Source organism: Triturus cristatus, chromosome 9 (assembly GCF_964204655.1).
Source record: "Triturus cristatus chromosome 9, aTriCri1.1, whole genome shotgun sequence".
Taxonomy (NCBI): Eukaryota; Metazoa; Chordata; class Amphibia; order Caudata; family Salamandridae; genus Triturus; species Triturus cristatus.
This window is the reverse complement of record NC_140592.1, coordinates 342,381,478-342,930,304: the sequence shown is the minus strand read 5'-3', so window position 1 is coordinate 342,930,304 and position 548,827 is coordinate 342,381,478. Positions and strand designations below refer to the sequence as shown.

Below are 548,827 nucleotides of genomic sequence, written 5' to 3'. Positions count from 1 at the left end.
ATTTGCTATGCCAATGCTTGTCTTTCTAAGGTAGGGCCAATAATTGGTTAATTTATCTGAAAAAATAATTATTTCCAGAGTCAATTCATCCATATGGCTGCAGAAGCAGACTTAATTCACTCAGATTCTGAAAACAAAATATGTGGTTAGCATGCCTATCCTAAATTCAATTCCTATTAGCACCTGATAGATGCTCAATTCACATTTCTGGTTCTTGCAAGGTGTTATTAATTCTGTAAATACTAACAGCTTTCTAATTAAATGTATTGCCCCAAAATACATCAATGAAATATTACTGGAGGAAATTTTTGACACCAAAAACATACAGTTTACATTAACCTGCCTACACTAGCCTCACTTTCTAAGAACCAAATACATCTGATATTTGTGTATTCCCACTGAGCCAGCGTAAAGCCGTTCTCTACTGCACACCTTCACCTCTGATGGGTGGGCTGTGCTGCTAGGAGTCTGCAAGGCTTCTGAAGGCCGTGAAGCACTTTAGGAAGTGCCCAAGAAAGAACTTAGTTGAAAAAATACAACATTGGTGCGCGCAAAAATTAAAGTAGTTGATGCAGTTTGAAAGATTTGTTGATGTAATATAGAGTAAAACGGGATTGTTCTAGGGCTGAAAGGAACGCACTGTGTCAGTCTTCTAGTGCCACCGTCACTGCTTAGTCATTAGCTAACCAAGTCTGCCAAGGGAAGCCTAGATGTCTATCTTGCAATTGTTTGCAGCGTGCCAAGTAAGTTTTCCATATTGACTACAGCCCCGACCCCCGTCTTGCCTTCCACAGTCATTAAAAGATGCCGAAAAGAAAGGGACTACTAAGGAGGGCCTAGAGCGATGGGCACTCCCGGTGTTTTCAAACTCTTATTTGTTTAAATCAGCATAATGATCTATGGAAATTTTAAAAAAAAAAAGACAAAATGCACTGCATTCCCCAAAAAATCTTAGCATCTTTGGAGAGAGCTTGAAAATGCATAGTCTGCCTTTCTCAATACACCAAAGTCCGGTTCTGATAATTACAACTTTTTTTAAAAGACCCTGGTGTTAACGAAGGCACAATATCATGTGTCACAACCCCAGATAAAATTACTTCTGACAAAGTCACTGCAAACTTTATCTATGAAATGAGCAAATGTTGCTCTTGTATATACAACTTGGTGCTTTGATTCAAAAATGGGCCTACCAGGGATGGATAATTTGCATTTTTCATTTCAGATCTATTCAGTGCCAATGATTAAAATCGTACTTTCTTTGTTACGGAAAAAATAACATTGCTAAAATATTCTCTTTTCTAAAGTCCCTTGTACTACGATTCTCTTTCACAGCTTAATGTTCCAATATTGAAAATCTGTTTACGTTTTTTACTTAAGTGTAAAAAGGCCTCATTTATGCAAACATACAGTAGGGCAACAAGAGATAACATTTTTAGATCAGGCATTCCGCTCAGTTCACTGGGGTGACCTTCCTTAATCAATAGCTGTTTATTTTACCAGAGTAATGAAACTTCATTGCACCGGCCCCTGAGAGGTGATAAAACCCATGAAGTTTCAAGATGGATGCCATCTTGCTCCATCAATAGCCTCTGCAAGGTCTGTGAGCTGACCTTTTGACGATAGCTGATTGCTCACAACGCACGAAATACGTGCTTGCTTATCATGTGAGACAGGTTTTGAATCATCAGTATGTCGCTGCGTTCTAATACAGCCTGCAGTGCAATAGTGTTTCCAGATAACAGGAAGTCAGGGGTTTTGACAGTGGGCAGAATGAAAGAGCTGCGTAATATAGACCAGTCTGGAACAAACATAACAACTACATATTTGAAGTCTGCGTGCACTCGAGCCGAATTGCGCCAGATTAAAAAGATGTGTTTGAAGTGGCTACATCTTGGCAAATGAAAAGAAACACTATCACATTTTCAACAAAAAGCTGAATTTACCCGCTTGAAGATAAAGCAGAGTAAAACAAGCATTGATAAAGCCAATAGGTCTGGCTTTAATGCACCAACACTAGCATATAGAGACGCAGGCGAGTGTTTCCATGCGTTGCATACACAAATACTGTTCAGCGCATTAAGGGGCCGATTCCGATAGCCGGTCGGACAGCTGTCCGTAGCCTTACCGTGCGACCGACACTTACCCGGAGCCGGTCCGTCCTGTAGAGTAAGTACGATGCGCATAACTGCCAAAAACACGACCTACACGTAGGCTGTGATTCAAGCTCCATTCTCCATCCGAGCCGTAACTCCAAACGCTGAACCGAGTCGCCCGGAAGCAGTATCCATAGCAGTTTCTGGCATGACAAGTACAATGAGTACTTCCTACGCGCCGGACGGGCCGCCACATACGGGACATCACAGCATCCGGAAAACAAGCATATCAGCTATGATTCGCGCCACAAATCAATAAACGGCTACGAGACGGACCAGCTTGCAGCGGGTACGAGACGGAGCAACAAGCAGCGTGTACGACACGAACACATCATGAATCCCATCGCGCAGGTCATACCAGTACTCTACATCTATGACCGGCTCAGGAACCGACGCCGACGGCGCAGGTGGTAAGTCAGACAGCTACCACATAAACAAATGACACGTACCCGCAAAATGGCACACACACACACAGGGGATCCACATCCAGACCACTAACAACAGCCCACCATAGGGGTTGCATGCCCAGCACCACTAACACCCCCACCCATAGGGGACCTGTTGCCCATCACTACTGCCACCCCCACCCTTAGGGCTCATGTTGTCCAACACCACTGCCACCCCCAGCCATAGGGCTTATGTTGGCCATCACTACTGCCACCCCCAGCCATAGGGGACCTGTTGCCCATCACCCCTGCCACCCCCACCCATAAGGCTTATGTTGCCCATCACTACTGCCACCCCCACTCACAGGGGACCTGTTGCCCATCACCCCTGCCACCCCCACTCACAGGGGACCTGTTGCCCATCACCCCTGCCACCCCCACCCATAGGGACTATGTTGCCCATCACCCCTGCCACCCCCACTCACAGGGGACCTGTTGCCCATCACTAATGCCACCCCCAGCCATAGGGGACCAGTTGTCCATCACTACTGCCACCCCCACCCATAGGGCTTATGTTGCCCATCACTACTGCCACCCCCAGCCATAGGGCTTATGTTGCCCAGCACTACTGCCACCCCCACTCACAGGGGACCTGTTGCCCATCACCCCTGCCACCCCCACCCATAGGGCCTATGTTGCCCATCACCCCTGCCACCCCCACTCACAGGGGACCTGTTGTTTATCACTACTGCCACCCCCAGCCATAGGGACTATGTTGCCCAGCACTACTGCCACCCCCAGCCATAGGGACCATGTTGCCCATCACTACTGCCATCCCCACTAATAGGGGACCAGTTGTCCATCACTACTGCCACCCCCACCCATAGGGCTTATGTTACCCATCACCCCTGCCACCCCCACCCATAGGGCCTATGTTGCCCATCACCCCTGCCACCCCCACTCACAGGGGACCTGTTGCCCATCACTACTGCCACCCCCAGCCATAGGGACCATGTTGCCATTCACCCCTGCCACCCCCACCCATAGGGCCTATGTTGCCCATCACCCCTGCCACACCCACTCACAGGGGACCTGTTGCCCATCACTACTGCCACCCCCAGCCATAGGGCTTATGTTGCCCAGCACTACTGCCACCCCCAGCTCTAGGGCTTATGTTGCCCAGCACTACTGCCACCCCCACTCACAGGGGACCTGTTGCCCATCACCCCTGCAACCCCCACCCATAGGGCCTATGTTGCCCATTACCCCTGCCACCCCCACTCACAGGGGACCTGTTGCCCATCACTACTGCCACCCCCAGCCATAGGGACTATGTTGCCCAGCACTACTGCCACCCCCAGCCATATGGACTATGTTGCCCATTACTACTGCCACCCCCAGCCATAGGGGACCAGTTGCCCATCACCCCTGCCACCCCCACTCACAGGAGACCTGTTGCCCATCACTACTGCCATCCCCAGCCATAGGGCCTATGTTGCCCAGCACTACTACCACCCCCAGCCATAGGGCTTATGTTGCCCAGCACTACTGCCGCCCCCACTCACAGGGGACCTGTTGCCCATCACCCTTGCCACCCCCACCCATAGGGCCTATGTTGCCCATCACCCCTGCCACCCCCACTCACAGGGGACCTGTTGCCCATCACTACTGCCACCCCCGCCCATAGGGGACCTGTTGCCCATCACCCCTGCCAACCCCAGCCATAGGATGGGTGATGCGCAGCACATCCAGCATACTCCAACATCAGGTATGTCCGCAAAATACATCCCCCTAACATCATGTCAACAGTGTGTAGTCTGTGACAAATGCCCACAACAGTGACTATGGCCACGAACATACAATGTAAGTAATAGCACATGTGTGACCAACACATGAGTGTGACATACACAAGGCAAGAATCACCATAGCACTGTGGCAATGTAAAAAGAACACCCCCTCACTGTGTAGAACAGAAGTTAAGTGTGGGCTTCCAAAATGTAGCAGATGTTGAGCATTGTGCTGATGGGGACTAACCACCCCCCCTTCATCACAGTGACCAAAAGTTAAGTGGCATCATGATCAAAGCTGCAAATAACAAACAGAATGTATGATCCCTGCTCCCAACACATTAAACACTTCTGAGGCAAACTAGTGGTTGTGTCCCATACACACAGTGATGTGGTGAGGCTAACAGTGCTGTGAAAACATAGCACACTCCCGGCCATGTGCAGACAAGCAACACACATGGGGACTGACAATGCATACAGTGTACAATGACACAAGAGCACAAGTGTCCATCAACAAGCATGCACACATCTCGAAAATAGACACACCAATCAAAAAAACATTTGTAGACTGTAGGTGTCAGCTCACAAACTCACATTCTATGCCAGCAATGGCACCTAACAACCAGGATGAATGTGCACAATGATGTGACATGACTCACAGGGACAGCAGAGAAAATCACAGAAACAGCATCCAGACAAAGGCCCACAACAGCAATACCAATGCACTGGTGCAGATGCACAAACACAAACAGGCAAACTCACACTGCACATCTGACACAGCATGTGTGTGTGTGTGTGTGTCACAGTATCCACAGGCAACTACACAACACATGAGGGGGGCAGAACCACAGTGACACAGATGTGGACACAGTGCCATACAAAAGTAAACCATCATTGGGACCCCCTCAGTGGGCAATCAGGCATTGGGAGATGAGAGGGAGCACAACAGACACATGTGACACAAGCTGGAATGAACACCAACTAACACAGCAAGAGACTGACACACAACAGCACTACCCCCAGGGACCAGACATTGGGGTGACACAAGCATGCATGACACCTCCACTGTGATGACAAAGGCAGATGTCGTACAAACTGGGAAACCCAGACATGTGTCCTGTTCCACAAACGAACATCACACATACACAAACACAAATCACTCAGCATGGCCCCTCATCCATGGACAAATGGGAGCTAGGTGACCATCCATGCAAACATTCACATCAGTCCACCCTCAACACCACACACCTTGAACTGCAACAATGTGTATCTGTGAAGCCCACATGGACAGGTGACATTGCACATGCACCCATGACCAACACAGGAATGTTGGGAGGAACTAAGGTGCACAGACACATCACACAAGGACAGTTTACAACCCTGGGGAATGAGAGACATACTGCACAGTATGCGGTACATGGCCATGACCTCAAAGCTCACGTAACCTCCAGAATCCCTGCCACAGTCCCAGGACAATGCAGAAGCCAAGGAGACCCACAAGGCACACATGCTGACACCTGCCAGCATCGCAGCCATGAACCCGACAAGTGGGAGCAGTCACACACACACACAAATGTCTCAATCACTGAAAACTACCACCTAGGGACAACTACATGATTTAGCAAATAAACAGGTGCCTTGAAGAACCCTGACTGTGTCCCATCTGTGTCTGACAACATCATCACCACTCAGAACTGACAAATCCCAATGATGATACACCAATTAACAGTAGTGTGTCATGCACCCACACATCTGGTAGCCCATGGCAAAGTAGTGGGATGAATCCAGTACCACTCATCAAGCATCAACAAAAGTAACATATCAAGGGAACACTGTCTGTGTATGAACAGGGATGCGGACACACACACATGCTCATACAACACACACCGTGAGACCAGGCCATGTTACTGGACAACACACTTACTTGAGGGGACCCAACTCCTGTGGAAGCCCAGCTGTGCCAAACATATTCACCGCAAGTCACACTGATGTCTGCAGAACACTTGGTCAGTCAGCCATCAGTTACCACACAATGAAGGCTCTGGTCACAACAGCCTGGGTATGTGAGTCTCCCCTATGCCATCTACACATACCCAAAACATATGTCTAGCAAGTAGCACAGAGGACCCAGTTGCTCCTATTACAATGATGCCCACACCTGTAGGTCCAGTGTTGATTAGCACAAAGTATGTGGAAGTGACAAATTGGACAATGGGAAGCACATCATATGTGCATGGGTGCAAGCCAGAGATATGACCATGCAAATGAAATGCTCACAGAGAGATGTCTACAAATAATGGATCCTGACACACCCAGGTAGCTGCAAAGATGATATGGATACCCACCAGCATAGGATACAGATCTCACGGACCACAGGGAGTACCTCACAGCAACACATCAGTATTCAACATTGTAAACAAAGCATCACAGGTGCAAGGGCATGCTAAACATCATCAACATAATGTACAGCTAAATCTAGTTCACAGGGAGAATGAAAAAAGCTTTATTCAGTATTTTAAAAGTTAAACGTCTGTGCAAACAAAAGGCCAATGGCCAGTCCATGTCCAAATGCCAAGGAGTGAATTAGAGTGACCACTGTCACACCTCGCTTTCCTGCACTGCTAAGGACCGGGGTCATCCCCTCAGAGGGGCATACATGGGGACAGGCCAGGCACCGCAGGGACAGGATCAGGGCGCAGCAGAAGGAGGCAGGGAAGAGGTGGGGGATGCAGGCGAGACACTTGCAACTGCAGTGGAGCTGACTGAAGTGGTGGGTGCTGTCACAACTGTGGGGCACAAGTCAGATGGGGTGGGTGCCGGCACAACTCCAGTGGGCAGGTCAGATGGAGTGGATTGGCTCACCACTGCAGTGCCCAAGTCAGACGGGGTGGTCGTGGACTCCAAAGCAGTGCCTACATCCATGGGAGCGGAATATGGGACAGGTCAGGTCGGCAGGGCAGGGGGGGGGACATGGTCCCCACATCAGTGGCACTAACTGTCTGACCAGGTGTGGAGGAGCAAGTGCTAGGGGGGATGGCCTTAGCATTTTGGGGGTGGTGTATCTGTGAGTGGGGAACCCGGGGCAGGGAGAGGCGGGGGAACCTCTGGAGTGCGGGCCTGGGGATGGAGGACGGAGACTTTGCCTTGGAGCTGTGTGGTGGCGGGGGGGTCTTGCTCTTCTGGCGCCGGGGGGACTTGCGGGTGGGGGTCTCTGTCTGACTGCACCTGGGGGAGGGTGTCCGGGTGTGAGGGGCACTCCCCTCTGTGTGTGGGGACTTCCTCTTCCCCTTGTAATCAGGTTCTGCAGGGTCGGTGGGGAAGAGGCCAAGGTCACAGAGAAAGAGCTTCTGGGGGGATGGGGTTGCAGGTGAGGCATGGGAAGGGGGCTGGGAGGGAGAGGTCTCGGAGGACTGCGGAGTGGTTGTGGATGACTGTGTGTGTGTCTGCAAACCAGCCCCTGTGAGTGTGGAATCAGTCCCCTGCGTTTGCTTGTGGGCACGTCTAGACCTTGGTTTGGGGGTTTCTGTGCTTGGGACAGGTAGGGTGCTAGGAATTGTGGGTGATGCAGGGGTAGGAGGGGTGCGGGACTGTTGGAGGAGGGATACTGCTGCCGTCAGGGAGGAGGCCATGGACTGATTGGTCCTCTGTAGGGCAGGCATGCCCGAGGAAATGCCCTCCATGAATGACACCAGTTGTGTCAACAGACCCGTGTGTGCATGGAGGACCTTCAGCATCGACGTCTGCCCTACATGGATCCGTCGAAGTAAGTCCACAGACTCCTCACTCAGGGCAGCAGGGGACACAGGGGCAGGGGTTGCGGTGCCTGGCACAAAGGAGACATGCTCACGAACACGGGAGCCCACAGGGACCTATGGGATGGGAGCCGATGGGAGGGGGGTGGTGGTGGTGGTGGCAGTGGTGGGGACAGCCTCACTAGCTGGGGTTTGGTGGCTGCTGACACCCGCCTCCACAAGGGAGTCATCCTCAGAGCTGCTGTGGCCCTAAGCTGGGGGTGATGGTGCTGACGACTCCTCAGTGTGGCTCCACTCGCCCTCCGTGCCACTGGGTCCACCCGACTCCTCCCCTTCTGTCCCTGTAAGGCTCTGTGGCTCCTCCTGGTCCGTGGAGCTGTCCCCTCCTGTGGCCGTGGATGTATCTGGATAGGAATAGGAAGTAAGAGAACAACATCAGTCACCTGCACCGACTGCATACATCACAGTGAGTACATCACATCACAGGGCAAGCCCTGGCATCATCAGCTGAACACAGCTCAAAGTGCCAACACTGTTTAGGATAAGACAATTGTCATTCGCAACATCAACCATGGCACACACATCTCTCCTTGACTTTCACACATATGTCCGTTGCATGTTGGATGCTAACACCCCAATGTGCCAACATGCACCACCCACACATTAGTTGTACATGCAAGTGAACATGTAGGAGTATGTCACTATACACACAGCACATCTCTTGCTACTGACTCAGTACAAGTGTCCGGATGAAGGGATGGGCAGAGACTCATTTCACTTGCTTGGGATGCATGCCAGCAACACACACTATGATGTACTCATGTCCTGATGGGCAATACCACAATGGGGTGCATGGTGCACACTTGAACACAATGCAGGATCACTCATAGCAAGTAAATGCCATGGCACTGGGATGCCCTGAAAGTCAGTCAACACTGTCTCCTGTCACAGGGGCAGGGCATCCAGACAACAACAATATGCACTGACTCACAATCCTAGCTCAGGGGTAAAGCTAACTCTGCAGATGACCGGCGCACTTGCCCATCCCATGCAAACAACATATCCAGGACCCAGAAGACCCCACATCATGCAAATCATACATATGAGTCTCTGCAAACACAAATCCTTGTACATTAACACATCACAGTCTGCCATGCATGTAACCCAGCTGCATGAAGGACACAGTTGCATACACCATTGTGCGCTGTCAGATGATCACACACCTATATGTGACACAGGTCTTGTCTCTCACAGTCACATCGCAGATGTCATGCTGAACCCCTGAATCATGGACACCCCAGTTGTACGTAACAACAAGCCACACCTTAATGACACAGAGGCAGACACCTGAGGGCACATGTCACTAAGCACAACCTGCAATTTCATACACAGGAGTGGGATTAACGAGTGTTTATAAATACCCTTGAGGAGGCATGACTGCCCAGGTCTACGTGAAACAGTGTTTGGCCCTGGACAGTAGTCAGGTGGCTAAGCAAGTGTGACATACTTGATATACATACTCCTGAGGCCCAAAAATTGGAGTCCCCTGCTGCTTGGGTTTGTTTGGAATACCCCAGCCACAGGTTGCGAGTCAGACCAGCTATTGGTACACATCTCAAGGGCACACACAGATCACATGTCAGATCTCAGGCATTGTGTAAACAATTGACTCACCCATGAAACACACAACAAAGTCACGGGAACAGATGCTGACCGATAGCTGAAGCATAGCTGACTGCAGGGACACAGTGCCCTAGTGACACAAGCAACAGACTGTAGGGGCCACACCTGTGGAACAGATGAGGAGGGTGCATCACACAATTGAGGGACCTGAGTATTGGACTACAAGACCTACGTAATGTGGAAGTGTGACCAGGCCAAAAGACTACTATTAGCATGTCAGACATAGTACACAGATCAGGCATGGACTTACGCCCTTCCTGCTGCTGTCTGACCTTCAGCTGCCTATCCAGGTCCGGGAAGACCACCGCCAGGATACGGAGCATGTGAGGAGTCAGGGTCCGGTGTCCGCCCCTCCTGCGTGGAGGTGACAGCTTCAGCTGGGCTCGAGCTATCCTCCCGGTCCAGCCCCGAAGGTCCTGCCACCTCTTCTGGCAGTTGCGGATCCGGCGCTTGTAGACCCCCACAGAACGAACAGCCCGGGCGATGGTCAGCCAGATCTCCTGTTTCTGGTGGGCACCAACCTGTGAGGATGACAAAGTGAAAAGTAAATTAACACACATGCCCCAGATTTGTGCAGCACACATTTGGATATACATGTCATCATCACAAAGGGAAATGAATTACACGGGTAGTGCAACCATGGGGAATGAAAAATCACCTGCATGTCTGACATGTTTACAATGCCTGGATAGTTTAAGCTTGCAATAATGCACTTTAGCAGCAGGAAAACTATTCATTACATGTACCTACACACTTTGGGGGATGAAAGTAGTCAGTGAGAATGCTTGCCACTGGTGTACACACTGCTAGTACTGCTAGTCAGACAACATGCATAATTAGGAAGGCAGTGGACTGCACAATCACCTGCTCCCCTGGTTTCCCATAGAGCTTGCTGTACTCTGGAAGGAGCCCGTTCAGCAGGGCCTGGTTCTCCTCCTCAGTGAAGGCTGGGACCCTCTCCAGAGTACGTGCCATAGCAGTAGCCAGAGGATGCAGAGACAGCAGCAGTGGTAGCAGGGATGTGGTCCAGTAGCATGTAGTGCAGGTAAGTGAGCTCCCTGGGGGCCAGCCAGCCTTATATCTGTGCTGCAGAGGCAGAATCTGTGCCATGTGTCCCAAGTGATAGGTCCAACACGGTTGCATTCTATGAATCTGGCCAATCCATTTAAAAGTACGACTCGTACACGCCTTCCGCATCGTTCAAATCTTAACCTTCATGGAACACTTGAAATTGCAACATTGTTGTAGGCATCCAACTGAATTTCCCGTGCACAACTCGTACACGTTTTGAATCCGCATCCGTCTCCATGACAGTCCGGAGCCAATGGGTGCGCCCGGCTCGTTCAACTGACTGTACAACGCGTATTTTGAATATACACATGCACCCGTCTCCATACGATTCAATGGCCAAGGCGTACGCCTGTCTTAGGCCATGCCTGTCCGACGCGTATGCATGATAGTCACCCGCGTCGGACCTCATTGCATTCAATGACAAAGTGTACACACGGCTCGGACATGACCCGTGCAATGCGTATGCATTGTCACCTGCGTCGGACCTCATTGCATTCAATGACAAAGCGTACGCACAGCTCGAACATGACCCGTGCAATGCGTACGCATTGTCATCCGCGTCGGACCTCATTGCATTCAATGATAAAACATACGCACGGCTCAGACATGACCCATGCAATGCGTACGCATTGTCACCCGCGTCGGACCTCATTGTATTCAATGACAAAGCGTACGCATGGCTCGGACATGACCCGTGCAATGCGTACGCATTGTCACCCGCGTCGGACCTCATTAGTGTGACTATTATGCGGATGCAACACACATATACTGGCCAGGGACACCTGTGCACACCTACCACACTAGAGCATTGGCCACACAGTGTCCCATGGCATGTAATGCTGCATTCCCTGGGTTTTGGGGGAGCAACATCTGTTTTTTTGGCTGGCACTTTGTGCAGCCACTCCCAGGCTGTGCACGTGTACATGGGGGCAGAATCCTCTGTGTGTTGTGCACATTACCACTGTGATGTGCAATTGGACAAGAATGGGCATGAGTCACGGACACAGTGTCAGGTTCGATATGTTTTGGACAGGTCACATACACCCTGAGTCCTGGGGGTGATGGCATGTACGTCACAGTGATACCTGTAGCCACAATACTGATGTGCACCCACAGTCTGTGTGCATGTTGTGTCTCATATGTGTCTGATCAAATGTTCCCAATGGGTTACAGTCTCCACATCCATGTGGTATATGCATCAACCTTGATGGGGTGTGTGTCTAAGAGACGTACATGTAGGGCCGGCAGGAACAACAGTGGCCACTACTTACTACTACTTACGCTTGCCTTGTGGTGTGTACATGCTACGCCATGTCCATTGCTGTGTTGATGTGGCAATACAGGGAGACTGGGTTTCTGCATGGCAAAGATCTGTGATGCTTGGGAGACATGAGGCCTCAATTGTCACTGTGGTGTGTGCCTGGAAGGTTGCAGCAGCACATAGGTTGGGTGACACAGCCAGATGATTGGCCATTGCACTACATGGGACTCATGTGGACATGTGGAATTGAGATGTGAGGTGGTGGTCTTGTGGGTGACATACGTGTCCATGACCAACAGCACACACCTCAGTACATTGTGTAATGTCATGAACTAGCATGTGATATTGATCGTGGTCATGGCCACATGAGTGGATGAACTGACAATCTTCCTTTGTGCATCTCTGTACTGCAGGGCACCAGCTGTCCATCGGCCGTTCCTAGACCTTGCAACCATGCAGGAACGCGACTGCATCAGACGGTACCGCTTCACCAGGCCACTGATTGCGGAGTTGGCGGAGCAGTTGGCGCCACATCTGCTACCTGGCTGGACATACCCTACAGCACTGACCCCAGAGGTGAAGGTGATGGCAGCCCTGCACTTCTTTGCTACTGGTACCTTCCAGTACACTGTGGCTACTGCTGGTGGGATGTCGCAATTGATGTTTAGTCATGTGCAACGCGATGTCTTGGAGGGGATGTTGCAATTCCTCAACCTGTATATCAAGTTCCCGAGCCCAGCTGAACTTCCTGAAATAAAGGATGCCTTTTATACACTGGGGAGAATGCCGAACGTCATCGGATCTATTGATGGGACACATGTTGCCCAGATACCACCACAGGCACATGAGCTGGCATACCGTAACAGGAAGCACTACCATTTGATCAATGCTCTGGTTGTCTGTCTTGCTGACATGTCAATCACACATGTGTGTCCACGGTTCCCTGGTTCTGCGCACGATGTCTACATTATGAGGAGTAGTCGCATTGCAACGCTGATGTCACAGATGCCAGCTCAGCATACCTGGCTTGTCGATGTGTACTGACTGTTACTCATTGTGTGTGTTTGTCAATGTTGTATTCTGCACTCCTACAAAACTCAGCTACTTGTTCATTGTTGTGTGTGTAGGTGACTCCGGATACCCCAACATGCCGTGGTTGCTGACACCCCTCAGGAACCCTGTGACACCAGCCGAGCTGCGCTACAATGAGGCACATGGTCGGAGTAGGAGGGTGATTGAGCGGACATTTGGCCACCTGAAAAGCCGCTTTCGCTGCCTCGACAAGACCGGAGGGGCCCTCCCATATGAGCCTGCAAAGGTGTGCAAAATAATCCTTGTCTGCTGCATGCTACATAGCATGGCGGTGCGGAAGGAGGTGCCTCTCATCCAGGATGACGATGACGATGACCAACGTCCGGCATCTGTGGAGGATTCCGGCCTGGGCCAAGATGCCAGTGATGATGAAGATGATGGTGACGTCCGCTCACAGCTTATCAACAACTTCTTCACCTGAATGTAAGTTTCCATGGTTCTTATGTGAATGTATGGAGGTAGCCTGGAATGTGTTGTGCCAGCTCTGTTGCTGTCTGAGTGTGTATGTGTGCCACTTGACTGGATGCGTGCTGTGATGTGTCCATTCAGGTGGTGTATACTCCACCATAGGGTTGTACTGCTGACTAGTGTTTGTGTAGGTGTCTTGCAACATGTTTTGTGCATGTGTATTGCATTTCTCTCCTGTTCTTCTGTGCTTTTGACTGTATTTTGTCTGTCCTTCCCAGGGTACTTTGCCTGGGGTGTGGTCAACACTGACCCCCAACACCCAGAAGCCAACACCAGTGTGGAAGTTGACAATTCCCATCAACTGATGTACCACACATCCCTGGACTTCCATTCTCCAACACTTTGAGAGCGTGTGTTCACTTATACTTAGTATTACCGTGCAACTGGTGTGGAATAAACGTGTTGCTGATGTGTAATGAACCTGTGAGACGCTTTGCTTTGTACGTTGTCTGTCTTCCCACATCTGAGTGACATCTGCTTACCTCACCTGTGGACTTGTTACCACTGACTGGGGTTGGTGTTGTGTCTGTGCATGCCAATGCGTTTCAGGTCAACATCATTGTGTGTGATGAGTAACATGGCCATGGTGAGTCTGTTTTGTGTTGCCATAGTGGTGTACCTCCCTCACTTGTGTCACATCCCCTTGACTCACCTTACGTTGGTCACATTGTTACAGTATTTGGCATGCACTGTGTTGTGTAGCAGATCGACATCTCCCTGAACATGACAAGTTGGAATCACAACAGAGGCAAGTATGGTGTACTGGTGAGTTTATTTACAAACATGTGTGAGGGAAGTGCACAGGATGGTGGGTGCTGTACAGTGGTTTGAGAATCCAAAGTTCACATTGGAGTTGGAAGTACTGGTAGATGTAATGTCCAGAGTAAAGTCCACAGTCGTCTGCTACATTGGCCCAACATGAACCCTCCATCTCATGTGGGCGACTTGTGTGTGATTGGACAAGGTGAACATTTTGCGCACAAAGAACATAGTCCAGAACAGGTTTAGAGGCCCTGGGGGATGTGCTGGGACATCTGCCTCTCTCATGTCCTTCTTCGGATGACCCGTTTTCTTCCGGGGGGGGGATCCTCATGTGCAGGCCTCTGTGGTGCAGGGGACTCTCCACCAGAGTCCTCCTCCCTCCCTGTGGTGCTGGCAGATGGTGTTGCGACAGATGTTGTGGGCACACAGGGGGGTGTAGACAGGTTGGTGTTGATCTCGCGGAGGCATTGTAGTATGTCCCGCTGCACCGTAGTAATGACATCCCACTTGGCCTCCATGCGGGCATGGTGGGCGACCTGCTTGTGTTGCATGTCCTTGAGGATCCCCACTACCTGGCCAAATCCTCCGGTGCTATCCTGGTACGCATCTAAGATGCGTGCCAGGTGGGGGTCATCATGCAGTCCAGACCCCTCTGCAAGGCGCGCCCTGTGCCTCTCACCCCTACCAGCACCCCTCTCCACACGGGCAGGACCAGCGGCGGGACGCACAGGTGACACTGGGACCCCTTGGGTGGTGTTGCTGGTGGTGTTTGTTGTAGCTTCCGGGGGGTCCTGTGTCCCTGTGCTGTGGTAGTTGATTTGCCTTGGTCTGTCCATGTTGGCGGGGGTGCCCTGTCGGTGTCCAGATGCTGGAGGCGTGGGTACAGGGGGGGCAGATGTTGATGCTGCTGGTGCTGCATGATGGCTCACACCGGAGGGGCCAGGTTGGTCGTCATCATCCAAAGAGGACAGCGAGAGAGTCAGACCAGAGAGCTCAGTGTCCACCAGAGTCTGGGACTGGGTATCCTCATCATTTGGTGCTGGGTGCCCAACACCACCTGTGTTTGGAACAGACACACAATGTGATTTATGTTTCTACATGCATCGTTGGTTCACAAACATGACATTTTCTACTTTTCGAACAGATGCCTGCCTGTACACTGCTTTTTCCCAGCTTGTCACGGACAGAGTTTGATATTGTTGCTGGCCATTTCCCAGCATGGCCTTGTGCTCCCCACAACAGAGCCCAGTGTCAGACATCTTGTCAGTCCCTACCCACTCCCTGTGAGGCAAGTATGGTTCAGTTTGATCTTGCTGGGCCAGGTGGGTGGGTGTAGGTTGTCTGTGACTGTGAGTCCCATCATACTCTTGGCTATACCCCCTTCCCAGCATGCCCATACTTCCTCCCTCTTGACTCTGCTTACCTGTGAGGGGGTGTGACAGCCATGGCAAGATGGCTGACTGTGAAGTCCTGATGTTTGTTGTTGGCCATTTCCCAGCATGGCCTTGTGTTCCCCACAACAGAGCCCAATGTCAGACATCTTGTCAGTCCCTACCCACTCCCTGTGAGGCAAGTATGGTTCAGTTTGATCTTGCTGGGCCATGTGGGTGGGTGTAGGTTGTCTGTGAATGCGAGTCCCTTCATGCTCTTGGCTACACCCCCTTTCCCAGCATGCCCATACTTCCTCCCTCTTGACTCTGCTTCCCTGTGAGAGGGTGTGACAGCAATGGCAAGATGGCTGACTGTACACTGCTTTTTCCCAGCTTGTCACGGACAGAGTTTGATATTGTTGCTGGCCATTTCCCAGCATGGCCTTGTGCTCCCCACAACAGAGCCCAGTGTCAGACATCTTGTCAGTCCCTACCCACTCCCTGTGAGGCAAGTATGGTTCAGTTTGATCTTGCTGGGCCATGTGGGTGGGTGTAGGTTGTCTGTGACTGTGAGTCCCATCATACTCTTGGCTATACCCCCTTCCCAGCATGCCCATACTTCCTCCCTCTTGACTCTGCTTCCCTGTGGGGGGGTGTGATAGCCATGGCAAGCTGGCTGACTGTGAAGTTCTGATGTTTGTTGTTGGCCATTTCCCAGCATGGCCTTGTGTTCCCCACAACAGAGCCCAATGTCAGACATCTTGTCAGTCCCTACCCACTCCCTGTGAGGCAAGTATGGTTCAGTTTGATCTTGCTGGGCCATGTGGGTGGGTGTAGGTTGTCTGTGAATGCGAGTCCCATCATGCTCTTGGCTACACCCCCTTTCCCAGCATGCCCATACTTCCTTCCTCTTGACTTTGCTTCCCTGTGAGGGGGTGTGACAGCAATGGCAAGATGGCTGACTGAGACATCCTGGTGTTTGTTTGGCTACATGTCCAAAGTGAGCCCCTGTGCTTCACACAGCAGCACCCAGTACGGGGTATCTTTTGCTGATATTTCAATGAGGTGTGTGTCAATACATTGTACCCGGTGAGTTGTGTGGAGTTTGTGTTGGGGGGGTCTCCCCATGCTGATTAGTATGGTCAGGGCTGTCAGTCCTCCTTCCCATCATGAAACGTGCTTCCATTGTAGGGCGTGCAAGTTGTCTTTCAGGATGTCAGTCAGTGGTGTCCTGCTTCTGATTTGCACACAAGCCCTAGCAGAGCCTTGTGCTCCTCACAGCAGGAGCCAGTGTCAGCCATCTTGTCAGTCATTTTCCACTCCCTGTGGTGTGGGCATGTTTCTGAGAGGTCTTGATGGGCCAATCAGGAGGGCGAGCATTATCTGTGACTACAGGCACCATCATGCTTTTGGCTAGACCCACTTCACCTGCATCCCCACTATTCCTTCCTGACAGTCAGCTGCACTGTGAGGTGGTGTGTTTGTGGTGTCAAACTGTCTGGCAGGGTCTATTTGGCTTAGTGCCACTGGCTTGCTCTATTTGTTTGTAGGTTGGTGCATGTCATGACACAGTTCCCAGTCACTATGAGATGGCAGGTATCGTGTTTGTCTGACTGGCATACACATCTTGGGATGATTATCTATTGGTTAGTGTAGCTTTGCTTGCGGTGCATGGTTTCACTGTCCCCTTGTAACACAAAGTTGGGTATATTGTTTGTGTACTCACCAGGCTCTGGGATGTCTGTTAGGCCATGGACGCTCTCTGGTGGTAGGATGTCCCGCACCTTCTCCTCCCAGGTGCTGAAGTAGACTGGTTTGGCAGGAGGGCCACCGCCGGTGCACTGACTCAGGGCGTGATCTTTTTTGATGAGTTTCTTGACCCTCCTGCGCACGTCATACCACCTGTTCTGGATATCATCCTTTGTGTGCCTTGCTGGTGCTTGGGCGTTCACCTTGTCCACAATCCTCGCCCACATCTTGGTTTTCTGTGAGATGGGGGTCCTTTGGACCAATGTACCAAACAAATGTGGCTCTACTCTGATGATCTTGTCTACCAGCACTTCTAACTCACTATCTGTGAATTTTGGATTCTTCTTTGGAGGCATGGTGATGCTGGGTGGTGGTGAGGGATGTGTGTGTGAGGGTGCAAGTGATGGTGGGTTGGTGTTGGTTTTGCTGGGTGTATGTGTGTGTGCTTTTGTATGAGGTGCGGATGGTGTGTGAGTTGTGTGATGGGTGAGTTGTGAGTGTGTCTGTGGTTGCTGTGTACTAGTGTTTGCTGCTGGATGTGTCTCCTGTTTGCAAGGGATGATGGTAGTGATTGTAGTCCTTTATATAGTTGGAGTGGTGGGTGTGTCTTTGTCCCATTTTTTTGGGGGGGGTATTTATTGGCTTTGTCATTGATAGTTTGGTCCTTTTTTGTCTTTTTGCCTTTGTGTTTAGTAGGCATGAAGGAGATGTTCCTGTGATGGAAATGGACAATGCTGTTGTCTCGTGCGGTCTTCTCCACCTCGTTCACGCTGCCTATCTTCTGTGTTTGGTACGCGTCGTTCGCGGCGGTCTCTATTGCTTGTGTGCCGGGTTGTCTGTGCGTGTCGGTCGTGCGGCTTGTTCTCCGTGCGAGTCGGTCTGGTTTTACACGCATTGCATCGTACTGCGCAAATCGTACATCGCAGGTACGGGTCGGTCGGCTTTATTCCGGGTTCATGTCGGTCAGTGATATTCGCGTCGGTTTTCCATCCGGATCACTATTTTCTCTACGGCTCGGTCGTACGGCTTGTATTACGTATGTGTCGGTTGTAATTTACACGCGTTGCATCGTACTGCACAGGTCGTACGGCGCTGGTCCGTGTCGGTCAGTGTTCGGTCCGGGTCCGTGTCGGTCGGTTCGTTTTGTTGCCGGAATCGGCCCCAAAAGGTAGTCCTCCTGGCATTGAAATAAAGGATGACTTTGCGCACATAACGGATATCTTACTGTTAACAGAAACCTGATTAATATACGAATCCTCTCTGGATACCCTGGCGGCTCTCCTGGCAGACCAACCAATAAACTCACATAGGTATAATTGTGGTGCCCTAGGATTGGCTGTAATGGATCACATCGGCAGCATCGCCTGCTCAAAAGCGTCTCCTACAATGACGTTCATTCGTGGGATTGGTTGTTTTGTGACCCGATCGTGCTGAAATTACGGACTACTAATAACCTTAAAAGTCAGACAACGGACTGAGTTCACTGACCGTCCGTGTAAGTAGCGGACATGTGATCATGTTATTGGGAGAAAGGGTGGCGGGGAACGTGCATGCCAAATAGAATCAAGTCATTACTTGTGCCATCTGCGAGTCCTGGGTTTTTAGCTTATAGCAATGTACAAACTGTTCTTTTTCTAAACCACAAGTCACAGAATGCAAAGCACTACGCTTTAAAAAACGACGACTGGCCAAAGGTATTACATGTATTTGGCAGCTGTAGGGGTGGGAAAGGTGATATTGAAGTGCATTACCGGAACTGTGAGCGCATGTTAGTCCAGTGATGCTGAGTAGAGTGTGTGTTGCACGACCGGATGTTTCTTGCATTGTCTAAAAAGTACTGCAGAGATGGAAGCCCTCGGGGGAGGTAGGGAGAGGCGGTGAGATGTAAGGTGCTCATTGTAGAAGCAACAACAGATGCTTGGCCGCGTGCGAAAGTGAAAGCAGCGCGGCGGGGAGGGGCGTGAAAGAAAAAGTGATCAGACGCGCTCTGTGGTAATCACGCGAGCGGTGCGCGCGCAGCAGTGATCGCGCTGGAAGGGAGGCAGATGGCGGCTGCACGCGTGCACGCTCGCGTGAACGCAAGCGCTAGGCCGGCTGTAGCAGCACTTTGAAAACCCGTATACTAAATGTCTCTCCGACAATGCATGCGCTGGCTCAGGCGAGACCTGAAAATTACGATTTGCAACTTCTATGTGTGATGCGCAATGCAGCACACGTAGAAGTTCCAAATCATCATTACTGATTGTTTATGTGCAGGAAGGGGCACCTTCCTGCACATAAACAATCTTTCCCGGCAACGCAGGCACCCTTGCACAATGGTGCAAGAGTGTACAATGGTGCAAGAGTGCCTGTGATGGCGCTAGGCAGCTACATTTAGTGCCAGCGCTAAGGGAAAGGCAGGGGTGCACCATATTCTTGTGAATACGGCACATCCCTGCGTTTGACAAATGTCAGAGCGCGGGGTTAGCCTGCTTGACTTAACGCCATGGGCCGACTGTTTCCTAGTAAATATGCCCCAACGTTTGCTGAGATTATAGCATGAAAATTGAAAAGGAAAAACTCAATTTTCAAAAATGAAAATTGTGAATAAAATTTAGGAAATCAGTTCCCCCTGTTAGTAGTACATGAATCGTAAAATCTGTAAAGTCTTTAATATTAATTTTCTTTAAAGAGATATTTCTAGACTAGCATATCTGTATAAAAATATTTTGCACAACTAAAATGATTTAGAGGCAAGATAGAAAACAATTATCCCGCAATGCATTTTCTTCATTTTTGGCCTAGAGAAAATGCATTTCTTTATTATAAAATGAGTTAGAATTTGTTTGCTCTGTTTTGTATTACTCATGTGACAAACCATTGTAAACTTGTGTCCACTATTTTCTGCATCAGTACATTCATAAGGCGCGGGAAATTGCCCAGGACTCCCATCTTCTAAAGGGCCCCAGAGAAAGTGGACTTCAGCTCTCTCCTTCTCTGCCTATGTTTTCCTCTGACACTGAATCGATCTACCCAGTGTCGTCTTAAGGATTTTTGGGACACCAGGCAAGGCATAGTTGAACTGCTGGTGTGTGATCAGTTTCTGAAAGATTCATATATAATTCCGTACTGTTTGGCATCATGTGGGCCAACATTATTGGGAAATGGGTAATAAACTTGAAAGTTGTTCTGAAAAGAGACCTCCAAAATATGTTGTGCCCAAAGCCCTCAAAATCCTCAAGATGACACTGTTGGCACCTTCAATCTGTGTTCACAGACATGATTTTAATTCAAACCCTCAATAAGAAGTACTCAGTGAATCAGTGGAGTACAGCTAAGAACACTGGGCCACATGTACTAAACACAGGCCACAAAATACTGGTCCCAATTTGTGACCAGTTTGCTATTTTGTGAACCAACCTATGTATTAACAGGTCAGTTGGCAAATCAACAAATGATAGTGGGTCATAATTCATACTACTTTATGTATATTAATGAGGTAGGTTGTAATAGAGATGGTGACCTGCTGGGGTCAGTAGACCACAATGCCTTTAATTGCTTTGAAATAAAATAATCATTTTTCTTGCGCACATCCCATTTTCCCTATAGGGAAATGAGATATGTTTAAAAAAATTGACCACGGCATACTCTTAAAAAATGTTTTCGGGAACATTCACAAAAGCGAAGGGGTCACTTGGGGACCCCTTCCCGTTTGCAAATGGATTACCACTACCTTTGTGTAGTCTGAATATATTCATGTTTTGTGCCTGGAATTCTGTTGCAAAACATTATTACATCCCATTCCAAATTGCTTCATGGAAATGAGGTCCTCAACATGCCGCTTACCAATACCAATTATTATGTAGTTGCAAACTACAATTGCGATTTGGTAACGTGTTACGGAATTGCAATTTCGGTTTGGTACATACCAAAAGGCCATTTTGCGGTTGTAAATAATCCAGTTTTGCAAATCAGACCCTTTGCAATGCGAAATGCCTTCTTATGTCTGGCTCTATGTGTAGTAATCTTATAGTGATCACAAGTGGAAGAACCATGATCATTATACCAAAAACATTATAAGATTGCATTGTGCGTTGATTAGGTATATTGCAAGTACGCTGAATACATTATAAATGGTTAGGAGTAAAGTTAGAAGAGTAAACCTTTATAAATGGATTAAATAAAAGGCAAGTTAATGGTGAAGCCGTGGAGGGCATTGTTATGGCTAGGCTAAGGCTGTTAAAAAAAGACAAGCATTGGCAAAGCCATTTGGCCTCCACTTAGCCAAAGCTTTTGCCAATTGTATGCGAATGCATGCGTCAAAATGCATGAACACACATGGCCAGCAATCTTGCTGGTGTCAGAAACAACTCCTTTTCCGTAGCAGGCTGCCATTATCTTAGGTCATTAGCAGGTGCCCCGGGAGTCAGACACAATCTTTCTCTGTACCAGCCTGTAGTACTTTAGGTAGTTACCAGAGGTCTCCTTGTCAGAAAGGAAGCTTAGCTGTAATCAGGCTGCAGTACCTCCGGCCGTTCCTTGGTGGAGGCCCCACAGAATACCAGAGACTTATAACATTTCCACCAGCCCTGTGGGACCTTTTCTCAGTGAAGGCGCAGTATGGCACCAAGCTGCAAGAACACACGTACATCAGTAGCTGTCTGCAGTTCATTAACTAAATCTGTGGAATATGCCAAGATAGAAACGGAATATGAATGGATGGAAATGTATTTCCCTAGGATGACCCTGCAGCTGAGTGAAGATGACATGATGCCGTCAGTCAAGCAAGTGAAAGTTATTTGTCTTTGATGAGCATTTGTCAGCTCAAATTTAAGTACATTTGACCTGCAAATATCATACATGGAACTGTAAATAACCATCCGTTTAGAAAAAAAACTTGAAATAAACTTCTGATGCCCATTAAGTTAAAGATACAATAACTGATGATTGAAAACATTCAGGCTGATTAATCCTGTCACTATAGACCAGTGGTTCTTAACCTTTTTACTTCTATGGACCCCCAGTGAATCACTACTGGAAGCAGAGTACCCCTGCCTAAGCAATTTGTATGAATTGATCCTCAAACCAATATACAAAATACTAAAACATGCATACATCAAACACATATACAATTATGAAATATGTTGTTTTAATTCACAAACAAAACAAATTTGGAAAGTTAAAATTTGAATGGGAATGTTGGAGCATTTCAAAATTTTGATTTATTTCTAAAACAGGAAGTGATACACTAGAGTCAAGCATATCACTTTATTTTTTGCTCCAATGTGTGTTCTCTTTTTGCCGGTGCTTACCAGTGCTGCTTCAGTTGACAATCGGCCATACTAGATTTCATTTGCTGTACTTGCCTTGCTATAAAAAATCAAGATAAGGATGTGAACTTTATTTTTAGCTGCCAATTTCACATTCACAGAATGTTTTAAACGTTAAATTGTCATTTTTACTTTTTTTGTATATATGTACGTTTTTGACCTACTATATATTTAATTTTCTAAGCAATCCTGGATCCCTTGAGGAGGCATTGCAAACCCCTAGCGGTCCGCCACCATGCATAGCACTACTAAACTGAAACAAAGTGGCAGATTAAAATGAAACAGGAAACAGGAAACTTCAAGCTGAAGTCAATTCAGTGACCATCTGCTTTGGCACTGCAATGGCGCCCAAGGCGGCTGAAAAGTTTGTCTATGCCTAAGGTCAACCCTGTAAAGGGAGGAGTTGCCTGCTCCTAAAACCACAGGAATGATAACGTTTCAGTCTGATCTCCTAAATGGTCCAGCCAAATATGCACATTTCCTTCCCGGTACAACCTACAATTAATAAAAGAGGTTGAGTTTGCTCTTCATTTGCTCTTGGTGATCCTGTGCACCGTAAATCGTATTCCATAAGGGTGACATAAAAATCTACCAATTGGCTTCTTTCTTCCCACTTAGTTTGCTGCAGAAAGTGAGAAGTAGCAACCCATCTTGGTACTGCCTATGGATCCAACTCGCATGCCCATACTGACTTCAAACCTAATACTTGAGGTAAAAAGGAGAAGGAAATAAAGACAAAGCACCCTAATTAGAGAGTGTAGGCAAGGCCCTGTCCACATTCTAGGCACCAAGGGAGTAGAAGCATGGTTTTCCACAAATTTGTAATGCCTGCAGCTTGAGACGCTGTAACCTTTGTGGCATCCGGTGCCCATTAGAGCACTCTGTTCTCCCTCCCAGGCCCTTCAGTAACTCATTGGCCTTTACAGGAGATGTTGACACCTCTCTTGGTATCCAGTATGTATTTAAAGAATGTGTCAGCTATATTTCAAGATTGAATTTAAAATTATGTATATTTTATTTTATGTGGTTGAATAGGTGAAAACCTCTCGAACTCCAACTAGTGATCAGACGCGCTCTGTGGTAATCACGCGAGTGGTGCGCGCGCAGCAGTGATCGCGCTGGATGGGAGGCAGATGGCGGCTGCGAGCGTGCACGCTCGCGTGAACGCAAGCGCTAGGCCGGCTGTAGCAGCACTTTGAAAACCCGTATACTAAATGTCTCTCCAAGCAATGCATGCGCTGGCTCAGGCGAGACCTAAAAATGACGATTTGCAACTTCTATGTGTGATGCGCAATGCAGCACACGTAGAAGTTCCAAATCATCATTACTGATTGTTTATGTGCCGGAAGGGACACCTTCCTGCACATAAACAATCTTTCCTGGCAACGCAGGCACCCTTGCACAATGGTGCAAGAGTGTACAATGGTGCAAGAGTGCCTGTGTTGGCGCTAGCCAGCTACATTAAGTGCCAGCGCTAAGGGAAAGGCAGGGGTGCACCATATTCTTGTGAATACGGCACATCCCTGCGTTTGAAAACTGTCAGAGCGCGGGGTTAGCCTGCTTGACTTAACGCCATGGGCCGACAGTTTCCTAGTAAATATGCCCCAATGTTTGCTGAGAATGTAGCATGAAAATTGAAAAGGAAAAACTCAATTTTCAAAAATGAAAATCGTGAATAAAATTTAGGAAATGAGTTCCTTCGGTTAGTAGTACATGAATCGTAAAATCTGTAAAGTCTTTAATATTAATTTTCTTTATAGAGATATCTCTAGACTAGCATATCTTTATAAAAAATATTTTGCACAACTAAAATGATTTAGAGGCAACATAGAAAACAATTATCCCGCAATGCATTTTCTCCATTTTTGGCCTAGAGAAAATGCATTGCTTTATTATAAAATGAGTCAGAATCTGTTTGCTCTGTTTTGTATTACTCATGTGACAAACCATTGTAAACTTGTGTCCACTATATTCTCCATCAGTGCATTCATAAGGCGCGGGAAATTGCCCAGGACTCCCATCTTCTAAAGGGCCCCAGAGAAAGTGGACTTTCTCTCTATTTGACCTTTAGCTATTCTATTTATCTACCTACACCCCAGCTCTCTCCTTCTCTGCCTATGTTTTCCTCTGACACTGAATCGATCTATCCAGTGTCATCTTAAGGATTTTTGGGTCCCCAGGCAAGGCATAGTTGAACTGCTGGTGTGTGATCAGTTTCTGAAAGATTAATATATAATTCCGTACTGTTTGGCATCATGTGGGCCAACATTATTGAGAAATGGGTCATAAACTTGAAAGTTGTTCTCAAAAGGGACCTCCAAAATATGTTGTGCCCAAAGCTCTCAAAATCCTTAAAATGACACTGTTGGCACCTTCAATCTGTGTTCACAGACATGATTTTAATTCATACCCTTAATAAGAAGTACTCAGTAAATCAGTGGAATACAGCTAAGAACACTGGGCCACATGTACTAAACACAGGCCACAAAATACTGGTCCCAATTTGTGACCAATATGCTATTTTGTGAACTAACCTATGTATTAACAGGTCATTTGACAAATCAACAAATGATAGTGGGTCATAATTCACACTACTTTATGTGTATTAATGAGGTAGGTTGCAAAATGCGACCCACTATGATTCACAGACATTTTAGAGATGGTGGCCTGCTGGGGTCAGTAGACCACAATGACTTTAATTGCTTTGAAATAAAATAATCATTTTTCTTGAGCACAACCCATTTTCCCTATAGGGAAATGAGATATGTTTAAAAAAATTGACCACGGCATACTCTTAAATTTTTTTTTCGTAAACATTCACAAAAGGGAAGGGGTCACTTGGGGACCCCTTCCTGTTTGCAAATGGATTACCACTACCTTTGTGTAGTCTGAATATAGTCATGTTTTGTGCCTGGAATTCTGTTCCAAAACATTATTACATCCCATTCCAAATTGCTTCATGGAAATGAGGTCCTCAACATGCCGCTAACCAATACCAATTATTATGTAGTTGCAAACTACAATTGCGATTTGGTAACGTGTTACGGAATTGCAATTTCGGTTTGGTACATACCAAAAGGCCATTTTGCGGTTGTAAATAATCCAGTTTTGCAAATCAGACCCTTTGCAATGCGAAATGCTTTCTTATGTCTGGCTCTATGTGTAGTAATCTTACAGCGATCACAAGTGGAAGAACCATGATCATTATACCAAAAACATTATAAGATTGCATTGTGCGTTGATTAGGTATATTGCAAGTACGCTGAATACATTCAAAATGGTTAGGAGTAAAGTTAGAAGAGTAAACCTTCATAAGTGGATTAAATAAAAGGCAAGTTAATGGTGGAGCCGTGCAGGGCATTGTTATGGCTAGGCTAAGGTTGTTAAAAAAAAAAACAAGCATTGGCAAAGCCATTTGGCCTCCACTTAGCCAAAGCTTTTGCCAATTGTATGCAAATGCATGCGTCAAGATGCATGAACACACATGGCCAGCAATCTTGCTGGTGTCAGAAACAACTCCTTTTCCGTAGCAGGCTGGCATTATCTTAGGTCATTAGCAGGTGCCCCGGGAGTCAGACACAATCTTTCTCTGTACCAGCCTGTAGTACTTTAGGTAGTTACTAGAGGTCTCCTTGTCAGAAAGGAAGCTTCGCTGTAATCAGGCTGCAGTACCTCCGGCCGCTCCTTGGTGGAGGCCCCACAGGATACCAGAGAATTATAACATTTCCACCAGCCCTGTGGGACCTTTTCTCCGTGAAGAATCAGTATGGCACCAAGATGCAAGAACTCACGTACATCAGTAACTGTCTGCAGTTCATTAACTAAATCTGTGGACTATGCCAAGATAGAAACGGAATATGAATGGATGGAAATTTATTTCCCTAGGATGACCCTGCAGCTGAGTGAAGATGACATGATGCCGTCAGTCAAGCAAGTGAAAGTTATTTGTCTTTGATGAGCACTTGTCAGCTCAAATGTAAGTACATTTGACCCGCAAATATCATACATAGAACTGTAAATAACCATCCGTTTAGAAAAAAGCTTGAAATAAACTTCTGATGCTCATTAAGTTAAAGATACAATAACTGATGATTGAAAACATTCAGGCTGATTAATCCTGTCACTATAGACCAGTGGTTCTTAACATTTTTAGGTCTCGCATGCACGCTGCGTAGGAGGACCTTTAGCCGTCGCTCTGGTCATTTTCAAGCACACACTCGTGATGGTGGCGGCATCCACCTTGCGGGAGCGTGCAGGGGCGCGCCACAAGCACGAGGGCAGTGCTTGAAAATGAGTAGACTGCTAGCGCGCGCACCACTCGCGTGTGCACTCCACCGCCTCTTTAACTTTCAGCTCGAGGCGGGCACGTTTGTTTTCTCTATTTCTCACTTGTCAGCTCTCATTTTATTTCCAACCTCTCTCATTTCACCACCTACTTGTTTTTCCCACTTCTCCCTCTATTTCTTTCTCCTCCATACTCCTTTTGTTTATTTGTCACTTCTCTAGCTTCTGTCTAGATTTCCTCTTTCACACATTGTCTTCATTTGTTTTCTCCCACTTTCAACCTTTTAATCAAGACTTCATTTTTCATGTCCCCATAGCCGAATTCAACGCTGTTGTATAGCGCCAAACCCATGATAATCCATGGAAAGAGAGCGTCACGGGGCGAAAACAGCAAAATCACCCCTAGGATTACCTCCCAGAACCACATAAAATAAAGTGACGCAGAGAAACACAACATATGCCAGTGTAAACAAGTGCAAACAATGCGCATGCGTCAGGTTAAATGACATTGCGCTATTTTTCCAGGCGTGATACGTGTACTTTTTGATGAAGTTACATCTTTATTTTTGAGCCACTCTATAGCTTTGGTTTATATTCAATGGTTTTCTTTTTGATGACAGATGTAACACAAGAAAGCACTGAATTACGGCCTGTGCACCCTGGGATAGTGCTAAATCGGGCTTTTGTGGTTGCATCATCCATGATGTCATCAGCGGATGTTGATTTATAGATATGCTGCTGCACTATTCTTTCCCATTCACAAAAAAGTACAGTGCTGATTTGCACGCAGCATTGCAAAAATTTGAGTAAATCTGGGTCTTTCTCCAAGTCCATTCTAATTCTCTCATTCACACTTTCCTTATTTCTCACATTTGATCGGTCCTTTTATCTTATTCCTCTACTTTCACCACAGTCTTTCTTACTTCACATCAGTTTCCATGTCCATCTTATGTCTGCTGCCACATATTATTTTCTTTCACTTTTTCTATCTTCTCTCTGTTTTGCACTTTGTATTTTCAGTCTTTCTTAACTTTCTCTCATTTCGCTGTTTGTTTTTTTCATTTGCATTCTCCAGGTTCCAACAAAGGGGCTGATTCCGATCCGAGTCGGAAAGCACTCCGACCGAGTCGGATCCGGAGTGTTTTCCGACCAAGCCGGACCCCTACAGTCCGACCGAGCGAGTACGATGTGCACGTATGCTGTCGGACTCGGTTCGATCGGACTCCCATAGAAGTCAATGGGAGCCAATTGTACGACGCGTACATGCGCTCCCACTGACTAAATGGGTATGTCTCGAAAAAAGTGCGTCCCCTACAGTGGGTACGCGTCGGTGCCATCCGCACCGTACATGCCTGTGTTGGGGAGACCCATAGGTCTCCCCCTGTGCGCGAGACGTACGGCTGCAGGTGTCGGGGGGTCCGACTCAGGGAGCTTTTGCGAGCCGGACACTCCGGCTCGCACAGGCTGTCCGACGCGTGCATCGTACTGGCTCGGTCGTGAATCGCATCCATTGCACGCCACGGTTAGCTTACGACCAAGATGTACGGAGCGGTTCGGACCCGGAAACGACTTGGTCGGTGAATTTCATGTAGCTCGCATCAGACTGGCTCAATCGTACAGCTGTACGAGTTGGCCGGAAAACACGCGTACGGCTCGTAGTTTTTCCGTCCGGATCACGTTTGGTGACCTTCCGACCCGGATCGGAATCGGCCCCAAAATGTTTTCTCTCTTACTTTTTCTTTATCTAATTCGCACTCTGTTCATTCACCCCATGTTTTCTCTCACATAATTTTTCTATCATCTCTCTTATTTCACACCACATGTTTCCTCTGCCTCTTTTTCTCTGGTTTTACACCAGCTTTATTTTCTTTTTTTTGTTCCACCTTATCTCTCATCTCCTACCTTGATTTGTTTTCTCCTTCACCTTTAACATGTTCTGCATGCTCCACTTTTGTATTTTCTTTTTGTAGTTTTAGACCATTACTTTTCACTTTATTCTATCTTCTCTTGTTTAACACAAGATGCCCATTTTCCCATGCCATGTTATATTTCCTCTAATTTTGACATCTATTTTCTTTCCTTCCTGCTTCTTTCCCTCTTGCTTTTTATTTTACCCATTTACAGATTCTTTTCTTTGCCCTTTTTTTTTACATTCCCCTCATTGCTGAAAATGAAGTGGGTCCTTCAAGATTCAATGGAGCCAGATTTTGGCCGGCCTAGGGTCAATGTTCTGATTCTGTCTCTGTGCAGTTTGCCAAAACTGGGACACATACAGCGACATCTGCATTTTGCATGCTTTGTAGTCCAAGCAGCAACCTGCAAGAGGTGAGAGAGGCCTCTTACTTTCAGCTCTAGCTGGGTCCAACTCGCATGCCTCACTTAAAAGGCCATCAGCACATCTTTTGTTCAAGTCTCATCTTGGCTGGGTTCAGCGTGAGCTTAACACCTTGATTCCAGCGCCAACGATCAAACAAAGACATTCAGCTTATCACTTCACTAGTGCTTGAGCTGAACTATGAATTGGTGCCATGCTTTTTTGTTTTGCAAGCTCATTATATAAGAGCTATGCGTGCACTGTAACAAGGTCAGATACATCGGCTTAGTAATTACACTAGTAACCATGAAGACAGCACTTGTTAATACATCCTTATTATTGCCCAAAGGAACCCTTTCAGCAGCCTAAGAATAACGAAATATTGAGGAGAAACAGGTTCTACACTTGTGCCGGGCAGTTTTCATTTAGCTCCTTGTCCGCAGTTCGTAACTCACTGAGTTATATTACAAGGATTATAACTTGTGATCTGCAGGTAACAAAAAGAGCTCTGAAGCAAAAGCAGTAACCCACTGAGCTGTGTACATAAAATACAAATCTGCGACCTGTATATTACACATTGTGCTATGTAGCAGGCACATTAACCCTCTATGCAATTTTATGAATAGGCACATACATTTCTCCAGCAAGTGCATAAACCACCTGAGGTATCTTACTGTTATTATATCCAGACGATTGCTGGGTATACAAAGATCACTTCAATATCTTGCCTTAATGTGAAAGGCATTTGGAAATGAGGCAGAATAAAAAAGAATTTAAAAAAAATATGTAGGTTGACTACTGACCGGGTTGGAGGAAATGCTGCTCCCCATGTTCTGCCTCTCGCATCTCCACCCCTTTCTGCTGCTACCCTTTATCACCCCCCCCCCCCATTATGGGGTCCCAAAGTTTAGTTCTCGATTTCCAGCACTGGTTCCCTGCCTACTTTCACACCAAGTTTTACTTTTTCACTTTCCCATCTTGTTACACTTTCCTAATTTCTTTTTTTGCCTATGCCTTTTTTTCTAACTTTGTCCATCTTTGTTTCTCTCATCTCACCACCTAGTTCCCCTTTTCACTTCATGCATTGCTTCATACTTTGGGCCCCATTACAAGTGCCTTGTTAATACCAGGAGCTAATACAACCTATTGAACACTGATACCGCAGTGCTTGTTTTTTAGGTCTCGCCTACGCAGCGAGAATGCAATGCTTAGGAGGGCCTTTAGCCGTTGCTTTGGTCATTTTCAAGCACACACTCATGCTTGTGGTGGCATCCACCTTGCGGGAGCGAGCAGGGGCGCGCCACAAGCACGAGTGCAGTGCTTGAAAATGAGCAGACTGCGTGCGCATGCACGCACCACTCCCGGGCTCTCTCTCTCTCTCTCTCTCTCTCCTCTCGCTTTCTCTCTCTCTCTCTCTTTCTCTCTGTCTCTCCTGCTCTCTCTTTCTCTCTCTCTGTTTTTTTGTTTTCTTTTTTTGTTTAATGTATCTGTTTATTAAAGCTCATGTTTAACATACTTTTCTTATGTATAGTTGAGAAACATGTCCCATGTTATAAATTGTTTAGATCGGACCAATTAAAACTATAACCCAGAACATTTGGCACTCGTCGTGCATCAATATGGGCATAGGCTATTTTCCATACTGGGTTCCATTTCCTAGAAAAACACACCAGAATGTAGAACGTGCACTAGTACAGTGATGACGTAATAGCATTTTCTCTCGGAAGCAAATGTCCAAGAACATTGAATAAACTGTTGCAAAGTGGTGACGTTGCATTTTGTCTTCCTATATGCCTTTTTTTTTATTTTAAAGATGTTTTTATTAGGAAGTGCGCGTCAGGTCGCTAACAAGGCATCGCGAGGGCACATCAAATGCGGAGTCCGCATCCTATGGCATAGACCCAGTGGGTACCCGCTTGAATACCACTATCATCGTAGGGGTTACTTCGGTGTCTGACTCTGTAGTCCGTTTAGGTGCGCCATGTCTCCGGCAGCCATGTGTGTGACGGCATTGGTTACTATGGGAACGATCGACCATTTATACCACATGCGCGTGCTCTGCCCAGCCGCTACCAGCTAACAAGCATTGGCATAGCCAATAGGTCACGCCTTTGGGCCCTTATAAGTATTTAGTTATGCAGCACAATATCCTTACTGCTAAACTCTTATAAGGTCCCAAACGTGAGACCTATTGGCTATGCCAATGCTTGTAACTTCTATGGACCCCCAGTGAATCACTACTGGAAGCAGAGTACCCCTGCCTAAGCAATTTGTATGAATTGATCCTCAAACCAATATACAAAATACTAAATCATGCATACATCAAACACATATACAATTATGAAATATGTTGTTTAATTCACAAACAAAATAAATTTGCAAAAGTTAAAATTTTAATAGGAATGTTTTGAGCATTTCAAAAGTTTGATTCATTTCTAAAACAGGAAGTGATACACTAGAGTCAAGCATATAACTTTCTTTTTTGCTCCAATGTGTGTTCTCTTTTTGCCAGTGCTTACCAGTGCTGCTACAGTTGAGGCCGACAATCGGCCATAATAGATTCCATTTGCTGTACTTGACTTGCTCTAAAAAATTAAGATAAGGATGGAAACTTTATTTTTAGCTGCCAATTTCACATTCCTTCACATTCACAGAATGTTTTAAACTTTAAATTGTCAGTTTTGCTTTTTTTGTATATATGGACGTTTTTGACCTACTAATATTTAATTTTCTAAGCAATCTGGATCCCTTGAGGAGGCATTGCAAACCCCCAAGCGGTCCGCCACCATGCATGGCAGTACTAAACTGAAACAAAGTGGCAGATTAAAATGAAACAGGAAACAGGAAAATTCAAGCTGAAGTCAATTCAGTGACCATCTGCTTGGGCACTGCAATGGCGCCCAAGGCGGCTGAAAAGTTTGTCTATGCCTAAGGTCAACCCTGGAAAGGGAAGAGTTGCCTGCTCCTCAAACCACAGGAGGACGACGGCGGGACAACAGGTACAAGGCAGGCACTGACCAGAAAGACTGGTCATCCCCTTACCGCTTCCCTCCAGGAAGCCTTGGCTAATAACCCAAAGCGTATGCATGAGAAGGGAATCCCCCTCTCACATATAGAAAAACGCCTTAGTGAGTGTATCACATAGTCTGTACCACAACACTAAGTCTGTTTTATTTCACCACACCTTTTTAAAAAAACGGTCCTGAGGAAAGCCAGAATACTCTAAGGCACTGGCTGAAACATGTCGACCATCTGAAGGACGCAGGGGGCAGTAACTCGCCACCCTCACGCGTCCTGTAACCTTACTTTTAACCGCTGGTGACGGCCCAGTTATTAAAATTTAATTTACCCTCGGGTACTGGGACCACCACCAAGCCGTTTTAAATCACAACTCACCCAACCTCACTGCACTCTCAGCAATATACCAGCTCCGCTGTAATCAGGCGTCGTAGCACACCCGGGACATACTAGGTGTCACTGGGTGGGCCCGATGATGAAGCATGCCACCAACTAGGTTGGTGGGTGAGGGCTTCATGAATACACCAACAAGGTGCCTGTGACAGAACTAATTTGAGTACTGTAACACTTTGGTCAACTTCAGCTAGTCCTCTTTGTTTAATCGCAGATTAAAATGAAACAGGAAACAGGAAAATTCAAGCTGAAGTCAATTCAGTGACCATCTGCTTGGGCACTGCAATGGCGCCCAAGGCGGCTGAAAAGTTTGTCTATGCCTAAGGTCAACCCTGGAAAGGGAAGAGTTGCCTGCTCCTCAAACCACAGGAATGATAAAGTTTCAGTCAGTTCTCCTAAATGGTCCATCCAAATATGCACATTTCCTTCCCGGTACAACCTACAATTAATAAAAGAGGTTGAGTTCTCTCTTCATTTGCTCTTGGTGACCCTGTGCACCGTACATCGTATTCCATAAGGGTGACATAAAAATCTACCAATTGGCTTCTTTCTTCCCACTTAGTTTGCTGCAGAAAGTGAGAGGTAGCAACCCATCTTGGTACTGCCTATGGTTCCAACTCGCATGCCCATACTGACTTCAAACCTAATACTTGAGGTAAAAAGGAGAAGGAAATAAAGACAAAGCACCCGAATTAGAGAGTGTAGGCAAGGCCCTGTCCACATTCTAGGCACCAAGGGAGTAGAAGCATGGCTTTCCACAAATTTGCAATGTCTGGAACTTAAGACGCTGTAATCTTTGTGGCATCTGGTGCCCATTAGAGTACTCTGTTCTCCCTCCCAGGCCCTTCAGTAACTCATTGGCCTTTACAGAAGATGTTGACGCCTCTATTGGTATCCAGTATTTATTGAAAGAATGTGTCAATTATATTTCATGATTGACCTTAAAATATTGTATATTTTATTTTCTGTGGTTGAATAGGTGAAAATCTTTCCAACTCCAACTGATGCATCCTTTCTTGCAACATCGAACTACTCACACCCTCTCTTAAGTGATCATTGATGGAATAGTTGCCAGCAGAGTTTATGTCGCGAACAGTGCATCTCTTCAATATCCATCTTGGGAACTACATGGGGGTATGGGTGCAAGACTTTCTCCTATGCTTATGACACTCAGCTGAAATGTGAGTCCACTCCACATGGCAATATTGACAGACTCGAAGACTGCTCATCAGGGTGTCAGATGACTTTCTTAAAGAGCAAAACGGAGGTTCTAATCTTCGGAGAAGAATCATAGTGCTGGTTCGATAGCCTCTGGTCTTCTTCGATGGGTGACTTGCCGTCTCCAAATCCACAGGTGAAGACTTTTGGATTAGAGATGGATGATAAACTAAAATTTGGCTTACAAATCCCAAATGTTTGGTCAGTAAGATTTCTGTTGCTTCACTCCTGAAGGAAAATCCTGCCATTTCCAACGAACAGTGCACCTTGGTGGTAGGGATGCTAGCTATTTCTCAGCTGCAATATGGAAATGCATCAGATCTAGACCTACCTGAAACACAATTAAAAAAGCATTCAAAGCATGCCAGTTGCTTAGTGGGAGTCTTCCAAAACACTAACACATCTCAGAAGTCTGCAGAGCACTTGCCGGGTTTCCGATTAAACAAAGGACCCAAGAAAAGGCACTCAGTGTTATGCATAGGGCTGTGTATCAAACAAGCCCAAAATTCTTGTTGGACCTCATCATTCCTTATATGGCAGGCCTCCAAGATCTGCATCTCAGGTCCTACTGACAATTCCACACAGCGGGAAAGTCCAAAGCAGTCGAAGATCGTTATGAGTTCTAGGTCTCCAATTTTGGAATGCCCTTTCTCTGCCATTGTGCTTGATCCAAGATTATATAATCTTCAGGAAATATTTGAAAACTTTTCTTTTTTGCCTAATGGGCAGCTTCCTCTTCAGATATAGGGTTGTCATTCTCTCCTAATGCCAAGATGCAGCTGCTGGCTGTTGCTCTTTACTGGCAAATAAATACATAAAAAAACAAATAAAATAAACAAATTATGAAACTTTTGACATTCCAGCACACTGTTCCCATCCTCCAACCATGAGCTTCATCATGCTAGTGCACTTAAACAAGACACATGCATCTTGACAATTATTCTGCATAAATACACTGCATTTTATTACTTTCCTCCCACCTACCCCACTCATGAACAAAAAAGCACGAGATTGCCTTAAACTGCAGTGAACCGACAGCTGCTTTACCACAAACGATACTCAAACAAATGAAGCTAGTTCACCACAAATGGTCGACTTGTTTCTCCTGTGGTATGTTTCAAATGCTAGGTCTGCATAATTGACTGTTTGTGAAATGGCTGTAGGCGAAGTCAGGTTCCTTCCGGCTGCTAGTGGTAAAGTGAGTTGAAGATTTATCAGGCAAATGAAAAATAGTTTAATGAACTTTCTGCACTACAGCTAAAATCGATGTCATGCATTGTCATTTGTTTATATTTTTTGTTCAAAATTATGATTGGCAATTGATTGTATGTTATTCTGGGGGGAGAAAAGAACTCAAGGAAATCTATTGTGGAGAAACGTTCTCCAAAAATGTGTCTCCTTGATTGTTTCCAGGTGCATTTCATCCTCATGATGACAAAAACACTCTAGTGAATGCGCTTTGTGTTGAAAGCATCACTGCAGTCCTTTATTGCTGGATCACACAGATTTCTTGTTTCCCTTTTGCAGAGGTAAACCACTATTCCTTTCTTTTAGTACACCATGGATACACTCTAGCACTGTACCCTGGTTCCTCTAACCCTATATTTGTTCTGGTACCTGTACACTGCCCATTCCCTAGCGCCTCTAAGCCTGCCTATACCCTATTATTCTTAACCTCTTCCTGTATCCTAGTACTAGTACAGTCGTCTATGCCATAGTACCTCTACCCTTACAAATAATATAGTACCCTTGCCCTTCTTCATTACTCCCGCCTCTCTTTCTCCATACCTGTTTCAGGTGCTTTCTTTGTGCCCTCATGTTCACTTTTTATCTTTATTTGTTTAATTCTCTCAAATTGTTTTGAGAAAAAAGTTTTTCCTGTTAAAATTTAGTTTTACAAGTCTGGGTTCATCAGATTGTTTTACACCATTTTGTATTTTCTCTGAAATCAGGCGCAGCTTGACATTCAATGAAAAGACTGGATAAGCAGTTTTTCTTGACCAGAATCTTTGGGATGGGAATCCATGATTTTCCTGGGATACCCTTCAGATTCTTGTCTGAGACCTGGAGAATGACTCAGAGGCCTCTCCTCCAGTGTTCTAGAGTCTATACTGAGATTGGTGAGGAATCTAGGTGGCAGATTTACGAGGAAGTGCCGCAGCGCGGCAACGCAAGCCCTTTGGATGTGCCACACTGTGGCACTTCCAAAGCACAGAAATGCGACATATTTACAATAATATGTCGCATTCCTGTGCTCTCCCCTGCGCTGGCACACAAACAGCTGCCATGCGCCGGCGCAGGCACCCTTGCATCATGGTTCAAGGATGCCTGGGTCATAGGGAGATTGTTTTCGACAGGAAGGGGCACCTTCCTGCACACAAACAATCACTACATGCATTTTCCTCTTTCAATGCGTGCTGTAGAATGCAGCACGTATTGAAAGAGGAAAAAACGACCAGAATGAAAAGATTTCTCCTAGTTGCGCCTCCAAACGCCTCCTGGGGAGGTGTAGCATTCACACGCATTTCCAGATTTACGATTCCTTGTACATCTGGAAATGTGTCTTGTTCCATGGGTGTTGCGTGGGAACACCCACAGCAACAACCATGGAACGCCCCTTTCACGCAAAGTGCTGCATGTAAAGGGGCCATATTTACAAGGACAGGAAAAGCCACATAGCCACATAGGGTGGCTTTTCCTTTTCTTGTAAATATGGGGCAGAGAAATCCGCCACCAGTACATCACAAAAAGTGACGTACTGGTGGCACAGGGGGCTTGTAAATCTGCCCCCCAATGTCTTTATCTCAAGGATGATCCCTTCTGTGTTCTTCTTCCAAAGAGCCTTCCATAGGTCATTCCACCAATGAATTGTCCAGAGGGCCAGTTCAGTCGTCAAATACTAGATTATGGTTTGAAGATTCTGAATCTGAACTCTCTGAAAACTATTGCGACTGCTTCAAAAATTAGTCAGAACCATTCTGCTGCCTGGCAACAGCAATTTAAAAATGTAATCAATGGCTAACATTCAACAGAACCGTCAAATGGAAAAAATAAATCATTTCGGACCTGATTCACAAGCTGCACTTTGCTGTACTTGTTGTAGCACTTCAGTAGAGCTACATAACGTCCATAGATTGCTATTCACAAACTGCACTTTTGTTGTAACCTAAACTTTTGAGTACGTTTACCACTCTTCGATATTCATAATCGACAATTTTTGAATAACTTGCACTTTTGTAGTAATTTACACTTTTGCCGTAAGTCCCTATCACTGTTATTTTCTATAGGAGGTTGTTGCATTACCAGTCGTTGGCCATGTGTAGTGCTGTACTTATCAAAAAAGCGTAAGTTTACTGTAAAAGTGTACATTACTACAAAAGTGCAGTTTGTGAATACCGAAAAGAAGTAAACTTATTCAAAAGTATAAACATACTCAAAAGTGTAAGTTACTTTTTTTAATCAGACCCCTAGACTTTATGGATACCTGGCCCTCGAAATGGTTCATTAAAGCTTTCTTCAGTTCTCAACTGCACCATCAGAGCATTGAAATGCAGAGAAAACAAAAAACCTAAATCTATGCAGCAGAAAGGGATGCACCTGTAAACTATACAGCTACAGAGCAAACTTCAGAAAAGAAAAAAAAAGTAATACTATTCTTGTCTCTCCAATGCATCGTTCTCCTGCAAAGATAATATTCCAGCGATATCCAGGGAAATGGGCCAACATCGCTGGAAAACCAGCGATGTTGCACTCAAAACGGCGATGGCCTTGGTGATACGACCCTGTGGTCGTATCACCATAATCCACCCCCAACGTTATGGATACATAAGTCTGGATTTTACCAGACGTTCAAATCCAGCGATAATGGCCAGCTAGCCACTTTTTGCCCGATAACAGACACTAAAGCGGCGATAGGTTTATCGCCAGCCCTTGTTAATATGCCCGTGGATCGCTGGAGGGTACCCCCGGCTACTGGGTAGGTGGTAATGTTTAAAATGCTTACCCTGCCAAAATTCCTATATGTCCTCCAGACTACTTATTACAAGTTCCCAGAATAGATTTTTGCCAAGATAGACAAGGAGGTCCATAAACTGTGATGGAATGGGGAGCACTCCTGGGTGGTGCTGCGGACTCTGCAGCAAATCTAGTACAATGGGGGCATTATCGTTGGACATTTGAGTATATTACTGGGTGGCACAGTTAATAGTCATTAATGACTGGGGGTATATGACTGGGGGTATGTGCCCAGAGACCATCCCACTTATGTACTGGAGCAGCACCAGTTCCAATCCAGGCCATATTTACACTACTTACATGGGCGAAAGGTTACGAGGAAGTTATTGCCAGCAACGCAAATGATGATTGATGCTTGGAACAAGACTGCAAAATGCCTGGTTTGGGTGGCTATGTTCACCCGGGAGACCCCATTTTCGGTTGGGACGAGGCTGAAGAGGTTTCGGAGCTAAGGATCTCATTGGCATATCCAGGTTGGGTGAGCTTCTTGAGGATGCTGATCTTGTACCTATCAGTTCCCTTCAGCGAGACTCCCTACTTGGCAGTACACAATATTTTAAATCCATACAACTCAGGCACGCCTGGCACGCAGAGGGGCTGAAAGTGACTGATATTCCAGAATATGCACCATTAAAGGGGAGACTGCTCCAAGGGGAATTAGAAGTAAAGGCGGCCTCTTGTACCTACAGGACAGTAAACAGCAACATGCCTGACTCCCTGACGAAGCTTCGAGAGACGTGGGAGAGTGAAGTGGGAGACCTAGACGACATAGATTGGCGGCAGCCCTGATGCACCAGAGGGAAGTGGCGATTAATTTGAGACTACGACTGAAACAATTTAAGATTTTATATAAGGTCTGCTATGACAGAGTCTGGTTGCATAAATTTGGGAGAGCGGAGACTCCGGATTACCTGAGATGCAAGGACTCGTGTTCCTTCCTACACACACTCTGGAACTGCCCCAACATACAATCATACTGGAGCGAAGTACAGGGTGAAATAGGCAAGGTCCTGGGGGAGTCCTTTCAAGCTGACCCAAGTATGTTCTCCTTGGTATAACCTCAGATGTAGATGTTCCACAAGCCAAGCTTCCCTTCTGTAACCTGGGCCTGGTGTTGGCAAAATGAGATGTTTCCAAACATTGGGGAGCACCGAAGACACCTTCCCCTTGGGAGTGGGGGGAGGGGATGGACCTGTATATGGCGGCAGAAAAGGTCATGTATAAAGTTAGAGGTTGTCTGAAGAAAAATGTTAAGATCTGGGGTCCCTGACATAAAATAAAAGTCCTCATGATTTACTGTGGAAGACTGCTAATATGTATGTGTTATTTGGTGTATGTTGGACTGCCCTGTGGGGAATGTTTGTACACTGCAACACCGCTAATGTTGAACGATTGATCTTTGCTCCGATATAGTTATTGTTGTGGGTGCACGTTTGTGTACCTTTTTTTCTTTGTTGGAAAAAATAAAATAAAAAACTTTTTTTTTAAAGAGTGAATGGATCTCATGGTGGATGAAGTTTCCATGGCAGGACAGCAGGTTGTGTTTTTTGGGGTGTTCGTTTTGTTGGGTTGGAGGGCGGTGAGGGTGGATGGGTCCAGTTGGGGACAGAAGGTTTTGTCACTGACTTAGTCAGAGAAGTGGGTGCAGAGGTCCTGTGATGAGGTGATGGCCGTGGAGCTGGTGACAGAGATGGTGTTGTTCTTCACTATGGCAAAAAGGTCTTTGGCGTTGTGGGTGCCATTTTCAAAGTGTTTAGCCTCTGCTAATTGTTTGATGAATCTGAGTTTCTGATGGAAGAACTGGAGGGCTGATTTGTAAGTGCTTTTGTAATTTTTGTCATAGGTGTGGCTCCAGAACCACTGACAGAATATCGATAGTCAGAATATCGACCTTCAGAAATAGCGCCACATAAATATCGAAGTCAAGAATATCGACATCCTATCTACATTATAGTACAAAAATATCAAAAAAATAATATCGATGTCAAAAATATAGTTGTAAAAAATATTGTTTTTTTTTAAAGTTACAAAAATAATGTAAACAAAGTAAATAATACATATAATTCAAATAAACATAGTTAAAAATATTTTAAATGTTTAAAAATTATAACTAATATATATAATGTAAAATTAAATTAAACAGATACATATAATATATAATATATATACATAATAATATTTTTAATACATATTTTAATAACGTATAAATTATTAAAAAATATCTTATAAATTACAAATACATCTCTACACATAAAACAATAATATAAATACAAATTAAATAAATATATATATAACAAATTAAAAAAATTATTATTTTTAATATTTTTAAAATTAATTATATACTACATTAACTAAAATAATACAGAAAATATTAGATAGCGGAGGGAATAAAATTACTATTCCAACTCCAAACAGTGCAACAGTAGGGTATGTTGGATAGCGTAGGGGTAAAAATTACTATTCCCACACCAGTGAGTGCAACAGTGGGGAAAGTGTTGGATGGCGTGGGGTAAAAATTATTATTCCCATTCCAGTGAGTGCAACAGTAGGGAAAGTGTTGGATGGCGTAGGGGTTAAAATTACTATTTCCACTCCAGTGAGTACAACAGTAGCGAAAGTGTTGAATAGCGTGGGGGTTAAAATTACCGTTCCCACTCCAGTAAGTGCAACAGTAGGGAAAGTGTTGGATAGCGTAGGGGTAAAAATTACTATTCCCACTCCAGTGAGTGCAACAGTAGGGAAAGTGTTGGATAGCTTAGGGGTAAAAATGAGTATTCCCACTCCAGTGTATGCAACAGTAGGGAAAGTGTTGAATAGCGTTAAGGTTAAAATTACTATTCAAACTTCAGTGAGTGTAACCATGTGGAAAATGTAGGATAGCGTAGGGGTTAAATTAACATACTTATTAATTAAATAATTTTTTAAAATATATAACATATTAATATTTAATTAACAAACAAAAAAAAAAATACCAATAAAATTAAATATTTACTTAAATAACATTAAATTACTTCCCACCCTATTCCCCTATAAACGCACAACCCGCTACACATAACAACTACCACAATTAACTAAATAATCAATTAATCAATTAATAAAAATTAATTACCAATTAATAATTAAATGATAATAAATTAATAATCAATACCAATTATTAAAAATTACAATATACTTAATTATAATGAATTACTTCCCAACCTATTCCCTGATAAACCCACAACCCGCAACACATAAAAAATAACACATTTCATTTAATTATCAATTAATAAAAACTAATTACCAATTAATAATTAATCAACAAGAAATTAATTAGCAATAACAATACATTAAAAATAATAATACATTAATTATAATTAATAAAATTATAACTTAATCCATCAATAAAAATTCATTACAATTAATAATTAATTAACAGTATATTAATAATCAATAAAAATAAATAAAATATTAATTAATTAATTATAAATAAATTACTTCCCACCCTATTCTCCTATAAACCCACAACCCACTCTGATAATAAAACGCAAAATTTACTTTTAAAAAAATTACTAATTTCTAAACATTTAATACATATATTTAAAAATAAATCAAAAACATTACAAAAAATGTTAAACACATACATATAAAATACCTACTAAAATATATTACACTAATATAAATATCGATATTATTAACAACGATATTTTTGCTAACGATATTACTTACTTCGATATAAAAAAAACGATATTAATACCTTAAGGTCGATATTCTGGTCACCGATATTCTTTTTTTTTTTTTTTTTTTTATATTTTTATTTGCATTTTCAACACCGAAACATAACAAGCATGTCAGAATGAATCGTGCAACACCATCGACCTCCGTCACTACCCTCCTCCCTCCATCCCCAGCGCCCCGTAGTGCCTGACATTGCCATAATAGAGAGGAAAGCACCCTCCCTCCTGTGCCGAAGCCGCCTCCAACACCCTTCCACCCATCATGGAAGTGATCTAGCCGCTCCCCTCCCCCTTCAAAGCCCCCCATCCATGCTATGATATCGTCTCCACTTCCCCCACACTCTGGAGAATTTCTTCGGGCAGCCTCTCGCTGCATATGTCACTCGTTCAGCCGCCATATAGATGTCCATCCCCCTCCTCCAGTCAGCAAGCCTAGGGGGGCGAGGGGCTCCCCATTCCCGCGCCACGTCCCTCTTGGCCACCATTAATGCTAGCGTCAGGAAGATGAGGTGGGGCCGGGTCAGATCTATATCATTCGCTATCCCCAGTAGAACTAATTTAGGGTCCATGGGCAGTGGCTCTTCAAGAATGTCCCCCAGTTCTGTTATTATCCTTGCCCAGTACCTTTGGAGAACCTCACATTCCCAAATGGTGTGGTAGAAGTTGCCCTCGGTATGGCCACACCGTAAGCAACTAGGGTCGACGGTCCGCCCCATCCGGTGTCGGCGGAGTCTATCATAGTAGACTCTGTGGAGTATCTTGAGTTGGATAAGTCTGAGTCGAGATTTGATCGCCACCTCCCTAGGGTGCATTAGGGCAGTTTCCCAGTCGAGTGTGTCCATCTCCCCCACGTTCGCCTCCCAAACCATCCGCAATTTCACCAGTCCGTCCCGGATGTTATTAATAAGGGTTTTGTACGTCAGGGAGACCAGCTTGGCCTGCACCTGCTCCTGTAGCAGGCGGCCCTCCAGTGGGGCATATTCCGGCAGGGGGTCCGCTAACGCCCCCTCTGCCTGACATGCGTGCCGTATTTGCGCATATTTGAGGAACTGAGTGGCATGCAGGCCGAACTCTGCCTCCAGGTCCTGGAAGGACTTCAGGTCACCCCAGCGCTGGAGGTCTCTCAGCACCGAAATGCCGATATCGTCCCACCGTCGGAAGCCTTTTAGCTTATGCAGCTCCTTTAGCCACGTACACTGCCAGAGTGGGGTTTGTCGCGATGGTTTGTGCCACCACCCGATGCGTCTCGTCGCCCTATCCCAGCTTTCCACCGTCACTCTTGTTGCCGACAGAAGTGCTGCCCTCCCCTTCCCTCCATAGATATAGTGCAGGCAGGATCGGCCGGCTAGCTTCCCCCTCTCCAGCCTATACGTAGGGTGATCCGCCGGTGCATGTAACCAGTCATTGATGGGGGCTAGATGTTCCGCCCAGTAGTATGCCTCCACGTTGGGGAGGGAAATCCCGCCATCGTATTGGTTTCTCTGGAGGGTCTCCAGCGTGATCCTGGGCTGTTTCCCCAGCCAAAGCAGTTCCCTAAGGCCCTCATTTATTTCCTGGAAGACCTGACGCGGGAGGGGAAAGTATTCATTTTGGAGCGCATAGAGAAGCCGCGGCAGCGTGATCATTTTATACATCGCCGCACGCCCCAGCAGAGTAAGTGGGAGTGTCTTCCATCTACCTGCCTCCTCCTTAAAGTTCAGCAGGACCCTCTGGATGTTTTCTTTATAGGAGACAGCCCTGCTTTTCGTGATGTAGATTCCCAGGTAGAGAAACCCTTCCGCGGTCACCCGTAGAGCCTCAGGCAGAGCCGAGCCCAGGTCTCCCTCTCCGGGGTTGTACAATACCGACTTATGCCAATTTACCGTGTAGCCGGAGCGCGACGGGTCCAGCCGTGTGAAGAGGCGCGGCACCGAGGTTTCAGGGGAGGTAACATACAGTAGGATGTCATCCGCATACAGCGATATTTTCTCCTCACTCCCCGCTCCGTCGCGGATTTTAAATCCCGCGATCTGCGCATCCTGCCGCACCTCACACGCCAGCACCTCTATGGTAAGGGCAAATAGGAGCGGGGACAGGGGACAGCCCTGACGGGTCCCCCAACGTATCGGGAATTCCTCTGAAAACATACCATTGACTTTGACCCGCGCTCGCGGGTCTGCGTATAGAAGCGTAATCCATTGCCGAAACTTCGGGCCAAACCCAAACTTCAACAACACGCTATCCAAGAAGGGCCAATGCACTGCGTCAAATACCTTTTCCGCGTCTAGGGAGAGAAACACATGGGGTTCTTCTCGCGCGCACACCTCCAACAGCCAGTTGTGTGTCCTCCGTAAGTTGTGTCTAGTTGCCCTATCTGGCAGGAAACCGGTCTGGTCCAAATGAATTAGTCCAGGGACCACCCTGCGCAGTCGGAGGGAGAGTATTGTTGCCAGAAGTTTCACCTCTACATTCAACAGTGATATAGGGTGGTATGACGAGCACTCCTCCGGCGGTTTGCCCTGCTTATAGATAGGGACTATCGTGGCCGTACGGAGATCTAACGGAAGCATCCCTTCTTCCAGCGCCCCGTTGAATAGCGCCAGTACATGTGGGGCGAGGAGGTCTGCCGTTTTTTTAAAGAATTCCGCAGGGAACCCGTTAGGGCCTGGGGACTTTCCCGGGCGGAGCCTGGCGAGCGCCTCCCGCACCTCAGTCACCGTGAGCTCTGACTCAAGACTTTCCCGGTCTATCTCCTCTAACCTGGGAGTCTCAACCTCCTCCAGATATTGGCTGATTTCTGCTGTCGTACCTAGGTTTCGGGCCTCATAGAATGCTTCATAATAGTCTGCAAAGGTCTGTGCTATCCGGGCGTCGGTTCTACAGGGCCGGCCATCGGCCCCGAGCATCATGTCCACCCACCTCGCCTCCTGTTCACTGCGGCTCAACCACGCCAACAGTTTCCCGGATTTATCCCCTACATCGTATAGGCGATGCAGGGTAGCTAGCGCCTGGGTCCTGGCCTCATTACTCGTTAGGTCCTGATATCGCTGCTGTGCTTCTAGCAGCCTTCAGAGCGCGGGTTCCCCCCCCCCCCCCCCCCCTCCCTGACATATTGCTTTTCCAGGTCTAAAACACGCAGCTCAAGGACCATAGTGTCTTCCCGCTGCCTTCTTCTGTCCCCCGCTATCCTGCTTTGTATTGTATCTCGAAGCACTGCCTTCATGGCCTCCCAGATCGTCACCCTGGAGTCCACGGAGCCCAGATTATCCGCCAAATATACTTTCACGTCTGCCCTGAAGCCCTGCAATAACTCCTTGTTTTGTAAGTCCCAGGCCGCCAGCCTCCAATTCCCAGCCTGTGCCCCTCGTCCCACGCCCAACGTCACCATCAACGGTGAATGGTCCGAGATGCCCGCGCCAGAAAGTCAGCCCGGCTCGTCACCTCCAGCACATGGCGGGGTAAAAAGACGTAATCTAGTCTGGAGTGCACCTTGTGCGCCCCCGAAAAGTAGGAGAACTCCCTGGTCTCTGGGTGAAGCCATCTCTAGGCATCCGTCAGCTCCACCGTGTCAGTAAAGTGCGCCAGAGGGGAACATCCCAGGGGGGCCAGTCGCTCCCCCGACCTGTCCCTATCGGGGTGCATCACATCATTGAAATCTCCCCCCACTACATGCTGCGCGCCCGGCGTATTCAGGATGATATCCGTCACCCTTGCAAGTGTTCTCGCCTGTAGCCGAGGGGGTGCATAGACCGACATCACCGTCATCTTCCGGCGTCTCCACGTCCCCGCCACTCCGACATATGTACCTTGGGGATCTGACCATGTGTCTGTCACTATGAAAGGGGGGGACTTCCGCACCAGGATGGCCACGCCTCTGGAACCTGACATAAACCCTGCATGCGCTAGCACCTTGTACGCTCCTCTAGCCAAGAACCCACATCGTGTCCCCCGCAGGTGTGTCTCCTGTAACAGTACTATGTCCGGCGCCTGCCGCTTAACTGGTGCCATGACCAATCCCCTCTTTATCTTTGTACCTAGACCGTTGACATTCCATGTGAGGATTTTAATCGACCTACCATCACTTACCCCTCCCTCGGGGCCCTCCCTCCGTTCAGAAGACATCATACTGAGTCACCTCATGGCCGGGGAAGTCTCTTGTGTAGTGTCCATAGGTAGCAGTGTTCATTCCATGTGCGACATGCCTAACAACAGAAAACCAAACCTCGAACCCCCCCACCCTACCACCCTCTGGTCTCCCACAAACTTCCCTGTCCCCCCAACCAGTGGACCCCAAAGAACCCCCCCCACCCCACCCCCTCCTCCCGTCCAGCCCCATCGCCGTCCAAGTGACAGAGATACCGCTGTGCAGGGGAAGGAGGTCTGTCGCCCATCCACTAGGGACCTCGTCACACGCTCACCCGCTTCACCCCTCCGCAGGAGTTTCGTGCCAGTGCCCGTAAACCCTACCCAAGAACCGAACCAACAATACCCCAATAGAAACCCCTCCCACCACTGTTAAAGAAATCTTGCTGAGAACAAACCAGGAGGGGAGAGAAACACAACTATACAAAAAAAAGGGGGGGTAGACAACAACTTGCGTGCTCTCAGCGACAGTGTTCTCGACTGGCTGGCCTGTTCATCTCCGCATCAAGAGTTAGAGTCCTGCAGCTCCCCCCTCGAGTTCTCCGTGTCCTGCGTTTGTCCCTGCTCCAAGTCTTTTATGGCGGCCGCCAAGGGGTGCATCGATCTTTCCTCCAGGTCCTCCCCCTCTGAGGCCGTACCCCCCGGTTATTCTTCCCCCTCCGAACGCGCCTTCTCTGCCAGGCAGCGGTAGCGTGAGCCCGCCGTCTGCCTCGATGCCAGGGAGGATGTACTTTCCCGCCTCCTCCTCCGAGGACCCATGGTCCCGTACGGGGCCGCCGCCATGTCTCTACCGCTCCGGCCACGCCTTACACCTTGGAGCCTCTGTGTTCCGCCGGCGCCGCCCCCTGGGTGGTCTCTCTCCGGGGGTCCCGGGGCCCCTGTCAGCTGCCGGCCCACCGGCGGATGCTCTTCCAGCCACTGCCAGGCCTCTTCCGGGGAGAGAAAAAACAAGGACTTTTCTCCGTAGATCACCTTCAGTTTGGCCGGGAATAACAGCATGTACTGTATGTGAAGTGCTCTCAACTTGGCCTTAACTGCGTCAAAGGAGCATCGCTGCTTTTGCACCTCCTGACTATAGTCCGGAAAGATCATGATGTGGGCATTCTCATGGCGGATGACCCCCAGTTTCCGAGCTTCGCGCAGAATCATGTCGCGGTCCAGGAAGTTCAGAAAGCGTGCAATGACAGGCCTCGGTCGCGTCCCCACCGGCGGTTTCGCCATCAGTGCTCTGTGCGCCCGTTCAATTACGAAGCAAGAAGAGAATTTATCCTTCGGGAATGTGCGGAGTAGCCACGAGTGGAGGAACTCCGCCATGTTCGAGCCTTCAAGTCCTTCTCTAAAGCCTACAAAGCGGAGGCTGTTGCGTCGCACCCTATTTTCGGCGTCGTCCACTTTCCACTGGAGTTGCTTATGCGAGGCTTTCAGCTCTCCCAAATTGTTCTGCAGGACCTGCACCATGTCCTCGGTGTTCCCGATCCTGTTCTCAGTAGTCGTGACTCTTTCGGCTAAATTTCGAAAGTCCTGCCGCAGGAGCGTCACCTCTGACCCGACCTTCCCAATCTTGTGTTCCAGGGCCTCCCGGGACGCCTGTATAGCGTTCATTAATAGGGCCGTATCTGATGTCGTCCCGCTCTGTGCCGGCTCTCCCATCGAGGGGCCCATTGCGTATCTGTCCAATGTTCCCTGTTTGGGGGGCCTAGGGTCCAGGTTTTTCTTGCCCATTTTGGGCGACACCGCGACTGTCACTCCTTTGCGCTTCCTGGAGCGTTCTTGTGCCCCCACCGTGCCGTAGCACCTGCCGCCGTCCAGTTCACTGTCACCGGCGTGCCAACAGTGGAGAGCGCCGTCTCCGTCCTCGCCTCACCTCTTCGCCTCCCGCGACGTCCCTCGTGCTAGCTCCTGCCCCCTGAGGCCGACTCTGTCACCCCCCACGTTACTATTCTCCGGCCCCAGGCCCCCGGTACAGCACCCTCGGCGGAGGGAGGGGGGAGGGGGGGCACGGCACTAAGAACAGGGGCCCCCCGAAGATTGAGTACTCAGGCTCACCGCTCCCCAGCCAGGCTGCCCCTCCTTGAGCGTTCCGCCTCCTCCGTCACCGCCGCAGCCACCGGCCAGATCGCCCTCTGCGTGCAGTCCCGGTCCTCCGGCTCGCCTTCAGACGGACTTCTCCAGGACCGCACCACTCAGCGGGGGCTGCTCGTCGCGGTCACAGCCTCTCGCGGATCCCGGGACCCACCTCGCTGACCCGTCCGGGCTCTCCAGCGTCCCTCGTCGGCCCTCACTCCAGCGCCGTCCCGGTGTCCAGGGTGAGTTCGCACTGCTCCGCTCGGGTCCCGCAGGGACCGCAGTCTGCCCCCACCGCCCCCCCCGGGTACCGCCACCGATCACGCCGTCACTCTTCTCACGGCCTCCGAAGGAAACTCGCCAGGGCCACTGCTGCAGCGTTGCTCTCAGGAGCGATATACCGGCGCCATCTTGGGTCGCGCGCCCGCTCACAGTCACCGCCGGTTCCTGCCACCGGAGCGGGTCGTTAGTGCCTCGGTCGGGTGCCGGAGCCTCACTGGGGGGATGCCAATATTGCCTCGCGCAACTTCGCGTCGCTTTTGAGGATTCAGGCCACCGTTATGGTAGTCGGATCTATGTCGGTAGCCGGAGCCGAAGGAGCTCACGTCCTACTCGGCCATGCTGCTAGCCACGCCCCCCGGTCACCGATATTCTTGACCGATATTGTGTCCCTACGATATTTAAAACTCGATCTTAGTGTAGGTCGATAATAAAAACTCGATATTATGTCTGCATACTGTGGCTCCATAGGCATTTTAGTTGCTGCAGTGGCTTTTGGCAAGTCTCGGTTCTTCTGTGTACCAGCTGGCTTGTGTTCTGGTCATTAGAGCGATGGTGGTCTTGAGAAGGGCTAGGCTAGGGCATCGGCCCAGGAGATGATCTAGACTTTGAAGTTGGTGATGGAATGCAAACATTGTTGTGGTGCTGTAGATGGCAGCTTTGAAACTTCGTGGTCCATATTTCCAGTTGCTTCAGGTGGTTTTGGTGGCGGACGATCAGGTTGAAGCAAACCAAGGCGTAATTGGTCCATGTAAAAAGGATGGGCTTATCCACCAAGATGTTGGTGAAATTGGTGAAGCCTTGGTTGAGGAGCTTATGGTGATGGGGATTGGGTCCTTCACTCACTGCGTGAGTCGGAGTGTGTTCAGATCTTCCAGGAGGTTGTTGGTGTTAGGGTCTGTGTGGTCTTCCAGATGGTGTCGTCTTCTGAAGGTTGATGCCTTAGCTGAAGTTTCTCAGTGGCAGTTGGATTGGGAGGTCCAAGCCTTGACAGTCCTGGCCGGCCAGAGGTACGGGCAATCCCTTCTAGTAGCCACAATTCTGCTGACACAGAACAGTGCCAAAGCAGATAGTGCCTGCCAGAAAAAAACAATGTCTGGAGTTAAAAACCCAGTGGACAAAAACCTCCAAGTATGGTAGAGTAGAGCAGGAGTGGACTATAGTTTCCAGGAGCAGGTAAAGAATCTAGGGAACAGGCCAGCAACAAGGAGCAGGCAGAAGCACGCAGAAACACCAGGGAGAAGAATACCAATCAGGAACTAGGACTAACTGGAAATGAGTTGGGAGCGAAGATGCTACGACAGGGCTGCCAGGGTGTTGGGACGAAGGAAAAAACAATTATTCATTCCTTTTATACCCCAGACCCCAGGAAATGACATCAAAAGGATTTACACCATGATGGATTGGGAAGACCTAATGATAGTCTATGGGAAGCCGATATCTTGGATCGGGAAGCTATATCCCATGAATTCTCACTAGAGGATTCTGGGAAGAAGATTTACTCTGGTAATGGAGACCCTAGAGGAGCCTCCTAGACATTATGGGGCATTTTCACAAGGACTTATCTCCGATTTATCTCCACCTTAACGCATCAAAAGTGGAGATAGAGTTAACACCCCATTCACAAGCTGGTGCAAACTGCGGACTGCCAGTATTCCAGCAATAACTGCCACAAAATGTATCTCCACGGTGGCCACCACCAACTAACCGTAATGAGATGCAGAGTAGGTGTTCCCGTGCAAACACACATGAAAAAACCACACCACTTTCACAACGAACTGCCAGATCTGCGATGCGAGAGAAAACAACGCGATAAGCCGTGGTAGCCGCAGGTATTTAACACCTGCCTCTTGCTGATGTTTAGCAGGACGACTACCTGCAGCACGGAGGGAAACGCAGCCAAGAGCCACACCGGAAGACCCACAGATGCCATAGAGACAATGATCATGCAACACGGATACCCATGAGGGCCACAACACCCACCACAACCACCCCAGGCCCGCCACCACCCCCAGGACCCCCCCACCCTCCCACACGGGAACACCGCAGATGCAGCATACACAAGTGTGGGGGCTCGTCGGAGGGAGGAGCAGCTGTGTGGCAATGTAACACACAGTGAGGCTGCTCATATGCCCCGTGTTGGGCATATCATCCATGATTCCCAAGGTTGCAGACATCCCACCACACCCACGACAGGCCTCTGTCCATCTCCTGTATGCATGCATATGGTAGCACATCTGCAGATCCGAGCAGGAACTTGCATGTGGCCAGCACCCCCTGACAGATATGATAGCATTTGCTTGCGACTCCCACACTACGCACTGCCCGACGTGAGACCAACGTGTACACATTCCACACGCAGACGTCCTTGGTCGTAGTTACCATGCGTGAAATGGCCTTCACACGTACTCTCACCCCACCCCAGGCCTGCACCCGTTGCACACAGACACTGCTCATTGCACTGAGCTGTGCCATTTCATCCACAGGACTGGCGCTGGGCAAGCCTGTGCCGCTTCAAGCAGAGCCACTGATGCAATGGCAGACCATCCCGGACACATGCTCGACTCCAGTCACGTGGACCTGTACCGTGCACGTCTGCTGCATGTAATGGGAGCACTGCCGTTGGCAGTGCTGTGGATCAGTTACCAGCTGAGCTTCTGCCTTGCGGACGTCACCTGCGTTCAGCCTGTGTTGCATTGTCGCTCGTGCACATTCGAGTGGTCCATGGATGCCTGCCTCTCCAACGTAACGGTAGCTGACCTGGATTACGACGTGTGTGTGCACCCTCTGTTGGCCCATGACCAGGAGTGTCACCGTGATGCCCGTTTATGGCATGCATGGATGTTTGGCATGCAGGCTGTAAACTGAACCTGGGAGATTGCACAAGTCGTCGTGTGCAGTGAGCGCATTGAGCCACTACCCGATTGGGCTTTGGTGCACATTGGGTCCAGTGGTTGGAGTCAGCACATCTGTCCGGGACAGCTGATGGATTACATCGACGACATGTCAGATGTGGTGGACGACGATCGCTCATTGGAGATGTTGGCCTACGCAGCTGCACTCGCGTTCATGGACGAATGACAAGGTACCTGCAGCCACAACTGGATGTGACCCATTGCACGTGTCCCGACACCTGGTTGTGTGTTGGGAATCTGGTCACATGTCCCAAGACGACAGTGGATATGGCTGCATTGGCCTGGACTTATGTTCCCGGCGCGGACAACCAACGCGGGTTGGCACTGATTTGTGTTGATGATGGGCTCCCCCGATGTGGACATGGGCGCTTTCCTACGTTCCTCATTCAGTTCAGTTCAAATAACTTTATTCGCTTCATTACAATCATAAAAGTTTACACAATAAAACATCTAAAAACAATTACAAAATTCACACATATTCCCTTCCATAGATCTTAATAAACCAGCAAAAGTAATCAATTTAAAAATCATCATAGCTATCCCCACCTCAGTTTGTACAGTTGAGTAAAAAGAAAATTCTTAGTAAAATAAATAAAAGTAGATTCATTTTCACACTTCATAACGTTTCCTGATTATAAATGCAGTTCTAATAAAACTAAGTACTGCACTAGAGATTACAGCCGTAGATAGTGCCCTTAAATAGGCATAGCCCTCTTGATAAGAGCAGGGCCTAATAGTGTTCAATATAGGTTTAATAAAACGTGCTCTAGGGTATTTATACAACATAAAATGCATTGTTCTCTGTTTGGCCAGATTATTACAAGGACAGGGGGCTAGTCTCTCACATCAGCCAGCCTGTTTAGGATAGGCCACTAAAAAATGCAGTGTTCCCAATCGAAATCTGGTCAACAGAAAACGCGACTGTACCTGCAAAGGAAAAGACAAATAAAATTGCTGGGGACCTAATGCCCCATCACCTAATGTTCCCCTGCCCTGGTCTGACCTCCTTAATTCAGTGCGGTATGCATTTTTTATAATCATTTTCATATTAGACTCAATAGTATCTGGGTTATTATAACATTCCTCTAGGCAAATCTTATAAAAAGTATCCCTAACATAACGCAGCCAAGGGAGTGACATTGCAGTATCCAGATTCATACAATCTTTAAGGATACTCCTAGTGAATGTCAAAGTCTCTCTGACGACCAGATTTTCGCCCATAGGATAAGGGGTGCAATGTTTATCCTATCTTTCACGTATTCCAGGCCCACCTCTGAATGACAAAATGAGGTTGAAGTACTACTCGGAATCATTAAAAGCCTTTTTAAAAATGTATTCTCTAAAACCTGAATCTGATAACTCTTATGATAACACCATACTCCGGCCCCAAAAGTAGCTACTGATAAAGATTTGGATTTGTATAAAATTATAATTTCTGTAACCGGTTTATGTCCCAATTTACAGACAAAATTAAACAGCCCCTCGGTTATTCTACTGGTCAGTTGGGCCCTTGTCATAATTAGTTTATCCCAACTCAATTTGTTGTTAAAAACATTACCTAAATAGGTAAAATTGGGCACCTTCTCAATGATTTTTCCATTCACAATGAACTTCCTAGTTTTAGTTTTTCCTGGACCACAAACCATAATAAATGATTTACCAAAATGTACTTTGAGGTCCAGCCCTAACATAAAATCAGTGAAGGCGGTCAGGGCCCTTTGTAAACTATTGGCCGTCAGGGTCAATTTTATTTTATTTATTTTAGCGATTTCTAAAGCGCCTGGTGACCCAAGGGCATCCCCGCGCTATGTAACTTGAAATCCTAGTGAGGGGGAGAGAGGAGGGAAGGCGACCGAAGGGTGTTATTTAGGAAACAGATGGGTCTTTAGTTTTTTGCGAAAAGCAAGGTAGTTGGATTCTAGTCTGAGGGCGCGAGGGAGTGCGTTCCAGCCCTTAGCCGCTTGAACGGAGAATTGTCGACCTCCTGTGCGGGTTCTTTTGAATCTGGGGGTGCTGACTAAATTCTCATTTTGAGATCGTAGGGATCTGGTTGCTGTGTAAGGTGTGATCATTTTACTAAGGATCGCTGGACCAGATCCGTTGTAAAGCTTGTGTGTAGTACACATTGCTTTAAAGTGCACCCTTTGGCGCACGGGGAGCCAGTGCAGGGCTTTGAGGGCTGGCTTGGCGGACATTCTGGAGGGAGTGTTAGTAATCATGCGTGCTGCCGCGTTCTGTGTCCGCTGGAGTTTCGTGATAGTAGACTCGGGGGCTCCCAAGTAGACCAGGTTGCTGTAGTCCAGGCGGGACAGCACTAGTCCCTGGATAAGGAGCTTCCTGGACATAGGTGGGAGTAAGGGCAGGATTTTACGGGTCGTGCGCATAAGCCCGAAGCATGTGCCCGAGGTTTTGGTTGCTTGGGTTTTCATCGTGAGCTGTGGCTCAAGCCACACCCCGAGTGTCTTGATTTCGCGTTTTGGGGGGGGAATTTCTCCGAACACATCGGGCCATAGTGTAGGAGGGATAGTTGTCCATTGCTTGCCAAGTAGCATTACTTCTGTCTTTGTCCCATTCAATTTTAGTGATGAGTCATTCATCTAGTTGTGGATACCTATGAGGCAGTTAGTCAAATTTTCAGGATGGTCGATCAACTGGGACAAGGAGACGACTAGTTGGGTGTCGTCAGCGTAACTCACCATTTTTATGTTAAATGGTGTTACCACGTCCTCGAGGGGGGCCATATAGACATTAAAAAGCGTCGGGCTCAGGGAAGAGCCCTGGGGGACGCCGCTGGTGAGTGGGAGGGTGGATGAGTGATGGTTATCGTCCCACACTTGAAAAGTGCGTCCTGTAAGAAAGGATTCGATCCATTTGATTGCTGTCCCGGTAAGTCCTGCATTCGCCAGTCTATGCAGAAGGACACGGTGGTTGACCGTGTCAAAGGCTGCACTTAGATCCAGGAGGATCACTGCCACTGATCCTCCTGAATCCAGTAGGCCCCTTGCCTCTTCAATGACTGCGAGGAGTGCGGTGTCCGTTCCATGGCCCGGGCGAAATCCGGTTTGGGATTGTCGGAGCAGGTTATTAGTTTCAAGGAACTGGGATAGTTGGAAGTTTACCAGTTTCTCAGTGACTTTGCTAATGCCAGGGAGTAGGGATATTGGTCTGTAGTTGGACAGGTCCGATGGATCTAGCTGAGGTTTTTTTAAGAGTGCTTTGACCACAGCACTCTTCCAGCTGTCGGGAACAGTTCCGTGGGCGAACGAGCAGTTGATGAGATCCGTGATGGTAGGTACAATTACTGAGGCTACGGTCTTGAGGAACCTGATAGGGGCTGGGTCCAAGGGTGATCCACTTTTCATTTTTGTTAGGGTTCGCTCAACCTCTAGGGGGGTGACAGGTCGGAATGTCTGTAGCGTGGGGCGACAGATGCTTTCAGTCTGTTCGAGGGGAGTACGGCTTTCCGTGAGGCAGGGGGAGCTGGGGAGTGGGAGGGAGGCCAGGATGCGGGTGATTTTATCGTTGAAGAAGTTCGCTAGCTCATTACTTCTGTCAACTTTGGGGGTGTTGGAGGGGGAGGTGGTGGGGACCTTGATCAGCTCTTTGACGATTAAAAAGGATTCTCGGGCTGAATTAGATGCTTCTTGTATTCGCATATCATAGTATGAAGCTTTAGCTGATTTAATGGCCTCTTTATAGAGTTTGACCGTAGACTGGTAGGCTTCTTTGTTGGCATGTTGCCAATTTTTTCTCCAGAGTCGTTCGGCATTTTTGCAGTTTTTACGAAGTATTCTTAGATCTGCGGAATACCATGGTGCTGAGCCATGTTTGCCGTTTTTGTCTTCCCTGTTTCTGAGTGGGAGTACTAGGTCTAGGGAGGCGGTAATCCAGTCCCTGAATCTTCTGTCTGCCGTAGTTGGATCTCCATCGTGAGCAGGGATGTTTTTTTCAAGGGTCTTAGCCTTGAATAATACCGTATCATCGGCATAGGACAACACAGGGACTGGTCCACCTCCTACTCTTGGAAAATCCAGTTGCTGTTTAGTCAAGAATGACTCTAGACCATTAGCATATACAAGAAATAGGAAGGGGGCCAGGATACAACCCTGGCGCACCCCTTCCATGGAGGCAATGGGCCTGGTCTTCTCACCTCCTGGTCCACAGCGCACAGCCACAGTGGTGGGTTCATGTAGCCTGCGTAATAGGGTAATAAGGGACTCTTCAAAGCCCATTTCCCCCATCATTGTCCATAGCTTTCCCCTACAAACAGTGTCAAATGTGCTGGACAAGTCCATTAAGGCCAGGTGAATCGAGACCCCTTGGCCTTCATGTACTTGCCCATAATCAGGGACAGATTCAGACACTGTTCATTTGTGCCCATCCCCTTTCTAAAACCATTTTGGGTATCGGCTATTAATTCGGAAGCATTTGCCCATGACTCCAAACGTGCTAGAATCACCCTCCCCATAACCTTACATCTGGCATCTATTAAGGAAATTGGCCGGAAACATGTGGGGTCATTCCTATTTCCTTTTTTAAAAATAGGTACCACAACTGCTTCCTTCCATGAAGATGGGAGTTGACCAAGTATTGCTGCCTTAAAGACATTCAACAGCAAGGGTGCCCACAGGTGAAGATTAGTTTTGATCAAATCCAAGGGTACCCCATCTGGACCGGGCGCTTTCAGAGATATACCTTTATGTATTGCATCTTCCACCTCACTCACAGAAATACTTTGGCTTAATTCATGAGCAGTTTTAGAATTATTAACTGTCTCATCCCTTTGCTCTTGTATTGTTATTCCCCGTGGATTAAATATTTTTAAGAAATGGGCTTCCCAAACCTCGCCTGTTATGGTCGAAGCGATGGCCCTTGCATCATTAAAGAAAAGCGGACGATTTATAATCTCCCAAAAGCTCTTAGAGTCCTTGAGGGAGCTAGCTTTCTCCAAGTCCTCCCATGCTATACTTCTTAATTCATTTTTCCTACTGTAAATAGCTTGTTTATAAGACTGTCTCGCTATTTTTATCTCAGCCTTATTTCGGAGGACTACTTGCAGAGCTTTCATAAGATTTCTTTGCGCCCTGGAACACTCTGCATTAAACCACCTAATTTCGGGGGTATCCCCTTTCCTAATTGACTTATTTAGTTTTTTAGCCACATCGGCACAGATAAATTCAAAGGACTGTATTACTATGTCAGGGGGGGAGTCGACAGTTAGGCAGGTCATACATTTACCTAAATTTTCTTTAACAATGGCCTCCTCAAATTGCTTTGGATCCACTAGATTCCATTTAAGCAGCACTCCTTGATTATGATTATATTTTATCGGACACGCATCCCCCATAGCTTTCTGTGCTGTAACATTCATGGAGAGAATCAGAGGATTATGGTCACTTACAGGGTTTGGTTCAACTGCGAAATCAGCCAACCATGTATATTTACTAGTAATTAGTATAAAATCAATTGTGCTCACACTGACTCCCCCTGATAAGTTGGAAACTGTACTGAGGAAGTATTAACCAGGGTGTTCGCCATACAGAGATCATTCACCAGTATAATAGTATTCAGGGCATCACCCTGCGGCGTATTCTTAAAATGCGGGACAGAATGATTTTCTATATCAGCCACCCCACATACTCTGTGTGAGCTATATGGGCAGACGGTACAATTAAAATTTCCCGCCTATATTATACACAGAGGTTGGAATTTCGTGGCAACATTATCCTCATTCAGACATGCTGCTGCATTGGTCTGCATTTTGTGGCACTTCTCTTGGCTGTACTGACATGCACTTGTTGATAAAGTTTCCTCACTTTCACTTGTCTCCAACTGTGTTGTGTCATGATTTGTATGCCAATGTGTGTGTCACGGACCCTCTGGCTCCCTGCCATACGTGCATTGCTACCCCATCAGGACTGTGGGTTTGTACTTGTGCATTATCATGTCCCTATTTCATGCTTAACCAGATGAGTATGGCCGTTTACCGGCCACAGGCAGGTGCACTTGTGTCCTGTGTTAGGTTGTGCAGATGTTGGTGGTTGTACCACATTGTGTTCGATGTTGGGGTGCTCTGCTTCCTATGTGTGTGTGCTGCATTGTGTGTGAGCTGTCCCTTCAGCTCTGATTTGGTTTACCCTTCTCCCTTTCAGGCATTGTGGTTTTCACTTCTGTGCTTGTTCAGTGGTGTGATTTTGCCGGGTTGTGTGACTTGTGCTCCTGGTTGGTGTTGTTACTCTTGGGCATGGTTTGTCTGTAGTTGTGCTGTGCTTAATTGTGCATGTGTGCCATTGTGCCCATCTCCCCCCGTCCCCCGGTCCCTGCTGGTTCCTCTTCCTGTTGCTGTTGTGTCTGTTGTTTTGGGCAGTTTGAGGTCCCCGAGTCCTGCCACCATCTCCAGACAGATGTGGTGGACACCATTTCCTCCATGTCATCCAGTTCCTGGTGTGGCACTGGACTCCCACCTCCGGTGTGCATTGCTGCCTTCTTGTTGTTGGCATGTTTCTGCTTGTTTGTGCCTTTCACATCATTCCGGATGTTCTGGTTTTCTTACATTATCCTCCTCCGCTCTCAGGCTGCATTCACCTTGTCCAAGATAGCCTGCCATGTACGATGTTTTGTTGCCAATGGGGCTTGTGGGGTTGTCTGCTGGCTTAGGTTGCCGCCATTGTGCTTGGCTGTTGTTTCTGTGTGGTTTGTCTTTTGTTTCAGGCTTTTATTGTGCGTATTCCCGCCTTTCGTGTGTATCGCGGGCCTAACGGTGCTTATCCCTGCTTTCCAGATCGCGAATGGGCTCATCGCATGTTTTTCTCGTTGTGGTTTGTGTTTTTATCTCTGTCGAGGTGGTTGTATCGCGGACATTGTCCGTGGTGTCGGCAGACCATCGCATGGTGCCGCCTTGTTGTGAATTCCACGTTGACACAGGGTTATTTTCCTGCAATAGGCTGCGATGTGTGAAGTTGCGTTGACATTTTTTGGTGAAGTTTGTCACACATTCTTGTGAACATACCCCTGTGCCCCCAGGACAAGAGGGCAGATGCAAGGGGTTATACCGACGGTCCAGCCGCCGCCAGGTAAGTGTCTGAGAGGAACGCACCAGCTAGCCGAGATTCCCTGCACCTCCCCTGCATGCCCGCAAGTGTCATGGAAGCCGACGTTGGGCAAGGCAGTAGTGCAACAGATGGTAATTGAGGTTGCCGAGTAGGATAAATTTGTGGAGTCAAGGATTACTGTGACTATGAAGTCTGAGATGGGGTTATTGAAGGTGGCATAAGGTCCAGGCAGTTGGTAGAGGAGGACTCCTTCCAGGATGTTGTTGGTGGATATTCGTAGTTTGAAGGGTAGGTTTCCCAGGAAATTGCTGGAGTTTGCGGATGTGATTGAGTTGCAGATGTTTTCCTAATGATGATGGCTAGCCTTCCTCTTGGTTTGCAGATTCTGTCATGTCTTACTAATTTGAAGCAAAGGGAGGAATCTCTGCAATGATGGCAGCGGCTGACGTCAGCCACGTTTCGGTCTGGAAGAGGAGGTCCAGTGAGAGGTTGTGCAGGATGTCCCAGGTTTCAATGGCATGTCTGATGTGTGAGTGGGAGTTGAGAACCAGGGGCATCTTAAGGATTTTGGGGACCCTGGGCCAAATGTATTTTGGGGGGCCCTGTTCGAAACAACTTTGAATTTAGGCTCCAATTTGAGCTTTTTCATGCCCTCTTTGGCTAATTCACAGACAGTGCAAACAGGCACACTTGTCCCAATTTTAAATGTGTATACATCTAAAATTCAGAGAAAGTGATGTGTTTTTAATATTGTAACACAGCAGCAGCTCACTATTATTACTGCAAATGCTCTCTGTGACACCCTCCCATTTCTCATATGTGACGTCCTATTTTGATCTAAAAGAAACTTTTTTATGGATGTTGCATGAAACATAAGCACATTTTTCTGCAAAATATCTCTAATAGACTCTCACACATCACTCACATTAAAAAATAAATGAAAGGAAAACGGTATTTGAAACAAATCTGCTTAAGAATTATTCAAGGTCATCAGGGCAAGACTCTTCAGAGCAGAGCTGGCTCTGTCAGGGGGTCCCCTGAAAGGCTGGGGCCCTGGGCCAAAGCCCATTTTCCCCTTGTCTTAAAACGTCTCTGTTGAGAACAGGGCAGGTTGGGGGGTGTTGTGGGTGGGGGAGGTCATGTGGGGTTTAGTTGTGACGGTCGGGTGAAGAGGAGAGTTACGCATGGTGGCGCAACGTTAGAGAAGTGGTAGGTGGTGCATGAGAGAACACCTTCCGTGTTGGTGGTGAGGCGCACTAGCAGCGTGTAGAGGACATGTGGTGATCAGTGCACGGTGGTCAGTGGCCTGTTAGCATCTGGGACAGTAGAGGGTGGGGAGGGTGACAGTGTCACAATGCCACACTAGTGGCAGTTACTACTACACAAATGGCAGATAACATAACATACATTGAACAGATAAAACACATTTGCACAAACTCCTTTTAATTCCTTTCATTGAGAAATTCCACTATCATGATTCCAATATATATAATCCTATAATGCTGTAAACAATAACATACATTCACCATACAAATAGACGTGATAACACCACACTCACACACCAACACACGCATATACATCCCATATACACAACCATACCCATACCTTTAAGCAGGGGAATGTTGAACTCCTAACTTCAGCAGCTACAGTGGCAGTGGGGTTCTATTTTGGATTCTTCTATCTGTAATTTGGCAGATATAAGCTCATACTTAATTTTGCATGAAGAACGATGGGTTGATAGGAAATGGAAAGAAGGGTGTAGGATGAGTGGGTGGAAGCGTGGGTGAAAGGATGGGTGGCTGAAAGGATGTGTGGATGAATGGGTGAGTGAAAGGATGAATGGATGGATACGTGGGTGAAAGGATGGCTGGGTGAAATGATGGCTGGGTGGGTGAAAGGGTAAGTGGGTGAAAGGATGGGTGGAAGAATGGATGGGTGGGTGAAAGGATGGCTGAGTGATTGGAAATCTGAGAGGATGGATGGATTGATGGAAGGATGGCAGAGTAAATAAAAATCTGAAAAGATGGCTGTATGGATGGACAGAGGGATGGCAGAGTAAGAGAAAATCTGAGAGGATGAAAAGGTGGATGAAAAGCTGGCAGATTAAATAGAAATCTAAGAGGGTGGATGGGTGGACTGGGTGGGTGGGTGAAAAGGGTGGCAGGTTAAATGGAAATCTAAGAGGACGGATGGGTGGGTGAAAGGAGGGTAGAGTTAAAGGTAATCTAAGAAGATGGACTGATAAGTGGATGATGGATGGAGGGAGGGGTGGATGGATGGCAGAGTAAATGCAAATCTGAGTGGATGGATGGATGGCATAGTAAATGGAAATCCTAGAGGATGGATGGATGGCAAAGTGAACAGAAATCTGAGAAGCTGAAAGGATGGGCAAAAGGTCAATTGATGGATGAAAGGATTTATTGATGGATCGGTCAGTCAAATGATGGGTGGATGGATGTATGGATGGATGCATAGATGATGGATGTGTGAACGGATTGGTGGATGGAATAGCCAGTGGATGGAAGGAATGATGAAAGCCTGAATGATGGATGAAAGAATGCATGGGTGATAGAATGTAAAGGTGAAATGATAGATATCAGAGGTTGAATTGGAGGGTGAAAAGATAGATGCTTGGATGGAAGAGACAAGGAAGCATTTTTAGGGAGAGTCGAGCTCACTTGCTTTAGTTCAAAGTAGGAGGTATTTTACTTTTCTGGCTACTCCCTTACATTTAAGCACACTTAGGGGCCCATTACGATGGCCACCGTAACGGTAAAAGGGACCAACCGCAAGAGGTGCGGCGGTCCCACTGTGCCCATTAGGATGCGACCGCCACCCTTGCGGTGCCTGCCACCTTGTGAATGTCAATGTAGGGGGGTACCATGGGTACCCCCCAAGTGCAGCCCCCCAACCCCCACCCCCCGGGGACCCGTAACAGGACCCCAAAGTAAACTGTGCATGCCTTTCCATGGCGGAGTCTCCCCTATGGAAAGGCATTCCACCGCACACATCATAATATGGATGGCAGTGCCTGCAAGGCACAGCCACCATATTTTGGGCCTTTTCCGCCCGGTAGGCAATCGTGACGATTGCCTGCTGGCGGAAAAGCGGTTGACGGTCTTTCTGTCCGCTGCGGTACCCCCCCCCCCGCCATGCTAAGGTGGCGGGGTTAAATGGCCGTGCGGCAGGGAGTTTTGGCGGGCGAATCTCCACTGCCGGTCGGGCGGTGGAGATCCACCCGCCATGGTAATAGGCCCCTTAATTATTTACAATGGTTTGATAAACTGCTACATACGAAGCACAGATCTGCTTCAGTGCACTAGGGTGTAAGACCCCAGTCAAGTGTTTAGTCTACATAGACGAGGATGGAAAGGCAAGATGCTGCCACTCGATTGGAGCACTATTCGGTCGAAATGCTTGCCAAAAGAGAACAGTATTTCTCTGCTTTCAAAACATAGGGCCTTAGTTAGAGATTGGAGGAAGGGATACTTCATCACAAAGTGGTCAAAATACCATTCTTCGTATTACAAGTGTTAAAGGCTATAATACACTTATAGTGCAGCAGCTGGGACATTCACCACCTTTATGGTGGCGTATAATGCAGTTGCGGCCCGTATGGCTCGCGGGTGGGGGCCAGGTGCGAGAGGTCGCGCCAGGGGGAAAATCACGCGGGAGGGCGCAGAAGAAAAAAACGTACCGTGAGTCCGGGTCCCGCATCTTCCCTGCTCCTGCTCTCCTGCCTCTGACTTGTACAGGAACAGGAAGCAGGCAGCCAGGCTCCCTCCCCTAAACCACTCACAATGGTGCAATGCAACGCCGTGATTGGCCTGAACACCGTGACATGGCACTCAACCAGTGGCTGAAGGGGTAGGCATGTTCTCCATGCAGGCTGTAATGCAGCCTGCATGGAGAAGGGGAAAGTGCGCATGGCTGGTTTGGGCGGCCCGAACCAGTCCTTAGGAGTGGAAAAACCACTCCTCCCCTGCCCTGCTCTGTTAGCAGAGCAGCCCCACCCGCCTACAAAGGAAACATAAAATGGTAATAACTAAAAGTTATTACCGTTTTATGTTTTTGCTTCTCGCACTAGGAGAAAGCAGTGGGCGGAGGAGCTGCCTGCCACTGATTGCAAACTCTCAATAAAGCCCCTAACTTGCCTTGCTGACTTTACCTCGGATGTCCACACTCTACACCTGTCTAACACAGCAGCTGTTGCTCAAAGCCATAACTACACAGACATGCTCTCGCGCACTAAATGCATCTGTTCTGCTACAGACACCCACGTGCTGTAATGTAAGTGGGCAGAAGTGCGTACACGCAGCGAGCACATGCAGCCACAATGAGCTGTGTTCTTTTTTTTCCGTACTCAACTCTTTGAGACGCCTTTTCCTGCTCGTCGGTTGTAAGAGTCTTGCGGAGGCCAACCAAGACGGCGGACATAAAATAACACAGAGAAGAGAAGAAACGAACGGAAGCGGAAAGAAACTGCGTGAAAGTGAGATAGAGCGACAGCCAGAAACGAGAGAGAGAGAAAGGGTGGAGAAAGAGGCAAGAGCAGCAGCGCGTGGAAGAAAAAGTTGTGGGAAAATTGGGGAAAGCAGACAGCAAAACATAATACAAAAGCGGAGATAGTGGGGTAGCGACTAGCGAGAAGCAAATATTGGGGCTGGGGAAGAAAACGAGGGCATGAAAAAATGAAAGAAAGAACGCGGAAAGAAGACAGAGGGTAAGACATTCGGGAGGTGGACGAGCCAGAGTCTGAGGGAGGGAGGCAAGGCTGGACGTCTGAGCCAGACGGGGAGGCAACCCAGAGTAACCCGAGACGAAGAGCTGGCGAGAGGGGAGCGACGGGACAGCAAGAGAGACGGCAAAGAGAGCGCGATCCTAGAGAACAAAACTCGCTGAGAAGCAGGGAGTTACAGAGACAGAAAAGCGATGCGAGAGTCTAGGGATAAGGGAGAGTCAAAGAGGAAGATACGGAGAAGATGAGAGTTTGAGAGGGAAGGAAGCACGAACGGCAAGGAAAACAGTGAGATACCTAGGGAGGGACGCTGGCAGGAAAATGGAATTGATGCGATAGCATGCATTCGACTGCCAAGAAACTTTTTTTCCAATGGAAACAAAAACTCTGGACTTGACTCTTTGAAAATGCCTTCTTCCCGCGCCTTCATGCCCTCCTGAGGACTGCCGAACCAGTCAGCCGTGCACGCATGGCGCGAGCTCATTCGGTAAGCATCTTTGGGTGACTTGGCTCCGGGGCACCGGCCAGAGATGGAACTGATAGAGCTGCGAGACATGGGGCCCATCGACCTGGCAGCGGGACAGAGGACCCGGGGCAGCCGCCTGGAGCGAACCAATGCCCTGAGGATCGCCCCCAACAAGGCCCCGGACCTCTTGGCCAAGGTGCGGAGGCTGCGGCTGATGGGGGAGCAGAGCGACCCCCGGCTCACAAGAGACCTGGGCGAAGGCCACCACTTTCAGTCCTGCACCCACACCCAGCCGGCCTGGTGTGACCTCTGCGGGGAGTTCATCTGGGGCATTTACAAGAAGAGCCTCCGGTGCACAGGTGAGTGACCGGCCACTTGCATGACTACTGGTATCTGTGAGGGAACTGGTTGCAAGTTCTCAGCGAAGGCAACTGGATACCGTCGTTGACTGCACAGAAAGTACGAATTAAGATTCTGCTAGTAAGATTGCGATTGGAGGTTTAGAAATCCATTGAGGTGATCAGAAAAATGTTTTTTTAAATTACAATACATAACATGCCAACACGTTTCACTACAAAGACATTAAACATGATGCTTCATCAGGACCTAGTGCATTTTTTAAGCATTGCATTTGTGAACAAATACTCAATTAGATTAAACACGAGGTTTCAAATGAAAATCGCTTGTCTTCAAGGGGGACTAACTATCACGTTTATAAGGTGAATCAAAAGGGGTACATTTATGGTGATATTTTGCAAAGGGATTTCGTTTGTGCAGCATTATAACCCCCTCCCAAGTGTTTTCCTCCTTTCTGGTTCTGGTGTAGCAGCGAAGCTACCTTTCAATTCACCATACAAGCGATATAGATATTGAGGCTCTTTGTTGTGGTTTACACAAATTGGATTTCCTTCCAATGTGCTGATCTGCTGGTGAGTAGTTTCTCTCTAATTGGGTTGGCTCAAATACCCAGAATAAGTACTCACCGGAAGGTTATGTATTGGTAGATTGCACCGTTCTTATAGATGATGCCAATATTCTGTCTATATGTCTGAGGCATATACAAAAGAAATATCCGGTACTTCACAAAGATTGGTGTATTTTCAATTTTATTTACTGTTTTCTTTGTAATCTTGAGATTTAGGGCCTGATTTGGATGTCAGGCGGTCGGGTCACCGACAGGCCATCGGTGGCAGTCCGACCGCTGACATCCCTTCGGTCCGACCTTCCGCATTACGATGCTGGTGGTTGGACCAACTTCTGTAGAAAACGCAAGACTTTCGCCAGGATCCGAGATCCCAATGGGGCGGCGGTCTGAGCTGCGTTCCAGAATGGCGGCAGTGCTGGGGCAGGCCTGCCATCGGGATTGCAATCTCTCTTTCCGACAGCCATTTTATGATGGGAACACCGCCATGAAAAGGTTGTCGGATACAGATATGGGGCCTCAAACAGAGCCCCCGTCCATTGTGGGCCACTGAAAAGTGGCCCTGGGGGCACATGTAGTGCCCCCACACACCTCCGTGCACCGTCTGCCATGTGCATGGGATACAGTGCACAGAAGTGCAGGAGGTGTTGCCCAGTGGCGGCATGAGCTGCGGCCCTTTTACATGGCCGCAGCGTGCCCCCCTTAGCGCTTCTGACTGCCAATCCAGCGGTCACATCATAATGCAGCAGTCGGACCACCCACATGCATGTCAGCGGTCTCTTAACCGCCACAATAGCAGTAGGCAGTCCGACTGTCCGGCATCATAATGATGCGCTAAGTCACAAGGAATCGTATACCACCCACACAGGCACTCACCACCCACCCACAGAGTTGGAGTCAAACCTCAAGCACCAATGCTGTGGTCCACTCATCTCCTGACACCCCATGCATTCAGGCATCCTAACCTCCCTTTCCTACTTGAACGTATCTCCCATCCTTGTGGAATAAAACTCACAAATCAACCAAAGATGATCTTGGGAGGCACGCCACCACTCTTTTTACTTGCCCATACAGCACTGGTGAAAGTTGACCAGTTACAAACTTTGTACTAGATCGGTTTATAGTGCATAGGTTCTTCAAGGGCTTTACGTGGGTTGAAAAAAGTGGGAAATGCTAAAATGGGCGTGGTCTAAAAAGGGTATCTAGTAAACTAAAGTCTTGTGCTTTCTCTAGTGTGTCATTCGACCAGTATTTCGGGACCTCTCTATGGGCTTTCTGTTCCTGTATTGAAATATCAAACAGTGACAGACATGCACCTCCAATAAGCCAGAACAATTGGTTTTTCCAAAGCTTGTTTGCTGTATCGGAGAAATTAATAACAACAATTATTTTTTGCGCATAATTAGACTTGAAAATGTTTCAGTTCTGAAAATTTAAGACTGTGAATTACATGTTACTGAGGTCTGTGAAAAGGATAGGGATTTTAAGAGTTTCACAACCGATCCAGTTCTCTGCTTCACACTGCTTTGGTCTGTAGCCTCTTTGTTTGACACACCCTTTTCTTTCCCCCCCCTTTCCAAAATCATCAAACGGTATATTTCACACCTCATCTGATTCTTCTTCTTCACTCTCTTTCCACTCTCTCCTGCGTGCACATCCTTGTATTTTCTTCACTGCACCGTGCCCTGTACACACACTACTCACCCACTCACCTACGGGGACTGTATTGTCATTTGATTTCACACTGTAAATAATTTGAAAGCTCTGTACCACCTTCACACACTTTTATTTAGAATCACAATTACAATGGGGATTTGTGACTACTACTCTGTATGATCTGCAGAGAGGCCAGGGAATGGATGAGCATGTATCCGGAACACCTCTAAACCCCACTGACAGGCACTGTGAGAACCTCAATAAACGCTGCCTTTAACCTCAACCCCAGGGCTCTTAAACGTGCTGCGTTACCCACCCACAACCTGACTTACACAGACACTTACAGGCGACCCAGTTCACTGTACAGTGTAATGTTCTGATCAAAAAAGAAAACCACAGAAAACCAATATCCTGGAAAAAAACAAATACTATCTGGGAGCAAAATTAAATTAAACGTGTGAAATGTAAATATGAGCTACGCCTCTGACATGGTTTGTCCTCACGGTTAGTACAGGAATTGTCAGAAACCTATCAATGTTTTTCTCAGTAAAGTTAAGGACAGAACATAGGGCCCAATAGGGACTCGGTTTAATGTCAGCTTTAATACTGCCAGGTATCGATCCGGAGGGCCCTGCTCCACTTAAAGCTCGTGGTTTTTCTACCTTGAATCACAGCCTAAAAGAAAAAAATAGGAATTAAGGTTAACTCAAAAAAACTCAACTAAAAGCAGTAGACACCTTTGGACCCCAATGACAGTTTCCAAGATACAACCAAAATCAACTTGAATTTACTCGTTTCCATTTCACTATATGTCTGAACGCACGAGGTACTCTCGGATCGATGTATTGGGAACTATTTTGAAACCGTTCAACTAGAATTCCTTTTCTGGCTCACAATTCTTTTAGGATTTTTTTCTTTTGTATACGTGGCTGGTGTGTTTTGTCAGCAGGAAAAACTATGGTGTCCCCACGGGGACTATGATTGTGTCTTTGTGGAGTTTTTATATGTTGAAGTCTCTTTATATATATGTACCACATCTGTGTAGTTAGTTAGGTCAGAGTTTCCATAGGAAGAGCTTTTGTTTCGCTTGCGCTGTTTGATGAATCTCCACAAAACATTCCAGAAAAAAAGTTTATCCACCTCGGCTCCTTCTTGGAATGTCTTGTGCCGCTCCGTCAAGCAGGGCCAAGAAAAAGGAGTGGATGTGGTCTCAAAACATTAATTTCCCATGTTAATTCCCATAGGAAACTTTCCTCTTCGATATAGCTGAACGTAATTACACCAACTTTGGCAAAAAGTTAAAACTTTACTTAGAAGGTGTGCTTGTTTATGATTTGGTGTAAATCTGTTCAGCTGTTTTTGAGAAATTCACATTTCAAGAGGTGCTTGGGTTGGGATTGACGGGGTTAAAAAGTTTGGTGTATCTGGAAGGTTGGTCCCGCATGAATCATTCGCACTGAAAATTCAAAAATTAGGGCACTCTGATTGGCTGAGGGAGCTTTTCTTCTGTACACAATTTCCATATTTCAGTACCACAATCTGATTGGCTACCAGCAATAAAACCAGCCAGGCCCTGCAGCCTGCCCCACCCCACCCTCCCCTCCCTCGAAGGCCATGTGCAGCATGCCGGTGACCACCCTTCGCAGGGTCACTGCAGCTCCTGACCGGACGCCAGGCCATGTGGCCAACTACTCGATATGCATGACCAAAGGCTGTGCGCAGCAGGGATTTCTGGCTGAATATGATAAAAAAAACAGAATTTCACAAAAAACTGAAGATTGAAGTGACCTTATAGTTTGGTATGGTAATAACATCTTAGCATAAGTTTAAAAAAACGAGAAATTCACTGAAAACAACAAAGATTAAAGTGAAGTTATAGTTAGGTGTTAAATAAGATAAAAACTAATGTTAAAAAAGCAAAACAAACACTGACATTTACCAAATATAGTTTACTTAGCTAACTATAACTTATGCCTCTGCCATTCACTACTTATGACCTCACATATTACATCACTCATGGCACATTAGCTGACATCATTAATGACATCACTGATGATATCATACAGTCACTGTCCTAAAGAGTTTGTGGACTTGAAGTTATTCAACAAGATACATCTATGGCCAATTTTCTATTCATGTTAAAAAGATTACCTTTTCAAAAACTTCATATGACCCGCAATTTTAAGTCAAGAGATTAACAGGTATACATATGCCTCTGAAAAGACACCTTCTGCCAGCCCCAATGCACAACCCTACATAGTTTAGTAAAATAGACTACACCCATTCCTGAGATGGGCACAATGGTATACAGCCTTATACCCAAGTTTACAACACCAGCATGAGATAAACCACCTCTAAGGGGGGGCACTCCTACATTATACATTATTCAACAATCTACAATGCCTCAAAATCATCAGCGAAGTTCTGGAATTAAGCATCTACACCTTATAAACATCCTTCTTGCATAGAACTTGTCCATAGCACTGTATCACAACAATTTAACAGGGGCATGTGCCCAGATAGCCACCAATGGATAATCTATTGTCAGCAGAAGCTTGGGCCTTTATCAAAGAGTTTTTGGAACAGGTTTTGACTTTGAGCCTCAAAATACTTTCAAACATATATGTATGGGTCAGTATAGGAATGTGAGAGCAATATGGGTGAGTATGTGCTTGTATCAGTGACTGTATAGGCGACTGAGTACGTGTTAGTATATGTATGAGTAAGTAAGTGGGTGTGTATGTATCTGTATGGGTGAGTAAGTGGCTGTGTGATTAACTGTATGGGTGAGTTATCGGTTGTGTGAGTAGCTCTATGGGTGACTGACTCAGTGTGTCATTAGCTGTATGGGTGTAAGAGTGGATATGTCAGTGGCTGTATTAGTGAGTGAGTGGGTGTATGAGTGTCTGTATGGGTGAGGTGAGTGGATTTGTGTGTAGATCAATTAGTGAGTGGGTGTGTAAGAAATGATATGGGTTTGTGAATGGTTGTGTGGGAGTGGGTATATGAAAGGTTCTATGGGGGTGTGAGTGAGTGGGTTAGTGATTTTGTGGATTATGTCATCAGTGATATCATTTGAGAAGTCATCAGTGATGCCACTGACCAAGCCATGAGTGATGTAATATGTGAGGTCATAAGCAGGGCATTGCGGGGGCACAAGTTATAGTTAGCTCAGCTAACTATTACTGCTAAATTTCACTGGTTGTGTACGAGTGAAACCTGAGATTAACTATAACGTCCCTGTAACCTTTGTTTTTTTCAGTGAATTTCTTAGGTTTTTTTAATTCTATTTCCTATCTATAACATCCCTGTAACCTTTGTTTTTTTCAGTGAATTTCTATGTTTTTTAAATGATAATTGTTAGCTATAACGTTCCTGTAACCTTTGTTTTTTTCCAGTGAACTTCTATGGTTTTTTAAGTAGAATGGCGTTGGCAGAGTGGCTGAGAAAGAGGGCGAGGCCTCTGATCAACTCTGAGGAATCCCACTGTGAAGGACTTACAGAAAGTACAAGGAGGGCTTCTTGGGGGCCCTCACCATCCAAGAGGACTTAATTCTCCAACCAGTAGTGCACCAGGAGATGTGATTGCAGAGTTGTGGAGAAAGGGAGCGTTGCCTCCGAATACCTCACCCTGCTGTGTGGAACTTACTGGAGGTAACAGGAGAGGTAGTTGGCTCCAAAGGATGCCAACTACCCCTCCTTTTACCTCCAGTTAGTCCCATACAGCAGGATTGCTGAGTGGTTGTCAGAGGCCATGCCCCCTTTCTCCACCACTCCAAAAATGCGCCTACTGGTGCGCTGTTGGTTGAGGAATTAATTCCCCTTCACTCTTGACGGCCTCAGGACTAAAGTGGACTTCTTCCCCCAACCAGTAGTGCACCAGGTCGCGCGTTTGCAGAGTGGTGGAGAAAAGGGACGTGGCCTCAGACGACCTCTCAGCAATCCCACTGTTTGGGACTTACTGGAGGTAACAGGAGGGCTTGTAGGCCCCCAACTATGTCCTTGGGAGCCAACTAACCCTCCTGTTACATCCAGTAAGTCCCACACAGCAGGATTTCTAAGAGGTTGTGGGAGGCCATGCCCCCTTTCTCCACCACTCTGCAAATGCACCTCCTGGCGCACTACTAGCTGGAGGATGAAGTCCCCTTGGCTCTTGAGAGTCCTTGGGGGCCAACTGCCCCTCCTGTTACCTCCAGTATGTCCCACACAGCCTGATTACTGAGAGGACTTCGGAGGCAACACCCCATTTCTCCACCACTCTGCAAACGTGCCTCCTGACCACTACTGGTTGGGGGAAGATGTCCACTTTAGTCCTGAGGCCCTCAGGAGTAAAGTAAAGGGCCAGACAAACAGTCATGTGCACTAAGGGAGTGAAAACCACTCCTCCCCCTGCTCTTGCCCGCCTTGCCCATCACTGACTCCAATAGGAAAAATAAAATGATAATAATGATACCTAATCATTTTATTTTTCCTTTTAAGCAGTGGAGCGACGCTCCTCCACCTTAGCAGAGGAGCTGCCACTGATGTATTGGTGTTCAGAAACTGGAGTGCGGGAAAATGATCCTGTAGTATCTGTATGTTCACCATAATATCACATGCCTTGCTAATAACTTGTCTACAATACAGGTTTTCTAATCGATGTCTTCATTATTCGTGATCAGAGAGTTAGACATTAAAAACATAGGGGCAGATTTACAAGAACTGACGCATCTCTGCATTTTAGCAGAGATGCGTCAGTTTAATTGCGTCACACAAAAAAAACCTTGCGCCACCTTGGATGCATCGCATTTACAATGCGGCGCACCGTGGCACAAGGATTTACAGATGCATCACGCATCTGTTGGCGTAAAGGTAACACATTGCTGTAGTTGTGTTGCAAGCACGACGCAACTCCAGCAATGCTCAGGAATGCCTATTCCTATTGTGCTGCGTCACTTCTTACGCCTGCTTCAAGCAGGCGTAAGGTGTTGACGCAGTGGCTTCGTAGAAGTGGCGCAGTGAAATCTTGTAGATTTCACTGTGTCACTTTTATGAGGCTTTCTTGCTTCGGAATGCCCACCCTGCATACATTATACCTGACGCTGGGCTTTACAACGCAACATATCTCTCTAGATGTATCATGTTGTAAATGTGTTGCAATGTGGCGCATTGTTTACGATGTCGCTGTGCCACAAAAGTGATGCAACGGTGGCGTAAAAGTGCCGCAAGGGTCTTGTAAATCTGCCCCATAATTTTAGTATGGGTTAGTACTCAATATGTGATGCAATCTAACTCCTATAGAAGTACTGAACACTAATGGTGATCCATGAATAAACACATGTTTTTTAGCTAGAACAATGATTAAAGATACATTACGTTCATGAAGTTGCCATATTGATAGGGATGCACGTATATGAAAACGTCAACACATGAATAATCGCAATTTCACAGGCACTTTATGTTTGGCTCCAATAAATATGCTCTTAAACTTAGATTACACTCATGTGATTCAATGGATACCTTACGGTTTCCCCCGATAAATATGCATATAAGCCTAGAGTCTAAGTGCTCCGTAGCTATTGTCCATGTGTCCTAGTGCTATACAATGACTATAATAATATGAAATAAATCAAAAAGACACTGCTATTCTGACTGAAGCAAGTTAAGATAGAAGTTAACAAATTCACATTCATTTTTGAAATGGTAAGTGGAATTAGAAATCAAAGGAAGTCTTCAATACTCACTGGATTTTTTAGTTAAGGATGTCTGTGACCATTGAATTTTCTATTTAGCCACTCTGGCATGCCTTTGTGTAGCCACAATAACTGTGCCATCTTTTTTTTGCCCCCTGATAGCATATTTTTTTTAAAGTGCTGTCATCAAGTAGTTGTGTTGCTGTTGTGTATGGTACAGCACGAAGGGATACAACAGTTAACGCTTAAAACCTTTCAGCAGTTACAGTAATAGATCCACAATACAACACCTTGAAGGTCCATTTGTTGTGAGGATGTGCAGTTGTAACCTTGGTTCGATGGTGTTGTGTACTGGCCTAAATGGACATGGTCATGAGGCTCAATATAGTGCGTCAAGGGGGAGGTCACAGTATCTTCCTACACATCATTGTGTTGAGTGCCCTGGATGACTGAGTCGGGTTGGATCCACACTGAGTCAGTAGTCTCTCCTAAAGATCAAGTTGTCGTACATCAGGGAGTACCTAGCGGGATGGCTGTGGCAACATGTGAGGATCTTTTATGCCTACATTTACTACGAAGGATCAGATTATTAGCCAGATTACCATCTCTAAGTGCAATATTATAATTTCAGGTCACTATATGACAAAAACGTCACAGTTTCATCCTATCCATCAGTAGGTTTCCCACAGTCATTTCTCCATTTGTTGGGTTGTTGGTTCAGTGACAGTCTCCCTTGTGGCCCTCCAATCTGCTTTATTTGCTGTTTTGTTCATATAGCCTTCTCTGCCATTGGTGCCTTTTCCTTACGGGCCATCCCTGGAGTAGCCCCGAAATTATGGAACTCTGTAGCACTGTTCCTCCAGAAAGCACCTACTATCAGCATGTTTAAATATGAACTTAAGCATTTTTTGACAAAGAGAGTAGGTTCCTTGCTCTCTGTGCCACAGGATCTAAGCTATACTTCACTGATGAGGTCTACTGAGGTCAAAACCGGTCAGTGGTTGCTTAAGGCTGTGTCTTAAGTGTCCTCACCTAGCAGTTTATAAAGGAACTGTTCCCATAAAGTGGGCGTCAGCTTGGAGTGGTGCATTGGGCGAAAAACAATGGGTTGGAATGATACCTAAAGCAATTGCCAGTGATTGACTATTTGCAAGCAGTTCTCCCACCACCTTTTATGTGTTTGATATAACAGCTTAAGTGGCCTCTGATGTGGCCAGATGTGGGTCCCTTTCTCGCTGTTCCAGTGGATTCAAGCTACACCTCCCTTGACGAGGCCTTATAAGGCTGAAACAAGTCTGACGTTGATTGTGGTCCAGTCTGGAGTGACGGTCGCCTGGCAGTTTAGAATGGACTTCTCCCATGTGGAGCAGGGTTAGTATTGATTTGCAAAAGGAAGGGCTCTGGCGATAGTGGGTGAAAATCAGGGGATACAGATGCCTCCCAGAGTGATTGTCATTGGAAAGGCAGGTTGCAAGCATTCCTCCCATCACCTTTTGCATGTCTCATTTTCTGCGTGGCCGTTACTGCTTGACAGATTTTTATGAATTTCAGACCTGAATGTTAATTGCCTTTTCACTGTTATGCCCTGTCTTAGTCTTGCTCCATGTCTCTTTGATGAACAATCATATTTTCCATTGCTTTTATCTTTGGATAACATCAACCAATCACTTTACAACAAAGGCCACAACATGGTTACAAGTAGTTCCCAAGCACATATGTCTGAAGTGATGTAATTTGTAGATTTTTAGCATGGCTGCTCTTGAAGTAAGTAAAAAAAAATATCCTGTGCCTGGGTGAATGGCATTGAATCTTTCATTTCTATGTATCCATATATTTATTACCTTACTCCTACTGTAAAAGAAAGAAAGAAAAAAAGGAAAAACCTCCAACCCCTTCCAATGCACCAGTCTATGTCTCATCCTGTATTTCTCCCGATATATCCTCTACCTCCACTCTCTGAGTCATCCCAAACCTCCTTGTACTATGATTTTACTAAGATACTTTCTTGACCGCTCCCTTCTCTATCCCTTTTTAACTCACCCAAACCTCATTTTACTACCAGGGCCGTACTGGCCGTAGCGGGCACTGGGCGTTTCCCCGGTGGGCCCGAAGGGTGGGGGCCGGTTTTGCGGACGTTGGGTCGGTTTTCTCACTGGGGGCTGGTTTTGTAGCAGTGCTGCAATATCGGCCCCCTGTAACAAAATAAAAGCGGCAGCGGTGCTCGCCACTAGAGCTTCTCAGTGCCCCCACTCTCCCCGCCAGGGCCGGTTGAGTGGAATTGCCAGGGCTGGTCTCTCTTCCCAGTCTGGCCGTGTCTACTACTATAATCTCCCGTATAACCCTTTCTAGACTTTCCTCTATCCCACCTTGACTTACCCCAAATCTCATTTTACTACTATGGTCTCCAAAATAACACTTCCTAGACTCTTTCCTCCTGTATCCCTCGTCTGACTCGTCCCAGACCTCACTGTACTACTATGATGTTCCTAATAACATTATCTAGACTCTTCCCTCCTCTATCCCTCCTTTATCCTATTCAATCAAGCTAGTAGACTAACGTGTCCACCACTCAAATATACAACATATATTTCCCTACACTAACCCACCACTAATCCTTTGGGTTCCGGAGTAGCATGCTACTCGCTGAAAAGCGCTTTCATGCCTTGCCGCGGGTAGTAAGCGCTATGTAAATACTATTACAATTTTTATTTTGTAAATTACTCTTCTGTACAGCGCCCTTGATTGGCCCATGCTTTATAAAACTATTTAACTAAATAAAGTAAAAATAACCACCCCTTTATAGATTTCTTTTGTGTTTTTTAAATTGAGTTGGACTGTGTTTGTTATCCTGCTTTAATGTAACATGTGGTGCTTGACTTAGAAGCCTTTCTCCCCTTTGTTTCCAGGACTCGAAAATAAGTTTCTCACACCAAGAAGTCTGGGCTTGAAAGCAACATGGCAGTGTCTTTGTAGGGCTAAAAGACCAGTCACTGTAGGTCAAATCCTCGCGAGAGTATAGCCCCATGCTGATGAACAGGCTGCACCGGCCTAGACCTGCAGAGGCACATGACTCAGAGGAATGTCCCCAGGGCCATGTTCGGTCCTTCTAGCCATAATTGGTAAACCTTCGACGCGAGGGCCAGTCTCAGTGCCATAGAGGCCTCATGACGCCTGTTGGGCAGGGGGCGCTCTGCCCATCAGGCTTCAAGGGGCAGGGGCCACTCTGCCCATCAGGCTTCAAGGGGCAGGGGCCACTCTGCCCATCAGGCTTCAAGGGGAAGGGGCCACTCTGCCCATCAGGCTTCAAGGGGAAGGGGCACTGTATACAGCATAGAGACTGTGTATGTTGGAGGGAAACCTATTTCAGTGAAAGCAGAGAGCAAAGACCGTACAAAATTGCAGCTCATTCATGCTCACAAACTGTACAGCTGATTTTACAACAACAAAAACTCAAAATGACCGCTAATTTTTACACTCGAATAGTAGCACCAGACTCAGTTCTGCGTAGTAATTTGCTAAACATGGGAAACGAGGGAATGTGAAGCCATACCAGTGGCAGAAACAAAATATAACATAACGTAACATACGTGACAGCATAACATAGCAAAGCATAGCATAACATAACGTAGCATAGCAACACTTTGCATAGCATAACATACTATAACATACCACAAAGCAACGCAACACAACATAACATGTAGGCCAGCATCGCCAAAACCCACAAACTCAACATCATATCCTAAGCCAACTAAACACAACTCATCCTCACCCTCTCCGAAGAAACCACCAACGCCAACTTCCACAACTGCATGACACATCACCAACTGGATGAAGGACAACTGCCTGTAGCTCAACATGGACAAGACAGAGATACTGATTTTCAGAATCAAAAGCTTCCCATGGGACGCATCCTGGTGGCCATCTTAACTCAGAACCTGGGGTGGACAATTGATAGCCATGCTCTTGGATGCATTTTTAAAACTCTCAGATGAGATTCTGATTACCGGAGATGATTTTAACCTTGTTATGGATGAAAGAATAAATAGAGCCGAAAGGAGGATACTTCAAAGTGGAAATTGTTCACTTCAGTCTTCGGGCTGGTGGGCTTGTGGTGTGAGGAACACGGAACTGAGAACCAATTCTCGCTTTACTTTAATTCTCATTATTCGTTTTGGAGAATTTATGTTTTTTTTGTGACAGAGACTTTTCGATACATATTTACAGATACACAGTGTCTGGCAAAGTGAATTTCGAATCACCCCCATCTGATGTTTATCCTCCAGTCTAGGAATCATCAGAGAATTGATGGCTGGATGTTAGATGCCAAGGAGTTCAATGATAGAGAAATGAGGTCCTGCCTAACATTAGCCACTGACAAATATTTCAAAGATTATCTGATAATTGGTTTCGGAGAATGGGAGGAGGAGCTGCAAAGTACGTGAACACAGAAAAAAGAGGTATTTAAATGGTACTGGATTTTGGCAATGGCAACTCCTCCGCTATGGCAGAGGAGCTCCACACTGCTTTTAAGAAGTGCGAAGAAGAAGCATAAAATTATAATAACTTTAAGGTGTTATCATTTTATGCTTCCTGCTGCTTTGTTCAGGGCTGCTCTCGGCGCAGGGCAGGGGAGGAGTGGTTTATCCACTCCTTAGGGCTCAGTGACTGTTTGGTCGGCCGTTATGCGCAATTTCCCCGTTCTCCTTGCAGGTTCCCATTCCCTGGTTGAGCGTCCAACCATTACACTGAAAACCAACCACAACACTGCACTGAAGCGTTGGGATTGGTCACGGGAGCCTGAGTGACCACCAATAAGAATGCTGCATTGCAGCGCTGTGATTGGTCACAGGGGCCTGGCTGTGCTTCCATCCGAGATGGAGAAGAGCTGGAGTGGAGATGTGGAACCCGGCGCAATGGTATGTTTATTTTATTTTTAATGTTTTTTTAATAATATGCGCGACCTCCCCCCCCGTGCGACACACTCAGCCACATGCGAGTTATGCTGGCCGCCCCTGGATTTTGGTACAAGCTGAAAATGGCCCCCTCACAATGCCAGAGGAGATTTGGAAGGCGGACCTACCTTTGTCAGAAATAAGACACCTCTGGCAAGTATCTATGTCTACACTTTGGTCCTCTGTTAGATTTGCACCTCTGAGGAGAAAACTTTTGCTTACCATGTACCGGGCATTCTGGTCTCCTAAAAAGCTCTAACAATTGGGAGGGCAGAAGAGGAGGTGTTGCACGAAATGGAAATGTGCTCTTGAGAACGCAGACGACGTCCATCTACTTTGGTAGTGTTCAGATTTCCAGCTCTTCTGGCGAGAAGTGGGTAAGATTTTAACAGAAGTAATGAAAAGAGAGATAGAGGTAAGACTGATTCTGATTATTTTTGGGATTCTAGAAGGTGAAGGGCTAAAAGGAAAACTGGTGAAATCACAGTCACACTTACTCTTTATTCTAATAATAATTGCATTTAGGGGAATCCGTATTAAATGGATATCTAACATCTTACTGACCTGCACGGATTGGGTTCACTCAGTGAAGAGTATTTGCAGGATTAATTGTATAAATAGTCAGTAAAGAGGGTCAAGATGTGGGAACCTTTCCTTTCTCTTTCGTTAAGCAAGCACTTTAATGGGAAAGGAGGAAGTATTATGAGGCTGGATAACAAACTCTAGAAGTCCAAGGATTAAAGACAAACCTCAACACAACAGGAATTGAGGGCAGGCTGCCGCAACCCTTCTAATTAATGTTGAAGGAGGCTTGACTTAGCAGGTATAACCCTTAGTTGTTGTTGGCTATGCGTGGCTTTCTGAAAAGTATCTCCTGCCTAATGTTGCATATGAGGAGTAAAAAAAATAAAGACAGTATAAGTGGCCTGGCTATATCTCAGGTTTCTGGTAAGCATAAGGTCTGGCCACACCATGCTGCTAAAATAGGAAGGGAAGTAGTATTACTGGAGGGTCAATATATTATGCACCCATCAGTGGATACTAATCGCTGTCTAACGCTAAAGAATACAGACAGGGCCACTGGAATTATGCAGCAGGGGAAGGCCACATTATGTGGCAGAAAAGACTAATTATGCATCATAATGCGACACATTTTGTGATAGTAATGCTTCATTATTTTGCAATTTTTAAACTTATTAACATTGTCTGGGCATTGGCTGCACCTCATTAGTACCAGTTTAACAGCCAAATATAGCAATAAGCAACAGAAAGGTGACCAGGCAACTATTGCAAAGGGCAATCCACTGCGCATCAACATGTACTGCTGCATTATTAGTAAGTTTTCAACCGTTTGAGCTCGGAACACTCTTTTTCGTTAAAGTCTGCAGATTGTGGGGCAGATGATGTTTTATGTGACAAATGTGGCTAATCTATAATTATACGAAAATCGCCACAACATCGCATAATTTCAGTGGCCACGAATATAGAGCAAAAGACACACAAGTGATGGACGGAATGCAGAACAAATCAAAACATTCACCCCCAATTAAGAGATCTGGGTTAAATCCATCGTTCTCATGCTCACCATGCCACCCCAGTTTAGACCCAGCCATATGCAAATCAGTCCTGACCATGTTCCTCATGGTAACAGTCAAGCGTGAACTGCCAAGCCAGGTCCTCCCTGGACCGGGAACAAGCATCCTAGGACCGGTTTTGGGGTTTTACCCCTCATCAGCCAGGATAGCTTGAATCCAGTGGCACAGTGAGCCCAGGACCCACGTCAGGGCATACCCGGCGCACTTGGGGCCGGAAAGCGAAATCCACACAAGTGATGGATGGAATACTGAACAAATCAAAACATTTCACGCAACATGGAGCAACAAATCAGTGAATTTAGGTGCAGATCTCTACATTGTTCAACATTCTGTTCATCAATTGTTCTTTTTGCATTTGTCACCCTGAGTGGGACGGGTAGGCCGAGACGTGGGTCCCATGCACTCCATGCCACTGGAGTCAAGCTAGCCTGGCTGATAAGAGGTAAAACCCCAACACCGGTCCCAGGATGCTTGTTTCTGATCCAGGCAGGACCAGACCTGGCAGTTTGGCTCGACTGTTCCCATGGGGAACAGGGTCAAGACTGATTTGCATATGGCTGGGTCCAAACTAGAACGGCATGGGGAGAAAACAAAGCTGGATTTAGGCCCAGATCTCTGTACTGGAGTGAATATTTGACATTGTTTAACATTCTGTCCATCAATTGTTCTTTTTGTATTTGTCACCCGAGTGAGACCGATATGCCCAGACGTGGGTCCCGTGCTCTCCATGACACTGGAGTCAAGCTAGCCTGGCTAATGAGGGGTAAAACCCCAAAACCAGTCCCAGGATGCTTGTATCTGGTCCAGGGAGGAGCTGCCTTAGCAGTTTCGACTGGACTGTTCCCATGGGAACAGGGTCAAGACTGATTTGCATATGGCTGGATTCAAACTGGAATGGCATGGAGAGCAAAAAACGATGAATTTAGGCCCACTTATCTGTACTGGGGTAAATGTTTGACATTGTTCAACATTCTGTCCATTAATTGTCCTTTTTGTACATGAATATAGAGCAACAGTTAACAATGATATGAGCAAGATGGTGCCTGGGTGACCTCCCGCTTTCCCACTGCCCATGCCGCGAGCTCACTCGGATGTTGGCTATTCAGCCTGATCTGGAGACGCTGCTGTGCTGGGGTTTGCCGGCAGCGGTCAGCAGCAGCTACAGGTTCAGCTGCAGGAATTCTCGCTTTCTCCCGCCAAGACCGCACAGAACGCCGAGAAACCTGACGGCTTCGGGGGCCGGTCTGGGGTTCAGGAGTTGCAAAGCACAGAACGTTCCCACAAAATCAAGAGCATGGACTGCATTGTTCTTACTCCCCGGATGCTGGAGCAAGCTGGACTACCTCCTTTGGTCTTGTGCTGTTTGGCTGCTCTCTTTGGTGACTCTGTGTTTTCTTCTGCGGAGCTTGACCGGGCTGGGAGCTGCTCCCCCCATGGGTGAGTGGAGCATGGGGTTTCACAGAGTTAGGAGCACCAAAGGAAAAATACTCCTAACTCCGGTTTAGGCTCTCTTAACGCAGCGCCCCCCCCCCTCCTGATGCTGAACTGATCTTTAAAATTAGGCGAGAGACTGGGGTACTCAAAAAAGCAATTAAACCTGTTGGACGGGGGCTCCCTAAAAATGGAGGACGCTCCTAGTCTTCAGTAGCCAAATTGTTCTCTGCAGCTGGGATAGTGGCTAACTCTGCAGTTAGTAGTGGGGTGAAAGCCGCAAGCGGGTTTGAAGATGGTGGAGAAAGCGTTGTAACAGTTGCAACCCAGGACCAGCTCAACGTGGCGCTGCCAGATTTACAGCTTACTTTACTTTAACCTGACAAGTCCGATTCAGAGACTGGTACGGTATTTCAAGGGCAAGGGTCCCTAGCAGTCGACATGGCTGGCCCTAACAATAACACGGAACCCGTAGCTCCCGCAGCTCCCCCTAAGGAGATAGACTTGACGATTTGTGATGGCGCCACCCTAATGCCTGTTGTATGTGATCCTCGGGAGCACGAAATTTGTGGCCTTCCCATCACTGACGTGAAAGGAGCTAGCATACAATGGTCTCAAATCCCAGTTTCTCCTGATCCCGCGGGGGAGCACTTTTTTTCGGTGTCAGATGGATCCAACTCTCTGGCCTAGGAAAGCTCTTCCTCATCAAGTGACGGTGAATTTTTTTAGGCCAATTTTAGTAACGTTTCCAAAGGGAAAGGCACGGTTCAAAGACATAAGACCACCATGGCCATAAGTAAAGGTAAGCGGTCTGATAAGAAAAATCAGCTTAAATGGGACTATTTGGGGTCTGATCTTTCTTTTTTCTGCAGTGATGAACTCGACAAGACGGCGGGTGTAGAGAGTTCGAGTGCCCTACAAGATCCGCCTGAGGAGCCTTCTTTGGCCGTTATCTTGGCTTCAATTAAACAATTCCAGGAAGAGGTTCGTGTGGACAACCAACAGGTTAAAAGTGCTGCCAAAAAATTTGCAAGGGGGACTCAGAAAACTAAATAAATCGTGCCCAGACATCGGTGAAAGAGTGACCATGGTGGAAGGCCGTACCGAAAGCCTTGAAAAGGATGTTACCCTGCTCAAAACCCAGTGTTCTTCCCAAAGTGATCGCATGACGGATGTCATGTGGAAGCCCGAAGAGCAGGATAATAGGCAGCCCGAAATAACCCTCGCCTTCTTGGGATTTCCGAAGGGGTTGAGGGGGAAGATCCTTGGCGCTACATTATAAAACTCCTGAGGGAAGCCTTCCCAGAACAGTCTGAGTGGAATTGGGATCATGAGATCCAACGGGCCCACCGCTTTCCCTTTACACTAAAGAAGCAATCAGGCAACGTTAATGAAGCCGCAAAACCTTGTGCTTTCCTGGTGTTCTTTAGGAACTTTTTATTAAACAGATGATCTTTGACCAATCACGGCAAAACTCTCAGAAAAACTTTGAGGGGGTGTCACTCTTCACCAAGCCAGATTTCTGTCACACCACTGTGAAGCGAAGATGGCGCCTTCGTCAACTAATCGCCCCATTTCAACAGCAAGGAGCACAAGTCTTTCTTATGAATCCCGCCAAGTTGAAGGTCATTATGAATGGTTCCCCACGCACTTTTACCTCAGGAATTAAAGCCCAAGAATTTATTTCTGAAGTCAGGGCCAGAAAAGGGCTAAGCTAATGTTAATTTTGTTTGCTATGGTTAATTGCCCCAAGATGCTGTTCGACGGGTACCCCACTTGTGCTATTTTTTCTAAATTATCTCTCTCTCTAGAGGTTCGAGATGGAAGGGGACAAAACTTCAGAAAGGCATGTTTTATTATCTAATTGTAGTATAGTAATGTGGCTAGGACAGCGTCTAAGTAAGGTTTGCTTCCAGTAAGGGGCTAGCTGATTAAGAAATTTGGTATAGGGCCTGCCTTGAACCTTTTCTTCTTTTCTTGAGTCTTCCTTTTTTTTCTCTCTCCTCTATTTTCTAGGTTTCTTCTCCGTCCTTTCATGTCTTTCTTGGGGTAGTAGGTTTCAGGTGACCTTTTCACAGGCCCTTTTCTACAAAGGGTTGTAATGTTCTGATTGGTTATTGCCATCTAGCACATTGGCCCCTTCCTGTTATCTTATTGCGGGAATCTTAATATCAATTTGCCCTGCAACTGGGAGTCGTACCCACAAACCCAAGGTGCTGCAAGCCATAAAAAACCTACTACATATACCTGGGGTATTGGATGCCTGGTCTTACTTAAATTCAACCCAGCCAGGCTACACATTTTAGTCTGCACCTCGACAATCTTTCGCACGCCTGGATTATTTTCTGGACTCTCCTTCTTTGATTCATAACAGTGGAATGGACATTCTTCCCTGTGTTTTATCAGACCATAATCCCATATGCTTCAACATTTGAGGCCTAATTACCCGCAAGGAAATCTCATCATGGAGCATTGAGAGAGCGCTCTTGCTGGACATGGGTTATCAGAACCATATGAAACAGTGGATTCAGGTGTTTTTTAGACATCAATCTTGGCTCAGCTCCAGTGATGGTAGTGTGCCTGTGCCCGGGGAGAAACTTTACATTTTTCACTGGAGAAAAACAGGCAGGAGAAGGCTCGGCTGCTGGAGTTGCACTCAAAAATTAGCTAATGCAGAGGAAAACCTTATCACTGCAGTCCAGTCTAAGGGGGAGATAGAACCAGCACAACTGGCAGAGGCCGCATCCAAGGCTGAGATTTGTTCAATCCTGGCTGAGAAAGCCACATCCAAATGGGCTGCTGCTCGTGTAAAAACATATGAGTGCAGCGAGAAGATTGGTCATCAGTTGGCAATGAGATCCAGGCAACAGACCACCATTAGTGAGATTCATAGGATTAGAACTTTCTCTGGGACCATTAACAGCAATCCTGAAGATATTCGCACAGCCTTCTGTAAATGTTACCAGTGTTTATACTCTGAGGAAGATGCTGGTTCTTATGAAGATAGGCAACGTGTTCTCGATAACTATTTGGACCCAATTTTGTTGTCATTCCTTAGTAGGGAGGATCGGGAACAACTTGAGGATCCCCCTACATGGGAAGAAATTGCCAAGGCTCTGGCTAATCTACCCGACGGGAAAGCGTCTGGTCCCGACTGAATTCCAGTGAAATTTTCTAAAGTCTTTCTCTGCCAAATTAAAGATATCTTTAATACAGAGGTGAAGCAAATTTTTAATGGCGCAACTCTCCCTCAATCCTGGTCTGTAGCCAAGATTGTTGTCTTCCCTAAAAAATACAAATCACCAATAGAAATGGGTTCTTTCTGAGATAGGCAAGATGGCGGCCGTGTAACCGCTGCGGAGTCACCTCCCGACTGATCCCTGATAATGCTCGCATAAAACAGATATTTGCACAATCCCGAGCCTGGCTTTTTGATCATCTGCATAGGAATATAGCCTACCTTTCTCCGATGATCGTTTTTCATGAGCTGTCTCGACTCTCGCTGAACATTGTAGGGGTCAGACGCGGCATCTTACGCAGTCATCGGCTGTTACGGGAGTGGCTTGCTGGAAGTCTCTGGCGGTGGGCGGTGAGAATGGCTCCACGAAGAGGCGTGCAGAAGGAGAAGGAGACCGCTAACGGCAAGAGTTCCGTTCTTTCCAAGAAGCCTCTCAAGATGCTTGAAGTGACTCAAGCTGCCGATCAAGAAAGAGCAGCAGGCGGCAAGAACGGAACTCCAAGTGGTGCCCGATGTCCCTCCTCCGAGGCAGGAGCGAAACCGAAGACTCCGATGGTTCCGGGGATGTTCTCCGGCAAACCGGTAAGCGGGAAACAGATAAAAACGCCGCTCGGGGAAGCTGCGAGCAGCATGATTGATACAAGTAACACATGTATCGCGATGGACAATGCTGGCAATAATGTAACAAGGGGAGCTCCTATAGCTATTACACCTGATTTCTCCTACACACGAGAGACTGACAATCTGCAATCTGCTATCCCAAATTCCTCTATAGAGGTGGCTGAAACAATGCACGGGAGAGGACAAAATATGGGTGAGGGTAGCACACAATTACTTATTCGCAGTAAACGCGTCAGTGAGCTGGAGGTTAAGGGCCAAATACCCGGAACTCCTGATGGGGAAATTTTTTTCTCTCTTACAGAGGATTCCGACTTTAATAATGCCACTGACCTAGATAACACAGATATAGATGCCACCGGGGATGAAAGTGATAGCCCCCCCCCCCCGACGGCTGACACTTTGAGGAGATCTGCGAATAGACCCAAAAGGGGACGGAACATCTCTGAGGGTTTACGGCCTGAAAGCCTAGGAAACAATGAACAGCTACAGTGGGATTACTCTGCCTCTCCGGGAGCTATTGCTGCAGATGGATCCAGATTTCAAGACAGCGATTCCAGGGCTTCTGGCAGCCAAATAGAACCTGTTCCTTCTATAGGTCTAATATATGCCACACTCAAGGCAATGCAGGCAGAAACCCGTCAGGAGCATAAACGTACTCAGCTCGCGACTAAAAAAATACAATGTGCGATTCGTAAAACGATAAAAGCCTGCACTGAGATTGTTGTCAGAACTACTGCCCTGGAAGAACGTGTGGTAGGGCTAGAAGCTGGCTTGGAAAGCACGGAGCAGAAAACATCAGCGAATGATGTTAAAATGATCGACATTCTCTGGAAGCTGGAAGAATCCGAAAACCGACTACGGCGAAACAATCTACGCCTACTGGGTGTTGAAGAAAATGCTGAAGGGGGCGATGTGAGAGGGTTTGTGCTCAAACTCTTCAAGTCCGCTTTTCCCGAACTATCGCACTGGAATTGGGAGACAGAGATTCAGCGAGTACATAGATTCCCTTTGATGTTAAAAAATAATCCCGGTCCTAATGTACACCCCCGAGCAATTCTAATATTTTTTGGAAATTTTTTATTGAGACAGGCAATATTTGAAAAAGCAAGACCAGATGCCAAAAGATCCGCCGAAGGCCAGACCTTCTTTGTGCGGCCAGACTTTTGTCATACAACAGTTGAACGAAGGTGGCGGCTGCGACAGCTTATTAATCCCTTCCAAAAAATTGGCTGTGAAGTATATTTAATGAACCCTGCCAGATTGAAGGTTATCCATCAGGGGAAGGTTAGGCTGTTTACCTCCGAGATTTTGGCCGGGACTTATCTACAGGAGTTAACTGGGCGGGATCGTAACTGATTCTTTTTATTATTCCTGTTTCTGCTTGCTTTTTCAGAATGGGGAGTTGAACATTGAGCCGGGAGACATACTCTGGGATTGATGACATTTTCAGACATTCCTAGACGTATCTTTATGCTGGCTTTCAAACCGGCTCGAGGTTTTTTTTTCTTTTTTTTCAGGATCTTTTTTATGTGGGTTTTTCATTTTTCTTTTTTTTTTTTTCTTTTGCTTCGGTGTCGGGAGGTGATAGGGGCTGCAGATGGTACACAGGAGGCATCACCAGGGTCTGCGGACCTTTTTTGCCTTTGTTGTTGGGTTGGGGGGGTGGGGTGGGATGGGGGCTGTGGATCCTATCGGGAAGGTGAAGATTTCATGTGATATTTTTGAGTTGGTTAGATGTTATTTGGTTTTTTTCTCTATGGTGCTAGATGATATGGGATTCAATGTAATTCGATGTCTTCTTCATCTGTAAGGGGTTGTATTAGGATTGCTTCCATCAATATATGTGGCCTTAATGACCCGGCCAAAAGGCGCAGGATACGGGAGGACATTCGAATTTTGAGGGCAGATATTATCTGCCTTCAAGAAACTCATGTTCCAGTTACAAATAAACAAATAATAGAGTTTGATGGGTTTCAATTAATTTCATGGACACGGCAAGATGGTAAAACCAGAGGTGTCGCAATACTGGCACGTAGAGGTCTGGCGTGCTTTACGCGATCTCTTTCTGATCAACATGGCAGATGGGTTATTGTACAATGTTCAATTGATTCCAAAATGTTTACTTTATGCTCTGTTTACGGACCAGTTTTGGACGACCCCGAACTCTTCGATTGGTTAACTTTAGAACTAGTGGGCTGGCCCTCCCCAATTGTATTATGTGGGGACTTTAATATTAATGTGAGTTGTGCGGTATCCAATCACCCCGAAGTGGAATATCAAGGGCGGAAACCAAAAGTGTTTAAGTCTCTTTTGCATCTAAAAGAATTGCATGGCTTGATTGATATATGGGCACAAACGGAAGGAAACGACCCGGGCTTCACCTATTTCTCTGCTCCCCATAGAACTCATGCACGATTGGATTACTTTTTTGTTTCTGGAAATTTGGTTCAGGGCAGTAAGATCAGAAAATTTCCCAGAGTTATGTTGGACCATAACCCTCTGGTCCTTGAACTTAATATTAAATGCTCTAAACCAATATCTAGCTGGACTTTTAACAGGGCTCTGCTGAGTGATAAATCCTATATAGATCATATGGCAAAATGGATCACTCAGTTTTTAGAGTACAGTTTGGGAAGCACCGGGGTTCAAAATGTTTGGGATACTCTTAAGGCAGGGATCAGGGGTGAAACGACGAAGTATGGATGGGAGACTCAAAAGAAAGAGAGGGAAAAGATTAAGGAGATGTATGAAGAATTAAGGAAAGCTGAGATTAATCTTGTTAAAATACTTTCCGAAGGTGGGGCGGGTGAACTAGCACAATCTACAATTGTAAGTGTTAAATCAGCTATCACCCAAATTTCATTTGCTAAGTCTGCTGGTAGATACTTAGCCTGGAGGTCCAAACTTTATGAGTGTAGCGAAAAGGTAGGTCATATGTTAGCTGTCCGGACCAAAGAAAATGAGGTATCAACACGGATTGCAGGAGTTTCAGATCCAGACATCGGTTTGGTAACTGATACTGGTGCAATTCTTCTGGCTTTCCAGAAATTCTATCAGAAGTTATATTCGGAAGATATTGAAGATAATTGTTGGATTCAATCTGAAACCGACAGATATCTTAGGGAAGCTAAATTAAATAAATTGTCTACTTTAGATCAGGATATGTTGGATGCTTCGGTTCGGCCAGAAGAATTACAAGTTGCTATAGACTCACTTCCACCAGGCAAAGCTGTAGGCCCTGATTTTCTGCCTGGTGAATTTTATAAAGTTTTTCGAATTCAATTGGCTCCGATTATGTTGGAGATGTTTCATATGGTACAGAGCGGAAATACCCCTCCTGAATCTTGGAAAATGGCAAAGATTGTGATATTTTTAAAGAAAGGGAAAGCAGCAACAGATTTAGGGGCCTATAGGCCTATTACTTTGATTAACAGCGACATCAAAATTTACTCTAAGATATTGGCAAATAGACTCGCATCAGTTATTAAAAAAATTGTTTCCCCCCAGCAACATGGTTTTGTGCCTGGACGGGAGACTATAGATGATATACGCCGGACAATCGCATTATTTGATTATACTAAGGTTACAGGAGACCCTATGGCTTTAATACTGCTGGATGCTGAAAAGGCATTTGATAGGGTCTCCTGGCCTTTTTTATGGGCGGCTATGAAATATAATGGTATTGGTGAAAGATTTATAAGAGCTATTCAAATTATGTATAAAGATCCAAGTGCCAGAATTGCATCAATGGGAACCCAATCTGGGATAATCAATATATCACGGGGTACTAGGCAAGGATGCCCATGTTCCCCCCTGCTATTCGCCATTTATATTGACCCTTTAATTAGGAAGATTCTGGCAGATTCAAAAATACAACCTGTACCGGCAAGAGGGGGGAACGTCAAAATCTTGGCGTATGCCGATGATTTGGCTATTATCACAACTGACCCTCGCTCTACCCTTCTGGAAATAAATATTTTAACGCTGCAATTCGGCAATATCTCTGGCTATCATATGAATGAATCTAAAACTCAAATTGTCATCAATGAGAAAATTATATTAACCGACCCACGGATAACATCAAGTGCAAGATATTTAGGAATTGAAATAAGTTCTAAAATCCAGGATATAGTTGATATTAACTTGAAACCAGTAATAATGAAAATCAAATCCGATTCACAAAGAATGAATAAACTATATCTGACATTAATAGGGAGATGCAATATTATTAAGATGATATTTTTGCCCAAAATCTTATATATTTTTAGAGCAATTCCCTTAGATATAAATAAAATTTGGTTTCAGAAACTTGATCAGGTGGTCTCATGGTTTCTATGGGCGGGGCAATGCCCCAGAAGGGCTCTTAGATATATGACCTTACCTAGAGACAGGGGAGGGTGGGCTGTCCCCAACTTTCAAATTTACTATTGGGCAACTGCGTTGAAACAGATGGGGGAACTACTCAACTGGGGGAATCTTCAAGTTGGGGAAATATCAATTTATCATTTGATTTATGGAATAGAAGCCAGAGGACTTCTTATGCGACATATTGATTTTGCTTACTTCAAGAGGGTTAAGTTCAAGGTTTTGTTTGGTGCTTATAGGGTCTGGACTGCAGTTAGGAAAAAGGCTGGGATTGGGCGGCTGCATATATATTCCCCTTTAGTCAATAACTTCCTACTCCCAGATATATTTCAAGATGTTTATTTCAAACACTGGGTTGAGAAAGGTATTTTTTGTACAGGGGATTTTATTCGCGATGCTGAAATACTTCCTTTTGAGGCTTTAAAGGAGAAATTTATGATTAGGAATAATTTTTTCTTTAAGTATTTACAGATTAGGGATTTCTTTACCAAAAAAGTAACGTGTCGGAATAGAATTCCCCTATTAGATATGATCTTCGGGGGCCAAGCCACCACATCTTCGCTACATAAATTTTTAAATGGAACAATGGGCGATGATTTAGCTAAACATTTTGACAGATGGCAAACAGCTCTACAGGCCGGACAGGGAGAATGTGAAGATTCTCTCATGTATAGCCAAACGGTATGTGTTTCTGCAAGTTTACAGGCACAAGGCTATAAGACTTGGTGTAATTTATATATAACTCCGGCGCGTATTTATCGATGGGGGGGGTCCTCGGGGATACACTGCTCTCGATGTGGGCTTCTGGCAGCAGATAGCACACATATGTTTGCGACCTGCCCCAGTCTCTCTCAAGTATTGATTAAAATTGAATCGCGTTTAGAATCTATATTAGGCTATCGAGTCCCACTGTCCCCCCAGGTTATAATGCTAGGGATTTGTAATCAGGATATAGGGGAGGCCAACAGGAAACTGGTTCATATCACAATGGCTGTATTACGATTGTGTTTGGCTACTATGTGGTTTGATCAGGACCCTCCTACGTTACATATGTGGTTTAGTAAACTAATCTATGTTTATAACTGGGAGATATCTGTGTTTAGGAGACGAGGAAATCAGACAAGGGCCAAAGGGGAAAAAATATGGGAACCATTAACCAAGTGGTTAAATAAGGTTGAATAGCTACTGTGTTGTAATGTACCCCTTTGTCTGTATGTTTATAGTTTCTTTTAACTCATATATATATATATAGATTTTTTTTTTCGCTTTCTCTTCTTCCTTGTCGGATCCACCGGGGTGGGGGGATAAAAAAATTTAAATTGGACATCGGATATGGTTTTTTTTTAATGTATATTGTTTAATATTTATGTTATGTTTCTGATGCCCTAATAAAAATAAAATTAAAATAAAAAAAAAAAAGAAATGGGTTCATACCGCCCAATCACCCTCATCAACGGTGACTCAAAGATATATTCTAAAATATTTGCCTCACGACTCTCGGACAAAATTGAAAGTCTTGTTTCCAGGTGGCAGCATGGCTTCTTACCCTCTAAGGGTACCACAGAGCATATTCGGAGGGTCATTACTCTGCTTGACGCTGCACAGGTCTCAGGGGACCCGATGGATTCAATACTTCTCAATGCTGAAAAAGCATTCGATCGGGTCTCCTGGAACTTTCCCTGGAGCGTCATGCAGAGAATGAACTTCGGGCCTAAAGCCATCCAGACCATCAAGACACTATATTTCACTCCTACTGCTAGGGTGTCTATCAACGGGTCATTGACGGAGCAAATATAGATCACACATGGGACTCGACAAGGATGTCCTTGCTCTCCACTACTCTTTGCCATGTACATTGACCCGATCAAAAAACTTGAAAAAATCAGGCTGTACCGGCAGTTAGTAGCCTTAGCTTAGTAACTGAAATCATGGCCTATGCCGATGATTTAGCTCTGGTCACACCGGATCCCGAGAAAGCTATCCCTGCAATTGAGTCAGAGGCCCACCTATTTGGCGTTGTATCGGGGTATGCATTGAATAAGGGAAAAACCCAATTCTTAATAAACAAAAATGTCACCTAGATCCAAAAAAGAGTTGTTGCAAAAGCTAAATATCTAGGAGTAGACATATTGGCCGACACTGATCTGATTGTTGGCCAAAATATGGACCCTCTTGTGTCAGAGACAAAGAAAGCCTTGAGCCGCCTTAACAACTTACACCTGTCTATCATTGGCCGCTGCAACTAGCTCAAAAAAAAAAATTCCTAGAATTTTGTACTTTTTTAGAGCCATTCCTTTAGAATTTAATAAGGCAATGCTTTTAAGATTTGATCGGCTATTCCCTCAATTTGTGTGAGCATTTTCTCAACCAAGGAGGGCATATACATTTTTGTCTCTTCCTAGGGAAAGAAGGGGCTGGGCATTACCCAACTTAAAAATATACTATTGGGCTACTGTTTTGCAATCATGCCCAATAGTGTTGCAAGATTCACCTCCAAATCATGCTTCAGGGCTTTCCTCTCCCTTTGAGCTTTTACTCGGCCCGATGCCTGGGGTTGCTTATGGTGTCAGCTGGAATTTGGATATAACAGAAGGGTTAAATTCAAGACTCTTATGGGAGTTTTTAAGGTATTCTCTGCCGTTCGTAAAAACTTGGGAATTGGCAGATTGAATTGTTATACTCCTATTAAGAATAATCCCAATATACCGGATATTTTTGGACCATCCTACTTTCAAAACTGGGCAGACAACGGGGTTGAAAAATTAGGGGACCTCTGCTCGGCCGAAGGGGTCTCGTCTTTTGAGGAACTTCAATTCCTTTTTAGCTTGAATAGCAGTGACGCCTTTAAATATCATGCAATTAGGACTTTTATTTTATGTAAGACAGGGGGGCCCGCTGGCTTCGCCAAATGTGAACTGGTTGGGAAACTCTGGGCACCTACCCCCCGCGTATTGGTGTAATCTATGAATTCCTTAACAGTCTAATGCCTGACGATCTGGCAAAAGTTTCAGCCATGTGGCAGCAAAAACTGAATACAACTGATAATGTTTTTTACCTTGAACTTAAATCTGCCCAAAACGACTTGTTTTCGGCCAGCCTTCAGGCACAGTTTTACAAAACCTGTTTTTCCTATACTATATACTTAATAGGATAGCAAAATGGGCGACCTGTAAAGGCACACGCTGTCCCCGCTGTGCTGAATTCAGCGCCGACTCAGTCCATATGTTTTCTACATGTATGGAGCTGGGGCCACTTCTAACTAAGATACAGGCTTTCCCTGGGCGAGTTTTATCCCAAAACATACTTTGAACACCCACCACAATCTTACTTGGAATTCAGGACTCGATAGATAGAAAGAACGGGGGCTTTAATCTTTGTTGCTGTGGCAATTTACAGGTTATGTATAACGACAGCCTGGATACACCCTAATCCTCCATTGTTTACGCATTGGTTGGCTCGGCTCTATTCAAAATTTACTCTTGAAAGGGCAATCTACTCTAAAAAGGGTATCCGGGCTAAAAAGAAAGGGTTAGTCATTTGGAAACCTCTCTTTCGCTGGCTTAAACAACCAAACTTGGAATTAAGCGGGGCAAGTGCCTGAGCCCTGTCTCCCACCCAAATTAGTAAATTTTAACTATGATTTTTTTTTTTTGTATTGGTTTATTTATTAGTTGCTGATCTGCATTTAAATTCTTCCTCAGCAGATTACTATGATAAATTGATGCACTGGTCACTTTACCCCTTAAGGAATTATTCCTATACAGGCATTGCTTTTGCTGTCTGTAGACCTGCAGAAATTGATTTGCTATATCTCAGGACGAATTGTTTGCACTGATCACTTTATTATTTTAGAGAACTATGCTCATTCAATACTGTGTAATAATTTGGCCTTTGACGTGTTTCATTTAACGATGTACTGTCGCACTGGTTACTTTATCTTCTCTCCTCAGCTCTATTTAACATTTATAAAACGGTCTGTTTTTCGCACTATGCACTTTCTGTTGAGATTCTGGACTTTGTTAACCTGGTTCAAATGTGATGTCTTTTTATTGGCTTTTTAAGAATTGGCACCTGTTCGACTTTCTCAGCCTTAGGGAGGGTGCGGGTGGGTTTGCTACACTTCGTTACACTGTTTCTGTCTTCTTTGTCATGAACTCTTTGTTTATTGCAGTTTTGAAAATCAATAAAAAAAAGTTTTTTAAAAAACAGTTAACAATGATGTCAGGGCACTTTTTTGAGTTTGATAAAATCATCTGTACGAAGTGGGTAACAAGGATGGTATATTACATGCATGGCTCAGCTAGCAGAATGAAGGTGAGAGCTGAGGATGGCTATTTTGTTACAGGGGGTTCTGTCATTGAACATTTGCACAACACTATAGCTCATCATCTAGATCTAGGTGAACCAGGGGGGGGACATGAAGAGCATCTTAGACCACCTCCATATTCTGAGACTGAGCATGCAGAAAAGGGACTCCTGGAAGTTGACTTGATTATGGACAAGGTGTCAAGGGCTACATCCTTGCTCATGGATGGCTAGAAACCCTGGCTCTAACGGCTCTCTCTGTTTTTTCAGAAATGATCCAATAAATAAACACATTACATGGTCGAGTGATGATATGCAGCTCCCATTGGCCTCGTTCCAAGCAACAACAGTGTTGATCCATAAGTCTGAGAAAAACTAAGAGGAGTTTTTATTAGGCCTTTTTCCCTACTGAATGTGGAGACTAAGACCTTTATTTATAGTTTGTAAAAACCACAATGGTTCCAGGATAAGATTATAGAACAGACAGCGTACTCAACTTAATTAAATCAAAAATTTACAATTTAGATAAAAACACAGAAAACATAAAACAAGGTACTCACAAGAGAATTCTTCCAGTATAGAAACGTTTTTTTGTTATTTGAATTATTCTTTGTGAAACTAGCCAAACAATACAATACAGAGTTCAATAAATAAACAAACAGATAGTTTGTGCTCGCAAAGTTACACTAAACAAACATATACAACAAATTACAGTGGCAACAGAATAACAACTCAAATATTTGTCCGTATTAAATAAGAACGTAGTCCAATATTTGCTTCCTTTTGATTGGCGTTTCGACCTTAGAGATTTGATAGGTTATCATCAGGGCATATAAAAGTATTGACAGCAACCACAAGAATTAATCTGAAAACAAATAATAACATTCATTAATGTGCGCATACCAAGAAGACATTTTTACAAAAAGAAAAACATTTGAAAAACAAGGGAAAGACCCAAACCAAAGGCCGGGCACAATATAATTTAGCACTGGACAAACTACAAAAGAATGGAAATAGCACATCATGCATAGCCGAGTTACAGTGAAACAAAAAACCATCACCAACTTGGTCTCAGCAATACTGTGTTAGAAGTGACATTGACAACTAGAATGTGAGACACAATAAAGCATGAAAAATAAATTCAACCAACTTAAATACCTGGAAGCACATGCCAGATCTAAGACCCAAAATAAAGTGTGTCTCAGGCGTTAAATAAACCCCATCAGTGCCAAAAAAGACAAAAAAGTTATTCTAAAAAATTTGCTACCCACTTGTAGCATACAATAATTCGACTATCGATTCAAAAAATGATTCTCAATCATGGGTTTGGAAAATTCACGACCATCTTAGTTTTATTGTCTCGGTAAAGCAAAATGAAAAGTTTTTAAACTATAAAGGAGCCAAATGGGAAAAATGCTTAAATACGGATTGCTCCATATATGAAAAACTCACCAGGGAACCTCACCTCATGTATAGAAATTTACACTGGCTCAGAGGAATCAAAATGCCATCAATACATATAAGTATTGGGCCAGTTCACAAGTTTAAGCCCCTAAAAGAGTCAAAACATATAAACCAATTATTGCAAAGAATGAGCACTCAATAAAATTAACAGCACATACAGAGATTGCTGCCAGCCTTACTCGGGAAATTAATTCACCTCGAACTACCACACCGTATTACTGTCCAACCACCAAAAGAAATGCCAAGACCAAGACAGCATCTGAAATAGCACTGGTCACTATAGAAACTGAAAACAGACTGCCCATCAGTGGTGTCTTTCAACCTTATATCAATGAACTAGAGTGCTCATGTTGAAATTAAATAAAAGTAAAAAAATAAAAAAAATTGAAATTTTAAAATCGCAAAAATGCGATTTGAAAATAGATGACAAGAAAAATCGGGAAATAGAGCGCAGTTAGGTGCGCAAGCATGGACTTTAGGCACTTATTTGAAGAAAATATGATTATGTAGAGCAATAGCAAGCGTATGCTGCACAATAATGTCAGTGATTTAAAATTAGCAAATACCAGCCTAATACCACTATCTATTTATAGCTTGGTGGACAGGGTACTCCACCACAAGCGTGGTGGAGTACCCTGACTGCCACACTGATGGGCTGGGTGCTCTGTTTATAGGTGTGATGAATGATCATGTTTCCGGTTGTGATGCTTTAGCTGACTCTGCTGGAGGAAACCTATACCAAAGGCCTGATGGTCTCGAGGCTGTTGATGTAAGTGAATTATACCATTGCCCTTAGTTACAGCAGATGGCCTAAAGCATTTTTTCCCTTTTTAGAACCACCAGGAAAAGCCTTGCGGTCCCAAAAAGACAATGATCCGCCCACGCCCTGATAGAAAACTCCCAAGGGGTCAGGTTATTTTTTGTTTTACAAAAAAACATTCCCGCATTGGGAGTTTGTGTTTGTAAAACAAAACAAATTACTAAGCGACTGCCTTAAACATGGGAACCGCTCATCGAACTTTGAATTCCTTTAGAGGAGCTGGAGTGGTGGTGATTCCTCTTCAGCCATAGAGATCTCTTTCAGGCACTGGACCTCTAAATATGGTATGCGATTGGATACCTAAGCAGCCAAGGTCAATTCCCCAGCTTTGTAGTAGATGGCAGACAGTCTGCTGAAGTATATAGGACAGCCTAAAATACTAACCAAGATCCTGGCTAATTTCATGTATAATGTGAGGACCTCAGATGTGTACACTGCTGCTTAAAGTATGTTTGCAGATTTGCCAGTTCGGCAGTGATCATGTCTTTTCATGCTGAAACAGCATTTGGCCCCATGGGCTGTTGCCTGGGCCTGGGGTTTTGGAAGTCACATTTGTCTAGCTTATTTTATTGCTGGAAATGAGAACCACCATGTGCCCCATTGTTCTACCAGTCTATACAATAACCCCCATTTTGACAGGTCCTTAGGCAGACCACTTTTAATGGCCATGGGGGCGGATAACAGACAATTGTTCATAAATTACCAGCACACTCCAAAGCCAGACTAGAGGACTCATGAATCCCTGTTACAAGGTCACTGCAATCCAGTGACGCCGCTCAATGAACACTAGATGTTGCACCCGGGCATGAGAGCAGACCAGAAGTTCATAGCTGCCAAGACTCCAGTGCCTAGTTGTCAGGATTCTCAGGGTAGTTGAGATTTGAGGCAAGAGTTCAGCAGCAAATCCTCCAGTCCTCATCTCTGTGAAATCTGTGCAAGCCAGGAAATATAATATTTTTCAGATTCTTTTTTTCAAGAACACATCCCTGTAATAGGATTTGTAGTCACTTCGGTACTGAGGACTTTGTCAGTGTCACAACCTGAGACAGAAAACCAGATACACTGGAACCACCCACAACCCACTGGGTAAAACTTGATTGAGATGCATTTCGTGTAACAATTAATCCTGTGAAATAGCACTGGGATAGTTCGGGCAGAGGTCTCCAAAGTCGTCTGTAGTGAGAGCTAGTAATTCAATTTCCTTAGTTGTGTCATGGTTTGGGAAGGCTTAAGACTATTAAAGTAAAGTTACATATTAATGAAGATGTCTGTCCTGTTGCTCAGAGACATAGACGAGTTGCTTTTCATTTGCAAGAAGCTATTGAAAAAGAACTTGAATCATTGCTTAAGCATGATATTATTGTGCGTTCAACTGGTAGGACGCCAAGGACAGTGAAGGAGCTGTACACATATGCTTTGATATGTGTCAAACAAACAAGACAATTGAGCGAGAATTACATCCAGGTCCACTCATTGCTGACATGATAACGCAATTAAATGGTGCAAAGGTCTTCTTTCACTTTGATTTAAGTAAAGTTTATCATCAGTTGGAACTCAAAGAAGATTGCAGGTATATTACAACTGTTTCTACACATGTCGGTCTGTTTTGATATGAGTGTCAGTTTTGGTGTGTCATTGGCTACAGAACTTTTCCAAGACGTCATTCAACGTTATCAACCAGCCAGTTGTGAATTCATTCAATTATAACAATGACATATTGATCTTTGGAGCTACACAGAGGGAGCTCTCACCCAAGTATATCGTTTACTTGCTGATGTAGGCCTGACTTTGAATGCAGACAAGTGTGAGTTCGACAAGACAAAGTTAAAGTTCTTTGGTCCTGTCTTTTCAGATGGGGGTATGACATCTGATCCTTCCAAAGTACAAGCCCTATCAAATATTGATCCCCCACAAGCTGTTTCTATGTTAAGTTCATTTCTTACCATGGTCAGCTACTGTTCAAGATACATACAAGACTTTGCTACTATAAGTACTCCCTTATGAGAGTTAACAAAGAAAAATGGTTTATTCAAGTGGTCACAAGAATGTGAGAGATGCGTCAAGAAAACCAAACAAGCAATTGAAACTGCTGCTGAAATGGCTTACTTCAATTCAAAGCTTCATCCTGAGGTTGTTGTTGATGCTAGCCAAGTCGGGCTGGGTGCTATCCTTGCATAGCAAAGCGGGAACCCACATGCTAGAAGATTTATTGTGGCATATTTCAGTGTACGTTTGTACCAGATAGAACATGCTTACTCACATCCTGAGAAAGAAAGTTTGGCCATGGAATGGGCTTGTGAACATTTTCATGTATTCTTGTACGGAAAGACTTTTACGCTGATGACCGATCATCAGGCTGTACTGACTAACTTTGGCAATCCAAAAGCCAAGATGGCTCCTCGCATTGAGCGCTGGGGACTACGATTAGAAGAGTATTATTATTCCATTGTGCATCATCCAAGGAAGGATCAAAACTCTGCTGACTACTTTTCCAGAGTGCCTATACAAGGTCAGGGTACTCCATCTAAGACGGCTGAAGTCTACATTAATTTCATTGTAAAATCAAACACACCAGCTGCCATAGCGTTGGCCCACATAAAGAGTGCCACGAGCCATGATAGTGGCATGCTGAAGTTGAAAGATATAATTACACATCATTCATATACTATGAAGGTTGAGAATCCTAATTTCGGAGAGTTTGAGACAGAAAATAAATGAAGTGGCTCACGAAGGACATCGTGGTATACCTGCCACCAAAAGAGCTCTCTGAGACTGAGTTTGGTTTCCATATTTAGAAGAGATGATTGAAAAGGAACTCAAGGCCTGTCATCTATGTAATAGCCTTTCTACAAACATTACTCAACATACTCTTACCATTTCAGAACTCACTAAGCATGCATGGGAGAGAATAGTCATCGATTTCTTTGGTCCACTTGATGATGGACATCATCTAATGGTAATTGTGGATGAGTACTCACGGTTTCCACTAATAGAGGATCTCTCAGCCACAACTCATGAGCGAGTCATTGAGAGACTGGATGGCATCTTTGTGACATAGGGTGTTCCAGACATTTTGAAGTCTGATAATGGCCCACTGTTTAACAGTCAACAATTCAAGGATTTCCTGGAGCTTCTGAACATAAAGCATCATAACAGTACACCTTTGTGGCCATGAGGCCATCAGACTCGTTGAATGTTCTATGAGTACGCTAAAGAAAGCAGTACAGCATCCAACTCTTGAGAGGCTCAGTTTAAAAACTGTATTCCACCCTACGAGTCTGTAGGTGAAAGCCCTGTGACTTTGATGTTCGGGAGAGCAATGACAACCAAGTTACCTCAATGGATGAACAACAGAGAAGGAAATGAGAATCTAACTCGTATAAAGGACTTGGTTAGCAAGAAAAAAATGAAAGCCTATGCAGACAAGAGGCAACATGCAAAGCACATTGAGTTTAAGACAGCCGAGCTAGTGATTGCCCGACAAATGCGAAGGAAGAAATCTGATGCTCCATATGATGCTGAACCTTTCCATGCAGTGTCCACCAAGGGGTATACGGTGACTGCTCCACATCCTAGAAAGTTAATTACCAGAGACTCTTCTCACTTTCAGCATTTGATTCATCGGTCTTCTAATTGAGATGGTGAAGGAAAGATTGAACCTGAAAAGTCAGTGACTGCTGTTACTTCTTCACTGTCTTCAAAAATCTCTAACAGTGAAGATGACAGCTCCCAGCATCCAGTAACCAGACCAGGGTGAATAATTAAAGCGCCAAGAGGTTGATCGAAGAGCTGTAATTGTATGTATATGTATACTGATTGGTAATTAAAAAACAATTATTTAACAGAGGGGTAGATGTAGTGTCTTGCGATGTTTTATGACACAACCCTTTTGGCTTCCAACAGACTTCGTAGCGCTGTGACGCAGGTTTCAGAACGCAATGCCATGAAATCTTATTTTAGAATGTTGAGTTCACGGTTATATGCTGCAGGATAAAGATGTGTCATACTGAACTCCTTGTGTAGTGTAGTCATTGACGGGTACACAGGTTGGGGAAGGCGCAACAACGGTTAGTGCATTAATAAACCTGAAGCTCGTAACAAAGACTTCAATTTTCCGAGGACTAACGATAAGAGGTCTAGGCCCAATATCAAGAGTAATTTCAAAGTTGTTATTTTTAAAGTGTGATTTCTGGGGTTTTATATTTTTTTCAGGGATAGATATGTCTACTTTGAGTTTCTATACTGATTTAGTATTCATAGGTAACCTTAATTTGAGGAGCACTAAGTGTTCAAAGTCTCCCCCTGAAGAAAACAAAAGGATGTGAGCATTGCTCTCTTCTTAATGAAAACTTTCAATAATACCAAGGAGAAGCACCGTGCCCATCGCGCCAAGAAGTCGAGATCAGAGTCTAGGACTCAACAGCTCTCACAGCAGTGTCTTCTGGACCAAAATTACTGTGTATCCTTTCATTGACTATCAGTCCGGTAATAAACATGGCAACAATTGTAAACTCCTGAACCCATTTAGATGTCTTTAAAGCTGACCTTAAAGACTTGTATTGAGTAGGGTTAGTCTCTATAAATTTATAGTGGGGTAGTTTGGAGCCTTCCAACAGTAACTTCAGGTCTCCGTTTGACTATGGGTTCTTGGTCACATCTGGCAACCAGTGCTTAATTTGATCCAACAGTAAATTCAGGTCTCCATTTGACTATAGGTTCTTGGTCACGTCTGGCAACCAGTGTTTAATTTGAGCCAGTGTTTATTGTTGGGGTTCACTGGCACTCATTTTTGAGGACCAGCACTTATTTTTCCTCATTGGATTTTGACCCATTGCTAAAAAGAGAAAATCCCACAAGGGGGAAAGAGGGGGTAAGAGAAAATGGGGAAAAAACAAAGAGAGAAAGCAAGAACCTTAAAGAGTGAGCTAAAGGAGACAGAGAGTGACTGGTAATGGACTGAAGAGGTATTAGGTGGGAACAAGCCTACGCAGCTTTGGTGTTTGGCACGGTAACATTCAATAGCGCTGGCTACAAACTTCTGTGCAAAACTTTGGGTCACAGCCCTTATTCTTTTACAAATTAAGCACTGCTTGCAAACCTAAATGTGACATATGTTAGTCCCGATGGAACGAGTACTGAATGCCAGTTCTGGATGTGGATGATAATACTAAAGAGGTCAAGTATGTAATGACCATGACGTGTGCACTTGGTTGTTACATGCATGTGCTCATTGCATGGAATGCAAGAATGGGAAAGGCATGGAAATTGAAGGCTACCTCTACCAAACAGAAGCGATTTTTCCAAGGAGAGACCAAGAATTCAGTGGGGAAAATTTCTCCACCTCAAACAAGACTTCTTCCACAGACGGGCGAGATACTAAGTGAACAGGCAGCCTGATCTCCCAATCACCATCTATCCATATGCCGGTCCCCTACCCCATCAGCCCCTTCTCTATCCCTTCCCCAATCTCCTAAGTCCCTCAAGTATTTTGCCCCAGGGGCATCCCTGTGCCAGTGCCATAGGCCATTTCATCATAGTGGGGATTGTTTCTGCTGAAGCATTCAGATCTACATGTAAGTGTCAAAAATGGAACCACTTTCTTTGCTAAAAGTGAAAGGCATTGTAAACCAGCGCTATCTCCTGATCCATCATCTGGTTTCTTCTCATCTATGACTGAAGATTGATTGGCCAATTCGGCTGGAAACTTACGATGTCACTTCCTGGTTCAGTATCAGGTTGTACTTGGTGTTTATCATCATGCGTGACAGCCATGCTGCTTCTGCAGTGGGCAGAGAAGCTGAGGGGATTTACTGAGGCATGCATATCAGCTTCTCACAGGAAGTGGCTGAGTCAGCTTGTCTAACTGAAGTCATGCAAACAACTTCTGCAGGCGGAAGCTGAAGATGCACAGATTCCTTAAGTGGCTCTGAAGAAGGTTTTTTTGCAAGAGTTCTTATTGTGACCATTAACCAACAATAGACCACAAGCTTAACTGACTGGCAGAAATCCAGGCCCATACAATATTGAAGATGCAACCTTGATTTTTCTACCAACTATCTCAGCAGCGGAGACAGCTTCTCACGCCTGACATGCGGTAGTAAATGTTTGATGAATTCACCCATTGGCATCGCATGAGCTTTATGGTGCATATGTCGTCTTGGGTGCATCATGTTGAGATGTGTTATAAAAGGTAGTGCCTGGAGGAGAGGAATCAGGCACTACCTGAGTGAATTTGATGCAGGGAAGAGAGGTGGCTACTGGGATTTTTTTGCTGTCAGTTTCGACGTCTCCCCAACCCACTTGTTTCTTTTTTTGTGCGTAGGTAAAGGTCACCTTGAGGTCACTTGAGAGAGCTCTTGCTTACCTGATAGGTTCTGAGCAGGCAGGAAGTTGAGTTAAAGGGGAGATCAGTATTTGCTTTATGGGTCTGGTTAGTCACAGAGTGTGCAGAAAGTTATTCAAGTCCGTTCTTCTAGGGTGCCAGGACCCTGACTATATTCTTCTGCCTAAAAAAAGTAGGAAGCTTTGAGGAACAGACAATAAAAGAAACTGGGCAATTGCCTGGTCTTAACGGGAAGGCTTAAACTTGATCCGGTTCAGTTATGAGCCATGTCTACTGTGGTAAGGGTATATCGTCACCAGAACGTCACTTTTAGTGACGTTCTGGTGGCCTATGCCCTTCTTCATATATACAATGCAGCGTTAAGTCACTTTTTGTGGCTTAACGCCGCTTTGTAAATAAGGCCCCTTTACACGCATCACTTAGCGTGAAAGGCGTTTGCAATGGGTGTTCCTGTGGGTGTTCCGCCGCAACACCCATCGCTTTTGACGCTGCCCCAGATTTACAAGGAGGTGTAATTCTGAGGCAGCGCCAAAAACTAACCCTATGCAAGAGCAGGCGTTAGAATGGCGCACAAGGAGAAATGCTTTTATTTCTCCTTGTTTTTGCTTTTTCTATAAGTGCTGCATTCTGCAGCACACATAGAAAAAGCAAAATGCCATTAATGATTGTTTATATGAAGAAAGGTGTGCCTTCCTGCACATAATCAATGATTAAATAATGACGATTTGCTACTTCTACGTGTGCTTCATTCTGCAGCACACTTAGAAGTAACAAATCGCCATAAGTTATTGTTCATGTGCAGGAAGGGACACCTTCCTGCATATAAACTATCATTCCCTGCAACGCAGGCACCCTTGCACAGTGGTGCAAGGGTGCGTGCGTTTGTGCTAGGCAGCTAAGTTTAGCGCTAGGGAAAACACAGGGGTGCACTGTATTCTTCTGAATATGGCGCCAGTGGCGGCTCCTCCACTAAGGTGGAGGAGCATCGCCCCACTGATTTGCAGTAGTGAAATAAAGGAAACATAAAATGACAATAACTCAAAGTTATTATCATTTTATGTTTCCTTCTGCTGCAGCTTTGCATGGCGGAGCTGCTCCGTTGAAAGAGGAGGAGTGGTTTGCACACTCATAAGTGCACATGACTGTTTGGCTGGCCCTCTCTGGCCGGCCAAACTGGTGTGCGCACTTTACATGTTCTCCACCCAGACTGCATTACAGCCTAGGTGGAGAACATGCCCAGGCTCCCATTCTTTGGCTGAGCGCCGAACCACGGTGCTCAGACCAATTACAATGTTGCATTGCAGCATTGTGATTGGTCAGGGGAGCCTGGGAGAGAAGACGGAGGAGAGATGCAGTGAAAGGTAAGTTTTACTTTTTTTTTTTTACAACCCCTTACCCCCAACCGATCAGTCCCGGCCTTTACTATACGGCGCATACCTGCTGTTTGGACATGTCAGAGCGCGGTGCTGCCAAATTTGGTGCAGCTCCAAACTCCAACATTTACTTGTAAATATGCCCCAAAGTGTGATTGGGCAGGGCTAGACCTATTGCAATGACCTGACACTCCCTGCAAGAAAGATAAATATTGGAAACATCTTTCACTAAGTTTTAGTTAAGATGGACGGGACTTGACTAGTGCCTACACCACAAAATAAACTAGTTAAGGAAGCATGTTAGCCCCTTCATTTTCAACTCCTCCCTTGTCAATCCAGAGGGTTGAACGTTGATGTGTTCCTTTGCTTTTGATTGTCAGTTCTCTTTATTTGATTATAAGAAACACATAACAATGCTGCCGATAACATATAATATGCAGCCTAGTATGCAGGTGGGCGGTTATGTGTGTCATTAAATATACAACTTGAAATCATTAAGCGAGTGCTACAAGACCATAAAGGTGGAAGTCCCTCCAACAAGAGCATGAGGCAACATGCATTCCATCTGGTATGCACCATATATCTATGATTGTGGCAGTCTCACGGGTCCCATAACTTTCAGAACGTATGTGGTCTTCCTCTCCCGTCATATATACAACATTAATTAGCCATACTATATTGCGGCGGGCAACCACTAGTCCCAAATTCCAAAACGTACGTTGGCATCTAGTCTCTTCGGTGTCCCCCCATACATACACCTAACACACCGAACTTCCCTTCCGGGGCCAATGTAAGGCTTGTGACTCTCTCTAGGCATCACTTGTATCCAATATGGATGTATATCAGGGCAATTCCATAATGTATGCAGGAAAGTGCCATTGCGTCTGCATACCCTAAGACAATCATCACTCTCTGTACTCCCAATTCTAGTCAATAACACCGTGGTGTAGTAGGCTCAGTCAGGGCCAGACTGGGAACCAAAACTGACCCTGGCAAACTGGCAAGCGCCCCTGTGGGGCAGGGCGGGTGCGGCCGAGCTGCTTGCTAGGGCAGGTTTCGGCAGATTTTTTTACAGGAGGCCGATATTGACGGCCCCCGGTAACATAAATGGCCCCCAGGGGCCCAAAACCGGCCCCCACTCTGGGGGCCCACCGGGAAAACGTCCGGTGCTCACTACGGCCAGTCCAGCTCTGGGCTCAGTGAAGAATATTCAATTGTACAAGTCGGAACCCTGTCTTGATTGCCACCTCTCATGGCCCCCCGAGTGCCTCAATCCATTTGTCATCAGAGAGTTCTCCAAGATCATGTTCACAGATGTCCAAAGCACCTCAAGGCATCTGGCACATTATTTATGATCTTTTGAAGATAAGCAATACTGCTTTACATTTCAGGGGCTTCACCAGTATCCTATCCTCCAGTGGATTAGCTTCCTGTGCTACCCGCTATGTCTTTAGCTAGTGCATGCTGGTGGTGCAGATTGCCCAAAATCTCCCCCTTGGGCATCTGGTACTCTTTTCTAAGGGCCTGAAATTCCTTCATTGTCATGCCCACCTGGCTATCATGTACCGCGTTGATTCCTATAAGGTTCCAGCGCTGGAAACCAGATAGTCCCTGTGTCCCAGGCATCCTCCAGGAGTGCCACAGTGGGGTGCTGCTGGTGAGGGTCTCTAACCACTCAATCTGATGGAGAGCTTTATCACACACCTGAAGTACCACACTGATGTATATTATGTCCCCGCAAATGTCTACAATTGTCTGTGTGCCCCAGCACCACCGCAAGTAAATCTGTCAATGGTCTCGTCCGTCACCAAATTAATATTGCCCCCTAAATTCAGCTACCCATCCATTAATTGTAAGAGCCGAGCCCCAGATTTGCCAATCCCATCAGCTGCAGTTGGGGCGGCAAATAAACCGATTCAACTATCACCTGCAGTCCCTTCCACCTACCGATCATATGGACATAGCATCCCTCGTCGTCTTTCAATCATTCTCATCACTTCCATTGGGAATGTGCGTTGCAGCAATATGGCCACCCAATGAGAACCCGTGGTATATCCTGCATCTGCCACCAATCTGTAGCCTTCCCTTGTTAACATTGTGCAGTTGGTTCACATCAGGTGAGTCTTCTGTAGGAGCACCAGATCTGGAGACCTCCTCGTGAGGAATTGGCAAAAATGTCTCTTTTTATTTACAACCCATCCCATTACCATTCCAAGAAAGGACTGTGAATTGGCCTCTGTCCCATGGTCTCAGTATCTCCCATCAGGAATCACTAACAGTTGTAGATGTACTCCCGTCCACTTGTACCAAGAAGGATTGTCACACTGCCCATCACCACCACACTAATATGTCAGAAAAAGCAAGCATCAGCATCCAACAATCCCCCCAACTTGACCCCCAACCAATCCCTACCTACCAGCGTGCATGTCCAAACTACCTGACACCCCAATTCGCTATGAGTCTATAGCCCCCAAACATTCTAAACTTAACTCTATAAATTCCACAAATAATCAGAATACTCAGTCAGTAGTCGACCTTCATCATATTCTCCATTGAATAGGCTTAATACCAGCACCTATACTTGAGAAAAAAGGAGTGTATCCTAGAGTGTGTCTGTTTCTCCAGATTGCCGTCACTCAATAGCTGGTGTCATCACAGTGGAGTTGTCAGTTAAAGCTGACGGGTTGAGAGCCTCCCGAGTAGGGCAGTCCAACTCCACAGGGCGAGGCATAGGTTCAGAGCTGTGTGCAAGATCATCACTCCGATTCCATCTACTGGGACCCAGCCATCGGGCTCCCGCCATGCCTCTCTGTGGCAGCTGATGCTCCAATGGTCACCGTTCCTTGAACCAATCCCATGCCTTCTCCAGTATCAAGAAATTCCAGGTTTTCCCGTCCGCCACGACTCGCAATTTGTCTGGATACAGCATCGTTTATTTAAGCTCCTGCTTCCGCAAGCGACGTTTAGCAGAATTTAAGTAGTGTCCCTGTTTCTGTACGGAAGCAGCGAAGTCTGGAAATATACGAACAATGGATTTCTCAAACTTTAAGTCTCCTACCTGCAGTATGGTGTTCCGGTCCCCATAGTTGAATATTCAGGTGATTATTGTGCATGACAGGTGGCCAAGTCTTGGGTGGGGGACCAGGGCCCTGTTGGCATGTTCCACTGAAAAGAAGTTGGAGAGGCCTTTTGGTTTAAGGTGGTTTACGATCAAGTTCCCCATGAAAAGGTCCACACTGAGGCCTTCCGCCCTCTCCGACACCCAAACAATGCGGTGGTTGTTGCGTCATGAACAGCCCTCTTTGTCCTCCACCCGGGCCCGTATTAAAGCGGCATCCTGCTTGAGTGTAGAGATCGTACATTTGAGCACTATTACATCATGCTACACGGCGTTTCAGCTGATCATACTCTGTCGCTGACCTTACCAAGGTCCGCAAGTAGGAGAGCCATTCAACTGATACGCCATCAATTTTGGACTCCAAGGTGGCTTTGGCATCTTGCACCGCCTGCATCAAGGTGTCAAGCGTGGGCTCCCATTGCTCAGCCTGGGTTGCAGGCAGTGCATTCAATAATGCTGCTCAGTCACCCTCCACCATATGCAGTCTGAGGAAAGGATAATTTTCCAGTTTGTTGTGCTGCGGCTTTTTGCGCGATTTATCTTTACACATGAGGGGGCCACCAGGCATAGCCAGGACACAGTCAAGATGAAGGCACCACCACAGTCACTGAGTCTTCCCCCTCAGAGCCACCAGAGCAAGATAACACCTGCACTCACAGTTCTCTGCACAGTGATAGCACACAAGAATGTATCCCAAGGTCCAAGGGCCCCTCCTTGCCTCTCTGCCAAAGTAAGTTCCTGGCTTACACCCGGCCACTCGTACTGTCCACAATCAGGCAGGTGAGCTACTTCCCCGCTGTTCAAGGCTCCTCCGGGCTCCCATCGACAGTAGCAACAGAGGGCTGCCCCAAGCATTCCAGGCCATAGTATAGACAGCCACAATCTCCTAGGCAGCACGCAGGGCAGGCACACAAGAATACCTCTCAGAATCCACAACTGTTCACTCTGCAAGCAGGCGGTGTATCTTCCAGGATGCTTGTACCCAGCCCAGACCATCCGCTCCGCGGGCAGGGAAACAGGATCAGGCCTGCCCAAGTGCATCGGCTCTTCTCAGGTCCCAACTACCCCAGGGCCCTCACTTATAGCTCAGGCATTGGGACGCTCTAGCTCACCACAGGCCGTGGCCCAGCCGGTAACTATCTCCAGGGCTGCTCTTCAAATCTAACAGTGGCCCACCATTCGCTCTTCCAGTGAGGGGTATGATGGAGGGAGGCGTCAAGTGGGTCTCGCCAGTGCTTCCACCCCCTGCACGTACCGGAATTCCAGGCCGCTGCCACACCCACTGCTCAGCCTCCAGTACAGGCCGCCTCAGCTGCGTGAGGCCGCAACCGCCCTTCGAGAACATCCACAGTCTCTCTCTGGGATCCACAGGTGTTACCACCTCCCTGGTTCTCCACTTCAGCCATGCGACCCTGGTGGTAAACAGATTTTGAGCAGGATGGAGGGAGATCTCAGGAGTTTAATACGGGAGCTGCACTGGAACACTGCCATCTTGCTTGGCACGTAGCCACGCGGGCCCGGCTCCAGGAATTGTTATTTGGGTGGGCCAAGGGTGCATTTGGGTGGGCCACTACGGGCTCGATTTGTCGCATATATGTCTAGGCAGGCCTGCTTCAGGGCCCTCCTTTATCTCTTCTTAGTCTTACAAGGCCCAGTAAAACGCACTCTTTTCCAATTCTCTTTCTAAATATTATCACTCTCAAAATTTGTTTTTTCCATGTAATGTTCCTTTGATGGGAAGAGGAGGTTTCTGAGGTGGGAGTATCAGGCAAGTGACACTATTCAGGCTCCCTCTGTGCGAGCCTTCAGTGAGAATCCCTCTTCATTACTACCTCCACCTGACCCCGGACTCTGCAACGCACTCCCTTACAGCCCTGATTATCAACTTTTCTACCATCCATCTCCCGTGCACCTTATCTCGTAGCTGACCTTGGGCCCCGGCCCCAGCCCCATATCAGCCACCATCCGGTTCCACTTTCATTTTTTCCGGTAAAAAACATGAGTAAAATCACCATCAAACTTAAAACATTGAATATAGCAGTAAATATAATTAGCACACACTTTAAAGTATGTTCCACAGTAGCCCTTGTGACCCGACTGCTAATTAAATAAACAAAAACAGAAAGGCCATGACAGGGCTGGCTATAGCACTGATGCGAAAGTCTTTTTTGGCGCCGCACCAATAACCTCTTTCTCCGTAAATATCTTTACTATCACCTTCCACCAGTGCCCCTCATCCCTCCATGGCCCCCCTATTGACCTCTTCCTCGGATTCCCTTACTGCCACCCTCCAACAGTGCCCCTCATCGCTCCATAGCCCCACCCCCCATTGACCTCCTCCTCGGATTCCCTCACTGTCACCCTCCAACAGTGCCCCTCATCTTTACGTAGCCCCTCTCTCATATGCATTTCATTTGTTGTATAGCGCTACTCATATCAGTGTAGTGTGTGTCAGTACTTTACACCACGCACACATTATACAGAGACAATGAATCATACAAGTATGTAAATCAGTCTATAGGGAATGTCACATCAGCCAATGAGGATTACAAGGTGTATGAATCACGTCATCGATGCTGGTGGGCAGTATATTTTAAGAGGGTTTGGCCTGGGGAAACACAACCTTAGGATTTAAAGAGTATTCCATGGGGGTCAGCTTTACTGATACAAATGTATATCTGCCCAAACATACTCATTTTAGCAACATTAGAATTATGAAAGACTGAGGAAGTTCTAACTATATCACAAAACAAAAAAAGCAAAGTTCTAACTATACCATTCATGTTTGTATGCAGCTCTTTGATGACAGTTCATTGGTCACTGTCCTATGTTAGGATTGTAACTTCTGAACTGTAAGTAACACAAGGATGTCTGTGACAAAGGCGTAACCCACTGAGCTATCCACATAAAATACAGTTCATCTGCATTTAAAAACTACTAACAGACAAATGATTGCTCTCCAGCAGGATCATTAATCACCAGCGTTATCTGGGCATTTTGTATTGTTTTATTGTTGTCCTGCATCGGCCATGATAATGATAAAAACTGTTTAAATGAAGCGCACACGAAGTATGTGTCCTGCTGGGAATGCGCAGATTTTAAAAAGAAAAACAAATAGTAACACATTCTCTTACCTACTCCATCAGTCAACCTTTGTGTCACAGCCTGAAGTGATAAGCAGCTGCAGGGGTCAGGAAAGGTGCATAGGAATAAACAAGCTTATTTTCTCCTGCGCTGCATAGAAAAAGAAATATCCACGCAGCAGGCCAGTAGGCAAAGGTTACCAGTGCCAAAGAAAGGATGTGTCGCCTTTGCCATGTGGAGATGAAGGGCTTCCTGAAAGCTTGAAGTTTGATCTGTTTCTTTCCCAAGTTTGGTACAAATTTGTCAATTTTGCTATATTATTAAAAATGCAAAAATTGAACTTCCTATAAAGAGTTGTGTCTGCCTTAACTACAGAGTCCTTTGTGTGTATACAGGCTGAAAAGTACACCGTTAAAGTGGTCATTATTACAAAACCCTCTGAAATTCTCCAAATTTGGTTAGGTACTCTATAACTCAAGCTAACGACTGCATGTATGACTCCACCTACGATATCTCCAATGACATAATTGAAGACATTTCAGAGTTCATCATTGGTGACATCACTAATGACAGCTTGGTATACTTTTTTTTAACCAATTTGTATTCGTTTTCAAGTATGGTATACATATTACAAGATTGTAATAATTAAAATGCATTTGTATATAGAAGACGTTCTGGTAATGACAGTATTTGCTAATGAGCAGTCGGTTCATTAAAATGTAATAAGAACAATAACAACATCAACCATCAGATCACAATAGGGAGGTCCACACCTTGTCTGTACAAGTCGGCAAATCAGGTATCATCGTATTATTATCAGTATTAGTGCCTCCACATTATTCTTTCTTACTGAAATGGCAGGCAGTGAGCGAGTCCACCCCCCTCTGCCCCACAGCGCAAACTCACATAACTTCCTAGAGGGGTGAAGGACACCCCATCCCACTGAGCAGTGGGCCACAGAAGCCGAAAGTTGGGGACACAGGATACGGCTAGTGCACCAGTATTTGGAGGTGTCATTGTGCAGACACTGAAGGCTTCTTAGTTAGGCCTACAGAGAGTCTTTGGGCCCGATTCACATAACTAATTTAAGACAAAATCCTAAATTTACTACTTTTGGTATTCACATAAGTTAGGATTTTGTCTTAAGTTTGTCTTAAGACAGACTTAAGACAGACTTAAGACAGACTTAAGACTGTCTTAAGTCTGTCTTAAGTCTGGCTTAAGTCTGTCTTAAGTTTGTCTTAAGACAAACTTAAGACAAAATCCTAACTTCTGTGAATACCAAAAGTAGTAAGTTTAGGATTTTGTCTTAAGTTAGTTCTGTGAATCGACCCCTCTGAACTTTTGAAGCTCATGCAGCAAACCCTCCCATACTGCAATATGTGTCCTCCGTAACCCTCGGACTTCCTCCCTCCTCAGTGTTGCCGCCTAAGCTCTGTCCCACTTAATGGTTGCTGCACACCAGTGTTGTAAGGTCGAAAGGGTGATGGGGAGAGTCAAATCTAGGAATCTATTGGTTGCCATATGTGCTTTCTTCCATTTTAATGTGCCAATCAATGCCCCTTCCATGGTGAGGAACCCCTTGCGGGCGTCGCCTACGACAGTGCCTAGACATCTTGGTATACTTGCTGTCCATTATATGCACTACTATTATTATCCACAACAGAAATTATTTTTAATCATTGCAGACATTCCAAAGGAATCTAAACATTGGGGATCTCCGCTTGATTCAATTTTACAGAGTTTGCAAGTTACCTTCCTTGCATTCAATTCAATTCAATTGTCTTTATTCGATCTTCCAGAGGCAGTTCATAAAAGATACACACAATAAAATAATCATACAATATAACACATACGTTAAAAGAAACATCCACGGTTAAAAATAAGTGATCATTTGTTAATTTGCATTTGATAAAGTGACAGTGCATAAAAATTGATTCCAAAAACATCAAATCAAGTAAGACAGCATAGTGTGCGAGTGAGGAATGCAGGAAACAGTATACATTTTGTAGTACAGAGCCAGCAATACTTAATTAAAACAAATATAAAAGCTTGTTTTGTCAAAACAGCATACTCCTTCGTTTGGTTAAAGGGCATTTCAGAAAACTAGCAACTGTGTAGCATACGTTACAGTCATTAAGTTGCAAGAAGAAAAATAAAGCGCCTTTGCACGTAGAAAAATTTCTATCTACGCAGCAAACGCAATAAAAACTTCCTAGTGAACGTCAAGTAAAATTGGCATAAAAAGACAAAGTGCAAAATAGTTTGATTAGATTGCTCACCACAGGGACAGGTGCAAATAGAGGCTGGGGAGTACTGGACTAGGGGAAAACATATTAACCAACGTAAAGGACCTAGCCTAAATCTTGCCAACAATGTTCTCTCATGCACGTTGATCACATATAATCAATATGGAGCAATTGTTGGTACTGTTTGGATAATACAATAATCTCTGACTAAAGGCTTGGACACTTCCGTTATTTCCATCATCTCTTGTTTATACTTACGACAGCTATCCTGAACCCCTTTTTGTCCTTTTTTTGGATGGACTCGGGATGCTCGAACATCTGGACACAACTAAGGGCCAAATAACCATCTTTCATATTTTAGCCATGGAATAGCCAGACCGTGAGCACAGGATAAACAATCTCTAATGACTGCCCGATTAAAAGTGGCTTCTTTATTATACCAAATTTAGCACCAAAGAGCTAACAGGTAGCATTGATGATATCTTCGACATACTCCATAAATAGCTCCAGATGCAGTGGGAAGTGCAGGGCTAAAGGAGGAACGCCAAATAAGCGGTGACATAATCTAGTCTCCTCCATTTGCATTGCATCAAAAACCCAGCATCCACAAATACACATTCCATATGTTAAAATTGCGAGGCATTTCCGTTTATAAATCTCTAAAATTGGAGCAATAGTTTTTTTGTCAATAGACTTGGCAAGCGCAGAAGTGGTGCCTACAGCTTGAGTGTAACGAGTTATCCTATTTTTAGTACAAGTTGACCATTGTCATCCGTCATCGAAATCTAGGCCCTGGTAAGGAAAGGTGCTAACCCTATCTAGTATTTTACCATCAATATTTAAGGTACGGGTTTTCGTATTTCTGGGGCCACATACCATGGTGAAAGTTTTCTTAAGGTTGGTCTCCAGGTGCAGGTATTTCATAAAGCGAATATAACTAAAAATAGGCTTCTTGAGGCTGTTGGCCGTCCTTGCCAAGAGGACCGCATCGTCAGCATATAAAAGTGCAGGCACAACCTTTTTCTCCACATACGGAATGTCTGCCCCAACAGTTATCAATGTTTTCTCCGGATCGTTCGTATAAAGGAGAAATTGGATTGGAGCTAGGACACATCCCTGGCGCACCACACACTTAATGTTAAATGGCTATGTACATTCGCCAGCACTAACATGCCTAACTGATGCTGTGAGATCGTGATGTAAGTGTCTTAAAAATGAAACCAAACCCACATCAATATCCATACACTCTAAAATAGTCCACAGTTTTGATCTGGATACATTAAAAAAAGCACTAGACAAATCCATAAATGCCAAATGGGCAGATACTCCCTTGGCATATTTGTATTTTGCCACAATAAGATGGAGGTTGAGGCACTGTTCAATAGTCCCAAGTTCCTTTCTAAACCCTTACTGACTTTGGGCAAGTATACTTTTTTGATTACTCCAGTCAAGTAGATGGTCCAGGGCTACTCTCCCAATGATTTTAACTGTGGAATCTATGAGGGAAATCGGGCGATAACACTTGGCGTCAAGCACATTACCCTCTTTAGGTCTTGGCTAGCGAAGGCTGCGCTTGCGCAGTCTCGCTCGCGAGATTTAATGATTTCAGAAGTGGGGCCTGAACCCGCCCCTCTTCTTCCCTCTTCTCCATTGGCTGGCCTCTTAAATGCTGGTCAGCTATTGGAGAAGAGCTTTGTCTCTCCAAACAAGCCCCGTCTTTTTCGGAGTCGGGGCGTGTTTTTTACTTTCTTTCTCTCCTCTGGAATGTAAACATTCCAGCCAATGGGAAGAGGAGAGAAAGAAAAACACGCCCCCCAATCCGAAAATGCCACTGCTTTTCTCCGAGGCATTTCTGCTTGACCTCGGAGAAAGGCGGTGGTGTTCATGGCGTCATCCCCGTTGCTCCTCGGTCTAAACACGGTCCCTCCAGGGGCCCTTCAGATGCCCTTGTTAGCATGCTTCTGTTGCCTCTGACGTGGCTGGTATCACCCTCTTCCTTCTGCCCTCTTTTACAGCACCGTCCGTGCCTACCCACCAGCACCGCAACACAAACCAGTTTAATTTCCTTCCAACGATGTTGACCTTATGATAGAAATAAGTTACTGTCAAACTCAATCGAATACCGATTGAGCCTATAACTATATAAACAAAAAAGCATCGCCTTAAAAGGTTTAAATGAAAGCAATATTCGTGGTCGCTTTAATCTTACGAATGTTGTGCTTTGGAATGTACCATCATTGAACTAGTGGGGGGAGTTTTATTTATTTTACAGTGTAGGTAGGCACAAATGCGGGAACATACCGCTAGAGTTTCTACAAACTTATCTTTTAATAAATACATTCAGTGGCGCTAGTGAGTTTGCAATCTTGTGGAAGTGCGAGCCAGTTTTTCATGTGATGGCAGGCTAAACTTTGTAGTTCCACCCACGATTTGGTTTCATCCTGCCGAATGTTCTGCTTCCCTTGGGTTGGGAGCCGCTGCGCGTCATCCCAGGGTTGTTTGTACTCTGGGTTCTTAAAGGAAGCCTACTGGTCTTTTCTGCTTTAGGGAAAGTTTGAAGAGTTATTTTATTTTCTTTCATCATACAGCAATGTCTGCGCCGGCACGGAGAAGGCTAATGAGGGACTTCAAACGGTATGTGATCCGGATGATGAGACCGTTGCATTGTAAATGCTTTTTGGGTTTCGCGCAACTTAGTTGTGCAGGGTTCAGAGCATGCGGGTTTATAATGTGACTTATGCATCGAGCTTGCTTCCTGGGGCTTCATTAAAGCCAAGGGGCCTCGAGAATGCACGCTTTACTTGGAGCTGCTTAGCCAATCTTTTCCTCGCCTAGTTGAACTCGTGATCCTAACCCGCTAAACCTATCCGGTTTCCTCCGCGGGGAGGGGGAGGGGGGGAAGGCCGCAGTTTGATTTAAGCTTTGGTACAGACGCCACTTCTAGGACACGGGGCAGTCGCTGTGTTTGTGTGTGAGGGGGTGCACCCACCAGGTCCGCCTCAGCCCCCTGTGTAGAGCTGCCGCAGGGCGTCTGTCGAATCAAGAGTTAACGTCATGTGCACACGCCTTGTCATTACAATGCACTATAGTAGCGTTCTGCGGGCAAGAAAATATATATACCTCGCAGGTATTAACCGTCTGTATTCGTTAGACATCATATACACGCAGGAAGGTCAACTTCTGGTTTTAACCTATGGTGCCCATATCCATATGTCTCGCATAGTCGTTATGATCCGGGCAGCGTCAGCCTCACTCACTTTTATTTTTGTAGAGACTTTGGCAGTGTCTTTTTTCACTGTCTCCCAGTTTTGTGCCAGTTACCCTTTGCCCGGCCTGCAGACTTCCAGTAGCTGCCCCGGTGTCTACCCCCTGGGGATGTCGTTCATTTGTTGACCTCTCGTGTGCGCTGCGAGGGCGCCCCTCCATAAAACGCTTGAAGTTGTGGGGTACTGGATGTCATTATACCCATCTTTCATTATGCCCGTCTGTCAGAGCCTCAGCATCTCTTTGGCCACAAGGTAAACAAGGAACACCCCCCCCCCCACACACCCCCATAGGCATACATGCCAACATTTCAGAAGAGCAAAGTGGGAGATTAAAAAATATAAATCGGGAGAATGGGGCCTTGAATCGGGTTACTGTCATGTATGGGCTTTGGAAGTCTGCTGCTGCATGATTGGACATTTGAAACGTAAATGCACGTTTTTTCTTACCTTTCAGAAGCATGGAGCGCAATGGCAGGCAGAAAGAGGGTGATACAAGTGTTGTGCACTGGCCTGGCAAGTTGCTGGCAGTGCATTACTCCCCCCCCCTCCGTGTGTGGCAGCCCAGGCTGAAACAGCTTCCCGGGCACCCACACAGCCGCACCCGAGTACTTCACGGGTCTTTAAAAGACCATTCACTTGTTAATGAGGCTTTGTTGGTTTTTCACCCCTTCTAGAGACCCTGCATCGCCGCTCTGAGTATTGCTGGAAGAATTAGCACGTTACACAATACTATTTAACCACCCAGGAAACGCTTTCGCCATCGCAAGGAAGGGGGAAGCGCAATACAAATATAGCTCTGCCCAAAACCCTGACCCACTTACACAGCCTGTTTACTTTTTTTTTTGCACTGAACAGCACTCGTCATTGCACTGTTTCTCTGTGTGCTACCTCATTCCCTTGTGCACCACGTCAGACACCTCATTCTTCGATACACCGGGTGGCAGTGCTGCGTGTTGTGGTGTGCAGGGCACTATTCTTCCCTTGCTTTGCATCCAAAATGTCCCTGTGGCCTGCACTTCATACAGCCTTTTCACCCCGGATGTGGTCGTTTGTCGACATGGAGTTTCTGGCCACGCACCCTTTTCCCCGATATCCCCCTCGCTGGGTGCAGAGCATAGCTCTGTGTGTGTGGGTGGCTTTATGTGTGTGGGTGCAAATGCAATAGGTCTCGCATTTGAGAGTGATTAAGCTATTGACATTGTAAATAACAATGCCGTTTCTTTAAATGTTTTAAAAACAAAGACATAAACAAAAATAATGTCATGAGCAATGCCAATAGCTCTAACTTTAACAATGCCGAGACCATTGCATTGTAAATGCTTGTTTAAAAATGGGGACGATTATTGAAGTGCGCCACGACCTGGGCCCACCCAGGCTACAGACTGCATTAAATACTGATGTAAGAATCAGAGACCAAAACCCTGGAATCTCTCTAAATAAATCAAGAGGAACTCAATTTTCCTGTGAGTGGCTGTTTAGGCAGGGCCCAGTGCACTGCTTTGCCCGGGGGCCTATAATGCTGTCAAGACAGCCCTGCCTTAGATTAAAAAAAAGAAATGTAAGTAAATTTTGCTGCAGGGGTTATCGATAATGAAATGTGATTCGCGGATACCTGAGTGGCTCCAAAGTCCATGAATCAGGCCTCGTATGGGATCTGGACTGCCAACACATGATCGGGTCCAACATGGGTCCAAGAGTCTCTAATCGATCACAAACCCTTGGTTGGAGTCTGCGATTCTTGCGGCAAGAGTCTCTAAGGGTCTATGAACATGTGTTGGCTATGCTCGTATGGCTACAAAGAACTTAAGCAGTGACGTCTATTATGGAAGAAACTATTTTTTCTGATCCAGATGTACACTGGATATGAATTATGTTATAATAAATTAGATTTTATCATTGTCGATTGAGTGTTACATATTGGCAATTACCTAATAATGTAATTTTAATATTGTGGAAAGATTAAAGACTAAAAGATTTTTTTCTAAACTAATGTAATGACATTTATACTAGTACTACCCCCAAACCATAAAAGTCTCCGTAATCTTTTTTTTATGTGAACAGGGCAGCTGAAACGTGTCAGGGGAGCAAAAGAGCATTTAACAAAGTACATGTACTGCAACACTCCTAAGCGTTGGTGACCCTTGTTGGAGGTGAAGCGAGGAGTTAGATTTATGTTTGAGGATTGGCTAACTCCACTTTCATCGATGCGCCCTTCGGTCAGGTGCATGGCAGCGGCCAGCAGTGATAGATGTGAATATATATATATTCACTGAAAAAACCATAGGTTTCAGGGGCGTTATAGTTAGCTGGACTTTTCACTCGTACAAAACCATTGAAATGCCCCCGTTATAGTTAGCTGAACTAACTATAACTCGCGCTCCCGCAATGCACTGCTGATGACGTCACATATTACATCACTCATGACATGGTCAATGACATCACTCATGACATCACTGATGACATCTCAAATGACATCACTGATGACATCATCCAGTGAATGAGTGTTTTTCTGAAAATTACATATGTTTTATATATGTATATCTCAAGGTCGATGGAAGAATAAATGGGTATATAAGTGTCTAAAAGGATGATTTGTTTTTGAAAAATTTATTGTATAACTGACTGATTAAGTGTATCTTAGTGAATACATGGCTTAGTGAGTAATGTTTAAATGTGTAAATATCTGTATCAGTCTCTCACTTTGTGTATAAGTGGCTGCATGGGTTGGTGAGTAGCTACATGAGTGTCTATATAGGTTATTAGTTGGGTTTTTGAGTATCAGTATGAGTGTCTGAGTGTCTGTATGGTTCGGTGGGGGGTATTACGTAGTGCATAGGTGCATGAATGAGTGACTCACTGTTTGTATGTGTTGAAGACAGCATGTGTGCAGGACTGTATGGGTGGATGAGTGTGTGCATGGGTGTGTTAGTGAGTGATAGACTGTCTCAATAGTGTCTTTATGAATAACTACATATGTTTTAAACTAGTATATGTGACTATTGGTGTATATAAGTGAGTATATGTGAGAGTGAGAGATTGAAAGAGTTCCTGTATGAATAAGTATGTGTTTCTATAAGTGACTGTTTAAAAGACTAAGTATGTGTAAGATTCTGTAGAAGTAAGTGTGGTGGTGTGTGTATAACTGTATATGCAAGTAAATGGATGTTTGATTCTTTATTAGCATGAGTGACTATGTGTGTGAGTAACTCTATGGATGAGTGGCGTTGTGTAACAGGATGTATAGGTGTGTGAGTACATATGATGAGTGAGTACATGTATGAGTGATTGTATAGGACTGTTGGTGAATGAGTGGATGTGTATGTGGATCTTAGAATTACTGAAAAGGTTGTTGTAACTGGTATTGGTATGTCCATTGTTTTGAACATTGTAGTTTCTATTTTGGAATGTGTGTATCAAAGGTTATATTAGGGGAAGAGGAGGTCTGCCACTCTATCACAAGGATGATGTCATCAGTGATGTCATTAGTGATGTCATTTGAGATGTCATCAGTGATGTCCTGAGTGATGTCACTGACCATGTCATGAGTGATGTAATATGTGACGTCATCAGCAGTGCATTGCGGGCGCGTGAGTTATAGTTAGCTGAACTAACTATAACGGGGGAATTTCAATGGTTTTGTACAAGTGAAAAGTCCAGCTAACTATAACGCCCCTGAAACCTATGGTTTTTTCAGTGAATTTCTAAGGTTTTTTAAATGCTAATTCCTAACTATAACGTGCCTGAAACCTATGGTTTTTTCAGTGAATTTCAAAGGTTTTTTAAATGCTAATTTCTAACTATGCCTACAGAGAAAGGACATGTGAAGAAAGAAGAAAAAACGCACAGAAAGAAAAAAAAGAAATGCAGAAAGAAGCAACAGAAGTCCTCAAAGACGAAGAAAAGTGCAGGAAGAAGGATAACGTGCAGAAAGAACAAACAGAAAAGCAGAAAGAAGCCTTGTTGCAAAATCATCCTGTACCCTCAACTTTTTCAGACGGATACTGGTGGTAACTGAGTCTGACTAACCAGTCCTAGAGCCAGTGCTATGTTAAAAGACACTCAGAATACAGTGAAAACACCTACATACACTAGGGAACACTATGCGTTGGGGTCCCCCTGTGATCAGCATGACCTCCTCTGTAAGCCCCTAGTATATAATAGGGCAGGGGATTAAAACTACCTCTTAAAACGCGCCACAGGGCGTGTTTGCACATGTCACCTCAGGCCCCGTCCCCTCCCTTCACCACTGTGTAAACTCGCCCTGTGGCCGTTCTAAGTTGAGAGATTAAGTCCCCTTGAATCCTAAGGGTCCTTAGGGTCAAACTAGCCCACTAGGTACCTCCAGTAAGCGCCAGAGAGCTGCGTTGCATAGAGGTGTAAAAAGGGGCGTGGCCTCAGAACACCTGTCTGCAACGCAGCTCCCTGGCGCACACTGGAGATACCTGTTGGGCTAGTTGGCCCTCAGGGACCCTCAGTATTGAAGGGGAATCAATTCCCCAACTTACAACTGGCCAGGGGGCGCGTTTGCAGAGTGCTGCAAGGAGGGGGCGTGGCCTCCAGTGCGATGCCGGTCTTTTATTTATTCTATTTTTTTAAGAAGGAGGGCTGTGTGGCCCCCCTTCTTTTTCTAATTTACTGGCCCTGGGGACCCCATCCCCCAGGGCCTGCACCCTAATTGTTTTTTGTTGGAAAAAATAAATTTGGCCCTCCCAAGGCCTTAATCGGCCCCGGGGAGCCCAACCCCCGGGTCATGGCCTTTTTTTTTTTTTTTTTGAAAACCTTTATTGATATTTCAATCAATTACACGTATGGGCCTACAACCCCCGGGGCCGGCCGCTAAACAGTCAGAATAACAGAAAGCAAGTGTATCACAGTCAGCACCTCGGGGTGCAAAATCTCGACGCTAGCATACTCTCAGTCTCTGAACAGCCCAAGTAGGAGAACAGGATAATAAAGGTTTACATTTTATAATAGAAGAGGATGGAAGGATCAGGCGCCAAACAGTTTCCCTGCAGCGAAAAATGGCAGGCAGATTGATGAACGTAAACAATAAACAGCAGTCTATCTAGGCAATGGCGCTGAAACAGGAAGTTCAGGATGTGAAGGAATGACACGGCCATTTGCGCCTGCAACCCCCCTGCTCCAAGACCCAGGAAACTCCACGGAAATTATGGCACTCCAGAAACAGCAGTGATTAACAACAAAGGAGTTCTACCATGCTGATCCCAGAAAAAGACAAAGAAGAATAAGAGAAGAAAAGGAGGCCATAGAAAAAAGAGGTTAAAGACTAAAGAATCCCCCCCCCCAACCCCCCACCCTGCACCTCTGCAGATGAGTACGGCCCCCCCCCAGCAGTGTGCCTGTCGCCCCTGAACCAGACCCGAAATATAGAAGAAACAGAGAAAAAGAGTAGGAAAAGAGCCCCCACCAGACGGGGGGGTAGAAAGAGTATTAATAAACTGGAGGAGGGCCTGTAAAACACGCCCCCGGCTTCTCCCTCCCGCACCATACGTTTTCCCGCAAAGCATACAATACAGAACACGAAATCGACCCTGTCAAAGTGAAGTAAGGAGCATTACACACTTGGTACACTAACAGTTATGCCGTGAGAGCACACAACTCCCGAGCCCGCCCGCCTAGTAGATGACCACCTCTGAAGGGTCAGCCTCATCCTTGGCCACTCTTTGCAAACCCACCCATGCATACTCCTCGTCCCAGTGCCATGTCCAATGTTACCAGGAAGAGAAGCGTCCAATAAAGATCTGGAAACGACACACACAGGTAGGGTAGAGGGCTCTGAGGATCGAGACAATCAGCTCTATGGAGGGTCGTCTTTCCCAGTGCTGAGCCAGGATTTACACTGCACACCAGGCCCAGGAAGGCGGAATCAGGCAGAGCAGGCGACCGTTGCTTGGGTGTTGCCTGAGTCGTCGGAGGCCGCGCACGGGACAAGGCCACCACCCCCCACTCAGGTCCGAAACCTCCGGAACAGACCAGATCCACAGCCAGCTGATCGCACGTTAATATACTGTCCGGAGAGCCCAGGCGTGCACTATTCACAGGGGCGGCCACGACATCGTCCCCCCGTGCGCGGTGTAAGAAGTCCCAGTGTACCTGGGGATGGGCAGGCGGCAACTGTTCCAACGCTGATGTCACTCCATCGAGCTTGCTCCCCAACATCCAGGCGCCGTGGACCAAGGTGGAATGAAGGGCACCGAGAGCCTCGAGAAGGGCACCGTACCCCAGTACAGCCCCCGGCGCTCGCTACGCTACGCTCCTCAGAGTCGCACCCTCCCAATCCTGCTGCAAGCCAGTGTACAGGATGGTGGACACTGTCCTAACAAAATGGCCGCTGGGTAGATCCAACCCAGATCGGGACCGGGACTCAGGCCCAAGCGCCTCGGGGTCCATGTCGCTGGAAACAGGGTTCCGGGGGCAGGCAAATGATGTGTCCGGTGTGTGGTCACGGGCCACAGTCGTCCCCACCACGGACCAGCGCCCGCGAAAATCCGGGAGCAGCCCGCGAGAATCGGGGCGAGTTTCGGGCGGCGTCCGGGCGGCTCACCAGCGAAGGCTGAGGCAATCACCGGAGAGTCTTGGAGTTGCCACCTCGGGCACGCACTCGTTCCGCTACGCTTACTGGTAGGAACGACCACGGCGAAACGCAGGCCGACATTCGCACCACTCCGGCAGTCCGACTCCACTCAGTCACCGAAGGCCGCTGTTGTTGCACTGCCGCCCGGCCACGGCGTCCACTCGAGGTCCCGGCTCCAGGGCTGCACAGGCCGCAAACTTCAGACGGACATTTCTCCGGCGGTACCGCTGTCAGAAACTTCGGGGTCACACGATCGGTTGCCGCTCGCGTTCACCAACACGGGCAGATAGCGCAGGCTGAGGATCTCGTGCAGGATATCTGTGCGGGGTGCGGAGGTTCACGGAGCCGGGAGCCTACGCTGCCATCCCGGTCGCCATCTTGGCTCCTCCCCGTCATGGCCTTTTTTAATTTAAATTCTTTAGGAGGGGGCTGCGTTGCCCCCCTCCTCAGGCCACTTATGGCTCCGGGGACCCCATCCCCCGGGGCCGGCCTTTGTTTTTTATTATTTTAAAAATATATATATTTATAAAAACACCTAGGACATGCTGGACAAACCGTATGTACCTATCACCATGACGATTTGCGTGATATTCATTAAAAGGCGACTATGCATAGAATGAATCCACATGGAATGTATTTACACCGCTAGTGAAGCTCTGACGTGTCTGACGCCCTACCGTGCCTAATCCCGGCGCCCCTGCCGGTGGGTACTCTCCAAGTAGACACCCTTGTCGTTTATTTATACAAACATGGGTAGCTATTGACGGGCACATTTAATATACACGCACACCAAGCCATTCAAAGGGGATTCAACAAAAATTCGACAAAACTATGCAAGAAACCCCCCTCACGGTTAATAAAAAACACATCCACCGCCGGATGTATAATACTTTTATTTTACTCTCTGGAAAGGAGACGAACCTCACTTGAGAGTCACAGCGTGCTCCTGGCTGAGCCCAATGCTGTGTTACACCCACCAGTGCCCGCCGATTGCCTCACACCTCTGTGTTGTATTCCACCAGCTAGTGCGTATGCTATGACACTCTCTAGCCCATGTGCACTGTAACACCACCCGTGAATATGTAATGCCACACTTGCCTTCGCACGGGTTATATTGCCCCTTCTAATGTGCCTTCCTCGATGTGTATGTTATAACGCACAGCGCTATTCCATACATATTACAATCTGGGATCCATATCTTTGTCACAGTGCATATGCAAAGTTACACTCCCCAGCACATATTTTATATTACAACTTTAGAGACTAGTTATGTTACACAACACTGCTCTGTGCATATTACACTCCAAGGCGCATATCGCATAGCACGTGCTAGTGCCTGTGCTATCTCGCGCTCTCCAATGAATCTGTCATTGCGCACAATGTATTGCATATTATATTTCACGCCCCGGTTCATCTTATATCACACTTTTTGGTGCATAGTTTATACCATATACTACATCTAGTTTTCATTTTCAATCGTGCTCTCAGGACTATGTTCTATATAACACTGCGTCCACCTACCCTTTTCACGGGCATTACATTTTGCGATGGGGTGGAGGGTCAGGGGGTGTTTCTGCCAAGTGAGCCCGGAGTCACAAACGTCCTCTTCTTCCTGAATAAAAGTGAGATTATGCTGCATACTTGTTCATATTTTAAGTAGTTCGCACAGACACACATTTTAAAAACAATAAAGTTCCTAATACCCACCTTCTCTGTACAGTTAGCTTGCTGCCCCATCCACCTTCTCCCTATCCTCTGTTGTCTGAATCCATGGACTAGCCTCCTCCCTCCTGCCATGCATGGTCTGATGTGCTGCCACTGCCCTCCATTTAGCATGATGTACCAGTCCACTCCTCCTGCCCTCCATTGCCCAATTCTATGGCCCATCATTGACCTCCTACTTAGCCTCTGTGCTTAGCTTGCTGCCCCTATTCTCCTTCCCCCTGCCCTCCGATGTCTTTGTGCATGCCCCTGCTCCATCCTTTTTGCCCACTATGTTCCATGGACCTGCCACTCCTATCTACTCTGAGTGTTCTGTTGAGCTGCCACTCCCCTCCCACCTGCCTAGCATTGTCAGATGACTGTAACCTGTCCCTGCCACCTCCACCCTGCCTGTCCACATGCCATGCCCCTATCCCCTTCCTCCTGTCCTCCATTGGCCATTTTACTGCCACACCCTTCTGCCCTCCCTGATCTGTTGTGCTGCAACTGCTCCTCCTGCCTGCCCCGCGCGGTCTGTTGTGAGGCCCCTTCCCCTGAACTCTCTTGTCTGTGCCCAGGTCCTGACCCTCCCTTCTATCCTCCATGGTCCTTTGTGCATGCCCCTGCACCCTCCTTCTTGCCCATGATAGCCATTGTGCTGCCACTAACTCTCCCGCTTGCCATGCATGGTCTTCTGTGCTGCCCCTGACCCCCTCCCACCTTCCATCCATGGTCTGTGTGTATGCCACCATAGTCTCATTGTTGCTCTCCATGGTGTGTCTTGTTTCTAGTGCCCATCCTGCCTGACCTCCATTGTCATCTTGCTGCTCTTGCCCTGCCACCTTGCCCCCAGCCCTCTGTTTCCATGTGCAGACCCCCTATTCCCTCCCTCCTGGCTTGTCTGTTCCATTGTAATGCCCCTGATCCGTCCCTCCTGCCCTTTATGGTCTGTTATGCTGCAGCTTTCTCTCCTGTCTGTCCATTATGGTCAGCTAGCTACCATTGCCTCTTTCCCATCTGTTCTCTGTTGTCCATGTGCATGGTCCTGTCCCCTCCCTATTGCTTTCTATGGATTGTTGTGCTGCACTCCCGTCCCGCATGCGCTGTGTGGTGTATTGTGCTGCTGCAAACCCTGATGCCTGCCCTGTAGGGTCAGTTTGGTGCACCTCTCCATGTCCCTCCTGTCCTCTGTTATCCGAGTCCATGTCCCTACCCCAATTCCTCCTGCCTACCATGATTCAATGTACCATACTTGCGAACATTTTGAACTTGGTAAGAGGGAGATTTTGAAAAAAAAACTGGGGTATTGATTTTCCCCTTTGAGTTACATTGAAAAAGAGGAGATTGTAGACAGGAGACAGATCAAATAAAGCCCATTTGAGCTTAAAAACATTGGACGTTTCCTGGCTGAAACGGGTCTGTTGGCATGTATGGTTGTACTACCACTGCCTCTTCCTTCTGCCCACAATGGTCTATTATATTGCCACAGCCTCTCTTGCCAGTCCTGTATTGTTGGTTTGTTGCCCCTGCCCCCCTTTCCACTGCCCTCCATAGTCTGTTGTGCTGCCACTGCCTTTCCTGCCTGCCCAGTGTGGTCAAATTGTTGCCTCTGCACTCTCCTACCTACCTTCAATTTTCAGAGTCCGTGCCCCCGGCCTCTGCCTCTCAACAGTATCCCAATGAACAACTAGATTGCTGACATTCTATATTTATTACAAAAGTGTGGAACGCCTGACGTCATCTTGATGTAATCAAAACTGTAATACCTAGAGTATTTCCTTTAGAAATTACATATATGATAGGGTCTTATTTGCATCAAAATTATGGTTAGTGCTCTAAAAAACTAAAATGAGGAGTTTCTGCTTCAACTCAACATTCTGTGATTGTGGTCAAATCACTTAATCTCCCCATGTCTACAACCAAAATGAATTTGATCTTGTGTGATGTAACCAATGCTCATGTAAAGCATTCCAATACCTGACAAGTCTGCACTATATAAAACTGCAAATACACAAAAAATAAGTGTTTTGCACACTTCTGTCATTGGGCTACATGTGGGCTACATCTGGGTGATATTTGTGCTGCATTTAGGCTCTTTTGTGTCTGGTTGCCATCTTGGGAGATTTATTTGTTATGAAGTTTCCTAATTTCCTCATTTACTGCAGTCTCCTTAGTAGGAAATGCTTTCAGTTTTTTACTTTGATTCCATCAAGAAGGTATTCAGATATGTCACACATTTGCCATAGATTCTGAATGTTAGCACTCTAGTTGCTCATTAGATCACTGTAGTAAAGCTACTGCTCACCACGGAAGTCTGCTGCTGGTATTAAAAGTGCATGTTTCAGTCTGCATGTCAGAATTTTTTTAATGAAATAGAAGAGGATTTGAGAAGTCACTCAAAATGTGCCCGAATTTTTCTTTCTGCAGCACTAATCATACTTTCTATGGCAAAATGAACCCCCTCATTGTGTTCCTTTTTAAATTAAATGTTTTAAGATTTACCACTTTATTCCAACCAAGATGGCTTCAGGTGTGCCATACGTTTGTCATAAGTAGGACTGTTAGCGCTCTAGTTGTTCTTTAGAACACTCTGGGAAGCTGCAGTAGAACACAAAGGAATCAACTGACAGTCTCTGCCCTTGTTGGATGTACATGTTTTACTGAGAATGTCAGACTTCATTCTCACATGACTGAGAAAGATAATGTGAATTTACAGAAAATATGCTCTCAGTTAGCTTATAGATCACCTTCCAAACCTCTGTGGGAAAAGCATGAGAAAATAGTTTTCTCTCAAACATGATTCATGATATAACAGCAGAAGGTTTTTTCACATGGTAAAATCACCTTAGAACACACCACAATTCCTAAAATGAGTATGGTACCATCAACAAATGATTTATAATGTAACTAAAGTCTTAAAACCTTCTATTAACTGCAATGCTTTTTAATGAGGTGCTATCATGTATATTGGTCCCAAGATGGCTGCCAACACTTCTTGGATGAAGTGCTGACAGCCAATCAGATCTCACGATGAGATGTGTGGTTAGGCTCCGCCCAGATATACATGTGATTTTACTTTTTATTTTCTCAGGAACTACTGAACGGATTTACACCATTTAAGCAAAAGGCACATGCCTGACCTGAGGACTACCCCTTTGCCAAATTTCAAGTAATTCTGTTCAGCCGTTCGGGCTGTACCTTCGACTAAAGGTCCTATGGGAAAATGCATGGGGAAAACGCGTTTTGGGACCCCCCTTTTTTCTCAGCCCCCACTTGACGAATCACCCTGAGACTTTCAGGGTAGGAGCTGAGCAGAGCGCCCCATTAGTTTTTTAAAATTTCACGAAGATAAGTTAACCGGTGCCAAAGTTATTCAAAATAGAATTTTCAGATTTCCTATGGGAACTCGGTCCTAACTATAACTATCTACTGGTGACCGCCAGTGGACAATATGTATGTATATGTATGTATATATATACATATTCACTGAAAAAACCATAGGTTTCACACATGTTATAGTTAGCGGAAATTTTACTGATAAAAAACCAGTGAAATTGCCCCGTTATAGTTAGTGCTGGCAACTATAACTCACGCGACCGCAATCCTCTGCTGATGCTAATACTGTATTTAGACACTTATTTGCCCATGTCTTCTTCCATACATTTTTAGCTATACATATATTACAAATATTTTTTTTTCATAAAGACACATATGTCATCAGCAGAAGATTGCGGTAGCGTGAGTTATAGTTGCCAGCACTAACTATAACGGGGCAATTTCACTGGTTTTTTATCAGTAAAATTTCCGCTAACTATAACATGTGTGAAACCTATGGTTTTTTCAGTGAATTTGCAAGGTTTTTTAAATGCTAATTCCTAACTATAACGTGTGTGAAACCTATGGTTTTTTCAGTGAATTTGTACGGTTTTTTAAATGCTAAGTTACTTTACGCCATTCGAGGCGTGCGCGCCCACTTAACGCAGTTCGTTCCGTGCACGGTTTTTATCAACTTTAATAAGCCCTGTACATTTGGTGGCCTTCGGCCACCAAAAGCACAGGGGGTGGGGTCAATGTGGATAGTGTTTTTTTTATTTCGATTTTATAATTTCATGTTGCCAAAATTTAGTTTTTTTTACCTATTAATAAGCCCTGTACATTTGGTGGCCTACGGCCACCAAAAGCACAGGGGGTGGGGTAAGTGTGGATAGTGTTTTTTTTTTTTTTTTTTTTTTTACCGTACGCTTACGGTAAGCGTACGGTAAGCGTACTCGGCGAAATTGCCGAAAAAAAAATAAAACCGTTTTTGCTCTTGGGGGATGTTTGGGGACTCCCTCAACATGACTATGTGGGAGGGAGTTGTCAAAACAGCCCCGTAACATGTTTTTGGGCAACATGTTTGATAAACAACACTCAGTGCGAGAGACAAAATGGCGGACGCCGCTTCCTGGTTTCGGCCGATTCGAATGTTTACTAAGATCTAAGAGCCAATCAGAATCGCGCTCGCGCACGCCACCGTACGCGTACGGTAAGCGTACCGTAAGCGCACCGTAAGCTGGCTCAGATATATATATTGATTTAAAGGCTATTTTCTCAGAATCTACTGAACAGATTTACACCAAACCTACAAAAGGCACTTCCTTGACCTAGGGACTACCTCTCTGCCAAATTTCTAGTAATTCTGTTCAGCCGTTCGGGCTGTAGCTCGTTCTAAAGGTCCTATGGAAAAATGCATGGGAAAAACGCGTTTTGGGACCCCCCTTTTATCTCAGCCCCCGCTTGACGAATCCCCCCGAGACTTTCAGGGTAGGAGCGGAGCGTAGCGCCCCACCTATTTTGAGAAATTCGCGAGGATTCATCGACCGGCGCCAAAGTTATTCAAAATAGAATGTTGAGGTTTTCCTATGGAAAAGGGGTCCTAACTATAACTACCTACTGGCGACCGCCAGTAGGTAATATATATATATATATTTTACTGATAAAAAACCAGTGAAATTCCCCCGTTATAGTTAGTGCAGGCAACTATAACTCACGCGACCGCAATCTTCTGCTGATGCTAATACTGTATTTAGACACTTATTTGCCCATGTCTTCTTCCATACATTTTTAGCTATACATATATTACAAATATTTTTTTTTCATAAAGACACATATGTCATCAGCAGAAGATTGCGGTCGCGTGAGTTATAGTTGCCTGCACTAACTATAACGGGGGAATTTCATTGGTTTTTTATCAGTAAAATTTCCGCTAACTATAACATGTGTGAAACCTATGGTTTTTTCAGTGAATTTGCAAGGTTTCTTAAATGCTAATTCCTAACTATAACTATAACGCACCGCGTGCCCACGTTACGCTAGATGGGCCATGTACGCACGATGCGCTTCGCGCACCGTGCGCACATGGAGGACATATGATGCACTTCGTTTTGAAAGGTAATATTTTAATTTTTCGTATATATGTTATACGCCATGCACAAATGGTGCCCTTCGGGCACCATTTGCACACGGGGTGGAGAGAGTGTGGATAATTTTTTTTTTTATTATTTTTTTTTTCAATATTTTAGCTTAACTCATCTTTAATAAGCCATGCACTATTGGTACCCTTCGGGCACCAATTGCACACGGGGTGGGGAGAGTGTGTATAATTTTTTTTTTATATAATTTTTTACCGTACGCGTACGGTAAGCGTAATCGGCGAAATTAGCGAAAAAATAAAAATTCAGTTTTTGGCCTTGGGGGATCTTTGGGGACTCCCTCAACATTGCTATGTGTGTGGGAGCTGTCTAAACAGCCCCTTTACATGTTTTTGTGCTTTATATTTTAAACATCACTCTCAGTGCGAGAGAGAAAATGGCGGCCGCCGCTTCCTGGTTTCGGCCGATTCGAATGTTTACTAAGATCTAAGAGCCAATCAGAATCGCGCTCGCGCACGCCACCGTACGCGTACGGTAAGCGTACCGTAAGCGCACCGTAAGCTGGCTCAGATATATATATTGATTTAAAGGCTATTTTCTCAGAATCTACTGAACAGATTTACACCAAACCTACAAAAGGCACTTCCTTGACCTGAGGACTACCTCTCTGCCAAATTTCTAGTAATTCTGTTCAGCCGTTCGGGCTGTAGCCCTGTCTAAAGGTCCTATGGAAAAATGCATGGGAAAAACGCGTTTTGGGACCCCCCTTTTATCTCAGCCCCCGCTTGACGAATCCCCCCGAGACTTTCAGGGAAGGAGCGGAGCGTAGCGCCCCACCTATTTTGAAAAATTCGCGAGGATTCGTCGACCGGCGCCAAAGTTATTCAAAATAGAATGTTGCGGATTTCCTATGGAAACGTGGTCCTAACTATAACTACCTACTGGCGACCGCCAGTAGGTAATATATATATATATATATATATATATATATATATATATATATATATATATATATATATATATATATATCAAAACGCAAGGTTGTCCTTAGAGGATATCGCACACCTCGGGATTCCGCACAGTACATCGCAGGCGGCTTCACAGGAGAAAGTGCAGCACGCGCTTCAAAGCCATACGCGTTTCGGGCTCCCTCGAGCCCTTGATCACTGGCAGGTAAGGAGGCAGGAAGCAGTACTGGAAGAACATATCTTTATTAAATACAGTCCCGCCCCAGTGAGCGTCACCTGGGGCATCATGGTCCTGGTAGTCCTAATACTGTCCCCAAAGACTGAATAGTTCTCTATCCAAGTGGCGTGCTAGCTTCTGCCTGTTGGGAAACTCATCAAAGTGAAGGGCATGCCAGCACCCCTCTAATGTTGCCAAATCTTGCCTGCGGCAAAGGCTCCTTCGGTCCATATGAGCGTTTGTAGTCACAGCGCCCAGGAACGCCTGACCAGCGTCGGGATATCCTCGCGGCCGGACGAGCCGCTTAAAATTCAAAACGCAGGGTTGTCCTTAGAGGATATCGCACACCTCGGGATTCCGCACAGTACATCGCAGGCGGCTTCACAGGAGAAAGTGCAGCACGCGCTTCCAAGCCATACGCGTTTCGGGCTCCCTCGAGCCCTTGATCACTGGCAGGTAAGGAGGCAGGAAGTAGTACTGGAAGAACATATCTTTATTAAATACAGTCCCGCCCCAGTGGGCATCACCTGGGGCATCATGGTCCTGGTAGTCCTAATACTGTCCCCAAAGACTGAATAGTTCTCTATCCAAGTGGCGTGCTAGCTTCTGCCTGTTGGGAAACTCATCAAAGTGAAGGGCATGCCAGCACCCCTCTAATGTTGCCAAATCTTGCCTGCGGCGAAGGCTCCTTCGGTCCATATGAGTGTTTGTAGCCACAGCGCCCAGGAACGCCTGACCAGCGTCGGGATATCCTCGCGGCCGGACGAGCCGCTTAAAATTCAAAACGCAAGATTGTCCTTAGAGGATATCGCACACCTCAGGATTCCGAACAGTACATCGCAGGCGGCTTCACAGGAGAAAGTGCAGCATGCGCTTCAAAGCCATACGCGTTTCGGGCTCCCTCGAGCCCTTGATCACTGGCAGGTAAGGAGGCAGGAAGCAGTACTGAAAGAACATATCTTTATTAAATACAGTCCCGCCCCAGTGGGCGTCACCTGGGGCATCATGGTCCTGGTAGTCCTAATACTGTCCCCAAAGACTGAATAGTTCTCTATCCAAGTGGCGTGCTAGCTTCTGCCTGTTGGGAAACTCATCAAAGTGAAGGGCATGCCAGCACCCCTCTAATGTTGCCAAATCTTGCCTGCGGCAAAGGCTCCTTCGGTCCATATGAGCGTTTGTAGTCACAGCGCCCAGGATTGCCTGACCAGCGTCGGGATATCCTCGCGGCCGGACGAGCCACTTAAAATTCAAAACGCAAGGTTGTCCTTAGAGGATATCGCACACCTCGAGAATCCGCACAGTACATCGCAGGCGGCTTCACAGGAGAAAGTGCAGCACGCGCTTCAAAGCCATACACGTTTCGAGCTCCCTCGAGCCCTTGATCACTGGCAGGTAAGGAGGCAGGAAGCAGTACTGGAAGAACATATCTTTATTAAATACAGCCCCGCCCCAGTGCGCGTCACCTGGGGCATCATGGTCCTGGTAGTCCTAATACTGTCCCCAAAGACTGAATAGTTCTCTATCCAAAACCCGAGCCCGAAACGCGTATGGCTTTGAAGCGCGTGCTGCACTTTCTCTTGTGAAGCCGCCTGCGATGTACTGTGCGGAATCCCGAGGTGTGCGATATCCTCTAAGGACAACCTTGCGTTTTGAATATATATATATATATATATATATATATATATATATATATATATATATATATATATATATATATATATATATATATATTCAAAACGCACAAATCTCCACTTTGCCGGGCCCCCAACTCTGCAGGGCGGGTTCAGAGCAGGAATGGAGAATCCTGTTTAGTTAAACACAAGAAAAAGGAGAACCCACAGCTTCAGCGTCCTTTCAGGATGACAGCTTTATTGTGTCTGAATTACATGGCAGCTTAACAACTCATTTACGTCCTTACGCGTTACAGCGTTACAGCGCCTCGCGCCTTGATCACAGGTGAGTTGATTTTGAATCCCAATGGTCACGTGGCCTTTCCTTTAGACCACTATTCCCAGAATGCACTAGTATGCAAATTTCATCCTTGGCTCGACATAGTTTCTTATTTGGCATTAGTATCCTTATATTTTTGTCAAAGTCCAATCATTATCTTAATTTCTTGTGCTGCATTCCGGTAAAAACATTTAAGAAGCACAGTGCACTTAGCTGCCATGTAGCAAGTAATTTCCTGACAGAAAGACACGAAGACTGCTAGATAGAGGTTTTCTTGTCTTTTCTTATATATATATATATATATATCCACATATATATATATATATATTAAATAAAATAAAAGTTTTGATATCTATGGCCACGGTGGAGTTGCGACCCATCTCGACCACAAGCTTCATTTTAATTAACTCTCAACACTCCAAACCAGGAAGTGTTGGCAGCCATCTTGTGACTGGGTAGAAGCGAGTCACCAGAAAACAGAGAAACAAAGATATAAAACAAGAGAACCGGGCAGGGTAGAAACACCCTGACCCCCTAGGCCTGCTCAGGGGGTCCCAGAAGGACAGCAATTCACGAATCCCGCCGAAAAAAATAAATAAATGTAGATGTCATGTCACTGACCATGTCATTAATGATGTAATATGTGACGTCATCAGCAGTGCATTGCGGGGGCGTGAGTTATAGTTAGCTGAACTAACTATAACGCCGGAATTTCTATGGTTTTGTACCAATGAAATGTCCAACTAACTATACCGTGCCTTAAACCTATGTTTTTTTCAGTGAATATATATAGATATATATTTATGTATATATATATATATCAATCCAAGTTACTCCTTTCAATGCCCTCAATCCTTTAGGGGTGGCGAGACACCGGCGGAGAAAACCGGTAAATCATATCCTCACAAAACGGAATTCCACTTGCGCTCTCAGAGCTTCACTGACGCAGAAAAATAACTGCGTCAGTGAAGCTCTGAGAGCGTGAGTGGAATTCCGTTTTGTGAGGATATATATATATATATGTTTTCCTACTTGGACGAGATCCGAGAATTCCCAGATAAAAATCCAGCGGCACACCAAAGGACAGCACAATAATGAATGTTATTGTGTTATACAAACAGAACACAATAAAATTCATTATTGTGCTGTCCTTTGGTGTGCCGCTGGATTTTTATCTGGGAATTCTTGGATCTCGTCCAAGTAGGAAAACGTAATTAGCGGAGCTGCGACCGCTGCTGGCACCGGCGTCGAGAGGAGGTAGAGCGGTGATTTTGCAACAACCTTTTGGAACATATATATATGTATATATACATATATACACATACAGGTATGCAAGAAGGTACAGATACTATATATATATTATCTACTGGCGGTCGCCAGTAGATAGTTATAGTTAGGACCGAGTTCCCATAGGAAATCTGAAAATTCTATTTTGAATAACTTTGGCGCCGGTTGACTTATCTTCGTGAAATTTTCAAAAATAATGGGGCGCTCCGCTCAGCTCCTACCCTGAAAGTCTCGGGGTGATTCCTCAATCGGGGGCTGAGAAAAAAGGGGGGTCCCAAAACGCGTTTTCCCCATGCATTTTCCCATAGGACCTTTAGTCAAAGGTACAGCTCGAACAGCTGAACAGAATTACTTGAAATTTGGCAAAGAGGTAGTCCTCAGGTCAGGCATGTGCCTTTTGCTTAAATGGTGTAAATCCGTTCAGTAGTTCCTGAGAAAATCAAAAGTAAAATCACATATATATCTGGGCGGAGCCTAACCACACACCTCATCGTGAGATCTGATTGACTGTCAGCACTTCATCCAAGAAGTGTTGGCAGCCATCTTGGGACCAATATACATGATAGCACCTCATTAAAAAGCATTACAGTTAATAGAAGGTTTTAAGACTTTAGTACACATTATAAATCATTTGTTGATGGTACCATACTCATTTTAGGAATTGTGGTGTGTTCTAAGGTGATTTTACCACGTGAAAAAGCCTTCTGCTGTGATATCATGAATCATGTTTGAGAGAAAACTATTTTCTCATGCTTTTCCCACAGAGGTTTGGAAGGTGATCTATAAGCTAACTGAGAGCATATTTTCTGTAAATTCACATTATCTTTCTCAGTCATGTGAGAATGAAGTCTGACATTCTAAGTAAAACATGTACATCCAACAAGGGCAGAGACTGTCAGTTGATTCCTTTGTGTTCTACACTGCAGCTTCCCAGAGTGTTCTAAAGAACAACTAAAGCGCTAACAGTCCTACTTATGACAAACGTATGGCACACCTGAAGCCATCTTGGTTGGAATAAAGTGGTAACACTTAAAACATTTAATTTACAAAGGAACACAATGAGGGGGTTCATTTTGCCATAGAAATTATGATTAGTTCTGCAAAAAGAAAAATTAGGGTACATTTGACTTCTCAAATCCTCTTCTATTTCATAAACAAATTCTGACATGCAGGCTGAAACATGCACTTTGAATACCAGCAGCAGACTTCCCTGGTGAGCAGTAGTTTTACTACAGTGATCTAATGAGCAACTAGAGTGCTAACATTCAGAATTTATGGCAAATGTGTGACACATCTGAATGCCTTCTTGATGGAACCAAAATAAAAAACTGAAAGTATTCCCACTGAGGAGACTGCAGTAAATGAGGAAATTAGGAAACTTCATAACAAATAAATCTCCCAAGATGGCCACCAGAGACAAAAGAGCAAAAATGTAGCCCAAATATCACCCAGATGTAGCCCAAGTATAGCCTAATGACAGAATGTCCCAGAGTGTTCTTAAGAACAACTAGAGCGCTTACTGTCTTACTTATGACAAAAGTATGGCACACCTGAAGCCATCTTTATTGGAATAAACTGGTAACACTTAAAACATTTAATTTAAAAAGGAACACAATGAGGGGGTTCATTTTGCCATAGAAATTATGATTAGTGCTGAAGAAAGAAAAATTAGGGCACATTTTGAGTGACTTCTCAAATCCTCTTCTATTTCATTAAAAAATTCTGATATGCAGACTGAAACATGCACTTTTAATACCAGCAGCAGACCGTGGTGAGCAGTAGCTTTACTACAGTGATCTAATGAGCAACTAGAGTGCTAACATTAAGAATTTATGGCAAATGTGTGACATATCTGAATAAATTCTTGATGGAATCAAAGTAAAAAACTGAAAGCATTTCCTACTGAGGAGACTGCAGTAAATGAGGAAATTAGGAAACTTCATAACAAATAAATCTCCCAAGATGGCCACCAGACACAAAAGAGCCTAAATGCAGCACAAATATCACCCAGATGTAGCCCACATGTAGCCCAATGACAGAAGTGTGCAAAACACTTATTTTTTGTGTATTTGCAGTTTTATATAGTGCAGACTTGTCAGGTATTGGAATGCTTTACATAAGCATTGGTTACATCACACAAGATCAAATTCAGTTTGGTTGTAGACATGGGGAGATTAAGTGATTTGACCACAATCACAGAATGTTGAGCTGAAGCAGAAACTCCAACCTGGTTCCCCAGTTGCAAAGTCTGCAGCTCTGGAAGTAACACCACATCCTCTCGCCAAGGTGCAACATTTAATCAAGTGGTCAACTGGATAAAAAAACATAAAGATTACAAATAATTTAAAAGTTCTTTGTCGCTATTTGAAAACTCAGAAAATATGTCCTCATTTTAGTTTTTTAGAGCACTAACCATAATTTTGATGCAAATAAGACCCTCTCATATATGTAATTTCTAAAGGAAATACTCTAGGTATTACAGTTTTGATTACATCAAGATGACGCCAGGCGTTCCACACTTTTGTAATACATATAGAATGTTAGCAATCTAGTTGTTCATTGGGATACTGTTGAGAGGCAGAGGCCAGGGGCACGGACTCTGAAAATTGAAGGCAGGTAGGAGAGTGCAGAGGCAACAATTTGACCACACTGGGCAGGCAGGAAGGGCAGTGGCAGCACAACAGACTATGGAGGGCAGTGGAAAGGGGGGCAGGGGCAACAAACCAACAATACAGGACTGGCAAGAGAGGCTGTGGCAATATAATAGACCATTGTGGGCAGAAGGAAGAGGCAGTGGTAGTACAACCATACATGCCAACAGACCCGTTTCAGCCAGGAAACGTCCAATGTTTTTAAGCTCAAATGGGCTTTATTTGATCTGTCTCCTGTCTACAATCTCCTCTTTTTCAATGTAACTCAAAGGGGAAAATCAATACCCCAGTTTGTTTTCAAAATCTCCCTCTTACCAAGTTCAAAATGTTCGCAAGTATGGTACATTGAATCATGGTAGGCAGGAGGAATTGGGGTAGGGACATGGACTCGGATAACAGAGGACAGGAGGGACATGGAGAGGTGCACCAAACTGACCCTACAGGGCAGGCATCAGGGTTTGCAGCAGCACAATACACCACACAGCGCATGCGGGATGGGAGTGCAGCACAACAATCCATAGAAAGCATTAGGGAGGGGACAGGACCATGCACATGGACAACAGAGAACAGATGGGAAAGAGGCAATGGTAGCTAGCTGACCATAATGGACAGACCAGAGAGAAAGCTGCAGCATAACAGACCATGAGTGATGTCACTGACCATGTCATGAGTGATGTAATATGTGACGTCATCAGCAGTGCATTGCGGGCGCGCGAGTTATAGTTAACTGAACTAACTATAACCGGGGAATTTCAATGGTTTTCTACGAGTGAAAAGTCCAGCTAACTATAACGCCCCTGAAACCTATGGTTTTTTCAGTGAATATATATATATACAGGTATGCAAGAAGGAACATACAAGTATATATAGATGGAGTGTACATCTACAGATATGGAGCGCAGAATATGCTATTTTTTACCATTATTCAGGGAAGAGGGAAGCATCATGACTCGACTCGCTCAAATGTTTTGCCTCTCTCTCAAGACTCAACAATAGTAATTGACATATATTGCACTCTGCACACCTGCATGCATGGTTGGTGCTTTGCTGTGTTTTCATGTGCAGAAGTTTAATACATAAGAATCTAACTATAACCAGAGCACAAGAGTTTAAATTAGTGCAGTGAGATGAAATCATAGGATCAGATTTATTTACTTTTATCTCAACACAGATCAGTAACAAAAGTTGCTGTGCTGCTTTGCGTCAGAGGGTGAGGGGAAAAAACAGAACAATATCCACTAGGATCTGTCACGGTTTTCCTTTCCGCCACCACTGGTGCACTTTGGTCTGCCCTGCGCCAAGCACACAACCTTACTCTGTAGTGTGGAGGTGTTGTATTCTAGCATATGGTTTGAACTGGAAGGGACCAATACACTACAAAAGCTGTGCTTTAATACTTTTACCACTTTGTGACTGTTCTGTACAGTGTACCACACATGCAAAGTAGGACAAATATGGAGACCTTTAAAATTTGCTCGAGTGGGTGTAATTTTTCCGTGCAATGTGTGCATAATTAACCAATGTTAGTAGATAGAAAGTAAGAGTTGTTGCATGGGAACGCCATTATTTCACCCATAATGAATCATGATTTGTGTTGGAAACTAAATCCCACCACAACACTGCGCTGGGTTTGTGTCACTTTTGTGATACAAACCCGGGTAAAAATGTTAATAAATCTGAGCCACAGTGACAGCCTTGTGAGGATAAACTCAGTAGTTATTTTGTAGAGTGATTCGAGAATGAAATCTCTGAGGCATTAAACAGTATTTTCTCAACTAACGGCTCTACTGTGGTAAAAACAAGGACTTTGACATCTGTACTCTCCTAATGTTTGAATCTGTTTTTATTAAAATAGTTATTCAAAATAACGTGTTTTTGGGCCCACGTTTATTTTTACTGGCTTGGCAGTGTTAAAACTCGTGTTTATGGTAGGACTGTAAAGTCTGAAAAGTCTAGACTCAAATGTAATTCATCTTAAAATATAGTGGAAAGACTTTCCCTGGTGCTCTGGGCCTGCTCTTTGAAGACAATGCCTCATATTGTGCACAAGGAATGCCAGCCTGTGGATTTACCCCTCCCCTCTTCACTTAAAGGGAAATCCAGAGCATGGAAGCCAAGTTCCTAGAAGAATTTACTAGGTCTTGCCAACAGCAGCTGCAGCTACTGGTCTAGAGGTGAGCTGGGGATGTATAGCGCCACACACGAGTCATACTGCAGTCATATGTGCTTGGAGTGTGAGGCCAGGAGACTGTGCTCCTTTGTCTAACATGCTATTAAAGGAACATAGCAGAACCTCGTCTTCGTTGAATCTTGACTACAATCTCCGTTTCAGACATCAGATGTCATTGCATGGACAAAAAAAGCATAGCAGGGGTGGATTTCGTGATGAGCACAAAAGCCCTTTCATAAAGATTCTCCTTGATGTGAAAGGTCACAGGAGAAGATGAGCAATCGAAATAAGCAGGGACAAAGCCAATAGGGCTGGTTTTGATGTGTTAACATTGAGCAATCACGGGCATGCATAAATGCTGTCTGCATTCATTAGCCCATTAAAGACAGTCGTATTGGCTTTACAGTACTAGCTGTCTCGAAAGGGACAAGATTTCTAGGAGCCTAAAGTACATTATATTTTGTAGTTTGGTCACCCCTCCCCTCCACCCTTTCCATTTGCAATCAGGCATTTTTAGGACGTTTATCTTAATTCGACACCATTTTGGGCCACTTGTGGTGGCGATGGTAGGCACCTGGCCACGATTTATTGAAAATAGTACCTTGTCTGGGAGGTACATGTGCAGATAGCCGCAGCTTGCACAGGTAAATGCTGTGGGCGGTGGGGCGGGGTCGGGGTGTGGGGTAGTGGAGTCTGACATACAATGGCACTTTGAAAACAAAGTAAATAAATGTAAAAAAGCACTTTCCTTGCGCTCGCTGAATCGCAGACTTCAGCGATTCGGCGAGCGCAAGGACAGTGCCTTTATTTATTTATTTAGTTAGTTTTCAAAGTGCTGTTGTGTGTCGGACTCCACTATCCCCTACGCCTCAACGCCCCACACCATTTACCTGTGTGAGCCGCGGTTGTGTGCAGATGAAGTGCGGTGCAGGCACAGCACTCAGTGAAGGAAAAACTCAACTAGTATCAAAAATGGCAGATGTGTAAACCTACAGCATCCTTTCCTGAGTCTTGTCTACATTCTGGGGTCCCCTGTAGGCACCCACAATTTGCATTCTAGAGATGCAAAACCAGCTACACTGACAGTGACACACATACCTGGTTGCTCATTGTTTTCTTTACCTTCCTTTTTAGGTCGAGCCTGGGCAGCACATGCGCTGCTCTGCGAGGCATGCTGTATTGAGGTAGGGACTTGAAGCTCCTCCCCGCCCACATTTTTCATTGGCTTGTGTCATTGTCCATTGTAAATTGTGGCTGTTCATTTGGTTATTAGGCTTAGTAGTCTCTCCTTAGTACTGCCGTGACTCGTTTTGTAAACTCCCATGACGACACCCCCTGTTAAGTGTGTTGTTGCTCGGTAGGCTTTAATTATAACTTCCGAGCATTATTTTCTCAAATAGCTATGTCCTGCCTGCTGACACGCTCTCTCCTAACGCTTTTTTAAAATTTTATAGCACGCATTTTCAATGCAATAGGTCTGCGAGAGTTTAAGCTATTGGCAGTGTAAATGACAATGCCTTTTATTTATCTGTTTTAAAAACAACTCACAAATAAAAGGCATTGCCATTTACAATGCCAATAGCTCAAAATCTCATTAATGCAAGACCTATTGCATAGCCAATGCTTGTTTCAATGTGTTACTAACGTGATACAGGCTTCCACTGTTGTTTGCCGATGTGTTTGTTCTTGTGTTAACTTACACTGCTATCGCTTGTGCTGTACCTCGGTTGTGCTTGTGAAGGAAATATTACACTGCCTGAGCTACACTTGAACTGTCTGCTGCAGTTTAAAAACAAAACAAAAAAAATATTGATTTCTGTAAATAATGTCTGAGACAAATAATGTATGATTAATAAAGGTACTTCTCAGATGTAAAATACTCTCTCATGTATTGCAATGCAAGCACTCCTCGAGGCATAAATGGTGCAGCAAATTGCCAATTGCATCAGATGAGAAAGAGTTACTCCTGTCGATGAAGCCAGTCTACTTTTTTTATTATTTTTTTTTAATTCTTTTTATTGGCATTTGTTGATATAAGCATACAGACATCACATTCCGTACAGGTGACTGTGATACATAAGTAGCAGAGTAGACCAACATCAATATAGAGAGTACGTTTGCGTCTTATTCTGCGTAGATGCGGCCTGTGTTGTAGCAGGTCTTCGCCAGTAAGAAAAACTGGGGGGGAGAACTAGACTGGGAGGTGCCATGGGGTTCTTAGTAGTTGGGCCAGGCGTATGCTGTGAGTCCGCCAATGCCTACTCAATAGTGCAGCTGCCTCTCGCTTAGGAGGGGATGAGTGCGCGGGTAAGCCAGAGTCTATTTAATGTATATTTTAGGTTGAAATCGGTTTCACGATGCCATTCTAGAATTCAAGGTAGGGTAGGTTGTCAATTAAACATCAAACAAATGCATATCACTACTCCACCACAGTAGGTGAAATGGAGTTATAACAAGTAAGATGCCACCTCCAACTTACTACATCGTAGAGTTCATGCTTAATTGTAATCACGCTCTGGACTTAGTTTTTTTGGTACTGAATTCTTGTGAGCTCAAAGGATGGAGTGGAGTTTGCAGGGTGCTGTTCAGGCGCATTTCTTTAGATGGAGTATTAGAAATCTTTCTCTTCATTTTTTTATGTCTCTCCTGTAATAGTCGATGAATGTTGACCCCTTCAAACACATTTTGATAGGACTTCCTCAGGACTGGACTCCCTTGTATATGATGAGGCGATATTTTTGCTGTAAAGACAGATACTCACTCTATTTCAGTGTGATTTCATATATGTTTCAAAATGTGTTAGGTGTTTGTCAAATAAAGAACGAATATTTGCATAATGGTCTGATTTCCTTACAATAAATAATGTTTATTTAAATCCCTGTGAGATTAAAAAGAGTAGCCTAAAACCTGCCCATTGAGAGCCCCATGTGAGTGTCATTGTTTTATTGCAGTGTTCTTAATCGCAGAATGTTTGCATATGTGTAGATGGTTTCTAAAACTGCGACTAATTCAGTACATCAAAATTGTAGTATTATAGGTATGAGTGCGCAAACGAAAAAGGTCGCTGAAGCCTCAACAAGAAAGAATTTGTACGTGCATAAAGGACACTTCACGAACAAGAGGTTTACATGATTTATCCATGTTTATTTATAATTAAAATGACATCAGCATAAGAGGGAAAAGGAGTGGAGCAGAGAGACAAACACCAGACACAATAATTAACTATCATTAAATAATTCACTAGTACTTATAACCCCGCTCCTTGTGGGTTAGACTCTTGCCTTGTATATCTAGAAGCTGCCACCAAAGACACAGAGAGATCCTCAGCCCTTAACTACAGTCCTATGTCTCAGTTCTATCCATTGCCATTAGAAAAGCCACTTAGGAGGATCACAGTAGAGTACACTTGGGAGAAGGTGACACGCTTCTCTTTTGTTCCACTCTCAAACTTGCTGAATGCACCCCTGAAGCACGCCGCTGTGGTCTTCCTAAGTGACTTACCTGGAACAATTGCTTTCTTTATGTCCATCAATACTCCATTCCTTTTCAACATGTCAGGGCTGAAGTCAGAAAAGGATAGGAGATGGCTGTCCCCCATCTGCCCTTCCTTTTTCTTGATCATTGCCTTCAAAATGTTGTCCTGGCTGACTGAAGTATCAGCATGTCAGTGCTGCCTCCCAAAACATTCCCTCATTGATGCTCGAGTGACGTCTATACACTTATCTCAACATGACATGTTCTAGGTCCACAAATTTGCCAATTGTATGGGTTCTTTATGAGGCAGTTCCTGCACCTGCACCGTGGTGGGAACCCCTAGGATTCACAAAAGGGACCCTCTCTGCAGATTATCCAGCCTTTTGATCTGGGTGGCCACCAATAGAGTCTCCTCCATTGCATTGCCTTTGAAGGACATCACCTACATAGTAATATTAACCTCAGTGGGTCTCCAGGGAGGGGAACCTCTGTCGCTTGCCCTGCTCACATTCCACCTCCTGTAGTTACCCGTGAGGCCCTCCAGTTTACCCTCCAGTGTCTGTACAGCGGTCTCAATGGCCGCTATCCTGTCAGCAGCCTCAAAAGCTATGCAGCTATAACTCACATGAGGGCTTTCTTTCCAGGCGTAAGTTCATCCTCATCATGCCTTCCCCTTCACTTTTTGCCCCTTATTGAAATCCCCTCCCTGGAACGCAAAAAAGTCATCCTTGCATCTTCTGTCCATCAACATGCTCGATGTTTTCATAGAGCTGTTTGCTAAAACGTTGAAATAGACATGCATTGCCCTACGGAAGCCTCAAGTTGGTAGGGGCCTATTGATTGCCATCCTTCCAGAATGGGTATGCCCAGATGTGGATCCCGTGCTCCCCATACCATTGGAGTCAAGCTAGCCTGGCTGATGAGGGGTGATACCCTGAAACCGGTGCCAGGATGCCTGTTTCCGGTCCAGTGAGGACCTGGCTTGGCAGTTCAGGCTGGACAGTTCCTATGGGGAGCAGGGTCAAGACTGATTTGCATATGGCTGAGTCTAAACTGGAATGGCGTGGTGAGCAAAAAAATGACGGATTTAGGCCCAGATCTCTGTACTGGAGTGAATGTTTGAGATTGTTCAGCATTCTGTCCATCAATTGTTCTTTTTGCAACCTTCCAGATCCCGGCAGGAATACAAAGCCTCTCCTACCACAGTTGTATTGTATTGAAGTATGTTGTAACATTTATATAGTGCCTCACACCCCTCACAGTGACATGTGGAGTTCCCCAGGGCTCTCCCTTATTCCCAAGCCTCTTTACTGTTTACATACATACTCTTCGTCAATTCCTGTTGGAAAGAGGCGTGTGGATAGAGTTGGATCAGGACTCCAAATGGGCCACGATTATTTCATATAAAATTCAATTGGTGAGAGCAGGCTGACAATTAGGGCTATTAAAACAGAATCTTAATTATAGCTGGATACGGTTTTGTAAGCTACCACCACGCGCAACAAGCACAACCAAGACAACAGTGGCAGTTTTCATCACACACGAAAGGCACAAAAAAGGTTTCCAAAATACATGTCTCCTAGGCACACAGACCTGGAACAATGTAGTCTACAAAGTACTTTAGCAGCATAGACCCCTAATAGTTTAATATAAATAATAAAAAAATGCAACTGTTAGCAATGCAATGTCATATTCTGTGTTTGTTACACTCACCATCATTCTAACAAAACTTTGGTATCCTATAGTCACAACCCTTAAACCTTTAATGTATTCGAAATCTTTATCACAGAGGGAACTGAAATAGGAAGTGGTGCAGGAGATAATATCAAAGTTCATGCTTAATTGTCATCAAGCTCTGGACTTTGTTTATTTGGTACTGAATTCTTGTGAGCTCAAAAGGATGGAGTGGAGTTTACAGGGTGCTGTTCAGGGGCATATCTTTAGATGGAGTATTAAAAATATTTTTCTTCATTTTTTATGTCTCTCCTGTAATAGTCGATGAATGTTGACCCCTTCTAACACATTTTGATAGGACTTCCTCAGGAAAGAACTCCCTAGTATATGATGAGGCGATATTTTTGCTGTAAAGACAGATACTCACTCTATTTCAGTGTGATTTCATATGTGTTTCAAAATGTGTTAGGTGTTTGTCAATTAAAGAAGGAATATTTGCATAATGGTCTGATTTCCTTACAATAAATAATGTTTATTTAAATCCATTTGAGATTAAAATGAGTAGTTTAAAACCTGCCCAGTGAGAGGCCCATGTGAGTGTCATTGTTTTATTGCAGTGGTCTTAATCGCAGAATGTTTGCATATGTGTAGATGGTTTCTAAAACTGCGACTAATTCAGTACATCAAAATTGTAGTATTATAGTTACGAGTGCGCAAACGAAAAAGGTCGCTGAAGCCTCAACAAGAAAGAATTTGTACATGTATAAAAGACACTTCACGAACAAGAGGTTTCAATGATTTATCCATGTTTATTTATAATTAAAATTACATCAGCATCATCACTATCATGCATAAAATGCATTAAAATAAATATATATATATTGTTTTGATTTTCAAACAACCAACAAAAATAGGATAGTACAGCGTTCCAACAGTTCGAGTGATCAGGTTCTCAAATACAATGTTATAAAATATATGGCGCATATATGACAAGTTTCCACTTTCCATTAACTTTAAACCATCAAGTGTTATATAAGTAAATCTTAGTTTACAGGCCAAGTCAAGTCAAGAAGAACGGTTTATCTGAACCATAAAAGTTTAAAATAAAATGATCACAGTGGATTTAACAATTACAAAAAATAAATCAAAAGATGAATAATTCATAAAATGCCAAGAAAATAAAAAATGTTTTACATACAGTAATTACAGTAGAACAACATGGTAATATATGCGTCATATAAATTCAGAAAAACGTCTCGAGCTATAATAGTAATTTTAAGGCAACGTACTATAAAAACCTTTCATTATGCAGGAGCACTTATATCATTACATTTTCTGATAGCCGAATAAACTTTTATGTAATTGGCTACCGCAATAGAAATATTAGGGGTAGCCAGTGCGTGTAAAAAGTCTAGCGCGGCCCTCTCATCCAACCTGAACCAGCTGACCCATTCTAAATCGATATTTCATAACACAAAATCTGCTCTCCTAAAGTTTGATAGAATCCTAGAATTCAACATCAGAGGCTCACGTTGGGAATCCCTCTGGGACAACCGTACCATTTTGTACAAGGGTAAGCCCATGCACAACGAGGCATGGATCAAAAAAGGCATACTGTTCCCACACCAGCTGTACGCGGGGGAATACCCTATTCCCTTCAGAGACCTACAAATCAAATACGATCTTGCACCAATTGAATTCTATAACTTCCTCAATGTAAAAACGGCTTTATCCAAACTCAAACTCTCCCCGACGCCGCCCTCACTCCCACCATACCTTGCCAGACTAAACAGACTAGGACACCAGGTTTCCTTTCTCTATAAACTCAGCCGTCCCCAACAATCGGGCCTTACTGCCCCAATCACACAATTCTGGAATAACCTCTCGTCTAGGCCAATCACAGACTCGGATTGGACCAATGCATGGATATCCTGCACGCGACACAAAATCAGCCCCACACTATCACAGACAAAATACTGGCTCTTGCACAAAGCCTTCTGGACCCCTGCACGTTTATTCGCACACAACCTCTCCCAAGATGCCTTTTGCTGGAATTGCAAACACGCGGAGGGTGACTTATCACACATCATCCTAGACTGCGACTGCGTGGCGCACTTCTGGGAGAATATATTCGACTTGATCTCAAAGCTATTCCACATCTCACCGGTGAAAGAGCTCCCCTACCTAGTTTTCGGTTTCACCCAGAACCCATCCCTTGATGCAGATGATAAGGCATTACTTGACCTCCTCCTCTCGGCTGCAGTTAAGACAGTCCTCAGCAACTGGAAAGATACCAGCAAGGCTAACTACGCAGGGTGGTTGAATTGGATAATTAGTTTACGTGGAGCAGACAATATTACACTCCGTCAGACACCGTGGCGACCTGCCACGAGAAAACTATGGTCGACTCTTGATAACTACTTCACGACACGTAAGCCACCTTAGATGGGCCCACACACCGCCCACGACTCACCAACACAGGCTGCCCGACTGCCTTCATTGCACTCCTAGCCACCATAAATACTTGTCCTTAATGAATGAGTAAAATGCTGTTGAAATACAATGTCTGTTACTGAATTGTCGTGAGTATGTTATACGTACTCTACTGTTGTACTTTTGTACTATCATTTACTATGATGTACTGTAGCGTACAGTAATTTTGATTCGTAAATCTATGACTCATATTACACTACTGGACTTGCTTTATATATGTCTATGCTGTAACAACCAATAAAAAACTTTTGAAATAAAAACCATCAACATAAGTGCAGGGGCGGATTTTCCTTAATAATTGGACTAAAAAAGTCCTCCTCGCCGTTTCATATAAAGTGCAGAATAGAATAAGGTGCATAGTGCTTTGGCTCGTTAAGTTATCATACAGACAAGGTGTGAGCTTATCAGCCCACCCTCTTTGGCGTGGAAATGCCAATAAAAAGTGCACAGTGCATAGATGGAATCTAGTTAAGTAAAATCTAGTCTGCAAATCGGTAGTAAAAGTTAAATAGTATTGCAGCGGGGAAGGGGCAATTGTGGTGGGCCCATCTTGTCTTGAGCAAGATGGCGTGAATTGGCCCTAGAAAAGAGCGCCTCTTTAATAACGGGTTTGGCATTTGATGGAATGTTTCCCGGGTTATCACAATAATGCCCCAGTCCTATCTCATGGTAAGTGTCCCTCACAAAGCGAAACCATGGTATTTTTTTGCCATTAGCCAAATTTTGACAATCTGTGATTACTTCATGTGAGAACATTAACTCTTCTGAGAGACAGATTTTTGCGCATAAAAACATGGGAGCACTAGATATATGATCCTCTACAAACTCTAGACCCAGTTCCTGGTGGCATAGGCGATTGGAAGCACTATTCGGGGTCATCAGTAATCTTTTGGTAAGTTTATTTTCCAGTGTTTGTAGCTGGCAGCTTTTGTGGTGTCCCCACATCCCTGCCCCGTAGCTTGCAGGCATTTCAAGCTAAATTCACGGCAGGAGAGTGTCAAGTGAGAATAGTATGGTGCACGACTCTGCACGCGGCTGTTCCAGGTTCTTCCCATACTTTGCAGGCGTAATGTTCATCTCTCTTGCAAAGTCCCACATCTCTATACCACAAATCAACATGTAGCCTGGGAGGACTCTGCCGATCAATGTCAATTCCTCTTGTAGCCAGATTCAAATATAGAGCTGCAAATCTGTGGCATATTTTGCCTTTTCGTCGCAGTATATGCATACCTAACATGCAATGCTCAATTTAATGTGTTTCGCAACCCCCATACATAGGCTGTCAATCACTGTCTTCCAGTATACATGAATAATATGATAGCACATGTGAGAATCCCGCCATCCTCTCCCTAAACCTAGAACAGGCATCGGTGTGGGCGGGATAAATCCTGTGCCACCAGAGATGGTGAGCTTGTCAGACATTTAAGCGGGGGTGCTGGACGTGATGGCTTTGTAGATGATGCAGCTGGCCTTGAAGAAGATGCTGGCTGGCAAGGAGAGTCAGTGGGCATACATCACAGTAGCGATCATGTGGTCATATTTCGCAACGTCACACGTTGAATCTGCAGCCCACAAAGCTCTAACCTGGCAACTAGTAGCAGACCGCATCCATTTAAAAACGTCATGCCTTTTTGTGCCACTTTACCTTGCTTCAGGGCCGAAGCTCCATACACCAATGTGTGACCTTTGAAGCAAGAACCTAGCTTTATTACAAGTACCTAAATTCTTTCTTTATTTCACACAGCAGACGAGACTTTTAGGTTTAGGCAAGGATATCGCTCTCACTCATTTCCTTCAGGAAGCACATGAAGGCTGGTCTGTTTCTGTTTGCAGGATTTATAAGGGCAGTGCCAAGAGATCCAGCAGGGTTGCGTGTACTTTACAAATGCTAATAAGCCAGTGCAGGGAAACCTTATTCCAACTTAGCATCTTTTGATTGGCCTCTCAAATTAGGACTATCCCTACCTGCTGCACTGAAAGTAAAGAAATTGGGGGTACCCCTTTCCTCTGAATTCTTCTTTTTTTAATGAGTCAAAGCAGTGGACAGGGGCACAAATCTAACACATCGTTCTTATTCTTTGGTTCCTCGGATTCGTAGGAACCAACCACTGGGTGGAGCTGATAAGAGCCTGGGGATGGCACAATTAGGCAACTGTCCCCTTGCCTGAACAAGGCTCACAAAGAAACTGTGGGCCATATGTACAAGCCCCTGTCGCCATTGAAGCATTTCTTTTTTTGATGCTCCGGTGGCAGAGTGCCATTTCTCATATTTACAAGGTGGCGTTGAGCCACTTACAGTGGCTCAACAACACCTTGTAAATATGCTCCTTTCCACTGCAGTCCTCTGTGACAAAGGGGTGTACAAAGGGTTTTGCTGTGGGCATTCCACCGCAACACCCTTTTGCTTTTTGACGCTGTCCCAGATTTACAAGGCTGAGGCAGCGCCAAACATTAACGCCAAGGACTACCAGGCGTTAGAATGGCGATACGAGGAGAAATGATTAATTTCTCTTCATTTTTTGCTCTTTCCATGTGTGCTGCATTCTGCAGCACACATAGAGAGAGCAAATCGCCATTATTGATTGTTTATGTGCAGGAAGGTGTCCTTCCTGCACATTAAGAATCATCCCTGCAGAACAGGCTCATTTGCAACATGCAGCAGGGTGCCTGCCTGGCGCTAGCCAGCTTTTTTTGTGCCAGCGCTAGGGGAAGCACAGGGGTGCGCTGTATTCTTGTGAATATGGCGCATCCCTGCTTTCTAAAGATGCCAAAGGGCGGCACTGCCAAATTTGGCATAGCTCCGCGCTCCAACATCTTTTTGTAAATATTCCCCCCAGTGAGACGAAGCAAAGGCTTAGAGATCAAATGACTAGAATATGGCTAAAATGTGCTTGCCCCTATGGATGTTCCACCACTCTAGACCAGACATGAAACTGCTCATTGGCTCACAGACGGCGTGGAAATCGAGTTTAAGTTCCTTTGCACAGATACCAAGGCCTTTTCGGGCAAAGGCCAGGATACCCGCAGAAGCAGCTCCCCACTACATGCCCTCAGCAAGGGCACAACTCATCGCTGAATGTGCCTTCAGCTAAAACATTGGGGGAAGGAGCCTTTTGGAGTCCAGGGTGCTAGGCTCTGCAATACTTTAAAACTGAGTCTTAGCGTAGCCTCAAACTGCATCCATTTCAGGAAAGACTGTTCGTCCCTGCCCCTGCTTGCAACAGAAGTCCACTGTTCTAACAGTGCTCTAACTCTCACATGCTACAAGCATCTTTACTGTTAGCTTAGCTAATCATATCAAGTGATCTGAAAGTGATGCAAAGTAGTATGAACAACATGTCATTTAAAATAAATATTAAAGCTGGGATGAACTGGGACAGAGTGTCCAGTGGAAAACTCTGCATTGCCCACAGCTTCCAGCTAAGGAGTGCAACGGTTTGGGACTTGCTCTGTGGGAAAAGCAACATCCCATATGTTTCCCCTTAAACATCTAGAAGTACAAAGATGATGTTTCTGACTCCCAGGATGCGACTCTTGCTGTAGTCACTGGCATTTACAAGGTTCTCTTTCCGAGAACATGCGGGTAAAGGCCAGCGGGGCGCACATCCAGCCGCCTAATCAGAATGCTACGGAAATTCATTAAATAACATCTTGTATCCTCTTCCTCCCCATCGCCTCCTCCCCCTCTTTTCTCTAGCCTCTCCCTCCCTGCTGAGGAGCAGAAACAAGGACCTAACTGTTTCTCCCATGGAAATGTGACCTTTGCTGAGCTCATAGATAGATATTATAGCAACCCCGGCAATTAGGGAGGAGTGAGCGTTCCGAATCTAAACAGAGGAGAGGAAAGGGCGATACATAAAAGGGAAGGAGCAGAAATGATAAGTAAAAATGAGAAGATGAAAGAGTAAAAAAAAGCAAGGAAGAGGACAAATGAGAAAGAAAGAAAGATAGCAGTGATGAAGGGGTTCACAGAGAGAAATAAAGTGAGCGAAAGAGAGTGTGAAAAGAGAAGGAGGAAGAACATTTGTGAGAAATGACTGGAGCGGTTTCAGACACATAGGGAGGAAGAGAGTTTGGGAGAAATGAGGAAAGTATCACCTAGAGGATAGACAAATGTAACATTAGAGAAAGGCGAGAGTGTAAATTGTAGGAAGTGGCGAAGAGGAAGAAAAGAGAGATAAGAGAGGCATTGAAGAGGAACCGAGCATGATTGAAACAGCAACAAAGAAGAACATGTATCTGCAATGCAATAGATCTCGCATTGACGCAGTTGTGAGCTATTGGCATTTTAAATGACAATGCCTTTTATTTATGTTTTGGTTTTAAAAACGTAAATAAAAGGTATTGTCCTTTACAATGCCGATAGCTTAAACTCTCGCAAATGCGGGACCAATTGCATTGCAAATGCTTGACGGCATCGCTGAGTTGCCCCCTTCTGTCTCCCATGGGCCCATGAAGAGCTCCTCGTTGGCTACGAGTTAAATAAACAATCCGGTGGTCACAACTGTGCATGCGAGACCCTCCTGCCTTCCTGCAGTAAGAGAAACTCATTAAAGAAGATAGTGCTTACAGACTAAAGAAGACCTACAGTGTAACAACTGAAGTAAAAGGGCCAGTCCTCATGGGAGGTTACAAATGAAGACAAGGCTGTACTAAGGAGAAACTAACAAGCCTAATAACGAATCAGAAGCCAGCATTTACGAAGGACAATGACACAAGCCAATGGCAAATATGGGCGGAGAGTATGCGGGGCTTCAAGTACATACTTCAGTACAGCATGGCTCGCAGAGCAGCGCATGCACTGCCCAGGCTCGACCAAAAAATGAGACAGAGAAGAAAGGTAAACAAAAGAGCGTAGAGGGGGATGTTGAAGTGGAATAAAGTGGAAAAGAGGCAGACATCTCATTAGCATCAGAGTGTTGTGTGAATCTCATTACCTCATTATCGTAGTCTTCTTCAAAGTCCTTACAAGTGTACACAACTCTGAGACAGACCACCCCATGTCCCAGCAATAACCCCTTCAGTTTTCCCCTTCAATTCCTGCCAACCTGTTCCCACTGCAGAGTGAAGGGTGTGTCCCGATAGGACGACTCCACCCCTCTCAAATAATAATCTATTTGCTATGGCTTTGGGAGACAGGTAGTCCAGTCCCTGGTAGGGCAGGGTTTCCTAGAACAAAAGGACCCTTGTCAGTATACAAACTTGGTTGGATGATATAATGAAATGTGTTTTGCCCACCCAGCTCTGGCTATTCTGTCAGTGCCGTCTTATCGCATGGGCATGCTGGGCAGTTGCCCGAGGGGCCCCACAAGCATAGGGGACCCATGCAGATCAGAATTTAACATCAATTTTCCATTAAACATTTTTATTCTTGTGAGTGGTTGTGTATGCAGGCCCCAGTGCACTGCTTTGCCAAGGGGCCTATAATGCTGTTAAGACAGCCCTGAGGATGAGGTGGATTGATGTGGAAGGTGAGGCATAATCTGTGGGCCCCAGAGAATCAATATTTACTTAGCAGTTTCTGAGGTATGTCCTATTGTTTACCATCGCAGGCACAGTTGGGCTTTAATTTGATAACCAAATAACTACCTTTGTACACTCTGCTCTGCAGAGATAATGAGCCAAGCAGCCAAGTATTTTTCCAGCCGTCACCATTGGGTTTTGAATTCAAAACACTGGAAGGTGCTTAAAAGCCATTGTGCAATATTGGCACTATACTTTAAACAGCTTACATTCTAGTTAATTGGAAATGTTCTGTTAATAGCGTTCACAATAAGGTTTGTTGGCTCCATTCAGTGAATGGGGGAGAGGTTACAGTGTATCAGGTTTGCTATGATACATCTGCTGAGTATCCTGGCGGTCCAGTGTGCTAGGCTTGAAACCTCAGTGGGTTTGACCTCAGTGTGTCAAGAGTTTAGGAGTTGGGCACCGTGAGAACAGTTAGGAATTTGTAGATCAGGCCAGCGTCACTACTTCAGGATAAGTAAACCCCTACATGGAAGAAACTAGAAATTGTAGAAGAAGGGTTACTGGAAATTAAGGAAGCTAGGCCACTAACCACCTCAGTGGTAGGACCTCCAGGTTGCACTTACTCAAGGTGGATTGGTATTCAGCAGTTTCCCTTATGAAGTCAACTTGCTTAACGATGATTCATGGTTGGGTAAGGTTCCCGCTTCGTTAGTTCACCCACTGATTTTCCTTCCTTGTTCCCTTGTTGGCTTGTGTTGTTTTTCTTGTATGGTGACCAGGAGTGTGGCTACCTGCTGTTCCATGGGGGTGTCTGACGCCTGAGTGTAGTGGGTGCAATGCCAGTATCCAAGTTGATAATTGCTCTCAGGACCACTACTACCGCTACGTATTTGGGTAAGCTTTCTATGCATTGGGATGGATTGAACATGAGTGCAATCTCATATTATTTTGGTTTAATGACCTGTCCATTTCTCACACCACTTCAGCTCACTTCTTTGATTCTTATAGAGTGAGCGTTGAGTCCTTCCATCAACCACTTCTGGTCCAATAGTAGTTTTGCTATCTACAACTGACCACAGTAAGCGCTCTTGTGTTTACTGTCTCTCTTCCCTATTTTCCCAATTTCTCTCTTGTAAGATATCTGGCTGTCTAAAACCTCCAGAGAGGACAAGGACTCAGCTGATTCATGTCTTTGGCCAGAGTTTGATAGTGAAGTCACTTTGCCTGTTTTCCCCTGCTGGAACCCTGTGCCTACCTTTTGGCTTTCCTTGTTTGGCGTCATTGCTGCAGCTCCCGTTGGCTTTACCCTCCCGCCGCCGCGTTTGTGACTCTCGCGGCCGAAGTGAGGAGGGAGGGAGACAACTACTACTCCCAGGCTCCCCGGCTGTCCAACACCGGAAGCAGCGTCACCACCTCCCACGCTTGGAGGCGCTTTAAAACCGGATCCATTCCCGGTGGAGCGGGTGTCACTTTGCCTGTTTGCCCCTGCTGGAACCCTGTGCCTACCTTTTGGCTTTCCTTGTTTGGCGTCATTGCTGCAGCTCCCGTTGGCTTTACCCTCCCGCCGCCGCGTTTGTGACTCTCGCGGCCGCAGTGAGGAGGGAGGGAGACAACTACTACTCCCAGGCTCCCCGGCTGTCCAACACCGGAAGCAGCGTCACCACCTCCCGCGCTTGGAGGCACTTTAAAACCGGATCCATTCCCGGTGGAGCGGGTGTCACTTTGCCTGTTTGCCCCTGCTGAAAGCCCTGTGCCTACCTTTTGGCTTTCCTTGTTTGGCGTCATTGCTGCAGCTCCCGTTGGCTTTACCCTCCCGCCGCCGCGTTTGTGACTCTCGCGGCCGCAGTGAGGAGGGAGGGAGACAACTACTACTCCCAGGCTCCCTGGCCGTCCAACACCGGAAGCAGCGTCACCACCTCCCGCGCTTGGAGGCGCTTTAAAACCGGATCCATTCCCTGCGTCGCGGGCCCGGGCGCGGACGGCGCCGGGCTAAGCCCGGGCAAAGGGCGGGCCCTCTGTGGCCCTCAGAGGCCTGAGGAGCCTGGGCTGGGTCAGAGACCTTGGTTGTGCAGGGATTGTTCACATGTTGCGATCTGTGAGTTTATACTCTAACACTTATGTGGGTAAAAAGTGCTGACTGTTGTAGGACAGTACCACCGTAGCTATTTTTATACAATTTTTAGATAGTGGGTAGAAAATAAGTTAACTTGATGACTAAAGGAAAAAGTGATAAAATTTTGTCCGGGGTGGGCACAATGGATAATTATCTGATCAGGAAGGTAAATCAGATCAATAACGATAGAAGGGCATCCCTAGGACAGGAGACCCCTATAACGATACAGGAAGAGGCGCCTCTCTTAGTGGTGGATACACTTGTGCCCAGTAACCCCATTACTGGCGTAAGGAAAGTTGTAATGGCTATAGCCCAGGTGTATGATGAGAGGTATGAAGATCGGCCAGACAACTCTAGGGCTGAAATAGAGCATGCCTTGTCGCCCTTAAGATTGGTAAGAAAATATAAAAAAGTACAACGGAGATGTAGGGGGAAGTATAACCAAAAAAGAGTAGCCACATCCAATCATAAAAGGGGCTTTTTCCTGGAGTCATTAACGGGAAAAAGTTCTGCTCTGGGGCAAATAGGGTCTGTGTCATCGCCAACGACAAATCCAACAAACATCTTAGTAGAACATACTGGGTTATTAAATACTGGAGATACAGAGGATAAAGGAGAAGTGCCGGTTAGCCTCTGCACTGATGATTCTCTGTTAAGCACGCCTGTTAATACTTGAGTCTTTGCCGAGTTTCTATAGTAGCAATGATGATGAAGTGTTATTATATCTCCCTAGATTTTCCTCTGTATCTCCCTCAAACTCAAATGATATGTTATCACCTAAGGTTAAAAGCAAAAAAAGAGGGAGTGGTCCATTAAAAAAGCGGCAAGCTGAAAAACAAAAGAGGAGTTCAACCTCAATTTTGAGGGATGTGGTTGATCCACTGGCTCCTCCCACGGTCCCCTTAAAGGCAACCCACTGTTCTATTAGTGAGGGTGGTTTGTTGGTTAAAATTGAAAACTTGGTAAAATTATTATTGCAGCCCCTTTTAGAAAAGACGATGTTGATCAACACGCACTTGAACCTGATCAAGAAAAAGGTAGAAGTCAATACACTCTTACTATCTGACCTGGCGAAAGGGTTAATTAATATAAACCCCAGTAAAATACCTGTAAAAATGACGACAGCAATAACACAAGCCCCACTATGTCCTACTTCCTCTTCAAAATTTAACCAGGACGGAAAAAAGCCAACTTGTCCTCCCCCAATTAAAGTACAGACACCTCCTTTGCTGAAGAAGAAGCCTGCTTCTAGGGTGCAACTCCAAAGTAAAGTAGGTGACCAAACGGGGGATAACTTGATCTTAGAAGAAAAAGCAGTACCATCGCAAAACAAGGTCAATAAGGATAATGAGGCCGGGAATTTTAATAACAAAAATTGGCAATCACACAGAATAGTAGATTTACCGCCAGAAGCTGCTCCTTATGCGATTGTTATGGCGGGTGTCCCCGAGCTCCCTTTTGGGAATAGGAAAGATTATCAAGCCCTAAGGAACAAAGTCATTCATTGGCTTTGTAACAATAGACCCTTGCCTGCCTACATAAATGGGGAAATCTTAAATGTTAGGCGTTCTAATTGGGTGGGGTCACGACCTAAAGATAAGAAAGGGGATGTAATCATCGTAAACTTTAAAGACCATAGAGCTGTTAGGCATATTGGGGAATGGTATGACTCAAGTAGTAGTGACTCCATCTCTACACATTATCTTAGTTACTTCTATCCATACTCTCCAGCTCAACATCCTATAAATCAGGAGGTAAGAAGGCAGACTGTAAATAGGCTTGGTTTTAACCATCATGGACATAGTCGGACTCCTTTCTCGCAACCACAGAGTTCTTTTAATTTCCATCCTAGGCAGTTTTATCCTTCCACCCCAGGCTCTAATTATGGAAATAATTATTTGTGGGACAATAGAGGCATGGCTCTACCTGCTTATAACATACTAACTCACAATCGGTTTGATGCTCTTTCAGGCCTTGAATATGTGGATTGACACAAGAAGGATACTCGTTATAGTAAAATATTAGGACTAGGTGGGCACATTGACAAAATTAATGGGAATGTAAAAGAACAGAGGCTTTGGTATGGTAATGAGGATATCATACAAGTACAATCTTCCCAAAGAGTGATTCATGCTGATATTGGGGAGGACAGTTGCAATATCTTGAGCAACCTTGGCTTAAAAGAGGGGGGAAATAATGGAGGAGTTAGTTACCTGCGATATGAAAAGGTGTTGGGCAATGCCTCCTTGGGTGATTTTGGAGCAAATGAAACAAGGAAATCCTGTACACTTCTATTTTGGAATGTGGCAGGATTAAGGGAGAGAATTAAAAATCCATCTCGGGAAACTGTTATAGATGGACATGACATTTTGGCGCTCCAAGAAACCTGGTCTATTGAACCAGTGTATATAAGTGGCTATAGAAGTTTTTTTACTCCGGCCGTGGGGGGCCAATATGGGAGAGCAAAGGGAGGTTTAATCACGTTTCTCTCAAACCAGCTCAAATGTGAGCAGGTTTGTTTTACGCCAAAATCTAGTTTTTATCAATTAATAACCTTAAGCAACAAGAAGGGAGTTAATGTTAATGTTGTTGTTATACATTTTTATAATAATATTCCGAGAAATGAAATTCCTAGCATCTTAAAAATGCTGAGGGAGGACATACAACATGAAATAGATAAAACTGACAGGGAATTAATAATTTTATGGGGGGGGGGATTTTAATTGCCCACTCTGTACAAAGGGCAAACAGGGTATTTGTGGCTTAATGTTAGAGCAGGAGATAAACCTAACCCATTTTGATCATTCACTGACCGGGGACCTATTAAATGATATATTGTTCATGTATGATTTGGGTTATGCAAATGAAATAGCCCAAAAACCTACTACCTTTGTGCCCACATTTATTGGTAGAGGAGCATTGTCTACCATTGACTTCATCATTGCCTCAAATAGTTGCAGCCATAAGATTAATAGGATAAAAATTATGGAGCTGCCATTAAGTGACCATCTGCCTCAAATAATGGAGGTCGAAAACCCATTTTTTGATTGGCATGAGGATGTGCCCTCTATGTGCACAGTTCCTGATGTGGCCCTTGGGAGACAGAACGGGTACACTTTAAAATGGGGTAAGGTTGTCCCAGAAATGTTTTTAGGTAAATTGTTGAATGTTTGCTCAAATAGTTTTGATATCTGCCTGGAAGAAAAGTCTAACAATGAGCTGATAATAGAGCATTTTAATATAATAGCTTCCACAATTAAGAAGAGTCTGTGGGTGGAGGTAAAGAATAGGGCAAAGGGTAATAAAAGTTGGTTTGATAATGCCTGCACAAGGGCATTGACTGACTTGAAACATGCTATTCATAGGACACCCCCGAGATCTCATAGAAATAAGAGGTTGTAGGAAAAAATATAATGAGGTTTTAAAAAATATAAAAAATGCCATAAAAAAGGAGGCCCTAGAAGTTCTATGTGAAGCATCACAGTTTAAGGATGCATCTGCATTCTGGAGGGCCGTAAATACCCCGTTCCTCTATGACAAGTCTAAAGCGTGCATAGAGATTGCAATTGCTGAGGAGGACTGGGTGGAGCATTTCTCAAAACTTTATAGGTCTCAAGATGAAAGCAATATTATAGATTCTGTTGTAAGGGGTAATATAGGTGCAGGGGCTGAAAAACTGGTAATAATTCTGGAGGAAGTTACGATGGGTCTGAAAGCAATGAAGGGTGGCAAGGCCGCAGGGCCTGATGGGATCCCAGCAGACTTGTACAAAGCAAACATAGAGATCTGGGGACCCATGCTGGTACAATTTTTTAATGCAGCACTGGCAAGGGGTTTAAACCCGTCTTCGTTTACCTCGGTCATTGTACCTATATATAAGAAGGGAGATAGACAAAGTTGTGTATGTTATAGACCAATCTCCCTTCTAGACTCATCTGTAAAAATCCTTGGGAGAATCATCCTGGCAAGACTACAAAGCTGGGCTGAGGAGAATGAGATAATGAGTGATCTACAGTATGGATTTCAAAAGGGCATTGGTACTGTCGAACAATGTTTAAATTTAATGATTTTGCAATCTAAGTACACGAGGATAAAAGGTGAACGTCTGTATCTCACGTTTGTTGATTTCACGTCGGCGTTCGACTGTGTGTCACATGTTAAATTATGGGCAATCCTGAGAGAGCTGGGTGTGGAAGATTCCATTATTTGCTTTCTGAGAGAATTATACTCAGGAGCCACAGCATCGGTCCGTTATGGTAGGGGGGGCCAATGTACCAGAAAATTTGGGGTGGGCCGTGGTGTACGCCAAGGGTGCGTCCTGGCCCCATTCTTATTTTTGGTGTACATAAATGGACTTGAGCATCGCCTGCTGCAGGAGTGCAGGGATATGCCTAGGGTTGGGAAGAGATCTATCCCTGCACTCTTGTATGCGGACGATGCAGTCCTAATGGCCCGCACCCCCTTGGCCCTACAAAACTTGATAATATCTTTTGAAAAGTTCATGTCAAGTTTAGACTTAAAAGTTAATTGTAGTAAAACCTTCTCCATGAACTGTGGCACAAGATCTGGAAAGCAGACAAAAAGAATGTTTATAAACAATGTCCCATTGGAAAATTCTTCTACTTTCCCTTATCTTGGTATTTTGTTCCATGAATCTGGGACGTGGACTAGTGCTGTAAAGGCCAGAACCCTTTTGTTCCTAAAAACCATAATGGCCGTAAAGAATTTTATTAAAAAGCTGGGCAAGAAACCGATAAAAGAAATTTTAACAATATATAAAGCCACGTGTACATCGGTAGCTTTGTATGGCTCGGGTCTTTGGGGGTATTCCAATATAGACTCAATTCAAATAGCCGAGAATACGTTTTTGAGGGATGTCCTGACAGTACCACAAAGTGTTGCGACTTACATCTGCCATACTGAACTTGGACAACCCCATATATCAGACTTAATTAGAATACAACCCATCCTCTTGTGGCATAGGGTATGGATAACAAATGAGTGTGTCATGAACCAGGCTATATTGCAGGATGTATTAAAACTGGAAAATGTGGGTAGATTTGATTGGCTAAATTATGTTAAACATTTCCTTATTGAAATTGGCTGCCAACAATATTTTGATGACCCACTCTCAATGGGTAATATATCCAGAAAACTGCTGAAAAAGCTATGTATGGAATACCTCGAGGAAAAGAGAAGGCGAGAGGAAATGAAGAAAAAGACAGTAACCTCAAATCTCTTGTTGTTAACTGGCAATAAAGTACAGCCATACTTAACCCTGCCGATGACAAATTATGATCGATTTCTTTTGACCCGTTTTAGATTAAATATTGTTTTTAGACTCTTGTCCTTCCCAGAAATGAATTCATGGTTGCGAAATTTGCCTATGTGTCCGTGTGATGATTCCTCGTCCCAATCTGACATCCATATTTTATTTTTTTGTAAATTTTATATTTTACCACGTAGGAAATTCATCATCCCACTCCTCAAAGAATTGAAAATAAATAAATGTCGCCCAGCTTTTTTAGAATTTCAGAGAATGGACACTGTTTTAACTGTTACTGTAGTTTTAAGCTTTTTTAGAAAATGTCTGTAAATTACGGAAAAAAATGGGTATTGGTGAAATATAATAGATCTGTTCTTTTTATATTTTCCCTGTGTAAACTGTAAATTGATGTTGTTGCTTTCATGGTTATTGTCTTTTAACCGAATAAAGTACTTTTTGAATTTTGATAGTGAAGATTAGTTTCTAGGAAAACAGTCCGAAAACAGTAAGCCCAAAACCCACTTTCCAAACTGGAGCAAGGATTGAACCCAAGTCCACAAATGTTGAATATCAGGAGGTCTTAACCTTTTGACTTCTGTGGACCCCCATTGAATCATTACTTGAATCCGGAGACCCCCACTAAGTAATTATTGGAAATTGGGGACCCCCAACCCAATCAATTTCTATGATTTGAACCTCAAAACAGAACACAGTAAAACAAAAACAAGTAAACAAATGCTCAAACATATTTTGTTTTATTCACAATCAAATATAGAAAATGTTTTCACATTTTCAATTTTACTTGTTTAATTGTATATAACATATTAATTTTAATATATTAATTTAAAAATTATTTCATTTTGTTAAACAGTCGTGTGCCCCTTGAGTACGCCAGACGGACCACTAGGGGTCTTTGGACCACATATTAAGAACCACTGTTGTATGTGATGCCAAAGGTCAATTCACAAACATCTCTGTGTTTAGGTAATGGAACCACTGCCGATCAGGTTGTTGGTATTCATGTAGATTCAGCTCTTATGGAGACTATTTGATGGCATAACTGGTCTCAGTGCTGGACTGGGTGCTGGAATGCATGTAGCACCCACAATGTACTTTTAATCTAACATAGGCTGGTTGAGATGAAAATTCCAGATTAGGTGCTACCAAATGGACTCACCCATTGCACCAATTAGACTTCTAAACTGGGATTTAGAGTTAGGACCCATTAGTGATGGAACAATGAAATATAAACAGACCCAGTAGAGCTGTAGCAAATATTCCAAGGTTTCTAGAATTAGGGCAATTGGCTTCATCCACCAGAGCACTATTATAATCTTGTGTGGGAGAATAAACCTATGTATCATTCTGGGATATAAACAGGTAAATAAGTGGTCCCTGAGGTAAGGGATGGTTTTAGGTGGGTCAGCAATACTGCAGTCTCATCACATTTATAAACTAGCAATGCTTATCTGTAAGTTGTTCCTTGTGTTGATGGCCATCCAATCCTATCCTATCCTCTCCACTCCTCTCCTCTCCTCTCCTCTCCTCTCCTCTCCTCTAATAATGGAGGAGTTAGTTACCTGCGATATGAAAAGGTGTTGGGCAATGCCTCCTTGGGTGATTTTGGAGCAAATGAAACAAGGAAATCCTGTACACTTCTATTTTGGAATGTGGCAGGATTAAGGGAGAGAATTAAAAATCCATCTCTGGAAACTGTTATAGATGGACATGACATTTTGGCGCTCCAAGAAACCTGGTCTATTGAACCAGTGTATATAAGTGGCTATAGAAGTTTTTTTTCTCCGGCCGTGGGGGGCCAATATGGGAGAGCAACGGGAGGTTTAATCACGTTTCTCTCAAACCAGCTCAAATGTGAGCAGGTTTGTTTTACGCCAAAATCTAGTTTTTATCAATTAATAACCTTAAGCAACAAGAAGGGAGTTAATGTTAATGTTGTTGTTATAAATTTTTATAATAATATTCCGAGAAATGAAATTCCTAGCATCTTAAAAATGCTGAGGGAGGACATACAACATGAAATAGATAAAACTGACAGGGAATTAATAATTTTATGGGGGGGGGGGATTTTAATTGCCCACTCTGTACAAAGGGCAAACAGGGTATTTGTGGCTTAATGTTAGAGCAGGAGATAAACCTAACCCATTTTGATCATTCACTGACCGGGGACCTATTAAATGATATATTGTTCATGTATGATTTGGGTTATGCAAATGAAATAGCCCAAAAACCTACTACCTTTGTGCCCACATTTATTGGTAGAGGAGCATTGTCTACCATTGACTTCATCATTGCCTCAAATAGTTGCAGCCATAAGATTAATAGGATAAAAATTATGGAGCTGCCATTAAGTGACCATCTGCCTCAAATAATGGAGGTCGAAAACCCATTTTTTGATTGGCATGAGGATATGCCCTCTATGTGCACAGTTCCTGATGTGGCCCTTGGGAGACAGAACGGGTACACTTTAAAATGGGGTAAGGTTGTCCCAGAAATGTTTTTAGGTAAATTGTTGAATGTTTGCTCAAATAGTTTTGATATCTGCCTGGAAGAAAAGTCTAACAATGAGCTGATAATAGAGCATTTTAATATAATAGCTTCCACAATTAAGAAGAGTCTGTGGGTGGAGGTAAAGAATAGGGCAAAGGGTAATAAAAGTTGGTTTGATAATGCCTGCACAAGGGCATTGACTGACTTGAAACATGCTATTCATAGGACACCCCCGAGATCTCATAGAAATAAGAGGTTGTAGGAAAAAATATAATGAGATTTTAAAAAATAGAAAAAATGCCATAAAAAAGGAGGCCCTAGAAGTTCTATGTGAAGCATCACAGTTTAAGGATGCATCTGCATTCTGGAGGGCCGTAAATACCCCGTTCCTCTATGACAAGTCTAAAGCGTGCATAGAGATTGCAATTGCTGAGGAGGACTGGGTGGAGCATTTCTCAAACCTTTATAGGTCTCAAGATGAAAGCCATATTATAGATTCTGTTGTAAGGGGTAATATAGGTGCAGGGGCTGAAAAACTGGTAATAACTCTGGAGGAAGTTACGATGGGTCTGAAAGCAATGAAGGGTGGCAAGGCCGCAGGGCCTGATGGGATCCCAGCAGACTTGTACAAAGCAAACATAGAGATCTGGGGACCCATGCTGGTACAATTTTTTAATGCAGCACTGGCAAGGGGTTTAAACCCGTCTTCGTTTACCTCGGTCATTGTACCTATATATAAGAAGGGAGATAGACAAAGTTGTGTATGTTATAGACCAATCTCCCTTCTAGACTCATCTGTAAAAATCCTTGGGAGAATCATCCTGGCAAGACTACAAAGCTGGGCTGAGGAGAATGAGATAATGAGTGATCTACAGTATGGATTTCAAAAGGGCATTGGTACTGTCGAACAATGTTTAAATTTAATGATTTTGCAATCTAAGTACACGAGGATAAAAGGTGAACGTCTGTATCTCACGTTTGTTGATTTCACGTCGGCGTTCGACTGTGTGTCACATGTTAAATTATGGGCAATCCTGAGAGAGCTGGGTGTGGAAGATTCCATTATTTGCTTTCTGAGAGAATTATACTCAGGAGCCACAGCATTGGTCCGTTATGGTAGGGGGGGCCAATGTACCAGAAAATTTGGGGTGGGTCGTGGTGTACGCCAAGGGTGCGTCCTGGCCCCATTCTTATTTTTGGTGTACATAAATGGACTTGAGCATCGCCTGCTGCAGGAGTGCAGGGATATGCCTAGGGTTGGGAAGAGATCTATCCCTGCACTCTTGTATGCGGACGATGCAGTCCTAATGGCCCGCACCCCCTTGGCCCTACAAAACTTGATAATATCTTTTGAAAAGTTCATGTCAAGTTTAGACTTAAAAGTTAATTGTAGTAAAACCTTCTCCATGAACTGTGGCACAAGATCTGGAAAGCAGACAAAAAGAATGTTTATAAATAATGTCCCATTGGAAAATTCTTCTACTTTCCCTTATCTTGGTATTTTGTTCCATGAATCTGGGACGTGGACTAGTGCTGTAAAGGCCAGAACCCTTTTGTTCCTAAAAACCATAATGGCCGTAAAGAATTTTATTAAAAAGCTGGGCAAGAAACCGATAAAATAAATTTTAACAATATATAAAGCCACGTGTACGTCGGTAGCTTTGTATGGCTCGGGTCTTTGGGGGTATTCCAATATAGACTCAATTCAAATAGCCGAGAATACGTTTTTGAGGGATGTCCTGACAGTACCACAAAGTGTTGCGACTTACATCTGCCATACTGAACTTGGACAACCCCATATATCAGACTTAATTAGAATACAACCCATCCTCTTGTGGCATAGGGTATGGATAACAAATGAGTGTGTCATGAACCGGGCTATATTGCAGGATGTATTAAAACTGGAAAATGTGGGTAGATTTGATTGGCTAAATTATGTTAAACATTTCCTTATTGAAATTGGCTGCCAACAATATTTTGATGACCCACTCTCAATGGGTAATATATCCAGAAAACTGCTGAAAAAGCTATGTATGGAATACCTCGAGGAAAAGAGAAGGCGAGAGGAAATGAAGAAAAAGACAGTAACCTCAAATCTCTTGTTGTTAACTGGCAATAAAGTACAGCCATACTTAACCCTGCCGATGACAAATTATGATCGATTTCTTTTGACCCGTTTTAGATTAAATATTGTTTTTAGACTCTTGTCCTTCCCAGAAATGAATTCATGGTTGCGAAATTTGCCTATGTGTCCGTGTGATGATTCCTCGTCCCAATCTGACATCCATATTTTATTTTTTTGTAAATTTTATATTTTACCACGTAGGAAATTCATCATCCCACTCCTCAAAGAATTGAAAATAAATAAATGTCGCCCAGCTTTTTTAGAATTTCAGAGAATGGACACTGTTTTAACTGTTACTGTAGTTTTAAGCTTTTTTAGAAAATGTCTGTAAATTACGGAAAAAAATGGGTATTGGTGAAATATAATAGATCTGTTCTTTTTATATTTCCCCTGTGTAAACTGTAAATTGATGTTGTTGCTTTCATGGTTATTGTCTTTTAACCGAATAAAGTACTTTTTGAATTTTGATAGTGAAGATTAGTTTCTAGGAAAACAGTCCGAAAACAGTAAGCCCAAAACCCACTTTCCAAACTGGAGCAAGGATTGAACCCAAGTCCACAAATGTTGAATATCAGGAGGTCTTAACCTTTTGACTTCTGTGGACCCCCATTGAATCATTACTTGAATCCGGAGACCCCCACTAAGTAATTATTGGAAATTGGGGACCCCCAACCCAATCAATTTCTATGATTTGAACCTCAAAACAGAACACAGTAAAACAAAAACAAGTAAACAAATGCTCAAACATATTTTGTTTTATTCACAATCAAATATAGAAAATGTTTTCACATTTTCAATTTTACTTGTTTAATTGTATATAACATATTAATTTTAATATATTAATTTAAAAATTATTTCATTTTGTTAAACAGTCGTGTGCCCCTTGAGTACGCCAGACGGACCACTAGGGGTCTTTGGACCACATATTAAGAACCACTGTTGTATGTGATGCCAAAGGTCAATTCACAAACATCTCTGTGTTTAGGTAATGGAACCACTGCCGATCAGGTTGTTGGTATTCATGTAGATTCAGCTCTTATGGAGACTATTTGATGGCATAACTGGTCTCAGTGCTGGACTGGGTGCTGGAATGCATGTAGCACCCACAATGTACTTTTAATCTAACATAGGCTGGTTGAGATGAAAATTCCAGATTAGGTGCTACCAAATGGACTCACCCATTGCACCAATTAGACTTCTAAACTGGGATTTAGAGTTGGACCCATTAGTGATGGAACAATGAAATATAAACAGACCCAGTAGAGCTGTAGCAAATATTCCAAGGTTTCTAGAATTAGGGCAATTGGCTTCATCCACCAGAGCACTATTATAATCTTGTGTGGGAGAATAAACCTATGTATCATTCTGGGATATAAACAGGTAAATAAGTGGTCCCTGAGGTAAGGGATGGTTTTAGGTGGGTCAGCAATACTGCAGTCTCATCACATTTATAAACTAGCAATGCTTATCTGTAAGTTGTTCCTTGTGTTGATGGCCATCCAATCCTCTCCTCTCCACTCCTCTCCTCTCCTCTCCTCTCCTCTCCTCTCCTCTCCTCCCCTCTCCTCTCTTCTCCCCTCCGCTCCGACTTATGTTTGCGCTTATTGTTGTTTTTCCTACTTATAGAGAATTTTTTATGTGGTTTTTGGATTATATTCCTCAACACATTTTCAGGTGTTGCCTGGATAGAGCTTGTGCTGTGCCTTCAAAATCTCTTGTAAATCAAAAAAAGTCTTAAAAGGGGCATACTTACCATTTGTTGGCGTCCATGTCACTCTCATTTCCTTGCTTCTGATTGGTCAGCACCTCCTTTTTCTTCTTGCTTCCTCCCAGGGCTTCAGCGTGGTGTCTGCCATGGAGCATGAAATTGAAATTGATATTGAAATTGAAATAACATTTGTATAGCGTTTGGCTACCCGGAGCCATCCCAGCGCTAGCAGTAGCAGCAATGGAGGGTTCACCCATTTAGGGAAAAAGCAATGTTTTTAGGGATCTGCGAAAGGAAAGGTGGTTGGGTTCTGCTTGCAAGTGGGGAAGAGGGAATTCCACAATCTGGCCGCATTAAAAGAGAATTGCCGGCCCCCACTTCTGACCTTCCTGATCCTAGGGATAATGGCCAGGTTCATGGTTTTGGAGCGAAGGCTTCTATTGGGTTGATAAGACTGGATAATGCTATGAAGAATGGGGGGGGCCTGTTCTGAGTAAAGATTTATGGATAATACAAAGGGACCTAAACTTAACTCTCTCCTGGACTGGCAGCCAATAGAGTGATTTCAAGGCAGGTTTGGCTGAATGATGTTTAGGGATGCCCAGTAAGAGTCTTGCTGCCCAGTTTTGGATGGTCTGTAGCTTGGAAAGGGTGGCAACGGGGGCACCCAGATACAGAGCGTTCGCATAATCCAGCTGGGACAAAACAAGGGCCTGGACCATAATTTTCTTTGCCTGAAAAGGAAGAAGAGGAAGAACCTTCCGAATCATTTTAGGGACACCATAGCATGAGGCGGCCGTCTTTCGTGCCTGGGTTTTAAATGTGAGGTCTGGGTCGATCCATACACCCAGACTCTTTAGCTGGGTCTTGGGATGGGGGCTGAGCTAAGGGAGGTTGGCCATATTGCCTTTAGGTCGAGGGGAGAACGATTGCCCAGGATCATGATTTCGCTCTTTTCCCCATTCAATTTAAGAAAGGAGTCGTTCATCCAGCTCGCGATTTCTTCCAAGCAAGATCGCAGGCAGGGAGAGGAGCTTTCCACTCTATTGAACCCAATCACCAATTGCGTGTCATCTGCATAGGTGACTATGTGTATTCCAAAGGGTAGCAGTGCCTCTGCCAGGGTGCAGGTGTATACCTTAAATAAGGTGGGGCTCAGGGAGGAACCCTGAGGCACTCCACAGCAGAGGGGTGTCTGCTAATAGGTCAATTCATTATCAAAGACTTGGAAGGATCTGTTGTTCAGGAAGGATTGTAGCCATGCTAGGGCGATTCCGGTGATACCTAGTTTCCTGAGCCTATGGATCAGGATACAATGGTTTATGGTATCAAATGCCACGCTGAGGTCAAGAAGAAGGACCACAGGGGTGCCACCGGAGTCAACTATCTTTTTTGACTCCTCCACTACTGAGAGCAGGGCCGTTTCTGTTCCCTGTGATGGGCGGAAACCTATCTGGGTCCGATGGAGGAGTTTATGAGTCTCTAGAAATGATTACAATATTGAATTGAAGTATTTTTCAGTGATTTTACTAACCCCTGGGAGCAAAGATGTGGGGCGGTAATTTCCCAGGTTGGAGGGATCAAGACTGTGTTTTTTTAGAAGAGCCTTCACCATGGCTTCCTTCCATGAGGGGGGGTCCACTCCCGAGGAAAGTGAGATGTTGATCAGGTCTAAAATCACAGGGGAGACCACACCTGCCACCTGTCTCAATATCCATAAAGGTGCAGGGTCTTTGGGTGATCCACGTTTTAGCTTAGATAGAAGGCTTTCTAACACAGGCATATCCATCGCCGGAATTGTGTCCAAGGTGGGCTGATTACTGCAGAGTTGAGGGGCTAGGGAGCCATTTTTGATGGGAGGAAATGAGGAGAAAATTGTTTACATTTTATTTGAAATGAACTCTGCTAATTTGTTGCACTTTGCTCCCGAGGTATCAGGGATAGCTGGTGGAGGGAGAACTTTGGAAAGAGTTTTAGCAATGCTGAAGATCTCACGGGCTGAGTTGGATGCTGCTAAAATTTTATTTTCCTAGTAGGCTGCCTGTGCTGTCCTAATTTCAGCTTTGTAAAGATTAATACTTTCTCTATATATTTTTTTCTTGTCCATTGAGAAGCTTTTCCTCTAGTCTCTTTTGAGTTTTTTGCAATTTTGTTTTAAGCCCCGTAGTGTAGCTGAGTACCAAGGTTTTAGGATGTTTCCTATTTTGACTTTGATTCTTTTTACGGGGACAAGGACATCTAAAGATATTTGGAGCCAGTTGTTGAAGTTGTCATTGGCCGTGACTGCATCTAAAGAAGATGCAGGTTTAGTTTCTTTTAATACTGTGGCCCAGTGTTCAGTTGAAAGTTTGGACCAAGGGCATGTTTTTTAATAGATGGGGATCGTATGTGGAACTTTATGAGGTGGTGGTGACCAGGTAAAAGGGATAAGGAAGTGGTCTGACCATGGGACAGGGATGGGTTTCCCTCCTAATAAGTCCTCCGAATTTGAGAAGATGGGGTCTAATAAATGACCCCTTATATGGGTGGGCTCACTAATTTTTTGGATGAGTTGGAAGGCTGCTAGGTCCATGGTGAGTTTGGTTGCCGATGCCTGTAGGGGGTCGTCGAAATGAAGATTGAAGTCCCCCAGTAGAGTAAAATTAGCCAATGTACTAGCTAGGTTTGCAGCCAGGTCTGGTAATGAATTACAGTATTCTACTGAGGGGCCCGGGGTTCGGTATATTAAAATACCTGAGAAAGCAAGGGCTGGGGAGAATTCAATAGAGAAGGCAGCGTTCTCACAGTCTGGGACAGGGCTATCAGTCATTCGGCAGGTTAAACCGTGTTTGTAGATAATAGCTATCCCGCCCCCTTTCCCTATAGGACGGTCCAGCCTCAGAATGGAATAGCTGCTTGGACCTAGTACAGCTTCTGGTCTGCAGCCAGTGACCTTCTACTGGCCACAGGCGCTGCATGTACTTACAAAAAAAACATTTTGACATGCATTATCAAAGAGTGCGTCTCTTCACTCTATGTCTCGCCCCCTTCTCCCGCTCCCGCGTGTTGCCTACCCAACAATCCTTTCACTTTCTATTGCTGGTGCTCCCTCCCACCTCTCCCCTCCCGCTGTCAGTCGTTGCTTCCTGCACCTCCCTCATGTTCATTTTGCTGTCTGTTCTTAATGCTCCCTCCCTTCTCCCCTTCACCTTCCTCGTGTGGCCCTTATGTCCGCCACAAAAAAACCACAATCAAAGCTTTCCAAAAGCTAGCATTAATTAGCACTAGATGATTTTATTACAATAAAATACAGTTGCATAAAAATGTCAGTAAAAAAAAATATCCCTACTTCCTTTCAAGAACAAGCATTTACAATGCAATAGGTCTCGCATTGACGTTGTTTTGAGCTATTGGCATTGAATTTTTTTTTTCCCCTTCATGAAGCATTAATCAAGTAATGGCGTTGTAAATGACAATGTCTTTTACCCCCTGTTGACCCCCGCAAAGCTCATCAGCATGTGCCCTTCATAAAAAGGAATATCTGACAATCGCATCTTAAGCATTTTGCAACAATTCTATAGTATCACCGCGGTTCTAAATTAAATTGTAAAATAAAATGTATATTCTCATAATATTAGCACAATGAATGCATTCAAATAAGATTTACAATACAAAGCAAAATTAGCCACCGGTTCGGAACTCTTGCTAGTGTATTAGTATAAATTCACATCAAGCATGATTTTTAGATACACGAAGATAAAAAGTTGTATTTGCTAGAAAATAGTTTGATAAAACAGTGAGAACAAAAAAAAAACATTTTAAACAGTGCTTAAACATTGCTTCCCAGGGGCTCCCAGGAAGGGGCTTCACAAATGCACCATCTGTTACACGCTGAGCCCCGAGCAGCGCACACAGGGTCTGTGAGGTGGCCTTTGTGTGTGGGGTGCGGGATGAGGGGCGCAGGGGGCGCAGGGGGCGCAGGAGCACACGGGCCACGGACTGGGGAGGCTGCGTGCGAACATGAGGCGCTTCCGGTTCGGTGACCGAGAGATCGGAGATGTCTGCCCCACAATAAGAGCTAACAAGGGACTCACACCCTAACTCTGCCCCGTAGTGTTTCTTTAGGTGGGCATGGCAGTGCCGTCAACCAAGTCAGCATGGCAACTACTCTTCAGAGACTGTTTCTCTTTGAAGTTGAACAGATAGATTTTCTCAACTTGATAAAAACGTTTCCGCTCTCTTCACTGCAAGAAAAATAGCTAAATGCGAACTCCGCATTTCAACCTTTACCCCTCTTATATTTATCGGCACGGTGGCATGAGTATGGCATATATCGGTGCGCCCGGGGCAGCAACTGCAAGCGGGAAGAGTTTGCAAACAGCATTAACTGCGGCCGAGGCACAAACATCTCTCATGGGAACTGCAAGCATCCCCCCTGGAGTGGAAGGAGCTATAGTGCCTAGGTGCGATGCCTGCACCCGCAATGTGCCTCGCCCTTGCACCAGGCAAAGCCAGTTTTAAGCTGCAGACATTCTGAACAGTGGGGGGGCGTTGTTATTTACAGCGCTTGAAAACTACAGCACTTATATACAGTGCTATATAAAATTCGTCAATGTATGCCTGGTAAGTCTCAGAATAAGCTCTCAATCAGGCTTCGTTGCCAGTCCAGGCATTAAGCCACAGTGGGCAGGGATGCTGCGCATCCCTCGCACACACAGGAATCCGGGCGCAGGTGGGCGGCGGCGGGTTTAATTAATCACAGAAACTCCAATTATTCACCTCACCAGTCTGAAGCAGTAAAGGAAAGAGACACAAAACCAGCTGAAAGGTCAAATAAATATGAATACCCAATGCTTAAATCTGACCCAGGGAGTCCTCTCCGCTAACCCGCCAGACGCTTTCACGGAATGACGGGACTTAAGTGCGCACTTTAAGTGAAACGTTTTCTAAAATGTGTGGATGAAAAAATACTCAGTCCGGGGAGTGGTGAGGTGCGTTTGGGCTGAGTTACTCTCTCTAATCGGCGGGACAACCCTGGCCATATCTGTGAAAGGTGTTATTCAAATGATGTTGTTAGAGGTATCTGCTACAGGGGTGACAGATAAGGTGAGTCATGGCAGGTTGCTCAGTGCCAGCGGGGTGCTGGGATGCACCCATGTCCTGCCACAAGTAGGACAAGCCTATCTGCAATTTCCTTTCCTTCCCTTCACTTTCTTTCCTTCCCTTTTCTTTCCAAGCATAACAGTGGGAATTTGCCCGCTTGTTCCCGCCGTGCTCCATTCCAGTGGCAGCTGTTGTGAGGTGAAGGTGGCCCGGACCCGGGCTCTGTCCTCTGACCCCTCCTCTCCCAATCCCTAAAGCCTGCCTCCCCAGGGGTTAGTCTGGCACACGAATTCCCATTGTCCTGGAGGCAGGCACATTACCCAGTGTTGTGTGCGCCTCACTGCCTCGCGCTCCCCAGCATGCAAAGCCTCCGAGATGCCCCAGCATTTCCAAACTATTGAATGTATTGAATAATCTGGTCTGAATGCATTATGGGACGGCTGCCCTGTCCGCCCCGGCCACTCGAGCAGGTTGTAGCGATCTGCAATCATTTGAAAAGCTCCCCACTTGTTAATAAACAGGGGGTACTTAACCGAGGCGCCCCCCGGAGCTCTGATACAGAAACAAACACCGCATGGTTGTGTTTAAGCTGGCACCACCCCCATAATCAACACAGCCACCTAGAAATAAGAGTGATGGTGCCACATACCCTAGTGACATTTACGTGGCAGGCGGTGTGTTGAAAACAAACCTGTCGCATGAGAATGTGCACTACTTGCGCCCGTAACTAAAAACGTGAACATAATACTCCTATATCACTGATGCTACTCAGCGGCGGCACGTTGTCACTATATGATATAAATACAGATCAGAATTATCCGGGTATTTGTTCAAAACACAATAACTCTTGGTTATGGTGGTTGGAAGGAACAAAGTTAGTCCTGTTTTTGCCTATGCACATTATCGCTCAGGTTGTCCTCAGATTTTGCGTTTAATTCACATATTTTTAAGGGGTGAAGTATGAGTGTTAATTCACATGCCAGTCAAACCAGTTATAAGCGTAGTAACGGTAATGATTTTAGTACCGTTTATTTTTCTATTCATTTTGCTTTTATAGTGCTACGAGGTGGCCTTGTGGTGGCGCATGCCACTATATAAAGCCCCACATATCATGAGAACACTAAGTTGCTGAAACTGCACTTTTATACGCTTTAGCTTCAGATATATACGTTCTTAAGTATGCATGTATGTAAGAATGTGTGTTGCCACAAAGCTCCCAGACGACCCTGCCTGGTTTCGTGTGAGCGCTATATTAAACATACAAATAAATAGAGCAATAACATGTTTTCTTCAGATAAAAGCCTAAAAGTAAAATACGTTTCTTAAAAGCAATTAGAAAATTCGGACTTTTCAAGAACTCAGCTTCTTCTTAGACTGTTTACAAATAGCAGTGGTTGACTCGCACTAGGAGCTCAGGAGGAGCAGATTTCCTCTCAGCCCTGCTTGGTGAGCTTTGGTTTCGTCTTCGATCTCTTATCTTTATGGGGCCATGTATTTCTAATTGCGTGGAGGCGCGCACTGCCCGACCTCTCAAAGGAAAAAAATCTTGACGAAACCAAGATTTTTTGTGCCGTGAAGCAGATGAGCCTGTTCGAATTGCCCGTCTGAAAAGGAGAAAGGGTAGCAACTACAAAACCCCATTTCCAATGGCAGGCCACCGTTTAGCATAAACGGTGTCGCAAGCCATTGGAAATGAGGGGCGGGGTTTCGAGCCCCCTTCTAAAATCTCCTTTCTAACTATAGCTCTCGCCTAGCGTTCCAGCGCATGCGCTGCAACGCTAGGCGAGACCTAAAAACTGAATTGGAACTAACTGGGACTGCAGGAAATATCACTTTATCGAAAAGAGACATCTCGGAATACTCCTGATTCGGTGAAACCCCTGTCAGATAGGGAGTTTTAAAATATTAACTATTTGCCTGCTATCTCTGCCTAGTCACTTCCTCTCGTTATTGTACTTTTCAATGAACAGGAATGACTATATTCCTATAAATGTCTCGGTCAGCGTGCATTATTTTGGACAACCAGGGGTATTCCATGTTGCGCCAGCAGGTACAGTAACAGGGAACCTGGCCTGTCCACTTGGTGGCGAAGCCCGCTGTTTCGTGAAGCAGAACAAACGATTTCACAGAAGGCAAAATATCATCATGACCCGAATACATTGTTGCAAACGATCACATTCTTGTCTTTACATACTATTTCAAAAAAATAGATCTAGCTTTAAAAAGCTATCCCATGGAAATATTGTTTGTGTTTACTGGCTTTACCACTTTCAAGCCAGGCACAGTGTCTTTGGCAATGCTTGTTATTCAGGTGGACCAACCTCAACAAAAAATGTACAATGTAAATTAAATAAATCTATTAATGATTTGAACCCTTACTTAATATCTTGCATTACAGGAGACACGAGGGAGAGTGACAAACAGAATTTTTCAATGATGCATTAATTTATATCTAAGAAAAAAAACAATTAACATACAAATACACTATATGTATCCCCTTACAGTGGAATTATCACACCTTCTTTTTAAAAAACATGACTAACACACAACATGTGGACAAAATTAAAAACCCCACAACAAAGAAGCAAGCTCAAGGGCCAAAGGATCAGATGTAAAGGAAGTAAGGCCCTCTTGGAGTTTCAGAGTGAGGATCTAATATCTTTCTTTATCCCAGTTCAATGCTGCCCTTTAGAGATCTTCTACGCTTCCCAGCGTATTTCGAGATCATCCTCAGGAATTGATGGCTGTTCAATAATTATAGGGTACTTTTCACATCTGAGCTTATCCCTTCCACAAAATACACATTAATAATGGCGTCACACACTCCTACTGCAAAAGTGCTCCTCATGGACTAAATGTGCTATCAGTTGGTTTGAGCGAGGATGAAGTCCTTCAGGTATACGGTGCCGCACGCAACTGCATGGAGCAGCTACTGGAGGGAGGATGCTATTGCTGATATTTCTGAGGCCACGAATCTGACTGGTGAACGGAGGGGAATTGGATTCCCATGTTTGTGACTACTTACAGTATGCAGCACCCTATGGCTGAAGAACTTCAGCCTTGCTCGCTTCCTGGCACCAGTGTCCTTCCACTGGCTACAGGTACTCTTTTTTTTATTTTCCATATGCACTCTTATGCATATGCCTTCAGTCCCTCTCCTTCACCCCTGCCGTACACTGTTGCTTTTAACCCTCCTCCGCTTGTTTTTACATTGTTTTAAAGTTTAAAAAAGCTATAATGTGGTCAATGCTGTCCGCGTTGTCCTGCTTTTATTTATTTTTTCAACATGTGTAACATGTATAAAAAACCATTGACAAAGGCAATAGATTTCCCAACATTTATTGGCTTTGCCAATTATTGTGTTAGACTACATTCCGGTCCATGGCAGCTTTGACAATCGTTGTGTTAGACTACATTCCGGTCCATGGCACTGTAGTGTTGTTAAACACACATGGCCACAAAACTTGCTGAGCTTCAAGAGTGCACATATTATAGCTTGTCATTGTTTGCACGCTGGCCTTCACCGACAAGGAACATAGACGACTGTGCCTTTGTTGCCAGGTAGAATAGATAGATAGAATCATTTGTTACTAGACAGAAGCAGGTTGAGACAATGTCCATATAATAAAAGGATCAACAATGCAGTAGTATTAAGATTGCGAACAAAGGGCCAGATGTACAAACATTAGGAATACCGATTTCCTAATTGCGATTCTCTTGGAATCCAATTGTATGAAACTCATTGAGTTTCCTTTAGCGATTCATTGTGGGTTACAAAAATTGACCTACCTCATGAATATTAATGTGGTAGGTCGCAGTTTGTGACCCTTTACAATTCACAGCTATCACAGGGATTGTGGCCTGCTGAGGTCAGCAGACAACCATGTCTGTGATTGCTTTTTAATAAAGCATTCTTTTTTTCCATTTGATGGCTGCTCAGCCACGGAGTGCATTTCTCTCCTCTTTGAGCCTCCAATTAGTAAGGTCAAATAGCTAGCCAGTTAGCATCAGGAGAGATGTATTGTAAGGCTTTACTTGGCAGTGTCTTACCGGGCTATCATTGACTCTTGCCGAGAACCACTGCAGTAATCGTTTCTCTTTTCCTGACACAATACTCACCAAACAGTATCGATATTTCATTTTACACTGCGTGGCTTTTTATTAATTGGCGTGCTTCTTATCAGATTCTTCAAGATTGCAGGGTGTAGTACCCTATGCGTCCCTTTAGAACTCCAGAGTGACACCTAGTAACAACCTGTGGTACTGCACCGTTTCCCTGCTTCATGGATTTTCTATTATTGCTTCTGCTTCTGCTGGAAGTCCGAGCCTCCCTTATATCCGGCACAGTAGAACACCCTGACAATATTGCTTTGGTGCCACAAGACTTCAACCTACAGAAGAAAAGGACTAATGCCTAAACGTGCAGCCTTAGAAAAAGAAGCATAATGGGAGAGCTTGTTTTATTTTTGCTTGCCAGGAACAACTGAGGTAAGCATTTCTTTTTTCCTGACACAATGCTCACCAAACAGGATCAGTATTTAGTTTTATACTGCGTGGACAATGTGTGGCTGATAGAGAACATCAAAATATTAAACTCCGGTCTCAGATGAGCTAAGGCACGGATACTTTACATTATTTCGCATTTGAGCAGGTTCGCAATTTTATGGGTTTTTTTACTCATCGGTGTGCATCCGATTGGATTCTTCAGGATTGCAGGATGCAGTAACTTCTGTGGCTAACAGAGGTCCAGCAGGACACCTAGTAACAGTCTGTGGTACTGCAACTTTTACCTGCTTCATGGATTTTTTTTTATTTAATACTTATGCTACTACTGGTAGTCTGAGACTTCCTTCTGTCTGGCACAGTAGAACAGTTAGAAACTTATGCACCACTTTTTTTTCAGAATGTTCCCTTTTTTTGGTATAGCGTGCACTTATTTTTTCAATAATCACCCCACTCCAAACAAAAAAACTGAAAACATTGTCATTTACAATGCCAATAACTCTAACCTTCACAAATGTGAGATCAACTGCACTGCAAATGTTTGCATTTAAATACAGCCTGTTTTCCTTTAAAGAAAATGGTATGCATTTAAAAAGAAAAAAAGAAACCTTGAAGTTTAACATTTTTAGACAGCAGCGGTGGCCGGTTCGTTAGAATAGAGGAGCGTTGCCCCCACCGCCACCAGCAGCAAATAAAATAATAAAACGGGGTTTAAACCCGTTTTATTATCGTTTTAGTTTTATCCTCTAGACCCACCCCCAGGACTCTGACGAGTCTTGAGGGTGGTTCCAGGGGATGACACTGCTGGTGGGGGAGTGGTGGGCACTCCTTTCACTGCGCAAGAGGGTTTGGCTGGCTGTCTGAGGCTGGCCAAACCCTCATGCGCAGTGAACTCTCTCCAGCCCCAGCTGTATTGCTGGGGTTGGAGAGAGCAGGCATAGGCTCCGAGTCTGCCTTGGAGCGTAAGTTGCCGGTGCTCAGGCCAATCCTGAAGCTTCTCTCATGCGAGAGCAGCCTCAGGATTGGCCGCAGGGCAGGCTGGGAGCCTGTGCCCAAGGCCAGAAGCAGGAAGAGCGTGATGCAGCATGAGACGGCGGCGGCATTAAGGTATGTTTATTTAGTTTTATTTTTTTGTCCCCGAACCCTCTCCACAGCCCTCCTCCGGCCCGCCCCCCCCCCCACTTTGGCAGGTGGTGGACCACTACTGGTAGACAGTGGCTTGTGGGGCTGCTGTCTGCTCTTTAAAGTATTTTTAGTTATATTCTCAAAAGCCCCCTTCTCCTTTGTGAATGGGTTACCACCAGTTTTAGATTGGAGGTAAAGTATTACTCTTCTGCGACCATAATTCGGTCTCAAAACAGTAATATATACCATACCGATTAGGTATTTGGAAGGGGCACCCTAAACATGCCCCTTGAAAATACTGAGTCGCAAATGCAAAATGCCGGTATGCGGCTTTCAAAACACCTCAAGGAGGTATTACCTCAGAAAAGGTATAAAGATACTGGAAGCTGCCTAAAAGTGACCCACTCTCCCTTGAGCAAGAGAGTTGTGCGGGTGTGTCGCAAACGAAGGACAGTGTGTAAGCCAAGAGCATGGAATCGAAAGCAGTAATTGGTATAGACATCCCTTAATCTCCCCATGCCTAAAAACAAAATGTCACAACTGGTTCTCATGTAAAGTGCTCTAATTCCCTTAGGACAAGTTTGCGCTATATAAAGCTGCAAAAAATAAAAGGCAAACATAATATATGCCAAACAGGAAGCAAATAAGTAAAAAATGTCCTGAACATTATAAAGGGTAAAAGGGAAGGTCACATACCAAAATAGATCAAGCAAAACATGTGAAAAAATAAGAAACGAGGTGGAAGTAAAGCAAGAAACCTCTTTAAAGGCCTCTCAGGGAGTGTTGACTACCACCAGGCTCTTAAATGCTTTAGCAATCTTCCCAGTTATGCAAGTAGCACAGACCAGAGGTAGGAATCCCAGGATACTGGATCAGAAATTCTTGAATTTGAACAAGGTGGTACCAGCCCCCCCAACTCGCATTAAAATTTTCCCCATGGCACCCTACACTGCTGCCCTCTATGTCATTAGACATGTGCCATTCATTTTGTCAGAGGCGTAGCTATCATTGGAGTAGCAGGTGCAGTGGCACCTTTGCCCACAGGACATTAGTGCCCCAATTAACCTTGATTATTCCTGTACTTGACTACATGACTAGTTGTCCTGGGCCCATTTTCCATTCTTGCACTAGGGCCTGTGGCACACTTGCTGCACCACTGCAGTGTCACACCTTTCAGATTTAGCCCCCTCTGTTCACCTCACCCACTCACTGAATCTATCCATATACCTGCATTAGCATTTTCCTTCTTGTAGATAATCCAACATTCATTGTATTATGAAGGCGATTGTTTCCACTTCCGTAGTATGTTTCAGTCTAATTACCATTGTAACTCGGTGCTTAAATAATCTCCTTGGTTGCAGTTTGTTATATTTTCAGGTAGTGCTTAGTTTATAAAATAATTAGTGCCGGTGTCCAAAGATTTCACTGAAGCCTGAATACCAAGGCTTTAGAGTCTTGATTCCACTTCATGCCTCTTTCATCCATCATCAGACACTCCCTACCCCTTTATCTACCTCTTGCAGGTTTCTTTTAACCCTGCGTTTTCCCTTTATTATTGTTTTCTCATCCTTCTCTTCATCCTTCGCTCCTCTTTTTGTGTTTTTCTCTCCATTGCTCTGGATCAAAGTCTGTTGAAGAAAAATAAGTAGTTAGACAAAAATCGAGTATATCAAAGAAAACCTGCCCTTAGGGAATTAGAGCGGATACAGCAAGAATTCGTTGTAATCCCTTGTCTAGAAAAAAACACTTTTTTCTAGAGACCCCTCACCCACCAGGGTTGCCCCTAGGTGGCATGCTTCATCATTGGGGTTCCTCTCAATCCTCTCGGGGTTGAGGCGTGCTGCGACTTGCGAATTACGTAGGAGCACTTTTTTGTAGACTATGTGCAGTGCAGTGATGTGGAGTGGAAGGGGAAAGAAAATCTAAAAATACCTAACTAGTTGGCCACTCTTTTATTTCCGCCCCTAGTTGGTATGGTTAAAGATCAGGAGCCGTTTACTGAGAAGAAGCTTGACCTTAATGAGTCTGGTTGTCTCAGTAATGTGTTTTTGTCAACATGTTTCGAGCTGTTCCCCCAACAGCTCTTCATCAGGACTCCACGGGGTCCAGTCCTCTGTGTACCACTCCTACTGAATAATAATAAGGACACAAACCATGCACACCTAATGCGCACTATATACATAAGGTTCTAGTGATTAATCTGTGTTTCTGTAGATGCTATATTATAGCATTATGGTCAAAGCCAGGGGCTTGTAGTCACACATTCGTCAAAGCCGCCTCTGGTACAGCAACCTACTTCTCTCCCTGGAGACCGCATATGAATAATAAGTGCCGAGCCCCATAAATTAGTGCCTGTGGAACCCACCTGCAACCACCTGCTCAAATTAAGCACTGTCAGGTAAGCAGCAAATTTCCGCCAGACCAGGAGACAGTAGCCACCCCTAGAGGGACAGCGGCTACCCCTTCCCCCGTGGGCAGTGACAAGGGGGCCAGGTAGCTGGGAGGCACAAAACAAATGTGTGCCAAACACTGGTGAGGTGTACATTCAAAAGCCCCAATGAGGTGAAGGGGCCTGGCCACAAACTCAGACTAAAGGCGACCAGGATGAGAGGTCCCCAGCATTGTCGTCATCAGGATTCAGCCCAGCCACCCACATCAAATTTTGTGGGCGTCGCAGATGCATAGAGGAGTAGGTTCAGGGGAGCTACAAGGATTTATGAATAAATATTATCACGCAAGGACATAAAAAGACAATTGCCCAACCAAGGTTCTCGGGATGCCTCACAGCAGGGACACTTGAGGGCAAACATAAGAGTAAGACATTGTCAGCGTAGGGTAGACACAGGACATGCAGCCCAGGCTTGGCCACTGGGCTGCGAACGCCAGACATTCGTTAGCAAGGGAAGCCTTGAAGCCACAACCCCGCTGTACCAAGTAATCAACATAAGTAGCTGTCACAACAGTTGATAAAAGTGATTTATGGCAACCATTAAAGAAATAAATATACAATAAAAGTAAGCATGTTCCTTGTATGACCGATTATGAACAGAATACATGGCATTGAAATGCAAAATTTCCACAAGAGCCGAGTATATTATTGACCGATGCTATCGTGATAACTTATGTATCAGCCTAAAAATACTAATAAACTGCGGCCATTCTCACACCACAGACATCTTGGTGCCCATGATCATTGGTAAAAGGTGATGGCGAGAGGGGCCCATAGTTAGCTCATACATTTGGGGGGCGTCATTGTAACAGAGAGAATTGGATGCAAATAGTGTCATTTTGTATGCACTTCTGAAAGCGTGGCAAGTGAGAAATTGGGAGAGGGTAAAGTAGATATGGAAGCTACTGTGAATCCCTTAACATGCGGAATCAACCTCTTACTGTTAACTGCCCACTTTGGCCAGCTTGACCTTTATATCAGTCCTCAGGCTCCCCGGGTAATGTACTCGATTGCCTTCAGAGAGAAGGGGGCAGCTCTGTACCATCCCAAGCTGAAGCCCACCTGGCGTCATGATCAGTCGTGACCGGCATGACTTGAAGGTGGGGGGGTGGGTAGTCATGCGGGGAGGGGATCGCGCAGTAGGGGGTTAATTTAAAATATATATAAAAAAGTTAACTTACCTTCGCTGGCCCGGTCCGGCCCTGTGTCTTCCTGAGTCGTCTCTGCTCCTTACAGGAAGCAGAAAGCCTCCCAACCCTCCCCTAAGCCAATCACAACGCTGCAATGGCAGCGTTGTGATTGGCTGGGCCGCCGACCACACAGGCGTGTATGGGGAGGTCATTTTCTCCATGTAGGCTGCTACATGGAGAAAAGGGAGAGTGCGTATGACTGGTTTGGTGGGCCCTGGGGCCCACCAAACAGTCAGCGCCCTCACAGTTGAACGCCACTCCCGACTGGAACTGACTCCCGGGTATAGCGAAGAAGTTGAGGACGAGTCACAGCCTTCGAGACAAAATGCTACAGCATCACCTCAAGAGACAACCTTCAGAGAAGAAAAACCACAAGCTCGTGATGACACAGACCCCGCATTTTTGACGGACTTTTTACCCCCACTGGTTCCCTAACATATGCTTAAGAATTAATATGCCATAAACGTTTGTCCTACACTAAAGTCCCCCCAGCCCTGAGGAAGACCGTCTGAGAAAAGCCCCACGGTCTCATCATGAAGGTCGAAACACGTTGGCACGCCCTGCATTGAGGCCAAGAGCAACCCCCCTTTGAAAGAGTGGTTCTAAGGACAGAAAGACTAATCCAAAACAACCCGGTATAGACACTGACTAATTGAATTGCACTCTGACCTCACTTGGACCCTCAATTAAGATAGTATTGAGGAGATATAGGAGAATGATCCCAATACACCAGAGAATAGTAGGACAGATCAAATTCATACAAGCCCATAGAATTCATGTATGACTTGTTTGATGTATTTATTTATTTTCATTTATTTATTTGTCGGATTTGTATAGCGCATAGCTGCCCCAGCGATGGGGCGTCCCAGCACGACCAAAGACAATGAGGGTGGCTGGCAGGAAGGCAGTTATGCGAGAGTCGAGAAAAACCAGGTATTGATAGCTTTTCGGAAAACCAAATTACTCTGGATCTCTCTGATCGAAACAGGAAGCAGATTCCAGAGTTGCGCCGCAAGACAACGGAACGAGCGGCCCCCAGCTTTCGCTCTCACAACACGGGGGACACTCACTAACGCCCGATTGGCCGATCTAAGAGACCGCCGAGGCACATAAAGCTGAAGCAACTTAGACAAACCCAGGGGAGCCTGTTGAGTAAGGATCTTATGCGAAACACAAAGAGTTTTAACTTGGATTCGTTTCTCAACAGGCAACCAATGTAATTTGGGCATGACATGGGAGACAGAAGCAGATCTCGGTAGTGCCACCAGAATGCGTGCCGCAGCATTCTGGATGTATTAGTTGTATGTATGTATGTATTGTCTACAATGTCTTACGTTTAGAATTTGTTAACCAGTCATTTTGCGTATGGGTTATACCCTCACTAATGCATTAGTTGTTTTGTCATTTATGTAAATTCATTGTTGTGCTTCTACCAATGTCTGTTTTAAGTATATAAATGTTTGCTACAGTAAATGTATATGAAATATAAGTAAATTTGATACAAGCTTAATTCGCTGCACATTTGAATCTAGCAATGGAAAAACAATAGCATGATGGCATAAAAACCATAGAAGTAATTCAAGTTCATTAATTGAACAGACTCGGAGGTACGAGCGGGAGACCTCCAAGTACAAAAGTCTGAGAATCTATGGACTGAGAGGCATCCACTAGATGTAACTCACACTGGGCAAGCCACTCCTCCCCTGCCATAGAGCAGTACCGCCCACCCCCAACCAAACCCTTCTACTTTCTGACAGTGCGAGAAGCAGAAACATAAAATGGTATTAATAATACCATTTTATGTTTCTGCTCCTCGCAGTGCGAGAAAGCAGTGGAGCGACGCTCCGCCGTCCACATTGAGGAGCCGCCCTGGGTGATGGATCCTCCTCAAACCATCAACAGACTCGGACGGGTTCCAGGTGGGCACTGCAGCCGCCTTGACATGGCAAGCTGTCGCTAGCCGGGACAGAGATTGGCTGAAAGGGCTCCTTCCTACTACATGTTTGGCCAGACCACCACTACACTCTGTGTTGACTGGCCCGGGTCTCAGGTGTCCGGTTCTCTCTTCCTTGCTGATATGGACTTCTGCATCTCTTCTCTATGTAGCAACCACCTGCCTGTAACCAGTAATTAAAAGTGAGAGAGATTGTAATGTTATTGCCTCTTCCAACCCAGTTGAATTTGATTTTTGAAGAAAGTCAATGTCGTGTATGGGAGTAATTTTTTTTTTAAGTCATTTGAGGGAGTAATGTCCTTTTTGGTATTTTTTTTGAGTGGGCTATTAAAACTCTTATGTAAGCTACAATGGTAATTCGAAATACTGCGTAACCAATCTCGCTCCTGGAAATCACTGCTGTTACATATTTAAAGCCTGGCAATATTACTCCAATATAGTAACTGGCATGGGTATTTCCTATTATTTTAAAGTTCTTTACCAATATTTGAATCTAGGAGACTGTCCCAAGATTATACTGACACTGAAATATAGAAGCACATGCAACCTCCTATTAAAACGATAGAAAGAACCAAAAGAAAGTGCCGAGACATGCTACTGACAGCAGTCCTTACAACAAGAGTTTATGTAGGAGTTTATTTTTGACTTTTTGCACATAACCACCATTTTATTGCTCTTGGCCTCCATTAACCACCGCCATTTTGTATCATTCACTACAGTGCAGGAAAGTGTCAGGGTACTGACGTCATAAGCATGCTGTCCTGCCAATGTGTAATAAAACCCTTACTGAAACAGCAACATTATTTGCACCTGTTTTATTGCACATTTTATCAATTCTTTTTTGGTACTCAAGAAATACTGGGGTGTTACTCGAACTCATGAATCCGGATCAGGCTATTCTTCTCAGACTTAGCACCAAACGCTAAACTGAGGGCTCAAATATTTTGGGGGGATAACCCACCAAAGCTGCCCTGATACAGCACACCAAGGGGCATATGTATCAAATTCCGTTTTTGCAATTCTCAAATAGCGATTTTTAGGGAATCGCTATTTGAGAATTGCAAAACGGGATGTAATAAAAAAATTCGCAAATGTTTTGCGATTCCTTGGCATTCCTTAATTGCGATTCGCAAATTGCTAATCGCAATTAAGGAAAACCTTCCCATACATTCCTATGGGCTAGGAGGCCCATAGGAATGAATGGGAAGACATTCTCATTTTGCGATTCGCAATTTGAGAATCGCAAAATGAGAATGCAATTTCAAGGGTGCTAGGGTGTCAAAAGGACACCCTGTTGCACCCCTGAAATATGTATGTATGCACATGTGGCGCACAGACATGCCCACATGGCACTTTGAAAAATGCCAAAAGGTGCATTTTTCAATGAAATCGCAAATTAACACCAACTTGAAGTTGGTGGTAATTTGCGATTTCTTACGGCTTCATACATTGCATTTAAGGAATCGCAATTTGCGATTCCTTAAATGCAATCGCAAAATAGAGAATCGAAAATTTACGATTCTCTATTTTGCGATGTCCTTTTGGGATGATACATCCCAAAAGGCCTTTTCCCGTTCGCATACGGGCCGATTCTGAGAATCGGCCCGTTTGCGAACGGGAAAAGGGTTTGATACATATGCCCCTAAGTGTGGAGTTTAGATCAGTGCTTTAGTAGGGAACTTCTGATATTGTATCAGAAAGTGTGTTTAAAAGTAATGTTAAATAAAGCTGCATGTTAAACTTTAAGTTTTGGTAAGTGATTTGTATTCTTAATGATATATATGTTTTAACCCATAGTTATAGTTCCATTTATGTTGTACAGATGTATGACAGAATGTTCTGATTCTGGCTACCTATAAATTCTGCGTTTTTAAAAAACATCTGTAAAGTTTATCTCTTCACTTTGCCGTGAGTCCAGTTGGTTTCCTGGTCTGCACTGCAAAGTAGGCTTTGTAGTTAACCCTGGGCGGAGTTTGCGGACTCCGCAAGTGGCGGAGTTTGTTGAATAAATGCCGCTCGCACTGTGCAATTATCGCGAACTGCACCGTGCACAGCGCAAGCGGGCGCTGGCTTTCCTTTCTGCCGCTCGAGTAGATTTTTACTAGAGCGGCAGCTTTCTCAACGCGAACGGGCAGTTTCTCAACGTGAGCGGTTGCGAGCATACGTGACCACTGGGGCTGCATCAGACTCTCTGTCCAATCTACGCACTGCTCTGCAGCGCGGGGATTCATCTGAGCAGGCTAGAAAGACGCCCTGCTCAGACCAGGGAGTCTGTGGGGTTTCTCAAGCCTGGCTGCTCAATGCAGCCGGGCTGGAGAAACCTAAGTGCGCATGTGTGTTTGGGTCGGCCTGAGGCGGCCGGCCAAACACACATAGCACTTCTCCTACTACCCCCTCCCATGCCCCGTCCCGCCCCTCCCTGTACACGCTTTCTGAGCCAGCTGCTTAAAAATAAAACGATAATCAAATATTGTTTTATTTTTAAGCTCCTGGCTCTGCCAGTGGGGCGACGCTCCTCCGCCACTCTGAAGGAGCCTCTCATGCTAAACAGATGGATATTCGACAGGTATGGGGTCAAGCGTGTTGGTTTTTTACACTTGATGTGCACACGTGGGTGTCTTAATTCTGTGCAGAAGACTATCCTACAGTGTTGTCGGTGTGTATTCTGTGAGAGTTAGATTTGGGGAGTGATGTCATGTGTGAGCGTGAATAGTGCATGAATGAGGGTTTACGGTGCGACTGTGTTCTAGGAGTACCTCACATGTCATGAGTAACTGAGTGCTGCACAGTTCTTTTATAAAACGGTGATCTTGAATGGTTGTGTGTTGTATTGTGCTTGACTGGCGTGCACAAGTGGTTTAGTCTTGTATTCAGGGAGTGACGCACGTGCCAATGTCTCTATTCTGCATGGACATGCATTGAGGCTTGTGGCCTGTCTGGCACTGAGGATGTGTATTCATTCCATAGGTATGAGTGTGCTGTTTGGAACATTTCACGACTGAAGTGCATGCGTGAGTGTCTGAATTCTACATGTGAGTATATTCAAATATCATAGGTTGGTATGCTATTTTGTTATATTTAGTTAATGGTCTGCATGCATATGTGATGATATGTGTTCCAAGGGTCAATGGGAGTGTACAAATGTTGCACAATGGGTATTATGCTTCATAACAAGCACTGGCCAAGTCAATAGGTCTGATGTTGGGTGCCAACCTTTTTACTTTGTCAATGCTTGGTTTGTTTTGTCATTGTTTTTGATAAAACTTGATTGTTGTGGAGCTATCTGGACATATAAAAAGAAAGCAGGGGCTCTAGAGCCGCAGTGTTTTCCACATTATTATGGATTTGCACATCTGCCACATAGTGCATCATCCGTTGCATAATTCATAGATTTTAGCACAAAAAACAATAGTTTCTAGCTCAAGCGGTGAAAAAAAAGCTCAAATCATGATGACACGTGTTGAACTGTGGGACGCCCTATGCAAAAGTTGACTGGTCACCTTTCCGGTGCATTTAATGCTTTTGGATGCTAAATTGGTACTAACGAGGTGAAATATTAGCTCAGGCAGTGTTAACATGTGTAAACAATGACATTCTGAAGTAATACTATCTTATAATGTGCCTCATTCAATGACATAATTTGCCTTTTCTTGCCATATAATTCAGTCAACCATGCCATATAATTTAGTCCTCCCCTGCCGCATAATTTTTGCGGCCCTGCATATAATATATGGGCTGAGTAGACATGGTTGAGGTTGGAATTTGCATATGTTCTATAAACATTTTAGATTTATTATGAGAATCATTCTATATATTCTCGAACTAACTGAAAAAATCAGATTTAGCCTAACTAAACTATTGACAATAGCATATAGGAAATAATAGTATCCTTCTGATTAAGAAAACCCTTTTTCAGGTACCTTCTAAATGTGTTGATGTTTGAGGTACATTTTATGCTATTATTACTGTGAAAGATGCCCCATATATTGCAGTTATCTATGTTGATTTTTTTTCTCTTGTTGGACTTTGACACACAATTTTACCTTTATCACCTTTCCTCTGAAAGTTTGAGAAAGTCTGTTTCTCCCCCAATTCTGAAATCTGGACAGTGCAGGAGGAATATGCATAAGGTTTTTATTTCTCCCCAGATACATTGGCTGTGGAGTTCCTCTTCTGTTCATCTGCGTCACTGTGTCTCCCTCCTCTACGTGACCTCGTCAATCTATCTCTGACGTCAGGTTCTGTTCCTGGCAGCTGGAAACAGGCCCAGGTGATGCGTATTTTAAAAAAACCTGCCCTGGATCCATTAAAGCTGGAGAACTACCGTCCCATATCTCTTCTTCCGTGGGTGGCAAAGTTGACCGAGGCCCACGTCAACGCTATCCTTTCCACTCATCTCCACTCTGCTAACATTTTAGATCCTTCACAGAACGGCTTTCGATCTGGCCATAGTACTGAGACTGCGCTGCTTTCAATGGTCGATCATCTACGTACTCTGGTCGACTCCGGTCAAACGGCGGCTTTGGTGCTTTTGGATCTCAGCGCCGCGTTCGACACCGTCTCCCACGCCATTTTATTAAATCGTCTGGTTGAGGCTGGTGTCGACAACATGGCTCTTGAATGGTTTCGATCGTTTCTATCTGGTCGTACTTTTAGGGTTGTCACTCCTCCTTTCCAATCTAAACCCTATCCTATTGCACAGGGCGTTCCACAGGGGTCGGCTCTCAGCCCCACACTTTTCAATCTCTATGTGCAGCCGCTGTCTGCTGTCGCCAAGCGTTGAAACCTGACTATGGTGTCCTACGCTGACGACACGCAGCTGGCGGTTGCAATAAGTGGGGCATCCGACCTTGAGGCTGCTAAGTTTCGTGAGGGAATTAGCTCAGTGGCCCGGTGGATGACTGATAACTGCCTACAATTGAATGCCAAAAAAACTGAGGTTCTCATTGTTGGCAGGCAGAGTCATCTTTGGGGTGATCATTGGTGGCCGTCTGAGCTTGGCCCAACTCCTCTTCCTGACACCGAGGTAAAAAATCTAGGGGTTTGGCTGGATTCAAAACTTAGTTTTGTCTCCCACACGAAGAAAACCGCTGCCATGTGTTTTGGGACTCTTCGTAGACTTAGACCCATTCTCAAATTTTTTGATGCTCCAAACAGACAGCTTATTGTACAAGCCACAATCTTGTCTAGGTTGGATTATGCGAGTTCTCTTTTGCTGGGAGCCAATGTGGCCGAACTTTCCAGACTCCAACGTGTTCAAAACGCTGCCGCCAGGGCTCTGGTTGGTTTGCCGAGATTTTGTTCGGCCAAAAAAACTATCCATAAACGTCATTGGCTCCCCGTTGTTCAGAGGATTCAGTTCAAATCTCTTTGTCTTTCGTTTAAAATCTTGAAGCATTCTTCTCCCCAGATATTGGATCATTTTATTTTACCGTGTGTACCTCCACGGTCTCTAAGATCTTCAGGGCTTCACCTGGTCACAGTTCTGCGTTTTCAGAGGGCCAGAGCCGGTGGCCGCTCTTTTAGAGTACTTGCTGCTAGGCTATGGAACTCTCTTCCTGTTCATATCCGTGCCATTGATGAACTGATAGTCTTCAGGAAGGCCATCAAAACCTTCCTCTTTCCTTTGGACTTGTAAGAGCTGTTATGGCCGTGTTCCCTGATACTGCTTGTTGTCCGGTTTCTTTTGTCCATTATAGCGCCGGGACGCCCCTTTGCTGGGGCAGCTGTGCGCTCTACAAATCCGGATAACATAACATAACATGTCATCTGCCTGTCGAACTTGTGTCTGTAGTCAATATTCCTGGCAAGTAGGTTAGTTTGTGTGGGAAATTTTTATAACCTAGTCGAGCTTAGTATTTGTCAGTAGCTGCCCCTCGAGGCGTGTGATATGCTGGTTTCCTAAAGTTTTCTCTAGTTTTTCTGGTCTGTCCTTCTTGTGAGCTGAGTTAGTGACTAATATTTGCAATCATATTGTCTCGTATTGTGATGCTGTGTTGTTTTCTCTGTTTTAATTCAGATTGAATTCTTTGAAGAGGTGGGTTTTTGCTACATGTGACATCAAGCTATCCATGCCTTTGTAATTATCATCGTACTAGTTCCTCTGTTCAACAAGTGTAGGGGGGACGGGGGAGTGGATTTCTGTGTATACGTATGACGTCAAGAAAAGATTCATTCGTTAGTAATTCGTTTCTTCCCTCTGGCAAACTGTGTTAAAGTGTTGCAGTCTTCCTTCAGCCACTAGATGGAGTAAGCGTCCCTCAAAACTGACGTTACCCTTCCAAGTCCCCGGTTCAAAGGAAAGAAGAACCTTAATGACTATAAAGAAAAGGTTGAAATTGTCTACAACGAGTGCTTAGAATCCCTACCCCTCATAGGGGAATATTTACAAGTGAATGTTGAAGCGGGAATAGTGCAAAATTTGGCAGCACTGCGCTCTAATATTTCCAAAACGTAAGGATGCGTGTGACGTATTTACAAATATATGGCGCACACCTGTGTTTTCCCTAGCGCTGGCGCTAAAATTAGCTGCCTAGCGCCAATGAAGTTCCCCTTGCACCACAGTGTAAGGGAGCCTACGCTGCAGGGAATGGCTTTTGCTCTTTCTATATGCAGCACACATAGAAAAAGCAAAAATATGGAGAAATAAAAGTATTTCTCCTCGTTTGGCCATTCTAACTCCTGCTTGTGCATGGCATTCGTTTTTTGGAGCTGCCTCAAATTTACAGGTCCTTGTAAATCAGGGGCAGCGTCAAAAAGCAATTGGTGTTGCAGTGGAATACCAAAAGCAACACCCATTGCACACTCCTTTTATGCAGCTACCTGCTTAACGCCTCTTTGTAAATATGGAGCAGGGCATTGCGCCACAGGAAAGTCATTAAAAGTGATGATCTTGTGGGGCAATGCCGTTGTAAATATGCCCCAAAGAAAGAGCAAAATGCCATGAATGATTGTTTATGTGCAGAAAGATGTCTGTTTATGTGCAGAAAGGTGTCCCTTCCTGCACATAAACAATCATTAAATAATGATGATTTGATACTTCTAGGTGTGCTGCACAGATAGAAGTAACAAATTGCCATTATTGATTGTTTATTTGCAGGAAGGGACAGCTTCCTGCACATAAAAAATCATTCCCTGCAACGCAGGCACCCTTGCCCTATGGATCAAGGGTGTCTATGTAAGCGCTAGGCAGTTATTTTTAGCACTAGCGCTAGGGAAAACACAAGGGTGTACCGTATTGTAAATACGGCACATCCCTACATTTTGGAAATGGTGGAGTGCAGCGCTGCAAAATTTCCCGCAGCGCTGCACTCTGCCATTTTCCTTGTAAATATGCCACCCTGTTTTTTTAGCTTAGCTACACTAGCATACATGCCTACATTTTAGAAGAAGAAAGAGGGACATTCTACAAAAATAATCTTTTATTGAAGGAGAGGTAATTTCAGGTGAAAGACAGCCTAACTAAAGTCATTTGGGGCTTGAAAAAGCGAGGGTCTCCTGCCTGAATCGGGTCTATTGGATTATATGCACTAGGCCCAGAATCCATCTTGTATTTCATATGTGACCATGTTTTATTTTGTCAATAACTCCATGAACAGCAAAATGTGCACTGAAACATTATTGAATATAATACATTTTATAACCATGCATGGTCTCTATAAATCAAAAATATTGTCTTTGTAAGCCCTAGAGGATATGTGGGTGATACCCGGACCACCTTCATGTGAGGCATTATCTACAGATGGGGACATAAATGCGGAGGAGGAGGATGACTGGAGGAGTAACGCTTGGAGAAGGCATTAAATTAAACACAGTTTGTTCAAAAGCAGGTCCATCAGCATCAAGAGTCCCTGGGTTGAGGGAAACATCCTGAAAGTCATCTGTCATTACCAACTCACATTCTTCCCCATGTGGCATCTTGAAATAGGATGAGTTATGTGTGATAGACTGCTCACATAGGGTTAAGGGTCTAAATTCGAATCATCCTCCCAGTAAACTTTAGACTTGGCAGCTGCCAGATCACCTTTCTGTAGATTTGCAGTCTTGGCTGTGCTATGATTGACAGCATAGTGCTGCATTTTGTTTTTTGCATCCTCATCCTTCCGTTGGGCATGGCGAGATATGCTAGATTTTGGCCCTTCTATGGGGTGAGGAATGGCTGCGCAGATCTTTCTCCAAAACATTAGTTCAGCCAAGGATAATGAGGTGGTGCTGTGTGAGGTGACACAATAGACACGTGTCTGACAGAGTACGTCCGATAGGAGTTGGTTTGTGATCTTTGCGACTGTAGAGCCTTCTTGAAGGTGGCCATGAAGCGCTCAACTAAGCCATTTCCTTGAGGCCATAAACATCTGATTTTACGGTGTTTGAACCCCAGTTTCCTTGCAAAGTCATTGGACTCTTTTCCAGAAAATGCAGGGTCTTTATCCATTTTTACAGTGGTAGGAATGCCAAAAGATGACAATATCTGTTTCGCTACAGGAATGATCACTTTAAAAGATGTGCTTGGTATTGCCATCACCTCCGGAACTCTAGAGTCTTCGATGATGGCTACAAGTAATGATGACCAGTTGCCGGGGGACCAAAAATGTCAACAGCCACTTCTCTCCACACCTGGTTGTAATTTGGGACATTAGAAGTGGTTCAGACGTGCTGTCTTTACTCTTTATTCTGTATCCTTTGTGTGCAAGTTCCATTACTTGACCTTGAAACATTCTTGGCATGATTAAGCGGGTTTCTCGTAATATTGGCCTTATGAGTGCCAAGTTAACTCATATTTTTTAGGGCTGTGAGGTTTTGCAGATACTCTTTTGATGCACTTTGAGCATCCTTTCAAGCTCATTCCATCTCTGCACTTTGATGAGGTCGGTCACTGCCCACAGGATGGGTTCCTGCTTAGAAGCCTGTAAAAGATCACGCTTTATGAGGGCACACAGACAGGATTGTCTGACAATGTATGTCAGGTATTCCTCCACAGGAAAGCAAGACATGAAACCATCAGGTTTCTTATCCTTTCCGAGTCTGTGTATTATCTTGAATGTGTAATCTTGAAAATGCAGTCCACTCCTCCGATGCGGCGGGCGCATCTTGGCTTTGGAATTACCAAACATAGTGATGATGGCTTGATGGTCAGTCACAACTGTAAAGGATTTTCCATACAAGAAAAGATGAAAATGCTCACAGGCCCACACAACTGCTAGTCACTCTTTTTTCCACCTGGGACAAGCCATTTCTAGCTTAGTGAGACTGCAACTCGTATACACAATTATGGGCCTTGGTGCTTCAGGGTTGACAGTTTGTTGTGCTAAGATAGCTCCAAGCCCCACAGGGTTGGCATGAACAGTTAGTACAGTGTGGGAAGAAGTGTCATAATAGGGCAGATTAGCAGCTGGTGCAATTTGATTATGTATATCATGAAATGATGCTTGGCACTGGGAGGACCAAGTGAAAACAGAGTCCTTCTTCGTAAAGTTCAAGTGGTGCTCTTATGGAAGCAAAATTAGGTATGGATCGTAGGTATGGATCTGGAGCAATACTTTTGCAAGCACCAAAAATTAACTAAGGACAGATACGATGTCTGGGACGGTGTCACCGTCATGCAATAATTTTTCAGAGGATCAGGCCTCAGGCTATCTGCTGAAAATATGTGTCCAAAGAACTAGGGAGGATTTGGTCTGAGGGTGCCCTTATCTTTGTTGAGGATTAGATTGGTGTTTTGCAACGCCTGACATACCTTGATGAGGGCTCCATTGTGCTCCTCGACAGTCTACAATCTTCCTGAACACAAACATGTTACTGGTGTAACTTAGACAATTTGTGTCCTCCTTATGACCATATGCATTTCCTCTTGGAAGATCCTGGCAGTAGATGAGATACAAAAACGGAGTCTTTTGTACCTATATAGTACCTATATAATCCAGAGTGAGTAGCAAACGTTATATATTGAGATCCCTTTGCCAGGTCCAACGGGTGATAACCTTTGTTCACGTCACAATTTGAGAAGTCAGGTGTGCCAGTCAGCTAATGTACCATGTCATGTATCCATGGAGTGAGCTGTTTTTCTATTTGAATAGCTTGATTCGACTGGCGAACGTCAACGCACAGACGGATGCTTCCTCATGCCTGCTTCTTAGGGTAAGGAGCTATGGATAATACCCATGGTGTGGAGCCTTGTACATTTCCAATGACCTCCATTTCTATCAACTTTTTTAGTTCATCCTTCACTTGTTTTTGAATTCTGAATGTAGTGTTACCTCTGTAGTGTTGAGTGACTGGCTTTACTTCAGTGTCAATGTGAATCTGAATCTGTCAATCCTTGATTTTTCCTTAACCAATAAAAAGCTTTGGAAAGAGTTCATCAAGGTGTTTGCACTCATTGTCAATCACCTTATCTCCAATGTAGCACAGAAACTTAAGGAGACCCAACTTAACTGCTGAGTGATAACTGGGCAAACAACCCATAGACTGCCTTACCGCATACTCATCTGTCTGTATTGACTGGTTGTCATGTTTGAGACATTGGCAGAAGATGCCCAGACTTTTGAGGGGTTGCTGTGACCCAAATACATATATGCATACACCAGTGTCATTTAGAAGAGGCAAGTGCGACAAGGGACCACCCACCTCTCTAACATGTTGTTGAGTACGAGGTGCGCGTGTTGATTTGTCTCTATGGGCGGCTTGTCTTCCGAGTCCTGGGGTACCCGTGAGTCTGATCTTTTCCCATCTCTGATCCAACACACTGACAGAAAGTGACCCTTCTTGGGACAGGGGTGACATGTGCCGCTACACGCTGGGCGGAATCTAGGAAATGGAAACCACCTTGTGAGCACACAGATTCTAGCCACAGGGAATTTGCCTTCAAGATTGTTTTGATTTTAGTAAGGGTTTCTGTATGAAAACTGCTGACATAGAAACAGTGCTGCCTGTGTACTTTCTTGACATAAATGCATCAGTTATCTCTTCAAGGTTCTGTATTGTCGAATGAAACAGATGCCTTTCATAATCAACATTTCACTTATGTAAAGGGTATCGGTTTCATTCGACAATATAAAACCATGCGGAGATAACTGATGCATTTATGGCAAGATTAAAGTACACATCCGACAAGATCCACCGAGGTCTATTTTTATTTCACAACAGTCATTTCACAGTGTAATCGTTCTTTGCAACGATGCCTCAAATGAAGTAAGGTTGAGTGTCCAAAGCTCAACAGCCGCTGTCGACAGGAAAGCTGTTGACAGGAAAGCTCCGCCATCCGTTGCAGTGAAGGTGCTTTTTGCACGCGACGCGCTGAGACCCTGAGAACATGAGCACTTCCCGGCACGGCGCTCCTGCGTGCGTCACCGCGCAGGGGAAAGGACCTGCCACGGCCCCTGGCACCTAGAACGCTCACGATCCTACTCTGGGTACCAAGAAATCCAGATGAACAAAACAACTGTTTCCAATAATAAGGAATATAAAATTAAACTAGGCGAATAGCATTCTCCACCGCCTTCCTTAATTGTAAAAAAAATCACAAATTGCCCCTGGAGGGACAACATTGCTTAAAAGATTAACAGGCACATGCATCAAAGGAAAAACCGGTCGCAAACGGGCAGATTCTCAGAATCTGCCTCTTTGCGACCGGTATTTTTGCATTTGGGATGCATCATCCCAAATGCAAAAATCGCAATTTAAGGAATCTCTAAATTGCGATTACTTAAATTGCGATTGCATTTAAGGAATCCCAAATTGAGATTCCTTAAATGCAATGCATTAAAGTAAAAAAAAATGCGATTTCGCTAATAAGGGGAGCAAGTTACCATGAAGTTGGACTTCATGGTAATTTGCTAAAACTTTGAAAAATGCACTTTTGTGCATTTTTCAAAGTTTCATGTTGCGCACACACATGCCCTTAGGGCATGTGTGTGTGCAACATATGTGCACAGATCAATTTCAGGGGTGCAATAGGGTGTCATTTTGACACCCTTGCACCCTTGAAATTGCATGAGCAATTTGCGAGTACCTACTGGTACTCGCAAATTGCTCATGCAATCTCCAATTCATTCCTATGGGCCTAGAGGCCCATAGGAATTAATGGGACGGCATTCCTTAATTGCGACTCGCAATTTGCGAGTCGCAATTAAGGAATGTGTAGGAATCGCTATTTCTTTACCGATTCCTACATGCATAGGCTTTTGCAATTCCTTAATTGCGATTCCTTAATAATCGCAAATAAGGAATCGCAAAAGCCTACGTTGATGCATGTGCCAGATAACTCCTATGTATATTGCTCATGACTATCACCTGCACCTTTGGAAGGTTAGGTTCGTTATTTATGTTCAATAATTAGCTAAGAATGAATACATGAATGAGCATTGAGTGTGCTCAATTGAATTCTGAAAGAAAATTTAAATTTTCTCAGTAATTTAAAGGATAGCCTTCATTTCATTAAAGACACGAAGTGAAGTATCATGCTGGCTCTTAACTTGCTTTATTGAATAGTAGCCTAAAAACTACCTGTCGTGTGAGGCGCAAAAGCAACTGGCCAGTGGGAAAGAAGAACAGTAGTAGTACAGCGCACCATTCAGGACTAAGAAATAGTCTATTGTACCTAAACGACTGATAGCAGGCCTCTTTTCTTGTGCGAGAAGTCATGAATAAGTATTGAAGATAGGAAATGTACAAAACACAATACAAATAGCTAAGATGAAAGCAAAAACATATTGAACAGAGGCTATCCAAATAGATCCAGAGTGCAGGGAAGAAATCGTAGCAGGGCAGGACCAGGTAGGAGTTGTTTCCTTTGTGGGATCCGTGTCCGAGACAAAATCCTAACTTTACGACTTTTGTGGTATTCACGGAAGGCATTTAGGAGTACTAAGGTTAGGATTTTGTCTCAGTTAAACCTAAGTTTTGGTCTAAAGTTAAACTTAAGACAAACTTAAATTTAACTGAGACAAAATCCTAGTCGTAAGTTAGGATTTTTTCTCAGTTAAACTTAAGTTTGTCTTAAGTTTAACTTAAGACCAAAAATGTAAGATTGACTGAAACAAAATCCTAACTTTAGTACTCCTAAATGCCTTCCGTGAATACTGAAAGTCGTAAAGTTAGGATTTTGTCTCCGATTACTTTTGTGAATCGGGCCCGGTGAGTCATCGAAGACCACCAGCTTCCTATGAGGAAGTAGATGTTTGAGTAGACGAAACTTAGGGCGGGAAAACAGAATTAACACAGTGTTGTGGATGGATAATACTTGCCTCAGTGTCTTTAATAAAATTAAGACTCTCCTTCATGAGTTACAAGGAAAAGCTACATTTTATGGCACGACCAGAGGCTCATATTATGCTCGTTCAAAGCATATTAACTACTACAGAAGATGCAGTATTAACAGGTTTACAATAAAAGGTGCAAACAATAACATCATTAGATCAGTCGGTCAATCTCAGAATGTTCTCTAACCGGGAACCTGCCCAGTAGGCCTTGGAAGCCGTGGCTCCACGTGAAGAATAGGCTCCAAATATGGAGGTGTCAATGGCAGCCAGGCACATAATCCATGTAACCCAGCGAGCAAGGGTGGGGAAAAGACGGGTTTGTGAGGTTTCCTGAAGGAAATATGGAGTTGGGTGTGAGAGGACGTTCTGAGAAAGATTGCTTTTTGTTCGTAAATGTTCCCATACATAACTTGTTTTTTTAAAAACTTTATTACATAACAATACATAGCGATACATTATACAGTGAGTCACAGTGCAGTCCCCATGTTCCACACAGGTAGGTATCACATGTGCAAACGAATGCAGCAGAGTCAATCTTTGAACCAATCCGTACAATCAAAAGGTATACATGATACATAGAGATGAAGCATTGTGCGCATACAGGTAGGGATTCACCAATCGGGAAGCAGTCAAGGGGCCGGTGACCCGAGCCTCTGGCGACAATGCTCAATGGGCATGCGGCGTCCAACCTCGACGGCCCCAGTGAGGATGAAATCATCAACAAATACATATCCAACAAAACACCTCCTATCAGCATTTAGGCAGTTACATTTGGAGCAGAGTCTCCATCTGCGGATCTAAGGAATAGTAAGTACCCCTGGAGAGGTTTCCATATATCTCTGGGCCTGGAGGTGGTTGGCACCGTCTCAGCATATATAGCGGTCTGTTCTTGGCAATATGTTAAGTCTGTCAACCTGTCTTTGAATTTCGGGGCCCGGCCCTGTCCCCACCTACATGCCACTCTCCATTTGGCTAATAACAGTGAGATAGCAAGAAATTTCCTATGGGCGCTAGGTATCTGTGCCGTGTACCCCAAAAGTGCCATCAGAGGATCTCTCTTGAGTTCTCTGCCAGTCATCTTTTCTAGTGCCACTAACACCTGACCTGTGCCCAGTACTCTTGTATTTTCGGGCACTCCCACGCCAAGTGTAGGAACCCCGCTCCTGGATGGTGACATCTCTCACACCTATTAGTTGTAGCCAATTTAAATTTATATTTCTTCAGTGGTGTATAGTAAAGGCGATGCAGGTATTTATAGTGTATCACTCGCAGCCTACAGCTCGCTGAGATCTGTGCGTTCTGTAGACAGCAATATTTCCACTGTTCGTCCGTGATTTCCCGCCCGATATCTTCCCCCCACTGCACTCGCGCCGAGCTGTGAACTCCTTCCCTGTTGGTTCGTATGGCAGTGTATAGGGCTGATACAAGATGTTTTACCATCTTTGGAGCCTAGCATGTTATGAAGCGGCACTAGACTTAAGGGTTCCCGCGGTAAATCCGGAATGATTGAACGCATTCCCTGCCTTAAACGTACAGAAAGGAATGCATCCAATGGTGTATGTTGCGTATTCTGTAAAAACTGCTCTAGTGTGCGAAACTTCCCAGCATTAAACAAGTCTCCCCACGTGGAAACTTCTGCTCGTTGGCAATGCTCCAAGAATCCCTTCTCCTGCAGCAATGACAACTTGGGATGATATGTCAGCGGTAGCCTAGGGGAGTAAAGGACAGGCACAGCCAGCAAAGCCATTATCTTGTTCCACGCGTCTACCGTGCCTGTGATGGTAGTGGGTGGCGTCGTGCGTGAGCGCGTAGATCCATGTATCAAGCCACTCAGTGGCACCGGCTCTGCCAGCCAGTCCTCCACAGCTATTTGCAGCATATATTTGGGGGGATGTATCCAATAGTATGCATAATGTGCCTGTGCACTTAGAAAATAAAGTTCAAAATCAGGAATATCAAAACCCCCCTGATCGTACGGTCATATTAAAGTCGACCATTTAAGTCTTGCTTGTTTCCCTCCCCATACTAGTCTGATCAATTCAGAGCGCAACGTCTGAAAGAAATGCTGTCCAGGATGGTATGGAATATTGAGAAATAGATAAAGCAATTTCGGTAATATAATCATCTTTATGAGGGATGCCCTTCCCTGCCAACGAGAGCGGTAACGAGACCCAACGTGTAATGTTTGCTGTGAGTTGTGTGATAGCCGTACCATAATTTGCCCGTATTGTTTCTTCTTTATACCTGGTGATCTGTATGCCAAGATATCGCAAGGCACTATCACACCAGTCCAGTGGGAAGGCCAGCGGAAATCTAGGCACTGCTGGCGTGAGAGGGAAGAAATGCGACTTCCCCCAGTTAATATTGATGACAAACCGGCCCTGCGGATCCACCTCCACACCCGCCATCTCGAAAGGAGTTTGTTTTTTAAACAGGATGGTAGTGCCACGAGCATATGTGGAGTAGGATGAAAATAAGCGACAGCTTGCCCATTTACTGGCGAAGGTGTTAGTCGCTGTTGGGCTGATATGTGTTTCCTGCAGCAAGGCCATTTGTATCTGCTGCCGATCCAGATATGCTAGAATTTGCCTCCGCTTTCTCGGGTCTCCCAGGCCCCTGACATTCCACGACAGCACCTTCAGTACGGCTCTATCCTCCTGTGCCATCACACCCCTGCGTCACCACCCGACCTGCGCATCGTGTACGCCCGCACAGTAGCAAACCCACATCTGTATAGATATTGTTACCATCATGTGATCGCATTACTTCCTCACCGCAAATATTAAGTTCTCCCCTCCATCCCTCCCCCTCCCACTGAAACATCCCAAACATGTCAGCCACAATGAACCCACCCCCCACCCCTACACCCCTTTGCTCCTGTATCATATTCTCAAAACCTGTGGTTTCCCACTGAGAACTTAAGAAGCAATTTAAAGAAAACAAAAAACATACAAAAAACAACAAGAGGGATCTCCCAATTGGGGGATGCATCTGGGTGACCCACGAAAACCTCTTCTCAGTCCAAATGGGACAAAGCAACTTGTTTGTACCTGGGCAGAGTTCGAGGGTGTCCGGTTTCAAAATTATTTGGCATTCCCTACGGAGCACACGGCTTCACTCAAATAATCCCAGTTCCACACTTCCTCTGTGATGACATGCTCATGCTGAATTAACCCTCGGTCGGAGCTATAGTCATCCTCCATGAGTCATGTCTTGGCAATGGCGATTTGCGAGTAACGGCATGAATAAATGTATGGACTACAAGGGATATCAGGGGGAGTCCTCCTGCGTCTCCGTGTGCCGTCTTGACCTCTGGAGTCGCTTCAGAAATTCTTCAACCTGTTGAGGCTTTGTGAAAAAAGTTTGGGCTCCTTGATGCGTGATGCGCAGGCGAGCTGGGTATAATAAGGCGTAGTCAATCTGAGCTTGCTTCAGCTTCTGCTTCACAGCCATGAACTTGCGGCGTTCCTCCTGCACATGCAACATGAAGTCTGGGTACATAGTAAATGACACTCCCTCATAGGTCAGCTGTTTCTTCTCCCTGGCCACCCTCAATGCCGTATCCCTGTCCCTATAGTTCAGCAAACAAGCAATTATGGGCCTGGGTGTATTTCCAGGGGGCGGCCGCGGACCAAGTGACCGATGAGCCCTTTCCGCTATGAAATGAGGAGATAGGAGTTCAGGCCCTACCACTGCCACCAGTAATTTCTAAATATATTCTTCCATCTTGCCCGTATTTGTACTCTCTGGTATACCCAAAACGCGTATGTTATTCCGTCTACTGCGCGCTTTAATGTCCTCATTCTTAGCCGCTATAACTTTAAACAGCATATCCAGTTGCGCCGTCGTTTTTTGTACTTGAGTCGCGGTGTCCTCTGCGTCTGAAATGCGGCGTTCCGCCTCCTTAAGGCACGTTTCGTGCCCCTCTATTGTACGGGCTATCGCATCCATGCGGGTGCTTATCGTGTCCACTTTATCCGCGATGGTCGCAAATCCCTTCCGCATTTCTAGCAGAATTGAGTTCAGGTCTACCCCCGATGGCGGCTGGGAATCCATCTGTTGTGTGTCCGTCGCCCCAGCTCGTTCCGGCGAGTGCTGCTTCGTGGGCTTCCTGCTTTCAAATGGCAGTCGGGACTGATGGGCATCCGTCTTCCCCATCTTGGCTCTGCCTCCCACGCCGTCTAGCCCCTCCAGTCCGGGCACTATGCCCCCCCCCAGAAGGGAAGCAGGCAACAGGCGGTATCACCTCCTCTCCTCTTCCACACTACTGCACAGATCCGTCTCGCACTGTTCCACTGCCGCGATTCACAGGCCCGCATTCACAGCACGCTCATTCCATAGAACTGTCCACAGGGAGGGGGGGGGATATCAGTGATGAACACGACAGTTCCGGTGGCCACAGTATGGTGTCCTCCAATGCCGTTGTCCCTCGGTCCGCGCTGTAGGTTTGCAGTCTTGGCTGTGCTATGATTGTCAGTATAGTGTTGCATTTAGTTTTTTGCATACACATCCTTCCGTTGGGCATGGCGAGATATGCTAGACTTTGGCCCTTCTATGGGGTGAGGAATGGCTGCGCAGATCTTTCTCCAAAACATTAGTTCAGCCAAGGATAATGAGGTGGTGCTGTGTGAGGTGACATGATAGACACAAAGTGTCTGACAGAGTACGTTGGATAGAAGTTGGTTTGTGATCTTTGCGACTGTAGAGCCTTCTTGAAGGTAGTCATGAAGCGCTCAACTAAGCCAGTTCCTCGAGGCCATAAACATCTGATTTTACGGTGCTTGAACACCAGTTTCCTTGCAAAGTATTTGGACTCTTTTCCAGAGAATGCAGGGTCTTTATCCATTTTTACAGTGGTAGGAATGCCAAAAGATGAAAATATCTGTTTCGCTACAGGAATGATCACTTTAAAAGATGTGCTTGGTATTGCCATCACCTCCGGAAATCTAGAGTCTTCGTTGATGGCTATAAGTAATGATCATTAACGATAATGGGGCAACCCAGTAACCCTCAGAACCTGGGCGTAATAGTGTATGCAAGAACAATGGTTCTGTCGGAGAATGAACGAAATAACTTAATATGTGCTGAATACACTTTTTCAATTATCAAGGACACACACAAAACCAAAGAAACAGGACAGAATCCAAGTCACTTGATAGAATGATATTAATTAATGTATCTAGAGCACCAGAATATTTACAGGGTAAACCAACCAAAAAACACATTCATAGTGAAACAATTGGTGAAACAGTGATAATTTACACAAAGCACATCACATATAACGAATATGTACAATGGACAATACATAAACATAATCAACAAACAGGGTCCTATTAACAATGCATAAGCCACTTTAGGGTTCAATTTTCTTGCTGCATAAGTGGATTTGCATGAGACACATAGGACATGTAACGTCGACGTTTCGACCCAAAGAAAGTGTGCCAATTAGTACGCATCAAAGAGGGTCTTCATCAGGACAAGCGAGGTTGGGTACCTGTAAGCGCAAAGAGTTTGGTGTCAGGGCAGTGTGTGCGTCACATGTAAAGGGAATAATTAATTTCCCAAATACGGTCAATTAGCTCACCTGGGGAACCGACTTAATTATGAGGAAAAGGATTCCTGTTGTCTCTAATGCAGATGGCCAACATCAAATGTGAGAAAAATATTTAACTCCTGCAAGAAATTAAAGAGGAGGAGCTGTAGTAAGGACTCAACAGGCTGCGTGTGGAGATATTTAAAACATACCTGTTTGCAAGCAAGAAGCACGTACCTGTGAGGCGGTGATATATGATTTAGAAGGGAAAGTGGTGCTGTCTCTACAATCGCCACGTACTGTGAACATAAAGGATAGGGGCGTTGTTGAGAAATTGAACAAGGTAATCATCACATAACAAGATGCCTTTGTATGCATCAACTTAATATAGAGAAAAGTGTTACTAAAATATAAGGCAATCAAAGGCCCGTTGTCCTTAAATAAGATCTTGCCAACCGCAAGGCATATTAACCATCCAATGCACGGAGATATAAATTACTGGTTGTGCCGGGCGCGAAAGCGCGACATTAAACATATGTGGTATTGCCGCATATTAGTGTCACTACGTTCTAGTAGACCAAAAAACCATATGCGAGTGAAATCAATTTGATTAAGGGTATCGTGTATTGTTATCATAACGTTCAAGAGGACCAAATGCGAGTAAAATCAATTTGATTAAAGGTATTGCCGTGTATTGTTATCTTAAGGTTCAAATGCAAGTAGAGTGACATTAATAGCAAGTCTTGTTACGGCTACTAAGGTTCAAGCGGTGAACGTGACGGCGGGACGCCGACTTACTTCAAGTCCGTGAATGGACAACTTGTTCCGTCAAAGGCTCAGCTGCAACTGACAGCGAGCGAACGCCAGAGCTGACTATATGACGTAGTGGAGCAGCCGTGGACGTGCGGCAGCCGGAATGAATCAGCAAAAAAGGGGGGAAGACCTGGGATGGATTTTTGAGAGGGCTCGCACGGATTACTTAAGAACAGAGAGAATCTGTGTGTTTTAAAGGAATAACAGAGGTATTATACACGCGAACATGTTCGATACGATTGCGGTGAATGCGGATGTGCTTCCAAAAACCCGGCTTGCCAGATATAGGAATTTACATGTTTCAGTGTTCACAAACATTGGCAGATATAGGAATTTACATGTTTCAGTGTTCACAAACATTTCATATATTACGAGCTAGGTGTGCAGACATTATGAATGGCATTAACCAACATAACATAACAATGATCATGGCATACGGCATATTGAGCCCTATATGTATAATAAGGTGGAAAACCAAAAAAATGTTTTTTTAAAAAACCTACAGAACACTAAAGTTACAGATATTATACACATAAATATCACAATTAAAGCCAAATCCACATCTCACGTAAATAATGCTGGCATAAGGCACAAATGTTTACGCTGAACAAAGGGGGAAACATACTCAGGACAAGATTACTAGATGAATACCCAGTAATACATCTACTAGAGAATCTTCAAACAGATCAACAATGAAGTTTAGAGTTTGCTCATTTGTAAGTAAGTCTCCTCATGTTCATTCTGCACACCTAGCTCGTAATATATGAAATGTTTGTGAACACTGAAACATGTAAATTCCTATATCTGCCAATGTTTGTGAACACTGAAACATGTAAATTCCTATATCTGGCAAGCCGGGTTTTTGGAAGCACATCCGCATTCACCGCAATCGTATCGAACATGTTCGCGTGTATAATACCTCTGTTATTCCTTTAAAACACACAGATTCTCTCTGTTCTTAAGTAATCCGTGCGAGCCCTCTCAAAAATCCATCCCAGGTCTTCCCCCCTTTTTTGCTGATTCATTCCGGCTGCCGCACGTCCACGGCTGCTCCACTACGTCATATAGTCAGCTCTGGCGTTCGCTCGCTGTCAGTTGCAGCTGAGCCTTTGACGGAACAAGTTGTCCATTCACGGACTTGAAGTAAGTCGGCGTCCCGCCGTCACGTTCACCGCTTGAACCTTAGTAGCCGTAACAAGACTTGCTATTAATGTCACTCTACTTGCATTTGAACCTTAAGATAACAATACACGGCAATACCTTTAATCAAATTGATTTTACTCGCATTTGGTCCTCTTGAACGTTATGATAACAATACACGATACCCTTAATCAAATTGATTTCACTCGCATATGGTTTTTTGGTCTACTAGAACGTAGTGACACTAATATGCGGCAATACCACATATGTTTAATGTCGCGCTTTCGCGCCCGGCACAACCAGTAATTTATATCTCCGTGCATTGGATGGTTAATATGCCTTGCGGTTGGCAAGATCTTATTTAAGGACAACGGGCCTTTGATTGCCTTATATTTTAGTAACACTTTTCTCTATATTAAGTTGATGCATACAAAGGCATCTTGTTATGTGATGATTACCTTGTTCAATTTCTCAACAACGCCCCTATCCTTTATGTTCACAGTACGTGGCGATTGTAGAGACAGCACCACTTTCCCTTCTAAATCATATATCACCGCCTCACAGGTACGTGCTTCTTGCTTGCAAACAGGTATGTTTTAAATATCTCCACACGCAGCCTGTTGAGTCCTTACTACAGCTCCTCCTCTTTAATTTCTTGCAGGAGTTAAATATTTTTCTCACATTTGATGTTGGCCATCTGCATTAGAGACAACAGGAATCCTTTTCCTCATAATTAAGTCGGTTCCCCAGGTGAGCTAATTGACCGTATTTGGGAAATTAATTATTCCCTTTACATGTTACGCACACACTGCCCTGACACCAAACTCTTTGCGCTTACAGGTCCCCAACCTCACTTGTCCTGATGAAGACCCTCTTTGATGCGTACTAATTGGCACACTTTCTTTGGGTCGAAACGTCGACGTTACATGTCCTATGTGTCTCATGCAAATCCACTTATGCAGCAAGAAAATTGAACCCTAAAGTGGCTTATGCATTGTTAATAGGACCCTGTTTGTTGATTATGTTTATGTATTGTCCATTGTACATATTCATTATATGTGATGTGCTTTGTGTAAATTATCACTGTTTCACCAATTGTTTCACTATGAATGTGTTTTTTGGTTGGTTTACCCTGTAAATATTCTGGTGCTCTAGATACATTAATTAATATCATTCTATCAAGTGACTTGGATTCTGTCCTGTTTCTTAGGTTTTGTGTGTGTCCTTGATAATTGAAAAAGTGTATAAGTAATGATGACAAGTTGCCGGGGGACCTAAAATGTCAACAGCCACTTCTCTCCACACCTGGTTGTAATTTGGGACATTAGAAGTGGTTCAGACATGCTGTCTTTACTCTTTATTCTGTATCCTTTGTGTTCAAGTTCCATTACTTGACCTTGAAACATTCTTGGGATGATTAAGCAGGTTTCTCGTAATAGTGGCCTTATGAGTGATAAGTTAACTCATATTTTTGAGGGTTCTGATGTTTTGCAGATACTCTTTTGATGCACTTTGTACCTCATTTCAAGCTAATTCCATCTCTGCAATTTGATGAGGTCGGTCACTGCCCGCAGGATGGGTTCCTGCTTAGAAGCCTGTAAAAGATCACGCTTAATGAGGGCACACAGACAGGATTGTCTGACAATGTATGTCAGGTATTCCTCCACAGGAAAGCAAGACATGAAACCATCAGGTTTCTTATCCTTTCCGAGTCTGTGTATTATCTTGAATGTGTAATCTTGAAAATGCAGTCCACTCCTCCGATGCGGCGGGCGCATCTTGGCTTTGGAATTACCAAACATAGTGATGATGGCTTGATGGTCAGTCACAACTGTAAAGGATTTTCCATACAAGAAAAGATGAAAATGCTCACAGGCCCACACAACTGCTAGTCACTCTTTTTTCCACCTGGGACAAGCCATTTCTAGCTTGGTGAGACTGCAACTCGTATACACTATTATGGGCCTTGGTGATATACGGTTGACAGTTTGTTGTGCTAAGATGGCTCCAAGCCCCACAGGGTTGGCATGAACAGTCAGTGCAGTGGGGGTAGAAGCGTCATAATAGGGCAGATTGGCAGCTGGTGTAATTTGATTATGTATCTCATGAAATGCTGCTTGGCACTGGGAGGACCAAGTGAAAACAGAGTCCTTATTCGTAAAGTTCAAGTGGTGCTCTTATGGAAGCAAAATTAGGTATGGATCTGGAGCAATAATTTTGCAAAAACCAAAAATTATCTAAGGACAGATACGATGTCTGGGACAGTGCCACCGCCATGCAATAATTTTTCAGAGGATCAGGCCTCAGGCTATCTGCTGAAAGTATGTGTCCAAAGAACTTCGGAGGATTTGGTCTGAGGGTGCCCTTGTCTTTGTTGAGGATTAGATTGGTGTTTTGCAATGCCTGACATACCTTGATGAGGGCTCCATCGTGCTCTTCGACAGTCTACAATCTTCCTGAACACAAACATGTTACTGGTGTAACTTAGACAATTTGTGTCCTCCTTATGACCATATGCATTTCCTCTTGGAAGATCCTGGCAGTAGATGAGACACAAAAACGGAGCCTTTTGTACATATATAGTACCTATATAATCCAGAGTGAGTAGCAAACGTTATATATTGAGATCCCTTTGCCAGGTCCAACGGGTGATAACCTTTGTTCACGTCACAATTTGAGAAGTCAGGTGTGCCAGTCAGCTAATGTACCATGTCATGTATCCATGGAGTGAGCTGTTTTTCTATTTGAATAGCTTGATTCGACTGGCGAACGTCAACGCACAGACGGATGCTTCCTCATGCCTGCTTCTTAGGGTAAGGAGCTATGGATAATACCCATGGTGTGGAGCCTTGTACATTTCCAATGACCTCCATTTCTATCAACTTTTTTAGTTCATCCTTCACTTGTTTTTGAATTCTGAATGTAGTGTTACCTCTGTAGTGTTGAGTGACTGGCTTTACTTCAGTGTCAATGTGAATCTGAATCTGTCAATCCTTGATTTTTCCTTAACCAATAAAAAGCTTTGGAAAGAGTTCATCAAGGTGTTTGCACTCATTGTCAATCACCTTATGTCCAATGTAGCACAGAAACTTAAGGAGACCCAACTTAACTGCTGAGCGAAAAATGGCCAAACACCCCATAGACTGCCTTACCGCATACTCATCTGTCTGTATTGACTGGTTGTCATGTTTGAGACAAGGGCAGAAGATGCCCAGACTTTTGAAGGGTTGCTGTGACCCAAATACATATATGCATACGTCAGTGGCATTTACAAGAGGCAAGTGCGACAAGGGATCACCCACCTTTCTAACATGTTGGTGAGTACGAGATGCGTGTTTTGATTTGTGTCAATGGGCGGCTTGCCTTCTGAGTCCTGGGGTACCTGCGAGTCTGATCTTTTCCCATCTCTGCTCCAACACACTGGCAGAAAGTGACCCTTCTTGGTACAGGGGTGACACTTGCCCCTACCCGCTGGGCGGAATGTAGGAAATGGAAACCACCTTGTGAGCACACAGATTCTAGCCACAGGTAATTTGCCTTCAAGATTGCTTTGATTTTAGTAAGGTTTTCTGTGTGAAAACTGCTGACATAGAAACAGTGCTGCCTGTGTACTTTTTTAATCTTGACATAAATGCATCAGTTATCTCTTCATGGTTCTGTATTGTCGAATGAAACAGATGCCTTTCATAATCAACATTTCACTTATATAAAGGGTATCGGTTTCATTCGACAATATAAAACCATGGGGAGATAACTGATGCATTTATGCAAGATTAAAGTACACATCCGACAAGATCCACCGAGCTTTATGTTTATTTCACAACAGTCATTTCACAGTGTAATCGTTCTTTACAACGATGCCTCAAATGAAGTAAGGTTGAGTGTCCAAAGCTCAACAGCCGCTGTCGTCAGGAAAGCTGTTGACAGGAAAGCTCCGCCATCCGGTGCGGTGAAAGTGCTTTTTGCACGCGACGCGCTGTGCTTGTGAGACCCTGGGAACCTGAGCTCTTCCCGGCACGGCGCTCGTGCGTGCGTCACCGCGCAGGGGAAAGGACGTACCAAGGGCCTAGAACGCTCATGGGTACCAAGAAATCCAAAGAACAAAACAACTGTTTCCAATAATAAGGAATATAAAATTAAACTAGGCGAATAGCATTCTCCACTGCCTTCCCTAATTGTAAAAAAATTCGCAAATTGTCCCTAGACTAGAGGGACTACACTGCTTAAATAAGATATAACTCCTATGTATATTGCCCATGACTTTCACCTGCATCTTTGGAAGGTTAGGTTCGTTATTTATGTTCAATAATTAGCTAAGAATGAATACATGAATGTGCATTGAGTGTGCTCAATTGAATTCTGAAAGAAAATGTAAATTTTCTCAGTAATATATGAAGGATAGTCTTCATTTCATTAAAGACACGAAGTAAAGTATTATGCTGTCTCTTAACTTGCTTTATTGAATAGTAGCCTGAAAACTACATGTTGCATGAGGCGCAAAAGCAACTGGCCAGTGGGAAAGAAGAACAGTAGTAGTACAGCGCACCATTCAGGATTAAGAAATAGTCTATTGTACCTAAACGACTGATAGCAGGCCTCTTTTCTTGTGCGAGAAGTCATGAATAAGTATTGAAGATAGGAAATGTACAAAACACAATACAAATAGCTAAGATGAAAGCAAAAACATATTGAACAGAGGCTATCCAAATAGATCCAGAGTGCAGGGAAGAAATCGTAGCAGGGCAGGACCATGTAGGAGTTGTTTCCTTTGTGGGATCCGTGTCCGAGACAAAATCCTAACTTTACGACTTTTGTGGTATTCACAGAAGGCATTTAGGAGTACTAAGGTTAGGATTTTGTCTCAGTTAAACCTAAGTTTTGGTCTAAAGTTAAACTTAAGACAAACTTAAATTTAACTGAGACAAAATCCTAGTCGTAAAGTTAGGATTTTTCTCACTTAAACTTAAGTTTGTCTTAAGTTTAACTTAAGACCAAAAATGTAAGATTGACTGAGATAAAATCCTAACTTTAGTACTCCTAAATGCCTTCCGTGAATACTGAAAGTCGTAAAGTTAGGATTTTGTCTCAGATTACTTTTGTGAATTGGGCCCGGTGAGTCATCGAAGACCACCAGCTTCCTATGAGGAAGTAGATGTTTGAGTAGACGAAACTTAGGGCGGGAAAACAGAATTTTATGTCAAGACCGGAGGCTAGTATTATGCTTACTTTTCTTGCTTTATTCCAATAGCAGCAAGATAAAACTACGACTCCCAGAAGGCTTGGTGAAAGAACTACCAGCCAATGGGAAACAAAGAAACAAATACTGACCAATCACAACCAAGGTAATAGTATAAGGTCTATCGTGACTGCGAACAGCCCTCTTTTCTTGCTGCTCGCAGTCAAGATAAGTACCTTTTACTGTCATTACCATTAATTGTGACTTAAGTTTATTGAATTGTGCTCTGTGTATTGTATTGCTGAGCTTTACAGCGTATCTTCGCTGCTTCTGTTTACCTCGCGCACCTACGCGAGTTTATGCCTTTGACTTTACCGCCCCCCCCACGCGCTCTACTCGCTTTCTCTGCCCCACGCGCGCCTCTCTCACCGCTCGCTCTCTCAAACGGTGGCGCAGCGCTCCGGAACTTCTCCTCAGCTCGACGCAGCTGGTATCGGCTCACACGCTTTGCTTCCTCAGTTCTTCTGGTTTCCTGTTCCCTGGCTTACACGCCCCCAGAGGGAGGGGTTTTCCTCCTTTTCACACGCCCATTATTTTTTCCTCACAATTAACCCTTTCTCTTCGGGTTTGTGCAGCTTTCTCAATATATTTCACCATGCAAGTCTCAAATGAGCCTAATGACAATGAAGGTGATGAGTTTAAAGAGGATTTAAGTTATTTTATTAATTCCTCAGTGGAAACTGCTGTTGAGGCTTCTATGAAGCGTTTTTCCAAGACTATGGAGAATTCTCTCTTGAGTTTAATGACCAAAGCAATGGCCCAATCTGCGGGGGATAGCAGAAAACTTACAGTGGTACACTCCAAGGTTTCTTCTTTGGCGTCAAAAGTGGTTGGTGGGTCTTCCTCACATATGACAGAGGACGTGGTTCCTCCCAGGCCTCCTACTCAGGAGGGGTTAAAAAGTCTAGCTGGCAAGCGTAAGGCCAAGTCCAACAACCCGGAGGTACCACAGAAATTGGTCATTTCTACTATTTACGATACAGATGACGATATGGGTGACGCCACTGACCTTGATGATGTTTTTGACATTGTAAACCCGTCGTCCCCTCCTAAGAAATTAAAATTGGATGCTTTTGCATCGGAGCAGGTGCTTGACCCAGAGGGTACGCCTCTTTTTGACCCTGCTTCAATCAGACACCCTAATTCTACCGAATGGTTCCCTATTGACCACGTGGGAGAGTATATCACCTCTAGACTTCGTCTTCCTTTAGACAAAACTGTAAGAGCTAAATTAAAGTCCGAGTGTCCGAAGCCCTCTCTCCCTTCTCATATAACTTCTACCCCTGCTATTGATCAGCCTCTCCTCACTTTCTTTTCAAAGTTTGGCAAGGACCCACGCAAAGGGGTGGACAAGGCTTGGTCTTCCTGCCAAGACAAACTGCTTGATTTAGTGGGACCGTTGGCCCGCATTTTCGATTTGGCTGAATCAGCTCGCCTGGATGGCTCAGAACTTAATCCAGAAGAGATTTCACGGTGGGTCCAACGCGCTTTTTGTCTCTTGGGCAACACTAATGCGGCCTTAACTCATGAGCGCCGCAAGGGCCTCTTAATCAAGTTAGACCCCAAGCTGGCCAACCTTGCCCCCCTTGATCCCGGTGTCAAGGCCGATGGTCTTCTGTTTGGAGATTCGTTAGTGAGAGACTTAAGTCGGTTCGTCACCACCTTTGCCTCCTTGGATAAGGCGCAGCAGTCCATCAAAAAGGTCTTCCCGTCTCGGGTTTTTGGCAGGGCCGGAAGAGGCAGGAGCCGCTCTACCGGCCGTGGGTTCCAGTCCCAAGGCTCCCGTGGTGCCTTCAACTCCAACCAACAGGATTTCAAGCCCCAATTTTACCCCCAAAGAGGTCGGGGCTACAGAGGCAGGGGCCAACGTGGTTTCCGCCACAACAGCACCAACTCTCAACAAGGTGAGTGTAGTTCTTCCTGTTGGGGGTCGTTTAGCTCTTTTCCTTCACAGGTGGCAGACTCTCACTGCAGATCCATGGGTTCTCGACACCGTCCAAGGTTATCGTATCGAGCTTTACGCTCCTCCTTTTCAACACGTTCTTCCTGCCCCTCTAGTGTTCTCAACAGAAATGTCCCTTCTGGTCTCCTCGGAAATACAGGCCCTTCTCTCCAAAAGAGCTATTCTCGTTTCCCCCTTCGATCCCTCAGGCTTCCTCAGCACCCTTTTTCTTGTTCAGAAGAAGAACAAAAAGATGAGACCGGTGATCAATCTCAGATTTTTCAATCAGTTTGTGGTTTATCGCCACTTCAAAATGGAGACAATTCTTCATTTACGAGACACCTTGCGTCAAAACGATTGGATGGTCCGCATCGATCTCCAAGACGCTTATCTTTCTATTCCTATTCACGAATCCCACACGAAATTCCTCCAATTTCAATGGCAAAACGTCACTTATCGTTTTCGATCTCTACCCTTCGGTCTTTCTTCAGCACCCTGGTGCTTCACAAAGGTAATGAGACCCGTTGTGGCTTATCTAAGATCTCTGGGGATCAGACTCATCATTTATCTCGACGACATTCTTCTCATGAACCTAGACAAACTGGCATTATTGCACGATCTCAACACTACCCACTCTCTTCTATTGGAGTTGGGCTTTCTTCTCAATTTAGAGAAGTCCTCCCTCATCCCGTCTCAGAGTATGGAGTTTCTGGGGTTCCGCATAGACTCTCCCTTGGCTTCTCTGTTTCTTCCACAGTCCAAGATCTCCACGATTCAAACGGAGATTTCCCAGGTTCTGCGCCGTCCACTCATTTCTCTCAGGACCCTTGCGAGAATAGTCGGCCTGCTATCGGCTTCCATTCAGGCTATCTTCCCAGGTCCCCTTCATTATCGCGCTCTTCAACGCCTAAAGATCAGGCATCTTCGACAAGGTCTCGCGTATTCCGATCACATAGAATTAGATCTCGAATCTCACCTGGAACTGCAATGGTGGTTAAACCATTTGGAGGCCTGGAACGGTCGAACCATTTTCGCTTCCGCCCCAGATCTTGTATTAGAATCCGATGCAAGCCTGACGGGTTGGGGCGCCCGTTGTGGACCAATATCGACTGGCGGTACATGGTCAAAAGAGGAGTCCAAATTGCACATCAACTGTTTAGAGATGCTTGCAGGTTCCTTTGCAATCCAGAGTCTGGCAAAAGACAAAGTAAGTTGTACCATCCTTCTTCGCATGGACAATGTTTCTGCGGTTCGCTATATAAACCATCTCGGTGGCACAAAATCGAAGGCTCTAGCAGATCTAGCAAAAAGTCTTTGGGAATTTTGCCTTTCCAACAAACTATCGCTCTCTGCGGAATACCTCCCAGGGGACCTCAACGCTGTGGCCGATTGGCATTCTCGCTTCCTCCGGGATTCCAGCGATTGGAAACTTCTTCCCTCCGTGTTTCTCTCCCTCTCTCAGTTGTGGGGTCCTTTCTCAATAGACCTCTTTGCTTCCCGACTCAATTCCCAGTTGCCCCATTTCTTCAGCTGGCGTCCGGATCCTTTGGCTCTGGCGACCGACGCCTTCCTCCAAGATTGGTCCCTTCACCTCAATTATGCCTTTCCTCCTTTTCTGTTGATCAACAGAGTCCTATCGCAAGTGCGTCGCCAAATGACGTCTCTGGTGATAGTAGCTCCCTTTTGGCAGTCCCAGATTTGGTTCCCGTCACTCCTGGAATTGGCGGTAGACTTTCCCGTCCTTCTTTCTCCTTTTCCCAATCTTCTCTCGGATCCTCAGGGCAACCCCCATTCTTTGGTGGTCGACCAGTCTCTGACGTTGTCCGCCTGGAAAATCTCCAGCCTTCCTCTTCTGATTTCATCATTTCACAGGAAGCTTCAGTCTTTATTAGTCGGGCATGGGCCCCAGGCACCTCCAAGGCTTACAAGTCCGCCTGGTCTCTTTGGTCAAGCTGGTGTCTACAAAAATCTGTCGATCCCGTTTCAGCCTCTTTAAATTTTATGGTTAATTTCTTAGCCTCTGAGGCTAGCTCCGGCAAATCCTATCGTACCATCAACCTATACAGATCTGCCATTTCTCTCAATCATGCCCACATTGATGGAAAACCTGCGGGGGCTCATCCCTTGGTATGCAGATTGCTAAGAGGAATTCGTTTTTCAAAACCGCCTTTGGCTAAGTATTCTAGTTTATGGGATGTCAATTTGGTTTTGCAGTTGTTTTCTGACTGGCCTGACAATTCTGCTCTTTCCTTGAAAATGATTTCAGCTAAACTTACTATGTTATTATGTTTAATTTCCATTAAACGAGTATCTGATGTGAAAGCCTTAGATGTTTCTTCTAGACAGTTTACTCCTACCGGTGTGATGTTTCATATTCACAAACGTACCAAGACCAATTTACATTCTGTGTTCTATCCCTATTTTCCCTCCAATCCCAAGTTGTGTGTAGGTCAATGTTTAAAAGTTTATGAAAGTAAGACCTCTGCTCTCAGGACTTCCTCCAGCTCCCAACTCCTGATTTCTTTTCGTAAACCCTTTCATCCTGTTTCTGCTGCTACTTTGGCCCGTTGGGTTCGTTGGGTCATGTCCCTGGCCGGTATTGACGTCTCCGTTTTCGGAGCTCATTCCGCTAGAGGAGCCATGGCTTCTAAAGCCTTTTGGGCTGGCTCCCGTCTGGAGGATATCCTGAAGGCAGCAGATTGGTCTAATGATACAGTGTTCCGTACATTTTATTGCAAACCTGTTATTACTGCTTCTTCTTTGGTGGTTGATATGCTTTAAACAAGCATAATAGGAGCCTCCGGTCTTGACATAAAATGTAGATTTTCCTAATAGATTATGACGGAAAGTCTTAATTTTATTAAAGACACGGAGGCGAGTATTATCCCGCCACAACACTTCTAACTGGTGTTCTCCCTCCCCACAGGAACTCCTGCGCTGCCACCGGCATCATCCTGAGGTCATCATGAATTCTACCAAGATCGTTCCTTCTGTAACGTCACCTTCCGTCCTTGGATTTGACCTTCTCTCCGAGTCTCCTCTGGTGGTCTTCGGAAAAGAACTTTTTACGTGGACTTTGACTTTATGCATTTTGTTCTCTGTTTCTCCTTTATTTTTGCATTCTCTGTAATTGCTCGCATAAGAAAAGAGGGCTGTTCGCAGTCACGATAGACCTTATACTATTACCTTGGTTGTGATTGGTCAGTATTTGTTTCTTTGTTTCCCATTGGCTGGTAGTTCTTTCACCAAGCCTTCTGGGAGTCGTAGTTTTATCTTGCTGCTATTGGAATAAAGCAAGAAAAGTAAGCATAATACTCGCCTCCGTGTCTTTAATAAAATTAAGACTTTCCGTCATAATCTATTAGGAAAATCTACATTAACACAGTGTTGTGGATGGATAATACTTGCCTCAGTGTCTTTAATAAAATTAAGACTCTCCTTCATGAGTTACAAGGAAAAGCTACATTTTATGGCACGACCAGAGGCTCATATTATGCTCGTTCAAAGCATATTAACTACTACAGAAGATGCAGTATTAACAGGTTTACAATAAAAGGTGCAAACAATAACATCATTAGATCAGTCGGTCAATCTCAGAATGTTCTCTAACCGGGAAACCTGCCCAGAAGGCCTTGGAAGCCATGGCTCCACGTGAAGAATAGGCTCCAAATATGGAGGTGTCAATACCAGCCAGGCACATAATCCATGTAACCCAGCGAGCAAGGGTGGGGAAAAGACGGGTTTGTGAGGTTTCCTGAAGGAAATATGGAGTTGGGTGTGAGAGGACGTTCTGAGAAAGATTGTTTTTTGTTCGTAAATGTTCCCATACATAACTTGTGTTTTTTTTTTCCTAAAAACTTTATTACATAACGATACATAGCGATGCATTATGCAGTGAGTCACAGTGCAGTCCCCATGTTCCACACAGGTAGGTATCACATGTGCAAACAAATGCAGCAGAGTCAATCTTTGAACCAATCCGTACAATCAAAAGGTATACATGACACATGGAGATGAAGCATTGTGCGCATACAGGTAGTGATTCACCAATCAGGAAGCAGTCAAGGGTTGGTTCTGAAAGTAGGGGTAAAATGCAGAAGTCAGATTGGTTTTGGTATGTCTTCTGATGAGGAAGAGTACTCTTGTGGGAGTGAAAGGGCGAGATTAAATATGTAATACTTTTACATTGGATAAACACTAGATGGAAATATTATTGTAGGTGTATCCGGGCGAGAGTATAAGTTTTAAGTTGATTAGGATAAAATATCCAATTGATGCAAGTAGATCAGATGATGATAGTAAGATATTTGTGCTTTTATTTGTCTGCTAGAAAAGAAAAGAGATGGCACAGCCAACACGTGTTTCGCCCTCTAACTGGCCGTCAGGCCTAGGGCTTCCTCAGGGCTGTACATAGGCAGTGTTACAGCAAGGGTTAATTACACAGAGTCGGGTAAGTCATGTGTACAGGATATACAATCTTCGGGTTCACAAACCCTTCCGTTTACTAAGATACCCCATTACGTGACTACCCGGTAAGGGATTCTCGATCTCATTGTGCACTTCATGCGTTTTTGCTCACTTTATCTGTCAAGTGCACTTGTATGTCTTAAATTTCCCAAACACTCCACAAATATATCCGAATTCCGCTAAGGTTTGGCATTCACGTCCTACTTCACGACTTACGTATGTCGAGCGTCTATGAGCACTTTCCACCCTCTGGGATAGCTCCACTTCTCAAACCACGTTTTCTTGTGTGCTCTAGACCGCACCTACCAATGTATTCTTGACCTCACAATAACATTTACAATTGGTTTTTGCATGTTACTACATTCATCCAACCCTAAAAAATCACGATGTATCTTGATCGATGACGCGCTTCTCCCGCGGCTCACAATAATCACCGACTCATTAATTTTGGCGCCACACACCCATACCAGCGTTTCTCGCTAAACCACCCGTACAAGATGTAACTAATGTCAATTTCCTTTCCTTCATTTCATATCTGACCCGACCACCTTGACGCTGCAATCCCATTCATACTGTAAATATACGCTCACTTCTTACTACTGTCTGTCGATTTGACACTTTGCCTCTGACTTAACGTATACTCGTAACGTTGGATCCAATTGTGATTACTTGTGTTTTTTTCACTAATGTCTAATTAATTTGTTTCCTGCGTCTCATGATCGCGTCATCACTATATTACTTTTGAAACCCAATATGAATTGTCCCAAAACTGTTGATTCTCTCGACTAACCTGCTCTCTTATGACATGCAATTCCTTTTCTCTCCCTCCCTAAATGACCACTTGACTTATAACTCAAAAAATATTTTGTTATTATGATGTTTTCGTAAATATGCACCTTGTCAACCGGTACCTTTTTTGATTTTGTCCTGCATACGCGCGCTGCCCTGAATTTCGTAATTATGATGCTTTCGCAAATATGTACCTTGTCAACCGGTAACTGTTTTGATTTTTTCCTGCATACGCGCGCTGCCCTTAATTGGGGCTCTTTGACAATTTACACTATATTACTTTTGTTCAATTTCTGTTGTCATTATGTCTCAAATTAACTGTGCTTAAAATATCGTGTTAATGACAAAATTGTTTTTTATGACATGGATTCCTGTAAATGCCAACCTCCCCGCCTAATATAACTATCTACCTTCTTCTTCACCTTCAAACTGTTCAAAATATCCGAATCACATCCCCTATTCTTTCCATACTATTTAACTACTTTTTGCACATCCGTTCTAATATACTCCTTTTAACCTCCACCTAACCTCCCTCTATCCACCCACCTATATACTCTTCCTTTTAAGCACACCTAAACTTCATGTAACTACCTTTGTTAATTCCTCGCACCTCAACTCTGTTCCCTTTCCTCTTTCTTTTCCCGCTCCCTTCCCTTATTTCTTTTGACTTACCCTTTTTCTTCTGTTCCCACCGACCACATCCTTGTATATCCTGTACACATGACTTACCCGACTCTGTGTAATTAACCCTTGCTGTAACACTGCCTATGTACAGCCCTGAGGAAGCCCTAGGCCTGACGGCCAGTTAGAGGGCGAAACACGTGTTGGCTGTGCCATCTCTTTTCTTTTCTAGCAGACAAATAAAAGCACAAATATCTTACTATCATCATCTGATCTACTTGCATCAATTGGATATTTTATCCTAATCAACTTAAAACTTATACTCTCGCCCGGATACACCTACAAAATCCTACTTCAAATTAGGGGGATAGGGGCCTCTCCCCCTGTTTCTGGGCCAGAAACAGTACAAGAAAGATACATGCTTATTACATGACTAGTAAGGCATGAGGATCTTTTTCCCCTCACCTACATGCAACAACACTAGATGGAAATATACAGTAACATAGTCAACTTGGAAGAAAGCATTTTGAGGGAAGGAGAAACATTTTCTGGCCAAGAAATGAACAATTACAAAACCAGGTTAATGTCCCATAAGTCACTGTATTTCGGAATAGGTGGATTAGAAAATGTTACTCCTTTAGTGTACGACATAAGAGAGGATGTTCTCCGATGGGTTTTCCGTTGCGTGGATGATTCATGCAGATTGCAGAATGTTAAAGGCTTACCGTATGGTAGGTTTTTATCTGAGCTAGCTTGAGATGATAAGAAATTAGCTATGAAAGTGATGTCTGTTGAAAATGGATTAACAGATTTTCCCACGCTCCAGCTAGACCAAAGAGACCATGCTGACTTGTAAGCTTTGGTAGTGCCTGGGGCCCATGATTTGCTGATATAGTCTGAAGCTTGAGCAGAAATGTCTGGATAAGCTTGGGAAGGCCCGCTACCTTCCAGACTGTTAGGGAAAGAGTGTTGTTCAGAATTAAATTGTGGGCGTGGCTCTCTGGGTCCAGAAGGAGGTCGTGAAAAGAGGGTAGAAGAATGTGGAAATCTATTGCAAGTTCTAAGTGGGAAGGATACCATATCTGTGATTGTCAGAAGGGGATGACTATTATTAGAGTGGCATTCTAATGGCGAGCCTGGGCTAGGACTCTGTTGCTCATGAGGAAGAGGGAAAAGGTGTAATTGGTTGCTTAGGACCTTTTCAGCCATTTCCGGTTTGTGCCTCTACTTCCGGGTGGGGTGGGGTGGGGTGCATTCTAGTCCTCACCGCAGCCCCCCCTTATTTAACCTGATGCAGAAGCAGATGCACAGTGGATGCATGCAGCGGGCGCGCTCCTGGTGCACCGATGTGCAACATTCCGTCCATCATCTTGTGTGTTTTCCTGGTGCACCGAAGGCATACCTAAGGCAAGCCTGCCACGCCCGTCCGCGTCGGGCCGTGGCCAAAACCCCTGGTCCGCCGCAGTCAGCCCCTAGTTTCTATTCCTCCCTTATGCTGCTCAATCTTAGACCTACTCTTAACACATTTTGCCAGGTCTTTATTCCGGATTTCCTTCCTTTTCACTGTTCTTTCTGCCAGTTTGAGTGTACTTCTAATTCCCAGCTGGGGCCTGTTCATGACCCTCAGACTGGCATGGATGCACCCTGTTCATTTTCCAAAGCATTGACTGATTCTTCCTCACCTTGTGAATTTCGATGCTTCAGCCTAAACCGTCGTTCGCTACCTAAACATCAGCTCTACCTCTTTAACTTCCTTGTCGATGTAGACCCTGATGCGGTCTTTTTAATAGAAACCTGGCTTCAGATGTTATATCGGCACTTCCTGACAATTTTTCCTTGTTGGGAATTAATAGAACTCTTAAAGTAGGTAAAGGTATCACCATTATTTCTTACAAAATCTATATCTGTAAATTTGTGGACCTCCAGATTCCCAACTGTGAAGCCTTGTTTTTCTCTGTTCCCTTTTTTCCTAAATTTACATTTTCAGGCCTCCTACAACTGGTGCATAGCTCTTTCTGACTTTTTGCTCCCCCCCCCCCCCCTATATTCTTCGGGTAGCCACTTTTTCTGTGCTCTCAACCTCCACCATGAGAACTCCAATGATAAACCAGCATCTGCACTTATAGAGGATTTGAACACTCTTAATCTTTAGCTCCTCAACTTATTTCCCACTCACATTGCAGGGTACCGTCTGAACCCTATTTTTACTAACCTTTCTTCCTTATCTGTTGCGCCACCCATCCAACTTTGCTAGATGGGCCATTTTGCAGTTCCTTTTACTATTAAGTTTCTCTCAGTTTCTTCTACCCGGCTGACTTCACTGCCTAAAACTAGGAATTGGTCCAAACTTAATATGCCAGTGCTTAACAAACTGCTTCTTGATAAACCCCCTTCCTTAGTATCCTTACCTGATCGAGACCAACTTTCCATGCATCAATGGCTTACAGAGGCCATTAATTCTGCCCTACCTCTTTCAGTTAAGCCACAGCCCAAAATGCATCCTCCCGCCTCCTTGTTTACGGACTCTCTAAAAAAGGAGAAAAAATGCTGTAAAGCCTTAGAAAGACAATGGAGAAAACACTATTTACCTGATGCAAAGTCTGAATATTTGGTAGTATTAAAGAAATACCATGCTCTTTGCAGATCAGCTCGCGCAACCTTCTTCATAGAGAAGATCTCGGGTTCCCAAAGCTGCTACAAAACTTTGTTTAAAGTTTTGAACAAACTTTCGGCAGCCAGTACTTTTCTGCCCCCTTCCTCACTTTCTCAACATCAATGCGATGAGCTTGCGACGTTCTATTACAATAAAGTCAAATCCATCCATTGCCAACTTGATGCTGATGCCTAACATTTCCCATAATCCAAACTGAGGGGCACCCTGATTGTTCTCCCTAGGTTTCTGAATCTGTAAAATCCACACAGACCAGGTCATGGCACCCTTTGGATTTGTCTACTTTGTCTACTTTGCAGCTGTTACTGACCTCTATTAAGTCCGGTTCACCGCTTGATCCCCTTCCTCCCTCTAAACGTAGTCTTTTGGACGAGGCAGCCCTCGCGGTGATCTTCGACCTTCTAGACACTTCCTTAGCACAGGACTTGTACCTCAGAGCTGGAAACATGCACTTGTCATTCCCCTATTAAAAAAGGAAGGTCTTGATCTTCTCTCTTGGGCAAATTTTCACTCAATATCTCTTTTGTCTGTTTTTCTAAAATTCTGGAAAGGCATATTAATGTTCAACTTTTCTCTTTTGTCCCAACTCGCAATTTGCTGCACCTTTCACAGTCTTCCCTAATCGGGGTCCTTTTTAAAACACCAAACCTTCCAGGTCTTTTCGAATGACATTAGATCGAACATTTTTAGCCTTAACCTTTGGAGTGCATCAAAGTTTAATTTTGAGCCCTTTGCTTTTTAGGTCTCGCTAGCGTAGGCTGCGCGCATGCGCAGTCTCGCTGGTGAGATTTAATGATATGGGGGATTTTCAGTAAAGGGCTTTAAGCCCCGCCCCTCTTTTCCATTGGCTGGAGGTCACCGTTTTTGCTAAACGGTGGCCAGCCATTGGAAAAGAGCTTGTTGTGACATTTTCGCCTGGCTTTTTCTGCCGTCCCACTTGGACGGCCTCGCCTGCTTTCCTTCTGAAGTAAAAGGTTTCTTATCTTTATGGGGCCAAACACATGGCCCCATAAAGATAAGAAACCTTTTAGCAGGTGAGGCTATGGCAGAAAAAGCCGAACAAAAACGTCATGGCAGCTCTTGTTTCATGTCGGCTGCCCAGGATTTGGGCTTGCTCTTTGAACCATTGATCTCAACTTAACACCACAGGGTCTCCCGCAGCTCTGACCGATGTAGACAGACTGTCCGAGAGGCTGACGTCTAGCTTGGTCGTCCTCATCTCAGGCTCAACATTCTTTCCCTCGCGTAGCCTTAAATGTGTCAATTACGCAGAGGGGGCGTAACATTATCATGGTTCAGGGGCAGGCAGCGGGCGTAAACAAAAGGCCGCCCCTTTCACGTTTGGTTGGCCAGGGGTCAGGAGGTCTGCACCACTGTCAGTCACAGCGGACGGAAAGTGTGGGCATGTTTCACGCTGTCAGACGAAGATACCCGCACACGAGTCTAAAGAAGCCGTGAAGGTGGTAGGTCACGGGAGGACCAGCTCGAGCTACGCATCCTAAGTGGATGAGCCCAATTCCTGTAAGTGCAACCGAGAGTTAGAGTGCGGCGCCCTCAAGCACACACCATCATGTTGGAAACCACGCGGCTGCAGGACAAGTCTTCGGAGGCCAGGGGGTCACAAGGGGACACGGGCACTTGAAGACCACGTGTCCGGTGCTGCGATGATTGATTTTTACATGCCGGCCCTTGAGCGATCCCATGCCAGGCCCCCAGAACATCTTCTGCCTCCCAAGCTCCCCATAGCCTCATGCCCAGACGTCTCCCTTCGCTCTGGTTGCAACCCTTGTACATCTGTTTTGGCAAAGAAAAGGAACACGTTTATACCATTCGCATTGGGTGTTATAAGCCTACCGTCTCCAAGCACATGAAAGGTCCTTAGTGTAGTGTCCAACGTTTATATCCATCGTGCGTGTGTGTTCGGCATCAAAACAAAAATAGTTTAAAAAAAAAATGTAATTACACTGAACACAAGTAGAAACTTATTGAGTTTTTATGGGTCCATGACGTCAAGATCACGGTCAGGAGGAAGAGTACAGAGATATCCCGGGTTTGAACGGGCCTTTAGAAAGTGCTTAATAAACAAGGCAGGAGGTACTTTATTCAGTCCAGTATTTCACTGAGTCCCAGATGTGCCCACTATAAAATGTCCCCATCACCGTCTGTCTGCTGTCCTTCCCCTGCAGGCTCTTATCTAGCTGTCTCTGGGGGGCAATGTTAAGAATACTTTATAAAACAAGTATTTACAATGCAATAGGTCTCACACTGACATTATTTTGAGCTAGTGGCATTGTAACTGTTATTGTTTTTTTTCCCTTTGTGAAGCATTAATTAAATGGTGTGATGCAAAATGGCAATAGTTCACTTTGTTGTAATTGCGAAATCTATTGCATTGCATTTGTACTAGTGTGAGTTTTGTATTGTAAATGGTAGTGGCTTTTAGTAAAACAAAATTCATCACATTAATCTAATGCTTTAAAAAAGTTAATACCTACTCATTTTTTAATAAGTACTGTGAGTGGATAGTACAGTAAGTGCAGATATACATGTTATATTAGTATCACTGCATATATAGGTGGGAGATTAGTATTCCTGCAGATATAGGTGTGTGATATTTTTTTGTTTAGATAGGTGTGAGATTACAATCACTGCAGATACAGGTGTGAGATTACCATTATTGCAGTTATAGGTGTGAGATTACTGTCACTGCAGCTATAGGTGTGATGTTACCATTACTTTTGGATAGGTGTGAGATTAATATCACTACAGATCCCGGCTCTTAATTGGACCTATGATGTTTCCGAGGCTATCATGATAAGTTGCATTGTGTGGTGCAATTGTTACGCCCACTGTTTGTAGTGGGCGCTACTAAGAGCTTCTTGAATTGCACGAGCCAGGAAAGAGGTGAGGCCAGGCTGATGCGGGAAAGGGTTCTTCGTGTAGGAAATGTGAGGGAGGGGGGACGGGGAGGGACAACAGGCACCCATGGAGATGTTTATTGAGAGGGGTTTGCAGGAAGGACTGAGGGGGGCTCGGTGAGTAAGCCCCACCCCTGGACACCAAAGTATGAAATTCGAATGGAATGTGGTAAATGAGCGGGAGGTAAAGAGGGCAGCAGCGAAGCAGGTTTGTGGCCATGAATAACTGCCGTAGACCACTCAAACCAGGTAATTTCCCACCGAAAAATGTTGCCAGGTTCAAAGTTTTACAGATCCTACTGTTTGCCATTCCTCTCTTTAACGTGCTCCGGCTGATTCAGTTACCTACTGTTTGCCATTCCTCTCTTTAACATACTCCGGCTGATTCAATTAGAGCCGCAGCAGTAATTAAAATAATACTAATCGAAAGACCACACTCTTTATGAGAATATCCCTTGTCTGCTCTTCAAAAGAAAAACAACGCTGTCTGGGGTTCGGATAAAAAGATATCCGCGACATACAAGACTTTGGACTGGAAAACTGCGCGCGCGAGTGTCGAGGAGTGATAAACAACAATCTGCCGCGCTGCCTACCCAAAAAAAAGCTGTCACCAATGCGGCAGGAAACTGAAAGCGAATTAAATAAGTTACAAATGGAAGAAGGCCACTGCTATAACCTACTGTTTGCCATTCCTCTCTTTAACGTGCTCCGGCTGATTCAATTACCTACTGTTTGCGATGCCTCTCTTTAACGTGCTCCGGCTGATTCAATTAGAGCCGCAGCAGTAATTAAAACTATACTAAACGCAAGAACGCACTCTTTATGAGAATATCCCTTGTCTGCGCGAGTGTCGAGGAGTAATAAATAACAAGCTGCGGCGCTGCCTACCAATAAAAAAGCTGTCACCAATGCGGCCGGAAACCGAAAGCAAATTAAATAAGTTACAAATGGAAGAAGGCCACTGCTATAACCTACTGTTTGCCATTCCTCTCTTTAACGTGCTCCGGCTGATTCAATTACCTACTGTTTGCCGTTCCTCTCTTTAACGTGCTCCGGTTGATTAAATTACCGACTGTTTGCCATTCCTCTGTTTAACGTGCTCCGGCTGATTCAATTAGAGCCGCAGCAGTAATTAAAACAACACTAATCAGGACACAGTTTCCTCCCCTAAAACCGTCGTCATATCTGCGCGCCTCCGCCTTGTACAGTTGAAAATCCTCCACCGAGTGTACATTACGGGGCCCCAACTGGTACACATGGGTAGTTCAGTAGACGATTATTGTAGAAGGGGATGTACACAACAGGGCACATTCACCCATATTACTTGGCACTGCGACCCTATACAGGCCTATTGGCGAGACATCCATACCATTATGAGCCAGGTACTCGCCCTAGACATACACCCGGAAGCGCCTAGATGCCTCCTAAATATCTGGGAACCTACTGACCTGAGTTCGCATGCAACACAATGGGTCACACTGGGTTGCATGATTGCCAAAAGGAACATAGCTCAATTCTGGGGGGACGCACAAGTCCCGCGGGTCAGGGATTGGGAAACCGACCTCGATTGGGGTATGCTTAGAGAGAAGACGGTATACGCAGCTAGGGGCTGCCCCCGAAAGTGGGCCAAGATCTGGTCACCCTGGAACGCGTACCGTGGTTACATATGTACCCCTCCAGATGAGCCTGAGGGCGAGGGTCCCCCCTCACCATAACCTCCTCCTCTCATCCTTCTTTATATTGTATGATTTGTCCTGTTGTTCACGCTGTCAGTGTTTTGATGGAACTGTACCCACACTGTATATCTTGCATAAAGTCAATAAAAAGAGTTAAAAAAAAAAAAAACAACACTAATCGTAAGGGTGCACTCTTTATGAGAATATCCCTTGTCCTGCTCTTCCGAAGAAAAGCAACGCTGTCTGGGGTTTGGGCGCGCGAGTGTCGATGAGTGATAAATTACAAGCTGCCGCGCTGCCTACCCAAAACAAGCATTAGACGGACACGAAAAAACAGATGGCCCCTGCACGCGCATCGAAAACAAGACAAGTAACCTGATACTGCTAATTAGAAACAGATGCCCCCCTAAAGATAAGAAATTGTTTCGTGACAGCCGCAAAGCAGACGATCCTGACAGGATCGTCTGCTTTGCGGCTGTCACGAAACAATTTCTTATCTTTAGGGGGGCATCTGTTTCTAATTAGCAGTATCAGGTTACTTGTCTTGTTTTCGATGCGCGTGCAGGGGCCATCTGTTTTTTCGATCGGCCGGACAAAAAGGGGAAAGGGCGGCAACAAAAAACCTCATTTCCAATGCCAGGCCACCGTTTAGCATAAACGGTGACGCCAGCCAATAAAAAAGAGGGGCAGGGCTTCAAGTCCCCTTCTAACATCTCCTCATTAACAATATTTCTTGCCGAGCGAGCAGCGCATGCGCGCTGAAATGCAAGGTGAGACCTAAAAACAAGCAGAAAATAGAACTACATTCTCTATTATTCTGGACAGATGATATTTTAAAACAAATCATTTGCAATGCAATAGGTCTCGCATTTACGCGGGTTTAAGCTATTGGCATTGTAAATCACAATGCCTTTCATTTATGTTTTAAAAACTAAAACATTAATAAAAGGCATTGTCATTTGCAAGGTCAATAGCTCAAACTGTGGTAAATGCGAGGCCTATTGCATTGCAAATGCTTGTTAACATTTATGTTTGCCCTATGGCAGACATTGCTGAGAAGTTGGAATTGATAATCTTTTCTTATGCTGACGATACACAGATTATCTTTTCACTCTCTACCGCTCAGCATCAAGATCCCTCCCTGCTTCAGCTTGGACTAAGTAATGTCTCCTCGTGGATGACCAGAAATGCCCTGAAAGCAAATGGCACTAAAACAGAGGTGCTCGTTCAGGGTAATAACCCTGAGCTTTGGGGAATGAAACATTGGCCTGACACCCTGGCCCTTTGCCTGTCTCTGTTACTAAAGTAAAAAACCTGAGCTTTATTATTGATAAAAATCTTTCCCTCAAATCTCAGGTGTCTAGGGTCATGGCGACCTGCTTTGCTATTCTCAAATGGATTACAAAAATGCTCTGGCTAATTCCACTGGCAGCTCAGAGAACTGTTTTGTAGGCTCTGGTAATATCCAGGCTAGACATGATATATCAGGGAGCAGATAAATCCTCAGTCCATCGGCTGCAGGTTATTCAGAATGCGGCTGTGCGTCTTCTTTTTCATCTGTGTAGATGCGCTTCTGCTTCACCTCTGCTCTGTCAATACATTGGCTCAAAGTGAACAAGCGGATCGAGTTTAAGGCTCGATGTTACATTTATCAGGCCAAATTTGGCCTGGCTTCCTCTTATATCCAAAGATTGGTAACACCTTATGGGCCGACTCTCAACAGTTGAGATCTCCTAGCCTCTCATTGTTCTCAGTTCCCAGGTTTCATCTTGTCCGTATGTGCGGCTGCTCTTTCTCCTACCTGGGCCCTAAACTCTGGAATGCTCTCCTAATCGATCTTAGGAACTGTCACTCTCTGCTAGCTTTCCGCAAGAACTTAAAGACTTTTCATTTTATCGACTAAGCTTGATTCTTATTTTGGCCTGTTGCCTAGCTCTTGTGTGGCTCCGCCTATGCCTTGTCCAGCGCCAGGAGACCCTGTTGGGTAGCTGTGCGCAATATAATTTAACCCAAAAAAATTATTAAATTGGTACCAATCCTGAAGAAAAGAGTCTGTCGCCAATGCTAAAGTATACGGATGCCAGCTGAAGAACTGGGGAAGATGAGAGTTCAGTTGGGACGCAAAGAGATTTATTTGAAATGGTCCCCATTTGCGATACAGCATATCAAAGACTTAAGGATGGAGTCACCAATAGCTGTAATTGTGAAGATAGTGAGAATACCAGTCTGCTACGGAATTGAGATTGCCTGGTAAATATTCTGCACCAACAGAAAGTTTGCGAAGAAGACAAAATTCTGTGAAGCTTCTCGCCAGTTCCACTAAGGGATTTGATTTGGTGCCGCCTAGGTGGTTTATGTATAGCCCGGCTGAAAGATTGTCCATCCAGAGAAGGATGGAACATTGAACCCTGTGTTTTGCCAAACTTTTGATCACAAAGGAGCCGGTAAGTATCTCTAAACAGTTGATGTACAATGAGAACTCGAGATTTGACCACACAGGCGTCCCAACATGTCAGGCTTGCATCAGTTTCTAACACAAGATATGGGGCCAAAGCAAAAAATAGTTCTGACATTCCAGACATCTAAATGGTCTAACCACCAATTAGAGTTCTAACCTGGATTTATGGTCTAGAAGGACAGGGTCAGCGTAAGCAAGAGCATTGCAAAGATGGCACTTTTTTGTCTCTGGAGAGATTGATAATGAAGTGGACCCGGGAATATTGCCTGAATCGATGAAGAAAGCAGACTGACAATCCTTGCAAGAGATCTGAGGGAGATGGTCCAGATTTGTAGCATTTAGAACATTTCTGCTTTTATTGCTTTTATTTTAGATTGGGGTAAGCAGAAAGTTGCGTTTGTTGAATTTATGAGGAAGCTGAGAAATGCCATCTGTTAGGGATTAAGACTGACACCTCTTTGTTTATGAGGAACCCCAAACCTGAGAGGAGAGAACAAGTGATGTGAATTTGGAAATTGAAGAATTTGCACGTTTTGACACATTAGAAGAATGTCGTCTAGTTAGATAACTTATCTGCTATCATTGGACAAGAGGAATGAAATAACAGGTTTCATTGGATTGGTAAAACACCATGGTGTGGAGGAAAGTCCAAAAGGAAGAGATGAAAACTGATAGGTTTTGCCCAGCCATTGGAATTGAAGAAATTTCCTATGATCATGGTGGATCGGGATAGTGAGGTATGCATCCTGAAGATCCAAATGTACCATCCAATCGCATTGAAGTAAGGCATCTTGGAGATATAAGATAATTTCCATTTTGTCAGTCAGTCAAAGATTCTTTATTCGGTGGATAAAGGCCTTAAAAAGCATGTGAGTTAAAACAAGTGTATCAAAGACACATATAAATACAAAAATCTTAAAAGAATCCATGAGTACGTAAGCAAATCCAGTTAACATGAATAAAAACATCTAAGACTAATGATGCAAAAGTGCAGGAATAAGACTCAATGTTAAAAAAAGGGAATACAAAGCCCAAAATGGGGGGTAGAAAATTGAGCGAATAAAATTCAGGTGTGTCAGTGCATTTACAAGAATATACCTCCGTAAAATAAACACTGATATTGCCCATGGAGATATAATCAAATTCAGGCTTACTGGTCCTTGTGCAAATTCTTCTTGAGTCTTCGAGCTCCTGAAAAGAAACTTGCAACCCGAAGCAAACCATGGGGGTGGAAAGCTTTTGCAGATACGATAGTGCAGGCCTTACTTGGACATATTGACCATTTCTTAGCAGCAGAAGGATCATTTGTTTACGCAAGGTGCCATAGAACTCGCAGAAAAATGTAAAGTGCAAAGTGTCCTGCTCTGAGAAATTGTCACAAGGACATGACTTTAAGGCACCTGGCTTCGAGAAGCCTTTAGGAAAGGCTAATAAACACTGTATAAAGTTGAATCTGAATCTGGTTAACAGGAAGCAATAGTGAACGTTGTTAACAAGTGACAAAAAAGACTGCGCCTACGAGCTTGAGCTGAGTGATATATATTTTCTCACTGAGGGCTTAGCAAGTTCTATGCCCTCCCTTTCCGCTTCCTGCCTAGCCAGAAACAAGTGTTTAATGTTTCTCATATCACTAGGGCATAATGGCCTAGGGTTCGTAAACAAATCAGGACAGCCTAGCATCCTCAGCTGCTCCATGACATACCTTAAATAGGGAATACGCAAGGCCCCCTCAAGTGCAATACAGTCCACTAATACAAGTTGGTTTAAGGTGGGAGCTGGACTTGACCAGATTCTTAGCTAGCGCATTAATGGTGTGGCTGCCATAAGATCTGAAATGTAACCAAGACCAATCTCCTCATGCATCATGAAGGCAGGGATACAGGGGAAGGGACAGCAAGGAGTCTGCACAAAAATGAATTCTCCACCACCTGCAAGTCTCTTACATCCTTGTACCGCCACACATCACATCCATAAGTGGCCATTGGGATACATTTATCTCTATAAACCTTTATTAGGGCGGGTACAGGCTTAGCCCCAATCTCTTTGCGAAGTCCATGGTTACCGCCACTGCCTTTGCCAGGACGTTTTTTTTTGTGCTCTTTGCCCAACCCACGACCCTCTGTCATCAAACAACACACCCATATAGGGAAAAGTTGAAACTTTAGTAAGTTCTACCCCCCTGCAGAAGAACTTATGACTGGTAGCCTTCTGGGTAACGATCATCATGGTGTGAGATTTGGAGAAATTGGTTGCAAGGTCTAGGGAGTCCATGAAATCTATAAAAGCATTTAAAAGACTTTAGAGACCTACAGCTTTCCTGGCACACAAGATAGCGTCATCTGCATAGAGTAATGCGGGAATACGTTTTGAGCCTGCCCTAGGAATGTTTTTACTGGATGCTGAGAGTACGAACCCTAGCATGTTGATGTAGAGCATTTTGAAATGTCGATAAATAACAAATTGATTAAAGTGTCTGAGGTTTATGACCGATCTCATCTTTTTGTTTTTATTTTGAACTAAGAAAAGCGAGCTTAAAAAACCTGAAGGATAAGGGTAAGAGAGCTGGATTGCTTGTTTGTGTAAGAGAGTGAGGATTTTCAGGGAAATCAGTGCCGGTATTTCAATTGAAAATTTTAGAGGAGGAGGGCGGCAAGTTTGAAAAGGAGTTTCATACAGTTCTGTGGAATAACCCTGAACAGTGTTTAATACCCAAGGGTCCAAAAGTGATAGACAGTCATTTGTTTAGGAAACACCTTAAGCGACCCCCTACAGAAGGTGGGCTAGAAGGAAGACTTACTTGCTGGGTGTGAAGAGCTGGCATTTCTTTGGTTGTGGCTGCCATAACCTCTTGAATGTTGGGGATAGAACTGCGGTCGGAAGCCTTGGTAACTTGAATTGTAGAATTCTTTGTGTCCTTGACTTGTGGGGGTTCAGCCGGTAAATCGGCTCCTGCCTCTACTGGCCCTGGCAAAAACACGGTTAGATACCAAAAATTAAGTGATTGTTGGACCTTATCTTGGAAAACAAAGGTGGTGACATATTTACTGAGTTCCTTCATAATGGAATCGCTGAAGAGTAAACCATCTGTCTTGATGCCGCGGTCCATTGTTGCAGGATTTGCCAACTTGGGGTCTAGTTTGAGCAATAAACATTTACATCGTTCATGCGTTATTACAGAATTGCAACTCCCCAGAAGACAGAAGGCTCTTTATGTGTTTTGAGCCATTTCGGCTATATCAAAAATACGTTATAAAGAGCCGACAATGTCTAGCCTTTTGTCCTGACAGGTAGAAGATGCCTTATCGACTCCTTTACGAGGATCTTTGCAGAATTTGGAGAAAAGGGTTAGGATATTGGAGTCTATTGAAGATGTAGAGGTAATATTAAAAGGAAGAGAAGGTCTAGGGCACTTAGACTTCAATTGTGCTCTTGTTTGTTTGTCTACGGGAAAATGAAGTTTGGCAGAAATATATTCCCGCACATGCTCTGAAGGGAACCACCCCATGGAATTAGGCTGAATTATTAATTTGGGATCGAACATGGTTTGGCCTTCGGCATCTAATATTGTCTTGTCATTGAAGGCATCATGAGACAAAGGGGGTAATTTATTTTTCTTTGCCTATTTACCAGACAAAAAGTGTGAGTCATCCCCCACATCTGTGTCATTGTCAGTATCAAGATCAGCTATGTCATCATCTGTATTCTGGATATTGAATATAATAATCTGAGGGTTACTGTTCTCAAAATGTTTTGCTTTATTTTTGTGTTTAAAGCTAGAAAATGTCCCTCCTTAGAAGGAGGCCCTGGAGGAACATCATCCTCAATTCTATGTGAGGAATCCTCAACAGCCAATAGCGCAGTAATATTTTTTGAAGTACTTGTTTGTTACTGAGCTGATGGTTGGGCCACTATGGCCTTGCCCTTTATTGTTTTTCCCTGCAGATAGGGCCAGCTTGGACTGGGACATCCAATTGAGAACAATGTTTTCAAATGTTTTTGTTACTTTGGTCATGGAAGCTGAAACAGCTTGAGCCACAGAGGATTTAATTAAGTCATTTAAATTATTCTTGAAATCCTCTTCATTGTCATATTGAAATCTGTATAAATATGTAGTGCAAATAGCAGGGATTGAAAGGGTAAAATTGGGATTTCAGGCTTGAAACGGTGGCCTCCCTGAGGGTGGAGACTCCCTTAAATGACTGTTGTATCAGCGTCTCGCCGCCTTCAAGTTACCCGCCAAGGCACAGCAACAACACCTTCCACACTGTATCCCAAATTCTTTAACCTGGTCCTGATGATGGCCGAAACGCCGTGGACCCCCACAGCGTAATTCAAGGTGCCTCCTCTGTGATTGCCTAGAAGAATTACTTATCCACAAATGTACCAACTGTATGGGTATCATAGATGACCTTATTGTATATATACCTTGTTTGCGCCCCTTTTTTCCACTGTAAATATCCCTTCACTTGTCACCAGCGCCGTTCCCTTCTCACGAGCACTTGTGCACGTTACCACAGGTTACATGACATTTAATGTAACACCGTGTATTTATGATTATTTCATTATTTATATGTTTGACCATACAATCAAATATATGTGGAAAGCAATTCCTTAAATCTTTTCGCTTTATAGTCCTTTGTTTCCCTGAGCCCCTTCCCCCTTTCTCGACAAATTCATTGTGCTCTTTAATGATTTCCGTACCAAATGATACCCCTTGAATTTTCACATGTCAGCCTCAAATGCAAAAAGGGGGCTGCCCCTACTTCAGATCATTGAAATAAATTGCCATCCTATCCATTGACCTCACACAGCGACCTTAATTAAGTACAAGATTGTTCGTAAGGCATCAAAGCACCAGTTACATTACACAAGGGAACTTTTTTTTTTAAAGGCACAGATTGAATAAGTGATTTGCCCAGAATCACAGGATGTTGAGACGACGCCCAGAGTCAAACCTGGTGCCCCTGTCCCTTATTCTGCAGCTCTGTCTGTTTTGCCACATCCTCTCCCAGCACAGGAAGCCTCCAGACCAAACATGCCCGTTTGCAGCAGCAGATGTCCATGTCCCGGGGGCAAAAGTAATGAATGTTTGATTGTGAAAATACTGTCCGCATGCTGGTGTAGAGCACGGCGCAGCAACTCTGGTGTGGAGGGAGGCAATTAAAAGCTGCAATTTGCAACGGGGTAAGTCTGCTTAACCTCTTCTGTGCCCATGACGAGATAGTCTCGTCATGGAGCACGGTCGCGCTGTGCCCATGACGAGACTATCTCGTCATGAACCCCACCCACTAATGTAACGCCCGGCACAGGAGGGGGAAAGGGCGTGGCACTGAAGGGGTTAACAGAAATGGTAGAATATATTCTTGAAATAAAAAGAGGTAAACCTGCGCATAGGAATTGGGGCAGGTTAGCTAAGGTAGTACGGGTGGCACGCTAACATGCAGCACCACAGAGAGGAGCACAGGCACATATCAAAAACATTGAACATGTGTAACGAACAAGCAATGTCCTTCCCTGTAACACCTCTAACATGGCGGACGGCAACATCAATGATGGACTAATATAATTATTTAGACATTGCGGATGCAGTGTACGAAATTCCGTCTACGTTGGCCACCTCACCTAACAAAAAAAGTCACTTCATCTCTTCGTGCATACAAAATAAATATGACCTTGTGTAATGCATCTGGTGTTCATGTAAAGCGCTTGGATACCTACTTTGCTCTTAACTAATGTGCATTAAAAACCCGGTTCAAGAAAAAAGAGAAATGTGGAGAGGGGGGCGGGGGGGGGGGCAAGAGGGAAACAACCAGAGGGGAAAAAAGGAGAAATATGAAAAAGTGGGAGGAATATGAAGCAGGAGGTGATAAGAGAGAGTAATATAGGTGCGGGTGGGGGTTTCACGGAAGCACACAGCAGTGCTGAGAGGGAAAACAAGAAAACAGACTGCAATGAAAAATAACGCGGGTCAACACCACCACATTTAATCTCCTAAAAGCAGCTAAACCACCTTTCAGAAGGGGTTGGTCTGCCCCTAAACAGCACTCCAATTTTCAGCACTTGTAGGAGTTCTAAAACAAGCAGGCGCTGTGCAGAAGAAAAGAAAGGCGTGGAGCCGCCATGTATTTAAAAACAAGCAACGAGGTGGGGACCTGGGAAGAGGCAGTAAGACCACAGAGGGTGGCCAGGGCGGTGCAAAGTACTTGTATGTGTTCTAAAACAAGAGGGTGTCATGTAAAAGAAAAGAAAGGTGTGTGGCAGCCATGCTGAAATAGGAAGCGTGGCAGCCGTAATACAAAATACAGACCAGAGCACAGAAAACATGCAGGAAAGTAATTTTAAAAAAATAGCACCCTTAGGGAAAGAAAACAGTTGACAGGCAGGTATAGTGCAAGTGGAGTTCACAAAACAAGCAAGAAACAAACCAAAACAAGTGGTGTTTGGATCATGAGAAATAAACTAACCAAACAGGTGGTGTTCGGAACACGAGAAGGAAACTAATCAAAACAATAGTGCACAAAATGAACAGGTAAGGACTACAGTGCAACAATACCAGTAGCTCCGTGGGAGGAAACAAATGAGCACAAGGAGGGCCAAATAGGCAAGATTACCCACTAGTAAGCAAGCCTTTTTGAAGGACAGTCGAAGTAACAAATAAAAAGCCAATGGGTGGCTTGTAAGCCCACAGAGTGAATACAGCATATCTCGAAGAGACAGTGCATGCCCTGCCTAGAATCAACCTAAAAAGGTCATTCAAAACATCCAGTACACTGAGAAATAGACACCCTGGTAAAAGGGGAAATATTCAATGCTGCCTTATCTTTTGCTTAGAAAACAATGGCCTCTTTACCACAAAGTAGGCCCCGGGAAAGCCAGTGAAAGAGGGGCCACATGAACGTTCAAGTAAATGATGTCAGCACTTAGAAATACTAAAAATTACTTACACAAGTATGAGAGCTCACTTTTGAGCTCTGTGTGATCTGTAACATGCCGCAGGTTCCAGTCCTAGTAACTCAGCCTTTCATCCTTCTGTTTTTGAAATGAGTATCAATTTGGATTGGGAAATAATATATTTATATGAAAATCTTCTAGTTAAAGGTCTTTTGATAAATGAGCTCTATAAAGACACATTATTATTGATACTATTATCATTATTCTCCCCTTTCGTTTTCCTTTTGCTGTTTCTCTTGCCTCTTTCTTTTTCAGAGTTACACACTCATCCCTCATTGCATTCCCCTCTTTGTCCCCAGAATGCAGATTTACCTGCCACTATCGCTGTCGCTCCCAGATACGGTTGGACTGCAGTGGCTCCTATTACCGGGATCTGACTCCATCTGAGGCCAATGAGCAACCGAGTGTACGAGACACCAATGTGGTAAGAAGTAGAATTAAGAAGCATATTTTTCTTTGAAACCTTTGTGTGATCAGCTCCTGAACCAGCGCCCTAACACTTTCTACTGCAGCCAGCGTCTTTACACAGCACTCCAGAGAATGCACTCCTTCAGTGTTCCCATCAACACATTCTGTTCTGTACAACATCCCCAGTGCACACAAAGCACATTTACATCATCAGTCACATCCAGCAATCTTGAACCATGCCCATTCTTGCAACCAGTGCTCTTACTCTGTCCACTGCAACCAGCGTCTTTACACTGTACACCAGAGCATGCACCCCTTAAGTGTTTCCATCCTGCTCTACACCATCTTCAGCCACACAGCCAGCACGTTTACACCATCAACCAATTACAACTGTCTCACATCCTGTCCAGTCTTACAACCACTGCTCTTACACTATGCACTGCAATCAGCGACTTTACATTGCATTCCACAGCAGGCATTTAATGTAATGTAAGGTGGATTTGTAGAGCACTGCTTGTTACCCGTGAGGGCATCCTGGTGCTGATTAGGTGAGGGTAGGCGTGTGGTGGGACTGCACCTGAGTACAGACAGTCTTGATAGGTCCTCAAAAAGACTAATTGACAAGCCATTTTTTTCAGATTTTTGCTGAATTCAAGAAGTGAGGAGGAGGCCCTGAAGTGATGGGAGAGGTCATTTCAAGATTTGGCATCTTGGTAGGAGAATGGTCGACCTCCGGTTCTGCTCCTGTGGATGCGGTGTGTGTGTGCAAGTGAGAGTGATGCCTGGCAAAGTTGTCTGGTGGGTTGGTGGAAGTGAAGTTGTTGAGTGAGGTATGCGGGTCCCGTGTTTTGTATTCACTAGAAATGCATGTGTGAGAAGTTTGAACTAGCAACGCTTCTGGGTGGGAAGCCAGTGGAGCTCTCTGAGGAGTGGAGTGGGGTGAGATCGGCGCAGAACGTTAAGGACTACTCCGGCAGTGGCATTTCTGATGGTTTGAAGTCTGCAAAGAATGTGGGTTGGGATGCCGCATTGAGCTTCTTGCTGTAGTACAATCTGCTTGTGATTAGGGCCTGTGTAATGGTACGTCTGGTGTACAGTGGAAGCCACTGAAAGATTCTACGTAACAGGCGTTGACCTGCAACTTCATGGTGAGGTTGGTGTCCAGGATAAGGCTTAGGTTCCTAGCATGGTCAGTTGGGGTGGGTGTGGCTTTGAGTTCGGCAGACCACAAGGTGGAGTCCCAAAGTGAGCTCTTATTCACGAAGATCAGCACTTCAGTTTTTTCGGTGTTGAGCTTGAGGCAGTTCTCTTTCATCCAATTGACCACGCTGGTCATGCATTGTTTGAAATTTGTCTTGATGGTTATGGTTTCGTCTTAGAGGGAAAAACTGAGATGGGTGTCATCAGTGTAGGAGATGATGTTGATTCCATGGGATTTGATGATGTTAGGTAGAGGAGTTATGTGGATGTGAAAAGTGTGAGGCTGAGTGATGATCCCTGTGGGACTCTGCAGATGTGGTCATTGGGTTCTGATGTGAATGGCATGAGCGTGACTCATTGTGTTCTTCCGGAGAGGAAGAAAGATATCCATTTGAGTTCTGGTCCTTATATTCCAGCTGTGTGTAGTCTGGCGATAAGCCTGTGGTGGGAGAAGGTGTCCAAACTGGTGGAGATTTCGAGGAAGATGAGGGCAGCGGTCTGTCCATGATCGACTATTGTGCGTATGTCAACTGTGGCAGGATGAGGGCTGTTTCAGTGCGGTGGTTGTTACAGAATCCTGATTTTGTGTCATCTAGGAGTTTGTGGTGTTCTATGAGGTCAGGGAGTTTTTCTGTTGATGGTCTTCTCTATGACCTTGGGTGGGAAGGGGAGTAGTGAGATGGGTCAGAAGTTGCAGAGTACTTTGGGGTCGGCTGAGGGTTTTTTGAGGAGGGCGGTAACTTTGGCATGCTTCCAGCTATCTAGGAAGGTGGATGTCTTGAGGGAGGTGTTAATGATAAAAAAAATAGTGCAAAGCTGGTTGTGGCTTTTCTCAAGTTGTAGATATGGTGGGGAGAGGGGTCTGTGGGCACCCATGAGTGGACTGTCTTCATTACTGTTGAGTCCTCGATGGATAGAGGGTTCCATGTTGTCAGTTGGTAGTCTTTGGTTGAAGAGGTTAGCAGGCTGGGAAAGACAATGGGGGGATTGGGGTTCAATGTTGCTTAAGATCTTGGTGATTTTTTCATGGAAAAAGTCAGAGAGGTTGTTGCAGAGTTCTTGTGTGGGGGTGATAGTATTGGTTGAGGCTGTTGGGTTGTTGAATTCCTTGACAATGGCAACATTTTCCTTGAAGTTGTTGCAACTAGATTCAATTCAAAGGGTCCAGGCATTTTTCTTGATCTTTTTCACTTGATGGTGATAATGTCTAAGTGCAGCCTTGTAGGTTTTTTTTGCAGTGGGTCCTCGTGTGGTTCTCCATTTCCTTTCGAGTTTGTTTGTTGGATCTGTTGGGTTTTGTGTTTTTCAGGGGTGCCAGGGTACTCGAGCAGGTGATGATCCAGTCATTGAAGTTGTTTGTGTCATTGATGAGGTTGTTGGGTCTGGGTAGTGTAGTTGGAAGGCGTTGAGCCATTCTTTTTCTGTAACTTACTTCCGGCAGTGGCTTGGGGTGTTGGTAGACTTTGTAGGAGTGGTTAGTGATCCTGTTATGTTGAAGTGGATGATGGAGTGGTCCACCCATGTAAGTAGGGTGGACGATGGAGTGGTCCGCCCATGTGAGTGGGGTGATGTGGCTGACTTTGACCTGGTACCTGGAGTAGAAGATGGGGTTCAGGGTGTGTCTGTGATGTGAGTGGTCCTTGTACAAGCTCGGTGAGGCCGATGTTCTGTAGACTTTCAACCATGTCCGTGGAGTTGGAGTCCGTGGGGTTGTCGCAATGAAAGTTGAGATTGCTTAGGAGTATGAAGTCCTTAGTGCCCATGGTGAGGTGAGGTGGGTGAGGTTGCTGAAGTGAGTGTGATGTCTTGGAGGCCGGTAGGCAGGCGCGCCTTTGATAGTGGTTTTACTGTCTGTCTGAAGCTTGAAGTACATGGGTTCCATAAAAGTGGCTTTTGGGTCAGTGTAAGAGATACACTTGATGTTGTCTATGTGGATGATAGCGAGTCCTCCTACTGGTCTATGGGGTCAGTCCTGGTGCAGGAGTTTGTATCCATTAGGGATGGCTGCAGCGATGTTCGATGCAGATGTGAGGTTGAGCAAGATTTCGATAAGGAAGAGGACGTCCGGTGCTTTGGAATCAATGAGTTCCCAAATTTCAGTGGAGTGCTTGCCGAGTGAGCATGAGTTGAGGAGCATGTATGCGAGTAAGTGTTGTTGTGTGGGGTCGGTGTGTGGTGCTGTGTACGTGCGGGTCTTGAGTTCTGGCTTGGTGATAGTGAGGTGTGTATGTGGGTGGTGGAAGCATGTGTGTGGAGGAATGTGAAGTGACAATGTGAGCAGGCAAAGGGGCCCACTGTGGACTGAGGTGCGGCTCAGGGTGGTGCAGGTGGAGTTTGTCAGTGGTTTAGCTGAGTGAGGTCCTTGAACCAAGGTTCCAGGCACTGGGCACGGATTGGGGCAGATGGGCTTACCTTTGGCGCATTAACGGTACACCCGCTGCACAGCTGCACTGCAGCCTCCATTAAGTAGGGTCTTGGAGAGTGGAAGCAGCAGGGTAGGCGGTGGGTGGGCTCAAGAAGAGCGGGAAAGCCCAACGGGGAGAGCGAGAAAGTCTGGCAGGAATGGCAAGGTGGGAAATACCAATTAGCAGAGCAAGTCGGCAAGGCAAGGCAAAAACTGACAGAAGAGACCAAGATTCAAAATGGAGCAGTATGAGGAGCAAAAGTTGCACAATTGGGCAGATGAGAGGAATAAGGATGCAAAAAAAGCAGTTAAACAGAGACAGGAGGCAGATAGTACAGACGGCACAAACAAAAAAAGAGCAGGTACTGAGTTGGGGGCAGAACAAGCAGCTAACATGAAAAATAACAGGAAACAGACTCCAACACGAGTCAAAAGGGCAAGGCGAGGTCAAGGTCTCACTGAAGCAGAAAAGAGATGTCTGGGCATGCACTCCAAAAGTATTTCCATCAATGCAGCCTACCTTCTACAACATCCTCAGCAGCACAGTCAGCGCGTTTATATAATTCGCCACTTCCAACAGTTTCACACCATGCCCGATCTTACAACCATCGCTCTTACACCATCTACTGCAAATATGGATTGCACATCATAGCGTGCTTTCCATAGACTCCTGAACCATCTCATACATCCAGAGAGCTGAATCTGGTCCTAAGAGCCATCTTTCTCCACCATTCATAATCAAACTCTTATACCTGGACAACAAATAGGAGTTGCCAGGGGCAGCAGTTGGTATCCGTGGTGCTCCTATTACTACCCCTGGATTTAGACATTTGTGAAAGCAGCTGCAAGAACAGAAAGTAAGAAGATCTAGGAGTCCTTCTTACCATTAGTTGTTTACACTCCGTGAACTTTATACATCCCCTTATCAGGAAATATGAGACTGTCGAGGTGCTAAGAGTTGAACTGTAGGTTGTCAACCCAGTGCTCTCTGTGGGGGTCAAAGCGTGCCTAAGCTCACATATGCTACTCCTAGAAATTTGCTGAAATGATGCCTATGCTCTTACATCATCAGCCCCAGCTAGTGTTGTTGCGCCCCACACACCAAGCACTCATACACAATGCCCATCAGCTATTCCCTACACTTGCTTCATATCAAGTCTTACATCATTATATATAGATAATGTTGTACTCCGCAAAGAGACATTGTGTTGCAACCCATTACAGAGGGCCACGGGCATGCAGGCACTACTGGACCCAACCATGGTGGTTGAGGGCTTTTACTCCTGAAGTCCCGGGGCTCGACATGTTATGGATACTGAGCAACATTGCCAAGTATCACTTCTGCACTTGACTCTCAGTGCTAGCTGTGGACAAGCATTCAAAGGCTCCATCAGGGGAGGAAGTGTAAATACTGGTAAAGAACATGACTCATAACTCAAAGTGCAAACAGTATGAACAATGAATCTATGTCCAATCAAATACTTACTTTTAAAAGAAGAAGACGTACTTTATTTCTAACTCTACATATGCAAAGAAATAACGATATGCACAACCAGTAACACAGTCCCCTTGAGGGCAGGGCTCTAGTAGTTGTCAGCCAAATCCATGTTCCTTGTAATGTGCTCAGGGTTATTCCCCATTTATTAGTAGCTGAATCCAGGGAATGCTCACTGTTAGGCTGGACTCAAGAGTTACCCTTTGACTCTTCTGGAATTAGTCAAAAGCATCTAAGGTGCCATAGCACCCTTAGAAGCGAGTCTCCCGGGGCCCAACAGGCTCAGCTCATGTCCTAGCCATTTCTGCATCATGAGAACATTCAGCGTTGCAGTGGTGACCTCAGTACAGGCATCTACGAGTTCTGATCCTGCTTGGAGAAGCCGGGCTGCTCGCAGCCCACGCAGCAGTACCCAGAGCAGAGCTGCCAGATTTACAGTTATCGGAGCTGCTCCCAGCTCTGCAAAACACACAAGGACACATACATCCAGCACATGCTTTCACTGCACAGCACTACATCTCTCATGTTATGTATTCCTCGCAGGCATACATACACCCAGTACATGCACTAACCACACATGCATTGCACAGTACTGTTCTATCCCAGTACTGTACCCTCCACAGCCTCATATACATCCAGCACAGTCACTACTCCTGAGATACACATTACTCCACATCTACTTGATGTAGGCCAAGAGTGAGTTAAACACACAGCAGCTAAACTTTTGAAAAGGTGAGTGAACCTGTAGGCCTCACTTCAGTGACACAGGGTAAAAGGTCCTGTTCACTGCTACTGATCACTAAATGGTATGCTACCCCCACTGCGCTTGTGCTGGTTTACTCTTGGAGAGGGCTCCAAGGCCTCCCGGTCCAACAAGAACACAATCCATGAGACAGGCCTATGTCGTTGTCTACACAGATGATCCATGTTTACCTGTAACAAAAAATCGGCATTGGCGATCCAGACAACAGTACAGTTGGGGACTCAGGGCAGGGGTACACATTTTTAACCGTGTAGAGGACTTTTCTGTTCCAACACAGTTCTTCTCCTCAGTGAGTATTCATAAGCAATGCCCACATGCCAAAGGTGTTACACATGTGCCACTCACTGCAAGACATCCAATGCGCTTACTCTACTATAAACACTAGTACAATTCCCAACTACAGCCAACATTCCCCACTCATCTGCCATGATGTTTACATTGTCTTTCCACAGTCGCTATGTTCACGCCATTCACCTCTACACAGCACTTCTTACCTACAAAGGTATCTCCCTTTACTTTCTTCTACTTACAGAGTCTCTCTATGTGGGTTTGTCACCCTGTATATGATGGGCTATCTATTGTTCTGTGCATTTCCTTCTCATGTGTTCGGACAACAACCCACATCCCATAGGCTTTGATTTGCTTTTACTTGCCATCAGAAACAAACATTACCTTTTTTATGGATGCTTTCGCCTATGTTTTATCAACTTTAAAATATGTTTTGCAGTAGTGTTAGCTGTTCTACCCCGAAAGCAGTTTTATTTTCAAGATGTTTTATTATTGTCTTGAGTTTCTCCTGTTCAATTCAATTCAATTCAAAAGACCTTTATTCGAATTTCATAAAATCCATAAAAGTACAACAAAGAAAACAACACATTTATACAATAATACAATCCATAAAAAACACCACAATCACAGTAATTCATTTACAGGTATACAACTAGCATAAATAGTTTTCAGGGATTTTCCATCGTTTTGCGTGCGTATACTATTAATCTCAGAAAAGTGCTTGTGCGAAAAATTAGTTCATCTGTATCCAGGGAAAATAATAATGAACATGATTCCCCCAGTGAAAGGGGTCTTAATTTCCTAAAATAGGGAGTTAAAAACCAGTTAATATATTTTAAATAAAATTTGCAGAAGAATAGGAAGTGAATGTCATTCTGTTTGCTAATTCCATCACATGGGCAGGGATTGTATTCTACTGTGTGATGATACCCCAAAGGGAAGGCCAGCAAGGTTTTTACAGAACCTGCCCTTAAACGAAAGAGCAGCGATCGTTCCCAATTGGACATGGGGAGAGTTAGATAAGATGGTAGTGGGTGTCTACACAAATCGTACCCCATGTATGTAGCAACAGAAGATTTAGATAGCTCCTTTCCCATTCTTTCTGAGTTAAAAAGTGCATAAAGTGCTTGTTTGACTACGACCTTATCATTCATCTCAATTCCTGTGGGTTCTAAGAAAAGATTGCCTTTATCCACTGCACATAATGTTTTAGAGACCTCAGCTAACCAGGGTATTGACATATGGTGGTCACACTTTAGGCAATCCAATATAATGTTTTTGGTTAAGGTCGCAAAATTATTTGTCCAAATCCTAATCCAAAATAGGGCTGGTCTGGCTCTAATAAAATCACATACATAGGGGAGATTTAGTTCTTTATGGCAGATGAATTCAGAGGCTGAAAAGGGAGCACCCAATATTTTTCTACAAAAACGATTTTCCTCCCGTTGAATCCCTGAATTTCTCCCTGAGCCCCAGACCTCAGCCCCATACGTTGCCACAGGGATGCACTGTAATTTAAAAAAATTTAAAATAGCCCTAGTGGCGCCTATTTTCTTCGGGCGTTGGAGGCTCAATATAGAATTAGTGGCTTTCGAGAACTTGCCCATGGCGTGGGCAGAATGCCCACTCCATGAGCCGTTCGCAGCGAAAACCAATCCTAGGTATGGAAAGGAGGTTACGGATTCTAATTTATCCGAACCAACATTTATCGTATTGAGCTTCCTTTTCCCGGGTCCGCTAGACATGATAAAAGATTTTTTAAAATTCACACGCAGATCAAGTGCCTCCATATGCTGAACGAATGCTCTAATAAGCAAGCGAAGAGCATTAGGGGTGCGGCCCATAATGACCGCATCATCTGCGTATAATAAAACTGGTAGTGGATTCCCCTGGATAATTGGAACATCTCTCGTCACTTGTCTCAGGGCTTTGGCAAGACCATTAATATAAATAATAAATAGCAGAGGTGCCAGGACGCACCCCTGCCTCACCCCCCTACCTATTTTTATGGGTCCGGACATATCACCACCAGACCCGATCCTAACTTGTGCTTTAAGGTCCGTGTGGAGATAGGCCAGAAAATTAACAAGACTTGCGTCCAGACCATAGTTAGAAAGCATAAGCCATAATTTGGATCTATTAACTAGAATGCAGATGACAGATCCATAAATGCGAGGTAGATTGGACTAGAGCGAGCAACATTGTACTTATCGATAATCAATTTCAAATTTAGGCACTGCTCCACCGTGCCTACGCCACTCCTGAATCCCAACTGGCACGTATCCAGTAGGTCAGTGTCTTCAGTCCACTCTATCATCCTATTATAGATAACTCGTCCAAGGATTTTTAAAGTATTGTCCAATAGCGAGATTGGACGATAGTTGGCTGGGTCTGACCTATCTCCCTTCTTAAAAATGGGAACTATGGTGCTGGTCGCCCAAGTATCAGGCATTGGCGCCATAGGTAGACTATTGAAAACATTAAGAAGAATTGGTGCCCATAGATCCGTATTATACTTAATAATGTCTATAGGAAGCCCATCGGGGCCAGGGGCCTTGTTACCAAGGCTTTCTTTAATGGCTGTGACTATCTCAGGGAGGTCAATCTTGAGATTGCATGTCACCCTCAAAGAAGGAATGGTTACTTCCTTAGAGGGGGTAGCATATATTTTGGCAAAATGAGCCTCCCAGCTACTACTAGTAATATTGCAGCTAATTGGGGACAATTGTTTCCCCATATCTCGCGTCTTCCTAACGGCTGACCAGAAGGGGCCGCTGCTCTTCAAATTTGCACTCGCGACCAATGTTTCCCACTGTTCTGTCAGCAGCGCAGCCTTCCTTTCAGTTGTTTTTAACTTGTAGTTTTTCCTGGCCAGCTGTACCTCTAGTATACACCTTGGGTTAGAAGACAATGCTTTACGTAGATCCCTATTTGCCTTAGAACAAGTCGAGTCAAACCATCTCGGTTCTTTCGCTATTTTAGGAAGTGGGACTGACAGCAATTTTTTAATCACTAGACACAATTTGCCAAAGTCAGAGATTATTCTATTATTATCTCCGTTTAATAATAGACAGGAATTGATTAAATTGGAATGATCATTCTGCACATTTTCTAAAATAGCTCCGCTATCAATCCCCCTCCATTTCAGCCGCAGACCGTCACCTGATGGTGTAATGTCACTTGCACCAATAGATTTCGAATATACAGGGCGGGAGCCTAAGTGCAAAGTAACTGTGAGGGGGTTATGATCACCAAAAGATGTTTTTATCACCTTGGTTTCTAATACACGGTCCAGCAAATCGGGGGACATAAAAATAAAATCAATGGTTGAGCAACAATCGCGCCCCCTAAACGTGGGTACATAGTCCATGTCAGATGTTAAAGATAATTCCATGGCATTTCCAAGGGTGTGTTCACTCAATAATTTTGCCATTTCAAGGCCCCTTTTGTCAGCTTGGTCCGTGATATTGTTAGTGTCCTCGGTCCAAGACTTCTTTGATAATTTAGCATTAAAATCTCCGCCGATTAGGATCCCTATCCCCCCCTCTGATTCCAGATTTGTTTCCAATTTTCTTAGAGTCTTAGAGAAGGCTATGTAGTTTGTGTTGGGTGTGGAATAAAAGTCATTATTATAAAAATTAATTATAAAAATCCTGGGTTTAAGTTTCAACTCAAGGACCTGAATGTTCGGATTTCCTTCTGATAGGTCTTTAATGGTACCTCCCACCAATGTACTAACACCTATAAATAATCCTCCCACTGCACGGCCAAAAATGGGCTTCTTTGAGGTTACACTGAAACAGTGGTAGCCCTCGATAAATAGATTGCTGACAGCCCATGTCTCCTGGAACATAACAATATCTTTGTTATCCAATAGCTTGATCCATTGGGGGTCAAGCAATCTTGGTTCCAACCCAGCAACGTTCCAACTAAGGATGGACAATTTGGGGCGTTTTAGGGCACAAAAGGTATTATAGCCGCTAGGCTGCTTAGGTTGAGTTGATGGAGTAGTTATGTTCTCATGTGTAACTGGGGACGTAGTCAAAACAATGCGTGGCACCATTGTCACAATCTCATTGCATAGTGCATCAGAGGGATTTTCCTTAACAGTAGTTAGTACATCCTCACACCCTCTATTTCTTTTCCCCAGTCAATCTTGACATTCCAAGTTGGAGAGTGCGTGTTCAAAACGATTGTGCGTTGGTATATTGTATATATACCTTGGCTCGTTCTGGGGCATGTTAAAGTTTCGTTTAGGCCTTACGTAAGGTCTCTCCCTTGGATTGGGATAGGAGGGAGTGAGGAGAGGTGAATATGGCGATTGATATGGTGGGGGTATAATCCGATGGCGTAATGAACGACCGTTCCTAAAATTAGTACTAAACTCTTGGTAGGGGTGTTCATAGCCATTGGCAATGTTACGATTCATGCCCGGTTGATCTGTTAAAAAGTTAATCCCGGGATTGGAATGAAGGTCAATTAAATGTCTATAAAAGTACCCAAGAGGAAGCAGAGTAGTGTTAAATTCCCAGGGTGAGGGCAGAGGGGCTTTTGAGAGTGTAGATTGCACCCATTGTGGAGATCTAAAATTTATAATGATGCAATCTCCTTCAAAATTTTTCCTCAATGGGCCCACCCACCCTACTCTCTGTGTATGAATAATATCCCCTGCTCCTTCCATTGGGAAATTACAGTTTGCAGAAAGCCAGTGGAGAGTTCTGTTTCTTAAGCTTGTGTAATTTTCCTCTTTGGTTTCCTCCAATTTTGGGACATTAGCTAAAATCAAAACATATGGGCCGCAATCTGGGGGCAAACTAATACGGGCCGGGATCTGTCTCTTACTAATCACTTCAATTATATCAGGCTTATCTGTTGGGTAATCTTGGTTAGCATCCTGCACTTGCCTCGTTACTGGCCTGTTGGTTGTGTCAGTGGGTTTCTCCCTACCTCCTGAACTAACTGTTGTGGTGGTTTTGGTGTCTAATGCCTGTCTGGATAGGGATTCTGTGTTTGATTGACCTTTACTTCTACTTTGTTTGGATGTGGATGTGGAGGGAGAGGCATTAGTCTCCACTACACTTTTCTTATTGGCCATAGTGTGTTGTAGTTTTTGTGTATTAGTGTTAGATGCAACATGGTGTGTTGAAATTATAGAATTACACCCTGTGCCTAATTTCAACACATGGTCATCTAATGCCTTCAACCTCTTGTCAATATTAAGGACTTGTTGACTAATAGGTCCTAAGAGAGTAGTTATTAAGGTCTCCAGTCTCCCCCAAAAATCTTCATTACCTGGCGTTGTATTAGTTAATGAGCTTTGTGCATTATTTTTGCCCTGGTACACCTCTCTTTGAGTGTGGTTTTGTACTACAGGAGAAAAAGGCCTACTCAATTGAGAGCGTCCACCATTCTCTCTACATTTATCTGCTAGTGACTCTAAGTGTTTCTGTTTCCGCTTTGCTTTTTGTTTTCTTGCTTTTTGACCCCTAGTTCGTGCTGGTGTACTATCACTTTTTTCTTTATCTGTGGTTGATACGTCCGTGTCTGGGCATAGTTCTATCCCTTCCTGCTCGTTAATCAGGGATGTATCAGTGATTCTATTAACACTTGATCGTGACATGGACGGTGTTTGTGATAGTCTATTTTCCATTGTACGATGATTAGGGGATACACTGTCCAAGATCATGCAGTTCACATTTGAGTCAATGCCTGGTAGCCCCGCGAAAGATGTTATGTCCGATGTGGCCACCAGGGAATCCAATGCATTGTCCTGCAGCAAAGGTAATTGCGAGCTTGGTGGGAACGAGAGGCGTCTTTCGGTGCTTTGGATGGCAGAAGCCACAACGCCGATCGTCCTCTGCAGCATTTTATCAATTGCAGTCAAACTAGGCAACGGGGCGGGGACAGTAGCAGTTGAGGGGGATGTTAGTTGCTTACGACTAGGTTTAAGCACAGGTGGAGCTTTTTTCCCCATTTTCTGATAAATGATTTGAGTATACTGAACAACAATGAATAATTAAATCCCAGGCACAACGTATACTTTACTCACGAAATTAACGATGACTTCCGATTGGGCACCAACTTTAGAGAGGCCAAGAGGGGTTGCCCGGCCCGACCTCCAGCGACCCCGGACGGCCACAGACGGCCCGCCCTCTGCCCGGGCTCAGCCCGGCGACGCCCGCGCGCGTCCCGCGACGCGGAGGGAGCCTTGCTCTAAGTAGCGCCTCCGTGCGCGATGTCCGGCGGATGTGGGCGTGGCTGGGAGGGATGCTGGATCCTGTAGTTGTCTCCCTGTTCCCAACTGCGGCCTCGAGTGTTAGAAGGAGGCGGCGGGAATGCTGGCGTCCAAGGGAGTATGCGGGCTGCTCACATGAGCCCAGGTAGGAGCTGCGCTGTCTTTCCGTTAGATTGGTTTGCTCCGGATTGACCCCCCGCTCCACCGAGGGTGCCTTGCTCTAAGTAGCGCCTCCGTGCGCGATGTCCGGCGGATGTGGGCGTGGCTGGGAGGGATGCTGGATCCTGTAGTTGTCTCCCTGTTCCCAACTGCGGCCTCGAGTGTTAGAAGGAGGCGGCGGGAATGCTGGCGTCCAAGGGAGTATGCGGGCTGCTCACATGAGCCCAGGTAGGAGCTGCGCTGTCTTTCCGTTAGATTGGTTTGCTCCGGATTGACCCCCCGCTCCACCGAGGGAGCCTTGCTCTAAGTAGCGCCTCCGTGCGCGATGTCCGGCGGATGTGGGCGTGGCTGGGAGGGATGCTGGATCCTGTAGTTGTCTCCCTGTTCCCAACTGCGGCCTCGAGTGTTAGAAGGAGGCGGCGGGAATGCTGGCGTCCAAGGGAGTATGCGGGCTGCTCACATGAGCCCAGGTAGGAGCTGCGCTGTCTTTCCGTTAGATTGGTTTGCTCCGGATTGACCCCCCGCTCCACCGAGGGAGCCTTGCTCTAAGTAGCGCCTCCGTGCGCGATGTCCGGCGGATGTGGGCGTGGCTGGGAGGGATGCTGGATCCTGTAGTTGTCTCCCTGTTCCCAACTGCGGCCTCGAGTGTTAGAAGGAGGCGGCGGGAATGCTGGCGTCCAAGGGAGTATGCGGGCTGCTCACATGAGCCCAGGTAGGAGCTGCGCTGTCTTTCCGTTAGATTGGTTTGCTCCGGATTGACCCCCCGCTCCACCGAGGGAGCCTTGCTCTAAGTAGCGCCTCCGTGCGCGATGTCCGGCGGATGTGGGCGTGGCTGGGAGGGATGCTGGATCCTGTAGTTGTCTCCCTGTTCCCAACTGCGGCCTCGAGTGTTAGAAGGAGGCGGCGGGAATGCTGGCGTCCAAGGGAGTATGCGGGCTGCTCACATGAGCCCAGGTAGGAGCTGCGCTGTCTTTCCGTTAGATTGGTTTGCTCCGGATTGACCCCCCGCTCCACCGAGGGAGCCTTGCTCTAAGTAGCGCCTCCGTGCGCGATGTCCGGCGGATGTGGGCGTGGCTGGGAGGGATGCTGGATCCTGTAGTTGTCTCCCTGTTCCCAACTGCGGCCTCGAGTGTTAGAAGGAGGCGGCGGGAATGCTGGCGTCCAAGGGAGTATGCGGGCTGCTCACATGAGCCCAGGTAGGAGCTGCGCTGTCTTTCCGTTAGATTGGTTTGCTCCGGATTGACCCCCCGCTCCACCGAGGGAGCCTTGCTCTAAGTAGCGCCTCCGTGCGCGATGTCCGGCGGATGTGGGCGTGGCTGGGAGGGATGCTGGATCCTGTAGTTGTCTCCCTGTTCCCAACTGCGGCCTCGAGTGTTAGAAGGAGGCGGCGGGAATGCTGGCGTCCAAGGGAGTATGCGGGCTGCTCACATGAGCCCAGGTAGGAGCTGCGCTGTCTTTCCGTTAGATTGGTTTGCTCCGGATTGACCCCCCGCTCCACCGAGGGAGCCTTGCTCTAAGTAGCGCCTCCGTGCGCGATGTCCGGCGGATGTGGGCGTGGCTGGGAGGGATGCTGGATCCTGTAGTTGTCTCCCTGTTCCCAACTGCGGCCTCGAGTGTTAGAAGGAGGCGGCGGGAATGCTGGCGTCCAAGGGAGTATGCGGGCTGCTCACATGAGCCCAGGTAGGAGCTGCGCTGTCTTTCCGTTAGATTGGTTTGCTCCGGATTGACCCCCCGCTCCACCGAGGGAGCCTTGCTCTAAGTAGCGCCTCCGTGCGCGATGTCCGGCGGATGTGGGCGTGGCTGGGAGGGATGCTGGATCCTGTAGTTGTCTCCCTGTTCCCAACTGCGGCCTCGAGTGTTAGAAGGAGGCGGCGGGAATGCTGGCGTCCAAGGGAGTATGCGGGCTGCTCACATGAGCCCAGGTAGGAGCTGCGCTGTCTTTCCGTTAGATTGGTTTGCTCCGGATTGACCCCCCGCTCCACCGAGGGAGCCTTGCTCTAAGTAGCGCCTCCGTGCGCGATGTCCGGCGGATGTGGGCGTGGCTGGGAGGGATGCTGGATCCTGTAGTTGTCTCCCTGTTCCCAACTGCGGCCTCGAGTGTTAGAAGGAGGCGGCGGGAATGCTGGCGTCCAAGGGAGTATGCGGGCTGCTCACATGAGCCCAGGTAGGAGCTGCGCTGTCTTTCCGTTAGATTGGTTTGCTCCGGATTGACCCAATATAGCATGATTGATGAGCGCTCATAGGAGAAATTTCCTTTCAGTAAGAACAAGCAATAATTTAAATGTCTAATTGACACCAAGATAAGTTCATGTGGAACATATTTATTGCTCCCTCCTGCTACTGAAGCAAACTGTGTGAGGGCCAAAACAGTTGTAAAAAGGAGGAAGGTGTCAGAACCCCTTTCAGAGTGCCACGGGGCAGGCAGGGGTTACTGTGCCTAACCGTGGGGGCCTTTTACTCCTGATGTCCCGGGGCCCATTCTATTTTGCATTCCGAGCAACTGGGCCAAGTACCACTTCAGCACTTGACTATCAGGGTTAACGTGGTCCGAGCAGTCCATGGCTCCCTTGGGGTAGAGGTGTGGGTACAGGGGAGTGAACACAGGCTCACAACTCAAAATATACGTAGAAGCAACAGTAGATCATTTTCCAATCCAAATACTCACTTTTATGAAAAAAGAGAAGTATTTTATTTCTGCAGTTACTAAAACAAAGGAAAATATGACATTTACTAACTACTGAGGTTGGAGCTATAGTGTTTTCTTGGCAGCTCTCTGCCCCCCTTCCTCCTCACTCTAGCGATAGTGGTTATTCCCCATTTACTATTCCCAACATCCAGAGTGTGCCCCACAACTAGTCCAACTCTCAAGAGTCTCCTCCGGCTCTGTTCTAAAGGCAAAACTGTTCCAGCTCTTATTTGCTATCTAGCCAGCAATGTCCCCTGGGGCTGAATGCCCATAGTTCTGTCATACTGTCATCTGCTGGCTCAGATGGTTCACACGTAGTCGAACTCCTGCTGTGACTCAAGGTTCCTCACAGCTCCTCATTCCAGGCAAGTCTTTTGGTCTCTCCATCGATGGTTGGAAGATGATGAGACGTTCACGGTACTGATCCCTTGTCTTGGGGTAGAATGGCGGCGGGGGGGTTCCCACAGCGGACTTACTCCTCCGATGATGCTCTGGGTCAATACATAGTTTTGGTTAGTTCCGGTGACCCCCTCTGCCATGCAGGGTCACCGCATCCCTATAGTACACAGGCATTGACCTGCTCAGCACAGCATGCCCTCCTGGTTATGCTGATCTTCAGCTGCACGGGGCTCCTACCTAATTGACACAGCATTCAGCAAACTTCGGGTGTTACACCCCCACTTGCCATATAGAGTTACAGATCCTTAACTGCACAAGATCTTTGGCCCAATCGGCACAGTGTTCACCATGGCTCACTTCATGATGGCCCTCCCATGGCATACGGGGGTCGCCGACTTTGTCTTGCACACTGGAAATGACCTGATCGGTGCAGGAGCCACTTCCTCACACCTTGCAACAGGAGTCCACTCAGCAGGATTCTCCTCTCGACCACGCTCCTTCCAATGCTCTACTCTTCCTCACAGGGCACACTGTTCTTGGCAAGGAGGCAGGCGATGGTGGTCTAGGCTCCAGGACAGGTGGTCTTGGATTTGCATGGTGATGTCTCCTCACCCAGCAGGAAGACCAGCAGGCCTTTGCCCCCAGTCCTGGTCACAGGCATAAGTCTTGCAGAGCTTCCCCTCCTCACACAGCTCATCTGACTGCCTGGCAGACAGCAATTTTTGGGTCTCAAACTCCCCTTCTTACAGTCCATTTCCAGACACCAAATGTGGTATAGAGTCTTTGAAGTTTATGTTGGGGGTCTGCTTCTTTTGAATTTCCTGCTCATCTCTACCTCTTGAAAGCAGTCTGTCACATAGCCCCACATCACAGGCCAAGGGAGCAACTAGAGTTCACACCTGGATGCCAGCCACAGTGATATGTGTATTTAGCCCAGAGCCCCGGTTGCACTCTATGTTTCTCTTCTCAGCCCCATCTCTTTCCTGAGATGTGCCCAGGCCCCTTCCTAGTGGCCTCTTTCTGAATCAAAGAGCACCCTTTGAAGTCTGAAGGGAAAGCCTGGCTCTCGCCTCTCCAGGGTGTGTCATGTCCAGCTTACAGGAATGCAGCAATCCACAAATCTGCTGGCGAGTATTCCTCTACCTCCTCTTCATGTTTCACCATGCAGGCCTGGGTCTCTCCAAATGGAACCCAGTGCCCTACATGAATTGTACCATTCACAGGCACACATACATCCAGTGCATGTTTACATCCTACACACACTGCACAGCACTGTATCCTTAATGTACTGTACAACTCATAGACACACATAAACCCAGCATGTTATTTTAACAGGCACACACTGCACAGCACTACATTCTTCATGTACTGTACCACTCATGGGCACACATACATCCAGCACATGCATTTGCCATGCATGCACTGCACAGTACTGCATTATTCCTGTCTTGCACCCTTACCAGGCACAGGTACACCCACCACAGACACACCACTCATGCGCAGCGCAGCCCAGCCCTACACACCAAACCGATGTAGGCCAAGGGTGAGTTAAGCACACTGCAGCAGAACTTTAAAAAGGTGAGTGAGCCTGCAGGTCTCACTTCAGTGGCACAGGGTCCAGTTTACTGCTACTCATCACTACACGGTCTGCTGCACCCACTGAGTTCGTTCTGCTAAACTCTTAGTGAAGGCAGTAGCCTCTATGGGTGTAGCGCTTTGGGTGCCCCTCCTGGTCCATCAAGAATACAATCCATGAGACAGGCTTATGTCATGGTGCATACGTATGATCCGGGTTTGCCTATGACAACCGAAATCAGCATTTGGGATCCAGCATCAGTACAGTTGGGCACTCAGGCCAGGGGTGCACGTCCATTACGACGCAGAAGATCTTTCCGTCCCAGCAGAAGGGTAGACTTCAGCCTGTTAAGTCGCACTTCCCTACTCTCACAGGTAGAGATCATTTGACCATTACAAATGTCAAAGCTTAATGTACAGTAGGCGAGACCTCAACATAGATATTAGTTATGAACAAGAGGGTAAACGCTGACTAAGCCACAGCTGTGACAGGCACGGAAAGCTGCACATTCAGCCAGGAAACAACAGAGGAACCTGAAACTAGCATGTGACAGTGCCAGTGAACCTATGACTGAGGGTACAGAGGATGGACTTGAAACTGACCCACGGCGGACAGGATTTACCGAAATTGAGCAAGCCAGATTTAGGGCCGGATGGTCACTTCTGCACCATCTGTTGTGAGGAGTGAACATGATGATCTTGCGAGGAATGGATGGAAACTGAGTTTGGGAGGAAAGAACAGTGTGCACAAGGGAACAACATGTGGTACCCACACCAGCCCAATTTTCATCACCTCTTAAGAACTCATGAAAGTGTGTGAGCTGCATACTAACAGCTCATCAATGCTGGCCATCATCACAGCCCATTTGGGATGGGGGGAATAGGAAATACATCTTGTAACCATATATGTCCGAATGCCAACTTCCATTTTAGTAAATTCACAACTTTGGTCCTCAACAGAGGCCTGTCGTTTTGATAAAGTGCTTTTGTTTTCTAAGAGCCTACAGTGACAGATTCTCCTTCACATATACAAGTATCACAACAAGATGTAAAAAGTGCCCACTTTGTGCCAGAAGTGCCAAAAAATAGCACTTGATGTCAGAGCCACAATTATGTCAAAGAAAAGCCACCATTATGCAACAAAGTATCCTCATATCACAGGGTCACCATTTTGTCAGATGCAGGCCACCATTATATCAAGAAAGATTACAGTCTAGGGAAGGAACTGTACCAATCAATCATAGCATTTGTAAAGCGCACTACATACCCGTGAGGGTCTCAAGATGCTACGGCAGGGGGGGGGGTGGAAGCTGCTACTGTTCGAAGAGCCAGGTCTTGAGAAGTCTTCTGAAGGTCAGAAGGTCTTGGATCTGCCGTAGGCGGATGGGGAGGGTGTTCAATGTCGTGGCGGCGAGGTGGGAGAATGATCTGCCGCCAGCGGTCACACTTCGGATGCGGGGGACAGTGGCGAGGGCGCGGTCTGCGGAGCGGAGTTGGCGGGTGGGGGTGTAGAAGCTGAGTCGGCTGTTGAGGTACCCAGGACCGGTGTTGTGGAGTGCCTTGTGAGCATGGATGAGGAGCTTGAAGGTTATCCTCTTGTTGACAGGGAGCCAGTGCGGGTTTCTGAGGTGGGGTGTGATGTGGCTGCGGCGAGGGATGTCGAGGATCAGGCTTGCAGAGACGTTCTGGATGCGTTGGAACCGTTTCAGGAGTTTGGCCGAGGCTCTTGCATAGAGGGCCATCAGGCCTAATGGTGCAATCTTGAGGACATGGAGCCCCTGCGGCGTGCCCAAGAGATCAGAGCACAAGAGAAGATGAAGACCATGAAGTCCACAAATGCATCCTGCTAACCAGAGAGATAGCACTTGTGATGGTATGCAGTAAGAATGCCCTAGCCGCAGTCAATGGTCCCATTAGAAAGAACCAGAGCACCTTAAGAGCCTTGGTGCTTGAACCAGACCAGTGACCGCAAACAGCAATGACATTGACATTAGTTGGATCACCTAATATCACCCGTGGTGGGTCCTCCACTTTGTTTAGGTTGCAGGTTTTTTTATGGAACGGAGGAAGATTACCCTTCCCCAGGGTAGACTAACTTGACTACGGCCTGATCCAGCAGAGTGAGTCCTCATCCTTCTCCAGTGGCTTCCTCACTTTTCCCCTTTCATCACAGGCACACACATGCACAGCAGAGAACGCTGCACTATTGGTGGATCCAGAGGCGCAGTTGGTGCTCTCCCACTTGGTGTGCCAGACATACCACTTGGAGCGGACACAGCCCCAACCCTAGCCGGCAATGGCAAGCTTGGCTTATAGAGACTGAAAGACATCCAGAAAGGTACAGTGCATGAACAGGACAAGGGGAGTTCTGTTTTTGTTACTCATTATGCTGCAGTCAGCTGTAGTCCTTTCAGAAAAGAGTTGATGGAAAACCCCAGGAACAACCAGGACGCTTTGATGTGGAAGGTCACATATCGGGAACTGGACTGAATGTAGTAATACCTGTCTCATGTGGGCAGCTTAATCAGCCCTGACTGCCCCTAACCACAGTAAGAAATTACCCTACTGACTGTACAGTATAATCAGGGACAGGCTGGTCGTAGTGGGCACCGGGCATTTCCCCGGGTGAGCTGGAGAGGCAGGGGTCCGTTTTGCGGCAATGGGGGCCGGTTTTGTCACTGGGCTGTTTTTGCAGCTGTGCTGCAATATCGGCCCCAATGACAAAATAAAAGCAGCAGCGGTGCTTGACACTAGAGCTACTCGGTGCCACAACCCCCCAAAAACCCCCTCAGTTGAGTAGAATTGCCAGGGCTGGTTTCTCTTTCCAGTCTGGCCATGTGTATACTACTACCCTCCGACCTTTACGTACAGTATTGTGCTGTAGGGTCAGACTAGCCTATAGGGCAATCAGGCAGTGCCCAATGGGCTGGGTTGACAGATCAGTGTGTGGGATGGTTTCTCAGCAGTTATTGGCCGGTTTTATGGCCAGTTGGCCCAGGTTTTTACTGTTGATTTCCGTATTACCGCTTTTTTAGCAATCTGCTTTCGATGATGGGGTCCACTTTTATTTTGTCCCAGTCTGACCCTGTTGTGCTGTGTGTGAAAAGTAAAGTGCAAGAAATTGATGGGGAATAATTTATTGACTGCTATCAACTTTTTCATTGAGTTCTGAGCCTCTAACCTCACAACACCTCCCTGAATAAGTGTTTGATTGCTCAACTTTGCTACTCTGGGAGTCGGGGTGTTAAAGAGGAGTACCCATTGCTTAATTTGAGCCGGCACTTGATTGGTTTCCAGTGCTGGCACCAGCACTTAGTTGTTAACACCGCAACGATGACAGTCTGCCACATGGTGGCGCTACTCATCTAATTTAGAGACGAGCAGACACAACGGTTGTTTATTAATACAATATACTTAAAAAATTACTAATACCTGCCTCACCTGCCATTCTCTTAGCTTTGGGGACCTGGAATAATCTGAACTGTCACATTTACATGCGAGAGAGATTGTTAGTAGTTGTTTTGGTAACGCCATTGACAGTGATGACAGGGGCGACGGGTGTTGCAAGCTGCAGTGGCCTCCTGGTCAGGGCCCTGGCACCTATTATTTTACAGATTAATACCTGGGTGTATCTGGTGCTCAATAGTAAGGTAAAGCTTCAGAACATCACAGAAAAAATGCTTTGATTGTTTTTGTATGGGACCATTAACACCAGGTTGCCCTGAGACTCCTGAAATAAATGCCCACGCTTGCCCTTTCATCCAGCATAGGTTGGTCATGGGATGCTGGCAGAACTTTCACATTATATGAGTAATCCATACAAACCTGCTCTCACTAAGCTGCCCTAAGACTGCAGAATCACTCCCTGGAGTGGTGAATCATTAACAGAATGGCACAACATCCGATTTACAAATACGATTTAAATCACTATTGATTATTCTGAATGCTTTGATTAGAAAACATAATACCCAGACACAAATAACATTATATGATACAAGTATCATATTGTAATATACTTGTTTGCACTGAAGTTATGTAGTGGCTTTACTAACAATTTCTCCCATTGCCCACTTCAAAACTGCTCATTTTATCAACATCAGAATGATAAAGGAAACCTGAACCTGCAAATATGCAAAGCTTTACCCTGCAGGTTATGTAGGCAGATCCCTTCAGAAGGTGCATTGACCTCTGAGCTATCACTGTAGGTTATTAAGAGAGCAATATGTTCTGCCACACCTTGCAAGTTGTGCAGAACTTAAAGCTGAGCTGCGGAGGTACAGGAAAGGGAAGGAGGTGTTACTAGAAGCGAGAGGCCGGCGAACAAGGAAGACAGAACAAAGAAACCGGATGTGATCATGCTGTTTGGTTGTACAGCACTTAACGCCACCCTTAGCTCACTTCAAAGCGCTGAGGGGAAACAGGAAAGTGAAGGAGGGGACATGAGCGCCGATAAGGAAACAGCACTGCGCTGCGGCGTGGTTTCCCTTTCTGGGGAGATTACTGGCGTTTTTAGTAACATAATTGAGAGATTAGAGTGTATTATGGAGATAAGGCTTCTCGGAAGAGGTGTGGCGCCGCGGCCAGGGCGACTGAGACTGGAATCTGGGGATCACGGTTCGATCCCCAGCGCCGGTGGCAGATTAACCCAGCACCATGTAACTCTGGCCAATAACTTGTTTAATCTTCCCGATGGCCCCAAGCGCCTAGAGACCCTTACGGGTGATTGTTCGTGCTTTACAAATGTGGATTTATATTATAATATTTATTTATGCATTTTTATATAGCACATACTTTACCCAGAGGTGTCAGAGCGCTTTACAATAGAGCGAAGTAAATTACATAAGGAAAGAGACAGTGACGTAGCTAGCCCTTTGGGCGTCCAGGCGGTCCCTGTGTTTGCTGCCCCGCGGCAGCATTGAGGTGGGGTGCTGGTGAGATTCAGCCAACGATTGCCGTCCGGCACCGCCTTGGCTTGCAGCAGAACCTTCTCCGCGGGCACTCGTAGTTTAACCTGAGGGACTCAGGGCACGACCGCTGGCTTGGAGACGTCCGCTGCCTACCGTCCGTTCGCTGACAATGACGGGTCTTGCATGGCTTCCTCTTGGCTGACGTCGGTGATGGTCTGTGGTGAGATCTACTAGTTCTTTTGGTGGGCTGCGTCATGATCATGGACGGGGTCTAATGTGAGAGTTCACGGAGGTGTTGCTGGACCGACTGTCCCTGTGGAACGCTTGGCTGTGATCGGTACCCTGTCGGTGGGGCAATGTCTCTTCTCGCTCTCCCGCCTGGGGAGGCCCGTCGTCGGGGTTGCTGCGGGACTATAGGAAGGCTGCGCTGGAGCCGCTGCTTGTGTGCCGTCTGGGGCAGCTGCAGGACCGCCGAGGAGCCGTTGCTTGGTCGCACGCACAACCCTCACGGGTGGATGAGTCTTGGCCAAGACTTGCACTCATTGCCGCGGTTCCGGTGTAGGCCAGGTTCACAGGAGGTTTTGGGTTCCCTTTAGTCGGCTGGTGTGGCAACGGTTAAGGACTCCAGTCCATCGGTACTCAGGGAGTGGTGCTTGACGCATGTGCCGATGGCTGGCGTGGGTGACGGTTGCCAGCCATGTGGTGATTCGGAATGACAGGTGTTGGTGATTTGCTGGGAGAGTTCGGATGTTAGGATGGACCTGGGCAGCCACGTGCTTCCGCCTTGCTGATGTTGAGTGTCCATGGCGGCTTAACACGTAGAGTGTGTTGATCCTCTCTTGCCTGGCTTGGGGGCCACTGCCGACTCCATCTTGAGGCGGTGTGAGGACGGACACTCAGGGCAGATCTTCACCCATGGCATCTGCGGACAGGAGCAGGGATGCCCCTTGACTTGGACAGCCGACGCTTGGGGAGTGGCCGTTCACCTGGAGACGTGTTGTGGAGAGACGCGGTTTGCAACTGCTGCGGCTTACGTTCGGTTCTCCTGTGAGGCAGTGCCCAGGGACGGTGATCCGCCTTGGTGGCTGTCAGATGTGTCAGGGTGAGCTCTTGGCTTGCTGTGAGTCCCCGGTCTTCCCCTTTTTCCGGTCTATTCAGTCTTCCTGTGTCTTCCGGTTTTTCAGGGTGACAGGGCTGTCACTCTTCTTTCTTCGAGGGCGTTGTGCTTGGACCTCGAGGCGGCGCTGTCATGGCGCCGGCTTCTGCCTTCGCTCCGGCGCGCTCCTTGCTTGCTGGGCGGCGTGACGTCCAGTCGCGTGTCGCTGGCGTTGGAGCGCCTGTTGCTGTGGCGGCCGCCACGTGGAGTGTGCAACTCCTTCCTTGCCTGTCGTGGGTCACCGCCGACTCCATCTTGAGGCTGTGTTGAGGAGGACACTGTGTCACGGACACTGTGACGCTTTCGGGCCGCTGCGGGTGCGACTCCTCTTTTGCCTGTTGTGGGTCACCGCCGACTCCATCTTGAGGCAGTGTTGAGGAGGACCCTGTGTTGCTTTTCTGCCCTCTGCGGGGCTTCGCTGGTGCAGTGGGGACATGGTCGCTCTCTGTGCTGCGCTCAGCTGTGTGTCGTTGCGGAGATGCTTCTATCTCCCGGGTGCCTGCCCGCGTTGTCGGATTCACTGGTGTGGTCTTCTACGTGCTCCGGACCACGTTTGCTCCGTCTTTGCCTTGCGTGCTCTCTTCCAGCACTGGGGTGCCTGTGGTGTGGTTGGCGGTTGTGCCTGTTCACCACAAAGGGGCAGGTGATGCGACCTCTTCCTTGGCGGTGGCGTTGGACAGCCACGTGTTGTGCGTGCACTGCACCAGTTTTCCTTGTGCTATTGCGGGAGGCAGCTCCCTTGGGACGTTGCTGTTTCGGCTGGTCGTCCGCTCTTGTGGCTTGTGTCGCAGCGTATTTGGTGTTGCTGCTTGAGCTTGATCGGCGCGTGCCTGGGCTGGAGAAGGTTACGGGCTTCCAAAGAGTACTCAGTGTTGCGTAACAGTATTTTCTTGCCAAAGTCTAAACAGCCTGTCAGGGTGTTGCGCTTCGCACCCCGCCGCCGTATGCTTCTCTTGGGGTTTGCTGTCTCGTGCGTCTCGGTACTTCCTCGTGCTGTCGTAGTCCTGGGCCTCTGGTTGTATCTCGGCCATGCGGTGACTGCATGTGCCAGCAAATCCTAGCAGATGGCTTGCCCCTTCTTCATTGACGTGCAGTGAGCGGCTGACGTGTGTTGAGGCTTGGTGCTTCTGTGAAGGGGCAGCACGTCCTTCTTCACTCCTGTCTGCGGGGAGGCGTGGTCACTGCAGGAGACCCCGGTCAATCCTTCTTGCGGTTGCCAGCGAGGTAAGTCTTGGCTTTTGTCTTGCGGGAGTGGTGGAAGCTTAACGCTTCCTCAGCTGGCTTCTCTTCCTTCCTCAGCAGCCTCAGCTGTGTCCGCCTGGCGAAGGAAAACAGGTCGGGGTCCTGCAGCCTGCTAGTTTTCTGTGCGATGCGGCCAGACGACCGCTCGGGCGTGCTGTGGACAATCACTGTGAGACAGGGTATAGGGGTGCGGTTCCCTTCCTGCAGTACTGCACACCATCATTAGGGGGCACTGCCCTTGTCTGCAAAGGCTGTTGCAGTTGATGCTTGCTGGCCTGTGTGCTTGGAGAGGCATATGAGGCAACCCTCTTTCGCGGTACTGGCTTCTTGGGCCTCAGGGTAAATCTGTCCTTGGACTGTGGGATTCTGCTGGTATAGGCGATGCCGGTACCGGCTTGTGTTGCTTCAACGCACTGTGACCGGGATTATGCACTGGCAAGCGCTTGTAGAGAGGCCACTGCCGTTTGACTTCGTGCTTCCAGGCCATACATACTGCTCATGCTGGCAGATCCGCTCATGCGCCGTGCGGTGCACAACATGCACGGTGGGGCAGTGGGTGCGGGAGCCGTGCTCTGTGGATGTCAAAGGAGGCCAAAGTTTTTTCCCTCTCCTACCATCTTCCTTGGCATTAGCGCGGTGACTCTGTGGCACTCTGGATACACTCACCGCCTCCCAGCACACGAGGGACAAACTCTACTACTGGCAGGTGCGGCTCTGCAGGAGAGAGGAGCGCAGTCAGTCGATAGCGCGGGAGGCTTCCAAGGTACGCGGGGGTATTGCAGGCTGTGCAGCAGTGCTTGGGGCAGAGTTGGCTTGACCCTCACGAGTGTCTTTGCGCGTCGAGGCCCCCTATTCCTTTCCAGCACTTTACGGGCTTTGGTGTGTGCATTGAGTTTGCGGGACAATCGGGGCATTTCCTGTGTGCTGCTTCTTGTGGGACGCTGCGGTATTCCCAGGCAACCGCCAGGTGGCGCTGCGCGCCGCTCTTTCAGCCGCCGTAGCCGTTTTGTCGATCACGAGCGTGATGTCGGAGTTAGGCGGGCTTCTCCTTTTTGTGGGCCGCATCCAGGTGTGGGAGACAGAGGCATTTGCCGGGTCATTTCGCGGCGCTGGATCGGAGCCTTCTGCTGTGACGCGGCTTTGCTGGGCAGCCGGCGGCAGACAAGATGGACTACCCCCTCCTGAGCAGGTAAGGGGGGCACGGACTCATTCCCCGCAATGCCGCCTCACTGTCACTTCCTCCCCCGGCGCTCACTGAGCAGTCGCTGAGTGGGGGTGCAGCGCGTCCTCCCTGGGCAATTTCAGTCCTACCTCAGGTGCTACAGCCGCTCTGGTGCATCGGCGTCCACTGGTGCTCTCCTGTGTCAGGGCTCACAGATGCCTGCGCTCTGCAGGGGTGCCGTAGGGTGGCCCACTTTCCCTCCGGTGTAGGTGCTTCAGGAGGCGTTCAGCTGCGCCGCGACGGTCGCCAGTCGGCGGACGCTGAGGTGGCCCGCTACTGCCCTCGGGGGGAATTCAAGCATCGCAGTGGGGCGGTAGGCTTATCACCCTCACACCTGAGCTGGGCATCGGCGTCTTCTCTCCGCTGCACCGTAGCTGATGAGGGTGGGAGGCAGCCAGTCTCCGGTCGACACACCGTGACGCTGTCAAACTCGCTTCACGGGCTGCGGGAAATTCACATCTCTGGCATGTTCCCTCCCCTCGAGGGACGATGAAGCGCCGAGACGCAGGCACACGGGGTCAGACCCGCCTCGTCGCCAGTGTAATGTTGGGCCTCAGGCCCACATGAAGGTGAAGGAGCGACACGGACACAAGGATATGTCGGGTAGCAACTGGCCACGAGCACGTGCACTCGGGCCCTTTTATTGACGGGGCCACGTCACTCGTGACACCCGTGATGGATGGGTGGGGGGGTGCAGTGTGTCCAGCCCTCGAGGGAGTGGCTGGGATTACAACTTCCTGTTGAAACACTAGAACGTGTCTCGCAGGACACTACAGGGGGGTTGGCGAGGAATTCCCGCCCCGGGACTGCAAGTAAGCATGGGAGGAAGCTGCCGCCCCAGAAACACGTGCTGCCTGGGGCGGATCGCCCCTTCCTTGCTACGTCACTGGAAAGAGAGTAATATGGTAGTAGGTATCATTACTTATATGTACAACAGTTACTTGTGGTGAGAGTTACAGATTAACAAATTACATATTTACTCAAGATTACATATTAAGAAAAGGTGGAGTGATTAGGGTTTCACAAATGCATAATACATATTACAAAATTGAGACAGAGGGTCGTAGTAGCTCTCATGAGTGGCATGTGACAATCAGGGTCATAAACTGGGATTAGGGGGCGTGTGCCTGGGAGAGGTGGGCCTTGGCGAGGAGAATTATTGATCGAAGTGTCTTTGGAAGTGAAGAGTTTTAAGATCTGATTTGAAAGTCCAGAAAGAGGCAGTGGTGAGTAGGTTTGGAGGCAGCAAGTTCCAAAGTCTAGACTTATTACCTGAGAGGGATTGCGCCATAAGTCTATGTTCCACAGTCTGGGACAAGAGATGTCAGACCTCTTCTCTCTTCCCAGTCCTGTTACTTCTTTGTAGAACTCAACTCTGGCTAGAATACAAGCAACACAGGAGTCCTTACTATGTCCTCCCCCGATTTTCATGCTTGTTCTGGTTGCTCTGATGAGTGGATCTCCGGTGATGTCCCTTCAAAAACAGTGGATGCCATTTACGATCCCACTCTCCAATCGCACATGAAGGATCAGGTTCTAAACATCGGTTAGCGGGTGGGTCTAACAACAATCCAGAGTGTGGTGCTTGGTCTGTCGGTCTGATGAGGCTCTTGGCTGGATGTTTGGCATCCGAATGGACACCAACCTCTTGAATGTTTAGAGAGAGCTGCTCAGTGCTATACATCTAGGCCAGTAAAGATTGCCAAACCTCTCCACATTTTTAATACCATGATCCACAATCTACTCTGATACCGTTTTGTAAATATAAAGTAATGTAAAATAGACTTTTTCAGTGCACTGATACCGTGGCGCAAGGTAATAAGAACAACTGGAGTGCGGTCAGCAGACTACAGTGCTCTAGGTTTGGCACTAATAGTTTTATTGTTTTATTGATGTTCCTGTTCTCAGCAAGACAATTTAATTGCTTGATGGTGAATAATATTTCAATAGGATCTGAGGTATATATATTCTTTTGATTTTTTAAGAAACCTTTGTGTTTTCCCTTTGTATCAATTTGTGTTAAAATGGCAAAATAGTGTGACAACTCTACCACTGACTGCGTTGCTTAGTTACACACACTTTTATTGCTGCTTAATTTAGTCAGTCTTGACGCATACTTTAGTCAACCTTCCCAAATAATTTGGTCCTCCATTGCTCTCTATTCTCTCTAATCCCTGGACCAAGGCGGGCTCGCTGGCCTTTTTTAAGTGACATATGTAATGCAAGTGTAAATTGAGGAAGATTGCAAGCAACACCATCAGCAATCAGCAATCTCACGGGAGGGTCACCAGTGAATAGGTCATTTTGTAGTAGGGTGACAAAGTTGAGAACTTATTGAACCTGAGATCACAATTGGCACTGTATCTCTCCTACCAACAACCGGTCTCCCGTGTTTCAGCACAAAACCCATGGTCACCTGTAGGACTTCTACCTCACACTCTGGAGGCAAGACCTAATGGAGCGGTGAACAATCTTTAGGTAGAATACTATCAGGGACCTCACTAGTAACCTGCTTCTTGCGTAGCGATCTCGCAGAGACGACATGAGCTATCGCCCCCACGCCCACCCTACCCCACTCGGGATTGTACAACAAACTAGGATAGGGATGGAGGTGGGGAAGGTAGCCTATAACAGCAGGACGGTGTCAGGAAGATGGTAGCGGATGTCCCTCTAGTTGGAAACGCCTTGGACCCCAACTGGACAGGGAGACAAAGGAACAACGGTTACACTCAGCACCACAGTCGTACACCATTTACTATCATGCACTCATGCGGGAGCCAGTAGTTACCTCAAGGAAGAACATCACAGGTTTATCCCCATCGAGAACAGAGAACGGAAGTCTTGCCATAACCATCAGAGTTTCGGCGCAGCTGATAAGTTCATCAACCAGCGCTCCTGCGCTTTAACACAAAAGGAAATCCAAAGCAAATAAGCGCCCCTGCGCAATCTGGCAAGCAAAAGTTAAAGGAAAATAACTAGAACCCCAGCACTTGGGGCTTGGCAGCAATGGTGTAAGGATAATCCAGATAGAGACCACTCAAGACGTGAACAGCAAAACAAATGCGCTCCAGCGCTGTGAAGAACGGAAAACAAAGTCTAGCAACTGAGAAGCGCTCCAGCGAGGCAAGCTTACCACCACGAGGAAGCGCTCCCGCGCGGAAAGCTATGATCTATGAAGCACTCCAGCGTGGGAAAGCTATGTTCAAGGAAGCGCTCCAGCGCGGTCAACGCGCTAAGAAGCGCTCCAGTGCGGCCAAACAACAAGCAGGAAGCGCTCCTGCGCGGGGAGATACCAGCAAGGATTCAGGAAGCAAGTCCGGCTTCCGACATAGATGCGAAGCGCCGCACCGGGGGGAATCCGCTGTTAAAATGCGCAATCCTCCCGGAAGCACTGATGACGTCAGGGCAGTTCCGGCTAGAACGCTGGACCGCCAACCGCTAGAGGCCGGAAGTGAGGGGATCGCGTCCCGCATGAGGCATCACACCAGCGCTCACAGGCACTCAGTAAGGAGACGGGGAGGGGCCAGCAGACTAACCATGACAGATACATGTTTGGTAATAGATTGCAGGTATTTAGTGCATTCTTCAGGCACTCTTAGGCCCTGATTACAAGTCCCTGGAGTTTGCAGAGGGATCAAAATTGGAAGTGTTGTGTGATGATTATCATATCTTTCTTTGGTAGATTCTGAAAGGCCAAACCTGCCAACATTCATTGGGGGGAAATGGCATGGAGAAATCTTGCAGAATTCTGTGTCTTAAACACCAGTTTTACTTGATAAGCCTCATTCCCAAGTGAATACTTATAATAAGAGGTATGTGCCATACCCAGTACCTGCATCACTCTAGGGTAATGGTATTTACCATGTGTGGTAAAACCCCACCGTATTCTATACAGCTTTGATTCAAAGCCTTTATCCATAGTCCATAGGGGAAGAGTTCTTCTGTACAGTTATTAAGTCTCGCCTGAGGCACCGCACATGCACTGTCACTTGCAACAATCTGTTGTTTCTAAACAAAAAAATTCTAAAAAGGGGCTTCTAGCCCACCCATTACTTACCATTGGTTGGCTTCATTGTCACTCTTATTTTCTTTTGTCTGCTTCACTTTGTCTCTGCTTTTTTGTTTTCTTCCTAGGAGCATGACCCAAGTACTGATTGAGTTTATGATTAGTCTTCTTTCGCACTGCTTGCTCTTGGAGTGTGGTACTTTTTGGTGAGTGTGTATTATTCATGTTTATGTTCTTTTTGCTCACACCTATGCTGCTCTATCTCGTTTTTTAGCTGTTTTTATGCCTCTTCTTTTCTGCTTTTTCGTCTTGGGCCCTCTGCTTCCCTCGCTCGTTTTCCTGATTTTTCAAAACTTCATTTCCTACTAAGCTGCTTTTCTCTGGCCAGTCTTGTCAAAGATGCATAACAAAACAACACCGCAATTTAATAAATGTTAATAAAGTTAGGTAGTAGTATTCATGAAGAGTGTGATTGTTTATGACTCATCCTTGACCTTGTTTAAGCCGCATTCTGTGGAATGCTGCCTGTGAGAAGCTGGCTTAGTATATGGTGCACACTTATGTAAGTGGGCACCCTGCACTAATCCTGACAACCCTTATGGTGATTTTAGTGGTCTTCGACAACCTTAGAAAGCTCTCTAAGTGGTAGCTGTTGAGAGCAGCCTTCAGGCTTAGTCCAGAAGGAGTGTAAAACAACTTGTTTTACCAGAGCATAATCTTATTGGTTTAGATTAAGTGAAAAAAGAACCACACAGTGTATTTATAAAAATATGTATTTATTATAAGACACTCGCTAACACATACAAATATCTCCTACCCAGAGATATATACAATGCACACAATACTTTGCAAATAAACAGGTAAGTAGCACAAATACACAGTGGTCGCCAGGGGGAGACCAAACCATATACTAAAATTGTGGTATGTGAACCACCACTCAAGTCAAGACTATACCCAGAAGACGTAGAAGTGATGGGGACTCAAGGAAGCACCCAAGGTAAGTAACCAGGAACCACACGGAGGCCGTATGCAGAGAGGGAATACGATCGCGGGGCTCAATACAAGTCAATGGGTAAGTCGCGGTTGCAATTTTAAAGAAGAAGGAACCTTCCCAGTGGATCCTGAAGAAACTCCGTGAAAGACAGAAGGTTGGAGAGCCACCCCACCCACGGATACCCTAGGAACCAGGATACCTACACCAGGGAAGCCGGGTGCATAGGTGTGTAATGGCATTGGAAACCGTCGTCGAACTCAGTGGAGGACTTCAGGAAGATGCCGCTGCTGGAGAAGGTGAAAGTGTCCAGTGGAACCCAAAGCTGGATTCAAGATGAGAAGTACCTGCAAGCAGAGGGGATAGAGTCGATGCCACTCAGGAGTGACCAGGAGGCACGGTAGACGAATGCCCACCGATGTCGGGTGTTGCAGGAGAGCTGACGGTGGCCTTGGAGCTGTGTGGACAAGAAGATGCTGTGAAAGACCAGGAGCCATTCACGAGCTGTCCCATGTCAGATGTCAAGAGTTGAGGGGTCGTTGTCTGTCGGGGGCACCAACAAGCCTTGGCAACTGCAACCAACGTGGAAAGCGAAAAAGGTGCAGTGTCTGGACCAGCAAAGTCCACGTGACTCGCCACAAGCATGTGAGTCAGAGCAGGCCCGAGCAATCAGGGGAACCTGCTGAATTCAAAGAAGACCCTCAAGAGGACCCACAGGCCGGAGGCACTAGAGTCGTAAGAGGACCTTGAGCAGCTCGCCAAAGATGCAGGCCCACGATGCAAATGATGCGGTGAGTATGAAGATCTTTGTCACAGAAGATGCTTGAAGTTGGGGCTACTTGGAGCCTGAAGATCTTAGTGGAAGGCAGCCAACAAGCCTTTGCAACGGCAAGTCAACACGGTGCACAGGGGCTCGGCCCCTTCGGCTCTGAAGAGGGATACTGGCCTCAAACTTGGTGAGAGGACAGGGAAGGCCTCGAGGGATGTTAAGAACCACTACCTGTGTTGCTGAGCCTCTCGGAGTCCGTGGGAGCCCACAATCAGCAGACCGGTCAGCTTTGTTGTGGTGCCTGCAGATTCAGGGAAGTGACTCCTTTACTTCAAGGGAGATTCCTTCAGGTATCTTGGATCTCCACAGGCCTTATAATGTTCCTATATGGAACACAGGCACGGACTTTGCAGCAGACGAGCAGGGCGACGAGACCAGGAGCAGCAGGAGTCTTCCCAGTTGCAGTCTCGATAACCAGAGCCAAGTCCAGTCAAGTCCAGAGTGACCAGACGGTCGAAGAAGAAGTTGTGTCTTGATATGAGTCTTGTCCCACGACGAATCTAGGACCCACCAACAAATAAGCCCTTAAGTACCCTAAGAAAGGGTTGGGATGATTCAGGGTTCCCTCCCAGGGGAGAGGTCGGACAGTGGGGAGGATACTCCCATGTCCTTTGTCCAGTTTCTCACCAGAGCTGATTTGAACTGGACTATGCAAAGCGGGCACCAAATGTGACCCTCAAGCAGACTGAGTGGCGCTGGCAGGTGCTTCCATCCGGCCTCAATACACTAAACCCTGTCTGGGAGGTGGTCACACCTCCCTGTGACAGGATAGCTATTGTTCTGCCTTCCCCTGTTTGATCTTGGCTCAGCAGCAGGAGGGCAGAATCGTGTCTCTGGTCGGCAGCAGCCATGTTGTGCTTTCCGGGTGTAGAAGACTGGTACCGCGAGCACTGAGGGACTCCTGGAGGAGCTTTACAGTGCATGTAATCATACCCCCACACCGTAATACCAAACATGACAGGGTTCATTACAGCCATTTTAGACACGGTCATTGCATAATGATGCATGGCCACTCTATGTATCATAATGGCTGATGCACTTACAACCCATTAAAATGTACTATGAAGGTTGTAGGGGTGTCCTGCTCATGCAGGGGCACCCTCACACTTAGAACTGGGGATCCTGTCTTCAGGATTGAAAGGCATGCTTTAGGGGTGACTTATAGGTTTTAAGTGCAGTGACCTTAGAAGTAGGGAAACCTATATCTGTCGTAAGTGATGCAAGCACCAGCTTACACAGGCTGCAATTGCAGGCCTGTAGTTACAGTTTGAGTGGTCTCCCATGGGTGGCATAATACATGCTTCAGCCCAATGGGGGATCCCTGGTGTACCAATGCCCTGGGTACCTCATTACCATATATTAGGGACTTATAAGGGTACACCAGTATCCAATCTGGGATGTACCCAAGTACTTAAGATGACCACTTTAGGGGGAGAAAGCACAGAGATTGGGGTCCTGATTAGCAGGCTCCCAGTCAGACTAGTCAGAAACAGCATAGCACCAGGCAAAAAGTGGGGGTAACCATAAAAACCATAAAAGCGGATCCTACTTTTCTCCACTGCCCTCCTATCCAATTTGGGAAAATCAACATAAGTTACATGTTTTTCAATTGCATTATCAGGCTATGATGGCGCTTGCCTGAATGCATGTGTTTGCGTGCGGTTAGAGGTTAAGATGTTGAATGCATCAATGCCATGCCATACCATACTCCCACCATAATATACTGTACAATAACAGGCCATGACATTCCACACCATTCTATAAGGAACAGACCATAACATACCAAATACACAATAACAAACCATACCATACCATACTATACTATACAATAAGGGGCCATACCGTAACATACCATAATATAACAGCTCATACCATATCATATTATAAAATGACAGGTTAAAAGCATACCGTAATACAACATACTCTACAATAACATGTGTTACCATGTCATACTACCCATCATCATCATCATTAAGTCTTTATTTTGATTAAAATAATCATAAAAGACAGCACAAACAGTATTAAGTAAAAATGCTTAAGATAAGAACACAGCCGTAAATAGCAATCATAAGAAATATCGCTAAAAACCTTAATTAGTACTAAAATTTGTATCATATAAAAAGGCTCAAGAGTACAAAAACCACAATAAAGCCATAGAAATACATCGATAAAATGTGTGAGACAAAATAATTCAACACCATTGTAAGTTCATTAACAGGGCCACGCTAAAATAACTTTACGTAAGAGTAGTTATAACTAGACTTGGGTTTCTCTTAGTTTTTTGGAACGGATAAGCCAAGCCCATTTAAAACATTTCGCCATAGCAATAACTATTGGGTCGTTAGTGGATGTCTGCAGAATCCTTAGTGCCTCCGTGGCAGATCTAGTACCTAGGTTCATACAGATAGGTTTCAACCATTTAGTCCTGGGTAACTTATAGGCCGGACACACAAAGAGAACATGAGATATGGATTCCGTCTGGGCCAGGCAAACAGGACAGTGATCTGGCCCATGCAGAAGCCATTTACTTGTAAAGGTGTTGATCAGAAGAGAGCCAACCCTAAACTGGGGGTTTAGTTTCCTATCCATTGGTTTTAGGATGACATCCCAGTAAGCTTCAAGCACAAAGTCCTGTTTGTGCGTCAAAAAGTCCCTCGACAGGGTGGGCCTAATAGTAGAGGAAAAATAATTACTCTTAATCATGTCCCAATAGGCAGTCTTAAACTCCCTTTTTGTTGGGAATGGGTTTTCTTCAGGGTGCTCCCATAGACCACTCATCCCCATCCCACACAGGGTGTTTTTTACATTCTGTAGCCATTTGATCTTACCCAAACAACCAACCCCCCTGAAATCCAGAAGAGATTTGGCATATTGGGAAAGCTCGGGAGTGACCCAGAGCCGTCTCCAGAATGCTACTGGTCTATATCGGGCTAAATCCTCAATACGTAAGCAACCCAAATCCATAAAGAGGGGCAACAGTGGTGAAGATTGCGGAAGGCTCGTGATAGCTCTGACAAATTTATTCTGGGCTCGTACCAAGATGGAGATGTTCTCATAACCCCATAATTCGGCACCATATAGGATTGAAGTGATGACCTTGGTGGTATATATTTTAAGAACAGGGGCTATGGGCTTGGTAAACGAGCGGCTATGTTCTTTCACAAGAGCTACTGCCAGCAGTGCGTGTTTTAAAGCTAGCAAATCAATGTGAGGTTTCCAGTTAAGCTTCCTGCCTAAGGTAGTCCCTAGGTACGCGAATGCATCTGTCTGTTCTAAAAGGGCATTGTTCATGTACACACTGCTTTTAATGATCTTGTGTTTGTGAAAAACCATGAACTTTGTCTTGTCCACATTTACCACCAGCCCATGATCTTGACTGAACACCTCAAACCTAGATAAAGCAGCCTGCAGCCCCTTCTGTGTCTTAGATAGGATCAAGGTGTTGTCTGCGAACATGAGCAGTGGTATCCTCAGCCCCGCCAAACTCGGGGCATCAGTATGACATGTGGAGTAATAGTAGACCACCCTGTCAATAAACAGGGAAAACAATGTGAGCGCCAGGACACATCCCTGGCACACCCCCTTTAGGACAGGAAATTTATCGGTGACCTCACCCTTTGAGCCCCACCTAACCTGTGCATAGTTCGATGTGTGCAATTTGATTAACATGGCTAATAGCTCCTGTGGCATCCCTGCGTCCGAGAGGACGCTCCACATTTTATTACGAGGGACCAAGTCGAATGCAGACTTAAGGTCGATAAAAGCTGCATAAAGAGATCCTCCCCCTATATTAACTACTTTCCAGTAAATCACAACGAACCTAAAGACTTGGTCGATGGTGCTAGTAAAGGGGCGAAAGCCGGCCTGCAATGGTGATAAAATCTCATACTCCTCAATCCACACTTGGACTCTACTGAGGACCAACCTGGCAAATAGTTTCTGCATTGAATCAATAAGGCGGATAGGCCTGTAATTGCCAGGTAGCGAACCGTCGCCCTTTTTAAAAATCAGAATATTGACTGCTCCAGACCATGTATCAGGGATTGGTTCACCACTAGCTATGATGTTGGCTAAAAAAGTGATGTAGGTGACCCATTTCTCTTTGTCATGCTGAAACAAGTCTGCTGGTATACAATCCGGACCTGGTGCCCTTCCTTTCGGTATCAGTGGGAGAACCTTCTCTACCTCAGAGCTGTCAAACGATAAAATGGTAAGGGTGAAACCAAGTTGGGGGTGAGTCGAGACATTATTTGAATCAGAAAATTGTGCTTCAAAGTACGCAACCCATGATTCTGGTGCTACATGGTTAACTAGTATGTGTGGTGTTCCATTGCTTCCCCAATCAAGTCACCCTCACCCACCCTTACCTCCACCCAACCCTGAACCCGCAAGTCACTCTCATCTCTATTTACCTTCTACTCATTCAGGAGCCCTCCAGTCACTCTAACCTCTCTTTACCTCTACCCAGTCCCTGAACCCTGAAGTCACTCTCACCGCCCTTCATCTCTACTGACCCTGAGCCCTCAAGACCCCCTCACCTCCCCTTACTTCTGCCCACCCCTGAACCGTCAGATCATGCTCACCAGTCTTTAACTCTACCAACCCCCAAGTCAACCTCACCTCCATTTACCTCTACCCACCCTCGAACCCTCAAGTCACCCTCTCCCCCCTTTATCTCTTCCCCACCCTTGAACCTTCAAGCCACCCTCAACCCCCTTTAACTCTCCTCCCCCTGAGGCCTCAAATTACCCTCACCTCCATTTACCTCTGCCCAACACTGAGCCCAAGCCCTCAAGTCACCCTCACCTTCATCTACCTCTACCCACCCCTGAGTCCTTAAGTCACCCTCATCTCCCTTTACCTCTACCCACACCGAACCCTCAAGTCACCCTAACCTTGCTTTACCTCTCCCCACCACTGAACGCTCAAGTCTCCCTCACTTGCCTTTTTCTCACGAACCCCTAAACCCTAACGTGCCCCTTACCTCCCGTTAACTCTACACATTCATAAACCCTAAGATCACCTTTTTAAATAACATTAATTTATGCTCTTCATATGTTTGGCAGACACCTTTACCTCTTTAACAGTCTGCCACTTTCTTGCCCCCTCCCCTGTACTTTATGTCTCACCTAAGACAGCGTATGTACGCTTGCGAGACATTTTATTAACTTAGGGGGCTTAGAGCCTGCCCATTAGTTACCATTGCTTGGCTTCATTGTTAGTCCCGTTTCCTTGCATCTCTTTGGCCAGCAAGTGCCAGCTTTATGTTTGTCCCTACCCTGGAGTATGGCCCAAGTACTACTTTCCTTACCTAGCATCCTTACACTCCTCACGTCTTTCAGAGGTACTTTTGTTTCATTTTACTTGCACCCCTTTCTTCTTTCCCACTCCTGTATTGTATGCCTTGCCCCCACCCTACTCCTGCATTGTTGCTTGTCTAGTCCATCACTTGCTCGTTGTTGCTTACCCCATCCACCCACCCCCTTAATTGCTTGACCCCTCCTGATAATTAAGCTTTTTTGTGAAGTCAGAGCATAATCCCACACTAAGAAAACAGATCACTACCCCTCGCAGTCAGTGCTGGCCGTATGTCGTATCACATTTTTTCTAACATTTAGCTGCGCTGCTGTACAACATGGTTAAAAGAAATTAACCAAGCCAATAGTTCTCTCGATAAGCAAGACCTATTGGTTTCCCAATGCTTGTTAACCTTGCTGCTAAATAGCAAATTACTCATATGATCCGACCCATAGAGGGCCATATGTGTGAATAAAATGTTATTGAAATAGCCAACGATGTTCTTCTTTGCATGCTGTGACACTGAATGTCAGAATAGTTAGAAAAGGCACCAGGATGGTATTAATTCTAAGATATTATCCATTGACATATAAGAAAGAGATTCAAAGGGGAGAATTCAGTATTTAGCCCAACCATTCACATAGCTCTCAAGAAGCCCTGTGTCGTGGGCTGTATAGTCAGCCTGTGCTGACATTGCTTTTGCATGCTGAAATGTTTCACCGATGCTACAATGTTGAAAGCAAAACAACAAGTCCCAGAATCCAGTGTACTATTGGTTACAAAGATAGGTCTGACTGGAGCTGTCACACATGACAATACCACTTAGCAGCTCCACTTAGTGTGAGAGAGAATGGAAGGAAATGTGCGTGAGAATGTCCATTCTTTCATGCACTGAGGTAAAAATGCATGACGATATTCCAAATCCAATCAGAGATACATGGAAATAAACGTCAAACAAATTAATGTAAATGTATCTAACCCATGAATTGCTTCTATGTTGTGGGAGCATTTGCTGGGCATATTGTTTACTTTGTAGTGTCGGAAAAACACTTAGGAATTATTTTTGAAGTCTGGCATTATCCAAGACCTTATGATTTTACAAAAATATGTCTAATATACTTACATATAGGGGTTGTTAGAAATGGGGGTTTCTAGTTGGCAATTTAGATCCCTGTCCAAGTAGGGACCCTTCTTCCTAGTTAGAATAAGGGGGATACACTTCTAAAATAACCCCTGCTCACCCCCTTGGTAGCTTGGCACAAGCAGTCAGGCTTATCTCAGAGAAAGTGTGTAAAGCATTTGCACGTAACCAACAGTAATAGAGTGAAAACACTAGAAAAGGACACCACACCAGTTTTCGAAAAATATCCAATATTTTATCTATGTAAAAAAGACCAAAAACAATAAAATCCACAATACAGTTCTTAGAAATATCAATAACAAAGAATAGACTTAAAATACAGTTTCTTGAAGTCAATAGCTCCCCCTGGGCCTATTACGGTGTCAACAAATTCAAACAGTTCTGGCTGACTGCGGTGTCGCGGGCCAGCTATGGTGTCGGGAAGACCCAAGAAACAGTACCTTTAGTACCTTTAGAAATGTAGGGCAGCAGGGACCTTGCGATGAGCTCCGAAGAGCCGGCATCGGCAGGCGTCGGTTCCAGAGGTCGGTGCAGGAGTTGTCGGGCCCTTGAAGTCTCACGCGTTGCTGATTGAACTCCGTGCGATCGAAGTCCGGAGCGCTGGTATCGCCGGGCGTCAGGACTGAGGTGTGAAGTGCAGCGGTGCAGTGTGCGGTGCCCTCAGGTCGTGGTGCAGGCAGCAACTTGGTAACGGTTATCCAGCGGCATCGGTGAGACCAGGGCTGCGGTGCGAAATGGTGCGGTGCTTGTCGAAGTGCTGGCAGGTAACGGTGCAGGCAGCGCCGTCGTCATTGCTGAAGCGTTGTCGTCAGCTGACAAACCGCAGTCGATGGCGCTGGTGTCTGTAGGCCATGGCTGCGGTGTGGGACAGGGCAGTGCGTCATGTAACTTATGAGTAGTGCCTTAAAATCACAGTGCAAGCAGTGGCATCGATGTCAGCGTGGAGCATCGTCGTCGGGGATACCAGGTTGGCTGTATGAGGGAGGCGGTGCAATGTGCAGTGCCCACAGGTCACGGTGCAAGCAGTGGCTCAGTGGCGGCGTCGGGCGGTGGTGAGACCATGGTTGCAGTGCGAAGTGCAGCAGTGCCCACTGCAGTGCCTTCAGGACACGGAGCCAGCAGCGGCATCGTTGATGGCGTTGGGTTGCTTTTTCTTCTGTTGCAGCACAAAACACACAGTTCCCAGGTCTGGTAGCAGATGAGTTTGAGGTCTTTGCTGTTCCTGAGACTTCTTGAACAAGGGGCAAACTCTACTTCAAGCCCTTGGAGAAACTCAATCAAAGAAGTTGCAGAAAGTTTAGTCCAGCCCTTTCTCTTCCCAAGACAGAAACAGCCACTGCAGGCCAACACAGCAAAGCACACAGCAAAGTGGTAGTTCCTCCTCACAGCTTCTCCAGCTCTTTGCAGGTGGTTCTTTGATCCCAAAGACTTCTAAAGTCCTGGGGTCTGGGCCATAATACTTATGCCACATTTTCTCTTTGTAGCAAGGGTCTCTGAGCCCAGTCCAACCCAGTTCTGCCCTCTCTGGTCCTTCTTCACTACAGGAGTTGGAGACAGCATTGTGCAGAGGAGACACTGCCTATTCAGGTGCTAGTGAAAACTCCTCCCACCACTCTAAATACAGACCAGGCCTATTCAGCCCTAATATGAGTCACCCAGGAAAAGCAGGACACACCTCACCCCCCCCCCCCTTGTGACTGTGTACAGTGAATGCACATCCTCAGCCCCGTCTAACCAAAACGAGAAAGTCAATACACAGAACAGCAGAGGTACACAGAATGGTTAGGCAAGAAAATACCCGCTTTCTAAAAGTGGTATTTTCAGACACATAATATAAAAATCATCTTTACTAAAAGATGTATTTTTGAACACTAAAGGCACACTAAACTCTATTTCTCTATCTTGTCCCAAAAGAATTACAAAGCAACTCCCATGTTAGCATATGGGACAGATAGCCTTTCAATAGTGAAAAACGAAATTGGCAGTATTTCACGTCACACACCCCAGGACATGTCCTACCTTTCACATAAACTGCACCCTGCCCATGGGGGTAACTTGGGCCTACCCAAGAGGTGCCTTACATGTAGGAATAGTGAAGGACAGGGCCTGGCCAGTTGGGGCACTTCCCAGGTCGACATGGCAGCAAACACTGCTCGCACTGAAGTGTCTGAGACACCTTTGAAAGGCTGCTTGTGTTGGTGGCACAATCGGTGCTGCAGTCCTACTAACAGCATTTGATTTACAAGCCCTGGTCACACACAGCACTGTACTAGGGCCTTAGTAACTGAAATAAGCCAAACATGGAAACACCAATCCATAAACACCATTTACAGTAGGAGCACTTGCACTTTAACACTGAACAGCAGTGAGAAAGTGCGCAGAGGCGCAAAACGAAGTCCAACATACCATTGAAAACAGGAGGCCAGAAAGCAAAAAGACAGGGGAAACACGCCGAAGGATGCCAGGTCTAACAGGGGTTTTAAGTCATCTCTCTTGATCCATTGTTCTGTTGTTGTATCATTCACATTTTGCTACCACCGATTCAAGCATATAGCATGGGTCAGCTTACTCAAGCCACTGGGTAACTTCACTTTGAGTGACTTCATTTCGCTCTCATACAAGGAACACATCCACACACAAGCTAGTTCCCTTCGGTGCTAGTGTTTTTGTTCTTACTTTATAACTATTTTAGGATGGCCTTCGTGTTTAGAGCCTGATGGGATAACAGGACGTTTCTGATGCACATTCCATCTTTATCAGACCCCATCTCCCCCTAGTGCTGTAAATTCCTTTTGGAATGTTTTGCTTTTCTGACTGCATCTATTTCACAGCATATCAGAATGTATCCATTTGAAACTTTTCTGTATTGCTATCCTCTTTTTACTTTATCCTTTCTTTCCTTCTTTTCTTCTCTTTCATTTCTTCTCTTTCTTCCCTTCTCGCTTTCCTTCTATCTTCTTTCTTTCCTCTCTTTCTATTTTCCCTTCTTTCTTTCCTTCCTTCTTGCCTTTACTTGCCTTTTTCATTGTCTTCTTTCTTTATTTATTTCTTTCATTTCCTTTTATATTTCTCTTTCCTTCTTTCTTGCTTGTTTTTCTTGCCTGCTTTCTTTCTTAAAGGCAAGAGGCTTGCAGCCAATGACAGACTGATTGACTTTTTTAGGTCTGTGTTAGCCAAGACCTTGTGAGGTTACCACAACTATGTCTCTAACATAGTTACTTATATGGATTTCAGCCAGGCTTCATAAATTAGTCTGTGGTTCGTGTCACTCACATTTTTCTAACAGCCGCTCCTGCATGCATTAAGGGGCGACTGCACTACGCGTTATGGCATGCAGCCCTTTCACAAGGAACACAACCACACACAAAGTATTCCCCTTCAGTGCCAACACCATTGTGGTAATTAGTGTTTTTTAGACAAATAAACTGTTTTGCCTGTAGCCAATTAATGTTTTTAGATTGATGAGGGCCCAGCATATTCACAAACAATAAAGTTTTGCTAAACAAAAGAACTGCCAGAAGGCTGGTGGCCAATGCCAGACCTACTGGCCTTGCCATTGTCTGTTTTATTTTTGTGTAGCGGTACAGCGAAACCGAAAGGATTTTGCTACATTTTTATTCTGTGTACCGATAAAGTAATACTTGGTGATCCTGTTTATCCATGCAGTGATACTATGAGAGGTACATTCATAGGGCTGCTATATGTTTTGTACATTGAGAATAAAATAAGGATTTCTTTTATTCTGTGCAATGATAGAGTGACACAGGAAAAGCTGGTATGCTGGTTTTTCTGTGCAGAGGTAAAATAATAGTCGGAATTGTTGGTTATTCCGTTCAATGTGGCAGACATAGTTGGGGATACTGGTTATTCTGTCCATTGAGAACTACATGGGGATACTAGTTATTCTTTGAAGTGTTACAGAACTAGTTGTGGTTACTAGTTACCCTTTGAAGTGTTAAATAACTAGTTAGGTACACTAGTTATCCTTTGAAGTATTACAGAACTAGTTGGGTATACTAGTTATCATTTGCAGTGTATCAGAACTAGTTAGGGGTGCTAGTTATCCAGTGAAGTGTTACAAAACTAGTTTGGTATACTAGTTATCCTTTGCAGTGTTACAGAGTTAGTTGGGGATACTAGTCACCCTTTGAAGTGTTACAGAACTAGTTAGGGATACTAGTTATCCTTTGAAGTGTTTCAGAACTATTTGGGTAAATGAACTATTGTTTGGAGTGATACAGAAATAGCAAGGAGTAATACGGAACGAGTTTGGGTAGCAGGTTATCTGTTCAGTGACTCAGAAGTAGTCGGAGATGCTAAATATTCTGTGCAGTGATACAGAACAAGTTGGGGACGCAGTTTATATCCGGCAATGATTCAGAAACACTAGGTGATGCTGGTTATTGTGTGCAGTGACCCAGAGCTAGTAGTGATTGCTGGGTACTCTGTGCGGTGATGCAGAAATACTTGGGGATGCTTGTTGTTCTGTACAGTGATAAAATAACTACTTGGGGATACTAGTTATTCTGCGCAGTGATACAGAACTAGTTGAGGATGCTGGTGATTGTGTGCAATGACAGACCTAGTAGGTGTCGCTGGTTACTCTGTGCAATGATACAGAACTAGTTGTGGGTGCTAATTAGTCTGTGCATTGATACAGAAATAGTTGGAGGGGAATGCTGGTTATTCTGTAGTGACAAGGAAATAGTTTGTTTAGAAGCTGGTTTTTCAGTGCAGTGAAAAATGAGTGTGTCTCTGAAGGTTGGTTATTCTGTGCAGTGATACAGAAATATGTAGGAGTGTTGGTTATTCTGTGCAATAATCCAGTGAGATTTAAATATTTCTCTCTTCTGCATGCCGATGACGTAGGTGCCACGTGGCGGTCCCATGTGATTATTTAGCAGGGAGGCATGCCCACCCCCTCCACTTGTCTGCTTGCCTCACCGAGGTCCCTGCCTCTGCTCTTTGGATGTTTGGAATTTCTGCCGATTTCCGCTTTAAAGTGATGGTGGTCTGCAGAGCAGTTGTTGCTGGCTCCCATTGCGTCTGCAGAGGGACACGCGAGGAATCCCCCTGCCTTTTGAAACTCCACAGCTGTCCAGAATTCCATGGCAGCCATAGCGTCCTTCTTCTTCCACTGTTTTAGAATGCCCCTCCCCAATCCTGCCTCGATGGGGGTTTCAAGTGCCGCGCACAATTCATAGATGAGATCTTAACTACTCTCGTTTGAGAACACAACATCTTATTGGAAGCATAAAATAACCTGATGCAGCGCTCTCAAGTTTACCTGGAACCTGTATATGTAGAACAGACAACCTGGGTTCTTTCTTTGCATTCTGGGGCTTGTAGTCCTGATTTGATAATGGACTGGGACGGCAATCAATCAATCAAGTTTCTTGTAAAGCGCGACTACTCACCCGTTAGGGTCTTAAGGCGCTGAGTGGGAGGATATGGGGGGGTCTGCGGTTCAGTCGAAGAGCCAGGTCTTGAGGTCCTTCCTGAATTGCGGCAGCTATGGTGATTGCCTGAGGTGCAGAGGCAGGGAGTGCCAGGTCTTCGCAGCGAGGTAGGAGAAGGATATTCCTCAGCCATAGTTTTGCGGATCCGTGGGATGGAGCTCAGAATCCACATAAATCATGCACTGAAAGTGCCAAGAGGCTTGACCCTGACAAATTGTTGCAGTGTTTTTTTAAATCTCTTTACAGCATTTAATCCCGCACAGAAAACATGTTAAAAAAGTCACACAAAAAAAAACAAAAAACATGCTGCCACCTAAATGTGTGTTTTATATGAATGAAATGGTAAATTAAAATAAAAAATAGCTCTTGCTGATAATTGTAATAGAACAGTGTGTGTGCTTCCTGTCAGGTAGGTGCACTGAGAACAGGTCTAGAAACCCTGTCTAGTTGTAATGAATATCACAGGGAAATATGATTCTTATTGCTGTGGTCCTATTAGATTTCAATTCCTGTGAACGTAAATACATAGTTTATGGACACAAGAATGACAAAAAAATAAAAAGAAGATAATGAATAGAAAGAAAAGCATTGGCAAAGTAAAGCATTGGCCGCAGCCCTTGCGCTGAAGTGCAATTCCTTGTACTCTGATTAGAAAAATGCATTCACTCACTGCGCAAGAGAGCCGAGGGTTGAACAGGGCTGACCCAAAGCCCCTCCCTGCATGTCTATTTATGCTTTTTCATTTATAATTTTTGTGATTAGAGGAGGCTGCTAAAATAGCTAAAGCTGTCTGTAGGCCAGATCTAAAAACATGGACTGGATGAGCGACTCGCTCATCCAGCATGGAAAATTGAGACCTCTGCATATAGGGGCAGCTCCTCTGTAATGGCGGAGGAGCGTCGCCCCACTCGGCAGAGTCAGTCACAGAAAAATAAAATGATAATAAAACAATAATCTCATTTCATTTTTCTGTGACCTGCTCTGGCTTAGACATGCTGTGTAGTGTGGGCCGGGCAATGTCAGGGAGGAGTGGTGGGCACTTAGCAGTGCGCATGTCAATTTGGCCAGCCACCTTAGGCCGGCCAAAACAGACATGCGCACTTCTATTTCTCTAACCCAGCTGTGTTAGAGAAAAGCCAAAGGCTCCCAGGCACTGTCTGAATGGCAGACCAGGCTGCTCAGACCAATACTGGCACTTCTCTCACAGCATGAGAGCAGCATCTGGATTGGGTGAGGAGCCTGTGATTTTCCAGTGACTGCCACGAGAGAAGCACCAAGGCAGACAGCGGCATCAATGGGAGTGGCAGGTAAGTTTGTTAGGTCTTGCCTACGTAGCGCAAATGCGCTGCATAGGAGACCTTTAGCAGTCATACAGCTCTTTTTCCAAGCACATACTTGTGGTGTCAAACAGCTTGCGGAAGTGCGCAGCGGCGCGCCACAAGCACAAGTGTGTGCTTGGAAAAAGAGCAAACAGCTCTCCGAAGCGCGCGCGCGCCTCTCTCCTCGCCCACACGTTTTTGCTCGCGCTTCTTGTTACAATCGCAATCGCTTTCACTTTCGATCGCTTTCACTTTCACGGCCGCTTGTTATCTAGGTATTCGGGTAGACGCAGTTGTTTTTTCTATCATAAATGCAGGAATTCAGTTCTAGAGTGCAAAAAAACATAACATGTGCTACAGGGACAAACTGGAATGTGTATTACCTCTTTCTTGAGCTTGCTAAAACGTGTTGAACAAAGTAAACACTCAAAACCGTCAGCTGTTCTGGTCTTGCGCATGTAGTCTGCTTTACAGTACGATGTAATATGGCATTGCAGGTCTCCTTCTTTGCTAATTTTCTGATTATAGTCCTACCAATATTGCCGACATCATTTTGCCCCACTTCTAGGTCTGCAGCCTTTCTCGGTTTTTGGTTTTGAAAATATGGTCACGCTTCAGAAAGGTTTTTATTTTACAAAGAAAAGCAAATAAATCTGAACCTTCCACTAAAGAGCGAATGAATGTCCTACAACTACTGCTGCTAGAGCTGCAGCGCTCTTAGGGTTTTACTACTGTAATACTGTGAAATAGCACATTTTTCAAATCTGATGACACAACTGTTCTCATGGGTTTGGCAGCCTTTGCTTCCTAGATGCACGTTGTGACTGGGGTCTTCGACAAGATGGAAAACATTATAAACGGTTTCCAAATTCCGAGGCCATAGTCGTCTGTTGATCACCTCACAGGCATTCTTACCAGAGCAACTACGACTATATGGATATTAATCTTGCGGTATTATGTAACACCGTAACGAAGAGAAGTTAATGTGCTATTCTATAGAGAATTACACAGACCGTAAGCACAGAGCTATGTAATGGAAAAACGTATTTCACTTTTACTTTAGGCATACATTTATGTGCTTATCTGCACAGCAGAATTGAAATTGAAATTAAGAGGTTTTATCATATTATGGCTCAAAGTACCCGTTTCTCTCTCTCTATCATGACTCATAAATAGCTTAAGAACATTTTGTCTGTAAACATCTGACTGGGACAAAGGTTAAAACAGAGTCAGATGAACTTTGAATGAAACTTGACAGATGGAACCCACATTTCCTAACACAGAACTTCATTATATCTGGTTTGCAGCATCTACAGGATATTCAACCTCCTAGAAACCTCATTGAACATTTGAACCTGCTTACCTCACTGGAATTATTCTTCTACCAGAAAACTTCCAAACTCTGAATTTAAAAATGTTGGCTGGACCAAACCACCACGTACAGACTCGCTGCACTCTTCAGCACATCAGCCAAAAAGTACACTTAGCTCGTGGTCTACCATGTCCCTTAGGCTTACATTGAATTTATATTTACCATTGTTTCCTATGGAATACTTATCCTTTTCACCATAAACTTTCATCCCTATTTCCAATTTTCTTCATTATTGTATATTCTTATTAAATTATTTTATCCATGTAATTGTTTTGGGAATTTTAATATCTTTATTGGGTCTGTTATTTGGGTCAGTTTACTATACACCTCACACATTTTCTGTGGAGACGTCTGATATGGTAATTGCTGACAAAGCGAGCATATTCTAACCTCACGGAAACCCGTTTAGGTTTATTGGACTTTCTCTGTGTGGTTTTTCTCTCCCTCGCAGCCCTGCAGCTAGATCCCCACGACTATACTTAGCTTCCTACAACAGAGTAAGGGCTCAGGTTTGGAAGACAGCTCTCAAGGCTGGTAGATTTGCTGACATGTGTTTGAGCTCATTCTCAGAAGATGCTATGTTGATTTACCACCACAATATCTTGTGCATTCGTTTTCCATCACATCGTATCACACTAATTTCGGCTAGTGTGACAGTTTTTGCAAGCATTGGCATAGCCAATAGGTCTCGCCTTTGGGACCTTATAAGTGTTTAACCATGCAACAGTTAATGTTGGTGCACCAAGAATATTGTGCTGCATAACGTAATACTTATAAGGTCCCAAAAACAAGACCTATTGGCTAGTCCAATGCTTGTTTTGTATTATTATGTTTCCCCTAAATTCTCCCCCGCCCCCATTTTCGTTTTGCGGCAGCCACCACTGTCTGCATATAGATCGAGGCTTCACCTACTTCTTCCTGAGCTTGCTTTTCTTTCACAAACTAATGCGTTCCATACATTTTAGTATTTTTGTTTACTTTGTTAGACCCTCATGTTGTATTCTCTGTTGAAGGCTTATGAAAGAAGCATGAGCTCTTGGACGTTTCAAAAATTGGATCACTACAATCATAGCGTCCATCCAGTCCAAACGAATTGGATTAGACATGATCCTCAACATAGTTTGTAAAAACTAAAACACAAATTTTGAAAATAAAATGTAGGATATTGGATTACATGACTTATCATAGCTAACATGATTATATACCACTCCCAGCTGTAAGTAGTCAGGATATTTCAAGTCACCAAGGAGTTTTGTGATCAAGTGGAGGTACAAGGCTGTAGCAGTGACTATGCTTATAAGGTCAATGTAATCTTATAGTCAGTGTTTGCAAGTTTTACATTGGCTATGAATTTGTATCCTTTCTGCGTGGTACAGGATGAAGGTGAACATTCCGCATGCTACTGTGAGTATACAAATAAAGTTTTGATCTAGGCTGTGACTCATCTCTCACGAGTTCTAAGCACAAAAAGATAAATGAGCTTCTATGAGGAAGCTTTCACTCACATTTGCTAACTGGCTGAAGTAGCAAGGCCTTCTTCAGAGAACGGTGTATTGTATGTTTGCAAAAACCTGTCATACAGCTGTGGTCGTGTGGAACCTAGACATTTTAGACACCCCAAACCTTTACCTCAACCAGACCTCCCAAATTCATTAAATTGGAGATGGTGTTGAACCACAATTTCATGAAACAATGTTTCCCCGCGTTAAGGCATCTCCCATAACATCAAAATCAGTAAAATACAATAAAATGAATGGGCTTCTTATTTGTACCCTTTGTCCAATAATACCCAGACAAATAGTTAATTAATTGATTGTAAATGCATTCGTCTAGGTAAAGCCCAAAACCTAAAATTCCAATTTGTATACACAGATTAAATGTAAATAAATTACAAATAAAATAACTGGTATGATTTGCTCTATTTCCCAAAATATTTCCAGCTCTACTATGCTCATTCAGTTGTTCATTGAGTTTTCATTAAAACACGTGTTGGCTGAGTGTTCATAATTACAATTGAGTATACAAAGTACACTTTGAATGAACAGTTAAATCTCACATGGACTTTCGTATTGGAGGTCGTGCTACTGAAGAATGATGTAATTTTCTTTAATAAACCAAAATCAAGAATCATGGAATTATTTAGGAAACAGAGCAAATCATACCAGTTATTTTATTTGTAATGTATTTGCATTTAATCTGTGTATACAATCAAATTAATAAATGGACTGGAATTGACTGGGCCCGCACAATAACTGAGTTCCAGATCAAAGGAAAAGATAAAGATTTTGATTACAGAATTAAAAATTCACTGGTACTTACTCAGTGGCATGAAGGCTCTCGATGAAAGTTATACAAAGGATTGCAAAATCAGAAATTATTGTAAGTCTCAAGTGGGCGACAAGTACAGGAAAGAAATGGGCAGAATCCCTAGTGGGGTCACCTCCAGAACTGAAAGTTTTACATATGAAATTACATTATCTGCAGACTTACTGTTGTGAGTAAAAGTAGCATTTCATCAGCAAATCAGAGCACATGAAAAATAAATGTCACGTTGCTTTAGCACCCATGCACTATCACACTACATGAATTATTACTCAGTACCCCCTATGCTGATGTCATCCGGGGATGCTAGAAAAAAACTAAATAAATTAACAATAATGTTTTATACAAATGAATAGGCACAGTGAACCATCTGAAGGACCTAGGTAATATATTAGGATATAAATGAAAGTTCATGGGAGCAGAATGACAATAAGAGTGGAAATAAACCATCACAGCTTGAGTGCGTGCTGCAGAATTTGCGAGGAAAGAAGTGGGCGAGGGAAGAGACCTGAGTGACAGGGATGGCTTCCATCTTGGACAAGGTGGCGTTTAAATGTTTAAACTATTGCCAAGTTAACGTATAGCAGAAAAACACTGTTCTAAACGTCATAGAGATTTTGTTTCAAAAGCAACAGTACTATTTCAGTGTATAAATATTGTAATTGTATTGTAATTGCATTTGTATAGCGCCTACTACCCCTGACGAGGCGTCGAAGCGCTTTTTTCGGTGAGTAGCACACTACTCCAGGACCCATAGAGGATTAGTGTTGAATTAGTATGAAACATGCAAGTACATTTTAAGTGGTGGATAGCTTTGTCAATTTTTGGGGATTTGGAAGGATAGCAGAAGGATAGAAGAGGAAAAAAGGTTTGTATTTAAATAGCGTGTGGTAATTTGTCCAGGGACAGAGCCGTTTTCTTGTTTCACGACTTCTTTATTAGACAAAAGAAAAGTCCAAGACACAACATAAAGTTCAGGTCAGTTCTTTTGATGTCACGCTCCCTTCTTCGTTTGGAATGCAGCCTGAGCCCCCAATGGTTGGTCCTCCGCTTCGGGTTGAGGGAGCCGGATACCGTATGTAGAAAAAAAAAACAAATGACAGAAAACAACCGTCACTCTAGCCTCTTGTAGGTTCTCAGAGGTTGAAAGGGAAGGGAGTGGGGGGGGAGATCACCCGAACCGCCACCAACGCCGTATACAAACAAAAAAAACGGTGATGTGTGAAACAAACACAAGAGAATTCACACGACACTCGTTGCGGAAGGTTCTGGGGTTTACAGCTCCCCTCCCTCCCCTAGGTTATGGCCGCCTGCTGGGGACCCCTTTTTAAACCAGCCCCACACTCGGGAATGTACCTCTGGGAGCCACGCTCCCCGGTGAGCGTGGCTTGTCGTCTCGCGGTACCGGATCGGGTCCGGCTCCCGTTCTTGGTCCCGTGGATGGTGGCTCTGGAATTTCGGCGTCTCCGGAATTCGGTCGGCGTCTTCTTCTGGGTCGGCGATGTCTCTCCAGCTCCTCCTGGCCTCACAACTTCCGTGGTTCCAATACGCAACGTCCTCCTCTGGTCCCGTATTGGCTAAAAAGGCTGCATCCTTGTCCTCCAGCTCTCTCATTGGCACAGGAGACCAGGTCACATGAGATGGTTGTTCCTCCCGGAAGAAGAAGGATGTTGAATTAAAGGGACCGCTGCAAGTTGGGTGTCGCGTGTTCCCCGCTGACTGTGAAAGAAACACAGGCGAGACATAAGGAGGCAGTTGGTCATCCTCCCCTTCGTTTAACGTGTCCCCGGTGAGAGTTTTCTGACATAGCGCTTGTTACCCCTGATAGGGTGTTGAAGCACGCTACTCCGGAAACCCATAAAGGATTAGTGATGAATTAGTATGGTGAAATATGAAAGTAATTTGAGTGTTGGATATTAGTCAGTTATTTGGAGTGAGAAGGATAGGGGAGGGATAGAAGGGGAAGAAAGGTTTGCATTCATATAGCACCTGTTACCCCTGATGGGTGTTGAAGCTCTTTTCTGGCGAGTAGCACGCTACTCCGGAACCCATAAAGGATTAGTGTTGAAAATTAGTAATAGTGAAATATGAAGTAATTTGAGTGGTGAATATGTTATTCAGTTATTTGGATAGAGATGGGTAGGTGGCGGAACAGAAGAGGGAAAGAGGTTTGCATTTATATAGTGCTTGCTGCCCCTGATGGGGTTTTGAAGCGCTGCTTTTTTGGCAAGTAGCACGCTACTCTGGAACCCATAAGGATTAGTGTTGAATTAGTATGGTGAAACATGAAATTAATTTGAGTGGTGGATATTTTAGTCAGTTATTTGGATTGAGAGGGGTAGAAAAGGGAAAAAAGGTTCACATTTATATAGCGCTTGTAACCCTGATGGGGTGTTGAAATGCTTTATTGGTGAGTAGCACACTACTCTGGAACACATAAAGGATTAGTGGTGAGTTAGTATAGTGGAATTTAATCAAGCGTGGAAATACATTCTGTTCATTGTTAATAATGCACAAAACATACACACATAAAAATCTTCCCTATAGTCGGGTCACAGTTTTTATCTTTGGGCTTAGAAACGCTTGTGAAGTTAAATTATGTCCAGTGGGGTGCTCCCGGCGAGGGCTCCAAAGGGTCATATATATGACAATGTACTAGTACAACTCAACTATAATTTTAGAAGCTACCAGTTGAAAAAACATACATTTTGAGCCCATCAATGTTGCATCGTTTCCAGTGCATGTTGTGTCAGCAGAAAGCTGACACCATCCAGAGGTAAATCAGGAAGCAGTGGACAGCCGTCTTTGGTAGTCTTTGGCAAGCAGGAACAAACTATTAAGAGCAACAACCAGGGAAGTCTCGGTCATGCTTGATTTCAATGCAGAGTCTACCCTTGGAGTGGGTCATGCATGGTATTTTGTGTTAATGGGTTTTTATTAGTGGACGTCTGGGAAAACGGCCATTTACGAAAACCTAACACTGTAAAAAATACCACTTCCTGTCTAAGACCCACTTTAAGCTGGCCGAAAAACAATAATTTAGGTTTCTTCTGCCACAATCACAATTCAACACTCTTCTGTTCTAGCATGGCTCTAAATGAGCTGCAGAAGCCAAAAGCAAGGCCATCAGCATCTACAGTACAGACTGGGAATTGTTTCCTGCTTTCAGCAATAATGAGCTGACTGAAAAAGCACCTGATGTTTTCCATGTGTCAATTTGTGCCATATTGGGCAATAAAGATATGATGGCATTCCCAGGGGGGAACAAGACTTTATGAACCTCCAGCATGCCCCATATTGGTGGTTTGATTCCCCGCACTAATGCCCAGGAGCAGAACAAATGTTTTTATTTCTGGGGAGTTTTATATAGTGCGAACTCGGCCCGAAGGTATCAGAGCACTTTACATGAGCACCAGTTGCGTTACAGACGGACACACTCATTATGTTAGGCACGGGGAAATTAAGTGATTTGCCCAGAATTACAGGGTGTTGAGCGTCCCTGCCGAGACATGAACCCGGTTCCTGAGCTTCGAGGTTGACCGCTCAAGCAGTTAGGCCACATCTTCTCCCTTGAACTTTACTTTTTCCATGGCGCTGCAAGTCAGACTTAAGTGAGGTTGCGTTGCACTACACCGCATCTCTCCAATCAGGAGTGACCAACACCACAACGATAGTCCCACCGTTCCTGGAGGTCTCAGGGTTAGATGATATGGAAGGAGACATGTAATTCCTTCTCACCAGTGCTGGGGCTACTTGCTTCATAGAAGTAATAATAAAAAATAAAAATAGGGCCTGCATCATCACAGTTCATCCACACTGGGGAACCAAAAACACTTATCTGTGACATGCTCCTCACGTTTTCTAGCGCCTCACTTTTAGTGTTTGAATGTAACAGAGCTCCAGGTGCATTCTGGTGATTAGCCGGCTGGGCTTGCGCCACTGTCTCCACAGCAGAGGTGCAGCCCTCCACATATGACATCTGAACTACCACCTTTGCAGAACCTATTTTTATTGCCATTTTGCTAGGTGTAACTCAACTGTGGCAGTCGATTTTTCCTCTGTACCAGGTGTTTTACCAATCACCTCTACCCCTTAAAATATCTGCTTATATTATTTTCTGAAGCCCCAGCTGCCTCATCCCCAACCTCCTTGCCCATAACACCATGGTTTCATCTGGTTTAAGGCTACAAGAAATCATGCTTTTCCTTTTTCACGAGTTTCTATATCATTGTTCACCTTTTGGCACCACTGTCTCAGAGACCACCGGATCTCCATCGCAGCCGGCAGCACCCGCTGCGTGCCATAGGATTCCACCATGGATGAAAGAATCTGTGTGGGCACCAGCATTCCCATAAAGGATCCAATTGGCCAGGGAACATGATTAGCGACCAGAGTTCACAAAGGAACAGCCATTGTGGGTGCCCTCAGCTCCATCTCCCATGCAGGGTATTTTGAAGAGTAACCTCTCAGTCATTGGTGGTGAGATCTAGCCAATCATAATAATAATCTCCTGATTGAGGTGGAAACAGCGATGGGAAAGATGCTTCCCAACAAGGCTCCCGGCCTTGATAAATTGCCTGGAGACCTGTTTAGGGCACATCCAAAGATATGGGCCCCCTATTTGGTTACCCTATTTAACTGCATCTTACATGGGGACAATGTGCCCCCAACTTGGCTTGGAGCTGAAATTGTCCCTATCCTAAAAAAGGGTTGCCCATTGACCCCTTCCAACTACAGGCCCATTAGTCTAATCGATACTTCCCAAAAATTAATGGGGAGGATTTTGTTGGATAGGGTCCTGGAGTGGATTGAAGAGAAAGGGATCCTTTCCACCTTCCAGGCAGGTTTTAGGGCTGGCATTTCTACTGTCGATCAGATTTTTCGCCTGCAGGTCCTGTATTGGAAAACAGCCAAGGTGGAGGGTGGCAGCCTCTACCTTGTGTTTGTGGACCTGCGGGCAGCTTTCGACTTAGTCCCACGAGTTAAATTGTGGCAGGTTCTAGCCGATCTGGGCCATCCGCCCTATTTGTTAGCAGTCTTACTTAGGCTTCATGAAAATAACTTTGCCCAGGTGAGATGTGGCAAGCATGGTGACCTTACTGATCGATTTCCTGTTCACAAAGGTGTCCGCCAGGGGTGTGTGTTGGCTCCCACACTATTTAGTCTTTACATCAATAGTCTTGTGGACCATCTGAATAGTGTGATAAACAATGATGCCCCAAAACTGGCAACAGGTCGAGTGCCCGCTCTGATGTTCGCAGACGACACTCTGTTGTCGTCTAGAACATCATCGGGCATTCAAAACACACTCGATGGTTTTGTAAAGTTCTGCGAGCAGCGGGGATTGGAAATCAACCTTGGGAAAACAAAATTTATGATTTTCAACCCCCCTAAGCGGGTACGCCCAAACCCAGTTTTATACGGCACTCCCCTTGAAAGGGTTAAAACTTTTGTCTACCTGGGTCTTACTCTAACTGAGAATTTTAACTGGGATAAGCAGATAGCCAAGTCGACGCTTAAGCTTTCCCAGTTGGTGGGGGGTCTCAATAAAGTTTTCAAAAAATCGACTTATAAACCAGTGTCACCTGTTTTGGAGATTTTTTGTCGACAGGCCAGAGCGGCCGTAATTTATGGGGCTGATTTGTGGGGACATAAGCAAATAGAGACCCTTACCAAGGTTGAGCAGTCCTTTTTAAGAACACTTGTAGGGCTCCCCTCTAGCACGCCTCTGACTCCCTTGAAATTTGATTTTGGCCTAGTCTCAATAGATGAGATTGTAAGTGCCAGACCAATCTTGTATTGGAAAAGGTTGTGGTCGGTTCCCGAATTGGCCTCATACAGAGCTGAATTCACTGAGATCTGGTCTCTCCTTAAATCTAAAAAGATCCCCTGGCTCCAACATATCAAAGCAGCTAGCGCCTGTCTAGGACTCCCGGAACTCTGGGCTTCCCCAGAAACATTTTGTACCGGGCTAACAAAGAAAGAATTATATTCCCTGATATGTATACGGAATTTCCAAATACTTTCGAGCTCTACAATGGTGGGTAGATTGACTTCTGAGTTCCTCACAGTTAAATCTGACTCAAAATTCGAGGAATTCATGGACCTAATCGAACCCCCGCTTGCTCGAAAATTATACATCCAGCTTAGACATGGTACTTTACCAGTTAGGTCCTTTTCAGCTAAGTGGCAAGTGCAGAACCAGGAAAGTTGTCCCGCATGTAATTACAAATTGGAGACCGTTTCACATGTGTTGTTCTTCTGCCCTGTATACTCTGCAATTAGAAAATGTTGGTTAATTCCCATTTGTAGGAATTTGGGATTTCGCCACCTTAAGCAGGCCCTTAGGTCCCTAACTTATGACACCCACCCCCCTATTGTATTTGCAGTATCTCGCTATTTATATGGCATGTGGAGCAGGAGACGAATCTTTTTAAATTAATTTTTGTATTCACTTTCCTCATGATAACTTGTTGTTTAATTCCTTTTTAAAATGTAACATTATTTATTTTTTTACTGTACTTGACGATGTACTTATGTGCACTTTTATGGTCTTATGGCCGAAATAAAGTTATCACTGACTGACATAATAATAATCTCAGGCATACCATTCCCAGCTTTTTCAGCACAGTGATGCACTTCCTTAAACAGTCACTTACTTTATGTTATCAAAAGTCACCCCAGAGTACCATGCCTCAGAAATGGCGAATTCTTGTCGCAACAATGCTGACCTTTCCTGTGCCTTCCACCCCCATTAGGGACCTCTGAGCCTTGTCAACCTTCAAAAGAAATCTCCTTTCACTACATAGGTGTGTTCCACTGAGTCACCCTAATGGCAAAAAGGAAACTGGAATCCTGTGATTAAATGCCAATAAACCCTGAAGACTGAACTAGCAGAATTATCCCTAAAGAGGGTACAAATCTGATAAGCAACATAGCGATTTTGCACAATACAAACTGTACTAGAAAAGAAATGCACTTTTTCAAATACTGGTATCGGTAAAAAGGAAGTTACATCCCTGTAATGTGTTTTATCAGGGACATATCGTGGTGATTAGCTTAGTATTTTAACGAGGAATCCTAGATTTATAAAATGAATAATATGTTTTTGTGCTTAAATGTACTGGTTTTAATAAATATCTGTTTTATTATATGTGGATTTTTTTTAATAAGTATACATTGTATGATTTTAAATAATCAAACAATAAACTTAATTACTTACTTACTATGTCTTAATGGCAAACTGTGCTTGAAATTCTGTTTAGGAGCAGATGTTCCACTTGGCCGGGCACAGTACTCTTCCCTGCCATCCTGTGTACTTAGTGGCCAGTACTTTAAAACTGCAATAAGAAAGTAGGGTGATCACAAGTTGTCACAGGAGGGTGACTCCAAGCAGATATGTGTATGTTATTTGACTCACCGTGGTTAAACTCAGGCAGAGTATATTACAAATCTCATAAACGCTACAAGAGATGTGTACAAAGAAGTCAAACTTCACCCCTGATCTTTTCAGCCCATGTTGCCTATATACTGTGAATTTTGTTTTGATAGGATTTTTCAAACACAATAGATATCATCATCATCAAAACCACTTTATTCGATTATTTAAAATCATAAAAGTATACAATACATGATTAAACAATTTAAAAACGATCTAACAATTTCATAATTAAAAAAATAATTTATCTCGGTGAATCATTTTGTAAAAACTAATTCATTTCCTCCAATATGGCTACCTGTCTGTTCCTCCTTGACCTAATAGATGCAACGAGGAAGCTAGAAACGCCAAACATAGTTACAGGGGATTCCATTAGTTGTAAAAACAATAGTGCAGGTTTAATTTGTACAAATGCTTAGTCTCTCAGAATAGGGACAATAAACCTTTTCCTAGCTTCAAGGTACAAGGGACAGAAGAACATGAAATGCATGGTATCTTGGGGAGAAAAGTCATCACATTTACACAATAGATACCATATTATATTTTAAATAGTAAAGATATATCCTGCACCCGAGGCTGCCAGGACAGCTATGCAATCTAGAATTAAGCTTAGAAGCGGGTGGCAGAGCTATATCCATCTGACCACTTTCCATAGCTATAATCAGTGACTTTGTACAGGGGATCTGCAAAGACTGCAGTTTTACCAGAGTAACACTTAGGAAAATTTGGACAACAAATGCCTATTCTTTAAAACAGAGCACATGCAGCGGGTCCTCGTTTGCAGGCTCCAGCACAACAGAGGTCAAAATATCACGGGGGAAAATATGGATTTAATTACATTGTGTATAAGTACCATGTTTCAGGATATACGTATATCTACATGCTGATATTTAGGCTGGTGGAATTCTCGTGCAGTGTTTAAACTGTTTACGTAATGTGCAGTGAGGCTGGTGTTCATGGCAAAAGCAACTTCAAGGTTGATAAGAGTGTCAGATGTTGCTGTGTTCCAGTTGTGTGCCATTGAGGGTAGGATCATGTTAGGAACTGTTTCTAGCGATTAGAGTGAAGCAATGTGTACAAGTCCCACTGATGGTGATGTTCATACTATATGCCCCTTCAGATGGTTAACATGCAGTAGTGGTTAACTACTAGGCTGTCTATGTGGATCATGGAGAGGGTCACAGTTTACGTTCTGTGATTTATGTATGATAATTCTGCTGTATGATTTTTTGCTTTTGAATACCATTCACATGCATCAGTTTTCCACTTTGTTACTAGTTGGAGTTTATTATTTTTAGTAAGTAGACTGATATCTCTAGGTGTTTTTGAAGCATATGACTATGTCGCTGTCTGAGGCTATGTAGTAAGTACATGTGCGAGGATTTGATGCTGGTTTGTTGGCATGTGCCCACAATTAGGCCTGGGTGGTGAACTCCGCTCTGTTTGCGGAGTTTTCCGCAAACAGAGGTCAAAGGTAGCCAGGTCCTCCGGGGTTTTTGAGGTTGCTGGCCACAAGAGATGCCGCGCTGGAGCAGGAGCAGGTTCGAGGGTCGACAGGCCGGTAGGGCTGGGGCCAAAGCAGTTGGTGTCTTCCTCTTTTTAGCAGCTGCAGGGCAGGTCTTTTTTCTTCTTGCTCTTCTTGTAGGTTTCTATCTGGAATCTCGGGAAGGAAGGTTCAGGGGGCCCCTAAATACTAGATTTAGGGGCGTTACAGGTAGGTGAAGGCCAGGGACCAATGGGTCCTTGTCCTGGGGTGGGTACACCCCCTATCCTGCCTCTCTCCTGTGGGAGGAGGGCAGTAGCCTAATCCTGATAGGGTAGGGCCTCCCATCTTCAAGATGGCGAGAGCCCGGAGATGTGCTTCACCTCGCCTCCCCCACCTGAGGGGTGGGGTGGGCAGGCTGGCACATCCCCTGTCCTTGTATGGGGTTTCCGGCCAAGCTTCCTGCCAGAGTGGGGGGTTGCAGTGGCCTGGGGAAACTCCAACTGGCGGCATGCCTTTGAAGCTTCCCTTTGCTCATCCTGGGGGAGGAGATTTCTCACCTCACCCAGGATGTGCATTGTTGCAGGCCCGGGAGAGCAGGGGCTCTCCCACCCAGGGGTCCAGCAACGTGTCTGCTGTGTGGCAGCCTGGGCAGCCTCAGAGCAGACGTGGATTGTAGGTTAGCTGTAAGGGGGCATCTCTAAGATGCCCTCTGGGGTGCTTAGTACATTAAATCCCACACTGGCATCAGTGTGGGTTTAATGTGCTGAGAAGTTTGATACCAAACTTCCCAGTCTTCAGTGTTGCCATTATGGTGCTGTGGAGTTCGTGTTTGACGAGCTCTCAGCACCATGTACTTGTAAAAGGCAGCACTGTACTTACAGTGCCCAGGAATGGACCTGGGTACTGTAGGGGCACAGGGCTCCTGCTCCTGTGCCCACACCATAGGCATAAGGCACCCAGCCAGAGGGGTGGCTGACATATGCCTTGGCAGTATAGGTAATGGGCATGGCACACAGAGATGTGTGCCATGTCGACTCTTTGTTTTGTCCTGCACCCAGACACTCAGCCTGCAAAGGCAGTGTGTGTGTGTAAGGGTACAGGGCCTCTAAGGGTGGCACAAGGAGTGCTGCAGCCCTTAGAGGCCTTCCCTGGTCACAAGGCCCTGGGTACCTAGGGTACCATTTACCAGGGGCTGACATGTGGCCAGGGTTTGCCAATTGGGAGTTTGTGTGTTTTAAGGAAGGAACATAGGCCCTGGGCACCTGATTGGCAGGAGCCCAGGGCACAACAAGGAAAAGTGCATCAGCTATTAGGCAAAAAAAGGGGGGGTTACTGCAACAGAAACCCACTTTCTCACACATGTTAGGAACTGTTTCTAGCGATTAGAGTGAAGCAATGTGTACAAGTCCCACTGATGGTGATGTTCATACTATATGCCCCTTCAGATGGTTAACATGCAGTAGTGGTTAACTACTAGGCTGTCTATGTGGATCATGGAGAGGGTCACAGTTTACGTTCTGTGATTTATGTATGATAATTCTGCTGTATGATTTTTTGCTTTTGAATACCATTCACATGCATCAGTTTTCCACTTTGTTACTAGTTGGAGTTTATTATTTTTAGTAAGTAGACTGATATCTCTAGGTGTTTTTGAAGCATATGACTATGTCGCTGTCTGAGGCTATGTAGTAAGTACATGTGCGAGGATTTGATGCTGGTTTGTTGGCATGTGCCCACAATTAGGCCTGGGTGGTGAACTCCGCTCTGTTTGCGGAGTTTTCCGCCCCTGCGCTCCGTGGAGCACACGGAGTTCCGGAAAACTCTGCTCTGCTACTTTTTTCCTCGATTGCGCTCGCCAGTTTCAAGTTGGCAAGTACGAGCAAGGAAAATCCACATCCCGGCAAGATTTCTCAACACGGGCGGTTGCAGATGGTCGCGACCGCACGCGTTGCGAAACCTTCCATTTGCATTGAGAAAGCTACCGCTCGAATAGAAAATCTACTTGAGCGGCAGAAAAGATCTAGCACCCTCTTGCGCTGTGCATGGTGCTGTTTGTGCTGATTTTACAGTGCGGAACAAACAGCCGGCACTAAAAATCTATGCGAACGGTGTGACCAAATGCACTCCTCTGCTTGTGGAACTCCACATATTGTGGTGGAGTTTTACGCGGAGCTCCATGAACTCCGCCCAGGCCTAGCCACAATGCAGGTTTTTATTGGATTTTATATGATTTGTTGGTGCAGTCATTTAGAGCATAGAGCAGAACAGGGAGAACACCAATACTCCTGGTGGTCCACTGCATGTATCTAATTTGTGTTCAAGAGTAATTGGATTGAAAATGTTCCTAAGAATGCAGCCTATCTCCAGTCATCTTCTCAGTGTGCTATCCTCAAAGTAGCAAATGACTTCAGAGAGGGAAGTCCTAGACTGGAAACATGGTTTCTGTGTGTTGGAAACAACTTTATTGTGTAGTTAATTAAAACCATTACAATTTAGCATAACATACACCAAGTACAACAACGTTCTTATTTACACTTTGAGATTGCGCTTACTTAGCATCGCATGAGACGTTATTTCCTTATGTTGTGGCATGCCACACCGTTATAAAAATGGAAACGACAGATAGTGTAGTACGGGCCAATACTAAAATATTTTTAAGCCAATATCTTTAAAGAAGGCTTTATACATGTTTCGACTGGTTTCTGAGTGACAGCGAGCCATTTTCCCACTTTGACAATACTGTCCACTGAATTAGTAGGTTCCTCGCTTTCTTAGGGTCAGGAGAGGCAGTAGAGCATTCACGGTCAGAGCTGCGAAGCTTTGGAATGCTATGCCTCTCCATCTCTGCATGACGGAGCCAGAACCAACCGTCAGGAAATCTCTAAAAACCTGTCTCTTTAACCTTCCGTAGTTCTTCTCCTGTTGTTCCCGCTATGAATCTGCAACCCAGCGCCGGGACACCTCTGCTGGAGGTAGCCATGCACTTTATACATTTCTTCTTATTATTATTATTATTAGACTCTTTTAAATGGAAAAACAGCATCATTTTGTACAACTAAATACAGTTTGTACCTTTTTCTCAGAATGCCGAAAAAAGAATAATTGTTATCTCTGAGTGTGAATGTAAAAAAGGAATGTTTATTCCCTACCTGTGGGTGGGGAAGTGTCAAAGAAAAGAAAGGAAGTGGATAGAATGGGATAAAGAAAAAGCATTAGAAATTGGGCCAAGAAAATAGAATTGCAGAGTAAAAGTTATTGTGGACTGACTATAAGAAGAGGGATGATAGACAGAAGGGAAACAATATCAAGCAAAAGAGATGCAATACAAAATAAGGCTTGGAAACAAAAGGGTAATAATAAGCATTGAAAAAGCCAACTGATCTTATCTTTATAATGAGTGCCGAGCTACTGTCTTTGCCAATGCTTGTTTATAATTCATTGTTTAAAAAAAGTAAAAGAAAACAAATTTCAGTACTGGAAGAAAAGCAAACACATATCTTGGGATATCAAAAAACTGTTCATGAAATTCAATATTTTTAATCTTTATAAACAGCATGGTTTAGTTTTCAAGTTCAAATACTTTTCATGCAAGAGACTGTAAGAATTAAAAAGGAACACAGTAGTGTCTGAATTTAAAGGAATACACTTTTTTTTTGCATATTTATATAGCGCAAAGTCGACCTGAAGGTATTGGAGCGCTTTACATGAGCACCGTATTTATATTACACATTCAGGCACGGGGAGATTAAGTGATTTGCCCAGAATCACAGGATGTGGACGCGACCTCGAGGCTCGAACCCTGGTTTCCTGCACCAAAGTCGGCAGTTTAAACCAACGTTTAGGCCTAACTTACTTTAGAAGGACTCTGAACTAAAACACATGCTCGGGCCATTTGGTGCTTTGCAGCAGCCCACAGGGCAGATTTACCAGCAGAATACAGCATCCCAGCCCTCCCTCAGTGTAATAAATGCTGCTTTTATGTGGAAAGACATTGGAATTCATGCAACATGTGGAAGACATGCGATCAAACAAAACCAACCCAATAAAGTTTGCTCTTTAGTCAAACCCTGGCAAAAATATACCTGTTGGTGTGCTTTTACTTACAAACTGTGAGGGGTTGGGCACATTATCGCGAGCACTGTGGGGCACGGATGTGAGGTGGAAGCAGCACTTTGAAAAGAGCAAGAAAACACATGCATTTTCAAGGAATAGTCAAATAAAAAGAAAGCAGTTGATTGGTGTGAGCTGAACAAGGAAACAAACCATCCAATCAAAAGGAGGGTAACAAAGCTAAGCTGCAGGTACGGGACAAACACAAGAATCAATCAATCAATCAGTTACATTTATAAAGCGTGCTACTCACCCATAAGGGTCTCAAGGCGCTGGGGGGGAGGGGGGGTCAGTGCTCGTAGAGCCAGGTCTTGAGCTGCCTTCTGAAGGAGAGGTGGTCCTGTATGGCGCGAAGGTGGCTGGGAAGGGAGTTCCAGGTCTTCGCTGCCAGAAAAGAGAAAGATCTTCCTCCGGCGGTGGCTTTGCGGATGCGGGGTACGGCTGCCAGGGCTTGTCCGGTCCAGCGTAGGGTGCGCGGAGGAGTGTAGAAGGAGACGCGGTGGTTGATGAGTTTTGGTCCGAGGTTGTGCAGGGCTTTGTGTGCGTGGGTGAGGAGTCTGAAGGTGATCCTCTTGTTGACTTGTTGAGGAAGGAAAGCCCCGTATTAAGAAGCAAGCGAAAGAGATTGATAAGAAAGCGATCTAATAGTAAGCAATGCACTGACTCTTAGCTCACAACACGTTTTGGTACTTTCCACATTGGATTTTCAATGACAGAAAGCTGACTTTGGCAGAGACCTGAAAGGGAATACAATAGGGGGAAAAGAGCATGATTGGAATAAATTCAGAAAGGGAGACAAGTGCATAAATAAAAGAACTCTTATAAAGAAAGGAAGTCCGTGATGGAAATAATGCAAGGGAGGGAAAGGAAAAAGGGTGGATGAAATAAAGGGATGATATTAATTAAAGGAATGCATTGAAAGTAAAGACAGAAGTTACAGGAAAAGCGATGTAAGTCAGATTAGAAACCACAGGTTCCTTAGAACCTCGACTTGAAGGGTTAAGCGTCCTCCCAGCCCTCTGGCGGCTGGCTCAAGGATGAATCACTGCCCGGGAGGAGGAGGGGGAGGATGTTTTAGGGAGAGGAAGAGGGCGGGAATGCCTCTAAGAATGAAGTCATCCAGCCTAGGACCCCGCCTCTTCCTTCCTCTCCTTTGACCAATCAGGGCCCGGCCGAGCCGGCTGTGTACCTTCCAACTACCCAACGGCAGGCGGGAGGGGCGGAGCGGAGCTGCCGAGGGATATGCGCGGATGCTGACTGGGCTCCAGCTAGTACACTAGAGCGCTCGGTACTGAGGTAGAAACCGCGGAGGAAGCAGGCAGGGTGCTGTGCGGCGCGGAGACGGTGCTTAGGAAGCGCGAGACACTCACGCAGGCTCTAGTACAGGGAGTGTTGATTGGGGTACCGGGGTGCGCAGAGACTGCTCCGGGGTGCGCTGAGGTCACCTGCAGTGCGGGTTCCAGAGTGAGTCCGCGGCGTGGCAGGGCTGAGGGGAGAAAAAAAGAGACTCCAGCCTATTAGCTACCTCTTTGAGGCGGTTCCAGCATTCGCGTGCCGGGGAGAGAGTACGGACTGAGGAGGAGTGACAAGAGGGAGGGAGCGAGAGAGCGGGGCATTCCGAGGAGGCACCCATATCCTGACTGCATCTAGCGGGTCCCTGGCCTTATTTGGTGTGGTTAGGAATCAGATACCGTGGGCACAGTGAGGGTGCGGGGACCTGGTATAGCGCACACCGCAAGCTTTACTGCTTCAGTGCGGTAAGTAGCGTTGATATATTGTGTGGAGCTGACTCCGAGGGTGTCGAGCTGCGCCCTGCCTCCTGACGCACACTCTTGAAGCCCCGGTGTGTGGTGACAGGGGAGCCCCGCTCGTGGCATCAGGAACAGAGGGGTGTTCGGAAAAGGAGATGGGGGAGTGCGAAGCCGGCACGACGCCCTCCTTCGAGATGACCTGGAGCAGCACCACCAGCAGCGGCTACTGCAGCCAGGAGGACTCTGACTCGGAGCTGGAACAGTACTTCACTGCCAGAACCTCGTTCATACGGAGGCCGCGCAAGGACAAGGTGAGGCCCGGAGGGCGAAGGACCACTTCAAGGGGAGATCAAGTGGGACTGGATGGGCCGCGGGATAAAAAGAACGGTGGGCGGATCAAACGGCGAAAACCTAGGTAACACGTGAGTTAGGGGGTCGAGTAAAAGTTTGAGGTTCACAGGTGAGGTATTAGGGGCTGTGGGGGGACACAAAGATGCGAGTACAGGTGATCAGGGTACCATGTAGAAGTAAGTATATGTGAGAAATGGGCAAAGACCATGGAAGACCTGTTGAGAAAGAAGCAAAAGAATATGAAGGGACAGTTATGAGAATCTGAGACCCAACAGGCGGTTGTCACCATGCCGCCAGGAGGGTACCGGTACTTTCTGAACAAACCTTTAACATGTATGGTAACCCAATAGTGAGTGGAAGCAGCCCATGACTACCACTCCTAAAATGTACTATGCTGTTACAAAAAAGCTGATTACTGGAAACCTTCTGTTATGTTAACACAGAGCTTAGTGACAAATGGGACATGGAAACCAAATGAGAACACAATATTATGAGGCATTGACGATAGATGGTGAGATCAGCTGACAGGATTGGCAAAAATGTGAGACACTGTGGAAAGTGAGACACATAGGAAGCATGTGTGGTGTGGGAACAAAGGTGTTCCAAGATGTGCTGGCCGAAGTAAGACTTGGGGTGTGAATTGAGGCATAGTAATATGTGTAAAGGACGTGTGAGGTGCGGGCCCCTTGTGTGGCACTGCAGAGAGGATGCTGACATCTCCTTCTGGCATCTTGAGGTGATAACTGAAAGCAGTGATGAAAATGTGAAATTGAAAGGGAAATTATAAGTAAGGCATATTATGGGGAAAGAGAGTGAAAATTGTTATTTAAGAGATTAAACTAGTCAGAAGGTATGCCAGACAAGGTAATTGGATCCTAGTGAACATTGCGAGCAAAGGTGGTGCTCTCAAGACCAGAGCAAGAATGTTATTAAGGCTTAAAGAATTGGAAAAGAGGCAAGATATGAATCTTGGTTCTTGGGAGTCTCTCTAGGATTATTTGTTCTTCTAAGGGTATTAGAGGATACAAGGTAAGGATATTTGCTTCTCTGTTAAATTAGATGATGCTATGAAATTGTGTGATGCTTGTCCCAGGGAGGCGGGCAGTACAATTTAACCAAGATTAGTTTAATGACATGGTGTAACTTAACAAAAAAAGGGGACAATTGTAAAGTAAGAATAAGAGAGGTCCTGTTAAATGACATAATGGCATATCTTTGAGTCTCTTGGGTGGTTTGAAAATATGAGATCTCTTCAATTTCCAAGTGGGAGGTTTGGTTGTGAACATAATTTTAAGATCAATTAATTTTTCTGTTCTGCTTATTTACAGTAGTGTAAGTATGCATACATGTATTGCTGTTTTCTTGGATGTATGTAATTGGGTTCATTCAGTGTCTCACTATGGTTCGGTTTTCCCCCCAATGACAGGATTTCGTTTTTTTGTCAAAGATGAGGTGAAATTCTGGGCACCCTGTTGTCTTGGATTCAGTCTGACATGGGTAAATGTTGGATCTTTTACACTGTGTGATTAATGGACTTTAAGAAGCACTTAGACCACCATGATTTCCAAGGTCACCAAGCCCATATAGCCTCTTTGCTCTCACTCTATCTAGAAGGGACAAATTGATGTTGTAGTGTAAAGCTGTTTGGGGAATGCAAAAACAACAGTTGATGGACAGAATGCAGAACAATGTCATACATTCACCCCAGTACAGAGATCTGGGCCTAAATCCTTTTTTTTCTTCTTTTTTTTTTGCTCACCACGCAATTCCAGTTTGAACCCAGCCATATGCAAATCAGTCTTGACCCTGTGCCTCATGGGAACATTCCAGCCCGAACTGCCAAGCTAGGTCCTCCCTGGACTGGAAACAAGCATCCTAGGACCGGTTTTGGGGTTTCACCCCTCTTCAGCCAGGATAGCTTGATCCCAGTGGCATGGAGAGCACGGGACACACGTCTGGGCATACCCTTCCCACTCGGGGTGACAAATGCAAAAACAGTTGATGGACAGAATGCAGAACAATGTCATACATTCACCCCCGTACAGAGATCTGGGCCTAAATCCATTGGGGAAAGCGCACTGCATGGTATCAATAAAGGTCTGGATGATCCTTTATGTAGGAGACATTCTGCAGGAATCCTGGCGACACAGTGACTCTTAACTTGTAGGCATCACAGAAGGCCATCTGCTTCCTCAAGGCAGAAGATGCCATTCTTGGACCATATGGGCTACTCCAGATGAAATGCGATTGATACTGGAAGGTGGTTGGAAGTGATGTTGGGGCAGAATAGACTTGCATGCTGCAGTTTGTTTTCCTGGGTCTATGTTTGATGCTCTTGTATCATCCAAACCAGGAATACTTCTGTATTACTCCAGTAAACATGGGTGGGGTTCTTTTTCGTATTTTGTGGCAGATTACAATTTGCACTATTTATTGGTTTACAACTGCCCCAGTTATTTTCCCATGGTGCCGGAGGGCCCAAGGGCTCTTTGTGACTAACGATTAGCGTGGTTCAGTAGACAACGGAAACATCTATTACAACGCAGGCATTACATCTTAGTGCCTTTACAACGCAGTCAGTACCAAGACTGTTAAATTACCTTGAGTTCCATGACCACGCAAGTCATTACAACGACTTGCTTTAGGGAATGTGGTGTTGGACTGGTGTTGGATTTTAAGTCCAACACCTTCCCTACTTATACACCGACTGGAGTTGCAATAGTAATTTAAACTATTCCAAATTCTCCTTACTTCCCTAAAGCAAGTCGTTGTAATGGCTTGCGTTGTAATGGAACTCATGGTAACCACACCGTCATTGTATTGACTGCGTTAAGCCACGTGTGTCGTAACAGATGCTATTCATAGACAACACTGCTGGTTTCGGGTACGAATTGTCTGCCGGCTATCCATTGCGTCCACCTCAGGCATTCCACTGAACCTCAGGATTTAACATGACTTGGATATGAGTCCACCTCAGACCGCACCCCAGGGAGTTAACATGACGGTTTTGTTACAATAAAAACTTGAAGTGCGAGTTCCCTTTTATGAGTTACATCAGCTTGACGCATGTATCAGAGGGAGAAAAATTGGGCATTGGGGGTTATGATTAAGAAATCCTATCCGAGACACTGCTGGGTAGATAAAACGATGTGTTAATTAGAGCAAAACAGGAAGCAGTGAATATGGCGGGATAACCTAATGAAAGGTGGTGCACAGCCGTCGAGAAAAAAGAAAATTAAGGAGAGATGGGCTTAGCTTCTAGGAACGGCAATTAGACGTGACTAGATTTGACATTGTTTGGTATTTGGGGGCGGGGCCAGGAGGTACAACCTGAGCTCCGCCAGACACAGCAAATGTTTGCATTGCGACCATCTCTGGTAATTAACCCCTTCCATGCTGGACGGATTCCCCTGCTGTGCTGATCTTTTCCTGCGCGGGCGTGGTCATGACGGAACGGTTCCGTCATGAGCACAGCTCAACCGTGGCTCATGACGGAACCGTTCCGTCATGAGCACCGAAGGGGTTAAAGCTCCCAACCACGAAAGGTGTTTTTCTTGCCAGACTGGTTTCCTCGTTATCCTGCATGTGCCCAGCTGCAGGCAGTGGACGCTGTAACCTCCGCCTCTTATTCAGAACAACTGCATAGCCTAGAGGTGGGGGGGAGCCAACAAATTCTGTGCGCCCTTAACATGATCCCCATGTAAATCTTAAACAAACATCATGTGGAATATAAAGACTGTTCAAAATTCAAAAAAAGTTCATTTCTTCAACATGTGGAAGCTTTGTTTTCTTATTTTACTCAGTACAAATCGGCCATGGAATGGGGATCTATTTTCCACTCCTTTTAACCTCCGATGTTAATACTTAGTTTTTACCTCTGCATGAGGGTTGAGCGAGGCTGACGGGCAGAAGCCACATGAAAACGCTAAGCTTGGTATGGGCTCGAGGCTCCAGCAGCACCTTGAGCTGACACAGGGACGGCTTCGGGTCGAGCTTTCTGTGTCTCGCCCACAGTGGCAGCAAGTAATCTTACCAGGGTGGGGGAGAAGGTACACACACTCACTCTCTCACTCACGCATACCCATTCACAACACTCGCTAGCAAATACACATACATAAAGCGCGCAGCGCAGTGTAAAATAAAATACTCGCGAATCACACAATTTGGTCAAGTGAGGATCCCTGGGTGTAGCTCAGTTTTTCTGTCACATTGTTTAATTTAGCCACTAGATCGTTTTATTTCTCCAGCTTTACATCGAACGCTGATGTCTTTTTATTTCTTGGCACGCTGATGTCTTTTTATTTCTTGGCACGTGAGGTTGAAGCGGGACGCAGGCATAAGAAAGCTCGGCTCGTTATGGGCTCAAGGACCAAGATGACCTCGAGCAGAGCCATTAATCTGACCCACCTTTATGCACCGTTCTCCACGTTTACCTAATGTGGTTGATTTCTATGCGCTTGTTTGACTTGGGCTTTTTGTAAGCGCTACTCAACTGCCGATAACCTTTTAGATATGAAGGGTGCAATACGTACATTCCATATACCTAAAGTAGGTCATAATGCTCAGAGAGGGAGGGGTTCCTACCACATCTGGCCTACCTCTCAGCTGGACGGCTACATACACTACATGCAGTGCTTTAAATGAGCCGGTACTGAGTACCGGCACTCTTTTATTTTGAGGGGGAGAGTACCGTCACTTTGTAAGAGAAGTGTAATACTTTTAATTGGAGAGTACCGGCGCTTCTCAGAAACAAGCAGGTACTCTGGACAGAGTACCTGCGCTTCTATTTTTCCATTTCGAGCACTGACTACATGCCTGGGTAGTTGTCTTTCTTTTCACGATTTTTTTTTTGTTTCTTAAAGAAGTTACTCCAAAATGAAACGAGTCTGAACATTAAGCATGCAAAGGCTCTAGGTACCAGGAAACGAGGAAGTGTGGGTGGGTGTGTGTGTGTGTGTGTGTATGTGTATATATATATATATATAAGCAGACAAAGTTAGTGGAAATCCCTCCCCCGGCTGAGGAACCTTCCAAAGGAGATGTCGCAATTAATGCCAATAGAGCCCCCCCCAGAAGCATGCCATCTGCTCCCCCTCTGCAACCCCCTATGGCCATTCAAATTCAGGCACGGCACAACAACCAAAGCCCCAGACCTACTCATCATGCGGCTTTAATCCCACATAGCTCACAATTAGAGCCTTCTGGAATGCATCAAGGCCAGGTCAATGTTCCCCCACTCACGCCCGTTTGTCCAACTCCCAGACCCCGGAGACCAGACCTTCCACCTGAGGCCAATAGATTAATGGTGGTTCTAGCGGGTGCCCCTCACTTAAGATCAGGGGAAAACGAGGATTACCAGTCACTTAAGAAAAAGGTAATCAAATGGCTCAATTGGAACCGACCTTTGCCTCCCCAGTACAATAACGAAATCATCATGGTGAGAAGGGTCCCATGGCTAGGGAAGACCAGGAAAACTATAGTGGGGGACTGTATCATGGTAACCTTTAAGGATCCAGGCACGGTTCGACATATTTGCAGAGGAATGAACCGTTCCCTGGACTCCACCATACAGACCCTCCCAGTATCTTTTTTCTTTCCCCCGATTCCTAAGCGTCAGGCCCCAATATACGATGACTGGACAAGGGTGGAACATAGACATAATCACAAAGGCTCTGTACAACCCCCGTATTTCCAACCACCGGATACACCTTTTTGCGATTTCAATCGCTTCAACTGTCTGGACGGCTTGGATGGGGTTGACTGACTTACTGCCTGTAAGACAGCGTCAGGGGTTTTGGGTTCTCGTGGGTCGTTGGAGCATTTCACTTTGTCCTCCGGCCCAAGTTTTGGCCTATTGAATGACTCGCCTGCCATAGATCATGGCAGAATCGAATTCTCTCACCTAGCCACTGATGGAGTAGTTGCTGCCGACGGAATAACTTTGGTTCCCCTCCCTGTTGGCGAGGGGGAGAGGGGAGCCATGGCGCCATATGAAACTTACGCTGCTCTCGCTCCAGGCTTTGCAACACAAGAGGAGCCAGGACCTACCTCTTCCAACCCTTGCGTTTTGACACCTCCCACTTCTGAACATCTGAGGATAATCTCCTGGAACATTGCTGGATTAGCAAACAAATTGGAAGAGCCGACTTGGGAAAAGTATATAGAAACTGGCGACATATGCATGTTCCAGGAAACCTGGGCTAGAGAGGACCATGGGCACCAAGGCTACATATCATTCTTTATTCCAGCTAGGTGGGAAGGCAAAGGCCGCCCTTCAGGGGGCCTTGTGATATGGGTTGCTGTCCATCTGGGCTGTGTGGCATCACGGCTCCCATGTAACACTGATGACATCCTGGTGGTCTCATTAACATGGCCAAACAAAGCAAACCTCTTGTTGGTTAACATCTATTCCAGGCCGATGGGAAAGGCAAAAGAATCACCGACTTTTAATGAACTCTCGAACTTTTTATCTGAACTGTCGACTGATTCATACTATGTGGTGGGTGGGGATTTTAATTCTCACTTTGAGCCACTCCCCGGCCTTCAGGAAGGGTTTTTATCAGATGAAGAAGCTAGGTGGGCATTACCAGGGGTTGATGTTCCATCTCCGAAAGCTTGGACCCCATTAGCGTTGCAAATCACTGCTCTTACCTTAAGGTATGGACTTAGAGCGTGTAATGGGAGAGTTAAATCGGACACACCAGGCAAAAATACTTACAACCGCCGGGGAAGAGAGTCACACTTGGACTACATTCTGGTCCAACTAGCGAGGTGGTCAACTATACAGGATTTTAGGGTAATAGATAGGTTGGATAGTGACCATAATGCCCTCGAGTTAGATCTTGTTCATCCAGCACCTCAGGGCTTAGTGACCCAGGAAGAAGGGAACCACCCCACGCTCCTTATAGACAACAGTAGGAGAAGAATTAGGTGGGAGCACCTGGTCACAAAAAAGGACAAACTCCCACTGCTCTATGCAGAGATTACCCCTATCCTGGAAATTGTTGGGGACCTTGATAGTGTAGCAAGAAAAATAGACATAAGGAGCAAATTGTCTGATGCCCACAAGGAACTTATAAAAGTTGCGGCACCCCACTTCACATGTAAGGTACGAAAGCCAAGAGAGAGGTGCCAAGGCAAAACCCAATGGTACAATGTGGCCTGTAGACGGGCCAAAACAGAACTCCTCGGAGTAATAAAGGAGGGCAAAGGAGGGGAACGCCTCAAGCAACATAGGCAAGCCTATAAGAAACTTCTCGCCCAGGCTAAAATAGAATGGGAGGAAAACCAGTGGGAAGAACTCACTAAGGCCCTAGCAGTGCAAGATCAACGCCTGTTCTGGAGAATGGTGAATGGGGGATCAGGGAGTTTACATTCGGCAGTGGAGCCTAACATAGCTCCTGGAGCGTGGCAGGCCCACTTCCAGTCCTTATACAGCGCTGAGTCCGGAGAACTTCCTGTGTCAATTGAACCAGAAAGGCAGGGCTCTCAGGTGGACCAAATAACACTGAGTGAGGTCACTGCTGCCATTTCAGGCCTGGCTTCGGGGAAGGCCCCTGGGCTGGATGGGCTACCGGGAGACCTGTACAAGCAGGAGCCCACCGTCTGGGCGCCCTACCTCGCTGCTCTTTTTAATGGTATCCTCGGTGGGATGGAAATCCCTAGTACTTGGCTGGGGGCTGAGGTGGTCCCGATTTTCAAAAAGGGATCCCCCCTCCTCCCAGCCAACTACAGACCGATCAGCCTGATAGATGTAGCGCAGAAGTTGTTCGGCAGGGTTCTCCTGAATAGGCTTCAGGAATGGATTGAGGAGGCAGGCGCCCTCAGTCCATACCAGGCAGGTTTTAGGAAAGGGGTATCGACTGTGGACCAGGTCTTTAGATTGAACCTGGTGTACTGGAAGACAGTGAGGTTCGAGGGTGGCAGTTTGTACACGATTTTCGTGGACCTACGAGCCGCCTTCGACCTCGTGCCCAGGGGAAAACTCTGGGCCATTCTGGCAGGGATGGGCGTACCACCAGACATCTTATTGACCTTGCAGAGGCTGCACCATAACAATTATGCCCAGGTGAGGTGTGGGAGGTCGGGGGAGCTGACTGACAGATTCCCCGTGGGCAGAGGGGTAAGACAGGGCTGTGTGCTGGCGCCGACCCTGTTTTGCCTCTTCGTCAACGGGGTAATCGCTCATCTGAACGCCACCGACTACACAGATGCCCCCAAACTAAATGGCAACAGTGTGCCCGCAATAATGTTTGCGGACGACACACTGTTGGTATCTAAAACTCCCATGGGCATCCAAAGGATACTTGATGCCTTTGTGGCCTTCTGTCAGGACAGAGGACTGGAAATCAATGCCGCAAAAACCAAATATATGGTATTGAATCCAAGCCCCAAACAGCGCCCGAATCCCCTGCTGGGAGCAGCACGGCTGGAAAGAGTAGCCACGTTTGAATATCTCGGCGTGACACTCAACGAAAATATGACCTGGGGGACTCATCAAACCAGGGCTAACCTTAAACTAGTACAAATTACCGGGGGTATCTCCCGGATGATGACCGGTTCGACCTATCGTCCATTGGGGGCCCTAATTCAGATATATAAAGCACAGGCCAGGGGGGCGATCCTGTATGGGGCTGAACTGTGGGGCCATACCCCATGTCGGAATCTGTCATCCACGGAAAACAGATTCATAAGACAAATTACCGCACTTCCTTCTAGCACCCCACTTCTCCCTTTGAGGCTTGATCTAGGGCTACGGCCTCTCGCCGACGAGATAAGTCTAAGACCCATTGCCTTCTGGCGCAGGCTTTGGAGCAGCGACGATCTCGCCGACTATATGGCGGAACTGGTCGAACTATTAAAACACCCCAAGGCGCTCAGTATCCCCTGGGTCCAAAATATCCAGTCAACCTGCACAGATCTGGGGCTCCCCGAACTGTGGACTAAACCAGCAGATACAGCACCTAGAATCTCTAAGAGATTTTTGGCGAATCTGTATCATGAACACAAAAGGGTAAGGGCTTTAGCTACCCAGACAGAGGGGTCCCTTTCTTCTAAATTCCTGCAAAATAAGGATCTCTATGCACTTGAAAAGGCTTTTGATCCCATATATCCCGTACTCACTAGAAAGTTATTTCTCCAGTGGAGATACGGTACATTGCCTTTGCGCTCCTTTTCTAGCACCTGGTCTCAAGTCCCTTCCACTAAGTATTGCCCCCTTTGCGTTGACAAAGAGGAAAATGACTTACATGTGATCTTTTTCTGCCCAGCATATAAGGCAGCCAGAAAGTACTGGCTGCTGCCTCTGATTAAGAACTTGGGTGGCAGGGAATATATACCTATGTACAGGATTTTAAAATGTGATGTTTCCGGCCCAATCGTTTTTGCGCTTGCCAAATTTTTTACAAATGTATGGCATATGCGTAATCGTCTTTTAAAAAATGCTGGGTAGTCTGCAGATTGCTCTATTTTTAACATTGTTAATAATGTTTGAAGTGGATTTTTAAATCACGCACTGATGTTTTATCAAATGTGACAGAATTTTTGTGATTTTAATGTATGTGTATCTTTTATGACCAAATGGTCGAAATAAAGATTGAAACTGAACTGATATATATATATATATATATATATATATATTTGTGTGTGTGTATATATATATACACAACTTTTTTTTTAAAAAAATTTATTTGATGCACCTGCTCAGGAGATGGAGTTTCAAGAAGTCGAAGCCACCAAACCAAAAATCATGTAAATTATAGAAATACATTATGTTGCCTTCTGATTGTGCATGTGGGAAAATTTTTAAGTGTAAGAAACCGTTAGTGCTGTTAAGCCACCCCCAGAAGAACACATCTAGTTCTATAGGGAACCCGCGTTCGCAGTGGGCGGGACGGGTATGGACGCACGCTAAACACTGGTGCAGAAGCCTCTGAAAAACCCAGGATGCTTCAGACTGGGATGCTCGGGGTTCGAGAAGGAAACACTTCCCTTATTTTTGAGGACATGGATATAATGTGAGGCTAAACACCCGCAGTAAAAGGCGGGTGCGAGGCTGAGTAGCGAATCCCATTTAGTCCAGGGAAGCCTGAATCGGCTTCCTTGACTCGCCTCTCTTTCCTGAAGGGGAGGGTGTGCTCATCTTGAGTGTTACTGATGTCATGGCGGGAGCGAATGTAGATTATGCGTAGAAGTAATGGAGTAACTAGTGCCTTAGGGCGGAATACATTACGTCGAAATATGTATGTAAATGGCGGAGGTTAGGACCCGGGTTACCCCAGAGGGTAGTGCTTCATTTGAACCTCTTATGACAGAGGAGGTGTGCTTGGCGGGCTGGGTAGGGGTTTTCATCTAGCTGGTGCTTGGGTGCATAGATAGGACTCGACGTAGGTAGGAATTTCGGACAATTAATTAAAAAGTTTTGTGGCGTGTGCACGTAACCCCCAATTTACTTTGCTACGGCGTTATTTCAAAGCTGTGGTATCATGGGGCCGGGAGAAACGCATTATTTTTGTCAGATGCGTTGCACTGTTTTCAGAGGACGGAAGCGTGCGTGCGTTGCGGCGGGGGAAGGGTTCCAGTTTGCCTCTAAAGTCTAAACGGTGACGCCATCCGTAGCACCAACGCACGCAGATGGAAGCTAAGAGGAAATGGGGGAAGGAGCTCGTAGCGGATGTGGTGTTGCTGAGGCAGCGCGGTGCAAGATTCATTTCTGCCATGTGATTCACTCCTGCCGGGGGGAGTGGAAATGCTGCTTTTACAAGCTGTGCAATACTTGGCTGCGTTTATTTCGCAGGAACAACATTTCAGCCAGCACAAGTGAACAATTTGCGTATGCATTGTAAACCGTTGCTGTTCTCATACACGAAACGGTGTGTGACATGTGGCCTGTGGATAACTTTGTGGGAGGGTGAATAGTCAAGGGTTTTACATATGTATACGTGGTATCAGAAACTAGGGGGGGGGGTCAGGATGACGTCCTTTAGTTGTGCTGGTGAGCCCATCTTTTACATCGTGTGTTTTAAAGACTTTTCTTGAAAGTGGTTAGGCTGGCAACAACTGAGCTCTAGGGAGAAGGTCAAATACAAAGAATAAGGAAAGGTGGGATTGAATTGATTTGAGTGATCGCAGCGATCCATTTGAGGGTTTGCTATAGCAGGCCATTCATTTTTTGCCGACCAAAGCTGAAAGCCTTAATATCCTGATTCTGTTGTGAGGGAGTTCAATCTCAATAGGGAATTCATTTTCTTTTTAATATTGTACCTGTGAAGGAGGGAGGATGTCTGGGGGGGGGGGGGGGATCTAAGGGGCTCAGTGGGAAGGTTGTTTGAAGCAGGAAAGTAGAAGATTTTAGTTTTCTGCGCAGAGCATGGTCTTATAACTGATATGAGCAGCCGAAAGCGGAGATGGTAGCACCCAGAGTACAGAGCGAGAATAATTGGGAACCAAGAATGAAGCCACCTTGGACGGCACCCACAAGGGGATGTGGAGTGATCACAGCACCCAGAGCCTGAAAAGGAGTGGTTACAGAGGTCGGAGGTAGCCTACTTGAGCAGTCTACAGTGGCAAGGCAGGCATAATAGAATAGTCTCCATTATGAATGCAGCTGATTGGTCAAGGAATGTGCTTCTTGTTGCTGTCACGAGGTAGAAATCAATCTTCTAGTGTCTGGCTCGCCTGTGCCGGATTCCTGCTCAGGGGCAGGTATACCCCTCGCAGCAGGCCAGGCATGCAGCAGTTTTGTCGTCCTATAAGATGTAGTGAGGTACACAGCATGCTGGGGTGATATGACCCTAAACCTTCTTTCTCCATCAAACAAAAGCTCCACAAGACAAAGAAACCTAATATGAATTGCACACTAGTTTTTGAATGTGGCTTGATTGGTCCAGTGCAACTGCAGCTCTCTCTCCTCATCCGGGCCAAAGCTTGTATTCACATCTGCGGAATAGTAACCTCGTCTTAGAGGGGTGTTTCGCAGTTGGCAGGCATTTGATGCAGATCAGGCTCTAGCAGAGCAGTCTGTTCAGCTTGGTCTCTATGTACTGTGATGGGCAGCGCCAAGGAAGACATTCTAGCTGAATGAGCCAATTTCTACTTCTGTGTCGGGGAGAATGGGAAAGGTACTAGTCGGTGATCTGTAGTACAGTGAATGTGTGGACCGACCACAGTATGAATAGATTGAGATGATGCAGGGCTGGAATTGGGTAGATTACCATATTCGTCACAGTTAGGACAAATTGTGAAGCTCCACAGTGAAATAGTATTAGGTGCATCTGTAAATTGCTTTGTGTCTTGGCTGTTTTACTTTGCCTTCTCCTGCAGGACCTTTACCTGCGGATGGCCTCTATATATAGAAGTATAGTGACTGTGTGGGGAATGGAAATGGCTGGACTTCCCACTGTCAGACACTGTCAATAATGATCTTGCTCTAGCTCAGGGACTAGTGCTTAATTTGAGCAGGTGGGGCCCACTATCACAAATTTTTGGTGACTGGTACTTACTTTTCCTCATCAGACTTTGACCGAGAGCAAGGGAGGAAAGCAAACACAAAAGGGGTGAAGGAGGAGGAAGCAAAAGATGAAAGAACAGAAATGGGGAGAGATGGGTGGAAAAAACCCACAAGAGTGAAATAAAGAGGCAGTGAGTGTTTGGTGGTGGATGAAAGTGGCATGAGGTGGAATCAAGACTATGCAACCTTGTACTTTGGCACCAGACCTTCAGTAGTGCCGGCCATGGGCTTCTAAGCAAAACTTAGGGTTCTGGCATATATTATTTGACAAATGGATCTCTTACATGGGCTCCTGCCTAGCTCCCTGTCCCCCTCGATATGGCTTCTTCCAGTTCTATTTTCATTTAGTAAAAGGACGAGTCTGTATCGCCAGTTTGGTTGCAAGCTTGGGAAGCTCTGGTTACAGCACCATCTCTCTGTTGTCCTGACTAGAGGTGATGTCACCTGCTGGCAAACATGAAGTCCCAGAGCTCCACACAAAGAACCTTTGTTTGCTCAGGTGTTAGAAACCAGAGTCCCATAAGCAAGTTGTATAGGAAGGGACTTCCCACCTGTTACCAATGGGAGTGTAGTGAGCATGCAGTTCACATGGAGTGGAGCTAAACACCACATGATTGTACAGTCAGTCCCAGCTCCTCCTCCCGTCTAACTTTCAAGTCAATAGAGCTGTATGCACACAGCCCTTCTATCAAAACTGCATAACACCTGCCAGCAGCGCGCATCAAGTAATATTTTACAATGCTTTCAATTTTTGTATTTTATTGTACGAATGGTAACTACCCTGTCTGAATTGTGTATTTGCGAAGGAGATGACCCAGTTTTCTCCCCACGTATTAAATAACCACCAAACGCACACTTACTATGCAGAAACATTTGACATAGTGTAACAAATTATAGAAATGGGACCAATTAATTGAAGAAAAAAATAAGTTTATACTTAAACTTGGTAATCGGCTGCCTACAAATAATCATTAAAGTAATTATTATAACATTTAACACAGAACTTTGTTGCCTCCCCTTTCTGTAACTTTGCTCCTTAACTCTTCCCTTCTTCTCTTACTCCTTCTCTAGCCAGTTTTCATCTACTTTTTCTTTACATTCACTTCTCTCCTCCCACGTCTTGGACCTTTCAATTCTCCTTTCTCTCTCCTTACCCCCTATCCCTTCTTTTTTCGTCTTGTACTGTTATTTGGTCCCTTCTTTGCCACAATAAGCCGACTTCTTCAGTTTTTAAATAGCAGAAGAACAGTTCCCCAACTTGGGACCTAATGTTGCTGGGTCTGCCCAGCAAGTCACATTTGACTCGGGTCGGTCTAGTTAGTACGGACCCCAGGCGTTTTGTAGTGGTGTACACTACACTTTACTTTTTAAGAGCTGGCACTTCAGTCCTGATGAGGACCGTCCACCAACCAAAGCGAGCCCAATGGCCCTTCTAAAGACCCACACCCTGATTTTCCAAGTAAGTAACACTTCCCACGTGGAATTATTGAGCCAGTAGGCTCTGGTTTGGGTAGGCTCGGTAAGGCACAGCCTCCGGAGCCCTACTCTTTGCATCTCGTTATCAGTGCGGGAATTCTTATGTTAGTTCGGAGGAAAACAAGCCTTGTGAAACCTCTCACATCAACCCCCTATTTCCTTGTAGTAGTTTCCTCCTATTTTTCACAATAAATGGCATTCCTTAGGCAGACAAAGAGCCTTGGATATGCCTTTCTTTGTTAAGCATTTATATTGTCAGGTTTGCTTTTCCAGATTCTATTAGAACCCTTTTCACCCCATACCTTTTTCTTCCTGCACCACCCTTGTCCTCACAATGATCCATTTTATTAATTTTTTGGTCTAACTTTAAGACCGCACATGCACTTCCTGTTGCAAATACCTTTTGTTCACCTACCGTGGGCTTAGAGAACGCCCATTACTGCTTGGCTTCATTGTCACTCTTTGGCTTGGTTTGAATGTGTTGGTGCGTGTGCTTCACTTCCTCTTCTTGGGTCTGTCCCTCCCCTGGAGTATGTCCCCATTACTTGTCCTTCTACTGCTCTATTTTGAGGCGCAATTTTTGATGGGATTAAGCACTTTACTGGAGTGTGTGTGTTCCTGCTGTCCAACGATTTTGCTTCACCACCCCCTCCGCTGTGCTTGCTGCCTGTGTGCTCCCCCCCTTCAGCTTATCCCACCACATTGTTTTCTTCACCTCGATGCTTCTCCACTACCTCTGCGTTGTGCACTCTAGTTTATTTGCACCCCCACGTTCCTATCTATTTGCCCCCTCTGTATTCTTTCCCCACACCCTTTGTGTGCCCCCACCAGTGCCCCCCCCCCCCACCCCCTTTTTTTGGTTTGTGCACCACCGCCTGTTGCTACCTCCTTCGTGCTGCTGTTGCTAGCTTCTCCCACTGTCAAAAGCCAACAGGTCCCAAAGGCGAGACCTATTAGCTTTGATAACTGCTGTTTTCTATGTTGGAGGTTTGGGGAGTGGGTTGATTAAAAAAATATATGTTTTAATGTATTTATTTTCTTCTGTCCAGACACTTTGTATACCTGCTTTAGATTCTTTCATCCCCTCTTACTGTTTATTTTTAAATCTAGCCTACTGGTTCTTTACCAGCCTCCAGGTAAAAAAAAAAAAAATACAAAAAAGACCTACTGGATAAAAATGAATGCATACTTCGAGGGTCTTTGGATTAACCCTCTTTTGGTCTGTTGAGCTGTCACTCACATTTTGCTTCTGTCAACCACTGGAGTCAAGCTAGCCTGGCTGATGAGGGGTGATGTCCTGAAACCGGTCCCAAGATGTTTGTTTCGGGTCCAGGGAGGACCTGGCTTGGCTGTTAGGGCTGTTCCCATGAGAAACAGGGTAAAACATTGATTTGCATAGGGCTGGGTGTAAACTGGAATCGCTTGGGGAGCAAATAAACATTGGATTTAGGCCAAGATCTCTGTACTGAGGTGAATGTTTGACATTTATCAGCATTCTGTCCATGAATTGTTCTTTTTGCATCTGTCAGCCACAGCATGCAGCATGGGACAATGGATCGGCCCACTTCAACCATTGACATTTTTGCACTTTTGTTTGACAGCATTTCAAGGAAAAGGGGGTTGTTGAGCGTTTTCACACAGCTTGTTTTCCTCTGAATTAACATAAGAATTCCTGCTTTGATAACTAGAAGCAAAGAGAAGGGACTCGGAGGCTATGTACCTTACCGAGCCTACCCAAACTAGAGCCTGGTGGCTCAAGAATTCAACGTGGGAAGTGTCACTGACTTGGAAAATCAGGGTGTGGGCCTTTAGAAGGGCCATTGGGCTCACTTTGGTTGGTGGACGGTCGTTATCAGGACTGATGTGCCTGCTCTTAAAAAGGAAAGTCTAGTGTGAACCACTACAAAAAAGCAAGGATCATATTGTGAATTTTCCCAAACAGAAGTGAACTTCTGTACCAGGGCTCGTGGGGCCATGCTATACTTAGCTGGAATGTTTCCCTCCTTTTATTTTTTTAGTGCTCATTGTGTGTTTGAGCTATGCTTTCAGGTCACAGTAATTAAAAGCCAGTAATAAGTTTTCTTTGTGTGGGTAAGTATCCTGTTTTCTGGTGATGACGGTGATGTTCATTAGGACTAAAAAAAGGTTTCTATACCTGTGCTAATGACACCTGCCTGCTCAAACACCTGCACTGCTCTGTTAAAAGTATATGCACCAGATAATTTTTTTTTTGCGTTTTTTAATTTCAATTATATGGCTACTGCGTTTAGGCGGTGCAATTTTTTTTTTCCCCTTAATTTTATTTTTGCGACATTTGCATGACTATTATTTAGGCAATAAGAGAAGTTAGTTTTGGGGTGCACAATCTAAGAATTCAGTATTATTTGTTCGTGTCAGTGCTACTTGTGGCTGCTTAATCTCCCAGGCCCCCTCTGTTAGTGACCAATTATCTTGTAAGTTTTAAATGACAGGTTGTTATTGGGCGAAACAGGTGGCCAGTGTTGCCAAAGTGCTGGTCTGTTCCCGGTAGCTGTCTCTCAGCAGAGAGGGGAAGTTTGCTTGTTGGCAGCCCTCCATTCCCTTCTGGCAGAAATCATCTACCCTGGTTCTTCAAGTGAGAGACAGCTGGGCGTCCGTGAGAAGGATGTGTAAAGATGGACCGGTGGGGCAAGAGAGAAAGTTAAAGCGCAGAAAAACGAGGTGGAGCAAATGAAGGGAAAGAAGAAGCATTTGGAAAAAAGAGTTATGGGTGCACTGCCCATGATCAGGCTGGTTATAGTGCCTGAAAGGCAGTGTGCCTGGAAACGGGACCAAAGGGCAAAGAGGTGGTTGTTCACGGGGGTAAAGCAAGTGTGCCAGGCGGCGATGGACCAGAAGTGGGGTACGTGGGAAGGAGTTGGGACACAGGGCCATAAAGGCAGGTTAGTGTTGTGGACAGAGGCGGGCTTTGATGGGAGGGAAGAGAGATGGGTGAACGGGGAGGGATTGGTGAACAAATGGGAAAAGAGAAAATGGAGGACGAAGGAATGGCGAGAGATGTGGGTCACATGAGGGGTGCATGTCGATGAAACCCAGCAGTTGGAAATGAGGCAGAAGGATGGGGAGCCAATGTGAGGCAAGGTAGACACGTTGGGACTTGCAGAGACCAAGGCCTCGTGAGAGATGTTTGGGTGTGCGAGAGGTAGACATGGTGAGTACGGGACATGATAGATGGAAATGTGAAAAATGTCTGGGAGGGATGGCATCCAATGAGAACCCAATGGGACGAATGATTGGAGGGGGAACCTTTGACAGCCCCTCCCTGGATGGATATTGAGTTTGGATCGGTAGTTGGGTGATGAAGAGGGATTTTAGAAGACTTGGGATGAGGGTGGCCTTGGAGAAGAGGTATAGAGTTTGGCTTGCTCATGGAGGGGGAGTCCGTAAGAGGTGTTATGCACTGCTTCCTTCGAATGGGCAGGTAGTGAGTACCTGCACTCCTTGAATTTACAAGGGAGAGTACCAGCACTGCTCACGTGTAATGGGGGTGTTGATTACCTACACTTCCAGCAGGGGTGCGTTCTCCCCGGAATTGCCACAGGGGGGGTTGGCCTGTGCCTCTGCATGCTGTTACGGGACTCGCCGCTTGGAGCGGCCGAACCTCCATGCCTGAATCCGGGAGAGTTAATCCCTGGCCTGGGAAGGCCCGGCATCCTGAGGAAGTGCGCAGGGTGGGACCGGCAACCACTCTCAGAACACCGGCAGGAAAGGGCGCCCCTCCGCCCGGGGCCGAGGGCGGGCGTCCAGCCAGCGCTCTCCGCAGCACTCAGAAGGGAACGAGCCCTGTCCCTGGACAGTCTGTTCTGGGAAAAGACCCACCTCCCCTTCCCTTTGACTTATGTGCCTCGTCCTTGGGATCCGCAGGGTACCGGGACACCGAGGGGGAGGGGGGAGCGAGAGAGTGCGTGTGGGTGGGAACGATGCAAAGAACCGAGCAGAAGTAAAATCAAGTGTAAACAGAAAAGGCGCTACACATAAGAGGTGCAGGCTTCGAGACACTTGTCAAACTACGAGAAAGGAATGGCGTGCAGTTAGGAAAACCCCACAGCTGATGAAATTGCCATGCAGCCTAAAGTTAAAAACATACCGGCAGGCTTGCGGCCAACGGCTTGGACGAGTCTTCCCAAGTGCCACGTACGCGTGGGCTCTGCCCGTTGTTAAAATAACACTTTCGCGTTGGTTCATTTACAATGACCGCTTTCTACTTTATCGTTGTCAAAAGGTTTTCACCCAGCATATGTTTTTCTACTTTCGTTGGTTATAACGCTGAACTGTTTTGTCGGTCACTACACTTGAGTATAGGAGTCAGAGGCGCAACTAGAGCCAAATTTCGGGGGAGGGGGGGGGGCTGAATGTTTAAACAATAGGCAGAGTGGAGCTGCAGGGGCTCTTAGAAGGGGTGAAACAACAGCAAGGCCTCATTAATATGCAAATGGTCTTTTAAAGAGCTGTGAAGTGCTGGGGTGCGGCTGTGTGTGTACCCGAGAGGCTGTCTCATCCCGGGCTGTCACACACACGGGGGAGGGTGGCTGAAGCCCTTTGAGTCCAATGGGTGTTGCGCGCCTGATAGGAGTCCCTAACAGACATTAATAGCAGCTGCCCCATGCTTTATTTATCTCACGTACTGATCGATGCAGTACTATTGCAATGAGACAAGCAGGCGCCTGATGCAAGTCTGTAGAGGACAAGGAAGGTCATCCCATAACTGCAGGCTGCGAGGCAGTTCCAAACAGAGTACCCAGGTGCACCGCCCCTCTGCTGCTTTATGAACCCCAGTGACATGGCTGCCCGCAGAGAGCTCCGCAAGCAGAGTCCGAACAAGCCTTGGCCACTCTGAGCATCACTCCAGACAATGTTCGAGATCAAAGGACTGCAGGTAGACCACTTCATGCTAACGAGTGGTCCCTCTTCCTCTCCTTGGTGAGGTGTCAGACTGTGCTAAAGAAATCACCAACATTTCCCCCTCATGTACAGTAGAACGGCCCTACTGTGGACTGAGCAAGGGTGTCTTGCGCTTTCTTCGGTTATTGATAGGAATGGAACACCACTTCTGTGCTAGGCATAAACAGCAGGTTTTCACACGCACAAATGCTGTGACATGGCGATGCTAGACTGGTAGCAGAATGCTTGCTTTATAAACATGCAAAACAGCCATTTCCCACTCTCCAAGTGGCCGATCCACAGAGCCATAGACTGGTAAACTTATGTACTCGTGTATTATGCATGTGTCCATGCATCCTGCTGCTGCAGTGTATAAGGTGACTACGAAGTTTAAGAGCTTATGTGTAACGTGCTTCGAAGTCCCCATTGCCAACACGTTGTATTCTAAACGGATCTACGTTTTGTAAGTGGTGCTACCATCTTATTCCAGCATGCTGCGGGCAACCATTAAAATGCATGCATTTCAAGCAAGTCCTTTGCTTTCACGACCCGCTTGATAAGTCTGGTGCTCCTCTTTAAAAATATAATATTTAGGATAAAAATGGACTACATTTATACCGATGTTATTGCAATACAGTTGCCAAGGGCGTCTTAGGTCACAAACTGTCAGGCAAGATGGCCGTGCTGATAAAGGAACCATTAACCACTGAAGAGGCAGTCTGTGTGATATCTTGAGCCTGGGGCAATTAGATCAGCACCGTCTTCAGATATGAAGTTCTTCGCAATGCCGAGGGTTTCATTGCATGAATATATGATTGTACCATTGACTTCCTGCGCTCATGGTCTTGTGGTAGAGCCTAAAGTCCTGAAATGTCACATGCTACTCCATTTGCAAAGTCACATGAAGAATTTTAACAGTTCACACGGGTGATCTCATTGTAGAATGGTTACGTTACATCACCCCCGGCACCCCTTATAGTTGACTGTGACTTGATGAAAGCAGATAAATGAGGAGTATTCCTTTTCCAAATGGATGAATGCTCAGTGTGTAGGCTAAAGCTGTCTCAAATTATTTTTTATGTTGGTAGCACTGATTCCAGGGTTGTTCGTGTGCTGGGCTGCAATTCCCTGTGACTGGACAGAGTTTTGATTCTGCAACTAGACATGGTCTCCTACCACAGTTTAACTTTTTGTGAAGGTACCGTCTGACTCGCAGTCATATCAGATGTCAGCAGGGAGTACTTAACTCGCTGAGCCCCCATGTTAGAAGAAAATATAAGTTTTGATTATAGAAATGGCAGTATCAACAGCTTCCCCTTGCCTTGAGTTGCTGCGATATAAGTAGTTAATCAGCAAAATTGCTCCAGAGTGAGTTGGCATACCAGAAGCTACTTTGTGATTGCTTGTGACACTATAAGAAATGCGCCATAAATACATATAGTGGTTTTAAATCGGTGAGTAAGAAAGAGGACTGAAATGAAGCATGGGACTGAACACCACCTTTCTTTAGGGGGAATCACATTTTATATTTTATTTTTGGAACTATGCATTGTAACAACCGGCCGTGGATGTGGCTCCATGGAGTGTGCTGACTTTGAGTGATCTATATACACCCGTTCTTGGTAACGCACACACGCCACATTGCTTTGATATGTGATTTAGAATTTTTAGGCTAAAAATATTACTTAGTGATGGGAAAATGACCTCTGTCAAATGAAGTCCTGAGCCTGTTCTTGCAAGACGCTGTAAGCAGACACGCATTTCAAATCAAAGCAGTAGTTGGATAAAGTGAATATTGTGCATTACTAGAAGTGATGCTTTCTTCATTGTTCCCTGATTAGGTCTCGGCTTCACATCTGAGTCACAAAAAATGAAAGAAAAAAACAACTGTTAGGAGCCATTAGTTCAGTAATGTATGGGTACCTTTTTGCTCACAGGTATTTGTGGGCAGAATTAATATTTTCCAAATTCTTCCTAAGCATGTAGCTCAGAGCGACTATTTTTTTTTTCTTTACATCTCCAGAGTATTAAAAACTCACTGTTCCTGAAAGGTAAGAACCTTGCAGAACTGTCAGAGGTATTCAAACCCCCACCAATAGATTTTTTTATTTTTTATACTAAACTTATGGTCTAGTACAAATGGGGGGTTTTCACGATGTTTTTTTTTGTTCATCATTCAGTGTTTTGTGGTAGCACTTATTGCCAATCCCATTTCAACGAATTTTGGATCTGATTCAAATGAATGTAAACAATAGTTCACAGCTAGATCCACTTTTGGAAGTTTATACTCCTAACATTGTATTAAAATTGGGTTTGAAGGATGTCCCTCCCCAAAAATGAGGCACTAAAAAACATAGAGCCAGAATTTATGATATACATCTTCACATTTTATATAGAAGGAAACACATTTTGGACTCTACGATACGTTTCCATCAACCCAGCGGTCAAATTACATATAATTCAAATGAAAATAATACACCATCTGACAGTGTAATATTGGACTCAACATATTAGTTGAGATGTCTAATCTAGATGGGGTTTTATGAATTAAAACTGTTTTTGCCTTTGTGTGTAATTGGTTCACTTGCGGATTATCACCATATTTAGACAAAAACAAGCTCGGGACAAATTTCTGATTTCCTGCTTTATTCTGCTGACCCAAAGAAACTCTGGGCTGAAAATCAGTATCCGGGTTTGGAGCGCTGTCTCACTATTTAGAAATTCCAGTTTTAAAATGTGCTCTTAGTTTCTCCTATATGGGTAACCTCGTCAGATCCCCAGAATTGCTTCTTTGATTGTAGTACTGAAATCTTTTACACTGATTCAGATCTGTTAAACCTCTTAGCAAGGCGGATGTCACAAGATGAGGTGGTACCGGCTGTGACAGATGGGGGTATAAGTAAGAATGGTGCAGCTTTTATATTTATACACTTTTGTATTTTTTCAGACATACACAATAGCTCTTGTGTAGGGCAGCATTTTTCATGTTGCAGCTAGGAGTTTTCCCTGAGAACATAAGTGGTAGCTGCATGTGGCAACTGCTGCTGCGTAACCACTACCTGGGCCCCTGGGCTTTGGAATGATGTCAGCACAGAAAGGAATCCTGCATGGGTGGATTGTGGAAATGTTGAGTGTGTTGGTCTCTGGGTTTGCCCTGATCAGACAAAGCAGTTTCGCCCTAGCCATCAGGTAAGCACACCCATGCTTGCCTAATACTGGTGAAAGAGGTAGGAAAACCAGTGAACTGAGTCATAGATGGACGTTAGCCAAATGGATCGTCTCCAGACACGTGTTAATTTTTAAAAGTGGTCTACTGAAATGAACCCTTGTTACTGTTTAAAGTAGAACTGACAATCAGTACTTGCACTGCCATATCTGATTTTTAGTCTCCCATGGCTTTCATATCCAGCACTCTAGCCCTACATGATAAAGCGTTCGAGAAAGCTGACCAACGTTCACCTAGAAAAGTGGAGGGGAATTTCCGCTTCATACAATCACTCATTCAGCATGCTTTTTTGCCTGCTACCTCAAGGTCGCATTAGAGTTGTTTCGTTGGAAATGTCGCAATAAATAAACAAGCAATGGCAAAGGTAAAAAGTCTTGTCTTTGTGACCAATTGGCTTTTAAAACCAAAAAAAGGGAAAAAAGTCTGCAACGCAACCCAGTGTCATTAGGTCTCGGCTAGCGAAGGCTGCGCTTGCGCAGTCTCGCTCGCGAGATTTAATGACTTTGAGTGACTTTTAGAAGAGGGGCTTGCTCCCGCCCCTCTTCTCTCCTGTTCTCCATTGGCTGGCCTAGTAAATGCTGGCCAGCCATTGGAGAAGAGGTCCCGTCACTCCGATCCTGCCCCGTCCTTTTCGGATCGGGGGGCGTGTTTTTTGCGAGAAGTCTCAGGGAGGAGACAACAGCAAAACACGCCCCCCAATCCGAAAACGAGGCTGCGTTTCTCCGAGGCATATCTTCTCTGCCTCGGAGAAAGGCGGTGGTGTCCCGGCGTTGCTCCCTCACCTGATCGCCTTGTGTAGGACTTGTTCATTTTCTTTTCTGTCAGTCAAACGCTTCCTTATTCTCCCTAAATTCGGACTCGGGTCTCAGTCTTACTCACTCGCTCTCTGTCCTGACTCTGAGGCCCTAAACCCCCCCCTCCCTCTCCCCGTTTCCGGGAGTTCGGCGCGTGCTTCCTGTTTTCCGTGCTGTGTCAGTCTGACCCCACTCCCCTCCCCTCACCCCCATGTGAACACTCGGCTCTGGAGCAATCTCAAACTCAAAGGCAGCTATCAGCAACTTTTGTTCAAGCGTCACGTGACAGCCGGGGAAGGTATAAAATCATAGCAGCGGACTGAGCGAGCAGAGACTGAGGCTGCAGCTGGGAGCTTTGAGCGAGACAAGAGCATCGCATCCTACAGTGAGAGCAGTGACCCGCTGTCTGCAGTGACCTGGAAACACTAGTGTGAACACTGGCCAAGGAAGTCTGTAGTTAGCAGCCTGCAGTGACCAGAACCGTCTGCGGCGAGAGAAGGGAACCGACCAGAGAGCACGTGAATAGGTGATCGCGACCGCCCGGAGAGTTTGCCACTGGAGAGAAAGAGACGGCTGTCGACATGACCACCACACAGAGCCCCCGCACTCACAGGTGAGTGACAATGAGCGAAAGCCAAGACGGCACTCACTCTTCACTCTAAATCGGCCCTCCTGACCCCTTCCTTCCACGCCTAACGCTTTCCTTTGTCTTTTTTTTAATCATCACGCTTCTTTGTTAGTAGAGACGCCCTTCCCTGGTAAGTGTCCTGACCTCGTAGCAGGGCATCCATTGCGTTTGCCCTAGCTCTGGTCTATACAATGCATGATGAGGGGCAGTTGTTACTAGGCTGTCTGTGGTATATTGTCAATCCGTGATTGAAGGAGATGTGATGGGCGATGTAGAACCCGAGCTACTTGGTAGAATGACGTCAGCAAAGGGGTCCATCCTTCCTGGTCGGTCGCAGACTGCCCTGTCTGCGTGTGGGCGGTAGTGTCGCATCTCATGCAGCGTTAGGATGTAGACTCATTAGAGGTACATGAACCATCGCCTTTGAAGTGCACGCGGGGGGTGGGGCTTAGTATCACAAGCAGCCTCGCAGAGCACGTGCACTAGGGACAGTGCTACATGCACGCTCCAGAGGACAGTATAATTTCAGACGGGGCCTCACACTTCACGCACCAAAGCACAGTGTAGTAACACAAGCAGCCTCGCAGAGCACGTGCACTAGGGACAGTGTAACACTACATGCTCCCTCACAGTGTACACGCTCCAGAGGACAGTATAATTTCAGACGGGGCCTCACACTTAACGCACAGTGTAGTATCACAACCAGCCTCGCAGAGCACGTGCACTAGGGACAGTGTAACACTACATGCTCCCTCGCAGTGTACACGCTCCATAGGACAGTATCATTTCAGACGTGGCCTCACACTTCACGCACCAACGCACAGTGTAGTATCACAAGCAGCCTCGCAGAGCACGTGCACTAGGGACAATGTAACACTACATGCTCCCTCACAGTGTACACGCTCCAGAGGACAGTATCATTTCAGACGTGGCCTCACACTTCACGCACCAACGCACAGTGTAGTATCACAAGCAGCCTCGCAGAGCACGTGCACTAGGGACAGTGTAACACTACATGCTCCCTCACAGTGTCTACGCCCCAGAGGACAGTATCATTTCAGACGGGGCGTCGCACTTCACGCACCAAAGCATAGTGTAGTATCTCAAGCTGCCTCCCAGGTAACAGCACTAAAGGACAGTGAAATATCACGTGCACGTTCCAAAAATGTATGTAAATGTGTCAAAGGACAGTGTAGTGTCACGTGCTGTCTCACAGGCTACGTGCACCAGAGGCAGTGAAATATCACCAACACGCAGCCTCACAGTGTCCATGCACCCTCAGTGTGTATGCACCTGAGGCCAGTCTAACACCACAAACATGCTGGCAGTACAGTTTCACCAGGGGGCAGTGTCATATCCCGCGCAGACTTGCAGTGTGTGTACATGCACCCGGAAGCAGTGTAGCATCACATGCTACCCCAGTGAATACATGCACTAGGGACTTTGTAATAGAACACACAGCCTCACGTGGCTTGTGCATTAAGGGACACTAACACCACATTCAGGTGTACAATGCATATGCATAAGGGAGCGGTGTATTATAACGCACCTGGTGCTCATGTAAAGCCAGTGCTTAATTTGTGCCGGTGCTTAGCACCGGCACTAATTTCTTAGGGCCGGGTCTACAAAGTACATTTCATGCAATCATGACGTATGCTCTGTAGTGTGAGTTAACGGTCTCTCTCTGCATACAGACCACCAGAAACGGCTGTTGAGGTGATGTGACGTCCCTGCCTCCGCTGAGCATAATTAACTAACATTCTAACACAGGCAGCAATTAAATTATCCCGGGTGCACTACGGCCGCAACCAATTAACTGCTGTAGTCTTGCTTAATTAATTATTAGCGTGGCCCCGGGCGTCGTCCCTCCTTGACGTTGAATCGTCAAGTTTTAGGGTTTTTTCCCGGGTCGGCCTGACCAATGCAGATCAAGATTCCGACTTTTTGCCCGCCCCAGCGTACTGCGCAGCTGCAGCGCCAGTCATTCGAAGAAGCAACTGCGTGTCAAGCATCAGCAGGCATATAACTAAACAAGCATTTACAATGCAATGGTCTCGGCATTGGTAAAGTTAGAGCTATTGGCATTGCTCATGACATTATTTTTGTTTATGTTTTTGTTTTTAAAACATTTAAAGAAACGGCATTGTCATGAGCAATGCCAATAGCTCTAACTTTAACAATGCCGAGACCGTTGCATTGTAAATGCTTGTTTTTATTGTTGCATGCGCAAAGCATGCAAATGTCTACAAAATGATGCACATTCTTTTTCTCCTTGTTTTTGCCGATCTGAGTTTGGTTAAAAGAAGCAAAAAAAGTAGGGCGCATAGGGGAAGCAACACAGGAGTAGACCATGAAGGCAGGCTGGGAGAGGACTGTTAAACAGAGGGCTGGGAGGTGGAGTTCGAAGTAACACATGGGGAGGGTAGGGTCTAAGCAATATTGAGGGAAGGCATGCGGGGTGCAAAGTAACAGATAGCGAAGCAACATGGAGGATTGGGCGTTAGAAGCAACACTGAGGAAGAGAACATGTGGGATACTGCAGCAAAAGACATCCACACTAGTAGAGTGTTTAAAAAAAAAAAAAAAAAAGCAGAGCCCAATTAGGAAAGCAGTGGAAGAACACCAGTATTTTGTCTGCGACTCAGGGGAGAGACACACAAAAGAAGCAGAAGTGAATGCTGCACTCACCAGCATATGCAAATCAAGCAAATGAGTAACAAACAAACCAACCAGTGGTAAGCAATGGGCGGCCTCTAAGCCCCCTGCCAGTAACAAAATGTATTTTGCTAGTGGCAGCACATACGCTGTCTCAGGCAAGACCTAAAAAAGGACCAGACTGGTCATGCTAAAACACTTCACATGCTTTCTTCTAATCACTTTTACTAGGGCGTCTCAAATTTTTTTTGTTTATTTTTCAAAGATTTCTTTTGAATGCCAATAAGTTTTATTACCCTCTCTCCTATCATGTTCTTACCCGCAGAGAGTTCTGACTTTTAGAGGATGATACTGCTCTTTGAATGTTGAATTTTTACCCTCACAAGGTCGGTGCAGAATATGATGCTTTTCCACAGAAATTACATCATGTTGACAAAAATACCATCCACAATTATTTGCTACATCCAAATCCTCCATACCGATTTGTTGGAGCCTCAGTAATTTGTTGGAGCTAGCTTCTTGGGATTCCCAAGCCATTTGACTTGACCCCGGCCAGGAGCCCCATGTCTAGCGTCTAGACGCAATTAAGACTTGCAGATTTACGAACTGTATTATGAAATCTGGCAGTTAAATTGTCTAGTCTCCTAGTGAGAAGGATACATTCTCACTTAGTGGGTACCCTGTGTTTTCTTTTGTACTTCGATTGTGACGCAGGTCGTTTGTTTCATCAGAACTTCGGTTCAGCCAGAATAGCTACATGCAGACAGCAGTGGTTAGAGCAAACATCTTTAAGCGACCTGGCCACATAAGAATTCACAACTGTACACTGCCTCTTAAGTGCATATGGGCTCATGTAGATTTGCTCATATAAACCGACTTACCTAGCCTGTCTTTCCCTTAGCCTGACCAATCATTATAGACCCTGAGCCCTTTGGGAAAGCCCTTGATTTCTCCATATGTCAGTCTAACGTCCCAATGTTCAGGCGTGTTTGTGTTCCTGTAGCTGCAAAATATTTAAACCTGGTAGGGTGCTCATGGTACCGAGTTCAAATGCCTTGTCTCCTTCTGCAGGATGAAAAGGTGGAGCGCGAGCAGCCGGTGCTGTCCCGGAGTGAAATTGAACACAAGATAAAGGAGTACAACGGGCAGATGAAGAGCAACTTGTTCATGAGTCTGGTGAGTGCGGCGGCGCGGGTGCTAGTCGTATGGGCGGGAAGCTGGGAGTCGTGAGTGTGAGTGATTTGAGTTCTGGCAGGAGCTAAGGAGGTGACCATGGGTGAGCTTGTTGTATGGGTGAGCTCCAGGGATCTCTCCGAGGGGAGGTGATGTCCTAGAGAAGCTATGAAGGGGGTGATTTCATTGGCTGATCCTTGAGGGCTGTGACCTCCTAGGAGGAGATCTCTAAAAATAGAGGGGGGAAAAACTGAACTGGCAGTTAAAGACCGAGGGAGCTGCAGGCAGGCATCGATTTTGCTGATCCAGACATGCTCGTAGTTTCCCCACACTTGCAGAGATGGCGGGAGACCTAGATTGAGATTCACTTTTTCTGCATGGCTGGGACAGCGGCTCATGAAGCGCATTTCGAGGTGTGTGTGTGTGTGTGTGTGTGTGTGTGTGTGTTGCTCACCCCATTTAACTAATGCACTGGAGGTGATCTTGCCTGATGCAACCTCGCACCTCTGCTCTCCATTCAATAGTACTCGCAGCTGTGTAGTATAGTACTTCTTTAAGTTAGTAGAACTTTAGAGTGTAAGAGCGTCATGACGTTATATGGAATGGATATTTAAGATGGAATGTAGAATGTAGGTGGGCAGATGAAACAAGAAGAGTTGTGACCAGCACCCTTGTATTTTACCTCTTTACAACTTTAATAAATCTTTATTAATGTGCACCAAGTGTTGGAGGATTCACTACAAATTTGGCGACAGGATGAGTACACGGTGTCTACGATCGTGAAGTGACAATTGCCACAAGAAGCGGAATCAGATTTTGACGGTTAACATCCAGAAATCTCCACGATCAAGACTTCGATGGCGAATATGTCACTCTACGCGGCACTGCACAGTTCGCACGACGAAGAAGCAAGTAATTAATATAAAGAAGGTGAGCCACAAAGTGTTCAGTGCTTACCGTTAACTGTGCCTAATTTGAATCCTGCACGTGAACCTTCGAGATCAGCGCGTTCATCTTACCCGGTGAGTGTGACGCGAGGAGGTTTATTTAGCGTTCCAATGCCCCAACGTCAGCGCGTCCTATTGCCTTAACGTCATGCGTGGAGCCAGGCATTTGATCAACACTGACGTGCCAACGTAACGCGCAAAGGGCAAAACACCACAGCGGCCATCTTGATTAATAACGTTACCATAACAACGCGTTTACGAGGCGCTGGAAGCATCGGAACAATTTGTTTTTCTTGTGTTTTGTGAAGGCGAACACGAAGATGTTTACAAGTAAGACGGAATATTATTCCTAACGTACATTTCAAGGGGTTTTTTTTAGAATACAAGGGTGTTTGGTTAATTTTACACGTTGTGGAACGTTTATAAAAAAAAAAAAAAGGAAACCTTTTTGAAGATTGTACCCGGAACACATTCAAATTAATCGCAAGTTCCACGAGCCAACTTTCAACATGCCTATGGCGGCTAATACAGCCACTGCTAGCCTGGAGCCTGTCATCACCTCAAATCCCATGCACATCAACTCGCCTAGAGAATTTCTCACTGTACCAGGAGATCCACCAGTTCCTTGGACAGACTGGAAAGAGTACTTTATAAATTATATTGCGAACATGGAAGACTCTAATGGCGTATTTTCACCTGAAAGAAAGAAAAGGATGTTATTGTATAGTTTAGGACCTGAGGGTTTGAGAATATACAATGAGAATCAAAAGCAAGAGAGGGAAGGTGGAGATATAGACGTTTTCAAAGCAGCAATTGTTGATTTAGATGAATATTTTTCTCCCACTGTATGTATTGCTGTAACCAGGCATAGTTTCTTCCAAAGGAAACAGGAGAAACACGAGAGTGTTGAGGAATATGTTTCTGCCCTAAAGAAAATTGCAAGCAAATGCAAATTTGCTCAATTACATGACGAATTGATTAGAGATCAAATCGTCATGTACGCAAAAAATAAGGCGTTACAACACAAATTGTGGGTTGAAGGCGAAAGCAGTCTCAAAGACATTATAGTAATGGTTAAAGCAGAACTTTCCGAAAGATGTGCAAAAGTGAGTTTATCGGTTGAGAAAAAAGACACCGAAGTAGTAAATAAAATTTCGGAGGGTAAAACAGTTCAAAAATCTTACAGAGATCCCAAAACTGAAGTTAAAAAGAAAGATAGGTTTGAACAAAGGAAGTATGGGAATGTAATTTGTTACAGATGTGGTAGTGGTCTTCATGCGGCAAATTTTGATAGATGCCCTGCAAGATCCGCTAAATGTCTGGAATGTGGTATTGTCGGTCATTTTGCAAAAGCCTGCCGGAGAAGGCCCAAAAAGAAAAGCAAGAGCAAAGTTGCTTGTATACACGATTCTGAACAATATGATGATTCAGCATCTTCAGACGAAGAGCTTCAAATTCAATTAAAAAAAAAAAATGTTGTGTTAAACATTACTGATGATTGTTCCTCTAAACCTATATGCACAATGTCACTGGGTGGAGTTGATGTCCAGTTAGCTGCCGACTCGGGGTCTCCATACACAATTGTAAACAAACATGTATGGGAAGAATTGTTTGTTTCCCACATTGGAACAAATTTGGAGCCAAGTGACATTGCCCCAGAAAGCTACACTGGGGAAAAAATTGATATACTAGGTTTCAGAGTTTTGATCTTTAGATACAAGGGAAGACATGCTACTGGAAAATTATATGTTTCCAAGGATGGACCTTCCGTTTTGGGGTGGAGGGATCAGAAAAACCTCAATATTATACTTGACCCGAACAGTAAAGAGCAGGTATTGGTAGCCTGTGAAAGTGAACACACAAAAATGGGTGTTGGAAGACTTTCCAAAGGTCTTTTCATCCCAGATGGGGGAACTTAAAGGTTTCACACACAAAATCATTTTAAAAAATGGAGCGGTACCCAAAATACACAAGGCTCGGAATATACCGTTCATTGTTAGGGAAGAGGTGAAACAAGAGCTGGAAAAATTACTAGAGAATGGGGTTATTGAAAGAGTGGAGGCTGCTGAATGGGTTTCTCCATTGGTCGTTGCTCGCAAGGCCAATGGAAAGGCCCGTTTATGTGTTGATTTGAGATATTTGAATAATAATATTTTAGTCGACCAATTTCCACTCCCCAGAATTGATGAAATGTTATCCCTCACCCGTGGTGCTAAAGTATTTTCTACCCTAGATCTATCGGCTGCCTACCATCAGGTGGTGCTTGATCCTGATAGTAGACATCTGACTACGTTTTGTACCCCTTTTGGTTGTTTTAGATTTACACGAATGCCATTCGGGTTAGCATCAGCAGCGGCCGTTTTTCAAAGATTGATGTCTAACTTACTAGGTCATATACCAGAGGTAATTTTCTTTCAGGATGACATTTTAATCATGGGTAAAGACAAACTCCATCATGATTCTAAGTTGAGACAGGTGTTAAAAATATTAGAGTCAAATGGACTAGTCGCTGAAGGTAGTAAATGCAAATTTGCGGAAAGTAAAGTCACTTATTTAGGACATGAGATTTGTGATTCTGGCATTAAACCCAAACAAAAACTAGTTGAAGCCATCACTAATTCGCCGGCACCCAAATCCAAGGATGATCTTAGATCATTCTTAGGATTAGCTGAATATTATTCAAAATTTGTCAACCATTTTTCACATAAAACTTTTGAAATGCGACAATTAATGAAAAACAAAACACCGTTCGTATGGAACACAGCCTGTCAGAAAGCGTTTTTAGAAATTAAACATGCTATTACAACTGCACCCACTTTGCAAGGTTTTGATCCTTTTGCTGAAACATTGGTAACTACGGACGCCAGTGGCACGGGACTTGGGGGTGTTCTCTCCCAAGTGACAAAGCAGGGTGTAGAAGTTGTAATATCGTTTGCCTCACGGTCTTTGTCTCCTTGTGAAGAGAAATATTCGGTAATTGAGAGAGAGACGTTAGCTTGTGTGTGGGCAATGGAACACTTCAGAAAGTTTATTTGGGGTAAAAAATTCACACTTCGTTCGGACCACAAGCCGTTAACTAAACTTCTCACCACGGAGGGTCTTTGCAGAGCGTCAGCTAGAATAGCTAGGCTTTCCATGAGACTCCAAGATTTTGTATACGAAGTACAGTATGTGCCGGGTGTTAAAAACATCATAGCAGATTTTTTAAGTAGAATGTCTTTGCCACTTAAGGAAGTGGATCAAAGCAGCTGGAATGACTATTGTGTTGCAGGAGTTTTTTCAGAGTCTTGTGGGCTACACATTAATGAATGGAAGCATGAAGTGGATAAGGATCATTTACTCATAGAAGTTGCAAAGAAAATTTCTAATGGATGGTTAACTACAGACAAAAGTAATCCTCAACTCAGAGCGTTTTGGGAAGTAAGAGATGAGTTAAGTCTGGATGGTGAATTTGTCTGTCGAGGCGAAAGAATTATCCCTCCTGTGGGAATTAGACTAAAGATCATCACAGTAGGTCATGAGGGCCATCCAGGAGTATCTAGAACAAAAAAGAATATAAAAGCACTGTACTGGTGGCCTAAAATTGATTTAGATATCGAAAGACAGGTCCGGAATTGTGTAAATTGCGATGGCGCTGACAAAAGTCAGAAAACACTCAATCCTCCAATGTCATCCTTAGGATGTCCGAAACTACCTTGGGAGAATTTAGCCTTAGACATTATGGGTCCTATATTGTGGCAGGATGGGTTGTGCAAATATTTATTAGTACTAGTAGATCTGTTCTCCAGATGGATTGAAGTCAAGGTGGTAGAATCCATTAGTACTAATGTTGTAATCAAATTCCTGGATGAATGCTTTATCAGAGAGGGAGTACCTGCGACAATCCTAACTGACAACGGAGTACAATTTAAGTCAGAAGCAGTGAAACGTTTTATGTGTGCCACTGGCATAGAACAGAAATTCACGGCATTGTACCATCCCAGGGGAAATTCAGTGGTAGAAAGAGTAAACAGAGTAATTAAAGGGGCTTTACAAATGGCTAATAAAGGAAGAAAAAATTGGTATCTAGAACTAGATAAATTAATTTGGTCGTACAGAATTACTAAACATGACACTTGCGGTGAAAGCCCATTTGGGCTTATGAGAGGAAGATTTCCTTATTGCAATATTAACCCAACATGGATGGGTAGGAGTAAAAAATATGTGTGGGAATGCGATAGAGTAAGAGATTGCATCGTGAAGTCGCAAGAAAAGAACAAAATGTATTTTGATGCTAAACATGGTACTAAAGAGGTGTATTTGCATGTTGGACAATTAGTCAGGATAAAGGAGGGGAGAAAGGTGGGAAAACTCCAACCACGTTTTTCTGCACCCAGAAGAATTTCCAAAGTAATGCGGAACACAGTTATGCTAGAAGATGGTACTGTTCATCATATGAACAGGGTTGCAATTGCAAGAAGTCAACTCCATGACTTTAATGATGACATTGAAGAAAGAGGTATGGGTGATGACTTTTGGTGGTTAAGCCCAGAAGTGAGTTTGAATTCTAGTACTACTCATGATAGCTCACATAACAGCAACCCTAATAACAACACTCTTAGTAATGACATGGGTATGGAAATGTCGAATGAACAGTGTGGAGTTTCTGAACACCAAGCTGAGGGAATAAACCTTGAGCCGTCCCAGGGAAACTCTTGTACCAACTCTGATGGTGGGGTTCAATCCGAACAAACCAGTGATGTGGATAACAATCTTGTTGTCACTAGGTTTGGCAGAAGAGTTATAAAACCCAAAATGTTAAATGAATATGTATGCAGTAATTTAGAATGAAATTATTTTGTGTTCTTAAAGGTATAAAGTATGTACGGTATCAAGTTATGTCACGTGATAATAATATGCTTGTTTATAATTTATTTTATTGTTTTGATTTATTAAGAAAGAGGATGTGTAGTATAGTACTTCTTTAAGTTAGTAGAACTTTAGAGAGTAAGAGCGTCATGACGTTATATGGAATGGATATTTAAGATGGAATGTAGAATGTAGGTGGGCAGATGAAACAAGAAGAGTTGTGACCAGCACCCTTGTATTTTACCTCTTTACAACTTTAATAAATCTTTATTAATGTGCACCAAGTGTTGGAGGATTCACTACAAGCTGTCTTCATCTGACTGTTCCAACAGTAGCCGCAGCAAACTTCTATTCCTGTCTCCTTATTACACCCTTGTAGCTGCACTCACCCGCTTGTTCAGTATCTGCCTTTTTCAGCCATTCATTCCACCAACAGCATCACTCAGCCTCTCCTACTGTCCTTGGTTACCTTCTGCAGCAGCATGCATTTGATTCCTCTGCCTGCTCCACTCAAGGTCTTCTTTCTCCACAGAGTAAGGATGGCTCCTACACTGGTTTCATCCGGGTGCAGCTGAAGCTGATCCGCCCTGTCTCTGTGCCTGCCTCCAAAAAGCCGCAGTCCATCCATGATGCCAAGAAACCGGCCTCATCGCGCTCCCAGGCTGTGAAGCGGAGGACGTCCTTCTACCTACCAAAAGACACTGCCAAGCACCTGCACATCAGCTCCCGCACCAAAGCCAGCGAGGTGATCGAGGCCCTACTCAAGAAGTTCATGGTGGTCGACAATCCCAGGAAATTCGCCCTTTTCGAGAGAGCAGAGAAAGAGGACCAAGGTATTTCGAGTTTCTAAAATTTGGCTTGAGATAATACCACAGATTTAAGCTACGGCATAGTCCAGTGAAGGGTATGTATGGTTCTCGATAATTATTTGTGAGGACTGAGATCCTGCACAGTCTGTGAGCAAGAGTAAAATTCCCTTCTAGGCCTGTGAACTCATACAGTGCATATTTAGTAATGTCTTGCAAGTATAATAAACTATTGTGTTACACCTTGTAGGAATTGCAAGCTGCAACTTGTACCTTTATTAGCATGATCGCTAATGAGATACCTTGAAGGGGTTGTGAGCTCCGGCTGCACGTCAGCAACTGCATACATTCCTTACAGAGTACGAGTTAAGCCATCTTATGGAGAGTTCACGGGAGGGTCTCTGAGAAGGTGTACAGTTCTGTGCTGGAAAAGCTCTTATATAATCCACAGAGCTTTTCCTACAAGGGCTATTTACTAATGCACCATCCGGTGTAACCCTGAAAGACATTGTGTGGGACACTAAGGACGTGCAAAGCCCAAATAAGTACTCTGATCTCAGTTATCACAGGAACTGTTGCTTTTGGCTTCATCCCGTCTCCCCGTCAGAGGTCCCTGCAGGTTGATAAGCTCTGGCGTGTAGCCGTGCTCCTTCCAAATCAATAGCTTGGATTCAGTAGCAGCCTGTCCCCGCCAAAGTGGCGGCGGGGGAGGGTTTGGGGGGGGATAAATGACTGAAAATAACTTACCTTTAACGCCGCCGTTTAACGCATCGCGCTCTTTCTTATGGGTACAGGCTCCCAGACTGCACTGCGGCCAATCCTGACACTGCATGAAAGCAGCATCTGGATTGGCCTGAGCGCTGGTTACTTACGATCCAAAGCTGACTGGGAGCCTGCGCCTGCGCTCTCCAGCCCCACCAACCAGCTGGGACTGGAGAGAGCTTCACTGCGCATGACGGTTTGGCCAGCCTGAGAGGGCTGGCCAAACCGTCATGTGCTGCACACTAGTGCCCTACCATTCCCCCACCTGCAGTGTCCCCCGTCCCGTCCTCCCCCCCCCGTCCCGTCCTCCCCCCCCCCCCCCCCCCCCCCCCCCCCCGCCACTCCGACCTGCCCCTAAGGGACTCATCCGAGTCCTGGCGACTGGTCCAGGGGGATTAATATAAACTATATTCAAACAGATTCAAAACCAGTTTTATTTGACGGTGGTGGTGGGAGGGGAAGCCGCTGTTTGGATTCCAAGATCATTTAGCCCCACCTTCAGACTTCTGTGAGGAGAGAGAATCTACGCCAGTTCATTCAGATTCTGAGTTGGGGCATCACCCTCTGTACCATGGAGAAGCATTGGGCATCTGCTGTGCCAGCTATTGGGATTGTTGCCTATTGCTATCTGCTTGATGGTCATTTTGGTATTGGTGAAAGCCCTTAAACGGATTTATATTTTATTTGCAGTTTTCCTCCGCAAGCTGCCAGACGAAGAACAGCCCTTACAACTGAGACTGCTGGCTGGACCCAACGAGAAGATCCTGAGTTTTGTTCTGAGGGAAAATGAGACGGGAGAAGTCAATGTGAGTACAGACTGGCAGTTGCATGTGTAACGTATTCTTTGTGCGCAATAAGCCCCTGAACTCTGTGGAAAGGGTCTATGCACTGTTGCACGTCCTAAGCAGGAAAGCTTCGATCTAGTGTCCTTCCAGACATGGTCATTGTTTTGCTTAACTTGTGCAGATCTCAGTGGAAAGATCTGACACTGTTCCACCCCTATCCTGGCCTTTCTTTAAAAAAATGCGTGGGGAACACAGCAAATGTGGATACTGGGACCTGGCCAGCATAATCACTTTGGTGTACTAAAAGTGAACCGTGATTGATCAAGAGGGGAACCTCACCATTGGCCATGAAAGCAATGGCATTTACATTGCTTATGACTGGGTGGCACGGCACCTTTCTGCATCTAGAACTTTCAAAGCATCAGCTTCCTCAGCTCAAGATGTATCTGATTTCTTTTGAGGCAAAAGTATAATTCCTCCAAGTTTACCTATTCCCTGCATTATTGCCACTGCTCTTTCAGCGCGCGTTGCTTAGATCTTTGACTATTTGTTTGCGATTTATTTATTTTGTTAGTATATGGTACACTTCCAGTGCACTTCACTCAATAACTCTGAGGGTTCTTTAGGCTGATTTGAGAAGTGAGATGGAAAAGCAATCTGGGTGTTGCTAACATTATGCTGTGGTGAGGAGGGAAGAGATCATATGTAAGTGATGCACATCCTTCTCAATTTTCCCCCAAACAAATCCTCAAACAGAGGCCTAGCTTCTAAGTGTCTGAGCCTGGATCCCGGCGATGCATTTTAATGAGGTCTTCAGCATTTAAATAAAACCAATGTGATTCTAGGCCAGTCACTTTGTATTGATGCCTCAAAGTGAAAAAAAAATATTTGGAATGTGAATAGGCACACATGAAGTTTGAGGTCCTAGGAGCTCTTGAGGGTGGCTAATGTTGTCCAGAGATGTTAGCCCCATCCTTGCTGTCCTGTAGAATCTAAGCTTCACCTCATTGATGGCTAGCAAGCCTGACACCGGACGCGAGTTCTTCGTTATCTGTTTTCAGATGGGGCACCTATTGATGCTTCAGGCTGGACTCTTCCTATTGACCAAGACTGATTTGAATATGGTAGCCCCCTGTCTCCAGTGGGCAAAACGATTGCCTGGAATGCGACCCAAGCCAGAGGCTGAGACCTATGCAAGCCTCCAGTCCATAAACTCTTGTTCTTTTAATGTGACCCAGTGGTGGTGTGGCAGCAGTGGCAAGGGATGAAGTCAGGATTTCCATTTAAATGGATGTGTCTAAGGTGGTGGCTTGCCAATTGTTATTTATGTTCATCTCAATTCAAGCTCCATTTTAGATGGCACCTTTGTAGGCTCAGTGTAAATGTCATTATGCCAGAGTTTTAGAGCTGGTGTATTGACATTTACAATGACTGAACAAAGGTACAGAGTGGAGTGTGGCGTCTGAGTTTAAATTTGTGTGCTATGGGCAACTGCAAATATATAAATATATATATCCCCAGTTGGAGGCGGGATGATGAGGCTCCTTGGAGTATGTATGGTAATACGCAGAGTGTTTTTTTTTCCACTCCTGCCCCTCCCCTCATAAGAGGCGGTGGTAAAGTAGAGCGAGATAAATGTAGGTTACAGGAATTTAGTCCTTTGTGGTAGTCTACCGACCAAATGCAAAAGAGGAGGTGAGGCTAAAAATGCCTGTGGGGCAGCATTGGTTTAAAGGAAGTATGAATGAATAGTGGGTGAATGAATGAATACTTTTAAAGCGCAAACTGCTACCAGAAAGGGGCTGTCTCGTGCAAAAAAAATGCAAAAAGAAAGCATCAACAGATAAACTAGGCATATTTCAACAGGCAAGACTTACGGGTTTTATAAGTTTCAGAGGTATCGTTGTAGTCCTGAAGGAAAAGAACGGCCACCAACAGGGCTTCTGTTAACTGCAGAGACCTGCAGAAGATCATCAGAGAACTCGAGCAGTCTAGCATGGGCCCATTTTTCTTTTGAGATGGAGAGCCCTATAAACGAAACCTAGGACCTGAGAAAGATTCAACATTAGCCGTGCAGCACCTTTCTGTACGATTTGAAGCTTATTTAGTTGATAAACCGGGAGGCCTAGATAGAGTTGCCTTAGTCCGAACCGGTTGTAACTAAAGCGTGTGTTACTGTTTTCAAAGCTGACACGAGAAGAAATTGGAGAACTTTGCAAACCGATCATAACCGAGCAAAGCACTTTGACGCCACTCCCTGAGATCTGAGGAGCAAAAGATTTGAGTAAATGGTTTCAACAAATTGATTGAAATGTCATACTTGCACAAATTCATGAAATCCATGCAGATTTCTGAACCTTCGCTTTCTTTCATGCATACTTTGCTCTGCAAACCTCCCGGATATGACAATGGTTTGCTGTTTACATCACTGCCCTCTGGTCTTCCGGTGTTACTAAAATAGGCTTGAGAAGAGGATGGACAAAGGCCGACAGTTCCTGACTTCTAGAATCAGAGCGGGGCAGAGAGCACGGCGGAGCCGCGGGTTAGGCAGGAGGGGCTCTGTGTGCATACCGGAGCTTAAAACAGAAAAACACTTTTGCTAAAGAATTAATATTTTTGTTGAAATAGTAAATTATCTAACCGGATGCGCAGTAATAGAAAAATATCTCATTGCCCTACTGGGCCAGTTGCATTCATCAGAACTATTTGTTTATTTTATACAGTTATTTGGTGGGGGGTGGGGGGGGGGGGGGGGCTGGGGGGGGGCGCGGGAGATATGACCTCTCTAGATAGTTATTTTTAAAAAATTTCAATTTGAGTCTTTCGGATAAGAACAAAAATGTTCTGTGGTCCACTTGTTAGGTCCAGCCCACCAGACAGCCTCTTGCCCCCCAGACCGCTTCTCTCGCCCCACCACTTTGTACACTCCATTGCTCTTTCACACCCGTCCGCTTCTCCCCACACATGCACTCATTTTGCTCTGCTCACCAGTCTTCTTCGCTGTGTTCAGTGTTGCTCTCTTTCTCCCCCTTACGCTATCGCCCTGTGGTGGATCTGCCTCATTTACTTAAACTGTCCGCCCTTGGTGTTGCTTGTGCCCGCTCCTCCTTCCTCAGTGTTGCTTGCGCCCGCCTGCGTGCTCCTCCTTCCTCAGTGCTGCTTGCGCCCACCTGCCCGCTCCTCCTTCCTCAGTGTGGCTTGCTATCTCAGTTATTGAAAAAAAAATTCAATTCTGAGTCTTTCGGATAAGAACAAAAATGTTCTGTGGTCCACTTGTTAGGTCCAGCCCACCAGACAGCCTCTCTTGCCCACCAGACCGCTTCCCTCGCCCTACCACTTTGTACACTCCATTGCTCTTTCACACCAGTCTGCTTCTCCCCACACATGCACTCATTTTGCTCTGCTCACCAGTCTGCTTCGCTGTGTTCAGTGTTAATCTCTTTCTCCCCCTGTGGTGGATCTGCCTCATTTACTTAAACTGTCCGCCCTTGGTGTTGCTTGTGCCCGCTCCTCCTTCCTCAGTGTTGCTTGCGCCCGCCTGCCCGCTCCTCCTTCCTCAGTGCTGCTTGCGCCCGCCTGCCCGCTCCTCCTTCCTCAGTGTGGCTTGCTATCTCAGTCATCCTTGAACTCCCTCCCTCTGTGTTGCTCGCCCTTTCCTCCCTCCAATAGCCGGTGTTAATTGCCCACCCTCCCTTTGTTACATGCAGGCCCACTTCCCCCAAACCCCTACTCAGTTTAAATATACTGATCCATTCCTACTCCTTACTGATCCATCTCGGCTCAGTAAATAAAAAAAGTGCACTTTTTTTGCCATACTGCACAGCATTAGCATTGCCAAAACCTATTGGCAAAGGCCAATAGAATCTGGGAGGTTAGTAACTTTTTTTCACGTGTTGGGCCTTTCGGCATTGGATCTTTGAGTTTCAAGGTAAGCCTTGTGCAAAGATGAGCTTCATGCTATGTGCACTGACAGGGGTTCAGTGGTTCCCAGTGCTAGATGGAGGGGCCTCACGATGCAGCATGCAAGTAGGTGGGTGAAGGCCCTGCACCTTCTCTTCATGTTGTGCAAGTTTTATATGGTTGTGGTTAATCAAGGTCTGGCTAGTCTGCTTTAGGCACCTGTTGTCTTTCTTGATATGATGGTTGATGTTAGTTTGTTATTAATGTTAGTGGGGATGTGACGGCCTTTCCCTCTTGCTCTATACCTCCCTATATTTGTGATTTGGTTATGTAGAGAATGGCATGGCCACAGGGGTAATCGTTCATGGATACATCTCTGCAATTGGATTACTGCATGTGACTCAGCTGGAGGGGCCTGCAGTTTAAACCTGTGACAGGGGTCACTGTATGGTCACACTGCTACAGGAGAGTTTTGTGGCGGTGGAATCGAATCAGTGAGTCGCCTACTCCTCTAAACCAGAGGCCTCTAAATTTCCTTGTAACGAGGTGCTTATGTTCCGTGAAAATCATCCAGACCTACTCATATTAGTGATGTAATAGTGACCACATAAGACAAGATTGCAAGTAGTGATCACCTTAGCCTTGGTATGTTTGCCAGCAGTAATGTACAAAAGGCTTTGTCAAATTGGAATGCCTCTACCTGAATAATACATAACCATAGCTGTAATGCATCCGACACCAAGGTAGCAGTAATAGTAATCCTTCTTCCCAACGTTGCATGATTTATTGTTCAAATATCAGCTTTAAATATATTTTGGATTTTCATCAATTTTTTTCCAAACATCAGCTTAGGGTTTCTGGAAGTACGCACATTCTTTTTGAATACACACTTCTCAATTTTGGTACGTACATTAGTTAAACCAAGCAACATTTTCTGATTTAGTAGGCTGGGCTTCCCACAGAAGAGCTACTTGGAGGCAGCTGGAGAAGCTACCAGTAGCTCACGAGCTACTAGTTGGAGAAGCCAGCTCTAAGCCTTAGGCAAAATTATTTTGCCTGAAGGGAAGGACGTAGCAGGCAGTGTTTAGCCATCAGAGTTCACTTTTGTGTCTTCTGTAGCGACATTCTGCGTTTCTATGTCTTAAAGGTCCGTGTAGAGGTTGTATTGGTCGGAAAGAATGGCGTAGGCAGACTAAAACTTGCTTCTCTGCAAAATGGCCACCCTAACTGTTCTGTATGATGTGTGGAAATGGGGTATGTATTCTACTTCTTTGGCATCATTGAGGCACCTCTGATATTGGAGAAAAAGAAAGCAAGAGATGGCGCCCTAGGAGGGAAAGTTCCTATAACTCTTGAAGGTCATTTGGTACCCCAGATGCTAGTTATGCACAATGGCGGCTAGGACCTGAAACCTTATGTGGAGAAAAACCTTTTGAATTTGAGATCCTCGTCTGAAGTAATGTTCTGTCTTTTGCAGTGGGACGCCTTCAGTATGCCAGAGCTCCAGAACTTCCTGCGCATCCTCCAAAGGGAGGAAGAGGAGCATGTCAAGCAGATCCTTCAGAAGTATGCCCGATGCCGGGAGAAGATGCAGGAGCAGCTGACCACCCGCCCTCCAGGCTGAGTGCGCCTCCCTTAAGGGCCTACCGAATGGACCCAATAAAGGCTTCTTGGATGCGGCGATGGAACGAAAGGGTGAAAGGCGGAGTTTGCGAGGTCCCCAGAGCTGTATGCAGGATCCCATTTGTTTGAAAGATGGGAGTTTTGTGGCTGTGGGACTATGAAGGCACGCCAGGAGATGGCAGGGTTTGTCTGTGTGCGTGTGCGCCCTGCATCTGGGGCAGGGACCAGTGGCGACGTGACGAGTGCAAGACAGACTGAAGAGCCTGCATAAGTGAGTGTACTGATTCCCAGGACTGAGAGTAAGCCTCCGTGAGCAGAAGTATGACCAAAAAACCCGTAGTGACTGAAAGCAGAAGTGTGTGTGGGTGGGGGAACCCCACAATTCAGGCCGACTCTTGGCCAATTCAAACAGTATTTGTGTAATCTGTTTTTGCCTTCCTTGGCAAATTCTGTCTGACCTTTTTATTTCCAAATTCTTACTGTGATACACGTTTGATATTTGCTCATTTCTAAATCATTCCACACTCCTCTCAATAAAGTCCCCTTTTTACATAAGAGTGTGGGTGTTTCTCGAATCTGGTTCTTTGTTTTGACATTTTTTTATTGAATTTTATCATGAAATACAGTGTATCACAGAAATAATAACAATGAATTATTGATAATAAATACATATGTTTGATAAATATGAACGAATAAATAAGAAATCCTATTATATATAAATATTAAAATGAATAAATAAGTGAGTAGATATATGGTATAAAGAACATGAATAAGAACTGGATATTATACATATTATAATATATGAATAAATCTAAATATAAAAGAGAATGACTGTGCAAGAAAATTAAAATTAGTTAAAAAGAAGAGGAGAAAATTGATATGAAAAGTGGAAGAAAGAAGAGAAAAGAGAGAAACTGTAAAGAAGAGAATAAGAGAACAGTGAGGGATAATAAAGCCAGAGGAAAGGAGGGAGGAGAAGGAGAACGGGAGTGGGGGAAATAAATTGATGAAGGATAAAGGAAAGGGAAAAAGCAAACAAATGCACAAAATATAAAATAATGAATTTGTTAATTCAAGTGTTTGCATTAGAAGAGAGAGTGGAGTTGGCATCAGTGTTACTTTCAGTTTTAAAAAAAGACCAGGTCTGGAGAAATACATTAACTTGATATTGAAGGTTATAAATTGTGCGCTCATGTAGGGCGGTTTGCATCATTGCCACCAGCCATTCTTCCTGAGAGGGTGGAGAAAGAGACTTCCAATGACGCAAAATACAGATTTTAGCTGTATCCAATGCAGTGTGTAGAAGATGTATTTGTGATTTAGAAAGTTTTGGAAAGTGTCAAATCATGTAGAAGGATTGTGGCAGGTGTAAATGGTAAGAATAATGGTATTGTGGAATGTAAAGTCTTGCCAACAAAGGACCTTGTTGCTGGGCAATTGCAAATGATATGAACTATGTCACAACCAGAGATGGAACATCTCCAGCAATTAGTGTGTGATAGCAATCCAGCTTTATGTAACTTAGTTGGTGACCAGTGCCATTCATGAAGGATTTTAAATCTACAAAATGTAAGCCTTGCTTCACGAACGCCTTTATGTAATCCCTCCAGTATCTTATCCCATTCAGAAGCCGTATATGAAATAGATAAACTAGATTGCCATTTATTTTGAAGAGCATACGAGCGAGATTGTGAAAATAAAGGAGACATAAAGGTTTTATAAAGACCAGAGGTCACTCCTCTAAACTTTCCCCACAGATTTAGGTAAGATAGTATTGGGGACACCTGCAACACCCAAGGGGGAGATCCCAAGTGTTTCCTCAGACATTGTTGAAGTTGAGTGTCTAGAGGAGTGTTGTATAGGAAGATTAAATTCCTCACATAATTGAGAAAATGATTTAAAATTTCCATCATGAAGAAGTTGATCTGGGGAGTAAATACCAGCTGCTTGCCATAAAGGCCAGGATAAAGTGTGACCATTGATACGGATAGCTGAATTGTTCCAAAGAGGAGCCTTAACATGAATACGTGCGTTTGAGTCTAGTATACGATGCCCCATTTGCCAAGATTTGTGCATGACTGATAAGATCGGATTCTTGGGATCAGAAGAACTAGTGCCACTACCATATAAAAGAGAAAGATCTGAGTTCTTGGATAAAAGATGACGCTCGATGGAAACCCATTGTGGGACATCTTTAGTTCCTGGCAACAAATAAGAATATTGGGAGATGTGTAGAGCAAGGGAATAGTGTTCAATGGATGGAAGACCCATGCCTCCACATAACTGATGGGCCTTTAATTTTGTTATAGCAAGACGTGGTTTAGCTGAGCCCCATATAAAAATCTTAATCTTAGAATCTATTAATCTAAGGGTAGCTAAAGGAATCTGGAGGGAAGCATACCTAAAACATAGATGAAACGAGGAAGGGTGACCATTTTGATAGATTGTACTCTACCCCAAAGAGATAAACCCAGAGCTTTCCACTTATCAAAATCCCTCTGCATTTGAGAAAGTAAAAAAGCTAAGTTATCTGCAACCATATCTTCCAAACCTTTGTTGACCAAAATTCCTAGATATTTAAGATGTGAGGGCTGCCAATGAAAAGGGAATCCATGAATCACTGCCCTTGTAGTGCCATTCGAAATGGGTAACGCTTCACTTTTGTCCCAATTTATTTTATAACCCGAAAAGGAGGAGAAATCATTAATAATTTGAAGGGATGGAAGAGATCGAGAAAGACGAGTAAGAAGAATATCATCTGCATATAAATAGATTTTAGAATGTCCAGTTGGGAGAGGTACACCTATAATATCATCCGATTGACGGATAGCAGCAGCAAGTGGTTCCATAGCTAAAAGAAAAAGAAGGGGGGACAAGGGGCAACCCTGACGTGTTCCCCCTCCGTATTGGAAATGCATTGGACATAAAACCACCGCAATTAACCTGAACTGAGGGATTGTCATATAATAAACGCACTTTATTGATGAATTGATCACCCAAACCAAATCTATGCATAATAGTAAAAAGGTATTCCCACTCAATGCGGTCAAACGCTTTTTCTGCATCAAGCGAAAGGGCCAGGGTATCTTCTGAAAGATGTTTAGCAGACCACAAGGTGTGGGCCAGGGTGCGGAGATGGTTCCGAGAAGAACGCCCTGGTACAAAACCTACTTGAGTGAAATGTATTAAAGAAGGCAGTACTTTGCGGAGTTGAGATGCCAAGATGCTAGCCAAGATTTTAATATCACAATTTAATAAAGAAATGGGACGATCGCTACCGCACAAAAGAGGGTCTTTGCCAGGTTTAAGTAGTACAGCTAGAACTGCTTTATTAGAGAGAGGGCCTAATGATGATTCTTTATCAGCCTCAAGAAATGCAGCATGTAACGTATCAATCATACTATGACCTGCCCATCTATAAAATTCAGCAGGGAAGCCATCTTCCCCAGGAGCTTTATGATAAGGCAGAGCAGTAATGGCTTTAGATATCTCATCTCTTGTGATTTCACCATCAAGCAGAGCTCTACCAAAAAGAGGACATCTTACCTAGGTCTATTTGACTACCTGGAGTATATAAGGATTGATAAAAGGAGGCACATTCATGAACTATCTCTTGGGGCCTTGTAAGTATGTCACCTTGAGTCGATCGAATAGCTGGAATAGCCATTGCTGCTTCCCTTTGACGTAATTGTGCAGCTAACAACCTCCCGGCCTTCTCCCCTTGCTCGTAATGTCTTCCTTTCATCCTTTGTAAAGCAAATTTAGCTTTGGATGTAAAGAGAGTATTAAGAGACATACGTGCTTGCTCCAATAACTTGCGATTATGTAAGGTAGGATCCGACGTATATAACTTGGAATAGAGTTGAATATCTCGTTCTAATTCTGTCTGCTTTGCAATATTATTCTTATTGGCAAGTGCTGCATCGCGCATTAGTTGCCCTCTAATAGTGGCTTTAGCCGCCGCCCAAACAGTTCTGCTGGAGGTGACAGAACCCTGGTTAATAGAGAGATAGTCCTGTAGATGGGATTGTAACTGAAGTTTACCCTTGGGCGTCCTGTGTCTTTGAATGCTCATACGCCATGGTTTGCGCCCTGGCCGGGATAGACCTAAATCTAAAGATAAAAGGACAGGAGAATGATCAGACAAGGCTGCTTCTAGGATACGTGATTCCGTGACTAATTCAACCGCTTAGTGCGATATCATAAAATAGTCTAAGCGAGAAAATGTACAGTGTGAGGATGAGAAGAACGTATATTCTTTGTCTTGTGGATGACTCAGACGCCAATGATCAACCAAACCGTTATCCGAAAATGTCATTTAATACCGCTCTATCCGCTGCATTGGCCTTAACAAATGAACCAGTTTTATCTAAAATAGGATCTTGTACCAAATTCCAATCCCCACCAATGAGGTATTGCGAGGCATCAATTTCTGTGAGGAGGCGATTCAATTGAAGGAAAAAAGACTTTTTAGTGCCAATCGGAGCATAAATAGACCCAACGCAGATGTAAGAATTCCCGATACGTAATTTGGCAAATACATATCGACCATCAGGATCTGACCAAGTCTTGAAGATTGTGACTGGAAGTGATCTGCGGATAAGAATTGCAACTCCACATTTGCGGACAGGATTAGTATCTGTGGGGTCATTTTTAGGTCTCGCCTAGCTATTGCGTTTACGCAATCGCTATGCGAGACTCTAGTAAGAGTGCTCCCAAAAGTGGATTGCATGGCGAGCACGCGCACAATCACGTGCATCGTGCCGCCATGCAATCCACTTCAAAGGGTCCGCTCCCCCGCCTGGAATGCGCTCCCCCGCCACAGCATGCCGAGAGATTGTTTCCTCATGGTGCCTCTCACAACTGTCCCTCCCCCACCACAGGGCTAGTCTCACGGACGCATTGCCATCCATCGATTTCACTTTCGCCCAACTCGTTTTACTTGTGCTCCGACTGCCTATAATCCAGTTCTCTACTTTTCATAAGGCATACATCTATGACAGATGTGCAGCATACAAATAGCCACCGTATGCGATTTATGCTGTTATTTACTGATATAAGAGAAGATTTTGGCAATGCAGGTTATAACTTAAATTCTATCCATTTTTTTTGTTGATTTTCCTATATTGCTATTCCCTGTTAATATACATGTCAAGCTAACCAGTTGCTGCACAACTACCTAATATTTACCCTTTTCAAATGTTATTCTCTGCAAATCTTCAATTTCCGCACTTTAAAAAGTAATGCCCAATTGCCCATCATATATACAAATGTATTGAGCTCCTATGTAATTCACTAACGGAAGCTGTATTGTAAATGTTTGCGTTTTTATGTCCTCATTCAACAAATGAGTGATTCCTGCCTGGTGTTCTCACATTGTTTTTTTGTACTGCGCTCTGAAACCCTGCTGGGTAAAGTTTGCATTAAACAAAAGAAATAAACTAAAAAATGAATAAATACGGCAACTTTTCAACGAGTGCTTCATCCAGAGCTGAATGAGCTACCAACCAAGGCGAATGAGAATGATGGAAGTTAACCATACAGACAGAGGAGACATATATACCGAAAAACTCTTTAAAGCAAAGCTCAAAAAATATTCCAAGCATGTGCAGCAGTGAAGTGACAGTTCCACTGCACGTGTCCAGCTGTGAAGTGGCAGCTGCACAACATATGTTTTGCACTATTTAGACCTAAACTAAGGACGCGGTTTAAATATTTGCCTATTGTGATGGGTAGTCGCTAAGAGTTTGTTTTCCTCTTGTTTTCTAAGTTCCTGCATCCTTCCTAGTCTAAACCTAGAGCCTGGAGTTAACCTGCAGTTCGATTTCTGTCCGTAGGTTCAGCTTTTGCACCCATTTGTTCCAGTCTGAGATCCTAAGATGCCTGATGTCCGGAGAAAGTACATAATTCACTACCGCAATGATGGTGGGGAAGGCAACACTTGAAGTGTAACAATGCAAACAAGCATTGGCATAGCCAATAGGTCTCGCCTTTGGGGCCTTATATGTGTTTAGCCAGAGATATTGACTTGGCCAATGTCTTTAAGCTGTGCCGTAGACCAGTGTGGCTGCTGTGCAGCTTGCTGAAAAGTTTTAATAAAAAAGTGTCAGAAGCGTTTTTGTTACCTTATATATGACCAAGAAGGCATTATGTACAACTGAACGACCATATTGAAACAAGCATTGGCATAGTCAATAGGTCTCGCCTTTGGGATCTTTATAAGTGTTTAGCCATGCAACAGTTGTTGCACCAAGGATATTGTGCTGCATAACTAAATACTTATAAGGTCCCAAAAGCGAGACCTATTGGCTATGCCAATGCTGGTTGTGAATGCTGCTGTGAATGACCGTCCCCACCCAATCTCTGCAAAGTTGGTCAGATTCAATCTCCTCGAGGTGAGTTTCTTGTAATAAAGCGGTCTACATGTTTGGACTGTAAATAAGAAAGTACCTTCTTCCGTTTAATGTAATGAGTGAGGCCATGGACATTCCAAGTAATGGTAGATAAAGGATGAATATTAGCCATGATGGGATACAATCAAAAGGGATTGGGAATCAATGTATTAGTCAAAAATGGGAAAAATAAGAGTTAGGAATACACTGGAAGTGAAGTGGGCTGTATGGGAAGGGAGAGTACTCTGGTTGATAAGAAATAGAAAAGTGTAAGAAAATAAGAGTTTTACAGGTTAAGAAAGTTTAGTATATGAAAAGAAAAAGACTTATGGAGGACAAACGTGATAAAGAAGCAAATAAAGAATATAATAAAGTATTGTATAGAACAATAGAGAAAGATATAAGAAAATGTAAAAGAAGGTTCTTATTGATTTATATTAGAGGGATCAAAATGTTCTATGTAATCCAGTATAATTCTGGCTCTTAAAATATAAAAGAATCAAAAAAATTGATATAGATTCGTTACCTACAACTTTTAACCGCGGGTCTGGGCTCACTGGAGCACCACTACGAGTACAGACACCTTAAGGAGGGTGGACAATTAAAATGAATATCAGCCAGGACAATAAATTAGAAAAGCTGTAAAGCGAGTGAAGACTCCTGCGACCCAAATACATATAATAGTATGCGTTAGGAGGATAAGCACATTTCATTAAGAAACATAGATAAGCATTAAACGGGTCTAAAAGCAATAAATGAATGAGAATGAATACCAGAAGTTAAAGTAAACTTAAAATTATCATTCATAAATACAAGTTCGAGGCATATGAGCTGCAGATTACACGCTTTTGCATAGATCGCCATATGGTGTTGGGCCTGGATGTTTGCGGTTTGTTTTTCCTCTTGGAAAGTCTTTGGAAGTCACGAGGTCGGTGACTCCTCCTTTGGATCGTATTGTGCATGGGCTTCGGCTCCATCCTCAGATTGTTTTTTTCCGCCATCGGGCTCGGATGTAATCTTCGCGCTCCGGTTCCGAACAGTTTCCAGTTCGACGATCTAAGCGGAATCCTCACCCCAAATCGCGGTATTGTTTCGATCGCAATCTCCTCAATCAACGCACCTTCTCATCGGCAAACCTTCGGTTCCAGTCGTCGACGGCGGCCTTCGGGCCTACCCAAGCTCCAGTCCCGGCTGATGGAAAGAACTCCATTCAAGAAGTGCCCTCGATGTGGGGCCAAATTCCCCCACCCTCCGATCTTCATGAGGTATGCAACCTCTGCCTCTCCCCTGAACACGAGGCTTGAGACTGTCCGGCCTGTAAGTCTTTCCGATCGACAAAGACTATTCGGGACTGAAGAGCCAGAAGAAACATGGCACACTCCTCGACCTCCGTTTCAGTCGATATCTTCGGAGACGACATCGAAGATCCGGTACAGCAGCACACCGAAGAGGACCTCGTCAGTGCTTCCGTGGCCGACGAGTCAGATGTGGAAGACATCACTCCGGTGCAGCGGGTTGTGAGTACTATTACCCCCCCCCCCACACCCGCGCCAACACCCAAAAAGGCTTCGGTCACGCCTTCGCCTCTGGGCCTAAGCAAGACCAGAGACACTGCTTCACACACCCCACCTTCGGGCCCGGTGAAGAAGCCAAGTAAGCCTTCCGGCAGCTCGGGCTCGAGCCAGCCTACCAGCGGTGCCGAGAAACACTCTTCAGCACCGAAAAAGAAACCGGCCTTGACACCGAGCTCCGCACCGAAGCCCTCGGGGTCGAAACCCAGCCCTTCCGTACCGACTCCATCTTCGGTACTGACCAAACCCCATAAGGCATTCGGCATCGACACTTCCAAGCCGAAGCCCATCTCTGCGCCAACCAAGAAATCGGAGGTTCCCAAGCCCGGTGCTAAGCAAACTGGCACGGACAAGCCTAAAAAGACATCGGCCCCGATGCCTTCGGCGCCGACGGACCAAACACTTTAACAGGAACTATTTACACCGGATCCCTTGCAAAAAACTCTCACCAAGGATCCAAAAACTGGACATCTGGCACTCTCTTCCAAAAAGAGACATTTGGATAAACCGGCTCCACCTCCAAAGAGGAAGGATTCTGCTACCTCTCCTTTCAGAATACCTCCTCCACCCTCTCCACCTCCGCCTTCTCCACCCCCACCTCATCGCTCTCCGACCCCGTCTCCAGACGATGATGATCAGGGGGACCCATATCAGGATATAGGGGATGTGCCCCAAGACCCCACCCCTACAGGAGCCCCAGACCCATGGGACGACTACAATAACCCAGATATCCCCGACGTCCCACAAGATGACCTTTACCCTTCCAGGCCATCTCCACCGGAAGACTCATTAGGGTTCCACCATCTACTTCAAAGGGCGGCACACTATCACGAGGTAGACTTGCACACTGACCCAGTGGAGGAGGATTTCCTCCTAGACACATTTGATACCACACATAGGTCTACCTCCATATTACCTATGCTTAAGGGGGTGGTAAAGCATGCGCCAGAGGTTTTTAAAGACCCAGTTAGGGCCAGGGTCATTAACCCACGCATAGAAAAAAATACAAAACTGCCCGCACAGATCCCTCCTATATCAAAGGGCCAGCGCCACTAGATTCCCTAGTGGTTTCCACTGCACGTAAAAGAACAAATTTCCAGGTGTCGGGCGAAGCACCACCACCTGACAAAGAGTCAAAGCTACTGGACGCATCAGGAAAGCGCACTGCGTCACAGGCAGCCAATATATGGCGTATCGCCAACACCCAAGCGCTATTGGCCAGATATGATAGGGCACATTATGATGAATTAGAAAACATAATGCACCACCTCCCTGAAAAATATAAAACTAGGGCCAATGAATTAATTCAAGAGGGTAAGACAATCACTAACACCTCTATATGCTGTGCCTTAGATGCAGCAGACACAGCCTCCAGGGCCATTAATACTAGCGTCCTCCTCCGTCGCCATGCTTGGCTAAGAATATCAGGATTTAAACCAGAGGTACAAGCCTCCATCCTTAATCATCCCTTTGACCAGGAACACCTATTCGGCCCAAAGGTAGATGAGGCCCTCGAAAAAATGAAGGACACGGATACGGCGAAGTCCATGGGAGCCCTACAGTCACACCCTCCTAGGTGCTCTTTTCGCCGCTCTTCCTTTCGGAGTACATCTAGAGGCTACTCCTCAGATAACGCGTCCACTTCCTACAAATCCCCCACTCAGTCCACCTTCACAAGGGGTTATCAAAGAGGCGGCTATAGGGGCAACAATAATAAAGGCAGAGGCAAAACAAATACCGCCCGCTCTGCCACACCACCTACCCAATGACTTCCCCCCCGCCCCCCCCCCCCCCCCCCCCCCCCCGCTCCCTCCAGACCATCCCACTCCGGTCGGGGGCAGACTTCAAAATTTCCTTCATGTCTGGGAGACCATCACCTCAGACAAATGGGTGACCCAAATTATTTGGTCAGGATACTGCCTGGAATTAACATCTACCCCCCAAACATTCCACCCAGGCAATGCCCAATGTCACAAGAACATTCCACATTACTAAAGCAGGAGGTAATCTCCCTCCTACAAAAACAGGCAATAGAACACGTTCCTGTCAATCAACAAAATTTAGGGGTCTACTCCCTATATTTTCTAATACGAAAAAGGGACGAGACTCTACGACCTATTCTAGATCTCCGGCCCCTAAACACATACATACACTCAGACCATTTTCACATGGTAACGCTTCAGCAGGTACTTCCGCTCCTTTCCCAGGATGACTTTCTCACCACACTGGACTTGAAAGACGCATACTTCCACATTCCAGTACACCATGCTCACAGAAAGTACCTCAGATTTGTAGTGGACGGACAACACTACCAGTTCAAGGTGCTCCCATTTGGAGTCACAACAGCACCACGGGTATTCACCAAGTGCCTAGCGGTAGTGGCGGCACACCTCAGAAGACCGCACATTCACGTCTTCCCATACTTGGACGACTGGCTGATAAAAGCCACTTCATACAACCAATGTTTACACCACACCGCCACCACAATCCAACTACTTCACCAACTAGGCTTCACGGTGAACCACCAAAAGTCCCAGCTAACACCATCCCACATAAAACAATACCTCGGTGCCACCATAGACACCTCAAAAGCAATAGCCTACCCCAATCCGGCCAGGATTGCAAGCATTCAGGCTTTGTGACAAAAATTCATACTTCAACACTCCCTTCCAGCAAGAGTGTTTATGCAACTGATAGGGAGGATGGCCTCTTGCATTTTCATAGTGCCTCAAGCAAGACTCCAGATGCGTCCACTCCAAGAGTGCTTATCGCGCCAATGGAACCAGGCCCAGGGGCGACTGACAGATCTGGTGTTGGTAGACGGTCGCACCCATCGCTCTCTGCAGTGGTGGAACACCACAAACCTTTCCAAAGGTCGACCGTTCCTGGACCCGGTTCCCCAAATAATACTAACAACGGACGCATCGCTCTCCGGCTGGGGAGCTCACCTATTACACCTCACAGTGCAGGGCACATGGACGCCTCAACAAAAGGTACTCCATATCAACCATCTGGAGTTACTAGCAATCTTTCTAGCCCTAAAATCCTTTCAACCACGGATTTCAGGCAAGGCAGTCCTCATTCGCACAGACAACATGACGGCCATGTATTATATTCAAAAACAAGGCGGCACACACTCCACAGCTCTCTCAATTAGCACAGAGCATATGGAGATGAGCAATTCCACATAAAATCTTTTTCAACATGTCCCAGGAGTCCAAAACACCATGGCAGATCTGCTCAGCAGACAGATACAACAGATCCACGAGTGGGAACTTCACCCGTAGGTTCTTCATCCGTTCTTTCAAATGTGGGGGCATCCACAGATGGACGTCTTCGCCACCCACGAAAACAAAAAATGCCCAAGCTTCGCCGCCAGATACCCACACCCATTGTCCAAAGGAAATGCGATATGGATGAACTGGTCAGGCAAATTTGCGTACGCTTTTCCACCTCTCCCACTCATTCCATTAGTGGTGCGAAAGCTACAACAGCATTCCCTCACACTGATCCTAGTAGCTCCAATGTGGGTCAGACAACCGTAGTACACCACGCTGCTGAAACTCTCGGTAGTACCACACCAAAAGCTACACCTCTCACCATGCCTCCTAACCCAGAACCATGGAGAGATCAGGCACCCGGACCCAGCTCAGCTCAACCTTGCGATCTGGCTCCTGAAATCCTAGAATTCGGGTACCTAAACCTTCCCCCTGGCCGTATGAACGTCATCAAAGAAGCTAGACTCCCTACCACTAGAGCCTGCTACGCTGCCAAGTGGAAAAGATTTGTTGTTTATTGCCATAACAACACAATCAATCCTCTAGACGTGTCTATACAACACATCATATGCTACTTACTCCACCTACAAAGGTGTAATCTAGCCTATACCTCCATTCGGCTACACCTCGCAGCAATTGCAGCTTACCTACAAAATAGGCAGCACCTATCACTTTTCAGAGTACCTGCCATTAAAGCCTTCATGGAAGGCCTCAAAAGAATAATTCCCCCCAGAGTACCACCCTCACCTGTGTGGAACTTAAATATCGTTCTCGCAAGGTTAATGGGGCCTCCCTTCGAACCTTTGCATAAATGCGAACTGCAATTCCTCACATGGAAAACAGCTTTCCTTGTAGCCATCACTTCCCTTAGAAGGGTCAGTGAGATACAAGCACTTACCATACAAGAACCTTTTCTTCAAATGCACCATAACAAGGTTGTTCTCCGTACCAACCCAAAACTCCTACCTAAAGTCATTTCCCCTTTTCACCTAAACCAATGTGTAGAATTACCAGAATTTTTCTCGCAACCTCAGACTGTTGCAGAAAGGGCTCTGCACACGCTAGATGTCAAACGAGCCTTACTTTACTATATCCAAAGAACACAACCTTTCTCTTTCTCTCCACTACACAAGGGCAACCCCATCTCAAAATCAGGGATAGCTAGGTGGATTGTAAAATGCATCCAGATTTGCTACCACAAAGCAAAACGAACGCTATCCGTTCCCCCCTAAAGCCCATTCTACACGGAAGATAGGGGCTTCCATGGCTTTTCTAGGGAACATCCCATTAGATGATATCTGCAAAGCAGCTACATGGTCAACACCGCACACTTTCACTAAACACTATTGTGTAGATGTGCAAACCAAGCAACAAGCTAGTGTGGGCCAGGCTGTACTAAAAACCTTATTTCAAACCACTGCAACAGATACCGGTGGTCGCCGCTAAGGTTGGGAACTGCTATATAGTCTATGCAAAAGTGTGTAATCTGCAGCTCATATGCCTCAAACGGAATATGCTACTTACCAGTATGCATCTGTTGGCATGTAGAGCTGCAGATCTAGACACGCCTCCCCGGCTACCTGTATCTGGTCCAGTCTATCTTATTTAGATACAACACACATGGGTTTCTTCACTGTTGTTACTACGCTCCATCTTTTCCTTCTGGCGAAAAACAATCTGAGGATGGAGCCGAAGCCCATGCGCAATACGATCCAAAGGAGGAGTCACCGACCTCGTGACTTCCAAAGACTTTCCAAGAGGAAAAACAAACTGCAAACATCCGGGCCCAACACCAGATGGCGATCTATGCAAAAGAGTGTAGATCTGCAGCTCTACATGCCAAGAACAGATGCATACTGGTAAGTAGCATATTCCTTCTCATATATACATAATAAACAACATTTGATAACTTAAATTCATAAATAACTATAAGAAAAAACATTGGTATTATTTAAGAAAGAATGGCAGCATTGTAAAGAGCCTGTTCTTAAAAAGTGAGATAGTAATACATTAAAAGCACATATCATAGCGTATAACATATGACCAATGTGAAATAAAATTATAAATAATGTTTAGAATAAAATTCTTTTGATAAAGGGACTGAAATAAGATACATATTAAAATACATAGTAATTATATCCATAAGGAAAAACACTCAGTAATATATTATAATCATCTATAATAAAAATAAGTAGAACTTATTCATCTTTCTGGCTGAAGAGTAAGATGTAAGTAAACACAAGGAGTAAGCATTAACTGAACTTAAAGAGTCGGGTAAGTTGATGAAACGATATTAACTAAGACCGTAACTATGAGGATAATAAATAGGGACTCAACTCATTCTCCATCTGGTGCAGATTTTAAGGGAGATTTGAACTTATCTCTACGTTGATCATGTGTGGTAGTAATTACAGACTGCAAGGCGGACGCTCGATCCTCGTGTGTACGAAAAGGTCGCTCTGTTTCTCTACCTCGAGGACGCACATCCCCCAAGGTTGCGACGCCTTTTATCTGTCGACTGTTGAGGTTGTGTAGAACTTTGACCAGACTGCTCATGAGAAATATGTTGTACATCCATATACTGAACTGTTAAACTGTCTAGAAAATGCTGTAAGTCTTCAGGGTTGTAAAAGTCTTGTGATTCACCATTTTTAGTAAGGCGGAAGCGAGCTCGGTCAAACAGGCCATACTTGATATTCAACTTCCGCAGTTGTGGTCGCATAGCTAAGAATAGTTTCCTCCTTTCGTTGGTTTCTCTCGAAGTCAGCTGCCATATGTATTTGATGACCATCATAGATGTAAGATCTTTGCGTGCAAGCTGATATTAGTATCTGTCTGACTTGCTCATGTCTCAGAAAACAAGCAATTAGAGGCCTTGGTCGAGAATCCATGTTTGGTCGTGGAGGACCAATACGATAAGCACGTTGGATTTCCAATGGTGGTTCAAAAGTAGTACCAAGTAATTTGGGAAGAATTTTACATAGAAATAACCGAGCATTTTGGCCTCAATTTTCTCCGGAAATCCAAAGAAGCGAACATTGTCTCTTCTATTGCGATCTTCCAAGTCAACAAGCTTACTGCGAAGAAGTAGAAAATCCTGGTCGCTGTTTTGTACTGAGTCAAGCCTGTTTTCCACTACAGTTAATCGCCGATCCAGCCCATCAGTTTTTTGATGAAATTGCACAATATCCGCTCTAACGGATTTGGTTTCTGTTGTGAGGGAGGAAATGTTATTATCCATTTCTGTCAGACTGCAACTAATCGTTGAAATTTCCTGCAAAATACGATTCATAGTTGCTGCTGACTCAGCGGTTGAGTTGACCAAAGATGAAGTAGGTGGTGATGCGGGTGAACCTTTAGTAGGCATAGTGCACAGTTGCTTATGTGTGTCTACAGGAGGAGACAATTTAGAATTTTTATTGTAATTTTTGTGATTAGACATCTGTAAAATGTGTCCGCAGAGTGTTGAAAAAACCAGACACAAATGAAGCGATTAACAATCAGATGCAAACAATTAGAGCACGTAGGGGTTAATATGAGGGTGAAAGAGTAAACTTATCACACTTAATCCTGTAGGCTCACGTAAATAAATATTTTAGTCTCTTACCGATAATAATGACAAAAATAATCAGTAACAAATGACAATGTATGACATCCTATGACATAAAATATTTAGCGTTTGTCACTGAAAAACAACACCAGCATAAGAAACTAGTAAGATATAAATTATAAGAAAAAAGAGCTCAATCTTCTACTGCATTGTGTATAAAATCATTAGACCTTCATAACATGCAATATAAAGCTGACAATGTGTTCACATCATTGAGCGAAAAAACACATAATATGCCATAGAAATTCCTCATAAGTAATACTTCATAGGCGGAAAGATGTTTCCACTGGACAGTGAGGTGGTATTAAGTGAAGATATTGCGCATTACCAGCATGAAAGGGCGCTTTGAAATGAAGAGTAACAATCTATCTGAAAGCATGTTGGAAATGAATATGTCACAGGAGAGAAAAAAGTATTAGTTGACCTGTGAACTCCATTCTTGAATTTTACTCTCTGTAGGTGTTGGCAGATGAAGGTTGGAGAATATAAAAAAAAGAAAAAACAGTGAAGAACTTTAACATTTCACACATTAATCGAAGCGCAAAAGGTTGTGTGTGAAGTTGCAATAGAACAGCTGAGTTCTGATACTTCAGAAGTATTTGGTGAAAGAATAATTGTTCCAGTCAGAGATAACCTTGAAAAGGGTCATGTCATTGCAGGAATTAATCACAGAAGCAGAAGGCAGAGATACTTCTTACCTATACCCAGTAATAAAACCCTCTCAGGAATGCAGCCAGAGGGGCTCTCCGGTTACCGAGGCTTCTGAGGCCTAGGATGTGCTTGCCGGAGCAGAAAGTATTTCAGTCAGAATTAACCCTAAAAAGGGTTGTTCGACTCTGAAATTCAGCCACAAGTAAAAGCGCTGCTGTAGGAAGGCATAGCTGTCACAGGGGTGATCCTAGCTGAGGTGTATAGTGTGTCGCCTCTGTCAAGGGTCTGTCTCTCAGTGGAGCCTCCCATTCAGGCGGCCATCTTCCTTCATGGCCAGACCACGCCCCCTCGAATCTGGTTCTTAACACTTCTCAACTCTGTGGTGTTTTCCTGAGCATCTCAGCACCTTCAAACAACATTGGATACTAGCTTTTAACTTCATCGAACCACAAGGGTACACCTGGAAAACATCTCCAAGCCAGTTTACTTGGTTAGTTTCTCTATATGGATGTACCAGATGGCCACTGCCTTCCCTCCACTTTCTGTCAATTGCAAGTTGTATGATACCCGAGAACATGTGTTTGCTGCTCCCTGATACTTCATATGCGGTATTTTTCTGTATTTTATTTATTGCTGAGAATCTAGTCTATCAGTGTACATAGTTTACTCAAGTGAACAGTTAGGCAACTTCATTCAGGTAAGCCTTCTTGGTGTGGAGAGGTGGTTGCTTCGAGCTCCTGAATATGAAAAGCATGTGTCAAAATTTAGACAAGGGAAAACTCGTTTTAGTGAAATAAATTCGATCATCGCTCAATATTGGTGCTGACACCACCAGTTTGTCAAAGCTTCGCCCTCAATGCCAATGATTATGGCTGCTGTTTTGTGCTGTAGTGCAGAAGCATCAGGACATGTTATAAACTTTTTTTATTTTAATCAGGGGATAGCACCCATAAAAGGTGCTAAAATGAAACACTGGTGGTATCTTTATGAACGCGGCATTGACAAAGCCAATTGGTCTTGCGTATGCAAGAGCTATTGGATTTACCAATGTCTTATAGCCATGTTGTAGAGCAGTGTGACTACTTTGCCGCTTGGCATGTCATTTTTTTTTCTTACTGCGAGTGATAGGAAATGGGCAACACGAACAACCGGAGGGTGTGTCGGATGTAACAGGCAATGGGGCAGTATAAAATGGTCTATGAAGCAGCCAGCTCTGGCTGCGTCATATTGCTTTTTTTCTCCTTATGGAGGATGAGGGGGCAAACTGACAAGGTGAGGGGTGGAATGAAAGAAGCAACAGGCACGAAGGGAGAGTGTTACAGAGAAGAAGCAACATGGACAATGGGAGGGTGGGGGCAGAGGTAAAATCAACACTGGGTGGGAGGAGAAGAACCAACATGGACAACCAGGGGTGGGAGGGTTATAAGCCACACTGACAAGGACGACAGGAGCGGTAGAAATACAAATACTACCTCAATCACAGAGTGAGCAGTGGAAGGACACTAATCAAGATGAAGCAATCAACACTTGGTCAATTCTTCCGCACGAAATGAGGAAAAGCGAAGCAGGCTGGTTAGGAGGCAGCAAATTGGAGTGACTAAGAAGCCAACAAATGGTACGCAATGGGTGGGCTCTAAGCCTCTTGTTGGTTACAACGCAAGCGGCATCGCATGCGCGGTGTCTTGGGTGAAACTTAGACACTGTTGCTGTTCGTTTCTTGCTGGAATCAAAATCTTGCCCTTTATGCACCAGTGCAAATTGAATTGCTTTCCTGATCAGCATATGGTTCGATGCCGAATTGTTTGGGTTACAAGGATTCCTTACATCACCACGTTTCCTGTACGGAACCCTACAGGTCGTGCATATGCTAAAAAGGAGAATGTATTTTGATTCTGACATTTACTGACTCTGCTTTGCACCCTTTCTTTTTCAATTCCATCCTCCCCTTTAATCTTCAGTCTGATTCAACTTGGATACAGCGTGCCAGATTCACAAAGTATTTGTGGCAAACATGCCTTCAGTTTAAACTTAGTTACCTAAAAAAGGACACTACTCTATTTTAATGGGTGTGACTTCCATAATTGTACACAATGACTGTGTATAATTAACACTTGTAAATCCCACGATGCAATTGGAAGGTCTAAAGTCCGGTTTGCATTCGAAGTGTGTGAATGTTCGCTTTCACAAACTCCTCTAAACCAGTGGAGATTTACTCTAGCACATGGTTAGAGAAACAGTCCTGCTTCATGATTAATGTCCCAAGAAATATGCATGATGATGTTATGTAACCACATATTAGACATTCAATCTCGATTGAGTAGGCTTCAGCATTAACTCTATAGATAAGTGGTTCATGTAAACTTGGACTCGCTTTGTAAATGAAGGAACATAGAACGTGCAGTTTCTTAATTGCAATGGTCACCCACCTTCTCTTGTACATTGTATTAGCTAAATTAGAAATTACAGCCCTGCTATAGAAGGACTTTGTGTGGTATAAACATCCTGCTGTAATAGCGGGTATGTAGTATTTAGCAGCTGCGCACAAATTCTGATAGACTTCTAACAGCAGTTTTCTGATCTTGTTATATTCCCCAGGCTTCCGACTGCACCCGTGAAATCTTGAACAGCATCTCTGCAAATGTGTCAGTGGTGTTGATCTGCTCCGCATTGGTAGTGACGTCACAGTGCCCATATAAGCACCACCCTGGTGCAATGACATCAGTTTTTTCTTTCAGTGCCCGTAGCGCAAATCCGAAGACCTACCTCGATCTCTTTTTGACCACTTTTTTTCACATTTTTGTTTACCCTTTTTTGAACAAATTGCTCCCAGTGTGCTTGAGATATGTCCCCTACTAAACCTACTGGGTTTAAACCTAGCGTAGAATGTCGCAGGGAGATGTCTGTGTCTGATCCCCTCCCAGTATGTCTTATGTGCCTGGGGTCAAGTCACTACTCCAAGGTCTGTACCAAGTGCAAGTTGATGTACCCCATAGCAATTTGCAAGTGGCTGATGAAGGTCATGGCACGGCAAAAGGCTACATGCCGTTCTGTCCCATTCTCTGGGCTTTTCTTGGAGCCATTTTCACAAGTGGTAATGTTCGAACTGTAGGATCTCTTCTTCCAAGGCAGGTAGTTGAAGAAGCACAAGGAAATGAAGTTGAAGCATTCTTCGACTTCCTCTTCCATACGCCATGCTTCTAGGCCCCACTGTCACACTTCACCTACGGAGCCGGCGTTGGTCCTGCTCCGTGTTACCCCATGTTCCCCAGAGCGAAGCATGACCTGCTAAAAGAATTTAGCGACAGCATGCACGCAGTCTTTGGTCTATTCGATCCTTCTGGCGGTACTTCGGCCCCATGGATCCGCAAGGTGCCCCAGCTGGTTAACCATGGGGTCTGCTCCTGACAAGAGCCAGGCCCAGTGGATCCGCCCAAGGATCCGGACTGACCCTGACACAGGTGCCTCCTCCCCCACCTTGGCTCTTTCCCTTCTGGCACTGCTGTATGACAACAAGCCTATTCTTATCGCAATCTACATGCCAACACTGCCTCAATGCTGCTGCTGGAGCCGTCCAAGACCTACTATCCCCTGGACTTTCCGCCATTAGTAGTCTCTTCCACCCTGCAGGTGGAGCGGAGGAGAAAGGGTTTGTTCCTATGGGGAAGGACCCCAAACCAACTGAGATCTGGTATGAGAAGCTGGGTGACTGGACACCTCCCTAGACTCTTCTTTTCCCTCCTGGGCCAGCTTTGGAGGAAGTCTCTTCTTTTGCTACTGTGATGTGCAGGGCAACGGAGGTTCTCGACCTACTGCTGCTGGCAGTTAAGGTCCAGTCCAACGTCTTGACTGAGGTGCTCTACCCAGGAGCTGGTTCAGCTGAATCCTTGCTCCCTTTTAATGAAGCCCTTACCGACGTTCTCCTGGGTGCCTGGACGAAACCTACACTGGGGCTCCTGTGCACCTCATGATTGTCCTGTGGAAATGTGCCGATGAGAACCCACGTGTTGGGCGCCAACTGTGGAAATGTGCCTTTTAATGAGCACACCGGTGCATGGGTCACTCTTCTCTGTCCACGGGTCCTTAGACCAACAAAATAGAGATTGGCACTGAAGCTGGAATTCAAATAAGTTTATTAATCACTCATGAGTGGGACTACGTCCACACAGCACTCCCAAGTGCTGCCTGAGGTAGTACATTGAAGTCACAGGCCTTATATACAGCTTTTTCTGCACTGGTAAGCATGTAGTTACAAATAGAAGGTACAGGCCTACTCAGGAATAGTTACCGACAAACCTGGGCAGATGGTAAATCACTTTGTCTGCAAAGTGAGAGGGGGTGCAGGAGTGCTTATGGCAGCAGTAAGAGATTGACAGTTGAGACTGAGGCCAGGTGTTCTGGCAGCTACAAACTCTTAGCATGCAGATTGCTTTTAGCTGAGTCAGAAAGTCAACTAAAATAGACAGCACAGGCAGGGAAAAAGACGAGCGGCAGAGGATGGGAGGATTACAAAGCCAACAAAATGGATGCCACAACCAAGATGGCTTCAGCCAATGCTACCAGAAATTATTTCAGATGTCCACAGTCCAACACTATTGTCCTGCTCCAGGAGACCCAGCCTTCCTCTCCCAGCACTCCTCCCCTGAGAGCCTAGATGTGCAGGCCTCAATATCTAAGGTCAACCCTAATTGTTCCCATCCAATCCACCAGACAGGGAATTCAAGAGGCTTGCCACCCTTGGGAAGCACATCTTTTCTTACAGCAGCATAGCGGTCTGTGAGCACTGCTTGCCACTTGAGACATTACTCCTATTCTCTACAGGACTCTGTTGCACAGCTGCATCCTAAGCTTCGCAAGGAGGGCCATGCCATCTTCAACCAGAACCTTGTGGCTGGTCGAGAAGCAGAAAAGTTTGCGATCAGATGTGGACTGGACATGGCACGCTCTGGCAGAGCCATGTCCTCCACAGTGGTGCTGTCGTCGTCATGCCTGGTTGGGGTCCACTGGGTTTCCAGGAGAGTATCGAGGCTTCCCTGATCAACATGCCTTTCATTAGCTCCCACCTATTTGGTGACCATGTTGACCCGGCGCTTGAGCCCTTTCGAGAGTACTGGGCCATCGTCAAATCTTATGCTTTCTGTAATTGCCCAGTCTCATCAGCATTCTCATCTATCGCAGCCCTGGTCAGGGCTTCTATAGGTGTCCACAGTATCGGCTGTATCTGCTGGTACAGCAACCTGCCCAGTTCTGCCCTGGACGAGGTTGCGGATCCCAAAGAGGACTCGGGAGGCAGACCCAGTGAGCTGTCCAGTCCACCAGCCTCCAGCAAGCACAGGCTCTGCCTCTAAGCAGTTACACTTCACCACTTATCTGATGTTTGTACAGAGCATCTATTTACCTGCAACTATTGTATCTGGTTAAGACTGCCGCCATTGACCATCTATTTAAAAAGCAATCTAGTTCTTGAATCCTCACCAACTAATACCCAGTCTCACTTCTATTTTCTCTTGGATCTTACTGAAACTCATCCCATTCAGGTATTCAAAGCCCACCACAATCACCTCTACCTTTTGTTTTTCTGCCATTTTTTTAGACGTCTGGTCACAACATTTTACTCACATAGGTATATTGCAATGCATGAAGGCCTTCTGCTACAGATTTGATACCACAGATTCCTCACCTTTTAATATTTCACAGGCGTCGGAGGATCTAGAAACTTTACAGCAGTACCTCTACATGTTGGAAGGTGGCGCTTTGTGGTTCCGCACTGATGCCGTTCCACTCTGGAAATTACGTGCCGCACATTTATGTAGGCAACTCTCTAGAGTGCTGACATCCGTTTCTTTCTCTCCATGCTACTAGATAGATAATTTGAGAATTGTGCCTCAAAAAATTCCAGTATGCAAGGGATGTTGTCACAAAACTACATATAACAAAACAACAACGTCTCAACTGGGTATCATTTAAAAAAACAAGTTTTTTAGTGATAAAAATCACAGAGGGAGGGGGGAAGGAAAAAGGGGAGACCACAAGAAAAATAGAAAGGAAGAATATATTGTAGGTAGTTTTTACAGCACTGCAGTACAATAAAAGTACAAATGACCAAAAACACACAAAGGTGAGCACTGAGCGTGCTAGTGATAGTGAACGGCGCAGTGACACAATGGGTGAAAAACAGCGTGAACGGCGCAAATTAATATAATAACAATGTGGTCACAAAACTACAGGCTTCAAGCTCTGTAAGGACTGTTGCAAAGATATTTTTGACAGATCCCACCAGGTATGCTTGTGGTACCTGTGTTTGAGCTACAACTCCAAGGCCTACACCAACTGTGAATCAATGAACCCAAGGACATCCGGGAACATGAGACAAAACTCTATCATTAAGCATAAGAAGATTGTGTCTGGGTTGCTCCAAGGCGCGGACCATGATTTATTCCTGATCATGGAATTGTCAGAGCTGCTCGAGAGGTTGACCTTCATTTTGCTCCAAACTTCAAGTACATTTTTTAAAAAACATGTTGAAACAGGATGATTCCGCTCCCTTGCACCACTCTTATTTGCCTGAGAAGGCATGGGAGGGCACCAAGGAGGGCACCAATCTTATGGATTTTGCACTCAAAGTCTGCCGACTTCGGAGCTGATCCTGCACCTTATGCAGACACAACCTGGGTTTCTGGGGAAGGATACCACATCAAATCGAAGATTTCTGCATGGCTATGCTTCGACCCATCGAAAACCCTTTCAACCCCCCCCCCTGGTTTGCCTTCGGCCCCAAGAAGCTGCAAGGTCCTCCCTCTGGAATAATGCTGGCGGGTTTGCCCTCTGCACCATTTGTAGGCTAGTGCATTGACACTTCTGCAGAGACTGCCCTTTTTTGTCTTTCTCGACTTGTCACTGAGGAATCTGCTTTCTACGCTGTGGTTATACATAGGGAAGCTATCGCTCTTGACCTCCAGCTCCCCACCATAGTGGTCAAAACAAATGTTTTGACTGAGGTCCTAGACACTGGACAGACTTCTGCTGAGCCTCTTCTCCCATCTAATGAGGCTTTGATAGGCACTTTATTACGGGCCTGGTCCAAACTTGCCCTGAGCGCCCTACCAGTTGACAAATTGAAATGCGCCATTGTCCTGCTCTGGATGACCCTGTTTTTCTCTTGGAGCAACCTTCACCAGACAGCCTTGTTTTTCAGGCCTCCACAAGTCGCTTTAATCTTAACACGTTTCCCACCAATCCCTCTGACAGGGAATCTAAACATGGGAAAACATTTGGTAAGCGGGCTTTTGCCCATGGTACACATGTCGAATAGAGGAGATCCCCTCCGAGTGATGTTATGGAACGTCAACGGGCTGCTTGACAGTCAAGCGGACCGCAGTCCTTCGCTATGCCCGGAGACATGCCCCCAACATACTTCTACTCCAGGAAACCCACCTCACGGGCAAACTCTGTCCCTTACTCGCAAGATATGGGTTTGACAGGGCCTGGCACTCTGGCTTCGAACGGGGTTTGCATGGGGTAGCAAACCTTTTGAGGCGAAACCTTCCTTTAGTGCCTGAGCGAGCCACCAGAGATCACCATGGGCGCTTTGTGGCCCTTTCTGGAATGCTGGGAGGGAATGCACTCAACTTAATGTCCATATATATTCTGAACGCCACGCTCACGCAAACCTTGAGACCGATCAGTGAGGTGGTGGGTTCCCTACCCCCGGGCGAGACTGTGATGGGGGGGCAACTTAAATGCGGTCATGCAGTCCAACCTCGACACCACAGGAATCCCCTCTGTCACAAGGACACTACGCGCCAAACATTTGATAAATTGGGCGAAAACCTGGGGTATTTGTGACATGTGGAGGACATGGAACCCCTGGGGCACTCAAACACTCACATACACCTATGCGGCACATCACATGCATGCATGCATAGACATGATATTTATGCCCGCCCCCAAGTACCGCAGGGTCAGAGACATAGCTATCCTCCCCCGAGGCATCTCCAATCACTCACCTCTGCTCCTAACCTTAGGTGACCCCTCTGGCACACTCCGCCCCATGTGGAGGATGAATGCCTGGTTTCTCCAAGATAAGACATTCAAGAAGGGAATCGCTGTGGAACTCCGACACTATTTCCTCACCAATCAAGAATATGTCTCTTCCCTGGGTATTCAATGGGAGGCGGGTAAAGCCACCATCTGCGGTTTCGCTAAGGGCCAACTCAAAACCAAACGCCAAGCCCAAGACAGCCGGCTTGCCCTCCTCGAAGCACATCGACTCAGCTGGATGGAAGTTCACCAAAAGCTGCGGAATGCCCCCAGGCATGTCCGCTTGCTCTAGTAAGGGCTGAGACTAAACAAATCTCACTAGATTCTGCTAAACTACTATGGCGGTCCTCCATAGCCCGGGTGTATGGATGGGGAGATAAAAATGGGCGGATACTACACAGATTGGTGTCGTACCCTTTGACCAACCGTATAATTCCAGAAATTCGTGGCTCCGGAGGGGTCATCCACCGCACGCCTAAGGCAATAGCCCAAGTTTTCACAGACTACTACTCCAGACTCTACTCAGCCCAGAGACCTGAAGCCTCACTTTCAGATATGATTGACCTGAAGGGACTTTACCTTCCCCGCCTCAACGCAGTTGAGTCGGCTGGAGCAGACCTTCCCATCACATGAGGAGATAAATGAAGCCATATCTCGAATCACGGTCGGGAAAACTCCAGGTCCCGATGGCTTCCCACAGGAGTATTATGCTGCCTATCGAGACATACTTGTTCCTCACCTCTCTTCCCTGTTTGCAGAAGCGGTGGAATCTGGTTCATTCCCTCCAGAGACTAATGCGTCCACTATAGTTGTCATCCCTAAGACACGACCGCCCTCACCAGCCTGCACTGACTACCGCCCAATATCTCTTATCAATACAGAGATCAAAATCTACGCTACGATTCTGGCCCAACGCCTTAGACCATACCTCAACAAATTGACCCACCCTGACCAATGTGGCTTCATGCCGGCACGAAGCATTAGACACTGTCTCCGGTGCCTTCACTTGGCCTTAGCTAACTGCCAGTCACTAACCCCCTACTTGGCACTCCTCCTAATCGACTTTGAGAAGGCCTTTGACTCGGTTGACTGGAAGTATTTAGATGACGTTTTGGCCGCCATGGGCCTGGGACACCCCTTCCGCTGCTTTGTCCGGGTCCTTTATTCCAAACCTAACGCAAGGTGCTCATAAACGGAGTGCTGTCAGACGTATTCCCGATCAGGAGAGGTACGAGACAGGGGTGTCCGATCTCGCCCCTCCTCTTTGCCCCGGCGATGGAACCCTTAGCTTGCCTTGTCCGAGCCGATGATCAGATCCAAGGGTGGAAATGGAGGGGCTCTCATGAGGACAAGATCGCCCTATACACGGACGACGTCCTGCTCTTCCTCGCAGAGCCGGCTCAGTCCGGACCCAGATGCCTTCAAGTGCTCCACACCTTTGAACAGTTCTCGGGCCTGCACCTAAACCCAGCTAAATCAACCTTGGTACCCTTGCACCTATCAAGAGACTGCTTTGATTGGCATTCTACTATACCCATCAGGCGGCAGTCGTTCAAATATTTGGGGATCTGGATAACTCTACTCCCCGACTTTGCATGGTTGCTCAATGTTACACCGTTGGTCAAGAGAATGAAGCAAGATTTCCGGAAGTGGCAAACTTTGCCGCTTAACCCATTAGGAAGAGTTGCCCTCTTTAAAATGATGATTCTTCCCTGATTCCCGTATATTGTCCAAAATACCCTATTCCACCTCCCCCGGACTTGGTTCAATGAGCTAGACAGATTTTCTACAAGGTTCCTCTGGAATGGCTTGAGGCCACGAATGGCCCTCACCCGCTGCCAGATCCCGCCCTTTGATGGAGGCATGGGCATAACAAATCTATACCTATATTTCCTGGCAACTGTCTGCTCACCTTACACGACTGGTTCAACGGGGGGCTGGTCAGACCCCGCCTACAGGATCGAAATGACAGAGCTGGGTCTCCAACGAATCCAAACAATGATGTACAGAGGCCCTATACCCAAGACCCTACCCACAGTGACTTGTGTGGTTCTACTGGCTTGGCGCACTTCCCTGCGACATACACGATGGGAGAACAAACTGACCTTGGTAACACCCCTTTGGCAAGGCGGCTGGCAAAGAGACGTGGGGAAACTGGAGGGATTCCGGGGCTGGGACCTCATCGGCATCTTGCAACTAGGTGATGAATGGACTGGGGACCACATACGCTCATTGCAAGACCTACAAACCAGATACTCGCTCCAGTCTTTGCAGTTTTACAAATACCTGCAGATCCGTCACGCCATCAATATACATATACCGACTGGCACAACACTCCCAGAACACAGCCCCTTAGAAGCACAAACTATGATGGGTGATCTGGGGATAGGAGGGGTATCGCGAATTTATCATTCCTTGACTAACAATGGCCCAGCCACCCTAGACTTGCTTAGACACCGCTGGGAGACTTGGTTGGGTCCTATTGAAGACGATGATTGGAGGGACGCCCTGATTGCTCCCACAACCATCACTGCTTCAGCCAGACTCTGCTTGGTCCAACTGTACTATCTCCATACCTCCTATCTTACCCCGGATTGCCATCACAGGGCAGGCCTAAAACCAGACCCATCTTGTACGCATTGTGGGTTAGAGCCGGTGGACTTTTATCATATGGTGTGGTCATGCCCCATTCTCGTCCCATACTGGACTGCACTGGAGAGGGAGCTAACTGAGGTCCTGGGCTGGGATGTCCCCCACAACCCTCTGAACATGCTCCTGAGGGTCATGGATGGGTTGGATGGGTCGAGAGCAGACAAACCATTATGATGGTCAAGCGAGACATCGCTGCAGCTTGGAAGAATCCGGTGTACCCAAGTACAACTAAGGGGCGCAGGGGGAGGATTGGTGAGCAGCGCAGGAGAAACCGCTATACAAATCCAGGGGGTGTCCAGCGAAACACTGCAGGGTATGTGGCAAATGGTTGAACCTGATTGGGTAGAGGAGGCTCATCTCATCTGGGACCAAGCCCGCACACAATAACGTGGGATTATGGATAGTATTGCATGTTTATGTGCTAAAGATTCATCATTCTTTGTGGTCTGTAACTGCTTTGCTGAAATGTGCTGTATTTTTCTTTGTTTCCTCAAAATCAATAAAATTGTGTATTAAAAAAAGGGCTTTTTCCTCCACTACCCTACCCTCTGCCCTGTTAGCACCAGGTGCTGGTACCATTACTCCCATGCCCTTTGGGATTCGGTGGCTCAAGTCCTCCCAGGTGTTCCTGATGACCGACCTTGTGGAAGGAGTTTTATTTTGTAAACAACTGTTCATCCATTTTATAAGTTGTGTGTCATTTTGCAGTTCATGTTATATTGATCTTTTGCTCTTCGTCTGTGGAGAGACTGTGTACGTGCTGTTGGTGACATGCAAACACTGGGTACAGGATGTTTTTATCTTATGGGCTGGCAGGCAGGGTTGGTGCACCGTTAGTGCGCCTCCTGAATTAGCCTCCTGATTATCACCTGACCACAATGATTTATTTTTTGTCAACTTTCTTCAGTGTAATTTTCTCTTGCGTGGCTCAAAATGTATAAAAGGTTGTGGATTGTATCTCTCAGTGGAACAGTGCGTTTGGTAGCTGGTTGTTCTCGTTTGAGTTAAAGCAAATTAACTTTGCTTTCTGACTGCTTACAACTGTTTGTCCGTGCTTTATTTAGAATGAGAAATTTGCTTTGATAACCTAAGAACTGTCCCGCCCAGGCGATTCAAGATGGTCGTGCTGCAGCCAAATTCACAATCCTTTGTAGCTGGGACACCACTGTTTCCATCGGGGGAGCTATTAACGCCAGTGTTGCCATTCATTGCCGCACGTGGCTGGAATCTATTGGGTTCTCTAGCAATGTCCAGTGCCTGTTTGGGGACATGGCTGACTCCTTTCTTGAGCAGAGCTATGACTTGCTGTTTGGGCCGTCTTGCCCCTCCTCGGCGACCACACCAGTTTCAGCATGCCTATTGCGTTTTGGATGAGGTACCTCTTATCCCAGCCTGCCTAATCTCCTCAGGGGAGCAAGCAATTTTGTGGTCCTGTCCGAGGTGCTCTCCGCCCATGAAACCACGGCCAACGTGCTGCCCAGTTTGCAAAACCGCCCCCCCCCCCTCCCAACCCCTTCTGGCCCTACCTGCCAAACCTCTTTAGCATGCCCTCGACGGAGCACAGCCACCCAGTGGGAGGCAGAATAAGACTATTCATTCTAGGTTGGAAGGAGATCATGTCAAACAGGTGGATGCTGCAGATAATTTGCTGTGGGTATGCTCTCCCATTCCTTTCTTCCCCGCTACACCTTCTACCATCCCCCTTCTGGCCTATATTTGTTATGTGCTCTCTCAATGCCTTCCTCTGAAAGGAGAATTTCAAAATGATCACCCTGGCCCAGGTCTTGTCTTCCCGCAGCCCTGGAGGGTGGCGGTGGACCTGCAGGACGCCTATTTTTATATTCCCGTTCTGCTTGCCCTTTGACTCTACCTGCTGTTTGTTATAGGGCAGGAGCATTTACAGTTTGCTGTGCTCCCCTTTGGTCTCAACAGTGCCCCTCTGGTGCCGAACAAAAAGTAATGATGGTAGTGGCAGCTCATGTTCAGATTTTGGGGGATATCTGTCTTTCCCTACCTTGATGACTGGCTGTTAAAGGTCGGCTCGCCTCAGGCAGTCGTCAGCCACCTCCAGACTATAGCGAACCTCTTGTCATCTTTGAGGTTCACTATCAATGTGCCAAAGGCACACCTTACTCTTTCTCAGATGCGCCCTTTCATTTGTGCCATTCTGGACGCCGTTTGGTTTTGTGTCTTTTCCCCAGATAATAGAGCCTGGGACATTCAGGCTGTGATTCTGATCTTTCAACCTTGGTTGTGAATTTGAAGTTGACTCAGAAGCTTCTGGGACTGCTGGCCTCCTGCATCCTGCTGGTCGAGCACACCAAGTGGCATATGCAGGCTCTGCAGTGGGATCTGAAGTCCCAGTGGGCCCAACATCTAGAAGATCTCTCTGACCACTGTCCAAATTAGTGTGAGACTGCAAAAAAACTGCAGTAGTCATTACCGGGCTGCAATTGGGTGAGAAGCAGACCCCTCTTCCCTTCCCCACCCAGAGCTAACACTGGTGACTGATGGGTCACTTCTGGGATGGGGCGGTTATCTGGAAGAGGCGGAGTTCAGAGGTCTCTGGTCTCCTGCAGAGTCCTGGCTTCACATTAATCTTCTGGAGCTGAGGGCCATCCACTTGGCACTGAAAGCCTTCCTGCCGCCCATCAAAGGGAGGCTGGTACAGGTGCTCATGGACAGCATCACCGCCATGTGGCATTGCAATAAACAGGGCAGGTTGGGGGTCAGTGGGGGGGTCGGGCCACAGACCCTGTGCCAGTAGGCCGTCCTCCTCTGGAAATGGATAGATTACCAAGGAATTTTCCTAGTAGTGAACCACCTGGCTGGATCATTATCCAGGGCGTACAAGCTCAGCCGTCGCTGCTTACCAGATCACAAGTGGCAGTTAAACCCAGAGGTGGCGCGAGGTCTCTCCTGTGAATAGGGAGAACCATGGCTCGATGGGTTCACCATGGCTGAGAGTGCGCAATGTCAGCATTTCTGCTCATTGGAGTTTTCAAAGGATCTCGCTCTGAGGCTCATTCAACCTTGAGTTGAATTCAGGACTCCTATATGCCTTTCCGCTGATACTACTTTTGCCCCGAGTTCTCAAGAAGATCAGGCCAGACTGGTCCCAAGTCTCCCTAGTGGCTTCGGATTGGGCACAATGAGTATGGTATCCAGAACTCCAGGGCTTGAGCATATGTCCTCTGATCACGCTGCACCTCTCGGAAGACCTGCTGTCGCAGCAACAGGGGAGGGTTGTGCACCCAAGCTTTCAAATCGTCACATTCATGATTGTGGAATGAGCGGTGACAGCTGAAGACAATCTATCTTCTACAGAGGTGGTTGATGTCATCTTGGATGCCAGTCATTCTTCGACGAAAACTGTATATGCTGGTCGTTGGGACAGTTTTGTGGTTTAGTGTGGCACAACCCAGTGTCCAGGTTATCCCATATCCTGTTTATTCCATCTTTTGCCCAAAAAGGCTTTGTTAAGACACAGTTAAGGGTTATCCTTCCACCTTCTCTTGGTTGCCAGATCAGCCCTCACTAGATGCTGTTTTTTAAAAGGCTACATCATATTTGACCCCTTCTCCTTTTGTAATGCCCCAGTGGGGATCTTAATCTGGTCCTGACATCTGATGTGCTCTCCGTTCGAACCACTTCCCAGCTGTCCCTTTCTGCTCCTTACTATTAAGACTGTGTTCTTAGTTGGCAGCATACCTGCACAGCAAGTGAGTGAGCCTCAGGTTGTTTGTGTTAATCCACCTTACGCTACCTTTTCCCAGACACACTGGTTCTGTGGACTCTTCCTGCCGAAAGTTGTAACGCCGTTCCACATCGGTCAAACCATCACCCTGCCTCCATTCAATGCTCTGGCCCAACCCTCTAAGGAGGAGAAGAGGCTCTACCCCAGAGAAAGTTCAGCCTCTATAAAGATCTTACCAGAGACCACCGGGTGGACGATCAGCTCTTTGTGGAGTTCTCTGGAGAAAACAAATGGGCAAGGCAGTGCAGAAGAGAACCATCTCCCGCTGGATCGTGCTCTACATAAAGATCGGCTACACACTGCCTAGAAAGAAGGCTCCAGAAGGACTGTGTGCCCATTTGACCAGGGCCAAAGCTGCTACCACTGTGTTAGCACGTAGAGTATCTGTCCTAGACATCTCCCAGGCAGCTCCGTGAGCATCCCTCCATATGCTCACAAAGCACTATTGTCTGAACAGTCAGGTTTGCACAGAGGGGCATTGTGCCAGCTTTGTCCTGCAGGACTCTTTGGTTCATGTCCTCTAACAGGCCCACCTCCAAATCGATACTGCTTTGGTATCTTTTCAAAAGTTAAGGAATCTGCAACTAGAAGTCTTTATCAGAAGAACAAGTTACTTACCTTTGGTAACACTCTTTATGGTAGAGACTCTATCTAGCTGCAGCTTCCTCACAGATCCTCCCCGTTCTGTGATTGGACTCTATCCTTTAATAAGATTCCAAATATAGGAATCTGCACACTGTCTACCAATTTGCTTTTGGGGCTCTGCCGGCATTGAGAGTCTTGAAAGCAACAGACATCAGCGTGCTGGAGTGGCGCCCACGTGGACCCCTCACGTTATACTTAGAGTGGAAAGGTGTCAGTGCGGATCTGCAAGGCGCCACCTACCTTTAGGCTGCTGAAAAGTTTCCGGATCCAGTCTGACGCCATGGGAATATTCAAAAGGTAACAAATCTGCTGCTAGATAAAGTCTCTACGAGGACGAACGTTATTGAAGGTAAGTAACTTGTTCTTCTGGAAGAGCAGGAGCCAAAAACAGGGGGGGTTGAGGTGGGGTGTTTTGGCGGAGCAATAAACTATTTTAAAGCACTCCTCTCAAAGAGGTGGGCTTAAGCCTGTGCACATCTCTGTGGGAGTTGCATTCTCAATGTGTTTTTCTCTAATTGGTGTTCTGTGTATTTCCAAAAATATCTGAGGCAGAAATGTGGATGGCAGATGTGTCAGAGCAGTCAGGAAACAGGGACACTACAGAATCCAGGAGAGAAGTGAGACCTGGACCCAGAGCTGCAGTTACTTCAGGAAAGGGGAGATTGTCAGGATGCACGCAGTCGTGGCTGGGGGGTGAAGGGATTGGGGGGGGGGGGGGTTTCGTGCGGGGAGGAGGGGTGGGTAATTTAATGAAATTTTAAAAAAAATAAAGATAATTAAATTTACCTTTCCGGCGGCCGGGTCCCGCCTCTTCTCTACTCTCCTGCTCTCCAGGAACAGGAAGCAGAAGCAGACAGCCAGGCTCCCTCCCTCCTTCCTCTGAACCAATCACAACGCTGCTCAAGCATACAGCCTACATGGAGAAAAGGCACAGTGCGCATGACTGGTTTGGACAGCCCCAGGGTGCCAACCAAACAGTCTTTGCGCACTCTGGAGTGGGCAGGCACCCCACTCCACCCCTGCTTTCAGAGTAGCCCACCCACCCACCCATCCACCCACATCCAAACATAAAATGGTAATAAATGAAAGTTTTTACCATCTTGTGTTTCTGCTTTTCACACTGCGAGAAGCAGTGGGGCGATGCTCCTCCGCCCTAGTGGAGGAGCCGCCCCTGTACGTAGTTTGGTAAAATGGTTCAGAGACACAGTTAGGGAAGCAGAGGAATGATTGTATTACTGTTTCCTGTTGACCGAGTGGATGCTGGCTTATCCCATCATCTGGGACAAAGAAGGTTATGTGTTGCGCTACCGGCAGACCAAATATTTTTTGAAAAACTGCCCGGAGGCAAGGAGGTGAAGGCGGGATTCAAATACTACAGCAATCTCATCTTTCTAGCAGACTTTAAACTACATTTATAGAACTTAGTCGACAAAGGAATCAACGTGGCGGATTTGCAGACAGAGTGAGCTAAGAGACTCGTTTCTCCTTGTTCAAAGAGCAACAGCACCAACCAAACAGGGTATGTTTGGACCCTACTAGAAGTGCCCCCTGCCTTCAGTCTGTCTCGGTGAGGGAGGTTGCATTCGAAGTACGTAATAAACTGTAAAACCATAATCGTAAACCAAGCAGATACTGGTATGCATGGTTATGAGGCGTTTGACTGGACCAACGCTGCCCTCTGCTGGACAGAAGCACTAAAAGATAGCATAACGAGAGCACAGTGTGTGGAGAGCCATGCAGGTGATGGCATCGTCTATGACAGTGGCTTATTGCAGACCGAGCTACCTTTACGTAGAAGCATTGTACATAAACAAGGCAGCGATCTTCTGAATGATGCATGCTGACAAGTAAAGTCCAGGCTAAGTCTTTTCCAAATGAGCACCACTGCACAGATCACACGTTGAACATTTTGATGTGTAACTGTGTTTTGCTTTGCTGTTAATTATTTATTTTATTTAGTGAGCAGTTTTCTATAGCACAAACTACAACCGAGACAACTGAGCATATTTTTTCATTTGCTTTTAATAATACCACCCCAAAGACAAAATGTTTGCGACTTCACTCAAGCTGAGATAAGGATGCATGCTTCAACGTGGAGTCGAACATGATTCGTAGAGCAAGATTTATGATCATAGCCGCTAACTGCTGCTTGATGTTCGCTATAACATAGCGGTGGCGATATTCGATCTCCGATTGATCAATAACTTGCGATTTCAGATACTGAAGCAGTCTCTTTGCTTAAACATAGTATTTTGAGACTCAGCCGTGATTGGCACCTTTATTTTGTTTCATTTCGCTTTTTTTTAAAAAAATATATTTTTCTAAATTTACAGATTTAAATTATTACGAATTGCTGTGATTTGTTATTATTTTATTGCACGTGATAGGAATTTTATATAAAAATAATGACTACTGTTGTGCAAACCAGACCGAGTTTACGGCACGAAAGCACAATATGTGTTATTGCGATCTAAGCATGTACACACTACTCTGTTGGCAAATGGGACAAATTTGGATATACATGTTTATCTTAATAAGTTACCAAACAATTTTTTTCTTTCAGACGTTTGGCTTTGTCATAGTTTTTGTAAAGCGTTACAGTTGGGGGAACCGCCCAGCAGGCCTCACCAATGTGTAGGATAAAAGTAAAATAATTTTTGGGTCTCCAAAAGCAGTCATTGTCATAGTAGTCCATTGTACTGAAGGAGACTACTTTGTGTGCTTCTTGTGGTAGAACTGAATGCCAACACTCACGATGAAGGCAACATTTACTATATTTTATTTAATATTTCTATTTCTAATTTCTGAGATGCATTCTCCTAGAAATTACAAACACCCCAATATTGAATAGGTATTCAGTAACTTCAGAATGAAATAGTGAGCAAATGGAATGAAGTCACATAACAGCGATTCGACAAAGAACATTATAAAATGTCGAAAATTGATAAGTCTGTTGCATTGGTCAAATTTTTTCTATATAAAAAAGTACAATTCTGATTGATACTTCGAACTGCAAATTCCTCGCCTTATAATGCTCCCCGGGTGAGACTGGATCTGGAAACTTTTTTCGGACAACGCTCCCGTGTGCCGATAAGTGGCGCTGTGCGGCTCTGCTTAGGCTCTGTGCTACCCTGGAAGAGATGGAGTGCGCTGCATATGAGCGCCACCCCGGCATACTGATGTCAGTTTCTTTCTTTCGGCACCTTCCGATGTAGATCCGGAGCACTAATGTCAAATTCTTCAGCTTTTGACTCCTAAAAATGAAATCCGGTACCCTATGGAATGATGTCCCACCCTCCTATAAAACTAAAGGTTTCAAACCATGCTGTGACTGTAGAAAACAGATGTCTGCCATGGACCCACACAAGGTGTGTCTCAGATGTTTGGGCTCGGGACACTGCCCCTAAAATGAGTGTGCCCTTATGTACCCATAGGTGATCCACGACCAAAATGTGAAGCTGTACTTCGCCAAACATCTTAAGATGTTGAGGCTTGCTTGCAAGTCCCGCTCCAGGCCATGGACTCGTTCTCCCTCCCGGTGCCATTCCTGTGACACGTCAATCCCTCGGTCGAAGTTTTCTGGTAAGTCTAAATGAAAGTCCATGTGGAAGTATAAAAAAAGCAAAGCAGGACTCAACCTTATTATTCCACTCCGTATCCGAGGAGCGGGTGTGAAGTCGTCACAATGTTAGCTTTCCTCTGGGTCGCCAATTGCGGAGTCGATTACTCACCTGATACCAGTGTGCCCTGAGGTTCCTGGTGCATCAAAGATGTCAAAGTAGATTAAGTCCTTCGAGGAGGCAATGCTGCAGATTGTCAATTAATTTCTGGCTTCCAAATCGAGTTCAGTTCTATTTGACTGATGTGGTGGTATGAATTTACTAAAGTGTAACTGGTCATCATACCGCCTGACTCTGTACCAATCCCTTTACCAGGGCTAATTCTGAGAAGGTACAACAGCAGAGAAGATGATGATGATTGGGAAGGGGATGGTGATCTACTCCCTCGTTATGATGATGATAATTTTTACATGGACTTACTAGAATCCACTGGACCGGACATTTCCCCTGATACAGGGTTGGATTTTCCACATGGGCCATCAGTGGAGAGTGCATCATTTACAGTACTGGTCCGATGAGCAGCTACCGTTCTGGAATTCAAGCTGCCTTCAGTCAAGACCAAAACTAACATCTACATGGACATTTTGCAGCCTGGGTCAGCCACGTATGAGCCCTTGGCCCCCTTTAATGAGGTACTTACTAATAGCTTGAAGGACACTTGGTCAAACCCCTGTTCTTGTCCACAGGTGAACAGGCAGGTGGCCAGGCATTATAGACCAGTGCCTGTCAATTATGATTTTCTCACTAAACACTCTTCCCCCAGGCACCTGGTGGTTAGGTTTTCTCCGATCCAGGAGCCACAAGTACAGTCCAATCTCACTAGCCCCAAGTAGTAATAATAACAAGCATTTATAAAGTGCGCGGCTACCTCAGACGAGGTGTCCCGGCGCTTATGTGGTAGACAGCAGAGCCGAGGGACCTGCGCAGTTATTCCCGTTGCTTAAAGAACAAGGTTCTCAGCACCTTTCTGAACTCCCACTCCGAGTTCAGCATGCGAAAGTGGGGAGGCAAGTTGTTCCAAAGCTTGGCAGACCCCACCGAGAAAGACCTGCCCCCTTGCCTGACTTTGGAGAATCAGGGGACAGTCAGGTAACATCGGAGGTTAGATCTTAAGGTCTGCACTTGGCGGTACAGCCGGAGTCTTTTCCTCAAGTAACCGGGGCCCATGCCATGGTAGGCACGGAAAGCAAATGTTAGGGTCTTGTATTCAATCGTCTTGGATACAGGGAGTCAGTGGAATGTTTGAGGTACGGGGAAGTGTGCTGGCGCAGAGTGACCTTGCAGATTATGGTGGCTGCTGTGTTCTGTGCCATTTGGAGCCTCTTGATCAAGAATCCAGGAAAGCCGAGGTAGAGGCCATTTGCATAGTCGAGGTGAGAAGTCACCAGGGCATGAACCGTGGTCTTTCTGCATTCTTCTGGCAGGAAGCCCAGAAATGTTCTGACGGTTCTCATCTTCCCGAAGCAGGCTGCCAAAACTTGCCTGACTTGAGCAGTGAGGGCTAAGTCCTTGTCCCACCTGACTCGCAGGTTTTTGACTGAGTCATTTCATTTCATAAGGCTTTATTCGAACATAAAACAAGTTCATAAAAGCACACATTAAAAACAACATAAATATGGCATATACACTAAATTGAATACAGAGACAGAAAATTTCATCAGCATAAAATGGTTAAAAAAGCATACTTTTCCTAGCATTAATGGATTTAAGGAGGAAAGTAGCAGTATAAAAACACACATCCGGAAAATGCAAGTTAAAAAGTAAACTCATACAGTCTTGTAACGATCTAACCCCATACTTAGCAAACATGGGTTTTAAATAAGCTATCCGGATGAATTTATACAATTGACAGAGTAGAAGAAAGTGCATGGTACTTTGTGGAGTGCAGTTATCACAGGGACATGGGCCGTCTGGATGTTTGTTCAAAGAGGGGAAGGCAACAAGGTTGTGGACTACTCCCATTCTAAATCTAGTTAACACAAACCGATGTGCCTTCCAGGTTACTTGAGACAAATAGGGTTGAAAACCCACAACTTTGTTTAGATCATGGTAAGAAACATAGGATGAAAGATTAGAGCTGCTATAATGTCTCTTAATGGCGATCTGATTTAAATTACATTGTTTAAGATGGGATTTGGGTACCACGTCTACCCCATGGTGATCCAAAATAATGTCGATGTTAAAGATCTCCCGGAAATTATCAATAACATACTTCAACCACGGGATCCTTGTGTAATAGTCCAAGGCAAGACAATCAGAAATGATGGCTCTACACAAAGACGTCTCATCTTTGATCCATATTGAGCGCCATAGAAGCAGGGGTCTAAGAGAAATCAAATCGGAGAGGTAATGCATACCCAATTCATTATGCACTAAGGCATTAGACACAGAGCTTGGTAGGCACAAAAGTTTCTTCAAAAATGTATTCTCCTCAACCTGAAGAGATCCTGCCGGGGCATAGCCCCATATACCAGCTCCGTATAGGGCAATAGAAACACACCGTGATTGAAAAATTTTAAGCATGTCCTTTACCCGCCTATCTCCTAATTTGCTTGCCATGGTAAAAATTCCATAAGCGCTCCTGGCCATTTTAGACCGTACATTCTTATGTTCATTAACCCAGGAATTATTATTTGAAAAAGTAACCCCCAAATAGGAAAAGTTGTCAACAGCCTGAACCTTTTGGCCCTCTATGAAGAAGGCAGGCTGTTTCTTTCCTGGTCTACGCCCATATTCCATAGTAAAAGTTTTAGTTTTATTTAAAACTAACTTTCTGCCTTTAATAAACTGCATAAAACCATCCAATAGCTTTTGAAGACCATATGGTGTACGAGAAATTAAAACCGCATCATCCGCGTAAAGTAATACTGGGATATATTCATTATTAATTTTGGGGGCGTCCACTGCCAGGGATTTAAGGAAAGAATCAATCTCATTAATAAAAAGTATAAAAAGCAGTGGGGCTAGGACACAACCCTGGCGTATTCCACGGCCAATCTTAAACATGGGTGTACATTCACCTTGCGGCCCATATCGGACACAAGCTCTCAGTTTGGTGTATAGATGTGCTAAAAAGAAGATAATACCCTCTGGGGCCCCCATTTCCAACAACTTTGCCCAGAGAATGCCGTGGTCCACCAAATCAAATGCACTGCTTAAATCCACAAAGCAGAGATAAATAGTGCCCGTCTTGGCCAAGGTATATTTGCCGATGAGCAGTTCTAAATTTAAACACTGCTCAATCGTACCACGACCCTTCCTAAAACCAAACTGGCTCTCGGCCAAAATACCGTGTTCTTCCACCCATTCCTCCAATCTTACCAAGAGCACTCGGCTCATAACTTTTACCGAGGAATCTAGCAGGGAAATTGGTCGATAGTTTTTGGCTTCCCCACGATTACCCTTCTTAAAAATTGGGACTAAAATAGATTCTTCCCAGGTCGGGGGCATTTCACTACTAACTGCTGCATTAAAGATATTAGTAAGCAGAGGCCCCCATATTTCTGGGACCAATTTGTACACATCAATTGGTACCCCATCTGGGCCTTGTGCTTTCCCCCCTTTGCTGTCCCGTATACTAACTAAAACCTCTTGGACCGTAAAATCTAAAGGTATATGCGGCCATCTATTCTCTATAACATTAGAAGCACCATCTGATTGAAAGATTTTAGAGAAATGCGAAACCCATTCTGTCTGTAATACGTTGGAGGTTAGTTCCGGAGTGTTATCATTTTTAAGAAATGGGGAATTAACAGTTTTCCAGAACAAGGAACAATTATTCAATTCGGCTGCCTTAGTCAAATTGTCCCATGCCTCCTGACGAAGTTCTATTTTCCTCTGATTAAGGGTTTCTTTATATCTGCCTCTCAAATCTACAACCAGACCCTTATCTCTAGGTTTGGCAGATAAGGCAGATTTCAACTGTCTCAAAGCCAGGGTGCAGGTAGAATTAAACCATCCCCGTAGTCTATCCTCCTTATGTTTACGTGTACATGTAAATTTAGAGTTGATGACCGCATCAATACTAATAAAATGCTCAATAGAGCAAAAAGTACCAATTTTACCTTCTAGGATCATAGTAATATCTGCCAGACAGCTGGATATAATAGAATCCGACGTAATGTCGGCCTTATCTCCCTTCCATCTGAGTCTTGTGCCGTTGGGGCGCTCAGCCTCAATACAATTAATAATACGGGCCGGGGTATGAGCATCAACATTTTCCCACAGCATGGCCTTTACTACCAGGCAATTATGGTCACTAAGTTGGATATCTATTATTTTTGGGGCCATAATTCAGGCCTCTAGGCCCGGGGAAATACAGATAAAATCTATAACTGAGTTCGAACCCCGACCTATAAAGGTAGGGCAAATCTCCCCCTTAGCGTTTTTTTCGTTTTCCATAATATACATATTATATGATGCGAGGAACTTATTTAAGGCATCTCCATAGTAATTATGTGGAAAGTGAAGAAACCCGTCCTCGTGACCATCCACCAGCCCACAGACATTGGCCTCTGAGAAGGGGCAGGTAGTGATATTAAAATCCCCAGCCATAAGCAAATCAAAGATTTCATTGGTATCCCTAAGGAGATCCTCCAATGCATTGGAAAGATCTTTAACAGGCTGGTCCCTAGAATCTATAAAAAAATTGTTATAAAAATTAATTAAAAGGATATTTCTGCCTCCATTTATATGCAGCCATAAGATTTGGGAGTTAGTCCCAACTGGGATATATTTGATAACTGACAAGGGGGCTTTAACTGAGATCAAAACAAGTAAGCCCCCCTTTGCTCTTCCTGAAACCAACCCCAGTGCAGGTAACTGATATGAGTTAAAACCACTAAAGCCTTTAAAATCGGTGCACCATGTTTCTTGTAGGCAAATTATGTCAAAGAGATTTAAAAATTCAAACCACCCTAGACTCTCAGTTTTTGATCTAATTCCAGCGATGTTCCAGCTTACAATATAGCAACCGGATAAACCATATGCGTCCATCCCTGGATCAGTAATATTATTGGCCTGTAGGGGGGTGGCAATATTACAGAACTCTCCGTCTAATACCGGATAACCTATTATGTCACTTTCCTGAGGGGTTACCCCCTCCTCCGTTCGAGATTCCGTATATATAATGGGAACGGCCATCTTATCCATAGTGAGGGAATTTTTATTTGACTCTAGGGCGACACCCGTCTCCTGTCAATCATTTTGGTCCAGCCCACTCAGACATTGAAATCGATTGGCAGTGAGAATCTGGGGGCTGTTTACCCAACTAGACACCTCTTCTCTCCTCAATCTCGCTCCCCCCTGATGCACAGGGAGGTGTTCCATATGATGACTATAGAAATACCCCAAAGGGCGGAGTGAAATGCCCTGACCAGTGCTGGGACGAGACGAGGCACGGATCAAGGCTGTCGTGGCAAGATGGGGATTACCAAAATTAATAATAATACAATCACCAGAGATGTCTTTGGGGGACATTCCAATCTAATTGGTTCTGGTGGTAGACAAAATCTGATCCGCCAGAGCCACAGGAAAGCCACATTCACGATTGAGCCATGCCACAGTTTTATTTTTGAGAGAGTCGTGAGATTCAGCATGGCGATAGGGCCCGTCCTCTCTAATAGGTGGCACATTAGTTAATACTGCCACGTATGGTGCACAGTCAGGTGGCAAATTAGGTTGGGGGAGGCCTGGGTTGTTGGAATTCCCCCTACCAGCGGACCTAGCCGCAGTCCCCAAGGCTTGAGTAGCTACATTAGCGGGAGTATTATTAGGACAGGGAGGCTTAGATGAGATAGCAGTGGATATATCCCGGGGAGTAGGTCGTATTATGTTACCATCAAAGCCCTGCCGTTCGATAACTAAATTAGTCCTATTTACAGACTGTAGGGGGCTAATGGTATCAGCACATAACTGGCCAATATCAGATACTTCCTTGGGGTATAGTACCTTATTGCCGGTTAGCCCCACTGTTCCACTAGCCGCAGTGTGCGGATGGGAACTGTTTATAGGGTTCAATCGTGATTGCACCAGTTCACTTAATCTGTTCATTTCCCTAGATACAGCCTCAAGTTTATCTAAAAGAGGTGTGATAATTTTGCCAAACCTACTATCAATAATACCAATTAACAACTCGAGCTGATCTGGGGCCAGTATCACTTGGCTGGAATTAACAGTATTATTTGAACAGGTATACTCAGAGGTGCCTTTGTTAGGATCAGAGACCACATTCTTCTTACTTTTACGGGCTGCCTTTTTTGGCGGAGCAGTTCTATTAAAATGTGTCCCTGATCTTAACACTCTATGTATTTTAGGGGCCACAGGGGTCGAACCTACGACAACCTTGGAAGACCTACTAATATCGGGAACTTCAGGAGGATCGGTGTCACATGAAGAAACCTGGGTTAGCTCAATGACACATGCATCAGTCCTCACTGGGGGGTCTATATGAGTCTGTGCTTGGCTGTCCTCAGAAGAATGAATGTCAACAGAAACTAGTTGGCTCAGACATTCAGGGCCGCCATTACTAGTCAAACCCAAGGATAATCTGCGTTCCTTATTGATCTTATCTACGACCTTGACTAAATAGTTATCAAGCGTAGAAACAAAAGGCCTAGGAGTCCCTGTAGACTTAGACATGTTACAAAATATTAAAATTTATACAGTAAGAAAACACGGCCAGTTAGAAAGCACTTATTATGAAATGAGTCCAGCTATGTAGACATGCAACAAACTTAAAATAGTTCTATATCTATATAGCAAAAATAAAGTTAACCCTATTGTAATACATAAATAGAATAGGGTTCTGTAGAGCATAACAGGTTAAGAAATGACCATACAATCAGGAACCGTCGTGGACGTCTTACACGGACAACTACACACCCTGCACAGGCAACCTTATGCAAGATGAATCAGACCGCTACACGTATAGCACGTGGGATAGTTCACGTCCTCTGAGGTTAATCACAGTACCTTTGTAACTAACTCCGGCATATGGTGAAGATCAGGGGGGTGGCCCAGCCCGGCCTCCTTTGGCCTCTGACGGCCACAGACGGTCCCGCCCTTGTCCCGGGCTTCTCCCGGCGCTGCCCGCGCGCGTCCCGCGAGGCGGGAGTTGGGCCAAGCTCTTAAGCGCCTCCTGGCGCGCTGAACGGCGTCGGCGGCGGCTTCCGGCCGCGAGTACCCCTGGGAGATGTAGTTCGGACTCTGCTCCGGGCTGCTGTGATTGTCGAGGCGGCGGCGGAGGGAGACCAGAACCAGGCACAGTTCCAGAGGGAATATTCACCACCACGAACCCTGGAGGTCACTGGTAAGTTCAGACAAGAGCCCGCTCCGCCGGAGTCGGGCCAAGCTCTTAAGCGCCTCCTGGCGCGCTGAACGGCGTCGGCGGCGGCTTCCGGCCGCGAGTACCCCTGGGAGATGTAGTTCGGACTCTGCTCCGGGCCGCTGTGATTGTCGAGGCGGCGGCGGAGGGAGACCAGAACCAGGCACAGTTCCAGAGGGAATATTCACCACCACGAACCCTGGAGGTCACAGGTAAGTTCAGACAAGAGCCCAACAAATCGTTTCCGGGCACACTTGGGAGACAAGACTGAGTCTTTTGGTACAGGTAGGGAGCCGAGTTCCCCCGGCCAGCATAGGCCCGAAGGAGGGGGAGGGGCTTGATTAAAAAATAAAACCTCTGTCTTAACGGCATTTAGTTTTAAGCAGTTTTCGTTCATCCAACCTTCTATGTCTTGTAAACAGTCTTTGAATGAGTTGAACGCTGCAGCAGAGTGATCATTGTAGGAAAGCATCAACTGGGTGTCGTCTGCATAGGAGATCACCTTGACCCCTCTCCTAGCAATGAGAGCCGCCAGGGGAGTCATGTAAATGTTTAAAAGCAACAGGCTTAAGGCTGAGCCCTGGTGCATTCTGCATTTGAGTGGTTTCACTGAGGAGATGAACGGGCGAAGAAGGACTTGTTTTCTTCGGTCAGCAAGATAGGAAGCAACCCACTCCAGTGAGGTCCCCTGCACACCAATCTGCTTCAGTCTGTGCAGCAAGATTGTGTGTGAAACAGTATCAAATGCTGCAGACAGATCTAAAAGCACCTGCATACCCGATGAGCCACGGTCCACAGATAGCCGGATGGAGTCAGCAACTTCAAGAAGTGCTGTTTCCGTGCTGTATCCTGTGCGGAAGCAAGATTGAGAGTCATGAAGCAGCTCATTGGTTTCTACAAAGTTGGCTAACTGTAACTGGGCCTGCTTCTCAAGAATCTTAGCAGGAACCAATAGTAGGGAGATAGGCCTGAAGTTACTGGGTACTTCTGGGTCACAGTACAGCAGGTGCAGTCCTGATGGAGCAGCCTCACTTAGTGCAGCTTCAAAGGCAGTAGGACACTCCTCTCTTGATTTTCGCTCCAAATCCACGGTGTACTCAAGTTCATGATGTCAGGGGTGCCCATTATTTTCCGGGAAAGTGCCCCATGGGGACAACGTGGTCACTAGCCAATGGGCTAGTATGTCCCCGCCTTTTTGGTGACAAAGTTCGGGTGATGTGTGGCATTTGGCAATCCCAGAGTACAATATTCCTGCCACTTTCAAGATGTCTGAACTCTTCCTGGACTGTGAGGAGTTTGGTAGACCACCCAAGAGGTGTAGCTACCTAAGGGCTACATGCCCAAAGGAAAGCCAATTTCGGGAATGGGTATTCCCTCTCTGGCCCTGTCTCCAACTTGTCTACAGGAACAAAGGCAGCCTGCTTGGGTGTGTTGTCATAGGCGCCCCTGAAAGGCGGCTTCCCCATTGAAGCTCACCTTTTGGGCTAACAGCCCTTGCAGCCTTCCTGGGAGAGGCCGTCATCCCACACACTGTGGCAACTGCCTTTGTTCCTGAGCCTGGGAGTTTTTCACACATCTCTCAAGATGGCCAGAAAGCTGTCTGTGTGCTAGAGCATTTGTGAAGCCACTGGACTAGCTGGGGGCACAGAGTGGCAACTTTATAAAAGGTGCTAAACTTTAAAAGTGACATAAATCTTGGCATCAAGTCAGATTTAATGCCATGATTAATTTGATACCTTACAGTACCCAGTTAGGTAGTCCCATTCAGATGTTAGCCAGAATGGGATGCCAGCCGGTAACCCTGTGTTAGCAAATGGGGCTACTAACTTTCCTCAGCAAAACAACAACTTTTAAGTGGTTTGCTGCCAAGACACATATAAACTAATATGTCTAACTTAACAATATACAGCCCCCTGCCATAGGGCTCTCTAACCATTTCTTAGGGGAGACTTATATATACTGTCATGGGAAGGGTTGACCTACTTGTGAACACACTGCGCTTCCAGTCTGCAGTTGCAAGCTGGTAGCATATTGTCTTTTGTCACACTAAGAGTGGCACAAACAGTGCTGTAGCACTGGGTGTACATTCTGCCTTACATGCCCTTGGTATCCTGGGTACCATATACTAGGGACTTATAGGTAAGTCAGCTTTTGCCAATTGAGTATCGCCAATTCGACATAACATTTGAAATGGGCCAGAACACTGGCACCAGGGTCTGGTCAGCAGGCCTCAGTGCACTCTCGGAGTCGAAAAACAAGCAGCCAATAGTCCAAGTGGGGGTAAAAAGTGGGGAGGAAACCTACAAAAAGCCTGCTTCCTTACAATCAATATTGAGCCAAACCACTATAGAGATTACTATGACAGTATGCATGGTGTTAAGAAAGTGAGCTTACGGGTTGGGCAAAGGGTCCATGTCAGGAATAGTGTAAAAAATGGTAAGGAAAGTAGTATATTCTATCGTCCAATTAAAATTTTAAAGATGTATTTCAATTCAGTCAAGCTGGGTAACACTAAAGTGTGGCATCTTACTGGATTTATGTTTTGAACATGCATGCGGGAGAGGTAAAGATGAAGAAGTCAGGTGTAAATCTTTCTTGGTTATAGCTGAATGATGTGTTTCAGGATGGAGCTGTTGATAGTGGAGATGGATATTGTGATGAGAGTTGTGGAGCAGATGTTCATGGATTTAATGCATCTGTATGAGAACTGTCATACCAAGACATTCAAGGTTGTGTCATGAAGACTCTGCCTTTAGAATTAGAGTATGATGGAGGCCAAAGAAGCAATGAAACAAGAGCTGGAAGAGTTATCAAACTTCCCAGTAAACTCACTTATACCACAAGATGGAGGAATTTCTTATTTTAATAGATTTTTCATTGTTATTGCATAACGAAGAGAATGTGCAGTGTTAGGGTTTCATTTACACATGTCTGTGCAATTGTTACTTTTGTTAAAATTCTTCTGCTAAGTTTGGAGTGTTCAGGGAATTTGCTTGCAGGCAGTAGTGGAGGCCGATCTCCATGAGTGTCTCCAGTTCTTGGAATTTTTAGTTTTGAATACACTTTGGAAGTTTACTCTTCTTCATTGTTATAGTAATAGTTTATGCTTGCACATGCGCTGTAGATACACTGAAAAACACTCATCTCCAGAAAGTGGTGGCATGTGAGTAGCAACTGAAGCTGTTTGGAACAGAGTTTTTGGAAAACCATAGTGGCTCTTATTGATTGAATGTGCTCTACACACAGTATGTAGTGCGGGTTTGGCTTTGGCATGGCAAATTTGAATGCATCGTACATTAAGTCTGGCAATGCCTGCTTTGGAAATTGGATTTCCTATGTGGGTCTGGACATAAGCTACAAAGAGCTGCTTGATTTTTCTAAAGGATTTGGTCCAGTCGATATAGTACATGAGGTCTCTTTTTGCATCTAAAGTCTGCAAAGCCCATTCTCTAGCCAACTGTGGGGGGAAAAAAAAGTAAATCAATAGTTTATTGATGTCGAAAGGAGAGACAATTTGTTACAGAAAAAAAAGGGTATGTTTTAAGGATACCCAGATCTTTGTGCAATTGGGTCAATAGCTCCTTGACAGTGAATGCTTGTAGATCCCTAACTATGCAGAGGAAAGTGATTTCAATGGGGAAGAAGACTTTTCAGAAAAGAAAGGGCAGTGGACAAGAGGCTAGCAGCTCAAATAGAGGCCTTTTAAGTCATGTGAGGCCAATATTGAAGTCCCATAAAGGGACTAGAGGTGTTAGAGCTGGGACACCCCTTTTGAGATCTTCCATCAAGGATTTAAGAACCTGATTTTGAAGATGGACCATCTTGCAGGTAAGAGATCATTGTGGTTCAGTGAACCCTTATGGAAGAACAGGCTGGACCTGACTTTGTGGGCACAAGTAACAGATGTTGACTTGTACTGTGGCTTCTAAGAGCTGTTTGTCAAGTTTGCTAAAGCAATGTATACATCTTTTCCATTTAGCTGCATAGCATGGCTGTCTGGTGGACTTTTCAACTTCTTAAAGGATTAGCGTGCATACCTTGGGACGATGTGGGTAGCCAAATTCCATGACTTCAGGTGCTAAATCACAAGACTCAGCGACATGAAGTTGGGGTGGAGTAAATTACTTTGATGCTGCATCAGTGATGTCATCAGTGATGTCATTTGAGATGTCATGAGTGATGACATGGTCAGTGACGTAATATGTGACGTCATCAGCAGTGCATTGCGGGCGCGCGAGTTATAGTTAGCTGAACTAACTATAACGGGGGAATTTCAATGGCTTTGTACGAGTGAAAAGTCCAGCTAACTATAACGCCCCTAAACCTATGGTTTTTTTCAGTAAATTTTTAAGGTTTTTTAAATGCTAATTCCTAACTATAACGTGCCTGAAACCTATGGTTTTTTCAGTGAATTTCAAAGGTTTTTTAAATGCTAATTTCTAACTATGCCTACAGAGATAGGACATGTGAAGAAAGAAGAAAAAACACACAGAAAGAAAAAAAAGAAATGCAGAAAGAAGCAACAGAAGTCCTCAAAGACGAAGAAAAGTGCAGGAAGAAGGATAACATACAGAAAGAACAAACAGAAGAGCAGAAAGAAGCCTTGTTGCAAAATCATCCTGTACCCTCAACTTCAGACGGAAACTGGTGGTAACTGAGTCTGATTAACCAGTCCTAGAGCCAGTGCTACGTTAAAAGACACTCAGAATACAGTGAAAACACCTACATACACTAGGGAACACTATGCGTTGGGGTCCCCCTGTGATTAGCATGACCTCCTCTGTAAGCCCCTAGTATATAATAGGGCAGGGGATTAAAACTACCTCCTAAAACGTGCCACAGGGAGATTAAGTCCCCTTGAATCCTGAGGGTCCCTAGGGTCCAACTAGACCACTAGGCACCTCCAGTAAGCACCACAGAGCTGCGTTGCAGAGAGGTGTAAAAAGTGGCACGGCCTGGACCACCTCTCTGCAACGCAGCTCAGTGGCGCTTACTGGAAGCACCTGGTGGGCTAGTTAGCCCCCAGGGGCCCTCAGGATTGAAGGGGAATTATTTCCCCAACTTAAAACGCGCCATAGGGCGTGTTTGCACACGTCACCTCAGGCCCCGTCCCTCCCTTCCCCACTGTATAAACACGCCCTGTGGCCGTTTTAAGTTGGGGAATTAAGTCCCCTTGAATCCTGAGGGTCCCTAGGGGCAAAATAGCCCACTAGGTACGTCCAGTAAGCGCAATTGCAGAGAGGTGTAAAAAGGGGCATGGCCTGCACCACCTCTCTGCAACGCAGAGCAGTGGCGCTTACTGGAAGCACCTGGTGGGCTAGTTGGCCCCCAGGGTCCCTCAGGATTGAAAGGGAATTATTTCCCCAACTTAAAACGCACCACAGGGCGTGTTTGCACACGTCACCTCAGGCCCCGTCCCCTCCCTTTACCACTGTGTAAACGCGCCCTGTGGCCGTTCTAAGTTGAGAGATTAAGTCCCCTTGAATCCTAAGGGTCCCTAGGGTCAAACTAGCCCACTAGGTACCTCCAGTAAGCGCCACAGAGCTGCGTTGCATAGAGGTGTAAAAAGGGGCGTGGCCTCAGAACACCTGTCTGCAACGCAGCTCCCTGGCGCATACTGGAGATACCTGTTGCGCTAGTTTAACCTCAGGGACCCTCAGTATTGAAGGGGAATTAATTCCCCAACCAACTTACAACTGGCCAGGGGGTGCGTTTGCAGAGTGCTGCAAGGAGGGGGCGTGGCCTCCGGCGCGATGCCGGTCTTTTATTTATTTAATTTTTTTAAGAAGGAGGGCTGTGTGGCCCCCTTTCTTTTTCTAATTTATTGGCCCTGGGGACCCCATCCCCCAGGGCCTGCACCCTAATTTTTTTTGTTGAAAAAAATTCATTTGGAAGGGGGCCGCGTGGCCCCCCTCCCAAGGCCTTAATCGGCCCCGGGGACCCCAACCCCCGGGTCATGGCCTTTTTTTTTTTTATTCTTTAGGAAGGGGGCTGCATTGTCCCCCTCCTCAGGCCACTTATGGCCCCGGGGACCCCATCCCCCGGGACCGGCCTTTGTTTTTTTATTATTTAAAAAATATATATATTTATAGAAACACCTAGGACATGCTGGACAAACCGTATGTACCTATCACTATGACGATTTGCGTGATATTCATTAAAAGGCGACTATGCATACAATGAATCCACGTGGAATGTATTTACACCGCTAGTGAAGCTCTGACGTGTCTGACGCCCTACCGTGCCTAATCCCGGCGCCCCCGCCGGTGGGTACTCTCCAAGTAGACACCCTTGTCGTTTATTTATACAAACATGGGTAGCTATTGACGGGCACATTTAATACACAAGCACACCAAGCCATTCAAAGGGGATTCTACAAAAATTCGACCAAACTATGCAAGAAACCCCCCTCACGGTTAATAAAACACACATCCACCGCCGGATGTGTAATACTTTTTATTTTACTCTCTGGAAAGGAGGCGAACCTCACTTGAGAGTCACAGCGTGCTCCTGGCTGAGCCCAATGCTGTGTTACACCCACCAGTGCCCGCCGAGTGCCACACACCTCTGTGTTGTATTCCACCAGCTAGTGCGTATGCTATGACACTCTCTAGCCCATGTGCACTGTAACACCACCCCGTGAATATGTCATGCCACACTTTCCTTCGCACGGGTTATATTGCCCCATCTAACGTGCCTTCCTCGATGCCTATGTTATAACGCACAGCGCTATGCCATACATATTACAATCTGGGATCCATATCTTTGTCACAGTGCATATGCAACGTTACACTCCCCAGCACATATTTTATATTACAACTTTAGAGACTAGTTAGGTTACACAACACTGCCCTGTGCATATTACACTCCAACGCGCATATCGCATAGCACGCGCTAGTGCCTGTGCTATCTCGTGCTCTCCAATGAATCTGTCATTGCGCACAATGTATTGCATATTATATTTCACGCCCCAGTTCATCTTATATCACACTTTTTGGTGCATAGTTTATACCATATACTATATCTAGTTTTCATTTTCAATCGTTCTCTCAGGGCTATGTTCTATATAACACTGCGTCCACCTACCCTTTTCACGGGCATTACATTTTGCGATGGGGGTGGAGGGTCAGGGGGTGTTTCTGCCAAGTGAGCCCGGAGTCACAGTCACAAACGTCCTCTTCTTCCTGAATAAAAGTGAGATTATGCTGCATACTTGTTCACATTTTAAGTAGTTCGCACAGACACACATTTTAAAAACAATAAAGTTCCTAAAACCCACCTTCTCTGAACAGTTAGCTTGCTGCCCCATCCACCTCCTCCCTATCCTCTGTTGTCTGAATCCATGGACTAGCCTCCTCCCTCCTGCCATGCATGGTCTGATGTGCTGCCACTGCCCTCCATTTAGCATGATGTACCAGTCCACTCCTCCTGCCCTCCATTGCCCAATTCTATGGCCCATCATTGACCTCCTGCTTAGCCTCTGTGCTTAGCTTGCTGCCCCTATTCTCCTTCCCCCTGCCCTCCGATGTCTTTGTGCAAGCCCCTGCTCCATCCTTTTGCCCACCATGTTCCATGGACCTGCCACTCCTATCTACTCTGAGTGTTCTGTTGAGCTGCCACTCCCCTCCCACCTTCCTAGCATTGTCAATGACTGTAACCTGTCCCTGCCACCTCCACCCTGCCTGTCCACATGCCATGCCCTTATCCCCTTCCTCCTGTCCTCCATGATCCATTTTACTGCCACACCCTTCTGCCCTCCCTGGTCTGTTGTGCTGCAACTGCTCCTCCTGCCTGCCCCACGCGGTCTGTTGTGAGGCCCCTTCCTCTGAACTCTCTTGTCTGTGCCCAGGTCCTGACCCTCCCTTCTATCCTCCATGGTCCTTTGTGCATGCCCCTGCACCCTCCTTCTTGCCCATCATAGCAATTGTGCTGCCACTAAGCCTCCCGCTTGCCATGCATGGTCTTCTGTGCTGCCATGGCCCCTCCCACCTTCCCTGTGTGGTCAGCTAGCTGCCCCTGACCCCCTCCCACCTTCCCTCCATGGTCTGTGTGTATGCCATCATAGTCTCACTGTTGCTCTTCATGGTGTGTCTTGTTTCTAGTGCCCATCCTGCCTGACCTCCATGGTCATCTTGCTGCTCCTGCCCTGCCCCCTTGCCCCCAGCCCTCTGTTTCCATATGCAGACCCCTATCCCCTCCCTCCTGGCTTGTCTGTTCCGTTGTAATGCCCCTGATCCGTCCCTCCTGCCCTTTATGGTCTGTTATGCTGCAGCTTTCTCTCCTGTCTGTCCATTATGGTCAGCTAGCTACCATTGCCTCTTTCCCCTCTGTTCTCTGTTGTCCATGTGCATGGTCCTGTCCCCTCCCTATTGCTTTCTATGGATTGTTGTGCTGCACTCCCGTCCCGCATGCCCTGTGTAGTGTATTGTGCTGCTGCAAACTCTGATGCCTGCCCTGTAGGGTCAGTTTGGTGCACCTCTCCATGTCCCTCCTGTCCTCTGTTATCCGAGTCCATGTCCCTACCCCAATTCCTCCTACCTACCATGATCCAATGTACCATACTTGCGAACATTTTGAAATTGGTAAGAGGGAGATTTTGAAAAAAAACTGGGGTATTGATTTTCCCCTTTGAGTTACATTGAAAAAGAGGAGATTGTAGACAGGAGACAGATCAAATAAAGCCCATTTGAGCTTAAAAACATTGGACGTTTCCTGGCTGAAACAGGTCTGTTGGCATGTATGGTTGTACTACCACTGCCTCTTCCTTCTGCCCACAATGGTCTATTATATTGCCACAGCCTCTCTTGCCAGTCCTGTATTGTTGGTTTGTTGCCCCTGCCCCCTTTCCACTGCCCTCCATAGTCTGTTGTGCTGCCACTGCCCTTCCTGCCTGCCCAGTGTGGTCAAATTGTTGCCTCTGCACTCTCCTACCTGCCTTCAATTTTCAGAGTCCATGCCCCTGGCCTCTGCCTCTCAACAGTATCCCAATGAACAACTAGATTGCTAACATTCTATATTTATTACAAAAGTGTGGAACGCCTGACTTCATCTTGATGTAATCAAACTTGTAATACCTAGAGCATTTCCTTTAGAAATTACATATATGAGAGTGTCTTATTTGCATCAAAATTGTGGTTAGTGCTCTAAAAACTAAAATGAGGACATATTTTCTGAGTTTTCAAAGAGCAACAAAGAACTTTTAAATTATTTGTAATCTTCATGTTTTTTTATCCAGTTGACCACTTGATTAAATGTTGCACCTAGGGGAGAGGATGTGGTGTTACTTTCAGAACTGCAGACTTTGCAACTGGGGAACCAGGTTGGAGTTTCTGCTTCAGCTCAACATTCTGTCATTCTGGTCAAATCACTTAATCTCCCCATGTCTACAACCAAAATGAATATGATCTTGTGTGATGTAACCAATGCTCATGTAAAGCACTCCAATACCTGACAAGTCTGCACTATATAAAACTGCAAATACACAAAAAATAAGTGTTTTGCACACTTCTGTCATTGGGCTACATGTGGGCTACATCTGGGTGATATTTGTGCTGCATTTGGGCTCTTTTGTCTCTGGTGGCCATCTTGGGAGATTTATTTGTTATGAAGTTTCCTAATTTCCTCATTTACTGCAGTCTCCACAGTAGGAAATGCTGTCAGTTTTTTACTTTGATTCCATCAAGAAGGTATTCAGATATGTCACACATTTGCCATAAATTCTGAATGTTAGCACTCTAGTTGCTCATTAGATCACTGTAGTAAAGCTACTGCTCACCACGGAAGTCTGCTGCTGGTATTAAAAGTGCATGTTTCAGTCTGCATATCAGAATTGTTTAATGAAATAGAAGAGGATTTGAGAAGTCACTCAAAATGTGCGTATCCCTGCGCTCCTGTATGCGGACGATGCTGTCTTAATGGCGAGAACACCAATTGCCCTACAAAATTTAATAGTATCCTTCAATAAGTTCATGCACAGTTTGGATTTAAAAATCAACTGTACTAAAACTTTTACCATGAACTGTGGAACACGATCCAAGAAGAAGATGAAAACTATGCAAATAAATAATGTTTGCTTAGAAAACACGCCCGCCTTTTCTTATTTAGGCATCTTGTTTCATGAGACTGGCTCATGGACAAGTGCGATTAGGGCAAGAACACTTTTGTTCTCAAAGACAATAATGGCTTTAAAAAGCTTTATACAGAAACTGGGAAAGAAGCCCTTTAGGGAAATTTTAACTGTGTATAATGCAACGTGTATATCGGTGGCTGTGTATGGAGCAGGACTCTGGGGGTATGCCAATATAAACGCTATGAAATTAATTGAAAATAAGTTTATGCGGTACATGCTGTCTGTACCCGATAGTATTGCAACCCTTAATTGTCATGAAGAGCTGGGGCAGCCGTATATCTCAGATATAAGAATTCAGCCCATTTTACTATGGCACAGGGTTTGGACTGTCAATGAGTGTCTTGTAAATCGTGCTATACTTCAGGATGTTCTACAACTTGAAAACGTAAATGTTTTCAAATGGTTAAAGTATGTGAAGACCTTTCTGACAGAAACTCACTGTCAACAATATTTTGAGGATCCACTTTCAATGGTACACATCTCTAGAAAATTACTGAAAAAACTATGCATGGAACACCTCAGGGAAAAAAGATTGTTAGAGGAAATAAAGAAAAAGACAGTGTGTTCTCATCAGATGATACTGAGTGGTGCTAAATTACAACCATACTTATGCCTCTCTATGTCAAACTATGATAGATTTTGCCTTACACGTTTTAGATTTAATATTGTTTTTAGATTATTAACTTTCCCAGAAATGAACTCTTGGTCCAAAGAACTGTGTTTATGCCCATGTGATGAACTATCTTCGCAATCTGACATTCATGTGTTGTTTTTCTGCAGATTTTATACCTTGCCCCGTAGGAAATTTATTGTCCCAATTCTTAAAGAGATGATGGCAAAAAGATGCCGTCCAGCGTTTTTAGATTTGCAAAGAATGGACACTGTATTTATTGTTGCTTCTTTGACAGAATTTGTTAAATGTTTTTAAACTGCGTAAATTGATGGATGGATACTTTTTAACCGTCCATATAGAAAATTTGCACTTCTCCCCTGTAATAGCAACTATGTATTGAGTTATTTTTAATTGTATTTTTGTTGCTTTTATGGCTACTGTTTGTTAACCGAAAAAAGTACATTTTGACTTTGACTTGATGTGCCCTAATTTTTCTTTCTTCAGCACTAATCATAATTTCTATGGCAAAATGAACCCCCTCATTTTGTTCCTTTGTAAATTAAATGTTTTAAGTGTTACCACTTTATTTTAATCAAGATGGCTTCAGGTGTGCCATACTTTTGTCATAAGTAAGACTGTTAGCGCTCTAGTTGTTCGTTAGAACACTCTGGGACATTCTGTCATTGGGCTATACTTGGGCTACATCTGGGTGATATGTGGGCTACATTTGGGCTCTTTTGTCTCTGGAGGCCATCTTGGGAGATTTATTTGTTATGAAGTTTCCTAATTTCCTCATGTACTGCAGTCTCCTCAGTAGGAAATACTTTCAGTTTTTTACTTTGGTTCCATCAAGAAGACATTCAGATGTGTCACACCTTTGCCATAAATTCTGAATGTTAGCACTCTAGTTGCTCATTAGATCACTGTAGTAAAGCTACTGCTCACCAGGGAAGTCCGCTGCTGGTATTCAAAGTGCATGTTTCAATCTGCATATCAGAATTTGTTTATGAAATAGAAGAGGATTTGAGAAGTCAAAATGTGCCCTATTTTTTTTTCTGCAGCACTAAACATAATTTCTATGGCAAAATGAACCCCCTCTTTTTGTTCCTTTGTAAATTAAATGTTTTAAGTGTTACCACTTTATTCCAATCAAGATGGCTTCAGGTGTGCCATACGTTTGCCATAAGTAAGACTGTTAGCGCTCTAGTTGTTCGTTAGAATACTCTGGGACATTCTGCCATTGGGCTATACTTGGGCTACATCTGGGTGATATTTGTGCTACATTTGGGCTCTTTTGTCTCTGGTGGCTATTTTGGGAGACTTATTTGTTATGAAGTTTCCTAATTTCCTCATTTACTACAGTCTCCTCAGTAGAAAAAACTTTCAGTTTTTTACTTTGATTCCATCAAGAAGGCATTAAGATGTGTTACACATTTGCCAAAAATTCAGAATGTTAGCACTCTAGTTGCTTATTAGTTCACTGTAGTAAAGCTACTGCTCACCAGGGAAGTCTGCTGCTGGTATTGAAAGTGCATGTTTCAGTCTGCATGTCAGAAATAGAAATAGAAGAGGATTTGAGAAGTCACTCAAAATGTGCCCACATTTTTCTTTCTGCAGCACTAATCATACTTTCTATGGCAAAATGAACTCCCTCATTTTGTTCCTTTTTAAATTAAATGTTTTAAAAGTTACCACTTTATTCCAATCATGATGGCTTCAGGTGTGCGATACGTTTGTCATAAGTAGGACTGTTAGCGCTCTAGGTGTTCTTTAGAACACTCTGGGAAGCTGCAGTAGAACACAAAGGAATCATCTGACAGTCTCTGCCCTTGTTGGATGTACATGTTTTACTGAGAATGTCAGACTTCATTCTCACATGAGTGAAAAAGATAATGTGAATTTACAGAAAATATGCTCTCAGTTTAGCTTATAGATCACCTTCCAAACCTCTGTGGGGAAAGCATGAGAAAATAGTTTTCTCTCAAACATGATTCATGATATCACAGCAGAAGGCTTTTTCACATGGTAAAATCACCTTAGAACACACCACAATTGCTAAAATGAGTATGATACCATCACCAAATGATTTATAATGTAACTAAAGTCTTAAAACCTTCTATTAACTGCAATGCTTTTTATGAGGTGCTTTCATGTATATTGGTCCCAAGATGGCTGCCAACACTTCTTGGATGAAGTACTGACAGCCAATCAGATCTCACGATGAGATGTGTGGTTAGCCTCCGCCCAGATATATCTATCTTTTTAACTCTAATTTTCTCAGGAACTACTGAACTAATTTACACCATTTAAGCAAAAGGCATGAGTCTGAACTGAGGACTACCTCTTTGCCAAATTTGGTGTAATTCCGTTCAGCAGTTTGGGCTGTAGCTGCGTCAACAGGTCCTATGGGAAAATGCATGGGGAAAACGTGTTTTGGGACCCCCCTTTTTTCTCAGCCCCCGCTTGACGAATCACAGTGAAATTTTCAGGATAGGAGCGGACCGGAGCTAGCCAAAAGTTTGGAAAATTTTGCAAAGATTCGTCAATCGGCGCCAACGTTATTCCAAATAGAATGTTGCGGATTTCCTATGGAAAATAGGTCCTAACTAGAACTACCTACTGGCGACTGCCAGTAGGTAATATATATATTATATATATATATATATATATACACACATACATACATATATATATACACACTTAGTTGAAATAACACTTAACCAAGAGAATTTAGATAAAAAATTTAGCATAGCATTTATTGAGCCTTTTCCTAAAATAATTCACATACAAGAACTAGAACAGTATTTAATAAATAGCTATTAATTCAATGGAAAGCTAGACTAGAGTGAAAAAGTATTAGTGTGATATACTCACACAAGGAGAATACCTCTCTCAAGGGTCTATAAGGTAAGACAGTAAGAATAATTCAGAGAGAGAAACGTTATTGGTATCAAAAATCAAAATTAGCAATTCCATAGTTACTAGTATAATTTGTTACGATTTCTTTAACTGGAAGGAAGGTTGGACAAAAGATGAAGAAAGCACACCAGAAGAAAGGCAATATCTTGAAAGAATATAGAGAAGGTCTAAAAAAGGGTTCCTTTGATGTTTCTCTTCTCCATTCCCCTTTACCCTGTATATCCCAATTACTTAATAAACCCGTGAATGTTTGAGAGTGGAAAGGGCCCTGTGAGCAGACAAACAGCAACCACAAAGGACGAAGCAATTTCATTTAAAGCTTACCAAGAAACTTCATGTGTTATAAGCAGGCCTGGGCGGAGCTCGAAGAGTTTCACTCCGCGGAATTACGCAGAGTTCCGCAAGCAAGCGGAGTATGCACTGCATGATTTATTTGGTTGTTGCTGTAGGTGTCTCTCTAGAAAAACTCTGCTCGCAACAGACTAAAATGTTTGCAGTTGTGGGGAAGGGGGTGAGTTTGGGAACAGAATTACACAAGGTTAGCTAAACACTGATCCATCTACATGTCAACACGACAAATAGTGCAATAAAATGTTGCTCGCTGCCAAATACAGCCGCTGTGCTAGTTCAAAGTTGGGGCATCCTCCTGCTACTACTTCTATGCATTTCAAGGGCAAGTCTGATATCCGCAGCGCCCGACAGAGCTGCAGGAACCAATGAACTGGAGTGTTGCAAAACACACAGGACAGCACAGGTATTTCTCTGCTTCTGTACCTTTAAAAGGATAATGCAAGCACTTCTCAGCAGTCATCAGTGCTTATGCTATACAATAAATCAGGACGCTAGGCAGTCTCAGCACTTGTCAGTAGGCTGCTGCTGTATGTTTAAAGGGGTAGTCCAAGCACTACTCACCTGTCCTGCTATTCCAATCGAAGCGCTTCTCATCAGGACTGCAGCTCTATGTTTAAACTCAGGGGTAGTAAGCGCTATATAATTAATGCAATTTCCCTCTGCCCTCGCAATAAAATAGTCACTACCTTGGGGGGCGACTAAACTCCCTCCAATCCCCAAACTGTACATTTCGGTAATTCATGTGTCTGTGTGCATTATGAACAAGACAAACTGACCAACAAGCAGACACAACAGCTATGGCGCCAAAGCGATGGTGCAATGGTGCATGCAGGGGCGAAGCAGTTCTGTCACCGGAACACAACACTCACATGGTCTTCCTCCTCATAAGGCCCCTCTTCTCACGCCCCTTCCGCTGCAGGCCAGTGCTGGGGATGTGTTCCGGATGTCCTCAGTTGTGAAGGGCAAGAAATATGGTGCTCTCTAGTCTGTATCCAAAGTATACAATGAATCCATGGCAGGCTGAGTGAGCTCTGCCGTAAAGATGGCTGATGCAAACTTTAGTAAAGTTAGGTTACACACAAGCAGAGGCGGATCACAACACTGTTTGTTTGCAGGGCCAGGCTCCCGGCCAGCCTGCCTTCTGGAGGACTCCATTTTAATCTAATGGGGTGACGCATTCACTGTCCGTGGACCTGGGTATCGTATGGTATAGAAAAACAAGTGGTCCTAGGACTATTTGAATGCAATTAAAGCAAAAAAACTTGTGCAGTATACAGTTATGTTTCAGTCAATGAATTAGAGTATAGTTATGCACCTTAAGAAGAAATACGGTAAACCACTGTATTTATGGCAACTTGGTCTATTTTATTTTAGAACCAATGTCAGAGATAAAGAACATTTACCCACAATCAAATCATCAAGAGGTTGCACAAAAAAGGGGGAAAAAATGAAGAAATGGTGCTCATGTCAAAGAGAAGATATGGAATGTAGATAGTATAACAGAGATTATGGTACTTTTTTCATATCCAACTGGTTTAACAATAACACTAGCTGGTTGTAGCCTGTCCAATACTGTTAATACATGGGAAATGCGTCGTAGTTCGTAGACAAGTGGCAGATAAATATCATCTGTTCCAATAAGAGGTAGGTGATGTAATTAGGTACAGGCTATAGGTGGAGGTAGATGTCTGGGGATCGAGCTTGTAATCCCCAGATTAAGTCACAACCTTTGGGCCTCACTACCTCAAAAGAGCCAATACCCAAATAAGCCATTTGGACATCTTTAGCAGTGCAATATCTATGGTTCTAGAATACCAATACTAAATAATATTCATTCACCTGAGAAGTGCCCAGCATTCACTGACTACAACAGTAATGGGAATATGGATATCCACGAACATGGTCAGAAGGCATAATGGCAAGACACATTGATCATATATGCACAGATTATGTGGAAGCTTGTAAGACCCATTCCCTCCTACAGACTACTACTGAGGGTAAAATGCATCCCCTATTGGTGACATGTCAACACTCCTCTGGATCCTGGAAAGATTGCAAGCCATCCCAGGATGCCCCCTCCAAATCGCTGAAAACATTGGCCCGGAGTCAGCATCCCGAAACTTCCAAAGACCCCAGTATCCAGGGAATTGTTAAATGTTTGATGTATTATGCATATAATTCAGAAGGGAGTGGGTTCAACAAATGCACTGGCACATGGAGACCATAGGCCCTAGTCCTTATCTTTTGGGATATAGTTGCATTTTATTAATTTCATATTCTATGGCAGACGAAAATGAAGCCCCCAGCTTTCTAGTAATACTTTTTGTACCTCAACTAATATATGGAAGAATCAGTTCCTATGGTCATAAAGGGTTGAAAGTAAATTAATTAAAGGTGCTTGAATATCTAACATTTGAGCTTATCATTAAATGAGCTGAGCAATATTTCCAGACCAACGAATGGCACCTGCCTACATCCAAGTCAAAAAGTGTTGCATGAAAACGGAAGGCGATGAAGGGATGAGCAATAGAAAAACGATGTTACCCAGTAAACTAGCATACGTTGGAAAGTACGGTTTATTGTACTCAAAAATATCCATGGATCACTAGATATGCACAAGAGAGGAAACCTGCTAAGACCCTCCAACCAATTTCTCCTCTCACCAATCTAAACTAAAGATCTTAAAACCGAAATGCTGATCTTTGAATAATCTTACAAAAACGTTCTTTTTGGTATTAAGGCAACAAAAATGAAGCAAATTGGATTTGCCTCTTAGACCTATCTTTCATATTTGAACAACGGAGAAATTGAATTTCCATATTTCATATTATGTAAACATAGATGATCACAGTGCAAATTCAGTTTGTGCCATGTTTTTCCTCATGCAAATGCAGTTGTGGCCGGTTGTATATTTTGCATTGTATATCTCTTTGGAGCCCCCCATATTGTGCCTGTGCTTAGTTGCTCATTTAGCCCTTAGACTATATAAGTTGTCATCCTTGCGCAATAGCTGATGCGTTTACTTTCATTATTTTGAACAATGTGTTTTACATTTATCACATATTTTGTTAGTGTGCCAGTATATATATATATATATATATATATATATATATATATATATATATATATATCCAAAAAGCACACACGCCACCCAGCAGCAGCGCGAAACCGACCACACCAGCGTGCTTTTTAAAATCCTTTATTCCGGGCAAAACAGCATGACGCGTTTCGAGGTCAGGTACCTCTTAATCATATGCACAGTTGAGAGGGTGGGATCGTCAGCTATTTCAAACGTAACTTCAAACATTGAAAAAGGACTACTGTCCATTCATTTAAAGAGGCAGTCTATTTTAGCATTTTCGTTTCATCATTGTAGTTACGGTATGTAGTACTTTGTATATTCTTTTGCTACAATACAAGAATAGTTTCTTTTGGATACTTCAAAGTTCACCGTAACGTTAGTACATGTTTTTTCCTCTATTATCGGACTACAGAGCCCACAATGCCTCTCTATTGCTCTCCAATGTAGACCTTGGCAAAACTTCCCAAATGTCACTGTTTGCCTCCCAAAGCCTTTCAATTTGGTCAAGTACCTTGTTATGGCTGCATCCGATGGCCACAGTGACACTGTAAATTTCACAACCACCCTGGTTCCAACATGTTCTTCCTTGCCTCTTATGGAGTAAAATTCATCCACACGACGTGCTTAAGGGAAATCCCTCTTGCAGACTCTGGCTGATTTAAATGTTCACATCCTCGGTGAGGCGGGCCTCTCACAGTGGCCCTTCCATTCAACCTTTGTCCATGACACGCATTTCAGCCGGCGGGCGCCCCTTAAGTAAATCCAAACAAAGTCTGACAACTGGAGCTCCACAGCCTTTCGAGTCGGGGCCAGTTACAGGTGTGTCAGACACCTCATAAATCCAAAAAGCACACACGCCACCCAGCAGCAGCGCGAAACCGACCACACCAGCGTGCTTTTTAAAATCCTTTATTCCGGGCAAAACAGCATGACGCGTTTCGAGGTCAGGTACCTCTTAATCATATGCACAGTTGAGAGGGTGGGATCGTCAGCTATTTCAAACGTAACTTCAAACATTGAAAAAGGACTACTGTCCATTCATTTAAAGAGGCAGTCTATTTTAGCATTTTCGTTTCATCATTGTAGTTACGGTATGTAGTACTTTGTATATTCTTTTGCTACGATACAAGAATAGTTTCTTTTGGATACTTCAAAGTTCACCGTAACGTTAGTACATGTTTTTTCCTCTATTATCGGACTACAGAGCCCACAATGCCTCTCTATTGCTCTCCAATGTAGACCTTGGCAAAACTTCCCAAATGTCACTGTTTGCCTCCCAAAGCCTTTCAATTTGGTCAAGTACCTTGTTATGGCTGCATCCGATGGCCACAGTGACACTGTAAATTTCACAACCACCCTGGTTCCAACATGTTCTTCCTTGCCTCTTATGGAGTAAAATTCATCCACACGACGTGCTTAAGGGAAATCCCTCTTGCAGACTCTGGCTGATTTAAATGTTCACATCCTCGGTGAGGCGGGCCTCTCACAGTGGCCCTTCCATTCAACCTTTGAATCAGCCAGAGTCTGCAAGAGGGATTTCCCTTAAGCACGTCGTGTGGATGAATTTTACTCCATAAGAGGCAAGGAAGAACATGTTGGAACCAGGGTGGTTGTGAAATTTACAGTGTCACTGTGGCCATCGGATGCAGCCATAACAAGGTACTTGACCAAATTGAAAGGCTTTGGGAGGCAAACAGTGACATTTGGGAAGTTTTGCCAAGGTCTACATTGGAGAGCAATAGAGAGGCATTGTGGGCTCTGTAGTCCGATAATAGAGGAAAAAACATGTACTAACGTTACGGTGAACTTTGAAGTATCCAAAAGAAACTATTCTTGTATTGTAGCAAAAGAATATACAAAGTACTACATACCGTAACTACAATGATGAAACGAAAATGCTAAAATAGACTGCCTCTTTAAATGAATGGACAGTAGTCCTTTTTCAATGTTTGAAGTTACGTTTGAAATAGCTGACGATCCCACCCTCTCAACTGTGCATATGATTAAGAGGTACCTGACCTCGAAACGCGTCATGCTGTTTTGCCCGGAATAAAGGATTTTAAAAAGCACGCTGGTGTGGTCGGTTTCGCGCTGCTGCTGGGTGGCGTGTGTGCTTTTTGGATTTATGAGGTGTCTGACACACCTGTAACCGGCCCCGACTCGAAAGGCTGTGGAGCTCCAGTTGTCAGACTTTGTTTGGATATATATATATATATATATATGTATTCATGTGAATAACCAATACTTAGGAAAAAGGATAAAAGCTTTAGGCCTTACCATGAGTGTGCAAGAGAATTCCCACATTATGTATTCCATCTCACACCAGGTTTATTTTGATCAGGGTAAACAATTTAGAAGGTGCAAATCGGATTTTCGTGGTCCATTTTGGAAATATATATAGAGAGATCATGACTTCAAAGACATTTCCAAGGTAGTCCAACCCTAGTAGTTAACGGCGCCATTAAGCCTATGGGGACTGTGGACTTTACCAAAATGAATATTAAACATAACATAACAGAAGGAAGAGCAGGGTGGCTCCAAGTGCAGCCAATGATAGTCATCATCTCAAACAGTCCCCTTCTGCAAAGTCATACTTCAAATTCGGCTTGCAAGTAGGCCTTGCAATGGAAAAATACAAAAAATTCAAGTTAGAATGTGAGTTGACAATTAAATACACAAGCCTCACAGTAGCCAACCTTAAACGCGAAAGGCTAGGCTAGTAGGGATCATTAAAAATGCACTGTATAATGAGTACTATTTACCTTCTGCGATTGTACGCTGGCTACAATGGTACTGATTTCTGCAATTATTTTCTTGAATCTATTCTCCACTAAAATAGGCTTGAAAAATAACCTTAAAAAACATAAAAGTTTAAATGTCATGTGTGTGCACTTGTGGTGAAACTTTGCCAATGCTCACAATAAATCAAAATGTCTGACAGTCTCTCGCCAGTTGGTTATGTGCCAAATGAACAAGTGACTTTCCTTTGGTAGTCCTCTTTCTGGTGGATACTCTATCTAACCGCAGATTCCTCAGCTTTAGAATACCCCTAGCTGCGAGAATGGCTCCAGAGAGTTTTACAGCAGTGCTCTTGCGCACCGGCATGGGCGGTGTGCAGCTTCACATAGACTCAGTTTTGTGATGGAAGTGACAGAGCCGCATATAGGTGCCACTCCTGCGCACTGACATTGGTTTCTGTCTTGGCTCCATCCACTCCCTTAAACAATGAGCACTACACCAATAGCTGTACCAGTATATAGATCTCTAATTTGCCAACCTTTTTAGTTGGAGGAAGAGGGCATTCCACATAACTGGGTGGTTGGAAGGCAGTGAGGAGTCTACAATTGAGTATTCACTAGAAAGAGAATTACTAAAGGTAAGTAGCTTGCTCTGATGGATACTTCTAACGCACATTCTTCACCTTCAGAGTAGATACCAAAGCTGCACCTCCGAAGTCGGAGGATTTGTGGAATTAGCCAAGACAAAAAAAACCTGCAGGACTTAACGGGTGTGTTGGGATGGAAATGTCTTCTGCAGAGTAAGAAACGTGTATTCCTGCCCTGTGTGCCCAACTGTACTGTTGTCTGGATTCCCAACGCTGATTTTTTTGTTAGAACCAACCACGGATCATGCATATGTGCCATGACAAAGGCCTGTTTCACAGATTGAGGTCTTGTTGGAACGGGAGGTTCGCCGAAAGCACTACCCTTATACTGGTGGAAGGCTACCGCCTTCACCATGCATTAAGCAGAATAAGCGTGGTGGTGGCAGCAGACCATGTAGTGATAAGTAGTAGTGTACATGACCATTTAACTCTAGATCACTGGGGTGAGGCCTATGGGCTCACTCACCCTTTTAAAAGTTCAGCTGTTGCGTGCTTAACTCACCCTTGGCCTACATCAGGTAGATGCGCAGCGCAGGAGTAGTGACTGCACTGATAATATGTGCGCATGGGATAAAGCAGTACTGTGAAATATATGTGTGGTTAGTGCATATACTAAATGTACGCATGCCTGTTGGAGCTACATTACATGAGAGAGGTGGCGTTGTGCAGTGCGTGCGCTATGGAAGCATTTGCTGTGCATGTATGTGTGCTTGCATGAAGTATAACACATGAAGGGTGAAGTGTTGTGCAGCGCGCACATGAGTGTGAGTGTGTGTGTGTGTATGTTTGCAAATAGAAAGTCAATCAATCAATCAGTGGGTCTTGTAGAGCGTGGCTTGTCAATCTGGGCATGTCTCCAGACGCTGGTGGGCAGTACGAGCCTCGGTCGAATGGTGGTCAAAGAACCAGGTCTTGAGCTGCTTCCTGAAGTCCGTCAGAGACGGGGAGGTGTGCCGGTGGTGGAAGCGGTCGTTCCAGACTCTGGCGGCGAGGTAGGAGAAGGAGCGGCCTCTGCAGCAGCTGAGGCGGTTGCAGGGGATGTGGGCCAATGCAGGCCAATGCCAGGATGGAGGATCGAAGCTCTGTGGTCGGTCAGTGGCATATCAGGCAGTCGTTAATGTAGGTGGGTCCAGACTTGTGGAGGGCTTTGTAGGCATGCATGAGGAGCTTGAAGAGGCATCTTTGGGAAGCCAGTGGTGAGCTGTATGGTGAGCGGTGATGCTGGTTCTTTTGGGGAGATCTAGGATAAGTCTTGCCGCCGAGTTTTGAACGGTCTGGAGGCGGCCCAGGAGTTGTTTGGTGGTGATGGCGTAGCATGCGCTGCGGTATTAGTCGGCTGGCGTAGATGGCCTGGGTGACTCTCTTACTGGATGAGACAGGGATCCATCGGGAGATCTTGCAGAGCATGCGGAGGATGAGGAAGCAGGCAAGAGATGGCGTTGATCTGCTGCTTCATGGTCAGATGAGAGTCTCGGATTATTCTGTGGTTGCATACGTGGCTAGTGGGGGGTGTGTGAGGGGCCAAATGCAGCACGCCAACCTATGTCATCCCACGTGGAAAGCTTATTTTTGAAGAGGATGAACTTTGTCTTTTGTGAGTTGAGTTTGAGGCAGTTGGTCTTCATCCAACCTTCTCCTACCTCGCCGCCAAGACCTGGAACACCCTCCCTACCCACCTACGACAGACCCAAGACCTGCTCGCCTTCAAAAGACTCCTCAAGACCTGGCTCTTCGAGCAGTAGCGGCTCCCCCTCCCCTCAGCACCTTGAGACCCTCACGGGTGAGTAGCGCACTATACAAGTACTCTGATTGATTGATTGATTGATCCAGATTGCGATGTCGGTCATGGTGTTTTGGAAGTTGGCTCTTGTGGTGTCGGCATCTTGTGTGAGTGATAGGATGAGCTGGGTGTTGTCAGCATAGGAAATGATGCTGAGTCCGTGGGTGTGGGCAATGTCAACCAGTGGGGTCATGTTGCTGTTGAAGAGGGTGGGGCCGAGGGAGGATCCCTGGTGGACGCCACATATGTTGTCTTTTGGTGCAGAGGATAAAGGTGGTAGGTGGATGATCTGGGTTCAGCCGGAGAGGAAGGAGGAGATCCAGTTGAGTGCATTGCCCTGGATGCCGATGTGGTGGAGTCAGGTGATCTGTTTTGGTGGGAGACGGTGTCTCATGGTACAGTATAGGAAAGCTTCAGTACTGAACAAGGAGCATAGGCTGAATGTGTGTGGTGAATGCATGTGTACTTGTAATGGTACAGTGCATGAAGGTAACAGTTGTGGACAGTAAGTGTGCTATGAATGTACACTGAGTAAGTGTACCTGCAATGGTATATTACATGGAGGACCCTGGGTTCCATTTTGGGAAGCCCAGGCCTGCATGAAGACATGAGGAGTTGTGGAATCCCCCCAGGCATATTTGTATATTGCTGTATTCCTGTGAGCTGGGTGGGACACACTGGAGGAAGAGACCCTCACTTTACATGGTTGCTTTATTTGGTTCAGTGATAGATCACAAGAAGGGAGCCATGACACATTTCAGGAAAGGAGATGGGACTGATAAGGGAATCCTAAAGAGTAGGGCTGGGAGCCTGGGATGAACCTTTTCATGCACATATCACTGTGGCTGACATCCAGGAATGAACTCTGGTCACTCCCACAAATTGTGTTTCGGGACTGTCAGCTTTGGAGTCAGGCCATTCTTAAATGTGGTTACATAACATGACCGTGGTTTTAACCTTGGGATGACTCATAGAGCGGAATAAAATATTTGGAACTATACACGTGGGTCAGACCTAATTTTACCTGTAAGACTACACGGGTCTTTCCTTTTTTCTTCCTTGTTTTGGTTTTGGGCTGCCTAAACAAACCTCCCCGGTTTTTTTCACATCATATTTTTTCACATCATTATTTATATGAGAAAGACATCGATGATGAGAAACTCGTGACCAAACTGGCGAGAACCTGCCAGCAGCTCCTCTGGTGTTGCGCACGTGAGATGCTTTCTCATTTTTCACACCTTTTCCTGTTTATGTTTTTGGTGGAATATTTTTCACATGGTTGGTTGCTTTTTTCAATTCTTGTAATTTCTAAATATTAGGTTCTTTGGCACAAGGGATTTTGTTGATAGTTCATGAGAAGAACTACTGTTGATGGTGTAATAGATGTTCACATTACCCTTCTATTAATCCCATGTAATCAAAAAAGTGCTCTGATATTACCAGGTCTTGTGTTTTGCAGCTTTGGAGTCATGCCTGCATTGACAGATATACTTCCAAGGGAGAAGAAGAAAAGGAGAAGTTGACACTTCAAAAGAGCAGAACCCGAACATAAACCCTCAAAGACTCCGACTCTAAATTACATTTTGGTGTCTAGAAATTGACTGTAAGAACGGGAGGTTGAGACCCCAAACTTTGTCATTTGCCAAGCAGCCAGATGAGTTGTTTGAGGAGGCGAAGCTCTGCAAGACTTCTGCCTCTGACCAGGACTGGGGGCCAAGGCCTGCTAGTCTCCCCGTTGGGTGAGGGGACATCAACCAAGAAACCAAGACCACCTATCCTGCTTGCTAAGACCAGTGTGCCCTGTGAGGAAGCGGAGAACATTGGAGGGAGCAAGGTCCAGTGGGGAGCCCTATCAGGATTCCATGAGCAAGGTGGGAGGGAAAGGATTGCACTGATCAGGTTGTTGCCCATGTGCAGCGTAAGCTCTATGACCCTCGTTTGCCAGGAGAGGGCCACCATGGTGTAGACTGAGCCGTTAGTTAAGCACCATGCTGGACTGGACGAGCCCGTACTGCCATGCTGCAGTGACCCTGTATGCCAGTGGGGGCAACCAGTAAAGTTGCTACTGCGAGGAGCACTGATATTTGTAACTGTCTTGGACGGGCACTTGTACCAGAAGAGCCTGCACCCCTACTGACCAGTACAGTGGCAAGCCTGTATGCCAGAAGGGGCTGCCAGTGCCAACGTTGCCAAAGGATTCAGCCCGCAACCAGAAGTAGAGACGGAGGCTACGCTTGGCGAGTTGGATCCGACTGAGAGAACTGCCCATGATTGAACACTGAGGACTGCCTAGGACGATGTTGCACTATCGCTGGGCTTCAGTTGACTTCCCCCCCCCACTGGGGAATGCCAACTTACTGTATCTTCAAGAGCTTCTCCGACAACTGACAAAACTCCGGCTTGCTGCTCAGGGGAGAGAGAGCCTGCAACACCAAGTGCTGCCACAAAAAGCCAAATAGGACAGGATTCAAGGGTGCGCGCACTGAGGGCACCCACTGCACTGTTGACATTTTCTGTGCTGAGAGAGCAGGTAAGGTGAGAACTGGGCCGGTTGGGCCTCCAGGAGACTCACTGATAATGGTGCTGTGGAACCATAGACACTTTTGACTAAATCCTGAAGAAGGGGAACTCTTAGTATGGCCTACTATTGAGTATTTCCTAGAAGCTGCCACCAGTGAATGGGGAATATGTTACACTAAGGACGGTGGTACAGGGATTTGCTTGACAACTACTAGAGCCCCGACCTCAAGGAGACTGCGTTGTTGCTTCTGAATGTCGTATTCCTTTCCATGTGTAGAGTTAGAAATAAAATACTTCTTTTTTTTCTTATAAGAGCAAGTTTTTGACTGGACATGGATTTATTGTTCATACTGTTTGCTCTTTGAATTACGTGTTCATTGAACTGTATCTAAAATACCCCGCAGGAGCCTTGACTGCTCAACCACAGCTACCACTAAGAGTCAAGTGCAGAAGGGGTACTTGGTCCAGTTTCTCAGGATCCACAGTAGGCCAGGGACATGGCGAGCAGGAGTAAAAGGCCTCTACCACCACAGTTGGGCTCATTAACTCCTGCGTGCGCAATGGTCCCTTGAAAGGGGTTTCTGACAAGGTGAACTGCCCTTCCCATTGCCATCCATGAATGTGTACACTGATGTCCATGTCGCGCCCTGGTAGCAGCCTTGGCCCTGGTGGAATGGACCCACAATCTGTCTAAAGGTTGCTTCTTGGCCAATGCATAGCAGGACGTAATGCTGGAATATCCACCATTACAAAGTCCTTTTCTGCACTGACTTTTCATTTTTTGCACTAGACGGACTCACAAAAAGTGGATTGTGCCCCCGATGGTCTTTGATATGATCTAATGTAAAAAAAAACTCAAGGCTCTCTTGGGGTCCAGCCGATGGAGTTTTTCTACCCTTTCGAGGGATGAGGTAGAGCAAAGAACACTGGGAGGGTGAAGGATTGCCCATCATGAAAAGGCCTCACAAAGTTTGGTAAAAAGTCTGCACTTGCTCTCAACAGCTGTTTATCTTAGAAATGGTGGAGTAAGGCAGATGGCCGGAGAGAGCTAGAATTACGTAATGAGCTGGAGTTATCGTGAATACGAAGACTGTCTTTAGAGTCAGAAGACACAGCGAGAGGCTTGAAAGGAGTCCACGGGAAGAAAATCCAGCCCAAATCGAGATCACAATGTGATATCACAATTGGTTTGGTGGAACTATGAGGATTAAATCTTTTAGAAACCTCATCACAACAGGTGATTTTAGAAAACGATTGCTGGTCCAGCAAAGGCAAAATGCTGAAAAAGATGACAAACAACCATTGATTGTGCCTACAGCAAATCTTTGCTGGGCCACAGACCAAACACTAAAACGTTCAACAGTTTGCCCTGTAATGGGTGTATGTTACAGCTCCACATCAGTTCACAAATTTGTGCCAACGTCCAGTTTAAAGGAACTTCGTAAAAGGACACTACAAAGCAAGGATAAAATTCATAACCTCAGGAGGTAGGTCGAATTGATTTAACGGGCTTCATTGTGCAGACCAGGGTACAGCACCCTGCCTTTCTACTGTGACAGAATATCCTTGTAAAGTGGTAGCCCGATAGGAAGAAAAATGCTAATGCCAAGAAGTTACAGGTACCACACCCTCCTGCCCGAACCAGAGTCACTATAATGACTTGTGCCTGGCCCTTCCTGATCTTCTTCAGAACTCGGGGCACAAGAGGCACAGGCGGAATGGCAAATAAAAGTACTGTGCAACACCCCAGTCAGAATGTGTCTCTCAGAAAAAACCTTCTTGGAAACTCCAGCACGCAAATATTTTTACATTACTCATTCTCAACAATGGCAAAAAGATCCAGCCAGGTTCTCCTCGCTGTTGGAAGATGCTATGTGTTACTTGGGGGGGTAATCACCATTCGTGAGCAACTGGTATGCCAGCTGAGTTTGTACGTCCAGGTGTTTAAAGATCCCACCAGATGGTTCACAATCGAGGAGATGCCCCGAATGCTCCAGCCAACTCAACAGGCGTAGAGCTTCTTGGCACAGGACCCAGACTCCCACTCCGCACTACTTTTTGCAGTACCACAGGCTGGTGGTTTTGCCTGTGAGAACCTGCACCATCCTCTCCTTAATGGACAATAAGAAGGCTTTCAATGCTAGGTGAATGGCATGCGACTTTAACAAACTGATGTGAAGTTAGTTTTCAGCCAGAGTCTTATGATCTCCACCTCTCCCACAAGACCTCCCCAACCCAGAAATAATGCATCTGTCACCATGTTCAGCTCCGGATGTGGGTAGGGAGAGCGGTCTGCTGCTAGAACAATTGCAGTTGAGCAGCCACCATTTCAGGACTCCTCCAAAGCCTAATGGACATTATATAGAGGTCACCAGGTGTTGCACTTGCAAACCCTAGCTTGCCCCTTGTGACCCATGGTCTAAGACATCAGCAAGGCAGTGCCAGGCACGCTTTGAGACAAAGAACACAGCAGAATGTGTTCAAACTGAATTTAACAAACTTGAAAAATAAATCATTTACTAATGCAGGCTGAGACGCAAAAAGTCTCACCAACTCTGCTGTCACCTGGCCTGTTAGGGGCGAGGGAAATAAGACAGACAGAAGAAAAGACGAGCATTCAAAGCAGAGACACCTTAAGTGAGGAAGAAGACACAAGAGATGGGCAAGACACAGTTGTGTGTATAAGTAGAAAGAAAAATAAAGTTAACTGCTGAGAGCGACAAAGATGAATACAGCTTTGAGACATAGTAATAGAAAAGTGTGAGAGGAAGAGACAAAAGAGAGGTGATGAAGACAGACAAGAAAGATGCCAGAGGGAAAGATAGGTGTAAAATGTGACAGATCGACAGGATGAAAAATACATAACAGATACATAAAGGGGGAGACAGGTGTGAGAAAATGGTGATAAAAAACAGTCTAGAAGGACACAGCAGAGACGGAGGGCAGGTGAAAAGGACATCTGATAAAAGGAGTGAAAGACAGGTGAGAAAGAAACAGTTTAAGGAGCCAGAGAAGAAGAGTACGCATAAGAGAGGCAGAGAAATAGTGAAATAAAGAGGGGCTACAGGCGAGAGAGCAGGAGTGATAAAGAGACAGACCGGATAGAAAGAAGCAGCTAAGAGGTGAGGGACTAGACAGGTAAAACATTGGTGATAGAAAGGCCACTGAGTGAGAGGGGGAAATAATCTAGAGAGGTGATAAAGACATACAGAGGTAAGAGGAAACTGGAAGAGATCTGGAGAAGGGCTCAGGGGCAGGTGGGTGATAGAAACAGGTGTGAAATAGATGGTTGAGGGAGTGAGAAAGAGGTGTTGGGCAAAAGAACTAATAAGGAGTCAGGTGAGAAAGAGACATCTGAGAGAGAGGCTGATAGGAGAGAGGGGAGGGAAAGGTTTGAAAAATTGTTCAGAGAGTGGAAAAGATATGGAGGGGGAAAGAGACAGGTAATGTAGAAACGACAGAGCAGTAGGAAGTATTGATAGGTGAGATATAGATGTCAGAGACAGCTGAAAGAAGGCGAGAAAGGTGAGAGAAATTACAAACAGTTGAGAGAGGGGAAGAACAATGCATTAATGAAAGGGTAGATAAAAACAAAACAGCTGGAGTGGAGGCAGGTGAGAGGAAGTTAATAAAGAAAGTGACTATTGAGAAGGAAATAGAAAAGTGAAAAAAAACTGTTGAAGGTGGTCATAAATGTAGCACCCTCCCTAGCCCGGGTACATGTAAATGTTAAACACCACACATGGCTATTAACTGTCCGGAGTGCGCCATGAATTTTCTTATCCACACCGAATCACTAACGTCACTATTCTACAGAGTTTGTCAGGGACTAGAAGGGTCCCGCTATCTCTAACATACACACTACATCACCTCCCTGGCTAAATAAAAAGTACACCTAAAAAATACAGATATTCATCATAACCCCTCTGTCGTCGAGGTGCTCGAATCAATCTTGCAGATCTCGTTGTGCATTATTAATAAGGAAACACAAGACATCGTCAGTTTACCATATTGTCGATGTTACTGTTTTGTCGGTTTACCTTCCTTTTATTGTAGATAAAGAGTGAATGTGGATATGATTGGAGTATGGATATGAATTCTAGATTTCAATTATATTGTATTGTCTAAATAAAATTATATTTGTATCTCTTTCATATTCTGTGGTTGCCCCATATGCCTATGTAAAGTTACATTGTTATTTTTGAACATATATGAGTTGTCCTAGGAGTTTACCTTTAATTTTTCCCTGACTAGAGGAACTCTTATACATTTACAGGGGGCCCTTTGTCCTTACATTTGATCTATGGTGGCCATTTACCTTCATGTGGAAAATACAACTTCTTTCTCTTTGGAGACATTACTTTGTGGCCTTCTACCTTGTGTTTAGGCTTACTTTTCACATTCAGCAGTGATTAATTTTGGGTCGTTCAGCCTGCATGTTGGTGTCTTGTTCTCAGCTCTTTCGTCCGCTCTATGAGCCATGAGTACTCGCTCCAGGCCGAGTGTCTCTTTCAGCATTTGTTGTATGTAGGAATCGGAGACAACCATCTATTACTCTGAAACGCATCCTCTTTCTACAAACTCATCTATCGTTTCCCCAGCTTTCTGCCTTTCTTGACTGAAAATGTACATTACATAGCCGACATTAGGCATTGGATTGAACATGGTGTTTAACGCCTCTTTTTTGCGACAGAATGTCACTTCATCACTGTGTGGTATTTTCTTTTATCACTTCATTTACTCCTTCACCCGCCAAATCCCTCAGATATTTAATGATCTTTTTGCTATTTGCTTCTTCTTCTAGGGCATCAACGAAATCATAGAAGGATTCGATCCAGGCAGTCCATCGGTCACCAATATTTTCTTTGGGTGGGATGGAAGGGAGGCAGGGTTTTAAGAAGGCTGCAGCACTATATTTGGCACTCTTTTCCGCAACCATTGAAAAACTTCACTATTCTGACCGCCTCCCACACTCTTTCAGTCAGTCCAACGTGATTCATCAGCTTTGTAAACACAACAACCGTGCTTCTGCTTAGGTTGTAGTGTCTGGTGCTGAAGTCAGATGGCTCTTTTTCATTCCGGTTCTGGTAAGCGTAAACATACTCTCTATATATCCGGTTATTGTTCTTGCTAATGTTTCTCTGCTTCCACTCACAGCGTTCACTTGCACCTGGTTATCACCACTCATTGCACTTTCTGTACCTGGTTGTCACTGCGGTTAGCGTTTCTTTGTGTCAGAAAGGTTAACGCTTCTAGCACTTCCTTTTACTTGGCAATCATGGCCTTTGGTGCTTCTCTATATCTGGTTGTCACTGCCATTAGCGTTGTCATACTGAAAGAATGACAGCTCTGTGTTAGGCTGTGGCACAATCTCTTGTCTCGACTTCATTAGCAAATTTCTAGCCGATGACAAACAAACTTTCTGTAAGGCCTTCCCTTTCTTCACAGGCCTTGCGCTGGCTGGAGTGGCACTTTAACCCCACTTACACCATCAATTTTTCACTTAGATTGAGGCACACGTGGCATGCACAAGCGGTTTGCTGGACCACCGCAATCTCTCTGGGAGTGAACTCTCATTTCTTCATGTTGTGGGGTCTACATACTCCCCTACGCCGTTGCCAGTTTAAGCATCCAGGGTACATGTAAATGATCACACCACACGCAGAGCTTGGTATTACAACTTTTAATTCTTCTGAGCAACCGGTAACTACCTGTACTACGTCATGCATTTTCTTAACCACACTCAATAACTTACATCACTATTCTACGGAGTCTGTCAGGGACCAGAGGAGTCCCGCTACCTCAAACACACATGACACTACAACAAAGAGACAGAACGGTGAGAAAGATAGCTGACAGAAGGTAAAACTGTGAAAACTTAGAGAGGTTAGGGAAAATGAGAGATAGAGAGGTGATATGTCGACAGATGAGAAAGAGATGGCTGTGGAAGCGAGACAGGTTTCTAAGAGAGATGTGATAAAGAGATGGAAAAAAGTAAGAAAGAGACAACTGATATGGAGTGGGAGATAGGTGACAGATGTGGTAAACACAAAGCCACAACTGAGTAGGAGGCAGCTGAGAGAGAGAGGTGATAAAATAAATATACAGACACGTTTGAGAAAACAGCCACCGGTTGCAGATGAGCAGACAGCTGAAGAATATATAAACAAGATAGGAGACAGTGGAGAAAGAAAGATGTAGAGAGTGAAGAATATGACTTAGATGGACATGCCAGACAGATGAAACTAAAATGTCAGGAAATAGCAGGAAGGGGGGATAACACAAAACAATGTGAGGATTACAGGTGGGAAGTGACACACAGGACAATTGACAATGGTTAAAAGAGATTTGAGAGGAGTGAAGGAGGGAGGTAAAAGTAGAGCCGCTAAGAGAAGTCACAAACTTGACATAAACATGAGCTCATTATCTGGCACACTATTGCATTTGTACCTTCCTCCAAGATGATGGTCATGTATTCTGTGCCACCTTATAAACCTAGGGACAAGGTCCCAGTCTACACTAGTGCGCTAACAACTGAGAGTTTGCAAATGTACTGGTGAGAATAAAGTAGTAAAAACGGAACACTGGTTTCAAACTGCTGATCCATTTTTCACTGATTGCAGACTGGCCTGCTTTTGGATGGAGTGCCTGGTGCTCCCAGGATGCTCCCATACTTCTTGAAGTATGCCCTAGGAAGTGCACTAGTTAAATGATATATATGACTAGCACTGTGACTAGTTATAGGATACTTCCCACTTGGCGCAATTTGTGCAGCTTCCGACAGTCTCTATGCTCCTGTGGCAGAATTATCAGTATGATGCAGGCTGATGGGCAAAGGTTTTATCTCATTTGCATGGAACACACCTCCACTGAAAATAAGGGAATGTCCTCTTGACATTCCCTTGACAGAAGTGGTCAAGCCTTTTGGGGTCAGGATCGTTTCATACGCAGACGATACGCAGTTAATTGTGTCCTTCAATCAGATGAATGATAAGCAGTTTTGCCTGGCAAATTGTCTAGAGAAAGTGTCCGCTTGGATGGATACCTCCTTTTTAAAATTAAATGCTGCAAAAACTGAATTGATGTTCCTGGGAAAACCCATTAACATCAACCCTTGTGTTTTCTGGCCTAAATGTCTAGGAACTATGCCCACACCCAAAAAACATATAAAAAGCCTTGGGGTATGGTTCGATCACAAACTAGAGTTTAAGGAGCAGGCACGTAAGGTAGCTGCTACCCGCTTTGGGATCCTTAAAATGATTAGGAAAATTCTACCCTTGCTCCCTTTTAGTGCAGGGAAATTGCTGGTGCCGGCCTTGATTCTGTCACGGCTCGACTACGCCAATGTGTTCTATCTAGGTTCCTTGTGCGCTACCATTAAAAAGCTTCAAATGGTGCAGAATTGTGCTGCACGCCTCCTCATGCAGGCCTCCTATCGGGCATCGGCAAAGCCCTTGCTTATCTCTCTGCACTGGCTGCCAGTGGCAGAGAGAATTCAGTTTAAGGCCCTGTGCATTGCTCACAAGGTACTGTCCTCTAAGGCACCTCCGATTCTCAGAACTAGCATCACCCCCTACCTCCCAAATAGAACACTACGCTCGGGAAAGAAACGCCTTGCAACAGTCCCGAGAGTTAATCGAGCACGGAGTGGTGGGAGGATGTTTTCCATTGTATCATCGAAAAGTTGAAATCAACTTCCAGATCATGTTCGGCTTGAGACTACTCACCTTTCCTTTCGTAAATCTCTGAAGACTCTGCTGTTTCCCTGATGCTCCTTCTGTTCGGTAATTGGTTTTAGTCGTTAGCGCTGGGAAGCCTTTGGTAGCCATGCGCTTTATAAGTACTCATTCATTCATTCACATTGCACAGGAGTGGAATGTGCACTGAAGCAATGGATATCACACTAGGGGCTCTTCGAGTATCTGCAGCCCAGTCTGTAATACTGAAGTGGCTAGGTGAATGGAAGACAAAGCAGATGCAAATGCCCACAGAGTCCCCATGGTGCTTCATTAATCTACTCCAATAATCTAAATTTATTATATAACAAAATTATGAGATCAGATTATAAAAACGATTGGTGAATATTCTGAGATAAACTGACTGGCATATCCTTTGGCAGTTTGGCCAAACATGTTGTTTGGATATTATATTAAAAATTTCATACAGTTTAAAAAAAAGTAATACAACAGAAGCGTAGTTTTGGATGAGGCAAGTGGACATACAAGACTCATTCTACACATCTATAGGTAATCAGATCTCAGCTTCACATTGGAGTCTGTTATGCCACAGCAACTCTGAATTCAGAAATTGGTTGGGACTCCTTGTGAGTCAATAAATACCTTTTCACTGATGCACACACAATGGGACTCACTGGATATCCTAAATGTACATTAGTTCCTTTGGGCCTAATGTCAGCATTCAAATGCTACATTCGTAAAGGGGCCCAAAAACCCATAACTGATCAAGGCTTTGCCCCCAAAAAAAGCAAGATCCAGCTGCAAAGATGCAGACCCGCCCTGAAAAGATTTTTTAATAGATCAATAGAAGAAACAACACTGGAATAGATTTCCAGTGTATGAAAAATGTGTTCAATAGAGAGTCCATGAGTGTTGGTGATTATAGCAGTGATTGTGTTCAGTTTAGGTAGACAAAGTTCAGGACAGTGAAGATACAGAAAAAACAAACGTGATCTAGTGGCAGGCTAGCCTGGGGCTTTTCTAGGGCTTCAAAGGATCATTTGCAGCTATGTTCAAACATTATGTAGATTAAAATTGTACTTACCACTGTTGTGGACCAATGGGGTCTAAGTAAAATTTAGGTCATGTGGTTTGCAGATGAACATGACTGGAGAAGACACATCGGGATCAATGCCAGAATGTTCTGGGCTCAGTGTGACCGAGGGAAGGCTTTGAACTGCACCGTATCCAAGGCGGCTGATATGAAAGGAAGTCTCTGGGAAGAGGTCAGGTGTGACTTATGCAGATTGATAGTGAACCCCAGTGATGTGAACAATAGGTCTCATTTAAATTAAGCCAGAGTATTTGGCATAATTTCGGTAATTCCACATTACTCTTAGACACAAAATTACAGAAAATTATGTGATTGTGAGCATTTGCGTAGATACGAGTAATTTGGCGCCAAATCCTACCACAGAAACAATGAACTCAGTGAGCGTGACCAGCTGCTGGCTTCTGCTGTTCGCGTTCTGTTGGATTTTGCACTATTTTCTCAGTTTCAAAGTGCCTCCTCAAGTCCATTTTCGACATTAAGGTGCATTTTGCACTAAGAAATAGCGCTAACTGCTGTGACACTTCTTGGAATTCTGCATGTTCTACTTTATTGCAGCAAATTATGCAAATTACATCCACCCCTACATCCTTCCTAATGACCTTATGTAAAAAGGATTAAGCCCCCTATTTATGGAGGAAGGTTGGAAACAACGACATGCAATTATCATATTTAATTGGGAGGAAACATCCCATAACTGATTATGGCATGCCTAAAATCCACAATGCAAAAAAGACACAAAATTGATGGATGGAATGCAGAACAAATCAAAACATTCACCCAAGTAAAGAGATCTGGGTTAAATCCATCATTCTTTTGCTCACCATGGCACCCCAGGATAGACCTGGCCATATGCAAATCAGTCTTGACCATGTGCCTCATGGGAACAGTCCAGCCCGAACTGCCAAGCCAGGTCCTCTCTGGACCGGAAACAAGCATCCTAGGACCGGTTTCGGGGTTCACCCCTCATCAGCCAGGATGGCTTGATTCCAGTGGCACAGTGAGAGTGTGCAAAGAAGGTATGAAGTTCCTCGAAGTCTGAGTAAATCACGCGGGGGTGCAGGTGGGGGTAACGCCACAAGGTGGTCGTCCCACCTGGTTTGGAAACAAGGGGGGGGGGGGGGGGGATTCCCTTGTCGGAACTAAGGCTCTCACACACCTAGCAAGCTAGGTGTCCTGCTTCATCATATGAGCCTGCCCCTCGTCAGGTCGGCGCTGCAATACCAGACGGGCACCCAGTATGGGGCTCTTTAGTTCCTGCCGTTGGGTGTAGTGGGGGTGAGGGGCCTAGTGTGTGTAGATGTGGAGGGAGTGAATTAAAACAGGTCAGTTAGTCCTAGTGATGGTTTATTCTGGAAGGTAAACTGCCTGAGTAAAAACAGGAAGAGTGGCAGTGAACTAGATATAAGGTTTCTAGCTGTGTATTCTCTACTCTCTAAAGGTCAATATGTTTCATGCGTCAGGAAGATCAGTGGCAGAGTGAGCCCAGGACCCACGTCTGGGCATACCTGGCGCACATATGGCTGGGTCTAAACTGGAATGGCATGGCGAGCCAAAAAAAGATGGATTTAGGCCCAGATCTCTGTACTGGGGTGAATGTATGTCATTGTTCAGCATTCTGTCCATCAATTGTTCTTTTTGCATAAAATCTAGAAAGGCCACTTGATGATTCACTATTCAACTGGGCAATACACATGCTGTTTAGCACCGATATAAGGGAAACATTATCTTTACAGAAAGTCTGAGTTATGCAAGGGAAAAAAAATTAACACCGCAGGGCCAAAACTGTAATACAAATGAGTGGCACACAAAAGATTTAGGGCAATAAACTGCAGTACGTCATAAAATGGTTAACGAGTGCCAACCAAGCCTTCCATTTTCCGTGCAGCAAAGTTGCAGGCCCTCAACTGAAAATGAGAATCATTTAGCTGCAGTTCCCAACTACCGCATGAGAATGGGGACATCTACATTTGAAGGGAACTCAACTCATACTTGGGCTTCCTTGTTTCCGGTTTCTATTCATTGAAAATTTTGGGAAGACTTTTCAGCGTTTTCAAAAGATTTCAGTGGTTATATGTATTTACGGTTTTATGCCATAAAAATCAACAAGTACGGCGTTTTTCCATTGCTCGTAAAGGTTTTTACATTAATTTCCTTAATTCACTTGTTTAGCCGTAATTTATTTCTTCCTTCTTTCAAGGTTTTCATCTCTTGCTTCAACCCTTTTTCTGAATTTGCTGCTTCATGTAACTTCATGATTTTTGTTATCTCCATGCCCATCTTGTTTTTGCAGCATTCAATCGTCTCTTCAGAACAGGCCATGACTCCCCCCACCCACCCCGGTCAAGGATGTGCATGGTTGGAGATATGTTTACACCTCCTTAATATTTGATTGCAGCAGATAAAGGTTAGCATTTCCCACATTTTCCCACAACTCTCTTCTTCAGTGATACAGTAACGAATTGCATAATGTTTAAGTTGTGGGTATTCAGTGCTCCGGTACTGCAAACCAGTATAACATTATCCTTTTCTTTATCTCAAACTACCAAGAAAGCAATGGACTAATAAACGTATTATTTTGGTCCTATCTAGGCCTTTTCCTGTTTTCCCTACTCAAGGGGAGAAACATGCTGAAGAATTGATATGCCTACTGCTGGCTACATGACCTTTGGTGTCATAGAACTGTGTTGATATGCGAAAATTGTGAAGGATGGTGTGCGCCCAGACAAACTAGCTGGGATTCTGATTTGTTCGAGTATTTCCATTCGGCACTTTGTTTTAGGCAATCAAAGGGCCTTTTTTTTTTTTTTTTTTTTGAAGAGTTTTATATAGCACGAACTTGACCCAAATCCAATCAGGTATCAGAGCGCTTTACATAGCACCAGAGGACACACATTCATTTTTAGGTCTCGCTGAGCCAGCGCATGCGCTGCTCTGCGAAACATTTAGTGTATGGGTTTCCAAAGTGCTGCCGCAGGCTTTTGGTGGCCTAAAGCTTGCGCGCACACCCGCAACTCCTGCTTCACTTGATCACGATCACCCACTTTCGCGGGCCACGCGGCCAATGCTTGTTTTACCTTCTCTTCTCATCTCCCTTTTCTGTTTCTCCTGTGTTCCTACGTGCTTCGCTTTTCTGCATTTTTTTTTTTTTTATTGTCCCCCCTTTTGCTCATTCTCTCTAGTTTAACCATCCCCTGTCTAGGTCAAACTTATTTTCATTATCTCTTTACCATTGTTCCATCTCTTACTTTCTTTTCCTCCTTTCTTTTTAATTTTCTTCTCATACTAATACCCCGCCCCCTCACAAGTTTCTTAGTCTTTCTCCACTCTTGCATTACTACTCCCTTTAACCCCTTTTCTTTACCATAATTCTTACAGCGTATCGGGTTCTCTTTCATTATTTCTCAACGAACTTCGTTTTTCTTTATTTCTTATACGCCGGTCTTCCCTTTCATTATGTTAAATATTACATGTCCGTGCTTTCTTATACCCTACTTTACCTATTTTTTTGTCTTCCACACATTTCCTCCAGTCTTTCCCTTTGTTCTCCTTATTCATTTAGCCATTTTCCTGAGTTTTCTGTTAGACATGTTACTGTCTCATTATCCTTTTAATATATATATTTTTTATTTCCCTCCTTTTCTATTATCCATCCGCTGTTTTCCTTTTTCTTCTATTTTTGTCTCCCGTTCTCATTTTCTTCTGATCCTCCTATCTTTCAGCATCTCACCCTTTTACTTTTTTTCTTACGGTCTTTCACCCCATCCCCTGTTTAAGTATACCAGTTTTTAGAAACTGGAATAAAAAAAAAAACCACGATATACAGAAAACATACAGCAGTTTCCTCTGCTGTGTCATTGTGTCCTAACATCCCACGCACTTCTGCTTGCATGTAAAATCAATCATCTCGTTGATGTAAAAGAGATCCTTAACGCACCTGCTCTGTCCTTAAAACAGGTGTGATCTTTTATGTCCCGGTCCACTTTTTTACTCAATATAACAGGATGGGGCACCAGCTTAATTATTGCTTCTTAATAAGCCTGCAAGTGCGCTAAACATGCCAAATTCTTCCGTATGAATGGACCGAATCCCAGGTCTCTAGGCCAGCATCTGTGTGTTTGAAGAGTTACTGCTCCTTCCTCGTACCAGAGTCCACAGTCCTTCCCTTTCATACCTAGCAGCGAGTGTTGTTGCTATCGCTAGGGCAGCAGGTACAGTGACACAGACGCCAAGTGGTTAGCAGCGCCCGCTGCCGCCCCGTTCGTGCTGCATTTTAGTACCCACATGGTGGGCAAGTGGTACTCTTTTCTTTGGTTGCATTGGGCAGCATGGTACTTAAATTGCGCTCACAGGCTGCTGGTGTTCTGGAGCTCTCGGAAGAGAGCTGCGCCCCAAAACATGCGGTCTCGCGCCAGGACACTCGTGTTTTCATTCATTCAAGTACTTTGCAGTAAAGGCACGCGCACTGTCAACTTGCCAACACTGAACAAGCATTGGCATAGCCAATAGGTCTCGCCTTTGGGGCCTTATAAGTGTTTAACGATGCAACAGTTAATGTTGTTGCACCAAGGATATTGTGCTGCATAACTAAATACTTATAAGGTCCCAAAAGCGACACCTATTGGCTATGCCAATGCTGGTTTTGTTAGGCACGGGGAGATTATGTGATTTGCCCAGAATCACAGGATGTTCAGAGTTATTACCGAGACTCGAACCCAGTTTCCGAGGTCGAGCGCCCTAGCCGTTAGGCCAACTCCTCTCCCCAAAGTGTCGTAAATCATGGGTGTGAATTGCTCAATAGCTAATTGCCCTTTGAATGACTAGTGTGGTACTTAGCGCGGTGCACGTTTTAAAGCTAGAGTTTGAGAACTTGGAATGGAGAATTTTTGTTTTACTTGCATCTGCAATTTGTATCAGGATTTTCCTGGCAAAAATCGCGAGGGCAGACACCCACATCAAGTTCACATTGCACCAACTTTGAGAACAAACTGAAGTTTGTGCCCAAAACTGGGTTAGTGGCCTACTCAAGATAAGTTCCCAAGTAGCGTAGGTATGCCCAGACACAGGTCCTGATCATTCCATTTAATAGGACCTCTAACTATGTTTCAACCATGAGGCCTCAACAGACTGAAACACATCTAGGGTTGCTTTCGTAGATCTGTGAGCAATCAGTTTGAACTAGACTGCGCTTTTGGGTGTACCAAAGCGGATTTGTGTATGGATGGTACGTTCTGTAACAGCAAATGAAGTCCAAAAATGATGGACTAAAGTGTCCATCGAGTAGGTATCGTTGGTTTACATTTTTCCAAGCATTTCTATCACTTTTATGACCCATACTTAAGTTGGCATAAGAGGTGTTGGTGTCCACAGTCGTGTCTCAAACTCGTTGTAATATAGGCACACAAGCTGCTTCCCGCAGAAGGGCCTGCCAGGGTCAAATAAGCCTGGGGTTGCTTGTGCTAAACCGCTCTGTTTGGCAGCAGGACCAATACTGCTTTGCATTGCACAGACAATCGCCAAACAAGCATAAAATAGAAACATGGGGAATAGGTCCAGAGTACTTACCACCAGTTCTGATCAACTGAAACATTTCCATCCATCACCTTATTGTTGTACAAATGGAACGCTGAATTGGTCTTGCTGACATTATAACCTGGAGGGCCACACAGATGTTAATAGCAGGTAAGGTGGCATGGTAGCAGTGACTCTACAATAAAGACCATCGTAATTCATAGCCACAAGGAACAGCCCATTTCCACTACCCTGCCCCAATCAAAATTCCATAGCACAAAGTGCTCCCTGGCAGATCTGTGAGGTGCTAAAGGGTATGCCCCTACTCACCTCCCTATCTGATCTTCAGCAGGTCACTGCTTGGCACAAGTTCTCTAGCTCTCCTATTCCCCATCTCTGCCCTATCATGAAACTCTATAACTGTTCAGCTTTACAGCTGGATTAATTCTTCTTGCTTCCACATGAAACCCACCTGACCCCCAAATCCACTCCCTCACCAGCCGTGAAGAACACAGTAATATCACTCAAGTCATTCTACTTCAAGAAGTGCTGGTAATTTGTCAGAGCAAAGTCAAGACATACACGTGATCTACAATCAATCATTTATTTGAGAAATTAAATAAACGCGGGAAAACAAAAAAGGTTCATTCTTAAATATTAACATATATGTGTTCTCTCCTATTCGTATTCTATAGGGTCAGAAAACCAGTGCTTGGAAGGAGTCAAACTAACTCCGAGATTGCACAACCGCTGCACAAAACGCAGAATAGAAAAAAATTACATGTTGGAGCATTTGCACGGAAGTTGAACACAAATGTTATTCACAGAGAATTCACATTACATACTGCCCTGGGAGTCCCAACCTGTTGAATTCAGGTCGTCTGAACAGGACAAAATTAAGAAGAGACTTGCAGCAACATGTGTAAATTGTCAGGTACAAAGAAAACTGTAAAGTGGGTAGCATTGTGGAAGCAAAGGCTTTGTTAGCAATATTACTGCCTCAATGAAACAGATGCTTAGCCAGATGTTAGGGGATGGGGTGATTGCAGTGTGCTGTTCAGATGATACTTTCAATCTACATATGGGAGGGGCTGTGGAGGGTCTGATTACCTTCACACGAAACAAGAAATGATGAAAAAAAAGCCCAATTGCAAAAGGTAATGATCACAGAGGGTTTAAGTGAGCAGGGTTTAAGTGCGGCCACACCAGATGTCACACAGATAATCCCAACTACCTCCATCCATACAACGCCACACATCTGGGACTAGATTAGTTCATTTTCATAACACACAAAAACGCAAGTGCACATACAAACACTCCTTGTGATCTACCTAGTTTGTGATACCTGGATAAACTAGACGCCCCAAAAGTAAGAAAACCAATGCCGTCTTCAATGTGAAAAGAGAAACGGATAGTGAACGAGGAAATAAGGCTCTAAAAACTGAAAAGTAACGCATATTCAAGGGAGCTCTTGGCTAGACCTTACTAAGCATTTAATCAGGATATGAATACTAGGCATAAGAGAGTCATCTGTTCCTTCCAACAGACACAGGGTAAACTGAAAATCAAGAGAATTTCACCAGCCAATATAAATACTGCAAAGAATTCTGTAAATCAAGACAATTACCTTGATTTTAGCACGCAAATCATGTACCAAGTGTTTAGAATGATGAGAACAAGCTCATTTAAAGATTCAGCACACTTTTGAAAAACGTTATATTTGGGCAAAATAAAGAAAAACATGGAAAAGGGTGGTTAGCTGGAGATTTGAATAACTCTGCCCAGCCCAAGGTGCAACATGATATGTGAGCACGAAGGCTGCACTTTGAGGTGTTAATTTTCCACTAGTCTCTGCTCTTCCAAAGCCATGCTATCTGTTAACATGTCCAACAGGTTACTAGCCAGACTAACATGTTATGCAGGGTTACCAAATAAACACATTTAATAATCACGCATCTGCTTTGCCATAGCAGTGCCTGCGTGTACGAGACTTCATGGGTAATTTATCTTTGTTGGGTCAATAGAAATTGCCCAAAGGCTTTCACTTGCTGCACTCTGGGAGAGCAATAACGCACACCCACACAGCTTACTTAAACAGGATTGTCTTCTATGGTATTGTAAAAAAAAAATATGACTTGGCTTCAATGTTAAATGCATTATTTTCTGGAGAGGAGTATGAATTAGTGACATGACAAATTGGTAAACAGAAAGTCTGCTGCTTCACAGAAGGAACTACAAAATGTATCAGTCTCCACCCTCCCAGGACTCTGGTTCAAACCGTTTTATAATGCCAACAGAAACAGTGCAAAAAGCATTTTCATGGACCACTTTACAACAACAAACTAAAGCCACTTTCTGTCGTGGTCCCTCCCACAAGCTGTCAAATGGCTCTTCATAGTTTTCTAACTCATTCACCACAGATTGCAAATCTTTAAGAAGGATCTAAATTAACACTCAAAACTATACTACATGTTTGGGAAGTTGTGCAGTTCATGTAATCTCAAATCAAGATTATTATTATTTTTTTTTTTAATTATGGTAAGCTAGGCAAGTTGCATATCATACTGATGCCATTAGTAAACTTCTATTTTGAGAGCCTAATTAGGCTAACGGATGGAGAAAAAGTACCCGTAGGAAGCCATGCCACTACCTTTCTCTAAGGCACACACCATACTCCCCGAGCTAAGTTCCCGAACGTTCCTCTTATCTTCACCACTGCTCAGCACGACTGACAACCATCTGTCCCAACACTTACGGCTGATCGTGGGAGGGTTCACCATTTCCTTCTTCAGGATAAGACAACCAGGGACACACAGGAGCAGGAAACGGTCTTAGGGAGGACTATGCCTTAACTACATCAGATATAGTCTAGTAAAATCAGAAAATGGCTACAAAACGTAGGTCAGGAATTTTCAGTACCTCTGTCCACCAACTATACAGGCAAAATAAAAATGCCCACAACCTGAAGTGTAGTGTGTCCTTCCAGACTAATCACATTGTACTACCAAAACTACAAAGATTACCAACACATCTATCTACTCTGCACATAGAACGGACCTGGTCCTTATCCAGTCTAAAGGCACTATTTCCACATTAGGATGGGAACCAGCACATTGTCCCCATGAGACTCAAACGCAGATGAGGCTGAAAAATAGAAAGGATGCCTTTAAAAAGGCAGGACTAAAAGTCTAGCATTTCACTCGTTAAAGCAAAACCCCATCCATCGCTGTAAAGAAAATAAATAAAATACATGTTTTAACTACTGGGAGTAGTGATGAGCTCCAATTTGCAATCCGCAGCAACTGCTGCAGTCGGTGATTTGAGATACGTTTGCAAAGAAGCAGAAAAACATGTGATCAACAGTTGGAGCAATACCAAGTAAACAAAGCTCTGATACATAATCCACTGTATGTTACCAAAATGATTTCCAAAGCAGTACAAAAGGGGTGGTGATGGACGGAGCATCAGAACCAATCAAACACTCACACCCAGTCAATAGATCTGGGTTTGATCCATCACCGTTCTTTAGCCCACTCTGCCACCCCAGTTCAGACATGGCCATATGCAAATCAGTCTGACCCTGTGCCTCATGGGAACAGTCCAGCCCGAACTGCCAAGCCATGCATCAACGAAATAGGAAAATTACCAGAAAGGAAAAATAACTGCTCTCAACTACACATCGATTAACCAAGGTATTTTCTCACCTAATACTATTGAACACTTTATATAAATGTGTCTTTCTAAAGAAGGCGGTCAAGAGGAAAAGGCCTCAATTTTACCACAAATTCAGAATGTAATGACTGCAGAAATAATCATCCATTGTATCGGTATGTTGGGTGTATATGGAGAAGCAGGAACAAGATAAAATAAGAGCACATAGGCAAAAATAGAAGGAAATAAGGAATAAAAGCAACTTATGGACTGGAAAATGAAGAAAACAGGCAAGAAAAACAAAGTGGAAAGTAGAAAAAACACAAAGAAATTAAACTTAACCCAGGATATGGTTAGGTACCGCAAAAGAGCAACAAGAACTAGCAATAAGATTTAGACAAGACTAAAGAATTGTAAGATGAAGCAGACTAGAGCACTTGAAGAGGAACCGAAGGAAAAAAAATAGACAAAATGCTTAGACAACACCAACCGAAAAGAAATCGGACCCATAAATAGAATAAAATTAAAAAACACAGCAACAGGCACAGAAAACAAAGTGTCAACAAGGAGAGAGTAGAAGCAATGAAAAAACATGTCAACACATATGAAAAAAAAACTATTCAAGAAACATTACAATATAGGGTCATGAAAACATATCGGTGTAAAACAGCACTACAGAACATATAGAAGAAGCACAACAAGCCCAATGGAATAAAACCAGAAAAGGGTACTAAAATACGCATGCATGTTAAACTCATCTACAGTTAATAAGGTTGAAGACTAATGGGGCTTGGGAGGACAATTCCACAAACACTTAACTGCGTGCTACAAGTAAAGAGTAAGTAAAAGCATCCCGGTTCAAGATGATCTGACGATCCCAAGGATATGTAGAAGCTGTTAAAAGTAGAGTCCAAGTCTGTCACAGAACTTCCTTAAAACGTGAGTGAGTGAAAAGCAGCAGAAATTGAAATTTTGTGTTAAAATAAATTGTATGAAATGAGCTTGGACTACAACACATGTATCCAAAAGTGCGAAGTGAAGTAGGCCATGACAAACAACTAATGTGATAAGGCATCAATAAGATCATGAACTGGAATCGGAAGTAATTTTCAACTGTAACACCAACTAGGTGTTATCAACATGATGTCCATATTTGGAGCAACGCATCAGAACCTAGAAGGTCCCTTCCTCAAAGACAATGTTAAGTAGGAGTTCTAATCCGATGTCTAGTCATGAAGCTGCAGACTGGGCTATTCACTATGTGGGATTCCACTTACAACATGGGACTGCTCTAGAGCAGGACATTGTTGGTAGAGGTTGGGAGGAGCCCCTACCCACTGTATTTAAGTCCTATCTGGCACCGATTACAGTTTGACTTTCAAAAGGACTCTGCAGCTCAAAGAAACTCGTCCTTATTAACCAGGAGTACGTCTAAAGTAGAATGACCCATTGTTATACTCCCAAAGCCAAGCCTTAAGCTGCGGATGTAAAGAAATAAGCTCTCTCACGAACCCTTGGGGTTTCCACCAAGGACCAGGAGGAGTTGAAGGTCTTCTTCTACTAACTCTCAGAGTTCTGGCAATAGGCTTTGGAGAGAAGAGGAGGGAACAGTTGCACCCCACAACCTACAAATGTTCCAACCCTGAATTACCTTGAACATATTCTCTTTCCGTGGAGACTGGAAGGATTGTGCCCTTCAAAACACATTGGGCACTCACTCTTGCATAGCAACGGGGTCATGATTATCTGCACAGGCAGGCGCTCCTTGTAGAAATACACACCATAACCCCAAAACAAGCCATGATTCCGGTGAAAACTACAACCAATCACTCTTTTCAGACTATCACTCTTCAGCCAGTCCCATATATCACACACCACCAGACTGATTAACTCCCTGCCCCTGGGTGGACACGTGTGGCCTGACCAAACCCTCAGCTGATCATCACCAGTTTCATCTGTGGAACTCATTTTCCCCTCCCATCATCTCCCTTCACCAGGGGCATCTGTCAGTTCTTGGAATCCTAAGCACATGTAAGTCTCTCTACACCATGAAAGATGTACCCTACATTCAGCTACAGTATACAAAGTAGCTGGAGGAGAACAAACTGGTCTACTGGCCATCACTCCATTCTGACAGGATTACATAATGTTTCACAGATTTCATATAGAGGACTGGGCAATCTATGACGTCTGGGTTCATTTTGACAACACTTGTTGCAGATAACACATGGAATTGCCATTCATGTCGGCGCTCACCTCTTGTGACCAACCATCCTCCCTCATGGACTCCTATAACTACCCTCTACTCCTGGCCATTTGGCCAACTCCCATTACTAATAATGCAGGGCCTTTCCACCCGACCTAAAAGTAAGTTTCTGCATTCCTAGAATCAGGACTCACAACTTGTTAGGTAGGAGAGCTGGTACCGTAGTAGCATAAGGAATAGAAGAGGTTGGGAAATCATTGTCCTGTGAAGAGGGTTTTTCTTCATGTAGCAGGAAGCCCTTCCCACTTCCTTAGGATAGTTAAATGTTTGTTCTCACAAAAGTCCCCCCTACATCTTAAGTTACAGGGTTTATCACTCAAAACACAAGGTCTTGAAAAATCTTGCTGCAGATGGGTAGTCGATTCCAAGTAGTCCTCTGCCCTTTGCCTGAACCACTGAATCACCGAGCCATCGTGAGGCAGTCTCAGAGTCTTAGTTTCCATTTTGAAACATTGTTCCCATTGATAACATACTGCCATGCAGATCCCGGTTCGGAGAGGGATGGCAACACGAGAGTGGAAGGGACCATGACCCAGCTCCATGTTGTGGGTGGGATTTCCCGAGTCACACTTCACAGATGACAACTGGGAAATCGACGTGGATCCGTGGATGATCCAACTTCACCATTCCCTGAAAGGAGACAAAGTGATGTTAAACTGACACAGAAAACAAACACAGAATACAACATAATAGCCATATTTGAACTATGCTTGAAACGTTTATTTTCCTTTTCATAAACTGATGTGTATCTGCTGGAACAAAGAATGTTCTACAATGCAAACCAATCATATAGAAGGCCCAATCATATAGAAGGCCCAATCTACAATGGATACCTATGCCCAGATTTAGTAAGCCTTTGCGTTGTTCAACACAAAGGCTGCAGTAAGATTTCCAAAGTCATGCAAGTGGCTATTTGCCCCACCTTACATGGCTTTGTAAAGAAATGTAAAGCAACCCGGCAACTTGTGCTGTGTTATGTTGCATTTCGAGCTGGTAGGCGTTCAATGGATGGAGCATGAGTGTTCCTGTGAATCAACCCATGGATCTGGCACAATTCCACATTTACATAGGTTTACAAGCCTAGGACTGCATCAAACCAATATGCCTCCCAGAGACAGTATGGTTAAACGAGGAGAAAAATCATTTTTCTTTTCGTTAATTCCTCTTTCTATGTGTGATGCATTTTGCATAGAAAGAAAAAAATGCCTCTTTGGGTTGTTTTTAAGCAGGAAGATATCCCTTCCTGTACAATAATCCTGCCCATAAAGTAGGCACCCTTGCACTATGGAAGCCTGCTTTAGCTCTAGGCAGCACACACTGTGCAAGCACAAGGCAGCAAGAGAGAAGAAATGGTTCAGGCCTTTGCAATTATGGAGAATTTCTGTTCTCTCCCTAACAAACAACGCAGCACAAGTTCCCTTGCTGTACTGCGGTGCATAAAAGAATAGTAAGTTTGCCCACTACAATCGGGGAATGTATGTTTCTTTTAAGTTCAATATATAGAAATGGTGATTTTTACTTTAGATGCATGGGCAGCCTGGGCTTTATATCATAATAACAGACTGCAAACTCGCCTGACCTACATCTATCTATCTATCTATCTATCTCTTAACTAACTAGTGGAATTATCTCCCCATACACAGAATAAAACCAACTTTTACCACTGCAGTGCTTTATATGGGGCAACACAGCATCACAAGTACATTTAGAGGTAGATATTTACATAATGTTGAACCATTTTCACCTCAGAAGAAGTGTTACATGCACGCTTAAAGGCAGAACCTACTCTGCACCTTCAGAACCACCAAACCTTCCCTTACGTTTGAACAGGAGTACAGGGTCAGTAAATCGGTTCCTGTACAGTCCGTTGTGAAAAGAAGGGTGTGCGGTGGATATGTATCGGGCAGGACAACATTAGCATCGCATGCGAGTCTGAATGCATAAGCATATTTTTATGGCGATATTAAAATGGTGCACATTATGGAGGGAACCAAACAAATGTTCCTTCCTTGAACTATTGCCTATGCTTTAGATGGAGCTTTCCTCTTAAAATGGTGACAGTCTAAGCCTGTTCCACTGTACTCAGGCGTGCTCCAAGCAGAGAGAAAATGGACTGCGCAGAATGTATTCTACAAGCAAACTAGATCATGTCTGCTGGGATTAGAGCCAGAACCCGACACAGAAGATCATGGTTGTGTGTCCTCCGCTTTAGGAGTGCATGTTGCAGGGTGTCTGAATGAGCTGAGTTCCTCAGAACTACTTTAGAGGGATTAATGCATCTCTCACTAATTCCTTATTCTTTATTTATCACTCAAAGCGTGGACTGGAGGATATCCCTTGAAACTCTAAACTTTCTGTTGAAGTGAAACCATCCTGTGTTGGCAGTAAAGGACAAGGAACCATAGTAACAATTTAGAGCAGTGGGTCTTAACCTGACTTCTGTGGACTTCCACTTAATCATTACTGGAACCAGAGGACACCCCCAGCGACTCATTATTGGAAGCTAGGGACCGCTACAGTCATTACTAAAAGCCCCCTCAGCCTAAGCATTTTTTATGGTTTGAACTGCAAAACAATACACAATTACAGAAACGAGCAGTTATCAAACATGTACACAAATGATGAAATATTGTACTTAACTTACAAATAAGTTTTTTTAAAACCTAAATTTTAATGGGAAGGCTGGACCTTTTCTAAATTCAATTGAGGGCACTGAGCATCCATACTACAGTATGTATGGTGCATTTGCACTGCTTCCATCAATCAATGAGGATACAAACTTCCTTTTCAGCTTCCAATTTCACATTCCTAACATTTGCAAAGTATCTTAAAATGTTGCTTTTTGTTTCTTCCCCTCATTCATATACCCTTTGGTAGAAAACATGTACAGCCAGTCAAACGTATCAAAGCAGTGTTACTTAAGGAACCTATGGATTTAATGTATGCTAGAATATTTACAATAGTTCTACCTGGAAGCCTGTTGAGGGGATAATGATTTGGGAAATGAGCAAGGCAATACAGAATCCTTCACAGCTTTGTGTAGTGACAAAAGTCTTCAAATAGTGCAGACAGCGTTGTCATCCTAGTCTTCCTTTTCATATTCTGGCTGACAATACTTTGCCAGCTGTGGACTCGAACACTGGTGAGCTCACGGTGGAGAAAGGGGAGGGGGGTGAGGGGTAACGAGGCATCTGTGCGATTCTATGATGATTAGCAGCACATAAAAATGCTTTACTAGATTCAAGTGAGGAGGATAGCAATTGCCTCCTCTGAGCCATTGGGCACCTAACACTTGCCAGCAGCTGTAAGTCTAGTGAGGACAGAGGCCTTTGTACCTGCATAAGAGAAAGGAATCTAATGCGTACTGCTAGATAAAGTCCATTCAGTTTCCTTGAGAGAGGTCACGCTTGGAGATCAGAACAGGGGTATGAAAAGAAAGGGATGCTTCGGAAGTCTAGAAATCTGCTAGACCTTTGAAAAAAAATATCTACTTGTAACTTCTGGTCCCAAACCATGGAGTGGTAAATTATGGCAGAGTTCTAATTATATCAGAAGTCTGATAATTGCATTACTGATTATGCCAGGACTCATTAGTTCAGGGCGTAAATTCTAGTTACACTGATTCTTCATTACTATTATTGTTTTAAACATCAACACAAATCAAAATATTTTATTAAATGTCTTGGTGAAACAATATTTAAAGTCGCACATCAGTTTAACAATATCTTTTTTCACATTGCTATTTTTTTTGTACATACTATTTTGAAAGCAATAACCATCAATCTAGCCTTCTTGCTTCTGCATGTATTTGCATATAATCAAGAAGCCTAAGGTTGACTTACTTGTGATTGGTCAAAACCTGGTCTGCGTCTCAGTGAACCCAAGACATATTCCGACCAGCCTGCTGAAATGCAAGAGACTGTCCATACCAGCACTAATGGTTGGCAGCTCCGCCATAAGATAAGCTGACCTCTACTTAAGAGTGTGAATTTTATGAGCCAATCCTTATACAGTTTCAATCTGTACCTTCTCTCAACTTTTTCCTTTGCCAGAGATTCTATGACAAACTACACTCCATGTTCTCCAACAACTGGCACTAGAGTGCAGTCTCCTCGGTGAACGCCAGGCAAGAAAGCCTTTGAAGATCCTCTCAACATTACAGTATTTGCTTTTAATCTGGCTGTTGTCCTGCTCATTGGCAAGCTCTGCGCAAGAAGCAGGCTGGCAGTTTGAAGCCTGCATAGAGGTCACTGCGAAGTGTTGATGAGGAGCAATGCAGACATTGGAGGTGAGATGAAAATAATATTTTATAATTTCAAGAGAGTGGGGGGGCTACAGGACAGTTTCCAACAGCTGTGAGTCTAGTAAGGACAGCGGCCTTTATAGCTGCACCAGAGAGAAAGTCTGGCGAGTCTTCATCATACGGACTTGCGCATTCCATTCCCAGACGTTGATGGTGTTCATGGGCTGGACAATGTGGCAGTGGACAATGTGAAGAACACAAGGGGTTTCCTCTACATTCCTAGTCTCGCGATACTATCCTATTGCTGGAGTGATTTCAATAAATTTGGAACTATACATGCGATCTTTCTAGGCTTTAGGATTCTGGAAATATTGTGCTTTAAGAAAAACACCTGATCAGACTGACCCAGAGTCAAAGTTTGCAAATTTCTACCATGGAACCGTGAATCCAGTAGTTGTTCCATGTCTGCTACACCATCTACAAACTGTGTTTGGTGTCCCCAGGGGCTTACATCATTAATATCTGGTCTTCTGTTTAATTGTGCCCAGTGTCACCTACATCACTCTAGTTGGCAACTTACAGGCACCCACAATTCATAATTGTTTCTATATTTTATTTCTAGACAGACTTGTGACATTTGTGTGATTTGTTTGCTGCCGGGCCACAAAGCCACTGAGCTGCCACCAAGTCCCTCATTGCTCCTATGCAGCTGAGAAGGTAGGTCAAATTACAGAAGCATTTAACATATTGTAATCTGTCTTACATCTTTGTTCGAGTGACAAAATAGTAGAGAGATCAAAAGAATGCTCCTTTAGGATAAACTGGACATAAATCGGTAAGTAATTTAAACTGCACTGCCTTTTTGTGCAAGCACTATATAGCTCCTTGTGGTTGGTCCCTGGAGCCAAAAAATGTGTTAGAACATTGTGGTTTGGTGTGCTAATAATTTTGCCTGCCCTAAATTACGTATAGACAAGTAAAGAGGTATTTAGTTCACAGGTAAAGCAAACTGATTAATACTGAATAAAGTAGCCACTGATCTAGCACTTAGAATATGCTCACAATTACGGAAAACAAGGGAATTAAGGCATCGCAAAATCGAGTGATTTAACCAAGAACTGCACAAAGTGGCCAAGTGGAGCAGGTCGAACTGAGAGTCTTCTATTGACCTCAATCTGCAATTTCGGCACTGGACCTCAAATATAATCTGGGTTATTTGAAGTAACACTCTTTAAAATTACGTGAATTCTTTTAAGTAAAATAGCCAAATAAATTCACAAAACCATTCATCAGAAACTAAAGTAAGAAATAGTAGAATGGTACAATTAGAACAATGATATAGCATGAACTGCAATACAATCGGAACTCCAGCACAGCTAACATGTTACAATATTCAGAGCCCTATTTTGATGACGTAGCTGGCCTAAACAGAGCCTGCGATTCAAAATTTTAACATAAGTAGAACCCTGGTGTGCTCAGAGTCTGGCATGATCAGGACTGTGGCATAATCATAGACTTGTTTGAATCCAATCCATGACATGAAAAAGATCATTTTCAGCGCTCTGATATAATGCGACACTGGTATGAATTGTCACCTCACTACATGGCAACAAATGGGAAAAGTGACTTTTTATACAGGACAAGTCGTTTTCTGAAACATCCCATTCCGTGGCCAGGTACCACAGGCATCAGTCTTTTAACAGGGCATAGTCATCCAGGGGTAAAACAGGTCAGTCATTAGGTGGTGCTCTAACGCTATGCATTCAATACTACAGTGTCTAAGAGCAGTTTAGCAAGCATGTACATCAATCACTCAATGGTATAATACATCGGACCATTATGGGGTGCAGGGACACCAATACTTTAAAGATATAGTAAATCAGTTCATGAATGGGAACACCAATAATTTAAAGGTATAGTAACTGAGTTAATCACTGGTTATTCAGGCACCAGGAATTAATTTGAATTGTTTGGGCAAAGACTTAGATATGTGGATGACAGGGGACAATGGAGGCAGTGCCAAGTTGTAATTTTTTTTAATCCTTTAAACTAATGGGACACAGGGCTAAACTGTAAAACACGAGGTGTGCTGTTCCTAACAGAAGGAAGGAAGGATGGAAGGAAGAAAGAAAGCAGCGTTGACGACTCAAGCAGGAAGGGGAATAGCTCCTATAAGGAGCAAGGGCCCTCACACACCCCTGGGGTGTCATGCTACATCATAGGGTCAGCGCTGCAATGCCCAATGGGCCCCGCAGAGGGACTCTTTGCTAGAGATCTTTTCCCTGTGGTCTTAGCCGTTGATGAAGTGGGTGTGTGTGTGAAATGTGGTGTATGTGCAATAATGAGTAGAGTGTGGGGTGGATAAATTTCAAATTAGCTATAGGAACTAGCTGTGTTAACATATCCACCCAACACTCTACTCACTCTTGTACATACACCACATTTCCCACACACACCCACTTCAACAGCTAAGACCACAGGGAAATAATCTCAGTCAAAGAGCCCCGCTGCGGGACCCGTTGGGCATTTCAGTGCCGTCCCAACGAGGAGCTACTCTATGATGAAGCGTGACACCCCCCGGGGTGTGAGAGGGTCCTTGCTCCTTATAGGAGCTATTCCCCTTCCTGCTTGGGTCATCAACATGTTTTCCTTCCTTCTGTTAGGAACAGCACACCTCGTGATTTACAGATCCCCCCCTTGTTAATGTGTTACACTGGGTTACACAACACTGCTGTGTCAGATATACAGCACATTCTTCCACAGTGCCACTATTGGATATCTTGGGAAGCTCCAAACGACCTCAGCACCCTGTTCAAGATGGTGGTTCTGCTGGCTATTTAAAATTAGGATTCTCCAATTTGTAATTTCAGAAAACACACTTTTCCAGTGTATGTGACTGCACTGAGGCCTGTCCGATCCTCTAGGAGGGCTTTTTGGGCTGTGGGTGTGCCCCATACCAATTTGTAGCACGCACATAAATAAACTGGGGTGAAATGATGGATAAACTCACCCCTACCCCCCCCAAATAAGATCCATGGATCATTGCTGAGATCTATCACTTAACTATGTATATTATGAATTACTTTAAACAAATGTTTATCATTCAAATTAGCATGCAGTGCTAAGCCTCGGTGTGAGACGAACACACACTAAGTAGGAGACAAGGAACGAATTACATTCAAAGTAACGGGGTACTTAAAGGAAGATACCAATTACTGCAGTAAGGATTCAGGCCATCTAAATTCACCAGTGGGTCTGACCCTGTTTCCTACCCAAGATGCAGCAAAGGAATATCATTGACAGTGGGCTCCCAATCTAAAGATCCCAAGCAATGAGAGAAGGAAGGAGGAAAAGGGAAGGGGCGTTTCAATCCTACGATCCAGATGGAGCTACACACACAGAAATTGTTACCTGCGGGATCAGGTTCTTCTGAATTCTTTTAAGCTTAGCTCGCTTCCTCCCATTTTTGGTGACTATTGTTTCTTCATAAAACTCATGTGCCAGGTCACCATCCTCATCATAATACAGGGAACTGTGGAAAGGTTTGCAGAGGAACAAGTATCAGCTTTGGGGCCAAAAAAACAGTGATATCCACATCACCGCCTGCTACTGGCCTCCTGTTCTACCTCTCTAGTTCAGACTCGTATTCCCCCTGTCCATCTTTCTCCACAGCTTCGCCATAAGCCACAACAGCTAAAACTAGAACTTGCTTTTTTGATTGGCACCTTCTACCACAGATTTGCTTGGCACCTTCTACCACAGATTTACTAAGTGGGCCCATCTGGTAATCAAACACGTGCCCCCAAGCTTCCACCCACGCCTCCTTAGAAATAACTTAACTGGCGGAAGGAACTATGTTAACAGTATTACTGGTTCCTCAACTGCGCTGCCGCCCCCTCGTTTGAACATATCAGGACAACCTAAGGCCAATCTATTTCACTAGTGTGCCATACACGAAACCCTGGCCCAAACTCCCAATCTAGAAAAGCTCCGAGTATGTATAACCCATCGCTAGCAGTACTCTGCCGCTCTCCCTCACACCCCAAATGTTCCCTACAACGATGCTCTGTCCTTTTCTCGACCCTGTAGTGGCAATGCTACATGACTGCTGTATCAGGCAGCCATGTCCTTGTCACCCGTGTCTCTTGATCTGCCCAATGGATTATGCACATGCTCTTTGACCGCCCTATGCCCTCCTCATTACCTTGCATTCCTCACGCCGCTCCCCTTACCCTATTACCCATTCTCCCATGTGCACTCAAACATCTCCCTCAGTCACCTCCTGCGAGTGAAGACGAAGGGTGTCGCTTTACGAACTCGTGCCAAGCTGTGCTCGGTGCCGCCCCCCGCACTGGCAGCAGTGCCCGTCTCGCCACCACTGGAGGTCGCAGAGCCGGAGGAAAAGGGCCACATGCCCCGGGCCTTAGAGCCACTAGCGCCCATGGTCAACGTAAGAGCATCCCGGGAATGCTGTCACTCTCATCTGCGGCGCCGCGGCCGACAGTCCGGCCCGAACACTTGCGTCACATCCGGTACTGTGTTACTGTCACGTGACAATGGCAAGTTCCTCGCAGATTTCGAGTCGGCAACGAAAGCGAAAAAGGACTGTGAAGATCTGTGGAAGGTAGCCATGTTGAATAGGGTAGATGTACCCATTAAGCCTCTGAAAGATAACCTTTAGGAAAGAGGCGCAGTTGTATTGGGCTACGGCTAGAATATAAACTGAAACTAAAGTTGTCCCTCAAAAAAATACCGCTCCTCTGTTCACTTTTAAACATAGCTGCCACGTTTTTGCTTTGCTTCTGTGTCAGTGTGACATTGTTCCATTCTCAGACATGCCAACATTTTAGGACAGGGAAGTGGGAGATTTTGAAATAGAGGAGAATGTAATTTCCCCATTGACTTCTATTGAACAAGATGCAATTTCAGGGGGAGATAGTTAAAAGAAAGCCATTTTTGGCTAGAAAAATCGTGAGTCTCCTGCATGAATCTGGTCTATTGGCATGATTCTCAGTGTGCTTATGTGTATTTATCCCCATTTTCGCTGTGCTTATGCATTGCAGCCCTGCCAATCCACGCATCCAGCGTTAGACTAATGTATATTAATATGGTGGTTCGCATCACCGCATTAAAATGCATTAATCATGCATATTTTGGCTTGACCACCTGCACACTAAGGGGGAAGCAGGAATGTGACTATGACAATCGGAGCTGCATTTGCAGCAGTGTGACGTCTGAGTGCCCAAAGAGCAGTCCTGCAAAATACCACGCATCAGACGTTAGACTAACGCATGTTAGTGTGGTGGTCCGCATCACCGAACTGAAATGCAAAGTCACACATATAGCGCTGCTGCCTCGTCGTCGTGAGCACCGGGCTATAGTAAGTTAAGTAGCAGTGAGCAAGCAGCGGGAGTGTGGACCACACACTCGCCAGGCTGACGCTGCTGTTGCAGAGACAGACTGTGTGATTGAATTAAGTTACATTATTATGCAGGAACACGCGGGCCAGGCCCCCTTGGGGGTAGGGTGACCAACTGGCATGCATGCTTGCAAATTCAGGACGGTGAGTGTAAAAATTCAGGACAAAGGGTCAAAATTCAGTACAAAGAGTCAACATTCAGGACAAAAGTTTGAACAAAACATACGTTTTACAGACATATCAGAGGAGGTCGCACAATAGTATATAGACAACCAAAATAAGGACCAGTCAAAATAAGTTTATATTAGGTTGAGACAATCCTGCACTTCACAATTTTTCAATATACGCACAGCTTTGAGCAACTGTGCAGGTCCTTTTGTGGTATTTCATATGATCATAATCTATTTATATTTTTACTGCACTGGGTTGCAATAGACAAACAATTGATGGACGGAATGCAGAACAAATCAAAACATTCACCCCCAGTCAAGAGATCTGGGTTAAATCCATCATTCTTTTGCTCACCATGCCACCCCAGTTTAGACCTGGCCATATGCAAATCAGTCTTGACCCTGTGCCTCATGGGAACAGTCCAGCCCAGCCAGGTCCTCCCTGGACCTGACATACTGCAGCTGACAGATGGGACCACGGCCCGTCTGTTCTACCTTCTAGATCCTTTTCCTGAATAAACAGAGCATTATACGCTTGGACCCGTTACTGACATTTCCTCGAGGATCCACCGTCCTTGACTGAGACACGTCCAGCCAGCCCAAGGCTGGCACTATCCCTCCTTGACACCTTGCCCTGATGAAGACCCGCCGTGACCACCTATTGGGGCACTTTTAGTGTTGAAACGTCGACACATACTCGAGGTCCAGACCAACCAAGACTCCACATTACGCAAGACAGGAGTTATTGGTGTGAAAGCATTATCTGGCCTATCCCCCACTTGTAGATAGAAACCACTATCATCCTGTATATACTGCACACTTGTACAGCACTGATCACTTATGTCACAAAATCACCCCATTTCCATGTAAATATTTCTTGTTGACAGCTTCTGTTTACTGTGATTAACTACTGAATGAATTTAATTTTGATAATTATAAAAGAAACAGTAACAAGCATTTACGTTCCGTTTCAAATTCCTTCAAAGTGAATGTTTTTATCCACATGCGTGTTCCATAGGTTGCTATCATTGTTATATTTGCACTATGAGCAAAACTAAGTAACATACTTTCTACCCGACAGAACCACTTGTTGTTTAAACTATACTTACCCAGGTTCTGAAGGACACAAGGTTACCCCATTTTTGTTAAACCAGGACCCACGTCTAGGCGTATCTGGCACACTTAGGGCGAGAAAGCAAAAGACAAAAAATTGATGGACGGAATGCAGAACAAATCAAAACATTCACCCCCAGTCAAGAGATCTGGATTAAATCCATCATTCTTTTGCTCACGATGCCACCCCAGTTTTGACCTGCCCATATGCAAATCAGTCTTGACCCTGTGTCTCATGGGAACAGTCCAGCCCGAACTGCCAAGCCAGGTCATCCCTGGACCGGAAACAAGCATCCTAGAACCGGTTTCAGGGTTTCACCCCTCTTCAGCCAGGATAGCTTGATTCCAGTGGCACAGTGAGCCCAGGACCCACGTCTAGGCATACCTGGCGCACTTAGGGCGAGAAAGCAAAAGACAAACAATTGATGGACGGAATGCAGAACAAATCAAAACATTCACCCCCAGTCAAGAGATCTGGGTTAAATCCATCATTCTTTTGCTCACCATGCCACCCCAGTTTAGACCTGGCCATATGCAAATCAGTCTTGACCCTGTGCCTCATGGGAACAGTCCAGCCTGAACTGCCGAGCCAGGTCATCCCTGAGCCGGAAAAAGCATCCTAGGACCGGTTTCAGGGTTTCACCCCTCTTCAGCCAGGATAGCTTGATTCCAGTGGCACAGTGAGCCCAGGACCCACGTCTAGGCATACCTGGCGCACTAAACCCCTAAACTGGTCCTAGGATGCTTGTTTCCAGTCCAGAGAGTACCTGGCTTGGCAGTTCGGGCTGGACTGTTCCCATGAGGCACAGGGTCAAGACTGATTTGCATATGGCTGGGTTCAAACTGGAATGGCATGGTGAGCAAAAAAACGATGGATTCAGGCCCAGATCTCTGTACTGGGGTGAATGTATGACATTGTTCTGCATTCTGTCCATCAACTGTTGTTTTTGCATTTGTTACGCCGAGTGGGACGGGTATGCCCAGACGCGGGTCCCATGCTCTCCATGCCACTAGAATCAAGCTATCCTGGCTGAAGAGGGGTGAAACACCGAAACCGGTCCTAGGATGCTTGTTTCCAGTTCAGGGAGGACCTGGCTTGGCAGTTCGGGCTGGACTGTTCCCATGAGGCACAGGGTCAAGACTGATTTGCATATGGCTGGGTTCAAACTGGAATGGCATGGTGAGCAAAACAACGATGGATTCAGGCCCAGATCTCTGTACTGGGGTGAATGTATGACATTGTTCTGCATTCTGTCCATCAACTGTTGTTTTTGTATACTGCATTGGGTTGTACAATCTGATATTTTGTTTACAGTTCATGGTCCTGAGCAGGCATGTTTGATGAGAGAAGTGTTCGGGAAGATCTGCTTGGATGGACTTTTTTTTACTGGCATCTCATATCTGAATGCCATTGTGAGATGTAAGGCAGCACACATATAATGCAGCTAATTGGGGCATGCAGTGCTGGACTAGTGTGCAGTCCTCTGAGTGGCCTGCTTTGTGTCAGATCGTTTCAGGTATTCCATGTCTATTCCATGTCTGTTCAGCGGGTGATGACTGGTTTGGGGCTTGGTACAGTACTGAGTGAGACGGCGGCCATACTCTTAATCTAGTGCTTAGCTCACCAGCATACATTCTTTTCAAGGTCCTCCATGAGTCTTCATAGCAGACATTGAAATGAATGCATGTTGGTGCGCTAAGCACTAGATTAAGAGTATGGCCACTGGACGGTGATGGCATTCACATTTCCCCTGTCGCTGAAAAGCCATGCCATAAATAAATAAAACACAATTAACTTGCATTTGTTTTAATTATGTACTGTGTCTATTTTCTTACTGTAGTTTTCCGTTAAATCAACGAAAAATGAAATTAGAGCAAAAATGTTGCCACTATTTGACAAATATCTAAGTAGTTGAAAATAATTGTGTGCCATGAGTTAACAAATATGCACCAATATGGATTCCTATTTTAGAAGACTAGGAGGCGGAATCAATCCAGCAACAGAAACATATATATTACTATCAGTTGTAAAGCGACATAAGGCCCTTTCTGCAATCAAGATTTGTGCTAATGTAACAATCAGCATTAAAAAGTATTTTTTTATTTTGATGTTTAAATCTTACTTTTAAATGTACAGTGAAAACGCACCAGTCTCATGTCATTAAGAAGCACTTTGCTGAAAAGCCCATTGTATTCATGTTTACTCAGAATTCTTTTACCTTGCACCTTATATTTATAGGGATAACATTTTCAGGGACATCAGAAACTGAACTGAAAACTATTTTAAAAGTGTTTATCACTTCTACCCTTTACAAATATCCAACCTGACACTGTGGTAGATGCCCTATAGATGGATGTCTTCCACAAATGATTGCTCTGCCTCCAACAGTTTTGTATTTTTTAAAGATTCTCCAGCATGGCTCTAAGAAAAAATCAGAATGCCTTGCCCTAGTCGGATGCAGGAGAAGGCACACCACATGCTGTCACTACAGTAGGGCCCATTATCACTCTATAAGTGATAATCAGCTGCAGTCTCAAAATGACAATAGGCCAGTCCACAGTCTGTGTGAGGTCCGGGAGGGGTCGCTGCAGGCAGCCTCCTCAGTTTAAAAGATAAGTGCGAGCTGGCCCAGTGTGAAAACATTTAAACCAATGGGGCCTCTCGCAGGGGAACAGCATGGCTTCCTGAAATCCCCAAAATTACAGACCTAAGGCGTACGCAAAAGAAATGATGATGGACAATGAACGGCATATGAAAATAACTGAGAGACCGTGAAATTTACGGACGGTTGGTCACCCTTCTTGGGGGCTCGGCTGCAATGCGTTAGCTGGCTGTTGTATTCACTGCTAGAGCTGCATTCATGTGACATGGTGTCACAACAGCAACAAACAGTGTGGAATTGGTGAGAGGGGAGACAGGAAGTTGTTACATTACTCGTGAGGCAGACCGTGGTGCAAGTGGGCGGCAGTTATGAATTTGTTTCTTTAGGTTTTGAGTGGCAGCCACTGCTCGCACCGCTGCCTGTGCCAAATTGGTGCCTTATCATGCCGCTGCCCCTGCATACCCAAGGGATAGGCTCCTGTCCGCTGCCATAGGAATAAGCAAAAATATACTGCATCTCCATTTGCTGATGCTCAAAGCTAATTTGCCCAATTTTTTTTTGGGGGGGGGGGGGGGCGGAGGAGGGGGGAGGGGGATGGGAGGATCACACTGGCTTAAAGTCGGTCTTTCCAGTCCGCTGCTGTCAGTCGCCCAATCTCTTGGCTGATTTGATGTCCTTTCCTATTAAAAGCACTGCATGCGGCTAGAGTGTGCAGCCATGGAAAGATGAAAAGGGATCATCTGGTGAAGCATGGGTTACCGACAGCATAGAGAAAGCCCGGGGCTAGAGGTCTCAGCTTGTCTCCAGCGTACTGAAGCCCGGAACCAGAAGACAGAGCCAGTGGAGAGAGCTGGTAAGGAGGGTGAGCGGCTCTAAGTAGGCATGCTAGGCTGGGGGTGTGAGGTCCTGGGTTTGGGGACGGTGCCATCTGTCTGCGAAATTTCTGTAACTACAACATTTATGTCCTTTTCATTAGAATGACATCCTGCACCCTTGAGTGTTTTTTTTTAATCAAGTCTCTAGGGCCATTGATCACTGTCTCCCATGTCACCTGTCTGATGAAGTTTGGCCAAATTATTGTTTTTCTGTTCAATACACAACTATGTGAATGCAGCACGTGCACAGTTCTACGATGCCCATGAGGCCTGGTCCTCACTACAAAAAGCAAAATAAACATATGTGCACTGCTCCTTGTGGTGTGCTTGAAAAGAGAACTGCCTGCCTCAGGCATTCACTGTTTTAATCCTACTTGGGCCTTGGCCGAGCTACAGTGGGGTAACAAATGATGGGGTTCTCTGGCAAAAAAAAGTTCCTGGCACTTCACTTAGTATAGCTGACACATAACTGGCTTGGTCCTAATGGGGACCCGCTATGGGTGACCCCATTTGCAAACAGAGTAGAGGGCTGAGGGATGCCCCTGCCAAATGCCCCTCCACGCTGGTGCGAGATCCGTTGTCGGTGTTCCGGCTGCTACAGCTCAAGAGCAGCTGTGTGCGAGCAGTGGTGCACCAATGGTGCCAAGGGCCCTCGTGCAAGCTAGAAAAGGATCTGGGGAGGGTTCCTTCTCTGGGCCATGGTACCACTGCACCTGCTGCATATCTACGCTCCTAAAGTAGAGAGGAAGCGCTGTGTTTCTGTAATGTCTGCAGTTGTGATGACCCAAGAATGCCTATAATTGAGGACATTCATATCGCTGCTGTAGAGTGATTTCTGTGATCAACAGCCCTGTCACAGTAAGCAACAAGTAATCAGCATGAGAGGTTGCTTGCTGGGTGGTGTATTATGTGGGGAGGCCATGAAAGCATTGCTTCACGTCAAAGTTCTTTGTTATCATATATAGGCCATAGACTTTGTAAATGTTGCAATGGTATGTGTTCTGCAAGCAAGAGGTAGAAAGTATGTTACTTTTTGTTGGCTGTTTAGGATGGTATGAAATGTGCATAACGTTACTGGAGGGTACTATGCTCAATGAGGCCATGTACTACTCTTATATGAAATGGTTCTTACAGTCATATGCCTATAACGTGAAAGAACTATGGTCATATTTATGATGTTGCTCACTACCGATTCAGCATTATTTGTTTACATGATCTGTTGTTGGGGCCCTTCTTCCTATGTAAAGAAATCCTGCCCCCTCACATGGATTTCTACATTGAGATGTTCACAGTGCCATGGTCTTTGTGATATCCCATTCGCGTCATCACTTTTCTCCCTATGAGATGGACATGGGTTTACATTTGTTATCATGCCCGCCTATTATGTAAACTATGTTACGTGTGTTTGAACACACGATTCTAAACACCATCTTGTTGCTCAAATGGGTGTAATTTCTGATATTTATATGTTTCCCTCGTCTTCATTGCTTGATTTTGCTCGCGAGAAAGTGTCACTCATAGTTGTTGAAATAGCACTCATAATTACACTGAAATTATGAAAATGTCACACATAGCAATCTGAAACCTTGGCAGCGATTAAAGAGGGCTGGGGCAGCGGTTCCTGCGGCAGAGCGGCTCTGGTATCATGACTGAAGCATTACTGAATGCATTACAGCATGTTGGAGCTGAGCAAACCCTTTGAAACAGTTCTCTGCACAGGAAAGGTGCGACTACACACACACACAGGAGAGTTGGACTGCAGAAGCACACAAGAAGTCACAAGCCTGCCCCTTGTGCGACACATGCCCCACTGATTGAGTCTAACTCTGTTCCCTTCTCCCCAGAGGCATGTAGCAAACCCACAGCAAGGCTGGGATCCCAGAGGCGGAGCTTAGCGAGGGTCAAAGAACAGGGCTCTGATAATTGGCTTGCAGCCGGAGCACCCATGCCTGTCACTTTCTCAGGGTCAATGGTGCACAGGTGCTGGGAGGAGAGCCAGGGATCTCGAACTTCTGGGATAGCTCTTAAAAATAGAACGAAAGCTTTGTATTGACGAAAACAATTGATCATATGGTATTTGAAAAAAAGAATGACATGTAAAATGTATGTATCTTCATGTTTTCAGACTCGAAAAGTCATATGGATTCACCATTACTCACTGGCAATGCCTGCAAACCACTAAGTAAGGAAATTAAACATTTGTAATTTTAAATGTAACACGTGTTTTGCTTCGGCAAACCTGTCTTGCTCGGTGTTTCTAGTCATAAACAGTGTTGTGTTCTTTAACACGGTAATATAGGTTAAGTTTAGTGTATGGGGGCACACTATGTAAGTAGCCTGCAGATAAAACATTCCAAATGCATCAAAATATCATATCTCTGAGGGTGGATCAGACATGATCTTATTAACTCTGTGTCACAGACAGACTCAGTGTTGTGTGTGCAGACCGCGCTGCAAGCGAAGCTCACTTATTGTAACTGTCTGCTGGCTGCTTGTTTCTACACAGTAAGTTTAATCAATAATGACTTACTTCTAAGGCTTCATATAGCACCAAGTGAGGTAATTTCTGATATTTATTTTTACAGGGATTTTTTAAATGGTTTTAATCGCAATTATCTTTCACAAAGTGTCACACATAAAGCATGGAATGTCACACATAAACACACTTAAACCATGGTAATGTCACACATAAGCAATCTGAAACTTGGCAACTATGCTTATGTGTGACAATTTAGTACCTTATGTACTACCACACTACCACAAGTAAACCAAATGAGTAACAACCACATGGAGTAAGACATTTCAGAAACAACCCTCAGTTGTGCAATCAGTGTTGTTAAATACACACTTGCCAATAGACCAGATTTAGACAAGAGACTCTCAATTTTGCAAGCTAGAAATGGCTTTATTGTGGCTGTCTCTTGCACCACATTGCCTCTGCTTTAACAGAAGTCAACAGGAGAAATACATTATCCTGATTTTTTTTTTTAATCTCTCACTTTCCTTTTCTGAAATGTTGCCCTGTATGTAAATACTACTGCACACTAATAACCAGACAATATGAGTTTCTCCCTTCCGTAATAATCACTTCTAGCATGATCAGGCATTATATTTCACTTGTACAAGAGAACAACGCCTACTAAACCTGCATAAATCATCAACACTACAACCTATGCATTATAAGGTGAAAAGAGAATTGAATAATTCTGTCTAGGAAACATCTTTGCAATGCCACCAGGCTTCAAATATTACTCTGACCCCTAATACAACACAGAAATAAAACAGGCGAGAATTTGACCATCATGGTATTTCACATAAATCATAATAGAGTTCACCAATATAATGTCACAATCATACCTCTGTAGATTGGAAATAAAGAAAATGACCTGAAAACACATGTACCATTGAGCTCAGAAACAGCTTACTGGCCTATTACAACTCTTAGCACTTAAAGGATTGGCCAAATGGCATTTAAGACTAAGCACCCTGACTTACAGATCTTGACCTCTGGAAATCCAGACAGCGCTTGACAGGCCAGCTGGACCTTTGCCACCGTGGTACGAATAGAGCTGGAACAAAACACAAGTCATGCATCTATCATCAACTGCCAGATCCTTAAGATCAAGTCAATGATGAGAGGTGGGGACGCTAGGTGGCGCGCTAGCGCATGGTTGCCTCTAAGTAAGGCTCCCCGCAGTCCGGTGACATTATCCGTCTGAATTATCCTTTAGCGGTGACTGGGAGAGCTGAAATTGCACACAACGGTCGTCTGGGAGGTCTGCTGCTGGCGAGCGAAGTTTGGAGGAAATTGGTGCATCGCTTGAGTCGGTAGCAGCTCCGGCAGATCAGCCGGACCGAGTGACTGGGGCCTGTGGAGCATATCGCCGGCAGAGAAGTCTGGGACAGAGCGTGGCCGCGATAACGGCTGAAGGCCTCAAGAGCGCGGACGGAGACAGCCGAGCCCGGGGACGAGACGAGTGAGTGGCGGACGCTGCGAGCCAACTTGCGCGGAGATACTGCGGGACACGGGAGGCGGAGGAGCCTTCTTCCCCCCCCCCAATCGGGAGGACTGCGGTGCTCAAAGCGGCTGGCGCTGTGGCGGAGAGGATCTTGACTGCCCAGGTGTTGCCGTGCTCGGCCTGATGCTAGGAGAGAGTGCGGGGAGCCACCGGGGGACGTGGTGTGGTGAGCTGGAACTTCCCCTTGCTACCCCTTGATCGTGGCCTTGGAGTGGGGCGGTGGGGCCCCTGGGTGCTGGAGACGCGTGGATGACACTTGCATTCGGCGGGGGAGCCGGAATCAGACTGGGTTGTGGTGGCGCTGGTGAACGGAGGTTGGGAGACCCAAACAGCACACAAGGGACTGGCGTGGCCCATTCGGGATCCTTGATAGCGGCCGGCGCTGAGTGTGGAGCTGAGCCGGGCGGGACGCCTGCGGCCTGGGGCCCTGGGCATGCAGATGAGTGCTGAGGACCCGCGGCCAGGATAATTGCAGCCTAGTGGAAACCATTCATGGATCCTCCCTATCGGTGGCGCTTGTTGGTTACCGGGCGCTGTGCATGAGCGGTGAGTGGTTGCTACTGGTGAATTTGGGCGGCCTCCCCCAGTTGAGCGCCAGGCGCGCCTACTTCGAAGTGTTGGAAGGTAGGGACCACATACACTGGCTCTGACAACGACGCTACTGGCTGTACAGGAGGCCTAAGGACTGTCGGTGGGACTGTACTGGCTGGAGCTGTTGAGGTGACGGTGCTTGACGTGCGGCTGACTCAGCTGGCTTGAGAATTGCGGCGCGGTCCCGCAAACAGTGAGAAATATTGCATAGCCAACAGACAGCCATGGGTAAGACGGATACGCGACAAGCTAAGCTCACTTTTGACTCTGGAAAGAAGGCCACTAAGACTGGGGAAGTGGGGCCCAACCCGGCTGCTACAGAAGGAGGTGCGGTGAACCCTGCGACTACCGCGGCCAGTCTACACAAGGTGCTGCAAGTGATGCGCCAAGGGTTTGCGACGATTGCGGACAAAGTGGACCGAATATCGTCACGTACGGATGCAGTGGTGCATAAATTGGATGCGCATGAGGAGCGCCTTAAAGGGGCGGAACAACGTATATCGGATGCAGAAGACACGGCAACACACCATACTTCGCAGCTTTCTAGAATGGACAACCTGCTGCGAGTGATAGCATCCAAGAACGAGGATTTAGAAGCGAGAAGTCGGCGCAATAATGTCCGCATCGTAGGCATTCCGGAGACGACCAATACAGGCAAAATGGAGGACTATGTGGAAAGGATGCTACTGGCAGCGATTGGGTCGGAGGCGTTTTCTCCCCACTTTATCGTAGAACGGGCACATCGCGCTCTGGGCCCTAGGCCGAAGCCGGGTGCGACCCCCAGGCCCATTATTGCCCGATTGCTGAACTATCGGGATCGTGATGCGGCTCTAAGAGCGGCACGCGGCACGCGCTCCTTATCTTATGAAGGTAATTCCTTCACGATGTTCCCAGATTTCACGCCAATGGTCCAGGAGGAACGCAGGAAATTTCTAGCTGTGAAGGCCAAACTACGGAACTTGCAATTGGACTATGCATTGCTCTATCCAGCTCGGCTGCGAGTCACGTACCAGGGCAAACAACAGTTTTTCACGACCCCTCAACAGGTGGAGGATTTCCTCAAGCACTACAAATGAGCTGCCAAGTCCCGGGCTGCGGCAGGGGCAGAACAGACACCGCAGCACGAGGAGGAGGTGGACGGTGGACAGTGAGTGGGGTTGAGAATGTTTGCGCACTGATAACATGGGGATGCACGAACAATTGGTGAAAGCACGTTAATGGGGGAACTTGACGACCACAGAAGGCACAGTGGTTTGAATGTGATGCATAAGCCTTCCATGCTGATGCGTAAAGAGCCCTGGGGAGGAGTGAAGAGCAGACTGTGGGGTTGGCTCTGGCTCAGTGAGTACGAGAGCTGCTTCGTTTCTATAGGTTATATATGGCGTTGTGTGTGAGTGAAATCTCTCAGTTGCTGCTGGACATAACGCCGGACACCCCCTCTGGGTCATCGAGCCAGACTACAAGTCTCTTGTGAGTCTGGAATAGATGAGGGGGAAATAGCGGTGTCACCTAGACGCAATCCCTGAAGGGAAATACCCTAGCATATATGGGGTGGTTTGGAAGTGCGACTAACCTTTGTTTTTGGGGCATTTGTGGGAGGGGCGGGGGGGATTCTTGGCTGGCAAGTTGGGGTATGCTTCAGTGGGAGGGGGGAGGATGGGGGGGCGTTATGGCATGGCTGGGGGAGCGGAGGGCGGGGGGGGAGGGAGTATTGAGATGGGGTTGGGTGTTGGTCTCAAGCAAAAAGTGTGGATGATGGGGTATGGGGCGTTTGTACTGCTTATTCAGGGAGGTCCGAAGCTATGGTTGCTGAGGCGTATATTGATCAATGTGCTGCTGCAGATGCAAAGACTAATGCCAGATGACATATGGTTGCTAGGGGTGTGGGGACTTGATGAGAAATGGCTGACGTGAGGAGGGAGGTAAGGCTCACAGTTCTTTCATGGAATGTTCGTGGATTAAATGATGCTAGAAAATGTAGATAGGTGATGGCTTATTTAGAGCAGCATCAGGTACATATTGCATTACTACAGGAAACACACCTTAGTCCCGGGCCACATTACACACTGGCGGGTAGGTGGGCGGCAATACGCAGTTTTTCGTCGTACTCTGGGTATGCTAGGGGAGTTGCGATTTTAATCAAAAAGACGGTACCCTTTGTGAAGATGGGGGAGCATGCGGATGCTGAGGGGAGATTTGTGGTGTTATGGGGTAGGCTGGGCACCGACACAGTCACTGTAGTAAACTGCTATGGTCCTAATGTGGATACGCCAGCCTTCTTCACACACTTATGGGGAAAGATACTAGACACTGGCTCTATGCATATCATATGGGGTGGAGATTTCAATGTGGCGCTAGTCCCCGGAATGGACAGGTCAGACAATAGTCCTCAATATAACAAAAAGGCACGGGATGCTCTGGCGGGAATAGTGGAGGAAGGGGGATTGATAGACAGCTGGAGGTTTGTACATGGTGGACTTCGAGAGGGTACGCACTATACAGCGTATGCTAATACATGGGCTCGACTGGACTACTGTTTTTTGTCTCGGGGTATAGCGTCGGATTTGGGAAGGGTTGCGCACTTGCCGCGGTCGTACTCGGATCATTGCCCGGTTCTGGTTCAGATAGCGGTCCCGGGATGCGGGAGCGCTAGTGCACGGTGGCGAATGCAACCCACAGCCCTGTTGGATGCTTTGTTTAAGACAGAGTTGGGAGAGGAGATAGCAGAGTTCTTTCCCCGCAATAAGGGGTCAGTAGAGAGTGTGGACACCATCTGGGAGGCATTTAAGCTAACGGTTAGGGGATATTACATATCCAAAAGCCTCGGGGTCCTACGGAACATAAGAGGGACACAAGCTAGGTTAGAGGGAGAACTTAAGGACCTAGAGTCTCGGATGACCAGAGAGCCGATGGGCCCCATTCAGACAGAATTCAGAGAACGGCTCACGCAGTTTGAAAAGGAAGCGGATAGGGAGGCTAAGTTCCGGGGTAAATACTGGCAGGCCCGAAGGTATTGCGAGGGTGAGAGGCCGGGACGTGCTTTGGCAGAGGTTACGCGGCCGCCGCGGGGTATGACGCATATATTGGAATTGCGCACACCGGAAGGGATCACACGGCGGGATACGAAAGGTATTTTGGAACTCTTCACTCAGCACTATACCGAGCTGTATACTGCCCGCGATGTGGGGGAGGTTGCATGGGAGGATTTTCTGGATGATGTGGCGCTGTGTTGGCTGAGCGACGACCACAGGCAGTTCCTTGGTGCGCCGTTTGAATTAGATGAAATCCGGGAAGCAATTATGTCCCTTGCCAATGGAAAGGCGACAGGCTTGGATGGGTTGCCAGCGGAATTTTACAAATGTTACATCGATATAATGGCCCCAGTCCTCAAGGAGGTATATGAGGAGTCTTTGGAGGTGGGCGTGATGCCGGGGTCGATGAGGGAGGTGTTGATTACCTCGCTGTTGAAGCCGGGCAAGGATCCTGCTGATTGTGATGCATATAGGCCGCTCTCTTTAATTAATTGTGACGCTAAGATATTGGCGAAAGTGCTAGCCAATAGGCTGTCGTTGTTAATGACTAAGATAGCCCTTCCGGACCAATCCGGGTTTGTGCCTGGGAGATCCACTGCTAACAATCTACGTACCCTTTTCTCTCTGATGCATACCATAGCGCCGGAAAAGCCGGTGGCTGCTATATTCCTTGATGCCACTAAAGCATTCGACTCCGTTGAGTGGAACTATCTGTTTGCTATCTTGTATAGGATGGGGTTTCCCAAAATATTTGTAGCATGGGTACGGTTGCTGTATACTGATCCGAAGGCAAGGGTCCTGATCAATGGTGAGATGTCGAGCCTGATTTCATTAACCAGAGGTACTAGACAGGGTTGTTCATTATCTCCACTGTTATTTGCTATTGCAATTGAGCCATTGGCATGTCGTATCCGGCAGTTACACAAGCGCAGCGCCTTTCAGTGTATGCAGCGTCAAATAGATGTGTCACTCTATGCGGATGATCTGACGTTATACGTGGTGGATCCGCAGACCAATCTTAATTAGTTGCTGAGGGAATTCTTGGTGTTTGGCCGGTTGTCTGGTATACAAATTAATTGGAAGAAGTCGCAGTTCTTCCCTCTGACTCCTGCGGTGACCCGGTTCGCATTGGACTATCCGATTGAGTGGTGCGATGCGGACCTGCGTTATTTAGGGATCCAGGTATCAAAGCTTAAGGAGGAGACGGTGCGACTAAATTACGGAACTGCCATTACCAAGTTAACTGCTGATGTGACAAGATGGATTTCTTTGCCCTTTACTATGGCGGGAAGGGCCTCACTAATTGAAATGGTGGTGCTGCCCCGTTTTCTGTATCTGTTCCAAAATGTCCCGTATTATCCAGGTGCTTATTTTTTCCGGACGCTCCGCTCAGAGTTAATAAGACTGTTGTGGGCCGGGAGACAGCCTAGACTGGCGTGGTCGATTATAACTCAGCCTTATGGTAGAGGTGGCTTTGATGTCCCCGATTTTTTAACCTACTACCTGAGTGCTCAAGCTCAGTTTGCATACCACTGGTTTGTGCCCACTCCATTCATGCCGCAGGTGGCTGTGGAGGACTGGATAGCTAGACCGCTGCCACTGTGCGGCATTATTCACGGCCCGGTTAGTGCGATTGAGACGCCGGCTACTACAGTGACTTGCACGATAGATGCGTGGCAGCGGATTCTTCGTAAGGTGGCGCTTCAGTTCTTATATGCACCGACCTTGCCACTAGTTTACTACCCGGAGTTGTCATTATTGCAAGAAAGAGGGTTCCAGGGGATGTGCACTAGGCGGCGGATCTGCAGCTGGGGCGATTTATTCCTGAATGGGCGGTTCAAAACGAGAGAACAGTGGTTTCAGGGGGGTCAGCCTACTCCGCTGGAAGTCTTTTATTATCTTCGGTTGAGGCAGGGGCTCCAAGATATCTTACCAAAGTTCCCAGAGGAACCTGGTGTAGTACAGCCTCTGCGAGTCTTACTTACGTCTGCGGACGGCAGACACCTAGTATCGCACCTGTATCGTAGCATTAGGGAGCAAAGTGGGAGTGGAGCATGCAGAGCGCTTGGACAGTGGAGTGAGGACCTGGGAAGGGACATAACGGAGGCGCAGTGGACGTATTGTTGTGCACAGACCTCGCAGATATCGGCCAGCTGCAGACTACGTATTATTCACTATAAGTTTTTGCAGCGTTTATACTGCACACCAGTGCGGAAGTTGCGATTTCGTCTGGCGGATAACGACAGATGTGAGCGGTGACGCTCGGAAGGAGCTGGGTTTTTACACCTGGCATGGTTATGTCCGGCTGTGTCTGATTATTGGGCGCAGGTGCACACTGCGCTGGTGGCAATGCTGGGCGCCACGATAGACTGTGATCCACTAGTGATGCTCCTGGGGTACACTATGAGAATAGCTAAGGTACATCGGAAATTTGGGAATATTGCTCTTTTGATGGCGAAAAGGAGGGTGGCATGTAGGTGGGGGAGAGGCCGTGCGCCGAAATTTAAGGAGTGGATAGCGGATTTATTATATTGTCAGGAACAGAATACAATATACGCAGACACACAACCATTGAGTAGTAGAGCCACGGATATATGGGACCCGTTTAGAGCATACTTGGCAGCGCAGGCAGTGACTGAGAGTAACGGAACTCTTGAGGCAAGTGGTGCTGGTTCCACTGCTGCACCGGAGAGTTCGGAACAGTAGGCTGGGGTTATGCTGTACTGATATGTGTGGCTGGCTGATGCGAGAGGAAATGGTAAGAGTTGATGTAATCGCAAGAGGTGTTATAGTCGTGAAAGAACGAATACCTGAGAGAAGGGTGTGCACTCATTCCACAAATTTGACTATGTAGCAGTGGCACATTGTAGTAGCATGGCAAAGACTACAGCATCGCCATAGGGACCTTCGACGGATAGGACATATGCATGGATGATATGTGAAATCGATTGCAATGCATCGCCTCCGGACCTCCGGGTTGTCGGACAAATGGCTGTGACTATACATGATGATAACGAGTAGATGTGGTAGATGATAGCCGGCCCGAGAGGTTGTAGGCGTGATTGTGTACAATTGTTTTGAGATGGTAATAAAGGTTTTTGAAACTAAAAAAAAAAAAAAAAAAAAAAATGATGAGAGGTTGAATACGTTTTCAAAACCTTTCTTTATCTTAAAGGATTAGAATGGGTTTGCCATCTTTAGTCAGATTAGTCCAGTTTACAGAAATATTGAGTAAAAGGTTGATTAGTGACAGCATAAATTAATACAGAGTGTTCAATAAAGAAAATAGCCACTATCTAGCAAAAGAGCCTATTTATTCCACCCTACGCAGAGAAACTCATGAAGAGTTCCTTTTCAGAAAATACTAAGATTTCAGAGTAGTTAAAAACTAGAACTTCACATAAAGAGTCGTTCTGGAAACTCAGCCAAGTTCCACACACCTGCAGTAGCAACCGTCAGAATATCAGTGAAAGAGGATTGATTGTTGCTGTAGCATTGATCAGAAAAACTCAGAAAAAAAGTAAGAATAAAATCACCTTTAGCCATAGCTGTTGGTAACAAATGGTAAGGATGCAATAGAGTGACTCTCCTGTAGCAGAGTCATAAATGGGTCTACTTCCAGTTAGTCTCAGAGGCCAGTGTGCATGATCTCCTTCTAACTCACTAAGAACACTTAGTAGGTGTTTTAATCTCTCATCCAATGGAAACTGCTCATCCAATGGTGTCGTCAATATCCATTGCTTCTCCTCTTGATTCCCACGGTAAACATTCAGGTCAGTTTGCAACATACAAATGCATTCTAAAGAGATTCTTACATGTTATAAAGTAGGCACATTTTCCGTATGTGTTATTTTCTATGTAAAAACATTTCTGCAATGGTTTAAATGCATTGTAAAGTGTAATACTAATATGGTCTGCAAGTCAAAGTTTGTTTTAAAGATTCATTCCTTATAATTCCTCCCTTTAGATGCTTTTGAAATAATCACATAATTTAGTTTCACATGCCAAATTCAAGTCTAAAAAGCACTTTCGTCTTTAGATGTGTCTCGTCTTTTTCTTTTGAATCACCCATTAAGTCTTAGAGACTTCATGTATTCATCATTCATAATGCAGCGCAACCCCATTTCCCTCTTGTACATTTTTCATTGAAAATGTTCCTGTCTTTTGCTCATAAAGTTTTTGACAGCTCAGAAATTGGACTAAAGAAATGCTAGACAAAGTCCTATTATCACCATTGGCATTAATAGTGCTCTTAGTATACCCTTACCAGCAGTCGAAAACCAATTCCCGATAGTGCTCAATCCTTTCCCAAAATTTTCATACAAACTTGGTGTTTCCCATTCATGTAATTTGGGTTCTAAACCTGAGAGGTTCCTTGCATAACTTTCTATCCTCTTGCTCTCGTCTGGCATGAATGCACAGCATTGGGTTATTTCATTATGTGGCAGACTCCTGTGTTCTCAGTGAGTAATATGTCTAAAGCAAGACGGTCCTGCACAACCATGGATCTTATAGCCCTTAGTTTAGTGTTAATTAGCAGTAAAACTCCAGATGTGCTGGTTGCCATTTTTGTAATCTACTGTAACTAATTTCCTGATATTTTCATCATTTAGGATTACTCTAGGTGGTATCAGTGCTCCAAATATATCTCCTACTAAACTAGCTCCTTTGCTTGTGCTATTTTTCTGTCGGTGTGCTGGTGTTAATGCATCTAAGCTTATAACATGGTACATATTTAGTATGCCTAAATAGCAAGTACCCGCCCAGTCAGTGGGTAATAAGAAATAAGCGCTTTGTCCACAAATGTAGTAAACTGCGTTGATACTAGTTACTTGACCAGAGGGGGGCCGTAGCGATACGCGCCTTTTAGATCATTTTAAAACTTTTTAGAACAGATTGCACTATTGAATTAGAAATATCTTCCACTGTGTTTTAAAAAATATAGACTGTACCTATTGAAATTGCGTGTGTAGTACTTACCAAAACTGCCTTGTCTAAAATACTGATTGAACTAGAGGGGTTAGCGCTCTAGCTGTTGCGCACGGTTGCGCATTTAACGTCACGCTGGAGCGACCGCGCTCCAGTTGATTCTAGCTACTTGACCGGAGCGATACGTGCCTTTTAGATAATTTTAAAACTTTTTAGAACAGATTGCACTATTGAACTTGTAATATTTTGCACTGTTTTTTAAAAATATAGACTGTACCTATTGAGATTGCGTGTGTAGTACTTACCAAAACAGCCTTGTCTAAAATACTGATTGAACTAGCGGGGTTAGCGCTCTAGCTGTGCGCACGGTCGCGCATTTAACGTCACGCTGGAGCGACTGCGCTCCAGTTGATACTAGTTACTTGACCGGAGCAGGGGCCGTAGCGATACGCGCCTTTTAGATCATTTTAAAACTTTTTAGAACAGATTGCCTATTGAATTTGAAATATTTTGCACTGTTTTAAAAAAATATAGACTGTACCTATTGAAATTGCGTGTGTAGTACTTACCAAAACTGCCTTGTCTAAAATACTGATTGAACTAGCGGGGTTAGCGCTCTAGCTGTTGCGCAGAGTCGCGCATTTAACGTCATGCTGGAGAGCCGCGCGCAGCGGGCGCGCCGCCGGCATACCGAAGACGAGCCAAAGGCAAGCTCGTCTGCGCCCGTCCGCGTACAGCACCAGCCACGCTGCCGGTTCTGGTGAATCTGCTGCGGAGAAATCTGGTTACAGCTACTCTGGTAATCAACTAAGGGCCATAAATGAGCGGGAAATTTATACTGGATAAGTCAGCAGGGCCGGTCTCTGATTTCTTAAAATAAGCCATGGTGAAATGTGGCCTTTTAAATGTGAGGTCACTTCCAAAGCATGCAGTCGAGATCCAATTAATGTTAGATTCGCAAAATCTGGACGCTCTGTTTATGACAAAGACTTGGACGGTTGCAGGTTCTGAGCTGGAGCTGGGGCTGATATGACCTGTGGGGTACAAAGCGTTTCACAAACCTAGGTCCTGTGGTAGAGGTGGAGGGGTGGGGATCACCTACAAGGAACTTTGGGAGATAACACCTATGGATATTGATGAGGTGGTGGGCATGGAAACTTTGAGTTTCTCCGTAAAGGACTCTGCAGGCCATGTTCTGACTGGCATGGTTTGCTATAGGCCTCCAGGGGCAGTCAGTGGACAATTTCAACAGAGCATGGTTGATGTATGCAACAACATGGCACTCACTCATGCACGATTGCTAATCCTAGGAGATTTCAATCTCTGGACAAACGGAAAATTGACTAAGGTTACAGCAATATTATTCAGTCTTGCGCAAGCCTGAACCTGCTGCAATGGGTTTCCGAACCTACCCATGAGGGAGGGCATGCTTTAGATCTGGTCTTTGCTGTGGAAGACTCGATCAGAATGGATAATATCATACCGGTGGGATGGTCAGACCACTACCTGGTCAAGTTTAGAGTGATGCACACTAGGTTGCACAAGTCCTGTCCCAAAAAGTAAAGAAGTTTCCTAGGAAGGGACTGGAGGGGACTTTTGAAGAGAGCAAATATGTCCCCTGTTTTTTACGTAGAGAACTCTTTTGACCCAAGTAAACAGGTGGATGAGAACTATACAGCTTTCTGCGGGTGCATAAACAGGAAACTAGAGCAGATTGCTCCCCTTAAAACTATTAGGATGGTGGGAAGACTTTCTGCCCCATGGTACAATGAAATCTGAGGAGCCTCAAACTGACCTGTAAATTGGCAGACAATGGAGGAAGCAATATACAGAGGAGGAAAAAGCTATTTGGAAGGAAAAAATAGCCATATACAAAAAAGCAATTGTCACTGCCAAAGCGGAATATTTTGCTGACGTAATTTTGAAGTCAGCCAACATCACTAAAAGCACCTTTAGGATAGTGAAAGACATGGTCAGCCCTGATTGTATCAAAAACAAGGTCCTGCCCACACAGGAGTTATGTGATGACATGGCATCTTTCTTTCATGAGAAGATAAGTAAGATTCTCGAAGGGTTAAAGGGAGAAGGCTCTTCCGACGCTATGGCGCAGGAGGAAGGACAAAGATTAAACATGGCCAGGGTTAGGGACAGTGGGATTATGCCACAGAAGCAGGAAGCAATACTGGACCACTTTGAGTTGCCCCCGGTGGAGGAATTTGTCAGGGTGGCTTTAGGACTCTCCTCTTGCTCGCCTTTGGACTCCCTCCCTCATAAAATCTGGAGGGAGCTAGGCTCTGATCTTTTCCATGTTCTTCGCTAGTTGTGTGGGCAATCCCTTGGTGGCGGGGTGGTTCCATCATGTTGGAAGCAGGCGATAATAACACCCCTTCTGAAGAAACCTACCCTGGATCCCAATTGCCCAATAAGCTACAGGCCCATTTCCCTTCTTCCTTACCCAGTGAAGATCGTGGAGCGCCTGGTGAGCAGGTCGCTTTCCCAATACCTGGAGGTCAACAACTTGCTGGAAGATGAGTGATTTGGGTTCCGCCTGTGCCACGGGAGGGAAACTGCCTTGGTCACCGCTCTGGATGACCTGCGAATGCGTGCGGACAGGGGACAATCGGCTACTTTAATCTTGCTGGACCTGTCTGCCGCATTCGATACGGTTAACCATGCTATTCTCCTGGCGAGGCTAGAGGAAATAGGGGTGATTGGTGTGGCCTTAAGATGGTTTCGGTCTTATCTGGCGGATAGACGGCAGGCTGTGGCCCTCCCCCCTTTTCAGTCAGACTTTGTTGACTTAAGGATGGGGTACCTCAGGGGTCCTCGATTAGTCCTATCTTATTCATATGTCTATATGCGGCCACTGATAAGTATCATTAAAACTTTTAACACCAGGCTGGTGAATTATGCTGATGACACCCAGCTCATTCTGTCCCTGGAAGGTGACCATGACAATTCTCTGGAAAATTTCCACGCTTGTATGCGGGAAATGGTCAACTGGTTGAGAGACAACTCCCTATAATTTAACAATGATAAAACTGAGATTCTGCATTGTGGAGTAGGCAGAGTGCCGCCGCCTCTTCCAACCAATTTCTGGCCCATTCCTACGGAGGTCCCCTTGGTACCTGTGAGAACGGTGCGAAACCTGGGGGTTAGTCTCAATGACAAGCTGAACTTAGAAGCTCATGTTAACAAGCTGGTAGGTTGTTGTTTTACTCTTATCAGAGGATTACAGAAGGTGCTGCCAGTGTTACCAACTCATGCCAGAGCTCTGGTGGTCAGGAGTGTCATCATGAGTCGCTTGGACTACTGCAACGCTTTGTTATTGGAGTCTCCAAGATATTTGCTTGAGAGGCTCCAGAGAATTCAGGCGGCAGCAGCAAAACTTGCCCTCATGAGACCACGTCGGTCATCCTCATCTTTGGCCTTGGCAGAGTTGCACTGGCTCCCAGTGGCTCAAAGGTTTAAGTCTCTCTGTATCGTATTTAAAGCTATACATGGACTTGAACTAGGGGTGGGCGGAATTTGCAAAATTCACTTTAGCAAATTATCGCAAAAATGTTAAAAATCTCCGCAAACACGCGGAAATATCGCGAAGATGCAGAAGTATTTTTCCCGCCTGTTCGCGGTATTTTCTACTTGGTTGCGGCTCACCAACTCACCCATGCGGTTGCTCGCGAGACAGCGCAAATGGCTACCAACAATCCAACATCTCGTGGAGAACGCGAACGGATCGGGAAAACTTGTCGGCGAACAGGTAAGGCGATCGCGCGCACGCGAGAATGTATTATTTTACAGCGCGAGCAAGAAACAAATTATCGCTAAGATGCGGAATGCGGAAATTTTGACATTTTCGCGCTTTCCATGCCAAATTATCGCAATTTCCGCGAACGGAACGGAATTTTGGCCCAGGCCTAACTTGAACCCAAACCAATACAGAATAGGTATAGATGGTATGCTCCGACACGCAGCCTTCGTTCCTCATCAGCTAATCTTGTAGTTATTTCAAAGATAAAAAGAGCGACAATGGGGGGAAGAGCATTTGGTGTGGCTGCTGCTCGTCTTTGGAACAGACTTCCCATGGAACTAAGACAGATACAGGATCTGATGATGTTCCGTAAGAAAATTAAGACCTGGCTCTTTCCCAAAGTTTAATCTGTTATGATTATACTCTATAGCTTCCCGTTTGGTAACACATATGTATCGCAGCGCCAGGATGCCCGTAGGGTTACAGTGCGCTTTATAAATGTGCCTACATACATACATACATACACAATTGCGTTTCGTCTCCTTGTAATGTTTGCCATGTTCCCCATGTCAATTCAAATGTGTGTTCACAACTTCTGATCCCTACATTTCTAGTCTTTTTTAGTGTTCTTCTTTTGTAAAAGCAAACTTTTCCCTTGTGTTGGCTATCTAGTCTGAGTTTAGAGTAAAAAACATTTTCTTTATAAATTCATTCTCTTCTTTCTTTAATACGTTTTCTAAAACGTCTCCCTTCCTGTCCATAGCTTTTGTCATGTTCATGTATTTCTCTTCTAAAGCCATAATATAAGCTTTCCCTAAAGGTCGCATTAAGCAGGTTAGATTGTTTTTGTAAGCTATTAAACTATCTAAAGGCATGTGTGGAAAGAACTAATACCAAGCTGTGTCCATCATTTTTGCTTGCTGGTGTAAATTCATGCTTTCTATTAAAGGTACTCTAGATAGTACTAAATCATAATTAGAATAGAAATATTCAAAATGTCCTTGCCTATAAACTAGTGAAAGCAAAATACTACAGGAAACTGCATAAGACAAAGGTATGTGATAGTATGTGACCTCTTCAGAAACAGAAGTCGATAAGTGTGCACAGACATAGCAGCCCTTAACACCAATGGCATTAGTGTTTTCTTGAACTAATGTAGAATATACATTAGTGGAGTAGTCATCTTTTTTGTAACTCGCAAACGTTTTAGGCAAAATACTATCCCTAATATTGTGGTTGTGTGTATTAGTGACATTGGCACTTGGTGGCTCTGAATCATGTGTCAGGTAAAACCCTATTAGTACTATTGTGATCATTATAACTGTTATTATGAAAACCACACCATCAAATTTCTTGGGTATATAACATTAAAGTAGCTCTTAAGGCCCTGAACCTAGGCCATCTCTGGTCAGATCCAGAAGGTTCTTCATTTCCGTCCAAGAGTGAATTCAAGAGATTGTATGCTGAGATGCTCCTATTTAGGTCCCTTGCTAAGACCCCTAGGGATTCATTATCCGATCTTTTTATGGTTCATAAGGTTGATTATTTACTGGAACCCTATTGGGACATTATTATTGGAACCATTGACAGGAAGTTGTACCATCAATACAGAGTGGGTTGTTTGCCCCTAAAATCTTTTACCAAAAAATGGGGAAACAACCAGGCTTCAAATGCAGATTCCTCCTGTCATTGTTGTTATGGGTCATCTGAAACAATTTCACATGTGTTATTTGTATGTCCAGCATATAGAGCTCCTCGTATGAAATGGATCAAGCCACTGTGCAAACAGTTAGGCATAAGCTCAGCGCAAACAGCTCTGCGTATCCTTAAATGTGATACCAAGGAGGTGATTGTGGTTGCCATGGCAAAGTTTTGGTCCACGTGTTGGGCCATAAGGAGGAATCATCTAGAACATCTGCAATCGTAAAGGCTACTTTTGAGTTATGAGATTTTTATTGTTATTATTGATTTATTGTTACTATTCTAGTCTTGGTGTATTTAATGCTCTTTTATCTAATTTATTGATGTGGCTTATATATTGTGATGCTGTGTCTTTTATGGTTTTTTAATCGAATAAAGACTTAATGATGATGATGATGAAAACCACACCCATGATACATTTACACTTATTTCTGATGCAAAACATCATTATGAGTCTGTAATTAAATAGCTTGCTGTAACGTATTAGCAAATGATTCTCTTTAAAGCTTGTTAAGTATTTATTTTATTTTCTACTTAGTAGTGCAGTTCCATAATAGACAATCCTTACCCCTACTCCATGTTCTTCTAAAATGTTATCCCTATTATTCTGTAACTTTCTTCTCTGACCTTGGTTAGTTTTCTGTAAAACAAATGATTAAAATAACAAACATCTAATAGGTACAATTCAGAGTTTTCTTTTGTTCAATATTAAGGTTGTTACATTTTTTTTCCAATGGAAATTTTCCAAATTGTAATGTCTCTTCAGATTAAAGGGGTTCTAACAGTTCAGGATTCACGTTGCACAGAACTTCCAAAGTAACATGTAACATTCAACTCTGCATTTATGAAGTAGGACCAATAACGTGTTGAATATCTTCATCAAGGTGTTCGAGTTCTTCTGGATCTTCTCAGGACTTAATGATTTGGATTAAAATCCCCTTTGTCTTCTCTCTCACTCTCCTCATGCACTGTCTCTGGAATCCACGCTATTGATGTGCTTCTCTTTAGTCTTTCTTTCATGAGACTCCTGGGCCACTCTGCTTGGCGGTGGACTCAATTTATCCCAGAGCTCGTTCCTTCATCGGGATCTTGTTCTTTTCTTTGCTCCGTTTCACAGATGCTTTCAGTATGCAGTTAAGTCTCTGTTTCATCCTTATCAGAGACTTCAATGCCACTTTGAGTCACCTGAGGCATTTGTACTTGTCTTTCAGCTTTCTTATCTTCATCTCTTTCTTCTACTTGTGATTCCCTCTATACTTCAACTGGTGCTGCGGGTCTATATGGTCTCTTAACTGGTGGTACGACCACTAATGCTCTTCTTTCTGCATCATATACCAAAGGCACTTCTTCTGTATTGCTCACTCTCTTGATGTGTGAGGCATGTATCCAGTTTGAATTCCAGCACATTTAACAGCAGAGTTCATAGTCAGTATGACCTGGAAGGGGCTTTTCCATCTGGGTTCAAGACAAGTCTTCCAAACGTGCTTCTTGATCACGACCCAATCACCAGGATTGAGGTTGTGGCACTGTTCTTGGTGAGGTTCTCGAATGGCAGCTGATACCTGATGAGAGACAGAACGAACTACATCGGCCAGTGTTTTGCAGTAGTGCAATAGTGTTGCAGGAATTCTGCATAGTCACAAAACTATGCTTGGGATTATGAGACCTTTGTAGGCAGGGACTGAGTCATCCTACCACCTGAGTACCCATGAGCCCAAGACCGACTAGCTATAGTGTCTCACTGGCCCTCCTACACACACACACATACACAGAAGAACCACTGATTAGACACCCCAGAACACAACATTCCCGATCCTCTCGGGAATCCCGATTGTGGGACACACCCATTTGCTCACACTCGTACTAGTCCACAATAAGTTCTGAAAGAGACACAAGGATAGTATAAAATGTTTATGTTAACTTTCTTGCTCTGGTATGCAGTATAAGTGTTACAACAAGTAGGAAAATGCCTAACACAAATATGGTTAGCATAGCAAGTAGTCCGTAAATCATAAATGGAGCTGTCATTATATATAACCTCCCTCCCCTCCTACAGAAGCAAAAATTAATACATATCGCAAGATCTCTAGGTGTTAACAGCAGACATCGTACCTCAATATACACAGATAAACGTTCTACATCTGAAGCGCTTGTCACAATCTTTTCCCTGGAAAGGTCCCTCTCCAAGAGTGTGTTACCTATCTGTGTATACCTATATGACAGAAAGTACGTGTTCCCAAACAACAGCTGCATTTGCATGTTTTGTGGCTTTTGTCTAGTGGCTAAGGCCTGACCAGAACAGAATAACAAGGGGCATTGTTGTTCAACCTCATCTACATGTTCAGACTAAATCTCAGGAAAAGAACAGAGCGCAAAACAACAGCGTGTTTTGTGTGAAAGTACATTGTGGCATAAAGCAAAATATATCTGTCAGGTAACGTGTGCAAAGTAGAGGACAGCCGGCAACGCGCTCATGCTAACATAGGAAAAACAACACTGGACCTGCATGGGACTCATGACAATAGCATATCATCTGTGATATTTACAATGGCATTTGTGGGCACAGCATAGCTCATGGCATTTCTCATAGCCCTTCCCTTCAAGATTTCATGGGGGGATAATCCTGTCTTCCTGTCTGGTATACTTTGGACACTCATCAGCCTCAATGGTAAAGCATCTGGCCATTTCAGTGAAGTCGAAACACAAACCTTCGCCAATCTAGATTTGATTGTTCCATTCATTTGTTCGACTATGCCTGATGCTTCTAGTCTGTAACTAAAATGTAGCTTTTGTTCAATCTGTAGAGCAGTGCATAACATGTTCATTACTTCATGGTTGAAGTGTGTTCCTCTATCTAACTCAAGAAGGACTGGCATCTCGAATCTCAGAACGAGTTTGTGTAATAACAGTTTAGCTACAGTTAGACTGTAATTTCTCCTTGTTGGGTAGGCTTCCACCCATCTCGAGAAAACACAGATAATAACTAGGATATATTGCAACCCGTTATGCACAGGCATCTTGATAAAAACCATCTGTAGTCTATTGAAAGGGCCATTTGATCTTCCTATGTGTGTGCTTCTGACGTGTGTTTTCTTCCCTACGTTCAGCTGTTGACATATAACACACCTTCTGCAATTTTCATCAGTAATTATTCAAAACGTAGGGTTATACCAACTTTGGCGAAAGAATCTCAGAATGGCATCTCTTCCTAAATGTTTGTAGCCATTGTAGTAACGTGTCATTGGAAACAACAAGCTATCAGGCAACACTGGACTTCCATCTGCTGACATCCAGATATCATTTGTATCTTTACAGAGCCTGACTGATCCCCCATTCTGCTCTCCCTCACAGAAATTTTCCTATACTCGTTTCAATTCCTCCCAAGTGTCAGTTATTTCCATTATCATTGCAAAACCACTTTCTTCCTCAGTTTCACACGTGAAACCTCCATTAAATGTGCCTGCTAGCAGTGCACAATACCTGGCTATGGAGTCAGCATATCCGTTGCCCCTGGTAAATTGTCCTGGACAATTTACCAGGTATTTGGAGTTCATGGAGCAAGTTTTTATCATGCTGTCCATTCCGAATAGGGGTACCTGTGGAGGTAAGGAAACCACGTTGAGACCATAATTGCCCAAAATCATGTACTGCACCAAACCCATGCAGGCTGTCACTAAAGATGGTAACTTTCCTTTGAGCTGCTAAACTGCAAGCTTGGGTGAGGGTAATTAGCTCGGCAACTTGTGTGGAGAAAATAGATTGAAGCCAGGAAGCTTCTATCACATAATGTATGGTACACACAGCATATGCTGCTCTTGGTGCGCCTTCATTTCCCTTTCAGGCATGAAGCATCCACAAATAGGACATGGTCGGGCTCATTTAGTGGTTCATTCTTAATATCGGGCCTGGGTTTTGTGCATAGTTCAGTGACACTTAGGGAATCATGATCAAACTTTTCCCTTTGTTCAGTTACAGGCAATAAGGTAGATACATTCAGTACATTGCAAAGTTTTATCACAACATTCTCTGAAGCCAGCAAATTCTGTTTGCATCTAGTCAGCTTATTGTGTATGAGGTACTGTGTTTTTGTTTTGGTCAATAATAGCTTCACAGAGTATGGGCCCATGACAATTAAAGGGTGTGCCATCACTGTGTTCTTGCTCGTTACCAAACTAGTACTCACCACTGCAACTGCCTTCAAGGAGCCGGGGAGACCTGCCGCTACAGGATCAAGTGTAGTAGAAAAATATGCCATAGGTCCTCAGACCCCTCCATGAGTCTGTGTCAAAAGTAAGAGTGCGCACTCATCTCTCTCCCTGCTAAACAGATTAAAATCTTTTGTATAATCAGGCATTTCCAAAGCTGGGATGCGACACAATTTCTCTTTCAGATCTAGGAATGCTTTTGTGTATACGTTGTCCCAAGGAAGCGGATCAGACACATCTCAGTGCGTCAGCCTCAGTAAGGGCCTTTCCATCAAGGAAACATTTGGTATCCACTGTCTATACTGTCTACAGAGGCCAACTGTTCCCAAAAACATCCTGATTTCCTTTTGGGTTAGTGGTGGATTAATCTGAAAGATGGCTTTGACTCTCTCTGGCGACACCTTTCTGACTCCCTTCATGATAATGTGTCCCATCTATTGAACTTCTTTTTGACAGTACTGCAGTTTACCTGGAGACACTTTGTGTCTGCTCTCTGCCAGGTGATTCAAGAGTGCAAGGATGTTGTATTTACAAGCATCATGTGTATCTGATGCTACCAATAGGTCATCTATGTATTGAACAAGAGTAGACTCACAGGGCATTTGCAATGATTCAAGATTTCTTTTGAAAATCTGATTAAAAATCGATGGACTCTCTGTATACCGTTGGGGGACATGCCACCATGTGATTGTCTTCTGCTTGGAAGTAAATGAAAATAGATATTGGCTATCTTCGTGCAAGGGCACTGAAAAGAAAGCCTGACATAAATCAATGGCAGTGAACCATTCAGCAGTACAGGGAATTTGTAAAAGTACAGTGGCAGGATTCTGTGAAACTGGGCAACTACTATTTCATGAATCCGTCGTAAATCCTGGACTATCCTATATTTGCCATTAGGCTTCAGTATAACCATAGTAGGTGAATGACATGGGCTTCCAATCAACACCCTCAGTATGCCTTTCTGAAGCATGTCTTTAATCACTGGTTTTATTCCTGCAATAGTTTCTGGAGACATGGGATAGGATGGTGTTCTGGGGTAAGAGCATTTGCCTTTTTGAGACGTTACTAGCAAGAATAGTTTTGCCCACCGAATAGGGAGTCCGGCATCGATGTTAACTACTTGAGTGGTTCAGAGGTAATTGTTCAGCTGCTGAATACTCGCGGAGTGGACCAGGGATGCAGTGATGCATGTAGCATACTTGCTAACACACGCCAAGTTGTGAAAAGCAGGTAAGCCATCATATAGGGATTATATATGGTTGAGATGAATGGTGCATCATACCAGAAGCAGACAACATTTACACCATAGTTTTTTTTTATATCTGTTACAACAACCTATTAGCTCACAGGAGAAGAAGGATTTTCTCCATTTAATTGGGATGTGAAAGACAGGACGAATACAACGTTGATAGAGATATATCAGATATACCAATAATTGAGGACTTAGGACCACAGGACTGTGCAACATGGGTGAGAAATATTTGGATAGGAATGGTGATTACCCAGTACAAGGTTTCTTTTTTACCTTTGATAAATTGTTCATACTTAAATATTTTATTGTATACAGATATGTGGCACAAAGACAAGGTTCATCTGATATACGGGACGGATGTAGAACCGGTATCAAGGAAGGAATAATATCATATAAATTAATTGCTTTGCCGGGCATCGTGATCTAATATAGATTTTATACATGATACATTATATTTGACCATAGAACCTACAAGCCAGATACAGAAAAAAACAGGTATGCAAGGGTTATAAGGGCCGTGTGGCACCAGACTTGCATGGTACGAGCTACACTTCTGTATTCTTGGGATTGTACCGAGCATTGCCAGAATTGATTTGAAATTTGCATAAAAGTCTCATACACCAATGATAGTTCACTTAAGTTGCAAAAGGTATTTAAAATGATTTGAATAGTAATGATAACATGTCATTAAGCAATTTAAGCATGGGTTTCCATATCTTATCACTAACAAAGCCGTTTTTGAACAGCACTACAACACAGGTGTACCAGGTTGTATGCTGACTGCACACCAAAACTAGAATGCTGTTTGTCATTATGGGGCCAATTCACAGAACTAATCTGAGATAAAATCCTAAACTTACTACTTTTGGTATTCACAGAAGTAATTTAGTAGTAGTAAAGTTAGGACTCCTAACCTTACTACTACTAAACTGAGATAAAATCCTAAACTTAATCAATCATAGCATTTATAAAGCGCATACCCGTGAGGGTCTCAAGGCGCGGGGGGGGGGGGGAGATGCTGCTACTGTTCGAAGAGCCAGGTCTTGAGATGTTTTCTGAAGGTCAGAAGGTCTTCGGTCTGCCATAGGCGGATGGAGAGGGTGTTCCATGTCTTGGCGGTGAGGTGGGAGAATGATCTGCCGCCGGCGGTCACTCTTCAGATGCGGGGGACCGTGGCGAGGGCGCGGTCTGCGGATCGGAGATGGCGGGTGGGAGTGTAGAGGCTGAGCCGGCTGTTGAGATACGCTGGTCCGGTGTTGTGGAGTGCCTTGTGTGCGTGGGTGAGGAGCTTGAAGGTTATCCTTTTGTTGATGGGGAGCCAGTGCAGGTCTCTTAGGTGGGGTGTGAGGTGGCTGCAGCGAGGGATGTCGAGGATCAGGCGTGCGGAGGCATTCTGGATGCATTGGAGCCGTTTCAGGAGTTTGGCTGGGGCTCCTGCGAGGAGTGCGTTGCCGTAGTCCAGTCTGCTGCTGACGAGGGCTTGGGTGACCGTCCTTCTGGTTTCGGTGGGGATCCACTTGAAGAACCTGCGAAGCATGCGGAGGGTGTTGAAGCAGGAGGAGGAGACGGCGTTGACCTGCTTCGTCATGGAGAGGGTGGAGTCGAGGATGACCCCTAGGTTGCGTGCGTGGTCGGTGGGTGTAGGGGGTGCTCCTAGTGCGGTCGGCCACCAGAAGTCGTCCCAGACCTAGGGGGTGGGTCCGAGGATGAGGACCTCCGTCTTGTCCGAGTTCAGCTTCAGTCGGCTGTTTCTCATCCAGTCGGCAACGGCCTTCATTCCTTCGTGGAGGTTGGTTTTGGCGATGTGGGGGTCGTTGGTGAGGGAGAGGATCAGCTGGGTGTCGTCGGCGTATGAGATGATGTTGAGGTCGTGCAGTCGTGCGACGTGGGCGAGCGGTGCCATGTAGACGTTGAACAACGTTGGGCTGAGGGATGAGCTTGGGGTACGCCGCAGATGATCTCGGTGGCTTTGGAGCGGAAAGGGGGGAGGCGGACGCTCTGAGTTTTGCCGGAGAGAAAAGAGGTGGTCCAGTCCAAGGCCTTCTCTTGGATTCCGGCATCGTGGAGGCGTGTTCTTAGTGTGCGGTGGCAGACCGTGTCGAAGGCGGATGACAGGTCCAGGAGGATGAGGGCCGTGGTTTCTTCATTGTCAAGCAGGGTCCTGATGTCATCGGTGGTGGCGATGAGGGCAGTTTCGGTGCTGTGGTTGCTGTGGAACCCGGACTGGGACGGGTCCAGGATGTTGTTCACTTCGAGGAAGCTGGTCAGTTGTTTATTGACGGCCTTTTCGATGACCTTCGCCGGGAACGGGAGCAGGGAGATAGGTCAGAAGTTCTTGAGGTCCTTGGAGTCCGCCTTGGGTTTCTTGAGTAAGGCGTTGATCTCTGCGTGCTTCCAGCTCTCCGGGAAGGTCGCTGTCTCGAAGGAGATGTTGATGGTTTTCCGGAGATGGGGTGTGATGTTGCTGCTGGCTTTGTTGAAGATGTGGTGTGGGCAGGGGTCTTCCGGGGATCCGGAGTGGATGGTGTTCATGATCTTGATGGTGTTGTCGTCGTTGATGTTGGTCCAGGTGAGCAGGCGGTTGGTGCGGGTGGTGGTCGTCGTGGGAGCAGGAGTCTTGCCGGTTGCCATGGTGGTGATGGCGTCGAAGCTGTCATGGATGTCTGCGATCTTGCGATGGAAGAAGGTGGCCAGCGAGTCACACAGGTCTTGTGATGGTGGGATGTCGTTGGTGTTGGAGCTGGGGTTGGAGAGTTCCTTCACGATGCTGAAGAGCTCTTTGCTGTTGCGTGCATTGTTGTCTAGGCGGTCTTTGAAGGAGGTCCTTTTGGCGTATCTGTTGATGTGGTGGTGTCTGCGGGTGGCGTTCTTGTGGGCTGTGTAGCTTTCCGGTGTTTGTTCGCAGATCCAGGTTTTTCCGAGTTTTCGGCAGGTTCGCTTGGAGGCCTGGAGGTCTTTGGTGAACCAGCTGGCTCTCTTGCTGATGTGGGTGTTGGGGGGTTTCTTGAGCGGGCGAGGGTATTGGCGCAGTCGTCGATCCATTGTCTGAGGTTGCGGGCTGCGGTGTCGGGTTTGGTCGGGTCTGCGGGTGGGCTCTGGACGAGGGGGTGGTTAGATGGTCCTCAGTCACCTTGCTCCAGCTGCGGCGAGGCATCTGCTGGGTATGGTGGTGTGTGGTGTGTTTCCGGAAGGTGAAGTGGATGCAGCGTTTGGTCGGTCCAGTGGAGTTCGGTGGTGCGGTTGAAGACGTGGGAGCTTGCTGAGAAGATGGGGCCCAGTGTGTGGCCGGCGGAGTGGGTGGGTGTTGTGACATGTTGTCTGAGTCCGAGGTTGGCGAGGTTGTCGACCAAGGTGGCGGAGTTGGAGTCGTTGTTATTCTCGAGGTGGAAGTTCAGGTCCCCGAGGAGGATTTAGTCTGTGGAGGCGAGGGCGTGTGTGCTGCTGAAGTCAGTGATGGAGTCGCTGATCTGCGGTCGGGGCCCGGGGGGTCTGTAGATGAGGGTGCCTCTGAGGGTAGTGTTGGGGTCGGTGTGGATCTGGAAGTGCAGGTGTTCAGCGGTGCTGAGGGTGTCGTCGGAGTCTGTCGAGATTTAAGAGTGTTTCTGTGGACAATGGCAATACCTCCTCCAACTCCGTTGGTGCGGTGATCTTGTAGCCTTCTGGGATGGCTATGGCGATGTCTGGGGCGTTGGTGTCGAGTAGGTCCCATAGTTTGACGGCGTGTTTGCGGGCAGAGCGGGTGTTGAGCAGGATGCATCTGAGGAAGTTAGGGTCTTTGGTGGGTGGGTTGGCAGGTCGGATGCTGGTGAAGCTGCAGTTCCGGCAGGAGAAGGGTCCTTGAGTGCGTTTCGGGGCGGCTAGGCAGCAGGTGCGTGAACGTCCGGGGTTGAGTGCGTGGAGGGTGCTGGAGCTGTAGCGGAGGCGGGCATTGTGGGGTTCGCGGTGGCCAGGGGTCCTGGCCCTGGGCGCGGTCCAAGCGCGGACGGGCGCAGACGGGCTTGACTTAGGCGCGCCTTAGGCGCGCCAGCGGCACGGCTGCTGCGCGGCCTCCATATGAGGGGTGTGGGAGGGAGGAGCAGCTGGGAGGCGGGAGCGCGGTGGCGAATGGGAGTGCAGGTGGGCGGGGACGCAGCGGCTGGAACCACGGAGGGGGAGCGGGTGGGGGTCAAAGAAGGCAATGGGACACAGGCAAAACGGGGGACAGGAGGAAAATGGAGCCCAGAGGAGACACAAGCAAAAAAGGGGGCAAGGCAGCAGAAGTAAGAAATATACAGAGCAGTCACAAATCAAAACGGTGGCACAAACCTCATTGTTAACGGCAGCAGCAGCGGGCGGTGAGGGGAGCGACCTGCCTTTGAAACTGAAACTTACTTACTACTTCTGGTATTCACAGACGGCATTTAGTAGTAGTAAAGTTAGGGCTCCTAACTTTACTACTACTAAATGCCTTTTGTGAATACCAAAAGTCGTAAAGTTAGGATTTTGTCTCAGTTTAGTAGTAGAAAAGTTAGGAGTCCTAACTTTACTGCTACTAAATGCCTTCTGTGAATAACAAAAGTAGCAAGTTTAGGATTTTATCTCGTATTAGTTCTGTGAATCGGCCCCTATGTTTTTTAGCCCTCAAGAAGTCGTTGGGTACACCCTTCACAACGAAACACGTGTTGAGTAAGGCTAAAAAAATGAAAGAAAATAAAAAAACTGAGAATAAAAACAAATGACGTTTTATGATTGTTCTCACAATATGATGCATAATTAAATGTGTGTGTAGGAGATTGATAAAAATTTCTCAAGTGATCAGCCAGATCACAGAGTTTATAGGGAGAGAGCATCTCCCCCATCCTTTAGAGCACAACCACATATTAGAAGCTTGTAGAACGACGTGAGATAGTGGGTGAGCGCCAAGGACACCCCAATTATATTCACCCCATGTACATAAAATTGGAATCAGGGATGTTTTCAATATTGCTTAGGTACTATTTTTAAGGCTCCGTTTGGGTGTGAACCCTTCTTTGCTACGAGAAACTGTTAGCGCCTAAAGGAGTGGCCAAATGGTATTTAAGACTAAACACCCCGACTTACAGATCTCGTCCTTTGGAAATCAAGAAGGCGCTTGACAGGTCAGGTTAACCTTTACCACCATGGTGCGAGTGGAGCTGGAACAATACATAAGTCATGCATATATCATGAACTGATAGATCCTTAAGATTAAGTCAATGATGAGAGGTTCAATACGTTTTCAAAACCTTTATTTATCTTAAAGGATTAGTATGGTTTTGTCATCTTTATTCAGATTAGTCCAGCTTACTGAAATATTGAGTAAAATGTTTATTAGTGACAGCATAAATCAATACAGAGTGTTCCATAAAGAAAATTGCAGCTATCTAGCTAAAGAGCCTAATCTACCCTATGCAGACAAACCCATGAAGAGTTCCTTTTCGGAAAAGAGCAAAATTTCAGAGTAGTTAGACTAGAACTTCCCATAAAGAGTCGTTCTGGAAACTCAGCCGAGTTCCCCACAGCTGCAGTAGCAACCACCAGACTATCAGTGACAGAGTGATGATCGTTGCAGTAGCACTGATCAGAGAAAATCAGAATAAAAGTAAGAATAAAGTCACCTTTAGCAATAGCTATCAGTAACAAAGGGTAAGGATGCAATAGAGTGACTCTCCCACAGCAGAGTAATAGAGGGTCTCCTCACAGTTAGTCTCAGAGGCCAGTGTGAAGGATCATCTTCTAACTCACTAGGAGCACTTTTAATATAAAACTACACAACAATGTAATGAAACTTAGTCGGTGCCTGAATCTCTCATCCAATGGAAACCGCTCAGCCGATGGTGTCGTCAATATCCGTTGCTTCTCCTCCCGATTCCTGCGGTAAACATTCATGTCAGTACACACTAAAACACTGTTGCCACTCTTAGAAATATGGAGGAAAGTTCTCATGAGAACCTTCTTAGCTAAGCTAAAAGCTGTGTTCAATGTCTATTGTGAATACAAAGGCTAGTCAGATGTGCTGAAACAAATATATCAATGATGTTCTAGTTAAGCATACATAAAGTACATATACATTATAGTTCATTCTAACACTCTATTCATTTTGAATTCACTGCTAGGTCCATTGTTATTTGTTATATGTAATGATCTAATATGGTATGATGAAGCTAAAGAAACATCTTGAAGTCAGCACATTCTTTAGCAAGTTGCTGGTGCTAAGCAAAATGTCCTAAAAAAAATCTACTTAGCTATGAACAAGAGTCGAGAGAAAAGGCTTGGGCCTAATTAAAAGGGGAACATTTGAGAATAATAGCCTGGTACAAAAACAATTCTTCATATTATTTTCATATACATTTCAGCAAGCACATTTCCCCATGTGTGATTTACTTATAAATTATTTTGCAACGTTAAAATGCATTCTAAGAAAATTCCTACATGTTATAAAGCAGGCATATTATCCCTATGTGTTATTTTCTGTTGAAACTGCAACGGTTTAAACGCATTATAAAGTGTAATTCTAATATGGTCTGAAAGTCGATTTTTTATATAGATTCTTTCCTTACACAACTGTGCAGCCCAAAACCTCAGCACGCTGTTTTTCGTCATTATCTCGAAAAATAAAATGATAAACAGCAGTTCTGAATGGATGGGGGAAGATACCGCTGTGGCCCGGTGGGTAGTGAAGAAAAGCTTAGGGAGACAAGATATTATCTGTCAGCCACCATCCCTGAGTGTCATAGACTCTCAGTGAGGGTTCGGTGTCAGAAAAATGCTGTCTGCCGCTTTCTGCAGTTCATTACGTCACAGCATAGGGCGACAACTGAGACCAATCACATCTGCCTATGGGAACACAAGAAGCCCAAGCCTTTCTGTATCCATAGCAGCCTCACTAAACCCAAACCCTCAGGCTGACAGTCACTGCCTACAGCCACTACCTGCACACCGAGCAGCACTGTAATCTGACAGCTCGTGCTGACGCAGCACCTCGAGTAATAAGGCAGGTACTGAGGCTCTCTATTTGTGTGACATTGCATTTCAGTTCAGGGATGTGGGAAAATGCACTGAGATGCATCATTGTAATCCGCGATGCGTGGCACTTGGCAGGGCTATTTTCAGATTCTGCAAAGGCACAGACGTGGTTCTTAAGTAGAGATTTATATGAAATTGATAGTATTAATTTTTAACATGGCTTTTCTGTCTTTGTTTACTTAACAGTCAGGAGTCTTTAAGGCAGCTGTAGAACACATTTTCAAGAGTTTTGTTTTTACATTTACTTTTCAAAGTATGTACTGGTAAGGAGATGAATACTAGCTTTATGTGATTTTCCTAATTTTTAACTGACAGGGACATTAAAATACAGTGTTGATGCATATTTCAATTGTTATCTTGCTTCAAGCCGTTATTGAGTGTTCATGTGCATTTTTGACAGGTAGCCTACTACATCATAGGGAAATTCCAGGTTGCCAGGGTGTTGCTTTTCTTGTGATCCTATGTGGCAAGTCTAAAAAGGGGCTTAGTGTGCCCACACACCAGGCTAGACGGGCACTGGCAACAAAGAACAAGCACTCAGTAGTTGTAGTGTGGACTGGACCATGAGCAGTCCTAGGTTCTATTACTTATCCCTTCTCTTCAGCCGATCCTGATTTCAGGGTGCGTGTGACATTGGGGTGTCCACAACCTTTTGCCAGATGGTGCACAACATCCCACTCCACTTTGGATCATCTCTTACATTTCCTTTACAAGTCCAAGTCCAAAAATGGGCGCAAAGTGGCTGACAGAGGCATTACAGCCAAAAATCTGCCCGTTCTATCATGATGTTGGCTACTGTTGGCATAACCATGGTGGTTAAACCTCCACACCTGAGCTGGTGGATTCAAACCTATAAAAGGCCTAAACTCACTTTACTTACCTTTCCAACTCTACTTTTCGCAATGAACTTCATGCTGCAAAGCATCGCTCACCTGATGCACATTAGGGATGATGACCCACCACGTTGCCACCAAAATAGGAGGTATGTGTAATTATTTCGTTTGTAGCTTGTGTTCATTTAACTTACCTGTTTTGGTTTATCACATATTTGGCTGCTTTTACATAAACCTATAATAAAAGAAATTAAGATCACATACAAAATGTAACATGTCATACATATGTAAAAGGGCCATGTACACTTTTTACCTAAACAAAATCTTTTCAGACATCTTTATACACATTTATCTCATAGACGCGCTAACCTCAATAGTGAATGCAGCATAAGGCTCCGTCATCATGATGGACACGAGCATCAAATATGCAATGTAGATAACAACTTAAAATGACTATCAAATTTGATATCTAAAGGAAAATCCATCAAATATTTGAAACTCACTTACACCTATATGTGTATGTCTTAGTTACCTTATATTGCAATTCTCATTCCATATGCAATAAGTGAAAAGGTTAACAAATACATTCTCATACCTCATATGATATTTTTAAGCTGTTTGACTTTACCCTCGCTGAAGGGTCACCTCATAAAATATTTTCCTTCACTTCTCCTGTTATTAAAACATGTTTGTTTGTTTTAAGGACTTTGGTCCATTTACTAATTCTAACCAGTGCAAAAGTTATATCAAATTCATGCGATTTGAAACAAAATTAAAGTGCATGGAGTCTCAAATTTCTTTTCTTCAAATAATCTTTATTTTTATTTCCAATCAGAAGCATAAAGCCCAGCTAACGCGTTTCGTCTAATAGATGGCCTTCATCAGGGTTGTGAATCAGATCACGAAGATCAGCAAAGCAATCTACGAATGTGAAATCTTAAAAGCCAAGAATCTCGTGACCGTGTTTGTGCAGATGGAGCCAGGGCTTTCTCAAGGCTAAACAGGGTCAATAATCTTACAGTCTGGTGAGGATGATATACATTTCAATGTGTTTCAAAGCAACATGTGGAAACATCCAAAATTGTTGACGTTTCAAAAAAAAGTCTTGGGATAAATCCGTAGTCAAGGTGCTCCCTGGCTCCATCTGCCACATAGGGCAAAACACGTGTCGGATGTCTCCTTTTTCTAAAAACATCTACAATTAAATAAAGAGTGAAATGGATCGACAAAGCGGTGAATGAATAAAAATAAAATAACCACTTTCACTCAAATACATCTGGACTACTGTGCTATGTCATAACAAGGATTCATCCTATTTATTAAAATTAAATGTTCGGAAGGAAGGAACACACGCTCACATCTTTAGACCCATTTGTCATAGAGGAGGGTGTTTTGGAGTGTAGTAGGGTGAACTAGAGTGTTGTATAGTGGAGTATAGTTAAGTGGAGTGTCGCAGAGCACAGTGGAGGAGAGTGTCATAGAGTGGAGTGCTCTGTCATATAATAGAGTGGTGTATGGTAGTGAGAAGTTGAGTGGCGTGTCATACAGTGTAGTACAGTGGTTTGAAGTGGTTGGGCACAGAGTGGAGCAAAGTGGAATAGAGTGTAGTACAGTGTTGCATTCGTTATTTTTTGGGCCATGGTATTCCGCTGTAACTGTGTAGTATACCGTCGTACATGGTGATAACAATCCAGTTTATAATTGGATGATGGCAGTTTTTAGTGAATGAAAAGGCAGCCATATTGTTTTTCTACACTTTGGCTGGGTTCAGTGTTAGGGCTTTAGATATAGGTAAGTAGTAGGTCCCTACCTATTATTGAGTAAAGTGGTAATAGGTAGGGCAATTTATTTGTATTTTTAATATATTTTTAAATATGTTTACGGCCATGCACCGCAGAAGTTTCACTAAATTTTGTGAAAATCTGGTGTTACAGATCCACTAAGTTTAAGTGCATTATAACTTAAAGACTACTTACCCTACTTAACTGCAGTCGCAGAAATACATCATCTGTGCACCACAGTGTATTAACCTACATAATTTCATGTACATCCATTCAGCAATTTTCGCTCTACCTCTTATACAATAGTCAATGGAAAATCCATTGGTGGAAAAACACATTTGGGACCCCCGCCTTTTATCTATGCCCCCCTTGACGATTCATCACAAAAATGTACATTCTCTCAAAATGTAGAAAATGCTATAAGTCTGGAAAGTTTTGTCGTGATTTGTCAAACGGGTGGAAAGTTACTAGGACGCTAAATCCTGAGAAAATCCTATCTCTGGGGTACTAACTATAACTATAGAGTCAAAAACAAATGTTATCAGATTTTTTTTATGTATGGATTTGTTTATTGGTTTACCTAATTACGTGACCATAAATGTGTCTGTTAGTTGTGCACAAAGTAATTCTCTAAAATTACATATGCAGTCTAGTTTATTTTTTGGGCTTCTTTGCTACTTTTGGTAGGGTTGTGCTACATATGACACCCAAAATGAATGCACGCCAGTTGTTGTTGTTATAAAAATTGAAATTAGTATTTTTCCCTAGTGGCTAATTATCATGCCCTCCAAATAGTAGCCTGTGTATCTCACTGCTAGGTTACTTTTCTTTTTGTTTCACAGGGCTGCATAAGGAAGATGTTTCTTGTTTGATTTGTTGGGCACAGTAGTATTTTGGGAGCCAGAAAGCATGCGAAGAAAATGTTTGTAGATTAAAATGTATCCATCTGTTATGTATTTGTTTGTAGCTTTCCATTTGCATGGGACCATAAATGGGTCTTTCATTTGTTCATGTAGTAAATCTGAAACTTTACGTAGGCAGTCTAGGTTATTTTTTTAACTTCCTTGCTACTTTTAGTAATATTGTGCTACACAGATATCTCTAAATTGTTAATAACTTTCTAGCCACTTCATAACATCACTTGCAATAGCAAAAAGAATCATCTATGTTATCTAATGTAGATTGCCGTGAAATTTAATTATAATCCGTTCAGCTGTTTTGCTGCGACATGAAATACAAAAATCGAAGTAAAATGCATTGGAGTGCAAGCGTGTTTTGGGAACCTCTTTTTTCTTTGCACCCCCTTGACCAAACACTGACAAACTTTCCAAACTTTCAATCCTTCACCAATGTAATGGGTGGAATAGGTCTGCAAAGTTTTGCGAAGGTTTGTCAAACGGGTGCAAAGATATTAAGGGACAGAAATCTGAGGAATCCCTATCTCTAGTAACCCTGACTATATGACTATAACTACAGAGTGGCAATCACCACTATGTTATATATATATATATATATATATATATATATATATATATATATATATATATATATATATATATATATATATATATATATATATATATATCTTTATACACACACGCACAGACACACATGCACCTAAAACCTATCTTTACTAAGTATTGTATTTCCTATACCTCTGATTTGATTTGCATGCATCTATTTTGTGCTTTTATAAAAGTACAAAATGTATGTTTTGTAACTTTTTTCCTTCATTTGTAAAGACAGAACTCATAATATAGTTTAAGAAAATAAAAATGAGTATCTCTTCTGCACATTGGCTGTGTCTCTCTTTTTCCCTATCAATATGTATGTATATATGATTATTAGTATGAGACATAGCAGGGAAGCACTAAGGCTCCTTAAGAGCGACACCAGGGAATTACTTGCACTGGCAGTATCGCGTTACTTGCTCTGTGCCTAGAACCAGAGGCCATAGACAATTTGCCTCCCAGGATATCCAGCCCGTAGTAATAAGGCACAGAAGGCTTTCGCATCGTTTTATCACAGTATATGTTGTTCTCTACTACTGTTGGTATCGTAGACATTACTATATACATGACCCGTTTGTTAACTTGTTTTAGCTATATATAAATTTATACCCCCATGAAGAATACCTGTCTATTAGGTCAAAATTTTTAGTGTTGGGATTAGCAGTACTTTTTAATCTAACATTCATCAATTTTAACCACTGTTGATTTTAACCTAATGTAAATAGGATGTTTGTATGATGTGCTTTTTATTGAAAGTGATAATGAATTAGATATTTCTGTGATTGTAACTTTTTGTGGCTCTTAGCTGAAATAAAAGATTTAATAATAATATATGATTACTTGTAATAGTTATATATTTCTTGAATTCTAAAGAAGTACATATATATTCTTTGCATATTTGGTCCATGAATTCATCCGAAATATATTGTTAAAATTGAAGGTTACATGAGAATATCCCTGGAGTCCTCTATGTAACCGCAATATGAATTCCATGTGTTAGAAGATGCTATAAATGTAACAGCCAAAGGTAAAACATAATTTAAAAAGTTACCATAGTTAAGAGAATAAATTTATTTTCATTGTAACATATTTAATTATCAGTACCCATGATGGTGTACAAAATATTTTGTAAAAAATCTAAAATAACACAATTTACAAGTGACGCATGCTCTGTTTTATACTGAAAAAAATATTTCGTTTATATTTCGTAACACTTTAAAAAATAATTTGGGTACCTATTACTCTGGCGAGCTATGCAGCTGGATGTACTGAGATAGTATTCTAATTACAACTCCTCTGGAGTGAAGTTTAGGGCCCTGTCTTCAGTGTTGTTCATCTTGATAGCTTGCAGAGTTGTTGGAGAAGCAAAGTTGGATGAGGTCTGTACACTATCAAGGTTACGAGGAAAGTGAGAAACCATTACTGAAACGCATACATTGCTGCAACGTGCACATCAGTCAACAGGCTCCTACAACAACCATTGGATAGTCCCTTAACAGTTACACTATGTTAACCTATAGATGTGTTCGTCATTGCTGAATGGCACACCCAGTAGACGTACAATTTCCATCTGTCACGATGGAGACGTCAGGCAGCCGCCATTCTAGGATGGACCATTAGTAGCTTTCTAGAAATCTTGAAAGAGACCCCTAAAATGGTGGTTTATGTGTCCCAAATGTTCCATACATAAACAATACTTACCTCAAATGTGTTAATCGATATATGTGGAATAGCGGTAGTGTTCATTATACTTATAGTGTACGTGGTTTTAAAATAAATCGCAGTTGATGTATTTTTATTTTCAATAAAAAAATAATGAAAGGCTACACATGTTTGCCAAATTACCCTGGTTCATGCCAGATGTTCATTTCCACTGTGTAGGAAAGTAGGATATGCTTCTTATGGTTATCCCTACTTTTTGCTTGATGTGATGCTGGTTTTGACTAGTCTGACTGGTATCCTTCTAATCAGGACCCCAGTCTATATGCTTTCTCCCTAAACTGTTATGGTATGTACTTAGGTGCACTCCAGATTGTATAATGGGGCACCCTTGTCAGTCCCTAGTATATGGTACACATGCTCCCAGTGCATAGGTACCCCAGAGGCCTCCCATGGGCTGAAGCATGTATTATGCCATCCATGAAAGGCCATGCAAAATGGAACTACAGGCCTGCAATTGCAGCCTGTGTAAGTGGGTGCATGCACCACTTACTAAAGATATAGGTTTACTATATCTAAGGGTCACTGCACTTAAAACCTATAAGTCACCCCTATAGCAGGTTTTTACATTCCTGAAGGTAGGGTGATTGGTTCTAAGTGAGAGGATGCCCCTACATGAGCAGGACACCCCTGCAGCCAACGGAGTCCATTCTCCCAGGTTGTCAATGAAGCAGCCATATACTATCTATAGAGGGACATTACACGACCATGTGATGACCAACTCTAAAATGGCTGAAACAAACCCTATTGTGTTTGGTGTCAAACATGTTGGAATCATACTCCCACACTGGTTACCGGTGTGGTAGGTATGATTCCAACCCTCAGAAGTGTGCTTCGTTGGTGCCCTGGTGTTCCCGGTACCAGCCTTCTAGCTCAGGGCAGCACAAAATGGTTGCTGCTGACCAGAGACACATTTCTGCACTCCTGCTGCTGAGCCAAGCTCAAGTTGGGGAAGGCAGAGCAATCGGCATCCTATCACAGGGAGGTGTGACCACCTCCCAGACAGGATTTAGTGTATTAGGGCTGGGTGGGTGCGCTTACCAGCAACTGAAAGTCTGCTTGAGGGGCGCATTTGGTGTCCCTGTGCATAGTCCAGTTCAAAGCAGTACTGGGAGCCGTTGGCTCACACTCTGGCCCGAAACTGGACAAAAGACATGGGACTAGCTTCCCCTCTGTCCAGACCCTCGCCTAGGAGGGTCCCCTGAATCTTTCCAAATCTCTACCGTGGGTACTTAAAGGTTTGCTTGGCTGTATGACCTTGGATTCTTCGTGGACAAGATTCTAACCTCAAACCACTGCACTTCGACAGTCTGGGCACTCTGGACTTCGTTTGGGCCTGACTCCATCTCCCTCTCATTTTGCTGAATCGTGTGTGTCTGTGCCCCATACAGGATCTGTGCAGGACCTGTGGAGCATCAAAGACATCTGAAGATAATCTCCCTTGTAGTGAAGGAGTCACTCTCCTGCATTCGCAGGCACCTCAACACTGCTGACCAGTCTGCTGGTCCCTAGCTCCTACGTACTCCGAGGGGTCCAGCAACACAGGAGGTGGGTTTCTATGTCCCACAAGGCACGAGCTGCCCTCTTACTGAGTTTGAGGCCAGTATCCCTCGTGGGGGCTGCAATACCCTGTGCACTGCGTTTATTTGCAAGTGCATGTGCTTGTTTGCAATTCTTTAACAAGTGCACTGGGCTCCCAGTAGCACCAACCTCTGGCACCATTTGCTACCAAGATCTACGACCTCCTTGCACCAAGTGGAAAGGAGTTGGCCTAACGGCTAGGCTTAACGCTAAGGCGGTCGACTTGGAACCTGGGGAACTGGGTTCGAGTCTCGACAATGACGCTGAACATCCTGTGATTCTGGGCAAATCACTTAATCTCCCCGTGCCTACCAAAAATGAATGTGTGTCCTCATGTAACATAACTGGTGCTATGTAAAGCGCTCTAATACCCAATTCGGGTCAAGTTCGCGCTATATAAAACTCTGCAAAAAAAAAAGTGCTCCGTGGCCTTTTGTTTGGTGAAATTGCTCAAGGTCCTCTCGCAACTCCTGTGCCTTGCTGCTGTGGGCCCATTTGAGGGTCAACTTTGCTTTTCTTGGTGTCCCCAAGACTTGCCCTGACACCCATGTGTTTGGTGAGTCTCATGGACCTTGCTGGCCAGAACTGTACTCTTCTTTGGCTTTCTTCATGAGTTTCTTTTGCCAAGGCTTGCTGGTGCGCCCACCAGACACCAACCCCATAGCACTCAACATCCTTTGTGGGACAGCTCTTATCTGGCTCCTGGTTCTCCTCAACGTCACCTGGAACCCACAGCTGCAGAGACAAGCGCACCGTCATCTCACCTGAAGCACCTGACATCGGTGGGCATTCGTCTACAGAGCCCCTGGTCGCTCTAAGTGACCCAGACTCTGTCCCCTCTGCTTTCAAGTTCCTTCCATCAAGAATCCGCCTGTGGGTTCCATCTGAAACTTTCTTCTTTCCAGCAGTGGCATTTCTTTGAAGGCTCCCATTGAGAACGACAGCAGTTTCCGACGCCACTTCGACCCTCTGCACCCGGCTTCCCTGGGATAGGTAACTCTTGGTCTTTGGTATCCACTAGTGGGGTGGCACTCCAACCTTCTAGGTTCCAAAGGGTTTCTTCGTAATCCACTGGGAAGGGTCCTTAAACTTTAAAACTGCAATCACGGCTCTCCCATTGAATTGTACATATCAAGCGGTCGTATTCTCATACTGCACCCGTCCTCCGTGGGGTCCCTACTTGCTCACCTTGGGTGGTTCCTTGGGGTCCCAGCTATTCTACAACCTCTAGACTCCATCTTGGCTCGAGACGTGGTTCTTATACCACTATTTTAGATATGGTTTGATCAACCCCTAGAGCCCACTGTGTATTAGTGCGACTTACATTTGTTTCTGTGCTACAGTATTGTGTGCTTTGAGTTTATCTGCGAGTAGCAGATACTGTGAGGTATTCAAGGTGTGTTATAATAATAAATACATATTTCTATAACTACTGTGTGGTTCTCCTTTCATTTAACCAATACTATAAGGTTGCATTCTGGTAAAACAAGCTGTTTAACATTCCTTCAAGACTAACCCTGAAGGCGGATTCCGACTTCCGTTGTATTTCAATGCATTTCCAGTAAACGTTCAGCTCACAAAAGTCAAAAGAAACAGCCTTACTTGCAGCCGTGCCCCATGCAGGTAAGAGCAGTGGGGCCGGTTTGGGTGGGGGGTGGGGGGGGTTTGAATTCGACAGACGGCCACAAGGGAAAATTAAATAAATAATGTATTTTTCCTCCTCGTTTGTCAAAATCCCCCACCCCCAGCCGCTCCACCACACTTACCTGCAAGGGCCGTGGCTGCTCACGGGACCCGGACAGAGTGCAGACAGGGAGGTGCTGGTGTCACTTCCTCTTTTTAAGTACTTTGATAAGAGCGAACATCAAAGTCCCCACAAGGAGGAGGAATTGAACAGCACAGCCACCGATTATAGCGCAACAACAGACACAAAACACTGCAGCACCTCTGCAGCCAGCAACATCAGCTGTCAGCGGGAAAGAGAAGACAGCACCATGTCAGACCCCGACATCAGGCACATCGAGCTGCTGGGATTCGAGAAGCGATATTTTCCGAGCCAGCAATATTGAGGTAGCAGGGATTTCTCCCAGACCACATTATCAAATATTTTCAACTTTTTAGCTCAATTATTTTTATAACCAAAACTGCTTAGCACAAGTTCGTTAGAGATATAAGTTGTCGACCTAATACATTATTTTTTAAAGTTTCTGGTGCATATATTTATTTGGTGTTGTAAAGATAAATGTTATTGAATGAGTTTTCATGGCGTTCATAGTATTAGTTGGAGAAACTAGCGTGGTAATGCCAGTTTCGTTGTAACGCCTTTGTTGAAAAAGCCGTTGGCATTCTGGCTTTCGTTGTAGCGTCATACATCCATGGCACAGCCTGTCATTGTATGGTATGGTATAGTATGGTATGGTATGGAATGGTATTGTACAGTATGGCATGGCATGTTATTGAATGGCCTGTCATGTACAGTATGGTACGGCATGGCATGTCAGTGTATTGTATGATATGGTATGGCCTGTTATTGTATAGTATGGCATGGTATGACCTGCCATTGTATATGGGATGGTATGACTATCACAGTATGGTATGGTATGGTATGGTATGGTATGGTATGGTATGGTATGCAGGGGTGTGGAATTTAATAAAATATCTACTTGTCCATGGGGCAGGTTGCTTCATAAATGTACATGTCCTGAAACTAAATCCACTTGTCCCTTTTGTGCCATGTAATGCGGAGACAAATTATGGTAGCAATCTCATTATATAAGTGCTCTGAAATAGCCTCTTTGATTATGCCAGGACTCCTTCCATAGTAGGGTCTGAATACTAGCCATTCCCTTATGTTGCTACGTTTCCGCAGATCTACATACTGGGGCTGAAGGTAATGGTAAGCAATAGGGTTGGAATGCCCTTTTTAGTCTGTGCAAACCTACTAACTAGCATGTGTTAAGGGTTTTCACTAACTCTGCTCGAATTTTTTCCCCCATACTGAGAAATGCTGGAAATTTACTCCCGACAATGGCAGACATACAACTTCTTCCAGGGTTGGGAAAAAATTGGTTGGAGGGAAAGTGAACTTGCAAACACTCAGATTTTCGCATGAGCAGATCTACACCTGCATATTTGCTAATGCTAAATGCAGCTCTAAAATATTTTTTAGGAGTACTATTTTTGGCCTACTTCTGTAAAGTCTTGTGAATTCACGAAAGCAGTATATCCGCACTTAATGCAAGGACATGGGTGCACTTTTGAGACTTTAATAATTGGGCCCCTAATTAGGTCTGGAGTTAACATGACCTTTTGTGTTTATTAAAATGCCAGGAACTACTGTGGCAATGTGTGCTTTTAGAGACCAAAAACTATTTTTGCTTTTGCCAATGTTTTGTTATAATGGTGAGGCCTGGCAGCTCCCACACAAATTTGGTTTACAAAAACCATGCCAAAACAAGTCACGCATCGAAAAAACCCAAAAGCCTAACCAACAAATTCAGACCTACTGGCTTTACCATTGCTTGTTTATTTTTGTTTCCCATAATCTACAGTAGTTTAGTAAAATACTTTTTACATTTTTCTGTGAACTTTTTATTTTGAACGGAAGAGAATCATCAATCTTGCTTTCAAGCTTCTGAAAATATTTGCATCTAATCAGAGAGCATTCTGGGAGCATTATACATAGACTCATATTGCTAAACTTTGAAAACGTTTGTATACATTTTATACTGGAACCACTGTCAGTAGTGCAGTCCAAGCTTACAACATTTACTTAGAGCGCTCACCCTAATAATATAGGCTTTGCAATAATGAACCATAAATACAAATTTGAACAACATTGACATATAGACACAAATATTACCTTAACTGCATGCTTGCCTTTCCCTGGTCCATAATGTGGCACTGTAAACTGGCTCATTATTGGCAGACGCGTGGACGGGGTAGGTTTAGAGGAGGCAGCACCCAGGCGTCATTATAAGTAGCTTGTGAAGTGACTTTTACATTGCGTGCGGCTGCTCTAACTGTACGCTGTGCCTGCACATTCTTTTTGACTCCTTTTCTTTATGTTTACAGCCCGGTAACGTGCGGGCGTCCATTGCTCCTGCCAGTGGAGGTTTCTCATTGATGGGGCTAGGTAAGCACTCCCCACAGAACTAGTACACGCTTTTATTACACCATTAGCTTCCTGAATTTTTAGGAATAGCGCCCACAGTGGGAGTATGTAGGATTTTTGCGATAACTAGCAGATCTAGCTTACGTTTGTTTCTCTATTTGACACCGCTCTGGGCCAGGGCTCCACTGAGAACTTATGAATTGATTGATCTGCATGTCTCGTGTGCCTGTTTCTTTTATCTTTCGTATGTAACTGATGTGCACACAGCAGTGGCACATGATGAGACATCAAGTTGTTACTGATGCTCATACCTGTGGTTTATCTAGTTTTTCTTTTCCTAGGTTTCCATCATGCAGCTGTAGCCGCACCTTGGGTATACAGGTTACTGCCTTGCCCCGACTGTTTTAGAGGGTATTTTAATCCACCTTATTTCACGTGCACTTCATATTTTACCACTCTGGTCCTGAAGAAGCGCCAACGACCTCTATGGCGACATAGGCGCGAAACATGTTGACCGATGACCCTTGACCCCCGGGCATAATGTGCCTCTAGGGCAAGATTTTATTCAGCAGTTTTGTCTGCTAAGGGTATACAACTTAAATTTTCGCTGCATATTTACCCTTTATTAACTCTTTTTCACCTGGCACGCTCTTTCTACCCTCATTGGACCCACACCCCACACACCCGCCTGCATCATCCGGCAGTCCTCAAAAAGATCTCCGACAAAGAGACCCTTCGGGGGACCCGTAGGGAATTGCAGCACCGGCCCTACGAGGAGCAAACGCCCGATGATGAAGCATGACACCTCTTGAAAAAGGGTGTGTGAGGGCATTAGAGGACAAATAAGTGGTCTTCCATCGCATGTGTGGTCCCTCTTCACCTAGGAAGTCTTTTTTTTCCTTTCCCCTTCTTTCTATTATGCACGGGTGACTTTTTGCACCCTGACGCATGGGTGACTTTTTGCACCCTGCTCTAGGAACAGTGTCCCCTTGTTGGTTTAGATATAGGTATAAGGAGCATGGACACTGGACCTTAACCAGCTCCTGGTCCCCCCCCTCTCTTTTTTGATATAAGTAAAGCACGGCGGTTCAGCCGAGGGACCTTACTTTTGTTATTCTCTTTATTCTCCTCTTTTCTACAGACACACGAGGCATGTATGTTGATGTTGGGGCTGTCTTTTTACTCCCCCTTGGCTAACTCACCGTGGCGACATGTGTTGACTCAGAGGGTCCGCTTCACTAGCATACTTCTACTTTATTAGCCAATGCGCAGGTATTGGGGACTAGTTCTCCCTTGGAACGCACATGCTCATTGCGCTCCTGCTTCTGCGCATGCGCACTATGGTTGAACTTTTGAAGGTATCCCGGAAATAGTAAACGCCCCTCTCCTGACCCCAGTGCTTTATGAGCATCGCGTTCTGCCATCAGTCGCTCATTATTGGCAGACGCGTGGACGGGGTAGGTTTAGAGGAGGCAGCACCCGGGCGTCATTGTAAGTAGCTTGTGAAGTGACTTTTACATTGCGTGCGGCTGCTCTAACTGTACGCTGTGCCTGCACATTCTTTTTGACTCCTTTTCTTTATGTTTACAGCCCGGTAACGTGCGGGCGTCCATTGCTCCTGCCAGTGGAGGTTTCTCATTGATGGGGCTAGGTAAGCACTCCCCACAGAACTAGTACACGCTTTTATTACACCATTAGCTTCCTGAATTTTTAGGCATAGCGCCCACAGTGGGAGTATGTAGGATATTTGCGATAACTAGCAGATCTAGCTTACGTTTGTTTCTCTATTTGACACCGCTCTGGGCCAGGGCTCCACTGAGAACTTATGAATTGATTGATCTGCATGTCTCGTGTGCCTGTTTCTTTTATCTTTCGTATGTAACTGATGTGCACACAGCAGTGGCACATGATGAGACATCAAGTTGTTACTGATGCTCATACCTGTGGTTTATCTTGTTTTTCTTTTCCTAGGTAGCGATCAGGAGCTGTTTCCATCATGCAGCTGTAGCCGCACCTTGGGTATACAGGTTACTGCATTGCCCCGACTGTTTTAGAGGGTATTTTAATCCACCTTATTTCACGTGCACTTCATATTTTACCACTCTGGTCCTGAAGAAGCGCCAACGACCTCTATGGCGACATAGGCGCGAAACATGTTGACCGATGACCCTTGACCCCCGGGCATAATGTGCCTCTAGGGCAAGATTTTATTCAGCAGTTTTGTCTGCTAAGGGTAAACACCTTATATTTTCGCTGCATATTTACCCTTTATTAACTCTTTTTCACCTGGCACGCACTTTCTACCCTCATTGGACCCACACCTCACACACCCGCCTGCATCATCCGGCAGTCCTCAAAAAGATCTCCGACAAAGAGACCCTTCGGGGGACCTGTAGGGAATTGCAGCGCCGGCCCTACGAGGAGCAAACGCCCGATGATGAAGCATGACACCTCTTGAAAAAGGGTGTGTGAGGGCATTAGAGGACAAATAAGTGGTCTTCCATCGCATGTGTGGTCCCTCTTCACCTAGGAAGTCTTCTTTTTCCTTTCCCCTTCTTTCTATTATGCACGGGTGACTTTTTGCACCCTGACGCATGGGTGACTTTTTGCACCCTGCTCTAGGAACAGTGTCCCCTTGTTGGTTTAGATACTGTAAACTGGCAGCCAAAGGGTTTGTGCTGCAGGGGGTTGGGCCTACATGTCACAAGGACATAATGCATACGGGCGTCGGGCTATAGGAATTCCACATCCCTGGGTATGGTACGGTGTATCATTGTATAGTATAGTATGGTATGGTCTGGTATTGTATAGTATGGCATGGTATGACCTGCCATTGTATATGGTATGGTATGACTATCACTGCATGGTATGGTATGGTGTATCATCATTGTATAGTATGGTATGGTATGGGGTTGTAGTGGTATGGTATGGAATGGTATGGCCTATTGTATGGTGTGTTATGTTATTGGCTGTAATTGTATAGCGCCAAGAAACCGATGGTGAAAGTGCGCGGTATAAATATTTTAACATAACATAACATATAGTATGGTATGGCTTTTCATTGCGTACTATGGTATGCTATGGTATGGTATGGCCTGCCACTGTACAGTATGGTTGGGTTGTCATTGTATACAAATTGGCCTCTACTAATGTTTGCAGATGACATAGTCTTTATTGACTTAAATCCAGTAGTCTCCATATAAATCTAAACTATTTCCATTAATACTCACTCTCAAATTGCATGACAATAACCTCTAACACATCCAAAACAATTATACTTGTGGGTCCGCGTAGATCCTGGGATTTAGACAATGTACAAATTGAGAGAGTTCCTGAATTTCACTTATCTTGGAGCAGTCTTTAAGCACCACCGACCAGTCCCAGCACCAAAGAAAATGGGCAATAGCATGTGGAAATGGGATAAATATATTTTTTAACACAAGAAGAAGACTAATGCAACCACTAAAATGTGCTTGCAGAGCTAAAGTACCCTCCATGCTACTATGTAGTATCACATCATGGACTGCGAACACATAAAAAAATGAGAATAGTAGAGACAATAAGTTGGTACCCATTAATCTCTATCAGAAAGAGTGCAAAAATGCAATTGATTAAAACCTAGTAGGAATTGAAAACAAATTTAGCAGTATAAGGTTGATGGTGCTGATTGTATCAAGCACTTCAAGGCTCTGTAGGTCCCATGTACTTGCAGCTCTAATTGAGCAAAAACTTAAAATCACATTGCCTACAGCCATGAACACTCTAGACCTAAATGAGAAGACATTATTTAAAATTTCTACCAGAAGTGCTTTAATGAAGATTTTAACATTTAAAAGTCAAGCAATAAGCAGTGTTAAAGAGTATCCATTGTACTGTTTTTTAGAAACAACTTTCATTGGTACTGTTTATTCAATATTTAAATTTAAAAAGTGGTTTCAGTTTGAGAAACCCAATAATTTAGAAATTATATGTTTTTTCTTGAACCTATGCACAGGGGGATTCCACTAGAAGATAACAAGGCATCACTGAACAAAAAACAAGGACTAATCAGACAAGTAATGCATGCAGGTAGAGATACAGTACAATAAGCATGTGGTTTTAATCTGTTGTTCTTTATAGTTGTTACAGACCCATATTATTCATTTAATGTTCTTAGGTTTGGTCTGTAAAACAACTTCAGAGGCATTATGACTGATCTATCTCCCGAATCAATCAAGTCAACGTTTGACTATTTTTTAGTTGTGTTTTTTTAAGTTTTTGCATTTCTGAGCTGGATTTACACTGTTTTAACTCTATACTATTAGGATTGTCTTGTGTTTTTGTCTTTTTTTATTTAAATCTATTATCAAAACAAATAAAATCATATATTTTCTTTCCCGATTATGCAGGACTGCGAGTCCCATAATGCAAAGAAAACCAGACTGAATGAGCAACTCCGGTGCAATATCTCACTACAGATGTGTGATCTCAATCAATTAATCAATCAAACTGTATTTATATAGCACAGCTTATCACCTGTGAGGGTATCCAGGTGCTGGGCTGTGGGCCTCAGACGAAGAGTCAGGCCTTGAGTCCCTTCGTGAGGTCTGCCAAAGAGGGAGCTGTTTGAAGGTGGAGGGGAAGGGCGTTCCAGGCTTTGGCAGCAAGGTAGGAGAATGTTCATCCTCCAATGCGGCAGCCCTCCTCGCTCACCTCACCCTCCTGTGCGAGGGCGAGGTGAGTGGAGTGGGGGTTTCTGGGTGGACGGTGGAAGTTCCGATCATTGTTCATGTAGGGCTTTGTAGGCGTGGGTTAAAAGTTGAAATGGCATCTATTCTGGATGGGGAGCAGATGGAGGTCTTGCATGCGCTCAGAGATGTGGGTCCTTGTGAGTACGTTGAGGATCAGTCTGGCTGCTGCGTTCTGGATCATCTGGAGTCTTCTCATGAGTTCGCTAGTGGTGCATGCATAGAGTGCATTGCCGTGGTCCAGATGGCTGGTGATGAGGGCCTGCATCACTGTTTTCCTGGTGCCAGTGGGTAGTCATTTCAAGATTCTGAGGAGCATGCAGAGTGTGTGGAAGCAGGCTGAGGAAAAGGCGCTGACCTGTTGTTTCATGGAGAGTTTGCTGTCTAGGATCATGCAGAGGTTTCATGTGTGATCTTTCAGAGTGGGGGTGGGTCTGAGTTCTGATGGCCACAAGGAGTTGTCCTAGAGTGTGGTGTAACTTCAGAAAATCAGTAGTTCCGTTTTGTCCATGTTGAGTTTCAGGCAGTTGTTTTTCTTTCAGGCTGAGACGTTCTTCATGTGTTTGTGGAATTTGGTTTTTCATCGTCATCGGATCCGCTGAGAGCGAGTGGACAAGCTGGATGTCATCAACATAGGATATGATGTTGATGATGTGGGCTCTGACAATGTCTGCTAGGGGCGTCATATAGATTTTAAAGAGGGTGGGACTGATGGATGAGCCTTGCAGGATGCAGAAGATGGTGTTTTTGGTTCTGATCTGGTGCAGTCAGTTGATGAGTGTGTGATGGGAAACGGTCTCGAATACAGCGGAGTGGTCGAGAAGGATCAGGGCGGCTGATTCCCCTCCATCGAGTATGGTGCAGATGTTGCCTTTCGAGGTGATCAGGGCCGTGCTGTTGTTGGCTCTGAATCCTGATTGGGAGGGGTCTAGAAGGTTGTTTCTCTCCAGGTGTTCAGTGAGTTGGAGGTTGATGGCCTTTTCCAGGACTTTTGCAGGGAATGGGTGGAGCGAGATGGGGTGATGGTTCTGGAGGTCGTTGGGGTCTCAGGAGGGTTTTTTGAGGAGGGGTAGGACCTCTGAGTGGAGTGTTTCCAGGCATCCGGAAAGGTGGCTGTGATGACGGAGGTGTTGAGGATGGTGGTTGAGCTGGTGGTAGATCTCTTCGTTTCCAAGGTTGAATGGGGGTACGTGTCAGTGGGTGCTCCCAAGGGTATGGAGTTCTCTAAGGCCTTGGTGTTTTTGTGCTGAGTTATTCCTATGTGGTGAGTGGAGTGGGTGGTCGACTGCTGTCATTTCAGGAGTGGGGAGTGTTGAGGAGATCAGTCGCTTGGGGATTGAAGATCCTGCATATGGTGGCTATCTTGTTGAGGAAGTGGTCTGCAAGAGTGCTGCAGAGTTCATGTGAGGAAGGTATTGAGTTTGCTGTGGTTGATGGGCAGGTGAACTCTCTGATGATGGTGAAGAGTTGCTTTGTCTGGTTGGTGCTGGCCTGGATGAAGTGTGTCAGGGCTCTTTTTTTGCGGCTTTGTGTAGGTGGTGGTAGTTGTTGAGAGTAGACTTGAAGATAGCTTGATCCTTGTGGTTTCTGCTGAATCGCCATTTCCTTTCCAGTTGTTTGCAACTGCGTTTCGCAACGCTGACTTCTAGGGTGTACCAGTTGGCACGTTTGGAGGGTGCGAGCATTCTGGCTGGTTTGGTGGGGGCTACACGGTTGGCTGCGTCGGTGATCCAGGTGTTGAAATTCTCTATTGCCTGGTCCAGGTTGGTGGAGGTGTCGGGCTGAGAGAAGCTGAGGGCGTTAGTCCCTTGGTGCTGACTGACCTTGGTCCAGTAGCAAAAAGGGGTGCAGTGGTGGTCGGGGGTAGTGCAGGGGTATCCAGTGATGTTAAAGTGTATAATGAAATGATCGGACCAGGTGAGTTCCGTGGTGTGGCTGTATCTGATTCTTTTGCTGGACGGGAAGACGGGGCCCAGTGTGTGTCCAACTCTGTGCGTGAGGTCTGAGCCCATCTGCTTGATGCCAATGTTGTACATTAATTCCAGGAGGCCGGTTGAGTTGGTGTCTGTGGGGTCATCTAGATGGAAGTTGAGGTCTCCCAGGATGATGAAGTGTTCGGATTCAATAGGGTTTGGGGAGGTAAATTCCGGGATGGAGTCTCTGAGGCTGGTTCATGGTCCTGGGGGTTTGTACACAAGGGTGCCATTGATGGTGGTTTTGTATTTTGTATGGAGCTGCAAATTCAGGTGCTCAATGAATGACGTGGTTTTATCTTTGGTGGTTGTACAGATGATTGCTTCCTTGTGTATGATGGCGATGCCTTCTACTTGTCTGTTGGTGCATCTTGTATCCACTGGATGTTGCAGTGGCAATGTCTGGGGCTGCCGCAGGGGTGAATTGGGTCTCTGTGATGAAGGTCACGTCAGGGGCGAGTTGGAGATGGTGTCTCAGACTTCCATTGTGTGTTTTCACAGCGATCTGGCATCGATCAGAAGACACCTGAGTTGATCCGGTGGTGTCTCAGCCGGCGGGGGCAGCTTAATGCAGGATCATGCGGGGGCAGTGGGTCCTCAAGTGGAGGGGAAATGGCAGCGGAGACTGGTGAAAGATCCTGCTGTGGAGCTGGGAGATGCGAGGCAGCAGTTGTGGTTGCATCCGAGGTCTAGGGCGCTGAGATCTGCAGCAGTGTATCTGTGGTGTTCCTGGCGCTGGGCGCTGTCCAGGTGCGGACAGGAGCGGACGGGTTTGCCTTTGACGCGCTGGTGGCGCCCGCTGCACAGCTGCGCTGCTGCCTCCATTTAGTTGGTCCTGGGAGAGTGGAAAAGCGGGAGAACAGTAAAACATCATCAGGAATTGCGCATGAGACAGGAACCTGAGGGCAACTGGAACCTTGAGGGCGGCTGGGGACTGGGATGGTGGCTGTGCAGGCTGCACTACTGCAGGCTGGCTGTAGGCAAGGCAGGTGTCGGTGCTGCCTGGCTTCTAGCATCAGTCAGGAGGAGGCGAACGTCATAGTGGAAAGCTCTCTTGAGCTAGTCAAATCTTTCAGAAATACAACGAAGTGCACAGCCACTAAAACAATATCTGTTCAGTTATATTGGCATTTGTGATATCTAGGTGTAGTCCTTCTTCTTTTGTTGGCGGGTAGTGTCATATTTCTTCTGTGTTCACGGTCAGTGCCAATAGTTAGTTCTACTTCTTTGTTTCAAGCCTTACCTGGTTTTTGGTTTTGAAAATCTGTTACCCTACTCCTGTCTCTCTGTTTCTGATTGTCTCATACACAGTTCCCATTCAGTTTTCATTTGACTTGAAAGCTGTGTATTATCCCCGTGATTTCTCCACATCCTTCTCAGTGTGCTATGTATTTGGATGGAGAAGGTGGGAGTGGTGCTCTACGTAACCTTTAAAAGATGAAGCCCCTTTTTTAATCTAAGAATAATAGTATAGGTTCACTCTCTAACACCTCTCACTGCATATTTTCATGACAGAATAATGGGCTAGATGTCCAAAGCATTTGTGATTCGGAAATCTGTCGCAAATCTGCTTGCGACTCAAAAAGTGGCAATTTGAGATATAGGAAAGCCATTCAGAATTTCTTTTTTGCAATGTGACAGTTTAGTGAATCGCTAATTTTTGTGACCCAAGTTTTCAAATCGCTGTTATAGAATCTATGATTGAGACTCTCAAATGGTACTTTAAAACCTGTCCCAATTAGTGAGTAGTTGCAAATAGGCCCGCTTGTACATGCAGTTTAGCACCAATTCAAATCAGGTGGTCACTGTGGGCAAACTATGAAAGCTGGCCAGTATGCATCAGGGGTTTCCACAACGGCTGCATTGTATGTGATTACGAGGATGCAAATACTGGCTGCTCACCAGAGGAAGAGGCAGAGACAGAAGAGAAATTTCAGAGTCAGGCAGGTCATTTTCCAGCAAACTGAGTGGTTACCCCCACTTTTTTCTAAATGTAAGACTGTTTTTGACTAATCTGACTGGGATCCTGCTAATCAGGAACCCAGTCTATCTGCTTTCTCCCTAAACTGTTAAAACATGTACTTTGGTACACTCCAGTTTGGATACTGGGGTACCCTTGTCAGTCCCTCGTATGTGGTACCCATGTACCCAGGGCATAGGTCCCCCAGAGGTCTCCCATGGGCTGAAGCATGTATTATGCCACCCACGAGAGGCCATGCAGAATTGAACCTACAGGCCTGCCATTGAAGCCTGTGTAAGTTGGTGCATGCACCACTTACTTAAAATATAGGTTTACTATATCTAAGGGTCACTGCACTTTAAAACCTATAAGTCACCCCTATAGCAGGCCTTAACAATCCTGAAGGCAGGGTGCTTGGTTCTAAGTGAGAGGGTCCACTGCATGAGCAGGACACCCCTGCCGTCTACGGAGTCCATTCTCCCGGGTTGTCAGTGAGGCAGCCATTTATGACATATAGAGTGGCATTATACGACCGCGTGATGACCAACTCTAAAACGGCTGAAACAAACCCTATTGTGTTTGGTGTCAAACATGTTGGAATCATACCCCACACCGGTAACCGGTGTGGGAGGTAGGATTCCACCCCTCAGAAGCGAGCTTCGTAGGGTCCCTGGTGTTTCCGGTACCAGCCTTATAGTCCCAGACAGCACAAAATGGTTGCTGCCGACCAGAGACACATTTCTGCCCTCCTACCGCTGAGCCAAGCTCGAGCAGGGAAAGGCAGAACAATACGCATCCTGTCACAGGCAGGTATGACCACCTATCAGACAGGATTTAGTGTATTAGGGCTGTGTTGGTGCGCTTGCAAGCGACTGGAAGTCTGCATGAGGGGCACATTTGTTGTCCCTGTGCATAGTCCAGTTCAAACCAGTTCTGGGAGCCATTGGCTCCCACCCTGGCGCGAAACTGGACAAAGGACATGAGAGTAACCTCCCCACTGTCAGGGTCCCCTGAATCTGACCAACCCTCTCCCGTGGGTACTTAAGGGTGTACCTGGCTGTAGGACCCTAGATTCGACGTGGACAAGATTCTGAACCAGAAACCACTGAACTTCGACTGTCTGGACACTCTGGACTTCGTTTGGGTCCGTCTTCGTCTCCCTCTCAGTCTAAAGCGTTGTCTGTGCCCGTGCTCCATACAGGCTGTGTGCAGGACCTGTGAAGCATCAAGGACTCCTGTGCCTCCGGCCTGTGAGTCCACTTGAGGTTCAACTTTGCTTTTCTTGGGCCCCCTGGTTGCTCCAGGCCTGCCGTGACTCTCCTTGCTGTGGTGAGTCTCCTGGATCTTTCTGGTCTGACCTGTAACCCTCTTTGACCTTCTGCGTGGGTTGCCGTTGCTAAGGCTTGTTGGTGCTCCCGCTGGACACCGATCCCTCAGCACTCGACATCCTTTGTGGGTCAGTTTGCATCTGGCTCCTGGTTGTCCTCGACATCTCCTGGTCTCCGTAGCTGCAGAGTCAAGGACTCCCTCTATGCACTCCTGAGTGACTCAGACTCTGTCCTCTCTGCTTTCAGGTACTCTTCAACAAGAATCCACCTTTGGATTCCAACAGACACTTTTCTTCCTTCCAGCAGCGGCTCTTCTTCCAAGTCCTCCATTGGGTTAGACTGCGGTTTTCGACACCACTTCAGTCCTATGCACCTGGCTTCCCTGGGATAGGTAACTCTGGTACTTCAGTATCCGCGGGTGGGGTGGCTCTCCAACCTTTTGTCTCCCACGGGGTTTCTTCGAAGTCCAATGGGAAGGGTCCTTAAACTCTAAAACTTCAACCACGACTTTCCCATAGAATTTTCAGAGTTCCCACACTGCACGTATCCTCCGTGGGGTCCCTACTTACGCACCTTGGGTGGGTCCTTGGGGTCCCAGCGATTCTATGTCCTCTCAACACTGTCTTGACTCGAGTCATGCTTCTTATTCCACTATTCCACTATTTTAGTATATGGTTTGGTCCCCCTCTGTGGCCCACTGTGTATTAGTGCTATTTACTTTCATTTCTGTGCTACAGTATTGTGTGCTTCTCTCGGGGTACGAGATACTGTGTCATACTAGAAAGTGTCATATTAATAAATATATATTTTTAATACTACTGTATCGTTCTCCTTTCATTTAACCAATACTATAAGGTTGCATTCTGCTTAACATTCCTTCAAGACTAAGCCTGAAGGCTGCTCTCCACAGCTACCACATGAATAGCTGTATAAGGTTATCTTTGACCTCTTAAATCACCATAAGGGTTGTTTGGACTGGTGCAAGATGCCCACTTTAATTAGTGGACAGCATATACCAGGCCATCTTCTCACACTGAGGAGGACATTTTTGACAAATGCAAGCTAAATAGTGCTGTAATATGGGAGTTATTGAACTTTTAAAACCACATCTAGAAAGCAGTACTCTGCGCAGCAATTCTGTTCCCAACCATGTTTAAGTCTTGTGCTCTTTACACCTTTTGGTCTCCGGCAGTTAGCAGGGTGTTATTGTTGTTGCTGATGGGGTGTGTCAACGTGCACTTTCACATTTATTTCTGCAGATTTCTAGATGGCATGCTTATCTATATCTACTGCTATATATACCTACCCATAAATGCAACGGAAATTCAAAGCGCACAATTAATTTTTTACAGGATTGCTACATTTTCCCATGTCATAGTGTGTATAGATGGATCACATGTTCCCATTTGACCTCCATCTCATCTTGAATATCTGTTTACAAACAGGAAAAACACACATTCCCTCAATATTCAAGTGGTGTGTGACAATTTAATAACTGATATTGTGTCACAGTACCCGGGAAGCACGTGGAATATACAGATGGCTGGGAAGAGGGGAGCTTGATGACAGCTAATTATTAGGTAATTATATTAAATATAATGACATGTTTGTGGCAATCAAATAATACAAATCAAATAAAACTCACAGCCATTTGTTTGTTTCAGGTAAAAGTGTGTATTCCCTACGTCCTTGGATTTTGGCACAATACCTATCCTTCACAACCCAAAATGAAAGGCGGTACAATGCAGCACGTCATCACACAAGGGCTGTGATTGAGAGGGCATTTGGGCTTTTTTTCTGGTGCCCATATGAAAGTGGAGGTGCCTCACAATATGGTCCGGAAACTGCATGCAAGATAGTGGCGACGTGTGCCATGCTACACAATATTGCGACTAGGAGAGGCCTACAGATCACCTTGTCTGATCCAGAGGATGAAGCTCCTGAGCCACCTGTTTAGCAGCCTACGGAGAAGAGTGGAGCAGTGGAGGGGAGATGGCAGCAGGACCACATTGTAAGGGTGGGCGCAGTGCTCCGCTCCGCCCGCGGAGTGTGCGTAGTACTGCCCACTTCGCGCTTCGCAAAGTAGGCGTAGCAGGGGCAGACTACGCACACCCAGCGGCGGAGCAGAGTTGTCCGCCGCCCGCCTCCCTTCCGCCCTCATTTTACACTTACTTAGAAACATTACATAAAGAAAATTACTTACCTGAGCTGCCGCGTCCCGGAGCTCCATCGTGCTGCTTCCTGGATAGCTTCTTCCTCACGAATGCGCATGCGCGGGCGTCTGCGCATGCGCATTCGTGAGGAAGAAGCTATCCAGGAAGCAGCAAGATGGAACCCCGGGACGCGGCAGCTCAGGTAAGTAATTTTCTTTATGTAATGTTTCTAAGTAATTGTAAAATGAGGGCGGGAGGGAGAGGGGTGGTGCGTAGTGGGGCTACGCGAAGTGTGCGGGTGGGCGTAGATTTGCCCCCACTCCATAATGCTTCACGTAGCCTCACTACACCCACTACGCCCAGGGCTGCCACATTGCCAATAATTACTTTTCAAGGTAAGACATATGTGAAAGTACAAGTAAAATAAAATGTACAACACTTGTTTTGCAGCTTCAAAATACAGAAACATTTAATGTCAGGTTTTCTATAAAAAATGTTAACCCATTTTTTGCTGTCACTTGCAAATGTTACATAATGTCCACCTCGCATGTCACTTACATCACCAAAAACAAAAATATACAGTACTAGCAATACTTCATGTCCTGTGCCCTTCACTGCTTCTTGCGGCTGCATCTAGAAAGCGGTGTTCCCTAATGTTGAGCAGCATGAGTGCAGCTGCTGCGTCTCAGTGAACATGCATCTGTGGCAGAGATGCTGCTGATGCTAGATATTTCCTCACTATCTTGAGGTTCTAAACATGCCACACCAGCTATTTGGCCATTTTGTAGTTCCTCAGCTGCAGAGGTAATCTGCCCGTAGCCCCTTTTAAAGTGCCCGATTTCAACCTGGAGACTAACTGTGCGCCTAGATAAGATTGAAGTGTCATGTGCCTGTCTCCCAATTGAATGGGTAAATCATCCGTTCTGGCTGTAGTGTGTGGAGTCTTCTCAATGGTAGAATGTAAGGCTTGTTGCTAGGATGGAATGTTGCTCTTTGAAGAAGAGTAGTTGATGCTGTGAAGCTGGAAGAGCAAGCTGGAGGTACATGTACTTGCATACTACCAATAAAGACAACCAACTTTACTTCTGTGTTGGAGTGGATCTTTACATTGGCGACGAGTGAACCAATCTGTGCAGGGGCAGACATCAAGTACCTCCACCCCTGGATGAATTATCAAGATACCAAATTCCTGGTATGTACTTTGTATTCTACAAGAATCCAGTGTTTCTACATTTCTCCATTCTGTTCTACTATTAGGCACTGGGTCAAGACTGATTTGCATATGGCTGAGTTCAAACTGGAATGGCATGGTGTGCAAAACAACGATGGATTTAGGCCCAGATCTCTGTACTGGGGTGAATGTATGACATTGTTCTGCATTCTGTCCATCAACTGTTGTTTTAAGGTCTCATCTGACCCAGCGCATGCGCTGGTCTGGCGAGGCTTTTAGTGAGGGCTTAAAAAAATGCTGCCATGGCCGGCCTAGGGCTCGAGTGCATGTGCGCGGGTGCGCGCTTACGATCAGAGGCGCCATATGGCTTTCCTCGTTATGCTCATTAAGCGCATCGCTCGCCGCGCTTGATCGCGATCACTTTTGCAGCCGCTTTGCTGCTGCCATTGCTTGTTTTTCTTGCTTACTGTCCCGTCTTTTCCTCATGCCTGGCAACTCGTCTATATCCTTGCTGTATTCTTCAGCATCGTGAGTCATGACGAGTGAATTGTGCGTCTCTGGGCTTTAAATACCTTTTAGTGAGCCTGTTTTTCTGTCTTCTGCAGGTCGCTTTAAAAACACAAACCACACTCCAACCAAAACCACAAGCCAAAAGAAGTGTCCCATCCCAAAGAATGCCACGTTTGAAACTTCTCTTTATTTCAATCACTCAATCCATCAATCAGAGTACTTGTAAAGCGCGCTACTTACCCGTGAGGGTCTCAAGGCGCCGAGGGGGGGGGGTGCGGTGCTGCTACTGCTCGAAGAGCCAGGTCTTGAGGAGTCTTCTGAAGGCGAGTAGGTCTTGGGTCTGCCGTAGGTGGGTAGGGAGGGTGTTCCAGGTCTTGGCGGCGAGGTAGGAGAAAGATCTGCTGCCGGAGGTCGTTCGTTGGATGCGGGGGACAGCGGCGAGGGCGAGGCTGGTGGAGCGGAGCTGGCAGGTGGGGGTGTAGAAGCTGAGTCTGCTGTTCAGGTAGGCTGGTCCGGCGTTGTGGAGTGCTTTGTGTGCGTGGGTGAGGAGCTTGAAGGTGATCCTCTTGTCGACGGGGAGCCAGTGTAGGTCTCTCAGGTGGGGGGTGATGTGGCTGCGGCGGGGGACGTTGATGATCAGTCGGGCTGAGGCGTTTTGGATGCGTTGTAGTCGTCGTAGGTGTTTGGCTGGAATTCCTGCATAGAGTGCATTGCTGTAGTCCAGTCTGCTGCTGACGAGGGCCTGTGTCACCGTTCTTCTTGTTTCGGTCGGGATCCACTTGTAGATCCTGCGGAGCATGCGGAGGGTGTTGTAGCAGGAGGAGGAGACGGCGTTGACCTGCTTAGACATGGAGAGGGAGGAGTCGAGGATGAATCCTAGGTTGCGTGCATGGTCGGTGGGTGTTGGTGCTGTTCCCAATGTGGTCGGCCACCAGGAGTCATCCCAGGCTGAGGGGGTGGGTCCGAGGATGAGGACCTCAGTCTTGTCCGAATTCAGCTTCAGACGGCTGCTCCTCATCCAGTCGGCGACGGCCTTCATTCCCTCGTGGAGGTTGGTTTTAGCGGTGTGTGGGTCCTTGGTGAGGGAGAGGATGAGCTGGGTGTCGTCGGCGTAGGAGATGATGTTGAGGTCGTGATGGCGGGCCACTTGTGCGAGGGGGGCCATGTAGACGTTGAACAGCGTCGGGCTGAGGGATGAGCCCTGGGAGACACCGCAGAGGATGTCGGTGGCTTCGGATCGGAAGGGTGGGAGGCGGACGCTCTGGGTTCTGCCGGAGAGGAAGGATGTGGTCCAGTCAAGGGCCTTCTCTTGGATTCCAGCTTCTAGAAGGCGTGTCTTTAGAGTGAGATGGCAGACCGCGTCAAAGGCGGCTGACAGGTCCAGGAGGATGAGGGCTGATGTTTCGCCGTTGTCTAGTTGGCGCCTGATGTCGTCTGTGGCGGCGATGAGGGCTGTCTCGGTGCTGTGGTTTCGTCTGAATCCGGACTGGGACGGGTCCAAGATGTTGTTGTCTTCCAGGTGGCGGGCCAATTGCATGTTGACGATTTTCTTGATGACCTTCGCCGGGAACTGGAGCAGGGAGATGGTCCGGAAGTTCTTGAGGTCCTTGGGGTCTGCCTTGGGCTTCTTGAGGAGGGCGTTGATTTCGGCATGTTTCCAGCTTTCCGGGAATGTTGCTGTTTTGAAGGAGATGTTGATGACCTTCCGTAGTTGGGGTGCGATGGATGCGTCTGCTTTGTTGAATACGTGATGTGGGCACGGGTCTGATGGAGATCCTGAGTGGATGGAGTTCATGACCTTGCGTGTCTCGTCGTCATTGACGTTGGACCAGGAGGTCAGGCGGTTGGCGCTGGTGGTGTTCACGGGGGAGGTGGAGTCTGGCGTAGTCGGGGCGGTCGCGGTGTTGAAGCTGTCGTGGATGTCAGCGATCTTGCGGTGGAAGAAGATGGCTAGTGAGTCACACAGTTCTTGTGAGGGCGGGATGTCGTTGGCATTGGCGCTGGGGTTGGAGAGTTCCTTTACGATGCTGAAGAGCTCTTTGCTGTCGTGTGCGTTTTTATTCAGTCGGTCTTTGAAGGAGGATCTCTTGGCTAATCTGATGAGGTGGTGATGTCTGCGGGTGGCGTCCTTGTGGGCTGCGAGGTTGTCCGGTGTGCGTTCGTGGAACCATATCTTCTCCAGTTTCCGGCATGCGCGTTTGGAGGTCTGGAGCTCGTCGGTGAACCAGGTGGCTCTCTTGCTGGTGTGGCTGTTGGAGGGTTTCTTGAGCGGGGCGAGGGTGTTGGCGCAGTCGTCGATCCACTGTCTGAGGTTGCGGGCTGCGGTGTTTGGGTTGGTGGGGTCGGTGGGTGGGTTCTGGGCGAGGGTGGTGATCAGCTGGTCTTCGGTGACTTTTTAAATATATTTAATATATTGTTATTGACTTTTTGACAGCCCTGCTGTGCCCCCACCAGCGATCATCACTGAAGGGTGGGAACGCGTCTGTTGTTTCAAACGCGCGGCCAATGCTTGTTCATTTAGCGCTTCATGCTGCCCAACGAGCCGCAGCCGCACGTTTGCAAATGGGTGTCTTTTAATGAGCGCCGCGTTGTGCTTCCACAGAGTTTCGTGATACCACCCCCCGTAACTTGCCTCCTGATTTGACCCTCTTGTGTGGCGGCGCACGCTCATTGAAGACTCTCCGACCTGCAAACACCGTCTCCTGATTTTAACCCTGGGTTTATCAGGCTTCAGGCCCCTGTTCTCCTGCATCGTCGATTGGTGGTTTCGCACCGGAGAGCTCCAGGTCGGTTCACTCCCACTCCAGTCCCAGGGTTGCCTGGCGGGTGACCCTAGGGGGTACGGGAATACAAGTGTGGCTGGGGGAAAATGGCAGTGTGTTCCTGGAGACTACTGCAGCGGGCCTGGGTCAGTGTAAAGTTACAAGGTGACTCAGTTTGCTGCCGGGGCACCATCTTCCTTTCAACTCATCTGTGTACATTCAATAGTAGTGAACCAAGACCCCCCACTCCCAGAATGCATTTGTTTAAAGTAAATACGGACTTCAAATGTCATTCTCGACGACGTGGGATTATCTCGTGACAGCCCCCCTCCACCACATCCCTCCCGTTGGCCGTGCACAGTCATTGTTATTGTTTGCAGCAGCCAAGTGTTGTTTGTTTTAGACTTAGGTGTCCAACACCTCCACACCCATCTCCCTACCTGCCACAGCATCCGGTTTCAGCTTCTAATAGCATATCTCCTAAATTGCTGTCGCAAATGAACAGGGTTAAATTGTCATATTTCGTGTAGATACTTTTCACTGCCATCTGTTTCTTCATAGCCAGTTGGACATTTCACGGAGTTACACGCTCGCCACTAAAATGTGACATAATTAGTGTGCAGACCATGGGATCCGTGTTCGCCTCAGGTTCACGTCTTTCGAACATCTAAAATCGTGTGCACTTAAAACATGCCTGAAGATGGGTGAGCCCCCCTTTTGTGTTTCTTCTTGATTAAATTTCCAGCACTGGTGTTCGTATATGACGTGATTTACTTAGAAATGTTTGCTACCACATACACTCTTAAAAGCCCCAGTCACGTGCAGCAGTGGCACTGTTTCTGCCTCAGGCATGTGCCCGCGTGAGTGCATTCTGTGCCCATGGCCCTTCATTACCATTTTAGTGTGTTTGTTAGTCACGCACAATTCATGCCGCTGTTTCGTTGCCAACAGGATATGCAGTTAAGTGTCTGTTCTTTGCCGCCATTCCAACTCACCGCTCTTATCACTCACTGCACGCTACTATCTCCCACCTTCCTGGGCAGGCCTCTGTCCATCGCTCAGTCACTGTATGTGGCTGAATGTAAACAGAATCGACATTGCTGCTCCCCAGGACCGCTGCCATGGGCACCACTCGCCTCTCCAGGATGGGAGGAGAGATTCCAGTTACAAACCCGGAAGTTGAAGGGCACAGGGCGTCTCGAGACAACACTTGACCGTTCTTTGTGGGATACCAGCCGGTTGTAATGGGTGCACCAGAGGGCAGAGCACAAGAAAGGCGTCGACCTAAATAAAGTACCAAAGCTGGAAGTATCTCGCCTATCAATGTGTGAGTGTTTTGAGTAGGAGCGATGCCTTTTCTGGGCTATGCTTTCAAAGACCATGGACTGCAAAACTCTTTAGGTGAATTTTGTAAGTTTATAATTATCAGGAGCTTAGAGGCAGCAAGAGGCACTTTAACCAGAATCGTTTGATGGTTTGAGTTTAGCATCTCTTGCTACGGTTAGCCTTGGATCATTGCAAACATTTATAATTTTTAAGACCCTTGGGTGTTAGATGGAGGGTGGATGCTGCCCACAGATGAGTATCATGCCTCCCATCACTTCTTCCCCTACCATTCTTTGTCTTTAGGCAGTGGTTAATTTGTAAAAAGAATAAGTGCCAGGGCCCTCCCCAGGAGGCCACTTCTCCTTGCTCCACCCATTGCCGCTGTCAATTCTGCCAACTACAGTAACAACCAAACTACTAACCATCCCACTCATACAAGTGTGACTATTCTGACTATTCCAGCCCCCGAACCTATAAGACTCGCTTTGGCAGTAGGTTTTAGTCATTTTTAATGTATTTTGAATGAAAAAACATGTTGTGCTGGTCTCCAAATTAGACAAATAGCGCCACCATTCAACAGACTGTCATAAGGGGCAGTGTTGGCAATTAAGTGCTGGTGCTGAGCATGGAAACCACCAGCTCAAATTAAGCACTGCTTTATGGATGTCTGGTCTTATGCATATTGGTACCAATCCATGCATTGCTTTCTGGGCAGACAACTTTCCCAGATCTCCTCTTTTAGCAGGGAACCGTCAACCCCCATATGACTGGCTGGATCCCTTGAACCTAGAGAAAGCACTGACTGTGATTGTCAGTGCAACTTACCCAGCTGCATGGACCTTTAGACCCTGGAAGTGTACCCAACATGTTTGTTGGTTAACATTCTTTGGGGATTGTCTCTTCTCCTTTTAGAAGTGCCCCACATTAAAAGCCCCCCTTCCCCTCTCCTTCTATATCTCGCCTCTTGCCTAGGCCCTACACTATCCTCTGCTGTTGCTTTCTCTCCCTGCCATATATTGTACAGTGTTTAATTGATTTAATGCTAGGTGTGCGTTGTGCAAACCCACATGCATATAGGTATCTAAGAGTACATTGAAATGATCCAGTTGCACATATGGTGATCAATCAATATAGCAAAACACCTGCTGAGATTGCCTCTTGGGTTTGTAGTTCTCACTAATAAAGGAGGCTCCTGTGCATTTCAGTTAAACATGTTATTTGCTACGATCTGGTTAAATCTTACACACTACCAGATCGCTATTCATAGAGTTAATGTATACAATATTCTAAAGGGAACTAACCCCGAATGGAGCTGCGGGACTAAAGCAACTGGACCCCAGTGCCATATCTAGCCACCCATGGGCCCTGATGCAAGTAAAGCAAGTGCTCCGCGAAAACTAGTTGGGTAGTAAAATAAATCAACAATTGGGGTTCAACAGGACCTTCCATCGGCTACGCCCTAGTGTTACTGCACCTGCTGCATGCACCATTGATAGCTATGCCCCTCTCCAACCTACCCTCAATGAGTTCACTGACACTAGATAGCTGCCCATGCCCTTACCTTTTGGCCCTGCCACTTCTGTTTAGTATGTTTAGACTAGAACGGAAGACTGTTTTGAAAGTAAGCCTCAGGTCATATGGCGGCAAACTTGACATTTTTTGGGCTGACCATAAATGCACTGTCCACAGGATGTTCATGGTGAAGGACGGGTTTTCTTATACCCTCGTCAGGGGGTGGAAGTACAACCTGTGCAGCGGGCTGTTCATCTGTATCTGTATTACTTGCAGTGCATTTGCGATGCTTCCGACATGATACAAGTGAAAGAGGAAGGTAGAGGTGGGCGAGCAACTGAAAGCTCGAGTCAAGCTCGATCCTGAAGCCTGGTTCTGTCTCAGCTCGAAGTCCTGTTGGAACCTTAAGCCCACAACGCACATTCAAGTGGCTCCGGCTTGTTAACTTTACACAAGATGTGGCATTATGGCCAGAGCTGCAAACTTTGGAAATGGGTAATCAGGTTTGTGTCTCAGCACCAGCACAACATCCTGTAATTCTGGGCAAATCGCGTAATCTTCTTGTGCTCCAATACCTTCCGGTGAAGTTTGCACTATATTAAAACTGCAGAAAAATGCACAAAGTGGTTACAACAAAGAAGAGACAGATAACGATTTAGTGGCTGACTTGTACAAATAAAAATCAGAGGTGCTGTGGTGTTTGATAAAAATGACTACAGGAAGAGAATGTTAGGTTTACTCACGATTTCAGAACATTATAAAAAAGTCCCTTATAGTAGAATTGAGAACTTAAAAAAGGACATTGACAATATGTTGGACATAGCAAAAACAGAAGGATACATAGGCGAAGAGGAATATAAGTTCTTGCATACCAACTCCCCCATTACACCGGCACTGTATGGATTGCCAAAAGTCCATAAAGATTTAAAAAATCCTCCAATGAGACCTATCGTGAGCAGTATTGGTTCCCTTCTAGAACCTTTAAGCAAATTTGCGGATTGCTTTATTAAACCCCTTGTACAACAACAAAAATCTTATCTGAAGGATTCTGCTCATGCGATATCAGTATTTGAAGGAAAGACTTTTAACAGGGTGACTCAATTCTTGGTCACCCTCGATATCGAGGCCTTATATACAAATATCCCTCAAGATGACACCATAAAAGTAGTAAGATCATTTCTGGAAAGAACAGATCTCCATGGTGGGAATGTGGACTTTATGATACTGTGTGTAACTATGGTTCTGAAAAACAATCTTTTTTTATTCGAAGAAGATTTATTCCAACAAGTGAAAGGCACCAGCATGGGAGCCACATGTGCTCCCAGTCTGGCATGTCTTTATGTGGGCGCCTTTGAAGAGGTACATGTCTTCAATGAAGCGGCACCTTTTTTTGAGAACGTGAGTTCATGGTGCCGTTTCATTGACGACATTATCTTCGTATGGGAAGGATGCCAAACAGAACTAGAAGAATTCATAAGCTGGTTGAATCTGGGCAACCCGAACCTGAAATTTACCTCAGAGTACAGCAAAGATAGAGTTAATTTCTTAGACATCTGCATTAAAGATGAGGATGGTCACCTAGCAGTAGAGCTATATAGTAAGCCAACTGACAAGAATACCTTGTTACATTATGGGAGTTTTCATCCCAAATCACAAAGGGACAATATCCCATTCGGACAATTCTTGCGATTGCGCAGAAATTGTTCTTCAATGAAGGACTTCAACAAACACTCATATATTTTAAAATTAAAATAAAAAAATAGAGGCTATCCGCGGAAATTAATCAATCAGTCCTACAAGAGAGCGAAATATTATGACAGGGAATATATGCTAGATCAGAGTAGGGCTAAAACTAGGGACCATAAAAAAGAAAAAATTGTATTCATCAGCCAGTTTAGCGATAGGAGCAATCAAATAAAGAATATATTAAACAAAAATTGGAAAATTCTTAACGATGGACAGGAACAAAAATTGGAAAAGCCGCTATTTGCTTATAGGAAAAATAAGAACATTAGGAGTAGCCTAGTTCAAACCTACAGAAACAGTCACAGAGGAGAACAAAATACAATGTTTGGGACACGGGCAATTGGGAACCACAAATGTGGTACATGCTCAATCTGCGAACATTGTATTGTTGACAAAAGTAATGGCCAGGTGATCAAGTGCAGCGACTTAAGTAACTGTCGGAGCAAAAACGTGATTTATCTCATAATCTGCCCATGTGGCTTAGGCTACGTGGGCGAGACGAGTAGGGAATTAAGGCTAAGAATACAAGAACACAAATCCACTATAAGAACAAGAAAAGAAAATGCACCCCTCACCGAGCATTACTTGAATTATGGCCACAGTTGCAATGATCTACAGTGGTTCATCTTAGAGAAGATTTCTGGAAATAAGAGGGGAGGCGATTTAAATAAAAAAAGGAAACTTAGAGAACAGTGGTTCATATGTAAATTTAATACAGTATTAAAGGGCCTCAATTCCCGAGAAGATTGGATGTCCATCATATGCTAAAAACATCTATGACAACTGTGCATTCATAATAATAAGTGACCCACTTTGATAGCAATAAGATCTGCCAGGGGTAGAACATACATATCAAGTAGGTTTTAAGCGAAGAGTGGATCCAATGTGTGCTAAAAACATTCGGATAACTGTGTATTCATAATGATAAATGACCCAGTCTGACAATAACAAGATCTATCAGTGGGAGTGTATAAATACCCAGTAGGCCTGATGTAGTGAGATGGTGTAAAAGCTAATCTGAATCTAAGAAGTAAGAATGAGACATTGAATAAAATCTAATACATTAGATAGATTACATTAGAAAAGACATATGTCGAAAAATTAGAGTATAAACTGGACAGCTTTTCTGACCCCATTTTTAACGACATAATAAAATTGAAAAACATGAAAAAATAGTTTAGGAACGACAAGATAGACAAAAAGAACATATTAATTTTAAGGATATGGACTAAAGTATTATAGGCACAATGTGTTTACGTAACCCTATGAGAGTATGAAATCATAGATACGTGACGACTGTTTGAAGGGATTATTGTATTCCTCTAACGTTGAACAAGTGCGGTAATTGAGATCGGGGAACAATAAAGTTCTACGTTTAAAAAAAAAAAATATACAAATAAACATAGTACGTCATGACGACGTACTTGAGACGTTGCAAGTAGAAAAAATACAATAGAGATGGGAAATACGTGACGTCGGGACGCCGGAATTTAAACATTTAAAAGCCACGTTACCGGAAGCCAGAGTTGTAAGGAATAAACGAGAACCGAACGGACGGGGAGAATACGCCGCGTTACATTTTGGAAACATTAGGTAAGGAGGCTTTAAGTAACGTAGGAAGAAAACGCGAGGCCCTTGTACTGACCAAATTAGAAGTGGGTAGACGTACGGGTTGTAATTAGGGCAGATACGAACGATATCCTGCTAAAGTTTACAGCATGAGTCAGACTGGCTAACTACGGAATAAACGCTATCACCATAAAAGAATCATGACAGAATATTGAAAATTAAATAATGGTAGTTTGGGGAGGAGGGTATTCCTTCCAGAAGAAAGATAGTACACCCAGTGTCAGTCCGGAAAAATAAGGGCACAAAAATTACAGGTGTTGCTTGTTTCCTTTCTAGAAACATTTAATCAAACGACACCAAGAGAAGGAAGGCGAAAACCATTAGAGAAAATCTCCCCAGACGGTATATCTGCATATTTATACGGATGACTGTTCCAAATAGAATAAAAAGGATATAGTCTTTAAAAAAAAGGTGATGTACTCAATTATTGCGTAAAGAACTCTGTTTAATTTTTAAATTTGAAACCGTTATAACAATGTACGTTATTATTTATTAATAGGCAACTTAACATTGAAACTGAAGATGTACGGCGATTTTTGACTCAGAGTAGAATCAGAGGCTCGAGTCAAAGAGAAAGTAAGAATATAGAAGGTAGGAAGTACATTCTTTTAGAAAGATATTACGTAGAATCATGATGCTGCATTTGAGCATACGAGAGCAATCAGATGAGGAGAGTAATTCCTGAACTGTCTTGCTTTATATACATTATAGACTCGGGATTTAGAGGAAAAAGGATAACATAGAAACCAGGAGAACTGTATACTTCATTCAATAAGTATAATTGCAGAGGAAGTGCAGCATGAGTTATCTCAAGTAAGTCAGAGGTAGCAGATTAAAATAAGAATTTAGGATGATTAAGTGTGGGACAAGCATGGAGTTGTTTTAAGCATTAACGGAAGGATAGTATGTGTAATCTTTTTAATGACTGAAGTATGTCCGGTGTGAACTCACGATATTGGCATAAAAAATTGTAGACTAGATGATGGCATTGTATGGATTAGAAGAACATGAGGCTGATTGGAAGTTGGCCATTTGCTTAACAATGTAACATAATGTTTATATTTAAATTTAGAGTAATATGAGGTTGCTTGCCAGTTAGGCATTTTCACAACAATGGAGTATAACGTTTGTATTTGCATTTTTTAGATTCTGAAATTATAAACAAGAACGAGAGGAGGAACATTACTGTTATGAAAAAGAAGGCTTTATATGTAATATACCTTCGAAACGCGTCGACGCCATTGTATATAGCCACAAATTGATTTCCTCCATATCACCATAGACGTATAATTTGAAAAACGCAGTAAGGTGTATATGTCAAAAAGTTGGGGTAAAAAATTGTGGACGTGAATGACAAAGTTTTATTGTCTAGTATACACTCTCGGATAAGTAAATATTGATTGTGATGTATATGTGTTTTTAAATTATGTTGACATAGATTATTGGATACTCAGTATCTAAGAATTTTATTTTCAATGTGTTTTATGATATAATGTATGAATTAATGTCGGGTTTTTAATAAATTGAATAAGCAAATACAGCTGTTATACATCTTTTTTGTGCCAATATTGAGTAAATTGAAGTGTTTGTTTGTGAGTGGACGATAATGTTCGTAAGGGCATGTGAGGAAATCAGTTAGATAGAATCTTTTATATATTCTTCCTAAAGGACAATATTGCTTAAATTGTTCAGCTTTGAACCCTAGTCCTTTGGGTTACCAAGGGGTCCCTCTCTTCTTTCATACAAATACTGTATTTCACCAAAATTCCTTTTTCTTGATTTTCCGGTAAGAAAACACGTTCAAATTTGTGAGATCAGGATACCAGTTGTACAAAACATATTGTGTTTGATCTAATAGACTATAATCTTACTGTATAACAGGGGCTCTGACCTTTTCTGTAATGAGAACTACTTCTGATTAGTGAAAATCATGCCCAGCTTCATTGACTTTATACCTAATGTCCATAGAGCCCGATAGTATGGTTTGAACAAAGTACTGTCAATAGGGGTACTATGATAGGGCTGCCATGTGCATCTGTGAGTACATGGTCTGTGGGGATGTATGAACATGAGTGTGAAGTGATGGGATATATGTGTATGGGTGACTGAGAGCCTGTGTCATATGGTCTTGTGGCACAGGACGTACCTTTTGCCAAATGTGGCACAGTTATATGTACAACACAAACATGCAACCATTTTCTTTTAATGGGAGAAATTTGAAGTGCAGAAAAATGTTCTGCATAAATGTTCATAATAAGAAACATTTTTCTGCACTTGATGGAACATTTTTTTCCACTTCAAATTTCTCCCATTTAAAATAAGCATTGGCATAGCCAATAGATCTCGCCTTTGGGACTTTATAAGTATTTAATTCTGCAGCACAATATCCTTGGTGCAACATCAACTGTTGCATGGCTAAACACTTATAATGTCCCAAAGGCGAGACCTATTGGCTATGCCAATGCTTGTTGCATTTGTCACCCCGAGTGGGACGGATATGCCCAGACATGGGTCCTGTGCTCTCCATGCCACTGGAATCAAGCTATCCTGGCTGAAGACGGGTGAAACCCCGAAACCGGTCCTAGGATGCTTGTTTCCTGTCCAGGGAGGACCTGGCTTGGCAGTTCAGGCTGGACTGTTCCCATGAGGCACAGGGTCAAGACTGATTTGCATATGGCTGGGTTCAAACTGGAATGGCATGGTGAGCAAAAAAACGAACGATGGATTTAGGCCCAGATCTCTGTACTGGGGTGAATGTATGACATTGTTCTGCATTCTGTCCATCAACTGTTGTTTTTGCTACTATTACTTTTGTCAGCGCTTTACCAACTTCTAACTGAATATTCTTTGCCAAACTATCGCAGTGCTGAGTTGCCATCAGCAATTTCTAACTTGGACTACCCTACACTACCTTCATTGCCTCGCTGTGCTGTACTTTTGACTTCTATGAGAATAACGGTGTGCTGTTGCGCTTTCTGCATAGCGTTTTACGATTACTAATACTTTCATTAAAATTCTTCACGAAACAGCGTTGCCATCAACAACTTTCAATTCAAGCTGCTTTGCTCTCCCTTCTTTACCGCGCTGTACTGTACTCTTCGCTATTGCTATTGCTTTCATTTACATTTACATTCTGCATTGCTACGTCGCTGCATCGTGTTGTGTCAAGTTAAAAAAGAACACTACCTTTGGGAAGGGGTGCACGGGAACTTGCTTAAGAGTGCCCGACACGCGAAGACCGGCATTGTCCAAATCGGGCTTAACATTCGCAGCTGACACGCGAAGACCAGCATTTTCCAAATCGGGCTTAACATTCGCAGCTGATACGTAATACGCAAGAAGCACGCAGTATGACAACGTGGCAGCCATTTTGGGAAGTTGGGAAACTTTTCTTCAGATACTAGTGCCCAACTTCCTCTAGAAATGAACACATGACACGCACGGCGGCCATTTTAGGAGGTTGGGAGAACCTCCAACGAGTGATTTAGCTTTCTACAAACGATTTCTTCATCCCGTACAGCGGACAGCAACAAATCAAATTCCAAACTTTTCTAGCGACACACCATGTTACAAGGTTCTAACATTAATTTATTATTTTAATTTCTTACTTTCCTTAACATGGTTTTTTTTTTAGGTGGACTTCAAATTGCATACTGTTATTCTTGTTGCGGATAGAAAGTTTTCCCCATAACATATTGCTTATGGCGGATCAAGGGTTGGCTGCTCCTCCTTCCTTTCTCCCTACTCCTGGTGACCCTTCCATTCCTTGGAAGGAGTGGAAAAAGCTGTTTCTAACTTATATATTAGCAACTGGTGCAGATAAATATGGTCCTGTACGCAAGCAAGCTATCTTGCTCCACCATTTGAGTGTTGAGGGGCATCGCCTGTATGTAAATCTTTCTGAAATTTCTCTAGGAATGGGGGATGGACAACCAAGTAATGTTTATGACATGAGCATGCAAATGTTAGAGATGAGGTTTGTTACCAATGTTAATGTTGTGCTAGAAAGGCATGCATTTTGGTGTCGTGCACAAAAAGCAGATGAAGATATTGCAACTTATGTTCCGCACTTAGGGGACTTTCTTTAATTTGTCGTTTTGAAGGATTAGGAGATTCACTCATACGAGATCAAATTGTCAGATAACTGTCAATAACAAGAGAGTGCGCAAGAAGTTACTTATCAAAGATTCTACGTTAGAGGAAGGAATACAAATAGCTAAGGGACTTGAACATACCGATTTATGGATAAAAGAAATGGACAAGTGTAGCAATTCAATGATACCAAAGGATGTGATGTTAAAAGATTTGGAGTCAAAAGATTTAGCTTCAAAGTGATCTGAAATTCCTGCATGTGTTGATGAAACCAAAGCTGTAAAACAAATGGGGAAAGTGCAATCTAAGCCTCTTAATAAGTCCACTGAAGTTCCTTGTTCCGCTAATACTGTTCCACGGACTACTACACGTTAATTCAAGTGTTATAGGTGTGGTGCTCCTGGTCATATTGCTTCTAGCACTAGATGCATGGCTAGAAATGCTATCTGTAGAGCATGTGGGAAGAGGGGACACCTTGCTAAAGTGTGCAACACTAAGACCCAGTATGTACAAGAAGTAGATGATACTTGTGAGAACATTCATGAGTTGATGTTGTGCGTAGATGGCTCCTCTATTCCTGATGAAACATGTTGCAACACTATTGGTGATGCTAATATTGCTACTGAAAGCACCGATAAACTAGAAAAACCGCACTGCACCATGAGCTTGGATATGAACAGCGTGAGAATGCTAGTTGATTCCGGGAGTTTGTACACATTGCTATCTAAAGACATATATCTTAAGGTATGGGGTGACATGAGTAATATGGAGTCTTGGGACATGCCCGACATTAAGGCTGTGGGATATGGTGGTAAAACCATTGACATTTTAGGCCTTAAGTGGATGGTAATAAGCTTTGCAGGGAAGAAAGTCTATGGTCGAGTGTATCTAACAAAACGAGGTTCCAACATATTAGGTTGGTGTCATCAAAAGGACCTGGGGATTATGCTGAACCCTAATGCGAGTGAACCTGTTAAATCCATTGCTGTTCATAATGTTGATAAATACGAGACAAGTGTGATGGAGACATTTTCCAATGTTTTCTCTGATAATTTGGGAAAACGTGTGAATTTTTCTCATAAAATTATCCTTAAAAAGAATGCAGTGCCTGTTGTTCATAAGGTAAGGAATGTGTCCCACTTAATGAGAGGTCCTTTTCAAGATGAACTTAACAAATTAGTGCAGCAAGGTATTATTGAACCCTTTTGAGGCCTCGGAATGGTTGGCACCCATTGTGGTCGCGACCAAGGATAACAAAATCCGTTTGTGCGTTGACTTGTGCGATTTGAATTGAAATATATGGGTAGACAGGCAACCTCTGCCAAACATTTACGAGATGCTGACTGCCATGGGTGGAGGGGTGATCTTCAGTGTGATTGACATGTATGCAGCCTATCACCAAATTGATCTTAGTGAGGAATGAAGACATCATACCTCGTTTGTAACACCCCTGGGTGCATTTCGCTACCGCAGAATGCCATTTGGTTTGGCATCTTCCTCAGCGGTGTTCCAAAGGGTTATGCAACCGATATTTGCTGGAATGAAAAATGTTCTATGTTTCCAGGATGATGTGCTGATTGTAGGAAAGGATAGTGAACATCATGACGAAGTAATGAATGAGGTTTTGAAGCGTATGGAAAGTCATGGGCTGACTATATAAAAAGAAAAATGTCAATTGAAGAGGAATTGTTTGACCTATTTAGGGCATGGTATTAAACCAAAAAGGAGTATTGTTTCTGCTATTAATGATGCTCCTACTCCTTTCAATAAGGAAAAGTTAAAATCCTTCCTAGGACTGGCAGAATACTGTTCTAAATTTGTGAATGGATTTACAGAGATAGTGGAACCGTTAAGGTTACTAATGAAGAATGGTGTTGCATTTGAATGGGACAACATCTGTGATAGGGCGTTCAAAAGTGTGAAAAGTTGTATCCTCCATGCACCCACTCTAGGACATTTCAATGTTAATGCTAGAACGTTTATCACTACTGACGCTAGTGCTGTGGGGATTGGGGCTGTTTTGACCCAAGTATATGATGGAGTGGAAAGGATTATTGGATTTGCATCCAGAAGGCTCCAAGGAGCAGAAGTGTCATATTCTGTGATCGAGAAAGAGGCTCTGGCATGCTGTTGGGGCATTAAGCACTTTCGTTATTTTGTTTGGGGGTCGTCTTTTAAGGTCCGCACTGACCACAAATCTCTGGTGCATTTGTTTAAAGGAGGTAGAGGCCTGGAAGGCAATGTAACTCCCAGGATTTCCAGCTGGATACTATCAGTGCTTGAGTATAACTTTGAAGTGGAATACATGAGGGGTTTGAAAAATGTAGTGGCTGATTATTAATCTAGGATACCGGTGGATGTCATTGAGGAAGATTTTCAAGACGGAGTTGATGTGATCAGATGTAATGAAGAACAAGCTTTTGGTAAAGAGGAGTGGTACACTGCCATGTTAAATGATGAGATATTGCAGCAAGTCATGATTTGTGTGTCGGGAGGATGGAGAGACAGTTATTGCCAAGATATTTGTTTCAGAAGTTATTGCCATATTGAGACTGAATTGAGCGTAAGTGAAGGAAAGTTGTGGAGAAGAAACAAATTGGTGCCACCGGTTAGTCTCAGAAGTAAGATAATAAGCATAGCTCATGAGGGGCATTTGGGCAGAAACATGACTAGGGGCGTGTCCGCCAGTCATGTTGGTGGCCGGGTATGGACAATGATGTCGAGGTGGTTGTTAAGGAGTGCTATGCGTGCGCTAGGAGTGATAAAACAAAGATTGCGTGTGTGGAATTTCCCAAGCATCCATGGGAAAGAGTGGCGATCGATTTTCTTGGTCCCATTTCCAAACTTGGTTCACGTAGTAAGTTTTGATGGTTCTGGTGGATTACCACTCTAAATGGTTTGTTGTTGAAACTACTGACTGCATTAAAACTGGAAAAGTAATCGGGTTCATGGAGAGAGTATACATGAATGAAGAAATACCTAAGATACTTGTGTCGGACAATGGAGTTCAACTAGTCTCCAAAAGAATGAAAGAGTTTCTCTGTAAATTGGGAGTTAATCATGAGAGGGTCGAAATGTTCAGGCCTCAGGCTAATGGTTTGGTTGAAAGGATTAACTGCCTGATAATGGAAAATGTTCAGCTTTCAATTTCTAATGTTTTATCGTGGTCTGAGGAACTTAAGAAATTGGTGTGGTCGTATAGAGTGATGCCACATTCAGTGACTGGAGTATCTCCATTCGTCTCTCTCAAGGGGCATGAACCAGGTGTGAAAGAAGTCCGTGGATGGCTTAAAAACAACGAGTGTGTGTGGGTTAATTGTGCTGCAGTTGAGAATGATGTTGTGAAACAGCAAAAGGTTGCTGCAAAGTATTACAGTACTAAAAAAGGAGTCAAAATTCCTGACATAAAGGAAGGGGATTGGGTTGTTGTAAGGCGAGGGGGAATTTTCATCAAAGGTGAGAGCAAATTTACACAATCTATACAAGTTAGAACGGTGAAGAAGAACATTCTCATTTTAACAGATGGGTCTGCTTGGAGTACTGGGATTGTTTCTAAGTGCCGTACTCCTTAGCCAGTTATACATGATTAATGTTACTTCTGTAACTTTTATGTCTTCCAGTGTTATTAAGTAGTAATGTTTTGTATTATGTTACTCTTTCTCCTTTCATATTTATTTTATTGTTACTACATGTAAGGGGGAAGATATGTGGAGTCTTCTCAATGGTAGAATGTAAGGCTTGTTGCTAGAATGGAATGTTGCTCTTTGAAGTAAGAGTAGTTGATGCTGTGAAGCTGGAAGAGTAAGCTGGAGGTACCTGTACTTGCATACTACCAATAAAGACAACCAACTTTACTTCTGTGTTGGAGTGGCTCTTTACACAGTGCTTCTCTCTTTAAGTCTTTGACCAGTGTTATCCTCCACCATTTGTTGGCATAAATTTTCAAGGGCATTGGTGACACTGTCCATTTTAGTGTCTTTGCATGGTTTTCAACGAATTGACTGGCCAAATTATTGACCCCAAATTAAACGTATTGCTGCATGTTCTGTAGTTTTTTTGTTCACTATTTCCATCTGCTTATCTTGCAGATGGTGAATTTGAAGCATGGAACACTGAAGGCCACCAAACAGCTGGGTATTTTCTGCTGCAACTTCAGACAACATTGCTTGGTTGCCATGAGACTTCTCAAGGCGCCGACTGCGAGGATGCAGTGGGACACGCTGCTGTTGTGGCCTCATAACAGGCTGAAGGAATGGACTGTCAGGCTTTTGGACATCATCCTAATCCATTAATCCATTGATGGTGCCTGTGGGGAGTATGAACCACTGCTAAAGTGGCCATGAAGTGTGGTTGTCTGACTCTATTTCTATGGAGTCTTCCACCCCCATTTTTTTGCCATCCTGCCCCTCCACATTAGTACCATCATCGTCTTCCTCAGGTTGATCTGCTCAACAAATGGACTTAAAATGTATTTTTGTATGAGTTAAAAATCACTTTTTATATTTTGCTTTCATTTGTTTAAGAAATTTCTAGCAGTGACTGTATTTCTGACTATATGTCCTATAATGCACTCTGATGGTCTTTTTACAACTTATTAATAACAACTCTGCATTATCGTACTTGATTGATGCACATAGAAGACAATTTTAGGGGAACAGATGTTAAAATATAAAATATTTTAGACATACTTAAAGATGCTGCAGGTGCTGATGAATCAATACTCGCGAATCCCACACCTGCCTCTGGCTTCAAAGTAGTCTCCACCATCAACTTCAGTGTAGAGGGAGGGGGGATAGTAGAGGGGCCACCTTCTGTTGCTCAGGACTCATTCAGCCATGTTGCAACCTTCTCCTTTGTACACGACCTGAGGTCATACCACCTGTTCCTGATTCCACCGATGGAACGGTGGGTTACCCATACCGCTTTGATTTTCTGCTGCATCTTCTAACAGGAGGTCATAGATTTTGCAGCACTCTTCAGTCAGAATCTTGACTTATTTATTTTTCCAGAAACTTACTTTTGTTTTCTTTCCCCTGCCTCCTACTCTGGGTCTTCGCTGGCCATTGCTGGGATTGAAAGATAAGGCTTGGTGGTTCGTCGTATTTAACACAGACAGTCGTTCTGCACCTCCACTCTTGTTGCTTTCCAAGTTTGAAATGAGAAGCACATCCTGGTGTTTAGGTCATTACCCAGAAGCAGAAAGTGCTTTTATGTGTTTGCCGTCGCATTCGCAATTTGTGACAAGGGTCGCAATTTTGGTAATTGCAAATTGTGATTACCAAAATAAAGAAGCAACTACTTTGCAAGTCACAAATCCTCAAGGTAATACATTTGTACAAACTGATTTGCGATTTCCAAATTGTGATTTGCAAAAAAATCCTGAATAAGTAACAATTTATAGGCACTATGGTTATTGCTCAAATTCCCAAAAACAAACAGAAACAATAAAAAATAATTAATAAATAAGAAGCAACGCTTTATAATTGCAACTGGCCTTACAGTACAGACCCTAAAATGAGGTTATTCCCGGAATGATCTAGGCACACATAGTGTAATAATTTTAAAAAATGTGAGGTAGCAACAAATGTTCTACAGCTGGTGGGTATCTTCGACAAAAAACTGAAGTTGAAACTATCCAGCTGCTGAGTAAAATCAATTGGTTGTGACTAATTTACCACAACTTGCCTAGGATATCATATCTGACATTCAAAAAGTGCATTCAGACTATTTTGAAAAAGATCTCTTAACAAATTTCCAGTTTTGTTTTGCCCTTTAAACTGAACCATAAATCTGCTTCATATGTACAAATATTAGCCCTGAGAAGAGCAGGCCAAGCAATTGCTGGACTTACACATTGTTTTTATCAAAAGATCTTAATTTTATCCATCTGTTTGAGAGAATATGTGATCTTACGTACCTTTCCCTCATGATTTCCACTGTCGCAAAGTGAGGGTTGCTAGTGTTGCACAAGGGGTACACATCCAGTTTCACAGTTCTCACAAGAAATGTCTACTGAAGTTGAATCTCCTGCAAGAGGAAGCTATGCTGTCAATGTGGGTGTACGTAAAATAGGAAATTATGTGGCGTAGACCAATAATCAGAGATTACGGTTGACCAATAATAAAATAGACACAAACCTAATCGTACCTGGGCAAATCACAAGTAAATTAAGTTGACAAAGCCTGCCTTTTACCAAACTGTTACTCCCAGCTTTCCAACTAATCCTAGGTACATGAATTGTAAATTGCACGAATTAAAGCCAAAGAAAGTGTTCCCTCATATAACTGTCCAACAGGGCCGGACTGGCCATAGTAGGCAAAGGGCGTTTCCCTGATAGGCTGCCAGGGCGAGGGCCGGTTTTAGGCCCTGGGGGCCGTTTTTGTTACCGGGGGCCGGCAATATCGGCCCCCTGTAACAAAATCGTCCGAAATCGGCCGTTTCAAACAGCTCGGCAGCAGCCCCCTCCTCACCCCAGGGGGGCTGGATGAGCAGTTTGCCAGGGCCGGTTTCGAGTCTCAGTCCAGCCCAGTTGTCCAAAGTGCTAATCTCTAGAACAATAAATTGAGGTGTGTCACCAGGATGTACCAGCGGTGGAGAGGGATCTTATTCAAGGTGAAAAAGCACAATGTACCTTTCGACGAATGTGTGACTATAAAAGACATCGTCCCCTTCTTTGACAAGGGAAGCCAGTATCCACTAGGGCTTATGGTTTATTATTGCTTCTCAGGTAGGGCTCACCTGAGTATATTACTGATTATTATTATTATTTTTTTAATGTTTTTTATAGTGCGAACATGACCCCGAAGGGTATAATATAACTTAATAAGGTAAGGCAAAATGTTACTTAATAGGTAAGGCAAAGAATCACAGACAATAACAGTTGATAGGAGGAAAAAAATTGACATTTCGAAAACAGACGAGCCATGATGAAAGTTAAGGCAGGAACTTGTTCATTAGGATTGTTTTTACTTCCTGTTTGAAAGCCGCCGTGTAGGGCATTCTGCGAATTTTCAGAGGGAGAGAGTTCCAGATCTTGATTCCCACGCCCGAGAAGTCTCCGAGTCTCATTTTCTTTTTGCGAAAAGTCTGCGGTTTGAGTAGCAATGAGTTAGCACTTCTGGAAGATCTACTACCACCTGATAATTCCAGTTTTAGAGCCAGGCATCCAGGTGTTTTGAAGTGGAGGGCTTTGTGCGTCAGACAAGTAATCTTTAATTGTATTCTTGCTTCGTAGAGTAACCACTTTAGAGATATTAAGACTGGGGAAATGTGCTCATTTCTTTTCGTGTCAGGGATCAGTATTGCAGCAGCATTCAGTGAAGCCCTCAGCGGGGCTAAGGTATATTTGGAGAGGCCACAGAGCGTTGCACTTCCATAGTCTAGCCTAGGTAGGACAAGTGCTGGTACCACCTGCTTGAAATCCTCTTGAGGGAGGAATGGTTTTAGGTTTCTAAGAGTCCTTATTTAGTGATTCGCACCCTTGTACATCTTACTAATATTTTTCTTCATGTTCGGGTGTGAGTCCAAGGTGATTCCAAGAGATTTTGCTGATTCGATGATAACCGGGGAGCAGTTGAAGGTAGTGAGGTGTTTCATCCAGAGGTCAATCTTGGGGGTGTGCTTAGGAGGGAAAATGAGAAGGAATTCTGTTTTGGTGGTGTTGAGCAGGAGATGGTTTTCAGTTAGCCAGTTTTGGATAATCGTCAAGAATAAGTTGAGTGAGATGAAGTCTTCAAAAGAATTGATTTTCAGATAAAGTTGCGTGTCATCCGCATACATATGGAAAAGAATGTTCATGATTGATAGAACATTTGCTAGTGGTTCCAGGAAAATACTAAAGAGTATAGGAGAAAGGGCAGAGCCTTGTGGGACCCCCATGGAAACTGCAGAAGGATGGGATAAGGTATAGGAAGGAAAAGAACCATTGCAGTGCGAAGTCGGAGAGGCCCATCCTGTGTTCCAGAATAGCTAGAAGGTTGTTGTGATTAATCGTGTCGAATGCAGAAGAGAGATCAGGTAGGATTAAGAGGCAGGATTCGTTATGGTCTAGCATGTTGAAGATATTTTAAGTTTTCTTTTCCTTTTCCACTTCACAATCAGTAAATCAGTAATTTTTTTATTTGATCCAGACCTTAACTGAGATCAACAAATACAGAATTAAAATTATTATTAATACTAATAAAAATGATTAGATAAAAAACTTTTGCTTTTTAGACTCACAATAAGATGGTACAATAGCAATATTCTGCCACCTACCCATACAACATTCGAAAAGAATAAGATAAGATACAATCTTCAGATTGTGCTTATAACTTAAAACAGCTTCAAAAAGCTTTTAAAAAACTTAAACAAGTTATGGCAAATATATTCATTAACAGGAGAGTTACACAATGTAATTAAATCTTGGGCCGAGAATGCATCATACTTTAATTGAATTGGGGTTATATAACGTCGTCGAGCAGCTACTATACTCACATTGGGACATATTAGTAAAATGTGAAGCAAGAAAAAGGCTTAGTGTCCGTTAGGAGATAGTTAGGGATCCCTGGCCTGGAAGAATGACTCAGACCATTAGGGCAATCCAATGAGGGCAGAAACATGTTGGCCTAGCTACTGAGACGGTGTGAGTCATTGTTCTCAGCAACCGTCCCATTTGTTTTTAATCTTACCTAGAGTTCCCACTTAATAAAGGTAATTTGCCGGGGAAGCGTAAGGTATTTTCAACTCACTGATCCGTACTGGGGAGCGAGTGAGGCAATACTCCATTTATTATGGTTACTACTGTAACCCAAAAGCCTTGCAGCCTTGGGCATCCCCATGCCATATGTGAAAACCTTGCATCTGGTTCCCCACATCTAGGACAATACAATTCATTGCCTTGCAGTCTGTGTGGGTTCAGGTAGGTCATATGTAATTCATTAAATTGGGTGAGTTTCAATTTGGTATTCCTAGAGATACCCTTTGGGGCTCCCCATTACTCACTCTACTCCATTTCGAATCTGTCAACTCTCTACTCAACAGCGCTCCCCACTGTTCCAGAGTCTGATACAAGAACTTGGTAATCATCCCAAGTTGCGCTCTATAAACCCATTTCACAAGATGGCGTGCCACCCCTAGGGCCAGCAGTGCCTGTGGAACACTGTGGGTCTCTGGCTCTTGTCTGCCTTCAGACCATAAGTCCCCTAACGTTCTCACTAGTGCATGATAGTTCACACACTGGCCGGGGGGCAGTTCGTATTGGGATAGGAAATCATCTAGCGGGATGAGTTCTTCTTGTTGAAAGCAGTTGCGTGCTGTGATGATGCCAGCTGTCGTCCATTCAGACAATTGACCTCTCGTAAATGGGGAGAGAGTATCACCAATTGGGAGCCCTACCAAGGGTAGATGCGGTACACAAAGAAGGGTTCTAGAAGTACGCCAGAGGCACCTTCACCAGCATTTCAACGCCACCAGCAACATGACTCCTGGCATGGGGATAACCACCTTTGGATGGAGAAGCATCACCAGTAACAGTCCCTGGTTGTCCACATAAACCTATAGGGCCAAGTGTCTGAAGACCCCTATCATCCAACCACTGTGCTAACCACTGGAGCTGAGCGGCTAGGTAGTATAACTCAAAATCGGGAGCCATCTTCCGAGGCCCTCTGCAGCACCGCCAGAGACCCTATTCTGCCCCCATCCCAAATGAACTCTCGGAGTATGGTGGCACCACGACCGGGAGATTCACAAAAAATTAAAGCGCCTAGGGAGCATAATCATCTTGGACAATGAAATGCGAGCCATTACTGGCAACCTTAGAGAGCATTCGAATTGTATACCAGCCTTGAGAGGTCTCAACACTGGTCTCAAATTGCCTTCCTGAAGATCTTCCAAGGTATGAAATACCTGGAAGCCCAGATATTTGAAGGACTTGGGAGACCAGGTGAGCCTCATTGGTATATCGGCTAGTCGCTGCAGCCCCGGATGTCACATGGAAAATATGAGTCTTCAAATTGTTTATCCTGAGGCTCGCCAATGCCGGAAACTCTTTTAGTAGCGTCACAGCGTAAGCCCCCCCCAGGTGTCCATCACCTAAATACAATAATAAGTAATCCGCGTATAAGGATAGAATATGTTTTTTTCCCTCTAGAAGTAGACATGACCCGCACATTTCTGCCGAAAGATCTCCACCAGTGGCTCACTGGCCAGAGCAAATAAGAGGGGGGATAGTGACCATCCCTGTCTGGTGCCCTGATGAATGCCATATAAGGCCGAAGTGACACTGTTGGAAACAGCCCACTCCCACTCCGCAGGGTGGTGGTGGACTCCCCGAACACACTGTGGTAGCTTGGCTCGAGTGGTCAGGAATCAGGCTCCGTGCTAAGCATACAACATACCCAAACAATAACCATGCGTGCATCCGTTCCAAAAACGACTCTACACCGTAAAAATTATGAAAATAACTTTCTTTATCTGCTTTTTCTCTTAGTTGCTGATTGGAGAAAATAAATAAGTCAATCACAATATACAAATTTTAAATAGTGCAGGTCAAATAAATATTGTCTGAAGATTCAATAAATAGGGATGATCATAAATACAAGGGACATAAATATAAGTGCAGGTAATACAGGCAATTAAATATTCTGAGGCAATAAATACTGTCACCAATAAATATTGTACACCAACAAACCCTGTGGACCAATAAATATAGTGAAGCAATAAATATGTAAAAACTCAATAAATACAGTGCCCCCAATAAATAATTAAAAGTATACAGCAACACTCATGTAATCAGATCACTTTTCAATTCTTAAGGCTGATTTGGCCCAGGCACAGCTTGTAGGGTTGTGGAAGGCTTGAGGGGGACTACTCCCTGGCTGGGACAAGGCTGAGGCCTAAACTGAGGTAGATCAAGGGGGGAATACCAGTGCCCTGGCTTTCTCTCTCCACACAACCTCTCTAGGTTAGTCCCAATTCACCCCTGGCACAGTCAGGTTGGTTCCAGCACCTCCCTAGCCCCTTAGAGCAGTCTCTCAGGTCTCCACAGGGCCTTAGGCGCCCTCTACTCCACTTACTGCCCTTTTTCTGTTGTTCCGACGCCGCTGGAGTCGTGTCGATGCCGTGAGGCGGTTCCGGTTCGGTCTCGGCGGCCTCGGCACAATGTCAGTTCTAGACGACACCGGTAGGCGGTTCCGGTCCGATGTTGGCGGCCTCGGTTCGATCTCGACCTCCGATTCGACGGCGTCGGGCAGTCTCTACTCGGTGTCGACTTCGGGCGGCTCCGGTCCGATGGCGCTCTCGGATTCGGTGACGTCGGCCGGCCTGGCCTCGATGTCGACTTCTGGCGACTCCGGGGTGCGATCCTCACCCCCGACCTCCGGTGCTCCTCCTCTCAGGTTCCGGGCGACTCCGGAGTGCGATCCTCACTCCCGACCTCCGGTACACTTCACCTCGGTCTCCGACGACTCCGGAGGGCGGACTTCACTCCTCCGATGACGCCGCTCACTCGACCTCGGTTAACTTCCTCCTCGACCTTTGGTATTCCTCACGACCTCCGTCGGCGCCCTCTCACGACCTCAGGCGGCTCCGGGTACGACGTCTGCTTCTTCAGTCAGCGCCGCTTCTCCACCACGGGCTCCAGGTCTTAGGCTACTCGACGCCGGACTCCAGGGAAACCAGTTTCCAGGTCAGGATCTTGCTGCTTTCTGCTTCTAAGGCCTGTTCCTGCTGTCCAGGTCCTTAGGATGAGTTTTTCTGGCTTCTTCCCACACAGGGCTACAGGCTGGGATCCATCAGTAGGGACAAGTATCAAGGGTGGGTTTATGGACCCCACTCCAGGCACAAGTTTCCACCCCTGCTGCTTCACTCCTTCCTCCTTCACTGTTGTGCTGCTCTCTCTTCACCAGTCAGGTGCCAACTGCCAGCTCCAACTGCCAACTCTCTCTCTTAGCTTCCCAACATTCTAAACCGCCTCCAACTGTCACAGGGTTCTGGAATGTTCTGGAAGGTGCTAGCAGGTTCCAGTGGATGCTGGTGATGTCACAGGTGGCCACCATTTTGTGCTCCAGGCCCTCAGACAGAAGTTTCAGGGGTAGGTAAAATGGCTCCCTGAATCTGCAGCAACACTAAAAAGTCTGGTGGTTCCCAAAAAGGAAAAATTCAAACAGGGGTTGAGGCAAAAGTGGGACAAAATAAATAATGATGAGGAGGGACCACCCAAAGGGCTGACAGGTCTAACACGCGTCCCCCCCAGCTGAAAGTGGGGAGAGCTACCCAACCCCTTGGGAGTTCTCATCACTAAGGCGGAAATACCTTGAGAGACCGTCTGCATTGGCGTGGTCCACTCCAGGCCGATGTTCCACCTGAAAGTCCATTCCCTGTAGGGCAATAGACCACCTCAACAACTTGGGATTCTCCCCCTTCATTTGCATCAGCCAACGAAGGGGTCTGTGGTCGGTCTGAACCAGGAAGTGCGAGCCAAACAGGTATGGCCGCAACTTCTTCAGAGCCCATACCACTGCAAAGGCTTCACGCTCTATTGCACTCCACTTCTGTTCCCTGGGAAGTAGTCTCCGGGATAGGAAGACCACGGGTTGATCCAGACCCTCTTCGTTGAGTTGCGATAACACTGCCCCAATGCCATGTTCTGATGCATCTGTCTGGACAATGAACTCCTTGGAAAAGTCTGGGGCCCTTAAGACCGGGGCCTCGCACATGGCTTTCTTCAATCTCTCAAAGGCTTGCTGACAAGCCTCCGTCCAGACTACCCGTCGAGGTTGTTTCTTGGACGTGAGCTCCGTGAGGGGGGCTACGATGGTACCGTACCCCTTCACGAAGCGGCGGTAGTATCCCGTGAGGCCCAAAAATGCTCGGACCTCAGTCTGAGTCTTGGGGGGTTCCCAGGCCATGATGGCCTCGATCTTCGCCTGGAGGGGTTGCACCGCTCCCCTACCCACCAAGTGTCCAAGGTACACTACCGACCCCTGCCCGATCTGGCACTTGCTGGCCTTGATCGTCAATCCAGCTTGTCTCAGGGCATGGAGAACAGCTTGCAGGTGACGCAAGTGATCCTCCCAGCTGTTACTGAAGACGGCTATGTCATCCAGATAAGCAGCAGAGAAACTCTCCATTCCGGTGAGGATCTGGTTTACCAGGCGCTGAAACGTGGCAGGTGCGTTCTTGAGCCCAAAGGGCATCACACAGAACTGGTAGTGGCCATTGGGCGTGGAGAAGGCTGACCTTTCCCTTGCTCCATCAGTCAAAGAGATCTGCCAGTACCCTGAAGTAAGGTCAAAGGTACTTAGATATTGGGCAGCTCCCAGCCGGTCAATCAATTCATCCGCCCTAGGGATCGGATGAGCATCAGTTTTGGTCACTGAATTCAGTCCCCGATAGTCCACACAGAACCTCAGTTCTGGTTGGGCACCCGGTGGTGCAGCTTTTGGTACTAACACCACCGGACTGGACCAGGGGCTGCTAGAAGGTTCGATCACTCCTAGCTCCAGCATCTTAGTGACTTCACTATGAATGCTGGCCTTCACCTTGTCTGACATCCGGTAGATCTTGGACTTCACAGGTGGGCTGTCTCCTGTGTCCACGTCATGGACGCACAGGTGAGTCCTACCCGGGACAAGGGAGAACAACGAAGAGTACTGCCCCAGGACCTGGCGACAGTCCTCCTGCTGTTCAGGAGTTAGAGATGGGGAGAGAATCACTCCCTCCACCGACCCATCCTTCTCTTGAGACGCAAACAGATCAGGGAGAGGCTCGCTTTCCACGTCCTCCACTCCGTCAGTCACCATCATCAAGATGACTTCGGGCCTCTCGTGGTGGGGTTTGAGGCGGTTGGCATGCAGCACCCGCAGGGGCTGACGAGGGGTCTTCAGGTCCACCAAGTAGGTAGCCTTACCCTTCTTCTCCAACACCTCAAAGGGTCCTGACCAGCGATCCTGGAGGGCACTAAGCTCTCCCGGTTCGATCACCCACACTTTCTGGCCAGGCTCCAACTCCACCGGGTGAGCATTGTGGTCATACCACGCCTTCATCACTGCTTGGCTGGCTTCCAAGTTGTCAGAAGCTTGCTTCCACAACTTAGCCATTTGGCTCCGGAAGGCCAGCATGTAGCTCACCACATCCTGGGGAAGCTTTCTGGGAGTTCTTTCCCATCCGTCTCTCACCAGGTTAAGAGGTCCACGTACAGGGTGCCCATACAGAAGCTCGAAGGGGCTGAAGCCCACTCCCTTCTGCGGCACTTCCCTGTAGGAAAAAAGTAAACAGGGTAGGAGGACGTCCCATTTCCTCCGCAGGCTTTCAGGCAGACTTCTGATCATGCCCTTCAAGGTTTTGTTAAACCTCTCCACCAGACCATTTGTCTGGGGGTGGTAAGGAGTGGTGAACCGGTATGTCACTCCACACTCCTTCCACCTCGCCCGCATGTACGCTGACATGAAGTTGGTCCCCCTGTCGGACACAACTTCCTTGGGAAAACCCACTCGGGTAAAGATTCCCATCAGGGCCCTAGCCACAACAGGTGCTGTTATGGTCCTCAGAGGTATTGCCTCTGGGTACCGTGTGGCATGATCCACCAGAACCAGGATAAACCTGTGACCAGCTGTAGTCGGTGGATCTAACGGACCCACAATGTCGATGCCCACCCTTTCAAAGGGGGTGCTAACGACAGGAAGTGGTTCCAGGGGAGCTTTCAGCTTCACCCCTGTTTTCCCACTGGCTTGGCAAGACACACATGTCCGGCAGTAGGTATCGGACGACACTTTCATCTGAGGCCAATAAAAGTGTGGGACAAGACGGGCGAAGGTCTTGTCTTGCCCCAGGTGTCCTGCCAATGGTATCTCGTGAGCCAACTCCAGAAGGAAGGCTCGATAACGTTGAGGAACTACCAAGGCTCGTGACGATCCATGTAGGGGTGCCTTGGGTTCACTGTAGAGGAGGCCATCCTCCCAGTAAACACTGTAGTTCCCTTCAACGCTCCCTGCTGCCTGGGCTTCGGCCTGTCGCCTCAGCCCCTCAAGGGTAGGGCACTCCCTCTGGCCCTGGCAGAATTCCTCCCTGGACGGGCCTCCCTCCACGTGCCACTCGGCCGGGATGGGTAGGTCCTCCAGGTTGGTAACGTCCCCCTCCGCAGACTCCTGGTCCACCACCTCCGGTGGCCTATCCGTCCTACGGGGTGGAGACGCCGAGGCAGGCTCCTCCTGTCCTCGGTTCTTCCCTTGACTGGCAGCTGGCTGGGCCTTTGTTCCAGGCTCCAGCCGAAATGAACTCCCTCTTCGGGTAGTCGCGGACCTTGTGCTAACACAGGCCCAGTCAGGTGTACCCAGCATCTCGGTGTGAGTCCGGTATTCCACCTCCTTCCAAGCGTTGTGCTCCATATCATTCCCCAGCAGACAATCGACTGGCACGGCAGGGCTTACGGCAACTCGAAGTGAACCTGCAACCCCCCCCCATTCAAAGGGAACCTCGGCCACGGGATAGTGACCTGTTCTGCCGTCAGCCATCGCGGCTGGGTGGAGTACATCGGGAATTACCTGCTCTGGAGACACCAGTTGACTACGCACCATAGTCATACTGGCTCCTGTGTCTCTCAGAGCCTCCCCTCTTTGGCCGTTGATGGTGACCCACTGCCCATACTTTGCGGTATTTGCGGGCACCTGGATCTTAGGAACCATCTCCCGTTCTCCCAGGGACACTAAAGTGACACCCGCCCACTCCCTTCCCTTAGTTAAGGGCATCTCCTCCCCGAGCACTGCACTAGCTACTCCGGGGGTCTTTCCTCCAGTGGGAGGGGGTGGTCGTTTCTGGCACTTCGGATCTCCTTTATAGTGTCCAACGCCACCGCACTCGTAGCAATGGACAACCCTTGGCTGCTGACTCTGGCCAGGATTAGGGTTTCTGGGTGGGTTAGCCTTAGAGGTGAATCCTGTTCCCTTCCCTTGGAAGTTATTTTGGGGGCCTTTGGAGAACTCCTTTTTCTTTTCCCCTCCCTCTTTCTTCTGGGGGGCGCCCTGTCCGGCCTTTTGAGTATCCCCTCCAGTCCCCCTTGTGGACACCCGGGTACTAGCCCAAATGTCCGCCTCCTCAGCAAGCTTCCGGGGACTGGTCAGCTTGCTATCCACCAGGTGTTGCCGCAGTTCAGGGAAACATTTCTCGAGCAGGTGTTCCTTCAGTACCAGGTCAAACAACCCCTCGTAGTTCCTCACTTCACTGCCCTGAATCCAACCTTCCATTGCCTTCTTCGCATAGTCCAGGAAGTCCACCCAATTCTGCGTGCCCAGTTTGTGACTACCCCTGAACTTCTGTCTGTACTTTTCAGGTGTTAGTCCAAACTTTCTGATGAGCGCCAGTTTCATGGTGGGGTAGTGGGTCTGCTCATCCTCCTCGAGGGCCAATAAAGCATCCCTACCAGCTGGAGGCATGTACCTGTACAATCCCCCTCCCCAGTACTTCTCTGGAACCCCATGGGCCCTCAGCGAGACCTCATAGGCTGCTAGCCACTTGGCGATATCGTCGCCCACTCCATAGCTAGCTACTATGTCCTTTGGCAGGTATGGTTTAGATTCCCTGGTGATCTCTTGGGTTTGGCTGCCACCATTAGGAACAGGTTGTGCCCCGATTCTCAAGATCTGAAGATCTATTTCTTTCAGTCGCAATTCATGGGCCATCCTCTGCTCCTCCTTCTCCTTTTCCAGCCTTGCTAAGTCCCATGTGAGCTGTCTTTTCTCCCTCCGGTCCGTTAGCTCCACTTCAGACAAGCCACCGCTAGAGGCACTGCTGCCCTTCCTAGAAATGGTTCTGGGCCCTGCTGACAGGTTCCCCACCTCAGGTTGGTACATCTCAGCCCCCTCGGGGTCAGGCTCTCTATCCCTGTCTTCCTCCTCAGCCTTGCTTTCTCGGCGTGCCTCCCCCCAAGCCCTTAAGCTAGTTTGGAGTGCACCCTTCTTTGCTCCTGGGGGGCAGTACACCCCCTCCCGCTGGCAAAACTCCCTGAGTTGGGCCACAGTGTACGTTTCTAGATTTTCTAGTACAAACTCCATCTTGCCCACTCAGGTTAGAGTACAGGTTTTGTGCAGTAACAATGCAGGGGGGTACCTTTAATAATACCTCCTCCCACCACCAGAGTAAATTTGGAAAAAACAAAAACCCACAATTAGGAAGGCCGCTTTGAGAAAACTCCCGGTGTAGGCCTATGGACTACCCACAGTTATTGTTGAGTATGCGTAGGCACAGCTCTATCCCACCGCTGCCACCAATTTATGTTGGAAACAGCCCACTCCCACTCCGCAGGGTGGTGGTGGACTCCCCGAACACACTGTGGTAGCTTGGCTCGAGTGGTCAGGAATCAGGCTCCGTGCTAAGCATACAACATACCCAAACAATAACCATGCGTGCATCCGTTCCAAAAACGACTCTACACCGTAAAAATTATGAAAATAACTTTCTTTATCTGCTTTTTCTCTTAGTTGCTGATTGGAGAAAATAAATAAGTCAATCACAATATACAAATTTTAAATAGTGCAGGTCAAATAAATATTGTCTGAAGATTCAATAAATAGGGATGATCATAAATACAAGGGACATAAATATAAGTGCAGGTAATACAGGCAATTAAATATTCTGAGGCAATAAATACTGTCACCAATAAATATTGTACACCAACAAACCCTGTGGACCAATAAATATAGTGAAGCAATAAATATGTAAAAACTCAATAAATACAGTGCCCCCAATAAATAATTAAAAGTATACAGCAACACTCATGTAATCAGATCACTTTTCAATTCTTAAGGCTGATTTGGCCCAGGCACAGCTTGTAGGGTTGTGGAAGGCTTGAGGGGGACTACTCCCTGGCTGGGACAAGGCTGAGGCCTAAACTGAGGTAGATCAAGGGGGGAATACCAGTGCCCTGGCTTTCTCTCTCCACACAACCTCTCTAGGTTAGTCCCAATTCACCCCTGGCACAGTCAGGTTGGTTCCAGCACCTCCCTAGCCCCTTAGAGCAGTCTCTCAGGTCTCCACAGGGCCTTAGGCGCCCTCTACTCCACTTACTGCCCTTTTTCTGTTGTTCCGACGCCGCTGGAGTCGTGTCGATGCCGTGAGGCGGTTCCGGTTCGGTCTCGGCGGCCTCGGCACAATGTCAGTTCTAGACGACACCGGTAGGCGGTTCCGGTCCGATGTCGGCGGCCTCGGTTCGATCTCGACCTCCGATTCGACGGCGTCGGGCAGTCTCTACTCGGTGTCGACTTCGGGCGGCTCCGGTCCGATGGCGCTCTCGGATTCGGTGACGTCGGCCGGCCTGGCCTCGATGTCGACTTCCGGCGACTCCGGGGTGCGATCCTCACCCCCGACCTCCGGTGCTCCTCCTCTCAGGTTCCGGGCGACTCCGGAGTGCGATCCTCACTCCCGACCTCCGGTACACTTCACCTCGGTCTCCGACGACTCCGGAGGGCGGACTTCACTCCTCCGATGACGCCGCTCACTCGACCTCGGTTAACTTCCTCCTCGACCTTTGGTATTCCTCACGACCTCCGTCGGCGCCCTCTCACGACCTCAGGCGGCTCCGGGTACGACGTCTGCTTCTTCAGTCAGCGCCGCTTCTCCACCTCGGGCTCCAGGTCTTAGGCTACTCGACGCCGGACTCCAGGGAAACCAGTTTCCAGGTCAGGATCTTGCTGCTTTCTGCTTCTAAGGCCTGTTCCTGCTGTCCAGGTCCTTAGGATGAGTTTTTCTGGCTTCTTCCCACACAGGGCTACAGGCTGGGATCCATCAGTAGGGACAAGTATCAAGGGTGGGTTTATGGACCCCACTCCAGGCACAAGTTTCCACCCCTGCTGCTTCACTCCTTCCTCCTTCACTGTTGTGCTGCTCTCTCTTCACCAGTCAGGTGCCAACTGCCAGCTCCAACTGCCAACTCTCTCTCTTAGCTTCCCAACATTCTAAACCGCCTCCAACTGTCACAGGGTTCTGGAATGTTCTGGAAGGTGCTAGCAGGTTCCAGTGGATGCTGGTGATGTCACAGGTGGCCACCATTTTGTGCTCCAGGCCCTCAGACAGAAGTTTCAGGGGTAGGTAAAATGGCTCCCTGAATCTGCAGCAACACTAAAAAGTCTGGTGGTTCCCAAAAAGGAAAAATTCAAACAGGGTTTGAGGCAAAAGTGGGACAAAATAAATAATGATGAGGAGGGACCACCCAAAGGGCTGACAGGTCTAACAGACACCACCTATCCGAACCCTTGCCGTGGGGCAGGTGTATAACAGATGCACCCATCTAAGCCATCCCTCTCCCAAGCCCATATGCTTCATGACAGCATGGAGAAAGTCCCATGTCACAGAGTCAAATGCCTTCTCAAGATCAACTGACTAAAGCATCTGGGTCGAGGCCAATATTATGATGATGGATGATATTATAGAGCTAGCAGAGGTTACTAGAGGTGGACCTAGTTGGTATGAATCCATTCTGGTAGTTATGTATGAGGTATGGCATGAACTTAAGCAATCTCATAGCTAGTATTTTGCTGAGAATCTGAAAATTCACATTCAACATAGAGATGGGGCGAAACTCAGATGGGCATGCAGCCAGAGATTTCGACTTTGGAAGAGGGACCACAAGTGCGTCCTTAATCGAATCTGACAGCGACCCTATACGCAAAGATTCTGCAGTAAAACTCTGCCAGTAATCTGTCTGGACCTGGGGTTTTTCCAATTGCCATCTCCTTGATGTCCAATTGGATTTCCTGTACTGTCACTGGCCCTCCCAACCCTTCTTGCATGGTCGGATTGAGCATCCGCACCAGGCACTCAGGCAAAAGTGCCTATGGGCGTTTGTAAAAAGTTTTGTAGTATGTAAAGAATGTTGCATTGATAGCCTTGGGCAAGTGCAATATAGTCACGTTGTCTGTAAGGGTCTGAGTGATGGGCATACCTTTAGTCTCTGGTCACACCAGCCATGGCAGGAGCCTGCCCGATCTGCCCCCCTCCTCATGTAGGTCTTGTAGGTCTAGGCATCTCAAATGTTCTAAAGCAGCATTGTATCTACTTCTCGTTTCTGTGAACTGTGGTTGAGTGGGAGTCACAGAATCCAGCCTATTGCCCAGATCTTGTAAGCTGTTGTCCAGTAAGGAGAGTTCTCTGTGCAGTTCTCTTTTCAGCCCCACAGTCTGCCCCCATACAATGGCCCCTCACCACCACTTGGTAGGCATCTCAACAAGCATGATATCAGACGTGCCCTGATTGAATTGGAAATATTCAGAGATGGCCGTCTGTAGGGAGTTACGAAAGCACGTCTCTTTGAGGAAGGCTCGGTTAAGGCGCTACGTAGGAATCACTTTAGGTTCGGCAATGGGACGAAATGTCAGCAGCAATAGGCAACCCAGATATTCAGTATGGATCACAGTGGGACTGAGTCAGGCCGAACAGACAAACATATCTAAACAAGTGTGTAGGCTATAGAGGTGGGAGTAATAAGAGTAGTTCTGCGTTAGCTCGTGTTGCCCCCTCCAGATATTTGTGAGGCCCCAATGTTCCATCCAATCTGTAAAACCCTGTGAGGTCTTGGATATCAGTGTCCCATGCAATGGAGGTGTGGACCTATCCAGACACACATCCGAAACATAGTTAAAATCACCCCCCAAAAAGGAGGTCCTTTGCTATAACAGAGGATAAGGGCAGGGAGTATGTCCGAAGGAGTGGGAGCTGATCCTGCTTTGGGGCATAATACTCCCCAGTGTGACCGCCCTGCCCAGCAATCTGCCATTCACCAAAACATAACGGCTCTCCAGGTCAAAAGGGGCTCCTGCCAGAATCCATAACAGTGCTCCCCGGGAAAAAGCAGAGTAAGAGGTTGCATAAAGTTGGCCACGCCATCTACGTTGCAAATGGATATCTTCCTCTGCTGTAAGATGGGTCTCCTGCTACATCACTAAGTGGGCTCCCCTACGGCACAAGTATCGGTGAATATTATGTTGCTTGGCTGTGGATTTCCTCCCCCGTACATTCCAGGACAAAAACATTTTGTCACTATATATTTTTCTTGTATCTGACATTTAAACCAAGTTGTGCCCCGCACCACCCTCAGTCCTCCCATATCTGATGTGACTGCCCCCTATCAGTGGTAGAGCTATACATGGCCCTCTGGAGGAGCAAACAAAACCCCTAACTACAAACTCCCTTACCCAAGGGCAGTGTCGCAACAGCTAATCGCCCAAACCTGTAACAAAACATTTTGAAGAGAAGGTCTCCTCGAGTTGCCTAGTAGGGACGATCTGTTCGGGGGTGGGCAAAGTAGGGCTGAGTGCTCGTACGCCACACCAGCCCAGCTCCCAGTGCTAAAGCCAGGTGGTTTCCCTCAGAGGTCCAAGGCCGATGATATGTTCCAGGCCTGTGATTGTCCATTACATTGCCCCCACAGACTGTTGTTAACTCTACAGTAGCAAAGGTGTTGGCAGACCGCCCAGCGGAGAGATTGAGTAGTGATCGGCAACCTTTGCCACGCTTCGAGGGTATACCAGGCAACATAACAATTCATTCAATCAACTCATCTACTGTTCTTGGGGTTACAACTGGTAGGATCATGTTACTTATGACTGAGTCCCACTGATTTATGATCCGAGGATATGTCTGTGCCTACATCTGATTTCTGCATCAACATTATCTCTGCCGCAGCCTGTAATGCAGCGTTCCACTCTCGTTCTGTCTGGGAAGAGGAAGGTTTTTTCAAGGAGGCCCTCCTAGTTGATCGTCTGAGCCACTTCCTAGATGTCTTGCCTGTAGTCCCGGACCCAGCTCAGGATTGTGGAAGTGAAGTCCCTGCTTTGTAGGCCTCCAACCAGGCCCACACAGCAACTGGAGTATTGCAGAAGTGGGCGCTACCATCTAGGATGATTCAGAGTTTGGCAGGAAACATTAATGAATACTTTATAACTTCTTCACAGAGGGCCTTTTTGGCTTCCAGGAATGTTGCACGTTGCTCTTGGACCTTAAAGGTAAAGTCAGGGAACACTAGCACTTTACTGTTTTCCATCTCAAAAGGACCATTGGTGTGGGCTTTAGGAGGATAATGTTGTGATCCCTAGAATGAAGAAGCCGTGCCACCACCGGGTGCAGGGGCCATCCTGGCACCAAAGGGCGGGCAGGCACCAGATGCACCCTCTCTAGCGTGAAGAACTGTGTGAGCTGGCCCTGGGCAACTATGATGCGGAGCCACTCCTACAGGAAAGACACCATGTCCGTTCCCTTAGCCCCCTCAGGCATTCTCACTACCCTGATGTTATTGCAGCGGTTACAGCCCTCGGCATCTTAAGCCCTTCGTTCAAGGGCAGTCACCCTAGCTGTGAGTTTATCAAGTTTATGGGATGTTGCCTGTTGATCTGGTTTGAGTTTGTCCACGAAATTTTCCATGATTTTTACTCAATCTACCAGTTTGCGGTGTTCCACTTGCAAAAGCCCAGACCTACGGACACAGTGCTGATGTGGACACCATGGCCTTCGTGTCGGCTATAGTGGCCAACACTTTGTCTAAGTGAGTGTGTGTGAATCGAGATGTTCACAGTACCACTCTCTTCCTCGCCTCCGACCGTGCCATCCCTTGTTTATTCTTTGGCTTTCCCATGACAGCAACAGTCCTGGTGCAGGGTTCAGATACCACATAGTTTGAATGTGTTTGCGAGTGGCAGGGCCCAGGCTGCTCCAGACACAGACTTGTTACTGGTTCAGGAACGACACTCTATTGCTCCTATTCACTACACATAGGAGAAGGGGGTCTGGGTGTACAGCAGTGGCCCGTCAATAGACACCTTCAGGTTGTCACCCATCTCAAAACCCTGGGACCCACTCCAGGCCTCGACCAGCCCTGACATTCTCCCCTCTGGGACGGCAGGCCTGTCAGGATCCCAGCCAGGCAGTCAAGAGTCTTCCTACTCCAGGTGCCCATAGCTGTATTGGCCCACCCCCAATCATCCAAGTCTCCAAGGTCCAGCTACACTTCTCCACCCCTTCAGGTCCCAGGGCCAAGTAAGCTAATGTTACCCCCAGTTCAGTTCAGCTATCAGGTTTGTCCCCTACACCATTTCCAGCAGGGGTTCCATCCTATGCCCATGTGAAAGGCCTCTGTGGCCCACAGATGAATCAGGGCAGTTGTCATGGGCCCTCTTCACAAGCACTCTCTCTTAGGGGCATATGTATCAACATCTCCATTTGCGATTCTCAAATAGCGATTTTTTGAGAATCGCTATTTGAGAATTGCAAAACGGGATGTATCTAAAAATTCGCACAAATTTTGCGAATTCTTAAAATTCCTTAATTGCGATTAGCAAATTGCAAAATCGCAATTAAGGAATATCTTCCCATTCATTCCTATGGGCCAGGAGGCCCATAGCAATGAATGGGAAGTCCTTCTCAATTTGCGAATCGCTATTTGCTAATCGCAAATTGAGAATCTTTTCAAATGTGCAAGGGTGTCATGATGACACCCTGATGCACCCCTGAAATCAGCATGTGTGCACATATGGCGCACATACATGCCCTAAGGGCATGTATGTGCGCCACATGGCACTTTGAAATATGCAAAAAAGTGTATATTTCAAAGAAATTGCAAATTACCACCAACTTGGGGTTGGTGGTAATTTGCGATTTCTTAAGGAGAAATCGCACAACTTGGGTGCGTGTTACATTGCATTTAAGAAATCGCAATTTGCGATTTCTTAACTGCTTACGCAAACTTAAGAAATCGCAAAATTAGCGATTCCTTAAGATTGCGAGGCTGAAATGCCTCATACATCTCATTTTGCAATTTTGTATTCGCAAACGCCGTTTTTTTGCGATTCGCAGCCTTTGCGAATACAAAATAGTTTGATACATATTACCCCTTAGTGCCTCCTAGCTCCCTCAACTTAATCTGGCCTTGCACTCAGCAGGCCTCAGCCACTCCACTCCGGGCACCGGGCCTGCCCAACTGGACCACGACTCCCAGTCATTCCTCCATATCTGCAGTCCAAGTCACCAGTGAGGACAGGGAAGTTACCACTAGGGCCCCTACTCTGGCCCCAGTCACCCAGGTCCTCCTATCGGAAAAGTGAGGAGTGGCTCACCACGTGGAAGGGCCAGATGTAGGTCTCAGATCTTCCTCTAGGCTAAACACCATCTCATGGGACCTTGTGTATCTCAGCTCCAAGGCCCGCCTCTCACTCTACACCACAGCAGCTCTATAGGCCTTGGCCTGGGCCCTCACCCCCTCATGCTGCCTCCAGCCAACAATCAGGGCCTCCAGAACCCTATTCAGGCACACGTCCCTCTGGTACCACAACCGGCCCCTACATCGGGTCTCAATGTTGGCCTCGACCACCCATGTCGCTGTAGCAGCCCCACCTCTGGATCCCCTGGGTCCTCAGAAAGGCAAGCTACCATAGCGCTTCTGGTCTCGCTGACCTGCTGTGCATACTCCCCCGCTCTCGGACAGGTCTCTGGGACTCGACCTCTGGGACGACCACAGCAAGCCCCCTTCTCTGTAGTGACCTCTGCAGGCCCCACCGGGCCTCTGCTATCTCGGCATAACGGGATCTCACACCCGAGGTGGGGGGGACCATTCCACGTCTTATTCAGAGCGATCTGCTAAAGCCCCCAATCACCAGTGAGACCCGCCACCACTCCGGGCCCGATCTCCAGGCGAGTAATGGGAGGCAGCCGCGAGGTGTCCAGTGGGTCCCGCCTGCCTGCACTACGGGTGAATTCGTCCTGCCAGAGCTCTCCTTGCTCACAACACCCATGGTGGAGCTAAATATTGGTTGCTTGGCCCTTCAGGACCGGCTGCAGCTATGCCAGCAGGCTGATGTGGTAGGATGGCTACTGGGCTGTGCGGAGCTGCCTGCTCACACGACCGCCATCTTCAGCGTCATAGTCAAGACACTCTGGACATGGATGGAGCAGATGATTGCGACTCCTAATGGCCAGACTGGGTAGCTGTTGTTCTACTGTCAGTGCCCAGGGGTCGTAGGACCCCGAGTGGGTTGAGCGAATGGTCCAGGCCAAACTGAGAATAAAATGCAGCCCAGGCCAAAAGACGTACTGGAGCCATGGACGGCTTTAGGCATATGTTGCAGGTGCAACAATCTTGTTTGGCACTAGCCCCCCCCCCCCCCCCCCCATGACCTCCTTCACAAGGGATTTTCTCACTACCACCCTCCAACAGTGCCCCTCATCTCTCCATAGCCCCCCTCACATGCATTTCAATTTTGTATAGCCCTACTCATATTAGTGTAGGGTGTCAGAGCACTTTACATCACATACACAATTTACAGAGACAATCAATCATACATGTGTAAATCAGTCTATAGGAAATGTTACATGAGGCAATGAGGATTACAAAGTGTAGAAATCACATTTACTTCATGATAGTACGCAGTATATGTGAAGAGTGTTTGGTCTGGGTAAGCAGAAACTCAGGATTTAAAATGTATCACAGGGAATGGAGTCAAATTTACTAATAAGAAGGTATTTCTATTCAAACAAACCTTTTTTAGCAAGCATTAGCATAATGAAAGACTTGGGAAAAAACATGAGAAACGTCCCAACCTATACCCAGCAGTTTGTATGCAGCCCTTTGACGACTGTCTATGGGTCACTGTGCTATATTAGGATTGTAATTTATGAACTGCAAGTAACAAAAGGAACTCTGGGAGGAAAGCAGTAACCCACTAAGCTGTCCGCATAAAATACAGTTCTCTGTTCTGCATAGTATATGTTCATTACCACAGGCATGTTAACCCTCTGGCTACTTTATGATGAGGCAAAACCGCAACTAGATAAAACTCTGATCCACGTCAGCATGAACATTAATCACCAGAGTTATCTTGACATTTTTATTGTTGCCTGAAAACTGCTGGACACATTTGGAACTCTGCAGCAGGTGCTTTTAATCATGTAAATTATTTCTAATCACAGTGCCCCCAAAGATCAGTGTCAGGCACAGCTGACCGGTCGCACCGCCCTAAAGCCGGCCCTGACCCGAGCCATATTATGCCAAACAAGAGGGAAGATGTGGAACTAGGGCGTTTTCAACCCACGAATAATGTTTGAGAAGCTGCACCAAATAATGAATTTTAAAACACATTTCTCAAATATAGTGGTTTAAAAAGACATAACTTTTAAAGGCAGTTTGGAAAGAAATTATTGAAATATTGCTGCACTCTAGAATCTGTCAGGGTACCTAGTAGCAATATTTCTCCAAATCTGGAATGTGCTTATAAGAAATGGTGTGCCCAATATAACAAGCATCGGTAAAGCCAATAAATTGTGCCTCAGACAGCTTGTTCATTGTCTTTTTGTTAAAAAAAAAATGCAAGGAGTTGGCAAAAAAAAAACGTATGCCGCCACCTAAAAGTGGCTGCCATATGCTTGCAATAACAATTTTGTATTTAAAAACATTCACTGTTATGGCTGTTATAATAGTAATTTTTAAAATATAACAAGCCTTGGATTTTATTATTACTATTTGTGAAGGAAACAAGAATACATAACTACAGAGTGAAACATTCAAATCACAGGCAGCTGCAATGTTACAATGTTACTTTATGACAACAACTTTTAAGAAGGAGCTAGAAAACAAATCACCCTCTATCTGGACACCTGAAATGGAGTCAATATAAATAGACGTTATTTCAAGTTTATATAAAAATTAATACAATAAAAAAACTCACTTTGGAACAGCTTTGTCAATGAAGAGGTTGGCAATGTGCAAAGTCTTTGTGTCGTCATTCAAAGTGAAGAGAGATGATGGTTAAAAGGGACTAACTCTTTGTCCTATGCTGTATGCCCTGGTGGGTGGAAGCAAAATGTGAATGGCAATTACACAGACCAATGGATGAAGCCCACTGAATTTTTGGGACAAAACAGTAATCTTACGAGGCAGATGAAGCAATCTCAAAGGCCACACTCAAATACAACATCTGACAAATATAATCCTGTGGGAGAAGGAGTGCCTATGTGATACGCTGGATGTGCCAATTGAAATAACAACAGTTTTACATACTGTTCCAGAATATAATGGGCATCATTGTTCATGTGCCAGGCAATCAGCCTGTAAGGTTTTCTGTGTAAGAAAATTAAAAACCATCTTGACTTGACTCCAGTATTTGCCTGTATGCTTGGATCATATACCAGCGTATAACCCCCCATAAATGTTATTATGGCTGAATTATTAAAAAGTGTGCCCAGTGATATTAGAATCCTGCTCAAGTACTTTTGTACACTGCCAAGAGCATAAGGCTCAAAGTGCCAGGCTGCAAAACTTGCTACACAAATATGCAGGGACAGGCACAAAATACAAGCCCATCTGGGTGATCTGTGATGCTCATATGCGCTAGGGCTGAGCACTGTACCTGTGAGCTGTTTCCTATGCCCCTGAGCATGATGAGACTGTTGTCCAAGGCACTAAGAATTGGTGCAGAGTACTTACTACCAGGGCCACTGGAATTATGCGGCAGGAGTGGGCCAAATTATGTGGTAGGATTGAGAAAAGTATGCGGCAAGAGAAGGCCAATTATGTGGCATAAAGCGGCACATTTTGTAATAGTAGCACTTCATTATTTTGTCATTTTTAAAAAACTTAGTAACACTGCCTGGGCATTGGTTGCACCTCATTAGTTCCATTTAAATACACAAACATTGCAATAAGCAACAAAAAGGTGACCAGTCCAGCTTTGTAATGGGCCTTTCAGAGCGTGGCAACACGTGTCACTGCATTTTTTGTAACCTTTGAATCGTTTGAGCTAGAAACAACATTTTGTTTTTGTTAAAATCTGCAGATTATGCAGCAGATGATGAATTATGTGGCAAATGCGACTAATCTATAATTATGCGAAAATCGCCACAGCCGCACAATCGCATAATTCCAGTTGCCCTTCTTATTACCCTAAAGTTACCGATCTTGCAAGTTCAGATCATAAACTGTAGAAATATCCATTACATTAGGGACACTGCCATGCTGCTGGTGCCCACGTTGCCCCTGTAAGAAAAGCACCCTTCCCAAGCTAGCTTCTACATTGCCCCCATATGTAAAGCACCATTGCCAAGTCAGCTTAAATATTCATCAAGTAGCTAAAGCAAGGTTTTTCATTTTCCTCATCCTTCAGTATTTAACATCATTAAAATGCATGGTCTACATTGCCCTATATATATGCAGCACCATTATTATGCATCTTTTCACATTCACCTATATGGACATGGTCACTATGTAACATGCAATATATTTAACGATGATGATATTGCATTCACTACATCGCCTACCACTAATTTGCAATATGAGAATATTACTATTCTTAATTCCTCTTGTCCAAAGCAATAGGTGGAGTTAAAAATAATAATATTCTTTTTTTTTTATTTTTATAATTTGTTATTGTATTTATTGAAACATCAGTTACAACTCAATGCTTGACCAGTATCACATTGGAATTTCGGGTTTTTGATACAGATCTTTCCGATAGCATAAGGACAAGTGTGCAGCCTATATGCATAAATATAGTAATTTACATTTGTTAACATGCATTGTGGCAGGTACAGTACATTGACCATATCATTTCCGCTTCCTCTCCACATAGGTAATTGCACACACTTGACAATAATATTCTTACCATGTGATATAGTTTTGGAAGATGGAGTGATATTATTGTAGGTCGATATTAACAACCTCAATAGAATGTCATATAGTGCCACACAGCATGGAATGTTGGGTGTCTGCTGGGGGCAGCTGGAGACTAATGTGAGCGGGAAAGACGTTCTGCGTCTGGCAGGCGCGTATAACCTGTGGGCGTGTAACTGGAATACAGGCATGCACCTGCGACTCGACTTCTTGGTGCCTTCCATCATACCATGCGTTACAACCACTTAATGATTCATGAGCAGAAGTCTTGCTTTAAGGATCATGGTATGGAGTTATGGCTGCAGGTCCCACCAGTGTCATATTCCACCTGACACTCACGGCCTTATAAAGGAACAGCTGTCATCCCTTACAGTGAGTGGAGGAGGCTGAAGTTAGCACATTAATGGTCACGTCAAGTCAAGTCAAAAATACTTTATTTCCAAGAAATAAATTCTTACAGAAATATAAACACAATTCATAAAAAATAGGCAATTTTTTAAAATAGCCTAAAACAACAATTCATAATCATATCTTTCAGCCTCGCACATTTACAATTTATACAATTACAAATATATAAACATTAAAATGTCTCCATACCATGACTCAGTATAGCTCACGGCCCATGATCTCACATATATTTACAGGACTTTAGAAAACATAATAAGATTTTAGCCAATGACAAACAATTCACATTACTCCAATCAACATTTATAAAGTGCAAAGTGCATAGCAGCTTATAGCAACTTCAATGATCACATTAATGGTCCTGCAGAGAGTGACGTGTCAGCAGATCTCCTGCAGGGGCTGTGATAGAGCTGCTGTGATGCTGTTAGCTCTATCAAGGGACGATCAATGCCCTCCCTGCTGGGAGTGGCCTGGCAGACAGTGTGCCTTTCACGGACTAGAGGAAGTGTGCTGCTGTACGCTTGGCAGATGAGAGGGGCTGCTTTTCTTTGAAGAGGAAAGTGCCTAGATGCTAGAATACTGCAGGAGGATGAGGCACGCCCTGGAGGACATGATGGACACCAGGGATGTAATGCAGGCTTTTTTCTGATTTGTAAAATGGGCTTAATAGATATCTGGAGGCAATTATGTGGTCACTAACCCATATGATTTTGAGAAACGCACTTTTGATTGTAAAATAGCTTGGTGCATCTAGCTCATAGCTCTCAGACAGTTTGGTGCCTGTGTATATATGTCATTGTGGGGGGAAAAAAATGGATTTTGTTAACCAACATCACAGCCTTTGGAGAATAGAATGTAGAGTGGTCATGGTCTTAGAGGTAGGAGTTGGCAAAAAAGTTGCAAATCATGAAACTTGTGAAATCTGCCCATTTTCGCAATCTGCTTGTTGAGCAAAATTGGGATACAAAAACCATCGAAATCTGCTCCATGGATGAACCAGAAGAAACTGACGCAGTTCGGGCTGTTCATGCAGGACCTGTAGTTCTCCCTGGCAAAATGATGACAAGGAAGAACACAAACTGCCAAGGGTGCCCATACCCTTGTCAATTCATGGTATTACCTTTGGCTATTACCTTGAGTTTCATCTGTGGCAGGGGGGGGAATCATATCCGCGAAATGTCATGGACTCGCAACAATTGACTTCTACTCCCCATGGAATGATGCCCACCACTAATTAGAAGTGTTTGGCATCCTCAAAGATAAAAAATTAATGGGAAGATTAGCAAGTATGTGAATCTTTTCTAGTAAGATGAAGACTTTTTAAGGACATCTCTCAAGAGAAACTGATTGGCTAGTTCAAGTGAATGTCTAAGAGAGATAGATGTGGGTGGAGCTATGGAAGATGGAAATAACGAGTCACAAATATCGATGGGACAGAATATTGTTACAACAACATTGAATGACAAAATATTGAAAGGTAAGTTTCTGTAAATTTTCAATACCTAACTCCGCCTACCTTGGTGATGTATATATATATTTCTTCAAGGGACATTGCTAAGGGTTTAGGAATAGTAAATACTCACCTCCCTCTGTGCAGTTACCTTTCGATATTTTGAGCCTGATTTAGATCTCGGTGGACGGGCTACTCGTCACAACGGTGACAGATATCCCGTCCACCGAAATATAAATCCCATAGGATATAATGGGATTTATATTTCGGCGGACAGGATATCCGTCACCGTTGTCCAGGACCTTTGCATCTTGATACTGTTGTAACAATAATCTGTCACGCCAATATTCGGGCTTCAATATTCCCTACTACAATCACAATCGAGAACAGCATGTGGTGATGCTCTGCGTGTCACTGCTGTGTGGTTGTTCTTGGTGGGGTGGCGTTGTCTGTAAGTTGGGCCTGTGTAAATTTGAGTAAAATAAGTGCATCTGCAGTTAGACTGTGCCATGCATTGTTAGCTTGGGTACTGGCTACGTCACTGAGGCTTAAACATGAGATGGCAGGTTTGTTTTTTCTCAGTCATAGCATCATAAACTTTTAAATAGCTAATATAATGAATGAGAGATTTCCCCATGTATAACTAATTTATCCTTCACAAAACTGTTTCCTTATGCTAATCATTCTCTGTAACATTCATTAGAACATTGGAATGTTGGGAGCTCCATTGAAAACAATGGAGTGCTCCGGGCTTATAATGGCTGGTATAAGCCCGGAGCTCCAACATTCCAATGCTTCTTTGTGGCTGTGAACAAAGGCTTCAGGGAGCCTGAGGGGATTTCAATCCCCTTGCGCTCCCTGAAGCCTCTGTTTAATTTGTTAGAACATTCTTCCCTCTAGTGGCAGAATGTTCTAATAGCCTTATAGCCCTTCGTAGCAGGGCTATACCGGCTATTAAAGTCCAGCTGCTTTGTTAAAGTCCTTCGCCTTGGGCCTTTAAAGATGCAGCGACCCTTTAATAGTCGGTATAGCCCGGCACGGCGGGCTATAAGGCTATATTAAAGTCCTGCCGACTTGTTAAAGTCCCTCACCTTCGGCTCGGGCCTTTAACGATGCAGCCGGCCTTTAATAGCCGGTATAGCCCACTACGGCGGGCTATAAGGCTATACTAGTGCCTATTAAATTTCATCGAGTTAAAGGTAACATGAAAGTTAAGGACATTTTTAGCCTAGAAGCCTTCCACTGTATTGCAGTGGAGTGGATATTTAAGAAGAATGCAAGAGATTTTCATTTTGGCTAACAACTGCTTTACAACGAGTAGTTGCTTGTCCTAGTAAATGGAGCTAAAACCTAGAAGAGGTAAGCGTGTTTCCTCATGCAAGTGCACCGGCTGCAGAAGTGTCCTTTTATTATGAGTTAGCTGTAAAGAAAGGTATATTGCTAGAATATTGAAGTGCAAAAATAGAGTGACCTAAATACTGAATGAGCTGACAAGCTCTGGCTGATGCACCTGTACCCACTGAGTAGGACCGAGACCTGAGAAGACTTTGGGCAGCATTTCCAGACCCCCAAACAAATGTGTTGGTCCCTTCTGAAGAAAGACATAATCCTGAAACACGTGTCTATAGATATACAGAAAATGGCTGCACCAAGAAGGTTGAAAAACTAAAGACTGTCACTGAAGTAAGTGTTCTCGTGCACTGCATTTACCATGATGCACTGGAGCAAACTGAGTCCTGGAATGTGAGGCAGTGTGCTCCCACCCTATTTGTATTTGTACAGAAAGGCATATTGCTAGAATATTGAAAAATATAGTGACTTAATATCGACTACCAAAGATTGTAAAACTAAGCATATATAGGTAAATATAGATTTACTATTCTAAACTCCAAATCTATGTACTTTGAAATGATATGTATCAATATTTTGTTATAGATATTCAAACAGACATCCATGAAGGACTGTACGTAAAAACGCATTTAATGTACTTAACGTTTAACTTTGTTTTATTGACATTTTGTAAGAAGGAAACCACATACACAATTGGTAACCCAAAGCACATTGTAACCCCCCCCTCCCGGCAGACGTTGCAATCAAATTTGTCTATGTGGAGGCACTCGGATGTCCATAGAGTGCGCCGTGAGGTTGGTCCTTGTCATCGCTTAGCACGAGGCAAGACCCCCTTGACCATGTCAGAAATTTAACAAACCAATAACCCCCCCACCCCTCCCACCTCTGAACTGGGGAATGCTAAACTGAAAGCCAGTCAGGTAGCATCTCCTGTCCCACCTGTCCCCGTGAGTCGGAGAAGTAGAAGATACTTTGGGCAGGTTACTTCATTCAGCTCTGTAGCCAATAGGGACACTAGAGGCCGCCAAGTTGCTTTAAATCCCTCTTAGCAGTTAGTAAGGGAAGCATGGATCCTTTCCATCCCTAAGATATACCACAGCCTGTGCAACCATCCCGTGTATGTCGGTCGAGTCTGCGTCCCCCAATATGATAAGATGTGTTGTATTGCTTCCCCTAATGCCAGCCCCATTTGTTTCCCCCGTATAGATTTCAAAGGATAAGTTAGCGGGTTAGGCAGCCCCAACACAACATAAGCCGGAAACCGCGGTATCTCAGTCTCGAACTGTCTATCAATCTCCTCTAGTATCTTGGTCCAGTAACTCGTCAGTTCCATACAGTCCCATAGCAGGTGTACGAGTGTGTCCTCTTCCTCGCATTCTTGCCAACACGTCGCACTGCGGTCCGGGTTCCCCTTATGCAAATGGGCTGGCGTCAAATACCAGTAGGTGGCTACCTTGACCGCGGATTCCCTGCTGGCGGTGTTGCGTGTCGTATGATTGGCCTTGTAATATATGTCCCTCCACTCTTTCTCTGTAAGCTCCCTCCCCAATTCCCTCACCCATCGTTTCTGGCCCGCAGTGGGTTGCGAAGATATCCCGTCCACCGAAATATAAATCCCATAGGATATAATGGGATTTATATTCCGGCGGACAGGATATCCGTCACCGTTGTCCAGGACCTTTGCATCTTGATACTGTTGTAACAATAATCTGTCACGCCAATATTCGGGCTTCAATATTCCCTACTACAATCACAATCGAGAACAGCATGTGGTGATGCTCTGCGTGTCACTGCTGTGTGGTTGTTCTTGGTGGGGTGGCGTTGTCTGTAAGTTGGGCCTGTGTAAATTTGAGTAAAATAAGTGCATCTGCAGTTAGACTGTGCCATGCATTGTTAGCTTGGGTACTGGCTACGTCACTGAGGCTTAAACATGAGATGGCAGGTTTGTTTTTTCTCAGTCATAGCATCATAAACTTTTAAATAGCTAATATAATGAATGAGAGATTTCCCCATGTATAACTAATTTATCCTTCACAAAACTGTTTCCTTATGCTAATCATTCTCTGTAACATTCATTAGAACATTGGAATGTTGGGAGCTCCATTGAAAACAATGGAGTGCTCCGGGCTTATAATGGCTGGTATAAGCCCGGAGCTCCAACATTCCAATGCTTCTTTGTGGCTGTGAACAAAGGCTTCAGGGAGCCTGAGGGGATTTCAATCCCCTTGCGCTCCCTGAAGCCTCTGTTTAATTTGTTAGAACATTCTTCCCTCTAGTGGCAGAATGTTCTAATAGCCTTATAGCCCTTCGTAGCAGGGCTATACCGGCTATTAAAGTCCAGCTGCTTTGTTAAAGTCCTTCGCCTTGGGCCTTTAACAATGCAGCGGGCCTTTAATAGCCGGTATAGCCCGCTACGGCGGGCTATATTAAAGTCCTGCTGCCTTGTTAAAGTCCCTCGCCTTTGGCTCGGGCCTTTAAAGATGCAGCGACCCTTTAATAGTCGGTATAGCCCGGCACGGCGGGCTATAAGGCTATATTAAAGTCTTGCCGACTTGTTAAAGTCCCTCACCTTCGGCTCGGGCCTTTAACGATGCAGCCGGCCTTTAATAGCCGGTATAGCCCACTACGGCGGGCTATAAGGCTATACTAGTGCCTATTAAATTTCATCGAGTTAAAGGTAACATGAAAGTTAAGGACATTTTTAGCCTAGAAGCCTTCCACTGTATTGCAGTGGAGTGGATATTTAAGAAGAATGCAAGAGATTTTCATTTTGGCTAACAAATGCTTTACAACGAGTAGTTGCTTGTCCTAGTAAATGGAGCTAAAACCTAGAAGAGGTAAGCGTGTTTCCTCATGCAAGTGCACCGGCTGCAGAAGTGTCCTTTTATTATGAGTTAGCTGTAAAGAAAGGTATATTGCTAGAATATTGAAGTGCAAAAATAGAGTGACCTAAATACTGAATGAGCTGACAAGCTCTGGCTGATGCACCTGTACCCACTGAGTAGGACCGAGACCTGAGAAGACTTTGGGCAGCATTTCCAGACCCCCAAACAAATGTGTTGGTCCCTTCTGAAGAAAGACATAATCCTGAAACACGTGTCTATAGATATACAGAAAATGGCTGCACCAAGAAGGTTGAAAAACTAAAGACTGTCACTGAAGTAAGTGTTCTCGTGCACTGCATTTACCATGATGCACTGGAGCAAACTGAGTCCTGGAATGTGAGGCAGTGTGCTCCCACCCTATTTGTATTTGTACAGAAAGGCATATTGCTAGAATATTGAAAAATATAGTGACTTAATATCGACTACCAAAGATTGTAAAACTAAGCATATATAGGTAAATATAGATTTACTATTCTAAACTCCAAATCTATGTACTTTGAAATGATATGTATCAATATTTTGTTATAGATATTCAAACAGACATCCATGAAGGACTGTACGTAAAAACGCATTTAATGTACTTAACGTTTAACTTTGTTTTATTGACATTTTGTAAGAAGGAAACCACATACACAATTGGTAACCCAAAGCACATTGTAACCCCCCCCTCCCGGCAGACGTTTCAATCAAATTTGTCTATGTGGAGGCACTCGGATGTCCATAGAGTGCGCCGTGAGGTTGGTCCTTGTCATCGCTTAGCACGAGGCAAGACCCCCTTGACCATGTCAGAAATTTAACAAACCAATAACCCCCCCACCCCTCCCACCTCTGAACTGGGGAATGCTAAACTGAAAGCCAGTCAGGTAGCATCTCCTGTCCCACCTGTCCCCGTGAGTCGGAGAAGTAGAAGATACTTTGGGCAGGTTACTTCATTCAGCTCTGTAGCCAATAGGGACACTAGAGGCCGCCAAGTTGCTTTAAATCCCTCTTAGCAGTTAGTAAGGGAAGCATGGATCCTTTCCATCCCTAAGATATACCACAGCCTGTGCAACCATCCCGTGTATGTCGGTCGAGTCTGCGTCCCCCAATATGATAAGATGTGTTGTATTGCTTCCCCTAATGCCAGCCCCATTTGTTTCCCCCGTATAGATTTCAAAGGATAAGTTAGCGGGTTAGGCAGCCCCAACACAACATAAGCCGGAAACCGCGGTATCTCAGTCTCGAACTGTCTATCAATCTCCTCTAGTATCTTGGTCCAGTAACTCGTCAGTTCCATACAGTCCCATAGCAGGTGTACGAGTGTGTCCTCTTCCTCGCATTCTTGCCAACACGTCGCACTGCGGTCCGGGTTCCCCTTATGCAAATGGGCTGGCGTCAAATACCAGTAGGTGGCTACCTTGACCGCGGATTCCCTGCTGGCGGTGTTGCGTGTCGTATGATTGGCCTTGTAATATATGTCCCTCCACTCTTTCTCTGTAAGCTCCCTCCCCAATTCCCTCACCCATCGTTTCTGGCCCGCAGTGGGTTGCGAAGGGGCTGGAGGTTTCATCATGCCATACAATTCAGAGATCATTTTCTTGTCTGTATGTTTCATCACCAGCTATTATTCGTATTTTGTTAGTGTCCTGCTCACTTTTGGCCGTACCTCTGGCTGGAGGAGCCAGTGGCGGATTTGGAAGTACTGGAACCGATCCGATTCCAGAATGGCATACATTTGACGCACCTCCGAAAACGAAGGATCCCATCCAGATCAAATAAATGCCCAGCTGCCTTGCTATCCAATTGCTGCCACACCGAGAACACTCTTTCATCCGTCCCCGGACTAAACTCCCAGTTATCAAATAAGGGAGTCATAGGCGAGGGGAAGGACGCCAACCCTCGTCTGATGGCCACCCCATCCCATACTCTCAGCAAGGAATTCATAATGGGCGAGCCCGTGAGGTTCGGTGGTCTATCCGCCTTCTTCAAGAAGAGAGCTTTCCACAGGGAAAGTTTCATCAGCGCCCTGTCCTGAAATAACCACCTCTTTTCGGATTCCGGTCGACTCCACTTTACTAAGTATCTAAGCTGTGCTGCTCTAAAATATTCCAACCTGTTTGGAATCCCCAGCCCTCCCTCCTCTGGTGGCCTCTAGGCGAGATCCCTGCGTAGGCGAGGTCACGCCCCAGCCCATACGAACTGCTGTATTGCCAGTTGTAATTTTTGGAGAATCCCCGATGGGGGCCAGACCGGCAGCATCTGGAATAGGTACAGAGCCCAAGGGAGAATGGACATCTTGATCCCTGCGACGCGCCCCAGCAGCGACAGTTGGTGATGTTTCCATTGCTGAAGGTCCCTTGTGATTCTGAGTGAGTAACTTTGAGTAGTTTAGTGTGACAGTCTGTGATATAGATGGGGTAGATCCAGCCCCAGATATGGGACCGAATCCCGAACCTGTATCCCCCCAAAGGGGGGGTAATTCCCCCCCACGACAGCTCTCCCCGTCGGCCCAACCGAAGAGTCATGGGATTCCCTACATTTACCCAAAAACCAGAGACCTGGCCAAAGAACTCCAGTTCCTGTAAAAATGCCGGTACCTATTGCTCTGGCTTCTCTAGGGTCTCAAGGATATCATCGGCAGATAGGCTCACGGAGTGTCTCTCCCCGCCTAATGGGATGCCCAAAATATCAGGGTTGTCTCTTATCTTCTGTGCCAATGGTTCAATATAAAGCACAAATAGGAGGGGCGAGAGCGGGCACCCTTGCCTCGTGCCCTGTTGGATCTCAAAAGTGCTCGACGCTATCCCAATGACTCTAATTGTCGCTGTGGGTGCAATGTAACAGCTCGCCACTCAAGCCCCGAACCGGTCCCCGATACCAAAGTGAGCTAGAGTCTTATCCAGGAAGCCCCAGTCCACCCTGTCGAATGCCTTCTCTGCATCGACCGACAGCAAGAGAGCATCCATCTTCGTACAGTGGGCTTTATCAACGAGATGGAGAACGCGTTTGGTGTTGTCACTGCTCTGCCGGTTGTGTATAAAACCGGACGGATCCGGTTCAATGATGCCTAGCATCAGTGGACCCAGCCTGGCCGCCAAGACCCCAGTGAACAAATTCAGGGCGATGTTGAGGAGGTACACCGGGCGGTAGGAGCCGCATTGGGTTTAACTTTCCCGGGCTTGGGAAGCACCACTACAGCGGCCGCTAACATATCAGAAGGGATTGTCCCGGATCCTGTAAAGGAGTTAAAAAGCAGCATCAGGACCGGGGCTAGAAGCTGAGAAAAAGATTTGTAAAAACTGGCCAAAAAAACATCCGGCCCCGGCGATTTCAAAAGCTTGAGGTGGGAAATTGACCCTATCCCTTCTTCTATCCTGATCGGTGCCTCTAAGGCCTCCGCCCCTTCCCTATTTAGCGCTGTCGTGTTTGCTACTTGTAAATAGGAGTCCACAGCAGGACCTCGGTGTGGATCCCTCTGATAAAGGACCGAGTAGAATTCCTGAAAGGCCCCCGCAATCTCAGCATCTTCTTCTACCTTCTCCCCGTTAGCATTCTGGAGAGCCTGGACTTTCATCTGCTGAGTGCGAGCCCTGAGGTTACTCGCCAACATACACCCCATCTTGTCCCCCCCCCCCCCCCCGATATAGTAGGCGTGCTTGAGCCGGACGGCCGCATATTCGGCCCTATCTAGATCGAGTCCTGCCAATTGTGCCCTAGCCGCCTTCAGTTGGCGCCAAACCCTGGTCGCGCCTGTCCTGCAATGGACCCTTTCCAGTTCCAGCACTTGCGCCGGGAGAAGTTCCTCCTTGTCTTTACGCTCCCTAGATTCAGCTGCAGAGATAGCTATCAGTTTCCCCCGCACCACCGCCTTGAGTGCCCCCCACAAAGTAGATAGAGAAGTGTCAGGGGTGTCAGGGGTGTAGTTCAACGCCAAGTAGTCTGTAATGCATTTGTGAATTTGTTATGTCACTCCCTCCCTGCGCAACATGTTTTATCGAAGTCGCCAACACCCTTTCTGTCTATGTGTTGGGGCACCTTGATAGTCACCGTCACTGCGTCATTATCAGATAGCGCTGCTGGGATGATGTTCACTACGCCCACTAACCCATTCAATTCTGTGGAGCCTAACAGGTAGTCCAGTCGGGCATAGGTGTGGTGGGCATGTGAATAGAAATTAAATTGTGAGGAGTGGGGATGAGCTACCCGCCACATGTCCACCAACCCCCTCGACTGCAGCCATTCCTTCCCTGCATTGGACAGCGCTCCCATCTGGCCGTAGCAATGGCTGGACCTATCCATCGCAGCGTCCATGACGAGATTCAGATCCCCACCTACCAATAGGCGCCGCTCTTGTGAGCTCAGGACCTTGGAGAGAGATGCGGTCAGGAACCTCTGTTGGCCCGAATTAGTGTCAGCGGGCACCCCGGATGCTCACTAACCTTACAAGCCGGATACAGCAGGAGCGATCCGCGACGCTAGAATCCACCCTCCCCAAGAACGGTGCTGCCGATGAGGACTCGTTATAACCCTCGATAAGCAACACCACCCCGGGGGGAGATGGGAAGGATAACAGGGGAAAAGGCAGCGGCAACCACACGGGACTGGCTCTCTGGGTACCCACTCCTGTAGGGAGAGAAGGACAGGTTGAGTCACCGGCACACAGACTGCAGGGAGAACCACCAGTACAGCAGCACACATACACACACAGACGGATGTCTGTGTCGTCAAGTCAGTCTCACACAGTACTAGGTACTCACGGCTCAGCGGGTATAGGCGAGAGGCGTGTGTTCCGGTCGTCGTTGCCAAAGGAAGAAGGGATAGGGCCGCTCTCCGAGCCTTTCAAGCGGCTCCAAGCGGAGTAACAACCCGCGAAAAGGGGTTGATTGCTGTAGCGGGTCCGGGCGCTCTCCGAGCCTTTCAACGGCTCCAAGCGAAGGAAGAAAATGGTCTGGGGGAAGACAGGACGCTTCCGAGGTGGGGAGAGACTCCAGTCGGGTCTCTGGTCACGGCGGTGTCCTCAAGTGCAGCGCGCTTCGGAGACGTCAAGAATGAAGCGTGGTGCGGGTGGTGCGTTCTCGGGCGCTCAGGATCTCGGGGTCGGAATCCACGGGGCCGAGTCAAGTCCGTGCTAGGGAAGCACGGAAACCCTGGCGATAAGAAATCCGCGAGGTTCGTACCTCGCCAAACGCCAGGTGGAACTTGATTGTCAAGCCCCCGGCCTTCCGTGTGCGAGGCTTTTGTACTGCCTCCAGAAGTGCGCTCGCGCGTGTGCTGGGGCCGATGGGTATTGTAGTTTCATACCCCTCGGCTCCCCGGCGCCGCACAGAGCGTCCCTGATTCGGCTTAATGTCGATGCCTGACAGAATCCCCCGGCAAGGGCCGGCGTCTCGACGGGCCTCCGGGTTTCGTAGGATGAGCCGCGTGGAAGCGGCGTAGCAGCCCAGGGCACCGCAGATTGGCCAGCGGCTCCCAGGACCTCTCCTCGGGTCCATACCCTGTCCAATCGATCAAGTAGTGCAACCTACCTCTGATGTGTTTGGAATCTAACACCCCTTTCACTTCATACTCCTCCCCTCCCTCTAAGAGCAGGGGCGGTGGTTTTGGGGTGAGTCTTGTGCGAGGGAGGTAGGGTTTGAGGAGAGAGACGTGGAACACGGGGTGTATGCGCCATGTAGGGGGGAGTGTCAATTTCATGGCCACAGGGTTTACTACCTTCGTGATGGGATACGGGCCCACGTACTTTGGTTTCAGGCGGGCGTTCCCCTTGATTCGGAGGTGTTTTGTGTCTAACCACACCAGGTCTCCTACCGTATAGGACGGCTCGGGGGTTCTTCTTTTGTTCGCGTAGTGCTTGTCGCGTTCTTGCGCGGTTGCCAGTTGTGTCTTTGCTGTGTGTAACACTTTTTTCAGGTGCAAGTGGTGTTCTTGGATGGACGGGTGTTTCGTTTGTGCAGGCCATTCAAAGGGCAACATGTTGGGATGGTATCCTGTTAGGCAGAAGAAGGGGGAGCATCCTAGCGATGAATGCTCGGCGTTATTGTAGGCGAATTCCGCCATCCATAGGAGGGTGCTCCATTCTTCTTCATGGAGTAAAGTAAAGCAGCGGAGGTACTGCTCTAACGTCTGATTTAGTCTCTCCGTCTTGCCGTCTGTTTGAGGGTGGTAGCTAGTGGAGAGACGAGCATCCACCTTCATGACTTGACACAGGGCCCTCCAGAATCGTGACGTGAACTGCGTACCCCTGTCGGTAATAAGAACAGCGGGGATCCCATGGCTCCGTACAATGTGCTGTAAGAACTGCTGGGCTAGTGCCGCCGCTGAAGGGAGTTTGTCCATGGCCAGGAAATGGCCCATTTTTGTCAGATGATCTATGACAACCAAGATGGTAGTCATTCCTCTACTAGGGGGCATGTCCACGATAAAATCCATAGACAGAGTGTGCCACGGAGCAGGGGGGATTGGAATGGGTCGGAGCAATCCGCTCGGTCGTTGGTGTTGTGACTTCCCTTGCGTACAGATAGCACATTCTGCTACGTAGGCCGCAGTGTCCTTAGATAACGTAGGCCACCAAAAATGGCGCATCATTGCCTTCGTGGTTTTCAGTACTCCCAGATGACCTCCTAAGGTGGAGTCGTGAACCCAGTGCAAGGCTTGTTGCTGCAGGGAAGGAGTTGGCAGGTATAAGCGTTCGTCGTGATATAAGAGGCTCTGTTTGGACGACCGGTGTAAAGGATCGTCGGCTATCCATCCTGCTTCATCGGTTCCAGCGGTTTGGTTTTGTACTTCTTCCACGAAGTTGGGTGTAGTGGCGGCCGCCGTCTGTACCTCAGGGAATGAGGTTGGCTTCAAAATCAGAGGGTGGTCTGTGGCGGACGTGGGGTTCGTAACGAAGGGCTGGTGGGGCCGGGACAGAGCGTCGGCCTTTCCGTTCTGTGGTCCAGGACGATATTTGATTACGAAGTCGTAATCAGAGAAAAACAACGACCAGCGTAATTGTCTGGGTGTCAAGGCTCTGGCGGTTTTTAAGAAAAGGAGATTCCGGTGATCCGTATAGATCTCTACGGTATGTCTTGCGCCGAGCAGATGATGACGCCACTCTTCACACCCTCTTTTTATGGCCAGAAGTTCTTTATCCATTATGCTGTAGTTTACCTCACAGGGAGATAGTTTCTTGGAAAAGAACGCAACGGGGTGTAACTGTCCGGTTTCTGGATGTCTCTGTGATAAAATGCCTCCTATTGCATACTGGGAGGCGTCGGTTTCGACCATAAAGGGACGTGTGGCGTCTGGATGTCGGAGTACCGGTGCGGTGGTGAAGCAGGTCTTCAGAGTCTGAAAGGCTTGTTCCGCTGCCGCGGTCCACTGGAAGGAGGCACCTTTTCGTAGGAGAAGTATTAACGGCTGGATAATGCCTGAAAAGTTCTTTATAAAGCGGCGATAAAAATTCGCGAAGCCCAAGAAACTTTGTAGGGATTTCACGTTGGTAGGTGATTCCCACTGGGTAATAGCCCGCGTTTTCTTATCGTCCATGCACAATCCGTCGGGACCGATGACGTATCCCAAGAATTCCACCTCGGAAACGTGGAACGAGCACTTCTCCAGTTTTGCGTACAGCGCATACTTCTGTAGGCGCTCCAGCACTGCCGCCACGTGCTTCACATGTACTTCTCTGGACGCAGAGTACACCAAGATGTCATCGATGTACACGATGCATGACACGTCCAAGAGGCCCCTCAGTACTTCATCCATGAAGTACTGGAACGCGGCGGGGGCGTTGCATAGGCCAAAGGGCATCACCGTATATTCGAACAAGCCGAATTTGGTCCGGAAGGCGGTTTTCCACTCATCTCCGCGTTTTACTCGCACCAAATGGTAGGCTCCCCGGAGGTCCAGTTTGGTGAAGATGGTCGCGGTTTTCAGTTGGTCTAGCAAAACTGGGATCAGCGGCAAGGGGTATCGATTCTTTACAGTGACCTTGTTGATTGCCCTGTAGTCTATGCAGGCCCGTAACCCGCCTTCTTTCTTCGGAATGAAGAAGATCGGTGAGGGGGCAGGTGAGGAAGACGGGCGTATGAACCCAGAGGAAAGCATGTCGTCTAGATAACTCCGGAGATACGTGGTTTCGGCTTCGGTTAGGGCGTAGATTCTACTGCAGGGTATGCTGGCTCCAGCCTCTAGCTCAATGACGCAATCGTACTCCCTGTGCGGGGGTAATTTCTTTGCCTCTTGCGTGTTAAAGACCGACTGATAGTGGTCGTATTCGCTTGGTAACGTGGTGTTTGTACGCACTCCCTGTTGATTGCCTGTGCTGGCCAGGAATTTCGCGGAACTGTCCCCCCGAGGCGAGGCTCTGACTTGCTCAGCGGTGCAGTGTTCGTGGCAGAATGAAGAATTCAGCGTCACGGTGCGTGCAGTCCACCTCACCAAAGGATCATGGAGTGTCAGCCACGGCATTCCTAGGATGAGTTTGAAGTGGGGTGCGTCTATGAGATCAAAACGTATCCATTCGAAATGGTTCATCCCTATTTGCATCAAAAGGGGCATGGTGTGGAAACACACGGGACCTGAGGTCAGAGCCGATCCGTCCACTGCCTTCACCATCTCGGGGGTTTCCTTCTGATCGCAGGGTATATGTAAGTCTTTGGCGTACTGTTGATCCACAAAATTGCCGGTTGCGCCTGAATCCAATAGGGCGTGGACGACCACAGATATGTCCTGAGGCAAGTTCAGC

At 45.3% G+C, this 548,827-nt stretch overlaps 3 protein-coding genes and 1 long non-coding RNA gene across 4 annotated transcripts; 2 read left to right on the top strand and 2 right to left on the bottom strand.

Annotated features, from left to right (window-relative positions):
- Positions 1–62,636: 62,636 nt before the first annotated feature.
- RASSF1 (Ras association domain family member 1) lies at positions 62,637–336,081 on the top strand. Its single transcript, XM_085625104.1, has 6 exons — positions 62,637–63,792; positions 230,761–230,885; positions 321,752–321,856; positions 328,181–328,481; positions 329,907–330,022; positions 335,379–336,081. The coding sequence occupies exons 1-6, from the start codon at positions 63,498–63,500 to the stop codon at positions 335,523–335,525; spliced, it is 1,089 nt and encodes a 362-aa protein (XP_085481230.1). The 5' UTR covers positions 62,637–63,497; the 3' UTR covers positions 335,526–336,081.
- On the top strand, positions 206,564–223,948 carry LOC146797895 (uncharacterized). The gene is made up of 2 exons (XM_085627505.1): positions 206,564–207,872; positions 223,884–223,948. Exons 1-2 carry the CDS (start codon positions 206,564–206,566, stop codon positions 223,946–223,948), a joined length of 1,374 nt encoding a protein of 457 aa, XP_085483631.1.
- Positions 280,263–293,165, bottom strand: LOC146797894 (uncharacterized). The gene is made up of 3 exons (XR_014968548.1): positions 292,625–293,165; positions 286,560–286,677; positions 280,263–281,056 (listed from the first exon to the last, which is right to left on the bottom strand). It is a non-coding gene; the product is annotated as an uncharacterized LOC146797894 (long non-coding RNA).
- Positions 336,082–416,728: 80,647 nt separating the features above from the next.
- TUSC2 (tumor suppressor 2, mitochondrial calcium regulator) lies at positions 416,729–430,837 on the bottom strand. The gene is made up of 3 exons (XM_085625103.1): positions 430,578–430,837; positions 429,710–429,830; positions 416,729–422,685 (listed from the first exon to the last, which is right to left on the bottom strand). Exons 1-3 carry the CDS (start codon positions 430,739–430,741, stop codon positions 422,620–422,622), a joined length of 351 nt encoding a protein of 116 aa, XP_085481229.1. The 5' UTR covers positions 430,742–430,837; the 3' UTR covers positions 416,729–422,619.
- Between the last annotated feature and the right edge of the window lie 117,990 nt (positions 430,838–548,827).

What these genes read in the sequence shown, in the direction of transcription:
- RASSF1 (XM_085625104.1), top strand. Translation starts at nt 63,498, where the DNA reads ATGGAACTGATAGAGCTGCGAGACATGGGGCCCATCGACCTGGCAGCG. An exon ending in GTGTACGAGACACCAATGTG is followed by an intron (nt 230,886 to 321,751) that starts GTAAGAAGTAGA and finishes CTCCTTCTGCAG; the next exon opens with GATGAAAAGGTGGAGCGCGA. An exon ending in GCAACTTGTTCATGAGTCTG is followed by an intron (nt 321,857 to 328,180) that starts GTGAGTGCGGCG and finishes CTTTCTCCACAG; the next exon opens with AGTAAGGATGGCTCCTACAC.
- LOC146797895 (XM_085627505.1), top strand. Translation starts at nt 206,564, where the DNA reads ATGCAAGTCTCAAATGAGCCTAATGACAATGAAGGTGATGAGTTTAAA. An exon ending in CAGCACCAACTCTCAACAAG is followed by an intron (nt 207,873 to 223,883) that starts GTGAGTGTAGTT and finishes CTTTTATTTTAG; the next exon opens with ATTGGGGTAAGCAGAAAGTT.
- TUSC2 (XM_085625103.1), bottom strand. Translation starts at nt 430,741, where the DNA reads ATGGGCGCTAGTGGCTCTAAGGCCCGGGGCATGTGGCCCTTTTCCTCC. An exon ending in TTCGTCTTCACTCGCAGGAG is followed by an intron (nt 429,831 to 430,577) that starts GTGACTGAGGGA and finishes ACCTTTCCACAG; the next exon opens with TTCCCTGTATTATGATGAGG. An exon ending in AGAAGAACCTGATCCCGCAG is followed by an intron (nt 422,686 to 429,709) that starts GTAACAATTTCT and finishes GTCTCCTTTCAG; the next exon opens with GGAATGGTGAAGTTGGATCA.